We start from the raw sequence: 576,716 nt of genomic DNA on the forward strand, positions 1-576,716 counted from the left end.
ACGCACTAAAATATCTATAGGGGCCAGTTAACCTAACAACTCATACTTTTTTGGAACATGGAAGAAAACTAGAACATGTGGTCACAGGAGAAACATACAGACTGCACCACCAGAGATCATGATTGAACCTGGATCACTGGAGCTGTTAGTCAACCGTTCTATTAACTGTGCCAATGTCATCAATTTTGCTAACCAGCATTTTGTGTAAGATTTCATCTAGCATCCACTGAAGTACTACCTTCTGCATTCCATTTATTAATCTGCTTTGTTACTTCTTTGAAAAATCTATCTAATAAAAACAAAATTTACTTCTAACAAAAGAATTGTTGAAATAAGAATATGTGTCAGTCAGCCATATAGCCTCTTGAGACTGCACTGCAATTGATAAGATCACGACTGATTTCAAATTGCACAGATTCACTTTTATAAATACATACTTCTCCTGAATATCTTTTAATTGTTTTCTTAATTATTCTTTACAGAAAGGTCTGTAGTTGTTCTTAAACCGTGTTTTAAACAACTGTGTTATATTTGCCAATTTTTAGTTGTCTGGCACCTCCCCTATAATAGGATTGGATGATAATATGACAAGACTGCAGTAACATCTACACCATTGCCTTCAGCAACAGATGCATCCCATATGGTTCAGTTTTCTTGTTTGCTTTCTTGTACTGACTCCCTAATCAATTTTCACCTCATCCATTATCTATACAACTATTCCTTCCTACTAAAGTTTTGGCAGAATCTGTTTCTTTTGTACAGTATACTTAATTTGAAATCCTGCCTTGCCTTCTGCCTTTATCATAGATCATAATCAGAATTTAGAAAAAATATGCTGATTGGCAACAGTTGCCTACATATTAGAACTGAGGGCAGAGCAAAACAAAGCTATAAATCAACATGATGTGGCCAGTAAATATTGAGGTGATCAATACTTTTGGGTGGGGTGCAACATTGCATAGTCAAAATAATCTTAAAGTCCATTATATTTCTCTGATTTTAATTATTTTCATATAAAACTCAAAACATTGTTCATACAGGCCAACTATCTGACAGAGTTTTAAAGGTACCAAAGAAATATCAGAATCAGAATCCTTTATTATCGCCAAGTATGAGGACACATACAGGGAATTTGATGCCGGTTTCCCTGAGCTCTCTCTGTACAGAATTAAAAGCAAACAAAAACAATAGTGCAGATAATCATAAACTATATACATATATGGACTTGATTTATAATAGACTAAAATTCAAGTGTTCATAAGACTGATGGCATACGGAACGAAACTGTTCTTGTACCTACTTGTCCTGGCATACAGTGATCTAAAGCGCCTACCAGAAGGAAGGAGTTGGAACAGGTGATGTCCAGGGTGTGATGGGTCTACAATAATGCTGTTTGCTCGCTTCCTGACTCTAGATGCATATAAGTCCTGGATCGAGGGCAGCTTCACACCAATAATCCTTTCCGCAGCCCTGACGGTTCTTTGGAGTCTATTCTTGTCTTGTTTGGTAGCTGATCCAAACCAGACAGTGATGGATGAACAGAGAACAGACTGGATTATTCCTGAGTAGAATTAAATCAGCAGCTCCTGAGGCAGGTTGTACTTCCTGAGTTGACGTAGGAAATACAACCTGTGCTGAGCCTTTTTGATAAGAGTGTTCGCGTTGGGTGTCCACTTTAAATATCCACAGTGATCTTCCCTCCAGCTTCCTTTATCCTTCTTTCCTCAGTCATTCTTCTCAGAATAGAAGAGAGATTTTTTTCCTCTCTATCTCTATTATACTCAACTTGGTTTGAATGGTGAGATGGCTAGGATAAATATATCTTTAAGAAGGACTCTGATCATCTCGGACTATGGATATGTTTTTTGTTCGAAAAGCTAAAAGGTTCCATTTGCTACAAATGTTTACCCTTAAATGTGACTTCCCCCGACTATAACATTTTGAGTTTTATATTTGAGAATTCAGTCAGATTGTTTCTGACTGAATTCTCAAATATAAAATAACTTAGTTTTGGTATGGCAAAACAAAAGAAGCAAAATTAAATTGAGTTACAGTTTTGAGCAGGGTACATGAGAACTTGTCTGGAAAAAGTGAATCTCTAAATTATTCCAAATGTATTGATCTGTTTTGTTGTCACCTTGACAGATCCACCTTCCTGTGGAAAACGCAGAGTCTGGTATCCATCCTGTGTATTCCTGCACAACTTATTACATTGAGATGCTACTGAAGACGGAGCTACCACTTGTCTTCTCAGCATTCCGCATGTCAGGCTTCACTCCTTCTCAGGTGAAATGTTCATTTATAGAAAGTGCATCTGTAAGAAGAGTTCTATCATTACAACTATAAAGTTAATCAATGCAATGCTTTTATTTTACTATTTTTATTTGATCTGTAGGTTCTATTAACATTTTCAGAAATAGATTTTAATTTTGCATTATATTTTTAAAGACCTGTCTTTATTGAGGGTATTTTTGGTATAAAATTAGTATATGTATTATCATGAATTCTGGTGATTCATGATTAGTCACATAAGATATAATTTTTCTAAACTTGGAATAGTTTTCCCACAGTTGAGCGCACATTTTTAGATAAAGTTAAATAAAAGGTCGAAGGTGTTGGCAATATGAAACAAAACAGAAAACGCAGCAAATACTCAGCTAGTCCAATAGGATTTGTCAAGTAAGAAACATATAATATTTCAGTTTAATGTCTTGATTCTGATAAAATATCATCAGTCTGAAATACTATTTCTCTCAGCACAGAAGATGGTTGGCCTGTTAGGAACTGACAACATTGTCTGTTTCACTTTGAGATCTCTCTCTCTCTCTCTCTCTCTCTCTTTCTCACACATACACACACACACACACACACACACACACACTTATATGAAATGCAATTTTTTTTAAAGCGCTGACATGACCTTGCAAATGGAAAACTCCACAAGACGCTGGAAAGGTTTCCAGGTGATGTTCAGGTCTATGCGAACCACAGGCAGTCTGAGAAGTGACCTCACATATGTAATAAATAGAAATTAATGAAAATAGAAAAGCTGTGCATAAAGCAAAAAATGAAGATCTTGATTGTGTATTGTCAGGATTAGAGTGAACATATTCCACTTAACTGATCATTAAACAAGCAAAGATCCATCATAATGAACTGAAAATTGAATATAGTTGTGAATATTTAGCAGGCTGGTTGCAGAAATTTAAGAAAAGGCACAGCATTAAATTCTTAAAGTGTCGCTGATGAAAATCTAACACCAGAACAAGTCTTGAATGCTGATTGATTTTAAACCTTATATAAGACATAAAAGAAAGTTAAATACAAATACAGTGTACTGTAACCTTTTAATCAAAACACAGCATTACAGGTGAAAATTGAAAGCCAACTGTTTGTTGTTCAATGGCTAATTCAGGTATTCTCCCATTGCTGCCAAGCTGCTTTTGTACCTCCAGGTACCCTGAAACCACATCCTTAACATTCGATTCTAACATCTTCCCAGCCACTGAGGTCAGACTAACTGGCTTACGATCTCCTTTCTTCTGACTCTCTCCCTTCTTGAAAAGCAGACTGACATTTGCAATTTTGCTGCAGTCCAGAACCATGCTAGAATCTATTGATTCTTGAAAGATAATTGTTAATACTTATACAATCTCTTCTGCCACCTCTTTCAGAACTCTCTGGACTAGCTGATCCAGGTGATTTATCTACCATCAGACCTTTCAACTTCCCAAGCACCTTCTCTCTAGTAATGGCAACTTAACTCACGTATGCCCCCTTACACTCTCAAACTTCTGGCATACTGCTAGTGTCTTCCACAGTGAAGGTTGATGCAAAATACTTCTTCAGTTCATCCGCCATTTCCTTGTTCCCACATTACTACCTCTCTGGCATCATTTTTCAGTGGTCCGATATCTACTATCACCTCCCTTTTACTCTTTATATATCTGAAAAAAACTTTGATATCCTCATTAATATTATTGGCTACCTTACCTTCTTATTCCATCTTTTCCCTTGTTATGGCTTTTTTAGTTTCCTTCTGTCGGTTTTTAAAAGTTTCCCAATCTTCAAACTTCCCACTAATTTTTGCTCTATTATATCTCTTCTCTTTGGCTTTTATGTTGGCTTTGACTTCCTTTGTTAGCACAGTTGCAACAGTCTGCCTTTAGAATACTTCTTCGTCTTTGGAACGTATCTGTCCTGCACCTTCCAGATTGCTTCCAGAAACTCCTGCCATTGCTGGTCTGCCATCGTCCCTGCCAGTGTCTCCTTCCAATCAACGTTGGTCAGCTCCTCTCTCATGCCTCTGTAATTCCCTTTACTGCAATACTGATACAGTACACCATACTTTCGCTTCTCCCTCTCCAATTGCAGAATGAATACAATCATATTATGATCACTGGTCCCCTAAGGGTTCTTCTACCTTAAGCTCTCTAATCAATTCCGGGTCATTGCTGTCACAAATAACTGTGGGTCAGCTGTCGCTAAGAGGAATAACCAGATGGCTTGAGTCACAAAAATAGATTGAGGTGCTTTTATTTACAAAAATATGGAAAAAACAAAAACCTGGACATCCACATCAAAACAAGAAAAAGAATGAAAAAAAATACTATATATATATATACAGCTTGCAATTGTCACCTGTCTAGTTAACAGCCACCCTCAGACTAAACAGGGAAAAAAAAACCCAAAGCCTTGGTAACCCGAGGCTTATAACTGCTAAGCCCCTCCCCCTAGACCAACCAAAAGCTAATTAACTCAATTATCTTCCATTTCACACAATCTGAAACTCTACTGCCAGTTCTCACAATAAACACATATACCTCATTATAGGAGTCACCATTTCCTGGTAAATAACTTAAATAAACCCCAAAACTTTACCACAAGATGAGTAATAATAGGTAACATAACCCTTGACCCAGTTAAAGATGGTATCCTCCACTATCAGCACACCTGTGCAGGTTGCTGCTGCCTCTATGTTAGACAGCTCTATGCAACAGCTGTATTTCAGACCCAATGACTGTGGATTTATTGTGATGTGTGCACTCACCACAATGACAGAGGGGAATAATGTGTGTGGATGACCCTTTGAGTGTTTTACTGTATGTGCCATGTGCCGTCCGTAATCAGTGATGGGACTTCCCAATCCCAAATAGCTGATCCCCTAATGGGCACAACCATGAGCTGCTCTAAAAAAAAGTCATCATGAAGGTATTATACAAATTCCCCCTCTTGAGATTCAGCACCATTCTGATTTTGCCAGTCTACCTGTATATTGAAATCCCTTATGACTATTTGTAAATTCCCTTTTTGGCATGCATTTTCTATCTCCCATTGAGATTTATATTGCTACATTTGTAGCTACTGTTCGGAGGTGTGTATATAAATCCCATCAAGGCTTTTTCACCCTCGCACTTTCTCAGCTCTACCCACAACGATTCTACACCTTCCAATCCTATGTCACCTCTTTCTAAACATAACATAGAAACATAGAAACCTACAGCACATTACAGGCCCTTTGGCCCACAATATTGTGCCAACCTACATTTTTCTAACAATTTGATTTCTTTTTTTTTTACCAACAGAGCCACCCCACCCTCTCTGCTTACCTATCTGTCCTTTCGATACAATGTGTATCCTTAGATGTTAAGCTCCTAGCTATAATCTTCTCTCAGCCATGAATCTGCGATGCCCATAACATCATACCTGCCAATCTCGAACTGTGCTACAAGTTCACTATACTGTGTGCATTCAAATATTACACCTTCAGCACGCAGCACAAGAAACAATCCAGAGATTACTATACTTTAGGGCCTGTTTTCTAGTTTTCTACCTAGGTCTCTAAAATCTCTCTGTAGGACCTCCTCACCTTGTCTACCATGTCATTGGTACCAATATGTGTGAAGATTTCTGGCTGCTCATCCTCATCCTTGAGAATGCCATGGACCCAATCGATACATCCCTGATCCTGGCACCAGGGAGTCAACATACCATCTGGGTGTCTCTATCAGAATCTTGCCACTGTTCCTCTGACTAGAATCTCCTATCAACACTGCAATCTTCTTCACCTCTCTGCTCTTCTGAGCCACAGCACCAGGCTCAGTGCCAGAGACCCAATTGCTGTGACTGCCCCTGGTAGGTCATTACTCTCAATGGTATCTACAGTTGTATGCTTATTATTGAGGGGAAAGGCCACAAGTGTACTCTGTACTGGATGCCTTTTTCCCTTCCTTCTCCTGACAGTCACCCAGTTACCTGCTTCCTACAACCTAGGGTACTTCCCTGTAACTTCTATCTATCACTTCCTCAGTCTCCCATTTGAGCCAAAGGTTATTGAGCTACAGCTCCAGTTCCTTAACGTATTCTCTGAGGACCTGCACGTTGATGCATGTGGTACAGATGTGGTTATCTGGGAAGCTGGAGATCTCCCAGTGTTCCTACATTTCACATAAAGAACATACCACTACCTCCTGATCCATTCTCAGTGCACTGGCTATGTACTAACAGGAAAAAATGACCTTAATAGAAACCTAGAACCTCCACCTGTACTTGCCAAAGCCTGTTCTTGCCCAAGCATATTGAGCCAAAGCTGAATCACTCTTAACACTGCCCTCTCTAACAATGGTTGCTCCACTTACATCTCCTTTCTTTTTATTGTTTCCATGCTGATGGCAGCCTGCCGAAAAGAAGCTCTTTTCAAACCTTGTGCAGCCTCACCAACCAATGGCCTTTTATGCTAATTGCAGATATATATATATATATTTATGTACACACTGATATGTATTTATGCAAATGCACAATGGATTCCAATTAATTAGGACACATCAGGAACAATACATTTGGACCCAATTAAGTGGCTGCTTCACTTAGCCGATTTCATGGAAATAGTTAAAAAGTTATATAAAAAAAGATAAACTACCATTTAACTCAGCAACAAATTATAAATTTCAATGAAATACAGAACAAATTAGAATGCTACCAATGCTATTACAATACTATAAAACTGTATATTAATTCCAAATAGTTATCAATGGAGGAATTTATCCATTGTATGCTGCTATGTATGGGGTGTTCAGAGGTGGCAGCACCTTTAGTGAAGGGACTTGTTGTGTACATTCTGGGACAGCCGACTCATCCTTGATCCTCATCAGATACTCCTTCCTCACCTGTAGCTCTCAGTGAGTAGCTGTTTGCATGTGACAGCGTCCACACAGTAGCACTTTAACAGGTTGGCTAAACCAGTTGAGGAAAGCCGATAGGTCTCATACCCTGATGAGATCAGGACATGCGTGTCCTAGCATGTGAAGTCAGCTCCGGCAGACTAGGCGGACAAGATTACAGTTGGCCCTCCTTATCTGCAAGGGATCGGTTCCAGGACCCCTCATGGATACCAAAATTCAACCTGTCCCTTATTCAACCTGTCCAAATGCGGTGGACCTTAGGACACAGCAGAACCCCAGACCTTATTTAACCTGTCTCAGTGCAGTGGACATTAGGACCCAGCGGCAGAGCTCTGAATCCGCAGTGTTTCTGTTCACAAAAATAATCACGATCACGATTGAAAACAAAGTGGAAATAATAAAGCGATCGGAAAGAGGTGCAACGCCATCGGTCATTGGGAAAGCGTTAGGCTACGTCAGTCAACAATTGGAACAATTTTAAAGGATAAAGTGAGAAAGGCTCTGCCCTGATGAAAGCTACAATTATTACTAAGCAACGCAGTGGTTTAATTATTGGGTTTTGGGGATTAGGGTTTTTGATCCTCCACAGCAACCCGGCACGGTGGAGAGCACACTCGGGAGCTTGACTGTCAATGGATCGAACTCGGGAACTTCCGTTCCTGAGCCCAGGCACTGTAACATATGTTCTTAAGTGTTTTATATGCATAGAAAGGTAAAATACATACTATATACTTAAAACAGATCACTTGTTTAATAAGGTGTATGTTTGACCTCATAATATACCTTGCCGTGGCCTTGGATCTCGTCTGCCTGCACTGCACCTTCTCTGTAACTGTAAAATTATATTTTGCATTATTTTATTGCTTTTTCCTTTATGCTTCCTTGATGTATCGATGTGACGAATTGATTTGCATGGATTGTATGCTAAACAAAGCTTTTCACTGTACATGTGACAATAATAAATTACATACTGAAATAATGCTTTGCACAAATTTGAGACAATACATTTTTGATGAGAAGACTATGCAACATTTTTAGTCATGTGTAATTCAAGATCTGATCAGTCGAAGAGCTATGCATTGTGCCAGTCAATACACAGTAATCTGATTTTGAAAGAAAAATTACTCTATCATTAGCATGAGACAACAACTATCCCAAAGATTTTTTTAAATCTCTTTTGTAGCTCCCTAAAATCTACCCAAGTCATTGATACTGCTGTCCTGCTGAAGGGTCTCGGCCCAAAATGTTGACTGTACTCTTTTCCATGTTGTGCCTGACTTGCTGAGCTCCTCCAGCAGCTTGTGTGTACTGCTGACCTTGTGCATCCTTATATTCTATAGCTGTTCAGTGACATCCTTGACTTTGTCTTCAGGAAGGCAACATGCAATTCTGAACTCACATTACAGCTGCAGAAACTGGCTGTTCTCCTAATTTAAAATCTTCCGTAATTACTTACTTCCCTATCTTCCTCCATTCCTCATGTCGATGAGCGATTTGTAAAACTTGGCTCTGGCATTTTAGTCCTCCATACACGATACATCTTCTGTTAGAGATTAAGTGCATGTCGGAGAGTGAGGTAAACTGTGAGTTCCTGTGACTACCTGGCTGTTCTTTTTCTTCTGTCTGAAGATAGCACATTCCTTCGCTATCCATCACATTTAAACTAAGTGATAAAGACTTCCTGAAATGTGCTGTTGCAAATTGTTAAAGCTTACTTTTGTCTTATAGACAATAGACAGTAGGTGCAGGAGAAGGCCCTTCAGCCCTTCTAGCCAGCACCGCCATTCACTGTGATCATGGCTGATCATCCACAATCAGTACCCCATTCCTGCCCTCTCCCCATATCCCTTGGCCCTGCTATCTATAAGAGCTCTATCTAACTCTCTCTTGAATGCATCCAGAGACTTGGCCTCCACTGCCTTCTGGGGCAGAGCATTCCACATATCCACCACTCTCTGGGTGAAAAAGTTTTTTCACATCTCTGTTCTAAATGGCCTACCCCTTATTCTTAAACTGTGGCCTCTAGTTCTGGACTCACCCATCAGCGGGAACATGCTTGTCCAATCCCTTAATAATCTTATATGTTTCAATCAGATCCCCTCTCATCCTTCTAAATTCCAGTGTATACAAGCCCAGTCGCTCCAATCTTTCAACATATGACAGTCCTGCCATTCCGGGAATTAACCTTGTGAACCTACACTGCACTCCCTCAATAGCAAGAATGTCCTTCCTCAAATTTGGAGACCAAAACTGCACACAGTACTCCAGGTGTGGTCTCACCAGGGCCCTGTACAGCTGCAGAAGGACCTCTTTACTCCTATACTCAATTCCTCTTGTTATAAAAGCCAGCATGCCATTAGCTTTCTTCACTGCCTGCTGTACCTGCATGGTTGCTTTCATTGACTGATGTACAAGAACACCTAGATCTCGTTGTACTTCCCCTTTTCCTAACTTGACTCCATTTAGATAGTAATCTGCCTTCCTGTTCTTGCCACCAAAGTGGATAACCTCACATTTATCCACATTAAACTGCATCTGCCATACATTTGCCCACTCACCCAACCTGTCCAAGTCACCCTGCATTCTCATAACATCCTCCTGACATTTCACACTGCCACCCAGCTTTGTGTCATCAGCAAATTTGCTAATGTTGCTTTTAATCCCTTCTTCTAAATCATTAATGTATATTGTAAACCGCTGCGGTCCCAGCACTGAACCTTGCGGTACCCCACTGGTCACAGCCTGCCATTCCGAAAGGGACCCGTTAATCACAACTCTTTGTTTCCTGTCAGCCAGCCAATTTTCAATCCATGTCAGTACTCTGCCCCCAATACCATGTGCCCTAATTTTGCCCACTAATCTCCTATGTGGGACTTTATCAAAAGCTTTCTGGAAGTCCAGGTACACTACATCCACTGGCTCTCCCTTGTCCATTTTCATAGTTACATCCTCAAGAAACTCCAGAAGATTAGTCAAGCATGATTTTCCCTTCATAAATCCATGCTGACTCGGACTGATCCTTCTACTGCTATCCAAATGTGTCGTAATTTCCTCTTTTATAATTGACTCCAGCATCTTTCCCACCACTGACGTCAGGCTAACCGGTCTATAATTCCCTGTTTTCTCTCTCCCTCCTTTCTTGAAAAGTGGGACAACATTAGCCACCCTCCAATCAGCAGGAACTGTTCCTGAATCTATAGAACATTGGAAAATGATTACCAATGCGTCCACGATTTCTAGACCCACCTCTTTAAGTACCCTGGGATGCAGACCATCAGGTCCCGGGGACTTATCAGCCTTCAGACTCAACAGTCTATCCAAAACTGTTTCTTGCCTAATATAACTTTCCTTCAGTTCATCCTTTACTCTAGTTCCTTTGGCCACTATTACATCTGGGAGATTGTTTGTGTCTTCCCTAGTGAAGACAGATCCAAAGTACCTGTTCAACTCACCTGCCATTTCCTTGTCCTTCACTTCCTTAACTTCAAGATTTCCACATAAACCGGTAACTCTCTCAAATGTATGCATTAATAATTATTCCCCTTGGGACACAGAATAATTTTTTGAATGACCCGATGGCTCACAGTGTTCCACATTACTTGAATAGGATGAATGGAGAGAGGGGCTTTAAACCAAAGGTTTTACTTATGCAAGATGTTTAAAGAACTATCCTCCTGCTTAAATACATACTCAAACTACCTGCGTCTCAATATCACCAAGACCAAGGAGATGGTGGTGGACTTTAGGAGATCTAGGCCTCATATGGAGCCAGTGATCATTAATGGAGAATGTGTGGAGCAGATTAAGACCTACAAGTATCTGGGAGTAAAGTTAGACGAGAAGCTAGACTGGACTGCCAACACAGATGCCTTGTGCAGGAAGGCACAGAGTCGACTGTACTTCCTTAGAAGGTTGGCGTCATTCAATGTCAGTAGTGAGATGCTGAAGATGTTCTATAGGTCAGTTGTGGAGAGCGCCCTCTTCTTTGTAGTGTCGTGTTGGGGAGGAAGCATTAAGAAGAGGGACGCCTCACGTCTTAATAAGCTGGTAAGGAAGGCGGGCTCTGTCGTGGGCAAAGTACTGGAGAGTTTAACATCGGTAGCTGAGCGAAGGGCGCTGAGTAGGCTACGGTCAATTATGGAAAACTCTGAACATCCTCTACATAGCACCATCCAGAGACAGAGAAGCAGTTTCAGCGACAGGTTACTATCGATGCAATGCTCCTCAGACAGGATGAAGAGGTCAATACTCCCCAATGCCATTAGGCTTTACAATTCAACCGCCAGGACTTAAGAACTTTTTAAAAGCTATTATTAATGCTTTTTGAGATAGTGATTTAGATGCATATCATAGTTTTACTGAGTTAAGTATTGTATGTAATTACCGGTAGTTTTGCTACAACAAGTGTATGGGGCATTGGAAAAAAGGTTGAATTTCCCCATGGGGATGAATAAAGTATCTATCTATCTATCTATCTATCTACAGAAAAGTATCACACAAGTATTATCATGGAGTTGTCTAATCATTGCAAACACAATAAACCATCCTTTAAATAAAGTATGTTCGTCTCAGCACAGTTTTGGACTCCCTGCTGAGGCTTGCAGTGCAGTAAAATGCTGGCTGCAGAACAACTACATTACTTAGCAGCCTACTTGAAGTTGGTCTGCTGTCCACATTTGAAGCAGGTTAATCCTGCGTCAGAATGCCTGTGCTAATCAAATTTAATACCCCAAAGTTGAATATATTTATATCTTTTTTATTATAAAAACTGTCTCTGAATGCAATAAAATACTTGGAGGACTGTTTAATATATTTTAATGTAGTGTAACATTATGGTTGCATTCACTTGTAGAAATTACCAGCTTTGTTTCTGCCAACTCTTGGATAGATAATATTAAATTAAGCAGCAATGTTAAGAAGATTGTACAGTGCCTTGTCTGAAAGCTTGTAGTGTGAGCAGTAAGTGTCCTGAAAATTTAGCACATGGCAGGTTGTCTTCGGTTCAATCTGTTAATGTTTCTCCTAATACACTTTTAAATTCTATCTATAGAAGGAGAAATTAATAGCATGATGAAATTCTTCATTGGGGTGTTTTATGAGAGTACACTGTGCTATTTACTCGTACTTTTCTTTTGTTCAATTATTTTAAATCTCATTCTTCTTTCCTTTCTATGTAGAAATTGGGACAAGAGAGACGCTGATCGTCAAATTATGCTAAATATTTTGATTTCTCTGTTTTCAAATTGATTCATATTTTACTGTGGTTCTATACTATACTGAAAGCAGGAACTCCATTCAAAGGAAGGAATGTGAAATAATCAGTAAAATCTCTGGTTATAATTCACCACAATAAATAAAATCTGAATACATATTTTTAAGAAAATCAGTAGTTTAGATTGAGTTTTGTTGGTTCCACTGCCCCGTTTTACACTTTCTAACCTTGTACTGAAAAATTAGCAGAAAGTGAATATTTAGTGTGAGGAAAACCACATTTGAACAAATTATACATACAGGTCCTTTTGTCAGTTTTTCAGACACAGTTTATTGCTGCAGTTCAGAGCTGAATGATGAATGGAAATTTTCCATCAAATAATTTTGTAATTTTAGGAACCAGTAGATATTCAAAAGCTGACACTTCCGCAGGCTATTAAAATGAAATTATGCAAAGTTAAACATGGTAGCATTTGATTCCTTATCAACTCGTACTCAAAAATAGATTAAAATTGTGGTGCTTCTCTTCATTATCTGGGTTTGCTTAAGCTGCAATAAAGTATCACAGAAGCTATTATCACTGAGCCATGGAATTGCGCAACGCAGAAATGGGCCTTTTGGCCCACATACCTGTACCAACTCTTTACCCAGATGCAATTATCTCATTTTCTGACATTAGATACATTCTTTCTATCCATTTCTATTTACATTCTTTATATCCTTTATACCTAAATGCCCCTTAAACACAGTGATTGTATCTGACACCATGGCAGTAAACTCGTCAGCCACTGTCTGTGTGAAACAATCCCCTCAAGTCCCCTTTAAAGCCCATTCCTCTCCCCTTAAACCGATCTCTCCCCTTTTACTTTTAATAACCCATATAGTCAGTGTAACTATTTACACACAAAATAAGGATGTTTCTGTGATCAGTTCAAATTCTAATCTCACTTGTTTCTGTAAAGTGTGTCAGTCAAGAATTTACATTGCCAACTGAAGCCGCTTTGCTCATCTCTGAAAAGCAAGTTGTCACATTCCTTAATAGTTTACATCTGTGTGCCTCAAGGCCTCATGGACCTCATGAATTTAAATTTATGTTTTACTTCTAACTCATCAGTCTTACTCATTATGAGTACTGTAAGCAGACAACTCCATTCTAGGTACAAATATCTGATTTTAACCCTCTCAGTGCAAACGTGTAAACTCTTCATTTTTCTTCATTTTACACAGATTTGTCAGCACTGGCTGGCTCAGTGCTTTTGGAACTATTTGAACTGGACAGAAATTGGACATTATATTGCCATCTGTGTAATCTTGGGCCCTGACTATCAGGTTTACATGTGCATTGCTGTACTGAAACATTTGCAGCAGGACATTCTGCATCACATGCAAACTCAAGATCTTCAGATTTTTCTTAAGGTATGCGTGGCTATTAAAATATCTGAAAGATAAATGAACCTGGCCTGAAAGTAATTAGCAACACCAAATAAATGTTCCTTTGTGCACATCAAGCAAGCCTTGATTATGATTATTTATTTGTCTCTCTGGTTGATTGAACACAATTCCTATTATAAAAATATTAAAAATATAAATATTTGACTGCAGTCAATTTAGATTGATGGTGTCCTTTGTTAAAAATCATTGAGCCATTAGTATTATTGTCTGTCAGTGTAATTTGTTTGAGATCATGTCTTTCTATTGATATAAATATAATTGGTCTGCTGTTTGAAATCATTCTACAAGCCTGCTGAAATGTTACTCTTCAAAGAATGAATCAAAGTGAAGGTTGAGCCCTTTGGTAGAACTAATAGGGCAGATTGCTCGACCCTATTGTTGACAAATGAAATACAATGTTGATACTATGTTCCTTATCCTGCCTTTGTGTAAAATTTTCTACTTGACTGGTATTTGCAGTGGTCATTGGGGGAGTTAGAAATCTGAGCTAGTAAAATGATGTAAAGGCAGCAGAAGACTTACACAGAATATATTCTATTTCTGGAGGCAAAGATAAGAGATTTTCTTTTTGAATGTTCATTCCTGATTACGAAGCATCTAAGAAGTGGAATACAACGTGCTGCTCTCAATTGTCCACACAAAATTTCTGAAACTGATTTGTTTCCAATAAATGTGGTATGTTTTAAAGAACATTACAGCACAATACCATACACAGATGCCTTGTGCAGGAAGGCACAGAGTCGACTGTACTTCCTTAGAAGGTTGGCGTCATTCAATGTCTGTAGTGAGATGCTGAAGATGTTCTATAGGTCAGTTGTGGAGAGCGCCCTCTTCTTTGTAGTGTCGTGTTGGGGAGGAAGCATTAAGAAGAGGGACGCCTCACGTCTTAATAAGCTGGTAAGGAAGGCGGGCTCTGTCGTGGGCAAAGTACTGGAGAGTTTAACATCGGTAGCTGAGCGAAGGGCGCTGAGTAGGCTACGGTCAATTATGGAAAACTCTGAACATCCTCTACATAGCACCATCCAGAGACAGAGAAGCAGTTTCAGCGACAGGTTACTATCGATGCAATGCTCCTCAGACAGGATGAAGAGGTCAATACTCCCCAATGCCATTAGGCTTTACAATTCAACCGCCAGGACTTAAGAACTTTTTAAAAGCTATTATTAATGCTTTTTGAGATAGTGATTTAGATGCATATCATATTTTTTACTGAGTTAAGTATTGTATGTTATTAGTTTTGCTACAACAAGTGTATGGGACATTGGAAAAAAAAAAGTTGAATTTCCCCATGGGGATGAATAAAGTATCTATCTATCTATAAGACATAGGAGCAGAATTAGGCTATTTGGCCCATCGAATCTGCTCTACCATTCAATCATGGCTGATCCTTTTTTTCTCTCCTCAGCCTCAATCCTCACCTTCTCCCCATAACCTTTGATTCAGTGTCCAGTCAAGAATCTATCAAGCTCTTCCTTAAATACACCCAATGGCCTGGCCTCCACAGCTGCCTGTAGTAATAAATTCCACAAATTCACCACCTTCTGATTAAATAAATTTCTTTGCATCTGTTTTAAATGGATGCCCCTGTATCCTGATGCTGTGCCCTCTTGTCCTAGATTTTTCCACCATGGGAAACATCCTTTCCACATCCACACTGTCTAGGCCTTATAACATTCAAAAGGTTTCAGTGAGTACAGATGCAGAGCCATCAAACGCTCCTCATATGGTAACCCTTTCATTCCCGGAAACATCCTTGTGAACCTCCTCTGAACCCTCTCCAATGCCAGCACATCATTTCTCAGATGAGGAGCCCAAAGCTGTTAACAGTACACAAGGTGAATCCTCACATTGCCTTATAAAGCCTCAGCATCACATCCCTGCTCTTGTATTCTAGACCTCTTGAAATGAATGCTAACATTGCATTTGCCTTACTCACGACCAACTCAACCTGCAAGTTAACCTTCAGGGTGTCCTGCACAAGGATTCCCAAGTCCCTTTGCATCTCATATTATTGAATTTTCTCCCCATTTAGAAAATAATCTGCACATTTATTTCTACTACCAAAGTGCATGGCCATGAATTTTCCAACATTGTATTTCATTTATCACTCTCTTACCTATTCTCCTTTTCTGTCTAAGTCCACCTGGTGCCCACCTGTTTCCTCAACACTACCTGCCCCTCCACCAATCTTGGTATCATCTGCAAACTTGGCAACAGTTATCTAAATCATTGATACACAGTATAAAACGAAGCAGTCCCAATACAAACCCCAGTGGAACACCACTAATCACTGGCAGCCAACCAGAAAAGGATCCTTTTATTCCCAGTCAGTGCCTCCTACCAATCAGCCAATGCTGTAACCATGCCAGTAACTTTCCTGTAATGCCATGGGCTCTTAACTTGGTAAGCAGCATCATGAGTGGCACATTGTCAAAGGCCTTCTGAAAATCCAAATATACAACAACCACTACATCCCCTTTACCTATCTAATGTGTAATCTCCTCAAAGGATTCCAACAGGTTCGTCAGGCAAGATTTTCCCTGAAGTTAAACCATGCTGACTTTGTCCTATCTTGTCCTCTGTCAACATGTACTCCATAATCTCATCCTTAACAATTGACAACAACATCTTCCCAACCACTGAAGTCTATAATTTCCTTTCTGCTGCCTTCCTCCTTAGATGCGTATCATATTTTTTACTGAGTTAAGTATTGTATGTAATTAGTTTTGCTACAACAAGTGTATGGGACATTGGAAAAAAAGTTGAATTTCCCCATGGGGATGAATAAAGTATCTATCTATCTATCTATCTATCTATCTAAAGAGTGGAGTGACATTTGCAATTTTCCAGTCCTCTGGTCCTCTGGCAACTTTCCAGTACCAGAGTCCAATGATTCTTGAAGGATCATTACTAATGCCTCCACAATATCTACTGCTACCTCTTTGAAAACTCTAGGGTGCCATTCATCTGGACCGGGTGACTTATGTACCATTAGGTCTTTCAGCTTTTTGAACGTCTTCTCTCTTGTAATAGTAACCACACTCACTTCTCTTCCCTCACACCCTTCAACATCTGGCACACTGCTAGTGTCTTGCACAATGAAGACTGATGCAAAATATTCATTTAGTTCATCTGCCATCTCCTTCTCTCCTGTTGTTATTTCTCTGGTCTCATTTTCCAGCCGCCCTATTTCCACTCTCACCTCTCTTATTTTTTTACATACTTGAAAAAGCTTATACTATCCGCTTTGATATTATTTGCTAGCTTGCTTTCATATTTCATCTTTTCCTTCCTAATGATTCTTATAGTCGCTTTCTGTAGGCTTTTAAAATCTTCCCAATCATAGAAACATAGAAAACCCACAGCACAATACAAGCCCTTCGGCCCACATTGCTGTGCCCAAACATGTACTTACTTTAGAAATTACCTAGGGTTACCCATAGCCCTCTATTTTTCTAAGCTCCATGCACCTATCCAAGAGCCTCTTAAAAGATCCCATTGCATCCGCCTCCACCACCGTCGCCGGCAGCCCATTCCGCACACTCACCACTCTGCGTAAAAAAAAACTTACCCCTAACATCTCCTATCTTCCCATTAATTTTTGTTTGAGAGAGAAGGGCAGGAGTCAGAGGCTAGAGAGCACCCCTGTGGCTGTACCCCTTGACAATAAGTACTCACTGTAGGGAAAGGAAGAGGATGGCAGCAGTGTTACAGGACTCTAGGGGATTGGACAGGTGATTCTGTGGACATAGGAAAGAAGCACAGATGGTAGTTTGCCTCCCAGGTGCCAGGGTCTGGGATGTTTCTGATCATGTCCAAGATATCCTGCGGTGGGAAAGAGTACAGCCAGAGGTCGTGGTACATATTGTTACCAACAACATAGGCAAGAAAAGGGAGGAGGTCCTGAAAGCAGATTACAGGGAGTTAGGAAGGAAGCTGAGAAGCTGGACCACGAAGGTAGTCATCTCTGGATTACTGCCTGTGCCATGTGACACAGAGTATAGGAATAGAGTGAGGTGGAGGATAAATGCGAGGCTGAGGGATTGGAGCAAAGTGCAGGGATTCATATTTCTGGATCATTGGGACCTCTTTTAGGGCAGAAGTGACCTGTAAAAAAGGGCAGGTTGCACTTGAATCCCAGGGGGACCAATATCTTGCCGGGGAGGTTTGCTAAAGCTATTGGGGAGAGTTTTAACTAGGATTGCTGGGGGGGTGGGAACCAAAATGAAGAGACAGAGGAAGAGGTGGTTGGCTCACAAACAGAGAAAGCTTGGAGACAGTATGAAAAGGAGGATAGGCAGGTGATCGAGAAGGGACACGCTCAGACCGATGGTTTCAGATGTATCTATTTTAATGCAGGGAGTATTATGAACAAAGTGAATGAGCTTAGAGCGTGGATCAGTACTTGGAGCTATGATGTTGTGGCCATTAGAGACTTGGATGGCTCAGGGGCAGGAATGGTTACTTTGAGTGCAAGTATGTTAAAAGCAAGAGGATAAGACGTGAGAGAATAGTGTGAAAGTGGAAAAGTGTGTATGGAATCAGAGGGACTTAATGAGTACTTTGCTTCAGTATTCACTACAGAAAAGGATCTTGGTGATTATAGGGATGACTTACAGTGGATTGAAATGCTTGAGCATGGACATATCAAGAAAGAGGATGTGCAGGAGCTTTCGGAAAGCATCAAGTTGGATAAGTCTCCGAGACCGGACGAGATGTATCCCAGACTACTGTGGAAGGCGAGGGAGGAGCTTGCTGAATCTCTGGCGATGATCTTTGCATTATCAATGGGGACGTGAGAGGTTCCGGAGGATTAGAGGGTTGCTGATGTTGTTCCATTATTCAAGATAGTGAGTAGAGATAGCACAGGAAATTATAGATCAGTGAGTCTTAATTAAGTGGTTGGTAAGTTGATGGACAAGATCCTGAGAGGCAGCATTCATGAACATTTGGAGAGGCATAATATGATTAGGAATAGTCAGCATGGCTTTGTCAAAGGCAGGTCATGCCTTACGAGCCTGATTGAATTTTTTGAGGATATGAGTAAACACATTGATGATGGCAGAGCTGTAGATGTAGTCTACATGGATTTCAGCAAGGCATTTGACAAGGTACCCCGTGCACGGCTTATTGAGAAAGTAAGGAGGCATGGGATCCAAGGGGACATTGCTTTGTGGATCCAGAGCTGGCTTGCCCACAGAAGGCAAAGAGTGGTTGTAGATGGGTCATATTCTGCATGGAGGTCGGTGACCAGTGGTGTGCCTCAGGGATCTGTTCTGGGACCCCTATTCTTCATGCATTTTATAAATGACCCAGATGAAGAAATGGAGGGATGGGTTAGTAAATTTGCTGATGACACAAAGGTTGGAGGTGTTGTGGATAGTGTGCAGGCTGTCAGAGGTTACAGCAGGACATTGATAGGATGCAAAAATGGGCTAAGAAGTGGCAGATGGAGTTCAACCCAGATAAGTGTGAGGTGGTTCATTTTGGTAGGTCAAATATGATGACAGAATATAGTATTAATGGTAAGACTCTTGGCAGTGTGGAGGATCTTGGGGTCCGAGTCCATAGGACACTCAAGGCTGCTGTGCAGATTGAATCTATGGTTAAGAAAGCATATGGTGCATTGACCTTCATCAATCATGGGATTGAGTTTAGAAGCTGAGAGGTAATGTTGCAGCTATACAGGAGCCTGGTCAGACCCCACTTGGAGTACTGTGCTCAGTTCAGGACGCCTCACTACAGGAAGGATGTAGAAACCATTGAACCGGTGCAGAGAAGATTTACAAGGATGCTGCCTGGATTGGAGAGCATACCTTACGAGAATAGGTTGAGTGAACTCGGCCTTTTCTCCTTGGAGTGACAGAGGATGAGAGGTGAGCTGATAGAGGTGTATAAGATGATGAGAGACATTGATCATGTGGATATCACAAGAGGGCATAGTTTTAAGGTGCTTGGAAGTAAGTACAGAGGAGATATCAGGGGTACGTTTTTACGCAGAGAGTGGTGAGTGTGTGGAATGGGCTGCTGGCGACGGTGGTGGAGGCATACGATAGGGTCTTTTAGGAGACTCCCGGACAGGTATATAGAGCTCAGAACAATAGAGGGCTATGGGTAACCCTAGGTAATTTCTCAGGTAAGGACAAGTTCGGCATAACTTTGTAGGCTGAAGGGCCTGTGTTTGGCCTGTATTGCGCTGTAGGTTTTCTTTGTTTCTGTGTTTTGTTGTAAGCCCTCTCTTTTGCTTTTACATTAGCTTTGACTTCCCTCGTCAGCCACAGTTGTACTATTTTTGTATACTGTTTGATATTTCTTTGTTTTTGGAATACATCTGTCTTGCATCTTCCTCATTTTTTCTGAGAACCTCACACCATTGCTGCTCTGGTGTCATCCCTGCCAGCATCTCCTTCAAATTTACTTTGGCCAACTCCTTTCTCACACCATTGTAAGTTCCTTTACTCCACTGAAATACTGCTACATCAGACTCTACATTCTCCCTATCAAAATTCAAGTTAAACTCAATCATATTGTGTCAACAGGCTCCCAAGGGTTCTTTTACCTTAAGCTCTCTAATCACCTCCGGTTCATTACGTAACACTCATCCACTGTAGCTGATCATCCAATAGACTCGACATTAAACTTCTCTAAAAAGTCCTCTCATAGGCATTCATTCAACAAACTCACTGTCTTGAGATCCATTTCCAAACTGATTTTCCCAATCGACCTGCATGTTAAAATCTCCCATGACTATCATAACACATGCCTTTTTGACACGACTTTTCTATTTCCTGTTGCAATCTGTGGTACACATCCCCACTGCTGCTGGGAGGCCTGTAGATAACTGCCGTCAGGCTCCTTTATAACCATATAACAATTACAGCACGGAAACAGGCCATCTCGGCCCTTCTAGTCCGTGCCGAACACTTACTCTCACCTAGTCCCACCGACCTGCACTCAGCCCATAACCCTCCATTCCTTTCCTGTCCATATTCCTATCCAATTTTACTTTAAATTACAATACCGAACCTGCCTGTACCACTTCTACTGGAAGCTCGTTCCACACAGCTACCACTCTGAGTAAAGAAATTCCCCCTCGTGTTACCCATATAATTTTGCCCCCTAACTCTCAACTCATGTCCTCTTGTTTGAATCTCTCCTACTCTTAATGGAAAAAGCCTATCCACATCAACTCGATCTATCCCCCTTACAATTTTAAATCAAGTCCCCCTCAACCTTCTACACTCCAAAGAATAAAGACCTAACTTGTTCAACCTTTCTCTGTAACTTAGGTACTGAAACCCAGGTAACATTCTAGTAAATCTCCTTTGTACTCTCTCTATTTTGTTGACATCTTTCCTATAATTCGGTGACCAGAACTGTACACAATACTCCAAATTTGGCCTTATCCATGCCTTGTACAATTTTAACATTACATCCCAACTCCTATAATCAATGCTCTGATTTATAAAGGTCAGCATACCAAAAGCTTTCTTCACCACCCTATCTACATGAGATTCCATGTTCAGGGAACTGTGCACCATTATTCCTAGATCACTCTGTTCTACTGCATTCTTCAATGCCCAACCATTTTCCATGTATGTCCTATTTTGATAACTCTTACTAAAATATAGAACCTCACAGTTATCAGCATTAAACTCCGTCTGCCATCTTTCAGCCCACTCTTCTAACTGGCCTAAATCTCTCTGCAAGCTTTGAAAACCTACTTCACTATCCACAACGCCACCTATCTAAGTATCATCTGTATACTTACTAATCCAATTTACTACCCCATCATCCAGATCATTAACGTATATGACAAACAACATTGGACCCAGTACAGATCCCTGAGGCACACCACTAGTCACCGGCCTCCAACCTGACAAACAGTTATCCACCACTACTCTCTGGCATCTCCCATCCAGCCACTGTTGAATCCATTTCACTACTTCAATATTAATACCTAACAATTGAAACTTCCTAACTAACCTTCCATATGGAACCTTGTCAAAGGCCTTTATGAAGTCGACATAGACAACATCCACTGCCTTATCTTCGTCAACTTTACTAGTAACCTCTTCAAAAAATTAAATAATGCAGTTTCTTAACTCAACCCACAAGGATTCAATATCTTTCAATCCTATGTCACATCTTTCTACTGATTTGATGTGATTCATTACCAGCAGAGCCACACCATCCCCTCTGCCGACCTTCCTATTCTTCCGATACAAAAGGTAACTAATATCAAAGAAGTTACTAAAAGTCTTTTTAAGTATATAAAGAGTAATAGAGAGTTTGAGAGTAGATATAGGACCAATAGAAAGTGACGCTGGAGATATTGTAATGAGAGTCACCTAGATGGTAGAGGAACTGAATGCGTATTTTGCATCAGTCTTCACATTGGAAGACATCTGCAGTATACCGGACATTCAAGAGTGTCAGGGAAGTGATGTATGTGCAGTGAAAATTACAACTGAGAAGGTGCTCAGGAAGCTTAATGGTCTGAGGGTGGATAAATCTCCTGGACCTGATGGAGTACACCCTTGGGTTCTGAAGGAAGTAGCTGCAGAGATTGTGGAGGCATTAACAATGATCTTTCAAGAATCGATAGATTCTGACATTGTACCAGATGACTGGAAAATTGCAAATGTTACTCCACTGTTTAAGAAGGGTAGGAAGCAGCAGAAAGGAAACTATAGACCAGTTACCCTGACATCAGTGGTTGGGAAGTCATTGGAATCGATTGTTAGGAATGAGATTATGGAATACCTGGAGGCACGTATCAAGATTGGTCAAAGGCAGCATGGTAATCCTGCCTGACTAACCAACTGCAATTTTTTGAGGAAATTACAAGTAGCATAGACAAATGAGATGCAGTAGATGTGGTGTACTTAGATTTTCAGAAGGCCTTTGACAAGATGCCACACATGAGGCTGCTTAGCAAGATAAGAGCCCATGGAATTACAGGGAAGTTACTAGTGTGGGTGGAGCATTGACTGGTCGGCAGAAAACAGAGAGTGGGAATAAAGGGATCCTAATCTGGTTGGTTGCCGGTTACCAGTGGAGTTCCACAGGGGTCGGTGTTGGGACTGCTGCTTTTTATGATGTATGTCAATGATTTGGACTATGGGATTAATGGATTTGTGGCTAAATTTGCCAATGATACAAAGATCGGTGGAGGAGTGGGTAGTGTTGAGGAAACAGAGAGCCTGCCGAGAGACTTAGATAGTTTAGGGGAATGGGCAAGAAGTGTCAAATGAAATACAATGTTGGAAAGTGTATGGTCATGCACTTTGGTGGAAGAAATAAATGGGCAGACTATTATTTAGATGGGGTGAGAATCCAAAATGCAGAGATGCATAGGGACTTGGGAGTCCTTTTGCAGGATATCCTGAAGGTTAATCTCCAGGTTGAGTCGGTGGTGAAGAAGGCGAATGCAATGTTGGCATTCATTTCTAGAGGCATAGAATATAAGAGCAGGGACGTGATGATGAGGCTGTATAACCATATAACAATTACAGCATGGAAACAGACCATCTCGGCCCTTCTAGTCCATGTCGAACGCTTACTCTCACCTAGTCCCTCCTACCTGCACTCAGCCCATAACCCTCCATTCTTTTCCTGTCTATATACCTATACTTTTTTTTTTAATGACAAAATTGAACCTGCCTGTACCACTTCTACTGGAAGCTTGTTCCACACAGCTACCACTCTCTGAGTAAAGAAGTTCCCCCTTGTGTTACCCCTAAACTTTTGCCCCTTAACTCTCAACTCATGTCCTCTTGTTTGAATCTCCCCTACTCTCAATGGAAAAAGCCTATCCACGTCAACTGGATCTATCCCCCTCATAATTTTAAATACCTCTATCAGGTCCCCCCTCAACCTTCTACGCTCCAAAGAATAAAGACCTAACTTGTTCAACCTTTCTCTGTAACTTAAGTGCTGAAACCCAGGTAACATTCCAGTAAATCTCCTTTGTACTCTCTCTATTTTGTTGACATCTTTCCTATAATTCAGTGACCAGAACTGTACACAATACTCCAAATTTGGCCTCACCAATGCCTTGTACAATTTTAACATTACATCCCAACTCCTATACTCAATGCTCCGATTTATAAAGGCCAGCATACCAAAAGCTTTCTTCACCACCCTATCCACATGAGATTCCACCTTCAGGCAACTATGCACCTGTCATAATGGGGGCGTTGGGAATGGACCCAAATGCAGGACACAGACACTGAAGTACTAGGAACAGGACAGGACAAACTAAAGGACGGGACAGGTCACAGGCTAGGCTGGGGAAGCAGGACCAGGACAAGGGACTGGGAAGAAGGAGCCTGGGCATGGACTCCGAGCCTACACAAGGTCCCAGAACCTGGGTCGTGACTCAGGCTCGGACCCCAAACCAGGCAAAGACATGACGAGGCCTGGGTTCTTGAGGCTGGAATAACTCAGAGGCTGGAGCTTGGAGGCAGACTAGGAACTGTACATCAACATAGAGCCGGGACTTCTCCTTCAACAAGCCAGGACTCCTCTTTAACAAGACACTAACATGAGACTGGACAGTACATAGACATAGAGCCGGGACTTATCCTTCAACAAACCGGGACTCAACTTCCACACCACACCAAGGTGGGGCAGGTCCATCCATTTGGTAACAGCAGGACAGCCAGACTTATCCACGGGGCAAGGACAAGAAGAGACAAACACCAAAGAACAACAGACAGTTCCATCTCTGCATCGGGGTTGTTCCAAGTCACAGTTACAGCCAGCAAGCTTGGCTGGCTATGGAAATAACCAGATCCCTACCTAGCTCAGAGTGGCTGACGGCTACCCAGCTGGCCCGGGAAACAGCTGAATCCATACCACAATGACAGCTCCAACTACTGACAGGAAGGCTCCAAGAAGCAATGGTTCTCCAACACAGCCTAAAGATTGCAAGTGGCCATTCTAGCCTTCCACCAGCCATTTGCTCCCAGGGAATCTTGGCAAGACAAACCCCCCAACCACACTCAATCCCAGGGCCACTTATATTCCCAGCCCTAAGATGAGCATCAGGTGTTTATGATTAAGTTCAACTGAAACAAGGGACAGCCGGAGGACCTGGAGTCCGGAGTCCGCAGACCAGACCGTGAACCAAAATGCAGACTTCAGACCAGACCATGACAGCACCATTATTCCTAGATCACTCTGTTCTACTGCATTCCTCAATGCCCTACCATTTACCGTGTATGTCCTATTTTGATTATTCCTACCAAAATGTAGCAGCTCACACTTATCAGCATTAAACTCCATCTGCCATCTTTCAGCCCACTCTTCTAACTGGCCTAAATCTCTCTGCAAGCTTTGAAAACCTACTTCATTATCCACAACACCACCTATCTTAGTATCATCTGCATACTTACACCCCATCATCCAGATCATTAATGTATATGACAGACAAAATTGGACCTAGTACAGATTCCTAAGGCACATCACTAGTCACCGGCCTCCAACCTGACAAACAGTTATCCACCACTACTCTCTGGCATCTCCCATCCAGCCACTGTTGAATCCAGTTCACTACTTCGATATTAATACCTAACAATTGAACCTTCCTAACTAACCTTACGTGTGGAACCTTGTCAAAGGCCTTACTGAAGTTGATATAGACAACATCCACTGCTTTACGCTCGTCAACTTTCCTAGTAACCTCTTCAAAAAATTCAATAAGATTTGTCAAACATGACCTTCCACGCACAAGTCCATGTTGACTGCTCCTAATCAGACCCTGTCTATCCAGATAATTATATATGCCATCTCTAAGAATATTTTCCATTAATTTACCCACCACTGACGTCAAACTTACAGGCCGATAATTGCTAGGTTTACTCTTAGAACCCTTTTTAAACAATGGAACCACGTGAGCAATATGCTAATCCTCCAACACCATCCCCGTTTCTAATGACATTTGAAATATCTCTGTCAGAGCCCCTGCTATTTCTACACTAACTTCCCTCAAGGTCCTAGGGAATATCCTGTCAGGGTCTGGAGACTTATCCACTTTTATATTCTTTAAAAGCTCTAGTACTTTGTCTTCTTTAATCATCATAGTATCCATAACTACCCTACTTGTTTCCCTGACCTTACACAATTCAATATCTTTCTCCTTAGTGAATACCAATGAAAAGAAATTGTTCAAAATCTCCCTCATCTCTTCTGGCTCCACACATAGCTGTCCACTCTGATTCTCTAAGGGACCAATTTTATCCCTCACTATCCTTTTGCTATTAATATAACTGTAGAAACCCTTTGGATTTATTTTCACCTTACTTGCCAAAGCAACCTCATCTCTTCTTTTAGCTTTTCTAATTTCTTTCTTAAGATTCTTTTTACATTCTTTATATTCCTCAAGCACCTCATTTACTCCATGCTGCCTATATTTATTGTAGATCTCTCTCTTTTTCCGAACCAAGTTTCCAATATCCCTTGAAAACCATGGCTCTCTCAAATATCTGCTATCTCCTTACAAATTTGCTTCTCCAATTCTCGCTCCCCATTAGGTGGTCTATAATACATCCCTATAAGTGTTACTACACCTTGCCCATTCCTCAATTCCACCCAAATAGTCTCCTTAGATGAGCCCTCTAATCTATCCTGCCAAAGCACCGCTGTATTATTTTCTCGGACAAGCAACGCAACACTTCCCGCTCTTGCCCCTCCGATTCCATCACACCTGAAGCAACGAAATCCAGGAACATCCACTCCTGCAACCATGTTTCACTAATAGCTACAACATCATATTTCCAGGTATCAATCCATGCTCTAAGCTCATCCACCTTTCTTACAATGCTCCTAGCATTAAAATAGATGCATTTAAGAAACTCTCCACCTCTTCCTCTCTGTTTATCCCTAACGGTGCAAACAACTTTATTATCTTTTTCTTCCTTCTCCCCTACATCTTCGGTTTGAGTGCTCCCCTTCTCTATCACCTGCCTATCCTCCCTCACACACTGCCTATAAGCTTTCTCTATTTGTGAACTAACCTCCTCTCCCCTAGTCTCTTCAAATTGATTCCCACCCCCCAACCATTCTAGTTTAAAGTCTCCCCAGTAGAACTCATTTTCATCAACTTCAGTTTTGAATGATATTTCCACAATTTGTTAATGATGATGACGCTGAGTAGTTTAAAGAAATGCTTCTATCAAAGTAGGATAAAGAAAAGGCCCAGAGTGTTCTACGTGTAAGTGAAAAACAGAATAATTAGACTAAGAAAAGGACCGATCAGGAATAGAAGAGGAAACATGTGTCTGGAGTTGAAGGAGGTAGGGGAGGTCCTTAAAGGATACTTTGCTTCCGTATTCACTAGGACTTTGAGGTTTTTGAAGACTTTGTAAAACAGGCTGATATCCTGCAAAGCTCATCACAGCTGGTCCAGGAGTCCATTAGTTGCAAACTGCATCTAGATCAGAGCAGAGATGAGTAAAAAAATAGCGAGTAGCAAGCTAAAAACCAGTCCTTCCCTCTCCTCCAACACCCTGATCTTTTCAGTCTTCCAAACAGCTGATGTTTCCTCGTTCTCAGACCCTGACCCTGCCACTTCAATACTTTCTCAGGCCCAGGACCTATTGCTTCGATTTGGCCCATACCCAACCTTTCCAGCGCTTAAATCGATCAAACATCTGCTTAGTCCTCACTCTCAGGTCCGGTCCCCACCACCTCACCACAGATCTACTGCTTTGCAGGGCTCCAGTCCTGCTCCAGCAATGGCCAAACATAGCCTCGCTCTCCCTCTCTTAAGTCTGAGCCCTGCTGCCTTGATTCAGCCCATACAAGCCACGCCACAACTGTCCTGCACCTTTGAGACTTCAATTCACATCACAACAATGCCAGGTGGTACAGGCAGTTGAAAAGCTCAATTCTGTAAAGGAAATTACAGGCTATTGATTGCAGTGATTGTTTTCGAGAATGATTAATAAAGTAATTAGTTTTGTTTACTGCTAGCAAATTATCACTGTGCTTCACCAGCAACAATCTGAAATAAATAATATTTAATGTTGCCAATATTTTATTGACTAGTGTCTATGTCAAAATATTGTGGATTTGTTATATAACCTGTTATTTCAGTTAACTACTTTCTGAGTATTGCATTCTTCTGTTTGAAGATGATATGTTAAAGATAAAGACAAAGATTAGGTTCATTTGTGACATAAACATGAAAACATACAGTGTTGTCAATGACCAACACAGTCCAGGGATCCTGCTGGGGACAGCCCACAAATTTCACCATGCTTCTGGCACCAACATAGCATACCCACAACTTACTAACCCTAACCCTAACTTTTGGAATGTAGGAGGAAACAAGGGAAGTCAAAGCCAACATAAAAGCCAAAGACATATAATAGACCAAAAATTAGTCAGAAGGATTGGGAAGCTTTTAAAAACTAACAGAAAGCAACCAAAAAAGCCATTAAGAAGATAAAGCTGGTATACGAAAGGAAGCCAGCTAATAATATTAAAGAGGAGACAAAAAGTTTCTATAGATACATAAAGTGTATAAGATAAGCAAGAGTGGATATTGGACCACTGGAAAGCTATGCTAGAGAGATAGTAACAGGGGACAAGGAAATGGTGAATGAACTGAATAAGTATTTTGAATCAATCTTCAAGGTGGAAGATAGTAGAAGTATGATGGATGTTTCAGGTGTCAGGGGTCATGAAGTGTGTGAAGTGACCATTACTAGCGAGAACATTCTTGGGGAAACTGAAAGGTCTGAAGGTAGATACATCACCCAGTGGTGTACTTCATGTTTCAGGGTTCTTAAAAAGGTGTCTGAAGAGATTGTGGAGGAATTAGTAATGATCTTTCAAGAATCATGAGGTTCTGGAATGGTTCCAGAAGACTGAAAAATTGCAAATGTCACTCCACTCTTCAAGAAGGGAGAAAGTCAGAAGAAAGGAAATTATGGGCTAATTAGTCTAACCTCAGTAGTTGGGAAGATGTTGGAGTCGATTGTTCAGGATATGGTTTTGGGGTACTTGTGGGCACATGATAAAATAAGCTATTGTCAGCATGGTTTCAAGGGAAAATCTTGCCAAACAAATCTGTTAGAATTCTTTGAAGAAATAACAAGCAGGATAGACAAAGGAGAAACAGTTTATTTTGTGTACTTAGATTGTCAGAAGGCCTTTCACAAGATGCCACACATGAGGCTGCTTACCAGGCTAGGAGCCCATGGTATTACAGGAAAGATTCTAGCATGGATAAAGCAGTGACTGGAGGCAAAGAGTGGGAAGAAAAGGAGCATTTTCTGGTTTACTGCCAGTGTTCCACAGAGGTCTGTGTTGGGACTGATAATGTCAATGATTTGGATGATACTTACAAAAGGACTTGGACTGATTAGGAGAATGGGCAAAGATGTGAGAGAAAATTGCTCATAATACTACAAATGAGGTCTCATCCGTGCTTTATAAAGCCTCAATATAGCATCTTTGCTTTTATATTCTAGTCCTCTCAAAATGAATGTGAAGGCATTTGCCTTCCTCACCACCGACTCAACCTGAAAATTAATCTTTAGGGAATCCTGCACGAGGACTTCGAAGTCCCTTTGCACTTCAGATTATCTGCGTATGAAACAAAACTTGCACATCTTGGAGCACTGACCATTTCTTCTTCTGTGTCCAACTGCAACATCAAGTATTCTGTTGAAAATAAGAAATTTACTTTTGTTCTATTTTATTAGTTCCAAAAAGCAGAAGACACAGGTGAAAATAATTAGTAATATGTATAACATTTAAAAACATGTAATTTTTGTAGGGATGCTCCTGAATGGTTATCTATTATATCAGAAAAAATCAATACTAAATTTTCAAAAAAGAAGAACTGACTTTTCTTTGTTTATGCTCCAATGAAGACCACTTGGTAAAGGTCATACAGCTGTGGACAATTGTCCATCAACTCATTTTAGATAAATTATTTAAACCTTGATTGAAAAAGCTAGCTTAGCAAAGTTATCACAAAAAAATAGGTTAGTTATAAAATCTGTGTAAATGAAACACAATATTGAATAATTTCTTTAGAAATCCATTATTTATTTCCAAGGAAATGGCTAGGCTTTACAGGTTTGAAAATAAATGAAAAATGCAAAGGTATCCATTCATACACTGGGTGTAAGTATATTGTTATTCAGCAGAGCAATAGTCCTTTTTTAAATCAGTGACAAAACAATGAGAAATAGGTCTTCTGGTAGAGCTTTAATGTGGCACTAACAGTAATTGAACAGCTGCAAACCAAGCATGTGAATGGAAAAGTAAATATACATGTATATTTGCCTTAGATTCAGCAGACACTCTTTTGAGACAATTTGTTGTTTCTACATTCAATGGTGAAACAAACCACTAGTCGAGTAATTTACTCTTGAATGTTATTGATTATACCAAATGATAAACAGTGCATTAAGATCATAGTTGAATAGCTTTCGTATTTTAAAACTAGCTGACTATGCATCGGTATATATAACATTTATAAAAGAAATTGTAAGCACGTTCTTAAAGTGGAGATGTGTGAAGTTATATCAAGGTGCATTCCAATTTTGATTTAGTCTGACAACATAAGTTCTGTACTCTTTTACATAAAGATTGCTATGTAATATAATTCATAGATTATACTCGGTTGTCATTCTTTCTATAGTTAATTTAAATCTAGTTTTCCTTTCCAAAACTAAACCTAAAGGCAGCTGATGAAAAATGAATGTAACTTATTTGTAAACATCTTAGAAGTCTTCAAACTCTTACCAGTTCTAGTGAATGGTTTTGTGTAATTGCTTTATACGATTGGTTATATTTTAACTATGTGCAACTTGGAAACTATAGTGTTATCTCTCTAAAGTCTACATGTAATTATTCAGTGACATTGATTGTTTTCTTATTTGGCATCAGGTTGGGCAAGATACAGTAATCGTCCTTTCCCAGTCTCTTTGATTAATTATAATTTGATTCACACTGAGTTATGGAGATAGTACAAATAAGGTCAATTCTTTTCCTAATATTAGTGGAAATAAAATATGATCTGATCAAAGCTATCTAAACCAAAATGATACTGCACTTGCAGTCCCTTTTTATGGCATTAAAGGGTGGTTACTTCTACAGGGTGACAATTCTTTAATTAAAACAAATCAGCACAATTTTCACACTGTTTTAAAGGCAATGATGTTTAATAATTTGTCATGAGAGAATATGTAAAATGAATAAAGAGATGGAAAGGAGTCATTTGATATAGTGGTGAACCTTGAATCGGAAGTGAATGTTCAATACATTAAAAATCTGATTGTGACAAATTCATCTGTGATTGATTTGTATTGAATTGGTGCTATCATTGGGCTTTCTTAAATGGACTTTAGTGGAATTGATTCTCAGGAAGCAAGTACAGCAGGCAGCCAATACTATTATGAGTGGACTAGAACAAGGTTCCTGAATGGTCTATTGCCTCCCGCCTACCAGGGTTAGGGGCCTCTCAGTTTGATTCCACAGCAGGCTTGTGGGAGGGTGAACAGCCAGAGGTCATGGTTGACATGGATAGTCAGGGTGAAAAGGTCCTGCAACGTGAGTTCAGGTATTTAAGGGGAAAGTTAAAGGACAGGACCTTCAGAGTTGTGATCTCAGTATTGCTACCTGTGCACATGCTAGTGAGGCCAGAAGTAGGAAGATCGTACAGTTTTTACTTGTGACTGAGGAGATGATGTAGGAGGGACAGCTTCAGAATTTTGCATCATTGGGCTCTTTTCCAGGGAAGGTGGGACCTGGACTGAAGGAATGGTTTGCAACTGAAATGGAGAGGGACTGATATCCTAGTGGGAAGGTTTGCTTATGCTGCTTGGGAGCAGTGGGGTTTAAACTAAAGTTGCAGAGGGATACAAACCAGAGCACCAGAACAGAGTGTGGTGGGGTGGAGAAAGATGTTGTTCAGCCTACATATAAAGTCAGGAATCAAAAGGTTAAGCATGGTGGAACGAACGTTCTGAGCTGCATTTATTTTAATACAAGGAATTTTGTAGGAAAGAGTTTAGGGCATGGGTCAGAATGTGGAAGTATGATATTGTAGCCATTAGTGAGACTTGGTTGCAGGAGGGGCAGGACTTGCAGCTCAATGTTGTAGGGTTCTGCTGTTTAAATATGATAGACTGGAGACCTGCGACGAATGGTGTGCCACATGGATTGGTGCTGGGTTCGTTTTTGGTTGACATCTGTATCAATGATCAGATGTTAATGTGGTAAACTGGATTTATAGAAGACACCAAGATGGGTGGTGTAGTGGACAAGCAGGAAAGACTATCGATGCTTGCAGCGGGTTCTGGAGCAGCTGGTGAAATGGGTTGAAAATTGGCACTTGGAATTTAATATAGACAATGTGAGGCCTTGCACTTTGGGAAGTCCATCCAGGATACGTAGGTCTTACATGGTGATTGCTAGGGCACTGAGGAGGGCAGTAGAACAGAGGGATCTGGGAATATAGATCCATAATTCCTTGAAAATTGTGTCACAGGTAGAGAGGGTCATAAAGAAAGCTTTTGGACCACTGGGCTTCGTAAATCAATGTACTGAGTACAGGAGTTGAGATGTTATGTTGAGATTGTATAAGATGTTGGTGAGGCCTAATTTGGAGTACATATTGTTTACAGTTTGGTCACCTAGCTACAGGAAAGATGTAAATAAAATTATGAGAGGTATGAATAGGTTAAATGCAAACATGCTTTTTCCAGTGAGGTTTGGTGATTCTACAACTAGAGATCAGAGTCTAAGGGTGAAAGGTGAAATGTTTAAGTAGGACATGAGGGGAATTTCTTCAGTCACAGGGTGGTTAGAGTATGGAATCAGCTGTCAGTGCAACTGGTGGATACAGGGTTGATTTCAATATTTAAGGGAAATTTGGATAGGTACATGGATGAGAGAGGTATGGAGGAATCTGATCCGGGTGCAGATCAATGAGACTAGACAGATTAATGGACTAGATAGGCTGAAGGGCCTGTTTCTGTGCTGTAGTGTTTGATGATGCTATGACTCTGTAAGACCATAAAATACAAGCCATGATTCTAAATGGTTTAAGGATAAAGGCTGTGAAAAGTTAGACTGAGGAAAAATGATAAGATGTTCTCAAAGCCTCCTTCAAAAAACAATGCAGTTTCACAAGTGAAACTTGGGAAATCTAGTTCCTGATCACTCAAAGTAGAGAAAGAGTATTTGGGATGTTATTGGGATACATTGGAAGCAATCAGAAGCCCTACATCAATGTCAGAAGACATGAACTACCACACGAACTACTTACCAGAACTGAATGTCAGGCATCTATTGCCCCAGCTGTGGAAGAATCTGTGAATTCCACATTGGTCTTATGAGTTCCCCAGAACACCAAAAAAATAGTGGAACAACTGTTTCTTAATCCAGAAGGACTATCCAAGAGAAGAACAATAGTCATCTAATGCTCTGGTATTTTTTCAACACTAACAATCACAATTAAATTTCTGAGGGACAACTTGAAAAAAATTTTGGTCAGTGGTAAGATTTGACTGTGATTAACTACAAGGCCATAAGAGATAGGAACAGAATTACGCCATTTGGCATATTGAGTCCGCTCCACCATTTGATCATGGTTGATTTACTTTCCATCTCAATCTCATTCTCATGCCTTCTTCCCCAAGTTTTGATGTCCTTCCTAATAAAGAAGCTATCAACCTTTGCTTTAAGTCTACCCAATTACTTGGCCTCCACAGTACCTAAGGCAGTGAATTCTACAGATTCACTGTCCTCCGACTAACAAAATTCCTACTCATCTCTGTTCTAAAGTGACGTCCTTCTATTCTGATGCTGTTCCCTTTGGTCCTAGGCTCTCCTACTATTGGAAACATCCTCTCCACATCCACTCTGTCTAAGTGTTTTACTGTTTGATAGGTTTTACTGAGATCCCCTCTCATTCTTCTGAACTCCAGTAAATACAGGCCCAGAGTCATCAACTAAATGCTCCTCATAATAATAATAATAAGAAGAAGAAGAAGAAGACAATAAGACCATAAGATATAGGAGCAGATTTTGGTCATTTCACCCATCAAGTCTGCTCCACCAGTTCATCATGGCTGATCCAATTTTTCTCTTACCCCCAAACTCCTACCTTCTCCCCATATTCTGCTTTAAATATACATAAAGATTCAGTCTCCACGACTGCCTGTGGCAAAGTATACCATGGATCCACCACTCTCCGGCTAAACAAATTCCTCCTCATCTCCATTCTAAAAGGATGCTCCTTCTATTCTGTGTCCTCTGGTCTTAGACTCACCCACCATAGAAAACATCCTTTCCACATCCACTCTGTCTAAGCGTTTCACTGTTTGATAGGTTTTACTGAGATCCCCTCTCATTCTTCTGAACTCCAGTAAATACAGGCCCAGAGTCATCAACTAAATGCTCCTCATAATAATAATAATAATAATAATAAGAAGAAGAAGACAATAAGACCATAAGATATAGGAGCAGATTTTGGTCATTTCACCCATCAAGTCTGCTCCACCAGTTCATCATGGCTGATCCAATTTTTCTCTTACCCCCAAACTCCTACCTTCTCCCCATATTCTGCTTTAAATATACATAAAGATTCAGTCTCCACGACTGCCTGTGGCAAAGAATACCATGGATCCACCACTCTCCGGCTAAACAAATTCCTCCTCATCTCCATTCTAAAAGGATGCTCCTTCTATTCTGTGTCCTCTGGTCTTAGACTCACCCACCATAGAAAACATCCTTTCCACATCCATTCTATCAAGGCATTTCACTATTTGATAGGTTTCAATAAGGTCAGCCTGAATTCTAATGTATACAGGCTTAGAGCCATCAAAGGCTCTTAGTATGGCAAGCCTGGAATCATTTTTGAGAATCTCTGTTGAACCCTCCAGCACATCCTTAAGGGGACCAAACTTGCTCACAATACTCCAAGTGAAGCCTCTTTTATGTTTCATGTCTTCACTGTTTTATGAAGTTTAAACATTACATTCTTGTTTTTACATTCTAGTCATCCTGAAATGAATGCTAACATTGCATTTCCCTTCCTCACCACAGACTCAACCTGCAGATTTACCTTTAGGGAATCCAGCACAAGGACACCCAATTCTCTTTGCACCTCAGCTTTTTTGGTATTTTCTCTCCATTTAGAAAATAGTCAACACTTACATTTCTTCTTCCAAAGTGCATGACCATACACTTCCTAACACTGTATTCCATCTGCCATTTCTTTGCCTGTTCTCTTAATCTGTCTAGCTCCTTCTGTAACTTCTCTACTTCCTCAAAACTACCTGTCCCTCCACCTATCTACATATCATCTGCACACTTTGCAACAAAGCCATCAATTCCATCATCCAAATCATTGACATATAACGTATAAAGAATCGGTCCCAACATAGGCCCCTGTGGAATACCACAAATCACCAGCAGCCAGCAAGAGAAAGCTCCCTTTGTTCCCACTCTTTGCCTCCTGCCAATCAGCCACTGCTTTATCCATGCTGGAATCTTTCCTGTAATACCATGGGGTTGTAGCTTGTTTACCAGCCTCGTGTGGCACCTTGTCAAAGGCCTTCTAAAATCCAAGTACATAACATCAACTGATTTTCCTTTGCCGATCCTGCTTTCATTTCTTCAAAAAATTCCAACAGATTTGCCAGGCAAGATCTTTCCTTGAGGCAACCATGCTGATAACAGCCTATTTTATCATGTGCCTTCAAGTATCCTGAGATCTCATCTTTAATAGTTGACTACAACATCTTCCAACCACTGAGGTCAGATTAACTGGGCAATAGTTTCTTTTCTTCTGCCTCTCTCCCTCATGAAGAGTGGGTGGCACGGTAGTGCAATGGTTAGCACAGGTGACCTGTGTTCAATGCCTGACGTTGCCTGTAAGGAATATGTACATTCTCCCCGTGACTGCGTGAGTTTTCTCTGAGTTTTCTAGTTTCCTCACGCAGTCCAAAGATGTACAGGTTGGTACAGGTTATAATAGTCAGTTTCCCATGTAAATTGGTGGGTTGATGTGCAATGTGTCTTGAAGGGCCTACTCCATGCTGTATCTTAATAAATAAATAACAAGAATTTCAATGTCTTTAACTTTTTTTTATTTAGGAGGAAGCAATCCATGGATTTCATATTAGCAGATATTTGGAATATATGGAAAAGCTTGAAAAGTCATACAGATCTACTATACTAACAGATATGAAGAACATTAAAAAATGAGTGAAAATAGATTGAATATTAGATTAATTTACTTTCTTGTAACTCCAGTTTTAATTCCTATTTGTAGAATTTTATTGAAGACTATATTAAAAATTTTAAATATGTATATAAAAATGCAACTTCATGTTTAGATTGTATACTGTGACTGAAAAGAATTTTGGCAAATGGTTGAATAAAATTACGGTAATTTCATAAAATGTAGCTGCAGCAAACTAAATAAATGATATTTTTGGAGACTTTGTCATGTGTGTCAAATGTATCCTTTTAGCTTTCAGTGCAAACTTAGCCAACAGTAAGGGCATTTACGTTATTGTTTTACTCCATAGTTAGGTGGGAGGGTTATTTTCATTCCCACTTGACCTATTTAAAGAAATTCAAGTGGGGGAGAAGTATTTCATCTAATACACTTAGCAATTTTTTTTAACCGTAGCAGTGTTGAACATGAGGAAAACCTGTGATGTCTTTATATGTGATCAAAGCTTAATTGAAATTAAGGCAAAATAGTGAAGATGGTAAAAATCTAAAAAGGAATCAGAAAATGCTGACAATATATCACAAGTCAGGTAGAATGCCTGTAATGTAAAAGGAGAAAAAAAGTCAACGTTCTAGACTAAATGTTAGTTTATATGACTAATTAAGGCAAATTGTCAATTAATAATGGTCAATATTTATTGATAAAAAAATTATTATTTTATTTTACATTGCCATAGTTTTGTTTTAGTAAGAGAGTATATATGTGCATCTTGATATACTGGTACATGTAATCAGCTTGAACATTTTAATCCTGAACAAACATATCATGCTATTTTCACATTTCTAGATGTGTTGTTATACAAGAGTCTGATTCTTGTAACAGTCTAATTTTGTCAAAACACATTCCATATTGGACTTCACTGACAGAAGAGTGAAACCTTTGAAGGCAGATTTCCAAAAAAAAAATTCTTGCAGACCTCAAAGGATCATGGTGTCCTTCCAACTTGAAAAGCCTCCAAAGTAATTGAATTTAGATTGCTGAAGATTGTTTCACAGCAGTTACAATTCTATTTACATTAAAAGGAGTGAGTTCATACTGTAGTGTTATAGTATAGTATTTTGCTAATAGGTTTAATTATTTAAACAACTGAAGCTTGCATCATACACCTGATGAGATAACTGTGGCCTTTGGCTAGGAGCAAATGTCATTAGATGATGCCCAACCTTCACAGAGTGTTTTGACCCTTAACCACTACATTCTCCAGTTGGTGCATCAGCAGTGGTGGCCAAGTCACTGCCCATCTGCTCCTGACTTCCAGCTCAACTCTTGCCTGCTCTATATCCAGCAAGAGGCTCTTTCTGTTCCCTCCCCATCCTGTGAGCCACTTGGTTCTTGCTCTTTTCATCAAGGGCCAGCGCAGACAGCAACCTCCGTGCCTCCTTACCGATCTCCACAAGGAATAGCTATGTCTGCCATCCTTGGTCCTTGCACACCTGGACTAAGAAATTCAGGACCTTCATCGTGTGAGCCTCCCTGCATCCTTCCTCTCATGGTACTGTGAGTTCCACCAGGATGATTTTCTTGTCTTTGGTGGACCACAGTACAGTGTCTGGTCTAAAGTCTGGTTTGTACCACTGCCGGGAACTGCAACTTCCTCCCCACATTGACCCTCATCTCTCATGATATGGCATTTTTCAGCAGATTGGATTTAGGCCTCTTTGAAATATTAACACTTAAATACAATGTCAAAAGTACTTAGTGCATAAAGTGGAATTTTCAGAACATCCAGCTAATAACTCAATTGCTGCACCGTTAAGCAATCTCACTTAATGGCCCAACATATTTTGAAGAAGGATCAGCAAAATTCAAATCTAATTGTTCTTTCCGCATAAGCCGAACCACAATAAATATAAACAAAACAAAATATTTGGAACAATTTAGTTTCAAAGTTTTGAACCTTTTAAACATAGATTTTTAGTGATTAACAGAAGAGTGATGTAAAGAAAGTAAAATAACTGGATCTTTCTATAGGGGCACAACTGAGAGCATCCTGTCTGGCTGCATCACTGCCTGGTATGGGAATTGTACTTCCCTCAATTGCAGGACTCTGCAGAGTGTGGTGCGGACAGCCCAGCACATCTGTAGATGTGAACTTCCCACTGTTCAGGACATTTACAAAGACAGGTATGTAAAATGGGCCCAAAGGATCATTCGGGACCCAACCGCAACCTGTTCCAGCTGCTACCATCCGGGAAACAGTATTGCAGCATAAAAGCCAGTACACGTTGCATCCGCAAAGCAAACAGCATTATGAAGGACCCCACGCACCCCTCATACAAACTCTTTTCCCTCCTGCCATCTGGGAAAAGGCACCAAAGCATTCAGGCTCTCAAGACCAGACTATGTAACAGTTTCTTCCCCCAAACTATCAGATTCCTCAATACCCAGAGCCTGGACTGACACCAACTTACTGCCCTCTACCATGCCTATTGTCTTGTTTATTATTTACCGTAATGCCTGCACTGTTTTGTGCACTTTATGCAGTCCTGGGTAGGTCTATAGTCTAGTGTAGATTTTTTTTCTGTGTTGTTTTTATGTAGTTCAGTGTAGTTTTTGTACTGTTTCATGTATCACCATGGTCCTGAAAAACATTGTCTTATCTTTACTATGTACTGTACCAGCAGTTATGGTCGAAATGACAATAAAAAGTGACTTGACTTGAAAAGAAATGGCTTTTTTTTCCACCTTCTGACTTAACAAAGCAAGAGGGGAGTGTGATGACATAGTTTTGCTTGATAAGAGCAGTTCCAACAACATTCAATAAGCTTGCCATCACCTGAAATAAAACAACCTGATTTACAGCCTTCTTCATGCAATCCTCTATTTTTAGCGCACAATGGCTGATTTTATCTCACTTCTGTTATAAGAGGTGGCACAGTATCATAGTGGTTAGCGCAACACTTTACAGTACAGGCAACCCAAGTTTAATAACCACTGCTGCTTGTAAGGAGTTTCTTCCCATGACCACATGGATTTCCTCCCATAATCCAAAGACGTCCCGGTTTGTAGGCTGGTGTTAAATTAGTTGTTGCTGTGTGGTGTGGCTTGAAAGGTGGAAGGACCTACTCCACACTGCATCTCACTAAATAAATAAAGTAGCCAAGATTCTTTTTTCCTCATTTTGAGGATTTGTATGTTCAAGTGTTGCATTTCCTGCACCAATGTGGGCAGGGGCAATGAAAAAAAGTGAGTTTGGGAGTTTTGAAAATGAACCGAGATATCCTGGAAAAAAAATGGTTAATGGTTCATCCACAGCAACAACCTCTCACTCAATGTCAGCAAAACCAAAGAACTGATTATTGATTGTTGACTACAGGAGGAGGAAACTTGATATCCAAGAGCCTGTCCTTAATTGGGGATCAGAGTTGGAGAGGATCAGCAAATTTGAATTCCTTGTGTTATTGGTTCAGAGGATCTGTCCTGGGTCCAGCACATAAGTGATATTACAAAGAAGTCTGCAAAGGTTCATATTGTCATTTAAAACTTTGACAAACTTCCTTAGATGTGTGATGCAGATTATACTGACCGGTTGCATCACTACCTGGTATAGAAACACCAATGCCCTTGAACAGAAAAGCCTACAAAGAGTAGTGGATGCACCCCAGTCCATCACGGGTAAAGCCCTCACCAAACATAGAGCCCATCTACAGGAGCAAAGTTGCAGGAAAGCAGTATCCATCATCAAGGACCCCCACTATCCAGGCCACACTCTCCTCTCACTGCTGCTATCAATAAGGAGGTACAGAAGCCTCAGTTCCCACACCACTAGATTCACGAACAGTTATTTCCCCTCAACCATCAGGCTCTGAACCAAAGAGGATAACTTCACTCATCCACACCCTAGGTACTCACAGTCAAAGACTCTACAACTCAGGTTCTCAATATTTAATGCTTATTTATGGATTATTATTTTGTTTTTTCTCTCACTTTGTATTTGCACAGTCTGCTGTCTTTTGCAGATCGGTTGTTTGACTTTGTTGTGTGCATTTTTAATTGATTCTATTGTGTTTCTTTGTGTATACTGTGAATGCTCACAAGAAGATGAATCTCAAGAATATATTTATGTACTTAGATAATAATTTTACTTAGAACTTTGAACTTTGATCCAAAAAAGAGAAATGGGTAGTGGTTATGCTAAGACTAGAAGGAAGAAGAGGATGGATTAATGCTCTTTGGAAAATGTGATTGAATATATTTTTGGTGAAGCTGTCAAGTTCACAAAAATTATAGTTAAGGTATTCTGTACTTGTTTCACAAACCATATGGAGCCGTGGAAGAAGTGATGAATGAATAGCACACTGGCTTAAAAATAGAAAGCACAGAGCAGAAATAAAAGGTTCAACTATGAGTAAAGTAAGTTTTGTGCTTTCACCACAGTTACTTATGGTTTATTTAAAAGATTTGGACTTACGAATATTTAACACAGTATAAAACTTCACAGATATTGTAAAACTCTGGCAGTGAGGTGTGAATAGCACCAAAGAAAAGTGCACAAGAACTCAAGAAAACTGAAAGCCTGCTGACTGAATGATTACATATCAAATGAATTTTACTATTAATAATTGTTGAATGATATATTTTTAAAAAATGTACCATCTGGTTTTCAAAAGAAGAAACAATGAGGCAGAAGAGCAAAGAAATCTGGATTCTTTTCAACTAATAAAAGCCCGACTGGGGTCAAAGTAATCAACACGTTAACAAAGAAATATGATTAATTTCAATTGAGGCTGTATTAAAATAAGTAATGTTAATTCTGCATGAGTTCCCTAGGAAGGTCAGTCTTGTAGTTTTTAAGTTGCAAAGAGAAAAACACTGAAGAAAATTCAGATATAATTTGCAAGATCTGTGAGACTACAGCTGTCAAAAGAATTAGACATCAGAAAGAAAAGCTTTAAATAAGACATGATCGATGTCTTTATTTTTTAATTGATTGGACAAGTGCATGGTGCCACATGGTACAATCTAAAGCCACAGGGCATAAAACAAGATGGTGGCTAATTAATCATTATGGCAAATGATGCACAACTTCTTTACTCAATAGCAAAAGCACTGAATTTACTACTGCAGGAAGTAGTTGAGGAGAGCAGTTTAAATGTTTTCAAAAACACACGTGTGATTGTAAAGGGAATTAAACATAATTCTGAATGTCTGAGAGCAGATTAACTAGATTGCAGCAAGTTTTCTGGAGATCAAACACCAGCACTGTCTCAGCTGAATGGTTTGTTCTGTGCTGAATATACTAATAGCCGTAGGTATGTGTTGATGTCATAAATTGGCATCCTGGTGTGGAACAGGTAACACTTAAGAGATAATTTGAATGAGAGAGCAACTGTGGAATAAATGATTTTCTCATCCCAGTAATATCTCTAGAGGGATATATGCTTGCCCAATTAGCTGAAGGCTCTTGTATATTTGAAGAAAAAAAATGGAAAGAGAAAAAAAACTTACACTTATTAACATTCCTCCCTCTCATACCAAAGCACTCAACAGGCAATTAAGTGTCTTCTTTTGAAGAGTAGACGGTTATTGCAATGCAGAATTGCAGCAGCATGATTCAGCAAATGACAAAGTAATAACTAAATAATCTGTCAGGAAAATGTTAAATGAGGAATTTAATATGGAGACAACAACTCTGTTTTGGAGTCTGACCCTATCTGTGTGAATGATGTTCTACAATTCAAACAATGAAATTTTCCTGCGCTACATTTCTTCCAGCAGCCTCTTTACATTATTTTACTAGCATATCAGAAATATTGCAGATATTTCTGTTCTATGGAGGCAATATTTTATAATGTAATAATACTTTGTTTTACAGGAACAAATTTCTCTTATATTTGACTTGGAATCCCTGGAAGAGAACCAAATATCCTTTTACATTCTCTAAGCAGTAAGCTTCTGAGGATGGGCTGGTTGTGGCAGACTGGATGCTTGAAGCTTTAATAGGTCAGTTGCAACACTAGTAGGAGCAAACTTTATTACAGTTACTTGTTGTTCAACTTGCAAATGTAGAAATAAATGCTAAATCTACATAATTTACCATTTCTTTTGATAGTTACCATAAAACATACAGTAGACCATAAGACATAGGAGCAGAATTGGGCCATTCGGCTCATTGAGTCTGCTCCGTATTATGTCTGTGAGTCACATACTTTTATTTTATTTTATTTTCAAGATGCAGCACGGTAATTGGCCTTTCCTGCTCAATGTGTCCAATTAAACTACTAACCTATATATCTTTGGAATGTGGGAAGAGCACCCAGAGGAAACCCACGCAATCATGGAGAGAACATACAAGCTCCTTATAAGCAGCAGCGGGGATTGAACCTTGGTCGCTATTACTGTAAAGCGTTACCTAACCACTATGCTCCCATGCCACCCCTAATATAAAAAAGGTTTTATGTCTGTCTGCATTAATACTAATTGATTTGATTTTTATCCTGCTAATGCCATATTTGACAGTATCGGTATGCGATTAATCATGCTAATTGTATTCATTAGTCCTCTGTTCCAGTTTAAAATGAACAAGTTAGTATTATCCTTAATATTCCAAAGTAATGCTGTGAAAATGCACTAAATCCTTAGCCACCAGAATCAACATTAATTTCCAGAATAAAATTTTAATATGAATTTAAATATAATTTCACTGAAACAGCATGCAAATTACTTCCTGCGTTTGTACATGGGTTTATACTATACAATATCACAATATAAACTGTTATGTCCAAATTTTCTGTTTGCTGCAATACCACCGATCTATCCTCCATCTTCTAGTTATTTCTAATGCTGACTTTCTACATTTGCAGGCATCAAAGAAATTAATACGTATATCTCGAGTCAAAGAGATAGAGAGCGATTCACTGCAGCACCTAATATTGCTGCAGCAAGATGCAATGCTGCCGGAAAAGAATTAAGTAATGACAAAAGAATTCTCATTTTAAAAATTAAAAGCTTCCAATTAATTTCAGTAGAGGTGTAGCACTTTCAAATGTAATTGCATCTCCATTATATTTAATGACACTGTGGTTCAGGAGCATAGTGCATTCTTCCAAAACATAAAAGATTTGTTATAATTCACCTCGTTGTTGTTAGTGGGATGCTGCAGGCACAAATGTCCAATGTTAGGTAGTCAGAATTCCTTGATTGATTCCCTCATTCATATCATCACAATGTATCCTTCTATTTATGATTATGTATTATGTACCTATCCATAAATGCACTGCAATTCCTTAGATTAGAAAAAAAAACAACATATTATCTGCATGGGTTGCAATATTACTATCCCAATTGGCATTCAAAACTTTGGAGGTGTATTGTCCAAATATGTTCCTGCTGGTGTGCAAACCTGTCCATGTTATTTTACCACACCGAGTTTTCGAAGTAATAACTTTTCATAGAGGAGGCTTAGTGCTGATTACTTGAATTGTGCTCATTACAATTCAGTGAGTCTTTCTTTAACCTGGAAATAAAAGCACCGTGCTTCTTGCAGAGAGTACTTTTATTTTTGAGGGAAAGGAACCCTGACCTTTCTCCTAATATACTATTTACCCACCATGAAGTGCTCTCTAAGGTCATATCATGCCTTGTCATCCGGTTTAAAACTGTGGTTAACATCAAGAATTTTCTGGTCTCGGTGGTTCTTATTGTCATGCCTTACAATTTTCTGAGAAATGCTTTCTGTCTCCCTCACATAGGCAAATTATGCCGTGTTTCAAATATTTATCATTTTTGTATGTTTGTAAAAGAACAAATGTATTAATATTTCATATACAGTAAAACTGTCTGGCTTATGCTTAAATGTGAATGGGCAGGCTAGATGACCATCTGTGCCTACAAAATCCCACAAACAGCAATGAGCTGAATGATAACTGTATTGGCAGAATGTAGACAAGGACACAAGAGAATTTGCTGCTCTTTGAATAGCGATGCGAGATCTCTAACGGCTGCACTTGCATCTCTATGTCAGGAATGTTTCTTCCAAAAGATAGCTCCTTTGACAATGCAACAGCACGTACAAGTGCAATATTCCAGTAATATGTCATCCTATACTATGAACTGACTTATAATGGATAAGATTTAAAATGCATTTATGCTTTTATTTGCAAAATTTAGTACTGAGTTTATATGACTTTGCAAAATGCTGTGAAACAAGTGAATGTATTTTAACACTATTGTTTGCATTGCTGCATTTATAGAATGAGCCTATAACTCCTAGTATTATTTACAATTTTAAAGTCACAGAGTCATAGAAGACGACAGCACAGAAAGAGGACATTCGGCCCATCTAGTCCATGCTGATCCATTAATCTGCTTAGCCGCATTGCCTTACACTTGAACTATAGCCTTCCATACCCCTCCCATCAATATACCAAATTTCTCTTAAATGTTGAAAACGAACCCGCATCCACCACTTGCTCTGACAGCTCATGCCACACTTTCAACACCCCCTCAATTAAGAAGCTCCCCCTCATGGTCTCCTTAAACATTTCACCCTGAACCCATGACTTCTAATTGTAGTCTCACCCAACCACAGTGGAAACAGCCTGCTTGTATTTAACCTAACTATACCCCTCTTTCTTTTTCAATCTTTTTATTAAGTTTCAAATTAACAAACGTAATAATAATGATAATGATACAAAGAGATTGGGATTACATGAATAACGGTTCACATATACAAACACAGATTCCAAGTAACAAATGTAATTTAGCCTCCCAATCTCTTAGTAACCAACCATGAAAAAGATATTTTATAAAGAGAAAAAAAATCCTAAACTGAAAAAAACTAAACTAAAAAAAAACAAAGAAAGATTGGGCTTCCATATTTCATTGGCTAACATTATAATTTGTCATTAACTCTACTCCTCTATACCTGAGCAAAAAATTACTAAAAAAAAGGATTCAGAAAGGGTCAACTTATATCATATGAAAATATTGAATAAATGGCCTCCAAGTTTCTTCAAATTTAACCGAAGGGTCCATAGTACCACTCCTAATTTTTTCCAGGTTTAAGTATAGTATCGTTTGGGAAAACCATTGAAATATGGGAGGGGGATTGGAATCTTTCCATTTAAGTAAAATGGATCTTCTGGCCATTAATGTAACAAATGTAATTAAACGACAAACTATATCCCTCATCATTTTGTATAACTCTATTAAATGTCCCCTCAATCTTCTATGCTCTATGAAATAAAGTCCTAACCTGTTCAACATAAGAAATAGGAGCAGGAGAATGCCTTCTGGTCCATCGAGCCTGCTCCGCCATTGAATAAGATCATGGCTGATTTGGCCATGGACTCACCTCCACCTACCTGCCTTTTCCCCTTAACCCTTAATTCCCCTACTATGCAAAAATCTATCCAACCTTGTCTTAAATATATTTCATGAGGTAGCCTTCACTGCTTCATTGGGCAGAGATGACACAGATTCACCATTCTCTGTGAAAAGCAGTTCTTCTTCATCTCTGTCCTAAATCTACTCCTGGAATCTTGAGGTTATGTCCCCTAGTTCTAGTCTCACCTTTCAGTAGAAACAACTGTTCTGTCTCTATCTTACCTATCCCTTGCATAATTTTATATGTTTCTATAAGATATCCTTTCATTCTTCTGAATTCCAGCGAGTACAGTCCCAGGTGACTCAAGCTTTTTTCATAGTCTAACCCCCTCATCTCTGGAATCAACCTGATGAACTTCCTCTGCACCACCTCTAAAGCCTTCCTCAAGCGAGAAGACCAGAACTGCACACAGTACTCCAGGTGCGGCCTCACCAGTACCCTTGTCCATTCATTTAAGCTATCTATATCTCTCTGCAGACTCTCCGCATCTTTTGCACAATTTGCTTTTCCACTCAATTTAGTATCATCAGCAAACTTCAATACACTACATTCGGTGCCCTCTTCCAGATCATTAATGTATATCGTGAACAGTTGAGGGCCCAGCACCAACCCCTGTGGCACACCACTCACCACTGATTGCCAACCAAAATAAGACCCATTTATCCCAATTCTCTGCTTTCTATTAGTTAACCAATCCTCTATCCATGCTAATACATCACCCCAACTCTATGTATTCTCATCTTATGGATAAATGTTTTATGCAGTACCTTATTGAACGCCTTCTGGAAATCCAAGTAAATACCATCTCTACTGTCTTGCTCTCTACTGTCCATCTGTTTTTCCTCTACGCACTGTACTCATTATATCCTCAAAGAACTCCAGTAAACAGGGCGCGCCTGTCATGGTCCGGTCCGAAGTCCGCATTACGGTTCACGTTCCGGTCCGCGGACTCCGGACTCCGGGTCCTCCGACTGTCCTTTGTTTTTGGTTGAACTCAAGCATTTGCACCTGATGCTCATCTTGTTGGCTGGGAATATAAGTGGCTCTGGGGTTGAGTGTGTTTGGGGTGGGTGTTAGTCTTGTCAAAATTCTTGCCAGTCCCTGCTTGGAGTAACCAAACACGGTGGAAGGCTAGTTCATTCTGTGAGTTATGGATTTGGTGGTTCTGTAGCCTGCTGTGGTTACTGACTGCCTTGAGTCTTGGAGCCACGCCAGACTGAGCTCCCTTCCTGTCCCTTGCCTCTGTTGGGTAAGCCAGGCCGGATTGCCGTTACCCTGTGGTTGGTTCTGTCCCTTCCTGTCCCTTGCCTCCAATGGGTAAGCCAGGCTGGTTGCTGTTACCCTGTGGTTGATTCTGTCCCTTCCTGTTCCTTGCCTCCGTCGGGTTGTGTCCCATGTCCTGTCCAGCAGTCACGTGGCCCACCCAGGAGGCTGGCTCCCAAGGAATCCAAGCCTCCATGAACTCCAGGAACCCAAGTCTCCAACTCCTAAAACCCAGGCCTTGTCAAGTCTTCGCCTGGTTTGGGGATCCAAGCCCGAGTCACAGCCCAGGCTCTGGGTCCGTCTCCAGTCTCGAGCTCGGAGTCCACCCCAGGCTCCTTGTTCCCAGTCCCTCGTCCCGGTCCTGCTTCCCCAGCCCTGTCTGTGCCCTGTCCTGTCCTTTAGTTTTGTCCTGTCTGGTTACTAGTATTTCAGTGTCTGCGCTCTGCACTTGGGTCCAGTCTCAATGCTCCCCGTACGACAGTGCCTTTGCTTAATCCATACTGCATCTGCCTGATAGGTCTGTTTCCTTCCAGATGCCTTGCTATTTGTTTTTAATGATAGCTTCAAGCATTTTCCCAACTACAGATAACTGGCCTATAGTTACCTGCCTTTTACCTACATCCTTTTTTTTTAAACAGTGACGTGACATTTGCCGTCTTCCAATCCACCAGGACCTGCCCAGAGTCCAGGGAATTCTTGTAAATTATCACCAAAGCCTCTAATATAACTTGTGCCATTTATTTCTGTATCCTGGGATGCATTCCATCAGGATCAGTGGACTTTCCCCTATAACTCAGGTCCTCAAGTCCCACCAGCATTCTTGTAGATTTTCTCCATGCTCTTTCAATCTTATTTACATCTTTACTGTGGGTCAGTGACCAAAACTGACCACAATACTCAAGATTAAGCCTCACCAACATCTTATACAATTTCAACATAACATCCTAACTCCTGTACTAGATACATTGATTTATGAAGGCCAGTGTACCAAAAGCTTTCTTTACAGCCCTATCTACCTGTGACACCTCTTTCAAGGAATTATGGATCTGTGTTCCCAGATCCCTCTGCTCTATTGCATTCCTCAGTGCCCTATCACTCACCATGTAAGATCTACTCTGGTTGGTCCTCCCAAAGTGCAAAACCTCACACTTTTCTGCAAATACGCTGCCATTTTCAGCCTATTTTTCCAGCTGGTCCAGATCCCACTACAAGCTTTGATATTCTTCCTTGCTGTCCAGTACACCCCCAATTTTGGTGTCATCGACAAATTTGTTGATCCAGTTTATCACATTATCATCCATATTGTTGATATAGATGACAAGCTACAATGGACCCAGCACTGATCCCTGCAGCATACCACTAGTCATAGGCCTCCAATCAGAGAAGCAACCATCTACGATCACTCTCTGCGAAACCAGTTTCTAATCCAATTTACTGCCTCATCTTTAATGCCAAGTGACTGAACCTTCTTGACCAACAACCCATGGTGGACCTTGTCATCGACCTTAATAAAGTCCATGTAGACAACATCCATTGCCTTGCCTTCATCAATTTTCCTGGTACACTCCTTGAAAAACTCTATAAAATTGATTTGGTACAACTTTCCAAACACAAAGCCATGTTGACTTCCCTTAATCAGACCCTGTTTGTCCAAATACTTATATATCCTGTCCATTAGAATATCTTCCACTAATTTTTCCGCTACTGATGTCAGGCTCATCGGCCTGTAATTTCCTTGCTTATTCGTAGAGCATTTATCAAACAAAGAAACAACATTAGCTATCTTCCAATCTTCTGGCACCTCACACGTAGCTAAAGAGCTGGAAATATCACTGCTTGGGCCTCTGCAATTTCTGCAGTAGGATCCCACAGGGTCTGAGGGAATACATTGTCAGACTCTGCTCATTTATCTACCTTAATTCACCACAAGACAGCAAGCACCTCCTCCTCTGTAATCTGTATAGGGTCCATGGCCTCACCGCTGAATTGCTTCAATTTTATAGACTCAGAAATACAGATTGATATACAGCGTCAATTCCTCAAGTAAATACAGATGGGATGGCACAGTAATGTAGTGGTTAGCACAGTGCTTTATAGTGCCAGCAACTGGGTTCAATACCTGCCACTGTCTGTAAGGAGTTTGTACGTTCTCCCATTGACTGCATGGGTTTCCTCTGGGTGCTCCAGTTTTCTCCCACAGTCCAAAGATGTATCAGTTGGTAAGACCATAAGACATGGGAGTAGAATTAAGCCATTCAGCCCATTAAGTCTGCTCCACTATTTCATCGTGGCTGATCCTGGATCCCACTCAATTCCGTACACCTGCCTTCTTGCCATATTCCTTGATACCCTGACTGATCAGGAAACAATCAACTTCTGCCTTATATATATACCCATGGACTTGACCTTCACCGCAGTCTGTGTCAGAGCATTCCACAGACTCACTACTCGCTAGCTAAAAAAAATTTCCTCCTTACCTCTGTTCTAAATGGTCGGCCCTCAATTTTGAGTCTTTTCAACATTCAGTAGGTTTCAATGACATACTCCCACATTCTTCTAAATTCCAGTGAGTACAGACCCAAAGCTGCCAAATACTCCTCATACCTTAACCGCTTCATTCCTGGAATCATCCTCGTGTATCTCCTTTGGACTCTCTACAATGACAACACATCCTTTCTGAGATATGGGGCTCAAAACTGTTGACAGTACTCCAAGTGTGACCTGGTAGATTAATTGGTCATTGTAAATTGTCTCATGATTTGGCTAGGATTAAATCTGGGGATTGCTGGGCAGCGTGGTTCAAAGGGCTGGAAGGGCCTATTCCACGTTGTATGTCAATAAATAAATAAACAAACAAACAAATAATCCATTGAAGATTTCCCCCATCTCTTTTGGTATTGCTTTTCTCATATTTTTTTCTTAAAGTTTGATTCATCTATCATCATCATCTTTTGTATGAATAATCTTTCCAGATTAACATCCAGGTTAGATATCCAGCTCAATCTTATAAGAACAATCCATTTAAGATTTATTCTTGAGCATATATTATAAACGAATGTTCCATGATTGTTTTATTTTTCTGGAATCAAATTGTGAAGCAAAACAGTGATCCAATTTAATTTTACATACCTGAGGTAGCGAGGCATGAATTTTCAAAGACTGGCCTCAAGTTCCACCAACCCTCCCTCACTGTTTGCTGAGCTGTTGAGATGACAAAACATAACACTGGAAAACTAAACTCTTCAGCATCCACAAGGTGCAACACAGTGAGTTAAGTGTTGCAGTCTCCATGAATTTTAATTTGACCCTCTCTCAAAACATAAGGCTCAGAATCACTTGTGAGAAATGCAGTGGTTTTGTGCATTATGCAAAGAAGCTACATCAAGATCCCAGTCACTGCTGAGTGTAATGCTAATGTGCACAAAGGCTACTCAAACACATGCAGCAGCATAAAACAATGTGTAAATTATGTTTTGCCTTGACAAGATTATGTATCCATTGCAATTCCTTCATTCTTAAGCTAGATATTTGAAACCTGGAACTACACAAAAACGATGAGCTGTCTTTTCTAGTTGATTGCTATGGACTTCATACCTTCTATTAGGTGGGTCTCCTTTATAAATTCAACTCTTCTCATACCTACTATCCTCCACCCAACATCCCACCCATTTCCCTCTCCCCACTATTACCATGGGTCTCCCTTGAGTTTTCCATCAAAATTGTTTGATTACAGTTTAGCAGCAGTTCAAATTTATAAATAAGTAATCTTGTAAGATTCCTCTTCAACCAGTTATAGATGTGATGCACCATCAATAACTCTCTCTGAGACGTAAAGGCGAGATATCGGCTTTTATTAACTGGAAGAAGGAACAAGCAGTGGTTGACCACCATACTACATCCTGGAGACAGAGAGGCCGGGCTCAGACCTCAATCGCCTTTATACAGGGGTCTGTGGGAGGAGCAACAGGAGCAGTCAGCAGGGGGCGTGTCCAGACAGGTATATGTAGTTCACCACAAGATGTGTATCATTTTGTGATGGTGTTGTTGAAACCCAAGTGACAACTTATCAGTAGCAAACAAAACAAAGGAAACTACTAAATCCTTATTAATATCTCTTTATTAATAACAATTACCATTCACGATGGAGAGGCGAGCAGAGGCAAGTGGAGGTGAGGTACAGTTGGCAAGGAGTCAAGGCAAGTGGAGGCAGAGGCAGGGTCGAAGCAGAGTCAAAGTGTCCCCAAAAGCAAAGAAAGACCCAATGTTTGATTGCTCTAGGTAAGTGCCAGGCTAAATTGAAAAGGTTGGGGTATTGACCGAATCGTGGAGGTGGCATCTAGACCCCAGACCTGTTCAAGAGCAAGAAATGACCCAATGTTTTAACAGTTTAAGTGCTAGACCAGATTGAAAGGTCAGAGTGTTGAGACTGGAGGCAAGGGACATGCCATTTCTGCCTGGTTCTGCTTGCTATGATGTTTACTGAACTGACGCTGTGCCCTGCTCTGTTGCAGTGATGCCTGACTTCGTGTCTCATATAACTACTTTTTTTTCTCTATGCACATTGGATGTTTGACGGTCTTTTTTTTAATGGGTTCTTCTGGTGTTTCTTTGTTTTGTGGCAGCTTGTAAAGAGACGAATCTCGAGGTTGTATAATGGAGACATACTCTGATAATAAATGTACTTTGAACTTTGTACATGCAGCAATATTAAGCTGTTAGCTGTGGTTCAGTGGTTGCACTATTGTCTTTGTCAAAAAGTTGTGGAAATGAGTTTGATCAAATAATCAAGTCTGCTTACTATTGGAATAGTGAAGCAACACAGCACTATCAGGGTTATCCTCTTTGGGATGATGCTTTGAACTTAAATCTTCACTTGATCCCTTTGATGGATGTAAGGTACTCCTATGACTGTAAGCCCAGCTCCAATGCCATATTTAAGTTTGCTGACAGCACACACTGTCATAGGCTGAATCAAAGGTGGTGTTGAACCAGCGTGTAGGACAGAGATTGGAAATCTGGCTGAGTGATGCCAGAACAGTCTCTTACTCAGATTATTGACTTTAGGAGGAGGAAACCAGAGATCCATGAGCTAGGCCTCATTGGGGAATCAGAGATGGAGAGGGTCAGCAACTCGAAATTTCTCGGTGTTAATATTTCATAGAACCTGTCTTGGGGCCGCGCACATAAGCGTGATTGCAAAGAGAGCATGACAATCCCTCTGCTTACTTGGAAGCTTGCAAAGACTTGGCATGACATTTAAAACTTTCACAAGATTCTTTAGAAGTGTGGTAGAGTCACATTATTGACTGGCTGCATCACAGCCTGGAATGGAACTACCAATGCCATTAAATGGAAAATCCTTCAAAAGATAGTGGATACCAGCCAGTCCATCCTGGGAAAAACCCTCTCCACCACTGAGCACATCTACATGGAGCATTGTCACAGAAAAGCAGTATCCGTCATCAGGGAGCCTCACCACCGAGATCTTGCTCTCTTCTCACTACTGCCATCAGGAAGAAAGTACTGGATCCTCAGAATTCATACCACCAGGTTGAGGAATAGTTATTACCCCTCAACTATGAGGGTCTTGAATCTGAGAGGACAACCACTCAACTTCACTTGGCCTATCGCTGAATTGTTCTCACAACCTATGGACTCACTTTCAAGGACTTTTCATTTTCATGTTCTCAATATTTATTGTTTATTTATTTGTTCCTTTTTCCTGTTTATTTATTTATTTATTCTTTTTTTTCTTTTATATTTGTACAGTTTTTTTGCCTTTTGCACACTTGTTGTCCGCCCTGTTGGTGTGGTCTTTCATTGATTCTGTAATGATTTTTGAATTTATTCTGTATGCCCACATGAAAATTAATCTCAGGATTGTATTTGGTTACATATAAGTACTCGGATAATACATTTACTTTGAACTTTGAACTTTAAATATCACATAATACAATTTTGGAATAAAAGAATATCTTCCTTTCTGTGATAGACAATATTTATTCTTCATCCAACATCTTGACCCATAACTTTGTGTCCTCTCTAACCACAGGTGAGGACCCAGAGGATAATGTGTGTTGATAATGTTGTACCTCTATTTAAGAAGGGAACAAGTGAAAATCCTGGGAACTATAGACTGGTGAGTCTCATGTCAGCTGAAGAGAAATTGTTGGAGAAAATCCTTACACATAGGGTTTAACATTTAGAACATTAGAAAGTTCCTGACAAGAACAGGCCCAATAAAGTTTGCCAAATTCCTGTTCGCACAGTGTGTTGAAATAATTATCGAGTTCAGAATTGAAACTCTCCAAGGTACTACTCTCAACTACACAACTAAGTAATTTGTTCCATGTTTCCACAACTCGCTGTGTAAAGAAATACTTCTGATGTTAGACTGAAATCTCCCTTTAACCAGTCTCCACCGATGGCCCCATGTCCTCTTTGATGGATTAATTTTGAAGTAACAGCAGGCATCCACCTTACTTATACCCTAATGATCTTGAACACTTTTATCACATCTCCTCCCATTCTACATCTACTCAGGCCAAGAAGATATAATTCTTTCAATCTTTCTTCATAGCTCATACCTGCAGACCTGGGATGAGTCTCGTCACCCTTCCCTGAACTCTTTCCAATGTCTTCACATCCCTCACACAGTATGGAGAGCAAAATTATACATAATACTCAAGGTGTGGCCTCACAAACGCATTATACAGCTTCAGGAGAACATCCATTAACTGCATCCTATAGCCCAACATTCTCTTAGTCTTCCAAATCACACCTGTGCATTATCTAAATGTTGATAGTGATGAGTCTACCAGGACACCCAAATCCTTCTCATACAGTGCACTTTCTAACTCAAGACCCCCCATTTTATAATTATATCTAATATTTCTATTTCCTATATGTAATATCTTACATTGAATTTCATCTGCCATTTATCTGCCCACATCGGGATTTTGCTTAGATCTAACTACATCGATTCTGCAGACTAAATGTTATCAGCCCATCCCCCTAATTTTGTGTCATCTGCAGCCTTTACTAGTTTAGTTGTTACGTGCTTATCCAAATCATCAATGTAAATTAAAGACAGCAGCGGCCCCAAAACTGATCCTGGTGGAACCCCACTGTTAACATCTTCTTGGTGTAAAAATGATCCTCTCACCATAACTTGTTGTTGTCTGTTTTTGAGCCAATTCTGCACCCTTTTGCACACCTCAACCTGAATCACTGCCTCCTGTTGAATACCTCAAAAGGCTTTTGACAAGTTACCCTCTCGTGGGGTAACTTGTCAAAAGCCTTCTGAAAGTCCAAGTAAATGACTTCAGCCCACTCTATTGTTATCATAAATTTTAATTGTCTCTTCATAGAACTCCAGCATATTAGTAAAACATGGTTTCCCCTTTCTGAACCCATGCCTGCTCTCTGCTAACATGCCTGTTCTTATCATCTGCTTTTCCATTTAATTCTTTATTAATGTTTCCATTATTTTACCCACGATTCATGTCACGCATACTGGTCTATCTATAGGTACCAAGGTCACCCTTCTTTTATACCAGAACAATGTTAGCCCATTTCCAGTCCTTGGGGATTTCACCAGCATTTGGAAGCTCTTAGCCTAATTAGGGAGAGCCAGCACGGCTTTGTGCATGGTAAATTGTGCCTTACCAGCTTGATTGAGTTTTTGACAAGGTGCTGACAGAGTTGATGAGGGTAGGGCAGTGAAAGTTATCTACATAGATTTTAGTAAGGTATATGGAAAAGTTCCTCGTGGGAGCCTAATCCAGAAGGATAAGATGCATGGAGTCCACAGCAAATTGGCTGTTTAGGTTTAGAACTGTCTTGCGCATAGAAGACAGAGGGTGGTTGTTGAAGGGATCTTTTCAAGCTGGAGGACTATAATTAGCGGAGTTCCATAGGGATCTGGTTGCTGTTTGTGATGTATATAAATGACCTGGATGAAAATGTAGATGGGTGGGTAAATTTGTGGTTAACACCAAGATTGGTGTAGTTATGGATAGTGTAGAAGATTGGTGAAGAATAGGGCGTGATATAGATCAGTTGGAGATATGGGCTGAAAAATGGCAGATGGAGTTTAACCCAGATAAAAGTGAAGTGTTGCACCTCAGAAGGGTAAGTGCAAGGAGACAGTACACTGTTAAGGGCAAGACCGTTAACGGTGTTGTAGAACACAAAGAGCTTGGGATCCAAGTTCATAGCGCCTTGAAAGTGGCTGCACAGATCAATAAGCTGGTTAAGAAGGCTTATGGAATGCTTACTTGTATTAGTCAAGGCATTGAGTTCAAAAGTCAGGAGGTAAAATTGCAACTTTATAAAACTCTGGTTAGTCCGCATCTGGAGTATTATGTACAGATCTGGTCGCCCCACTATAGGAAGGATGTTGAACCTATGGAGAGGGTGCAGAAAATGTTCACCAGGATGCTGCCAGTTTTAGAGGGTGTGTGCTATCACTAGAGGCTGTATAAACTTGAGTTGTTTTTCCTGGAGCATCAGAGGCTGAGGGGAGATCTGCTAGAGGTTTACAAGACTATGAGAGGCATGGATAGAGTGGACAAAAGGTATCGGTTTCTCAGGGTTGAAATATCTAATATCAGAAGGCAAGCATTGAAGATGAGTGCGGGAAGGTTCAAAGAGGATGTGAGGGGTAAGTTTTTAACTCAGAGTCGTGGATGCCAGGAATGTACTGCTTGGTAAACTGGTAGAGACCTTTGGGTAGGCACGTGGATGTAAAGAAGATGGAAGGTTATGGACATGGTGCAGGTAGGAGGATTAGTGTTTGGGTGTACTTGATTTGCTTTTTAGCTGGTTCGACACAACTTCGTGGGCCGAATGGCCTGTTCCTATGCTGGTACTGTTCTATGTTTTATCACTGAAACTGAATATCTGAGCAGCAGCACAATATTATTTATGGAAACCACACTGAGAACAAGTTGGTTCTGTTAAAGTCCATTTTAACTATTTAATTGGCTGTGAAATCCTGTATAAGCTCCCCTTCTCCTTATCTCTGATGAATCCAAAAAAACTGCAGAAACCGATATAGATTGACACCAGTAGCGTCGCAGGAGTTGCCAGTCAATGTTGGGCTCAACATAGGACTGCCCTGGGGATTCCATTTCCACATTTTCCCTCGGGGTTTACTCCTCAAACCCTCCCCATAAGTGGTATAGCTACAAGGCAGCAGAGGTTTGAGATCAGAGTTTTCTTTCTCCTCGATAAGGTGCCAACCACAGCCGACAAGCTCAATCTGACCGAAGGTGTCAGTAGCCTGCCTTTTCCCCTTCTCCTGTCAGTAGAAATGGTTCCACCAGGCTTGGTAGCTAAGCCACATGTGAAGATCATGAGCTAGACTTGGTTGTCAGAGGCTATTTGAGGCACAAGCCATTGGGAGCATTTAATAGGTATAGGGAGTTTGTCCCCATTACCACCCCCAGCTTTAACAGCCTTAAAAAACCATTTTATTGAATATAGAAACATAGAAAACCTACAGCACAATACAGGCCCTTCGGCCCACGAAGTTGTGCCGAACATGTCCCTACCTTAGAAATTACTGGGCTTACCCATAGTCATCTACTTTTTCTAAGCTCCATGTACCTATCCAAAGTCTCTTAAAAGACCCTATCATATCTGCCTCCACCACTGTTGCCAGCAGCCCATTCCACGCACTCACCACTCTCTGAGTAAAAAAAACTTACCCCTGACATCTCCTCTGTACCTACTCCCCAGCCCTTAAACCTGTGTCCCTTTGTGGCAACCATTTCAGCCCTGGGCAAAAGCCTCTGACTATCCGCATGATCAATGCCTCTCATCATCTTATACACCTCTATCAGGTCACCCCTCATCCTCAGTCGCTCCAAGAGAAAAGACCGAGTTCACTCAACCTATTATCATAAGGCATGCTCCCCAATCCAGGCAATATCCTTGCAAAACTCCTCTGCACCCTTTCTATGGCTTCCACATCCTTCCTGTAGTGAGACGACCAGAACTGAGCACAGTACTCCAAGTGGGGTCTGACCAGGGTCCTATATAGCTGCAACATTACCTCTCGGCTCCTAAATTCAATTCCATGATTGTTAAAGGCCAATACACCATATGCCGTACAATATCAATTGTAAATCCAATGAATTGTTTAAGTTTGGACATTTCTCATTTTACCCGGCTACTTTTTAACAAACAGGAATTAAAATTACAGCATATCAGCATAAACAAAATAAAGCAAGAATCAGGATTCATTGTTGACAGATTAGCCTGACCTTTCCAGGGTTGCAAGACTGAGGATACTTGCATATTCTGGTCACCAGTTTGTAGCAAATGTATCCAGAGGGTTTGCTATCTGCAGAAAAAAAAAAGGAGAGAGAAAGAATATAGGGAGGATAGAGTTCAAAGACAGTGATCAGTGAAGAATATGCCACTGCATCACCAACTTTTCAAAAAACCATTACGTATAACAACAATTTCAAAACAATATTGAGAATTGACCCATTACAAGGAGGCTTTTACTGAGCTGAAACCCATTTTCTGAAATACATATCTGGACTCACGTCAACTACTAGATTAAATCTGCATTTAATACGTTTGGGAACAATAGAAATCAGCAGTTGACATGCTGCTAGAGACACCAGCATATCAGAAACATACGCTGCTTATATACCAGAATGCAAACAACTAAAAGGAGAACTACTTTTAACTGCAACCAGCTAAAACTACTAAATAAGACAACTACCAACTCCTGTCTCTGGGTACTATTCACTTTGCTCTCATTCCTTTCTGGATTTCTCACCGAAGTCGCATTGCTTGGTAATCTCAAATGGGAGGAAATTCAGAACCAGAAACTTAGGTTTCTTAGTGTCAATGTACTGTAATTATTGTTCATGCTAAAAGTTGTGTCACTGAGTTGAGTTACCAACTGGGGGCAGTAATACTGTAATTTTTTTAAAAGTAAGGACATGTTCAGCTCAGCTTTGTGGGCCGAAGGACCGGTATTGTGCAGTAGGCTTTCTATGTTCTATGCCGCGTAGAATAGGCCTCTTTGGTCCTTTGAGCCATGTCTCCAGAAACCCTCGATTTAACCCCAACAGAGCAATTTTACAATGACCAATTAACCTGCTAGTCGGTAGGTCTTTGGACTGTGGGAAGAAACCGGAGCACCTGGAGATAATCCTCATATTCCACGCGGTGTATGTACAAACTCCTTACAGAGGATGTTGGGATTGAACACCGAATTCCAATGCTCCTGGCTGTAATGGTGTTGTGTTAACTGCCACATAACTGACACCCATTTTCTATCCTAATTTTGCATCTGGAGCAGCTGGCATTTGAAATCCTGCTACTGAATTTTCCTTTATTTTGTAATATTTTTATCATATAAACAGAAAGGATGCGTGTGTGTATACCTCGCCAAATAGCAAATAAAGCGACCATAGTAGTCACAAAAGATTAATAGAAGAACTTATCAGTCAATAAGTCCTCCCCAAATGAAATAAAAAACCATGAAAACACTGAGAAAATTAATGTCATCAGCCTCTTGTGAAATTGCTTTATTTAATCCAACATTTAGAGTCTAAAGCCCTTTAATAATTATTCACATTCCATAGGCTGAAACAGTTTATTTTAAATTCACACCAGCATCAAAGAGGCTACAAAGCATGAAAGTGCAAATATAACTAGGACTGAGTGTCAACTGAGTGAAGTCGTGTTCACCCAAAGAATTGCCAGATTTTACAAGGTGGCTGATAAATTAGTTGAACAGAGCAGTACAAATAAAATTTTATTCGGCCAAGTCTTTACTCAAAAAAGCCTTCCTGTGACTGAGCTCCATGTAGATATGCTCAATAGGGGGGAGTGCTTTACCTGTGATGGACAGGACCACATCCACTACTTTTTGTAGGCTTTTCTGTTCGAGGACATTGATATTTCCATATAGGTTGTGATGCTACCAGTCAATATACTCTCCACTACACATCTTTGGAAGTTTGTGAAAGTTTTAGATGACATGCTGAATCTTTGCAAACTTCTATGAAAGCAGAGGCGCTGCTATGCCTTCTATGAAATAGCATTTACATGATGGACCAAAGACAGATCCTTTGAAATTATAACGCTGGGGAATTTAAAGCTGGTGACCCTCTCCACTTTTGATCTCCTGATGAGAACTGGCTCATAGACCTCCAGTTTCCTCTTCCTGAATCAGCTCTTTGGTATTGCTGACATTGAGTGAAAGGTTATTGTTACAGCAGCACTCAGCCAAATTTTCAATCTCCCTTCCATATGCTGATTTGTCACCACCATTGATTCAGCCAGCATTGGAGATTCTGGAGGAGATGTTGCTACCAATCCAAACTAACTGAGGTCTGCAAGTGAGGAAATAAAGTATCCATTTGCACAAGAAGGTGTTGAGGCCTAGCTCTTGAAACTTATGATTAGTTTTGAGGGGGTGTTAGTAATGAATGCTGAGCTGTAGTTAATGAAGAGCATCTTGATATATGCACCTTCACTGTCCAATTGTTCTAGGATTGAGTGAAGAGCCAATGAAATGGCATCTACTGTTGACCTGTTGTGACAGTAGGCACACTGGAACAGATCCAAGTTGCTTCTCAGGCAGGAGTTGGTATGTTTCATCACCAACCTCTTAAGGCAATTGATCACAGTGGATGGAAGTACTACTGAACAATTGTCAATAGCCATTACTACATTCTTCTTGGTCACTGGTGCAATTGAAGCCTGCTTAAAGCAGGTGGGTTCATCAGACAGCCGAAGCAAGATTACATTCCAGTTAGTTGATCTGCATAGGTCTTCATTACTTGGTCAGGTATCCTGTTTGGCCTGGCCATGTATTAACTTTGGAAGATACAGAGACTTTAGGAAATTTAACATTAAAGAAAGGAATGTCTCCACTGGTATGCTGAGGGGGTGGAGCTACAATAGTGTTTAACAGAGACTCCTTCAAGCTCATCTGCAGAAACAACTTAATTTCTACTGGTGTCTCTCTTTTTCCTTTCAGGGTGGACGGGGTGCTGTCAGAGACTCTGACCTGGAGTTATACTCAGACTTCGGTTCTTTACATTGGCCATTTTTTGAACATGGCCTAGAAGACGGGTGTGCTGTCAGGGTTCTGAGGCTTTGCAGCCCTGTTGACGAACCAGTTCAGTTCGTCTGTGCCACTGAACTGAAGCCTTGCAGGAGGAAACATAATATTGGAAACAGCAGATCGGCTGTCAGGGCTCTGTACTCAGCGAGCTGCACACTCTCTCTTTCTCTCTCATTGGTGGGGGAGAGTTTGTTTTTGTTTCTCAAGTCAGAGAATTTGGGAAAAAGCAATGCAGCAGACTTTATCAAAGCAAATCAACCCAGATAGGTGTGAAGTGGTTCATTTCAGTAGGTCAAATTTGAAAACAGAATATAATATAAATGGCAGTGTTCAGGATCAGTGAGATCTTGGGGTTTGTGTGCGTAGGACACTCAAAGCTGCTGCGCAGACTGACACTGTTTTTAAGAAGGCGTATGGTGTTTTGGCCTTCATCGACTGTGGGACTGAGTTCAAGAGCCATGAGGTAATGTTACAGCTACTGTATACAAGACCTTAGTTAGATCCCACTTGGAGTATTGTGTTCAGTTCTGGTCGCCTCACTACAGGAAGGATGTGAATACTATAGAGAGAGTGCAGAGGATATTTACAAGGATATTGCCTGGATTGGAGAGCATGTCTTGTGAGAATAGGTTGAGCGAACTTGGCCTTTTCTCCTTGGAGCGATGGAGGATGAGAGTTGACCTGATAGAGGTATATAAGATGATGAGAGGTGTTGATCATGTGGATAGCTAGAGGCTATGCCCCCTTGTGTTAGTCATTTCAACCCTGGGATAGCCAGAGGCTAGGTTTTTCACACAGAGAGTGGTGGGAGCATGGAATGCACTGCCAGCGAAAGTTGTAGATGCAATAGGGTCTTTAAAGAGACCCTTAGATAGGTTTTGTTGTACTGCAGATCTTGGTCCTGCTTTGGGGTTTTGCAATTGCTTCCTTAATGGGTGGAGGGTGCTGATGCTTTTTTGCTGAAATTGAAGGAGGGGAGGGTCATCGCTGCTGCTTGAGCATGGTGGGGGGAGGAGGGGGATCTTTGGGGTTCTAGTCTTTTTACTGTCACTCATTCTTTGGGATACTCTTCTGTTTTCATGGATGTCCATGAAGAACAAGAATTTCTGGATACAGTACATATTGTATACATTTCTCTGCTATTAAATGGAAGTATTGAAGTATTGAAACTATTGAAAGAACAGATTTTAGAACTTAAAACATCACAGCACAGTGCAAGCCCTTTGGCTCATGATGTTGTGTTGAATTTTTTAACCTACTAGAAGATCAATTCTTGCATCTTACGTAGACTTTCACTTTTCTATCATCCTTGTGTCTATCTAGAAGTATCATAAATGTCCCTAATGTATCCGTCTCTACAACCACTCTGGCAGGGTGTTCCACTTTCTGTGTAAAATAACTGTGACATCCCCTCTGTATTTCCTCCAAACACCTTGAAATTATGCCCGCTCATTTCCACCCTGAGAAATGGCCACTAGCTCATTCTATGTCTCTCATCATCTTGTACATCTCTCTCAAGTCATCTTCCATCCTCTTTCACTCCAAAGAGAAAAGCACATGCTTACTCAACCTATCCGCATATGTCACGCTCTGCCATCCAGGCAGCAATCCCAATAAATCTCCTTTGCACCCTCTCTATAGCACCCACATCCCTCCTACAATAAGGCAAACCAGAACTGAACACAATATTCTGATGCGATCTACTTAGAGTTTTATAAGACTGTAACATTACCTCGCAGCTCTTGAACTCTTACATGGTTCATTTTCTGTCTGTTCACTTCAACCATACGGCAATTGTATTTGTTGATTATGAACGCATAATCCAAACCTCCTGGCCAGGTGTATTAAAGATGGCTAGCTAAAAGTAGAAGTGCAATCATTTCAAAATGCTTCTGTGAACCGCATCCTGAATTCTATCTTTAGTTCATTCCAACATGGGATGGGGTGGGGATGAGGGGTTAATTACTTCGGAGAAACCCCACACTGATCCCAAGTGCTATTCATCATCATTATTTTGTGCCGTGCCGTATGATGTGGGTGATCATGGTCTCCATGAGCATGATAGTTCTGGGCAAATTTTTCTGCAGAAGTGGTTGGAGGTTACCTTCTTCTGTGCAGTGTCTTTACAAGACAGGTGACCCCAGCCATTATCAATACTCTTCAGAGATTGTCTGCCTGGCATCAGTGGTCACAGAGCCAGGACTTGTGATATGCTCCAGCTGCTCCCATGGCTTCACATGACTCGGACTGGTGTTGGGGGGGGGGGGGGCAAACAGGTGCTACACTTTGCCCAAGGGTGTCATGTAAGCTAGCAGAGGGAAGGAGAGCCATGCATCTCCTTTGGTAGAGCACGTATCTCTACCCCACCAGTGCCATTAGAGTGAAGTATAACAAATAAAATCGAAGGATTTAGCCGACTAAGTCTTAAAACAAATGATTGAGATGTGACCTTTCAAAAACAATAAATTGCAATATAAAGTCTTGGCTCAGGTGGAACTTATTTCTGCCTAATTACATGGTTCATTAAATCTTATCTATGACATCAAACAGTCTCTCAGGCATTTTAAACTGTTTAATGTATCACAGAGCCATTAATTCATGACAGGATAGGGCTAACGCAGAGAAAATTGTCAAACATATGAATCTTTTTTTTGTGCATTATGGCAGCTTCTGTCCAATTTATTCAATGCTTTTGTTTCAGATTTGATAACTTATTCTGCTACTAAAGGATCTGACCTGACTGACGTTAGTCGTCTACTCAACTACACAAAAGTTTAATCTAATCTGGAGAAAATGGTCCAGAGTTTGATATTAATGTCAGCAGTCCCATGCTGAACATGCAACCTGTGAATAAACAGTTTATTCCATTTCCGTTTTCTTCTTTAATCCAGTTCTTTAACTCTGGGAATGTAATAGCCATCCCCATGAACCCTCTCTTTTTCTGCTGTCCTATAAAAATGTCGCTTGCTCACATTTAGTTACAATGCTCACTGAGTTTTCCAAACTCACTGTCAAATTTGTCAAACACAGTTTCCCTCTCATAAAACTATGCTGATTCTGCCAAATTGTACAAGTGCAGTCTAGCATTTTCTGGATAGCTTATGTCATTAGTTAATATAGTCCCTGGTTCCTAATTTTCCTCCTTTCTTGGTTAGCGATGTTCCATGAGCGATCTTCCAGTATGATCATTCCAGAATCAGTGCATTTAGGAAGGTCACAGATGTTGTTCATTTCAGGAAAGCTCCCTTGCCAAAAATTACAAACTTCTCAGTTTTGCAGGTGCCATTGATGCACACATTTTGGATGTGAACTCCTGAAATATCATGCTCCTGGAAGGGCTTCCTCTCTGATTGTATAGCTCCATATCCACTGACTGGCATCGAGATTGATGACATGCCCAGAGTGGACAGTTGATTAGGTAACAGGAGGAACTAATAAAGTAGCCTCTGAGTGTATGTTTCTTGTCTTCTGCTGCTCCAGCCATTCTGCTTCAAAGTTTGAGGCATTCTGTTTTCAAAGATGCTCCTCTGCTGTTGTAATGCATGGTTATTTGTGCTACTGCCATTTTCCTGTCAGCTTGAACCAGGGCAGCCATTCTCTCTGACCCCTCTCAGAAACAAGGCATTTTCGTCCACAGAAATGGTGCTTACTGGATGTTTTTTTTTGTTTCTCTCACCATGCTCTGTAAACTCTAGAGAATGTTGCACATGAAAATCTCATAGCAGCAGTTTCTGAGTTCAGCAAACCACCCTGTCTGGCACTTTTTTCAAATTCATATAGTCTACTTCTTACTCTTCCTTTTCCAACATCTACTTATCTGTTTCCATTCCAGGGGACAGGATAATGTCAAATTGTATATTTTAGCTCATTAACACCCATTCATTCTTTCCTACTTCCCATGAGGATTTCATGCTTATTTTTTGCCAATTTCTTCATCTTCTATGGTAGTGTTTGTAATAGACCTTCCTTTGCTCTCAAGCAAAGATTCCTTATTTGTCACTTGAATATGTCCCATTTCTTGCATTTCTATTCTTTGCTCTTAGAATAGAAATATTAGAAATAGAAATATTCATTTTCCTTCAGAATCTTTTATCACTGTCATTAAGGATCCTAACTCCTTTTCTTGATAATTCACTGAAACTGCTGAACTTTATATAAATTATATAAATCAGATTAGCTTTATATGTTACCTGTGCTGGCAGCCCACATGCTTTGCTACACTTCTGGCACCAACATAGCATGCCCACCACTCCCTAACGTATGCTTTTGGATTGTAGGAGGAAACCAGAGCACCTGAAGGATTTGGGGCAGAATGTCGAAATTCCTCACAGCTGGCGCTGTAAAGCAATTGTACTAATGCTACACTGTTGTGTCCGCCCCATATATTTAATGTATTTTAAATGCTTCTCACTCTATGGTCTCCTCTGCTATGGAGAATCCAACTTAAAATCATAGAGTACAGAAACAGGCCTTTCAGCCCATCTAGTCTGTGAAAACCTTCCATTGACCTGCACCAAGTCCATAGCCCTACATACTCCTACCATCCACATACCTTCTCCATACTTCTCTTAAAATTTGAAATCGAGCTTACATGCACCATCTGCACTGGCAGCTCGTTTCATACCCTCGCACCCCTCTGAGTGAAGAGCTTTCCCCTCATATTCCCTGTAAACTTTTCACCTTTCACCTTTTACCTATGGACTCTAGTTGTAGTCCCACCCAAGTTCAGTGGGAAAAGCCTGCTTGAATTTACCCTATCTATACCCCTCATAATTTTGTATACCTCTATCAAATCTCAATTTGAGATTGATTGATGCTGTATGTGCTTCATTTCTCAAGGTTTGACCCCTGTTCATGCCCTCCCAGACTGTTAAAGTAAAATTTCAATCAATGAAAGTCAAGAAGCAGTTGATCCTCACTGCATCCAGTTTCAGCATTACATAATTATTTCTGATAATGAATATTTCTAGTGTTTTACATTCTATTTCACATTTTATGCCTCCTCCAGACTTACCTTTTGTTTCTTGTCCCTCTTCTATTTTCAGCTCTCATTTTGTTTTTAAATCAGTCTTGCCTGTTGTCCCACCTGGGCCTTCCCTTTATGTTCCCATCTCTCTGCCTTTCTCTGGATTTTTCACCTCTGTTTTCTCTAACCTTTTTAGGTGCTCATGAAAGATCATTGACCTAAAAAATTAACTTATTTAACTCTACAGATAAAGGTACAATTGTGTGATAGATGTATAATGGGAGAAGCAGAAGCATAATCTTAAGTTACAAAAGAGGGACACCTAAACTAAAAGCAGCAATTCCTGTGAATACTCATCATCTGACTTCAGTTTCTCCAGTTGTGGTCAGCTCCTTGAAGCATGCAGATTATACAGTGGAAGCTGCCCCACTGTTGCTATGTTCCCTTGTAAAAGAGAAGGGTCTCGGCCTGAAACAAAGCATTTTGAAATTGTTCCTATATATTTTTTAATGACACTGGTGGAGACTTTTCAGTCCATTAAGTTTCTGCTGGCTCACAGATTGAAACTTGCTGTTTATTCCTCTACCCTAGGCGTTTCCCACCTGAGGTCCATGGACTCCTCAGCTAATGGTGAGGCTCCATGGCATTAAAAAGGTTGGAAATCCCTGCTCTCCACCTTTCCCTCACATCCCCATCCCACCTACATCAGGAAAAAATTACAGTGGCCACTGACCTCCCAACACATGTGGAGGAGAAAAGCTGAGCACCCCAAGGAAATCTATGCAGTGATGTGCAGAATCCACACAGATAACATCCAGAGATCTGAGTCGAATCCAGTTAAATCTGCCAGTGAGGTAGCTGCTCTCCCAGCGTGCCACTGTGATGTCTACAGTGTTGTAAGTATAACACACATATATGCTGGAGAAAATCAGCAGGTCAGGTAGCATCTACAGAAATGAATAATGAGTCAACGTTTTGGGCCGAGACCTGATTTCCAGCATCCACAGAATCTCTTGTGTTATAAGTGTTACAATTAGTACACATCCATTTAACGCAATTCAGGCTTTGCATGAAATTGGTATTGCTTTCTTGTTATCATGCTCTTGGAGACCAGCCGGCACTGATTGTGATTTGTCTGTCTTGTCTAGAGGGTGTCTATTGACTATTCCATCTAGTACCCAAGACTTCTTCAAAGAGTGGTGCCTCAAAAAGGCAGTGTCCATCATTAAGGACATCCTTTTCTCATTGCTACCATCGAGAAGGAGATACAGAAGGCTGAAGGCACGCACTCAGTGATTCAGGAACAGTTCTTTCCCCTCTGCCATCCTGATTTCTAAATGGATGTTGAGCCAATGAGCACTACCTCACTACTTTTTTTTTAAATTTCTGTTTTTGCACTATTAACTTAATTTAACTATATACTTACTATATATACTTAATTTATATCTAGGCTTACTGCAATCCAGTTTTTATTCAATATTGTCATGTAATGCATTGTACTGCTGCTGCAAAGTTAACAAATTTCTCAAAATATGCTGGTGATATTAAATCTGATTCTGATTAATTTGTAGAATTTCTTGCGCAGACGGCTGTGGAGGCCAAGTTATTGGGTATATTTAAAATGAAGGTTGATAAGTTTTTGGTTAGTAAGTACCGGTATATCAAAGGTTATGGGGAGAAAGCAGGAGAAAGGGGTTAAGAAGGAAAATAAATTAGCCATGATCAAATGGAAGAGCAGACACGATGGACCTAATGGCCTAAATCTGCTCCGTTTTTCATGATCTTAGCATTAACACTGAACCAAGCTTTTTGAGTGCTGGCTGCAGTTCAAGCCAGCTAGAGCTCCAGCAAGGCAGTCTGCATTTCTTACAGCTGAGGTACATCGCGGCTGCAGCAATTAAGGAAGTTACTTTACAAGTCACTGCAAAGAAGACAGCATTTAAAGGACTTTGTTTGTTGAATTGCTGTTGGTTTATGCAGTCTCTAAAACTTAAGGGTTTATAGTAGGGAAGTTTTGAGTGGGCATTTCCCAGGCAGAGGTCACTGTTCAGCTAGCAATGGCAATATGGTGGCATTGAACTATGTGTGAGTCTACACGGCAAAATGGGTAAGAGGCTGGTGCTATACTATTCATTAAGTCTGACCATGTGTTAGGCCTTTGAAATTTAAGCCACGTGGTACTTGTGGTTTCATTCCTTTTACTTTCCCCATAGCTTCCCCTTTCCTCTTCTGTTTCAGCCTGTTGCTAAAATGTCCCCGATCTCTTGCAGAAAGACAAAGGAGATATCTCTTTGCACCTGGTTAATCCGAGCCCCCTCCCTCCATTACAAGTCAGAAAATCTGAGCACCATTTCCCAGGTTGTGAAATCTTTCTTGCAGTGGCATCAGAAACGACTTCCAATTATTGCTGCAGCCTCAGCGAACCTCTTCTGTAAGAGATGCAGGCTAACATTAAGCAGCCCAAGCCTGCTTACGCAGGGACCGGCACTCACAAGGATTGGTTATGTGTGATGCTAAGGCAGTCAATATCACAGTTCATGCTTGGCAGCTCTCAGAGATCGTGATAATGACCAAGCAGCAACGATTTCAGACAGAGCCCACACTGGGTTAATCATCCATTCCAGTCTCAGCCACAATTTCCAGTTCTGTCCAATATAGATCCCAATAACAGGATGTTAGGATGACTAATCAAATGTGCTCCCACTATTGGATAGGATCCCACTGACTTTATAAATTAATGCCTATTTTCACTTGGTACATTATTTCCAATTATGTGATTCCCAGTTTACTGCAATAACACTGGCACAAGTGAACAGTTTACAAGTTTTGGGTATAATCAACATTGAATGATTGAAATCTCATATATTTTTAAGTTATTGAATTCAGACTTATGATTTCCCTCAGGCTGGGCTATCATATCATACATTGCCAGCTCATCCTCAACCCCCAACACCCACCCCACTATAAAATGTCTAGAATGACTTGCAGTCTTAAGTTTCCCTCTAACCCGTCACTCTACTCAAAAAACTGCCTCCCCATCTCCTGCTTCTCCACCAGCACTACCACACCCCCCATATCCAATGATGTCTTCCAACCTTTTCCCTTATATAGCAATGAGGATATCTGGATTGACAGGACAAAAAATGGCATAGAAAAGTGTGAGAGCAGACATTGCTAAAAGAAATTAATAGGCAGACTATTATTCCAAAGGAAAAAGATTCCAAATAAATGGTGCACAGAGATAGCTAGGTGTACTCATGCATTAACAACATAGAGCCAGCAGAAAGCAGTTAGGAAGCGAATGGTACATTGGCCTTTATTGCAAGGGCCTTGGAGTTTAGAAAATTTATTTTTTGGAACAATTCTACATGATGACATTAAGCTACTCTTGAAGAACTGTGCAGAATTTGGTTTCCTTGCTTAAGGAAGGATACACTTAAATTGGAGGCTAATTCCTAGGATATGAGAATTGAGCTATCATGAGTGTTTAAGAATTGTTGGATCTGTATTCAATGGTAGTTTGGCGATTGAGAGATCATTTTATTGAATATACAGACATCACAAGCTAGAGGTTCAAATGCTGCCAATAGTCAGATAATCTTGAATAAGGGGACATGGTTACAAGATAAAATTTCAATCTCCTTTTTGCAGAGTTTGTGAATATCTCAATTTCTGCATCCTAGAGGGTTGTACTGGCCAAATCACTGGGAGTATTTAAAGAGCTGCATCACTGCCTAGTTCAGGAATTGCACCGTCTCGGATCGCAAGTCCCTGCATTGGATAGTGAGGTCAGCTGAGAGAATCATTGGGGTCTCTCTTCCCGCTGTTACAGACATTTACACCACACGCTGCATCCACAAAGCTAACAACATTGTGAAGGACCGCACGCACCCCACATACAAACTCTTCTCCCTCCTGCCATCTGGTAAAAGGTACTGAAGCATTCAGACTCTCACGACCAGACTGTGCAACAGTTTCTTCCCCCAAGCCATCAATACTCAGAGTCTAGACTGACATCTACGTTGTTTATTATTATATTGTAACTTGTCCTCTACTGTGCCTATTGTCTTGTTTATTAATTATTGTACTGCCCTGCACTGTTTTGTGCACTTTATGTAGTCCTGTGCAAGTCTGTAGTCTAGTGCAGTTTTATGTTGTTTTACATAGTCTAGTGTAGCCTTGTGCTGTCTCACATAGTCTAGTGTAGTTTTGTGTTGTTTCATGTAGCACCAGGGTCCTGGAGGAATGTTGTTTCGTTTTCACTGTGCACTGTACCAACAGTTTATGGTCGAAATGACAGTAAACTTGACTTGACTTGACTTGATTTGACTTGAAGAGGTGGTAGTTAAATTTTTGTAAGATTAGGGAACTGAGAGCTAAGTGAAACTGGCATAAAAATCTTGAGGGCAAAGCCAGATCAGGTATAATCAGGCTTATGAAAATATGAGAGCTATAGTCAAGAGGGAAATTCGGATTGATAATGTTAAGATTGACCTCAAGAGATTTTTGCAATACTTTAGTAATACAAGAAAGGTCAAGGAGGAAGTTAAGTGTATTAGGAATAATAGTGGGATGTTAATTATGCAGAGCAGGACATAGCAGATACTCTTAACTCATATTTTGTTAACGTATTCACCTGCAAGGATGTAAGCAATATGCCAGGAAGTGTAGAGAAAAATATGGTTGTTTTAAGTGACTTAGAGATATTGGAAAATGAGGTCCTGCTTCAGCTGAAGAGGCTGAAATCTAATAAATCTCCAGAACAAGACAACATATATCCAAGGGTGCTTAAAGAGGTTTGTGATTATGTATACAAACCACAACATGTATATTGCAAATGTCAGTGAAGACTGGTGAAATCCCTAAGGACTGGAAACGGTCTAACATTTTTCCAGTACATCAGAAGGGTGACCGCAATGACCCTGGTAACGATAGACCAGTAAGCTTAATGTGTATCGTAGGTAAGGTCATGGAAACATTAATAAAGAATGAGATGGAAAAGCAGCTGCTAAGAACAGGCATGTTAGCAGAGAACAGGTATGGGTTTTGATGCACCATCAATAACTCTGAGACGTGGGTTAAGGTAGGCTCTTATTGGCTGGAAGAAAGCACAAGCAGCAAGTGACCATCACACAACATCCTGGAGACTGAGGAAGGGTCTGTGGCTCCAATCGCCTTTATACCGGGGTCTGTGGGAGGAGCCACAGGAGCAGTCAGCGGGGGGGTGTCCAGACAGGTATATGTAGTTCACCACAGGTTTAGAAAGTGGAAACCATGTTTTACTAATACGCTGGAGTTCTATGAAGAGACAACTAAAATTTATAACAATAGAGCGGCTGATATCATTTACTTGGACTTTCAGAAGGATTTTGACAAGGTACTCCACAAGAGGTTAATAATCACATTATAGGAGGTAGGGATTCAGGGTAAGGTGTGTGAACAGGTGCAGAATTGGCTCAAAAACACAAAATGAGTTATGGTGAGAGGATAATTTTCACACCTAGAAGATGTTAAAAGTGAGGTTCTGCAGGGATCAGTTTTAGGGCCACTGCTGTTTTAAATTTACATTAATAATTTGGATAACAAACTAGTAAAGTAAATTAGGGGGAACGAGCTGATAACGTTCAGGCAACAGAATCAATACAGTTAGATCTAAAAAATCCAGATGTGGGCAGATAAATGCAGATGAAATTTAATGTAAGTAAATGTAAAATATTACATAGAGGAAGTAGAAATATTAGACATAAATATACAATGGGGGGGGGGGGTTCTTGAGTTAGAAAGTGCACTGTATGAGAAGGATTTGGGTGTCCTGGTAGACTCATCACTATCAACATCTAGACAATGCATAGATGCGATTAGGAAGGCTAATAGAATGTTAGGTTATATAATGCAGTCAGTGGAGTTCAAAGACATTCTCCCTAAGCTGTACAATGTGCTTGTGAGGCCAGACCTTGAGTACTGTGCATAATTTTGCTGTCCATATTTCATGAGGGTTGTGAAGGCACTGGGAGTTCAGGGAAGGGTGATGGGACTCATTCCGGGCCTGCAGAGTATGAGCTATGAAGAAAGATTGAATGAATTAAATCCTTTTAGCCTAAGTAGACGTAGAATAAGAGGAGACATGATAGAAGTGTTCAAAATCATTAAGCATATAAGTAAGGTGGATGCCACCTGTTACTTCAAAATTAATCCATCAGCGAGGACATGGGGCCATAGGTGGAAATTGGTTAAAGGGAGATTTCAGACTAACAAGGTGCATTTCTTTACACAGTAGGTTGTGGAAACATGGAACAAACTACCTAGTTGTGTAGAGACTTTCAAATCTAAACTCGATGTACTAACTGAATAGGAAATTCAACATACTTCAACATAATAAGTGAATAGGAAATTGGCAAGCTTTGTTGAACTGAATGGCCTGTTCTTGTCAAAAATGTTTTAATATTCTAATAATCATATTTAATGAGCTTGTTCTTGCTTCTATTTTTGTGTGTATTCTCTTGTTCCCCATCCTTTCTGTTAAGTTTCTAGCTTCACCCTTCCAGCTCAGACCTACTCACCCACCTAGCAGAGGCGCTTCCAAACTCACAGGCTGAGATTTGCAAGGAAATAAAAAGTATTTGAAGTTTTCTTTATAATCTCAACAAGATCTATGCATTAAGCATTTTTCTAGGCTTCCCAACCATGACAACTATTTCAGTCTGGCCTGTGGCCAAGAAGGATAATGATATGGTAATGAATGGTTAAAAAATCAAGTTCTGTCTTATTTCCACCACAACTCTGGGGTTTCCATGTTCATATTCCTGAATTAATCTCTTCCCTAAATACCACATACAACTCCCATATCTTTTCACCTGTCTGCTGATACTGAAAACCAGTTCTTATGGTTAGTGTCTGGTTGAGGGAAGTGCCTGATGTGAAAGGTGCTAGTCTTTGGCTCGAGAGTCTTCGGCGAGGAGACTACGCCAGGCACAATTGGAGAGGATGAAGACATGACCGCTAAGCTGATTCAGTGTGCTACGTGCATGATGTGGGAGGTCAGGGACACTGATGGTGCCCCCGGCTGCTACAGCTGTGGAAAGTGTGTCCAGATTCAGCTTCTGAAGGAGCATGTTGCAGCACTGAAGAAAGAACTGGATGACCTCAGGTTTATCCGCAAGAACGAGGGTTTTCTGGACAGGACCTACAGTGAGGTCGTTACACCGAGGATACCGGAAGAGAGAAAGGGGGCGACGATGAGGAAGGAAAGGATGCTTGAAGTACAGGAGACCCCAGGGGACATACCTCTCGTAAACAGGTTCACCCTCTTGGAAGCTGTCAGGACAGAAGATACTGCCAGTCTGAGAGGCGGACAGGTCTGCGAGCCGAAAATTGGTGCAGAAGCAGAGCTGAGGAGTCAGACATTAGGAAGAGCCGTGGTAGTAGGGGACTCCATAGTAAGAGGTACGGAAAGGGGTTTCTGCGGCAACAGGTGAGATTTAAGGATGGTGTGTTGCCTCCCTGGTGCTAGGATCCAGGACATCACGGACCGATTGCAGGGAATCCTCAAGGGTGAAGGTGAACAGCCGGAAGTGGTAGTGCAAGTCGGCACAAATGACATTGGGAAGAAGAGGAAGGACATTCTGCAATGGGACTTCAGAGAACTCGGAAGAAGGCTGAAAAGCAGGACTTCCAGGGTGGTTATCTCTGGTTTGCTTCCAGTTCCTTGTGCTGGAGAGGGCAGGAACAGGGAGATAATGGATCTGAATGTGTGGCTGAGGAACTGGTGCAGGAAGCAAGGAATTACATTCTTGGACCACTGGGATCTGTTTTGGGGTTGGGATGAATTGTACAAAAGGGACGGGTTGCACCTTAATAGGCGGGGGACCAGCATTCTGGCAGACAGGTTTGCCACTGCAACATGGATGTGTTTAAACTAAGTAGTGGGGGGGAGGGGATGAACTGGAAATATAAGGATGGAGTTAAAGGGAAAGTGAAAATAAGAAAAGTTAAAAAGGACAACAGAATCAATGGAGTAGAAAGCTCAAGAAGAGATCATACAGTATGGCCAAGTGAAATAGGAATTGATATGAAAGGAGAGGGAGTAACAAATTAAAAGTATTATATATGAATGCACGAAGTATAAGGAATAAAGTAGATGAGCTTGAGGCTCAGCTGGAAATTGGTAAGTACGATGTTGTGGGAATAGCAGAGACATGGCTTCAAGCGGACAGGGCCTGGGAAATGAATATTCAAGGATATACATCTTATCGAAAGGACAGACTGACTGGCAGAGGGGGTGGGGTGGCTCTGTTGGTGAGGAATGATATTCAGTCCCTTGCGAGGGGGGACATAGAATCAGGGGATGTAGAGTCAGTATGGATAGAACTGAGAAATTCTAAAGGTAGAAAGACCCTAATGGGAGTTATCTACAGGTCCCCAAACAGCAGTCTGGATGTAGGGTGTAAGTTGAATGAAGAGTTAAAATTGGCATGTCGCAAAGGTAATGATACAGTTGTCATGGGGGATTTCAACATGCAGGTAGACTGGGAGAATCAGAATGGTACTGGACCCCAAGAAAGGGAGTTTGTGGAGTGCCTCCAAGATGGATTCTTAGAACAGCTTGTACTGGAGCCTATCAGGGAGAAGGCAATTCTAGATTTAGTGTTGTGCAATTAACCAGATTTGATCAGGGACCTCAAGGTAAAGGAACCATTAGGAGATAGTGACCATAATATGATATTATTTAACCTACAATTTGAGATGGAGAAGGGAAAATCGGATGTGTCAGTATTACAGTTGAACAAAGGGAACTATGGAGCTATGAGGGAGGAGCTGGCCAAAGTTCAATGGAACAATACCCTAGCAGGGAAGACAGTGGAACAACAATGACAGGTATTTCTGGGAATAATGCAGAAGGTGCAGGATCAGTTCATTCCAAAGAGGAAGAAAGATCCTAAGGGGAGCAAGGGGCGGCCGTGGCTGACAAGGGAAGTAAAGGGCAGTATAAAAATAAAAGAGAAGAAATATAACACAGCAAAAATGAGCGGGAAACCGGAGGACTGGGAAGCTTTTAAAGAGCAACAGAAGTTAACAAAAAAGGCAATACGCCAAGAAAAAATGAGGTACGAAGGTAAACTAGCCAAGAATATAAAGGAGGATAGTAAAAACTTCTTTAGGTAAGTGAATAGCAAAAAAAAGTTAAGACCAAAATTGGGCTATTGAAGACAGAAACGGGTGAATTTATTATGGGGAATAAGGAAATGGCAGACGAGTTGAACAGGTACTTTGGATCTGTCTTCACTAGGGAAGACACAAACAATCTCCCAGATGTAATAGTGGCCAAAGGAACTAGAGTAAAGGATGAACTGAAGGAAATTTATATTAGGCAAGAAATGGTGTTGGATAGACTGTTGAGTCTGAAGGCTGATAAGTCCCCAGGACCTGATGGTCTGCATCCCAGGGTATTTAAAGAGGTGGTTCTAGAAATCGTGGACACATTGGTAATCATTTTCCAATGTTTAATAGATTAAGGAACAGTTCCTGCTGATTGGAGGGTGGCTAATGTTGTCCCACTTTTCAAGAAAGGAGGGAGAGAGAAAACAGGGAATTATAGACCGGTTAGCCAGACGTCAGTGGTGGGAAAGATGCTGGAGTCAATTATAAAAGAGGAAATTATGACACATTTGGATAGCAGTAGAAGGATCAGTCTGAGTCAGCATGGATTTATGAAAGGAAAATCATGCTTGACTAATCTTCTGGAGTTTTTTGAGGATGTAACTATGAAAATGGACAAGGGAGAGCCAATGGATGTAGTGTACCTGGACTTCCAGAAAGCTTTTGATAAAGTCCCACATAGGAGATTAGTGGGCAAAATTAGGGCACATGGTATTGGGGGCAGAGTACTGACATGGATTGAAAATTAGCTGGCTGAAAGGAAACAAAGAGTCGCGATTGATGGGTCCCTTTCGGAATGGCAGGCTGTGACCAGTGGGGTACCGCAAGGTTCGGTGCTGGGACCACAGCGGTTTACAATATACATTAATGATTTAGATGAAGGGATTAAAAGTAACATTAGCAAATTTGCTGATGACACAAAGCTGGGTGGCAGTGTGAAATGTCAGGAGGATGTTATGGGAATGCAGGGTGACTTGGACAGGTTGGGTGAGTGAGCAAATGTATGGCAGATGCAGTTTAATGTGGATAAATGTGAGGTTATCCACTTTGGTGGCAAGAACAGGAAGGTAGATTACTATCTAAATGGAGTCAAGTTAGGAAAAGGGGAAGTACATTGAGATCTAGGTGTTCTTGTACATCAGTCAATGAAAGCAAGCATGCAGGTACAGCAGGCAGTGAAGAAAGGTAATGGCATGCTGACCTTTATAACAAGAGGAATTGAGTATAGGAGTAAAGAGGTCCTTCTGCAGCTGTACAGGGCCCTGGTGAGACCCCACCTGGAGTATTGTGTGCAGTTTTGGTCTCCAAATTTGAGGAAGGACATTCTTGCTATTGAGGGAGTGCCGCGTAGGTTCACAAGGTTAATTCCCAGAATAGCAGGACTGTCATATGTTGAAAGATTGGAGCGACTGGGCTTGTATACACTGGAATTTAGAAGGATGAGAGGGGATCTGATTGAAACATATAAGATTATCAAGGGATTGGACATGCTGGAGGCAGGAAGCATGTGCCCGCTGATGGGTGCGTCCAGAACTAAAGGCCACAGTTTAAGAATAAGGGGTAGGCCATTTAGAACAGAGATGCGGAAAAACTTTTTCACCCAGAGAGTGGTGGATATGTGGAATGCTCTGCCCCAGAAGGCAGTGGAGGCCAAATCTCTGGATGCATTCAAGAGAGAGTTAGATAGAGCTCATAGATAGCGGGGTCAAGGGATATGGGGAGAGGGCAGGAATGGGGTACTGATTGTGTATGATCAGCCATGATCACAGTGAATGGCGGTGCTGGCTAGAAGGGCTGAATGGCCTACTCCTGCACCTACTGTCTATTGTCTATTGTGTGAAATGTGTATGGAGCCAGAAATAGATCTTGTGGATACTCTACGGATAATGAATCAGTGTGGAACCCTTTCTTAGAGTTGCTCGAATCATGATTAGAGAAGTAGGAAATTGAATTTTCTTGTGGTTTGAGGTAAGAGCTAATGGTAGTTTACCTATTATCCTGCACAGGATGTGCATGCACTGGCATCCATTGTTCAAACTCTTTGAGAAGGTTCAGTAAATTGAATGGCTGATTTTTGACAGACATTTGTCAATGTGGTCCAGGTTTTTTTTTACCTATTGATAACGAGCAGCACTATGTTCACACAATAAGATGTTGTGAGCTTAGAAGGGAGCTCAGAAGGTGATGTTCTCAGCTGGCTGAATTTAAAGTGGTGGACTGCTTTGTCAAACACCTCTGTTCCATCAGCCAAAAGCCATATTTCCTGGAAGCCAACCTCTTTCATCCCTATACCCATTCTTGTTCCAACATGTTGGTCCATAGTTTCCTCTTTTGCCACAATGATCTGTCTGGGTAGTTGCCAACCGGATGGCATCAACTTCAATTTCTCCTTCCATTTTTTCCTCCCTTCTTCCCTCTTCTTCTATTCCCTACTCTAGCCTCTTACCTTTCCTCCTCACCTATCACCACCCTATGCAGCCTTTCCTTCTTCCCTTTCTCCCATGGTCCACTCTCCCCTCAAATCTGATTCCTTATTCTTCAGTCCTCTACCTTTCCCATTCACCTAACTTCAAAGTTCAAAGTAAATTTACTATCAAAGTAGCTATATGTCACCATAGACAATCTGAGATTCATTGTCTTGCAGGCATGCTCAATAAATCCATAGAATATTAACCATAACAGATTCAATGATGGACGGTACTAACTTTAGCATTCAACCAGTGTGCAAAAGACAACAAACAGTACAAATACAAAAATAAAGAAATAATAATAATAAATAAATAAGCAATAAATATCAGGAACATGAGATGAAGAGTCCTTGAAAGTGAGCCCATAGGTTGTGGGAACATTTCATTGCTGGAGGCAAATGAGCTTGAGTGAAGTTGGTTCAATAGCCTGATGGCTGAGGTGTAGGGGAGTAACTGTTCATGAAACTGAAAGCTGAGCTGCATTCATCTATCATCTTCTGTCTAGTCCTCCTTCCCCTCCCTCCGCCATTTTGTTATGCCATCTTCCCCTTCCCTTCCAGCCCTGAAGAAGGGTCTCTGCCCAAATTGTCAACTATCTATTCATTTCTATAGATGCTGCCTAACCTGCTGGGTTCCTCCAGTATTTTGCATGTTTTGCTTCTCACTTCCTTCCAGTTGTGGGAGGTGTTGCTTAGAAGCCTTGTGAGTTTTTGCAGTGTTTCTTTTAGTTGTTGCACAATAATTGCGTCATGGTTCTAGAGAGCATCAACATTTTGTCTCTCTGTGGGGGGTTGGGGGGGGGGGGCTGCTAGCACTGTTCATTGTTCTTGCGTTAAAATGCTTTTGTCGGATTAGGATGAGAAGTTCCAGATCATTTATACAGTTATTTGCTTGTGTATTTCTGTGTGATGGTCATCTTTTCTGTCTGTATGAGATGGGTTGAGTTCACTTTCCGGGTCATGATGCCCGGTCTGTCTCGTGTTTATCACAGTAAAACAATTGTTGAGTAACAAACTTCCTCGTCTGTCATTATGGACCAAACTCACCACAATATTAAGGTGGTGGACTGAATCACCATCTCATACAGGCGATCCTTCATTAAGGACATTCAGGTGGCAAAAATTCACAGTTATGGAATTCACAAATCAATACCCAAAGATCTGAGATACAGGATAAGATTCACTTTCAAAAAGTTTATGTGTTTGGGGGGGGAGAGGTTGCATGTGGAAGCTAAATAAACAAACAAGGAGAGAATGAAACAACTTACTTTTTTTTCTTTTCAAAGTCACATTTCTTGACACAGGCACAGATAGTGTAGTGGTTATTTTAGTGCAGTAGTTTCATTTTGTTTTCCGGCAGGGACTTTTCCCCCCAAGTGTTTTCCACTTCCAAATATCTGAAACAGGGCCATCAAATGTAAATACAGGATGGAAGTCTAAATAGCAGCTGTTATACATCATAGAGCAATCTAACTCATATTTGATGTGTTTTTAAGGCTCTATGTCGACATTCAAATTAAAGGATGGAAGGCAATACTTATTATCTTAAGTTACTAATGTATCCAAAAGCAGTGCTAGCCACTTAAGAGCTTGCCTTCTCTCTTTACAAAACAAATCTCTAAAGTAGCTCCTCCGCTATGATCAGTAGCTGTGATACTCATCATTATTGTGCAGAGAAAAACATCCCACAGGATTTCCTCTCCACTTGTAACATGGGATTCAATAAGAAATCAGGCTTTGTGTTGCAGAAAATGACAATATAGACTTTTTATCTACAAATTCAAACCCTTCTCTAACATGGAGATCATCTGTGGACTGATTTGGTCTGAATAATGTTAAACTCTTTTGAACATTTTCACAGTGACTGAAGAACATTCCACTATACTTATAATTTACTGTATGTCTTGTAGCTGGTGGAAGGGATTTGGGAAATTGGAAAGTAAGGCACTTGTAACAAAATAGCCTGACTCTGGCCGGCTTCTGCAGCTATAATATTTATGTGGCTGAACTCAAGAACAAGTTTTATGTATGTATTTCACCCATGTCTCTCCAAACCTGTCCTATCCATGGAAACGTTCAAATGAATTCTAAATGTAACCCTCAGGTTCTGTCGGCTGCGCAAGTCTGGGGAAGACAGTCTCTGGCCCCACCAAACGTATAAGATGCAAAATCCCCTGTTTGTGTGGATGCTGCGTGATGTGTCACCCTGTTACAAATCAGTACCACAAAATAACAGACAGTACACCATATGCAATTCAACGATTTAGCTTTATAATTCTTAATTTGACCAAAGGGTTAGTAAAGTAAAACAAAAAGAAAAGGGCCCATCTTAATGAAACAGTCTAAATTGCACAAGTTGGAGCTCACGGCTTCCCTTCCATTGGTCCTCCATCAATTTCCCCCGGGCTTCGTCGACTCCCAGCCCCACTCCAAGTCCACTCCCTTCTGGTGTCTACAACCTCTCCGTTCAGGCATCTTTGCTCTCCATCTTCCGCTCAACAAAAGACCCAGATTGCCTCAGTCTCAGGCACACAACAAGAAAAAAACACTCACTTCATTGGACGGTGCACATTCCAAAGTCCCCGTTATCTCTAGCCACAACCCAAACACTGCCGCTACAGGAAAGCCATTACATTAGCAGTGAAACCTTTCCCAGGGTATTACGTAAATATAATCCTACCCAGTTCTTTCTCTTCCTCTAGGTGTAAAGCTTGCCATCCGGTTCTCTTTAAATCTTTCTCCCTTTCACTCGGATAGACTATCCAGTCTCTCCTTTTAACTCAAGCTGTCCAACTTTGACAACATGCTTAAGAATCATTTCTGCACCCTCCCTAAATTAAAAATTCTACCCTTTCCATAAGAAAGCAACAGTTATGGACACAATATTCCCCATGAAGTCTCATCAATGTCTTTTACAGCTGTACCATTGTATCTCATCTTATACTCAGTGACCCATCTGATGATGGCAAGCTTGCCGTTCACCTTCTTCACATCTTCTCCATCTGTGTCACCTTTCTCAGGGAACTTTGTACTTGTACCCGCAGATCTATCTGTTCTCTAATATTCCCCAGGGCCCAGTCATTCTCCTGTATATCCTTCCCTGGTTTTACTTTCCAAAAGTCATCACTTCATACTTCTCTGAATTGAATTGCATCTGTCGCACCTACGCCAACTTTTCCAGCTGATCTAAACTCTGTTGTATCTGAGACAACCTTCTTCACTAATCACCACACCACCAATTATGGTGTCATCAGCAAAGTTATCCAAATGAACTATTTATATGATAAACAACAGTGAACCCAGCACTGATCTGTGTGGCATGCTGCTGGTCACAGGCCTCCAATACATGAAATAACCCTCCACTACCATCTTCTGACTCCCTGAACCAAGTTAATTTTTTATTCAATTGGCTAGCTCATCCTTGATCCCTTGTAATTCCATCTTCTGGACCAGCCTACCATCTCAGATGCATCAGTGTTACAATGGAGTAAAGGGAATTAAAGAGGCACGAGAGAGGAGCTAGCCAGAATTGATTGGAGAAGAACACTGGCAGGGATGATGGCAGACACAAAGTACACTACAGATGCTGTGGTCAAATCAACACGTACAAACAAGCTGGATGAACTCAGCAGGTCGGGCAGCATCCGTTGAAATGAGCAGTCAACATTTCAGGCCGAGACCCTTCGGCAGGACTGCTCATTTCAACAGATGCTGCCTGACATGCTGAGTTCATCCAGCTTGTTTGTACGGGATGATGGCATAGCAGCAATGGTTGGAATTTCTGGAAGCAATTTGGAAGGCACAGGATATTTACATCACAAAGAGGAAGAGGTATTTTAAAGGAAAGACAACACAGCTGTGGCTTACAAGAGAAGTCAAAGCCAACATAAAAGCCAAAAAGAGTGAAAATAATAGAGTGAAAATTAATGGGAAGTTAGAGGATCGTGAAACTTTAAAAACCAATAGAAGTCAAGTAAAAAAGTAATTAAGTTACAGATGGAATATGAAAGTAAACTAGCCAAGAATATTAAAGAGGATGCCAAAAGTTTCTTCAGATATATAAAGTGTAATCAAAAGGTCTGAGTGGATATCGGAACACTGGAAAATGATACTGTAGAGGTAGTAATGGGGGATAAGGAAATGGCGGATGAACTGAATAAGTATCTTGCATCAGTCTTTACTGTGGAAGACAATAGCAGAATGGTGGAAGTTCCAGGTGTCAGAGGTCATGAAGTGTGTGAAGTTACCATTACTAGAGAGATGGGAAACTGAAAGATCAGAAGGTAGAGAAGTCACTTGGACCAGATGGTGTACACCCTAGGGTTCTGAAAGAGATGGCTTTAGGTGGATTGAGGAGGGATGAGTAATGATCTTTCAAGAATCACTAGATTCTGGAATAGTTCTGGAAGACTGGAAAATTGCAAATGTCACTCCACTCTTCAAGAAGGAAGAGAGGCAAACGAAAGGAAATTATAGGCCAGTTAGTCTGACCTCAGTAGTTGGGAAGATGTTGGAATCGATTATTAAGGATGAGGTCTCAGAGTACTTGGAGGCATATGATGAAGCAGGCTGTAGTCAGCATGGTTTCCTCAACCAGCATGGGTTGATTATTCTCTAAATAGAGAGATAATGCAAAAATCTAGCTGCAGAGGGACTTGGGAGTCCTTGTGCAGGATTCTCTAAAGGTTACTTTGCAGGCTGGTTCTGTGGTGAGGAAGGCAAATGTGATGTTAGCATTTATTTCAGAAGATGAGATTATAAAAGTGTTGATGTGATTTTGAGGCTTTAAGACTTTATAAAGTGCTAGTGTGGCCTCACAGAAAACTGTGCTGAAATTGGAGAAGGTTCAAAGGAGGCCAGAGAGAGGCTATGTTAATATTTATAGAGAGGTGGTCAGTGCTCTGTTGTTTTGATTATAATTGTGATTGCCACTTGTCAGGCCAAGCCTGAACGTTGTCATGGATATGGGAGCATGGGCATCTTTGGTATCATTTAGCGTATTGGCCATGTTTTTGTAATTAGAACACTTACCAAGGGGATTCCATGGAATTCCGTACTTGGTCCCCTATTTTAGCACTATATATTTATATATTAGATATAAATATAGTACGAATGAAAAAGAAGTTTCCAGAAGAAGCAAGGCTCGACCATGATATTAAGAGTAACGAAAAAAGCTTCCAACTGCATGAAGGTATAGGTAGTCAGTTGGGCAGAGAAGATAACCAATGGAATTTAATCCAGAGAGATCATTTTTGTGTAGATCCAATTAAGCATGCAATTACTCAATAAATGTAAGAATTTTAAGAGATGTGGAGAAAGACTTGAGTGTATGATCACGGATTCTTAGAAACAACACCAAGGTCAAAGGTCTTCAAGCCAATTAATAAGCTTCAAGAACTTGGATCCGTGATTTCCTCACTTGCAGATGTCAGTTAGTTTGGACTGGCAATGACAACTCCTCCACAATCTCCATCAGCACAGGTGTGTTTTTAGAAGCTACAAAGAGCATCAAGACTCACACTACCAGGTTCAGGAACAGTTATTAGACCTCAGCCATCAGGGTTATTGGATTTACTGAGTATGCCCACAAGAAAGTGAATCTTAGGAAGGTATATTGTGACATATATGTACTTTGATAATATATTTACTTTGACCTTTGATCTTTAAGAGTATATAGAATCCTCACCTTTATTGAGTGAAGCACAGGACATAAGAGCAGTGAGGTTATGCTGGAACTGTGCACAAAACTAGTTGGAACACAGCTTGAGTTTTGTGTTATCTCTGCTCTCTACTTGACTGAAAGATTTTCTTTTGCTCTTTTGTGTTCAGTGAAGCACAGAAGGGCAGAGGGAAAGAAAACCTTTCACAATGCCTAATTTTAAGAACTTTCAGTTTGGTGTCTTCTGCATCCTCATGCTGCTCATTTTCATAGCTTGAAAAATATTTTTATGAGAAAATCTCTGACTTTTTGATGGACCTTGGAGCAGTCTTGAGTAAAATTGGCAGCAAAATCAGTGATTGTGGAACATCATACACTGCACGCTGGAGGATCTGAACAGGTCAGGTAGCATTATTGGAGATGAATAAAGAGTCAAAGTTTCGGGTCAAAACCCTTCATCAGGACTGCTGGAGGGTCCAGACTTGAAGCGAATTAGGCCATTTTTTCCATCAAATCTGCTACACCATTTCATTATGGTTGATCCAATTTTCCTCTCAACCCCAATCTCCAGCCTTCTCCCCGTATGCCTTCATGCCCTGACCAATCTAGAATCTATCAGTCTCTGCCTTAAACATACTTAACTTCCACAGCTGCGTGTCGCAAAATTTATTAACTTGGCAGAAGCAGTACAATGCAATACATGGTAAATAGAAAAAAAGAATTACAATAAGTATATATATGTACTGTATATTAAATAATTAAAGTAGGTAGTACAAAAACAGAAATAATTAAAGTAGTGAAATAGCATTCATGGGTTCAATGTCCATTTAGAAATCAGATAGCAGAGGAGAAGAAGCTGTTCCTGAATCACTGAGTGTGTACCTTCAGGCTCCTGTGCCTCCTACCTGATGGTAGCAATGAGAAGAGGGCACGTCCTGAGAGGTGGGGGTCCTTAATAATGGATGCTGCCTTTCTGAGGCACTGCTCCTTGAAGATGTCTTGGATACTATGGAAGCTACTACCCAAGATGGAGCTGATTAATTTTACAACTCTCTGTAGCTTCTTTCGATCCTATGCATTAGCCCCTCCCCTCATACCAGACAGTGATGCAGCCAGTTAGAATGGTCTCTATGGCACATCTGTAGAAGTTTCAAGTGTTTTAGGTGACAAACCAAAGCTCCTCAAACTCCTTATGAATTATAGTCACTGTCTTGCCTTCTTTATAGCTGCATCGATATGCTGGGACCAGGTTAGATCCGCAGAGATATTGACACCCATAGACTTGAAATTGCTCACTCTCTCCACTTCTGATCCTTCTGTGAGGATTGGTTCATGTTCCCTGCTTTACCCTTTCTGAAATCCACAATCATCTCTTTGGTCTTACTGATGTTGAGTGCAAGATTGTTGCTGTGATACCAGTCAGCTAGCTGGTACATATATTTTACTCCTGTATGCCCTCTCATCTCCATCTGAGATTCTGCCATCGATGATTGTATCATCAGCAAATTTATAGATGGCATTTAAGTTATGCCTTACCACACAGTCATGGGTATAGACAGAGTAGAGGAGTAGGCTATGCACACATCACAGAGATGCACCAATTTTGATTGTCAGCAAGGAGGAGATGTTCTTACCATCTGCACAGATTGTAACTGACTCTTTACTCCCCTCTATAGATGCTGCCTGACCTGTTGAGTTCCTCCAGTATTTTGTGTGTGTTACTCTAGATTATGATTATAGAACAAGCTGAAATCCATTTTTTGAAAGTTATCATAAACACTTAGAAATGTGAAATATGATGCAATGAATTCAACATAGTTTCATGGAAGGGAAATTAAATTATTATAGTTCTTTTGAAGATATAGCTAGCAGAATTTGATATTTAAAAACTCAGTAGTATAATGTAATTTCACTGAAAAAGGCATTGGATTACATGCTACAAATATAGTTCAGGGCCCCACCATTCAGGGCCCCAAACAGTCCTTCCAGGTGAGGTAACACTTCACTTGTGAGTCTGTTGGGGTCATTTATTGCATCCGGTGCTCCCGGTACGGCCTCCTCTACATCGGCGAGACCCGATGCAGATTGGGGGACCGCTTCGTCGAGCACCTCCGCTTCGTCTGCCACAAGAGACAGGATCTCCCATTTGCCACTCACTTCAACTCTCCCTCTCATTCCCATTTGGATATGTCCATACATGGCCTCCTCTACTGCCGTGATGAGGCCAAACTTCGGTTGGAGGAACAACATCTCATATACCGTCTGGGTAGTCTCCAGCCCCTTGGTATGAACATCAAATTCTCCAACTTCCGGTAATTCCCTCCCTCTCCCTTCCCCCATCCCACCTTCACTCTCTCCTCTTCTAGCTGCCTATCACCTCTCATGACTCTGCCTTCTTCTACTACCCATAGTGCTTTCCCCTTAGATTCCTTCTTCACCTCTCCTGCCTATCCCCTCCCTGCTTCTCCTCCCCCACCCCTTGATCTTTCCTCTGATTGGTTTTCCACCCTCCCCCCACCTTCTTTATAGGGCCCCTGCCCCCTTCTTCTTTAGTCCTGACAAAGGGTCTCGACCCGAAATGTTGACTGCTTCTTTCAACAGATGCTGCCCGACCTGCTGAGTTCATCCAGCATTTTTGTACATCTTGATTTGACCACAACATCTGCAGTGTACTTTGTGTTTACATATACAGTTGCTATCCATTACTGGGACAAATAGTATTGACCAATATTATATTTACATGATAATTGATTGACTGATTCAAAGAACAAGTTATTCAAATTGTTTGAGATTTTGAGTATCAACAAGATCTGTGTGTCTTCACACCTGAAATATAGAAAGTTAGAAGGTAAATAGTTAAGAGGGTATATGGTTTTTTATTGCAATTGGAAGAGAAACAAAATTTTGCAACCATTTACAAGATTAAGGTGCAGAGGTACCTGGAGTATAGCTTATAGATTTGGTCTTATTTAAGCAGGAGATGCACATTGGAAATACTGTAGCAAACATAATTCCCTGTGATTAGGTGAAAAAAAGTAAAGTAAGATACCCCCCACACCTTCAGGCGCTTCAGGTGGCAACCTTGCCATTTCTTAGCATTTGTTTTACGAGGCTGAGTACCTAGCCTCAACCTAGCATGTAACTTGTACAAGGATTCAAGCCCTGAATCTCTCGCAATGAAGTCTGGGTGCAGATACCACTACACCACCACCACTGACCCCCGGGATTAAGGGTTCCCTTTAAGAGAAAATTAAACTGAACAGGCCCTTACCCTCGACAATTTACAGAAAGCAGCATTAATCTCAATGAAAAAAGCATAAGGTTTTCACTAGGATTGTTAGAGTAGCAACTCAAAGGATATTTCCCCTAATGCAAGAAGTCTGGATATAAGAGCATGACTGAGGAGTTGAGGCAGTTCCTGTGCGAGAAGGTTGTAAATCTTCAGAATTCACTACACCAGAGGGTCACATAATCATTTTGGTAGACAAAATGTCATCATTGCTGATCCATTTTCCCTCTCAGCCCCTATCTCCTGTCTTCTCCATTGGATCCCTTCATGCCCTGAGCAATCACTGCCTTAAATATACATAAAGACCCGGCCTCCACAGCAGTCTGTAGCAAGGAATTCCACAGATTCACCATTCTCTGGCTATTCTTCCTCAACTCTTTTCTAAAAGGACGCCCCTCTATTCTGAGGCTGTATCCTCTGGTCTTTGACTCTCCCACCACAGGAAATATCTTCTCCATATCCAGTCTCTCAAGGCTTATTGATTTCCACTTCTGGAGAAACTTTAGGTATCCCCTTTAATATTATCAGCTAGCCATATATTATGTATATTTCATATTCCATCTTTACCTTCTTAGTGACATTTTTTTAGTTGTCTTCTGTTGGTTTTTAAAAGCTTCCTAATCCTCTAACTTTGCACTAAGTTTTGCTCTATTTTATGTCTTTACTTAGGTTTTTATTTTGGCTTTGACTTCTCTTGTTAGCCATGGTTGTGCCATCTTTCCTTTAGAATACTAATTCTTCTTTGGGATGTACATATCCTGTGCATTCTGAATTGTTTCTAGAAATTCCAGCCATTGCTGCTCTGCCATCATCCTTGGCAGTGTTCTCTTCCAATCAATTCTTGCCAACTCCTCTCTTTTTCCTTTATAATTCTTTGTTCTCCATTGTAGTACTGATCCATTTGACTTCAGCTTCTCCTTCTCAAAATTCAGGGTGAATTTGATCATATTATGATCACACTCCCCTAAGGGTTCTTTGACCTTAAACTCTCCAATCAATTCTGGTTCTTTGTACAACACCAATTCAAAATAGCAGATCCCCTAGTGGGCTGAACCATGAGCTGCTCTTAAAAGCCATCTTGTAGGCGCTCTAGAATCTCCCTCTCCTGGAACCCAAAACCAACCTGATTTTTCCCAATCTACCTGCATATTAAAGTCCCCCATGACTATTGTAACATTGCCTTTTATGGCATGCATTTACTATCTTCCACTGTAATTTGTAGGCCATGTCCTTACTACTGTTTTGGAGTCTGTAAACAACTCCCATCAGGGTTTTTTTTATCCTTGCAGTTCCTTAGCTCTATTCACAATGATTCCACACCTTCCAACCCTATGTCACCTCGTTCTAATGATTTGATTTCATATTTTACCAACAAAACAACATTGACCCTTCTGCCTTCCTACCTGTCCTTTGATTCCTAGCAATAATTTTCTTTCAGCCATGATTCAGTAATGTCTACAACATTATACTTGCAAATTTGTAACTGTGCTGCAAACTCATCTACCTTAATCCATAAACTGTACGCATTCAAATTTTATACCGTCAGTCCTGTATTCACCCATTTTGATTTTGTCCATCTTTTACATTGCAACTCATCCCGTTGACTGCAATTTTGTTCTATCAGCATCCTCTCCTCTCTACACTTTGCCTCTGTTTGTAAACCAGCTACCTCATCTGCAGCACTAATATCTGCCTTTCCTACAATACTTCTTGCAGTGAAATATATGTAGCTCTGGACACTAGTCATACCATGCTCAACCTTTTGATTCCTAACTTTGTCAGGTCTTACCAACATCTGCCTCCACAACCTCTCCACAAACTGTTCTGGCACTGGCACCCCTACAACTCTAGTTTAACCCTTCCCTCTAAGATATTAGTTACCCCCCCCACCCCCAAATCCAGGTGCAAACCGTCCCTTCTGTCCCACAGTGGCTTGCAAAGCAGAAATCATTCTTCAATGTCAAATAAGAAATTTCAAGTTATTTGTATATTCAAGGTGATTTATATGTTTTTGCATTATGAGGGATGGAGAAATAATTGGAGATATGGTGAAGACCAGATCAGCCATGAACTTAGTGATTGACATGGTGATCACCAGGAACATTGAGACCCTCTCTAGTTGCTTATGTCCTTTGATCTTGAGCTCTTTTGAGAGTAGGTGGACTCTCAAATGAATGAGTTTGGTTTCCAGTTTTATGTAACATTTTTGTAGGAAAATTTCACAAATAGAATGAGTTTGAGTTAAAATCATGAATGGCAGGGGAAAGAAGACAAGCTTGGGAGTATTTTTAGGCCCCAAAAATATGTCCTCTCAATGGGGCAGTGCATCAATGGGGAAATATCTGGGGCATGTTGGAAGGGAACTGCAACTGTCATTGAGATTTTAATTGACCTATTGATTGGACAACTCAAGCTGGCCAGGGAATCATAGAGGAACATTCAGTGGGTTGCCTCAGGAATTGCTCCTTAGAACAATATGTTATAGAACCAACCCAGGAATAAGCTATTTTAAACTTGAACATGCATAATGAGGAAGAATTAATAAAAGATCTTGTAGTTATAGATCCCCTAGGAGCTACAAGCTGATAAAATTCCAGATGCCATTTGAAGAGAAACGCCACAAAACCTAAACCTCTGTTTTCTACTTTTAAAAAGTACCTAAATTGATACAAAGGTGGAGTTGTCCAACAAGGACTGGGGACTGGAAATATAAGCTATGGGACAGGTCAGTAGATGAACAGCAGCAGTTACTCTAAAAGCTGTTCCACTATGCTTAGCAGGAATTTATCCCAATTAGAAAGAGGGGTTCCATGAGAAAGAGGCCCAATCTGTGATTAACGTGGGAGGTTTGGGATAATGTTAAATTAACTGAAGGACACTCAAAGTGGCAAAGGCAGATGTGAGGCCAAATGACTAGGAAGATTTTATGCTCCAGCAGTATAATATTAAAAAGCTTGTAAGAAGGAGAAATTTTGATTTTGAGAGAATACTTGGGTGTAATATCAAAACAAAATGAAAGCATTTCTATGACTATATAAATAATAAGAAGGTATTTAAGGTGGACTGCTGGAAAACATACCTAGTAAATTAATAACAGGAAATAAAGAAATGACGAACAAGAGAACATCTGCAAATGCTGGAAATCTGAGCAACACACAAAATGCTGGAGTAACTCAGCAGGCCAGACAGCATCTATGGAAAAAAAGAACAATAGACGTTACTCTACTCCTCAGCACTTTTTCTCCGGTCCTGCCGAAGGGTTTTGGCCTGGAATGTTGACTGTACCTTTTTCCCATAAATGCTGCCTGGCTTGCTGAGTTCCTCCAGCATTTTGTGTGTGTTGATAAGGAAATGACAAATATGTTATATTAATATTTTCATCATTTTCATTATGCTAAATTAACAAGAGGACATAATTTCAAATAACAAGAAGGAGCTTGTAAGAATCCAAATCACAAGGGATTAAGTATTACAGAAACTCACAAGGCATATATGATGAACTAATATCCTGGACTCAAAGGCAGAGAAATGGACCCATTAGTTTTTTAAAATCTCACTAAATTCTAGAAAGGTATTATAAGATTTGAAAATAACCAATTGTTCAAGTTGAAGGGAGGGTAATATAAGCTGGTCAGTGTATTATCTATTGTTGACGAAACACTAGACCCAATAATCAAAGCAGCAGTAACTAACTATTTAGCAAAACTGAATCTATTCAAATGTAGTCATGTAGTTTTATCAAAGGTAAGTCATGTTTGATGATTTTTCCTGCAATGTTTGACACTGTAGCAGGGAGAACTGAGAGAGGAAACTGATTGATATAAATTATTTAGATTTCCCAAAAGGCATTTGACAAGGTGCCACATTAGAGGCTTTTGCATAAGTTAAGAGTCTAAAGGAATAGTGTATGTTAGCATGGATGGAAAACTGGCTGTTGCAGCGAAAACAAAGATTTGGAGCGATGTTTGTAGTGGAGTACCCCAGTGATTGGTTCTCAGATCCTTCATCAGTAGCCATTTTCATGAATGACCTGGAGGAGTGAACATATGTTAGGTTTCTAAGTATGCCAGTGATATGAAAATAGAAAGGCACATTCTGATACTGCGACAGGATAAAGGCGGATCCAGTGATTTGAGTGAAAATCTGGAGTTTAATATGTAAAAGTAGTCAGTGAAGAATCAGATAAATGTGTTGTAATACAATATTTTAATATATGAAAAGATATAAAACTGGTATGTATAAATTGTTTATTGATGTTCTTTCAGTGATAAGTCATATATGGTTATTCAACTTTTCCAATATTCTATTCCACAAGTTATTACAGACAGATTCAATTAATGAAGCACTTACTGTTTGAGTTAATTTTTATTTTTTCTTGGCAGCTAGTACACAACCGCAACACATCTGTCACCTTCCAAAATACTTTATTCTAATAGTGATACCTTTGTGCTTTAGAGTCTCCAAATTATTTCTAGAAGTTTAAAAAAATTGTCCCAAATACATATTTCATCTAATCACGGTGTTCATGTGGAAATATCAAAGACTAAATATATTCCGTTCTTTAAATGATCCTGTTGATTTAGTCACTTACTTCTTCAATTAAAATAAAGCCCTGACTTGACTCTAAAACCAATCACCCATCACCCCCTCCCCTCTCCCCTCAACAAAGAAATTAATTGATAAAAATCCAGAAAACCTAAATTTTCCAATTTTTGCCAAGTCATCATTTTGGCTATGCACCTAAAAGTGAAACAGTAGCTGAGGGTCTTCAATTTCTTTTAGTCATAGTTGTCCTGAGAGGAAGGACTGCTTCCACCCACTCACAGGGTCTGGATATCATGTCCTTCCAGAGAGCCGCCTCCTCTTCACTCGAGTCCATCCAATCCACATTTTGCCCATAGCTATTCCCTATGGGAAAAGAAACATGTATGTGTAATAGGCTTGAACCATTCAACAGTCTCATCTGTTCAATGAATTACTTCAGAGAGTAGTCAATCATCTGATTATTCAGGAATGGGACTTGCAACTTTCTATTTAAGAGGGAGCTGAGGGCTACAATCAAAAATTATTGAAGGAACCTTAATTCCATTTGCTAATCTTCATGTATTGAATTTTATTAACCTAAAATATGACAGAGTCGTAGAGAGATGCAACATGGAGAAACACGTCCTTTGACTCACCAAGTCTACACGGACCATTTACCTTCAAGCGCCCATGGGAGGTCCCGCATGGTCCCGCATGGGAGGTTAGTTAGGAAGATTCAGTCACTAGGTATACATGGTGAGGTAGTAAATTGGATTAGACATTGGCTCAATGGGAGAAGTCAGAGAGTGGTAGTGGAGGATTGCTTCTCTGAGTGGAGGCCTGTGACTAGTGGTGTGCCACAGGGATCAGTGCTGGGTCCATTGTAATTCATCATCTTTATCAATGAACTGGATGATAATGTGGTAAATTGGATCAGTAAATTTGCTAATGATACAAAGACTGGAGATGTAGTGGACAGTGAGGAAGGTTTTCAAAGCTTGCAGAGGGATCTGGACCAGCATGAAAAATGGGCTGAATAATGGCAGATGGAGTTTAATGCAGACAAATGTGAGGTATTGCACTTTGGAGGGAAAAATCAAGGTAGAACATACAAGGTAAATGGTAATGCACTGAGGAGTGCATTAGAACAGAGGGATCTAGGAATACAAATACAAACTTCCCTAAAAGTGGCATCACAGGTAGATAGGGTAGTAAAGAGTGCATTTGGTACATTGGCCTTTATTGTATTGAGTATAAGAGTTGGAATATTATGGTGAGGTTGTATAAGGCATTGGTGAGGCCAAATTTGGAGTATTGTGTGCAGTTTTGGTCACCGACTTACAGGAAGGATATTAATAAGGTTGAAAGAGTGCAGAGAAGGTTTACAAGGATGTTGCTGGGACTTGAGAAATGGAGTTACAGAGAAAAGTTGAATAGATTAGGACTTTATTTCCTGGAGCGTAGAAGAATGAGGGGAGACTTGATAGAGGTATATAAAATTATGATGGGTATAGATAGAGTGAATGCAAGTAGGCTTTTTCCACTGAGGCTAGTGGAGAAAAAAAACAGAGGACATGGGTTAAGGGTGAAGGGGGAAATGTTTAAAGAGAACATTAGACGGGGGGGGGTTCACACAGAGAGTGGTGGGAGTGTGGAATGAGCTGCCAGATGAAGTGGTAAATGCGGGCTCATTTTTAACATTTAAGAAAACCTTGGACAGGTACTTGGATGAGAGGGGTATGGAGGGATATGGTCGAGGTGCAGGTCAGTGGGACTAGGCAGAAAAATGGTTCAGCACAGCCAAGAAGGGCCAAAAGGCCTGTTTCTGTGCTGTAATGTTCTATGGTTCTATATTCACTATCCTACAATAATCCCATTTTTGTTCCAAAGTTGTCATTAATTTTTCAGATTCTACCACTTATCTGCACAACAGGAGAACTCACAGTGGCCAATCAGTCCACCAACCCAGTTTGTTAATGGTTCTTTTGTAATTCTTTGTTTCACTGTGCAGGCCTGCAAGAAAATTAATCTCAGTGTTGTACATGGTGGCAAATCTGTACTTTGATAATAAATTTACTTTGAACTTATTATTTTGAACTTTGAACCTGCGCGTTTTTGAGAAACAAGAACATCTGGAGGAAAGCTATGAAGTCACAGGAGGAATACGCTTACATCACATAAGCAGCACCCAAGCTCTGTACTGAAACTGCTTCCTTAGTGCTGTGAGGAAGTGGTTCGAGTAGAATGACCAATGTGCCACCATTATATTTATTCTTTGTCACATTATTTTAGAAAATGATTAGAATGCAAAACTGTAGCTTATGTTATAGAAAATGGCATTGATTTAAGGGGAAGCTTAATGGAAATAGGAGGAGGAATAACAAGAAATACAGGCAGGGAGAAGTTAGTGTGTAGGAGCTTATATGAACATCAACAAGAGCCTTTCTGCTTTAAATTACTTCTATGCAACATTACAATTATGAATTCATAGTTAGCTAATAATCTTACTTCCTGATTCAGCAACCATAGAATTGACATGGCAATCAACATCACTGTATCAGAGAAAACAGCTTTAGTTATTAAATTCACCTACTGTTGTTCATTTTCCAGGGATTGAATGACTCATTCTTATTTTCATTTGTTTCAAAGAAAATAATTGTGATTTTTTTTCCCCCCTCAACAGAGCCAATATAGAGTTATCAAACACCACTTCAGGTAAAATGAACCCTTAAATAACTAAGCTTTGCATTTTTTTAAAAATGAATTGAATGTTAAAAAAAATAGTTTGCTTAAACTTAAGTTATTCAGAAATGCTTTATAGATAATGAAATACCTCAGATACAGTCACAGCTGGAATATAGGAATTATGCAATTAACAACCTTCCACAGACAGCAAGATGAAAAGAACTAGGTTAGTTTTGGTGATAAATATTTGTCATTATTAGGAGGATAATTTCCTGGCTTCTTTTCAAGTTAGTTGTTTGGAATATTTATGCCAAGCCAACTGAAAAGATATGACATTTTGTTTCATGAAATTGTACTTGTTTTACAGATAATGATCAGGAGAATTGAGGACATTCTGCTGAAGCGCAATAGAACCAGCTTGGGATTTGATTGGTTTATTATTGTCACATTCTAGTGAAAAGTATGTCTTGCACGTCATTTGTACAGATCTATTCATTTGAGGTAGTACAAGGTAAAAAAAAATCCAGGATGCAGAATAATGTGTTACAGTTACAGAGAAAATCCAGTGCAGATAAACAATAAGGTGCAAGATCATAATGAGGTAGATTGTGAGGTCAAGTGTCCATCTTTTCATCCTATGGAATGATTAAATGGTCTTATACAGAGGTGTAGAAACTGCCCTTGGTACATACGGTCAGGATGTTGTATTTCCTGCCCAATAGAAGAGGGGAGAAGAGAGAATGTGCAGGGTGGGTGGTGCCCTTCCTTGTGCTGGCTGCTTTGTAGAGGCAGTGAGAAGTATAGACCGAGTCCCCAAAGGGGAAGCTGGTTTCTACGATGTGCTGAGCTGTGCCCACAACTCTCTGCAGTTTCTTGCAGTCACGGGCAGAGCTGTTGAGAGCAGTGCCATACCACAGTGGTCCCCAACCTCCGGGCTGCTGACCGATACCGGGCCGCGAAGCACGCAGGGGTGCAGCGGTAGCCGGAACGCACCCGGCACATCTTTAAGAAAAAAGCCAAAATAAGCAAGCTAATTAATTAGGCGCCGCCCGGCACGTAAATGTTGGCCCAGACCAGAGGTGATTGCCGATTATGTACAGCAAGTGAAATCGGCAATCGCCTCTGATCCGGGCCGACATTTACATGCCAGGCAGCACCTAATTAAATAGCTTGCTTATTTCGGCTTTTTTCTTAAAGATGTGCCGGGTGCGTTCCGGCTACCGCTGCACCCCTGCGTGCTTCGCGGTCCGGTATCAGTCCGCGACCGGGAGGTTGGGGACCACTGACCCAAGCTGTGAGGCATCCACACTGGATACTTTCTATGGCGCAGTGAAAAAAATTGGTAAGGACCGACAGGGAGACACCAAATTTCTTTAGCCTCCGGAGGAAGTAGAGGCATTGCTGAACTTCCTTGACGATCGTGTCTACGTGGTTGGACCAGGACAGGTCAATGTTTATTTTCAACCTTTTCAGCCTCTGCACTACTGATGGACATAGAGCATGTACACTGCCCAGTTCCCGAAGTAAGTGAAAAGCTCCTTTGTTTTGCTGATATTGAGAGGAAGGTTGTTTCTATGACATCCTGCTACTAAGCTCTCTATCTCCTTCCAGTACTCCGACTCATGTTTATTGAGATACGGCCCACTACAACGACATCATCTGCAAGCTTGTAGATGGAGTAGGAGCAGAATGTGACCACAGAGTCAGGAGTGTAGAGAGAGTAGAATAGGGGCTGAGGACACAGCCTTGTGGAGCAATTAGACTTAAAGACTGCTTAAAGCATTAAAGGCCATAGCACTCTTCACTGGAGTTACAAAAAGCATGTACGTACATTCAACAACTAAAGGCTGTGCCTCTGTAGTAGCAACTTGCGGGAAAACAAAGTCAGAAATTGTGTGCTTTACTGGTTTTAAACATTGTTTTTCCATCATACAGATCTAGGTCAATGAGATGAAAATCTTCATTGTTTGTTTCAAACATACCATTGAAATTATTTTGGTTCTTCATTGCTATTGCATTAATCACAGAACATTTATCATTACAATAAAGTGCAGTGGGAAAGGAAATGTCTCATTAATTTCGCAGAGCTGATCTGGATCTTTATGGCAGTAAGGAATGAGATTTACTTTACATCTAGGTTATATTACACCTGACCTGAGAGTGCATCCCTTCGATCCTACCTCAAAATTACTACAAAACATTTTAGTCAATTTAAATATTTTAAAAGCTAAAGGGCATACACAAAAGGAAAATATTGAAGTAGAATTTTATGAAGAGTTATTTGACGACTGTAACAGTTTCTTAAATTAATTGCAAGACTGGGAAATGGGGATTTGAAATAGCTTGCTGCATAGAGCCGTGTAACATACTGCAATATTATCATGAAATAGGTGAAGTTTCCCAGAGGAAAAATGTCTTACAAAAGCGCAAGACTCACTGATCAGAAGGATAGGTAGAGAGGTTTCCCAGATAATGCAATTAAGACTATTTTGGATAAAGTAAAAACTGTACAGTTAAAGTGACGCTTTTCAAGAAATATTTTTATCAGCTCTCTAATTCTATTCTTCACAGAATGTATTACAGAATGTAGCCAGAATATTGTAACTCAGATTATTATTACCTGTGCCCAGATTAAGCCGAATTCCTCCAAGAAACTGATTGGTAAATGTTTCATGGTCCCAAATGGATAATTCTGCAGAGGCTTCCATTATTTCATCCAGTTTGAATCCATCATATACCATGGTGTGATTGTAGATGGGGTTCAGGGATTTCTTCACCACTCGGGTCTTCTGCCTGCTCTTCTTCCTGGTGTCAGGTAAAATATAACTGGAAGAAAAGTAGCAATGAGAAACTAATACAAAACAGGTTTAGTTCTGTTATTAAATTCAATAACAATTCATTTATGTTGAGGCATCAAGTGGATGAAGTTGAAGTTCAAACTCTACTAAACATGTTGCATGTTACCTCACAGTAGCTCAGTTATTAGGTACACCTGCTCGTTAATGAAATATTTAATCAGCCAATCAGGTGGCAGGAAATCAATATGTAAAAGCATTTAGACAAGCTCGAGAGGTTCAGTTATTGTTCAGACCAGACATCAGAATAGAAAAGAACTGAGATCTAATTGACTGACTGCGGAATGGCTGTTGGTGCCAGGCAGGATTGTTTGACTATCTCAGAAACTGATGATCTCCTGGGATTTTCACACACAACATTCTCTAGAGTTTACAGAGTAAGGTGTAATGAAACAAGAGATACCCAGTGGATGGCAGTTCTGTTAAAGAGAGAGGTGAGAGGAGAATTGCCAGACTGGTTCAGGCTGGAAGGAAGGCAACACTAATACAAATAGCAATGCGTTACAACAGTGGTGTGCAGAAGAGCATCTCTGAGTGCACAGCAACCTTGAAGTGGATGGGCTACCACAGCAGAAAATCATGAACATACAACCATTGGCCACTTTATTAGGTACAGGAGGTACCTAATAATGTGGCCATTGAGTGTAGAAGCCAATGTAAAATAGATAAGGGTTGCATCACCTTATCTATTGTTTCTGCAATCTGCTTATATAATAGAGATATAAAATATTTTTATAGACAATAAAATCTAATGAAATTCAGTATTTTACAAATTACAGCCTTTACATAGCTTCACACATGCGAAACAAGCCACATTAATCTGTTCTAGAAAAGTCACTATATATTCTCCAATGTGCTTGGCCAGCAGAGTTCTTCCAACTTTTTCACCTTTTATCTCATATTTACAGCACCTGCAATTTTTGCTTTTCTTTTTTTCCCTAAAATTGGCCTTCTACCTCATTCTTTGGCATGTCCACTGAATTAACAATTCTGAAAGTCTGATTTAATTCCTCACACCTGTGCTCACTTATTTATTTGCAATACACAGAGAACAAGACAAGACATTACAATCTCATCAATCTAAAATATATTCACCCATTTCTTTTCTTTCCAGAATCAATTTATAATGCAGCTACATTTAGCTTAATACTGAAAGGCATACTTTGGTGTCTTTTCCACATAATTACACTCAATAATAACACAATGATGCTCAGAAACACACTGTTAGTTTTTCCCTATCTAGTTCATTGCTGGCTTTATAACAGACCTGGTTTCAAGGTGACATTGGCAGGACTTAAGAAATAAATTCAATTCAGTCACAAGTAACGTCAATATAATTTTGACCTGATCACCTGATTCATAACATTCCCTACTGGTGAAAGCAGAAACTGATATAAAACCTAAGGCAAGATTTCGAAGTTTATTTGAAGGAAACATAGAAAACCTACAGCACAATACAGGACCCTTCGGCCCACAAAACAGTGCCGAACATGTCCTTACCTTAAAAATTACCTAGGGTCACCTGTAGCCCTCTATTTTTCTGAGCTCCATGTACCTGTCCAGGAGCCCCTTAAAAGACCCTATCGTATCCACCTCCACTACAGTCGCCGGCAGCCCATTCCACACACTCACCACAATCTGCATAAATAACTTACCCTTGACATCTCCTCTGTACCTACTTCCAAGCACCTTAAAACTGTGCCCTCTCGTGCTAGCCATTTCGGCCCTGGGAAAAAGCCCCTTACTATCCACACAATCAATGCCTCTCATCATTGTATACACCTCAATGCCTCTCATCATCTTATACACCTTGAAAGCGATGGGTCACAGGTAGAACTTGCCAGTTGCACAAAGATGGCACCCGAGGTCAGAGTTGAACTTGTGTCCCTAATAACCATCATGCTATCCTTTCATCCTCAAAGGTAGAAACCATATTCAAAAATACTACTTAAAGGCGATACTACTTAAAGAAGATAGGTGGAGGGGCAGGTAGTTTTGAGGAAGTAGAGAGGCTACAGAAGGATTTAGACAGATGAGGAGAGTGGGCAAAGAAATGGGAGATGGAGTATGGTGTCGGGAAGTGTATGGTCATGCACTTTGATAGAAGAAATGAAAGGGTTGATTATTTTCTAAATAGAGAGAAAATACAAGAAAACTGAGGCACTGTAGTCCTTGTTCAGGATTCCCTAAAGGTTAATTTGCAAATTGAGCCTGTAGTGAGGAAGGCAAATACAAAGTTAACATTCATTTCAAGAGGACTAGAATAAAAAAGCAGGGATGTAATGTTAAGACTTCGTAAAGCACTGGTGAGGCCTCACTTGGAGAGTGAGCGGATTTAGGCTCCTTATCTTAGAAAGGATATGCTGAACCTGGAGAGGGTTCAAAGAAGGTTCACAAAGATGATTCCAGGATTGAATGGCTTGTCAACTGATGAGCATCTGATAACTGTGGGCCTGTATTCACTGGAATTCAGAAAAATGAGGGATGACTTCATAGAAACCTATCGAATGGTGAAATGCCTTGATAGAGTGGATGTGGAGAGGATGTTTCCTATGGCAGGACGGCCTAAGACCAGAGGACACAGCCTCAGAACAGAGTGGCATCCTTTTCGAATGGAGATGCAGAGGAACTTCTTTAGCCAGAAAATGGTGAATCTGTGGAATTGCTTGCCACAGGCTGCTGTGGAAGTAAAATCTTTATGTATATTTAATGTAGAAGTTGATAGATTCTTGATTGGTCAGGGCATGATGGGATACAGGGAGGAGGCAGGAGACTGGGGCTGAGAGGAAAATTGGATCAGCTATGATTAAATTGCAGACCAAACTTGAAGGGTCAAATGACCTAATTCTGCTCCTATATCTTATGGTCCTGTGGTCTTAAAGCTCCTGAACAGCTAAGTCTTTTTCACCATTTTAAAATACATCTGTCTAAAATTCCTAAAATATGAATGAGAAGTCAAAAGAGTTGCAACTGGAGTGAGAAAAAAAACTTGAAACTTAGTGAAGGAAATTCTTATGATCTTGTTGGAAATTATATGAATGTTTTCTCAGGAAATGTGGACGAGTGCTTGAAGAGATGCATCAGCAGATGGCAATACACTAAAGGATATACACTACATAGTGACAATTTCACAGCCAACTAGATGAGTTGGTAATTCCCCTGTCAGCCAAGCTTGGTAATCACTCTATGGGAAAGTGACTGAGTTTGAATGAATTTATGCACATAATCTATTTACAATTAACATCACTGATGACATTCTTCCTGCTCTTCTTGGGAGAAGTGACTGAAGTCTTGAGCTTTCTCTGCTTTCCAAACTTTGCTTGTGTGTAAATTAACTTTACTGTACAATACATTGCTAAGATCAGTTATCCTACAGCATCTCCAATTTATTAAGAACATACAAAGCTTTGGTGATCTCTTTGTTACCTCAGCTCCATTGTGTGATTTATCTAATGCCAATTTTTTACTCCCTTGCTTATCAAATATTTGTCTACCTCTGCCTCAACCATCCTTAAAGACCTTGTTATTTCTATCATAAATAGCCAACCTATTATTTTTGAACAATAACCCCTACAAAAGGATATATCACTATATCCAATGTGTCAGAACCTACTTGGATCCTCTCTATGTTTTAATAAAGTTACCTCTCATTCTTCTAACTGTACAAGACAAGACAACCTGCCCATTTCAGCGACTAGTCTAATAAACTAAACTGCTTCTGATGCATTAACATTCTTCCCGACTGCACTGTATAATCTAGTGCAGACTAGTTCTAGATCAGTACTAGTACTAGATCATCACCGTTATGTGCCGTGTCGTATGACATGGACAATCATGGTCCTTCTATGACCACGATTGTTCTTGGCAAATATTTCTACAGAAGTGGTTTGCCATTACCTTCTTCTAGGCAGTGTCTTTACAAGACAGGTATCTCCAGCCATAATCAATTTTCCTCACAGAGTGTCTGCCAGGCATCAGTGCTCACATAACCAGGACTTATCTCCTCCCTGCCACCCAGTTACCTTATATAACTGAAGCAAAACATCTTAGTTCGAGTTGTTAATTCCCTTGGCAATAAATGATAACATTCTGTAAGATTTTTTTTTCTCATTACGAGCTATGCCTGTTACCAGACTGTTGTAAACCATGTACCAGGTCACCCACATCTCTTGGCATCTCAGAGTTCTCGAATCTGTTGCCATTTAGAGAATATGCTTCATTTTTTTTTTGCCAAGCTGACAGTTTCACATTTTTCCACATTATACTTCATTTGTCAGATCTTTGTCCAAATATTTAGCCAATTTATATCCCTCTGTATCCTCCTCATGTTCTTTTCACAATTTATTTTTCTATCCATCTTAGGGCTATGATACACCATCAATAACTCTTGGAGACAGGAAGTGAACGATAGGCTTTTATTAGCAGCAAAAAGGGAGCACGACATCTCGGAGACTGAGGGAAGAGCAGTGCCCCAATCGCCTTTATTCAGGGGTCTGTGGGAGGAGCCACAGCAGCAGTCAGCAGAGGGGCGTGTCCAGACAGGTATACCTAGTTTACCACAGGCTATTAGCAAATTTTACAGTTATACAGTGTCGTCATAAGAGTCATTCATATAAATGAGAGAGAAAAAAAACAAGGTCCTAGCATCAACTCCTGTGGCACACCACTTATATGTTAAACCATCAGAACAAAAGATCATTTCTGTTTACTGCCAATCTTATATCCGTGTATTGTGTGGGGGTTTGGCTTATTTGCCAGTCGAAAGCCACATCCGCATGTTGGTCGATGATTGACCCTTTAAAAGTTACGGCCACCCTTTCCCATTGGTTGGCTTGATTTCTGGTTTTAAGCATCTCAGGGATTTAAGACTAGCACATGCGGGAGGCTCTCCTTCCTTTGTTCACAGAGCCATTGGGAAAGCATGCTCCAGACCTAGAAGGCCCACACACACTCTTAGCTAAATGTTTGTTTTTTGAATATTCAGTTATGTAGTTTGTGTAACTTGTTTGGTCAAGCCTTTTACTGTTTGTAAGAGAATGATTAAATCCACAAACCTGCTTTCACCATCCGAGTATAAATCTCCTCCTGCACCATTATCTTACACAATAACCTTTGATGCAACACCCTATTAAGTGCCTGGCAATTTTAGTACATGCACCCAACATGTTGAAAAAATTTCATTAATTTAGCCAAGCCTGGTTTCTTTCACAAAACACATTGTCCTTGCCATATTTTCCCAAATATCCTGCTATAACATTTTTATTAATAGCTTTTAACATTTTTCCACTGACAGATGTTAAGTTATTCTATTTTCGATTTTTTAACATTAAGAGATTCACACTATTTAACTGCCCCTGAACCCAGTGAATTGTGGGAAAATTAAACCCACCACATTAATTGTATAGAAACTCTGTATAGAAACATAGAAAACCTACAGCACAGTACAGGTCCTTCAGTCCACAAAGCTGTGCCAAACATGTCCTTACCTTAGAAATTACCTCAGGTTACCCATAGCCCTCTATTTTTCTGAGCTCCATGTACCTGTGGCTCCAAAGGTAGTCATAGCTGAAGGGTGATAGTGGGGACGAGCTCCCACTGCTAAACAAATGCTCTTCATGGCGTGCGTCTCAAACAGCCTCTGACAACTAAGTCAACTAACTGCTGGCCTTCACGTGTGGCATAGTTCTTATGCCCGGTGGAGCTGTTCTCACTGACAGGAGAAGGGGCAAAGGCGGGCCACTGGCACCTTAAAACCAGTTGCTTCGGGCAGATGGGGCTCGTTAACCACGGATGGCAGCTCATCTAGGAGAGGGAAAACTCCAATTTCAAACCTCCGCTGCCTTGCGGCTATACCTGCTCACAGGAAAAGCTTCGGGAGTAAACCCCGAGGGAAAATCCGGAGTTGGACTCCCGAAGGTGGCTGACTGCTGTACCCGGCACCGGCACGGCAACTCCTGCGATGCTGCTGGCACCAAACTTTCGTCGTTCCTTTGGACCTGTCATAAGCATGGAGAGGGGGGGTCCCACTGCATGGACAACGGATGGATCTCCATATCAACTCTGCCCTGGCTTGCGTCCTGGAGAGGCCACTCCCAGTGACTACCAGAGGCGCAGTACCCATGGTCGACCACGACTGACGGGAGGCCACACACACACATGTACCTGTCCAGGAATCTCTTAAAAGACCCTATCGTATCCACCTCCACCAGCATCGTGATGAAACAAAATTTGATGAATCCTTTGACTATCTCAAACAACTTCCTTTAAGAGCCGAGGATGAGATCCATCAGGATCCAGAGAGTTGTCAGGCCCCGGTTCCAACAGTTTGCTTAATATCATAGCTTTGATGATTGAACATTTCCGAAGCTCTTCCCTCCCTCCCTCCCAATTCCAGATTTACAAATATTTCTGTGGTGTCACTTATATCCTCTTTAATGAAGACTGATGGAAAAATACTCACTTAATTCATTTGTCATCCCTTGTTTTCTCTTATTAATTGACTAAATCAGCATCGTTAATAAATCTACTGAAACTATGAAATTGATTCTTTTAAACATTAGAATCTCAATAAATCCCAGGAATAAGGGATTTATGAATGAAGTACTGGAGGATTGGAAGATAGCTAACTTTGTTCTGCTGTTAAACAAAGGTTCTAAAAATAAACCTGGAAACTTGTCAAGGTACCGCAAGCAGGTTTTTTCCACTGAGGTTGGGTGGGACTACAACCAGAGATAATGGAATAAGGGTAAAAATTTTAAGGGGAACGTGAGGGAAATTTCTGCACTCAGAAGCTAGGGAAGCGAGTGGAACGAGCTGCCAGTGCAAGTGGTGCTTGCGAGCTCACTTTCAGTGTTTAAGTGAAGTTTGGATAGGTGCATGGATGGTCCTAGTGTAGGTCAATAGGAGTAGGCAGTTCAGGTGGTTTGGCATGGAGTAGATGGGCTGAAGGGCCTGTTTCTGCATTGCACTTTTCTATGACAGTAACACACGTCCTGCTGTAAACTATGCTTTCAAAGGCATGTAGCTTTTAATGTTCAATAATAATCATTACAGAAACCTCTGAAAATCACTGTTGGTATTAAATATAACTATATAACAATCACAGCATGGAAACAGGCCATCTCGGCCCTCCTAGTCCGTGCCGAACTCTTAATCTCACCTAGTCCCACCTACCCGCACTCAGCCCATAACCCTCCACTCCTTTCCTGTCCATATACCTATCCAATTTTACCTTAAATGACACAACTGAACTGGCCTCTACTACTTCTACAGGAAGCTCATTCCACACAGCTATCACTCTCTGAGTAAAGAAATACCCCCTCGTGTTTCCCTTAAACTTTTGCCCCCTAACTCTCAAATCATGTCCTCTCGTTTGAATCTCCCCTACTCTCAATGGAAACAGCCTATTCACGTCAGCTCTATCTATCCCTCTCAAAATTTTAAATACCTCGATCAAATCCCCCCTCAACCTTCTACGCTCCAATGAATAGAGACCTAACTTGTTCAACCTTTCTCTGTAACTTAAGTGCTGAAACCCAGGTAACATCCTAGTAAATCATCTCTGCACTCTCTCTAATTTATTGATATCTTTCCTATAATTCGGTGACCAGAACTGTAGACAATATTCCAAATTTGGTCTTACCAATGCCTTGTACAATTTTAACATTACATCCCAACTTCTGTACTCAATGCTCTGATTTATAATATGTTGGTTGTATTGTAAGTACTTTTAACAGGTAAAAGAAGTTCCAGTTCTAACACAACTTACCATCTCACAAATGAATCTACACCATCTGGCTTTAGTGGTTGTAATCCTGTTGCTCCTTTCAGCCATATGTGAATTTCACCAGTTTGTGACTGATCCACATCTAAAGGAATTTACAAATGACATATTATCAGTGAAATTTCAATTGCTTGGAAAAAAAACCCATTGCATCAACTTCATCAGTGAAACATCAATCATCAACTTCATCAGTGAAACGTCAATCATCAAGTTTATGTATCTTCTCATTGAGATCTGAACGGTTACCATCTGAACCCTCCCAGCTAAGTTGGTCCTGGAAATGCGTGAGTGCACTAACTCTGAAATATACTGGATGACATACAACCTCTTCCCTCTGTTAGGAGCTCCCTGTCACCACCCAGGTCTCATCATCATGAAGTGCCAGTAGCATTATATTGTCTACTATTTAACTTGTGCTGTAAATGCCCCTTATTATTTATAAAGTTACTAGTGGTAATATGTGTTGTGCATGTGAGTTATATGTACTGTGTTGTTCACCTTAGTCCAGAGAAACATTGTTTCATTTGGTGGTATACATGTGCATGGTTAAATGACAATAAACTAAACTTGAACTTGAAATCTGTCACTTAGCTCATTCACTGGACCCCACATGGAAAACAATGACTATTTCCAACTCCAAGTTTTATACTATATTTTATGTCTCCCTGTATCCACCCAACCAGTCTTGGTATAGTAATAGCAATCACAGCCTTGTGGATGAGATAGGAAAAGGAAAAACTTGGTTTAGAATGCACAGGGCATGATTAGTAAGTTTGCAGAGGACACTTTGATAGGTGATGTTGTGAAAAGTGAGGATGGTATCAGGATTTACAAAGGGCTCTTGATTAGGAGGGTCAAGGAATGGTGCAAGTTGTTGCATTTTGGGAAGAGAGATTAAGGTAGAACTTCCATAGTCAACAGTAAGGCCGTGGAGAGTGTTTTAGACCAGACAGAATTAAGAGTACAAGTACAAAGTTCCTTGAATGTGGCGTCACGGGTAGTCAGGGTGGGGAAGAATGTTTTTGGCATGCTGGTTTTATCCGGCACTGAGTATTGAAGTTGGAATGTTGAGTTGCGATTGACATTGATGAGGCCACATTTGGAATATTATATTTAGTTTAGGTCACCCTGCTATAGAGCAGATGTCATTAAGCTGAAAAGTTTATAGAATTTTATTGATGCGCTATAGAAAGCATCAATAGCTGGACAAGTCACGGCTTGAATGGCAACTGCTTTCCCGTGACCACAAGACGCTGTAGCGAGATGTGGACACAACTCAGCAGATCATGGGAATGAGCCTTCCCTCCGTTGACTCTGTCTACACTTCTTGCTTTTGGTAAAGCAGTCAACGTAATCAAAGATCCCACTCACCCAGATGCTCTCTCTTCTCCCCGTCACATCAGAAGATAGAAAAGCTTGAAAGAATGTGCCACTAGTCTCAAAGTCTGTTTCCACCCTACTGTTATTGAAGATATGAAAGGATCAACTCTTGATCTCACAATCTAACTTGTTATGAACTTGTACCTTAGTGCGCACCTGCACTGAACTTTTTCTGTAACTGACATTTAACTCTCCACTTTGTAGTGGTTTTATCTTGTGCTACAACTATGTACTGTTTTAATTTATTGATCTGTAGAAATAATAAATGATGTTTTTAATTGTAGTTCAGTACATATGCCAATAATAAAGCAATTTACCAATATTGCTGGGACTGGGGACTGAGTTGTAGCAAGAAGATGAGCAAATTGGGACATTGGATCGTATAGATGTGTGTAAAATTATGAGGGGCATAGATTGGGTCAATGTGCACAGTCTTTTTCCCAGGGTTGGGGAATCAGGAAATAGAGGGCATTGGTTAAGGTAAGAGGAGGGAGAAATGATAGGGAATTGAGTTGCAACTTTTTAACCCAGAGGGTGGTCAATATGGAATGAGCTGCTGGAACAAGCTGTTGAGGTACATGCATTAACAATATTTAAAAGGTACTTAGAGAGTACCTAAGGTTGTTATAGCTGTGAATAGTTCTGGGGATAAACTCCCACTACATATTAAATGCTCCCAATGCCGTGCACCTCAAATAGCCTCTGCCAACCAAGTCCAGTTCCTGGTTTTCACATATGACTTAGCGTATAAGCCTGGTACAATTGTTTCTACTGATAGGAGAAGGGAACAAAAGTGTGTTACAGTCACCTTAAAACCAGTCACTTTGGGCAGATGGGGCTCATCAGCCATGGTTGGCAGCTTATCTTGGAGAAGGAAAACTCTGATCCCAAACCTCCGCTGCCTTGTGGCTATACCCAGTCATAGGGAAAGCTTTAGAAGTAAGCCTCAAGGGAAAAATCTGGAATGGGAGCCCCGAAGCCAGTCCTACACTGAGTTCAACATTGACTCGCAACTCCTGTGACACTGCTGGTGCCAAACTGCATCGTTCTCTGCTGTTCATTTGGGTTTGTCAGATGCGTGGAGAGGGGGAGCTTGCTACATGGACAACAGCTTGCTTTCCATATCGTACTGCCCTGGCTTGCTTATCTAGACAGCTAGGACACATGATCAATGGCCGACCCTGTCTGATAGAGGCCTCAGATGTGGACAGGTATATGGATAAAAAAGGATTAGAGGGACATGTGTCGGGCATGGGCCAAGCACAGATGGGGTTAGTCTGGATGAGAATCTTACTCAGTGTGGTCCATTTGGACTGAATGACCTGTTTCTTTGCGCTAGGACTCTAAAGCTTGACAACACAATTCTGCCAAAGCCTCATCCATGTCTCCTGAGTCTGGATGCAACTCATTCAGTCCTCTGGACGCAGCCCAGGTAAATGGCGGTGGACTGAGATTGTGGGTGATCTGTCTGGGGACTGGGCTGAATGTTGCCTGCAGTTACGGTGCAACAAATAAACTGGTTATCTGAGTCTTGACCAAGAGGCACACCCTTGTAACATGCATGTCAGAAAGAGTGCCAGGTGTACACAAGGACTATGCCTAGGGTGTACAGACTGGTTACCTGGCACTTCACTGAGAGGCACACCCTTGTAAGTAAGAGTGCCAGGTGTACATCAGGGCTATACCTAGGCTGTAGCAATGACAGATAAGCAATTATCTGTTTATTGCTTAATAAAAAAAATCAATTCTATTACTAGAGGAATTTAGCAAGTCAGGCAGTGCTTATGGTGGGAAATAAACAATCGATGTTTTGGGAAGAATGTTGGCCTGAAATGTTGACAATTTACTCCCCTCCATACATGCTGCCTGGGCAGCTGAGTTCATCCAGCATTCTACATGTGTTGCAGAATCTATTGTGTTTCTAATTGGAACTTCAATGTGAGCTGCCGTTTATTCTTGTTGCACATCTGGTTAAACCGGAACACCTCATTAAATTTTGTTTGTCAAGTCCGCTACAAGCCGCAATAACACATCCATTACCAACCATACTTGCATTTCAAGTAACTACAGACATGAGGGAACAAGAAAATATTTTCCGATTCAAAACAAAATTTACTGCAGCGTCAGGAGAGAATTTGAAAGGTTTATCTTCAGTTATAACTTAGGCCAATTTCTCATGAGAATAAGCCTGTGTGTTCATTGACTTATTCAACTGCATCATCTTGAATCTTCAGTAAAATTTCCTTTTAACCTTGAATGCCATCATTATAATGGCAAAAGTGGTATTACAGCAAGGGTCACAATGAAGTTCCATCTTTAATCTGAAACAATTGTAATCTTGAAAAAGGCAATTAAAGTGCAAAACTAGATACTAGTGTTGTATTTTTGAGAGGTGACACAGGTTACAATGAAGCTTATTCTGATATAAAGTGTGCTACACATAAAATGATCATACTTATCATTCAAAATATTTGTTTCAGATGCTCTGAAAAAAGATATTTTGGACAATTGCAGTTCAATTTTTGAACAGACTGAAATTTATGGATGGATTTTTATGCATTGAATTCATTGATGAAAGACATTGAAAGTTGGCTAGAAATGAAAGCAAGAATACCCGTTGAATTTGCTGGAATATACTTGAGTGCCACGTGGAATTCTCCTCGGGTAGTGTTTTCTTCAGGTAAACTGGATGCCTGAAAACATACATAAGTTGCATCACTGACTATCAAAATGTAACATATAAATATAGATGGCAGTTCTCAGTAAAAATGCATTCTAAATTGTCATTTTTTTTCTCAGCAATAAGATGGAAATTTATACAATTCCAACCATTGGAACTGAAATTGCACTTCATTCTCAAATAGTGTAAATTCATCTGGTCGATACCAAGTATATTTTCCACTGAAGGCATGGATACTCAAGTGCATATATTTGCATATACTTCCTTGCCTTTGTGATTCATTATTATACTTGTGTGTTACAACCACTAACAAAAATGGAAACATGGCCTTAGACACATAGCACTTGCACTAGTGTTACATTCATATTTTCTTTCCAAAAACAGGATTTGAAAATCTTAAAGCTGCGTTTTTAATAAGCAAATTGTAAATTTGTCCAATTGTAACTACTATCCTCTGTGTTACTTTTTGGCAGATAACAAACATATTACAAAATTATTCAATGCTGTAAAGAATTAATTTCCATCTTTTCTGTCAGAGTTAGAGTATCTGAGAAATCAAGTAAACCTTCAGGTGATATAATGAACTATCTCTAATATGGAAATTAGAAGCAGCTCATGGATGCTTTTGGCAAAGAGCAAAGGGATTTTAAAATAGTTGGCTGGGCATCAAAAGGCCATGAAAATATATTACACTGAGAGTCAAATTGCTCCAGAAGAGATACCAGGAGTTTCAGTAAACTTATTCATTGCAAGGGGGATGTACAACAATAATCTCTCAAAATCTCCTCAACATGGTGATTCTTAAATAAGATTGAGAAAAGTATATTTGTCATTCCGGTCTTTGAGAAAAGAGAGATAGAAAGCGGAGAGCTGTAGATCCGTTAGCCTGACCTCAGTTATTAAAAAAATTCTTAACATTGCTGTTACTGAACACTTCAAAATTTTCATTTGATCAGGAGAGAGGCCCAGTACAGATTTATAAATATTCTAAATGTTTATATTTACAGTATAAAACTATTTTTAAATGATTATAGAGATTTATAAAGGCCTGCTTCCCTCATTTAGACAGGCTATGACGCAGCAGCATGACCTTTGTTGAAGTGAGGATTAGGTCTCAAGCCTTGGGCTAGCCTGCTGCTGCAGGGCAGGTGAGGAGACGCCGGAGGCTGTGTAGCATAGTGTCTGTGCTTGGTCAGGGGCTGGACTCTCCCATTGGTGCTGCCCTCCAGTGTCTGACCGGTGGAAAGACACACCGGTTTGTTGGTAGCTGTCCCGTCAATTTGCATGTCGCTCAGGGTCATAGACTATACGTGTTTTGTTGCATAATGATGTGTGCTTTTTTCTCACTCACTATTTTGAATATATGTTAAGCACTTGGGCCCCAGAGGAACACTGTCTCATTCAACTGTATCCAGGTATGGTTTGAATGATAGTTAAACAATTTGATCTAATTTGATTATGTCTGATGAACCTCATTAACCCAATTGATTATTCTGATGTGATTAAAGTAGTGGACAGGGAAATATCTATGGAGGTGATTTATATAGATTTCCAAAAAGATATTAATTAAGTCATCCAAAAGAGACTGTTAGCTAGTCACCGAATGGGAGAGAAGTTACTGAAGTAATTATACTGAGTAGCAGAAGTTAGGGTATAAAGGTACTGTGTGCAGGTATCCTAAGTGATGGGACATGTTGGGTTAGTGTTGCTCCGCAAGGATTTTTGCTGAGGCAGAAACGATTAGCCACATTAGACAGACGATGAAACAGAGAAGTCGTTATCTGTGTCAACCTCACTACCATGAATGGCTTCACTGGGTCACTACCTTAATAAATATTTCTGTAATTTATTTGGAGAGAACATTGGCAGATAAATTTGAATCTGGACATGAGAGGTTTACTGAATTACACCTAATAAGAAGAGCATAGACTTTCTAACCAGAGCTGCCTCAGCTCCAGTGCTACCATCCATGAAACAGTACCACAGCATTAAAGCCAGGATCAACAGGCCCCAGGACAGTCTCTTCCACCAGGCCATCAGACTGATTAATTCATGCTGACTCAATTATATTTCTAAGCTATATTGATTGTTCTGTTGTATATCTTCCTGTACATACTATTTATTACAAGTTACTATAATTTGCACATTGCACATTCAGGTGGAGACGTAACATAATGATTTGTACTCCTCATGTATCTGAAGGATGTAGGAAATAAAAGTCAATTCAATATCAATTCAATTCTAACTTCTGATGCTTCGTATGTGGTGTATGGATGTTCTTCATATAAGAATTATATATTATCCTGTGTAAATTCCCCAATAGCCAGATGGGCAGTAGGAGAACTGGAGTGGGAGATGATACTTATGAAATAGAAGAGAGAGAATGAGATTGCAGAGGTGAGGATGAGGTGGGGGTATTGATGGGTTACTCTGAGCCTGCATTGACTCAATTGGCCATATAGTCACTTCCTATATTATGGGAAATATATGAGATAATATATTACAACATGTGTCACAATGAAATATTATCTTTAATTTGAAACAATCGTGATCTTGGAAAACACAATTAAAGTGCAAAACTAGATACCAGTATTGTATTTTTGTGAGGATACGGGTTATAATGTTGCAGCTTTATAAAACTCTGGTTAGATCACATTTGGAATAGTATGCTAAGTTCTGGTTGCCACCTTATGTGAGAGCTTTAGAGAGGGTGCAGAGGAGATTCACCAGGCACTGCCTGGACTCGAGAGCATGTTTTATGAGGATAGGTTGAACAAGGTATGGCTTTTTCTTTGGAACAAAGGAGGATGAGAAGTATAAGATGATAAAAGACAGAGATTGAATGGATAGGCAGAGACTTTTTCCCTGTGTGGAAAATGGCTAATATCAGGGGGCATAATTTTAAGGTGATTGGAGGAAACTATGGGAAGGGATGTCAGAGGTAACCTTTTTATACAGAGAGTGGTGGATACATTGAATGCACTGCCAAGGATGGTGGCAGATGCAGATACATTAGGGACATTTAGACACAAAGATGATAGAAAAATGGAGGGTTATGTAGTATGGAAGGTCCAAAATAAAGGTCAAAGTAAGTTAATTATCGAAGTATATATATGTCATCATATACAATTCTGAGATTCATTTTCTTGCGGGCATAGACAATAAATCCAAAAAACACAGTAGAACCAATGAAAGACCACACCCAACATGTTGGCAAACAACCAATGTGCAAAGAACTACCGTACAAATATGAAAGGGAAATAATAATAATAAAGCAATATATACAGTATATATCGAGAACTTGAGATGAAGAGCCCTTGAAAGTGAATCCATTGGTTGTGGGTACAGTTCAGTGTTGTGGTAAGTGAAGAGAAATTATCATCTCTGGTTCAAGGGCCTGACTGTTGAGGGGTAATAACTCTTCCTGAACCTGGTTGTGTGGGTTCTGAGGCTCCTGCAGCTTCTTCCTGATGGCAGCAGTAAGAAGAGAGCATGTACTGGGTGGTCGGGGTTCCTGATGACTGGTGCAGTTTTCCTGCAACAGCTCTCCACGTAGATGTGATCAATGGTGGGGAGGAAAATACTCATGATGGAACGGGACTTATCTACTTTTTGTAGGATTTTCCATTCAAGGATATTGCTGTTTCCCTACCAGGCTGTGACGCAAACAGTCAAAATACTCTCCTCCACATATCGAGAAGTTATTCTTAGATTTTTCTTAGAGTAGGTTAAAAAGTTGGCACAACACTCTGGGCTGAATGTCCTGTACTGTGTGGTAATATTCTATGTTTTATGTTTTATGCTCTAAGAGTGGATACAGTGTAGAGTTAACAGACTAATATTTGGACTGTGAATGAAAGTACAAGAGGTTATACAAAACTAAGTTTGTAACATTTAGAAATTTTTAACAGGGAAATATGTAACTGGGATACCTTTTAATATTTTAAACTTGCAAGGACCTGAGATACCAGATAGAAACAAGTTCTGCTGGTTAAAGAACCTAGGAACATTGTCCTTGGAATCTAGGATCCAAGCTTTTAAGAGGTAAACTTATTAAATAATTCTATATAGCAATGTGTGCCGGAAACCTGAACCCTTGGGTCAAAAGCTAATTTAAAATCTGACATTGTTAGATTTTATGTTAATAAAAAGTATTCTTGAAGATAAGATATGGAGTTAGGATGGGATCTAAAGGAGGGCTGAAAGCACTCAGCTAAAAAGCATCCTTGTGTATTGATCTGTTCTGCCTTTTAACTTATGAACGTTGAAGACATTTTTACAGATTGAAGTAGATCTGATCCTTATTGTTTCTATTATTAACTTATTCCCCCAAAGGATTAATGAAGTGTGTGTAAAAGTTCTGGTGATCAGTTCAGATTATAACAATCCATTGTTAGATCAAATTATTAGGAGAGAATGATTGTCCCAAATTTTTGTTTTCCTAAACTGATAATATTCCAATGGCAGATTCCCATTTGTAAAAGCAGCAGTAAATTACAGTACTGTGCAATAGTCTTAGGCACATATATTATATAGCTAGGGTGCCTAAGATCTTTGCACAGTACTGTATTTGTCAACGAGATGTGCAGAGTAAGTTTGTAAATCTGGCAGGAGCAAAGGACGTTGGGAATGGCGAGGGTGGAGCACTGCAGGAGGAGTATGGGACAGGTGGCACAGAAGGAGTGCCAGGGTCAGTGGGTGGGTGGGGGTGCATGAATGCAGACTTACCCAGCCCAGAGACACCAAACAAGGTAATCTGATTCCAAACAATTGGCATACTGATCATTACAGACTGTCCTCTCTGGTGGTTCCTGCTCCCTCCCTACTCCCTTCTCCTTTTTGCAACCACGATTCTGACTTCCCCGGCCCCTTCCCACTGTCAGTCCACAATAGAGACCCAGATCAGGTTTATCATCACTCACACATGTCATGAAATTTGCTGGGACTTTTCTTTTTGCAGCAGTACAGTGCAATGCATAAAATTACTACAGTACTGTGCAAAAGTCTTAGGCTCCCTACCTGTATATATGTGCTTAAGACTTTTGCATCAGAAAATGCTGGATGTACTCAAAAGGTCAGGAGGCACTTTTGGAGAGAGAGAGAGATACAGCTGCCAGAGAAACAGTAGCTCCAAATTCATGTTTAAGAACCTAAGGAATAGGAGCAGGAGCAGGACATCTGGCCTCTTGAGTCTGTAAGATCATGAAGACTCAACTCTACCTACCTGTCTTTTCCCCATAACAATCAATTCCTCTAATATGCTAAAATCTATTTGACTGAGTTTTAAACATATTTAATGGGCTAGCCTCTACTGCTTCCCTAGACAGAGAACTCCACAGATTCGCTATCTGGAAAAATTTCTGTCTCATCTCTGTCCCAAATCTTCCCCAAAACTTGAGGGTACGTCTCCTAGTTGTAGTGGCAGTGGAAACAACTTGTCTCCCTCTATCTTATCTATCCTTTTCATACTTTTATGTTTTTATAAGATCCCCTCTTATTCTTCTGAATTCCAGCGACTATAGTCCCCAGCAACTCAATGTTTCCTCACAAGCTAACTACTCCCACCTCTGGAATCAACCTGGTGAACCATACAGACTCCAAAGCCAGTATATCTTTCCTCTCCTTTCTTGAGGAAAGATATTGAGTTTGGTTAAGGTTGGATATAAAATGTTAAATAACTGAAATGCATCCCCAACCTGCTCATTTCTGGTTTAATAAAATACCACCAGACACTGCTGGAAGCCCTCTCAACTCAGGCAGTAACTGTGGAAAAAGGAACAGCGATAACAAAATGGATGCTTGGTCTGAAACTTTCTATAGATCCTACCTAGCCTGCTGAGTGCTTCCAGCTAGTGCAGTACAGAGAAGGAAGATGCAGTGATCTCCACCTTGGATACTGAGGAGATCATCTAGCAGGAACGTCAGTATCCCGGCTGAAATCCTGGACTCCCTCTCAGTCTCTGAACCATCCCAAAACCTGCTGTTGTGTGGGAGCCAGTACACTTCACACCCTCACCTGAAGCAAGTGCACGGAGACGACATAAACCATGGCACAAAATACTATTTCTGACTGGTATTTGAGGCAAGTCTTGGCTTTCCTCTAGGTAGCTTTAAATCATAGCATTTAGCAATTATTCAGCAATTATAGAAAAAACTATGCTTTTAAAATAGTGTACCTTATTAGCAATCCACTTTTCCTCCACATCCATGAAACAAGCCCTATTATGCATACTATACTCCTAAAATGACTTTTGAGATCTTTGATTTACATCTAGTAATAACACAGTTCATACAGACACATCCATTCTTTTATCCGTATCGTAACTTGCATCTTATTATTTGGAAGTATTTGGATTATATATTTATTTAAAACTTGCATTCGGGCAATTCAATGATTCTTATTTGCAAGTGTGTGAGGGCACTAGATACAAATTCTGGACATGCCTTCGAACGTCCTGCACATTCCCTGCAGGTTTCAGCCTCCCTGCATTTTCCAACAGCTGAAAGTGGAATTCACTGGGAGTTGAGCAATCCTATTTTTATAAACACAAATCCTGACCTCACAAACGGCATTCCTCTGTTGTCTAATTCTACAATCTGTAAACACTCTTCCATATCTCTACCAATGGCATCCTGCTGCCTGATGGAAAAGCCTATAAAGCGTAATGGATACAGCCCAGTCTATCACATGAAAAACACTCCCCACGAAAGAATGTATTTACAAGGTGCAGTGCCACAGCAAGTAACATCCATCATCAAAGAATCTCACCATCCAGGTCATGCTCTCTTCTCTCTGCTGCCATTGAGAAGGAGGTATAGGAGCCTTGGGCCCCACACCACCAGGTTCAGGAACAGTTATTACATGTCAGTCATCTGACTTCTGAAACCGTGTAGACATCTTTACTCACCGAGACTCTGAACTGATTCCACAACCTAAGAAATAGAACTTATTTAAATCTTGCATCCATCCTACAACGTGAGGGTGTAAAATTCTTTGCATTATGTCTCCATTGCCATGTACAGACATGTGAATTTAAAAGTCTAATGGCTTGTAAAAAGAATCTGTGCCATAGCCTGTTGGTTCTGGCTTTACTGCTGCAGTAACGTTTCCTAGACGGAAGCAGCTGAAAGAGTTAATGTTTGGGGTGACTGGTAACCCCGATGAACTTCCAGGCCTTCTTTCTGCACCTGCTGCTATAAATGTCCCCAATGGAGGGAAGTTCACATCCTCAGATGCACTGGGCTGTCCGTACTACTCTGCAGTGCCCAGAGATCAAGATTGGTGCAGTTCCCATACCAGGTGGACTGACTTTCAAAGACTCTACAACTCGTATTCTCAACATTATTTACTTATTATTTGTTCTTTTTTGTATTTGTGTAGCTTTTGTCTATTGGCTGTCTGTCAGTCTTTGTTCAAAATTCAAACTACATTTATTATCGAAGTATGTATACATTATGCAGCCTTGAGGTTTGTCTTCTTACAGGCTGCCACAAAGCAAGAAACCCAATAAAATATTTGAAAAAAACCTGACAAACACCCAATGTGCAGAGAGAAAGAGATAAAATAAACAAATTTTCAAAAAAAAAGTAAGCAAATAGCATTTAGAATGTAAGTGTGTAGTCAGACACAAAGCCAGGATCAGTTGGAGCAGGCCCAAAGCCTCAGGCTCAGTTCAGCAGACAGCCGAGTAAACATTGTAGAGCAGTGAGCAGAACAAGCCCAATCCTTGCCTCTGGTCCTGACACCCATACTTTTCAATCCATCTTGCTTTGGGAACTGCCTTCAGCAGCACCATCTTAATCCAGTTTGCATGTAATTTTTCATTGACTCTATTGTATTTTTTTGTTCTACTGTGAATGCCCACAATAAAATGAACGTTGGGGTAGAATATAAAGCTATATATGTATGTTGATAACAAATTTGCTTTGAATTTTGATATTTCTTGGCACTTGCTAGTTGTGGGAGAACTTAACTATAGTGAGGTCAGATTATCATCACCATTATCTCACTCAAAGGAACTGCTTATTTGAAGAAATATTATTCAAATGGAAAACGTTACCTTGGGCTCCAAATTATACCACTTTAGTGTGTTGTCATACCAATCCCATTTGTTCATCTGCACGTCAATTTCTCCAAGGAAAATGTTGCGACCAAGAGTGTCATTGTGCCACACGGACACATTCAGAGTTCGATTCAGAAGGTCTTGTTTTCGTACCTTGTACTATAAAAAACAGTTCATTGATTAAACCAGTATAGAACATATTATGAGAGTTTCTTTGAAACTATATAAATGGACCAGCATTCTATAGTATTTTGTGACCAAGCAACATAATTAATTTTTGTATTGGTTATTTTGCCCATATTTGAGAGTACTTAACATAATTAACTATAATGCATCAATGAGGCATTGTAGATGGCTATCCAAAAGGAACCATGAAGTTTGAGTTTTCCTACATTAATCTCATCATCTTGGAATCTACTTGCCCCACAAATATCCCACTCAGAGAAATTATCAATATTAATATCAAATATTTCAGAAACTTATGCACATTTCCTTTTTTAATCTTTTTAAACTTTAACTATAGAAACAAGTCACAGTTTAAATGTACTATTTTTAACTAAATATCTGATTTTCCTTTTTGTCTTTTTTGTTTTTTTTTTAAATTTTCCTTACGATGTCAAAAAAGCATGCTTACTTATGTAGTTAATGGAATTGAACTTTTCCTGGAATTGATTATACCCTGACATTACTGTCACAAATATGAGGAGTTAGAGAACAATTACATAGAGCACGTAGTTGAATTTTATCATTTGAGCCATAGGCCAATGCTGTCAGAGTTCCTCAGGACAATGTCCTGGGCACAATCAGCTCAGCTGCTTCATCATTGATTTCTGTTCCATCATTACATTGGGAGTGGGGAAATTCACTGATAATTGAGTAATGTTCAATTCTACTCCCACCTTTCCAGTAGATGAGGCAGTCAGCAAGACCGAGACATCATTCTGGTAAGTGGCAAGTAACCTAAACGTGACAAGGCAATGATGTTTTCAAACAAGAGGAGGGTCTAACCAGCCGCAAGTGAGAGTCTTGATAAAACTGTACGAGAGAGAGTAGGTCGGGGGCTGGGATACCTACAATGAACAAGACCATAAGACATAGGGACAGAATTAGTCCATTTGGCCCATCAAGATTGTTCCACCATTTCATCATGACTGATTTATCATCCCTCTCAACCCTATTCTCTTGCTTCTCCCCATAATCTTTCACAGCCTGAATAATCAAAAAATATTAACCCCCACTTTAAGTATACCCAAGGACCTTGCCACCACTGTTTGTGGTCATGAATTCCACAGATGCACCTTTCTCTGGCTAAGGAAATTCCTGCTCATCTCTGTTCAAAAGGGACGTCCTTGTATCCTGAGGATGTGCCCTCTGGTGCTAGACTCTCCCACTACAGGAAACTTCCTGTCTTGCCTCCAGACACTCAAAGCCAAGAGTTTTGTTGTATAGTTTCCACTTGCCTGACCGACTATGTCTCCAGCAGCAGTCAAGAAGCTGGACAAAGTGAGTCCTTTGATTGATACCACATCCACTAGCTTAACTATATGTTCCCTCCAACAACAGCACATTTTAGCTGTAACATGTCATGTTACTTAATGCCTGTGATTATTTGCATGGGCTACATCATGTTGTAAACCAATGACTCCTACTGCCTAAAGAGGACATAGGCTAAAGGCAAATGGGAGCATGACTATATGCAGGTTCTAATCCAAGTCGCACACATTTTTGACAATGTTCCTTCATTGTTTCTGAATTTAATCTCAGAACTCCCTACCCAACAGCATTATGGGAATAGTTTCACCAGATGCAATGCACTGGCTTGCGAAGATCGCTTACTCATAGTAACCTTCAGGGCAATTTGAGTCAGATAATAAATTGACAGAGTAATCTGTCACGAGAGGGGCACAAGAACAATTGGGCTAGCGACTGGAATTAATAGATGGTTCAGTATTTCACTCCAGACTAAATAAACCTGCAGAGGGAATGTCATACAAAAGCGTGTTTCTCTCAATTTTTCAGGAGCACCTGTGCTTTTGGTGACGTGAAGGAATAGTGACTAGCACATAATCATAGAATAACTATGGCAAACCCACCTCAGGATGAATGAGCTGAATGTCAATAAACAACGCCACAGTGATGGACTAAAGTCAGCTGATCTACATTTCGAAAGAATCTGTACATCCAAGTGTGCATCAACTTACTTTCAGGGTTTCATTATACTGAGGATTCAGTGTTGCTTTCTTTACCGATGTCTTGCGTTTGCTTGTCCATGAGCGATCAGGAAGAAGGTAAGTTTTTACATAACTGTATGAAGGGGAAAAATAAATTATGTTTCTAGGTGTTATTATATCTATGTCATTTTAAAATCTATACTCCAATTTCTCATATCTCTTTTTAGTTGCAATTCAAGCTATCTAACTTCCCAAGCAAAAGATTTTTTGAGAGGATTGGAGAATGCAAGTTAGGAAAACTTGGAGAGTTTGGAGAGGGAGGGGGAGCAGCCAGACGTCTTGGTACATATCGGTACCAGTGACATAGGAAGGAAAAGCAAAGAGGTCCTGAAGAGAGAGTTTAGGGAGCTAGATAGAAAACTGAGAAGCTGGACCTCCAGGGTAGTAATTTCTGGATTGCTGCCTGTGCCACATGCCACTGAGGATAGAAACAGGATGATCTGGCAGATAAGTGCATGGCTGTGAAGCTGGAGCAGGGGGCAGGGCATCGATCACTGGGATCTCTTCTAGGACAGGTATGACCTGTTCAAAAGTGACGGGTTGCACCTGAACCCAAAGGGGAACCAATATTCTTGTGGGTAGGTTTGTTAGAGCTATTGGGGAGGGTTTAAACTAATTTGGCAGGGGGTAGGAACAGGAGTGAAGGGACTCAGTGAAGGACGGATGGTAAAAAAGTAAAGATAACGTGCTGTCAGACTGTCAGGAAGGGCAGGCAGGTGATGGGACTAAATTGCAGCCAACAGACTGAGTATCAAAACATTACAGATGCAAAATCAGAAAGGATAGCAAATACGGTACTCAAGGTGTTGTATCTAAATGCAATAGAAGGGAAAAGATGAAATATGAAAGCAAGCTAGCCAACAATATCAAAGTGGATAGTAAAAGTTTTTTCAAGTATGTTAAAAATAAAAGAGAAATGAGAGTGGATATAGGAGTGCTAGAAAATGAGACAGGAGAAATAATAACGGGGGACAAGGAAATGGCTGATAAACTAAATGAGTATTTTGCATCAGTCTTCTCTGTGGAAGACACTAGCAGTGTGCCTGATGTTGTAGTGTGTGAAGGAAGAGAAGTGAGTGCAGTTACTACTACAAGAGAGAAGGTACTTGATGCACCATCAATAACTCACGCTGAGACTTAGGAAGTGAGATATCGGCTTTTATTGACTGGAAGAATAAACAGCACTACATCCTGGGGAAAATGAGGGAGAGCAGCAGCCCACAGTCGCCTTTATACAGGGGTCTGTGGGAGGAGCCACAGGAGCAGTCAGCAGGGTCTGTGGGAGGAGCCACAGGAGCAGTCAGACAGGTATATCTAGTTCACCACAGTACTCAAAAAGCTGAAAGACCTAAAGGTACATAAGTCACCCAGACCAGAGGAACTGCACCCTGGGGTTCTGAAAGAGGTAGCGTTAAAAATTGTGGTGGCATTAGAAATAATCTTTCAAAAATCATTGGACTCTGGCATGGTGTTAGAGGACTGGAAAGTTGCAAATGGCACACCACTCTTTAAGAAAGAAGGAAGGCAGCAGAAAGGAAATTATAGACCAGTTAGTCTGATTAGAGAAATCATATCTATCTGCCTCCATTATTTGATATTGATTACATTCACAAAGCTTTACCGAAGTTAATTGCAGCAGTTTTAGTTTATTGATCTGAGTATTGTTCTGTAGATACTGTTGTATACAATTCCACGAAGATGCATAACTAAAGGCATTAATAATGAAACAATAAATTTAGTCTTTCAGCTGTGCAGCTGTGAAATTTCACTTCTATATTAAAAAAACCTTATTATATGTCTCTTGTAAAATATGTTTTAGACATCTTCTTTATTTCCAAAGTACTGCAAGTATCTGGATCTAGCCAGAGATATGCAAAGAAATAGTAGATGTTTTATTTTTCTGATGGGTTAGAGTAATGGTGTGATTTAAAGTTCAAAGCTTTATTTATTATCAAAGCATGTATCCAGAATACAACTCTGAAATTTGTCTTCTCCAGATAGACTATAAGACTACAAGGCCATGAGACATAAGAGAAGAATGAGGCCATTCAGCCCATCAAACTGTTCTGCCATTTCATCATGGCTGATCCCGGGTCCCATTCAGCCCCACATACCTGCCTCTCATCGTATCCTTTGATGCCCCGGCCAAACATGAATCTATCAACTTCTGTTTTGAATATACCCATGGACTTGGCCTCCACCACGGTCTGTGGCAGAGCATTTCACAGATTCACCACTCTCTGGCAAAAAAAATTCCTCCTTACTTCTGTTAGAAAAGTCTGCCCTCGAGTTCTGGGTACCCCCACCAGAGGAAATATCCTCTCCACATCCACCTTATCTAGTCCTTTTAACATTCAGTAGGTTTCAATGAGACCCCGCCCCACATTCTTCTAAATTCCAGTGAGTATAGTCCCAAAGCTGCCAAATGCTCCTGATATGTAACCCCTTCCTTCCTGGAATTATCCTTGTGAACCTTCAATGACTCTCTCCAATGACAATACATCCTTTTTCAGATAAGGGGCACAAAACTGTTGACAGTACTCCAAGAGTGGCCTGACTAGTGTTTTACAAAGCTTCAGCATTATCTCCTTGCTTTTATATTCTATTCCCCTTGAAATAAATGCCAACATTGCATTTGCCTCTTTTACCACAGACTCAACCTGTGAATTCACCTTCTGGGAGTCTTCCACGAGGACTCCTAAGTCCCTCTGCACCTCTGATGTTTGAACTTTCTCCCCATTTGATAATAGTCTGCACTATTGTTCCTTTTACCAAAATGCATCATACATTCCTCAACACTGTATTCCATCTGCCACTTTTTTGCTCATTCTTCCAATTTGTCTAAGTCCAGATGCCATTGCATTGCTTCCTCAGCACACCCTACCCCTCCACCTAGATAGCCACAAAACAAAGGAGGAAGATGAAAGTTGTTCAGAGAGAAACATCAAACCCACCTACCCCATGAAGAAAAATAACGGCATCCCGATTATCAACCCGCAAAACCCACCCCCACAGAAAATGGAAAAGGAACATTGAAGCTAAAAAAAACCCTAACTGAACATCAACCCTTAAACACACTCCCCACGCACAACAAAACAGAAAAGGAATGACGATAAAAACCACCGAATATAGGAGCCATTAGTCTGAAAAATTCTATCGTCCATAACCTAACAATCCAATCCATAAACGCAGAACCACTATAAGAAATTTCTAAGTAGATATTGATCAGCGCTGTTTGCTTCAAGAAATTGGATAAAACATCTATCCAGGGAATTGTTACAGATCGAACAATTATCAGCAAAATAACTTGTCATGCAATGTATCCAATCAACTCAAAGTTTTCAACTCAAAGTTCCAAAATAAATATCAAAGGAAAGATTCCCATTGCACACTTGAATATATCACATTCATAAATTTATAAATTCAAAAGAGCTCAATTCTTATTGAAATAACAGGAGAAGTGGAGACAGGCTAACCCCTATTGTCATCAATGGATGTGGTTGAGAGGGTGAACAGCTTTAAGTTCCTTGGCATAAACAACACCAAGGACCTCACGTGGTCTGTACATAAGGCACAACAGTGCCTCTTTCACCTCAGACAGTTCAAGAAGTTTGGTATGGGCCCCCAAATCCTAAGAACTTTCTACAGGGGCACAGTTGAGAGCATCCTGACTGGCTGCACACTGCCTGGTATGGGAACTGTACTTCCCTCAATCCCATGACTCTGTAGAGAGTGGTGCAAACAGCCCACTGCATCTGTAGATGTGAACTTCCCACTATTCAGAACTCTTACAAAGACAGGTGTGTAAAAAGGGCCCGAAGGATCATTGGGGACCCGAGTCACCCCAAACACAAACTGTTCCAGCTGCTACCATCCGGGAAACAGTACAGCAGCATAAACGCCAGGACCAACAAGCTCCAGGACAGCTTCTTTAACCAGGTCATCAGGCTGATTAATTCATGCTGACACAACTGTATTTCTATGTTATATTGTTGTACATACTATTTATTACAAATTGGTATAAATTGCACATTGCACATTTAGACGGAGACGTAATGTAAAGATTTTTACTCCTGATGTATATGGAGGATGTAAGTAATAAAGTCAATTCAATTCAATAATATCTGGCAGATGTACACCTGTTGACAAATTCAATATAATCCATTCAACATTCAACAATCAAGGTCAAGGTTAAATTTAATTGTCTATCAACCATACACATGTATACAGCTGAATGTAACAGTGTTCCTCTGAGGACAAGATAAGAAGCACAAGTTCACAGACAGCACAAAGGACATATATTCACAGTCACAATCTAATATCAGCTTGTCCCTGAGTGTCATGGCCTGTAGACTTATGATGCACAGGAGGTTATTCTGGAGCCACATTTCTGCAAGAACAGGCACGCAGCAGTTCCAGCAGATATTCAACATGGTCAAGGCCCAGCCAGTTAAGGTTTAGGCTGATGCCACATTTATATAAATATTGAAGGTTAATTTAATCTAATTTATCCTCCCCTTCCTCTTAATATCCACTCTCACACATGCAATAAATTAATAGCCAAATATTTTGAATCACATCATGAAAAGTATAATGGAGACATGAGTAAGATTGCAGATGCTGGAAATCTAAAACAACACACACAAAACGTGGAAGAACTTAGCAGATCAGACCTGATGAATGATGTTGACATCAGCTGCTCAGTCCCTTCTATAGATGCTGCTGACCTGATGAGATTCTCTAGCATTTTTTGTGTGTTGTTCCATAAAGAATATAATTTTGTTCGAAATAAAAGCAGCTTAATAGTTATGACGCCCAACAGTGACTCCTTTGCTTGCATCTTCAAAAACAGTTCTATTTCCATCTTTAATATCTCTATTTTTCCCTTTCAGTGTTCTTTTGAAGACCCTGACCTGGAGTTACACGCTGACTTTGGTTCTTTACAGGAATGGGACCTGCTCTCAGGGTTCCACAATCGGCCACTATTCGGCATGCCAAAGGCTTGGCCTAAGATTTCGGCACGAATTCAGAAGCCTGGGATCTCAAGGAACTGGAGGCGGGTGGATCAAGGGTCGGTGTCGCCACAGGACACCCGTGTGTTGTTGGGGGAGTCGGAACATCTGCTGTATGCCTGGGGATCCGGGATCTTTGCGATCTTCAGGCATAGAGCTCGAAAAAAGCGACGTAATGGACTTTTAACATCGTAAACCAGTGAGTTGTTTGTTATGTCTCCCTGCTCGTTGAAAATGGAGTCACCTCTTTCTCCCTTATTAGAAGAGAGAGAGCCTGCAGCATGTCGAATTATCAGGTGAACAATGTTGTCTTTGGGGTAACTGCAAATTTGTGTCTTTGCTATTGCTTTGCTCACGCTTGAGTGCTGGTAATGGGTTCACTATTTTTGTTTGTGGGGGGAGGGGGATTGCTTCTTGCTGCCGCTTATGCATGGGAGGGTGGGGAGCTGGGGGGGTACTTTGGGGTTCTAACATTTAACTGTCATTCATTGTTGGGACACTCTGCTGTTTTCGTGGATGGTTGTGAAGAAAAAACATTTCAGGATACATCTCTCTGACATTAAATTGTACCTTTGAACCTATGAAAAATTCACACCATGTAGCCTTGGTGAAGATAGAAAAACCAGAGTTAATCTTACAATTTTATGAATTTTCAGGAAATAATGAATGTACTGTGGAATACCGGAGAAATTAAAGATTATGTAAAGGTTATGAAAATGTTTTTAAAGTTTTTAACTTTTTTAAAGTTAAAAAAAAGCACGGAGGCTGGGAGATATTTGGAATTTGGCAAAGGATCTTTCAGAAAGAACTACAGAAAGGCAAAATAGAACATGAGATTTAAATGGTAAGAATCACAAAAACAGACTGTCGGAGCTACAAAGTACATAACGAGTAAAAGACAGCGAGTGCAAATGAAACAATTGAAAGGGTCCTTTATGGACAGAGATGGGAGATGTTGTCAGTTCTTCCCCTTTCCCTTTTTTAAAATTCAAGATTCAAGATTGTGAAGCCTTCCCCATCACTATGCACATCTACACAGACTACTGTCGCAGGAAAGCAGCATCCATCATCAGGGACCCCCACCACCCACGTTATGGTCTGTTCTCACTGCTGCCACCAGGTAAAAGATACGGGAGCTTCAGGACACACACCACCAGGTTCAGAAACACTTATTACTTTTGAACCTGAGGGAATAACTTCACTCAACTTCACTTGCCCCATCATTGAAATGTTCCCACAACCTATGGACTCACTTTCAAGGACTCTTCATCTTATGTTCTCAATATCTATTGGTTATTTATATATTATTATTTCTTTCTTTTTGTATTTGGAATGTTTGTTCTCTTTTGCACACTGGTTGAATGCCCACATTTGTGCAGTCTTTCATTGATTCTATTATTGTTATTATTCTATCATGGATTTAAAGAGTATGTCCACAAGACGATGAATTTTAGGGTTGTTTATGGTGACACATCTGTACTTTGAACTTTGAACGACTTTGTCATTCATCAGTACAGAAATGTAAAGGAGAACAAAATGATTGTTACTCCGGATCTGATACAGCACAAAGTAAACAAGCATAAAGAACACAATTAAAAACTCAATAAATATACACTAAATATGTAAGATTAACTTACATACATAGACTGATTGTATGTACATAAAGTGACACTAGGTACAGGAGTATTCTGACCATCATTCTGTATATGGCACTTCTAAACCCTGTCCGACAATATTCCAAGTCCCTGGTTCTCTTTACATTGAAATATAAAGAATATAAAAAATAGGAGCAGGAATTGGCCTTCTGGCCCATCGAGCCTGCTCCGCCATTCGATAAGATCATGGCTGATCTGGCCATGGACTCATCTCCACCTACCTGCCTTTTCCCTATAACCCTTAATACGCCTACTATGCAAAAATCCATCCAACCTTGTCTTAAATGTATTTACTGAGGTAGCCTCCACTGTTGCATTGGGCAGAGAATTCCACGGATTCACCACCCTCTGGGAAAAGCAGTTCCTCCTCAATTCTGTCCTAAATCTACTCCCAAATATGGAGGCTATGTCCCCTGGTTCTAGACTCACCTACCAGAGGAATCAACTTTCCTGCCTCTATCTTATCTAACCTTTGCATAATTTTATATGTTTCTATAGGATCTCCTCTCATTCTTCTGAATTCCAGCAAATACAGTCCCAGATTATTCAATCTCTCCTCATAGTCTAATGCTCTCATCTCTGGAATCAACCTCCTATGCATCACCTCCAAAGTCAGTATATCCTTCTTCAAGTAAGGAGACCAGAATTGCACGCAGTTTTCCAGATATGGCCTCAATAGCACCCTGTAAAGTTGCAACACAACCTCCCTGCTCTTAAATTCAATCCCTCTAGTAATGAAGGCCAACATTCCATTTGCCTTCTTGATAACCTGCTGCACCTGCAAATCAACCCTTTGTGATTCATGTGCAAACACTCCTAAGTTTCTATGCACAGCAGCATGCTGCAATTTTTACCATTAAAATAATAATCTGCTCTTCCATTTTTCCTTCCAAAGTGGATGACCTCGCATTTACCAGCATTGTACTCCATCTGCCAGACCCTTGCCCACTCACTTAACCTATCTATATCTCTCTGCAGACTCTCCATATCTTCTGCACAATTTGCTTTTCCACTCAATTTAGTATCATCAACAAACTTAAATACACTACACTCAGTACCCTCTTCCAGATCGTCTCCTCTTTGCTTCCCAGAATTGGAGGAAAATCCTTTCTTTGCAGAAAAAAAGGAGGAACTGATGTATTGCACAATTAAAATCTACTGACTTTTCAAAGGCCTTGTTTTTGCTTTTATTCTTTAGTGATACCAGTTTTAATTCATACATTAAAATACTTATTTCTGTTCAGTTTTGAAACAGGAGGTAATGAGTTTGCTTACGGGTCAGAGGTATATTTTCTCTTGCTCGCAGCAGCCAGTCCTCGGCACTGGTGTACATAGATTTGGAATTCTTTTTTTGCCTCTTCATACTGTAGTCTGAATTGTATAGCACCCTGAACTGCAACATTTCCAAAATCTCCAGGGTCGCTGTACAGACTCTGCAAACTGCCACTCAACTGCAATAACACAGGAGGGAGAAAGCAAGGTTATTCCATACATAAATCCCAGAAATGCAATCAACAAGATGCACAAAACAGAAAGTAATTCAGTAAATCTAAAATGTTTATAAAAAGAACCCAGTAAATCCAAATTTATAAAATAATCCAATTTCAACCTACTAAAATCAGAATGATCAACAGTTTGATCCATTTTTAAACGTTTACCACAGTTATGGTGAATAACTGTGGTATTCACGATGAATTTATGACAGAATGATGAAGTAGGAAGGGAACAGGGATCAGCAAGCCCAGAATGGACTCTACAGGCAGGCTTGTCACACAACCAAATCCTGCAAATGTAAGAAATCTAAAAATACATTGAGGTCACTAGAATTGCATAGTTAGCACTTATTCCCAAATAGTTTCAAATTTTGATCACAAAGCTTTGATTTATGGAGTAGGTTTTTAATAGCTTGAAGAGCCATGGTAATGTAGCAGTTAGCAAGGAGCAATTACAGCTCAAGCCATTCTGGTGTTTGGAGTTCAGTTCCAGGCCATTCTGTAAGAAGTCTCTTGTAAGTACTCTCTGTGGAATGCGTAGGTCTTCTCTGGGTGCTCTAGTTTCCCCTCACAGTTGAAAGACATTCCGGGTAAGTTAATTGGTCGTTGTAAGTTGTCCCATGATTAGGTTAGGGTTAATCGGGGTTGTGGAGTTGCTGGGGCAGTGGGCCCCAAGGGCTGGAAGGGACTATCCCATGCTCTATCACTAAAAAAATAAGAGAAGCTCGCTGGCGCTTTGTTGTAGAGCCACTCACTCCTTTCCCTCTAGTTGTGTGTTTCTCCAGGTAAAGTACATCTCATGACAGAATTTTCAATAGGTTAAATTTCCATTCCAATCTTCACCATCGGAGGCCAATTTGCATCACTGATCTGTCTGGATTAAATAGCCAGAAATGTACCTTGCGTGGAGAAGGGCGAGAAATGAAAAGATGAACACAAAACGCTGGAGGAACTCAGATCCTGATGATGTGTCTTGGCCCAAAAAGTTGATGTTTAACCTGCTCCGTAGGTGTTGTCTGACCTCCTGTGTTCCATCAACATTTAATGTGTGTTGCTTTGATCTCCTGCATCTGCAGACTTATGATATGCAGAATCTGTTGTGTTTTTGAAAAGGTGACTTTGCAGAAATATGTTAAAGGTGTGATTAGAGTGCCTAAGAATGGAATGTATATAACTCCATGAAGGTCAGAGCAGAGAGGAGATAAAATCAAAAATTTCATGAGGGATAGAGGTGTGTTTATTAAAATTCCGTTGCCAGTGAGACAGTGATACCAGGTGATGGCAGTGAGGCAGTGATGTGTAAGGGAAAATCCTTTAGCCATCGTTATCAGAATCCTAAATCATTGCAGGGAAAATATTTTGATTCATTGGTGTCTTTTTGCTTTGTTCCAAATGTTAAACTCAAACACTGCAAAAATGTCATTTCAGTGATTTTGTTTTCTCCTATAATCCAGCCAATGTATTACTGGGTACAATTGCTGTTCTGATCATGGAAAATGCATTTCTGACTGTAATCCTACAGTAACAATTTCTCCATGTCAAATACTGATTCTTAAATTCCAATAAGCTCCAAGCATTTTTAAGTTTTAGATTTCTTGCACTTGCAGGTTTTTTGGCTTATCTGATGTATTAAAAATTTTGAAATATCCAATTTCATTTACCCTACCACTGCGATAGCAATGCAAACCAATTTTCTTTTACATCAACCTTCAAAGGTTGCCATGTAATTTCAATGTTCGTCACCATCCTCATTGGCGCGAGTTAACTCCTTCTTTCATTGGGGCTTCTGTTAGTGTAACTTACTCCAAGAAGTCTTTACTATCCATGCAAACCAAAATTACTGTGTACTGTAAATGTGATAATATGGCAATATCATTGTGGTCAAATATCCAAACTTTTGGAAAATATGTCTAGTTGCCTTAACAACATTCACATTTATATAAATGTCCCTCCGACCCTTGAACAAAAGGGGATAACTTCACTCAAATTCAATACCTCACCATTGAAATGTTCCCACAATCATCAACTTTCTTTCAAGGAATCATGTTTTCAAAATTTGTTACTTATGCATTTATATCTTTGTTTCTTCATTTTGCACATGTACAGTTTGTTGTTTTCACAGAAACATAGAAAAACTACAGCACAATACAGACATTTTGGCCCACAATGCTGTGCTGAATATGTACTTACCTTAGAAATTACCTAGGTTTACACATAACCCTCTATTTTACTGAGCTCCATATACCTATCCAGGAGTCTCTTAAAAGACCCTATTGTATCTGCCTCCATCACCATCACTGGCAGCCCGTTCCACACACTCACCATTCTGTGGAAACTGGCATAGCGTATATGGAAGGAAGGGAAACAAGCAGTAGTGTCATGGAACATATAGAGATTAAAGTTGAGGAGGTGCTTGCTGCCTTACAGTGATTAAAGGTAGATAAATCCTCCTGGCCTGACATGGTATTTCCTTGGACCTTGAGAGAGACTAGTGTAGAAATTGCCGGGGCCCTGGCAGAAATATTTAAAATGCCCTTAGCCATAGGTGCAGTGCCAAAGGATTGGAGGGTAGCTCATGTTCCATTGTTTAAAAAAGGCTCCAAAAGTAAACCAGGTTAATACAGGCCGGTGAGCCTGACATCAGTAGTAGGTAAATTATTAGAAGGTGTTCTGAGAGATCAGATATACAAGAATCTGGACAGCCAAGGGCTGATTAAGTATAGTTGGCATGGCTTTGTGCGTGGTAGATCCTGTTTAATGAATCTTGTAGAGTTTTTCGAGGAGGTTACCAAGAAAGTAGATGAAGGAAAGGCTGTGGATGTTGTCTACATGGACTTTAGTAAGGCCTTTGACAAGGTCCCACATGGGAGGTTAGTTCAGAAGGTTCAGACACTAGATATCCATGGAGAGGTTGTAAACTGGATTCAAAATTGGATGTGTAGGAGAAGACAGAGAGTGGTAGTGGATGATTGCTTCTCAGACTGGAGGCCTGTGACTAGTGGTGTGCCTCAGGGATCTATGCTGGGACCATTGCTGTTTGTTGTCTATATCAATGATCTAGATGATACTGTGGTAAATTGGATCAGCAAGTTTGCTAATGACACTAAGATTGGAGGTGTTGTGAACAGCAAGGAAGGCTTTCAAAGCTTGCAGAGGGATCTGGACCAACTGGAAAAATGGGCCAGAAAATGGCAGATGGAATTTAATGCAGAAAAGTGTGAGGTGTTGCATTTTGGAAGGACCAATCAAGGTAGGACATGCACAGTAAATGGTAGGCACTGAGGAGTGCAGAGGAACAAAGGGATCTGGGAGTTAATTTACATAATTCCCTGAAAGTGGCATCACAGGTAGACAGGGTTGTAAAGAAGGCTTTTGGCATCCTGGCATTCATAAATCAAAGTATTGAGTATAGGAGTTGGAATGTTATAGTGAGGTTGTATAAGACATTAGTGAGGCCAAATTTGGAGGAATGTGTGCAGTTCTGGTCACCTAACTATAGGAAGGATATCAGTAAGATTGAAAGAGTGCAGAGAAGATTTACTAGGATGTTGCTGGGTCTTCAGGAGTTGAGTTACAGGGAAAGATTGAACAGATTAGGACTTTATTTCTTGGAATGTAGAAGAATCAGGGGGGATTTGATAGAGGTTTACAAAATTATGAGGGGTATAGACAGAGTAAATGTGAGTAGGCTCTTTCCACTTAGATTAGGAGAGATAAATACGAGAGGACATAGCTTTAGGGTGAAAGGGCAAAGGTTTAGGGGGAACTTCTTCACTCAGAGAGTAGTGGGAGTGTGGAACGAGCTGCCATCTAATGTGGTAAATGTGTGTTTTAAGGATAAATTGGATAGATACATGGATGGGAGAGGTCTGGAGAGTTATGGACTGGGTGCAAGTCAATGGGACTAACTGAATAAAGTTTTGGCACAGACTAGAAGGGCTGAATGGCCTGTTTTCTGTGCTGTAGTGTTCTATGGTGTTTTATGGTCCTATGTGACATTGTCTCTGTACCTACTTCCAAGCACCTAAAAACTGTGTCCTCTTGTAGCAACCATTTCAGCCTTGGGAAAAAGCCTCTGACTATCCACATGATCAATGCCTCTCATCATCTTCTACACCTCTATCAGGTCACCTCTCATCCTCCATCGCTCCAAGGAGAAAAGACCAAGTTCACTCAACCTATTCTTGTAAGGCATTCTCCCCAATCCAGGCAACATCTTTGTAAATCTTCTCTGCACCCTTTCTATGGTTTCTATGTCCTTCCTGCAGTGAAGTGACCAGAACTGAGCACAATACTCCAAGTGGGTCTGACCAGGGTCCTATATAGCTGCAACATTACCTCTTGGCTCTTGAACTCAATCCCACAGTTGATGAAGGCTAATGCACCGTATGCCTTCTTAACTACAGAGTCAACCTGTGCAGCAGCTTTGAGCATTCTATGGACTCAGACCCCAAGATCCCTCTGATCCTCCACACTGCCAAGAGTCTTATTATTAATACTATATTCTGCCATCATATTTGACCTAACAAAATGAACCACCTCACACTTAACTGGGTTGAGCTCCATCTGCCACTTCTCAGCCCAGTTTTACATCCCATCAATGTCCCACGTTAACCTCTGACAACCCTCCACACTATCCACAACACCTCCAAACTTTGTGTCATCAGCAAATTTACATACCCATCCATCCACTTCCTCATCCAGGTCATTTCTAAAAATTACAAAGAGAAGGGGTCCCAGAACAGATCCCTGAGACACACCACTGGTCACCGACCTCCATGCAGAATATGACCCATCTACAGCCACTCTTTGCCTTCTGTGGGAAAGCCAGGTCTGTATCCACAAAGCAAGGTCCCCTTGGATCCCATGCCTCCTTACTTTCTCAATAAGCCTTGTATGGGACACCTTATCAAATGCTTTGCTAAAATCCATATACTCTACATCTACGGCTCTATCCTCATCAATGTGTTTAGTCACATCCTCAAAAAATTCAATCGGGCTCGTAAGGCATGACCTGCCTTTGACAAAGCCATGCTGACTATCCCTAATCATATGATACCTCTCCAAATGTTCATGAATCCTGCCTCTCAGGATCTTTTCCTTCAACTTACCAACCACTGAATTAAGACTCACTGGTCTATAATTTCCTGGACTAACTCTGCTCCCTTTCTTGAATAAGGGAACAACATCCGCAACCCCCCAATCTTCCAGAACCTCTCCCATCCCCATTGATAATGCAAGGATCATCGCCAGAGGCTCAGCAATCTCCTTCCTCCCCTCCCACAGTAGCCTGGGGTACATCTCATCCGGTCCCAGAGACTTCTTCAATTTGAAGCTTTCCAAAAGCTCCAGCACATCCTCTTTCTTAATGTCTATATGCTCAAGCTTTTCAATCCGCTGTAAGTCATCCCTACAATCACCAAGATCATCTTCTGTAGTGAATACTGAAGCAAAGTATTCATTACGTACTTCAGCTATCTCTTCCGGTTCCATGCAACTTTTCCACTGTCACACTTGATTGGTCCTATTCTCTCACATCTTATCCTTTTGGTCTTCACATACTTGTAGAATATCTTAGGTTTTTCTTTAATACTGCTCGCCAATGTCTTCTCGTGGCCACTTCTGGCTCTCCTAATTTCATTCTTAAGCTCCTTCCTGCAAGCCTTATAATCTTTGAGATATCTGTCATTACCTAGTTTTTTGAAACTTTCATAAGCTTTTCTTTTCTTCTTGACTAGATTTTCAACAGCCTTTGTACACCATGGTTTCTGTACCCTACCATCCTTTCCCCGTCTCATTGGAACATACCTATGCAGAACTTCACGCAAATATCCCCTGAATATTTGCCACATTTCTGCCGTACATTTCCCTGAGAATATCTGTTCCCAATTTATGCTTCCTAGTTCCTGCTTGATAGCTTCATATCTCCCATTACTCCAATTAAATGTTTTCCTCACTTGTCTGTTCCTATCCCTCTCCAATGCTATGGTAAAGGAGATAGAATTGTGATCACTATCTCCAAAATGCTCTCCTACTGAGAGACCTGACACCTGACAAGATTAACTTGCCAATACTAGATCAAGTACAGCCTTTCCTCTAATAGGCTTATCTACATATTGTGTCAGGAAACCTTCCTGAACACACCTAACAAACTCCACTCCATCTAAATCCCTTGCTCTAGGGAGATGCCAATCAATATTGAGGAAATTAAAATTTCCCACCATGACAACCCTGTTATTATTACACCTTTCCAGAACCTGTCTCCCTATCTGCTCCTCAATGTCCCTGTTACTATTGGATGGTCTATAAGAAACACCCAGTAGAGTTATTGACCCCTTCCTATTCCACCCACAGAGACTCAGTAGACAATCCCTCCATGACTTCCTCCCTTTCTGCAGCCGTGACACTATCTCTGATCAACAGTGCCACACCCACCTCTTTTGCCTCCCTCCCTGTCCTTTCTGAAACACCTAAAGCCTGGCACTCAAAATAACCATTCCTGCCCCTGAGCCATCCAAGTCTCCGTAATGACCACAACATCGTATCTCCAAGTACTGAACCACACTCTGAGCTCATCTGCTTTGTTCATGATGCTTCTTGCATTAAATTAGACACATCTCAAACCATCAGTCTGAGCGTATCCCTTCTCTATCACCTGCCTATCCTCCCTCTCACATTGTCTCCAAGCTTTCTCTATATGTGAGCCAACCGCCCCTTCCTCCATCTCTTCAGTTCAGTTCCCACCCCTCAGCAATTCTAGTTTAAACTCTCCCCAATAGCCTTAGTAAATCTCCCTGTCAGAATATTGGTCCCCCTGGGATTCAGGTGCCATCTGTCCTTTTTGTACAGGCCACGCCTACCCCAAAAGAGGTCCAACAATCCAGAAATCTGAATCCCTGCCCCCTGCTCCAATCCCTCAGCCACACATTTATCCTCCACCTCATTCTATTCCTATACTCACTGTCACGTGGCACAGGCGGTAATCCCAAGATTGCTACCTTTGAGGTCCTGCTTCTCAACTTCTTTCCTAACTCCCTGTAGTCTGTTTACAGGACCTCCTCCTTTTTCCTACCCATGTTGTTGGTACCAATATGTACCACGACCTCTGGCTGTTCACCTTCCCACTTCAGGGTATCATGGACGTGATCAGAAACATCTTGGACCCTGGCACCTGGGAGGCAAACTACCATCCGTGTTTCTTTCCTTCATCCACAGAATCGTCTGTCTGACCCCCTAACTATAGAGTCCCCTATTACTGCTGCCTTCTTCCTTTCACTACCCTTCTGAGCCACAGGGCCAGACTCTGTACCAGAGGCACGGCCACTGTTGCTTCCCCCAAGTAGGCCATTCCCCCCACCAGTACTTAAACAGGAGTACTTATTGTCAAGGCATTCTGGTTGAATACCCTAGCTGGATGGTCTTTCACTGGTTCTGCTATAGTTACTATTCCATAGACTTGTTGAGTATGCCCACAAGAAAATAAATCTCAGGGTTGTATATGGTGACATATATACAGTTTGATAGTAAATTTACGTTTAACTTTGAACTTTAAGAAACGTCGACTGTTTATTAATTTCCAGAGAAGCTGCCTGACCTGCTGAGCTCCTTCAACAACTTGTGTGTGTTGCATCTGCAGAATTTCTTGTGTTTGTTTAAATTTATACTCACAATGCTGCATAATCACCCTGATGAACTGGGATCCAACTCACCTTGGAAGAATTCAGATTTGAGCCAATTTGCACATCTGTCTGCTTCAGGATGTCTGATCCAAAGCTGGACTCAGATGTTAAGTCCTCAAAGTAATCGTACTCTTCACTTTGTGGATCATTCTGGCAAGTACAAATGTGCAAGCTTAATGTATTTCCCGTAAACAAAGTGAGAGGATTTGTTCACACAATACTAACCTCTCCTCTTCCAGTGAAGGCAAGGGATATGAACAACACAGAGAATTTAAAAAAGAGAACAACCTTTTTTGAGAAAAATCTCTAGTTGATTCACATTAACTGAGCAATTTGATTGTTGAACTCAAATCTTTATTGAGCAGTTCTATATTCCCAGAGTTAATATGTATTTAGTATTTTATAATGCTATAATTGCTTTCTATTTTACAAGGCAATATAGAAGAACATAAGTCTATAAGATATAGGAAAATAATTAGGCCACTTCACCATGGCTGGTCCATTTTCCCTCTCAGCCCCAATTTCTTGCCTTCTCTCCATATCCCTTCATGCCCTGACTAATCAAGTATCTATCAACTTCTGCCTTAAATATACCCCATGATGTGGCCTCCACAGCCACCTGTGACAACAAATATGGTTCATAATCTTATAAATTGTCACCCCAAAAACTTACCGATGTCAAGATGGGAACTGTGGACCCAGTGGGATTTGGTAGTGGGGTGGGTTTGTTGATTTTGACACTCAAGTCTGATGGATCATCTTCAGGCACTGAAATTAAGAGCAGAATTTTCAATATTCAACCATATACTAACATTTCCTTTCATGAATATTAAAACAGAAAATGTTGATAATGGAAAGCTTCCATTGTATGTCCAATTCAGCCTCATATAATATTTCACACTAAGATCCCTCAGTTGTCTAATTATATCCAAGAACTTCTTATGAGGAGAGTTGGAGCACTCTAGGGCTTTTCTCTTTTGAGCAAAGGAGAATGAGAGGTGACTTCATTGAGGTGTATAAGATGCTAAGAGACATAGTGGATCCCAGGATGGAAATGGCTCATACCATGGAGCATAATTTTAACATGACTGGAGGAAAATATAGGGGTGATGTTAGAGAGAGAACAGTCTCAAACAGAGAGTGGTGAGTGCTTGGAACGCACAGCCTGGTTTGGTGGCAGAGGCATTAGAAGTTACATTAGGGGCATTTAAGATACTCTTAGATAGGCACATGGATCATAGAAAAATTGAGTGCTATGTAGGATGGAAGAGTGAGATTTATACCCTTGTTCCCTTGTTGTTCTGGTTTCTCATTCTTCACATAAGGCTGCATAGATAAACCACAATATATAAATTTTCAGTCTAAGCACACATTAAAGTAAGGGCAAGGATATTAACGTTCTTGATTAACAATCACCTTCCCCTCAACTGAAAGCATTAATGATCCATGTGTTCTGTCAAAGCCTGAGGATACGTAATCAGACAGATCAATCCTTGCCCTCGTGCAACTACAGTCGACACAAAATTTAACTTCATATAATATATGTGGTTCATCATAAATCTTAAAATATGTTTATTATTTAGTGTTGCGTTTGTTATGTTACGATTGCACTGCTCCTGGGAAATGCTGTCTCATTCTGCCCTGATGTACGGTTAGAATGACAATAAAATTTTTGAATCTTGAATATAAAAGGTGGCTCTGGAAGTTCTGTATCCCTGTGATAATAGTGGCTGTGTGGCATGGTAGCACTATTTTCTAAGTAGATATTAAGCCAAGAAAGGAAAGCTTGAGCTCATGTCCTGCCAATCAAACAGGAGCACCATTCTTTGCTATACAGCACTTGCATATGTAGCTATTGTTAACGGTGACAGGCAGGTTCTTCCATAGCTCCCCAGGACCATCCTGTACTTTTTAAAAATTGCATTAGTGATTTAACTCACTTGTAAAGACAAAACATGGAAAGGAATAAAGAAGTTCTACTTTATTAATGCGCAAAAAACTAATACTGTTTCTGAATGGTTTGCTATTTGCATATCCATTTCAGAAAAGTTTAACCTGATTGATGCCTTTCCCTTATTTTTATTAGATTCGAAATGAATACAACCAAGGCCGATGAGATTACCAAATAGAAGTATTTCACTGAAACTTGTTGGAAATTCTAAGAGCAAGTTCCTCTCCCAATTCCCAGTCAACCTTATTTGGAAATATATCAATCCACGGGGTTCTGGAAACATTTTCCCAACAATAATATGGGAGTGTCTTCATCAGTAGGACTGCGGTAGCTCACGAAAGTCGCTCATCATTATCAGCTGAAGGTCAGTAACTGATGGCCTTGCCAGTGATCACCCGATCCCAAAATAATTAATTTAAAAAATGCAAAGTCAATCATCCTGTCTAATTTATCACATTGTCCTGCAAAGGGAAGTATGAGAATCAGGTTTATTATCACTGACAAATGTTGGGAAAAATATTGTTTTGCAGCAGCAGTAAAGTGCAATATATTAAAAAATAATAAATTACAACAAATATATGAATATATATTTATATATATTTATACACACACACACATGACCATGATTATTCTTGGCAAATTTTTCTACTGAAGTGGTTTGCCATTGACAGAGTTTTTTGCGCCTAGCTCCTTTATTTTATCTGGCAGTCATTTTCAGTACAGTTTTTTGGAGTACTGTGGGGAAAATTAGACCAAGTTGACCTACTTGCAATGGTCGCTGGGCACCGTTGGGTTACTTATTATTTCCATGATATACTGTATTGTGCAAGTTGAGGCTCTAGAATGATCAACCCCATTGGGAGAAGATGTGCTGGCCCCGTGAGCCTTCTCTGTCTTTCATCAAAATTCTGGCTGATCTTCATCAACATATTCCTGCCTTCTCCCATATTCCTTGATCCCCTTCATATCCAGAAAACAACCAACCTGTTTGAAAGTACTTGATGACTAGGACTCTACAGCTCTCCAAGTTAGAAAATTCTAGAACTTCGCTATGATGAAAAGTACTCTTGATTTTTTACTCAATAGCTTACTCCTTATTCAGAGAAATTGACCACTAGTTGCAGACACCTCATCCAACTGAAAATATCCCTTGTGAGTCCACTCAATTGAGCGCTGTAAGTTTACTGTAAGTTTTAATGAATTCACCTTTCAAACTCTATCAACCACAAGCCAGATCTATTGGCATTGGTTGTATTATGGTCGCACATGAAAGAGTGATGCCATTTTTTTTTTGTTTCGTGCACCATCCAGACAGATAGTGCTATGCCTAATTACATGGAGAAGTCAAAGGAAACCAGGATCCAAGTCAAATGAGAGCAGACTGAAAAATAATCAAAATCAGAATGCAAAAATCTGTTCAATCTCTCCTCATATGACAATCCGAGGACAGAGCCTAGTAAAGTTAGTCAGCACTCCTTCTATGAGCAGGGATTTTTATGCCATGAACTCTTACCATTAACCAAGAGGTCTGTGGACCCCAGGCTGAGAACCCCTGCTCTATGAGATTTCATGGTATAGACTATGATTCCTAAAATATGTCATTTTAGGTAGAGACAGAAACTATATTCAACAACATCGACGATGTATCCCACCATTCTTATACAGTATAATTGCTGTGAGAGATCTTTATTCCGGTACTCAAGTTCTCCGGTAACACAAGCCAAATTATCTTTTTCCTTCTTAATTGCTTGCAACAGCTGCATGTTAACTTTCATTGGCATCTAAGTCCCTTTGAAAACAATTTTTGAAATACCCTGCTTCTCTGAGCAAAACACACAAAATGCTGGGGCAACTCAGCAAGCCAGGCAGCATCTATGGAGGGCAATAAACATGATGTTTTGGGCCGAGACCCTTCATCAGGACTGGAAAGGAAGCCAGAATATGAAGGCAGGGGAGTAGGAAGGAGTACAAGCTGACAGGTGATGGGTGAGATCAGCTGAGGGGTGAGGTGGGTGGGTAGGAGAAGAGATAAAAATCAGCTTTATTTGTCACATGTATGTCAAAACATGTAGCGAAGTGTGACATTTGTGCTGGATAGCCTACAAGCGTCCAAAGTTCAAAGCTCAAAGTAAATGTATTATCAAAGTACATATAGGTGGCATCCGTTAGTCTCGCGAGACCACGCCTGGAAAGTCTGCTGGAGTCTCCTCTCCAGGGCGTAGGCCTGGGCAAGGTTGTATGGAAGACCGGCAGTTGCCCATGCTGCCAGTCTCCCCTCTCCACGCCACTAATGTTGTCCAAGGGAAGGGCAAGGGCCGATACAGCTTGGCACCGGTGACGTCACAGGAGTTGCCAGAACGAGGTTGAAGACAACGTCAGACTGCCTTAGGGACTCCAGCTCCGGATTTGTCCTCAGGGTTTCACTCCTGAAGGCTTTCCCATGAGCGTCCCCACTACCACCCCTCGGCTTGACAACCTTGACAACCCAAGTACATATATGTCATCATAAACAACACTGAGATTTGTTTTCTTGCAGGCATACATAGCAAATCCAAGAAACTGTGCAAATATGAAAGAGAAAAAATAATAATAAATAAATAATCAATAAATGTTGAGAACATGAGATAATGAGTCCTTGAAAGTGAGTCCATAGGTTGCAGGAACAGTTCTGTGATGGGCTAAGATGTCCCCACTGGATCAAGATCCAGATGGTTGAGGGTAGTAACTGTTCCTGAACCTGGGGTTTTGGGTCCTGAGGCTCCTGGAACTTCTTCCTGATGGCAGCAGCAAGAAGAAAACCTGACCTGGGTGGTGGGGTCCCTGATGATGAATGATGCTGTCCTGCGATAATGCACCATATAGATGTGTTCATTGGTGGGGAGGGCTTTACCTGTGATGGACTGAGTTGAATCCACTCCTTTTTGTCCATTCAAGGACATTGGTGTTTCTATACCAGGCCATGTTGCAACCAGTCAGTATACTCTCCACCATACACCTATAGAAGTTTGTCAACGTTTTAGGTATTATGCCAAATCTTTGCCAACTTCTAATGAAGTAGAGGCACTGCCGTGCCCAGGACAGATCCTCTGAAATTGCAAGTGTCACCACATTTGCTATGCCAACATAGCATGCCCACAACTTACTAACCTTAACCCATACGTTTTTGGAATGTGGGAGGAAACCAGAGCACTTGGAGGAAACCCACGCAGTCTGAGGGAGTACAAACAAACTTGCTAGAGACGAACCCCAATCTTATAGCTGGTGTTCTAATAGCATTATGCTACCATCACGACCTATCACCTGCCAGCTTATTCTCGTCACATCCTTCATCTACTTATTCTGGATTCTACCTCCTTCCTTTCCAGTCGTGATGAAGTGTATCAACCCGAAACATCAACTATTTATTCCCTCCATAGTGCCCCCTGACCAGCATTTCCTCCAGCATTTTTTGCGTTGTCCTAGATTTCAAACATCTCTCATGTGTATGCCCTGCTTTTCTGTTTTGTTTGCCAAAGAGAGGACTTCACATTTTTGCACATTATTCTTCATTTGCCCTGTCTGGCCCACTCAGTTAGCCTGTCTGTATCTTTAAGGCCTCTTTACACCCTCCTTCTAACTGACAATCCCATTTGGTTTTGTACTTTTAACAAACTTCAAAATATAACATTCATTCTCAGGTGGAACATTGATATTGATTGTGAATAGCTGGACTGCAATCACTAATGTATGTGATACATCTCACGTCGCACAATGTTATCTCCATTGTTTGTTCTCTGTTTCTTATTCTGTCTGCTACTTTCAGTCCCATCATACCAACCTTGCTCTAAGTGGCTGAGCCCTGTATAAATTTAGGCACATGGATGAAGGAGAAATGTAGGACTATGTGGGGTGGAAAGATTACATTGATCTTGGAATACAGGTGTCCCCCACTTTACCAATATTCGCTTTACGCCACTTCGCTTTTACAAAAGACTTACATTAGTAACCTGTTTTAGCATTACAAAGAGGATTTTCGCTTTTACAAAAATTTGTCCCATATAAATTAATGGTTCTTCGCTTTATGCCATTTTGGCTTAAGAAAGGTTTCATAGGAACGCTCTACCTTTGTAAAGTGGGGGGGAACACCTGCATATTAAAATGTCAGCACAATATCTTTGGTCGAAGTGCCAGTACTGTTTTCTCTGTGTTCTATGTACTTAAAGGCTCTGATCCGGTTTAAGACCATAAGACATAGGAGCAGAATTAAGCCATTTGGCCCATCAAGTCTGCTGCTCCATTTTGTCATGGCTGATCCATTTTTCCTCTCAGCCCCAATCTCCTGACTTCTCCCCGTATCCCTTCTTGCCCTGACCAATCAAGAATCTATCAAGCTCTGCCCTAAATATACATAAATACTTGGCCTCCACAGCTGCCTGAGGCAATGAATTCCATAGATTCACCACTCTCTGGCTATAGAAATTCCTCCTTATCTCTGTTCTAAAAGGATGCCCTTCGATTCTGAGGATGTGTCCAAAACCGGTAGAGCACAAGGCATATTTTTAGCCCCAAGACAGCTGAATAGTCATTCATTTGGTATTGATGTTTGCAGTAGTGTGCTCAAAATGGTTGTTGTGACATGTCTAGTGTGGTAATGTAGTGGGTAGTGCTTGTCACTCTCACTTTCAGCTTCTACTATTGGCTATCAGTCTCACAAACAGGAGAGTTGAACGTGTAAGTCTCTCCCTGCCTCTCCAACAGCAAGCCTCATGTAACGCTTGCTTGCTGGCGAAACATGGAAACCGCACTCCTTTCGGACTCAGGCCGAACTACAGAGGACGGGGAGGAAATCTGGCCTCTGCACACGTAGCATGCATGTTCATGCACCAGTTGCTCATAAACCAGATTTCCAGCTATGGGCAAGTAGCCCCACTGCCTTGTGGGCAGCCTCAGGAGAGAAGAAGGCTGCGGGACTAAACCCAGACAGCAAATCCTGAGTGGAGCCTCTAAGGCAGCTGGACATCACTGAGCATCCTTCTGGCAGCTCCTGCAGCCAAGCTGGTACCAAACATATTGGTTCATAAGCTTTTATTTGGATTACACTGGTGAGGCTGGCAGGGGGATCTTAACCACTGGGCATCTTAGGATCTCTATATCTTCCACCCAGGCTTGTGATAATGATCATCATCACCCATTGTCCTTCAAGACAGATAGATGCCAACCACCACCACCAGTGTGCTCAAGATCAAAATGCTATCTAGGGCACTAGTTATAGATACAAGAAAATTCTTAGGCCAACAGCAGCCATGTTTACTATGTCGCCATCTTTGTTATGTATACTGCACATGTTTTAAATCAAACTCAACTCTGGTGGCGTACTGGCATCAGCGCTGGACTTTGGGGCAGAAGGTCCCAAGTTCAAATCCAGCCAGCTCCCGTGCACGCTTTCCATCTGTGCTTCATGTAGTGTTGAGCTAGCAAAAAAGAAATTGCCTGCTACAGAAACATCAACAGCAAAAAAGCTGATGGCCTATGCTCTCTCATGAGTTGAAAGGCAATTTCTTCTTCTTCAGCCCTAGGATTTATCCTTCAAAGCACCACTGATAACTTTCATCCAATATTGAAGAAACTTCAGAATCAGAATCAAGTTTATTATCACCGGCATGTGTCATGAAATTTGTTAACTTAGCAGCAGCAGTTCAATGCAATACATAATATAGAAGAAGCAAAAAAAGGTAAATCCATTACAGTATACGTATATTGAATAGATTAAGAAATCATACAGCATAATATATCTTCAAAAAGTGAAGTAGTGTTCATGGGTTCAATGTCCATTTAGGAATTGGATGGCAGACGGGAAGAAGCTGTTCCTGAATCGCTGAGTGCGTGCCTTCAGGCTTCTGTACCTCCTACCTGATGATAACAGTGAGAAAAGGGCATGTCCTGGGTGCTGGAGGTCCTTAATAATGGACGCTGCCTTTTTGAGACACCGCTCCTTGAAGATGCCTTGGGTACTTCATAGGCTAGTACCCAAGATGGAGCTGACTAAATTTACAACCCTCTGCAGCTTCTTTTGGTCCTGTTGTAGCGGTGTGCTACACGCAGCGCTGCAATAACGACACGGAGTCACTGAGCTGCAGTTACAAAAGAGGTTTATTCAAACTTCGCGGCCTCGCTTTAAAGCCTTCCTGATCCCGCCCTCCCCGGGCAGGAATGCTGTAGGGGGCGCGTATTCACAGTCCCGTCCCACGCGCGGGCTTTTCCCCTCGCTGGTGAAGCAGGATTGGCGCCCTCTTTGGGACCGGCCTCAATGCCGGCGCGCGCCTCTTTGTGAGCCGGTTCGAGTGCGCTGGGAAATGGGTCGCCACATAACCCCCCCCCCCAGAACCGGTGATACACCCCCCAATGTCCACAGTCTGGGTCGGACTCTGTTTGGGAGGTCTGCCTCTGCGCTGTGGTGCCTGAATCTTGACCGGCTGCGCCAAGTCCAAATGGGCCGGCTTGAGTCGGTCCACCGTGAAAACCTCCTCTCTCCCCCCAACGTCCAGCATGAATGTGGACCCGTTGTTTCTGATCACCGTAATCGGCCCCTCTTAGGGCCGCTGTAGCAGTGCCCGATGTCCGCCCCGTCGTACAAACACAAACTTACAGTTTTGCAGGTCTTTGGGTACGCAGGTTGGGTTCTGCCCATGCTGTGAAGTGGGTATGGGGGCCAGGTTACCGAGCCTCTCGCATAGTCTGCCCAGGACTGCTGCGGGTTCTTCCTCTTGCCCCCTTGGGGCTGGTATGAACACCCCGGGGACGACCAGGGGTGCGCCATACACCAACTCGGCCGACGAGGTGTGCAGATCGTCTTTGGGCGCCGTGTGGATTCCGAGCAGGACCCAAGGAAGCTCGTCCACCCAGTTAGGCCCTTTGAGGCGGGCCATGAGAGCCGACTTCAGGTGATGGTGGAAACGCTCCACCAATCCGTTCGACTGTGGGTGGTAGACAGTTGTGTGGTGCAGCTGTGTCCCCAAAAGGCTGGCCATAGCTGACCACAGGCTGGAGGTGAACTGGGTGCCTCTGTCGGAGGTAATGTGGGCTGGTACACCAAAGCGAGATACCCAGGTGGCAATCAGTGCTCGGGCGCAAGATTCGGAGGTGGTGTCGGTGAGCGGGATCGCCTCTGGCCATCTGGTGAACCGGTCCACAATAGTGAGGAGGTGCCGTGCTCCACGCGACACTGGCAGGGGGCCCACGATATCCACATTAATGTGGTCGAAATGCCGGAGGGTGGGGTGGAACTGCTGCGGCAGAGCTTTGGTGTGCTGCTGCACCTTGGCTGTTTGGCAGTGCATGCATGTTCTGGCCCATTCACTGACCTGCTTGCGGAGTCTGTGCTAAATGAACCTGTTGGCTACCTTCTGGACGGTTGTCCTGATGGAGGGGTGCGCCAAGTTGTGAATGGAGTTGAAAACGCGCCGCCACCAGGCTGCCGGAACGACGGGGCGGGGTTGGCCGGTGGTGACGTCACAGAGTAGGGTCCTCTCACCTGGGCCTACAGGGAGGTCCTGGAGCTGCAAACCGGAGACTGCGGTTCTGTAACTAGGGATCTCCTTGTCTGCCTGCTGCGCCTCCGCCAGTGCTTCATAATCTACCCCCTGGGACAGGGCTTGGATGTTAGGGCAGGAGAGGGCGTCTGCCATGACATTGTCCTTTCCCGAGACATGCCGGACATCCGTCATGTATTCGGAGATGTAGGACAGATGTCGCTGCTGGCAGGACGACCAGGGGTCGGATGCTTTCGTGAACACAAAGGTAAGCGGTTTGTGGTCCATGAACGCGGTGAAGGGCCTACCTTCTAAGAAGTTCCTGAAATGCCGGATTGCCAGGTATAGCGCCAACAGTTCCCGGTCGAAATGACTGTATTTGAGCTCGGGTGGTCGTAGGTGTTTGCTGAAAAACGCCAGGGGTTGCCAGCGACCCTCGATGAGTTGTTCCAGCACTCCACCGACTGCCGTGTTGGATGCGTCCACTGTGAGGGCGGTAGGGACGTCCGTTCTGGGGTGCACTAGCATCGTGGCATTTGCCAAGGCTTCTTTGGTTTTAATGAAAGCGGCAGCAGACTCCTCGTCCCAGGTAATGTCCTTCCCCTTACCCGACATCAGGGCGAACAGGTCGATTCAGGTAGCTGAAGGGAGGAAGCAGTGGTAGAAATTCACCATACCCACGAATTCCTGAAGGCCTTTGATTGTGTTGGGTTGGGGGAAATGGCGGACCGCGTCTACCTTGGCGGGCAGAGGGGTTGCCCCGTCTTTAGTAATCCTGTGGCCCAGGAAGTCGATGGTGTCGAGCCCAAACTGGCATTTGGCCGGGTTGTTTGTCAGGCCATATTCACTCAGTCGGGCGTAGAGTTGACGGAGGTGGGACAGATGCTCCTGACGACTGCTGCTGGCTATGAGGATGTTGTCCAAATAGATGAAAGCGAAGTCCAGGTCACGTCCCACCGCATCCATTAACTGCTGAAACATCTGTGCGGCATTCCTTAGGCCGAACGGCATGCGGAGGAACTCAAAAAGGCCGAAAGGGGTGATGAGTGCCGTTTTGGGGACGTCATCTGGATGCATCGGGATTTGATGGTATCCCTGGACGAGGTCTACCTTGGAGAAGATCCGTGCGCTGTGCAGGTTTGCTGCAAAGTCCTGAATGTGCGGCACAGGGTAGCGGTCCGGTGTTGTAGCCTCATTCAGCCTGCGGTAGTCGCCGCATGGTCTCCAGCCCCCTGTTGCTTTGGGCACCATGTGCAGGGGGGAGGCCCATGGGTTGTCGAACCGCTGTATGATCCCCAATTCCTCCATCCTCTTGAACTCCTCCTTCGCCAGTCAGAGCTTGTCCGGGGGAAGCCTTCGAGCACGGGCGTGGAGGGGTGGTCTATGTGTCGGGATGTGGTGCTGTACGCCGTGTCTGGGCATGGCTGCCGTGAACTGCGGTGCCAGAACCGATGGGAAATCTGCTAGGACTCTGGTGAAGTCGTTGTCGGACAGTGTGATGGAGTCTAGGTGTGGGGCCAGCAACTGGGCTTCACCCAGGGAGATCGTTTGAAAGGTCTCGGCGCGGACCAGTCTCTTCCTGGGCAGGTCGACCAGTAGGCTGTGAGCGCACAAAAAATCCACTCCCAGGAGCAGTTGGGCTACGGCGGCCAGTGTGAAGTCCCACGTGAACCGGCTGGAGCTGAACTGTAGCCGCACCATACTGGTGCCGTGGGTCCTTACTGTGCTGCCGTTCGCGGCCCTCAGGGTGGGACCTGGTGCCCCGTTGAGGGTGTCGTAACTCGTCGGAGGTAAGACTCTGATCTCGGCTCCGGTGTCAACCAAAAAGCGGCGTCCCGACTGCTTGTCCCACACATACAGGAGGCTATCCTGATGGCCAGCCGCCGTAGCCATCAGCGGCGGCTGGCCCTGGCGTTTCCTGGGAACTTGCAGGATGGGCTACAGTGGCGGGCTTCTGCGCTCCACCGCTGGTAGTAGAAGCACCATTGTTCGTTGGTCTCCTCACCCCTGCCTCTGGGGTTAGCGGGCTCTGTGGCCGGGCCTGGTCTGGTCTGCTGCTGGGAGCGTGGCCTGGTGATCTGGGTGACGGACGCCCCACTCTCCTTCTTGGCTTTCCACAGCACGTCCGCCCGGGCCGCCACCTTCCGGGGGTCGCTGAAATCCGTGTCGGACAGCAGCAGGCGTATGTCCCCGGGCAGCTGCTCCAGGAATGCCTGCTCAAACATGAGGCAGGGCTTGTGTCCTCCGGCCAGGGACAGCATCTCGTTCATCAAAGCCGACAGTGGCCTGTCCCCCAAACCATCCAGGTGCAGTAAACGGGCAACTCGCTCGCGCCGTGTGAGTCCGAAAATCCTTATGAGCAGGGCTTTGAATTCTGTGTATTCGCTGTCCTCCGGGGGCGACTGTATGAACTCCTCAACCTGGGCGGCTGTCTCCTGGTCGAGGGAGCTCACCACGTAGTAGTAACGTGTGGCATCCGAGGTTATCTGCCGAATATGGAATTGGGCTTCTGCTTGCTGGAACCATATGTGAGGTCGCAGCATCCAGAAGCCTGGCAGTTTCAACGAAACCGCATGAACAGATGCGGCGTCGTTCATCTCTGGTCCAAATATCGTTTGTGCCGTCGGGGTCACCAATTGTAGCGGTGTGCTACACTCAGCGCTGAAATAACGACACGCAGTCGGTGAGCTGCAGTTGCAAAGAGGTTTATTCAAACTTCGCGGCCTCGCTTTAAAGCCTTCCTGTTCCCGCCCTCCCTGGGCGGGAATGCTGTAGGGGGCGCATATTCACAGTCCCGTCCCACGCGCGGGCTTTTCCCCTTGCTGGTGAAGCAGTCTTGGCGCCCTCTTTGGGACCGGCCTCAATGCCGGCGCGCGCCTCTTTGTGAGCCGGTTCGAGTGCGCTGGGAAGTGGGTCGCCACACTGTATTGATTAGTTGTATAAATGCCAGGCGAAGAAAAAGTGGAGCTTGTGTTCAGAAAACAAAGAGTTAATTAATCTACATTCAGCATTTTATTAATTCTGTGTGTCTGAAGATATTTAAAATCATTTGGTCAGATACACTTAACCAATGCCTATATTTAAGGCTGTGGTTGTTAGATTCTTGATTAGCCAGGGCATGAAGGGAGACGGGTTAAGGCAGGAGATTGGGACTGAGAAGGAAATGGATCAGCCATGATGAAATGGTGGAGCAGACTCAAAGGGCCATATGGCCTAGTTCTGCTCTTATATCTTATGGGCTTATGGTCTAATACATAAATGAATTATCAAGATGACTCCCTTTATTTGTTGTATCAGTATAATATATTAAAATAACTCATCTAGTATCAATTAAATTTGGAAAAGCAATAATCCCCAACGCGTACCAAAAAAAAAGAACAGCTGTCAGTTAGAATTTTTCAATATTTCTATAAGATTTTAATGGACAAATACAATTATCTGGAAATACAGTTACATTGGAAAGGTTGTAACACTTCAAATTTTATTGTGGATGTCATTTAAAAAATCAGCAGAACTTCAGAATTAAATAAACTGCAAGGCTTGCAATGATAGTGCTAGCACTATTAAACTAATCCCAGTTGTAGTCATGGTTGGTGAAACATGGAAGTTAAGCATTTGTCAGCGGATGGGAGGCTTGTGAAGTAAGAATTTTAATATTTCAAGTATTTTAAAAAGAGAACGTTTCAAAAGCTGCACCTCATGATTAAGGTATAGACGAAAGGGTCTGACTTGGCAAACTAATTGAAATGCCTTACTGATGCTCTAACAGGCTCTCTGGGCTTCCTCATCCATATCTGTGTTATGGCCTTGTGATTAAGTAATTATCTTGGTGGAACTGCTGTGTACTTCCAGTATTTGCATCTTTCCATTTACTTCTTGGAAAGGTTTATATACTCCTCTGCAGCTTTAAGCTCCAGTTTATCGATACATATGGTTGATTCTCAAAAATCTTTGCTGTTCAGGAGTTTTTTGGAATAGACATTAAATGCTGGTATTCTTAGCAGAGCCTGTATCTTGAGATATGTAAATACAAAAATCAGACCTCTGAACTCCAACCTTTGACTTTTGTTATCACTGATGGTTCCATTAGACCATAAGATATGGGATCTGGAGTATGCCATTCAGCCCATCGAGTACGCTTCAACATTCAATCATAACTGACTTATTATCCCTCTTAACCCCATTCTCCTCGTAAACCTTGACCCCTATTACTAATCAGAAACCTATCAAACTCTGCTTTAAATTTACTCAACGACTCAGCTTTCGCAGGTGCCTGTGGGCTCTAGATACAGGAATTCCTGCTCGTCCTTCTATTCTGAGGTTGTGCCTCAGTTCCTGGACTCCGCCACTATTGAAAACATTCTATCCATGTCCGATCTATTTAGACCTTTCAATATTCAGTAGGTTTCAATGGAATTCTTCCCTTCCCCTTCACTTTTTCTTCTCAACTCCAGTGAGCACAGGCCTAGAGCCATCAAACACTCTGGGCTTCCCAATATCTTTCAATAACATGCCTAGTCTGCTTGACTTGACTTCAGTCTGTGCTTCTTTGTTCTGCCTTGCCTGTTTAACTTAAAGTCTAAATCATTGTTATTTACAAGACATTAATCAAATGTCCTCAGTCTATGTTTATTAATTAAAAAGACCTAGCACTCTTTTCTATTATTCATTTAGGCATGCTGTCATTAATTACCAATCCCCAGTCCCTCTGAGAAGTTAGTTGTGGGCCTTTTTGAACTGCAGTAGTGTTTGGTATAATTAAGTGGCTTGGTAGATCACGGCAGAAGGCATTTAAAAATCAACACAATTACAATGGGACTGTAAGACAGGCTCAGTAAGGACAATATGTTTTTTTATTCCTTAAGAAGCTTTCATGAATTAGATTAGATTTTTCAACAGCTTTAAACTTAAAGGTCACTATTAACAGATGACAGCTCTTCAGTTGAACAAAATTCAAATTCTGAAACAAGTTGACAGGATTGAGCTAATTTTCTCTCAATTAGCATAACAATTACAATGCCACAACTCCTCAATAATCCTCCTGTAACAAGTTTTCCTGGTGATATGAAACCATAAGGAATATGCAGGAGCAGAGTTATGCTATTTGGCCCTGTTTGTTCACTCTGCCGTTCCATCTTGGCTGATTCATTTTCCCTCTCAACCCCATGGCTATGTTATAATATCCATGGTTGTGAAAGGATAACAATGGGTAAAAATTAGATGGAAAATGAGTAAAAATGGTTGATGTATGATGGACTTCATTCAGCAATGTCTGGTCAGTGTGCTGGCTTATCTGCCTGAACTGAATAATAATTGACATACGAGAAATTCTCTTGAAAAGCTGTTGTTTTAGAGCACTATGAGATTGAATCACAAACAAGAGACAATCTGTAGACGCTGGAAATCCAAGCAACACACACAAAATACTGGAGGAACCCAGCAGGCCAGACAGTATCTATGGAAGAGAATAAACAGTTAACGTTTTGGGCCAAGATGTTAACTGGTCACTCTTTTCTATGGATTCTGCCTGGCCTGCTGAGTTCTTCCAGCATTTTGAGTGTGTTGATGTGATTGGATGTTATGTCAAATAAATGACCTTAAGACCATAAGATATAGGAGCAGAATTAGGCCTTTTTGTCAATGGCTGATCCATGTCAAAATGGCTGATCCATTTCCCTCTCACCCCAATTTCATGCCTTCTCCCTGTATCTCTCCATGCCCCGACTAATTAAGAATCTATCAACCTCTGCCTTAAATATACACAGTGACTTGGCCCACACAGCTACCCGTGACAATGAATTCCATACATTTACCTCTCTGTGACTAAAGAAATTCTTCCTCATCATTCTAAAAGGATGTCCCTCTATTTTGAGGCAGTGTTCTCTTGTCTTAGACACCCCACAACAGGAAACGTCAAAGGTCTGGTTTCTGTGCTCTGCAAATCTATGACTCACTGACATAAGAGCAAGATTTATCTGTGCATACAAAGCAGGCAAATGAGCTGGGTTTAAATCGGAAGCGACTCATTCGGAAGGATAATTTCTGCTGTATATCAAAGGGTTCAACCTTACCTGAGGTGTTGCTGGTGGGCTTAAGGCAAAAAAAAACTTCCTCAGTAGGTTTGTTGCCCACCATAAATTGCCCCTCCATCCTTTCACTGCAGCCCCATTTCCACCAGTTATCTAATACGAGGGGGTTTAACTTTAAGATGATTGGATGAAATTATTCGGGGTGTCAGAGATAGGTTTATTACCCACAGAGTGGTGGGTACGTGGAATGCGCTACCTGGGATCGTGGTAAAGGTGTTAGGGGCATTTAAGAGACCCTTGCATAAGCATGTGGATGATAGAAAATGGAGGCCTACATGGTAGAGAAGGGTTAGATGATCTTAAAACTAGGTTATAAGGTGTTCGCAGCATCATGGGATGAAGAGTCTGTACTGTGGTGTAGTTTTCCATGTTCTATATATCAAATTTTTTGTTGTCCTGGGATCTCTCTGACTCTTTACCAAGCTTCATCTTGGCTCTGCCCTTTCCCTCCACACCAAGTGTGAAGATTCAGAATGCCACCTGATAGATTTCCTTTGCTTCCCCTGTTCCCTGCCATTACATGTGAGAGGTGGTCTTCTGTGGATAGTGCACTGAGATTCACAAGTTGTACAATGCATAGTGGCGTGTCGTCATTCCGTGAACAACTTCAGACCCACGTGAAGTACTCATTATGTTACAGTGCAGTAAGATAAAGATGTGAGTTAGGGTTGTTTTCTTGAGTTGCATGATGACTTCAGATGGTAGTAACAGATTACACGTTGGTAATGAGCTACGCTCTTGATTTACGTGGGTAAAATTTCTTTAGTCCACTCAGTGCATGCCCTCTTACTCTATAAACGTAGCTCAGTTAGATGAAACTTAGTTTGAAACCCAAATATACCAATCCTGGCTTCATCCCAGAATTTCAAAGGTGGATAGAGCCCTTTCCAACTTGAAATGGGGCAAATGGCATGCATCAGGGTCCTCCAGTATTAACTCTGTAATGTGGACACAGGATGAAGAACATCCGGAGTCCGTATTTCCACTTGAGGCGTGAAGGACAGCGACTTAGACAGGTGACGAAGGACATCCACAGTTGCTGAATCCCGGGATTGGATGTCTGTGCAAGTAGGAGCCCAGTGTCTGAGGCTGAAGTTCGGGACCCCATCATCAGTTAGTCCAGGGGTTGATACTGCGGATTGGAGCCTGAAGATTGATCAGGTATCTGGAGGTCTGCAGGCCTGCTCTGGAGTTGGAAGTGTCCATGAGGTGGATGGAAAGGAGAAAGGGAAGGAGGAAACGTGTTTGTTTTGCTGTGCTCTGTATTGATAAGACAATAAGACACAGGAGCGGAATCAGTCTACTCAGGTCGCCGAGTCTGCTCCTCTGTTCCACCACGGCTGATTTTTTTTATCCCTCTCAACCCCATTCTCCTGCTTTCTCCCCATAGCCTTTGACGCCCCAATTAATCAGGAACCTATCAAACTCCTCCTTAAATATACCTAATGACTTGACTTGCACAGCTGTCTGTGGCAATGAATTCTCCAGATTTACCACTCTCTGGTTAAACAAATTTTTCCTCATCTTTGTACTAAATGGACATCATCTCCTGAGGCTGTGCCCTCTGGTCCTAAATTCCCCAGCTTAGGAAACATTCTCCCCACATCCACTCTATCTAGCTCTTTAAATATTCAAAAGGTTTTGATGACAGTCCCCATCATTCTTCTAAATTCCAGCAGGAAAAGACCTAGAGCCATCATACGAAAAGCCCTTCATTCCCAGAACCTTTCTCGTGAACCTCGTCTGAACCCTCCCCAACATCACCAGATCCTTTCTCAAATAAGGGGCCCAGATCTGCTCACAGTGCTTCATATGAGGCCTCACCAGGGCCTTGTAAAACCTCAGCATACCTCCGTGCTTTTATATTATTATTCTCGCAAAATGAATGCTAACATTGCATTTGCCTTCCTCACCACTGACTCAACCTGCAAATTAACCTTTAGGAATCCTGCACAAGGAAACCCAAGTCCTTTTGCATCTTGGATTTTTGAATTTTCTCCATTTTTAGAAACAAATCCATGCCTTCATTCCTGCAACCAAAGTGCATGACTATATACTTCCTGACATAGTATTCCATTTGACATTTCTTTGTCCATTTGCCTAATCTGTCCAAGTTTTTCTCCAGTTTCCCTGCTTCCTTAACAGTACCTGCCCCCTCCACCTATCCTCATATTGTCCACAGACCTGGCCACCAAGACACCAATTCCATCATCCAAATGATTGCCATACAACCTAAAAAGAATCAGTCCCAACACCAACCACTTCAAAACACCACTAGCCACTGGCAGCTAATCAGAAAAGTCTCTCTTTGTTCCCACTCTTTGTCTTCTGCCAATGAGCCAACGCTCTTTCAATGCTAGTATCTTTCCTATAACACCCAAAATTCTCACATCTCACACAAGGTACATTGCATTTACTCTGGACCCATTCTCAACACACTAGCATTGTACTAACAGAAAAACAAAATTACTAGAAGCTTACTTAGCTTCTGCCTGTCCTTGCCTAAGCCTGTTCTCACCTAAACCTGTTGAGCCAAAGCCTGACTACTCTAACACTGCTCACTCGCACAACGACTGCTCCAACAATGGCCGTTCCACTTACACCTCCCTTCTTTTTATTGGCCCCTTCTGAGTGCCTGGCAGGTTGTCATGATTGCACCCTACCGAGATTTTGCAAAAGCACCAAAACTCTTGTGCCACATCACAATGACTGACTACTTGCCTGCCAAAAAGTTCCCAAAGCAACTGAGCTCTTTTTAAACCTCACGCTGCGTCATCAACGTAAGACCCGTTGCTCTGATTGTAGCCTGCTGACCTAACAGGTATTGTGAGCACCATACGTTGGTGCCAGAATGTGTGGCAACACTTGCCGGCTGCCCCCAGCACATCTTTGGGTGTGCTAGTTGTTTCCATGTACAAGTGATAAATAAATCTGATTCTGCACCTGAACTGTCAGGGCTTGTTGCTTCTCTCAACCTTGAGTGGATCAGTGTAGCTGTGGTAATAGATAGGCTGAAAGGTAAAGTTAAATTGACCACACCTGGAGACTGTGGCCACAGTTCATCCTTCAAGGAACTGGCATGACTTTCCAAGTGTGAGATTCCTCTGTGGTGGTTGGGAATACCAGATATTTGGTTTGATGGATGAAGAAGATGTGGAGTGAAGGTCAGGACTATTTTGGTGTTTCTTGGTCATGTTCTCAAAATATTTTGAAGTGCAGATGCTGAGGTAAAGTTTTTTTATTATTATTGTATAGCAGCAATGACCATAACTTTTTTATTTCTGTGCGAACTAACTTCAGTCAGGTCTGACTTAAGTACCCACAATTGTTCAGGAATAGCAGCACTCTTTTAATCTGAAATGACATTTATATTTGGAAGTAATTATGGAATAAAATGTATTACAGCTAAATGAGATAGCGATCATTGTAGGATAATGAAACTCTATCTATTCTAAAGTTGTCTGACATTATCACAAAAGCATACTTAAAAGATGGACATTTTAATTTAAAAATCTCTGTTCTGTATACTGAATCTTGGCTGTTTTTTTCAAAGTACTGTATGTTTAACCTTACCTTAAAAAAACAAAAGATAATGATTTTCTGATTTTGATATTTTTAATCATAATGAGTCACTACTTGGCCCTTAGCGGTACTTTCAGATGAATAGTAATCTGCAATCACCAGCACTCTCTTCGTCCTTACTTTCTTTAGCTGTAAGAAAGCTACTAATGGGAAGTTAAAATAGACTGTATGTCAGATCAGGTAGCAAATTCATCATGTTCTTCGAATGATTGGAGAATTTGCACAGTTGTAATATTTGCAGTCTCTATTAACTAGGGCAATTTTAAATTGAGTATTTCAATACTTGTAATACAAGATTTCATTTTTGGAATTGTAACACTGCATCTATTATTTGGAGAAAAGTCAGATGATTTCAATGTTATAATGGATGTTATTTCCTGATTTCTAAGGCAATGGCAAGGGAGGTAATGGGGTTTTTCTATTTGCAGGTCAAAACTATTTGAACAGCATACCTGGTCTTCCAGTGACAAGCAATCGAAGAGCCTGGCAAGTAGCTTTAGGATTGGTATATCTTAACCTCGGAAATTTCCACTCAAACTATTAAAAAAACCTTTCACATGGGAGAGGCAGAACTGTGACTTAATACAAATTGTGTTTCTGACCAATATATTTACTGATCATTTTTTCATTGCATGGCAGTTAGCAAAATATTTTACAGTACAATCTGTAAGATCAGGGTTCAATTCCCACCGCCATTGTCTGGAGTGTATATGTTCTTCCTACAACCCCGTGGGTTTCCTCCAGGTCTTTGGTTCACTCCAGGGAAGCGTGAGTTACGGTTAGTAAATTGTGAACATGCTACACTGACACTGGAAGCATGGTGACACTTGTTGGCTGCCTTAGCACATTCCTGAGGCAAGCAAAGCATTTCGCTGAGGCTTCAAATTGCACTCAGTGACCACTTTATTAGGTAAGGTATCTCCTTACCTAATAAACTGGCCATTGAGTGTATGTTTATGGCCTTCTGCTGCTGAAGCCCATCCATCTCAAGTTAGAATGTGTTGTGCATTCAGAAATGTTTTTCTGCACACTAATATTGAAGCGCATAGTTATTTGTATTACTGCCGCTCTCCTGTCAACTTATACCAGTCTAGCCATTCTTTTCTGACTTTTCTCAGTTCCCCACTGAACTGCTGCTCACTGGATGTTCCTTTTTGTTTGTTACACCATTCTCTGTAAACACTGGAGACTATTGTGCATGAAAATCCCAGACGACCAGCAGATTCTGAAATACTCAACCCACCCGGTCTGGCACCAACAATCACTCCACAGTCAAAATCACTTAGATCGCATTTCCTCCCCATTCTGATGTTTGGTTTGAACAACTGAACCTCTTGACCATGTCTGCATGCTCTTATGTATTGAGTTGCTGCCTCATGATAGGCTGATCAGATTTTTGCACTGATGAGCAGGTGTACAGGTATTCCTAATAAAGTGGCCACTGACTGTAGCTGTGACAAAGAAAGCTAATCTCTCAGATCCCTTTCCAAGATGTTTTCCTTTGAATTAGGGTTGAGTCTGCTGGGGCTGATTATGGAATTTAAATCAGAATCTCTTAATGTAGACTAACTGTTCTACTTCTGGTCTCCGCAATCTCCACTCTCAGCTTCTCAGAGAGCAAACAACACCCCTTTTTTTTGGAGAGTTTTGTGTTGTCATGTAGAACTGGGCCAAATAGTCTAAATTCAATTTGCATAAAGCATGCAGAGGAAACTTTCATCTAATCATCCTCATCTGCGTTTGGATGTACTTGCCAGAGCTCAGTGTTCAAGACCAGTATGCTTCCCAAACAGAAAAAGCAATTTAAATGTTAATTAGCAACCTTTGTTGTTGAATCACATATTTATCCCTATGATGGAGTTGGAAGCTCCAGGAGTGCAAAGCATAAACTAGAGATTGTGTACTAAGTCTTCTCACCTCTAAGTTTTATGTCTTCTTAGATGGTATTGGCAGAGTTGGAGCTGAAGGAAACAGGGGGTGATTTTCAGCAGAACAGAGAAACCAGGTGGGAAGACCAGAGAAAAAATTGTGAAAATACATAGTCTTCTGAATCTGAGAGTCACAGCTGAGGATAATCCTGTCTCTTCCCAATAGCATTTTACACATGTAAAATGCTGGAGGAACTCAGTAAATCAGGCAGCATCTATGGAGAGGAATAAATAGTCTATATTTCAGCCCAAAACCCTGTAAAGGAAGGAGGAAGAAGCCAGAATAAGAGTGAGGAATAGGGAAGATCCTACCAATATTCCCATGCCAGTCTTTAATTCTGTTTCTCTATAAACCTATCTTACCCAATGTTCTGCCATCCAACAATCCACACTTGTCTATTGCACTTGATTTGTGCTGGCCTATATTGGTTCCCATTTTCACACTACCTCATGTTCAAATTTCTCAATTTCCTTGGCCTTATTTGTACAAGCTGCTCCATTCACACAGTTTTTCACTCTCTCCATTCCTGCTGCTTATGCCTCTGGCTACTTACAAAGACAGTATACACATCCTCTGTCTCACAACTGCAAACAGTGCCTTTGGCTACCCAAGCTTTAGAGACTGAAGATCCTTCAGTGTACAGCTCCATTTAACTAAATACTTGGGACATGGCCTCCCAAGTATCCTCCTTTGATTTCACTTATGTCTCTGCAAAATATTGCACAACTTTAAGCGCAAGTAAGAAATGGAAGACAGAAGAGAGATGCTGGAATCTGGAGCAACACACAAAATGCTGGAGAAGTCCATGTCCAAATGAAGGGTCTAGACCTGAAACATTGACTGTTCATTTCTCTTTTCAGATGCCAGCTGACCTATTTACTTCCTCCAGCATTTTGTGTGTGAATTGGAAATGTAAGTTATTTGTATATGTATACAGTTATTTATCGAGATATTTATCTAGTATTGTTTCAAGGTTTTTAAAACTAAAGATGGAAAGATCTTTTTTTTCCCTTTTAAATGCTCTGCCATCAATGCCAATGAATTAGGAGGACAGAAGATGCAAACTCATTCACTGCCTTTGTATAACCAAATGCATTTGCATCAAGTCACTGCACAGAAACTGCTTCCTCAGCCCACACTTATAATCAAACTTCCACTTACACTGCTCTTGACCATTAAATCCATTTGAACCTGCCACATTACATCAATCAACTCAGACCAGATTTTGCCACCCACTGACATATCTTTGGGTGTGGGAGGACACCAGGGCATCCAGAAGAAACCCACACAGTCACAGAGAATATGTGAGCCTCACACAGACAACCTGGACGTCAGGATTGAAGAAGGCTGTCGGAGCTGTGAGCCAGCAGCTCAATCAGCTGAACCACTGCTTAATTTGTTTTCTCCCAGCCCACTGCTTTCTTAATTTTTTATTTTTTTTACTTTCGAGACACAGTGGGAAACAAACCTTTCCACCCAAAGAGCCATGTTCCCAGCAACCCACCTATTTAACCCTTGCCTAATCACAGGACACTTTACAATGACCAATTAACTCACTAACCAGTGTGTCTTTGGAACGTGGGAGAGAACTGGAGCACCCGGAGAACATACAAACTCCATACAGATGCTGCCAGAGTTAAATTCTGTGCTCTGATGCTCTGAGCTGTAATATCAGCGCACTAACTGCTACTCTACCGTGGAGGCCTTGAGCTTACAGCGTTGGTAATGACTCAATACTTGCTTAACGTTATTATTTAACAGTCCTTATCCGAGTGCCCTCCAAGAGGAACACGACCTTGTCATGGTTTGGAGGCTTGTGTGCCTCAATGACCTGGAGAGCTATGTTGGCTGGAGTCAGGGCTTCATGCTTTGGCTCTTGGTAGGGTTCCAAGGTTGACATAGCCGGAGGTGGTAATGAGGATAAGCTCTCACTACCTATAAAGTGCTTCCACATGGCTTGCATCTCAAATAGCCTCTGCCAACCAAGTCCAGCTCCCGGCCTTCATGCGACGGAACTGTTTCTACCAACCGGAGAAGGGGCAAAGGCGGGTCTCTGGCGCCTCAAAGCCAGATGTTTCAGGCAGGTGAGGCTCACTAGTCCTGACCGACTGCCCACCTAGGAGAAGGAAAACTCTGATTTTAAAACCTCCACTGCCTTGCAGCCACACCCAATCACGGGAAAGGCTATGGGAGTAAACCCTGAGAAGAAATCCGGAGCCGGAGTCTCGTAGGCGGTCAATAGGGAGGACTTCATCAATCTATTGTCCAGCAACTCCTGCAGCCAAAGAGGTCACCATGTGTAACGATCTTCATGCCAGTGGGTCCTGACCTCCGAGGCCGAGAGACTGGGACTGTCTCCATGCTAAGGCTTTTTCACTATAATATCTTTCACGCACAGGTCCTTGTGTTGTGCATTTTCGTCTTCCTTCTCTCTTCAAAAGTCCTACGGCGATGGGAGAGCAGCGAACCAACAGGTGGAGGCGTGCCCACAGACGTTGACTGCACAACACATTCGTCTTCCTCGGACTTCGAGAGACTACTACTGCTACTCTTGGTAGGGACACTCATGCCAAACAGGTCAAAGGGTAACGGCCAGACTAAGAGCGGGCTGGGTTTGGGGGTTCAGCTCAGGGCTAGCAACCCTGACTGGGAAAACAAAATTATTACAGAAACGGCAATGAGGAGCCCTTCTACGTCTGAGTGCAACGATACTGCTGAGTCACCACCCGCAACTTACACGACTGACAGCAGTGAAAACCAAGAGGAAGCTGCTGACACAATGGAGGAAGCCCTGAACTCCACCCAGAGATGGAGAATCTTCGTTGCTGCCCTAAATGCCAGTGGCATCACAGCCAGTAAATTATCCGCACGGCAATTCGCATACTATAAGGACACAAAAGTGCTGGACACACCTGATAGGGCAAACAGCAGCTGTGTGGAAATGGAAACATCCCCAATTAAAAGCCATTAACATGAAAAGTTAACTGTTCTTTCTGAAGTCTGCCAAATGAGCTCTATTTTTTTTTTGGATTGCAACACCTGCGGTGTGATTTTAAATGATTGTACAACTTCAAAGAGGAAGCTACTTAGTTACCTGCATTTTTTAAAATAAAAGATGTGCAAGTGATGCACTTCCTTTCCATTGTGTTAGTCTGTGTAGGTGATGTAGAAGACATACGTTACAGTGCAGAACAGGGAGAATTGCAGAGAAGCAGTTCTAAGCACCAGTAACAGTTTACACTTCATAGATATGAAAACAAATCATAGGAAAGTGCAACACTTCTGCTCTTAAGTATGAAATCTTCATCAAAACTGTTTGCATACAGAGTGTTCTGATGAAGTATCCACAACAGAAACATCAATCTGTCGTGTCTCTTTACTGCCTGTGTTAGTGGATAAGTTGTAAGGCTTCCAGCAGTCTTTAGTTCAAATTCTGTCTTGTCTTTTTTAAATTGTCTCTACCATATGATAGCAATAAACTGTGTCTACTGTATATGACACCCATGACCGATTGCCCAAAAGCACTTCATGGGGGGGGAGAAGGATGACATAGAATCATATAGAAAGTCTTAGGGCAGATGACCATAAAATTGATCAAGATGACAAGATTTCAGAAAATGAAAGAGCAGAATTGGAGGAATCCCAGAGTTTACAGTACTGTGCACAAATCTTAGGTACATATATATATATATACACACACACATTCTTAGGTGTGTATATATATATACATACCTAAGACTTTATATGTATACCTAAGGCACATACATACACTGTGTATATCTAGGGTGTCAAGGACTTCTGCACAGCACTGTATTTGTCAACATGGAGCGGACAGCGAGTTTGCAAATCTGGTGGGAGCAACGGATGTTGGGAATGGCAAGAGTGTACAGGCACAGGAGGAGTGTGGTTCAGGTGGCAGAGAAGGAACACCTGGGGTATGGTAGGTGGTGCTGCTGCAGACACACCCAGCGCTGATACACCAGGCAAGGTCATTTAATTTCAACAATTGGTTTATTGATCATTACAGAATGTCTCCCCTGCTGTGTCCTGCTCCCTCCCCTCTTCTTTTCCCTGTTTCCAACAAAGATGGTGCTCCTCTCTCTGCCCCCTTCCCACTCCCAGTCCACAACAGAGACCCATATCAGAATCACATATGTCAAGAAATTAGTTTTTTTTGTGCGGCAGCAGTACAGTGCAATACATAACATTTTACATAAAAAGCAGTGAGGTAATGTTCATGGGTTCAATGTCCATTCAGAAATCGGATGGCAGAGGGGAAGAAGCTAATAATAATATTAATAATACCTCTTTGTTAATCTGGAAAAGTTACAAAGAGAAATAAGAACTGAAATGGCGAATTTCAGAAAACATTGTGTATACAGCACTCAAATGTGCTTAGATTATCACTACCAAGGACAGAAGGAGGAAGAGAAATAACAAACATTAAAATTCCACACAACAGTCAGACAAAACTTATGTGGATATACTTTCATCAACAAAAACAGAATTCAGCAGTCCACACAAGCATATACAATTCTGGTAAGAAGTACACACCACTAACCTTAAATGAGTGTACAACCTAGAAAAATGAAGAAATTATCACTATTGAAGAAAAAGTTAGCCAATGGAAGAACATGACCCTCCATAGAAGATTTCCCTATGATCTGACCAGATTAGATGTTGACGACAAAGCATCGAACTCCTGGCTCAGAATTGGGGACCTCTTCCCAGAAACAGAAGGGTTCCTTGTGGCAATACAAGACCAGTGATTAACACAAAAATTCATAATGAAAGACCTAAATATGCAAGATGATAATGTAGAAAATGCTAAGGAAAATCATATAACCATATAACAATTACAGCACGGAAACAGGCTATCTCGGCCCTTCTAGTCCGTGCCGAACAAGAAACAAGAAACAATCCAACAGGATCCTGTAGCAGTTTAACTTAATCCTATAACACAAAGTGCACTGCAGATGCTGTGGTCAGAGCAACACGTACAACAAACTGGAGGAACTCAACAGGTCGGACAGCATCCGTGGAAACGAGCAGTCAATGTTTCGGGCCGAGACCCTTTGTCTGTCCTAACTTAATCTGATTATTTCCACGGGCACAATCAAGTGACAAACAGCATTCACCAAAATCTTGCATTAAAATACAAACTGATAAAAGAAATCATACCTTACTATAATTATAAGTCTGATTCAACTTCAGAGACAGAATAGCACAAATTATATTACAACCGATCAATTATTATAGATAGGACAATCCGTAATAACCATCCAGATGTAAACAAGTAAGAACAACTTACTTAATAAATATAGATATTCTAACACACATAACGTACCAAAATCATTATGTAAAACTACCAGAAATATGCTGAATTAACAGAGGAAATTGAAAGGCTCTGGAACATGAGCAGAGTATACATTGTCCCAATAGTAATATCTACAACTGGTACCATCCCAAAGGCACTACACAGTAGCATTAAACAATTAGGGCTACAGTAATATCTAAGTAAATCTTCAGAAATCCACACTACTCAACACCACTCGATTAGCCTGAAAGTTCCTAGTAACTGAGAAATGACCATGCTTGGCTATACCCACACCTCAGGTTTTACCAGCTTGAACTGAGAAAAAAAATGTGTTTTTAAATATAACAAATAACAATACATAAACAATTACAAAAGCAATATGGAGAACATGAGTTGTAGATTCTATGAAAGTGAAAGAATGTGGTTGGAGACTGGAGCACCCGACGGAAAACCATGGGAGAACGTGCAAACTCCTTACAGACAGCAGTGGGAATTGAACTCCGATTGCTGGTGTTACACTAGTCACGGTGCTGCTGTGCTGCCCTTTGCTGATGCATGATTTCAAATGATATTTGTTCCATGTTTTTACATGTACAGACTCTCCCTTCCGTCTCCGTGACTGGAAGTCACACGCATACAAAGTTAATGTTCCTATTTTGGGGCAGATAATGGGGGCAGTCTTGTTAATCCTTTGTCAAAATCTATGTCATGGCCAGATGCTCCTATATCTGCTATATATAAATTTCACCTGCTTACAATTAACCTTCACCTAAATGAACAGAATTTTTTCTATGGGCAGTCAGCAATGAAGTGAAAGGGTTTGTTCTGAACTCACTGATCACACCATTCATACATCAATTGAAGAAAAAGAATACTTGGATGATTTCAAATAGATTAGCTTAACTCAAGGGGATGAGACAGTTTTAAAAGGAATCCAAACTAATTAAGTCGATGAACAGTGTGAGATCAGGATTTTAATATAGATAAAAGTTCAGGAGATAAAGAACATGAAATCTGAAAGTTTAATGCATAACTCCAGGGAACATGGAATTAGAAAATGCTTTGCAAGTGATTATTCACCCATCCCTGAAAGCGTTATGTGAATGTGAAATTATTATCATCAAGGCCAGGCAAGCAGCAGCTGAGACATTCATGTAATAAACTATCAGGTTATAGATTATTAGTACGGTCAGATTCAGAATGTTGTGTGCGCTTTTCACCTTCAAGGGCATGGTCACATTGGAGACGTTCTGGGAAGCTCAGGCTTGGATCTATAATTTCTGAGCAAAACAACGGAATGTTTCCACTGGAGGGAATAAACAATGAAGTGCATTACCCAGCTCGTTCGTGTAAATGAAAATGGCTGTGTAGATGGCTGTATATTACATCTCAAGAAGCATTTCAAGTTCAATGGTACTATTGTTGAATTGTGTGCGGTTAGCTTTTCCGTGTAAAACTATTACCATTCAGCCAATTAAACTTAAATGAGTTCTGAACTTAGTTGCATGTGCTGAGTCCAGAACTAATCGCCTTATTTTGTATACCGTGCACTGCTGGGCTTACCATGGGATCCAGTGGTGAGGTTCATCTTGCTGGGATATCCCAGCACAGTCCTGGAGAACTACCAGTTGGATCCTAAAACTGTTCAGAACAGGAATGGGATCCAGTGTCGCGGTAATTTCAATAGGAACTTTGTATTAGGAGTAGTAACTACATTTTTAAAAATTGTTTTGTTCATCAATTTCTGAAGCAACACCTGAGATACTGAAAAAACTCAGCAGGTCAAGCAGCATCTGCTGGAAGGGAGGAACTGCCGCCGTTTTAGGTCGAAAACTTGCATATGCTCCCCATGGACCCCGTGAATCAAAACTGACCTGGTCCAAGTATATAAAGGGTCAATCCACATCCTCTAATAAGCTACCATTGTGAAGATAACACCTAACCCTCCAGTTAACCATTTCTGAGTTTTATTTCTTTAAGTCTTTAGCAAATTTTATTTAACTTGCATTTGCAATTATTTTCTTTGTTAAAAGTTTATAGAACATTACCGCACAGCCCTCTGCTTTACATTCATCCACATGCTTATCTAAGAGTCTCTTAAATCTCCCTAAATTATCTGCCGCTATCAGCACCCATGGGTGCTCCATGCACTTACCATTCTCTGTGGAAAAAATCTGCTTCAGACATCCCACCCTATACTTTCAATCAATCACTTTAAAATTATGCCTTCTTGTATTACTTATATTTAACTTTGGGAGAAAAGCTCTGACTCCACCTTCTCTGTATCTCATATCATCTTATAAACCTCCATCAAGACAACTCTCATCCTCCCTTCTCTCCAAAGCGAAAAGCCCTAGATTGCTCAACCTTACCTTATAAAACATGCTCCCTAATCTCAGCTGCATCCTGGTAAATCTCTTCTGCACCCTCTCCAAAGCTTTCACATCCTCCCCATATTAAAGCTATTTGAAAATGAATTGAAATAGAAATATGTTTTTGTTAATTTGGATGAGTTAATCATAGTTTTTTATTATTTTACTTATTATTTAATTTCAATTCCTTTTCAAATTTCAAATACTAATATTAAAGTATAAACAGGAGAAGTTCTGCAGATATTGGATTTTTTTGCACGAAGGGTGAGAGGTGTTGATGTTTTTTTCTTTGAATGGATCACATTGTTCCTTGTTTCGTGGCTGTCTGTATGGAAGGCAAACCTCAGGGCTGTATGCTGCATACATTCTTTGATAAGAAATGTACTTTGAATTTTGAACTTTGAACAAAATGCTGGAGGAACTCAGCAGATCAGGCAGCACCCACGGAAATGAACCAACAGTTGACGTTTCGGGTCGAGACTCTTCTTCAGGACTTTACTAAAACTTTATTAAAGTATTTGTTTTTACCAATTGGATTCACCTTATTAGTAAACATCAATCAACAGGCTCATGCTAGCTGCAACAGTTAAAGGGACAGAGGTACAGACCAACCTAGTTTGATGTGTTACCGGACTTCCAATTCACCAGCGTCCACCCTCCAGCAGGTTCTGCACGTCCACTTTGCAATGCACTGGTGACTGTTGCAGAAGGCAAGAAAATGCCAACACACACACAGCAGCAGACGCTTCTCCACTGAACTGCTGGTTAGCAATCAGCACGTTTCATTTTCTCAGCCACCACTGTTTTCCTCACTATGGTAACTATTGGCCCTGATCCATTATAATTAGAAAGCAATAAAGCATAAAATCTTAGTTCTAATCTGTTCCTGAATCCTTCAGCATCTACAATGACTTCAAAGTGAGCTCTTGTTCAGTGAAGCAAAACAGAAACTTGAATTGTGCTTCACCCAGCATGAATACCATATCCCAGATTAAAATTTCAATGCTCGCTGTAAAAAAGGGAAAGATCTCGCTGTAAAAAAGGGAAAGATCTTCAGGTGCCAACATTCTTCCCACCAATTTTCTTTCACAGTACAACCCAGAATATTTAAGACACACTGAATGGAAGGGGTACACGAATGCACAACGTTAAGGGACTCAGAGAATGATGGAGAAGCTGATTCTAATTAATAGGCCTAAATATTGTCAAATTCGGGAAATTGAATACAAAGAACGCTTCTGCTCTAGTGAGAGGAACTTACTTCACCAGGGCTGGCAAAGGTTTGCTTTGAGTTAATAGGTTTTCCTATGGTGGGGAAGTCCAAGACCAGAAGACACAGCCTCAGAATAGAGGGGCGTTCTTTTAGAATGGAGATGAGGAGGTCTCTTTATAGGCAGAGAGTAGTGCCTGTCACGGGGCAATTTACAATGACCAATTAACCTACTAATTGGCACGTCTTTGGACTGTGGGAGCAAACTGGAGGATGCGGGGAAAACCCAAGCATTCCACAGGGAGGATGTACCAACTTCTTATGGATGACCACCGGAATTGAAATCTTAACTCTGACACCATGAGCATTAGCAGCATCATGATAACCACTACGCTAGCATGGAGCCCGTAATGTATGGATCTATTTCTTATAGAGCAAACACCTACCTTAGCGCTATGCGTGCACTGTTGCCTACACATGCTTAGTAATCTGTGTCTACACATGCTCATTGTTCTCTCTCTCTCACTCTCTCTCTCACTCTCACTCTCGCTGCAATGGGAATACACCATAGAAACATAGGAACATAGAAAACTTACAGCATAATACAGGCCCTTCGGCCCACAAATCTGTGCCGAACATGTCCCTACCTTAGAACTACCTAGACTTTACCCATAGCCCTCTATTTTTCTAAGCTCCATGTAGCCATCAAGGAGTCTCTTAAAAGACCCTATCGTTTCCGCCTCCACCACTGCCACTGACAGCCCATTCCACACACTCACCACTCTCTGCGTAAAAAACTTACCCCTGACATCTCCTCTGTACCAATTTCCAAGCACCTTAAAACTATGCCCTCTTGTGCTAGCCATTTTAGCCCTGGGAAAAAGCCTCTGACTATCCACACGATCAATGCCTCTCATCATCTTATACACCTCTATCAGGTCACCTCTCATCCTCCGTCGCTCCAAGGAGAAAAGGCCGAGTTCACTCAACCTAGGCATGCTCACCAATCCAGGCAACATCTTTGTAAATCTCCTCTGCATCCTTTCTATGGTTACCACGTCCTTCCTGTAATGAGGCGACCAGAACTGAGCACAGTACTCCAAGTGGGGTCTGACCAGGGTCCTATACAGCTGCAGCATTACCTCTCGGCTCTTAAACTCAATCCCAGTTAGTAGGTTATTGGTTATTTTATATTGTCCTGTGATTGGAACAATATAAAATGACCAATAACCAACAAATGACCAATAAAATCAGTGGGTCACTGGGTAGGTGGCTCAAAGGGCCAGAAGGGCTTGCTCTGCTCTATGTTTCCAAATAAAAAGTAAATCTATAAATATAAAACTGTGTATTAGTTCCTGATAGTTATTAGTGGAGGAATCCATCCAGTGTATGTTGCCGTGTTCCTTTGATTAACTATAAATGAACAAAATCAGTGCAGACACCTAAAGCAAATAATCAATATCGGCATACAATGCCTTTGATGACTCCATGCTCCAAATCTTCAAAGCTATCTCCCACATCCGGGTTTTATTTCATATATATGCCATTGTGCACAGACACAACAAACTGGTGATGAACACGGACCTGAATGTTAGATAATATCATGAACTGCATCGACAGTTACAGAATGATTATGGGACGAAACAGCGAGAGTTAAACAGTACAGAGAAGGCCGTTGCAGATGCTAACAAAGGCGTGAGTAACAGTGGGTGAAATTAAGGTTAAAATAACATGTCAATAGCTTCAGTTAGGAAAGTTGATGAATTTGACAGCACCAATGAAGGCTGGGAGTCATATATCGAGAGGGTTGAACTGTATTGTAACACGGACAACGTGGAGGAGCAAAAGACAGCCGCTACTCTTCTTAGCTTAACGGGTCCAAGAACATTGATGCACCATCAATAACTCACGCTGAGACTTAGGAAGTGAGATATCGGCTTTTATTGACTGAAGAACAACACTACATCCTGGGAAATTGAGGGAGAGCAGCAGACCACAGTCGCCTTTTTACAGGGGTCTGTGGGAGGAGCCACAGGAGCAGTCAGCAGGGTCTGTGGGAGGAGCCACAGGAGCAGTCAGACAGGTATATCTAGTTCACCACAAACATACAGTTTCTTACACAAACCCTGCGAAGCCAGCAAGCAAGACGTTTGATGAAATTAGCTGGTATTAGCTGAGAGATTTAGATTTTACAAAAAGAACCAGTCAAAAGATGAAAGTCTTTCTGAATTCACTGCAGAACTACGCAAACTCTCCCAGTACTGTGACTTTAGAGGTGGTGTATTAAAGGACAGGTTTGTATGTGGCATGCATAGCCAAATCATTCAAAAGAGGCTACTGTCTGAAAGAGACCTAACCTTAGATGGGCATTGCCCAGTGCAATATCGTTAGAGGCTGCAGCAGAACTACAGAAAAGGAGGTTAGAATGTGAAATACACAAATGTCCCTGAATGGTGTAAAAGTGGTTACAATGTTGGGTTCTATTCCTCGGAGTCCACTCTCGCACTATTGACGACTGAAGAAGGAAAGTCTTCATACTGTGACCCAGCAAAGGTGTTCCACACCACATTGGTGGACCAGTTGCCATAATAAATTATGAAATACGAAGGGAAACAAGGAATGACCCAACATTGTCAAAAGTCTGTGAAATCACCATGCTAGGATGGCCAGCTCATGATAACCCTACGTTTCCAGAATTCTCAGTGAGACGAGACAACTGTTGGTATGTCAAAGAATGCTGATGTGTGGATTTCATGTTGTGGTTCGCTCTAAATTGCACACCAGAATCTGCGTGAAGGATACCTGGGTATAGTCAAGATGAAGAGTCTCGCCTGGAGCTATGTGTGGTGGCTGGGAATAGATAAACTAATTGAAAACTTGACCAGAAGCTGTTTGTGGACACCAAAAAGTTCAAAGTGCATCCCTAAGGGGACTGTTACACTCATGGGAGTGGCTGTCTTCACCATTACAAGTAGTACATATTGACTTTGCTGGGCCATTCATGGACTCCATTTTTCTGATTGCTGTGGATGTTCATTTGAAGTGGCCGGAGGTTATACCAATGAAAACAACCACCTCAGCAAAGACGGTCTCTGCTCTGAGGACTATCTTCCCCAGAAGCAGCTTACCAGTGTTATGAATATACCACAGCTCTGAGGGGCTGAAGGGTGTGGGACCAGCCCCCTCCTTCCGGAGAATCGCAAGATCGCTATTAATTCGGGTCTTGGACCCAGGAAATGAGAGACAATGCAACGGATTTGACCATTGTTCTTAGAGGCACCTGTGTGAATTACAACTCTATAGTACGTGCCAGCTATCAGGGACATGGACCCCCTCGGGCAATGTGGGGGTGGGGATTGTATCACCCTACCTTGATTGACATTTACAAATCTGCCAGCCATGATAAAACGGAGACTGCAGGAGGCGGTACTCCAGAGGCACACCGGAAGACACGCTAGAAATCCTGTGACAACGTTTTATAGCGACAGCCGGTGGGGGGCTCGTGTGCGTCCTTTCCTTGCCTGGGATTGGCGACCTCACCACGGAAGAACGGCTTGAGCTACAGGAGAGGCCACAAGTGAACGGCCACCCCCCCCCCCCCCCCAACGAGACTCCAACGGATTGAACTCATAAAGGTTGGAAAACCCGCCGGGTAACTGTTCCATTCTATACCTATCTCTCTCTCTTTCCAACAAAGTGCACCACCGCGACACCCAAAAGACGGCAGCTGGTGGAACTGCAGTGACCTCGAGAGACTTTTATATTTACATCGGACAATATATTACCCCTAGACAACGATAGAGCTTATTTCTTATTGATTATTACTATACCTGCGCTTTAGATTGAGTATTGACGACGTATGTTATCTGAATGTTTGTATTAACCTTACTTTTGTGCCCCTTTATAAATAAAAACTTCTAAAAAATAGTGCCATCAGACTTCAACGGACCTCTCTATCTTTGCTGGTAAGTGATCCAGTTACGGGATACGTAACACCAGAACAAATTGTGAGTGACAATGGACCACAATACACATCTGAAGAATTCGGACTGTTCATGAAGTAAAATGGCATTAGACATTTCAAGTCAGCTCCTCACCACCCAGCAACAAAAGGGTTAGCTAAAAGGTTTATCCAAACCTTCAAGGTCCATTAAGGTGATGGACAAGGAGGACATTTCTCTACAGCACAAAGCGTTAGCTTCCTTTTTGTGTATCAGAGCTCTGTTCATGCAACAACAAATCAAACACCTGCAATGCTGTTCATGAGCAGGAATCGGAGATCTCACATAGACCTCCTGAAACCAGACATCCAGCGGGAAGTGCAGAATAAACATTTCAGCCAGTTGTCAAGTGAAGTAGCAAGGAGCTTTGAGATTGGACAGGAAGTCCCAGAGCGTAATTTCTAAGAAGACAAGAGGACACCCGGTAGGATAGCTACAAGAACTGGACCACTGATCTACACTGTGGTTGTTGGAGATCAGACATGGGGACATCATGTGGACCAGATACTGGATACTCCACTGAAGAACACACCTGAGTCGATTGCATTCAACAAGGTGGACACATTACAGTCACTAGACTTACCTCTCAGTGATGATCATGTCACTGACAGCAACGTGACACTGGAAACTGAGAACTTGGTCTCAGACAAGTCACCTACCAAACCCTGATGCCACTCCACAGGTCCAAAGGTGCTATACCGAAAGAAACAGAGCACCACCCAAAAAACTGAACCTTTAGAACTGTGAAGCTACTTGTGGACTGTTATTGTGAAAACATGTTTATTTGGAATATGGGTTTATGAAAGAGAAATTGAATGTTTTGTACATATACAGTTTTCTGTTGCAATTAATTGGGGAGCAGACTCGATGAGCCAAATGAACTAATTCCACTCCTATGTCTTATAATCCAAAGGGGGAGGAAGTCCAATGTATGGATCTATTTCTTTTAGAGCAATGACCCCCCCCCCTTAGCACTACATATAGATTGTTGTGTATGTATGCATATTAATCTGTGTCTGTGTACACCCTTGTTTTCCCTCTCTCTCACTGCAATGTGAATACACCAGTTAAAGCCATCTCCCATGTGCATGCTTTATTTTAATTGATATGTAGTTGTGTACTATTAGTATTATGTATTTATTACATGTACATCAAAACACCAGAACATACAGGGAAACGTGTAGTTTTGCATCAATGAAGTTTCACAATGCTTCCACAGGCACATAGCTTTGCCCAGAGCTCACTGTCTCCAAACTGCATATCTTTGGAATGTGGGAGGAAACCAGAACACCCAGAGGAAACCCACATGGTTATGGAGAGAATGTACATACTCCTTACAGACTGCGTTAGGAATTGAACTCTGATTATTGTCGCTGTAAAATATTATGCTAACCACAACTCAACTATGCTGCCCTATTTAATTTAGTAATTGAAATTCCACTAATCACACACATTACTGCCTTATACAATCTGTACGTTTTAAGTTAAGATTTAACAATCTCGTCACTCAAAAAGGGCAGCAGGTTTATTGTGCTAATCTGTTTTATAATCAAGATAAAAGGACCCAAGGTTTTAAAATCTTGAAAATATTCCGAACATGGCTATTTTGTAATGAATAAGTAACAAAGCTATTAACAAAATTATTTATTCATTCAAAAAGTGTGGTCTTCACAGGCTGAGCCAACATTTAATTGTCCATCCCTAGTTCCCTTGATAAATTTAAATTCAAGGTCAAGTTCGGGTTTATTATCATTCGACCAGAAACATGTATACAACTAGATGAAACACCCTTTCTCTGGGGCCAAGGAGCAAAACACATTACATATAGTCAGACACGGCACAACGCAACAAGTCTTAAGCACATAGACAACACCCCCAATTGCACACTGATGGTGGCTTCTGGATTGGAGCTGAGACATCTGCAAACATTTTGCCAAGCTTGGCAATCAACCGCATTTCCAAGATATGATACAGTTGATACACATCAACACTGAGAAATAACAGCAGGAGTTGGCCTCAAGCCTGAACCACCATTCAATATGATCGTGGCGGATCGAGATTAGCCTCGAGGATGAAGGATTAGGAATTTGTTGCGGTGTGTTGGTGTGGCATACAACAGAAAAACAACATTCAGCAATTGTAATGAATAAAGAATTATACAAAAATTATGTTTGATGTAACAACTCCCTTTCTTTGCTAGTTCCCTATTCTTCAATCTTTATAATAAATGTCTATCTCCATCTTAAATATAGTATATCCAATAATGATGCACTGGTTCATACTGGAACATGAAGGGAAACCTCTTCATCCAGGGGGTAGTGAGAGTGTGAAATGAGCTGCCAGCGTAAGTGGTGCATACAAGCTTGATTTCAATGTTGAAGAGAAGTTTGGATAGGTACATGGCTGGTAGAGGTATGGTCCACTGCAGCTCAATGGGACTAGGCAGTTTAACTGGTCTGCACAGACTAGATGGGCCGAAGAGCCTGTTTCTAAGCAGTACTTTTCTATGACTCTAAGTAACAACTCCCCTTCTTTGAAATAAATGTTTATCTCCATCTCAAGTACTGTGCATTCAATAATCTGACCCCCAACGCCCTTATTGCCAGAAAATTCACTGGTTTCACTATCTTTTTAGAGAAGGAATTTTTTTTCCATTTACTTTTAAATGATTAGCCCCAAGTTTTGCAAAGGAGAAACAAAGTTTTTGTGCAAAGAAATATGCTTCAAATATTAGAGAATAAGCCACAGGAATATTAAACAGTCAGAATCATATATGGGTGAGAAATAAAGGAAAATCTGAAAGAAAAGTTTCACTATGATGATAACCACCATAGTGGATAGAAATTGTAAGCATTTCTGGAAGAAATTCATAACAAATTGAGCAAATCAGGTGTCTTCCAGCCACATAATGTGCTGAAGTGGGGAAGTTTACATGCACAAACCTATTGGAAAATTTAATACAATTTGCACACCTGGTCTGCAAACGTAGTTACATGGCAATGACTTATTTGAGATTTTATTTAAGAGGTATATAGGTATAGTGATTAAATAACACCTTGTGCATTTATAAACATTTATATGCTATATTACTAGTGTTTTCACTATAATAATAACTAAAATCTCATTTTCCTTGTCCCCCAACCTCAAAAAATATCAGCCATTTTCCTAAACAAAAGCTTAGGAATCTCTGAAAATTAGCTTTCATTTGTCATCAAGTCATGGTACTATCTTTTTAGAAATGTGACCATGCCAAATGATTAGATTACAGCTTTAATTTGCTCCTAGAAATAAATCATCTTTTTCCGTAACTGGCAGATTACATTACGTCTGGTATGGGGGGTGGGGAGTGGTGGGGAAGGTGGCTACTGCACAGTGTTGAAGTAAGCTGTAGAGAGTTGTAAAATTTGATAGCTTCATCATGGGTACTAGCCTCCATAGAATCGAAGACATCCTCAAGGAGTGGTGCCTCAGAAAAGCGGCCTCCACCATAATGGACCCCCACTCCCCAGGACATATTCTGTTCTCATTGTTACCACTGGGAAGGAGGTACAGAGGTCTGAAGGCACACACTCAGCAATTCAGGAACAGCTTCTTCCCCTCTGCCATCCGATTCCTAAATGGACATTGAACCTGTGAACACTACCTCACGAATAAAACAAATAATGAAATGTGCTCACAATTTTTTAAGTTCTATACAAAATTTTAATTTATAAATCTATAACTGCAGTGGAAAATTTATTTTCCAGATGGGGACATTTTTTCTCCTACACAAAATCATTAAAATAAAAGCTTTTTAGGGCATTAATAACTAAGGTAAATTTATAGATATGTAATTTCATTTAAAAAAAGAACTAAAGGATAAATCATTTTGTAATACTCTTCTAAAATAAGAATTACCACAGTCCTTTAAAGATTAATGAAAATACAACAACTTTTATTAAGATGATGAATTATTTTGTTAAAGAAATGAAATCAGAAAAAAAACTGAGTAAGGTAGCGTTTCTGATCTGCAAAAGCAATAATTTTTTAAAATTACAAAATAGGACCAATTTAGATGTAGCACACATTCTCAATTAATACCATACCACCCCCCCCCCCCCCCCCCCAGGATACTTGCCTAGCTGCAGTCTGTCCACTAGCACATTTTAACTTCACTAGAGTGCCTTCATTACTTTGGTCTAATGTATCAAACTAAGTGGAGTTTGACTTCAATTCTTAAAAGTACAATTAGAACCTTGCAAAAGAAAATGCATTAAATATTTCATAGTATTTCAAAGAATAATACTTCACTAACATTAAAGATTTTTAAAGTCACTGGGCCATCAACCTAATTACATCTTCTGTTACCAAAATATATATCAGCAGTATATTGCATTCTTGGGAGGAGAAGGAGGTATAAGGCGATCCTTCCCTCCCCTAAATTACAGGTCACCCTTGGGCAAGGTGTAGCACCTGCTTAGCCCCCTGCCTTCCACCCCCCCTCCGATCAGAGTCACGTGAAACCATGGGAGCAGGTGGTAGATGGTTTTTATGAGTAGCTGGTGCGTATTGCAAATCCTGATTGTGCAACCGCTGTCGCCAGGCATACAATCTCTGAAGAGTGTTGATAAAGGCTGGGGTCACCCATCTTGTAAAGACACTGCCCAGAAGAAGGCAATGGCAAACCACTTTTGTGGAAAAATTTGCCAAAAATGATCATGGGCATGGAAAGACCACGATCGCCCACATCATGCAACACAGCACATAACGAACGATATCCCATCTTATGACAGATCGCTGAACGTGAGATCACTGACAGTGGCAGGTATGATATTGTGCTTAGATTTTATTCACTGCTGACCCAAAACCTCTCCTGTTCTCATAAAAGATTGTTAGCCTGAATTGTTAAGTGCTTGGTTTTCCACAGAGTACTTCAGAACCTGTTTTACTGAACACAGAGAATCCATTTTACATCTTCTGCAGCTTGTCAATCAGGATGAGAGGAAGTGGGACGTGAGGAGGAAGGGGAGGATTGGCTATGAAGAACCCATTCCTTCACCTCTGTAGCCCTGCAGATGCTACAAACTCGATAAAGGCCACTTCAAAAATAGGGAAACTGCATGTTCCTCTCCCAGTCAAGCACCATTCTGACTGGAAATATATACCTCCCTTCGTTGTCATGTTGTGTTAATCATGGAACTTCCTTCCCAAAAATGCCATGGGGGTACTTTTACTTGAGCACGTGCAGAGGTTCCTACCAAACTTCTCAGGGACAATCAGTGATGTGCACATAATCGCAAACTTCCCAGCAATGTCATACCATTAAAAATGAATAATTCATGAAAAGTCCAAGCTTGCTCTTTGAAAAGCATCGTTGGTCATATTTATCCTGCTCTTTTCCCATACCTTGCAGTATTTTATTCCTTTCAAATATGCACTCAATTTGATTTGGAAAGCCAAAATTATCATCCAGAATGTAGCAACTGTTTCTTAGATTTTTAAATTGCATAAAGCTAATGAGTTCACTTTGTGATTCTTTTTTTTTCTTGGCAAGTACAAGAAGCCAATTTGTGCACAGAAGCTGTGTTCAGAAATTCAGTCAGTCCCTGAATTTTGACCCTTTCTACCAATTTAGTGTTATAGTTAAAATTTACAGCGTGCTTCAAACCTGGAGGACACATCATCCTGAAGAGAGAATTGTAGAGATTTGCTTGTTGAGAGGATCTGCCTCAGAATTATTTAAGTTGGCAGTGTAAAATCCACCTTCTGGAAAAACTATTCCTGAAGTAGGAACAAGGGACATTGATAGGAAAATAATGGAAGGATATAGGCCCAGTGCAGGGAAAAGTCCTTTTCAGTCCTTTTCAATTGAACCCTCCTCTACAGCTTCCTGTGGCAGCACATTCTACCTACCCACTGCCCTCTATCATGGGAAATAAAACTGTAACCTTATCTCCTATGTTCCAGGAAAAAATCTATCCAGCATCTCTTTCTAACTCACATCCTCCAATCCCAGCAACACCAAAGTGAATTTCTTCTGCACCCTTACCAGCTTAATGCCATTAATAGACAATAGACAGTAGGTGCAGGAGTAGGCTATTCAGCCCTGCTAGCCAGCACCACCATTCACTGTGATCATGGCTGATCATACACAATCAGTACCCCGTTCCTGCCCTCTCCCCATATCCCTTGACCCCTCTATCTAACTCTCTCTTGAATGCATCCAGAGATTTGGCCTCCACTGCCTTCTGGGGCAGAGCATTCCACATATCCACCACTCTCTGGGTGAAAAAGTTTTTCCGCATCTCTGTTCTAAATGGCCTACCCCTTATTTTTAAACTGTGGCCTCTAGTTCTGGACTCACCCATCAGCGGGAACATGCTTCCTGCTTCCAGCGTGTCCAATCCCTTAATAATCTTATATGTCTCAATCAGATCCCCTCTCATCCTTCTAAATTCCAGTGTATACAAGCCCAGTCGCTCCAATCTTTCAACATATGACAGTCCCACCATTCTGGGAATTAACCTTGTGAACCTACGCTGCACTCCCTTAATAGCAAGAATGTCCCTCCTCAAAATTGGAGACCAAAACTGCACACAATACTCCAGGTGGGGTCTCACCAGGGCCCTGTACAGCTGCAGAAGGACCTCTTTACTCCTATACTTAATTCCTCTTGTTATAAAGGCCAGCATGCCATTAGCTTTCTTCACTGCCTGCTGTACCTGCATGCTTGCTTTCATTGACTGATGTACAAGAACACCTAGATCTCTTTGTACTTCCCCTTTTCCTAACTTGACTCCATTTAGATAGTAATCTGCCTTCCTGTTCTTGCCACCAAAGTGGATAACCTCACATTTATCCACATTAAACTGCATCTGCCATACATTTGTCCACTCACCCAACCTGTCCAAGTCACCCTGCATTCTCATAACATCCTCCTGATATTTCACACTGCCACCCAGCTTTGTGTCATCAGCAAATTTGCTAATGTTACTTTTAATCCCTTCATCTAAATCATTAATGTATATTGTAAACAGCTGCGGTCCCAGCACCGAACCTTGCGGTACCCCACTGGTCACAGCCTGCCATTCCAAAAGGGACGCGTCAATTGCTACTCTTTGTTTCCTGTCAGCCAGCCAATTTGCAATCCATGTCAGTACTCTGCCCCCAATACCATGTGCATTCAATATTCCAAGTCTGGCCGTAACAAAGGCCTGTAGAGATGTAACGTTACATCACGACTCCTGTACTCAGCGCCCCAACTAATGAAGACAAGTATGTCAAATACCATCTTCACCACCCAATCAACCAGTGTGCCTCTTTCAAGGAACACTTCGAGATCTTTCTGTTCCACAACACTTCCCAGGACCCTAACATTTAACGTGTTAGTCCTCGCCTAGTTTTACTTACCAAAGCGCAACACTTCGTTCTTGTTTAAGTTCATTCATAAGTTCACTCTCCCAGATGACCAACATTAATTGGTGTCAGAGGAGGTAAGAGATGGTTTTTGAGAAGAGAGGCATGATCATATCTTTGTAAAATAGCACTGATATATTGATTTTGTAGAAAATAGGTTGTTGTTAAACATTCTGTAATATGAGGAAGCGGAGGGATGGGTTAGTAAAGTTGCTGATGACACAAAAGTTAGGGGTTTTGTGGATAGCATGGAGGCTGTTAAAGGTTACAATGGGACATTGATAGGATGCAAAACTGGGCTGAGAAGTGGCAGATGGAGTTCAACACAGATAAGTGTGAGGTGGTTCATTTTGGTAGGTTAAATATGATGGCAGAATATAGTATTAATGGTAAAACTCTTGGCAGAGTGGAGGATCAGAGGGATCTTGGGGGTCCGAGTCCATAGGACACGCAAAGCTGCTACACAGGTTGAGTCTGTGGTTAAGAAGGTATATAGTGCATTGGCCTTCATCAACTGTGGGATTGAGTTTAAGAGCCGAGAGGTAATGTTGCAGCTCTATAGGACCCTGGTCAGACCCCACTTGGAGTACTGTGCTCAGTTTTGGTCGCCTCACTACAGGAAGGATGTGGAAACCATAGAAAGGGTGCAGAGGAGATTTACAAGGATGTTGCCTGGATTGGGGAGCATGCCTTTTGAGAATAGGTTGACTGAACTTGGCCTTTTCTCCTTGGAGTGACGGAGGATGAGAGGTGACCTGATGGAGGAGTACAAGATAATGAGAGACATTGATTGTGTGGATAGTCAGAAGCTTTTCCCCAGGGATGAAATGGCTAGCATGAGAGGGCATAGTTTTAAGGAGTTTGGAAGTAGGTACAGAGGAGATGTCAGGGGTAAGTTTTTTATGCAGAGAGTGGTGAGTGCGTGGAATGGGCTGCCGGCGGTGGTGGAGGCGGAAACAATAGGGTCTTTTAAGAGATTCCTGGATGGCTACATGGAGCTTAGAAAAACAGAGGGCTATGGGTAAAGCCTAGGTAATTCTAAGATAGGGACATGTTTGGCACAGCTTTGTGGGCCGAAGGGCCTGTGTGGTACTGTATGTTTTCTATGTTTCTATGTTTTGCAACATGAGAAAAGTTGCAATCAGATACTTTTAAATTGTATATTGTCATGCTCACCTCTTACAAAGATGGTGACCTGAGCAAAGACCCCTTTCAGTAATTATTCTATTCCTTCTGAAATCATCTAATTAAATTAACATTCACATAATGTTCTCCATCTGAACCCAACCTGTGATAAATTGGAACTGAACTCCAGTTCTTTTCAACTTTTTTCCAGGTCAAAGCTATTAACCGTGCCCCCACCCATGCTTTTTTCATTTTACTTACAGAGCAAGATCCAAAATTGAACAATATATAGCATTTTCATGCATTACACAGAGTACAACAGAAGCTGCAGCATTAGTTATTAAAATTGAAGAAAAATGTGCAGCCATCAGATTTAATTTACTTAAAATGAGTCAACTTTACCGTTTCACTGTTTTAATAGAGTCTATCTGGCAAGAGAATTATCCAGGTTCCCCACTAAAATGTACTTTAGAGATCATTATAATCAAACTATCACCAAATGCTTTATGAAGTGAAAAGGTAATGTTTGTGTCTCCATCGGGAAGTACTGGGAGAGTGGAATCTTTTCAAATAAAGCCTGAATACTGCTGTATGATAGGAATACTCTTCAATCTTTTACAATTCTACCTGCTTCTCCAGTAGTTTGCCATACAAGTGGGGGTGTGAAAAATGAAACATTTAATCATTTTAGCACTTCTGAAAATTAAATCCAAGGTTAGAGTATCCCTCGGACATTATTTAACGCTTAGCTTCTCTCCCTCCTTCTTTTTGAGCTTCGTACTTCACTTGCGTGTCTCAATTCCTTGCCGTCAGTAATAAAGGTTTGGAATACCTGGCCTTGTATCAAGTATTCCACTTTGGTATGGAAATCTTTTTGTCATCTTTTTATCAAGGTACATTCGGTCAAGATGGCACCAGTGAACAGCAATTCTTCAGGCAATATCTTCAAGATAGTCAATCACTTCAGTTTTTCTACATCCTCTACTTACTATTTTTACCTTAATTCTGTTTTTTGGTCCTGTTGGAACCTGGGACTTACAGTCTGTGTTTCAATCAGGTGAGCTAGTGCTCTGCTGTGACTGTGAAAACTCCAGAAGAGAGATGCGAGTGTGAGCTACCACAAAGAGAAGCTGGGAGACGAGATGAGGGGCCATGTCGCTGACTAAAACATTGAGGAAGATTGAAACGTTGAGGCAAATGCAGAAGAAGAGAGCGAGTGGTTCTCAAAGGTGCCACTGCTTCAAGTTGCTTCCCTTCGAGGGGCCACTTGTTCGAGTCACCTCCCTTGGAGGGGAGGCTGGATCCCGATGCTTTCGAAGATGTTATCTAAGTTCTGAGCTATATGGATTGGACTGCAGTTCATATTAGACTCAGTTCTATGCTTTTTACGTGTTCTCGCCCATTCTTTCTTGTTGCCAATTGGTGGGCTGGGCGTTTGGGTGACCTATTAGATTTTGTGCGAGGGAGGGGTTGGGGGGGGATTTGGGGTTTGCGAATTTTTGTTCCTTTTTATTTTTGTGAGGAGAGATTGATGTCTTTCTTTCCATTTCTTACATGGTTTTCTGTATTTTATGGCTACCTGGAGAAGACAAATCTCAGAACTGTATTCCGTAAACACACTTTAATAATAAAATGAACATTTGAACCTTGGAAACCATCGCAAGAGTAAAGCAATCAGAAAATAAGGGACAGTAAAGTCCTTACTCTTCATCTATCCTGAAGAAAGTAGAGGAGGTCTATTGAAATAGGAAGTTCCTCAAGTCCTATGATCGGTGAGTCCTGGTATCGATACCCAGTGTTCAGCGACACCAGAGGTCCCTGGGTTGACGCGTTCCAAGGTCAGAAGCCTGTGAGTCTTGGCCAGGGACTGGAAGTTGGAAGCCGAATGTCCGCGAGTTTGAGAGATGAGGGCCATGAACTGGGGGGAGATCAGAGATCCGGAGGTTGCCTGTCCTTCTGCCTGTCTCGCTGTGCCGATGTGTTGTTGCTGCGTGTTGTGTGCTGCTGAACCTCGTGGGCGTGCTATGTTGTCACAGGAATGTGTGGTGACACATTCGGGCTGCCCCCAGCACACCCTCAGGTTGTGCTGGTTGCAAACAATGCATTACATTGTACAATTTTGATGTACACATGATAAATAAATTAATCTAAATCTATATAAATAAGAACATAGTATTCAAAAGCCACTTCTAATTAGCACCTGTTTTTGTCTGTGGACATTGGAAATGTGAACAGCGGAACATCTGTAGTACAAACAGCACCCAGACATCACACTGTTAGAGTGCACACAGTGACACAGTGGATACATGCAGATTAGGACAATTATGATGCCAATCAACATTAAATACTATTTGAATGCCAGTGATGGAATCTTGGAGCTCACTGCTACATCCTTTCTCTCGAATACACACAGCTGAATACACAAGCAGCAGGAAGGGTGCACTCTTCCTCTGTTTTCCTTCTTCTTAAAGGGGCCATTACTTTGGGAATATGGAAGATAAGACACTTAACCACAAGGCCTGTGCACCATTCAAAATAATTTTTGCTAATGAGCGGCCAAACTCGTACCCGTCTTTGCCCTTTTTTGCATAATACCTTTATTTAATGGAAGTTAATTAATATTAACTTTAAAATTTAAATTAGCTTTAAAATTAATGGATACAGCATCTTGTAATTCATTAGCTTCTGTTGCAGAAGGGAGAGAGAGCGCTGGTGCTTTCTAAACAAAGAGAAAGCAGCAGATGGAGAGAGCATGTGGCAAGATGACAGCGGTTCCATGCACATAGCTTTCCATGACTGTAATGGAAAGGGATTCGAATTCTGCCATCCGATTCCTAAACAGACATTGAACCCGAGAACACCTGCTAGTACTTTCCTCTGGTGAATTCATTCATGCAACAGTGAGGATTCTTCACAAGCCGTAGAACTTTCCAGAAACAGATTTGCAGCTCAGAGCTTTTCCTTACGTCATAGCCCTTTCAAGGAATGACAGCCTTGGAGTTACAATTGCTAGGAATTGCTTACTAAATATACCACTTAAGACCATAAGACAGAGGAGCAGAATTAGGCCATTCAGCTGATGCTCCACCATTCCATCATGGCTAATCCCAGATCCCACTCAACTCCATACACCTGCCTTCTCGCCATATCCTTTGATGCCCTGACCGATCAGGAAACAGTCAACTTCCACCTTAAATATATGCATGGACTTGGTCTCCACGCAGTCTGTGGCAGAGCATTCCACAGATTTACTACTCTCTGGCTAAAAAAAAATTACTCCTTACCTCTGTTCTAAAGGGTTGCCCCTCAATTTTGAGGCTGTGCCCTCCAGTTCTGGATTCCTCCACCACAGGAAACATCCTCTCCACATCCACCCTACCTAGTCCTTTCAATATTCTGTAGGCTTCAATGAGATTCCCCCTGCATTCTTCTAAATCCCTGTGAGTACAGGCCCAAAGCTGGAATCAAAGATATCTTTCCTTTCAGTTAGTCCTGATGAAGGGTATCGGCCCGAAACGTCGACAGCACTTCTTCCTATAGATGCTGCCTGGCCTGTTGTGTTCCACCAGCATTTTGTGTGTGTTGCTTGAATTTCCAGCAACTGCAGATTTCCTTGTGTTTGCCTTGGTAATTACATTTATCATGCATTTGTATACTATGTGTTGGTGCGTGGCCTAGTGGATAAGGCATCGGTCTAGCGATCTGAAGGTCACTAGTTCGAGCCTCAGCTGAGGCAGCGTCTTTGTGTCCTTCAGCAAGGCACTTAACAACACATTGCTCTGCCGGTGCCAAGCTGCATGGGTCCTAGTGCCCATCCCTTGGACAACATCGGTGGCGTGGTGAGGGGAGACTTGCAGCTTGGGCAACTGCCGGTCTTCCAAACAACCCTGCCCAGGCCTGGAAACTTTCCAAGGCACAAATCCATGCTCTCATGAGACTAACAAATGCCTATTAAAAAAAAGTATATTATGTCATCGCTGACTATGTTTATAGATCTTTAAGATCTAGTTTCTTAATCTACTGCCTATATAATCTTGAATGAACAGTTTTTTTTTGGTGCTTTATGGCAGACTGAATAGACTTCTGCCAGCTGAACTTCACAAGTTCAGATATAGTACAACTCAATTTTTGAAGAAATATTTTCCTCCTCTGTCTATTTTTGTTAAACATTGTCATTTTGACATTTATGATTCTTATGTCCGGGGGAGAGTGAGAAAATTTCAGTCTAAAGAGAAAAGGAATGTTCAGATTGTACTGCATATCAATGTTAATGAATTCCCCAAACATTTTTTTCTTCGGTGTTCATACTTTTATTAAATAAAACTCAAACCCTTAGTGGCTTACTATAATGTCCTTTGTTCACATTTTGCGCAGATCAACCATCATCAGTGACATATGACAAACTGTCTTAATCTCCAATCTCAAAGTGCCATATTACTTCTTTCAGTTGCAGATTTTCCCCAAAAAGACAACCAACTTTGTGTCATATTTTTATCCCCATTTTAAAATGAAGTATACTCATTAGCCACTTTACTAGACTAGATACAGAAGTGGAGCCTGGTGCCATCTGCTGCTGCTGTAGCCAGTCGACTTCAAGGTTCAACACGTTGTGTGTTTAGGGATGCTCTTCTGCACACTACTGTTCTAATGTGTGGTTATTTGAGTTAACTTGTTCTTCTTAACTTGAACCAGACCGGCCATTTTCCTCTGACCTCTCTTATTTGCAATAGCTCATCTCTGGACGTTTCTTTCTTTATCGCACCATTCTCACTAAACTCTAGAGAATACTGTGAATGAAAATCTCAGGAGACCAGCAATTTCTGAGATACTCAAACCACCTCATCCGGCATGAACAGTTATTCAGCAGTCAAAGACACTTAGATCACATTTCTTTCCTATTTTGATGTTTAGTCTGAACAGCAACTAAAGCTCTTGACCATGCTTTTATGCTTTGAGTTACTGACCCATGATTGGCTGATTGGATGTTTATATTAACAAGCAGGAGTACAGGTGTACCTAATAAAGTGGCCACTGAGTGTCATGTCAGTAGCTGGGAGTAATATAGCATGCTGGCTTAGTTAATTAACCAATGATCTGGAGCCCTGGAAAGAGGATCTGGAAAAAGAAGTTCAAATCCTGCACTGCAGATTGGATTGTATCAAATTTGATATTGTTTGTTAACTATCTTTGCAATTTTAGGCCTCGACTGCTTAAGACTAACCAATGTGATGAGCTAGGCCTTACATCTTCCATAAAAATACCAAAAGCTCCCTCACAAAGAAGAGAAAATCTGCAGATGCTGGAAATCCAAGCAACACACACAAAATGCTGGAGAAACTCCGCAGGTCAGGTAGCATCTTTGAAAAGAGTACAGTCAGTGTTTCAGGCTGAGACCCTTTATTGGGACTGGAGAAAAAATGATGAGTTGTCAGAGTTAGAAGGTGAGGTGAGGTGAGAAAGAAACACAAGGTGTTTTGTAAATAAACCATAGTGAGTTAGTTTGAATGATTGAACATGTTTCCATCCCCTTAGAAAGTTTATTTGTCATAAATTGATTTTATGAAGTTGCCGTTAACTTCGCAGACATCAGGACTAGTCAGTAGTGTTGGCTTCCCTGGGTGTAGGCAGCCATTAACAGCACTCTGAGGACTTATGTTAGCAACTGAGATCTTCTTATTACCGAGGAAGGTTGGCAGTCCTTTAATGTAGCTTAACTTACCGGAATCAGAATCAGATTTGTTAACATCATCATCATCACCATTTCATATAACATGGACAATCATGATCTTGGCCACAGTTGTTCTTGGCAAAATTTTTTACAGAAGTCATTTCCCATTGCCTACTTCTGGGCAGGGTCTTTACAAGATGGATGACCTCAGTTTTTATTATCATTCTTCAGAAATTGCCTGCCTGCCATCAGTGGTCGCATAACCAGGACTTGTGATATGAACCAGTTGTTCATACAACCACCCACCACCTGATCCTATAGCTTTAGGCGACACAGGACAGGATCTAAGCAGGTGTTACACCTTGCCCAAAGGTGACCTGCAGGCTAGTAGAGTTAAGGAGGGTCTTACACCTCCCTTAGAACATAGAACATAAAAGTCAACAAGCCCTTCAGCCCACAATGTTGTGCCAACCATGTAACCTACTCCAGAAACTGTCTAGAATTTCCCTACCGCATAGCCCTCTATTTTTCTAAGCTCCCTGTGCCTATTTAAGAGTCTCTTAAAAGACCCTATCGTATCCACCTCTACACAGTGCATTTCATGCACCCACCACTCTCTGTGTGAAAAACTTACCTCTGACATCCCCCTTGTACTTACTTACAAGCACCTTAAAACTATGTCCCCCACATGTTAGCCATTGCATCCCTGGGAAAAAGCCTCTGACTATCCACACAATCAATGCCTCTCATTGTCTTATACACCTCTATCAGGTCACCTCTCATCTTCTGTCACTCCAAGGAGAAAAGGCCAAGTTCACTCGACCTATTCTCATAAGGCATGCTCCCCAATCCAGGGACATCCTTGTAAATCTCCTCTTGACAGAGACTTATCTCCACCCTACCATCCTTAATTATATATGATGTGAAATCTGATGTTTTGCAGGAGCAGTGCAGTGCAAAAACAAAAAAAATACACATTATAAGTTACAAAATAAGTATGTAGTTCACAAAGAAAGGAACATTGATATGGTGTTCATGGGTTCAGAAATCTGCTAGCAGAGGAGAAGAAAGTTCATAAGTCATTGAGTGTGGGTCTTCCTATCCAATATCAGCACTGGTATCAACATCCATTTTTAAAAGAAATTAATAATTGGTGCAATAATGCCCATTATGGGAGGTCACTTAACAAATGTTGAAGTGCATAGAGATCTGGGAAAGGCAAAAAATAAAGGGAAGCTCCTGGTGCTGTCAAACACATGGAATATAAAGAGAGCTGGGGTGAGATTATAAAGAATATTGGGAAGGAAGAAGATGCAAGGAAAAATATTCAGGCTGTGATATTTTAAATTGGGTGGCGGGGTAGAGATGCGTCTCTACCAAAAGAGATGTAATGCACTCCTTCCCTCTGATAGCCTGCGGATCACCCTTGAGCAAGGTGTAGCAGCTGCTTAGCACACCCCCTCCCCAATCAGGATCAAGTGAAGCCATCGGAGCAGGGGTGGACGGTCATATGAGCAGCTGGTGCATAGCACAAGTCCTGACTATGTGACTGCTAACACCGGGCAGACAACCTCTGAAGAGTACTGATAATGGCTGGGGTCACCCGGGTTGTAAAGACACAGACCAGAAGAAGGCAATGGCAAGCCAGATCTATAGAAAAAATTGCCAAGAATGGTCATAGTCATGGTCATTATACAACATGGCAAATGATGATAAATATTTTGAAATGGATAAATGACTCAGCCTGGATTAAATGTATTCTGGGTTCTTAAGGAAAAGGGGGGGTAACTGGAAAGGCTCTGACCATCATTTTCTAGATTCTGGCTCATTGCAGAAGATTACTCAATGAGTATGTAGACCACACCTGGAATAATGCGTTCATTTCTGTTCACCTCATTATAGGAAGAATGTGGAAGCTTTAGAGAGGGTGCAGAGGGGATTTGCTAGGATGCTGCCTGGATTAGAGAGCCTGAGGATAGATTGGGTGAGCTAGGGCTTTTCCCTTTGGAGCAAAGGAGGATGAGAAGCAAGTTGATAGAGGTGTCCAAAATAAGAAACATAGATCGTGGATAACCAGAGACTTTTTTCCCAAGGAGGCATAACTTTAAGGAGTAGGGAGCATGTCAGAGGTAAGTTTTTTATCTGCACAGAGTGGTGGGTGTATGGAACAGACTGCCAGGGGTGATGATAGAGGCAGAAACATTACAGACATTTAAGAAACTCTTACAGAGGTATGTGGATGATAGAAAAATTAAGATCTATGTAGAAGGGAAGGGTTAGATTGATCTTGGAACTGGTTGTAAAGTCGGCACAACATTGTGGGTCAAAAGCCTGTACAGTGCTATACTGTTCTATGTTCTATATTCTAAGCTATTCTAGTAGTGATTGGAAAAAATGTCACCTCAAAACAAAACAAATTTCATGTCACTGATGTCAGTGGTAATAATTCTAAAAAGAGATTAGACTGAATAAATACAGGACTGCAATTGGTGAGGGGGAAATTATTGCAAAATTTCTGATGGACTGTGTAAGTCAGTATCCACAAGTACATCAGGGAAGAGGAGGAAGAACGAATGTTGCCTACTAGCTGGACCAAGGGCTAAGAAGTGAGATTATCTCAACTGGATTCCTTCTTGAGCTGCTATAAATCCTAAACACAATTACGTTCTCTACCTTGAATATTTGGAATGCACAGTAATAGCGAAATATATCTTTTTTTTACTTTAATCAGTACAAGAATATCACAATGAACATATGAAGTATAGAACCATAGAACACTACAGCACAGTACAGGCCCTTCAGCCCTCCATGTTGTGCCGGCCCATATAATCCTTAAAAAAAGTACTAAACCCACACTACCCCATAACCTTCCATTTTTCTTTCATCCATGTGCCTGTCCAAGAGGCTCTTAAATACCCCTAATGTTTTAGCCTCAAACACGGTGACATGATAGCATAGCAGTTAGCACAGTGCTTTACAATGCCAGCTGTTAGACCAGAGTTCAGTTTCTCTGCTATTTATAAGGAGTTTGTAAATTCTCTGTGACTGCGTAGGTTTCCTCTGGGTGCCCCAATTTTCTCCAACATTCCAAGGACATAAGGGCTAGGGTTAGTTAGTTGCAAGCATGCAATGATGGTGCCAGAAGCATGGTAACACTTGTGGGCTGCTCAGGATAACCCTTGCTGAATTGATTTGACAGATTTCACTGTAAGTTTTGATGTACATGTGACAAGTAAAGCTAATCCTTTTCTCTACTTCTCTAAAATGTTCTGCTTCCTGTTCTGGGTCCTTCTCAATGAATATGTGCTGGTAAAATCATTTCAGCTGTAAACAGATCCTTGTTCTTCCAGCAGATGTTGAAAAAAGTCATTTTGATAAGGGAGAGGATGTTGGATTTACATTTCAGCTCAGAGCCGAACAGATGTCACATTTTAAACCATCTTGTTCAACCAGAAGGACTGAGCTGTGGATGAAATGAATCAATGGCATGACAAGCAAGGATTAGGGTTGACGCAAAAGGATGGTTTCAGTCTTCATAACATTAAATGAAGGTGTTATCAGTGTTATCAGGTGTTATCAGTCATCTGTCCGATGGACAGTCCAATAATTAAAAGTTGGTGGGTGATCTTGGCTTAATTTTCAAAATATTTCACTTGAAATAATGCTCAGTGCAAACTAAAAAAATGAAAAGACAGTGAAGAACTGTTGTAAGGTGAAGGTAGGAGAATTATATAACACTTGGGAGATGTACTCAGTGCAGAGTCTGTAATGTCTTAATATCAGTGTTTCAGGTCACAGTCCACCTCAGAAATAACGACATTGTTCAGAAACGGGATGAGATCTTGCAAGCAGATTTCAAAATTAGCAAAAAATTAAGAAGCAGAGTTGCATGGTAATGTTGAGATTTATGTCAGTGAGTTTTTGAGTGGACCAACAGATGAGTGTGTGAGTGAAGAGATGGAACAAGAGGAAGAGCTTTTGATTCTTGTGCATCGGGACCAGTTAGAATTACAGAACAATACAGGCCCAGCAAGTCCATGCTGACCACAGTGCCCACCCAGCTAATCAGAGTTCCCAGTGTTCAGACCATACCCCTCTCAGCTGCATCCCCTTTGTACCTATCCAAGTGCTTCTTGAATGCTACCATTGTGCCTGAGTGGCGGTTCTGTGGGGGAAAACACCTTTTAATGAGAGAGGTCAGAGGAGAATGGTCAGAGTGGTTCAAGCTGGCAACAGTAATTCAAAAACCAGGCATTTCGACATTGACGTGCAGAGAATATCTCTGAATGCACAACACTTCAGACTACTGCAGCAGACCACAAATATATGCTCAGTGGCCACTTTATTAGGTAGCTCCTGAGTTTATCTTATAATCTTAACTATTTCTATAATGTTGTCCTTCATTCTCCTACATTCCAAGGCACAAATACCAAGCCCTTTCAACCTCTCCCTATAATTCAGACCCTCTAGTCTTGGCAATATCCTCCTAAATCTGGGAAGTTTTGGGAAGGACAAGATAGACAGGTTGCTCTTTATGTATCTGGAGCAATACCCTGATGGTTGGGGTTCTGGTGCTGTTCAGAAGGATTCAGACTAGCTTGACCGGGGGGTAGTGAAATGTTTTAGAAAGGAGAAGAACAGCATCGGATATGAAATCCAGAAAATGGAGCAGCACTGTGGTGTAGCAGCTAATGTAATGCTGTTACATTGCCAATGACCCAAGTTGAATTCCCGCCACTCTCTGTAAGGAGTTTGTATGTTCTTCCTGTGACCGCCTAAGTTTCCTCTGGGTTCTCTGGTTTCTTCCCACACAACAAAGAGGTACTGCTTGGTAGGTTAACTAGTCCCGTGGGTGTAATTGGGCAGCATGGGTTCATTGGGCCAGAGGGCTTGAACAGAATTAGATTCAGGTTTAATAACACTGGCATTAGTTGTGAAATTTGTTGTCCTGCGGCAGCAGTACAGTGCAATACGTAAGATGTAGGAACAGAATTAGGCCATTCAGCCCATCGTGCCTGCTCTGAATCATAAAAAACTACATTATAATGAAAAACTATAACTTGCAATAATAAATATATATTTTTTATTAAATAAGTAGTACAAAAAGGCTCTACTTTCTGCTCTACTTATTAAAAGTGGTGTTACGGTATTGTATTTCTCAATAAGTGAAATAAAACAATTAATGAAAGCGTCTGAAGCGAGAGAAAAACAAGGTTAGAAAGTAAACAATAAAGGACTCTGGCTGTGCTAAATGATGCATATTTAAATGTTAGGAAGGCTGTGAATACAGCAGATGAGCACACGGCTTGGAAATTTGATATTATTATTAGATTAAAGAGCTGGATGGGAGGATTTTTAGGAGGCAGGAACTGGCACCTTATTGTTCCTGCTGCAAAGTTTTATTCAAAGGGGAGGGATGTGGCAATAGTGATTTTAAAAACAGCAATCACTGCCCTGAGAAAGGATGATCTGTAAGAAAGCTCATCAAAGGAAGCTATGTGAGTTAAATTGCAGCTTCTTTTGTTTCTTGTGCACATTGTTGGCAGTGTACTGTCGACATCAAACAGTCTGAGAGAGATACACAAGACAAACACAAAAGCATTAGGTCAGTAATAGTAAGGGACTTGATTCACTTTTACAATGACTGTATCTCAGTAAATGTTAATGGTTAAAAGTACAGAAATTCTGAGTTCTGTTCAGAAAAAATTAAACACAATGTAAAACGGAGAGTGGTATCACAATTCTGGATTTAGTAGTTCCATGGAATAAAATTGCAGAAGTGAAGGAAAAACCAACGGGACAACATTTTAGAGAAGCCATCATAATAAGTTCAGGTTTAGCCAAGTTATGGCAAGGAACAAAGATAAAATGGGTAAAAGGTGCTAACTGTTAGGATGTATTCTGGAGTTAGGGGGATATATAGCAAATATTAATGGCAGCCATTCTTCAGATATGAATGCAAATTGTAGATTAAATTTTAAATGAAGCCCTGAACAATAATTTTCCTAGACCTGTGAACACCAGTTAACTGAAAACAGACAATGCTGACAAACAGTCATTACAAGTGCCTGGAATGTGGGTGTGAAGAAAGAGGTGTGTGAACGCTATAAGTAATTCAAAGGAAGTATTGTAGATGCATTGGAACTATAGAATTGTCCTGCTGTTACCTTTGATATTTAGCATATAACGTGTAATGTAATATTGGGTCAAACAGACTTCTTTCTCCAAGAGTGTCACATTTTGCTGAATAAAGCACATCCAAAAGTATCCAATAGTTTCACTGTCTCTCTGGTGATTTTGTTCACATTATACTAACTAGATAAGGATAGGCCTCTTCTAGTCATGGAGAAGCATTCCATTTGGCCCAACTCATCAATGCTGACTATGTCTCCCTAAGTTAGTCCCATTTGACTGCATTTGGCCCATATTCCTCTAATTCTTTTCTATCCATGTACCTGTCTAAATGTCTTTTAAATATTGCAATTGTACCTACTTCTGCAGCTCTTTCCATAGATCCACCACCATCTATGGGAAAATGTTTCTCTTTAACTTTAGCTTCTTCTCACCTGTCTATCACTTCCCCCTGGGTTCTCTCCTTGTTTCCTCTCTCCTATGGTCCACTCTTCTCTCCTAAAAGATTCCTTCTTCTCCAGCCCTTGATCTTTCCCACCATCCTGGCCTCATGTATCACCTTCCAGCTAGTCTGCATCCTCTCCTTCCACTTTTTTATACTGACATCTTTCCCATTCCTTCTCAACCCTGAAGAAGGGTCTCGGCCCAAAATGTCAACTGCTTATTCTTTTCCATAGATGCTGCTTGGGTTCCTCCAGCATTTTGTGCGTGTTACTTCAGTTTTCCAGCATCTGGAGTCTTTCTTGGATATATGTTTCTCTTTACATCTCTTTTAAATCTTTACCCTCTCAGTTTAAATCTATGCCCTCTAGTTTTAGATTCCCTTAGTATTGGGAAAAGATTGTGACTATCTACGTTGTTTATATGCTGATATGTGTACCTTTATGAAGTCACTGGGCCAACTCCTGCATTCTAGATAAAAAATGTCCCAGCCTATCGAACATAGAGCATAGAACAATCTACAGCACATTACAGGCCCTTTGGCCCACAATGTTGTGCCGACCATGTATCCTACTCTAGAAACTGCCTGAATTTCCCTAGTGCATAGCCCTCAATTTTTCTAAGCTCCATGTACCTATCTTAAAAAATCCTATTGTAAATTTGTTGTTACGAGACAATAGTACATTGTAACATTTTGTATTTATTTATTTGGCAATACATTGCAGAGTTGGCCCTTCCGGCCCTTCACGCCTCGTCACCCCAGGAACCCCCGACAATCCCCAATTAACACTAACCTAATCGCAGGACAACTTGCAATGATTAATTAACCTATCCAGTAGGACTTTGAATGATGGCAGGGGACTGGAATACCTGTAGAAAACCTACGAATCCCCACAGAGACTCCCTACAGAATGACGCCAGAATTTAACTCCAGATTTCAGAACGCCCCGAGCTATAATAGCATTTGTGCTAACTGCGACGCTATCATGGCTCCATATACATAATAGTGATAAAAATGGGTTCAGTGTTCATTTAGAAATTGGATGGCAGAGGGATGTACGCATCTTCTCCTTATAAATTGAACTCTTACTCTTACAGTCCTGATAACATCGATCTTTTCTGTCGTTTTCCAGCTTAATGACATCTTTCATATTGCTGGGCAACCACAGGTGAGCACAATGCACAATTGTAGTGTCACCAGTGACTTGTGCAGGAACTAATGAAGTTGCCTTCTTTACCACCCATGTACTATGCCACAACTTTTAGGGAACAATGTACCTGTACCCCTGTTCTGAACTACTCTAGAAGGCTTTGCAAGTCCTGCTATGGCTCAATGGACCAAAATGCAACACCTTGCGCTTTTCAGAGTCAAATTTATCACCCATTTATGGTCCACTTCCTCAATTCATCTAGATCCTGTAGCAATCTTAGATAACCTCCTTCTCATGCTATTATGCCGCCAGCTTTGGTGTCATCCACAAATTTTCTAACCATGTTAATAATATTCTCATCCTTACTGTTAACATAGATGACGAACAGTGGAGCCAGTGTTGATGCCTCTGATCATAGGCTTCCAATTTGAATAACAAATCTCAGCTAGCACCCTGCTTCTCTCAGAGGACTGGACTTTGACTGGCCTCTCTCACTCATTGCTTCTGGAGGATGGTGCCGGAGTCTTGGGTCTTGGACAAGGTTTAATCGACATGGTTTGTGGATTTGCACTCTACATTTCATGTTATGATGTGTTTCTGGTTACTCTTTTGTTTATTGCTATTTCATGCAGTTTTGATCAGAGTGAACGGGCACTGCGCCCCGCAGTCAATGCAGCACTAAATTGAACAGATGTGATCTGAACATTCCTAAAGTGACTCTGTGTTTTTTACTCAATGATGAATCTTTGAGTCTTTGAATGTTTCCTTCCTCTAAGGCAATTTTATATCCATTTGATAAAACTGTCTAAAGTGGACTGAAAAACTGGAGTATGTCACTGGAATCAATGATAGAGAGCTGCAGAGGTTCAAGGAGTCCAGATTTTCCTACAAAGTAGAAGAACTGCCAAATGTTGTACCTTTTGGATAACCAGATGTATAGAGTGTAGGATGAAGGTGAAAAACCATATAGAGCAGGCACAAGTAAGACCAGAGGAGTATAGAAAGTGTACAAATGAAATTAAAAGGAAAATTAGGAAAGAAAAGACAAGACAAAAAAAATTGGCATGTGAAATTAAAGGAAAATTAAAGATGATTTAAATTGCTCAACACATACAGATGGGGAAATGACTTAAGAGGCTCTTGAACAAAGGGGGATAACTACACTCACTTTCCATCAATTAAGATGTTCCCAAAAACCACCATCTCACTTTAAGGACTCTTTATCTTGTTATCTCATGCTCTCGTTACTTATTGCTATTTATGTACAGTTATATTTGCACTGTTTGTTGTCTTCTGCACTCTGGTTGATCTTTCATTGATCCTGTTATAGTTACTATTCTATAAACCTGCTGAGTTTGCCCACAGGCAAATGAATCTCGGTGTTGTATATGGTGACATACGTATATGCACTTTGATAATAAAATTTACTTTGAACTTTAAAGCCAAAAGGATAACTCAGGAGATAAGAACTACTAGCGTCCAAGAAAATATAACCCATAAAGTGAGAAAAGAGTTAAGATTGTACATGAATATCTTGAAACTCTATTCATTATATATGGGTTGATTTTTTTTGTATTTAAGGCAAATCAGTGTGAATGTTGAACGAATAAACAAACAAAAAGAGGAAATAGTAAAGCTTCATCTTTTAAAAAAATGGACAAGTCACCAGGTTCAGTTGAAATATATGCCAGGCTGTTAGAAGAAACAAAGGAGTGAATTGTGGAGGCAATTTCTTTTTCAATCCTCTCAGTCTGCAAAAATTGTGCCAGAGAATTGGTGACCTGTTAATGTTGTGTATTTAGAAAAAGAAAGAAAAGAGTTAAATCAAGTAACTATAGGCTGGTTAATATAACTTCAGTGAAGGCAATATTACTGGAATCTATAACTAAGGGAAAGTGTGGATTTTCATTTAGAAAGGCACAAGTTTTAACAGAGACCATAAGATCTTAAGACATTAGAGAAGAATTAGGCCTTTCAGCCCATTGAATCTGCTCTGCCACTCAATCATGGCTGACTTATTATCCCTCTCATTCTCCTGCCTTCTTCCCATAACCTTCGACAACTCTTCCTAATCAAGAACCCATCAATCTCCACTTTAAATATACCCAATGACTTAGCCTCCACAGCTTGGATTTCTAAATGAATAGACTAGTCATTTGACTATTTGGCGAAATTCTTTGAGAAGGGTTGAAGGATGCAGTATATTTCACTTGCTCAAGACTCAAAGGTGGGGAAATGGTGAACAACAAAAGATCTGTAACTGAATTATAACCTTAGAAAACATGGCTGAATAAGATGTGGAAGTATTCAACTGCTCACAGCAAATAAGTGCCTTCTTTTAACTCTTGTGCCTCACGATATTTGCTTAGTAAAATCTTGTTTGAACGGGGCTATTAGCTGGACATGAACAATTGCTCTGGCATCAGTTTAATGTGCCTTGTTCCTTATGTTTATAAGGTTTGATACTGCATGTAATGACCTAAGGTTTAGCTAACCTCTGGGTAGCAGCAGCTGTTCAAATAACCGAGTAACTCAACTCATTGCCGTGAATTGCTGGATGAATACTGCACCTCTTTTGGCAGGATCCAGGAGTGCATGTTAATGTGCTGATAGCAATTCAGTGGACAATATGCCTTTACAAAAATAAAACTCGTCTACAAGGCAGCATTTCAGAAATTATCCAACTCTTGGAATAAAATGCAGCAGCAACTAATTGGAACAGAAAAACACTGAGATCTTCTGGTTTATTTTCTTGACACCAAAGATTTCCTGGCAATATCCAAAGTGAAGAGTCTCAAGTTATCCTATGAATCAGATCCGCTGGAGCTGAATTCCATACCACATTATAGTTCATTATAAAGTGAGCCATTTGGAAGAGCAAACAAAAATCATGCTGCTTGCAAAAGTTGCCCTAACAGGTTTTAGCAACTGGGCCAGTAAAAAATACTGCTAGTCTCCTAGTCATATCTAAGATCTTCTTCCGAAATCATTGTTAAGATTCAAAGATACACAGGGCAGAAATGAGACATCCAACTTGCTGAGTCTGTGTTGACCAACAAGTATCTACTTTTACACTAATCCTACACTAAGTGTAATCCTACACATAGTCAGAGAGACATGGTCATAGAGTGGTAGAACACTACCACACAGAGGCAGTGTTCATGTCAAACTATTATTCTGCCATGTCCCATTAACTTGCACCCAGACCAAAGCCCTCTATAACCCTCCCATCCATGCAGCTATCCAAGTTTCTCTTAAATGTTGAAATCGACCCCACATCCACCACTTGCACTGGTAGCTCATTCCACACTCTCACCACCCTCAGAATGAACAGGTTCCCCTCATGCTCTGCTTAAGCATTTCACCTTTCACCCTTGGCCCATGACCTCTCATTGTAGTTCCACCCAACCTCAGAGGAAAAAAACCTACTTGCATTTACCCCAACTATTCCCCACATAATTTTTATTCCTCTATAAAATCTCCTTTTATTCTCCTCTGCGCTAGAGAACAAAGTTCTAACCTATTCAACCTTTCTCTATAACTTCGGTCCCTACCAATTTATTCTCAAGAATCGAGTTTATTTTCTATATGCATTGACACATATTAGGGATTTGCTGTGGTGCGTTGGTGCTCAACAACAAACAATAACATTCATGAATCATAAGGAATAAAGAATTATATGAAAATGAAGTTACAAGTATGGTTATGGAACAAAATGTGCATAATACATAAACAACCAGTCTTCTTTTAAAATGTAAACTACATTATAAAAAGTGGCTTAAAGGGCAGTGACAGAAGTAATGGATAGAGGGGAGCAAGGAGGGCTAACCTGATTGGTTAATCAGATTAACTACCTGGGGGAAGAAACTTTTAAGATTGCATTAAGTTTTTCATTTAATAACCCTATAGTGCTTTCCAGAAGGGAGCTTTTGAAAAAGGTAGCTTGCTGTGTGAGCACTGTTTCCACACTTGCATAAACCATTCCCTGATTCTACTGCTGATCCTGAGCTATTTAATGTGGCCAGTTCACTCACCGACCTGCATATATATGGAATGCAGGAGGAAAGCAGGCATTCCAGATGAAACCTGGACATTTGCAGGGAGAACATGTAAACTTTATACAGACACCACTGGAAGTCAGGATTGAACCCAAATTCCTGGAGTAGTGAGGCAGCATCTCTGTGCCGTCTCAAAAGGAAAGAAACAAGCACCTGCACAAAATTTTATTCTCAACTTCATTTTAGAGATTTGAACAATTGCTGCAATACAAAAATATTCTAAGAGGAAGCAATTGATTATTTCTCCTTTTCGTCTTCATACTCCAAAATGAATTGGAAGCAGCTTAGATCAAGTAAATTGGATTGAACTCTATTAAAAAGAAGGAGAATATGACACCAGCTGCCCAATGGCAATGGAAATGGTAAGGTATAATGCCCTACCCCATCCCCATTGCCCTCATGACCGATAACTTTGGCTGGATCCTCAGAATACGTGGATGCACAATGTAGCATGCATTCAGTATAGGTATTCAGATCAACAGTGGCCTCCCATTACAACCTCAAGACACGTCTAGATGAAGTGTAGATGGTGCAGGCTTCACCCATTCTTCAGCTGGTAGTCTTGCCAAAGAACAGCACAAGGGCAAGTACATTGCAAGGTCAGGAGATGCAGGATCTCTCCTCCATGCTTCAACCAAATAAATTTGGTCCCTCATGCTTTCGCTCAAATGTGCTACCCCGACTAATAGGGCTTTCTGATCCTAAGTCTAGCTCAGTCCCTAGTGCTGGGTTGATGAGATCTCTAATATAATGCTTATTGCATTGCCTTGTAAAATATGATCCTCAGTTTCAATTTGTGGCTCTTAGTCACCTTTTATGTTCTGTTTCTCTATTCCTGGACTTCTCAACAGCTCACCCTGCCCAACAGTAGCTGTTGGACGCATGCAGGTATTTATCATGAACAGTTGCATCAGATGAGGCAGAATCAAAGGTGCTCCTCAGATAAGAAGCACAGATAGACTCCTGCACAGTACACGACTCTCTGCTCTGTTTTCATTTTGTTCCTTGGCTTGAGGGAAATGTAGTTCAGCACCAACTTGTAACTTAAATTAAATTACTTTTATTTGGAGATTTGAAGAAGAAGGTTAGCTTTATTTGTCACATGGGGATGGGGTGGGCCAAGTTACCTTACAGTGTCACGTGCATCAAATCAAATCAGCAGGGTTTGTGCTGGGCAGTCTACAAGTGTCGCCAGCATAGCGACACCCACGGCTGTCTAATCCTAACCGTACACCTTTGGAACGTAGGAGAAAACCAGAGCAACCAGACAAAACCCATACATTCATGGGGAGAATGTACAAACTCCTTTCAGATATCCTCACAAATTGAGCCCCAATTGGTGATCACTGTTGAGGAAAAAATGCTGTGCTAACCATTATGCTATCATGCTGGAAAAACAGAGCTTTCTGGATGTGGTTCAGCCATTCTTGGAATATGGGTTGTGGTCTATGAAAATGATAGCTCTACACATCAAAATCTGGAATGACTGACAGTGTATACGGACAATCCTAAGACATCATATGACATTGGAGTGTGGATTCAAATGATTTTCAATTTGTTTGACTAAATCTATACATAACTGAGCATTGCTCTATTGATTTTTAAAAGGCGGCTGAATTCTCAAATTAAGAAAGTAAATGTTGATCAAATTAAAATACAGTAGAAAGAGGCAATTCACCTAATTAAGGTTGATCTTTAAGATTATGGGTTAAATCCTGTTCTGAGTCAATTCATCGTGTTATTGTAATTTACGAAAGAGCTTGAAAGATTGGAGTAATGCAAAGTTAACATCTGCCTTCTTTCCAGCCTGTGACATGGTACTATCTTCATTCATTGCTTTTAAAGATATAGTTGTTTCATCTGTTTTCTATCCTTCAACAATATTTGACAGCGACTTCTTTTTCATTTTGGTTGAGAGTCTCCCTTGCTTGTTATCTGCCTCAATCCTCGTGTTGCCTCTGTAACTGCTTTGACATTTTGTAGTTTGATACAAGACCGTGGAACTCTGCCATGGATGATCCCAAGCCCAGCTGTGAAAAGAGGAGGGTTGGGCGGAGGGCGAGCAAACCCATCCCGTAACGCAAAATCCACGGCTACAGAAAAGTTAACAGAAACTCCAAAGACCTCATCCCTGGCAGTGGAAGGATATTTCACCTAAAAGACGTAGGAAGTCATCTGTTGAAAGTAGAAGCCACAGGTTTGATGAATTTTCAGCCCAGGACAGATGATTCAGGTGAACTGCTATTGGTTGTCAATACCCCAGTATTGGGTTGATGGGTGAAGAAGAAGAAGAAGATAAGACTGTGTGAAACCAGAGCACCCATATTGTCAAGGAAGGCAAGGTTGTGATCATCAGGTTTTTAGTTTTCTTTATAATTTATTTCTATTTATATAAAAGGACATAGGATCAACAGCACATGAAATAAATGGGTCCCCTTCTTAAATATAATGTTCTGAATACCAAAACATTCCTAGTTTGTAACTTTTGGATGATTTGACCTATTCCTACAAACAAACCCTGAGTATGCTCAGATGTGCAGAACTGCCAGCTAGTTATCATGAAGTATGCTAAAATTCTCAAAGTGAATGCAAAAAAGTATATCTAATTTTTCAGCAGTAATTACTGTTGCTAGACAGACAAATCATGAGCATACCTTGTTCACTCTTTGGCAGTGTCGCTGAAGTCTCTCTCCAGGATGGAGATAGGAAATGTTCGGTTGTTCCCTTGTTGCTCAAATACGGATTTTCGTGTGGTTTGGTTTCAAATCTTTCAGCTGGAGACAATGAGGAGAAGCCATTGTCATTTTTTTCTTCTTGCTGTGATGTGGCATCATCTTCATGCGTTGCTATTGAAGAGTTAGGAGCTCTGTCAGTTTTCCACTCTTCAACATCTAACAATGGCTTGTTTTTCATTTTGGTTGAAAACCTCACTTGCTTGTTACCTGCCTCTGTCTTTGTGTTGCCACTGTAATCAGCTGATTGTTGTAGCATGTCTCCTATGTCTTCAGTAGGTTGGACTGAACTCAATTTGGGGAAATTTTCTGACTCATTGGAGCTGGTGCTGGAACTACGCTTTAAAATCCCTTTCCTTTTTGAACTCTCAGACTCTCCTTTTCCTAAACTTGTATTTGATACATCATTGTAATGTTCTCCAGGTTTCTGAACTTGGCTTGATGTGTTGCTCATTGGACCTGTAGAGCTCTCTGGTTCATAATCTTGGTCCACATTATTGACTATGGATTGATCTTGCCATGTTGATGCATTGGACCTTGTACTGTCTTCAACTGATGAAGGTCTTGAAGAAAATAGACTACTTGTATCTGGAGACTTGCTCACAACACCTGTTTTCGATTTGATAGCATAGTCAATGTTTTCCTCCTGCGGCTTGCTCGCACCTTTCAGAATTTCTGACAGTAGTGTTGATGTATTTCTTGAAGTTGCATTCTTTTCCGTAAGGTTTTTCTTTGAATTGGACAATGCTTTATCTATCACTGAGAAATCTCTTGTTGGATCATGGGTCTCTTCTGGATCTTGTACAAATTCTGCCTCACTGTCAATTTTTCTACTCTCATCCATGTTTGCAGGACTGTGCTTAAAGTATTCCATTTGTTTAGGAAGTCCTAGACTTTTGGTTGCATCAAGGTCATCAGGGTAATATCCTGGTTGGGCACTTCTGGTCAAAGAGCTGTCTGCCTGTACATTCAGATCAACAGACCCTTTTTTAGGACTTTCTTGAGCTTCTTCAGAGGTCCAGAACTGTGGTTCTTTGGCTGAGTGCAATGGTCGATTGATTCTAAAGTCAGAATAGGGATTTTTTTCTGACATAGGTTCATCCTTTGCTGTAACAAATGAGTCATTGTTGGAAGGAAGTACCTCACTGCCTGGGGATGTAGACTTGTCTTCGAAATCTTGATTACTTCTTTTCCTCGCCGCTTCTCTGATGTCTCCTTTAAAAAAATTTAATTATGATTGTATGAGAAAAGATCTGGTTCATTGTATTCCATCAGTAATATACATTGGTTAGAAAATTAAAATATGACTTCTGAATACACTTCAAGTGACAAGTGAAAGAATCACTGATTCAAAATCTGAAACTACTTAAATAGGAATGTCAATCCAACCCATCATATTAATCCAACAAATCAGATGCGACAAAGTCAGCAATAAATTTGAATTTCAAGACACATGTTAGAAAATAGCTCAAGGACCACGTAATGAAGAGAGCTGCTTCCTGATGCAAGTCATTAGCTTTTTGTTTCCTTTTGATGTGAATTGAATTAGGTATATATGAGAGATTTTAAATAAACTGTCACACTTAACTCAGTGCTAATACTCCTGTCTCTGGATTCAAGCTCCCTCAGAAGAAGAGCTCAAGTGCTCTGGCTAAGACAACATAAGGCGACTTATTTCATTGCTGCTTGAGGTGGGTAATTGTGTCAAGATTAGTTAGCATTTTCTATATTAATAAAGTCTCTCTGGGGCACCACAGCAATATAGTGGTTCGTGTGACGCTATTACAGCTCAGGGCGTTCCAGAGTTTAGAGTTCAATTCAACATGGTCTGTAAGGAGTTTGTATGGTCCTCCGAGGTGCTCCGGTTTATTAAGACAACTGGTCATTGTAAATTGTCCTGTGGTTGAGTTAGTATTAACTAGGTGGGTTGCTGAGTGGTGCTTCTCATTAGGCTGGAAAGAACTGTTCCATGCTGTATCGCTAAATGAAAAGAATATACATTTTAAAGCTGTTCATTGATATTCCAGGATTGTGAAAAATACTATCTGCCCATAATCTTTCTTGTTTCTGTCAAATAGCTAAGATTCAAATTGTTCCTTGCTTTATTTTAAATCAACAGGAACAACTTCACAAAAAGTAATTTTAAGGGTCACTGCAAAGGCTTGCAAGTAGGAGTAATTAGCTGGTTCTCATCATGGTGATTGATTCAATCTGGGGCCGTGCCTGGATTTGTGGGTGGAAGCATCACGCAGCAAAATTATTTTTAGAAATTATCACTAAAGATCTTGGCCACCTAATTTGCTCTAGATGTAATTCACTTTTAAAGTTCCATTATTTTTTTTCACTTTCATAATGATGTGAAGTTGCCAGCACAGAAACAGACACACTTCAGCCCATCATTTTTCTTTACTCTTTTCATTTAGTCCATGACCATGTAGGCCCTGTAGTTCAAGTGCAGAACAAAATATTTCTAAAAGTTTGTGCTGTCCTACCACCACCACTCTCTGTCTCTTATTAGCCTTATTATCAATTTTGGATCAATTTTCGAGCTTTCCTTGGATCTCATGTGCCATTACTTTGCAGCTTACCATGTGGAACCTTCTCAAACGCCTTAGTAAAGGCAACATCTCCTAAACTCATCATTAATCTTGGTTAAAAAATCAGGTCAAACTAGCGAATGTCCATTAATTACTTATAAGAGATTCCCACTTGTTGGAAGTTATTCTGCTCAAAAGCAACTGCTCACAACCATAAGTCCTGATGAAGGGTCTCAGCCCAAAACATTGACTGTTTACTCTTTTCCATAGATGTCGCCTGACCTGCTGAGTTCCTCAGGCATTTTGCATGCGTTGCTTGGATTTCCAGCATCTGCAGACTTTCTCACAATCTATTTTCATCAAATCCAGTCCAATGTTATTGAAATCAGCCTTTCCCCAGTTTAGGACCTTAACTTCCAGACTGCTCTTTGCCCCTTCCAAAATAACCCTGAAACTCTCAGGAATTATGGACTACTAACACCAAAGTGCTCCCACACTAGCACTTCCAATATTTAACCAGCATCATTTCCCAAGATCCCACTGAGTACAGCCCCATTTCTAATGGTTTTCTCACCATTTCTCACTGGTTTGGACAATGTCAAGAAATCGTGCCCCAGCATCCTGATAATTTAAAGATACCTCTTATTGATGTTCTGTTTATGTATACATCCTACAACTACAAAATATCATTTACCCACATATGGCTCATGATATTTGGCATTCATGCCTGATAAGTCTTCAGATGTGATGTTCATTATTGTTCTGTTTCTTGACCGAGAGCTTGGTCTTTACTTTCAAGGGCAGTTAAACAATTATGGAGCAATGTACAGTTAAGACAGTAAGGTTTTTCTTCGTGTGTTTCCACAAGTCAATGTAGAAAATCAGGTTTATTCAAGAATAACTCTGGAGCATATGGAGGAGAGAGGCTATGTTGGGTCTAGGATTAGGTCAGATCATTGAGAAATTGAAGGAAGTGTGGCGACCCAATTACTAGCACACTCGAACCGGCTGACAATTAGCCAGAATGCAGGGACAAAGGAAGAAAGCCTGAGGGAATTTCAGTAGGGCCTCTCAAGGTATCTGGTGGGAGGAGACAGGCTTTAAAAGCAAGACTGTGGAGTTGAAATAAACTTATTCTTTGGCTGCAGTTTATCGACTCCGTGTCGTTATTTCAGCGCTGCGTGTAGCACACCACTACAATTGGTGACCCTGACGGTCCAAACGTTTTTGGACCGGAGATGACAGACGCTGCATTTGTTAATGCGGTTTCCTTGAAGCTGCCAAGCTTCTGGACGCTACAACCTCACCTATGGTTTCTGCAAGCAGAAGCCCAATTCCATGTTCGGCAAATAACCTCAGAGGACACCCGTTACTACTACGTGGTGAGCTCCCTCGACCAGGACACAGCGGCCCAGGTCGCGGAGTTCGTACAGTCTCCCCCGGCGGACGGCAAGTACACGGCATTCAAAGCCCTGCTCATAGGGACTTTCGGGCTCTCCCGCCGTGTGCGAGCTGCCCGTTTACTGCACCTGGATGGCTTGGGAGACAGGGCCCCATCAGCTTTAATGAATGAGATGTTGTCTCTGGCTGACGGACACACACCCTGCCTCATGTTTGAGCAGGCATTCCTGGAGCAGCTGTCCGAGGACATACGCCTGCTGCTGTCCAACGCGGATTTCAGCGACCCCCCGGAAGGTGGCAGCCCGGGCGGACGTGCTGTGGAACGCCAAGAAGGTGAGTGGGGCGTCCATCGCACAGATCACCCGGCCACGCTCCCAGCAGCAAACCAGTCCAGGCCCGGCCGCAGAGCCCGCTAAACCCAGAGGCCGGGGTGTGGAGCCCAATGAGCAATGGTGTTTCTACCACCAGCGATGGGGCGCAGAAGCCCGCCGTTGTCGCCCGCCCTGCCAGTTTCCGGGAAACGCCAGGGCCAGCCGTCGCTGATGGCTACGACGGCTGGCCATCGGGATAGCCTCCTGTATGTCTGGGACAAGCAGTCGGGACGCCGGTTTTTGGTCGACACCGGTGCTGAGATCAGCGTCTTACCTCCGACGAGTTACGACACCCACAGCAGGGCGCCGGGTCCCCCCCTACGGGCCGCGAACGGCAGCACAATAAGGACCTATGGCACCCGTCTGGTGCAGCTACGGTTCGACTCCAGCCAGTTTACATGGGACTTCACACTGGCCGACGTAGCCCAACCGCTTCTGGGTGCGGATTTCTTGCGGGCTCACAGCCTACTGGTCGACCTGCCCAGGAAGAGACTGGTTCACGCCGAGACCTTTCAGACGTTCTCCCTGGGTGCAGCCCATTTGCCAGCCCCTCACCTCGGCTCCATCACGCTGTCCGACAACGACTTCACCAGGGTCCTGGCGGATTTCCCATCGGTTCTGGCACCGCAGTTCGTGGCAGCCACGGCGTACAGCACCACATCCTGACACAGGGACCACCCCTCCATGCCCGCGCTCGGCGGCTTCCCCCGGACAAGCTCCGACTGGCGAAAGAGGAGTTCAAGATGATGGAGGAATTGGGGATCATTCGGCGGTCCGACAGCCCTTGGGCCTCCCCCCTGCACATGGTGCCCAAAGCGACAGGGGGCTGGAGACCGTGCAGCAACTACCGCAGGCTGAATGAGGCTACAACACCGGACCGCTACCCTGTGCCGCACATTCAGGACTTTGCAGCAAACCTGCACGGCGCGCGGATCTTCTCCAAGGTAGACCTCATCCGCAGATACCATCAAATCCCGATGCATCCGGACGACATCCCCAAAACGGCTCTCATCACCCCGTTCAGTCTTTTTGAGTTCCTCCACATGCCGTTCGGCCTGAAGAATGCTGCACAGACGTTCCAGCGGTTGATGGACGCGGTGGGACGCGACCTGGACTTCGCATTCATCTATTTGGACGACATCCTCATAGCCAGCAGCAGTCGTCCGGAGCATCTGTCCCACCTCCGACAACTCTATGCCCGGCTGAGTGACTACAGTTTAACGATCAACCTGGCCAAATGCCAGTTCGGGCTCGACACCATTGACTTCCTGGGCCACAGGATTACCACAGACGGGGCAACCCCCTCTGCCCACTAAGGTAGATGCGGTCCACCATTTCCCCCAACCCACCACGGTCAAAGGCCTCCAGGAATTCGTAGGTATGGTCAATTTCTACCACCGCTTCCTCCCTTCAGCTGCCCGGATCATGCGCCCTCTGTTCGCATTGCTGTCCGGTCTGGGCAAGGACATTACCTGGGACGAGGTGTCCGCCGCCGCTTTCATTCAAACGAAGGATGCCTTGGCGAACGCCACGATGCTAGTGCACCCCAGAATGGACGTCCCTACCGCCCTCACAGTGGACGCATCTAATATGGCAGTCGGTGGGGTACTGGAGCAGCTCATCGCGGGCCGCTGGCAACCCCTGGCGTTTTTTAGCAAACACCTGCGGCCACCCGAGCTCAAATACAGTGCTTTCGACCGGGAGCTATTGGCACTATACCTGGCAATCCGGCATTTCAGGTACTTCTTAGAAGGTAGGCCCTTCACCGCGTTCACGGACCACAAGCCGCTTACCTTTACTTTCACGAAGGTGTCCGATCCCTGGTCGTCCCGCCAGCAGCGCCATCTGTCCTACATCTCTGAATACACGACGGACGTCCGGCACGTCTCGGGTAAGGACAATGTCGTGGCGGATGCGCTCTCTCACCCTAACATTCACGCCCTTTCCCAAGGGGTAGACTTTGAGGCACTGGCTGAGGCACAGCTGGCAGATGAGGAGATCCCATGTTACAGGACCGCAGTGTCCGGTTTGCAGCTCCAGGACCTCCCCGTAGGCCCAGGTGAGAGGACCCTACTCTGTGACGTCGCCACCGGCCAGCCCCGTCCGACTCCGTGTCGTTATTTCAGCGCTGCGTGTAGCACACCGCTACAGAAGGGTGTATTCTTGGGATTGGTTTGAGATTGGTAAATGGCAATCAGTCTGCTTGAAGAGGTGGGGAGGATGTGATTGAATCCTGAGTACAGGCAGGGTTTTATTGGAAGTTCAGAGATTCAATGTGTAGATTCAACTACAACTCCCATATGTTCCAGAGTCTTCTTCACGATGGTGCCGGCAAACAATGCAACCAAGGATGACGTCCTGCAGGCAGTTCACGCATCTACTTCTTTCACTTCTTCTTCTTTTAAATATAATACTACCAACTGAGCTGTGTGCGATTAGAACCTATAATTTACATTTTGATAGTGTGGTTTTGGACCAATTGATCAATCTGGTGCTTTGCTGTTTCCTAAGGAGTTCAGTGAGGATTGGAGCAGAGTGCATGGCCTGCAGGCCTGGAAGCCTGGAGACAGGGCAAGAGCCTATGATTGACTCCATTGCTTTTCTCTGATTCAGGCCTCAGGTAAAGTTGAAGTTGACGAAGGTGAGAGCAGCGGACGGGCGTCTGCCTGCGTGTGACTGAGTTTCCTCTCCCTCCAGCTCGCTGCTGTTGGAGGAAAGTGTAGTAGTCTTGGGATCCATGTTGCAAGGATTGCTCAGAGAGCCCGTGGAATTGTTTTGGGGGATTTAGGGGGTTCATCATGCATGTTTTCCTGGATTCTGGGGTTACTCTTTTTTTATTGCTGTTTTTGAGCGGTTGGATTGAGGCGAACGATGTGATCTGAGGTGCTTCAGCAAAGGATGCTTTGCCCTGTGGCCCGTAGTGGGCTAGCTGCATGGCACTGAACTGAACTCAACTGAATACCACTGAAATCCCGGTTTAACACTTAATATTTTATATGTTGTTCAGTTGCTTTTAGCCATTTGTGCAATTTTTCACACATTGCACATTGGGTGTTAATATTTACTTGAATGGGTTCCATGGTGTTTCTTTATTTTGTGGCTGCCTGTGAGAGAACATCTCTCAGTTGTATACTCTATACATACTTCGATAATAAATATACTTTGACTTTGAACTAGTAAGCATTTGATGTATGCAATTAATTAGACAAACTCTGCTGCACAATGTAGAATAGTGGTTGCATGTTTTATTACCACATTCAAAATACTGGGTCTGCTCAGAACTATACACTCCAATAAAGGAAGTGCACATCTCTGCTACATTAACTTCTTCACATTCTCTCAGGAAAAGAAGGTTTCTGCTCATAATAGCTAGACAGTGGTGATACCCAGATGAGAAAAATTGTTTGTTGTATTGACTGAGATTGCTGAATTTCTGTGTCAGCCTTGAGATTCCCTGAAGGTTAATTTGCAGGTTGAGTCAGTGGTAAGGAAGGCAATTGTGATGTTGGCATTTATTTTGAGAGGACAAGAGTGTGAAAGCAAAGATGTAATGTTGAGGCTTTGTAAAGCACTGGTGAGGCCTCACTTGGAGAGCTGTGTTCAGTTTTCGGGCCCTTATCTAAGAACTTACGTGCTGACATTGGAGAGGGTTCAAAGGAGGTTGTGGTGAACTAGATATACCTGTCTGACTGCTCCTGTGGCTCCTCCCAAGACCCTGCTGACTACCCCTGTGGCTCCTCCCACAGACCCCTGTATAAAGGCGACTGTGGCCTGCTGCTCTCCCTCATTTTCCCCAGGATGTAGTGTTGTCCTTCAGTCAATAAAAGCCGATATCTCACTTCCTAAGTCTCGGCGTGAGTTATTGATGGTGCATCAATTTTATTGACTGAAAGTTACAACATGGAAACCGCTTTACGCCCAGAACGCCTAGACTTGGACCCCCGAGACCCTGGAGCAGCCCTTGCCTTTGAACACTGGCTGGTGTGCTTCCAATCGTACTTAGAGGAGGTTCGTGCCACCGACTCGGCTGCTCGGCACAAACTTCTCTTCTCGAGGGTCGACCCAAAAGTTTATTCGTTCATCAGGGACATATCCACCTACGAGGAGGCGCTTGCCGCCCTCCGAAGACAGTACCTGCGGCCAGTAAATCCAGTTTATGCACGGCACCGCTTGGCCACGCGAAAACAGCGGCCTACGGAGTCGACTGCTGAATTCCTCAGCGAGCTACAGATACTCGCGCGAGACTGTGGCTGCAAAGCGCTCACAGCGGAACAGCATAAGGAACTCTTGGTCCGAGACGCTTTTGTGACTGGGGTTCGGTCAGTGTGTATCCGCCAGCGGCTGCTGGAAAAAGCTGATCTTACCTTACGCTCTGCGATAGAGACGGCCAGTTCGATAGAGGCTGCGCAACTGTACGCCGAAGAAGTCCAACCGAGCCATTCCCCGGTTCCGAGCGAATTCGCCAACGCCGCAGCCAGTCGCGGTATCTCAAACCCCACGAATTCGCCAGGTATGAAACTCTGTTACTTTTGTGGGCTTCGGAAACATGCACGAGAACTCTGTCCGGCGCGCGAAGCGACTTGTTCCAGCTGTGGGAAGAAGGGCCATTTCGCCAAGGTCTGTAAATCTAAACCGCGCCCGGGGTCGAGCAGCGCCGCGTCTGAGACCTGGGGGCCGCCATTTTGCATGACCGGATGTGGACAACCATCTTTGCCGGCGTCACCTGGCCCCGCCCCTACCTACCCGTGTGCGAATTGGGAGCCGCCATCTTGCATGCCCGGATGTGAGCGGCCATCTTTGCCGGCGTCACCAGGCCCCGCCCCCGCCTCGCCATCTTGCATGCCCGGATGTGAGCGGCCATCTTTGCCGGCGTCACCTGGCCCCGCCCTCGACACGCCCCGTTCAACGCTGGCTTCCGTGACCCTCGATCAAAGCGCCCCGCACCAGCTCGCAAGGTCGATGATGGACATCCTGGTGGAGGGGCACAGGACTCGCTGCCTGTTTGACACGGGCAGCACTGAGAGTTTTATTGACCCGGCCACAGTGAAACGCTGCGGACTCGTGACACGGCCGGTCCGTCAGAAGATCACCTTGGCTTCAGGGTCGCATTCCACAGACATCCGGGTGGGTTGTGTAGCGACATTGGTGGTGCAGGGCACAGAATATCGGAACTTTGCGTTCCTGGTCATGCCTCGACTGTGCGCACCTGTGCTATTGGGGCTGGACTTCCAGAGCCATCTCGAAAGTGTGACTATGGCATATGAAGGCGACTGTGGCCTGCTGCTCTCCCTCATTTTCCCCAGGATGTAGTGTTGTCCTTCAGTCAATAAAAGCCGATATCTCACTTCCTAAGTCTCGGCGTGAGTTATTGATGGTGCATCAGAGGTTCATGAAAATGATTCCAGGATTGAAAGGTTTATTATACGAGGAGCATTTGATGGCTCTGGGCCTATACTCAGTGGAATTCAGAAGAGTGAGTGGGATCTTATTGATACCTGTTGAATGGTGAAAGGCCTTGATAGAATGGATGTAGAGAGGATGTTTCCTATGGTGGGAGAGTCTAAGACCAGTGGACAGAGTCTCAGAATAGACAGCCATTCACTTAGAATGGAGATGAAGAATAATTTCTTTAGCCAGAGTGTGGTGAATCTGGGGAATCCATTGTCACAGGCAGGTGTTGAAGACAAACCATTGGGGATACTTAAGACACAGATTGAAAGATTCTTGCATGAACGGATACAGGGAGAAGAAAGGAGATTGGGGCTGAGAGGGAAATGGATCAGCCATGATGAAATGGTGGGGCAGACTTAATGGGATAAATGGCCTAATTTTGCTCCTATATCTGATCGTCTTTTGATCTATTCAGTGACAATGGTTTGGGTCTTGAACACTCTTAGGAATAACACATTTCACAAGACTCTTATTACTAGTCTTAGGTGATAATTTCATGTGTTTCTTCATATTATACAATGTTATCTTTTATGATGATATTTTTAATGTTATACACACATGGATTTTGATCATGTCTCTCACAGAATACTTCTTGAAAAACAGAAACGGTAAGTTGTGCACAGATAAGTGCTTCTGCTGGTTAGTCTGCCCTGAATGTGGCATCGCACTGTAATTCTGAAAAACCTGTTTCCATCTCCACAAACACAGGAGATTCTGCAGATGCTGGAAATCCAGAGCAACACACACACACACAATTCAGCAAGTCAGGCAGCATCTTTAGAGATGAAAAAACAGTCAACATTTTGGGCTGAGACCCTTCAAGAGGACTGGAAAATCAGGGAGAAGAAGCCATAATAAGAATTAAAGGTTCAAAGTGCATTTATTATTAAAATGTTTATAAATTATATAACCTTGAGTGGAAAATCCTTCAAAAGGTGGTGGATTCAGCCCAATACATCATAGGTAAAACCTTCCTAACCATTGAGCACATCTACATGAATCACTGCCGTAGGAAAGCAGTATCCATTATCAAAGATCTTCACCACCAGGTCCATGCGCTTTTCTCATTACTGCCATCAGGTAGAAGGTACAAGTGCTTCAGGACTTGCACCACCAGCTTCAAGAACAGTTACTGCCCTTCAACCTTCAGGCTCTTGAACAAAAAGCGATAAGTGCACTCATTTAAGGACTTTTTTAAATCTTATTTCATGCTCGTTATTTATTGCTATTTATTTATGTCTCCATTGATCCTGTTTGCAGTTACTGTTCTATCAATTTACTAAGTATGCCCGCAGAGAAAAAAATCTCAGGGATGTAACTGGTGACATGTATGTACTCTGATAATAAATTTTACTTTGACTTTGTCTTGAGATTCAGCTGCTTACAGGCAGCCACAAAGCAAGTAGCCTGAAAAAACTGATTTTAAAAAAAGACCAACACCCAATGTGCAGAGAAAGAGAAAGAAAACACAAATCCTGCAAACAATAAAAGCAAGCAACAATACTCCAAACCAAACTGAGTGTTTAGACATGAATCTCAAGCATCCTCGGTCTCAGTTCATCATACAGCAGGACAAAGTGCCGTGGAGCTTGCAAACGTGAAGCACGTAGCAACAGAAGCAGTCTCATAGTCTCAGTGCCACGGAGAGAAGGGTGAACATCACGGAACAGTGAGAGGAATCGGCCAACCCTTGACTCCGGGCCTGACATCCAGCCTTTTCCATCGATCTGGGCCAGCTTTTAAGTTGTCCAAATACCGGGTTGTCCCCTGCACTGGGACCCAGGCCCTGTCACAGAAATGTACCTCGCCATCCGGCCCAAAGCTGTTCCTGACTTCTCCAAACTGGCTTGATGCTGATTCAAAATTCCTCCCAGTTTAGGTGAACGGGCACTAAAACTCCTCCACCTCGACACCTCTCTGAATCACTCGCTCCAGCTCCTTCTGCGACATCATCTCCAACACTGACATCACCTCTGGTGACATCAAAACTGTTTTGAACATGTTGCACTCTGACTTTATAATGCACCAGCACAGCTCATCCCTCAAGTTAACCTCCGCTCATTGTTTGAACTTTACCACAATGAACCTCAGAAGAAGTGTTATTAATAATGTTTTTAGTCAAATTTCTTGTCTTTTTAACCTTCTAGTAAGTTCTCACCCAACCAGTAGCATCATCTTAATCTGGAAAAAGAAGGTGGGGGAGGGAAAAACTACAAGCTAGCAGGAGATAGTTGAAACCAGATGAGTGGGGAGGGTGGATGAGGCAGAAGCCTTTAAAGTGATAGATGGAAAAAGTAAAGGACTGAAGAAAAAGGAATTTGATCAGAGAGGATAACAGACCTTTGAAGAAAGGGAAGGAGGAGGGGTACCAAAGGGAGGTGATGGACAAGTGAGGCAAAAAGAAGGGATAGGAGTGGAGCCAGAATGTGTTTCCATCTGTTTCCTATGGGTTGAACAGTACAGTTGACTTTCTTAGTATTCAGTAAATCTCTCAACATCATCATTGGCCCATGAAGGGTAAATTGCTCAGAAGCTTCCCAAAGTCCCCACTGTTTCGCTCACTGTTCCACAATATTTACTCAGCTCTGAGGCTGAGGCCGTGGGCCTGCTCCGGCTGATTCGGGCCTTTTGTCTGCGGGCTGCATGATCTTTACTCTGCCATGTGATGAATTGAGACTGGAGCTGAGGCCTGCTCCGGCTGATCCGGGCCTTTTGTCTGCGGGCTGCATGATCTTTACTCTGCCATGTGATGAATTGAGACTGGAGCTGAGGCCTGCTCCGGCTGATCCGGGCCTTTTGTCTGCGGGCTGCATGATCTTTACTCTGCCATGTGATGAATTCAGACTGGAGCTGAGGCCTGCTCCGGCTGATCTGGGCCTTTTGTCTGCGGGCTGCATGATCTTTACTCTGCCATGTGATGAATTGAGACTGGAGCTGAGGCCTGCTCTGGCTGATCTGGGCTTTTGTCTGAGGACTCACTTTTGTTCTAAATGCTATTTGCTTACTTTTATTGTTTCCACAAGTTATTTTTTCCCTCTATGTCTGCACAATGGGTGTTTGACAGTCTCCTTGTTTTCAATAGTTTGTTTTGTGTTTCTTCTTCTGTGGCCGCCTGTAAGGAGAGGAATCTGAAGGTTGCATGACATACACATACTTTGATAATAAATGTACTTTGAACTTTGAAATTTGTTGAATGGTGGTCCATTGTCTATACATCACAACGTGCAAGGACACCATCAAGCTTTAGATTGATCAGTTTCGTGGCTGCAGAACTGGCAATTTCTACGATGGGAATCTACTACAGGTATCAACGATCATAGGCTCTTAATCATTGAGGCAAATTTGCAAAGCAAACAAAATTAGTCCATGACCTTTGAGTAACTTAAAGATCTGTGTTGAATCTTCTCAATATCCAGTCAGTGTTGCTTGGGAACCATACCTATTCAATTCACAATACCTATGTGTTCATGAATCTCTGAAGGCCTTCATAAACCATGCCTACAATATGTTTCATTCAAAACTGCAGAAGACAATGTGCTTGTGAAGTAGGTGTAAACAAACTGAAAATTTACAGTGAACTTCCTGCTGTGTGTATGCTTCTTCTTAAATTGAGTTTCAATTTTTATGATTGAGTTGTTGTTTCAAATCAGGAGTGTTTGCTTTATGCAGCTTTGATTTTGATCAGTGTCATTTTGAGTACTGCATTCATGCTGACATAATAATGTGCAGTGCTGTGAAGATTTCTTCATGAAGAGTGGGGTCACTTGTAGGTGATGCATGTGTAATCCCTCCAATGTAAAGATCTGACACTGTGCCAGAACTCAAAATATCGCAGTCAAAATATCTCACAGAATGTTGCAGTATCATTCTTGCTGCTGAAAGTTATTACATAGAAACATAGAAAATAGGTGCAGGAGTAGGCCATTCGGCCCTTCGAGCTTGCACTGCCATTCAGTATGATCATGGCTGATCATCCAACTCAGAACCCTGTACCTGCTTTCTCTCCATACCCCTTCATCCCTTTAGCCACAAGGGCCATATCTAACTTCCTCTTAAATATAGCCAATGAACCGGCCTCAACTGTTTCCTGTGGCAGAGATTCACCACTCTCTGTGTGAAGAACTTTTTCCTCATCTCGGTCCTAAAAGGCTTCCCCTTTATCCTTAAACTGTGACCCCTTGTTCTGGACTTCCCCAACATCGGAAACAATCTTCCTGCATCTAGCCTGTCCAATCCCTTTAGAATTTTATACGTTTCAATAAGATCCCCCTCAATCTTCTAAATTCCAGTGAGTATAAGCCTAGTCAATCCAGTCTTTCTTCATATGAAAGTCCTGCCATCTCAGAAATCAATCTGGTGAACCTTCTCTGTACTCCTTCTATGGCAAGAATGTCTTTCCTCAGATTAGGGGACCAAAACTGCACACAATATTCTAGGTGCGGTCTCACCAAGGCCTTGTACAACTGCAGTAGAACCTCCCTGCTCCTGTACTCAAATCTTTTTGCTATGAATGCCAACATACCATTTGTCTTTTTCACCGCCTGCTGTATCTGCATGCCCACCTTTAATGACTGGTGTACAATGACACCCAGGTCTCGTTGCATCTCCCCTTTTCCTAATCGGCCACCGTTCAGATAATAATCTGTTTTCCTGTTCTTGCAACCAAAGTGGATAACCTCACATTTATCCACATTAAATTGGATCTGCCATGAATTTGCCTACTCACCTAACCTATCCAAGTCACCCTGCATCCTCTTAGCATCCTCCTCACAGCTAACACCGCCACCCAGCTTCGTGTCATCCGCAAACTTGGAGATGCTGCATTTAATTCCCTCGTCTAAATCATTAATATATATTGTAAACAATTGGGGTCCCAGCACTGAGCCTTGCGGTACCCCACTAGTCACTGCCTGCCATTCTGAAAAGGTCCCGTTTACTCCCACTCTTTGCTTCCTGTCTGCCAACCAATTCTCTATCCACATCAATACCATACCCCCAATACTGTGTGCTTTAAGTTTGCACACTAATCTCCTGTGTGGGACCTTGTCAAAAGCCTTTTGAAAATCTAAATATACCACATTCACTGGCTCTCCCCTATCCACTCTACTGATTACATCTTCAAAAAATTCTATAAGATTCGTCAGACATGATTTTCCTTTCACAAATCCATGCTGACTTTATCCGATGATTTCACATCTTTCCAAATGTGCTGTTATCACATCTTTGATAACCGACTCTAACATTTTCCTCACCACCGATGTCAGACTAACCGGTCTATAATTCCCTGGTTTCTCTCTCCCTCCAATCCTCAGGAACTAATCCAGAACCTAAGGAGTTTTGAAAAATTATCACTAATGCATCCACTATTTCTTGGGCTACTTCCTTAAGCACTCTGGGATGCAGACCATCTGTCCCTGGGGATTTATCTGCCTTTAATCCCTTCAATTTACCTAATACCACTTCCCTACTAACATGTATTTCCCTCAGTTCCTCCATCTCACTAGACCCTCGGTCCCTTACTATTTCCGGAAGATTATTTATGTCCTCCTTAGTGAAGGCAGAACCAAAGTAGTTATTCAATTGGTTTGCCATGTCTTTGTTCCCTATGATCAATTCACCTGTTTCTGACTGTAAAGGACCTACATTTGTCTTGACCAATCTTTTTCTTTTCACGTATCCATAAAAGCTTTTACAGTCAGTTTTTATGTTCCCTACCAGCTTTCTCTCATAATCTTTTCTCCCTTTCCTAATTAAGCCCTTTGTCCTCCTCTGCTGGTCTCTGAATTTCTCCCAGTCCTCAGGTGTACCGCTTTTTTTTGCTAATTTATATGTTTCTTCTTTGAACTTGATACTATCCCTAATTTCCCTTGTCAGCCACGGGTGCAGTACCTTCCCTGGTTTATTCTTTTGCCAAACTGGGATGAACAATTGTTGTAGTTCATCCATGCGATCTTTAAATGCTTGCCATTGCATATCCACCGTCAACCCTTTAAGTATTATTTGCCAGTCTATCTTAGCTAATTCACGTCTCATACCTTCAAAGTTACCCTTTTTTAAGTTCAGAACCTTTGTTTCTGAATTAACTATGTCACTCTCCATCTTAATGAAGAATTCCACCATATTATGGTCACTCTTACCCAAGGGGCCTCGCACGACAAGATTGCTAACTAACCCTTCCTCATTGCTCAATACCCAATCTAGAATGGCCTTATTTGCAAGTAAAACTTTCCAAGAATTAGACCATAAGACCATAAGATATAGGAGCAGAATTAGGCTATTCGGCCTGTCATGTCTGCTCCACCATTCAATCACAGGCTGATCCAATTACTCCAGTCATCCCTACTCCCCTGCCTTCTCCCCATACCCTTTGATGCCCTAGCTAACAAAGAACCTATATATCTCTGCCTTAAATGCACACAATGACTTGGCCTATACAGCCGCTCATGGCAACAAATTCCTCAGATTTACCACCTGCTGATGAAAGTAATTTCCCTACAACTCTGTTCTAAATGGACATCCTTCAATCCTGAAGTCGTGACCTCTTGTCCTAGACTCCCCTACCATGGGAAATAACTTTGCCATATCTAATCTGTTCAGGCCTTTTAATATTTGGAATGTTTCTATGAGATCCCCCCTCATTCTGCTGAGCTCCAGGGAATACAGCCCAAGAGCTGCCAGACATTCCTCACATGGTAACCCTTTCATTCCTGGAATCATTCTCGTAAATCTTCTCTGAACTCCCTCCAATGTCGGTATATCCTTTCTAAAATGAGTCCAAAACGGCACACAATACTCCAAGTGTGGTCTCATGAGTGCCTTATAGAGCCTCAACATCATATCCCTGCTCTTATATTCTATACTTCTAGAACTGTCAAATGAGTTGTGCTGTAAGGCGAACCATTGCAGCGATTTCTTCATGAGTCAGAGCAGGGCAACGAAGAGATTGTGAAAAGTTCCTACACATCTCACACTGATAGATGCACCTATACCAAGCAGTCCATGGGTCCAAGAGTTGCAAGTACTGACTCCTACTTCAGCCAGTGCTAAATATCAACTTTGTCCTCACGGTCATTAAAGTTGTTGCTGATCTTTGAATTGGCTTCAACACTTACAGCATGAATTCTGAAATACCGTTTCAAGGCTAGAACCAGAATCAGGTTAAATATCACTGGCGAATGTCGTGAAATTTGTTGGCTTTGAAGCAACGATACATTCCAAAATATAATAATAGAGAAAAAGCTGTGAATTACAGGAAGTGCATATATTAAGTATTGAAAAATGGAAATTGAAAAAGTAGTGCGGTCGTGTTCGTGGCTTCGATGTCTGTTTACAAATTGGCTGGCAAAGGGGAAGAAGCTGTTCGTGAATCATTGAGTGTGTGTCTTCCAGCTTCTGTATCTCCTTTCTGATGGAAGCACTGACAACAAGGTGTGACCTGGGTGATGGGGGTCTTTAATGATGGATGCCACGTTTTTGAGGCATCGCTCCTTGAAGATATCCTGGATACTATGGAGGCTAGTGCCCATGATGATGATGATGATGATGTCTAAGTTTACCATGCCCTGCAGCGTTTATCGATCCTGTGCAGTAGCTCAACCCCCACGCCCCCACCCCATACCAGACAGTGATGCAACCAATTTGAATGCTCTCCATGTACATCTAGAAATTGTCGAGTGTTTTAGGTGACATACCAAATTTTCTCAAACTCCTAATGAACAATGTACTCTTATAATGTAGGTAAAATTTCCAGGTGATTTAGAGAGTTGCTTTCATTGGCTTGAATATCCTGCTGTAACAATAGCAACGTTGTTTCAGTTCTGCCCTGCTAACAATTATTTTCTGTTAATGGTTTTGAATAAGAAGTTTCGTCCTGGTATTTATTTTCTTCTCTGAAGCTATTCAAACATCATCCATTTCTGCTTTATTTTCTCTGCTCACTGAAAGTGACAACAATCTTTCTAACTTAATGATGTTCTTTGTAAGGACTTTCCACAGAAGTTGTTTTGAGAAATGTCCTTAAAAAACAGCATTATCAGCTTTCGTTCTAGGTCAGAACATTCACAATTTTGCACCAGGTGTCTGCATTATTGTTCCGTTTGGAGTGTCAAATGGAGTGCAGTTGTCACATTTATCAAATGTCACCAACATAGCTTCAGTTTCTGTTTTATTAGCAACTACCTTTTAAGTCTTCACCACACTTTGTGCACGAACACGCCTTCTTGTGGCATCTGATCCTGGCACTGCCCCTCACACCTAGAAAGCCGTTTTTCCTGGTAGGATTGAACTGCAAATGCCTCTCAGTGTTGAGCCTGATGTCCCGTTGTGAGAGGCTGAAGCTGGTAAGGCCGGCCAACAGAGCTCTGGGGCATCTGTATAGGGCAATCCCCTGTACAGCGGATACAGAAACATTGATGAGCTCCAACAATACCATCAACTTCGGACGATGGAGATGGGAGATGGGAGGTCATCAATGGCTATGTTCCACTGGGAGCTAAGGGCCCAAGAAGAAGATGAAGAACTGCAAATTACCTGGAAGGTATGACTGTCGCTGCCTTAACACTGCTGATGTGCTGAGAATACTCAACGTTACCATTTGATCAGATACGTAGTTTTGATGATAGTTGAACAATTAAATTAGGTGATAGAATTTACTGCCTCCTAAAGGTTTAACAGACTGGATTACAGACACAGATCCAATGCAAGGATCCTATTAATGACCACAGCAAAAGTATATATGTGGGGTAGATGTAAAGTGCAATTGCCCTTTAAGAAAACAGTGAGGTACTATTGAACCAAAAGGCCTTAGACCCCCACTCCCTACTATCCTACTGTCTCTGGAAAACAAAACTGAAGACCTCAGTGCAAGATTGTTGTACCAGAGGGACGTCAGGGACAGCTGTGTACTTTGTTTCACTTAGTTTGGGAGACAGCGCTACAGACCAATGGCTTCACCATTCTCCAGAGAGACGGGACCACTCAGTCTATTAAAGGTAGAGGAGGTAGGGTACACTTTATGATTAACTCATCATGGTGCACAGACATGGTGGGTCTGTCTTGGTCCTGCTCACCTGATCTGGAACATCTAGTGGTCAAATGTCATCCATTTTACATGCCAAGGGAGTTTCCTGCCATCATCCTGGTAACAGTGTACATTCCACCTCAGGCCAACACCAGCCAGGCGCTGGAGGAGCTGAGCACCATAATCAGCAAGTACGAGTCAGTGTGCCCTGATACCTTCCCTGTCATTGTGGGGGATCTCAACCAGGCCAGCTTGAAGAAGCCTCTGAAAAATGACACCAACATATCATCTGTGGGACCAGAGGAGCCAACACACTTGACCACTGTTCTGCCACCATCAAGAACACTAACTGCGCTTTCTCACGTTCACACTGGAAAACCTATTCACCTGGCTGTACTTCTAAACTCAGCACAGAGGTGGAGACCAGAGACTGCAGCACCAGTAGTGAGGACCAAGAAGGTATGGTCCAGGGGGGTGGAGGTGGAGGAGTGCTTGATGCATGTTAGTGGACTGGATAATATTCAGCAATTAATTTTCAAATCTGAATGAATACAGTTCAAGAAAGCAAATAACATAAGGGGGAACTCTCCCAACTGAAGTCCTGCAGCTAGCTAGAACCCTCAGTGAGTTCTGGTTTAAACTACTGGCACTGGCCTATGGCAGTGCTCTGGGACCTGAAAGCTGGAGAACGTGCTGATGGATGTGCAGATGAATGTCAAAATCGTCGACTTTGGCCTCTCTAACATGATGTCCAACAAGAAGTTCCTGAGAACCAGCTGTGGCCTGTGTAACCACACTGCTCCTGAGATCAGTTCTGGAAGGTACGGCGTGTTGATGAGCAGGATGGTAGCATGGCACCTTACGGCACTCAAAGAGAGGAAGATCATAGTTCAATTCCTGCCGCTGTCTGTAAGGAGTTTGTACGATCACCCTGAGACCTCAAGGGTTTCCCCTGGCTTTTCCAGTTCCCTCCCACATACCAAAGATTTACAGGGTTGTGCAGATTAATAAATAATGGGTATGCTATGTTGGCATTGGAAGCATGATAACACTGGCAGACTGTCCCCCGTACATCCTTAGACTATGTTGGTCAATGACACTAATGACGCACTTCACTGAATGTTTCAATTTTTCAATGTACATGTGACCAATAAAGCCTATCGAATTTAATTTAAATTGCAGAGAAGCAGCCTGCATGTGTTCTATGTAAGTTACTTTCACTGGCCCCATTACTGCCACTGAGAAATACAGACACCTCACAGATCTCAGGATACCTCTTGCTTTAGGATGCACAGGATTCATGGGAAAGATACACAGACTTCCTGATCCATGCATTAAGTGCACAATGTTTAATAATGACGCATTTTCAGATGCAGGTTGTGCACAAAAATGTGATACTATGAAATTTCTAGGTGATATAATCACAGTGAAGCAATTAGGTCCAGACAATAAAAAAATTCTAGATAGAGTCCTGTACCCTAGAATTCAGAGAAAGAGTCCTTTATTGTTATTCAACCGTACACATGTATACCACCAAACGAAACAAAGAAAAATGAAACTGCATGCTACCACCCACACTGGACCCCTACAACTTGCCTACAGACACAACCAATCAACAGATAATGCAATAGCCACAGCTCTACACATTGTCCTTGCACTTCCGGAGAAGAAGAATGCTGTTCTTGGACTACAGTTCAGCTTTCAACTGCATAATTCCCGCTATGCTTAACAAGAAGCTCAGAGACCTTGGCCTTCACTCTGCCTTGTGAAGCTGGATCCTGGACCTCCTGGACCTCCTGTCAGATCACCGGCAGGTAAGAGTGGGCACCCTCACCTCTGCCCCCTGACCCTCAACACAGGTGCCCCTCAGGGCTCTGTCCTAAGTCCCCTCCTATTCTCCCTGCATACCCATGAATGTGTCGCCACCCACAGCTCCAATCTGCTAATTAAATTTGCTGACAATACTACACTGATCGGCCTAATCTCAAACAATAACGAGGCAGCCTACAGAGAGGAAGTCATCACCCTGACACAGTGATGTCAAGAAAACAACCGCTCGCTCAATGTTGCAAAAACCAACGAGCTGGTTGTGGACTACAGGAGGAATGGAGACAGGCTAACCCCTATTGACATCAATGGATCTGGGGTTGAGAGGGTGAGCAACTTTAAGTTCCTTAGCATACACATCACCGAGGATCTCACGTGGTCTGTACATACCTGCTATAGAGACATAGAAACATAGAAACCCCACAGCATGATATAGGCCCTTCTGCCCACAAAGCTGTATTAAACATGTCCTTACCTTAGAAATTACCTAGGGTTACCCATAGCCCTCTATTTTTCTGAGCTCCATGTACCTGTCCAGGAATGCCTTAAAAGGCCCTATTGTTTCCACCTCCACTACCACTGCCGGTAGCCCGTTCCATGCACTCACTACTCTCTGCGTAAAAAACTTAACCCTGACATCTCCTCTGTAGCACCTCTTTCACCTCAGACGATTGAAGAAGTTTGGTATGGGTCCCCCCAGATCCTAAGAACTTTGTACAGGGGCACAATTAAGAGCATCCTGACTGGCTGCATCACTGCCTGGTAAGGGAACTATACTTGCCTCAATCGCAGGATTCTGCAGAGAGTGGTGCAGACAGCCTAGTGCAACTGTAGATATGAACTTCCCACTATTCAGGACATTTACAAAGACAGATGTGTAAAAGGCACCTGAAGGATCACTGAGGACCCAAGTCACCCCAGCCACAGACTGTTCCAGCTGCTACCATCTGGGAAACGGTACCGCAGCATAAAATCCAGGACCGGGACAGCTTCTTCCACCAGGCCATCAGACTGATTAAGTCACGCTGATACAATTGTATTGCTATGCTATATTGACAGTCCTGTTTTACATACTATTTATTACAAGTTACTTTAAATTACATATTGCACATTTAGATGAAAATGTAGCATAGAGATTTTTACTCCTCATGAATGTGAAGGATATAAGTACCGTAGATTCCGGATTTTAAGCCGCTACTTTTTTCCCACATTTTGAACAGCTTTGAACTCTGTGGCCTTTAATACGGAGCGGCTAATGCATTATTTTTTTTCATGCCGCCAAAAACATTTTGCCTCGTAACAGTAGACCAATAAAATTGATGAGTAGTTCACAGAGGTCCAATGAAATTGTATGATAAATCAAGCGCACTTTCACAATTAAATTATCGTAAATCAGTCATTTGTACTCACCCTCATCAACATGGAAAACACTCGAAGAAAAGCATTGTGCTGCCTTTATAGCAGTTATTTAGTTTATAATATTTTCGCTTAGTAATTCATTTGTTAGTTAAAGTTAGAACTGTTTTAACTATATTTGTTTTCTGTACTACATCGCGGGATGCTATGACGTCACACCCCATCACACCCGGTTTCGCCGCGTCTTGTGGGATACCGGTTTGCGATAAACGAGAAGGCGGGGGGCGAGCGGCGGAGCGGTGGAGCCAAAACGCTGCTTTTAAGTTAAAGGCGATCAATAACTTTTCCTGGTAGGCTGCAGTATATATATTTTTTACCAGTCATTAGGAGATATTGGAATGTTGTTCAGTAAAGAAGTATACGCAACGTATATTTAAAAGTAGCCGCGTTATAGGCACGGTTCGAAAAAAAGCATTTGCAATATGTATTTGTTTATGTTACCATATGGATTTAATTAAAAGTTAAAAAATCCTCACGTGTAATATCTTTCTGTGTAAATATCTCATATTACAACGTGGGACACCTGTAGCCGAAAATCCGGTGCGGCCGAAAATCCGGTGCGGCCTAAAATCCGGTGCGGCCTGTACAAGTAAAAAATTGATTTTATTTCTAAAATTAGAGCCAGCGGCTTTTAATCAGGTGCGCTCTGTAGTCCGGAATCTACGGTAATAAAGTCCATTCAGTTCAATTCATTCCTCCAGACCAAGGTGCACAACACAGTACATATAACTCATGCACGAAACACAAAAAGTAATATTACCACAAACAAATTTAAAAATAATAATGCCAATATATGACACAAAGTGAAAAAGTAAACAGTAAAACACTACTTGTGCTTCATGAGTGATGAGACCTTAGCCGTGGCAGGGAATCTTACGGCCTGGGGGAAGAAGCTGTTTCCTATCATAGCAGACCTTATCCTAATGCTTTAGTACTGCATGCCAGATAGTAGGTGGTTAAAGAGATTGTTGGACAGATGGGAGAAATCATTGACAACGCTAAAGGCCCTGCAAACGCAGTGTTCCAGATAAATATCTCCGATGGCAGAAGAGAGATGCCGTTGATCCTCTCAGCAGTCCTTGCAAGATGCAAGATGTTAGATGCTTTGCAACTCCCATACAAAACAGCGATGCACCTGTTCAGGGCACACTTGATAGTGCTCCTGTAAAAACTGGTTAAAATGGGTGGGGGGGGGGGGGTGGTGGTAAGCCTCACTCACCTCCATCTCCACAGGATTTAGAGACACTGCTGTGCTTTCTTGACCAAAGAGGTGTGCTGAAGGGCCAGATGAGATCTGACCAGCAGAGTTCTGGGCAGAAAACTGAGCCAAAATAATGGAGTATAGTTATTAATGTTGAGCAGAAAGAGAACAAGTGGGTAAGTATATCCTAAAATCTCCATCTTCATTTTTCAGTGAAGTCCAGGAATCTAGAATTTAGGATATACTGGATTATTTAATAATTTGACTAATTATTATAATAAATGGGAGGACATATACTTTCAGTAAGATGGCAGTGCATATGCACACAAAGGCCTAATGGAGGCCAACCAAAGGTGCTTTTCTCTTTGTAAATGAGATTTTATATATAATAAGGCTATTCTTTACTCCAATAACTATGTATATGACAGGTCTTCTGCATCAGTGAGTTGTTTGTTGTACGGAGTAGCTGGCCAGAATGTTGTAAGAACTGGCCGGAGGTCCAGAGAAGGCAAGTCAGGCCAAGGAATTCAAGTCGGGCCATCGGGCTGCAGGAGGAGCCGGATTAGGTTCAGAAGAGCTGACCTGGGTGCAGACCATAAGACCACAAGATATAGGAGCAGAATTAGGCCATTTGACCCATTGAGTCTGCTCTGCAATTTAATCATGTCTGATCCAATTTTCCTCTCAGTCACAATCTTCTGCCCTCTTCTTGTATCTCTTCATGCTCTGACCAAACAAGAATCTATCAACCTCTCCCTTAAATATACATAAAGACTTGATCTCCACAGCTGCCTGTGGCAAAGAATTCCACAGACTCATCACTCGCTGGCTAAAGAAATTGCTCCTCATCTCTGTTCTAAAAGGACGCTCCTTTATTCAGAGGTTTTGTCCTCTGGTCTTTGACTCTTCCACCATAGGGAATATTCTCTCTATATCCACTCTACCAAGGCCTTTCACCATTCAATAGGTGTCAATGAGGTCTCCCCTCATTCTTCTGAATTCTAGTGGATACAGGCACAGAGCCATCAAATGCTCTTCATATGACAAGACATTCAATCCTGGAATCATTTTTGTGAACCTCCTTTGAATCTTCTCCAGTTTCAGCATATCCTGTCTAAGATAAGAGAACCAAACAGCGATGTTCACAACACTCCAAGTGGAGCCTCTCCAGAGCTTTATAAAGTTTCAACATTACATCCTTGCTTTCATGTTCCAGTCCTCTTGAAATGAATGCGGACATTGCATTTGCCTTCCTCACCACAGACACAACCTGCAAATTAACCTTTAGGGAATCCTGCACAAGGACTCCCAAGTCCCTTTGTGCCTCAGTTTTTTGTATTTTCTCTCCATTTAGAAAATAGTCAACCCTTTCATTTCTTCTACCAAAGTCAATGATCATATTCTTCCCAACACTGTATTCTATCTGCCACTTCTTTGCCCATTTCCCTAATTAGACTAAGTCCTTCTGTAGCCTCTCTACTTCCTCAAAACTACCTGAACCTCCACCTATCTTCATATCGTCTACAAACTTTGCAACAAAGCCATCGATTCCATTATTCAAATCCTTGACGCAAAAAGTAAAAAGAAGTGTTCCCAACACAGACTCCTGTGGAACACCTCATAGCACCGGCAGCCAACCAGAAAAGGCTCCCTTTATTCCCACTCTCTGCCTTCTACCAATCAACCACTGCTTTATCCATGCTGGAATCTTTCTTGTTATCTTGTTATACCATGGGCTCATAACTTGTTAAGCAGCCTCATGTGTGGCACCTTGTCAAAGGCCTTCTGAAAATCCAAGTACAAAACAACAAACAATTCTCCTTTGTCTTTCCTGCTTGTTACTTCTTTAGAGTATTCTATCAGATTTGTTGAGCAAGATTTTCCCTTGAGGAAACTATGCTGATTATGGCCTATTTTACCATGTGCCTCTAAGTACCCTGAGACCTCATCCTTAATAATGGACTCCAACATCTTCCCAACACTGAGGTCAGACTAACTGGTCTATTGTTTCCTTCCTTCTGTTTCTCTCCCTTCTTGAAGAGTGGAGTGACATTTCCAACTTTCCAGTCTTCTGGAACCATTCCAGAATCTAGCGATTCTTGAAAGATCATTACTAATGCACCCACAATCTCTTCAGCCACCTCTTTCAGAACCGTAGGGTGTTCCAGATGACTTATCTACCTTCAGACCTTTCTGTTTCCCAAGAACCTTTTCTCTTTGGTAGCATCTCACACACCATGCCCTCTGATACCTGGAATTTCCACCATACTGGTAGAGTCTTCCACAGTGAAGACCGATGCAAAATACTTATTCAGTTCATCTGTTCTTTTGTTGTCCCCATTACTACCTCTCCAGTGGTCCGATATCCACTCTCACCTCTCTTTTACACTTTATGTATCTGAAGAAACTTTTGGTATCCTCTTTAATATTATTGGCTAGCTTACTTTCGTATTCCATCTTTACCTTTTTATTGTTTTTTTTTAGTAACTTCTGTTGGTATTTAAAAGCTTCCCAATCCTCTAACTTCCCAGTAATTTTTGCTCTATTATATGCCCTTTCTCTGGCTTTGACTTCCCTTCCATGGTTGTGTCATCCTGCCTTTGGAATACTTCTCCCTTGTTGGGATGTATCTATCCTGCGCCTTCTTTAATGTTTCCAGAAATTCCGGCCATTGTTGCTCTGCCATCATCCCTGCCGGTGTTCTTTTCCAATTCCGGCCAACCGCTCTCCAATGCCTGAGTAATTCCCTTTAGTCCACTGATGCATTTGACTTCAGCTTTTCCTTCTCAAATTTCAGGGTGAATTTGATCACATTATTATTATTTTCCTCTAAGTGCTCTTTTTATCTTAAGCTCTCTAATCAATTCTGGTTCAGTGCACAACACCCAATCCAGAATAGCTGATCCTCTGGTGGGCTCAACCACAAGCTGCTCTAAAAAGCCATCTCGTAGGCATTCTAGAAATCGCTCCTCTTGGAACTTAGCACCAACCTGATATTCCCAATCTACTTGTATATTGATGTTCCCCATGTCTATTGTAACACTGTCCTTTTGGCATGCATTTTCTGTCTCCCATTGTAATTTGTAGACCACATCCTTACTGCTAGAACTGGACAATGGCTGTATTAAGATACGGCATGGAATAGGCCCTTCTGCCCCTTCATGCCACACTGTCCAGCAATCACTCAGTTTAATCCTAGCCTTATCATGGGACAATTTACCAACTGGTACGTTTTTGGATATTAGGGGGAAACCAGAGCACCCGGAGGAAACTTACTTGGTAACGCAGAGAATGTACAAACTCCTTTAGACAGCGGTGGGAATTGAACCCAGGTTGCCTGTACTGTAAGTATATGCTACTATGCTGCCTTGGCATGGGGAGTACAGTCTCATTGTTACCTCAATAAAACAAATGATAACAGACAGGGGGTGCAGTCTCATCTGTATAACAACTGCTGTTTAAAGGATATTAGTAGACAACAAAGTTAGGGTGTCACGGTAGCACGCCAGTTAGGATAGTGCGACTACTCTGCTTCAATTCAATTCTGTCTTGCAGGAGTTTACACGTTCTCCCTGTGACCGTGTGGGTTTCCTCCGGGTACTCCAGTTTCCTCCCACATTCCAAAGGCATACGGGTTAGTAGGTTAATTGGTCACATGGATGTAATTGAGCTGAGTGGACTCTTCAGACCAGAATGGCCTGTTATCATGCTCTATTTCAAAATAAATAAAATTTTAAACATTGAAAGAACCTCAAGATAACCCAGTCAAGTGTTTTTCTTAAGAGATTAAAAACTCTCCGTGATTAATGAGAATGATTTTTTAACGTTGAATCTACAAGTGAGCCAGGAAACCACATAAAGCAACGCTAGAATTTGTATACCTAACTAAAGCACGTGAATTATTCTTGATGATCTCAGACTTAATAAATGCATCTTTTAGAGAATTAATTTTATTCTCATGAGAAATCAATTAACACTGAGAAATTGATGTTGAAAATGGTCAAAGTCTTTCAAGTTGGACAGAATGTACTTTCCATCTTTTCAATCTCAAATTTAGAAAATAATATCCTGTTTTGTAGAGTCAGTTTACTAGTCCTACATCTCAGGTTATTGAGACAGCCTGAGTTTTGTTGTGGTACTGAAGAAAAAGACAGTCCAGAGTTAAATCCATTGCTGGTAAGTGTCAGCAACCGACAGCAATCATAATCAAAAGCCAAGTGGCAGAGAACACGAACAATATGAACAACATGCAAGTTAATGCTGAACAAATTGCAAGTCTTGAACCTTCATTTCCCAAATGTCCTTTTAAAAACTAGTACAAAAGAACTACTGTTAAAATTGAGATCTGGGAAAACCAGAGACCAGAGCTTCGCAGAATTCATCCTATAAATGGAAAGAATTCCGTTGGCTACTTATAGGTAATAGTGACTATTCAGATATCACCCTGCTGGGTCCTTATAGACAGTAAAAATATACTCAATGCAACACACACAAAATGCTGGAGAAACTCAGCAAGTCAGGTCACATCTATGGAAATGAATAAATCGTCACTGCTTCAGGCCGAGACCCCTCAACAGGACTGAGAATGAAGGTGACCCTGAGACCCCTTCCTTCTCAGTCCTGATAAGGGGTCTCTGCCTGAAATTACCCTAGCATTTTGTTTAGAGTATATTCTCAGTGGCCACTTTATTGGGTTCGCTTGCTGATTAATGCAAATATCTAATCAGCCAATCATGTGGCAGTACCTCAGTGTGTGAAATCTTGCAGACGTTGTCAAGAGGTTCAGCTGTTGTTCAGACCAAACACCAGAATGGGGGAAGAAATGTGATCTGGGTTACTTTGACCATGAAATGCTTGTTGGTGCCAGACAGGGTGGTTTGAGTATCTTAGAAACTGATGATTGGGATTTTCATGCACAACCAATCTCAAATTTACAGAGAATGGCGCAAAAACAAACAAAAAAAAATCCAGTGATCGGCTGTTTTGTGGGCAAAAATGTTTTGTTAATGAGAGAGGTCAATGGAGAATGATCAGTCTGGTTCAAACTGACAAGATTGCAACAGCAATGCATATAGCCATGTGTTACAACAGTGGTGTGCAAAAGAGTATCTCTGAACGCACAGAATATTGAACCTTAAATTGAATGGGCTGCAGCAGCAGAAGACCACAGTCAAAGTCAGTTCTTCCCCATTTTGCTGTTTGATCTGAACAAAAACTTAACCTTTTGACCATGTTTGCATGCTTTTATACCTTTATACATAGAGTTGCTCCCACATGATTGGCTGATTAGATATTTGCATTAGCGAGTAGGCGTACAGGTGTACTTAATAAAGTGGCCACTGAGTGTCTAGTTTCACATTTTCCAACAGAAATAAAAACACTTGTTTAAGATTCCTGGCAGCCCTGAACACATAGGCATTGCTTTGGAAAGCAATTCAGCTCCAGAAATTATCCAGAATTTAAAAACAAAATGAAAGTACTTACAAGAATGTCACAAATCTCTAAAACAGATTGAAAGCGGCACAAACTCAAAGGCTTCAAACGAGCTGTCACAAAATATTATTGACCAACTTCATCAGCAGTAACTGCGTGGCATTTATTCTCACCAATCTATCATTAGCAATCTCTGTCTCACACTTAGAGTATGACTTTGAATGAAAGATATCACTAATGAAGTAAGGAGACATCTTGCTCTTAAAGGCTAATTTTTTCATCTCGTTTTGCTGATCTACTTCTTGCAGCCACATATATCAAAATACCAGGACTATACTTCCTTTAGCACTCTGTCCATTAGAACTAATGAACAGAAGATTATGGTTAGCATTGTAATCATTTCCTGATGTGCTCATCCAATGGGTGAGATTCCTGGCAGAATGAATTCTTGAAGGTAAATAACGTTTAAATGTTCCTCTGAATGAAAGAAAAATGCATAAACTAATAACAATCTCGGAGGTGTCAAGAAAATCAAACCAACGGCGTGCAGCGAAATTGACTCTGAGTGTTTGGTGCACATCAAAGCATCTGGGGTAATGAAATGGCTTCTTGTTTGTTGGGTGCTGCATTTATTTATCTGAATCCATAACTCGTGCGAACCAGCTCCCAGTCACAGAGTGAGCTTAATGACATTGTGAATCTAAATACAAAACCAACTGTGTCTACAGTAAATAATCACCATAGCAGTTCCACATTATAACCTTTGAAAATAGAATTTGTCGTGCAACACGTCCATGAAAATAACCCAAAAGAAACACAGAGGCTTCTTTTTCCTGGACAACACTCTTTCTCTCCTCACTCATTGTGCTACAGCTAATAACGTCAATGTAGAACAGTTAGCGCAATTTGTGTTTTTTTTAATCTTCCTCTCCATCTCTCTTTCTCTCTCCCTCTCACTCACACATGCACACACACACTTCCTTCAATAACTTTATAAGCCAAATGTTTATCCGGTTCCTTCTTAAATTTTCAAGAACTTTTCCATTAACTTCTTGATGGCCTTACCATTGCCTATTCAATGACTACATAGTCCATTCACTTATTTTCTTCTCATTTTGAGTTTATTCATCATAGTTTCTATCAAAGTATGTATATATTTTTCATTAATGTATCAAAACAATTCACAAAGAAGGTTTCAATTAGCTTCAGCTTTCTTATATATTTGTCTAGATTCGGCATGTCTCTAAAAACTTTGCCAAACTTCTATACATGCAGCACGAGTGAATCTGCAGATGCTGGAAATAAATAAAAACACAAAATGCTGGCAGAACTCAGCAGGCCAGACAGCATCTATGGGAGGAGGTAGTGACGATGTTTTGGGCTGAAACCCTTCATCAGGAGTCAATCAGTTCTATACATGCAGAGTGTATCAAGTATTCTAATGGGTTGCACCAATGCCTCATTAGAGATGTGTGTAGATTTGGCAGGTCACAAAAAACTTTGACAAACTTCTATGGATACCCACTATTTTATTGACTGTGGCCTGGTATGGAACCACCAATGCCCAGGAATTGTAAAGGCTACAGAAAGTGATGGATACAGCCCGCTACTGAGTACACTTACATGGAGCCAGCCACAAGGAAGCAACATCCATCATTAAAGCCCCCACCATCCAGACCATGCTCTCTTTTTGCTATTACCATTTGAGAGGTTACAGTTCCTACACCATTAGGTTCAGGAATAGTTATTAACTGACAACAAATATGCTCCTGAACCAAATGGATATAACTTCAATCATCACTACTCTGAACTAATTCTATGATCTACAGACTCACTTTCAAGGACTCTTTACAACGCTTGTTCTTGTTATTATTTTATTCATACTATTTGTCTTTTATCATGTTGAATGTCTCTCGGTCTACGGCTGTTTATGCACAGCTTTTTGTTGTGAAATTCTATTGCATATGTCTTTTTCCTGAAAATGCTTGCAGGGAAATGAATGTCAAGGTAACAGGCACCTACTTTGATAAGAAATTAACTTTGAACATTAGATTACTTGATATAACAGGAACTGTCATGTGGTTCAAAATAATTATGAGTCAGTCAGCAGAATGTGATTATTCAATAATAAATGGACTTCAATGAGAATTGAAACAATGGACTCAGTAATTAGAAACTACAGATGATTAGAAACGCTTATATCCAATAACTATAGCAACCAATGTGCTCAGCACGGTTGTTCTAAATAGCCCAAAGCCTGGGAAGTGTATGAATAGCCAATGACTTTTCCTTTTATGCTTGATGACTGAAGTTGCAAACCCGACTAGAACCATGACGACTTGTTAAACTGACACCACTTAGTACCTCTGCATGTTAAATCAATACAGAGATAGCTTTTGGTCAAGTCTGTCGCAGCATTGATCTATACAAGATTTGTAACTCACACACCAATATTTAAAATGCCAGTTCAAATTATAGCCAATAAACTAGATAGCTATTCAACAAAATTCTTGCTAGAAGGAACAACATTTTTCATACTGATAATCATATTTTCCCAAAATACTACTGCAAAAGGAATGATTTTTTATTCCTATTTACTGTGGCGCTCTCTCTCCCTACTAAAAAATACTTAGGAAAATTAGATGATGTGGCTGTTGCCTCCTTTCCATTGATGCTGCCTGACCTGCTGAGTTCCTCCAGTATTTTGAATGTGTTGCTCTTGATTTCCAGCATCTGCAGCACCTCTCGCTTTTATGATGTTTAGCTTCATGTGTACTAGTGAGGCCTTGATTAGGTTAAGATTTAGAAGTTTAACTAGAGTTGCACAAGGGCTAACAAAGACAAAACTCAGCTATCAACACTGCATTGTGACATCTCTATACAAGTTAATAGCAAAATAATAAGATTATGAACTTGGAGATCTTATTTCTTCTTGTTTGGTGTTAATCCCTGCTTTTTTGTGAATACATTATTTAGAAGTGACAATGAATTTTTATTTCATTCAGTTACTCCCCTCATTTTGATTATCAATAAAGGTAATGTTTCTGCAAGCATGTGGAACAAATCTTTAAAAATGTTTACTTTAATGGATGGAAAAAATCATGGATCACCCAAGATTTAATCTCTTCAAGTGTTGATCCCATTTGGAAAAAGTGAATTGTTGGAAGACCCCTTTATTTATAATATAACAGTTAAACCATGGTATGGAACTGTGATCTGGAACATCCGATGCAATTAATACCAGATCAATTATGATGCAACATGCATTACATTACTAAGAATTCAAGTCCATTGTCATCTGACTGCACATTTGTACAACCAAATGAAACAACATTCCTCTGGATACAGTGCACCCAAAATACATATACTACACACAAGCATTGTGTAAATAGAGCATTGGCATCTGAACCAAACTGAAACCACTGCTAATCATCAGCCTGTGTCATCAAAGTAATTTACTCATGTATCTGAATTTTCCCACAATATATTTTCAGTAGATTTTGCACCATAATGAAAAATTATAACTGTTCTGTTTGGTAAACCCAGTAGAAATTTCCCTTTTATCTATTTTAAAGTTCAATGTCCATATATGCCACCATATACAACCCTGAGAGTCATTGCCTTGTGGGCATACTGAATAAATCCATAGAATAATAACCATAGCAGAATCAATGAAAGACCACATCAGCTTGGGTGTTCAACCAGTGTGCAAAAGACAACAAACTGTGCAAATGCAAAAAGAAAGAAATAACAAACAAACAAATAAATAAATAAATATTGAGAACATGAGATGAAGAGTCCTTGAAAGTGAGTTCATAGGTTGTGGGAACATTTCGAAGTTGGGGCAAGTGAAGATGAGTGAAGTTATCCCATTTCATTCAAGAGCCTGATGGTTGAGAGGTAGTAACTATCCCTGAACCTGGTGGCGTGTGTCCTGATGCTTCTTCCTGATGGCAGCAGTGAGAAGAAAGCACCTCCTGGGTAGTGGGGGTTCCTGATGATGGATGCTGCTTTCTCGCGACAGCACTTTGTGTAGATGTGCTCAATAAGGAAAGGGATCTAATTCTAAACAAAAAGCGCTGAACAGAAGAATTATTCCTTCAGCCTCTGAAGCCCAATATCTCCTTTGACAACATAGAATGAGCCTTCAGATTCAATCTATTTGATCTCCTCAAAACTTTTTGCATTAAAACAATGAATCACGAAAGACAATCAAGCTTAATTCTTGCTGTTTGATCCGGACACAATTTGCTTCTACAATTAACAGAGAACCATAAATCCAAAATTATTATGTGCCACAGAACGACACATAACTTTTAATAAACAGTAGAGAAAACACTTATGTTAGAAGCACACTGTGCCTTGACACAAAAATTAGATAATAAAAATGATTACTGAAATCTGTTCACATTCCCCCTGGAGAATTGAATTGTCTCTTTCAGCTATTTGAAAGGATAGGGAACTAATTCAATTGAACAACATTTAAGAAAAAGCAATTTCCTGTACCATTTTACACAGCTTTGAAACTCTTCTCTGACACTCACCACACAAAGAATTATTATAAGAAAATCCCAACTTTGTTGGCAATTTCTTTTTCAGTTTTCTACAGCTTGAATCACAATAGACGCTTTAATGAACAGCAGAAATGAGGTGCCAGATGTTAGGATTGCTACAATTGGAAATAAATTCTCAAGCATAATTCATCAACATCAGCCCAATACACCATCTATCATGTTTGTTATGAAACAGAATGTATTTTTAATGAGGTTCTCACATTAACCACATGCCTGCCATTTTAAGTCGAGAAGTAGAAGGAAAGTTACTCATATGACAATGCACTTGCCACACTGACACCATTCATGATTCATGAACAGGAACATATCATTCTGTTATAATTATCTGCTTGCCTTAAGGGTAATGTGCAAATTATTTCATTAAATTGACGCACTTCTCTGAGATTTCGTCAATTTCTTATGAATTTCAGTCCTGATCCATTCCAGCAAGTTGTTGAAAACTAACTTGTGTTCCTATGAGCCATAGAGTCCATTTAATGAACAACAGCATTTTCTTTATTAAACTGCTTACAACTTCTAAATAAGTCCCAAAAGTTCTGCTATGGAAAATAGCTAAAATATTTCAAGCCCCTGCCTGATAAGAGCACAAAAGATCTTCCTAGCTGATTCTGACCCATTACAATTGATTAATATTCAGACTTGAGTAGGGCAAATGGTGGCATTTCCCAATGTTCTGCTTATTTTAATTTATATACTAATGATCCAGATTTGGAGAAGCAAGTTATAATAATGTTGACACAAAACTTGGTTGCATTCTGAACTACTGCTCTTCTTAAAATGGTTATGGGATGTGTTAACTCTAGCCTCCCAGCCAGCATAGAACCACTGAAATTAGCCTTCTGCTAGAAAAGGTCTCCAGTGGATGTCATCTCCCTGACCCTGCATTCACTTCCAGAGAATCTGGATAGTAAAGACATCTATGTTAGACTTTTGTTTATTCATTATAGCTCCATCTTCAATTCTATCATTCCAAACTAACTCCAACCTGGGAGTCATCACCTTTCTTTCCCACTAGATAAACACAAGGGATTACACAGATGCTGGAAATCCAGAGCAACACATGCAAAATGCTGGAGGAACTCAGCAAGTCAAGCAGCATCTATGGAGAGGAAAAAAAAAACTGTTGACAGTTTGGGCTGTGACCCTTTATCCAGGATGAAGAGTCTTAACTTGAAAGTGACTTGACTTGACTCTTGGCTCAAAATGTTGACAGTTTATTCCTTTACATAGATTCTGTGGACCTGCTGAGTTCCTGCAGCAGTTTATGTGTCCCTTTGCAAATGGATCCTGACATCTTGACCAATAGGTATAGGCTGCATCTATGCAGTACCTCCTCCACAATTATTCCCAAAACTAACACCTCAGAAAACTGCACTTCAGCCCTCTATTCTACTCCCTGTACTCTCATGGCCAGATTCTGCTCTAAATCCATCTACAAGTTGGTAGGTAATACACCGTAGTGGGTTGTATCACAAATATTGACAAATTGGAGTGTGGGAAGGGGAGCCAAGTGTCAAGGTGGCAACAATCTTTCCGTCAACATCAGTGTTGTGAACTACATATACCTGTCTGGACTGCTCCTGTGGCTCCTCCCACAGACCCCTGTATAAAGGCGATTGAGGCCTGATGCCCGGCCTCATTCTCCAGGATGTAGTGTTGTTCATTCTTCCAGTCAATAAAAGCCGATACCTCGCTTCTTACGTCTCAGAGTGAGTTATTGATGGTGCATCAATCAGCAAAACAAATGAGATAGTAATTGACTTCAGGAACACAGCTCAGCACATCTGAATCAGAATTAGTTTAATATTATTGGCATATATTGTGAAATTTGTTAACTTACTTTGGGAATTTTGGGAAAATATGATTATCAGTATGAGAAATATTGTTTGGGGAGAATTTATTGGGGGAGAATTTTGTTAACTTATTGGTAGCAGTACAATGCAATACATGATAATATATAGAAAAAAATAAATGCGTAAATGCATTACAGTAAGTATATATGTATGTTAAATAGTTAAATTGAAAATAGTGCAAAATCAAAAATAATATTAAAAAAGAGAGGTAGCTTTCACAGGTTCAGTGTCCATTTGGAAATCAGATGGCAGAGGGGAAGAAGCTGTTCCTGAATCACTGAATATGCACCTTCAAGCTTCTGTACCTCCTTTCTGATGGTAATAATGAGAAAAAGGGCATACTCTGGGTGATGGGGGTCCTTGATCATGGACGTTGCCCTTCTGAGACACTGCTCCTTGAAGATGTCTTGGATACTATGGAGGCAAGTACCCAGGGTGGATCTGACTAATTTTACAACTTTCATGGGAACCAGATCCCCTCCATGACTCTGTCGACAGTTCTCAACTGCCTTTGTAAAGCAGCTAACATAATCCAATATCCCACTCACAAACACTCTCTTCTCCCCCCTCGCATCGGACAGAAAGGTTAAAAAAAAGTCTAAGAACATGTACCACCAAACTTAAGTACAGCTTCTATCCTGCTGCTATATGTTGGATGGTTCTATAGTATCATAAAATGGATTTTGGAACTCACAATCTACTTTGTACCTTACTGTCTACCTGGACTGCAATTTCTCTAAGCTGTTGCACTTTATCCTGCATTCTATTATTGTTCTATAGTCAACCACCCCAAGGCATTTTTGGATGTGTGGATAGCATGTAAGATATATTTTTCACTGTGCCTCAGCGGTAATAATCAACAAATCCAATCCAAAATGTGAAGAAGTCAATGATAGATTGCAGCAAATTGCAAACAGGCCAGTGGAATGAGCAGACTCATGGCAGATGCAGTTCAATGCTGGGAAATATGAGGTGGTGCATTTTGTTATAAAGAATATAAAGAAAAATCTGTAACAGAGGAAATAGTTCAAAAACTGGGGAAGCTTCAGTTGACATTGGGTGCAAGAGCGTATATATCATCAGAAGTGGCAAGTCAGGTTGAGAAAGTGGTTGGTTAAGCATAAATAATTTGTGACTTTATCAACAGAAACAGAACATAAAAGCTGAGAAATGATGCTGAACCTTTATAAAACACTCACCCAGCATCATTACATTATTGAAAGGATGTGAGGGCATTTGAGAGGGCCCAGATAAAAAAGATTTTGGGATGAGCAACTACCGTAAGAAGTAGAGATTAAACAGGCTGGAACACTTCGCTTTCAAAAGAAATTTGAGTTGATAGAAAGATGTAAAATTCTAAAGGGACTGGGTAGAGTGGATATTGGAAGACTGATCTCTTTGATGAAGGGGTCAAGGACTTTAGGACGTTGGCATAGAGGAGAAAATAATTTAAAGAATTAAAAATGACATCAGGGAATATTTTTGACCACACTCTGTGGTTGCAAGCTGGAAAACTCTGCCTTCAGGTGTTGTGAAGAAAGGTTCACCATGGCCTTGAAGGTGGAATCGTATAAGTGTCATAAATGCTGAAAGAAATCATAAGTTTTTGGAGAAGGGGCAGTGAACAAATTACTCTGGTGGATAGTTGATGCAGACATGACAAGCCAATGGCCTCCTTTCATGTTCAAATCATTCTTTGATTCTAAGATAATTCGAGAGACTTCTGGATAAATTCAACAGGTAGATTAAACTGTTGCATCAGGACAGAGTGTAGAAGGGAGAGAGACACTATAAAGGGGTGTACACAAGAAGTGAGGTAGATACACAAAGTACACTGCAGATGCTGTGGTCAAATCAACATGTACAAACCACTGGAGGAACTCAGCAGGTCAGGCAGCATCCGTGGAAACAAGCAGTCAAACGAGCTTGACTGCTCGTTTCCACAGATGCTGCCCGACCTGCTGAGTTCCTCCGGCGTGTTTGTAAGTGAGGTAGATGTTGGCAGGTGATAAGTGGAACCAGGTACATAAGGGGATGATGGGCAGATAGAGTCAGGTGGGAACAGGCAGAATGGAGACAAAGACAGAAGCTAGAGGCTGTAAGTTGAGAACAAGAGCTGCAGATTCTCGGATCTGGTAAGTAAAAAAGTTGTTAAATGGAACCAGATAAGAGAGGGATAATATTCAGGACCAGTTGAAGGATGGGGTGGAAGTCGGCTAAGTGTAGGGGTGATGGGCACGTGGAACAAGATGGGGGAGAGGAATTGGGTAAATTGGGTCAAAGGGAGCCTGTGGGAGGTGGAGGGGTTGAAAAGAAGGGTGTAGGGGTAAGAGAGCCTGGGTGAATCATAAAGAGCAAGAAATGAACACAGAACCAATGAGTTGCCTGTCATTGGAAGATTTAATTCATACCCCTGGGGCATTGGCTACCCAGAATGAATATGAGGGATTTCTGTTTTGGTTTACATCTGACTTCACCCTGACAGAGGAGGAGGCTGAGGACATGCATGTTGGTTTGGGAACAGGAAGGCGAATTAAAATGGCTAGAAACTGGGAGCCAAGGTGAGTGTTTCAGACAGACTGCAAGTGCTTGACAAAGCATTTACCTAGTCTAAAACTGGGCAGTTCAGTAGCACAACAGTTAGCACATAGTTTTACAGTGGGAGTGAACACTGACAGGCATTCAATTCCCGCTTCTGCCTGTAAGGAAATTTGTATCTTCTCCCCGTGACTACTTGGGTTTCTTCTGTGTGCTCTGTTGCCCCTCCCCCCAACTCCCCCACATTCCAAAAGCTGCTCACACTAGTCCAAGTGAGGCTTCACCAATGTAAAGCCTTAACATTACATCCTTGCTTCAATATTCTCGTCCCCTTGGAATTAAGTCTCTTTGTACCTCAGGTTTTTGAATCTCATGTTAGAGTTATTTGAGTATCCCAAAAATTGCAGCTCTCTGAATACTGACATAAGTATCATAAACGTATCTCCTTTGTGTTCCTGATAGAATATCTGAACACATTAAACTTGGACTAGAGCCAGAGTAGGTGGTATACAAAATAGAGACTGTGGTTAATGTGGCCCAGTATTATGGAAACAAAACTGAAAACAATTCCAGTGTAAAAATTGCTCATGGTTAAACATAGATCACATTCTTTTTTTTTATCTCAAAGATCTGGCACTTTGAAAATATTTGTTGCACTCAACCTGCAATGGAAAAATAGCACTAATTCCCAAAGTGATAGACACAAAAAATTGTAGTTGTTAAAAAAAGGTGTTAAAACACGGATAAGATGGCTTACACACAGGAAGTAAAATCTCACTGCCACTTTCCCTGATGGGACCAGGCTCAATTGTTTGAGAAAGACATCAGCTCTTAAAGAGCCAATCTCCAGGGTGGCCCAACAGCAGCGATGCACAATATAGTTGCTGGGTGGAGACGGAAGATGTAATGGAGACAGGAACAGCTCGGAGTTCACACAAGGAGATCTGGAGATCCTCATCGATGAGTTACATTGCAGGAGGTGGAATGGTGAAAGTGGTCCCGGCTGTTACCCTCTAGATGAGAAGATCCCCACATATTTTAACAGTGAAAATTAAGATTACTGTTTTGGAGATTCATCAGTGCAACCTCTCCCTCTGCTGTATTGAGCCATCTCTGTGATTGTTTACACAATGCTATGCACAAGTGTTCCTGTACAGAAGGATACACATGTTTGCTACGTTCACTGGAGAAGAATGTTGATCTGGAGCAGGCATCTGCTTAAGGATTATGTTACACCCCTTGAGAAGAGCATTTCTCTGCAAGGAAGTCCCTGGTGGCCCATGAAATCAATATCTCCCTGTTCCACTCTGCTGGGATATGAGACAGGTACCATTCTGCTGTAACTTTCCCTGGTGGTCTACCCCCACCCCCCACCTTTTTGCCCTTCTTGATCCGGCTGTTCTTTAGTCTGCACCTCGATCTGGGAGTTCATATGCTTTTCTTCCTTTTGCAAAAGAGCTGAGCGACACAGCTAGTAGAGCCACTGTCTCACTGGTCCAGCAACACAGTTTCAGTCCCCATTCTTGCTTTCGTGGGGTCTGCAATTTCGCATCTAGACCACATGGATTTCCTCTGGATGGTCCAATCTCCTCCCACAGCTGGTCAGTAGAGTAATTGGTCACTGTAAATGGAGCCTAACATGGAAGTGAATGTAGAATCAGGGTAGAGTTGTCAGGGATGTGGAGAGAGTAAAATGGGATTATTGTAGATCTAATGGAAGTGGATACTGAGGGTCAGCAATGGGCTGAAGGGTAAGTTGCCATGCTATGTTATTCCATGATCAGGTGCTATATTCAGTAGGCCAGCCATGCAAACTCAGCAAACCTATGTAAACCTCTGTGTATTGGAGCAAGGTCGCAGGGAAATAAATGGCTGCCTTCAATCCCAACTCTGCCTCCCAGATCACACCTCTCTGGGCAAAATGTGCCACAGAAAATGTCATACAGTGCAACCTCATGTCTTACTAATTATATTCTGTATTTACCTTTGTTTTACTATTTGCATGATTTGTCCTCTTTTGCACATTGGATGTTTGTCGGCCATTGTTGTGTGTGGTCTTTCATGGATTCTATTGTGTTTCTTTGCTTTGTGGGTGTCTGCAAGAAGATAAATCTCAGGGGTGCATATGATAAACATACTTGATAATAAAGTTGAACTTAGAACTTTGAATCTCCTTGGAATGAAGTCCTCTTGTGTGCTCTCTAAAAATATTCCTGACTTTTAGTTATCCACAACCTCAACACTGAGAGACAGAAACCTTTATTAAGGAAAAGGTCCAGGTTATTAATGGACGTCCTTGCTAGGCACTTGACTACATTCTCTGACACTAACCTTGCCAATGCCAGAATGTACATGAAATCGCAGCAGGTGAAATACATTTCAGCATGAATACAGTGCTTGGATCCCCTGAGTGCAGCAGGTTGAGAACTAACTAACTGCTCCAGATGCTTGGGAAGAACCTATATCTATTTATTTAGAGATAAATGTAGAGATTTTTTTATTGAGAGATACAGTGTGGAATCAGTGTGGATACCTTCTGGCCCAATGAGCCCTGCTGCCCAGCAACCTCACTGTTTAACATTAGCCTCATCATGGGAAAATTGCCAATGACCAATTAACCTACTAACCGGTACGTCTTCAGACTGTGGGAGCAGAACGGAGCAAACCCACGCAGTCACAGGAAGAACATACTAACTCCTTACAGACGGCGCCGGAATTGAACTCCAAACTCTAATGCCCCAACCTGCAATAGCGTTGTAACGCTGTGGAACCTCAGATCAATGTTGAGGTCATGGCAGCTGTGACTTCAAAGGAGAGAAACAACTCAGGCATGAGAGTATGGCATAAAGTCTTCCTGAATTATTTTACAGACCTCTGTCAAGACAGCATTGGGAAACCAAGAACCTGTGAATACAATGTCATTCAGAGATACCCAGGTAGGAAGCAATGTCTGTGACAACTCTAAAATGGACATGTCGTTACCTCTTCCCCTGAGGTTCCTAACCCGCCCTGAAGGGATTGTTATTGCCATACTGACAAGTCTAGTAATTGGTTGCTGCCAGTCGTGTCACCATTGACTGTGTACAGCAACAGTTAGATCACTTTAGTTAGTTCCCAAGAGATATTCACCCAGCACCTGATAATTTTAGGAGATTCAAATGGGCATTTTCGGTTCTGATCGTAAACACTGTCCAATTCCGATTCAGAGTTAGATTTAATTACCACATATACAGTGAATCATATAATGAAATGTTTTGTTTGTGTTAACAACCAACATACCCAAGGATGCGTTGCAGAGCAGAACTGATGGGCCAAATATACTAACTCTGCTCCTATGTCTTATGGGTATGCCGGAGACAGTCTGCGGAGTATCCACTGAATTAATGATAATATAACAAAATATGGAATGTATTCCCAGTTGTAAAGTGATTGTTTTGAATTATGACTGTTATTGCAGTGTATAGCTCCACTTCCATATTTGCAAAGGCAAAAATAGTCCTTGCACTTATTACAACATCAGTAGATAGCTGCCCGATGCTGAAGAAGTGTAAAAGGTGCTAGAGCAAATAATGCACAGAAATATTTCCCAAGAGATATTACTTCACCAAGAACCAGTCTCTCAGACAAAGTACCATAATTGCAGCAGTTAGAGAGAGATATCAGGTGTCCCTTTAGGCTCTGGGTGGGCATTGTGCTGGCTAGGAAGAGGAGCTAAGAACCAAGAATAAAGCTGCACAGCAAAGGAGGGTCACAAGTTTAATATTTGGTCAGCATTAACATAGAAACTTAGCTGAGATTGCTCCATATCCCATTATAAACCACTCAGAGAACAGAATAAGCCAATGGGGATGTTCTGGGGCTGACATCTTGTGAATGTAACAGTCTTATAACTCTGATCATTAAGGAACAGTTGGTTGAGACAGTTGTAGAATGGCACCAGGCAGAAATTTGAAAGGGTTAAAGAAACACATACTTATATGAATAAGGATTTCCTTATAGTTTAATTGTCAATAATAAACTAAGCAATGTCTCTAAGCTAATGGGAAGAAATGTATAAAAGGGTGTATTGCAAGATAACCAGCAGCACTGACATCAGAACTTAAATAGGAAGAAAAGATAGAGAAAGGACAATAAAATAAGATCTGATCTGGACACACCACAAAGAAGAAGATGCTGAGTTGGGGCCTTAGAGAAGAACTCGCCAATTCAGACCCAAGCCAGATTCAGCAAGAGTAAGCAGTATCTGAACATAAGTAATGGGTTTTGGAAGTTATTAAAGTAAACTAAGGAATGAAATAATTGTTTGAAATTATGTAGTGAAGTTTTGAGATGTTTGAACTAATCATGATTAATAAAGTTGATAGGCAGTCACAATCTGGTGTTTTTAATTATGTGCTGCATATAATTAACAAAATAACCAGTACTCATCACTGGTTTATAAACATGATTTGGCATTAATCAATCCAATTTTAGTTGTTGATGGCCATATTAAGTTACGAGAATTCAAGAAAGGAAAATTTAAGGAGCGTTTTTGCAAGTAAGGTGTTTAGTTGTGTGTAGAAACATCTGTATGTACTGTAAAATCCTAATCCGCCCTTCAAAGTAGCTTTGTAAATGTACTGTACCTCCCCTGGTCTCTGCTTCATCTTTTATTTCATGTTTGTCTGCAGGTGCCTATATAAAGGAAAAGATAGGAAAAGGATATTAAATTAAAATCTGATTTGGACAAAACAATTTTACTGTTTGCATCTGCAACAACCTTTCTAATATATTAAATTTTCTTCTGTTTTACTGATTTTGCACACCACTGTCAGTGCTAGTAAGCTGTATTTATGAATTGAAAATCACCTATGCAGTAACCTTCATAAGCTGAGCAAGGTACAGTCAATGAGGAAATATTTGGGCAAAGTGTTGGGCAAAATGAATGGATGAGAGCATCCATATTTGAACAAGATGCCTGTGTTAAAGTACTGCCAGAGAAAGCTTGCGCTCTTGAATTTGAGCCTTCAGAATTTAGCCCTGCACATACTGTTGCTGAGAACAGGTGAACCCAAACGCAGGACGCTGGCACGGAGACAGAGCTGGGATGCAGATGAGGACGTGAGCGTGGCTGGAGTTGAACGGCAAACCGGAGAATGAACGGACAGGCAGGCGGCCGGCAATCCTTTATCTTGACACGGAGTGTTGCTGGAGCTGAACGGCAAATGGAAAGGCAAACGGCAGGCAATACTTATCTTGACACGGAGAGACAGAGTTACACAGGCAAACCTCGGTACTGAAGTAAAACTTAGAATACGCAATCCTAAGCGGCCAGGAACGTGAATTACCACACTGGCTGAAACAACTATCTGGCAGTGAGTGGATGCAAAGCCCGGGTATTTATGCCGCAGGTTTAAGTGAGAATCAGGTGCTGCAATCAAGGAGCCCGGGAGAACACGGGGAAAAGGGAATTAGGAGAATATGAGGAATTAACTGTCGGGTCTGTGACACATACATTTTAATTATCCACAGAGGTTCAGACTTTACTGGAACTTGTTTCTGAATGAGATCATGGACTATCTTGCAGTTGTTAGGTGAAAGTACAATTTTGAACCTGGTTGTAAAAAAGAGCAATACAAGTACTGTTGTAGGGAAAATAATACTGAGGGCTAAAACTACTAAATAGAGATGAAGCTTGTGCTAATGTGTTAATAGGGAACCACAGACAAAAGCAGAGACAGGGAATGCAGTGGCAATGATGCCCAAGTTTCATGAATTCATTATGTTATAATGTGTACCCATTGTTGTAATAGATAATTGGATTTACTGTTAGATCTGTAGATAACCATTTTTATTCTGTAATCAGGACCTACTTAATTAAGTCTTTGTGTAGTCACCATTCTGTTATCAATATGTAGCTTTACTGGTTATCTCGTCAACTGTGAAGGTAAAAGCTGTACCAAACTCATGCTCAGGTAGATCAGCTTTGACTCATCTCCTGGTGTTCACTAGATTTTTAAAACATCACCTGCTATTTCAAACACCTACTCCATGTTATCTTTCAGTTTTCTCCTACTAACTACTAGCTTTCATATCTAATTTCTACTAGATTAATTGAGTCCAATGTTCAGAGGGAACAACTCTTAGAGAACAGAGCCATCCAGGATGCTAATATGACATTTCAGCCCTCCTTTTACACAAGTAGAAATATGGAGCTAAATAGAAACAGAAGTACTTCAAATGATTCAGGAAACTTTTATTTTTAACCTATGTCTCACAGATAAAGGCACTGATTCTGACCTGTGGATGGAACTTGGATGGCGTCATCTCTGTCTGTGGTAAGGATTCTGCATATTTTGATGAGCTGTTCAAACAAAAATGTCAAAATAATAGTTATGAAGAAAGAAATTCAGGTCTAAAAATGATGTAAAATGACAAAAAATACGTACTTCCCTGAAACAGTATGGTATCCATTTCTCTTTAGTAAATCAAATATAAAAGCAAAGATGCACTGCTAAGGCTTTGTAAGGCATTGGTCAGAATACATTTGGAATATTGTGAGCAATTTTGGGCTCTATATCTAAGGAAAGATGTGCTGGCCCTGGAAAAGACCCAGAGAAAGTTCCCAAGAATGATCCCAGGAGTGAAAGACTTAACATCTGAAGAGCATTTGATGGGTTTCAGAAGGATGAGGAGGATCTTCTAGGAGCCTCATGGATATTGGAAAGATTTGGATGGAGTGGACATGGAGAAGATACTTCGATTTGTTGGGGAGTTTATAATCCGGGGGCACAGCCTCAGAATAAGGGAACATCACTTTGAAGTAGAGATGAGGAGGAATTTCTTAAGCTAGAGGGCAGTGTATCTGTGAAGTTCTTATTATGGAGGACTGTGGAGGCCAATTTAAAGCAGAGATTGGTTGACAATGGAATTATGGGTTACAGGAGAAGGTGAAAGAATGGAGTTGAATGGAAAATTTGCTCATGATTGAATAGTAAAGCAAGCTCAATGGGCCAAGTGGCCTTTATCGGCTCCAATAGCTTATAGTCTTATAAGAACTAAGCAGCATTGGTACAGAGTAGGCTAAACAAAACATCTCTTCAGGACCTATCAAGTTGTATCCAAGTTTGCTGATGGTATCTTGTAGATCTGTTTAGATTATCGAGAGAGCCTCTCTTTTTAAAGGACATTAAACCAAAAACCAGAGTAAGAATGCAGGTAGAGTATAGGGCCTTGATACTGGGAATACTGAATGAAAGTACGGCTTTCCATGTTTGGGTAAACCAACTAGCCAAAGAAAAAAAACCATCAGATCTTCTCATTGACGTTGTTCCCTGGGAAGCCTGAAAGCTGTATCCTTCAAAATCGATATCTTCAGGTCTATCAGGAATAGCACTGAGGAGGGTAGACTGGGAATATCTATCACCACTTCCTTTCACAATCCGTCACAGACCTATTCATTTAGGTTACTGTCTAGAGGGAACTGAACAAGCCACAGAAGCCGCTCATTAACTTTGGCTCAGCATTTATATATGATGGAAGGAAAATTATTAACATTAGGTCCCAAATGAAACGAGCTTCCACTTCATTAAGAGCCCCATTTTAACACTGAATAGAATTGCAAGCATAGCAACAGCGCAAATATATTTCATTCAAATGTACAGCTTTTCTGTATGAACGATAAATTATTGAATACTATGTGGCTTGAAATTTAAGTATCTGTATATTAGCAAAGATTTTTAACGTGCTTTGGTAAAATTCCATTCTCTGTTTTAAAGATACTGGAGGTATTTAAATAAACAAGTTAAAATGAAACACAAAAATGCTGACAGTATTACTAAGTTGGTTTCTTAAAAAAACTTTGAAAATTCAATAAAAAGCAAGATAAAACAAAAAAAGTTCTAGAAGGGTAAAATTTCTGCCATCCATTTAATTCTTCAAATGAAGAGCTTCACTAGCTCCTGTGCCATGAAATGTGTATGCATTGTGCACATCTCCAAAGATTTCCTACCTCTTCTCTGGATCTGTGGTACTATCTGCACGTGGAGGACTTTGATTGAGAGGCAGGCTTGCATTCTGCGACACCTTCACAGCAACATCTGGAACAACTGCGCATGAAAAGTAAACAGCAACTCACAAAAAGCAATTTCCTTTCCCTGAGCATTAAAATCAACCTTCATGCATTCTCCATTAAGTGTAAATCAAGAGGTGGTACTCAGCATTTGTTAGAAGTTGTGTTGTACTGAAATAAGGCACAGAGTAGGCCCTTCTGGACCTTCGAGCTGTGCTGTCCAGCACCATCTGATTTAACTCTAGCCTAATTACAGGACAATTTACACTAACCAATTAATCCACCAACCAGTAGGTCTTTGGCCCGTGGGAGGAAACGGGAGCCCCCTAAGGAAACCCACACGGTCTTGGGGAGAATGTACAAACTCCTTATAGGCAGCAGTGGGATTTGAACCGGGGTCACCTGTACTGTAAAGTGTTGTGATAACCACTGTGCTACTGTGCCAGAATCAGTAAAAAGTGCAAAAAAAAAAGGATTAGTAAAAAGGTATGAGATCATCATCCAGGATTGCTACAGCAAAGAACACCCATGTACTTTTGGGTCTTGACCTCCTATGTCGAGTTATTTTGTTTGCCAATCTGAGATTTGTATGCACAGATGCATCTTAATAGGTGTTCAAAATGACAAACAGAATTTTCTTTGGTCTGAAAATCATTAACTCAAATGTCAAATAAGCTCTCAATAAACTGAATTCCTTGGGACTTTAGAATGAGATTAAAATTTTAAAGATGCAAGGTGAAAAGAGAAATTTGTCTGGTTCAATGTCAGAACAGATGCTTCACTGTTGCTAACTTTTAACTGATGAGAGTACTGATGTAGAGAGAGGAAGTTTAAAAATAATTGGTCAATGTTTAGGCAAAGCGCTACAATTGACTTCAGCATCCCTGAATAATGCAGAAAAAAGACTAGCTGGTTTGGTCTTCCTCCTCTTTATTCATTTCAGCTGCAAAACGTGAGTGTAAGGTTATCACAAAGTAAGATCCAAAAAAAAGTCTTGTCGCAGCAGAAACATCCCTTGCAGTAGATTCAGGTTGGATTTCTGTAAGTAAGCTTGTTTGGAACAATCATTAGAACATCAGAAAGTTTTTGACAAGAACAGGCCCAAGAAACCTTGCCAACTTCCTGTTCACATAGTCTGTTGAAATAACTACCAAGTTTAGATTTGAAAGTCTCTAAGGTACTACTCTCATCTACACACGATAGCATTCCGGCAGCAGAATCAATACAGTTAGATCTAAACAAAATTCAGAAGTTATCATTGGAAAAGTCCCACTGATTTTCCATTTATTATTTTTAATGCTCAGAGTATCAGAAGAAATAATTGGAAAATTAATTCTTTAGCTTTCCATAACTTAAAATTTATAGCCATCACAACAAATTTTATCCTTAAACATACTTCCATAGAGTGGCATGCGTGATGGACAAAATGGATATTGAGATACAGGTGCAGACATTAGGAGAATCAGAAGTCAGAATCAGGTTTAATATCACTGGCATTATGCAGTGAAATTTATTATCTTTACAGCAGCAGTGCAATGCAATACCTAATAACGTGTGAATTACAGTAAGTATATATATATATAATAAAATAGTTAAATAAAAAGTGCAAAAGTAAAAATAAAAAAGTAGTGTTCATGGGTACAATGGTCATTCAGAAATGACAGAGGGGAAGAAGCTGATCCTGAATCATTGAGTGTGTGCTTGTGGAAGTGATTATTCAAGAAAGACCCTAATGGAGTAAAGGTAAGTGCTGAGACTTCTAGATTGATGAAGATTTGGTACCAATGGTATCCTAGGGGTGGACTTACACGGGAAAAATAAGTCATTTTATCAAGATACATATCTCCATGGAGGAAACAAAATTGGAACTTGAAAGCTTTCCAAGGAAATGTTACCTGGCATCTTTTTCCTGTTAAATGATTTTTTTAGCATATCTATACCACTGGCAATTTCTCCATAGCGCTTGGATTTAATATCATTGAACCATTCGCCTGTCATCACCTTCAATTTCTTTGTATCAACGTTCGATTTCTTCAATTTGCTGTGGAAGAATTTGAATTCAAGGGATTTAGTTCTTCTGTTCATTGTTAACATCTTACATCAATGGTTAAGACTCCAAACTATATTTGCAGGTTTTGAGATGGTAGTAATTAAATCAGTTTGTTGAGTTGTTATTCCCAACGCAACACAGATACAAGTACAAATTTATATCAGATGGATTAGAGCCTAGTAGATAACACATCTTTAATATATTATTATCCCCATTCTTTTTAATTATTTTCCTCTCCTAGAAATTGAATCTCAAGGTCGTATTTAATGACAATGACATATTTGTACTTTCATAATAAATATACTTTGAACTTCTGCAAGCAAAAGCTTATCCCTGAAATATGGGAGCTTTCATATCATAATCTTACTTTTTCACATGGACATAGACTGTTGATAAAAATTGATATAAACAAACAGTATAAAACAGCCTCCTAACAAACCTGCAACCTGTATTAAATCCAAAAGTAGCTACTTTACTGGACTGTACAAAATGGACAATAAGCAAAGAGTCCTAGCTATTGTTTATAAAGATATAACCTTTTTATCAAATATAGAGTCAGGTCAAATCTGTATTCTGTTCATTGGAAGAGTAGAGTAGTGGTTAGCACAACGCTTTACAGTACGGTGTGTGTGTGTGTGTGTGTGTGTGTGTGTGTGTGTGTGTGTGTGTGTGTGTGTGTGTGTGTGTGTGTGTGTGTGTGTGTGTGTGTGTGTGTGTGTGTGTGTGTGTGTGTGATTGTGTGTGTGTGTGTGTGTGTGTGTGTGTGTGTGTGTGTGTGTGTGGAGTCGTTGGGGCGCCATCATGACAAGCTTTTTGCACCGATCTTTTTGGTGATTGCTCATCGTACAGCGTGTCTTGGGCATCTGAAACCTGGCGGAGCCCATCCCTCTCCAGGTTTTTTTTTACTGGGTCGAGTTGCTAGTTCGACACTCAACCCAGGCACAGATGGAGAGCGTGCAAGGGAGCCGGCCGGATCCGAGCTCGGGACCTCTCGCTCAGAAGTCCAGCGCTGATGCCACTACACCACCAGTACAGGTGACCCAGGTTCAATTCCCGCGATTGCCTGTTGGTACGTTCTCTTTCTTTCTTTTCTTTCTTTCTTTTCTTTCTTTCTTTTTACAATATTTTTATTCAGAAAAGATTTACAGAGTGCAACACATAGATACATCTCAACATAACGTGTACATTCATATATCGTAATAAAATTGATCAAAATGTTATAGCATAACACATAAAGGTATACCACTCTGTAATCAAAAATTTAAAGATAGGTCATACATCATAAAAAAAAAATTATATAAAAAAAGTCAACCCCCTACCAACTACCAAAGAAAAAAGCTGATGGATGACAATGGATAATTAGAAAAAAAAACATATTCACTTAAGAAGAGAAGATAAAAATATACATAAAAGTCTGTGCACTGTTAAACTTTATAAATTGGAAAAGTAATTTAGGAAAGGTCCCCAAATATCATAAAAAGATTGTTTCGAATTTAAGACTCGGCAGTGGATCTTTTCTAAATTTAAATACGACATATCATGTAGCCATTGAAGATGTGTAGGAGGGTAGACTTTTTCATTATCATCTCCCATTCTCCTTAATTATTTTTTTTATCCCTTCCATGACTGATAAAGTCTTTAAAGATTGGGATGAATTAGGTATTGTGTTTTTGGGACCTGTTTATCTCAGGATCTCTTGCTTCATTTGACCAATTGTCAAATAAATTTGCACTCCCAAAATCACATTTTTACAGATACCTTCAAATTAGAGATTTTCTACATTTCCAATTAGCTACTTTTCCTAAATAAATACTTTTCCTGATAAAAATTTACTGGACGATCTTTTAAATTTAAAACCTTTTGTTAATGGTTCTATTACCGGTATCTATAACTTGTTGATTGATTCTAGACAAGACTTTTTAGATAAAATAAGAAAAGCTTGGGAGGATGACCTAAATTGTCAGATTTCTGATGATAGATGGAATAAAATTCTTAAACAGGTTAATGAATCATCTTTCTGTGCTCGTCATTCTCTTCTACAATTTAAAGTGGTTCATAGAGCTTACATTTCTAAACAGAAGCTGTCCAGTTTTTACCCGAATGTTTCTCCACTTTGTAATAAATGCAACTCTGCTGATGCCTCTTTAATTCATATGTTTTGGTTTTGCCCTACAATTGAAAAGTTTTGGCGGGAAGTATTTCATACCTTCTCACAACTTTTTAGGGTCCAATTTGACCCAAATCCCCTTACTGCCTTTTTTGGTATTATTGCAAATGAAGATATAACTTTAAATATTCCTAACCTACAGGTTTTAGTTTTTACCTCTCTTTTAGCAAGAAGGGCAATCTTGCTTAAATGGTACGTTCTCTAAGTGACTGTTCAGGTTTCCTCCCACAGTCCAAAGGTAGGTTAATTGATCATTGTAGACTGTGCTGTGATTTGGCTAGGATGAAATTGGGGGATTACTGGGCTGTGTGACTCGTAGAGCTGAAAAGGCCAGTTCCACACTGTGTTTCAATGATAAATAAATAAATATATAAATACATGCATGCATTTTAAATGCTGGTACAATGTGTTAATGCCACATGATTCTTCCTTAAATAAGGTGCAGTGAAAATTATGATTGAAAAGATTCATGAGAATGATGGTCCTGAGGAAGGAGAAAACAGAAATAAATCAAAGATAGCATGCAACAGAGATGATAGAAAGGACAGGCAGGAGATGAGGCATTATCACAGCCAGTGGGATGAGTTAGAGGGCAATAGAGGCATGGTGCAATTAAAACAGAAATCAACAAATACTGGACTGAAAGTGTTGTATTTGAATGTACTCAGCATAAAGAATAAAATGGACAATCTTGAAATTCAGCTACAGAGTAGCAAGTATGATGTTGTGGCCATCTCTGAAACTTGGCTAATGGACGGCTGCCATTGGGAATTGAATGTCCAAGGATATACGGTGTATTGGAAAGATAGGTTAGTAGGCAGAGGAGTTGATGTGGCCTTGTGTATAAGAAATAATATTAAATCATTTGAAAGGGATGACATAGGATTGGAACGTGTAGAGTCTCCATGGGTTGAGTTAAGAAATGGCAAGGGTAAAAGGACCCTAATAGCCTCCAAACAGCAGCCAGGATGTGGATTAGAAATTACAGCAGGAGATAGAAAAAGTGTGTCCAAAGGGCAACTTCATGATAATCGTTGGGGATTTTAACATGGGAAAACTAGACCAGTACTAGAACTCAAGAGAGAGAATTTGTAGAATGTCTAATTTGTAGAATGGCTTTTAAGAACAGCATGTTATTGAGCCTACTAGGGGATCGGCTGTGCTGGATTGGGTGTAGTGCAAGAATCCAGAGGTGACAAGAGAGCTTAAGGTTAAGGAACCCTTAAGGAACAGTGATCACAATATGATCAAGTTCACTTTGAAATTTGAGAAGGAGAAACTAAATTCCAATGTGTCGGTATTTCAATGGAATAAAGGAAATTACATCAGCATGAGAGGAGAACTGGCCAAGGTTGACTGGAAAGGGACACTAGCAGGAAGGATGGCAGAGCAGCAATTGCTGGAGTTTCTGTGAAAAATGAGGGAAGAACAAGACAGATAAAAGAAAGAAGAAATAAGAAGAAATGTTCGAATGGAAGAAGGACACTACCTTCTTTCTTCAAGTGGAAGAAGGACAAGTGAAATCAGAGCCAAAGTAAAAGCAAAAGAGAAGGCATTCAAAGAAGCCAAAGTGAGTGGGAAGATAGAGGATTGGGAAGCTTTTAAATACTTGCAGAAGGAGTGGGTGGTGTTGAGGAAACAGAGAGTCTGCAGAGAGACTTAGATAGTTTAGGGGATTGGGCAAAGCAGTGGCAAATGAAATACAATGTTGGAAAGTGTATCATTCACTTTGGTGGACGAAATAAACAGGCAGACTATTATTAAGATGGAGAGAAAATTGAAAATGCAGAGATGCCGAGGGACTTGGGAGTCCTTGTGCAGGCTACCTTAAAGGTTAACCTCCAGGTTGAGTCAGTTGTGAAGAAGGTGAATGCAATGTTTGCATTCATTTCTAGAGGTATAAAATGTAAGAGCAGGGATGTGATGTTGAGGCTCTATAAGGTACTTGTGAGACCACACTTGGAGTATTTTGTGCAGTTTTGGGCTCCTTATTTTATAAAGGATATACTGATGTTGGAGAGGGTTCAGAGAAGATTCACAAGAATGATTCCAGGAATGAAAGGGTTACCATATGAGGAACATCTGGCAGCTCTTGGGCTATATTCCTTGGAGTTCAGGAGAATGAGGGGGGGATCTCATAGAAACATTCCAAATGTTAAAAGGCCTGAGCAGATTAGATACGGTAAAGTTATTTCCCATGGTAGGAGAGTCTAGGACAAGAGGGCACTACTTAAGGATTGAAGGACATCCATTTAGAACAGGGATGCAGAGAAATTACTTTAATCAGAGGGTGGTAAATCTGTGGAATTTGTTGCCACGAGCAGCTGTGGAGGCCAGGTTACTGGGTGTATTTAAGGCAGAGATAGATAGGTTCTTGATTAGCCAGGGCATGAAAGGGTATGGGGAGAAGGCAGGGGAGTGGGGATGATTGGAAGAATTGGATCAGCTCATGATTGAATGGCAGAGCAGACTTGATGGGCTGAAAGGCCTACTTCTGCTCCTATATCTTATGGTCTTATGTTCTTATAATGATCAGTAAAGCATTATAGAGTCTGTTACATAGGACCCAGCTTCTCATTGTCCAGCAGCAGAACACGACCCTAGATCACGGCCTTCCTCCACAAAGCCTCTGAGGCAACTGCACTGAACTTCAGTGGATCCCGCAGCACATATCGAAGAGAAGGCCGTCAAGTCTGTACCAGCCAAAAATAGCTATCACTTACACTAACATATTTACCCATTATCTGAAATCACTTAAATAAGCACGAGTCTCAGCAATTTTCTGAAAATGACCGCATTCCATGCAAGTCACTAATAACTGATAGGCATATTGAGGACGGAACAATGGGAGCATTGACATACACAAATACAGACTCTTGGGTTTTAACAAGATTGGCATACAACAAAAATATCATTCCATTATACTAGTAAATTTTAAGCCTTTACACGTCACACTTTGTATATACATAATTGTTAAAATAAAGTGTTCTCCACATTTAGGTAGTGAGAGTTTTTTATTGCATGTTAGAGCAGAAATTATCAGGATATTTATTAAGCTCCACCTTTTCTGAGAAGAGTAAAGGTTGGCTAAATCAGGGTTCATCTTGCAAGATTGCAAATTTCCATTTAGCCAACTGAGATTGGTGTACGTACAACAAAAAATATCAGTCCATTATACTAGTTAATTTTAAGCTTTTAAACTTTGCACTTTGCATGTATATGATTGTGAAAAAAAACTGTTCTCCATGTTTAGGTAATGAACGTTTTTTATTACACTTTCGAGAAGAAATGGTGCAGAATTCCACTAGGTCAGTAAAGGTATGGCAACTGTTTCAAGAGACAGTAAAAATTAAATATAAAATGGTAAGAAAGCATTTTACAAAGCATTGTTGAGTCAAAATTAAATCAACTGATTTTGGAAACAATGTTAGAAGTGATACCTGCATTTAGTTAAAATGTCTATATTTTTCTGTTTATATTGAACATTTTCAGGTTGAAAAATCCTATCTTTTTAATATAGCCAACCAAAAAAATAGAAAATAAGTATTGCTTTTCTTCTTGACAGTTGGGAACATCTCTGGAGAATAAAGTGAAGTGAACTGGTCTCATAGAACAGCCTTGCTGCTGTCCTACAATTTAACTTTTGCAATTTTGTTTTTGTGAATGTAGAAATAAGGCATGCAATCTAGATATCCCTGATATTAGATTGCCAGTTGTAGATTTGAGTGGGTGAAAAGCAGACACGGAGATGCAAAGGGATTACAAATCTGAAAAGAACAAGAGATCAAAACTGATTGAATAAGAACTATATTTACTTCAGTTTTTCTTAAGAACAGTCAATTCTTTTTGGTGAAATGAATGAACTACTCTTTAATGAACTACTCTTTGGAGCGTAAAAGGTTGAGGGGGGACTTGATAGAGGTATTTAAAATAATGAGGGGGATAGATCGAGTTGACGTGGATAGGCTTTTTCCATTGAGAGTAGGGGAGATTCAAACAAGAGGACATGATTTGAGAGTTACGGGGCAAAAGTTTAAGGGTAGCACGAGGGGGAATTTCCTTACTCAGAGAGTGGTAGCTGTGTAGAATGAGCTTCCAGTAGAAGTGGTAGAGGCAGGTTTGGTATTGTCATTTAAAGTAAAATTGGATAGGTATATGGACAGGAAAGGAATGGAGGGTTATGGGCTGAGTGCGGGCCACTGGGACTAGGTGAGTGTAAGTGTCGGCACGGACTAGAAGGGCCGAGATGGCCTGTTTCCGTGCGGTAATTGTTATATGGTTAATTTATAAGTCAGTGTCTTCGCAAACCAAGCCCATTGTTCACGCTTCTAAAGAGGAGAGCTAAGAAACACTGAGGCTAAAAATCCACATGACTTTAAGCTACAAACCCAGAAGGTACTGGAAATCCAAAGCAACACACACAAAAGGCCCTTCTTCAGACCTGAAGAAGGATCGCAGCCTAAAACGTCAACTATTTACTCTTTTCCACTGATGCTGCCTAGCCTGCTGAGTTCCTCCAGCATTTTGTATGTGTTGCTATATGATGTTAAGTGCCTTTAAATAAAAAGCTTGATTCAACATTTTCAAATAAGTTACGAGAAGTTGATAAGGACCCTGTATTTTAATAAGCATTAGCACGAACAATACAGTTTAGTGCAGATCTTCCCTTTATTTTAATAAGCCTGTGGAGAGACAGAATATTAATGGCTAACAATCAAAAAATTCTCATAAAGATCATTGTTAAATGTCTCCTAATACCATTTTGAAAACTCATCTTTCAAACTTAATTGGTATTTAATGAGCAGTCAATTTAATAACCATTCCTATACATATTACAGAACACTGCCCTAATACTTAAGATGGAATTCTTCAAAATTTCAGATCGGCATTGTTACAGTCTAATTGCATACATATTTGCATAGCACACTACAGATATCTTAAGAGGGCGAGAAAATTAACACAACCATAACGCCACAATAGTTGATAGATGTTCCAAAACATCTAGAAAAGAAATTGTACATTTTCAGTTCTCATTTTCCTATTGATTAGTAAAAGGTGAATATGAATTTGCCATCATCTTAATTCTGTGCAGTTTCTAACGTCCAGTCAAATTTGCAGAAATTAAATGCAAACTAAACTTACAAACCATAAGCTGAAACTTCAAATAATTGCAAGGATAACAAAATATTATATATTCAGGAAGGGACAGAAAGGCCATTCTCACATAATCTTTTGCTCAAAATATATTTGAGGAAACTAATCAGTAGCAACCTTGTTACATTTTGTTTGATATTTCTGTCACCAACCTGAACCTACCTGTCAGACACTTTACTAACCTCAGACGAAGCTCATGCCACAGCAAGAACACTGCAAACAAAAGTACGTTTTTACTCAGAGACTGGTTGATGCCTGGAATGCTCTGTCTGGTGGGTATGGGCGGCAGAGGCAAATAGATTAGAGCTTTTAAAAGACATTTACAAAGGCATGAGTATGTGAGATAGATGGTGGGATATGGGAAATGGGTAGGTAGGAGGGATTAGAGTTTGGGTGTGTTTGATTTACCTTTTAGCTGGTTCAGCACAACACTGTGGGCTGAAGGGCCTGTTCCTGTGCTGTTCTGTGTTCTATGTACGTCTGTGAATCTCTGGTTCTGTGCTGTTGATCAGCAGCTAGCTAGATGCTAAAGAGCTGAAAAGGGGATCTGAGGCTGAAGATGTCACTGCCCACATTGGTTGATACCAGTATTGAAAGCCAGGATTTCTGATGAAAAGCCCAGGTAAGTCCCAGTGTAAATAGAAGCATTAGGAGACAAGAGCTGCCCCTGTATATTAGATTTATTAGACCAATAAAAACACAAAATGTACTATAAGTTTCAGTTTACTATCCAGATCTATTTTAGTAGTAGAGGTTCTGATCCTGTTTATTTTTATCTATTTTATTTAGAGATGCTGTGTGGAGTGGGCCTTTCCAGCCCCTCAAGCCACATCAGCCCACAATCCCTGAAACATTCTATGTTCTACTTGATTTAAAAAGTTTTCAAGTAAGAAATACGTTGAGAACAATTTAGGGGGAAAGAATCCATCCAGGTACATTTTCAGACCTAATGCTGGCTTTACTCTCCGATGTTGGTCTCTGTCCATGACTGAAAAGTGAGCAGTAAACCAAAGAACTTGCATTTGTCGAGAAACTTTCACTGTCTCAAAGGATTGTGTTAATTAAATAATTTAAGCATCTTCGCTATGTTGCAATGTAGCAGTGCTCATTTGGATTAAATGTGCAGACTGCTGGTGTTATTGATTGGCAGCCTGCTAAGGGAAGCGTAGGAAAAGCTGGACAGTCTGAATGCCACTTAAGTGTACGCTGCAGCCCATCGAGAGAAGATATATTTAGAGATGTAGCTAAAAACGGGATCGCAATGCATCCCTGGAAACTAATTATTTCAGAAACCTCACAGGTGAGCACTTGAAAAAGAGCACAACTCGCTTTTCTCCAAAATTACTGGCATGATCAACTAGATTAATGTAGTTAATATTTTATACAGACAACCATTGTTTATGCACAAAGAGACATTGTTGTTAAGAAAACAGTACAGTTACATCATTAGGTACTTTCAAAACATACTAATACACTTCAGCCTAAAATAGATCAATAGTCACAGGTCGCATGTAAAGGAGAAAAGTACAGTCAATGTGGTGGAGTAAGTGAACAGGGAACTGAAGAAAAATTGTATTGAATTCATTTACATGAAGTTTTCAGCATTTGCAGCCATGCTCTCAGAAAGCCATGTTAATTAAACATTGCAAGCTGATGAGGTTTAAGAGTTAATGTATTGTGCAGAATTTGATTAAACTTTTCTTCGTAACAACTAACTACAATTGTAAATGTGCTACTAATTAGCTAGTAATGATCCCAGAAAATAATTAATTTGTCTTAACAGACAATAACAACATGCATTTATTGTATATCGCACATTATGATTGCCCAAAGGAATTTTATAGTAGCTCGTTTGCTATGAGCCATGTCGTATGACGTGGGTGATTATGGTCTTTCCATGACCATGATTGTTCTTGTCAAATTTTTCACAGAGAGGTTTGCCATTGCCTTCTTCTTGGCAGCGTCTTTATAAACCAGGTGATCCCAGCCATTATCAATACTCTTTAGCGATTCTGTGCCTGGAATCAGTGGTCACTTAACCAGGACTTGTGATGTGCACCAGCTGCTCATACAACCATCCACCACCTGCTCCCATGGCTTCACGTGACCCTGATCAGGGTGGGGGGGGGGGGACGCTAAGCAGGTGCTACACCTTGTCCAAGGGGGACAAGCGCCTTACGCTTACTGTCATCTACACTAGGACCTAGTGTGTGCCTTTGCTGCAGAAATATAATGTTCTTGAAGGATTATGGGGCTTGAAAATTTAAGACTAGAGCATACCTTAAGATATCTGAACAGGAGTGAGATATTTGATGATGGATTGGTGATTTAAGAGATAATTTCCTGCAAACTCCAGGGCTGATAAATGAACTGAATTCAGTATAGATTAGAAATTGAGTACATAAGGTTGTTAAATTATTAAGATCATGGCTGACAAAAGGAAATGTATCAAACTCGAGGGTCTGAAGATTGTGACCCCATAGTCAAAGGCATCATTTAAATTTAACCATTGATTTTAACTGGAAGAGATCACAACTCTTCTAAGCTTGGAAGCTGAAAAATCTAGTTGAAAACTTCTTTTGCCATTTTGTCCAATGATGAAAGATGATAGATGAAAGTGCCAAGAATAGACATTCGCAATTAGAAAATATTGGCCAGAGACCCTAACAGCTGGATATATTCCAGGTCTGGGGTATTGACCAGCAATCAAGAGGGATTGTTTAGGAGTGACTTGGGGACCATGGACCTAATGGGAAATATAGGGGTGCAGCAGTTAGTTCCCAACTAGTGTCCAGCAAGCCAGACTCGATCCTGACTGTGTGTGTAGCCTGTGTCAAGTTTGCACTTTGAGTCAATGATCATGTTGGCCTCCACCAGATGTTTCAGTTTCTTCCCACATCCCAAAATAAGATAATAGTTGCTTTAATTTACTCCTTACGGTAGATCAATAACTAATCAACTCAATGCAGAGTTAATGAATATGCGTGAGAGGAAATAAGCTTCAGGAGTAGAAGGAAAGTACAAGATATGTGTTAGTGACAAGGCAGGTGAAAAAAAGGTCTGTTGGGTATTAGATTATCAAAGGCAATATCAGAGAGAAACGACTGCAAAGGGAAGGGAAAGATTATATATTAACATTTTTCACACTGAAGAGGGTGATCAAGTTTATTATCACTGACATATGTTATGAAATTTGTTATTATGTGACAGCAGTACTGTGCAAGACATAAAAATTACTGTAAGCATCAATAAAAATAGTGCCAATGAGCAGTAATGAGGTAGTGTTAATAGAATATTCAGATATCTGAATGCAGAGGGGAAGAAGCTGTTCTTAAATGTGAAGTGTGTGTCTTTAGGCTCCCCTACCTGCTCTCGGATGGTAGCAGCGTGAAGGATCTTGCAGTCTTGAGTGACCATCATATTATCAGAACCTATCATGCAGGTATAACTAACATGGAAAGAATTCCTGAAGAAATGAAAAAAGTTGAGAAATATCCTTGTGAATGATCAGAAGAGATATGAACATCTCTCCAATAGTTCTCATGAAAATCTCTGTGAATACAGGAAATCATTTATTTTCTTAAACCAGGAATGACGCCTTGGCCAGTAGGTGGCAGATACAGTTCAATGTGGATGTGAAGGATTATATAGCAGCATTGAACTGATTGCAGCTGTTTGTGTTCAAGAGAACAGTTAAAATTGTTATTAGTTCAGATCTATGAGAATAGAAACATCATATTTCTTTACAAACTTTTATTGGATAATTATCGTGCTGTGATTAAATTTTACAAGCAACATTTGTAAGGGATTGAATTTAGTTTTGCAGGCATTTATTTTTACATCATTTACAACTAAAGATGGAAAGACTAGGGTTGTAGATCATTTCATACAACATAGCGTAGAACTGTTAATTATATTGAATCATCTTGGCAATTGATTATATCATAAATTACACCTATACTACCAAACTACAAATCCTACCACAAAATTACTGAACAAAACTGTAATGATATAATGTTAAGTTATTTATGATGTACATTGTAATCTATCATGGAGCAGGTGCAAAACAGGGAAGCATTTCAGTGGGCAGCCATATTACAGATAGCTGTTCAACAATCCTTCCTGACTAATAGTGGGAAATTATTTAGTGAGGTCAAAAAAAGCCATGTAATGGCTGGTGCTACTCTTTTCATTCACCTTGGAGATCCATTCTTCTGCCAGATAGTCAAACTCTACCTTATAATCTGGATTGCTGCTCTCCAGCAACTGGGAGAAGGGGATTGAGAAGGATCTTGCCAATGACTTCCAAATGCAAATGACACCTTTTTTCAAAATGGTTACCTCTTGGATCTCCTGAAATAAACTTCTCAGATACGGATGATGAGATTGTAGACTAGTGGCTGAGACATTTCAGTGTCAGGGTTTAGAATCTAAATGTAAATATCAACAGTTGCCTTGTTATTATTGAGATAGTGATGCACCATCAATAACTCACTCTGAGACGTAAGAAGCGAGACATCGGCTTTTATTGACTGGAAGAAGGAACAACACAACATCCTGGAGAATGAGGCCGGGCTCAGGCCTCAATCGCCTTTATACAGGGGTCTGTGGGAGGAGCCACAGGAGCAGTCAGCAGGGGTCTGTGGGAGGAGCCACAGGAGCAGTCCAGACAGGTATATGTAGTTCACCACAGATAGGATTACTACCTTTTTTGACTTCTTGTTGGGGGGCATGCTACTCGATGGACAGATGAACAGATTCAATCATGTACTTGGAACTTCCTTGAAGAATTACAAAATCCCCATTAATGACTGTCCTATAACCACTCAAAATAAACATGAACATTTAGGATGCTATTGAGGCAGTCCGTTCATTAAAAGTACACAGAAGCCATGAATAAACAGGCAAAAGAGTACACTACCGTACAAATTACCCAACCACCTGCCCATCGGCCACCTTCTGCCCCATTTGTGGGAAAGTTTACATCTACTGAATCAGTCACCTCAGAGTCGACAAAAGCCGAGTGAAAGCAAGTCATTTTTAATCCCGAAGGACAGCCTGAGAAGAATATTGTAATCCAGAAAGAAAGAAATAACAGTCTTTATTTGGCATTCCATAACTTTAATATTAAGTTTTAAAACGTCCATGTTGTATTTCATGGCTTGGTATCCTTCAAAGTTCCTCAAATTGAGATAGATAGATAGATAGATAGATAGATAGATAGATACTTTATTCATCCCCATGGGGAAATTCAACTTTTTTTCCAATGTCCCATACACTTGTTGTAGTAAAACTAATTACATACAATACTTAACTCAGTAAAAAATATGATATGCATCTAAATCACTATCTCAAAAAGCATTAATAATAGCTTTTAAAAAGTTCTTAAGTCCTGGCGGTAGAATTGTAAAGCCTAATGACATTGGGGAGTATTGACCTCTTCATCCTGTCTGAGGAGCATTGCATCGATAGTAACCTGTCGCTGAAACTGCTTCTCTGTCTCTGGATGGTGCTATGTAGAGGATGTTCAGAGTTATCCATAATTGACCGTAGCCTACTCAGCGCCCTTTGCTCAGCTACCGATGTTAAACTCTCCAGTACTTTGCCCACGACAGAGCCCGCCTTCCTTACCAGCTTATTAAGACGTGAGGCGTCCCTCTTCTTAATGCTTCCTCCCCAACACGCCACCACAAAGAAGAGGGCGCTCTCCACAACTGACCTATAGAACATCTTCAGCATCTCACTACAGACATTGAATGACGCCAACCTTCTTAGGAAGTACAGTCGACTCTGTGCCTTCCTGCACAAGGCATCTGTGTTGGCAGTCCAGTCTAGCTTCTCGTCTAACTGTACTCCCAGATACTTGTAGGTCTTAACCTGCTCCACACATTCTCCATTAATGATCACTGGCTCCATATGAGGCCTAGATCTCCTAAAGTCCACCACCATCTCCTTGGTCTTGGTGATATTGAGACGCAGGTAGTTTGAGTTGCACCATATCACAAAGTCCTGTATCAGTTTCCTATACTCCTCCTCCTGTCCATTCCTGACACACCCCACTATGGCCGTGTCATCAGCGAACTTCTGCACATGGCAGGACTCCGAGTTATATTGGAAGTCTGATGTGTACAGGGTGAACAGGACCGGAGAGAGTACGGTTCCCTGCGGCGCCCCTGTGCTGCTGACCACCGTGTCAGACCTACAGTCTCCCAACCGCACATACTGAGGTCTATCTGTCAAGTAGTCCACTATCCAATCCACCATGTGAGAGTCTACTCCCATCTCCGTTAGTTTGTGCCTTAAGATCTTGGGCTGGGTCCTTGGCCTGCTCGATGACTTCATTTTAGCCAGAGGCCACAAATACTCTCGATCTGATGCAAAATGAAAATCACTTTGGAAACCAGATAAATCCATGGCACATGGCATAATTGTTGTGGTCAGAGTCTTCGAGCCATGAGTAACACTGAGAAGAAAAGCCAGTCCACTTATACTTATGGAATGAACTCAAATATTCAGTGACAACCTCAGACCCATCCAGGATCTCTGAACTATGATAATATAACTTTCCCTATTACATTTGAGTTTAAGCTAATCTAGGTAAATTCAACTTTACTCATCCTGCAAGAGTAATATGATGCTGATGTTACTGCTTCAGGACTTGGAACATAATGACTTTTTTAAAATGTTAAGTAATGAACAATTTACAAGATGATAGTGCAAACAGCCATGAGCGGTCAACAACTAGTGCAACCATCAATAATCAAACTTAAATGAACAAAATAAATCATTATCAATGAACAAGGAGAGCAGGAAAGAACATTACAGTGGTTCCCAACCTGGAGTATACGGACCCCTTGGTTAATGGTAAGAGACCATGGCATAAAAAAGATCGGGAACCCCTGATTTAACAGAATTTGTGCAGGGACATTAGGATATTACACCTGAGTGAGTTTTGTCGAGCAGATGGATAGCTACAGGAAAGAAGCTTTGGAGAGGATGTTTAGTCCTGGTTATGATGGACTTGCGGTATCTCCCTGATGGCAACTTGGTGAATAGATGACTGCGAGGGTGTGGTGGAATCAGCAGTAATTTTGACCAATAAAGCTCATCTTTAGTCCTTGATCTTCATTAATGAATCAGAATTAAAGTTTTAGATCAATAATCTGCTGAGTTCCCCCTTATAATTTCTGCTTTTCTCACTGATGACAGTTTTGAAATGATCAGAACAGCTTGGCTCCAGACTTAATACAGTCTTGGTGCAAGGACTAAACAAGGAATTGAATTCCAAAGCTGTGATGTAAGCGCTGCATCAAGACACCCTTGAAGTTGCACAGCATGCTGAGGGAAGGAGAGTCTTTCCCTCCATGATTCCTTCATCCATTCATCTCTCCCCACTAAACACCCTCCCGGCATGTATCTCTGCAAGGGACAGAAAATCCTACATCTGTCCATTATCCTCCTCCACCACCTCCATTTGGAGCCCAGAACAACAATGCTTCCAGGTGGGGCTGCAAATCTGTTTGGGTTGTCTCTTGTGTCCTGTGTTTTTGATGTGGCCTTGTCTACATTGTTGACACCCAACGTAAATTAGGGGACTGCTTTGTCGAGCACCTCTGCTCCACACGCATAAAGAAGAATTTCCCGGCGGCCAGCTATTGTAATTCCCATTCCCATTCCAACATGTCGGCCCATGGCCTCCTCCCATGCCAGGATGACAGCACTCTCGGGTTGGAGGAGCAACACCTCGTGAGTAGCTGGAGTAGCCTCCAACCTCATGAACACATGAACACAGAACTCGCCAACCTCCGGTAATCTTCCCCTTCCCCTTCCTCTATTCCCCACTCTGTCCTCACCTACCTATCACTCCCCCCTGGTGCTTCTCTTCCTTCCCTTTCTTCCATGGTCCATTGTCCTCTCCTAGAAGATGCTTTGTTTTCCAGCCTTTTTCACCTATCACCTCTCAGCTTCCTACTTCATCCCCACTCCGACACCCACCTGATTTCACCTATCACCTTCCAGCTAGACCTCCTTCCCCTTCACTTACTGTCTTATTCTGGCATCTTCCTTCTTTTCCTGTCTTGATGAAGCGCCTTAATCCAAAACGTACACTGTGTATTCCTTTCCATAGATGCTGATTGTTGCGCTGACTTCCTCCAGAATTTAGTGTGTTTTGTCCTTTAGGCTATTACTATAAACATCCTCTCCACATCCACTCTATCTAGGCCTTTCAATATTCAATAAGCTCCCATGTCATTCTCTCCTAAAGTCCAGCAAGTCAGGCCTTGGTCCACCATAAGTTAACACTTTCATTCCTGGGATCATACTCGTAAACCTCCTCTGCACCCTCTCCAATGCCAGCACACATCCTTTCTTAGATTAGGAGCCCAAAACTGCTCATAGAACTCTAAGTGTGGTCTTACCAATGCCTTATAAAGCCTCAGCATTACATCCTTACTTTTATACGCTTGTCCTCTTGAATAAGAGGGTATTAAATGAGAGGGTTAGAATATTGTATCAAACTGTGTTGTAATATTTCTATGAACCAGTGATGGCCTGAAATATAATTTATCAAATCCTTCTTTGGAGTATTCTTGTTAAGCTTTAAAGTGAGAGAGATAGACTACCCACTATACAAGGAAATACTTTGTAATTTTATGCAATCCAATGTATCAGAGATTAATAGATAGACATAGCAGCTGCTTCATGATGTTTGTCACACTATATTAAATTTGCATTTCAAAACAATGTATATCCCACAGCCGATTTAAGCGATGCAGCTAGACATGGTACACTCTTAATCAGCTTTTCTTTCCTCTGCTGTCAACTGCTACTATTTTCTTCTTTCTTAGCTCTGTGGAAAATTCAATTTCTTTTTTTGTTAGCTACGTAATCGCCAGTAGTTAGGAAAACAGAATTCTAGTTCTGTTCTTAATTGGCCCAGTTAGGTCCCCATTGCTTGGGGTTGACCACAGATGTTGCGTCCTAGCTGTCTATGTGATTGTGGTGAACTAGATATACCTGTCTGACTGCTCCTGTGGCTCCTCCCAAGACCCTGCTGACTACCCCTGTGGCTCCTCCCACAGACCCCTGTATAAAGGCGACTGTGGCCTGCTGCTCTCCCTCATTTTCCCCAGGATGTAGTGTTGTTCTTCAGTCAATAAAAGCCGATATCTCACTTCCTAAGTCTCGGCGTGAGTTATTGATGGTGCATCAATTTTATTGACTGAAAGTTACAACATGGAAACCGCTTTACGCCCAGAACGCCTAGACTTGGACCCCCGAGACCCTGGAGCAGCTCTTGCCTTTGACCACTGGCTGGTGTGCTTCCAATCGTACTTAGAGGAGGTTCGTGCCACCGACTCGGCTGTTCGGCTCAAACTTCTCTTCTCGAGGGTCGCCCCAAAAGTTTATTCGTTCATCAGGGACATATCCACCTACGAGGAGGCGCTTGCCGCCCTCCGAAGACAGTACCTGCGGCCCGTAAATCCAGTTTATGCACGGCACCGCTTGGCCACGCGAAAACAGCGGCCTACGGAGTCGACTGCTGAATTTCTTCGCGAGTTACTGATACTCGCGCGGGACTGTGACTGCAAAGCGCTCACAGCGGAACAGCATAAGGAACTCTTGGTCCGAGACGCTTTTGTGACTGGGGTTCGGTCAGTGTGTATCCGCCAGCGGCTGCTGGAAAAAGCTGATCTTACCTTACGCTCCGCGATAGAGACGGCCGATTCGATAGAGGCTGCGCAACTGTACGCCGAAGAAGTCCAGCCGCGCGATTCCCCGGTTCCGAGCGAATTCGCCAACGCCGCAGCCAGTCGCGGTATCTCAAACCCCACAAATTCGCCAGGTATGAAACTCTGTTACTTTTGTGGGCTTCGGAAACATGCCCGGGAAAGCTGTCCAGCGCGCGAAGCGACTTGTTCCAGCTGTGGGAAGAAGGGCCATTTCGCCAAGGTCTGTAAATCTAAACCGCGCCCGGGGTCGAGCAGCGCCGCGTCTGAGACCTGGGGGCCGCCATTTTGCATGACCGGATGTGGACAACCATCTTTGCCGGCGTCACCTGGCCCCGCCCCTACCTACCCGTGTGCGACCTGGGAGCCGCCATCTTGCATGCCCGGATGTGAGCGGCCATCTTTGCCGGCGTCACCAGGCCCCGCCCCCGACACGCCCAGTTCAACGCTGGCTTCCGTGACCCTCGATCAAAGCGCCCCACACCAGCTCGCAAGGTCGATGATGGACATCCTGGTGGAGGGGCACAGGACTCGCTGCCTGTTTGACACGGGCAGCACTGAGAGTTTTATTGACCCGGCCACAGTGACACGCTGTGGACTCGTTACACGGCCGGTCCGTCAGAAGATCACCTTGGCTTCTGGGTTGCATTCCACAGACATCCGGGTGGGTTGTGTAGCGACATTGGTGGTGCAGGGCACAGAATATCGGAACTTTGCGTTCCTGGTCATGCCTCGACTGTGCGCACCTGTGCTATTGGGGCTGGACTTCCAGAGCCATCTCGAAAGTGTGACTATGGCATATGACGGGCCCCACCCACCACTCACTGTCAGGAATCCTCAGTTTGGTGGGACTTCGCCATATACTCCGTTACCACACGCACATACACCCCGAACCCCACATCCCACCCAGCACCATGCCGATAGCTGTGCTGCTGACACTATTTGCAACCTCTCCACCCTCAAGATCCCTCCCCCATCGCTGTTCACCAACCTGACCCCCGACTGTAAACCTGTGGCAACTAAAAGTAGGAGGTACAGTGCGGGGGACAGGGCCTTTATTCATTCAGAGGTGCAGCGGCTGCTCAGGGAGGGGATCATTGAGCCAAGCACAAGCCCATGGCGGTCCCAGGTGGTCGTTGTTCGGACTGGGCAGAAAAATAGGATGGTTGTGGACTACAGCCAGACCATCAATAGATTCACGCAGCTTGACGCGTACCCCCTACCCCGCATCGCGGATATGGTCAACCAGATAGCTCAGTACAAGGTGTACTCGACAATTGATCTGAAATCCGCTTATCACCAGCTCCCCATCCACCCAGAGGACCGCCCCTACACCGCCTTCGAGGCGGGTGGCAGGCTCTATCACTTTCTGTGCGTCCCATTTGGTGTCACAAATGGGGTCTCAGTCTTCCAGAGGGAGATGGACCGGATGGTGGACCAGTACAAACTGACGGCCACATTTCCCTATCTAGATAACATCACCATCTGTGGTCGCGACTGGTCGGACCATGACGCCAACCTCCAACGTTTTTTCCAGGTGGCCGATGCTTTGAACCTCACTTATAACAAGGACAAGTGTGTGTTCAGAACCACACGACTCGCTATCCTTGGGTATGTCGTGGAGAACGGGGTCATTGGCCCCGACCCCGACCGTATGCGCCCCCTGTTAGAACTCCCTCTTCCCACTACTCTCAAGGCCCTCCGGCGGTGCCTGGGTTTTTTTTCCTATTACGCCCAATGGGTTCCCCATTACGCAGACAAGGCCCGCCCCCTGGTCAAGTCTACCACCTTTCCCCTCTCTGCCGAGGCCCGCGCGGCCTTCAGCTGCATTAAAGGGGACATTGCCAAAGCAACGATGCATGCGGTAGACGAGACCATTCCCTTCCAAGTAGAGAGTGACGCCTCTGACGTCGCGCTGGCTGCTACCCTCAATCAAGAAGGCAGGCCAGTGGCGTTTTTTTCTCGTACCCTTCAAGGCTCTGAACTTCGGCACTCCACGGTGGAGAAAGAAGCCCAAGCCATAGTGGAAGCTATTCGGCACTGGAGGCACTATCTCGCCGGCAGAAGGTTCACCTTGCTGACCGACCAGCGCTCGGTTGCGTTCATGTTCAGCAGCCAACAGCGGGGCAAAATCAAAAATGATAAAATTTTGCGATGGAGACTAGAACTCTCCACCTATACTTACGATATCCTGTACCGGCCTGGCAGGCTCAATGAACCGTCTGATGCCCTATCCCGGGGACCGTGTGCTAGTGCCCAGCTCGACCAGCTGTATGCCCTTCATGCCCAACTTTGCCACCCGGGGGTCACCCGGTTTTATCACTTCATTAAAGCCCGGAACCTGCCGTACTCCCTGGAGGACATCAGGACGATGACCAGGGACTGCCAGATCTGCGCTGAGTGCAAACCGCACTTCTACCGTCCTGACACTGCGCAGCTTGTCAAGGCCACCCGCCCTTTTGAGCGACTGAGTATTGACTTTAAGGGCCCCCTTCCCTCCACCGACCGCAATGTCTACTTTCTCAGTATTATTGACGAGTACTCGCGATTCCCCTTTGCCGTTCCCTGCCCCGACACTACTACCACGTCGGTCATCAAAGTCCTGCGCCAGCTCTTCACACTGTTCGGATATCCCTGCTATGTCCACAGTGATAGAGGGTCCTCCTTTATGAGTGACGAGTTGCGCCGGTTCCTGCTTGCTAGGGGCATAGCTACTAGTCGCACCACGAGTTATAATCCCCGGGGGAATGGCCAGGTGGAGAGGGAGAATGCCACGGTGTGGAAGGCCATACTTTTAGCCCTTAAGTCACAAGGGTTGCCGGTCTCCCGATGGCAGGAGGTCCTCCCTGAGGCACTCCACTCTATCCGCTCCCTGTTGTGTACGTCCACTAATGCCACCCCTCACGAACGCTTATTCTCTTTTCCCAGGAAGTCTGTCACTGGGACCACCCTGCCAGTTTGGCTGACGTCCCCGGGGCCAGTGCTGCTGCGTAAACATGCGAGGAGTAATAAGTACTCACCACTGGTCGAGAAGGTTCACCTCCTGCATGCTAATCCCCAGTATGCCTACGTGGTCTTGCCTGATGGGCGGGAGGACACGGTCTCTGTCCGCGACCTGGCGCCCGCCGGGGCAGCAGACCACTACCCCGAGCAGTCCCCGGTAACTATGCACCCTGTACCCGAGGTGACTCCGCACGCACCGTGCCCCACACAGACTCCGTATGCGTCTGTTCCAGGGCCCTCGCTCACACGCGAGGGGTCCCTGACACCTCCTGTTGGGACAGAATTAACCCACTCTCCGCCTTCGGAGCACACACCACCTCCGGCACCTGTGCCGTCATCACCTCCGGCTCCTGTGCAATTGCAGCCGGAGCTACGTAGATCGCAGCGAACGATTCGACCACCTGATCGACTTAACCTGTAAATATGCTTGGGAATTTTTTTAAACAAAGGGGGGGTGAATGTGGTGAACTAGATATACCTGTCTGACTGCTCCTGTGGCTCCTCCCAAGACCCTGCTGACTACCCCTGTGGCTCCTCCCACAGACCCCTGTATAAAGGCGACTGTGGCCTGCTGCTCTCCCTCATTTTCCCCAGGATGTAGTGTTGTTCTTCAGTCAATAAAAGCCGATATCTCACTTCCTAAGTCTCGGCGTGAGTTATTGATGGTGCATCAGTGATACGCAGGGCAGGGCGGTACGATATGCAGATCAAGCTGTTGTCCATGCAGCAGGTGCCCCTCTCCATGCGTCTGATGAACCCCAAGGAACCAGAGACCGATACAGTTCAGCACCAGCGGTTTCTCAGAAGTTGCCAGCCACTGTTGAACTCAACACAGGACTATCTTAGGGGCTCCAGTTCTGGACTTTCCCTTGAGGCTTACATCCCAAAGCCTTCCCCATGAGTGGGTATAGCCGCAAGGCAGCAGAGGTTTGAGATTAGAGTTTTCCTTCTCTTAGATGACCTACCAATCAGGGCTGACGAGCCCCATTTGTACAAAGCGAATGGTTTTAAGGCACCAGTAACCCACCTTTGTCTATTCTCCTGTCAGAAATGGTCCTGCTGAGCTTAGTAGTTAAGCCATACGTGAAGGCCAGGAGCTGAATTTGGTTGTTAGGGGCTACTTGAGACGCAAGCCATTGGGAGCATTTAATAGGTAGTTGGAGCTTCCCACCCCTAACAGTTCCAGACAAATTGATATTTATGAGCTATTAATTTGTACAGATACATTGCACTTGAAGTTGAAGAACTGCTGCTCACATCCCTTATTTCCCTTTTGTTAAAGCAATTGTTTCCTTTAATATTCCTTCATAGCAAAACACATTTTGGTTTCCTCTTGTTTTTATCATTTGCAATATATTAGCAATGTATTTCCTTTGTATTTACCTGTGCATTCTTTAAAATAAAAATCTGTGCACCTAAAATCAAAAATATTTCAGAACCATAGAATAATAAGTAATTTTAATGAGGTTACCTAACTTGACATCAAGAACACACCATTTTCTTCATAATTAAAAAACATTGCTAAGATAGTTGAAATATATCTTATGTAAATCTTAGATACCTGCTGAATTTGTCCAACATTTTTTGTGTGATACTCTGGATTTTCAGTCTCTGCCCAATCCCTTGAGTTCAGGGATATTTTATAAAACAGTAAGATTTAGGAGCAGAATTAGCCATTTGGCCCATTGAGTCTGCTTCACCGTTTCATCATCACTGATCTATTTTTTCTTCTCAGCCTCAATCTCCTGATTTCTCCCCATATCCCTTCATTCCCTGACCAATCAAGAATCCATCAACCTTTGCCTTAAATACATATACAGACCTGGCATCCACTGCTGCCTACAACAAATTCCACAGATTCACCACTCTCTGGCCAAAGAAAGTCCTCCTCATCTCTATTCTAAAAGGACGCCCCTTTAATCTGAGGCTGTGTCCTCTGGTCTTAGACTCTCCCACCACAGGAAACATCCTCTCCACATCCACTCTTTTATGGCCTTTCACCATTTGATAGGAAATGCACATTCAATAGTGAGGTAAGAGTCATACATATTTGTTGTGTGGAAGATTTTGAAGTACGTTTTGGTTTTATGCAAGGGAACTGTGCGAATGGTTTACTTAAATAAATACAGTGCAAAATAAGGATCTTAGAGTGGTAGGGCTTTCAGTAATGGTTTTTTAAGCAATAAAGCAACTTAGCATCTATGCAAGTACACTGGAGAACTAGGGGTATTTTGAGTAAGAAGATGTAATATAGAATTACAATGTAATGCACATAGAGTGTGCTATAAGAGTTTGTCTCGGGAGAGGTAGATAATTTACATTTTCTGGGCCTACTTTTCGATCTTCCATTTACAACATAGAGCATTTTCAAAATGTGTTTAATGTATAAAACATTTTAAAGCACTTCATAAATTGTAAAAAAATGGAAATGGATAGAAAATAACATCCATTTACTTTTTGTAAATGAAGGAAACAAGAACATGATATTATATTTTGATCTGCTTTATTGTAATAAGCATGACTCACCAGTTTGGTCCAAGAAAGGGAACTGGTGAAAAGGGAAGGTTTGATGAGAGAAACTTAAAGCCATGCAGATACTCATCTGTTGCTGGGCATGATAAGAATCAACAGACAAGGAGGAGAAGACAGATGAATTGAAAATTTGGAAGGAAGTTGTAAAGGTGGGATGCAGCGGGATGAAGTCACAATTTAAAAATATTTATCTAGATTGCAGCTTCTCCCCACTCACTTCTTGTGAAAATGTCATTCCATTCTCCCACTTATTCTGCCGCTGTCACATTTGTTTTATCTACTATATGTCAGCTTCAATGGCACGTGTTCCACATGATCCACGCAACACTGGACAGTAGCAAATACCTCAATTCACTCTTCACATGTGACACTGGGCATCTAACTGTTCATTGTCTTCATTCTCTGCCTTCCTCCTCATCCGGCCTCCCAGTCCATGCTGCCCTTCACCTTGCAGTGATGGCACATGAGAAAGTTCCTCATTCACTATTAGACTTTGTACAATTTGCCACTGATTTCAACAATTTCATATTAAAATAACATAGCAGCAAAGCAGGTAGAGCTGCCAGCTAACAACACCAATAAAGAGGGCTCAGTCCCAATCACCTGTGCAGTCTGTATACAGATTACATGTTCTCACATTTACAGTACTGTGCAAAATGTGTTAGACTTATATATACACGCACACAGCTATACAGTGCCTAAGACTTTTGCACAGTACTGTATTGTCAACATAGAGTGGAGAGCAAATTTGTAAACCTGGCAGGAGCAAAGGATGTTGGGAATAGTGAGGGTGGAGGGGTGTGGGACGGGTGGCAGAGAAGGAGTGCCATTGGCGGAATGGGGGGGGGGGGTGGCGTGAGTGTAGGCACACCCAGCCCTGAGACACCAGGCAAGGTCATTTGATTCCAAACAATTGGATTATTGATCATTTTAGAATGTCTCTCTGGTGCTTCCCATTCCCTCCCCTCTCCCTTCCCCTTTTCCAAGCCATAAAATTCCTCTTTCCCTGACTCCTTTCCCCTCTCAGTCCACAACCGAGACCTATATCAGAATCAGTTTATCATCACTCACGTATGTCATGAAATGTGGGTTTTTCTGTGGCAGCAGTACAGTGCAATACATAAAATTACCACAGTACTGTGCAAAAGTCTTAGCCACCCTCGCTATCTATGTGTGCCTAAGACTTTTGCATAGTACTGTACCTTCAGCCGATGCTACATATTCCTCTCACAAACCAATTAGGATTAACTGGCCACTGTAATTTACCCCCAGTGAGGTGAACAGTGATATCAGACCGTTAATGATGGGAATGTGAGAGAGGATAGTTTATAGTGAAAAATGGGCTCCTTCTATATCATGACAAATCTGAGCAAATCAGTGAACTCATTCACACTTTCCTTCCCAGATCTAAGAGCCCCTTGAATGCCCCTATTGAATTTTCCTCTGCCACCACTGTAGGTAGCAGAGTTTCAAAGATTCAAAGTACATTTAATATCAGTGTTTATATACAGTTATAACCTGGTATTCATTTTCTTCACATACATCCATGAAACAGAGAAACCACATAGAATGATAGAAACATTAAAGGTCCAAAGACCCATTCCCTTTGCACAAGCAGAGCAAAACAAGAGTCAGGATTTGGAGTGAAAGTTGTGGGAGTTTCAAAAATAGAGATGCAAGTAATCCATAAAGACAAACAATAGGTGTAATTCTTTGCAGCAGGGTATTTCAGAATAAGGTCAATATTCAATCACAAAGGTGTCTACATATTATTCTGTGCTTAGCGAGTGTAATGAATCAATCTACCTTCAGTTAATCATAAACACAAGACCTGACAGTCTTAATCTGTGACTTGAACCATTAATGATATACACACGAGCAGCCAAACACCCAGACTGACATTGACTGCAAGTCTTTCAGCAGCAGTTTAGCAAAGCAACACATTTTTATTACAATTTATTTTGCAAGCTGAAATCCATATAGTCCAAAATCATGAATCCACAATGTGGAAAACAACTGGTTGTCCTTTGTGATGAGATGTATCATCCTTGAGTATTTTAAACCACTAGGAAAGGTGTGAACGAAAGTAAAAATGTCAGGTAAAAGTGAAGGAAAAGTAAACCATAAGATCATAAGATATACAAGCAAATTAGACCATTTGGCCCATCGAGTCTGCTCCACCATTTTATCATGGCTGATCGAATTTTCCTCTCAGCCTCAATCTCCTGCCTTCTCCCCATATCTCTTCATGCTCTGACCAATCAAGAATCTATCAACCTCTGTCTTAAATATAGATACAGACTTGGCCTCCTCCACTCTCTGGCTGAAGAAATTCTTCCTCATCTCCATACTAAGCCTCTAGTCTGAGGTTGTCTTTTGGTCTTGGGACTCTCCCATCATAGGAAACATCCTCTCCACATCCACTCTGTCAAGGCCTATCGCCTTTCAATAGGTTTCAATTAGGTCACCCCTCATTCTTCTGAAATCCAGTGAATACCTGCCCAGAGCCATCAAATGGCAAGCCACTCAATTCTGGAATCATTTTCATGAACCTCCTTTGAATCCTCTCCAGTTTCAGTACATCAGTTCTAAGATAAGGGACCCAAAACTGCACACAATACTCCAACTGAGACCTCACTGTTGCTTTTCAAAGTCTCAGCATTACATCTCTGTCACAATGTCACAAAACAAACTAACTCCAGCATGCTTTCTGGTTTCCAAATCATGCTGTCACATGTCAGGATTCATGAAGAGTCGAGTAGGATTAGGGACCTAGTTTGTGCATTCAGTAAGTCTAACAGCAATTTCTGACTGATATCCTGAGTCACCATGGTACCACCTTATCAAAGCCGAGTTTATGCACATACTCCTTATTTCATAGAGCTGTCTTCAGCATCCAATTTTTGCTTGATAAGCAAATGTTGCATGGTCCAATCCTAATGTTTCAGCTGATGCTTAAACTGCTAATCACTGCTAATCATATTAAAACCAAAGATAAAGTAGTACTTTCTCTACCATCAGTAGAGATGGTGATGGAGGAGGGATGCGCTCAGCCCGAAGTTGTAGGGGAGAAGAAAGAAAAGGATAATAAATTTGAATGCATTGCTAGGGATGAAAAGAGAGGAGGAGGTGGAGAGTATCTTAAATGTATCTATTTTAATGCTAGGAGCATTGTAAGAAAGGTGGATGAGCTTAAAGTGTGGATTGATACCTGGAATTATGATGTTGTAGCTATTAGTGAAACATGGTTGCAGGAAGGGTGTGATTGGCAACTAAATATTCCTGGATTTAGTTGCTTCAGGTGTGATAGAGTAGGAGGGGCCAGAGGAGGAGGTGTTGCATTGCTTGTCCGAGAAAATCTTATGGCGGTGCTTTGGAAGGATAGATTACAGAGCTCCTCTAGGGAGGCTATTTGGGTGGAATTGAGGAATGGGAAAGGTGTAGTAACACTGATAGGAGTGTATTATAGGCCACCTAATGGGGAGCGTGAGTTGGAAGAGCAAATGTGTAAGGAGATAGCAGATATTTGTAGTAAACACAAGGTGGTGATTGTGGGAGATTTTAATTTTCCACACATAGATTGGGAAGCTCATTCTGTAAAAGGGCTGGATGGTTTAGAGTTTGTGAAATGTGTGCAGGATAGCTTTTTGCAACAATACATAGAAGTACCGACTAGAGATGGGGCAGTGTTGGATCTCCTGTTAGGGAATGCGATAGGTCAGCTGACAGATGTATGTGTTGGGGAGCACTTCGGGTCCAGTGATCACAATAGCATTAGCTTCAATATAATTATGGAGAAGGACAGGACTGGACCTAGAGTTGAGATTTTTGATTGGAGAAAGGCTAACTTTGAGGAGATGCGCAGGGATTTAGAGAGAGTGGAATGGGTCAAGTTGTTTTATGGGAAGGATGTAATAGAGAAATGGAGGTCATTTAAGGGCGAAATTATGAGGGTACAGAATCTTTATGTTCCTGTTCGGTTGAAAGGAAAGGTTAAAGGTTTGAAAGCGCCATGGTTTTCAAGGGATATTAGAAACTTGGTTCGAAAAAAGAGGGATGTCTACAATAGATATAGGCAGCATGGAGTAAAGGAATTGCTCGAGGAATATAAAGAATGTAAAAGGAAACTTAAGAAAGAGATTAGAAAAGCTAAAAGAAGTTACGAGTTTGGTTTGGCAAATAAGGTGGAAGTAAATCCGAAAGGCTTCTACAGTTATATTAAAAGCAAGAGGATAGTGAGGGATAAAATTGGTCCCTTAGAGAATCAGGGTGGTCAGCTATGTGTGGAGCCGAGGGAGATGGGAGAGATTTTGAACGATTTCTTCTCTTCGGTATTCACTAAGGAGAAGGATATTGAATGGTGTAAGGTGTGGGAAACAAGTAAGGAAGTTATGGAACCTATGACAATTAAAGAGGTGGAAGTACTGGCGCTTTTAAGAAATTTAAAAGTGGATAAATCTCCGGGTCCTGACCGGATATTCCCCAGGACCTTGAGGGAAGTTTGTGTAGAGATAGCAGGAGCTCTGACGGAGATCTTTCAGATGTCATTAGAAACGGGGATTGTGCCGGAGGATTGGCGTATTGCTCATGTGGTTCCATTGTTTAAAAAGGGTTCTAGAAGTAAGCCTGGCAATTATAGACCTGTCAGTTTGACATCAGTGGTGGGTAAATTAATGGAAAGTATTCTTAGAGATAGTATTTATAATTATCTGGATAGACAGGATCTGATTAGGAGTAGCCAGCATGGATTTGTGCGTGGAAGGTCATGTTTGACAAACCTTATTGAATTTTTTGAAGTAGTTACGAGGAATGTTGACGAGGGTAAGGCAGTGGATGTAGTCTATATGGACTTCAGCAAGGCCTTCGACAAAGTTCCACATGGAAGGTTAGTTAAGAAGGTTCAGTCGTTAGGTATTAATGCTGGAGTAATAAAATGGATTCAACAGTGGCTAGATGGGAGATGCCAGAGAGTAGTGGTGGATAATTGTTTATCGGGATGGAGGCCGGTGACTAGCGGGGTGCCTCAGGGATCTGTTTTGGGCCCAATGTTGTTTGTAATATACATAAATGATCTGGATGATGGGGTGGTAAATTGGATTAGTAAGTATGCTGATGATACTAAGGTAGGAGGTGTTGTGGATAATGAGGTGGGTTTTCAAAGCTTGCAGGGAGATTTATGCCGGTTAGAAGAATGGGCTGAACGTTGGCAGATGGAGTTTAATGCTGAGAAGTGTGAGGTTCTACATTTTGGCAGGAATAATCCAAATAGAACATACAGGGTAAATGGTAGGGCATTGAGGAATGCAGTGGAACAGAGAGATCTAGGAATAACAGTGCATAGTTCCCTGAAGGTGGAGTCTCATGTAGATAGGGTGGTGAAGAAGGCTTTTGGAACGCTGGCCTTTATAAATCAGAGCATTGAGTACAGAAGTTGGGATGTAATGTTAAAATTGTACAAGGCATTGGTAAGGCCAAATTTGGAATATTGTGTACAGTTCTGGTCACCGAATTATAGGAAAGATATCAATAAATTAGAGAGAGTGCAGAGACGATTTACTAGGATGTTACCTGGGTTTCAGCACTTAAGTTACAGAGAAAGGTTGAACAAGTTAGGTCTCTATTCATTGGAGCGTAGAAGGTTGAGGGGGGATTTGATCGAGGTATTTAAAATGTTGAGAGGGATAGATAGAGTTGACGTGAATAGGCTGTTTCCATTGAGAGTAGGGGAGATTCAAACGAGAGGACATGATTTGAGAGTTAGGGGGCAAAAGTTTAAGGGAAACACGAGGGGGTATTTCTTTACTCAGAGAGTGATAGCTGTGTGGAATGAGCTTCCTGTAGAAGTAGTAGAGGCCAGTTCAGTTGTGTCATTTAAGGTAAAATTGGATAGGTATATGGATAGGAAAGGAGTGGAGGGTTATGGGCTGAGTGCGGGTAGGTGGGACTAGGTGAGATTAAGAGTTCGGCACGGACTAGGAGGGCCGGAATGGCCTGTTTCCGTGCTGTGATTGTTATATGGTTATATGGTTATATGGTTAAAATAGTATAATTACTAATAAAAAGGACTTAAGATAAAACCGGTGAAAATTTTTAAAGAACTATTCAAGGGTCTTTCAAAAACACAAGAAAGTCTGCAGAAGCTGGAAATCCAAAGCAATACACACAAAATGCCAGAGGAACTCAGCAGGTCAGGCAGCATCTAAGGAAATGAATAGATGGTCAATGGTTCGGGACTGAAAAGGAAGGGGGAAGATGCCAGAATAACAAGGTGGGGGGAGGGGAAGGATGCTAGCTGGAAGGTGAAAGGTGAAGCCAGATGGGTGGAATAGTTTAATGGTTGGAGAAGAAGGAATCTGATAGGAGAGGAGCGTGGACCGTAGGAGAAAAGGAAAGACGAGGAGACCCAGGGGAAAGAAAGTAATACTGATGATGAAGATTTTAAACAGAGTCAGGCAATTTGAAAGTACTCAGATGCTAGAAGATTATATAGATCCATTGTGTAGATGTCAACTTGATCAGAAATTCCATAAAATGTGTGCAAGTTTTGTGGTTCCAATGTATTTTTCCTTTATTATCTTTCATTTTGCCTCAATATTATTTTTTATTTCCTACTGCCCTTGTTATTTCCCATGGTAGGGGAGTCTAGAACAAGAAGCACAACTTCAGGATTGAAGGACGTCCATTTAAAACAGAGATGCGGAGAAATTACTTTAGTCAGAGAGTGGTAAATCTGTGGAATTTGTTGCCACAAGTGGCTGTGGAGGCCAAGTCATTGGGTGTATTTAAGGCAGAGATAGATAGGTTCTTGATTAGCTAGGGCATCAAAGGGTATGGGGAGAAGGCAAAGGAGTGAGGATGACTGGAAGAATTGAATTAGCCCATGATTGAATGGCGGAGCAGACTTGATGGGCTGAATGGCCTACTTCTACTCCTATAGCTTATGGTCTTATTTTGTTAATAAGCTGAAGAGTAGGTATTTATTTGCATGCATACAGTCGTACTTTCCTCAAGGACATGATGATATTCCTGCGGCCCTAATACTTACAATGATTATCCAAAGCATTATAAAAGCATTCAGCAACTCCTTTGCTTGCATCTTTGGAAACAGCTCTATTTCTATCTTGAATATCTCTATTTTTCCCTTTCAGGGTTCTTTTGAAGACCCTGACCTGGAGTTACACACTGACTACGGTTCTTTGCGGGAATGGGACCCGCTCTCGGGGTTCCATAACTGGCTGTAGTTTGACATGCCAAAGGCTCAGCCTAAGAGCCCAGCTCGAATTCGGAAGCCTAAGATCTCGGGGCACTGGAGATGGGCGGATCGAGGGTCGGTGTCATGACAGGTGTCATTGTGGGAGTCAGTATATCTGCTGTGTGCCTGGAGACCCGAGATCTTTGTCAGCTTCAGGCACAGAGCTCAAAAAAAAAGTGACATAATGGACTTTTAACATCGTAAACCAGCGAGTTGTTTGTTATGCCTCCCCACTCACTGAGAAAATGGAGACACCGCTTTCTCCCTTATTTAGGGAGAGAGAGAACCTGTGGTATGTCGAATACTGGGTGAAACGTGAAGTTTTTGGGGTAGCTGCAAGTCTGTGTCTTTGCTATTGCTTTTCCCACGCTTAAATGCTTGGTAGTGGTGCCAATGCTTGCTTTTTTTTTTGCCTGTGGGGGGGGATTGTTACTTGCTGCTGCATACATGCAGGAGGGGAGAGCTGGGGGGGAGCTTTGGGGTTCTAACATTTAACTGTCATTCATTCTTTGGGGCTCTCCTCAGTTTTTGTAGGTGTTTGTGAAGAAAAAAACATTTCAGGATGTATATTGTATACATTTCTCTGGCATTAAATTGTGCCTTTGAACTTTGAATCTTTGAAGCATTCTAATAAATGGTGCACAAAATATGCACAGATTAAAAATGCCTTCCAATAGACTATACAGTTTCTAATTAATACTACATTAAAAAATGAACATTGTCACTGATAAAAATCATAAATTCCATTAGTTTCAGGAATTAAGCTATGTGGAAGCACTGGCAGTTTTAAGTGCTGTTAGTTTACTTTTGGGAGCTCTAATCAGCTGTGCACTTGTAAACACATGGCCAGCTCCAGACCCAATTACAGAGACACAGTAAGCTGCCTTGCACAGCTTTGGTCTCACTGACTTGCACAAAAAGATGCTAATGCACATTTTGCTCATATACTTAAATGGAAAATGATTCTCATTTGCAATAAATCTTGGGACAAAAGTCTGGTGATTGTTAATTACAACGGGATAAAAATGACATCAGCAACTCTCTGAACTGAAGATGTTCCACAAGATTTCAGGGAAACATCATGTATTCAGAAGCTAGATTCCTGTTTTGCATATACATGCATGAAATTTTAATTCAGGCTAATCAAATTAACTTAATACTTCATTTTCCCCCTTTTTGAATGGTTGTATATTTCCCCCATTACTGGCGAGAAGTGATTCTGGAAACAAAAGGAAACTGAACTGAAGTTCAGTGAGTTAAATGATATTGTGATTTAAGGGTTTTGTTGAGGATTTATCAGCATGAAACAGTTGGAAGGAAGGATGAGGAATGTGCATTAGAATTGAAAAATGCTGTCCTGGTGAAAGTTTTGGAGGGAGCAGCAGGATTTATACTCGGAAACAAAGTAGAGACAGTGATAAGTTTCCAAATCAGGCAGATGTGCGACTTGGACGTGTATCTGCAGATGGTGGTCTTCCCTTCTTACTGCTGCACTTGTCCTTCTAGACTAGGGGTTTCCAACCGGGGGTCCATGGATCCTTTGCTTAATGGTATTGGTCTATGGCATAAAAAAGTTGGGAACCACTGTTCCAGATGGAAGAGTTTGAAGGTTTGGCAGGTGTTGTTAGAGTAGCTCAGGTGGGAAACTGCCATGGTCGTTGCAAGTGGTACATATTCTAGCCATTATACTGCAGTGCTGCATGGGATACCAATAATGCAAGTGCTTTGTTCTGGACAGTGTCAGGCTTCAGGAGAGGTTTCTAAGCTGATGTCATCCAAACAGGTGGAGAGTATTGGGCCTTGCAGGTGGTGGAAAAGCTTTAGATTGTCAAAGTCCAACCTCTTGCCTGCTGTCAAGGCAACAGTGTTGATGTAATTGCTCCAGATGAGTTTCTGGTAAACGGTGACCCCTTTGCAAATTGAAACTGAACGTAACAGAGAGCACTGGGTAAGCATACTCCCTAAGCATGTGTATTCATACACACACGGTCATTGCCTTGTCATTCTATTATCACTGCGCAGAGTGTATGCACTTCCTTCTTTTTCGCAGGATATTCTTACAATGGGTCCTAAACCAGCTGATGCACTCGGGTTGGCTTTATGGTGCCTTTCCCATCATACATTGCATCATCATACATTCTTCAGTAATGAGGATGTGTAAATGTGTTTAGGTTGTTTCTACACAGTACTTAAGGTAGATACTTCTCTTTATTTTGTAGTGTGTTTGTAATTTCACTATAGGTTGCATCAGATTTTAATTTGTGTGTTGTCTTAAGTTAACTTTGTTGGTAATTAAAGATGGTATGTGCTGTTGCCTAAAAAACAAAAGGAGCTCTTTGCCCTCAGTAAGAGAAAGATTAGCGGCAACCAGGAGCTCACAATGGACAAAAATAAGTATGAGGCTATTATTGTGTAGACAGATTTTTAAAATACTGTCAGTTTTCTTTCCACTGCTCATTTCTGTAAGTGGGATTTTTGACGAACCTGATGTACACTCTTGCACTGAAGTGCTAAGCGACTTTTGTCTATTTTCCCTTTGGTCATAATCCTCATTTCTAAGAATGGTGCTTAGTGATTGTACTGCCATTGAATGTCAAGGATAGTGGTTGGGCTATTTCTTGGCATTTTGACTGAGTGAATGACACTTTTCACCGAGTAACACATGCCTGAATGATGGAATATTGTCTCACATATGCTGCATCCTGGTACAGACTGGTTCATCAGTTGTGGGATATTATGGAATCAACAAATATCCAGACTTCACGCTTTATGATGGAAAGAAACTCATTGACGAAGCAATTGTTGATCTATCCTGAGGAACTTCTGCAATTGTGACCTTGGGTAAGGATGACTCACTTTTAAAGACCATTACCATTTACTCTTATGCAAGATACGATGGACTATTGGAATGATTTACTCTTGGTGTACATTAACTTCAGTTTTACCAGGGGTGATTGATAAGTTCATGGCCTACGGTAGAAGGAGTCAATTTTAGAAAACCTAGCACATTTATTTTTTAACATAATCCCCTCCTACATTTACACACTTAGTCCAGTGGTCGTGGAGCTTACAGATCTTGGACCTCCAGAAAGTGTTTACAGCAGGGGTGATTCATGGCCTAAGGTAGAAGGAGATGAATTATACAGCTCTCATTACATGCACATGCAGTTCAACTCTTTGAGTGATTATGCAGAAATGTTGAAGTTAATAACTCATCCGGGTGATTGATAAGTTCATGGCCTAAGATGAGTTATTAACTTCAAATAGAGTTCCACTGTTTGTCATCTAGCAAACAATTTTGAGGAACATAAGTGATTCTGGAAGCATAAAATTAATATTAATATTAATGTTAAACTCAGGTAACACGGAAACATTTACAACAGGAGTTCCCAAACTGGGGCCCCTGGTCCCCTTTTAATGGTATTGGATAATGGCATAAAACAGTTTGGGAACCCCTGCTTTAGTGAGTTTACTTCTTAGAACATCCCACTCCACATCATTATGGGAGTACAATCACCTAAAGGACTGCAATAATTCAGGAATGTAGTGTACCCGCACACGTAATAATTAGTGACGAGCAATATTACTGGGGTGCGAGAGTTATATCTCCAGAAAATAAATAAAGTACAATCAAACATAGTTTTCAAAAATTAGGTCAGTTGCTAAAAATTCTCTACAGTAGAGCCTTATTAAAACCATTAATTCTAACGCTATATGAACCTCACTGATGCTCCATGACTCCACTTCAAATTTCAAGCATTATCTCACATTTGGTACTGTTATCAGTTCCATTTTAACTTAAATGTTGTTCTATATATTTTGGTTGAACTGAGGAAAATTCTAGAATAGAAGTATTTTCTTCTCTTGCTTATCTTCCTTGAAAATAATAAATAAATTGTAAAATAATGATGCCATTTGTCTTTTTACTGTGGGTAAGACATATCCTGTGAACACAGCAGAACATACTTTCATGGTGACTATCATAGAGAACTAGTAAAGTGTTTGTTGTTCTAAAGGCCTCTTCCAAAACAAATGAGGTCCTAAAAATATTTCAAAATATCTTAAATCAATTTTCAAGAAGTTGGAGTATAGCCTAAGCCTTTTTTTTAAGCTTCTTGTTCCTCTCCCTCTCCCTTTTTCCAGCATAATATGAATTAATCTGCTCATACATCTAGTGTAGTTGAAGCAAAGTTCACAGAAGAATGAATTTAATTACTATTTTTATTAATTGCATTAATTACAGCATTAACTTGAACTAAAAAAAAACAACTAAAAACAAAACGAAAGATGATTAACTAAGAATTTCCTGGCAGTATTTATCTTGTCTTCCCTTTAAAATGATCAGGAGAGTCATCCAACTTTTCTTCCCTCTCCGCTCTTAGACAAACTGGAACCACAGAACACGAGAAAACTCTTTGCTGTATTACAGAAATAACTGTTCTCACTTTTTTCAGATTTTAATGGCAAGTACGAAACACCAGCTACTACTTGTGATTGCACCAATATGACCCTGTTTATATGGAGATGCATTTCCCATCAAAGATCATTGCACGTGAACAGTGGGAAGAATCAGGGATGGTTTAATTCACTGGTAACATACCATAGGTAACAAGTGATTTGGCTCAAGATTAGATAATTTATACAAGAGTGTGTACTACCTACAAGATGCACTGCAACAACACACCAACGTTCCTAAGGCAGCACCTTCCAGACCCACGACCATTACCACCTAGAAGGAAGAGAAGAGCAGATACCTGGGAACACCACCACTTGGAAATCCCCCTCCAAGTCACTTACCATCCTGACTTGGAAACATATCACCGTTCCTTCATTGTCACTGGGTTAAAATCACAGAATTCCTTCCCTAACAGCACTGTGGGTGTAGCTACACCTCAGAGACTGTAGCAATTCAAGAAGGCAGTTCATCACCATCTTCCCAAGGGCAACTAGGGATGGGCAATAAATGCTGGCTTAGCTGGTGACACACACATCCCGTAAGTAAATATATAAAAAAAACAAGAACTGGGACCTTTGTAGCTCAATGGAATACCAGCTGATGCCTTTATCTCAGAAGTCATTAAGAAGCAAAGACATACATATCAATTTATTCCTGCATCTTGTAGTCAATGCAAAGAAATATATACTTTGGGTGTTATCTTTTCCAACAGCACCTGCATCTCTGGAGAATGCAGTAAAGAGGTTATCAAACAAGCCGGGAACATACTAGCATTAATTAATTCATGTTGACAGGAAATTAGTGTAAAGAAAAATAATTTTAAACTTTTAAATATTTTGCAGAGCACAAAATTGTGGACCATAAAGGAATTTAAAGCAGAAGCTTTAAGAAAAAAAAATGAATATAAGTTGTTTCATTATTTTAACGAGTATGGATTTTCAAAATATTTGAGGGACTGACGACCCATAAATGTATACACATATACATAGTTAGTAAAGCATTAATACATAGTTAGATTGTTTGTTCTTTTTCTTTCCCCCAGGCCAGAGAGGTTATTATGCATTAATTATGCCGTCCTGCACAATTCAAATTCAGTTACTCTTACACAAGAAAGTGGAACATTTTCAGGTTTCTTTAGACAATAGGAATTGTTCAAACATGCCTGAAATTCTTAACAGTTCATCCATTTCTGGAAGAATTTATGGAAATGGATGCAAAATATGCCATGCATAATTTCTATCCAGTTATGATCAGCTTTCATCTATTATAATAATGAGAGTTTATAACATTACCATTATTTTTCTCCTCAAATTTTGAATTAATATATAACAAAACAATTTTCCAAATTAAAGATGTTATATGTAAGATGACTGTTATTGAATAGCATCCTTCGGCAGAGAAGAACATTAAAATTTTAGCTAATGATCGCTAGTTTCCAATATTTTATTGGATTTTTTTGCAGAAATTCATTAAGTCTAAATCTAGAATTTGATATTATCATTGTTCATCTGTGTCTGCTTTTGTGTATTATTAATATTCAGAGATTAGGATGTAGAAACAAAATGACACTGCTGTAAATCTCTAAAGTTCGGTTATTGTAAGATGATAAATGCCAGTTGTACATTCATTTTTATTTTCCAGAGCGGCTCCAACAGAAACATGATTCATAACTCTAGGATTTTTCAACCATTCTAATCAGTTCACTTTTACAGTAAATAGGTTTGATCGACAGCAGCTGGCACAGTTCATTGGACTAGTATTTGCTCCTCATTCCTCAGTAACCTGACAAGCCCAGTTAAGAAGCATTTTCAGACCAATAAAAAATGCCTCAAATCACTGCAAACCAGGCTCCCCCCTTGCACACCATTTTCAAATGTAGAATTTACTCAATTATCTTAATGTGCAATCAGTATACCTGGGCAGCTACTCCATCAAATGCTTATTGCCAACAATACTGGTTAATGACTATTCCCACCCCGCTGCTTGTTTCTTTCACAGAAATACTTCCTTTCCTTTTCATAATAATAAGGCATTATGGTCCATTTATTTCTTCCCTTGCTGTTTCCTTTCTTTCCTCCGCACTGCTGAACCCTTATTCCCAACATGCATCCCTGGATCTGTGTAAGACACTAGAGATTGCGATGATCACTAGAGATCAGGCTGATTAATGATGCCTTCCACTTTATAGATGGTGCAAGCTCTCTCTAAGCTCTCCTATTAAAAAGAATAGGAACAATTGACAATAACACACACAAAATGCTGGTGGAACACAGCAGGCCAGGCAGCATCTATAGGAGAAGTACTGTTGAAGTTTCGGGCTGAGACCCTTCGTCAGGACTAACCGAAAGCAAAAATATTAAGAGATTTGAAAGTAGTGGGGGGAGGAGGAAATGTGAAATGATAGGAGAAGACCGGAGGGGCTGGGATGAAGCTAAGAGCTGGAAAGGTGATTGGCGAAAGTGATACAGAGCTGGAGAAGGGAAAGGATCATGGGACGGGAGGCCTCTGGAGAAAGAAAGGAGTGGGGGGAAAGCACAAGAGGGAGATGGAGAACAGGCAAACAACTAAATATGTCAGGGATGGGGTAAGAAGGGGAGGAGGGGCATTAACAGAAGTTAGAGAAGTCAATGTTCATGCCATCAGGTTGGAGGCTACCCAGCCGGTATATAATGTGTTGTTCCTCCAACCTGAGTTTGGATTCATTTTGACAGTAGAGGAGGCCATGGATAGACATATCAGAATGGGAATGGGACGTGGAATTAAAACATGTGGCCACTGGGAGATCCTGCTTTTTCTGGCGGACCGAGCGTAGGTGTTCCGCGAAATGGTCTCCCAGTCTGCATCGGGTCTCACCAATATATAAAAGGCCACACCAGGAGCACCGGATGCAGTATACCACACCAGTCGACTCACAGGTGAAGTGTCGCCTCACCTGGAAGGACTGTTTGGGGCCCTGAATGGTGGTGAGGGAGGAAGTGTAAGGGCAGGTGTAGCACTTGTTCCGTTTACAAGGATAAGTGCCAGAAGGGAGATCGGTGGGAAGGGACGAGTGAACAAGGGAGTCGCGTAGGGAGCAATCCCTGCAAAAAGCAGAAAAAGGGGGGAGGGAAAGGTGTGCTTGGTAGCGGGATCCCGTTGGAGGTGGCGGAAGTTACAGAGAATTATACGCTGGACCTGGAGGCTGGTGGGGTAGTAGGTGAGGACAAGGGGAACCCTATCCCGAGTGGGGTGGCGGGTGGATGGGGTGAGGGCAGATGTGCAGGAAATGGGAGAGATGCGTTTGAGAGCAAAGTTGATGGTGGACGAAGGGAAGCCCCTTTTTTTAAAAAAGGAAGACATCTCCTTCGTCCTGGAATGAAAAGCCTCATCCTGAGAGCAGATGCGGCAGAGACAGAGGAATTGTGAGAAGGGGATAGCATTTTTGCAAGAGACAGGGTGGGAAGAGGAATAGTCCAGGTAGCTGTGAGAGTCTGTAGGCTTATAGTAGATATCAGTAGATAGGCCGTCTCCAGAGATGGAGACAGAAACTACCAAGCACATCTTTCCCTACCCCTCCCTCTGGTTTTCACAGGGATCGCTCCCTACATGACTCCCTTGTCCACTCGTCCCCCCCATCCTTTCCCACCGATCTCCCTCCTGGCACTTATCCTTGTAAACGGAACAAGTGCTACACCTGCCCTTACACTTCCTCCCTCACCACCATTCAGGGCCCCAGACAGTCCTTCCAGGTGAGGCGACACTTCACCTGTGAGTCGGCTGGTGTGGTATACTGCGTCTGGTGCTCCCGGTGTGGCCTTTTATATATTGGTGAGACCCGACGCAGACTGGGAGACCGTTTCGCTGAACACCTACGCTCGGTCCGCCAGAAAAAGCAGGATCTCCCAGTGGCCACACGTTTTAATTCCACGTCCCATTCCCATTCTGATATGTCTATCCATGGCCTCCTCTATTGTCAAAATGAATCCAAACTCACGTTGAAGGAATAACACATTATATACCGGCTGGGTAGCCTCCAACCTGATGGCATGAACATTGACTTCTCTAGCTTCCGTTAATGCCTCTCCTCCCCTTCTTACCCCATCCCTGACATATTTAGTTGTTTGCCTGTTTTCCATCTCCCTCTGGTGCTTTCCCCCCCTCCTTTCTTTCTCCCGAGGCCTCCCGTCCCATGATCCTTTCCCTTCTCCAGCTCTGTACCACTTTCGCCAATCACCTTTCCAGCTCTTAGCTTCATCCCACCCCCTCCGGTCTTCGCCTATCATTTCACAGTTCCCCCTCCCCCCACTACTTTCAAATCTCTTACTATCTTTGCTTTCGCTTAGTCCTGACGAAGGGTCTCAGCCCGAAACTTCAACAGTACTTCTCCTATAGATGCTGCCTGGCCTGCTGTGTTCCACCAGCATTTTGTGTGTGGTGTTGTTTGAATTTCCAGCATCTGCAGATTTCCTCGTGTTTGACAATTGACAATATATCTTTTCCAGCTAACAGCAATTGTTTTGCACACAGTAACATCCATTCCAATGGCTAATAACATTATTGTTAAGACTGGATTCAAATATTTTCCTGGCTAGCCTCTTGTTTTCAATTAACCTTATCCAAAACTCTTTTGCCAATACCCTAATGTAAAAGTACAATCATATTTCTTTAAAATATAGGAGGACCATCAAATACATAGTCATCGGACATAGAACATTACAGCACAATACAAGCTCCTTGGCCCACAATGTTGTGCCAACCTTTTAACCTACTCTCAGATCAATCTAATCCTTCTCTCCCCCAGAGCCCTCCATTTTACTATCATCCATGTGCCTATGTAAGGGTTTCTTAAAAACTCCTAATGTATCTTTCACTACCACCACTCTCTGGGTAAAGAACTTAACCCTTATATATCCTCTATACTTTCCTCCCTTCATCCTATAATCATCTCCCCTTGTATTAGCCATTTCCTTGCAGCAAAAAAAAAGTCAGAGAGCACTTCAACACATCTAGTCCATACCGAGCTGTTATTCTGCACCTGCAAGGCTGCATTTATGTGCTGTGCTGCTTCGCCAGCTAGTTTATCCTGGCCTCTGTTCCTCCCAGACAAACTGCTCAGGCCATCAGCTCAGATATTTTGCTGGAATACCAAGAACCAGTTTCCCGATAATAGTGGTGTGCCTCACAAAGTACAGTCACAGTCGCAGAACTGCACTTAGACAACAAATGTGAAAAATACCCGAAGAATGTCTTATTCACAAAGAACAAAACATTGCTCGTTGTTGCTTGCATGGGTGGGGGGGGGGGATGGGGAGGGGGCTACTGCACAGGATCAAAGTATGCTGCAGAGAGTTGTTCATTTAGTCAGCTCCATCAAGGGCGTTAGCCTCCATAGTATCCAGGACATCTTCAAGGAGCGATGCCTCAGAAAGGCAGTGTCTATCACTAAGGACCCCAGTCACCCAGGACATGCCTTGTTCTCATTGCTACCATCAGGTAGGAAATACAGAAACCTGAAGGCACACACTCAGTGATTCAGGAACAGCTTCTTTCCCTCTGAATGGACACTGAACTCATGAACACTACCTCACTACTTTTTTATTTCTGTTTTTTGCACTGTTTATTTGATTTATTTAATGTAATTTAACTGTAATGTAATTCATGTTTTTTTCTATTATTATGTATTGCATTGCAATGCTGCCACAAGGACAACACATTTCACAACGTGTGTTGTTGATCTGAAACCTGACTCTGATTCTGATCTGACACAGCAGCGTAGAAACACCTTCACCAGAAAGGGGGCTGTGGTTTAATGCGGTGGCTCACCACCATTTTCTCAGGGTAATCCGTGATGGGCCTGATCCTGAAAAGATACGAAACTCTGGATGAACTCAGCACGACAAGCAGCAGCTATGGAAAGGAATAAACAGTCCACATTTTGAACTGAGGTCCTTCTTCAGGACTGGAAAGAGTGGGGGAAGAAGCCAGAATAAAAAGGTGGGAGGGGAGGAGAAGGAGGATATGCTTGAAGTCCCATTCTGATATGTCTATCCATGGCCTCCTCGACTGTCAAGATGAAGCCACACTCAGGTTGGAGGAACAACACCTTATATACCGTCTGGGTAGCCTCCAACCTGATGGCATGAACATTGACTTCTCTAACTTCTGTTAATGTCCCTCCTCCCCTTCTTCTCTCTCTCTGCCCATCATTCTTTGCCTGTTCTCCATCTCCCTCTGGCGCTCCCCTCCCCTTTCTTTCTCCCTAGGCCTCCCATCCCATGATCCTTTCCCTTCTCCAGCTCTGTATCCCTTTTGCCAATCACCTTTCCAGCTCTTAGCTTCATCCCACCCCTTCGGTCCTATCATTTTGCATTTCCCCCTCCCCCTCCTACTTTCAAATCTCTGACTATCTTTTCTTTCAGTTAGTCCTGACGAAGGGTCTCAGCCCAAAAAATCAACAGTGCATTTCCTACAGATGTTGCCTGGCCTGCTGTGTTCCACCAGCATTTTGTGTGTGTTGCTTGCATTTCCAGCATCTGCAAATTTCCTTGTGTAAGTGGGAAGGTGATAGGTGGAATCAGTAAAGAGCTAAAGAAGAAGGAATCTGATAGGAGAGGAGAGTGGACCATGGGAGAAAGGGAGAGAGGAAGGGCACCAGGAAGAGATTATAGGCCAGTGAGGAGATGAGGAGAAGTAAAAGGGGAGCCAGAGAGGGAAATGGAAGAAGAATGAGGGGGAAAAATTACTGGAAGTTAGAGAAATCAAAGTTCAAGTCATCAGGTTGGCTAGCCAGATGGAATACAAGGTGTTGCTGCTCTAACCTGAGAGTGGTTTCATCATGGCCATAGAGGAGGCTATGGACCAACATGTCGGAATGGGAATGGGGGTAGGAATGAAAATGGTTGGCCACCCGGTAATCCTGGAGTGGAGGTGCTTGACAAAGTGGTCCCGCCAATCATTGTCGGGTCTCACTGATGTAGAGGAGGGCCGCTCTCAGTGCACTAGACACAGGGAGGAGGTGAATGGGCAGGAATAGCACTTCTTTCTGAATGAAAGTGAGGGAGGACACTGGATTTTAAAAATCAAAGCAAATCTCCAAGAATTACCCAGGTCAGGCATCATCAGTGGAAATGAATAGATAGTTGACGTTATAGGCAGAGGCCTTCTTTAGGACTGAGATGGATGGGGGAAGATACCAGACTAAAAAAGGTGGGGGGAGAGGAAGCAGGCTAGCTGGAAGGTGTTAGATGAAGCCAGCTGGGTGGGAAAATTAAAGGACTGGAGACGAAGAAATCTGAGGAGAAGACGGTGGACCATAGGAGAAAGGGAAGAAGGATGGGGACCCAGGGTGAAGTAATAGGCAGGTGAGAAGAGGAAAAAATTCAGAGTGAGGAATAGAGGAAGGGAGGAGGGGAGTTTATTTACCAGAAGGAAAAATAGATATTCATGCCATCAGGTTGGCAGCTACCCAGACGGAATATAAGGTGTTCCTCCCCCACCCTGAAGGTAGCCTCCTCTTGTGCATCATCTCCACAGATGCTGCCTGGCCTGCTGAGTTCCTCCAGCATTTTGTGTGTGTTGCTTGGGATTTTCAGCTTCTGCAGATTTTCTCGTATCTCCAAGAATGATGTTGAACTCCTGTTCTGAAACTTCTCCCATCACGTTCCGCCACCTCATCTTTAAACTTTAAACATTCAGTTCTAAATTCCATCTCCTTGTTTTCAAATGGTGCATAAAGTTGAGTCGAAGTCAGTGAGCTTTTCAGTGACTTAGTGTTTTTTATTGCCTGCAAACAGTCACTCCAAAGCTTTATTTACACTTTTAGATACCTTGAGAAAATGGGAAAATGTCAATGTTCACACTCATCATCTGAAAATGGATTGTCACAAAAGGGAGACAGAAAGAAATAATAAAAACAAATGTAAAAAATGAAAGAGAGTGAAGAGGCTGCATTGAAATAGTCTTTTTAAAAAAAGCAGATGAATGCTGGAGATCTGAAATTAACATACCAACATTTGGAAAGACAGCATCTGAAAATTAACATAGCATCATTGGAAGAGTGCAGTCAACAGTCCTCTCTCATTGGCTCTGTATTGCTTCTGCTGCAAACATTTATCTCAGAAGTACATGGTTCAGATTTTGTTTTGAACAATCAGTTCCCTAGCCAGATCCTAACATTAATCATTCAATGTTTCCAGCAAGTTATTTAAATGTAGTTTTATATACTGACGGATCGAAGCTGTATCTAGTTGTTATTGTGACCATTCAACTACATGAACAATGTAAGGAACAAATTTAAATTTAATTTTATAACAGCATTGTTTTCTGAAACAAATGCTGGGGACACTCAATATGCCAGGTAGCAGAGAGAAATACGTTTAAAATTGCAGGTTGATGTCCCTTCTTCACCGCCTGGTGAACTGGAGCACAGAGCTCTCCAATTCTTATCAACAATTGTTTTATTGCTGTTAGTCTTCTCAAGAACATTCTATAGTTAATCAGAATCAGAATCAGGTTTATTATCACCAGCATGTGATGTGAAATTTGTTAACTTAGCAGCATCAGTTCAATGCAATACATAATATATGAAAGAAAATAATTTAAAAAACAAATGAAATAAAAATAATAATAATAATAATAAATAAATGAATCAATTACAGTATACATATATTGAATAGATTAACAACATGCAAAAAACAGAAATACTGTATATTTAAAATAATGTGAGGTAGTGTCCAAGGGTTCAATGTCCATTTAGGAATTGGATGGCAGAAGTGAAGAAACTGTTCCTGAATCACTGAGTGTGTGCCTTCAGGCTTCTGTACCTTCTCCCTGATGATAACAGTGAGAAAAGGGCATGCCCTGGGGCTGGGGGTCCTTAATAATGGACACTGCCTTACTGAGACACCGCTCTCTGAAGATGTCCTGGGTACCTTGTAAGCTAGTACCCAAGAAGGAGCGGACTGAATTTACAACCCTTTGCAGCTTCTTACGGTCCTGTGCAGTAGCCCCTCCATACCAGACAGTGATGCAACCTGTCAGAATGCTCTCCACAGTACAATGATAAAAGTTTTTGAGTGTATTTGTTGACATGCCAAATCTCTTCAAACTCCAAATGAAGAATAGCTGCAGTCTTTATAACTACATCAATATGTTGGGACCAGACTAGATCCTCAGAGATCTTGACACCCAGGAACTTGAAACAGCTCACTCTCTCCACTTCCGATCCCTCTATGAGAATTGGTCATAGCAGCCTTACCCGAAGAAAGGTTATTGTTCTGAAGCTTTAAAACTGCTTCCTTTTCCACCGGTGCTCCCTGACCTGCTAAGTACTGTATCTCAAGCATTTTTAAGTGATATTTCTAATGCCCACGGCTTTTTTTCTTTGCTTCTCATTCTTCTGAATCAGCACGCATGACAAAAAATGAATTTTTTAAAAATTAATCAAATGGGTGCCCATTTTCAATGTTGACTTTTGACTGATTTGGAATTTACAGACAGAGTCCATTTTTTCTCCCACATTTATGTTCAAAATTTATCAAATACAATTTATAAAATGAGTTATAGAAACATAGAAAATAGGTGCAGGAGTAGGCCCTTCAGCCCTTCGAGCCTGCACCGCCATTCAGTATGATCATGGCTGATCATCCAACTCAGAACCCTGTACCTGCTTTCTCTCCATACCCCCAATCCCTTTAGCCACAAGGGCCATATCTAACTTCCTCTTAAATATAGCCAATGAACCGGCCTCAACTGTTTCCTGTGGCAGAGAATTCCACAGATTCACCACTCTCTGTGTGAAGAAGTTTTTCCTCATCTCTGTCCTAAAAGGCTTCCCCTTTAAACAAGCTGACAGCTTGTTTGGCAGATGGCCAGCTTCTATTACAACACTTAGACAGTGGGATAGAGGACCCACAGCCGCCACTTACTATTGCCCACACCACTCCAGAATATGTGGATCACAGACAGGCCTCTTCAGCCATGTGGCTCATTTTGATAGGTCAAATATGATGGCAGAATATAGTATTAATAGGAAAACTCTTGGCAGTGTGGAGGATCAGAGGGATCTTAGGGTCCGAGTCCATAAGATGCTCAAAGCAGTCTGTGGTTAAGAAGGCGTATGGCGTATTGGCCTTCATCAATCGTGGAATTGAATTTAGGAGCCGAGAGGTAATGTTGCAGCTATATAGGACCCTGGTCAGACCCCACTTGGAGTACTGTGTTCAGTTCTGGTCGCCTCACTACAGGAAGGATGTGGAAGCCATAGAAAGGGTGCAGAGGAGACTTACAAGGATGTTGCCTGGATTGGGGAACATGCCTTATGAGAAAAGGTAGAGTGAACTTGGCCTTTTCTCCTTGGAGCGACGGAGGACAAGAGGTGACCTGATAGTGGTGCACAAAATGATGAGAGGCATTGATTGTGTGGATAGACAGAGGCTTTTTCCCAGGGCTGAAATGGTTGCCGCAAGAGGACACAGGTTTAAGGTGCTGCGGAGTAGGTACAGAGAAGATGTCAGGGGTAAGTTTTTTACTCAGAGAGTGGTGAGTGCGTGGAATGGGCTGCCGGCAACGGTGGTGGAGGGGAATACGATAGGGTCTTTTAAGATGCTTTTAGATAGATACATGGAGCTTAGTAAAATAGAAGGCTATAGGTAAGCCTAGTAATTTCTAAGGTAGGGACGTGTTCAGCACAACTTTGTGAGCCGAAGGGCCTGTATTGTGCTGTAGGTTTTCTATGTTTTATTTTCTAAAACTTGTGTGATTGCACTGTTACTCCTATAGGGTCCATAGTGTCTGTGCTTGTGCTGGAATAGAAATTGAGACTTTGGCAGATAGAAGCCTCAACATATTTTGGATCCTGAAGAATCCTAATGCAGGTACTCAGCAGTTCTGTGCTGGAAAATGTGATCAGCATTAAGTTCCGTGGAAGTATGAGGGTGAATTGTCAGTGTCCCTTAACATTAAATGCAGGTTTTTATTTTATTTATCTTCTATTTATTTAGTGACACAGTATGGTAACAGGCCTTTCTGGTCCAAGGAGGCCTCGCCACCTATTTAAACTTTGTGACCAATTAACCTACTAACCCACACATCTTTTGGAACCCAGAGCACATGGAGGAAATTGATACTGTTGCAGGGGAAAAGTACAAACTCCTTACAGACAAGGAGTTTCTGATAGGCGTGCTAATGCACAGACCAGTTTATTCTGTTCACCAATCAGCCATTTCTCCTATCAAAATTATTATTGGAGATGCCTGCAACAAAAATGGGCCACTTCATGAAGCAGGCTCCTGTGGTTTGCTTTCCATACTTGATGTCTCACAGCAGGTAGATGTCACCTCGAGATTGCACCAAGACATTATCGAGGCTGGAGGCTGACACTGTAAAGCCATACGTTCATCTGTGCCTGGTTGCAGTGCTTGGCCTTCAGAAGGAGAGCTATAGTAAGGAGGGAGAGAAGGAAAGAGGTGCATGCCTACCGCACTTGCCACTTTAAATCTAAAGACAGTGATTAGGAGGGATACAGAATGCAAGGAGGGGGATTTGAGGATGCTATTGCATTACAAAATACACATTCTGCTAAAAATCAGAAATGGAAACAAAACATCTGAAATACTGAGCAAATGTCTCACATCATTGACCTTTAGTTTCATCAACATTGACATTTTTTCTCTCCCGCAGAGGCTGCTAGACCAGTTGAGCATTCCTCCCATTTTATTTTGATCTACTTCCTCTGCAGGGGAAAAAACTCATGCAGATCTGTCTTCTTCTGGCAGCTAGCTACAGTTTTCATGATTCGAAATCCACTTTGAGCCATAATAGATGGAAATAGAGAAGGGATTGTGTGTGTTGTCATCCATCTATCATTGTCACATGGACCAGGATACAGTGAAAAGCTTGCCTTGCATACTGCTTATGCATTAAGCATTAAATTAGTATCCAGTGCATTGAGCCAGAATAAGGGAAAACAATAACAATGCAGAATAAAGTGTAAAAGATACCTAAAACAGTTCAAGTACAGTGCAAGATCATAAAAGGTTCCCAACCTTTTTTATGCCATTGAACTGACCCCTGTCAGGATGGTCGCCCTGCAGAACCGAATGGTCCTGGTCTACCTACTCACTGCTGGTGGTGGAATGTGTGCAGTGGTTGGTAAGGAATGCTGTACCTTTATCCCTGATGAGTCTAGCAATGTCACCCACTTGGCTGCTCACATTCGGGACTCGGTGGCTAAAATTCAAAAATCGAGGGATCGGCTCCTCCAGCACAACACCACATGGGGCAACTGGTGGCCATTTGGGTCCCTGGGGGGGGTTGGTGGGCAACTGTCATCCACTGGTCCATCACACTCATTCTTGTTATTATCGCTATTTTTATACTACGTTGTGCATGCCAAATTATTAAGAGTGTGTCTGCCTTTGTTATATTGTTGATATTGTTTTCACTCTCCCTTATGTGTCCTGGCTGTGTGGTGCGTCTTCCGAGCCGTACCTGTCATGTGACAGCACCTCCCTCACCTGGTTGGAAGTCACACCACCTGCCAGTCAATATTTAGCCCCTCCCAGCTTAATTGGATTTACCTATCAAGCACCAAGCCTGGTGAATGACGTGGGCTGACCTACATAGAGGATGCTCTGCGTTTGGCTCGCCCTCTTTTTTCCATCCTCGTGGGACTGTAGTGCTTTACTCCAGCTGCAGAACAGCGCTGGAGACACGTGGTAAGGTGTGCATTGAATAGGGTTGTGGGAGCGTTTATTGTTATCCCTTTGCAGAGAGCCGTGCCTGCCCTTGTCAAGGGTTGTCAGATATTGTAGTTACTTTTCCCTTGCTTGTATGTGTACCTGTACTCTGTCCCCACACCGTTTTCCCGTGTATTGTACTGCCGACCCGACTTTTCCCACACTCGTCTATTCCAAGCGCGTTTGTGCAAATATTGTAGCCGCTTGTGTTCTTCCCAAGCTTTTCTCCCCTTGTAAGTAAACTCCTTATTATTACAACAGTGTGTCCAGAGCTCTTGCCTTTGAGACCCAAAGAATCTGTCTCATTTCCATCACAACATTTGACGTTGCGAGCAGGGTCTCATAGCTCTTGACTGGACATGGAGCACAGGGGAGAAGCCAGCAACTCCCTTGTCCACATATCCCCCCCATCCCTTCCCACCGATCTCCCTCCTGGCACTTATCCTTGTAAACGGAACAAGTGCTACACCTGCCCTTACACTTCCTCCCTCACCACCATTCAGGGCCCCAAACAGTCCTTCCAGGTGAGGCGACACTTCACCTGTGAGACGGCTAGTGTGGTATACTGCATCCGGTGCTCCTGGTGTGGCCTTTTATATATTGGTCAGACCCGACGCAGACTGGGAGACCGTTTCACGGAACACTTACGCTCGGTCCGCCAGAAAAAGCAGGATCTCCCAGTGGCCACACATTTTAATTCCATGTCCCATTCCCATTCTGATATGTCTATCCATGGCCTCCTCTACTGTCAAGATGAAGCCACACTCAGGTCGGAGGAACAAAGACTTATAGACCAGCTGGGTAGCCTCCAACCTGATGGCATGAACATTGACTCTAACTTCCGTTAATGTCCCTCCTCCCCTTCTTACCCCATCCCTGACAATATTTAGTTTTTTTTCCTCTCTCTGCCCATCACTCTGCCTGTTCTCCATCTCCCTCTGGTGCTCCCCTCCCCCTTTCTTTCTCCCTAGGCCTCCCGTCCCATGATTCTTTCCCTTCTCTAGCTCTGTATCCCTTTTGCCAATTACCTTTCCGGCTCTCAGCTTCACCCCACCCCCTCCGGTCTTCTCCTATCATTTTGCATTTTCCCCTCCCCTTCCTACTTTCAAATCTGACACACACAGATTTGTGGGGCTCCTGGGCTATTGGCGACAGCATATACCCCACTTGACCATGCTTCTTTGGCCACTCTATAGGATCTCCAGGAAAAAATCCACATTTCTGTGGGGACCAGAGCAACAAGCTGCTTTTGATACAGCTCAGCAAGCTGTGGAACAAGCAATGCCACTTTCTCCCTGCCAGGCAGGTCTGCCTTTTGAATTACAGGTTTCAGCCAGCGAGACGGTCGCCAAGTGCAGCCTCTGGCAGAAGACCCACGGGCGCAGAGTCCCCCTCGGCTTCTGGACTAAGTCCCTACCTGAAGTGGCAGAGCGCTACAGCCCCTTCGACAGCCAGCTACTAGCCTATTACCTGCCGCTCCTCGTCACAGAACACCGAACCGGCACCGACCCTGTCGTCCTTCACCCCCAGCTCCCCATAATGCGATGGGTCAAGTCCCCCGATTCTACCCACAAGGAGGGCTGTGCCCAGAGGTCCTCCATTGTCAAGTGGAAGTGGTACATTGCAAACCTGGCTGAACCCGTTCCTGAAGGGGTCAGCCACCTCCATGAACAGGTCATGGCTCTCCCCCAATCCCAGGACCCAGCCCCGGACATCCCCAAGGTATAACCCTCCCCAGCATGTTGGGATCAACCCTTCGATTCCCTCGATCCCGACAACAAACTGCATGCCTGGTTCATAGACGATTCCAGCTGCCGGAAAGGGAGAAAACCATTGTGGAAAGCGGCAGCACTTCATCCCACCACCGGCAAAATTTTGACCACAGAGCAGGAGAGTCGAGGCTGAGTTTGTCCGGCCCTACAGACACTCGTGCAGGCCTGCAACTGTAGGGGACTGACGGCGGAACAGCATGCGGAGCTCCTGGTACGAGACACCTTCCTTACAGAGATCAGGTCAGTGCACGTGCGCCAGCGGCTGCAGGAAAACGCCGATCTTATCTCACGCTCAGCCGACATGCCGGAGGCTGCTCTGCACAACGCTGATGCAGTCCAGCCGCGCGATCCCCCCGCCGGTTCCGCAGACGCCGCCACCCGCGAGCGAACCGACCACCGCTGCTGCCAGTCGCGAGCCCATGAACTCCCCAAAACCGACCACCGCTGCTGCCAGTCGCGAGCCCATGAACTCCCCAAAACCGACCACCGCTGCTGCCAGTCGCGAGCCCATGAACTCCCCAAAACCGACCACCGCTGCTGCCAGTCGCGAGCCCATGAACTCCCCGAAAGCGACACAAACTCCCCGAAACCGACCACCGCTGCTGCCAGTCGCGAGCCCATGAACTCCCCAAAAGCGACACAAACTCCCCGAAACCGACCACCGCTGCTGCCAGTCGCGAGCTCATGAACTCCCCAAAACCGACCACCGCTGCTGCCAGTCGCGAGCCCATGAACTCCCCAAAAGCGACACAAACTCCCCGAAACCGACCACCGCTGCTGCCAGTCGCGAGCCCATGAACTCCCCGAAAGCGACACAAACTCCCCGAAACCGACCACCGCTGCTGCCAGTCGCGAGCCCATGAACTCCCCGAAAGCGACACAAACTCCCCGAAACCGATCACCGCTGCTGCCAGTCGCGAGCCCATGAACTCCCCGAAAGCGACACAAACTCCCCAAAAGCGACCACCGCTGCTGCCAGTCGCGAGCCCATGAACTCCCCGAAAGCGACACAAACTCCCCGAAACCGACCACCGCTGCTGCCAGTCGCGAGCCCATGAACTCCCCAAAAGCGACACAAACTCCCCGAAACCGACCACCGCTGCTGCCAGTCGCGAGCCCATGAACTCCCCGAAAGCGACACAAACTCCCCGAAACCGACCACCGCTGCTGCCAGTCGCGAGCCCATGAACTCCCCAAAAGCGACACAAACTCCCCAAAACCGACCACCGCTGCTGCCAGTCGCGAGCTCATGAACTCCCCGAAACCGACCACCGCTGCTGCCAGTCGCGAGCCCATGAACTCCCCGAAAGCGACACAAACTCCCCGAAACCGACCACCGCTGCTGCCAGTCGCGAGCTCATGAACTCCCCGAAACCGACCACCGCTGCTGCCAGTCGCGAGCCCATGAACTCCCCGAAAGCGACACAAACTCCCCAAAAGCGACCACCGCTGCTGCCAGTCGCGAGCCCATGAACTCCCCAAAAGCGACCACCGCTGCTGCCAGTCGCGAGCTCATGAACTCCCCGAAACCGACCACCGCTGCTGCCAGTCGCGAGCTCATGAACTCCCCGAAACCGACCACCGCTGCTGCCAGTCGCGAGCTCATGAACTCCCCGAAACCGACCACCGCTGCTGCCAGTCGCGAGCTCATGAACTCCCCGAAACCGACCACCGCTGCTGCCAGTCGCGAGCTCATGAACTCCCCAAAACCGACCACGGCTCCTGCCAATCGCAAGTCCGCGCAGTGTTACTTCTGCGGACTCCAAAAGCACCCCCGAAATCTCTGACGGGCCCGAGAAACTATCTGCTCCAGCTGCGGAAAGAAGGGCCACTTCGCCAAGGCCTGTAAGTCTAAACCACCAGCGGGTCGAGCAGCGCCACGTGCAAGGCATGGAGGCGGCCATCTTGGTCGCCGCCATCTTGCCTGCCCGCCTCGTGCGAGGCATGGGGGCGGCCATCTTGGTCGCCGCCATCTTGCCTGCCCGCCTCGTGCGAGGCATGGGAGCGGCCATCTTGGCAGGCACCTCGCCCCGCCTCCGACCCACGGGTGCTTACTGGGCACCAAGATGGCAATTCAACTCTGGCCTCCATAACCCTCGACCAAAGCGCTCCACACCAGCGCGCAAGGTCAATCATGGACATCCTGGTGGAGGGGCACAGGACTAGATGCCTGTTTGACACAGGCAACACTGAGAGTTTTATTCACCAGGACACGGTGCAACGCTGCGGACTCGTGACACAGCCAGTAAGCCAGAGGGTCACCATGGCTTCTGGATCGCATTCCACAGACATCCGGGGGGGTTGTGTGGCAACATTGGTAGTGCTGGGCACAGAATATCGGAACTTTACGTTAGTGGTCATGCCTCAACTGTGAGCCCCTGTGCTATTGGGGCTCGACTTCCAGAGCCACCTGAAAAGTGTGACAATGGAGTATGACGGGCCCCTCCCACCAATCACTGTCAGAAATCCTCAGTTTTGTGGGACTTCATCATATACCCCGCTACTGACCACACACACCGACCCACACATCCCACCCAACACCATGCCAACAGCCACGCTACTGACACCACTTGCAGCCGCTCCACCCTGAAGATCCCTCCCCCACCACTGTTTGCCAACCTGACCCCCGACTGTAAACCTGTGGCAACCAAAAGCAGGAGGTACAGCACAGGGGACAGGGCCTTCATTCAGTCGGAGGTGCAGTGGCTGCTCAGGGAGGGGATCATTGAGCCAAGCACAAGTCCTTGGAGGGCCCAGGTGGTCATTGTTCAGACCGGGCAGAAAAATAGGATGGTCATGGACTATAGCCAGACCATCAATAGGTTCACGCAGCTTGACGCGTACCCCCTACCCCGCATCGCGGATATGGCCTTTCTTTTCTTTTTCAATCTTTTTATTAATATCAACATGATAAGATTAGTACATAGATAATGGGATTACAAACTTACAAAATTAAAATGAACATAAAAGGATACACAAGCAATAAGTACATTATAGTTAAGTCTTCCCAAATCATGAATGATACAAATGTCATATAAACGAAACAAAAAAAACTACCGTAGATTCCGGACTACAGAGCGCACCTGATTAAAAGCCGCTGGCTCTAATTTTAGAAAGAAAATCAATTTTTTACTTGTACAGGCCGCACCGGATTTTAGGCCGCACCGGATTTTCGGCCGCATCAGATTTTCGGCCGCAGGTGTCCCACGTTGTAATATGAGATATTTACACAGAAAGATATTACACGTGAGGATTTTTTAACTTTTAATTAAATCCATATGGTAACATAAACAAATACATATTGCAAATGCTTTTTTTCGAACCGTGCCTGTAACACGGCTACTCTTAAATATACGTTGCGTATACTTTTTTACTGAACAACATTCCAATATCTCCTAACGACTGGTAAAAAATATATATACTGCAGCCTACCAGGAAAAGTTATTGATCGCCTTTAACTTAAAAGCAGCGTTCGCTCAGATCTAATGCCGCTCCGCCGCTCGCCCCCCGCCGTCCCGTTTATCGCAAATGGCATTTTTCCCACAAGACGCGGCGAAACCGGGTGTGATGTCATAGCATCCCGCGATGTAGTACAGAAAACAAATATAGTTAAAACACTTCTAACTTTAACTAGAAAATGAATTACTAAGCGAAAATATTATAAACTAAATAACTGCCATAAAGGCAGCACAATGCTTTTCTTCGAGTGTTTTCCATGTTGATGAGGGTGAGTACAAATGACTGATTTACAATAATTTAATTGTGAAAGTGCGCTTGATTTATCGTACAATTTCATTGAACCTCTGTGAACTACTCATCAATTTTATTGGTCTACTGTTACGAGGCAAAATGTTTTTGGCGGCATGAAAAAAATCATGTATTAGCCGCTCCGTATTAAAGGCCGCAGTGTTCAAAGCTGTTCAAAATGTGGGAAAAAAGTAGCGGCTTATAATCCGACATCTACGGTAATTCATGTTGAAAAAAAACAGAAAAGAGAAAAAGAAAAAAAAAATTAATACCCTAAGAAAAACTAAACTAACAAACTAACCACTAACTATTAAGAAAAAAAAAGGAAAGAAGAAAAAAAATGGGCTGTTTATAGTATCTATAAAAAAAATTACAAAATCGTCAGTGTCCCCAACTCTGATCCTCTCAACATATATATATATATAATCAAAACCGTAAAAACAAATAGGATTGGAACAGGGTCAAATTACATCATGTGAAAATATTGAATAAATGGCCTACAAGTCTTTTCAAATTTAATAGAAGTGTCATATACGACACTTCTAATTTTCTCCAAATTTAGACATAACATAGTTTGAGAAAACCAATGAAATGCGGAAGGGGGATTAATTTCTTTCCAATTCAACAAAATAGATCTTCTAGCCATTAATGTAAGAAATGCAATCATCCGACAAGCAGAAGAAGATAAATGGATTGACCCCATCATTGGTAAACCAAAGATTGCAGTAATAAGATGAGGTTGTAAATCAATGTTCAATATCGTGGAAATAATATCGAAAATGTCTTTCCAGTATTTTTTCAAAAGTGGACATGACCAAAACATATGAGTTAAAGAAGCTATCTCAGAATGACATCTGTCACATATAGGATTTATATGGGAATAAAAACGAGCCAATTTATCCTTGGACATATGAGCCTTGTGCACAACTTTAAACTGTATCAATGAATATTTAGCACATATAGAGGATAAATTAACTAATTGAAGAATTTTATCCCAATTCTCAGTAGGGATAATAAAGTTAAGTTCTCTTTCCCAATCATTTTTAATCTTATAAAAGGCCTCTGAATGTATTTTCATAATTAAATTGTAAACATTTGATATTACACCTTTCTGAAAAGGATTTAGTTCTACAATTTCTCCAAAATACCCGAAGAATCAAGATTTGGAAAGGTAGGAAGTGCAGTGTTTAAAAAAATTCTAATCTGTAAATATCTAAAAAAATGAGATCTGGGCAAATTATATTTATTAGATAATTGTTTAAAAGACATAAAACAATTATCCAAAAATAGATCAGAAAATCATAGTATTCCTTTAGTCTTCCAAGCTGAATAAGCTTTGTCCATAATAGAAGGATGAAAAAAGAAATCGGATACAATAGGAATAGTTAAAACAAATTGATTCAACCCAAAAAATTTCCGAAATTGAAACCATATACGTAAAGTGTGTTTGACTATCGGATTGTCAATTCGTTTATGCAATTTAGAAAGAGCAAAGGGAAGAGAAGTCCCTAAAATAGAACCCAATGAAAATCCTTGTACAGATTTAGTTTCCAGATTTACCCAATGAGGGCTAGGAGATAAATCCCAATCCCTTAACCAACATTTCAAATATCGAATATTAATTGCCCAATAATAAAATCTAAAATTAGGCAATGCCAATCCACCTTCCTTCCTTGCCTTCTGTAAATATCTTTTACCTTATCTAGGATTTTTGTTCTGCCATATATATGAGGAAATTTTTGAATCAACATTGTCAAAAAAGGATTTCGGAATAAAAATTGGTACCGCTTGAAATATATATAAGAACTTGGGTAAAATAATCATCTTAATAGCATTAATCTGACCTATCAGAGATAAAGACAATGGTGATCATTTAGTGAACAAACATTTAATCTGATCAATTAAGGTAAAAAATTAACCTTGAATAACTCCTTATGATTTTTTGTAATTTTAATCCCTAAGTATATAAAAAAAGTCATTAACTAATTTAAAAGGTAAATTTCCATAAATTGGAACCTGTCTATTTAAGGGGAACAATTCACTCTTATTAAGATTCAATTTATACCCGGAAAAATTACTAAACTGAGCCAACAATGATATAACTGCAGGAATGGATTTCTCAGGATCAGAAATATATAATAACAAGTCATCTGCGTATAATGATAACTTATGTAGATCCATCCCGTGAGTAATGCCAAAAATGTTAGGTGATTCTCTAATAGCAATTGCCAAAGGTTCTATAGCAATATCAAATAATAATGGACTAAGAGGACATCCTTGCCTGGTACCCCGAAATAAATGAAAAAAGAGAGATCTTTGATTGTTAGTAAAAACTGAGGCTACTGGAGTATGATATATCAATTTAATCCAGGATATAAATGTCGGACTAAAATTAAACTTCTCAAGCACAGTAAATAAATATGGCCATTCAACTCTATCAAATGCTTTCTCCGCATCTAATGAAATGACACATTCTGAGGTGCTGTGTGAGGAGTATAAACAATATTCAATAATCTCCTAATATTGAAAAAAGAATAGCGATTTTTAATAAAACCAGTTTGATCCTCCGAGATAATTTGAGGTAATACCTTCTCCAGCCTGGTCGCCAGTAACTTGGAAAAGATCTTGGAATCTACATTCAATAAGGATATTGGTCTATAGGATGCACAATCAGTAGGGTCTTTATCTTTTTTCAATATTAAAGAAATGGAAGCTCTATAAAAAGATCGTGGCAATTTACCTAGTCTAATTGCTTCTTCAAAATCCTTGCATAACCAAGGAGAAAGAGTAGAGGAAAAACACTTTAAAAATTCCACTGTATACCCATCTGAACCTGGTGCTTTCCCAGAATCCATAGAGGAAATAACACCTTTAATTTCTGCATCCGTAATAGGAGTTTCTAATATTAAAAGCTCTTCTGATGATAATTTTGGAAAATTCAATTTCCCAAGAAAATCATGCATGGTATTATGATCATGAGGAAATTCAGAATGATACAGGGAGGTATAAAAATCTTGAAAAGATTTGTTTATCTCATCATGCTTAACTATCAGTTCACCATTCTGTTGACGAATCTTAATAATTTGACGTTTAACCGAAGCATTTTTCAATTGGTTAGCTAACAGTTTACCCGATTTATCACTATGTATATAAAAATCAGTTCTGGTTTTCATTAATTGATTTTCAATTGAAGATGTAAGTAATAAACTGTGTTCCATTTGAAGCTCAACCCTTTGTTTGTAAAGCTCCTTACTAGGAGCAATCGAATATTTCTTGTCAATTTCTTTAATCTTATCAACCAATAAATGAGTTTCCTTCTTAATACGTTTTCTAAAACCAACAGAGTAGGAGATAATCTGTCCACGTATATATGCTTTAAAAGTGTCCCAAAGTAGTCCACAGGAAATTTCATCCGTGGAATTAGTTGAAAAGAAGAAATCAATCTGTTCCTTCATAAATTTATTGAAATCCGGATCTTGCAGTAAGGTAAAATCAAATTGCCATTGCTTAGTACTAGAAGCTGTATCCATTAATTTAATAGAAAGTTTCATTGGAGCATGATCAGAGATGGCTATAATGTCATAATTACAACCAGTTACAGATGGAATAAAACGAGAGTCAATAAAAAAATAGTCAATTCTCAAGTAAGAATGATAAACATGTGAGAAAAATGAAAACTCTTTGTCCTTAGGATGCAGAAATCTCCAAATATCGAAAATTCCATTATCAGTCAAAAAAGAATTGATGTAAGTGGCCGACTTATTTGGTAAAGTCTGAATGGATATAGATCTATCCAGCAAAGGATTTAAACAACAGTTGAAGTCACCACCCATTATTAACATATGTTCATTTAGATTAGGTAGAGAAGTAAATAAAGACTTAAAGAAATCAGGATAATCCACATTTGGAGCATAAACATTAACCATAGCAACCTTCTTATTAAAAAGTAACCCAGTAATTAACAAAAATCTACCACTCGGATCTGAAATAATATTGTGTTGAACAAATGTAATAGAGGAGTCAATAAAAATTGAAACTCCTTTTACTTTAGCATTCGAATTCGAATGGTACTGTTGAACCCCTCCAAAACCTAAAAAAAACATTGATTGTCCTCTTTCCTCACATGAGTTTCTTGTACAAAAATAATATGCGCATTCAGTCTTTGGAATACTTTAAAAATCTTTTTCCATTTAATCGGATGGTTTAAGCCATTAGTATTCCAAGAGACAAAATTAATGGTCTGAGCCATATTTCTAAAATCAACCCTTTGGTATATAAAGAGTTAACCAAAGTATGAACTCATGTACCCGGAAGAGGAACAAAAATAAGTGGAGGACCCGGAAATGATGACACGGTGGACATTTTAGTAGTTTGAAATCAGCCCAAATGAAAAAACTAGAAAAACTAATAAAAAGAGCAATAGAATTAGAAAGTTCCAATCCTATTCGTTTTTTGGTTTTGATTATACATATGTTGAGAGGATTGGAGTTGGCGACACCGATGATTTTGTACTTTTTTAATAGATACTATAAACATCCCATTATTTAATTATTTTTTCCCCTTTTCTTTTTTTTTCTCCTTTTTTTCTCTTTATTAGTGTTAGATTGTTAGATTAGTTTTTCTTAGGGTTATTATTTTTCTTTTTCTCTTTTCTTTTTTTGCTATATGATATATCTAGTTTTGTTCTGTTTATATGATATTTGTATCATTCATGATTTGGGAAGACTTAACTATTCTGTAATTATCAAGTTATTGATGGTGCATCAGATGCCCATACCCGAAAAATTAACGAAGAGGCAATATTTAATGCCGCTGTGGACCTGGCTGCCCAAATATCATCTGCTACCACTTCCACCCCTGACACAGACCCCAGTGCACTCGGTGCTGGGCTGAACAATTCGGTGTCACCTTGATACTCAACCAATGCAAAACCTCTGTAGCTAACTGCCCGATCTGCCAGCAGGTCAAGCTACAGGGCTGGCCGACAGGGCCACCAGGACATATCCGTCGCGGCACGGGACCGGGTCGGGTATGGCAAATCGACTATAGTGGACCGCTCCCATGACAAAATAAGAAATGGTACGCCCTGACGATGGTGGACACCTAGTCGGGTGTCCTGGGGGCGGTGCCCTGTGAGGGGGCCAACCAGAATAGCACCATCGATGGATTGCAGTACCTCTCCTCTATCTATGGGGTCCCATGGGAGGTTCAATCCGATCAGGACTCACACTTGGCTGGGGCCAAAGCCCAGACCTGGGCAGCTGAGGCAGGGATCTCGTGGCTGTTCCATATACCCCACCACCCCCAGGCATCGGGCTTAATTGAAAGAATGAACGGCCTGCTCAAGGAAAAAATTCGCACTCTGACACCCTCTCGCACACTGCAGGGGTGGCTAAGTTTCCTACAGCAGGTCGTTGACCAATTAAACACATGGCCCACTGGCCAAGGGGGGTCCCCACTGTCCCACCATCTGGCACAGTCCCCATCTCCCGACTGGGAAACCACTGAACCCACCGAGACCGAGGACTCGGGTACAGTATGGATAACACAGCCACAGGGTCCCCCCAAAAAGGGAGAAATTATCGCGCGTGGACCAAGGGACACCCGCTGGGTTGTCATTCCGGATAAATCCGATTTGTCCTGTATACATACCTGGCAATTAACCAGACGGGAATTTGTTTCCTCCTACCCCCGAACCCCCCCCCCCCCCACAGGACGATGGTGCTACTCTAGTCATCCCTCCTGGTCGCTGCGACGATCGGCTCCATGACAGCTGCCAACACCTTTCTCAGGGTCGCTTACGAGTTTGCCAGCAACACCAACAGATCGGACTGCTGGATCTGCTTGCGGGCCCCAGCACACGCTGATGATGCGCTGCCACTCACGCCGATCCCGCTGGATGACATCGAGATGAACTGTTTACACAGACTGTTTGCTCCTGCTGGTTTTGGTATATCAGTTTGGGGGGGGGGGCCTGCAGGCAGTCCCCCACCACTCTCCTCCCCACTTCACAACGTCTCTTCCCTTGACCCCCGATGGGCTGGGTGCTTCAGGAACTGGTATTTCACTCCTTACAATTTGACCTCCACTCGAGTCCCCACCCTCAGAGTTATCCCACAGCCACTGAGTAGACCCAGGGAATGCTGGTGCAGGATCCACAGTGAGCACACTTCCAACCTTTCAGTCGGACACAGCGACTGCGAGCGAAACTGGTACCCGGGTGCCCCAGAGACCACTGCCGACAGTGTCGCTAAGCTGGGGGCTCCCTGGGCTCTGAACGGGACCCACTGGACCTGCAGCCACCGCGCCTACCTGTGGCTCCCCACCAGCTGGTACGGTTGCCACTTTCCAGCATATGTGGTGCCCTTCATCCACCCTCTGAACGACATTGGGGAGCACCCAGCATACAGCGGCCACCGGGACAAGAGGGCCATTACAGAGGCAGAGAGGTTCTGGATGATAGCCTTTCCCAGTTATGGTATGGCCCGGCTGTCCCGGGAGGTGATCCAGATGACCAGTGTGCTCGAGACTCTGGCCAACGAGACGGCAGTGGCACTGCAACACACGGAGGATGCCCTCACCCGAACGGCGGCAGAACTGACCCCTGTCAGGATGGTCGCCCTGCAGAACCGAATGGCACTGGACTGCCTACTCGCTGCTGATGGTGGAACGTGTGCAGTGGTTGGTAAGGAATGCTGTACCTTTATCCCTGATGAGTCTGGCAACATCACTCACTTGGCCGCTCACATTCGGGACTCGGTGGCTAAAATTCAAAAATCAAGGGACCAGCTCCTCCAGCACAACATCTCATGGGGCAATTGGTGGCCGTTTAGGTCCGGGGGGGTGGGGGGTGGTGGGCAACTGTCATCCACTGGTCCATCACACTCATTCTTGTTATTATCACTATTTTTATACTATGTTGTGCATGCCAAATTATTAAGAGTGTGTCTGCCCTTGTTATATTATTGATATTGTTTTTACTCTCCCTTATGTGTCCTGGCTGTGTGGTGCGTCTTCCGAGGGGTGGAGTGTTTCCAGAGAGCCGTACCTGTCACGTGACAACACCTCCCTCACCTGGTCGGAAGTCATACCACCTGCCAGTCACCATTTAGCCGCTCCCAACTTAACCATTGGCCACCTTAATTGGATTAACCCGTCTAGCACCAAGCCATTGCCCCTCCCCCCAGTGAATCACCTGGGCTGACCTATAAAGAGTGCTCTGAGTTTGGCTCGCTCTCTTTTTGCCCTCCTCGAGGGAACTCTCGCTTTACTCCAGCTGCAGAACAGCGCTGGAGACATGTGGTAAGGTGTACATTGAATAGGTTTGTGGGAGCGTTTATTGTTGTCCCTTTGCAGAGAGCCGTGCTTGCCCTTGTCAAGGGGTGCCAGATCTTGTAGTTACTTTTCCCTTGCTTGTATGTGTACCTGTACTCTGTCCCCACACCATTTTCCCGTGTATTGTACTGCCGACCCGACTTTTCCCACGCTCGTCTATTCCAAGCGCGTTTGTGCGAATATTGTAGCCGCTTGTGTTCTTCCCAAGCTTTTCTCCCCTTGTAAGTAAACTCCTTATTATTACAACAGTGTGTCCAGAGCTCTTGCCTTTGAGACCCAAAGAATCTGTGTCATTTCCCTCACCCCGACCATTAACCGAGCCGTCCATGGATCCCCAATGCAGATCATGAGGCCAAGAGTATATCTTATTGTACAAGAGGTCCATTCATGGGTCTAATAACAGTGATTTTGTAAATTTCCTATAATGATTGAAAAGCTGATATGTCATTGAATAGTAGTGAGATACAGGTACACTCCTTCTCAAAAGGTATCTGAAAGGATAAAGGTGCTGCAGATATCCTTTTTCTGCTCCCCCAAGGCCATCAGTGCAGCCGCTGAAAATCTCCGATTTATTAGCATCGGCTTCAGTTGCAGAAAGCCTACCAGCACTTGCCAGAAATATAGCATACTTCCTGTTTACAATCAGTGATGAATGAAGATGTCCCCTCATACGATTCCACATTATTCTGTGCAATGGTGTGTGTGTTGCACCAGGTTCATGTAAAAATCATGCAGACAAGAATGTTGCACAAAGTTTATGTGCTGCTTGCATTGCATGCAACAGTTGTAATATAATCAACCCTCACAAGCCGCAGGCTTGTTTTCGACTTCCAATCCATTCAGAAGCATGTGCATTTCTAAAGAAAAGGACTAAAAACAGAGGTGTACTTGCTCCAGTATTCTGCTACAAAAAATATTTTAAATGATTTCATTATTTTAGATGAGATGGTTTTATGCTATCACTTTTTTTGGAGCTTATGTCCAAAAAACCCCTTGCAAGGCAGAAAACAAGATTAAGCGCAATGTGGATTGGCCTTCATTAATCGGGCAATTGACTTCAAGAGCTGTGAGATAATATTGCTGCTCTATAACATCTTTGTTAGACCACAATTAGAATATTGTGTTCAGTTCTGGTTGCCTCATTATAGGAAGGATGGAGAAGATTTACCACAATGCTGCCTGGTTTAGAGAGCACGCCTTTTAAGGATAGGTTGAGTCGAGCTAGGGCTTTTCTCTTTGGATTGAAGGAGGATAAGAGCCAGGCATTAGTGATTATGGCCAGGTGAAATTATGGCCTTTGGAAAATTGGCCCAGGCTCTTGTGTGAATAATTCACCTTGAGGCAGATTACATTTTTTTCCCATTCTCAGTCACACACTTAAGAACATCACATGTTATGTAGGAATTGGCAACATGACATGGGTATCATAAAGCTAAAGATCTTTTAAAGATTAGCTTTATTTGTGACATACATCAAAACATTAAGTAAAATGCATCATTTGCATCAACAACCAACACAATCCAAATATATGTCAGAGACAGCCCACAATAGAACATACCCACAACTTACTAACTCTAACCCAAATATTTTTCTTGGAATGTGGCAAGAAGCTGGAGCACACAGAGGAAAATCACATTGTTAAGGGGAGAACGTACAAACTCCTTACTGACAGAGGTGGGATTTGAACCCCATTCTTAAAGTGTTATGCTAACAGTATCAGCTAGCCTCACCTTTTAAAGTGTCCCCGACAAAAGAAATTGCATCAGGGGTTGACTCTTCACTGGTTACAATCTCTTGAGCTGCAGGTCAAAATTTCACCCTCTGGATCATTGTAGACCTTGAAGTGCAGGAGCACCCATGACACAGGATTTAATCTGGGCATGCCAGGCACGTGGCAGATTGTGCGCTTTCCCTGAACTCTACTGAAACTACCCATACAACTCTTCTGGAGCCATCCATGGGGAAGTACCTTAGGATCTAATCACTTTCCATCAATCAGGATGGGAATAATATGGCCTTTTTTGAGATGACCATAAACTACCAAAGGAACAGCTCGGCTCCTGCTTTGGAGTGATTCTATGTGCACAATGACATTGTGTTTATTTAATAAATCATCAGGTTTCAGATATATTGGCAAGGAGATCAAATAGACAAAGACACCATGTACAGCGCATGAGTACAAAGCTGCATAAATCCAGATCTTAAACATCATTGAACCAGAGGGCACAGCCTCCAGAATACAGGGATAGTCCTTTAGAACAGAGAGGAGGATTTCTTTAGCCAGAGGGTGGTGAGTATGTGGAATTCATTGCCACTATGGCTGTAGAGCCAAGTTGTTGAATATATTTAAAGTGGAGGTTGATGGGGTCTTGATTAGTGAGACCGTCAAAGGTTGCGGGTAGAAGGCAGAAGGCCAGTTTCTCATTTTAACAAAGCTCGCTACTAATATCATTGAAGAATGGAGTTGTACCTCAATGCTTCACTCAGTCGATGATGGATTACTCAATTACACGTTAACTTACTTGTTATGGGAAAGTTCAACGGGAAGTAGAGGAACATTAACAAAATCACTACACGTCAGCTGGGAAATATGTATGACCAACGTTGTAAGTACAGTCGTCACCATCCAGTATTTTTGGCTGAACTACTGACCAGAAGCTTAATAGTACTGCTAATGCCAGCAAAATCTACCAGGCAGGGAGAGCTGATAGAGTTTGAAACAGATAGAACACCAAATGAAAAATATTAAGGAAATTATGTTTGTCTGGGCTCTGTTTTGGATAATCACTCAGTTTTCACAAATGTATTCACAAATTCGGGGGAATGCTTGTGGAGCAGGGAACCATAAACACAAGAGATTCTGGAAGTCCAGAGTAACACACACAAAATGCTAGAGGAACTCAGTGGGTCTGGCAACATCAATGGAATGGAATAAACTGCAGACATTCTGGGCTGAGACTGTTCATCAGGATGTCCTGAGGAAAGGCCTCAGCCCAGAACCTCGACTGATTATTCCTCTCCATAGATGCTGCCTGACCTGCTGAGCTCCCCCAGCATTTTGAGTGTGTTACTTGTGCAGCAAAGCTGGATGTAAAGAGATGATGGTGGGTAAACAATTGAAAACTTTTTCTCTATACAGTATAAAATAAATGGTGAACCATTTACTGCATGCATTTCAGTTCAGTTTCAGAGGAGATTTACAAGCAGTTTGCCTGGATTGGGGAGCATGCCTTATGAAAATAGGTTGAGTGAACTCGGCCCTTTTTGCTTGGAGGGACGGAGGATGAGAGGTGACCTGATAGAAGTGTATAAGATGATGAGAGGCATTGATCGTGTGGATAGTCAGAGGCTTTTTCCCAGGGCTGAAAAGGCTAGCACGAGAGGGCACAGATTTAAGGTACTTGGAAGCAGGTACAGAGGAGATGTCAGGGGTAAGTTTTTTATGCAGAGAGTGGTAAGTGCATGGAATGGGCTGCCGGCAAGGGTGGTGGAGGCAGATACGATAGGGTCTTTTAAGAGATTCCTGGACAGGTACATGGAGCTTAGAAAAATATAGGGCTATGGGTAACCCTAGGTAATTTATAAATTGAGTACATGTTAGGCACAGCATTGTGGGCCAAAGGGCCTGTATTGTGCTGTAGGTTTTTTATGCTTCTATGTTTCTAGAATTGGGAATCCTGGGTGGCACATGGCATTCATACAACACCTTTTGCCTTCGACCTCTGTGTCTGTGTCGATCTATCTAAAATCTCTAAATGAATTGAACAGCCTGAACCAATAAAATTGTCAATCTCACTCACTCAGCGTAAGTGTTCATCTTTACACTGCTGGTGGAAATCTGATCGAGGAGACCACTAGGGTGTCACACAGAAGGCTTGATTTTCATTCCATAGATTTTAATGAAATGTAAATTGGACAGGTTCTATTATGGCTGAGCAATCTTTTCCACCAGATTACTTTCCAAGCAGTGAAGACAAAAAAAATGTGCCCCAGCATGCTTATCAAGAAATTCACATTAGTGCGGTGCGAATGCTCAAGTGAAAATGGGGCTAAGAAACAGTGTAGGGCCAGAACTGAAAGGGCAGTACTCACTCTAATATGTGCACTCAATTTTTGACAGTGGCACTCATTAGATTAGATTAGATTCAACTTTATTGTCATTGTGCCGAGCACAGACACAAAGCCAGATGAAATGCAGTTAGCATCTAACCAGAAATGTAAAGAATAGTGTTATTTACATTCATGTAAATGTACCTCGCTCAAGTGATGATTGTCTCTCATGCATTAATCTAGGCTGGAAATGTTGGCTCTTTACTCGGCTTGAGAAGCAGCATTGCATAGGCTGTTCCCATTCATACATTCTCAAACAAATTTTCTTCCCAGCAGGGGTTAATTGTTCAGTTAACTTGCAGCTTTGCTTGGGTTGTCACATCCTGCTGATTTGAAACATGCGAAACAGTTCCACCCAGTGCCCAAATGTCCTCAGTGGGCAGTTTCCCTCATGACAGGTCTCTTAACCTGCAGGTGAATTGCCTCCCCCACCAGAACAAGGTGACATGAAAACAGAAACTGTTCTCAGCAAAACCTATAATATAGGGTTATTTTCTCAACGGTCTTGATGTTGTACTTAGAAAAGCAGATATCATGTGGATGGGAAGGAATGTAGGTAGGAATCATAGAAAATGCACAGATATGGAAAGTTGCTCAGCTTCAATTTCAAGTGTAACTCCATCATCAGGTCCTTCCCTGTATCTTTACAAACACATTATTTTGAAATCTCAAAGTTCAGAGTTCAAAGTAAATTTGTCATCAAATTATATATTTGTCAGTATATGAGATTTCTTTATTTGCAGGCATTCATATTAGAACAGAAAAATGCAGTAGAATCAATGAAAAGCTACACACAAAGACTTCCAAACAAGCAATGTGCAAAATAAGTCTAACTGGGCAAGTACGTCTATACAGAGAACATGAGTTGTAGAATCCTTGGAACTAAGTCCATAGGTTGTGGAATCATCTCAGAGTTGAGATGAATGAAGTCATCCACGCTGGTTCAGGAGCCTGATAGTTGAATGGTGATAACTGTTCCTGGACCTGGGGTGGACAACCTGGACTCCTGGACCTCCTTCCCGATAGCAACACCGCCTGGATGCTGGTAGGGGAATTGGTGAGGTGCTTGATGATAGATTCTGCCTCCTAGTGGCAGTGCTCCTTGCAGCTGGGCTCAATGGTCGGGAACATATCTACAAGGAGGACTGCTACAATTATTTCAATATTATTTCAGATAATGGTAGAGTTCATATGCATTAATGGAAATCGCTTACAGAGCAATTCCTTGGCATGTTACCTTTAACACCACACGTACTGAGGCACAGTGGAAAAAAATTACTTTGCAGGCTACCTGCACCAATCATTTTATCCCAACAGGGCATCAAAAAGTACAAAGAGAAAACAGTACACAATGCACAATATTGTAGAGTTACTGAGAAAACACAGTTCAGGAAGACAATAAGCTGCAAGCCCACGACAAGCTAGATGAATCAAGAGTCCACCTTATTGTATAAGAGATCAATTTAATAGTCTTATAATGCAGCATAGAAGCTGACTTTGAGCTTGGAGATACAGGCTTTCAAGCTTTTGTATTTTATTTATTTATTGACATACAATGTGTAATAGGCCCTTCTGGCCCTTAGAGCAGTGCTGCCCAGCAACCCCTGATTTAGTCCAGTCATAGGTCAATTTACAATGACCAATTAACCTACCAACTAGTATGTCTTTGGACTGTGGGAGGAAACCAGAGCATCTGGAGGAAACACAAACGGTGACAGGGAGAAAGTACAAACGCCTTGCAGGCACCAGCGGGAATTGAACCTGTGTTACTGGTACTGTAAACCGTTGTGCTAACCATTACGCTACCATGCTGCTCAATGGGGGGGAGAGGAGAAGAGAGACTTTCAGGGCAGGTAGGATCTTTGATTATGTTGGCTGCTTTATTGAGGCAACAAAAAAGTGTTGACAGAGTTCATAGTTGGAAGACTCATTTCCATGAGCTGTTTCCACAACTCTTTGTAGTTCCTTACAATCTTTGGCAGAGAGTTTGCCATACTAAACTGCAACATACACTGGTGCTGTCTCTGGAACATATATAAAAATTTGTCGGGGTCAACATACTGAATTACGTTAGCGTCCTGAGGAAGTAGAGGCACCGGTGAGCTTCCTAGGCTATGGTGCCAAGGTGGTTGGACCAAGACAGGTTATTTGTGATGTTCATTCCGAGGAACTTGAAGCTCTCAACCATTTGCACGTTAGAGACATTGATATAAGCAGGATCATATGTACTGCCCCCGTTCCTGAAGCCAATGGACAACTCTTTTGTTTCGCTGCATTGAGGGAAAACTTGTCATGACACCAGGCCACTGGCTTTCTATCTGCTTCCTGTACTCTGACTCAGCATTTTTGAGATTCAGCCCACAATGGAGAAGCCACCTGCAAATGTGTACATGGAGCTGGAGCAGAATCTGGCCACTCAGTAGCCAGTGTATGGGCAGTAAAACAGGGGGCAGAGGATGCACTCTTGAGCTGAGGATAATCCTGGCACAAGTGTTACTGCCTAACCTTAACGGATTGTGGTCTGTTGGTCAGGAAGTCAAGCATCCAGTTACAAAGGAAAGTGTTGATTCCCAAGACACAAGATAATCCATAGATTCAGGAAATCCAGAGTAACATGAACAAAATGCTGCAGAAAATCAGCAAGTCAGGCAGACTGCATGGAAAATAACATAGAGTCGACACTTTAGTTCTGATGAAGGGTTTCAGCCCAAAACATCAACTGATTATTCCTTTCATAAGAACATAAGAAATAGGAGCAGGAGTAGGTCATCTACCTATTGATCCTGCTCCACCATTCAATAAGATCATGGCTGATCTGGCCATGGACACATCTCCACCTACCTGCCTTTTCCCCTTAACCCTTAATTCCCCTACTATGCAAAAATCTATCCAACCTTTCTATGGATGCTGCCTGATCTGCTGAGTTCCTTCAGCATTTCGTATGTGTTGCAAGGATCTCGGAGCTGAGTTTACTTAGAATTATGGTATTGAAGACTGAGCCGTCGTCAATAAATAGTAGTCTGTCCCTTAATTCCCATATCATTTATCAGATGCCTTTTCAAACAGAACAAATTGGTAGACAGATAATATAATATCTTTGACATTTGGGCAAGTTTCCCTTATTCCCTGGTTTTAAATGAACATAATGAAAATCAACGAAGCATTGTATTTTACTAAAATGAGAAAAATGAAATAACACGTCGGAACATTTTGTTAATAAAACTGAAAATATTGTGGATAGCTCAGTCAATATACTAACTTCATAGAAATAGCCTGAGCAATAATTCATAATAAATTTATTGTTAAGAATCAGTGGTTTGATGATTGACTGTGTACATTTGCCTTTGGATTTGTTGAGCATACTTTGTTATGCAATTGGTGTAAAAATTATATTTTTAAGAATATTACCAGTAGCTTTATTTACCCCATGTATATTGAAATGCATTATTTGCATCAAATTAAATAAGCAAGGATTGTGTGGACAGCCCACAAGTGCACCATACTTCTGGCACCAACATAGCATACCCACAGCTCATTAACTTTAACTGTACATCTTTGGAATGTGAAGGAAACCGGAACGCCCAGAGGAAACCCTTACTGTCACAGGGAGAACATAAAATCTCATAGTGCACAGAAACAGACCATTCTGCCTATTTACTCTTGCTGACCTATTATTCTGCCTCGTCCCACCAAACTGCACCTGGCCCTCCATACCTCTCCTATTCACGTACCTGTTCAAATTTCTCTTAAACGTCGAAATTGAACCCGCAACCACCACTTCCACTAGCAGTTCGTTCCTTACTCTCACCATCCTCTGAGTGAAGAAGCTTCCCCTCATAGTCCCCTTAAACATCAAACCTTTGACCCTTAACCCATGACCTGTGGATTGAGCAATAGTCATAGATCATTACATATGACAGCAGGAATTGAACTCTGATTGCTGATCACTGGATCTGCAGTAGTGCTCTGCTAACAGCTACACTTGCCTGCCACACAAAAGCACCTAATTCAGAAGAAAAACCAATTTGATGCACACGGGCATGATGGGTAAGCAAACAAGCAAGCAAGTTTATTTGTATAGCACTTTTCAAACACAAGGCAATTCAAAGTGCTTTACACAGAACAAGATATAAAAATCAAACATCAAATTTCAGACAATATATGAGAGAATAAAATCACACAAAAATAGATCTGATAAATAGAAGCTACAGTGCAGGAGATTCTAATTAAAAGTAGAAAGAATGGCAGCAAACCTGCAGCTTCCTTGAGATTATTCCCTTAGGGAAGCACATGTTGGAAAAAGTTGGGCTCAAAAATCTTGTGATCAAGAAACCAGGTGCTATAGATATTAAAAATAGTGGCTGTTTCAGGAATTATATTGAAACCTAGAACAATGCAGTTCCATTCACAACACATGTAGTTTGGAAGTATTCGATCAAACCATAACTAATCCTTCTCACCAAAAGACAGCTTCAAGACATATTCTCTGTCACACCAATATTATACCATTTATAAATATGACATATTGTAGTTTATTGCTGCTACATTATAAACTGCAGTTTTCCATTTGTTATTGGTTCATATTAAATGTACCTTTACACAATGCCTCCTTAAATAGTAATATTTGAGTCCCATACCTTGACTACTATGATGGCCTTCTGATACTCATCTCTAAATACTCCGCTGACTATACATTATCAAAATGGTTGAAATAGATGTAAAATACAAAAAGTTATTTAAAAATAAAAATATATTGAACTACAGTAGATGTATAAAGATAAATAAATTATAAAAAGTGAAGAAAATCAAAAATTCTTGATTAGCCAGAGCATCAAAGGGTATGGGGAGAAGGCAGGGGAGTGGGGATGACTGGAAGAATTGGATCAGCCCATGATTGAATGGTGGAGCAGACTCGATGGGCTGAATGGCCTACTTCCGCTCCTATATTTTATGGTCTTATTAATGTTAGATCTGATACGGAATCTCAGATGCGACTACATCTTGACACTAAATCCTGAACTCCCTGCCCTACAGCACTGCGACTTCATCATGACAATCATAGAGGTTCAAAGGTTCACTTTCTCAAACGCTGTGAATGGGCTGGGTTTGCCAGCAATCCCAAAACCCCCGAAGCTTTTTGACAAAGGTGAGGAACTCCATTCAAATGAAAGGAACGGGCTAGGTGTGCCAGTCAAAGCTAATAGACCAAATAGCTCAGGACAATCCAGATCCGCTCTGTATCCTATACCAGCTTTTATGCAATTCCTGACCTGCAGTGCATTTTGTACTGTCTTATTGCAACATGTGGGAAGACTATGGATTGATGGACACATAAGGAGATAGCTTATGTTTCTGGTCCAAGCAACCACTCAGTGCAGCCTAACATGGAGTGTTTATTTTCGACATGTTTGCATTATTTTATTTTGATATGTAATCAGCAAGGATTACAAATAAATTGTTAACCTATTGTAAGATAAAACTCTGATGCAAAGGCTCTAACATTTAAACTTTATTTGCTAAATTTCTGAGTGATTTTTGCTTCATGTGACCTAATTATTTTGTATATCACAGGAAAAAGTCAATTACTTTAACAGTTATCGATTTCAAATGCTTTGACAGGGTATTGATTTAGAGAAAAGTGATTTTTACCAGAGCTATATTTTTTGACAACTGCTGCTGATTTAAACAAAATTATGTGTCAAAAAAACTTGTCATAAAGGATTGCATTTACATTTTAATGGTTCAAGGCATCAGAATTCTTCTTTGTCATCATTTCAAATTATTTCTGTAAACGTTTTGAGGAAAATCAATTACAGGAAGCTACTTTCCAGTGTAATGAAGGAAGTTTTGCTAATGATTTAATGCTCATAATCCAATTTCCAATAATTATTGCCAGGTAAAATTTCAAATAATTCACACAGGTATTGAATATGATCTTGAATAATAACTTTATCTCCTACAATTACAACATCACACAATTACAGATTGTTTTATTGTTTTTACTATCTTTTTTTGCATTGAAGATTAACATGTTGATACTGCATTCCCAAAATAAATGCACAGGAATAAATTTGGAAGATTGTTATGCTGTGTAAGAGAAGTTGGTTTGTGTGTGCTGGGTGTACAAAGTATTGCAATAATCTGAAGAAGAAAGCAGCTGCATGTCAGTATTTACAACATAACTCATTTATCTTCTCAATCTTTAGAACCACACACATAAATAGATAATCTAATGAGGGCACTGAACCAATACAGGGAACTGATGCAGTAAAGTACAATTTCATATCCTTCTTCTCTTAAAATATTATTTAAGAAATCTTCCCTATAGCATTCAGTGCATTTTCATTTTGTGTTCTGCTGACAAACATACATCCCATATTACTACGCAAAAGACCTCGAATAAAGCATCTTTGGTAAACAACACACACAAAATGCTGGTGGAACACAGTAGGCCAGGCAGCATCTATAGGGTCAGGAAGGGTCTCGGCCCGAAACGTTGACAGTGCTTCTCCCTATAGATGCTGCCTGGCCTGCTGTGTTCCACCAGCATTTTGTGTGTGTTGTTTGAATTTCCAGCATCTGCAGATTTCCTCGTGTTTCATCTTTGGTAAATATGTCTTTTGCACATTGGCTGCTTGTCTGTCTCTGATGTGTGTGGTTTTTCATTGGTTCTTTGCATTTATTGTGAATGCCCACAAGAAAATGAATTTATTTGTTCTTCAATTCACTTATTGAGATACAGCTCGGAATAGGCTCTTACGAACATTCGCGATGAGCTGCCCAGTAATCCCCGGATTTAATCCTAGCCTCATCACAGGACAATTTACAATGACCAATTAACCTAACAACTGGTAAGCCTTTGGACTGAATCTTAGGGTTGTATATGGTGACATATGTATACTTTAATAATAAATATGCTTTGAACTTTGATCTTAAGTGGATTTTAGCTCATAAATAAACACGTGGCTCTGTTTAGGATTGAATTGAATTGAATTGACTTTATTACTTACATCCTTCACACACATGAGGTTTAAAATTCTTTACATTACGTCTCTGTCTAAATGTGCAATGTGCAATTTATAGTAATTTGTATGTACAACAGGATAGTCAATATAACATAGAAATACAATTACATCAGCATGAATTAATCATCTGATAGCCTGGTGGAAGAAACCGTCCTGGAGTATGTTGGTCCTGGCTTTTATGTTGTGGTACCATTTCCCGGATGGTAGCAACTGAAACAGTTTGTAATTGGGGTGAATCAAGTCCCCAATGATCCTTCAGGTCCTTTTTACACACCTGTCTCTATAAATGTCCTGAATAGTGGGAAGTTCACATCTACGGATGTGCTGGGCTGTCCGCACCACTCTCTGAAGAGTCCTGCGATTAAGGCTGGTACAGTTTCCTTACCAGGCAGTGATGTAGTCAGTCAGGATGTTCTCAATTGTGCCCCTGTAGAAAGTCCTTAGGATTTGGGGGCCCATACCAAACTTCTTCAACCGTCTGAGGTGAAAGAGGTACTGTTGTGCTTTTTTCATCACACAGCTGGTATGTACAGACCATGTGATATCCTCAGTGTTGTGTATGCCAAGGAATTTAAAGCTGTTCACCCTCTCAGCTGCAGATCCATTGATGTCAATAGGGGTTAGACTGTCTCCAGATGGCACCAGAATTGTATTCCGAACTCTGGAACACTCTGAGCTGTAATAGATCACACTAACTGTCCTGGTGAGATGTGGAGAAGTTTCTTCACTGTGAGGACTAGAATTCTCGAGTCCAGGATGCAGTATTTATGTCATTCAACACACAAAACTTAAATATCAGTAATATTTTAGTCACAAAGGGTCTTGAGGAATATGGGGAATGAACAGGAATGATGATTTAAGGTAGACAATCACTGATGAGCTTATCCAATGGTATATCACTCTCAAGTGGCTATCTGTTCTAATTCTGCTCCCAATAACATTTGAGCAATAAATCACTTCTCTAATTGTTTGTCCCCAAAAGCATCATTTCTCCACAGACATTGCTGGCAATTCAGTCAGTGGGACATGTGTGGCAGACCCAGGACAGTGAGTTGGGTGATCAAATGCTCCATTTGTACAGAACTGATGAATGGTACCTAGTGACCAATGACACAACAGCTAGTCGGAAACCTCCCAGAAGCAAGGTAGCTAGCAGAAAGAGAGGAGAACCTAAGTCCAACAGATACGGTCATAGTTAAAGTCAATCCCGATTCTAGTCATCAATTCAAACACTTTGGGGGCTTTGCCGATACTGTCTGTTTTACAGAGTGAGAAAAAAAATTGACAATAAAACAATTCTGCAGAAGCAGTCTTCATAATGGGATGAATTGTCTTTCTCATCCACATGTGTGTAGGCCTCCGTTAGTCTCAATAGACCATGGATTTGCATCTTGGAAAGTTTCCAGGGCACAAGCCTGGGCAAGGATTTTTTTAAGTGGAAGACTGGCAGTTGCCCAAGCTGCAAGTCTCCCCTCTCCACGATACAGATGTTGTCCAAGGGAAGGGCATTAGTCATCCACATGTACTACATGATTGACAGGTATAAAACAATGGCAGGAAGACTAGAGACTAGAGTGAGAAACAAGCTGCCAATGGAAGTGGTGATACCAGCTCAATTTCGAAGTTTAAGCAAAGTTGGGATAGATATATGGATGGTAGGGGGATGGATAGATGGTATGGTATGGTACCATGTATGGTATGGATGGAGGGCTGTGGACCCAGGACAGGTCAATGGGAGTAGGCAATTTAAATGGTCTGGCACAGACTAGATGGGCCGAAGGGCTTGTAATATTCTATAACTCTATCTGCATTAACACTGGTATCAACTCTAGCCACAATGATAATTAGTTTAAACAGATGGCTTAATTATTTATTATTCTGTGCAGAAATCAATAATGTAAAATATAATGTCCAGAATAGTTGTTTTATAAAATAATAAAATGCACTGTTTAGGTATCTGTAGTAGCATTGTGAATCCTTGCTATACTATCTACAAATTGTTCACCCCATTTCAAAATTCTAGATGTTTTTCAGTAGGAATACAGTACTGTGCGTAAGTCTTGGGCAGATATACATAGCTAGAGTGCCTAAGACCTTTGCACAATACTGTAGCAATGCCGCAAAAAGAATCCATGACATACGTGAGTGGTGCTAAACTTGATTCTGGTATGAGTCTGTATTATCGACTGAGCATGTCAAGGGGGCAAGGAGAAGAGAATCACGGTTGGGAACAGGGGACAGGAGAGGGGAGGGAGCAGGAAGCACCTGAGAGGCATTCTGTAATGATCAGTAAACCATTTGCTTTGAATCAAATGACGCCTTCACCGGTGTCTCAGGGCTGAGTGTGTCTGCACCTGCCCCACCCCCTGCCCCTAGCATTCTTTCTCTGCTACCTGTCCCTCCACCCTCGCCATTCCCAGCATACTTTGCTTCCTGCCAGATTTACAAACCCCGCTCCATGCATAAGAGCCTACAGTTTTGCACAGTACAGTATTTAATCTCATGGACTTAGTAACATACAGTAAAGTAACACTAAAATGAGTACCTGACCTCCATCACAACAATAGCAACAAGAAATATAGTCCATTTTACCTCACTAAATCAGTGACAATAACTCCTGCCAAAAATGCTTCAGTGTCTAAAATGAGATCATCAAACTTGCTTGGTGCCGGACTGAATTTATACCTGCTGTTTATCTAGCTAATTAAAACCATTTGTCAGAACTGTACAGGTGACGTAAATTATTCATGTACTTAGCTCATTACATTACAAGGCCACTTTATCGAATGTTGAATCAATAACATGCCAATATGGTTTAATACAATATAATTTTTAAAAAGCTATTGTCATTCAAGCAGGTTGTACAGGTAACAGGGGTTCAATTCCACAATCAGGTGACAATTACACTTTGTTATCTCTTTGGAAAGAGTGGTAGGGAACCGGGGAATGTATTTCAGGGCACTATCATACAAGAAGTAAACATCCATACTCTGTAAATGCCACACTGCAACATGGACTTAGGCTGCAAATATCTCTCCGTGTAAAGTAGCTCCTGGAGGATCCAGCCATTTGACCTCTACAAAAAGGTTTTCACTGTGCAGCTTTTAAAGACAAAGATCACCTTTATCTGTTTATTTTTTTTAGAGATACAACCCAACATGCCCCTGCTGTCCAATTACACCCATGTGACCACATAACCGACTAACCCGTATGTCTTTGGGATGAGGGAGGAAACGCACATGATCACGGGGAGAATGTACAAACTCCTTACAGACAGTGACGGGAATTGAATCCGGGTTCAGGCGCTCTAAAGAGTTATGCAAATAAAACACACAATGAAATTTTGTCATTTTGCACCAACAACTGGCACTACTGAGCACGTGTTGGAGCCGCCTGCAACTGTCTCCATGCTTCTGGCACTGACTTTACTAGGCTCACAACCTACCAACCTTAGCCTGTACGTCTTTGAATGTGAGAGGAAAGCATTCAAACTCAATACCAACAGCAGTGAGAGTTGACCTGACATTGATTTTACAGCTGGCGCTCTGAAGTATTGCACTAACTGCTACTCAACCATGCCGCCCGGGGGTTATCCCCAAAACTTCCAGGTTGCTCCAGTGTAGATCTGGCTGGACGACGCCACAAACCCCAAACAAATCGCTTTTGCCTCACATACACCCAGGACTGCCCTATAGAGTCAGCACAGCACACCACTTGAACAACTCGCCAAGACTCACAGCACAGATCAGAGCAGATTACACACTCCCGGGAATATAATGCAAAAGCATTGCATAACCGGCTGGATGAATGACGTGCAACATCACCCCTCAGTGTCAGCACATCTTTGGAGGGGTGGGGGGGGAGGGTTGATGCCTTGCTGCTGCTTGTGTGTGGGAGGGGAGGGGGACTTTGGGGTTCTAATGTTTTACTGTCATTCACTCTTTGGGAGGGGATTTCGTGAATGTCTGCAGAGAGTAAGAATTTCAGGTTGTATATTGTATACATCCTCTGATATTAGATGGAACCATTAAACCCTTGAACCATTGAGGACTTGTAAATAGAGCTGAATTTTGTGTAATCATCAGTGAACATTCTCACTGATTTGGATGGGTGATGAAAGACATCTGGAGTCGAGGCCTTTGCTCCTCACTCAAAGGCCAGCAACGTGGAGACGGAAAGCAGGTGAACTTCTGTGCTGTATTTTTCTATGGCTCAGTAATGTTCAAGAAAAGTTTGGATGGGTACATGGATGGGAGGGGTATGGAGGGCTATGGTTCAGGTGCAGGTTGATGGGACTAGGCAGTTTAAATGGTTTGACATGGACTAGATGGGCCAAATGGCTTGTTTCTGTGCTGGACTTTTCTATGACTCTAAGGACACCGCTCCATGCTCAGACATAGAAACATCGAAAATAGGTGCAGGAGTAGGCCATTCGGCCCTTCGAGCCTGCACCGCCATTCAGTATGATCATGGCTGATCATCCAACTCAGAACCCTGTACCTGCTTTCTCTCCATAACCCCTGATCCCTTTAGCCACAAAGGCCATATCTAACCTACTCTTAAATATAGCCAATGAACCAGCCTCAACTGTTTCCTGTGGCAGAGAATTCCACAGATTCACCACTCTCTGTGTGAAGAAGTTTTTCCTCATCTCGGTCCTAAAAGGCTTCCCCTTTATCCTTAAACTGTGACCCCTCGTTCTGGACTTCCCCAACATCTGAAACAATCTTCCTGCATCTAGCCTGTCCAATCCCTTTAGAATTTTATATGTTTCAATAAGATCCCCCCTCAATCTTCTAAATTCTAGTGAGAATAAGCCTAGCCGATCCAGTCTTTCTTCATATGAAAGTCCTGGAATCAATCTGGTGAACCTTCTTTGTACTCCCTCTATGGCAAGAATGTCTTTCCTCAGATTAGGGGACCAAAACTGCACACAGTACTCTAGGTGCGGTCTCACCAAGGCCTTGTACAACTGCAGTAGAACCTCCCTGCTCCTGTACTCAAATACTTTTGCTATGATTGCCAACATACCATTTTCCTTCTTCACCACCTGTTGTACCTGCATGCCCACCTTCAATGACTGGTGTACAATGACACCCAGGTCTCGTTGCACCTCCCCTTTTCCTAATCGGCCACCATTCAGATAATAATCTGTTTTCCTGTTCTTGCAACCAAAGTGGATAACCTCATATTTATCCACATTAAATTGCATTTGCCATGAATTTGCCTACTCACCTAACCTATCCAAGTCACCCTGCATCCTCTTAGCATCCTCCTCACAGCTAACACCGCCACCCAGCTTCATGTCATCCGCAAACTTGGAGATGCTGCATTTAATTCCCTCGTCTAAATCATTAATATATGTTGTAAACAACTGGGGTCCCAGCACTGAGCCTTGCGGTACCCCACTAGTCACTGCCTGCCATTCTGAAAAGGTCCCGTTTACTCCCACTCTTTGCTTCCTGTCTGCCAACAAATTCTCTATCCACATCAATACCATACCCCCAATACCGTGTGCTTTAAGTTTGCACACTAATCTCCTGGGTGAGACCTTGTCAAAAGCCTTTTGAAAATCTAAATATACCACATTCGCTGGCTCTCCCCTATCCACTCTACTAGTTACATCTTCAAAAAATTCTATAAGATTCGTCAGACATGATTTTCCTTTCACAAATCCATGCTGACTTTGTCCGATGATTTCACCTCTTTCCAAAAGTGCTGTTATCACATCTTTGATAACCAACTCCAGCATTTTCCCCACCACCGATGTCAGACTAACCGGTCTATAATTCAAACAACAACACACACAAAATGCTGGTGGAACACAGCAGGCCAGGCAGCATCTATAGGGAGAAGCGCTGTCGATGTTTCGGGCTGAGTCCCTTCATCACGACTAACCGAAAGGAAAGATAGTAAGAGATTTGAAAGTAGTGGGGGGAGGGGGAAATGCAAAATGATAGGAGAAGACTGGAGGGGATGGGATGAAGCTAAGAGCTGGAAAGGTGATTGGCGAAAGTGATACAGAGCTGGAGAAGGGAAAGGATCATGGGACGGGAGGCCTCAGGAGAAAGAAGGGGGGGGAACACCAGGGGGAGATGGAGAACAGGCAAACAACTAAATATGTCAGGGATGGGGTAAGAAGGGAAGGAGGGGCATTAACAGAAGTTAGAGAAGTCAATGTTCATGCCATCAGGTTGGAGGCTACCCAGCCGGTATGTAAGGTGTTCCTCCAACCTGAGTTTGGATTCATTTTGACAATAGAGGAGGCCATGGATAGACATATCAGAATGGGAATGGGACGTGGAATTAAAATTTGTGGCCACTGGGAGATCCTGCTTTTTCTGGCGGACCGAGCGTAGGTGTACAGCGAAACGGTCTTGCGGTCTGCGTCGGGTCTCATCAATATATAAAAAGCCACACCGGGAGTACCGGACGCAGTATACCACACCAGCCGACTCACAGGTGAAGTGTCGCCTCACCTGGAAGGACTGTCTGGGGCCCTGAATGGTGGTGAGGGAGGAAGTGTAAGGGCAGGTGTAGCACTTGTTCTGCTTACAAGGATAAGTGCCAGGAGGGAGATCGGTGGGAAGGGATGGGGGGGGGGGGGGCGAGTGGACAAGGGAGTCGTGTAGGGAGCGATCCTTACTATCTTTCCTTTCGGTTAGTCCTGACGAAGAGTCTCGGCCTGAAACATCAACAGTGCTTCTCCCTATAGATGCTGCCTGGCCTGCTGTGTTCCACCAGCATTTTGTGTGTGTTGTTGTTTGAATTTCCAGCATCTGCAGATTTCCTCGTGTTTGGTCTATAATTCCCCGGTTTTTCTCTCCCTCCTTTTTTAAAAGGTGGGGTTACATTAGCCACCCTCCAATCCTCAGGAACTAATCCAGAATCTAAGGAATTTTGAAAAATTATCACTAATGCATCCACTATTTCTTGGGCCACTTCCTTAAGCACTCTGGGATGCAGACCATCTGGCCCTGGGGATTTATCTGCCTTTAATCCCTTCAATTTACCTAACACCACTTCCCTACTAACATGTATTTCCCTCAGTTTCTCCATCTCACTAGACCCTCGGTCCCCTACTATTTCCAGAAGATTACTTATGTCCTCCTTAGTGAAGGCAGAACCAAAGTAGTTATTCAATTGGTCTTCCATGTCCTTGTTCCCCATGATCAATTCACCTGTTTCTGACTGTTCGGGACCTACATTTGTCTTGACCAATATTTTTCTTTTCACATATCTATAAAAGCTTTTACAGTCAGTTTTTATGTTCCCTGCCAGCTTTCTCTCATAATCTTTTTTCCCTTTCCTAATTAAGCCCTTTGTCCTCCTCTGCTGGTCTCTGAATTTCTCCCAGTCCTCAGGTGCGCCGCTTTTTCTGGCTAATTTATATGTTTCTTCTTTGGACTTGATACGATCCCTAATTTCCCTTGTCAGCCACGGTGATGTATGCAGACGCCAATGACGTAGACGGGTCCTGGACATCTGGTGCCTAGGCCTCTGCTCAGTCCTCAAAGGCCAACAACGTGGACGGGTATCAGAGAACATTTATGGATGTCGGGCTGGTGGGACCCGAGATCAGATAACCACATGAGCAAGAGGCACGAGAGCTGGTGAGTTAACGAGCCCGGAGTTTGAGATCCCGTAAACGGCTACAAGTTACTTTGCTCCTCAGATTCAAAGGAGAGCAGCACAGAAAGGAGCTGATCAGCATGGACTGCACACACCCAGGACCCCATTACAAACCCAGCAACTAGCATCCTGAGTGATACATCCACAGAGCTGCCCTACACCCGCTGCATTTGCCAAATTAGTCCACTGCTCGACAGATGTCTTTGGACACCAGCTCAGAACAAACATACCATCAATCAATGCGGGTACAATAGGGTCCCTTAACAGCCTCTTAGACAGGTGCACGGAGCTTAGAAAAATAGAGGGCCAAGTGCTGGGGAAATTCTCGGCAGTTTCTGGAGTAGGTTACATGGTCGACACAACATTGTGGGCCGAAGGGCCTGTAATGTGCTGTAGATTTTCTATGTTTCGCTGTTTCTATGTTCTATCATATTGCAAACCTTACCCAGATCAGCATTGAGTACATACCGTCCACAATTGCTCAACAGACCCAGCAGATCAGACTGATTATACACACTAAAGCTACTCTACAACTGGGAACAAGCCAGGCTAATCTACACATGCTCAGGAATATACTATAAGCACTGTAGCAAAGAGACAGGACCACACACACCCAGCCTCCCTTACATATTGAGCAGGTAATATTCCATGCCACATTAACAGATGCAATACTATCAATGAGACCTAGTCACCCTGAATCACAAAACAGATGCATGCATACACACACACTCACACCAGCTTAGACTGAACAGGTATAATTTGCGGCCTCAGAAATTCACCACATACCAGTCTAGGCTCTCCACACCCAAGATTGTTCCATAAATTAAGTACATACCAACCTGGGTGATCCACACCCAGCACTGTGCTACGTGCATGCCCACACAACTTCATTGCAAACATAAAAGAAACCAGGCCACATTGTGTTTGGATGACACAAACCAGGACTGCTTTCAAATTCCTGGTTAGTTCTTCTTAGATTACATATGGCAGAACGTGCAAAGCACAGATGGACCACACACCGCCAGGCCTACAATACAAACACAGGACATTCAGCCTGCCAAATGTGAAGCAGGCCTGGGATCAGACTGTCTGCACAAGCTCTGGACTGTATTACCAATCCAGCACAGAGGAGCCTGACTGCACACTCCCAGTACTGTAATACTAACCTAGCAAGGTATACAATCTCAGAGCTGCCTTCCAAAACCAAAATAAATAGGACTAGATCATATTCCGACAGGACTGCATAGCAACCTCATCACAATCAGCCTAGATTACAAACACCCAGGAATTCATTAATAATTCAGCACAGATCAATCTGTCTGCAACCATTCAGACTTCATTGGAAACTTCTTTTTAAATTACCATTGACTTCCAACTTCTAGCATTGCACCACTTGCCAGACACTGATTAGACAGGAACCAGGACTGAATTTCAAATCTCTCTCAGATTAGCCTGATCAATATGCTCCCTGACTGTAATATAAACCCCTTCATAAATCAATCCATTCTAATGAAGGGGCTTCGACGTGAAATATTAATTCTGCTCCCTTTTCAACAGACGCTGCCTGACCTGCTTAGTCCTTACAGTAATTTTTACTCCGCGTTTTCAACTTTTATATAATCAGCTTGGAATGGCAACTCTCAAGACTGCAACGATCATTGTGGACAACACAGTCTGTGACTACGCTATTCAGATCAGGGTGGGCTATGTGTATCTAAGACATCATGACATACTGAGTCAGATGGAACAAAAACAAACACACCAAGGAACACCTTATAAAGTTGGCACCTACTAACCAGGCTACAACTGTTCCGTTGAAGTTGGTTAAGGCATTGGTGGGGCCTAATTTGGAGTTTTAGTCACCTACCTACAGGAAACATGCTAATCTATCAAGATGTTACCACAACCAATGATCTCACTGTAAGGACTCTTTATCATGTTATTTATTGCTTTTTATTTATAGTTGCATTTCAACAGGTTGTTGTCTTCTATGCTTTTGCTCTTTCATTTACAGTTACTATTCTGTAGATTTGTTGAGAATGCCCACAGGAGAAAGAAGTTGTATGTAGGATTCTGATAATAAATTTTATTTTGAACTTTGAACTTTGTTATAAGCAAAGATTCAATAGGTTACCTTGGAATGTAGATGATTGAGAGGAGTATTGAACATAGAAGATTTGACAGTTATCCAAAGTTAAGAGGGGTATAGATAGAGTAAATGCATGCAGGCTTTGTCAACTGAGGTTGGATGGGACTACAACTGGAGGTCATGGGTTAAGGGTGAAAGTTGAAAAGTTTCAGGGGAACGTGAAGAGGAACCTCTTCACATAGAGGATTATGAGAATGTAGAATGAGCTGCTAGCACATGTGGTGCATGCAAGCTCTACTTCAACATTTCACAGAAGATTGGATTGGTACATGGATGGTTGGGGTATGGAGGGCTATATTCAGAGTGCAGGAAATAGGCAGTTCAGTTTAAATGGTTCAGTACAGACTAAATGGGCCAAAGGGCCTGTTTCTGTGCTGTACTGTTCTGTGAGATACCACTAAAAACTCTCTACAGATCAGACTGGACCACAAACATTACAGCAACACACACAAAATGCTGGAGGAGCTATGCAGACCAAGGTAGCACCTATGGAAAAAAGTATAGTCGATGTTTTGGCCCATGGACTGTACTTTTTTTCCTGGCCTGCTGAGTTCCTTCAGCATTTTGTGTGTGTTGCTCAGATCTCCAGCATCTGCAGATCTTTCTTGCTTATCCACAAGCATACAGGACTGCTTCAGAAGCCCAGTATAAACTATTCTGAACTACACACATTTCATTTTCGTATAAATCAATTTCAGGTTTACAACCCTTAATCTAAAGTCTTGTTCTTTTCAGTTACTATAATCGAACATAATTAACTCCACCTTGTTCAATTCCCAGTCTGTGCAGAATAAAAGACTTTGACCTGGATGGCTAAGGATCTCAGCCGGATTTGACAACTTTAAAAACTTTCATTAAAAATAAAGTATCAATTAACTCCATATAGTTATTTGAAAAAATGATAACCCACGACTCTGGATTAGTTTGTAGATTTAAACAATAAATTACCTCTATATCTCAAGTAACAAAGCACATTTCAAGGTTATTTGCAGTGAGATTTTTTTATATAGCTTTTTTATATAGCTATATTTTTTATAGCTTAATAATTCATAAATTTACTAGATATTGAAATCACCTTTCTTTGGTGCCCCTCCTCCTCCCCCCCCCCCAAGGCCCACTGCCCCTCCCTATCAGATTCATGCTTTATTAGCATTTTAGCTTTTCCACCTATTACCTGCAAGCTTCTTACTTCATCCTCCCTCCCCACCCAATCACCCTCCCCCTCATGTGCTCTCACCTATCACCTGCCAACTTGTATTCCTTCCCTCCCCCCAACACCCCACCTTCTTATTCTAGCTTCCTCCTTCTTTTGCAGTCCTGATGAACAGCGTTGGCTCAAAACATCGACTGTTTATTCTCCTCCATAGATACTGCCCAACCTGTTGAGTTCCTCCGGCACTTTGTGCATGTACCTCAAGATTGCCAGCATCAGCAGAATCTTTTGATTTAATTTACACAGTGCCCCAGAGAATCATTGACAGAAACATTCACATTTTCACAATTACCTACACAGGCACATAATCCTGAAGTTTCTTTGTTTCAGTGTATTAGGTACTTCGAGGGTTAGAATTTCGCCTATCATTACTATCTGACCACTCTAACTCGGCAGAGTATTTCTATATAAAAGGTGGAACATAGTTTAGCATAGAGGTCTTGGTCCTCTTTATAGTGTGATCTTTACAAATATCAGATGTTGAACAGGTTGAAAAGCAGATGCACCCGCTCTGTTGGTAAAGGACTTTCTATGCATTGCCTCAAGCATTGAATATGATGTTTGTAGAGGGAACTCTCGCCAGATTTTCCACCACATAGAGGAGTCAACTAGAAAGCAAAATGTAGTATTGCTGACAGAGGACAAGAGGGCTGGGCAATTAAAATTAAAATAACCTAAACTGGCTTGAAGGGAAGGAGTGGTGAATGGAAATAGGTCCACTTCAGCCAAAAGTGGCAATATTATTAAGTCTTCTGCTATTAGTTCTGGGTACAACACCCATTGCCTGATGTTACCTGGCAACAGCAGAATTCACACACTAAAAGAAAGATACTGGAAGTACAGCTTTAACAGAAAAAAATGGGGGGTGTGGTAAAATCAGTTAAAAAAATATGTATTAGCCATGGAAAATTGATCATATTTAGAATTTGAGGCTCAAATCTGAAAACACCCTCTTTGTAAATGCTCAGACATTCTGTATGAGTAGAATGTGTATGAAATTCTACAAACTATTGTTAAATTATTAATATAATCACACATTTTACAGCTTCAGCCCAGACCAGAAAGCAGAGTGCACAATACTAAAAAGGCAAATCTATTAAATTTTAATTAGGTAAGGAAATATATCATTACACAGCTCAAAGGAAATTTTCAACCTCATTTGCAGATCAAATTAATGTTGCACATAAAATAAGAACCAATATGACGTGAGCTTATTCTTGACTACCTACCAGCATGGTGGTTATTTTTTTCTTTATTGATTGATTTACAGCTACAGTAGGCCCTTCTGCCATAGACTGCAGTGGAGGCCAAGTCCACATTTAAGGCGGAAGTTGATAGTTTCCCGATCGGTCAAGGTATCAAAGGATATGGTGATAAGGCAGGTGTATGGGGTTGGGAGGGATTCAGAATCAGCCATGATAGAATGGTGGAGCCCACTCGATGGGCTGAATGGCCTAGTTCTGCTCCTATATCGTATGATCTTCTGGTCCTCTGAGCCATGCCGCCCAGCAATCCCCCAATTCAATCCAATCCTAATCACGAGACGACTTACAACCTACCAGCAAGAATGTCTTCAGACTGTGGGAGGAAACTGGAGCACCTGGAGGAAACCCACATGGTCACGGGGAGAACGTACAAACTCCTTACAGGCAACAGTGGGAATTGAACCTGGCTGAAAAGCATTATGCTAACCACTACCCTACCGTGCTGCACCATTAAGACAGTGTTAACACCATTAACACATTAACATCGTCTTCTGCATTAGGACAGTACTGATCTAGCAGCATACATACACATCACAAACTTTCAAAACGATAGCACTGAGATTATGAACGGGTTTGTCGAGTTAGGGATACATGTTAGCCGAAGTACAGTTGCAGTGCCTGGCACACAATGTGTAATGGGACCTTAGCCACTCACCTGAAATGCCAGACAGATACTTGATTTGAAATCTCATCGAAGGTACAGAGGAATAAGGAGGAATGTGAAGTGAATGCCAATAAGAGACAGATACATCCATTATTCATTGTTTACCTGATGCGGCTTTCTTCAAGTTTTTTCAGATCTGCATCTCGTTTGAGGACTTTCTGTAGAGATTGTTGTTCTTCCTCTGACAAGAAGCTGAGGTCCATCATTTTGGCCAGATCCAACTCGGTCTTCATTTTCCAGCAACTCCAGTGCCTTTGGGGGAACTTGTGTGCGATGAATCAAACAAACTGGAATGAGATTATAACTCCTCAGTGTCGAAACCTCCAACTGGTGCCTTCCACCTTTTGGGATTGTTTTATTTTCTCAATACATTCAACTCTCTGCTTGCCAGCTAAAATTGTTCAGAGATAACAAATGGTTCAGCTGGTTACTTGTCTTCTTTCAGGCTCATCGAAGGCTGTCACATTCACGAACATTAGCTTTATGTCAGCTGTTTACGAGCTTTCAGGAGGATTTTAAAATTCCACACCTGCCTAAAACAGGAGCAGCCGACTCTGTGAAGGAATGCAGTGATGTAAACTATTAGAATCCTTCTATGCAAATTAATTTATTACAGGAATGTGAACCTGTGTGTGTTGTCTGAGTTGTTTTACAGGTTTAGACTTCACAGAATTTGTGATCAATTTCCTTTATCTGAACTGAATCATTGCACAAATCGAGGAACAAATTAAACACTAAATCTTAAATCTCATAAATAACAGGAAATTAACTGTGGAAGTAGGGTCAATTTTTAAAAGCCTTTGAAAGCACAAGTCAATGAAAAACTAAACATGAATAGCTTTATTTTTCATGTTGTTCAGCCACATACTTTCTCAATCAAAAAAACAAAAAAAACTTAGAACAGAAAGGGGTCCACAGCATCTGTGGAAGCAAGAAGTACAAGTTTAGATCAAACTCCTGCATCAGGACTGAGAAGGAAGTGGAAAGTTATCCAGCATATACCAGTTCATGGCAAGGTGCGACAGAACCAGATGGGAGGGGATGATGGGACGTGGAACGAGGAGGGGATGAGGGATGGGAGAGGTGAACGAAGGGAGAAGAGACCTTGGTGAACAGGTGAGGGTGTGGGATGCAAAACATGGGTAATATGGGTTATTTGAAATTGGAAAATTGAGCATTGGGTTATAAGTGATCTCAAGCAGAATGTGAAAACCTGTTCTTCCAGTTTGCCTTTGGCTTCTCAGTAACAACATAGAGGGCCAAGGACACACGGGTGGGAAGTAGAATTAAAGTGAGACACTTGCAAATTTCTATCGATGTACCATGGAGAACATTCTAACTGGCTGCAAAACCATCTGGTATGGGGTGGGCGAGATGGTCTGCAGCATAGGATCAAAAGAAGCTGCAGAGAGCTGTAAACTTATCATGCTCCATCATGGGCACAGGCCTTGGTAGTAACCAGGACATCTTCAAGGAGCGATGCCTCAAAACGGCAGCATTCATCATTAAAGACCCCCATCACCCAGGGCATACCCTCGTCTCATTGCTACCAACAGGAAGGAGGTACAGGAGCCTGAATTCCTGAAAAAAAAGATTCAAGAACAGCTTTTTCCTCTCCGCCATCTATTTTCCGAATGGACGTTGAACTCAATGAACATAGCCTCACTATTTTTATTGTATTATTTGTTTAATTTAATTATATATATATTTATACTGTATTTACTGTAATTTGCAGTTTTATTATTATGTATTGAATTTACTGCTGCTACAAAACCAACAATTTTTACAACATATCCTGATGATTTTACATCTGATTCTGATTCTGTACCAAAAGCTTTATACGGCCATTGGGGACAGAGAGTGAGTGCTCTGCATTGGTGAAATTAACGGCTCTGCTTGCTATCCCCAATTCAGAAAACACCACAATGCAAGCACCAAATGCAGCAGACCAGAGGAAGGGTGAATAAATCGGAGAATCAGGAAAAAAGGTAGTTCCTGTGGAAAGCTGAATGCTTTGGTTGGGATGGGGAGAACAGATGATATGACTTACAAGAGGAAGTCTGCAGATGCTGGAAGTCCAAGCACCACACACAAAATGTTGGAGGAACTCAGCAGGCCAGGCAGAATCTAAGGGAAAGAGTACAGTCAACGTTTCAGACCAAGACCCTTCATCAGGATTGAGATATGACTTGTTGTGGAATAATAGTTCAATAGTTACATAAGATATCAGAGAATATATACAATATACAACCTGAAATTCTTTTTCTTTGCAGACATCCACAACAACAGAAGAGTGCCCCAAAGAGTGAGTGACATAAAAATGTTAGAACCCTAAAGCACCCCCACTCCCCCTCCTCCCACACACAAGCAGCAGCAAAGCATCGACCCTCCCTCCCCCGCCACTTATTTCATCAAAAAGTATCAGCAAGCAAGCAATAGCAAAGTCCCCGAGAATGACCATGATCTGCAGTGCAACAGAAACTAATCCCAGACAGCTTTAATGTGTTGAAATCAAGACTCTGTGAGTAATGAAGCAGGCAGAGATGGCCGAAAACAGGTTGGATGTATAGGCTGATTGGGCAAGGTGTGTGCATGTGTGTGTGGATATGCAGGAAATGGAGGAAACACACATCTCCTGTGCCATTAACGATGGTAGAGGTGAAGCCCTAGAATAGAAGCTTTCGTCTTAAGGACACATGCAGAGGAAATGGAGATACAGAGAAAAATGGATAGCATCCTTTCAGGAGGCAGGTTGGAAGGAGGTCTGGTTGAGGTAGCTGCGGGGGTCTGTGGGTTTATGAGAAATGTCACTGGAAGAAGTTGGAGATGAGAAATTCAGAACAGGAAGAGAAGTCCCATAAATAGTCCTGGAGAATTTGGGCACATGGCTGTTGATGAGCTCAGAATGGGTGTAGAAAGCAGCACTAATGCATTAATCAATATAGTGAATGGAGTTTGGCGAGGAGGCCAAATTGTTTTGCAGCCAAAAAAGACAGGATATACAGTAGCTATGGCCCTTGCAAATGCCCATGGCTACTGCTTGAATATTCAAAGAGGGGGAGGCATTGAATGTTGTTGTGGGTTAGGCTAAGTTCTACAGGTGTTAGGGGACAGTCTGATGGAGCTCATATTCTGTCTCAGTTCCACTTTGACTTAGTCCCGTACACTATTCCAAAGGAACCCAATTCACTATTCACAAAGAAACAACTTCACCTGAGTAAACACATTACAGCCTTTCCTAATTCAATGAATTATGAGTTTAATGAACTCAAATTTCCAGCCATCATAATATTTCCCTTTGGCTTCTCCCAAATATACATTTTACAGACCCACCTTGTTGTCTACCCGCACTGCACTTTCTGTCTAGCGGTTGAACTTTATTCCGCATTCTGTTATTGTTTCACCTTGTTCCATCGCAACGCACTGTGTAACAACTTAATCTGTATGAACCGTATGCAAGATAAGCTTTTCATGATATTTTAGTACATGTGACAATAATCAACCGATTCAGTTCAGTTCCAATTCAGTTTTAGCTAATTCCAGTGTCCTAATACCACACTCATTCAAGGTGAAATCTCACCCACTTTTCTGACTTTCTGGCTTGACGGACCGTTCTGTCTATTCTCTTCTCCCTTTAGCCTACTTCGTTCTTAAAATCATTCAAAGATGATGGCAGAATATAGTATTAATGGTAAGACTCTTGGCAGAGTGGAGGATCAGAGGGATCTTGGGGTCTGAGTCCACAGGACACTCAAAGCAGCTGCGCAGGATGACCATGTGGTTAAGAAGGCGTATGGTGTATTGGCCTTCATCAATCATGGAATTGAATTTAGGAGCCGAGAGGTAATGTTGCAGCTATATAGGACCCTGTTCAGACCCCACTTGGAGTATTGTGCTCAGTTCTGGTCACCTCACTACAGAAAGGATATGGAAGCCATAGAAAGGGTGCAGAGGAGATTTACAATGATGTTGCCTGGATTGGAGAGCATGCCTTATGAAAACGGGTTGAGTGAACTTCGCCTTTTCTCCTTGGAGCGACGGAGGATGAGAGGTGACCTGATAGAGGTGTATAAGATGAGGAGAGGCATTGATCATGTAGATAGTCAGAGGCTTTTTCCCAGGGCTGAAGTGGTTGCCACAAGAGGACACAGGTTTAAGGTGCTGGGGAGTAGGTACAGAGGAGATATCAGGGGTAAGTTCTTTACACAGAGAGTGGTGAGTGCATGGAATGGGCTGCCGGCAACGGTGGTGGAGGCGGATAAGATAGGATCTTTTAAGAGACTTTTGGATAGGTACATGGATCTTTGAAAAATAGAGGCTTATGGGTAAGCCTAGTAATTTCTAAGGTAGGAACATGTTCCGCACAACTTTGTGGGCCGAAGGTCCTGTATTGTGCTGTAGGTTTTGTGCAAGGGGGATGGGACCCGGAGCAATAGAGCAGTGAAAGAAGTGCATGGAGTAAAGCTAGATCTAACATATAGAGAGGCTTTGAGGAAAGAGCAGCAGAATAAAGGGTGTAAAGGTAGTAAGGAAGAAGGGCTAAAGTGAGTGTACTTCAATGCAAGAAGCATCAGGAACAAAGGTGATGAACTGAGAGCTTGGATACATACATGGAATTATGATGTAGTGGCCATTACGGAGACTTGGCTGCACCAGGCCAGAAATGGATTCTCAATATTCCTGAATTTCAGTGCTTTAAAAGGGATGGAAAGGGGGAGAAAGGGGAGGAGGGGTGGCATTACTGGTCAGGGATACTATTACAGCTGCAGAAAGGGTGGGTAATATAGCAGGATCCTCTTTTGAGTCAGTTTGGGTGGAAGTCAGGAATAAGAAGGGAGCAGTCCTACTGGGGGTATTCTATAGGCCCCCTGTTAGCAGCAGAGATACCGAGGAGCAGATTGGGAGGCAGATTTTGGAAAGGTGCAAAAATAACAGGGTTGTTATCATGGGTGACTTTAACTTCCCGAATATTGATTGGCACTTGGTTAGTTCCAAGGGTTTAGATGGGGCAGAGTTTGTTCAGTGTGTCCAGGATGGATTCCTGTCACAGTATGTTGACAGGCCGACTAGGGGAAATGCCATACTAGATCTAGTATTAGGTAACGAACCAGGTCAGGTCACAGATCTGTCAGTGGGTGAGCATCTGGGGGACACTGATCACCGCTCCCTGACCTTTAGCATTATCATGGAAAAGGATAGAATCAGAGAGGACAGGAAAATTTTTTATTGGGGAAGGGCAAATTATGAGGCTATAAGGCTAGAACCTGCGGGTGTGAATTGGGATGATGTTTTTGCAGGGAAATGTACTATGGACATGTGGTCGATGTTTAGGGATATCTTGCAGGTTGTTAGGGATAAATTTGTCCTGGTGAGGAAGCTAAAGAATGGAAGGGTGAAGGAACCATGGGTGACAAGTGAAGTGGAAAATCTAGTCAGGTGGAAGAAGGCAGCATACATGAGGTTTAGGAAGCAAGGATCAGATGGGTCTATTGAGGAATATAGGGTAGCAAGAAAGGAGCTTAAGAAGGGGCTGAGACGAGCAAGAAGGGAGCATGAGAAGGCCTTGGCGAGTAGGGTAAAGGAAAACCCCAAGGCATTCTTCAATTATGTGAAGAAAAAAAGGATGACAGGAGTGAAGGTAGGACCGATTAGAGATAAAAGTGGGAAGATGTGCCTGGAGGCTGTGGAAGTGAGCGAGGTCCTCAATGAATACTTCTCTTCGGTATTCACCAATGAGAGGGAACTTCATGACGGTGAGGACAATATGAGTGAGGTTGATGTTCTGGAGCATGTTGATATTAAGGGAGAGGAGGTGTTGGAATTGTTAAAATACATTAGGACGGATAAATCCCTGGGGCCTGATGGAATATTCCCCAGGCTGCTCCACGAGGCAAGGGAAGAGATTGCTGAGCCTCTGGCTAGGATCTTTATGTCCTCGTTGTCCACAGGAATGGTACCGGAGGATTGGAGGGAGGCGAATATTGTCCCCTTGTTCAAAAAAGGTAGTAGGAATAGTCCGGGTAATTATAGACCAGTGAGCCTTACGTCTGTGGTGGGAAAGCTGTTAGAAAAGATTCTTAGAGATAGGATCTATGGGCATTTTGAGAATCATGGTCTGATCTGGGACAGTCAGCATGGCTTTGTGAAGGGCAGATCGTGCCTAACAAGCCTGATAGAGTTCTTTGAGGAGGTGACCAGGCACATAGATGAGCGTAGTGCAGTGGATGTGATCTACATGGATTTTAGTAAGGCATTTGCCAAGGTTCCACACAGTAGACTTATTCAGAAAGTCAGAAGACATGGGATCCAGGGAGGTTTGGCCAGGTGGATTCAGAATTGGCTTGCCTGCAGAAGGCAGAGGGTTGTGGTGGAGGGAGTACATTCAGATTGGAGGGTTGTGACTAGTGGTGTCCCTCAAGGATCTGTTCTAGGACCTCTACTTTTTGTGATTTTTATTAATGACCTGGATGTGGGGGTAGAAGGGTGGGTTGGCAAGTTTGCAGACGACACAAAGGTTGGTGGTGTTGTAGGTAGTGTAGAGGATTGTCGAAGATTGCAGAGAAACATTGATAGGTTGCAGAAGTGGGCTGAGCAGTGGCAGATGGAGTTCAACCCAGAGAAGTGTGAGGTGGTACACTTTGTAAGGACAAACTCCAAGGCAGAGTACAAAGTAAATGGCAGGATACTTGGTGGTGTGGAAGAACAGAGGGATCTAGGGGTACATGTCCACAGATCCCTGAAAGTTGCCTCACAGGTAGATAGGGTAGTTAAGAAGGCTTATGGGGTGATAGCATTCATAAGTCAAGGGATGGAGTTTAAGAAACGCGATGTAATGATGCAGCTCTATAAAACTCTAGTTAGGCCACACTTGGAGTACTGTGTCCAGTTCTGGTCGCCTCACTATAGGAAGGATGTGGAAGCATTGGAAAGGGTACAGAGGAGATTTACCAGGATGCTGCCTGGTTTAAAGAGTATGGATTATGATCAGAGATTAAGGGAGCTAGGGCTTTACTCTTTGGAGAGAAGGAGGATGAGAGGAGACATGATTGAGGTGTACAAGATATTAAGAGGAATAGACAGTGGACAGCCAGCGCCTCTTACCCAGGGCACCACTGCTCAGAACAAGAGGACATGGCTTTAAGTTAAGGGGAGGGAAGTTCAAGGGGGATATTAGAGGAAGGTTTTTCACTCCGAGAGTGGTTGGTGTGTGGAATGCACTGCCTGAGTCAGTGGTGGAGCAGACACACTAGTGAAGTTTAAGAGACTACTAGACAGGTATATGGAGGAATTTAAGGTGGGGGGTTATATGTGAGGCAGGGTTTGAGGGTCAGCACAACATTGTGAGCCGAAGGGCCTGTAATGTGCTGTAATATTCTATCTATGTATGTTCTATGTATGTTTTCTATGTTCCCATGACCCAGTTCTAACAAAAGGCCACTTACCCAAAACAATGGTCTGGATTGTGGGTAAGGGCAATTCCGCCATTAACTACATGTATCCAAGCTGGTTTCCCATGACGAGGATGTGTGTAGAAGATAATGGGCTGAATTTTACAAAATCCCCAGGTCAAGCTGGAAGCCTGATTATTTTGAGGTGGAGAGGGCCAGAAGCAGCAGCAGACAGTATGTCCCAAGGGCCCACCCTCTAAACGCAGTGGTGGACTTTTGGCAACTGGTTGCTGTCAGAGGTCCTTGAGCAGTTTTAAATGTGTGCTAAGCAACAAATATGTATACATCATTAAAACAAAACTTTAAAAAGTAAAAATCTAAATTTACTCAAAACTACCTTAAGTGGTCTGTTAATCAAAGACATAAAGACTAATGATAATTTTTGTTTCAAAAACCCTTCTGCACTTGGGTTTTAAGTCAAGGTCACTGGCCTCATTTAAACTCCAGCCAGTGTAAACCAGAGACCAAATGTAAAATTGAGCACAGGAAGTTTGTCCTCCTCTCCCAGGGTAAGAGGTCATGAGCACTGGGTGCAAAAAATAATAAAGATCCTGGAGCTCTAACACAAACGTAGAAAATGCTGGAAAAACAACAGGTCAGGTAGCATCGGTAGCACAGTGGTATGCACGTCGCTTTACAGTAGAGGCAACCTGTGTTCAAATCCTGCTGCTGGCTGTACTTTCTCCCCATGGGCGCGAAGATTTCCTCTGGCTGCTCTGGTCTCCTCCCACAGTCCAATGACATATGGGTTGGGAAGTTAATCGGTCTCATGGGTGTAACTGGGCAGTGTGGATTCGCTGGGCCAGAAGGTCTGTTACTGTACTTTATCTCTAAAATTAAACAACAAGAATTTAAAATCTGTGGAAAGGGAGCAGGCAATGTTTTCAGTCTGCAACTGTTCATAAAATCTGAATTGGGTATTGGAACATGGATGGTGATGTGCCAGGACAGGATTCAGGGATTGGTTAATTTGTCCATAAAAGTTAGGTGACAGTTCTCAATGAAGCTCCTGCTAGATGATCAGCAAGACCCAGCTCATCCATCCTCTTGTCCTCTCTCCGCACAATTTCTTTGACTTGTTGAGGACACTCAGCACGTCTATTTTATATTTTCTAGCCCCCACAGTACTTTTTAAAAAAAGAAACAAAACATCCTGGAAATGTAAGTTCTGACAATACTTTGTCTTTATCTGGTCGATGGAGAGTGAATCGTCGTTAATGTGTCAGATAGTGAAAAGTCATTAACCTAAAAGGTTAAATTGATTATTTTTATTTATTGAGATACAGCATGGAATAGGCCCTTCTGGCCCTTCGAGTTGCACCACCCAGCAACTCCTGATCTAATCCTAGCCTAATCACAGGACAATTTACAATGGCCAATTAACCTACTGACCTGTTTCCCTTTGGATTGTGGGAGGAAACCAGAGCACCCAGAGGAAACCCTCTTGGTCACGTGGATTGTTGATTGAATTGTTTAGAACTATCAATATTTTTGGCTTGGTAACTTAAAAATTGTTTAATTGTATACTTAATTTTTAAATTCAGAACATATGGACAAACCCAAATCAGGAATGGATTGTAACACTTAAATTTGTAAATATAAATCCTGCATGTTTGCAAACCTAAGCTGGAATTTCAACCTTGTGATTCATCATACTGATTCATCTAACCTGCAAGCAAGCTTTCAGGCGTCTTCCAAAATTACATACACCTCATTTGCAGACATTTTTGGGGCTTTTGAGTTGCATTGACTTTGTGGTTCTCCTTAAGCCACATAGGTTTCTGGTTTCTGTTTGAAACCAGAAACACCAGTCCAATGGAATCAGGAAGGAGGCAGGTGCTTTATTCCTACATTGAAATGAGATTGTGCTCATGTCTAGCAATGCACCAGGTGCCTGATGTAAAAACACAACTGAATTGACAGTGCACAAAGCATTCATGCAGATTGCCCATTTTAACCCATAAAATAGCAAAGTCAGCCCCTTTCAGCTTCAAACCCGATCCATTGAAAGAACTATATCAACAATTCATGTTACTTAAAAGTAGAGGTCACTTCTTACAGTTTGGCAAGTTGTAAAACAAGATCAGTTCCAGTTAAAATATCTGCTGCATTTTTTCATATCAGACTACCGCAAGAGACTATTCGAAGAATGTGCATCCCACCCATTTTCCTATCAGCTTAATACGGCATCGTTCACTATAAAAAAAGACGTTTAAATCTGTGGCAGATTTTCCAAGAAATTGTATACAAATGCCAGCCATTTCTTGCAGTTAGGAGCTGAAACAATGGTAATGATTGAATCATAAAACACTGCAGAATTGCTCTGCTCTGATTTAAACTGACCTTTCTGTGAAAAGAAAACACTTTTCAGTTGACAGTCAGCCATGTAGCAGAGCACAATGTTAATCAGAATGAAAGGCTCTCTCACTCTCTCTCTCTCCATGGGCAGGTGTTTTCTGGTAGTCTTGAGATGGCCAGATAGCCGAGTGTTAGTTTATGATGCACAGCTGAGACTTTAATTGTATTCAAGAAATCACTTCACATAAAACCTGTCACCTGCGGCTTCATGATAGTAATAACAAATATAAATTCACTCAGTGGCCACTTTATTAGGTACCTTCTGTACCTAATAAAGTGGCCACTGACCATATGTTCGTGATCTTCTGTTTCGGTAGCCCATCCACTTCAAGGTTCAATGTACTGCGCATTCAGAGATGCCCTTCTGCACATCACTGTTGTAATGAGTTACTGTCACCTTCCTGTCAGTTTGATCAGTTGTCCTCTGACCTCTGTCATTAACAAGGCATTTTTACCCACAGAAATACTGCTCTCAGGATGTTTTTTTGTGTTTTTCACACCATTCTCTGTAAACTCTAGAGACAGTTGTGCGTGAAAATCCCAGGCGATCAGCAGTTTTGGAGATACTCAAACCACCCCATCTGTCATTCCATGGTCAAAGTCACTTAGATCACATTCCTTCCCTGTTCTGATGTTTGGTCTGAACCAGCAACTGAACCCCTTGACCATGTCTATATGCTTTACGCATCCCCTTACTGCCACGTGATTGGCTGATTTGATACTTGCGTTAATAAGCAGGTGGACAGCTGTGCCTAATACAGTGGCCTCTGCAAAGCATAAACACGTTTGGGGAAGGCAGGAGGGAGATAACTAAAGTGTGTAGTTGCTTGTAGCCAATCTGTTTGCAGTGGCCAATTGTAAATGCCAAGTATTTTGAATTCATGACAGAATTCAGAGCTCCTGGTGTTGAAGCGTTAAAGCAGCACCTCACTAAACTTTGTGTTGATGCAGTTTTACCCCATTAAACAGCCAGTAAAAACAACTTTTTGTGATAAATTTCCCTTTGCGCAAGTCAGTCTTGTATACTGAATGCAGGCAGCTTGCAAATGCTTTAGTTGGCAGTCTGATTTATGAGTGTTTACAGATATTGATGCATGGTAATGACATTCTACATCTAGCCGAAGAAACTGGAGCCTAGAAACCCTAAACAATGCTGCTGAAACTTAATGATATTCTGTTTTCTGTGTGGTATGGAGAGCTTTGTCCAGGCAGAACAATAGGTTGGCATGGAATCAATGGGCTGAAGAGCCTGTTTTCTGTGCTGTAGTATTCAGTGCCGAGAAAGCAATGGAAATCAATTCTGGATCCCTCCAAGACACTCTGGAAATTTGACCAGGAACTTCAGTCAGTATTCACCTCTGCAAGGAAGTGAAACACAATCCTTTCTCAGTACCACAGTATTTTGTATGTTCATATGGTGAACTACATATACCTGTCTGGACTGCTCCTGTGGCTCCTCCCACAGACCCCTGTATAAAGGCGATTGAGGTCTGAGCCCAGCCTCATTCTCCAGGATGTAGTGTTGTTCATTCTTCCAGTCAATAAAAGCCGATATCTCGCTTCTTACGTCTCAGAGTGAGTTATTGATGGTGCATCAGTTCAATGCACTCAAACACAATACAGTACATCCATCATATCTCTCCCAACATCACCTGGAATAAAAAGCTCAGTAAACAGAGTAATTGGATCAGGAGATGATTGGAAGACTCGTGTTTCCAATAAAATTTAAAAATGGGAATTCTAAACCAGAAATTATTGTGGGCTCTTTTCTTAGGATGAGGCTTTCCCTTCCAGGATATTAGACATGTCCTCCTCCTTCAAAGAACAGGGTTTCCTTTCCTCCACCATTAACGTTGCCATCAAGTGCATCTCCTCTATTTTCCAGATATCCATCCTCACCACATCTTCCCACAACTTTAAAAAAGATAGAATTCCCTTTGTCTTCACCTACCACTGAATGAGCCTCCGTTTCCAACATATCACTCTCCACAACTTACACCATCTTCAGTGGGACCCTTTGTGATGCCCTTGTCCATTCATTGCTTCCCACTGATCTCCCACCGGGCACTTGTCCCTGCAATTGGCAGAAGTGCTACACCTGCCCATTCACCTCTTCTCTCACCTCCAGTCAGGGTCCCAAACAGCCTTTCCAGGTGATGAAACACTTCACCTGCTAACGTGTTGGGGTCATCTACTGCATCCGGTATTCTCGGTGTGACCTCCTCTCCATGAGCGAGACCTGATGTAGATTGGGGACCACTTCATCAGACAGCTTGGCTCCATCCACAAAAAGCGAGATTTCCCAGTGGCGAACTATTTCAGCTCCAGTCCCCATGCTCATGTCAGTCTATGGGCTCCTCTTCTGCCATAAAGAGGCCACTCTAGGTTGGAGGAGTAACACCTCATATTCCATCTAGGGAGCCTCCAACCTGATGGCATGAACATCAATTTCTCCAACTTCCAGTAATTATCCCCGTCCCCTTCCCTCTTCTTCATTTCTCACTCTGGCCCCCCCCCCTTACCTCTTTTCCTCACTGCCCTATCACCTCTCCCTAGTGTCCCTCCTCCCTTCCATTCACCCATGGGCCACTCTGCTCTCCTATCAGCTTCCTCTCCAGCCCTTTACCATTTCCACCTATGACCTATCAGTTTCTTACTTCATCCCACCTCCCCCACCACCTATCACCTATCACCTTCTAGCTTGTACTCCTTCCTTTCCCCCCACTTCCTTATCCTGGCTTCCTCCTCTTTCCCTTCCAGTCCTGAAGGAGGGTCTTGGCCCGAAACATCGGCTTGTTTATTCATTCCCATAGATGCTGCCTGGCCTTTTGAATTCTTCAGCTTTTTATGTATTGCTCTGGAGTTCCAGCATCTGTAGAATCTCTTGTGTTAATCGTTGTGGGCTTCTCTTGTATTCCTTCCAATGGCCAGCTACACAGCATGGATACGATTGACAGATTAAATAACGCTTGCAATCACAGTTGCAGAGAGGGCATTGCAGAAAAGAGCCTACTCAGAATGTGTCTGTGAGCAAATAGCAGCTTACAAATAGAGGATGCTACCTTTATTTATAAATCACAAAGTCCTCATATGACAGCAACTATAAAACAAAATGCCTTTGTTATATTCTGCTTTATATAAACTTTGTCTTCAAGACAGATTCAGTCTTAGTCACAAAATGCAAAATATTTTGTTTTGTGAAAGGATCAAACAACAGATCAGACATGAAAATGGAGTGAACATGACATTCTGGCATAATTTCCTATTTTGATTCCTGTTCTGCTTCAGTGTGTTTCTGTCAACTTGCTCCCTAATAAAATAAAAAGGAGTTCTGCTTTTTTAAATGACAAGCTCACTTTTAAGAAGTGACAAACTATTGTGTAGATGTTATGTGGGTTAAAGCTTTTCCTTTCAAAAGTTGAAAAAAAAACAGCAAATTTTGGTTCAATTGCATTTGATTTCCTGACAGAAATTAGGGAATATACAAAGATCTGTGGCAAAACATCAGTTAGACATAAAACTTAAGAGTTCAAACAAAATTCATTTGAACCATGCTTTCTCTTTATAAGTTCTTCAAAATTTTAACACAATGCCACGCTGCATTATTATTTTGGCAGTGCAATACCATGTTTACCTTTGATCTGAGAATATGTTCACAATTCCTTTCAAGCTGTAGAAAATTTCTCATTTGCATTTGTTCATATGAGACAGAATAAGTTCAATTCACATACTTTGAACAGCATTTAGCCACCAAGAAGCTTGCTCTCATCTCCAGGTTTTGGATCCGAATGGGAGAACTTTGCTTGCTGCATATTGGATAGTAAGGCAGATTCCTGAGGTGTGGTGAAAGTCGCTGTCCGTGACATGAAGACAGTACTTTGGGGTCTTTCGTTAAACTTGAAGAATTAATTTCGGTTTTGGGAGTGGACTGGAAAGCTCTCCACTAACCAGAATCACACATAAAACCAAGGAAGAAGTCTGTGGTTGCTGGAGATCAATTGTCTCAATCCAGGACTTTGAGGCAGGAGTCCTGAAGACACACACTCAATGTTTCAGGAACAGTGTCTTCCCGTCCACTATCAGATTTCTGAATGGACAATGAACCAACGAACACTGTCTCAGTATTTTCCCCTATCTTCGCACACTGCTTATTTAATTTACATTTTCATATATATTTCTTATTGCAATTTATAGTTTTTATTATTATGCACTGCAAAGTACCGCTGCTGCAGAACAATAAAATTCACGACGTACTGTGACATTAAACCTGATTCTGATTCTGAAATCGAGGTCCAGCTGTGTTCAGCTACTTCTTCATTGCTAAGGTCAGATCTTCAATCAGTAGAACCCTGTGACACTTGGGCACAAATGTCACTTGTGCCACACAGTTGTTAAGGGAGATATAAAAAGAATGCCCAAACAGCTCTAACGATACTCAAGAAATATAAAATAATCCTAGACACGTCTCCCCCAAGTCACCACCACTTTAACCTCTCACTTATCCATCAGTGATGCATTGAAGCTGTATGAACTTATGAATTGCTTTCCAATATCTCACCTCTTTGACAGAAACTACCAAATCCATGCTATCACACCGTAAGACACAGGAGCAGAATTAGGCCATGTGGCCCATTGGGTCTGCTCCGCCAACCTCTACTGGCTGGAAGAACCAAGGCAGTTGAAGCTTGGAAACTCTGAAAGTCTGACTCCGAAGTTCAAAGTAAAGGAGATGAAGAGTCCTTGAAAGTGAGTATATAGGTTGTGGGAACAGTTCAGTGATGGGGCAAGTGAAGTTGAGTGAAGTTATCTCCCTCTTCATCAAGAGCCCGATGATGGATCTTCAAGGGGTAATAACTGTTCCTGATGGTGGTAGTGTGAGTCCTATGGTTCCTGTACCTTCTTCCTGATGGCAGCAGCAAGAAGAGAGCGTGACCTGGGTGATGGGGGTCTCTGATGATGGATGCTGTTTTCCTGTGACAACACTCCGTGTAGATATGCTCCATGGTGAGGACAGTTTTTCCTGAGGTGGTCTGGGCCGTATCTACTACTTTCTGTAGGCTTTTCTGTACAAGGGTGTTTCCATACCAGGCTGTGATGCAACATCAATAGAAGCTTGTCAAAGTTCTAGAACACATGCTGAATCTCCACACACTTCTAAGAAGGTAGGGCACTGCAGTGCTCCCTTCATAATAGTATTTATGTGCTGGACCCAGAACAGATCCTCTGAAATGACAACACTTAAGAATTTAAAGTTATTGACCCTCTCCAACTCTGATTCCCCAACAAGGACTGGCTCAAGGACCTCTGGTTCCTCCTCCTGCAGTTAATAATCAACTCCTTGGTCTTGCGTGAGTGAAAGGTTGCCGTTGTGGAACCACTCAGCCAGATTTTCAGACTCCTTTCTACATGCTGGTTCATCACCACTTTTGATCCAATACACCCTCACTTAAAAATATCTACCAACTTTTCATCAATCCTAGGTCAAAGTCCTAGAGTTCCCGACTTAACGTCAGAATTTTCAATATGCAGATTGTAATTGTTCAAAAAGATGAGCCATCACACTTTCTCAAAGGAAATTAGGGAGGAACAGGGGATCAATGATACTGAGGAGAGATACCAAAGTACAGGCATGCTTCAGAGTCCAATACCTTAACACTGATTTATTCTCCCAAGGCCAAGCACCATGACAAAACATACGGTATTTAGCTTGAAGCAGTTAATGAAGTGCACTGTGCATTTTTCATGGTGTTTAGCTTTCAGAACAATACTATTTAAAGTAAATGTATCTAAACTTGTTGCAGGTAAAGACTCGGCATGTTGATTGTAGTGGTGCTGTCCATCTTAACTATTCAAGAATGAATATCTCTCTCTAATCAGGTTCCCAGCATAGAATCCAATTAATATTTAACATAATTAGATAAAGTAATCTGTCATTGTCAAGTGCATCCACACAAGTGTCAGATACGACAGACATCTTAATGACGAGTTTATTCTTGTGGAAATTGTATCCATTCATTTACAGCCCAAGTTCAGCCATTAGGGATTTGAAACCATCTGGATTAGATTCACCCCTGAGAGCAGTACTAAAGAAAAAAAATAGCAGAGCAAAAACAAAGAAACCTAAAATAGTCTGCAACACTGGTTTCATCAATAGTCTGAACATCTGTGCAATCTAAACTCAACTGGTTTTGTATTCTATACCCTTTTCAATAAAGGCAACCTTTCCAATTGCCATCCTAATTACTTGATCGAGCTGCATGCCAACTTTCCATGCATCCTCGGCGCAACCTAATTCTCAAGTCATTTAAACAATATTCTGCCTTTCTATTGTGTGCATTAAAATGAACACAGGTCCTCCCCAGTTTACGAGCTTATGTACAGCCCACATATAGAAATGAGCATTCACAAGAACGAAAGGATTGATTTGCGGGCTGCTGACTCCTTCCGCCTCACAGGAACTTAGCTTGCAGCTGCATTTCCAACTTACAGACTGTTCAGGTTATGGCAAGATGGTAAAACATAAAGAGGTTACCTTTCATTTTTGCACCTGTCAGGCTGTGGTGACCTGGATGTTCTACTAATCCCATTACAATTTGATGTGTAACCCTTACATAAAACCAATAGTCCATGGGTCATCATCTGGACATCTACAAATGTCAGATCCAAACTAAAGATTAATTAGAAAGATAGAAAGATTTGCAGATTTTCTCTTGTTTGAGATAGAAAGATTACCTGTATTTGTGACATGTGCTTTGAAACATACAGTGAAATACGCCAGCGTCAATTCAAATCAGTGAGGATTGTGCGGGGCAGCCCACAAGTATCATCGTGATGGCAGCGCCAACATAGCATGCCCACAACCCTTCTGAGGGTAATTTATGAATCCTTCATAAAGTTAACAACTGAGAAAGTTAAGGTCTGAAGGTTTTATCCTCAATATTAAACTCAAGTGCACTGTAAAGGGTTCCAGTAGACAGATGCAATTTTATTAGAGCAATGCAAAATCTGAAGGGGGAGGCCGCAGAATATCAGAGATGGAGAATTCAAGAGAGCAGAGTGAGCTGTTCTCCATATTCCTTCTTTTTTATGCCAATGATAGTGGATATAAGTAAAAGAAAGGTGGCAAATTCAGATTCTCCCTACTAGAACCATTTGCACCTAACCTGCAGGAGCATATCAACGTTTGTAAAAGTCACAAATCACCATGTGTTTGACCAGAAAATATAAAAATAGTGAACATATTGTGGAGAGCAAATGTTGGCAGAATGTTCAGTTTTCAACATCCTAGTTCACTTCAGAGTGGCAGATTTCAAATTGTCTGTCCAATGCAGTCCACACCATGCTCCCACTGCCTTTCAAAGACAACTTTAGTCTTGCACCAGCAGAGTCAGCCAATAATGCCTGGTATTTTGGCACCTGAGTAATTATCACTGTCATCGCCGTGTCAGACAACATAGATCTTTACCCAACAAGTGCTCACTAACCATCAGCCATCCTTTAACATCAATCCCAGGTTATTCTCTTCAGATTGCTCAACTACTTTACCCAAAACTAACATTCACAAATACCATTCGCCATCTCGCAAGTATTTTCAGTGACTACAAATAGGGCAAGATAACCACCAACAGATCTATTTGTATAAATGAAATAAAGATCCACAAAATGTCCTGCTTGAACCTATGTACACTACCTCTCTATTGTGCTTTTGTTTTATCACACACACACACACACACACACACACACACACACACACACACACACACACACACACACACACACACACACACACACACACACACACACACACACACACACACACACACACACACACACTCCAATCTCAACCTTGGTGTCCCTCACCGGAGAACCCTCCCCTTAATGCGATCATCCTAATTGGATGGCACACGTTTCTCCTCATCTCTTATCTTCGACAGTAACCCAAACAAGCATGAAAACAGAACAGACTGCTCTTACAGAGCTGCCAAATGAAACACACATAGCATAACAGTGAAAATATGAACCAGGGCATTACATAGCTTAGAACAACGAGTTCCTAAGCTTGTCATAGCTGGTGGAAGGTGGGGATCATTAGTAAGGATAAGCTTTCACTGCCTACTAAATGCTCCAAATGCCATGCATCTCAGGTAGACTCTGATAAGCAACTCAAGCTCTTATCCTTTCATATGGGTCTCAGCTACTCTCGATGGAACAGTTTCTACTGACAGGAGAAGCGTTAAGGCAGGGTTACTGGTGCCTTAAAACTAGTCGCATTGGGCAGATAGGTCTCATTAGCCGTGGTTGGCAGTTCGTCAAGGAGAAGGAAATTTCTGATCTCAAACCTATGCTGCCTGGTGACCACTCATGCAGAAATGCCTCAGCAGAAACTCCCTAGGAAACGTCCAGAGCTAAGGTCACTCAGTTCAACGTTCAAAGTAAATTTATTATCAAAGTACATATACAGTCTGTCACCACACACAATCCTGAGGTTAATTTTCTTATGGACATACTTAATCGGATCAACTTGGCTCTCTTCCTCCTACCTGCATTTTGGCAGAGCCTAAAAAGAAAGGCTCCAGTGATTAGGGCAACTAAAAGCTGGTCGCAGGAGGCAGAGGAATGATCATAGGATTGCTTTCAGTCAGTGGACTGGGCTGTGTTCAAGCACTCTTCTAGAGATCTGAATGAATACACCATTGTTGTAATGGACTTTATTGAAACACCTGTAAATGAGAATGTCACCACTAAATTATTCAGAGTCTTCCCCAGTCAGGAGCATTGGATGAACCATGAGATCCAAAACTTACTGAGGGTCAGGTCAGAGGTATTCAAGTCTGGAGACCAAGGAAGCTTACAAGACATGCAGGTATGATCTCCGGAAAGCCGTCTCACAGGTGAAAAGGAGATTCCGGACCAAACTTGAATCAGTGAGGAATGCTTGAATCAATGTGGCAGAGTTTGAATGCCATCAGCTCTCGCAAAGTTAAATCAAGCGACACGGGAGACAGCGGGGCTTCACTCCCAAATGAGCTCAATCCCGTTTTATGCTTGTTTTGACTGTAAGGACACGTACAGACCTCTGCAAACCCCAATATCTCCTGATGATCCTTTGATCTCAGTATCTGAAGCTGATGTGCAGGCTGCCTTTAGGAGGGTGAATATAAGGAAAGCATATGGATTGAACGGGGTATCTGGCCACATACTAAAGATATGTGCTGACCAACTGGCTGGTATGTTCACTGATTCTTTAAACTCTCACTTTGGCAGTGTATGGTACCCATCTGCTTCAAGCAGGCTTCAACTGTGCCCAAGAAGAGTGTTATGACCTGCCCTAATGACTATTGCCCAGTTGCGCTTACATTCACAGTGACAAAATATTTTGAGAGGTTGGTGATGAAACATATCAGCTCCTACCTGAGAGCTGACTTGGATTCATTCCAATTTGCCTACCGGAGCAGCAGATCCACAGCAGATGCCATCTCATTGGCTCTTCACTCAATCCTGGGATATGTGGACAGCAAAGGTGCATACATCAGCATGCTCTTTATCAACTATAGCTCAGCATTCAATACGATTGTCCCCTCCAAACAAATCAGTAAGATGCAAAGCCTTGGCGTCAATACCTCCTTGTGCTATTGGATCCAGGATTTTCTCACTTGTAGACCCCAGTCAGTTTGGATTGGCAACCACATCTCCTCCACGATCTTCACTAACACAGGTGCACCACAGGGAAGTGTGCTTAGTCCCCTGCTCTACTTGTTTTATACTTATGGCTGTGTGGCTAAGCACAGCTCCAATGCCATATTCAAGTTTGCGGATGACCCCATTGTTGTGGGCCGAATCAAAAGTGGTGATGAATCAACATATAGGAGGGAGACTGAAAATTTGGCTGAGTGGTGTCATAAAAACAACCTCTTATGTCAGCAAGACCAAGGAACTGATGGTAAACTTCAGGAGAGGGAAATCAGAGATCCATAAGCCAGTCCTCATTGGAGGATCAGAAGTAGAAAGGGTAAGCAACTTCAAATTCTTGGGCACTACTATTCCAGAGGATCTGTCCCAGACCATGCACATAAGTACAATTGTGAAGAAAGCACATCAGTGCATCTACTTCCTTAGGAGTCTGCGAAGATTTAGCATGACATATAAAACTTCGACAAACTTTAATTGATGTGTAGTAGGGAGTGTACTGACTGGCTGCATCACAGCCTGGTATGGAAACACCCAATACCTTTGAACAGAAAACCCTATGAAAGGTAGTGGATTTGGCCCAATTCATCATGGGTAGGGCCCTCCCAACCACTAAGCACATTTACATGAATGAATGAATGAATGAAATTTTATTTTGGTCAGTACAAACATAACAAAAAACAACATTCTCAACGATGACTTCATAAAACAACAAAAACAGATATTCTTTAAAACAGACCAAAAGGGTGTAGGCTGAAGCTACAGCTTATTATACCTACCCCTCTTACTTATACAAAAAGTAAACGGCATAGTAGGAAAGTGGCCTCCATCATCACAGATCCTCACCACCCAGGCCATGATCTTTCTTTGCTGCTGCCATCAGGCAGAAGGTACAAGAGCCTCAGGGCTCGCACCACCAGGTTCAAGAACAGTAACTACCCTACAATAATCAAGTTCTTGAACAAAAAGGGATAATTACACTTACTTGCCCATCCATTGATATGTTGCAACAAGCCAATGATATATATCACTTTAAGAACTCTTTATCTTATTATCTTATGTTCTTGTTATTTATTGCTATTTATTTATATTTGCATTTGCACAGTTTGTTGTCTTCTGCACCCTGGCTGATCTTTCATTGATCCTGTTGTAGTTACTATTCTATAGATTTGCTGAGTAGGGCCACAGGAAATGAATTTCAGGGCTGAATATGTACTTTGGTAATAAATTTACTTTGAATTTTAAATCCAATAACCAAAATAGAATCAATGAAAGACTACACTAACAGGGTAAAAAACTAATGTGCAAATACAATAGGAAAAAAAAAGATATAACAAATAAATAGATATCAAGAACTTGAGATGAAGAGACCTTGAAAGTGAGTCCATAGGTTGTGATTACAGTTCAGTGATGGGGTGAGTGAGGCTGAGTGAAGTTATCCCCTCTGGTTCAAGAACCTGATGATTGAGGATAATAACTGTTCCTGAACCAGGTAGTGTGAGTTCTGAGGCTCCTGTACCTCCTTCCTTATAGCAGCAGGGAGAGGAGAGCATGACCTGGGTAGCGGGGGCCCCGATGATGGATGCTGCTTTCCTGCAATAATGCTACGACAAGACAATCCTACATTGAGTTTAACGCTGACTGGCACCTCCTGCAATGCTGCTGGTGCCAAACCGTAGCAGTCTCGGCCATTTCTTTGGATTCATTAGACGCGTGGAGAGGGGGAGCCTAATGCATGGGTAACAGGTTGTTTTACATATTGTACAGCCCTGGCTTGCATTTCGACTTCCAACACGTACAGCTAGGACACAGCGATCATATTTGACCCCAACCAACGAAGGGCCTTATGAACTTAGAATATTTTTTAATGTACTTCATTGTGCTGCAGTCACAAAATAAATTTCATAACAGTGATAGTAAACCTGATTCTGAAGCTGCTTCTTATTTTGCCCAGTTGCATTCAGTTTGAACATGTGATAATGGAGCCCGAATGCGAATTACAGTGGGAGTCGCTAGCAAGGGGAACAGTGAAGTGGGCTGATCAAGCAAGCAGTAAGAGTGCCAACAGAATTATTGTAAGAACGGTGATAATTTTTTGGATCCCCATTTGGGAAGCAAAAATACTTCTGTGACTACTTGAGCATGACATTAATTCCAAAGCCCTTCATAGTGCTGGTTACACATGATTGCCTTGAATTTGAGAAGTTGCATTTCCCCAGCAACTGACTGAACTTGGGAAGTTGGTGACTTTATTATAGGATAAAAAGCAGAGGTGACACAACTGCCGATAAAATCAATAGGGATTTGATCCTTCTGCTTTTATTCTCTACAGACACAAGCAAATGTCGAGGACTAATTTTGTCTCAACCTGAAGCTGTCAGAGAACTAACTGCTGGATGGCCTTCAAGGCACGGAAGAATTAAGCAAATAAAATGCTCTTCAGCTCATCTTTTTTTCATAAGTGATTCCTACATTCAGATTTTCATTGCTCAACTTTGGCATTGCCCATGAGGTCTAGGATCTTGCTGGAGATAATCTTTAAATATTTAAACCCATTCAAAGCATAAACAATACTTGTTACATCAGCCATCGTTTGACTGCAACAGAAGAACACATTTGCATTTTCTGTGTTGTCTCTGTAGAATTACTAATATTACTGCTTAGCACATTTACATGAAAATACTGGCGAGAATCCAAAAAAATCTGCTTCATCCTGGCATTTCCTTCTTTTCTCCTCCATCAGATATTATCAGAGTTCTAACAAGATTTCTAAGGATGTGGCAATTGATTAAAGGGCTACTGAATTAAAACTGAGATTTGGTGGAGGAAATAGAACTTTGCTGAAGTACATAATAGAATTTTTAATATGCAAATGAGACATCTTACATGAGGAAAATGACAATGTGTGTTTCTGAAAAATAGCAATTGAAGTACTTAAAAATGGTCAAGCGGTAATGTCCAGTAATATTTTACATCATTTTACAAAACATTTCGGAGCGATAGTCAAAAGGATATGGGTATATGTGCAGCAATGCATTTCACAAAAGATGTACACATCATTTTCTAGGAACCACTTGGCAATTCAAAGTGGTACCAAGACCAAAGGCGATCTACTCTCTCAAGCCAGAGGTTCATCTTCTTATGTAGTTCCTCTGGTTTAAGGATGACTTGGGTCCCACACCATCAGGTTCAGGAGCAGTTATTACCTTCAACTATCAGGCTCCAAAACCGGCATGGATAACTTCACTCACCTCAACTCTGAACTATTGACTTACTTTCAAGGACCCAACAACTCTGCTCTTAGAATAATTGATTTATTTTGTATTTGCACAATTTATCTTCTTTTTTGCACATTGGTTGTCTGTCAGTCTCTCTATATGTGTATTTCTTTATTGTCACCGGGTTCGGATATGGCCCGAGTGCGGAGTGAGAGACACTGAAGTGGGTCGATAGTTCACAAAACTTTAATGCGGACAGTGTTAAAGGGAAAATAAAACAATAAACGCTAGGCCAAAACAGGGCTGTTACCTAAAACTCTCAAATGGGAAACAAAGGCTACACTGCGGCTAAAAAGAACATTTAATTATTAAACGAATACCGCTAGTCTTCAGAGTCAGTTGACTCGACAGTCCAATTTCTCAGGTAAGGCCGATGCAAACAGGCAGTGAAGCATTGCTGTGCTCTGTCCAAGTCTCAACAAGCACCACAACAAGAAGTATGGAGTTAAATACTATCACGATTAAATAATAATTAGCTGACACATGCAAATTCACAAGCACAATTGCCGTATCTACTGTGCTGCCGAATCCGTGGTTATGATATTTATTGATTCTATTGCATTTATTTGTTCTATTGTGAGTGCCTGCAAGAAAATGAATCCCTGGGTAGCCTATGGTAACATGCTTTACTGTTGTGATGAGGCCACACTCCGGTTGGAAGAGCATCACTTTATATTCTGTCTGGGAGCCCTCAACCTGATGGCATGAACACCGATTTCTCAGACTTCCGGTAATTGCCACATTCCCATTCCCACACCATTCCCCATTCCCATTTCCTGCTCTCAATTATCTGCCCATCACCTCTCTCTGGTTCTCCTCCCCCTTCCCTTTCTTCCATGGTCTTCTACCCTTTCCAATCAGATTCCCCTTCTTCAGCCTTTTATCTCTTTCTTAAATTAACTTGCCTACTCTTTACTTCACCCCACCTCCCGATTTCACCTATCACCTACCACCTTGCACTTTTTCCTCCCCTTCGCCCACCTTCTTATCTGAGCACATCTTTTTTCCAGTCCTGCTGAAGTGTCTCGGCCCAAACAAATGGAATATTTACTTTTTCCTAGAGATGCTGTCTGGCCTGCTGAGTTCCTCAGCATTTTGTTTGTGTTGCTTAGATTCACGAATACTAATCTGCTTGGCATTGCTAGAGTCAAGCATATATATAATAACTTGTGAACTGGCCTTTTGCTTTTATGCACCAGAAGTCTGGAATACTCTACCGACTGAAATATGCCACACCAGGCTAGTACTGTGGAATCTTTCAAAACACTTCTGTAATTTGACCTAGTTATAGGTTTACTTAATGGCTGTTGAAGTTGATTACACTTATATTATTTGGAATATTCGATTACATTTTATTCTCTACAATGTCTTTACTTGTGATTTTAATTGACTCGTATTTTATGACTGTATTGAATTATCTTTACAATCTATGTAAAGCTTCTTAATGTATGAAAAGTGCTATAAAATAAAGTTATTATTATTATTATTACCTAGCATTCTACAGTAGTCCACAATGCCCCAAAAGGCCACCAGCTTCCTCTGGGGTCTAGTGACTGGCCCCCAATTTCCTGATTTTAATTACTGATTGCTGGATATGAGCAGACAGAGAAGTAATGTTCCAAGACTCATCAGAAGATGTAGGTGCAGCTCTCGTTGGCCCCCACCACCATCACTGAGGCCATGTGTATTAGTTCCCAAACATGGTAAAGGCTCCATCTACCTCTGTGATACACCACTTTCTGGTTTGAAAGGTCTGAAGGTAGTTAAGTGACTTGGACCAGATGGTATGCTCCTCAGTGTTCTGAAATAGGTGGCTGAAGAGATTGTGGAGACATTACTAATGATCTTTAAAGAATCACTAGATTCTGGAATGTTTCTAAGCAATGGAAAATTGCAAATGTCACTCCACTCTTCAAGAAGGGAGACAGGCAGAAGAATGGAAATTATAGGCCAGTTAGTCTAACCTCAGCGATTGGGAAGATGTTGGTGTCGATTATTAAGGATGTGGTTTTGAGGTACTTGGAGGCACATGATAAAATAGGCCATAGTCAGCATAGCTTCATAGAACATAGAACATAGAATAGTACAGCACATTACAGGCCCTTTGGCCCACAATGTTGTGCCGACCCTCAAACCCTGCCTCCCATATAACCTTATAACCCCACCTTAAATTCCTCCATATACCTGTCTAGTAGTCTCTTAAACTTCACTAATGTATCTGTCTCCACTACCGACTCAGGCAGTGCATTCCACGCACCAACCACTCTCTGAGTGAAAAAACTTCCTCTAATATCCCCCTTGAACTTTCCTCCCCTTAACTTAAAGCCATGTCCTCTTGTACTGAGCAGTGGTGCCCTGGGGAAGAGGTGCTGCCTGTCCACTCTGTCTATTCCTCTTAATATCTTGTACACCTCTATCATGTCTCCTCTCATCCTTCTTCTCTCCAAAGAGTAAAGCCCTAGCTCCCTTAATCTCTGATCATAATCCATGATCCTTAGGGGAAATTCTTGCCTGACAAATCTGATGGAAATCTTTGAAGAAATAACAAGCAGGATAGACAAAGGGAATCAGTAGATGTTGTATACTTGGATTCTTGGAAGGCCTTTGACAAGGTGTCACAGATGAGGTCACTTAACCAGTTAAGAGCCTATGGTATTACAGGAAAGATACTAGCTTAGATAAAGCAGTGGCTGATTGGCAGGAGGCAAAGAGTGAGAATAAAGGGAGCTGCCAGTGACAAGTGGTGTACCACAGGGGTCTGTGTTAGGACTGTTTCTTTTTACGTTTTATGTCGATGACTTGGATGATGGAATTGATGGCCTTGTGGTCAAGTTTGCAGATGATACAAAGATAGGTGGAGGGGCAGGTAGTTTTGAGGAAGTAGAGAGGCTGCAGAACATCTGAGACAGATTAGGGAAATGGGCAAAGAAGTGGCAGATGAAATATAGTGTTGGGAAGTGTATGATCATGCACTTCAGTATTAAAAATAAAAGGATAGACTGTTTTCTAAATGGAGAGAAAATTCAAAAATCTGAAGTTCAAAAGGACTTGGGAGTCCTTGTGCAGGATTCCCTAAAGTTTAATTTGCAGGTTGAGTCAGTGGTGAGAAAGGCAAATGTGATGTTAGCATTTATTTCGAGAGGACTTGCATATAAAAGCAAGGATGTAATGTTTAGTCTTTATAAAGCACTGGTGAGGCCTCACTTGGAGTGTTGTGAGCAGTTTTAGGCTCCTTAGAAAGGATGCACTGAAACTAGAGAGGGCACAAAGGAGATTCACAAAAATCATTCCAGGATTGAAAGGCTTGTCATATGAGGAGCATTTATGGCTCTGGGCCCCTGTTCAGTGGAATTCAGAAAAATGAGGGGTGAAACCTTTCGAATGTTGAAAGGCCTCAGTAGAGTGGATGTGGAAAGGATATTTCCTATGATGGGAGAGTGTAAGATCAGAGGACACAGCTTCAGAATAGAGGGGTGTCCTTTTAGAATGGAGATGATGAGAGATTTCTTTAGCCAGAGGGTGGTGATCTATGGAATTCATTGCCACAGGTGGCTGTGGAGGCCAAGTCACTGGGTATACTTAAGGCAGAGGTTGATAGACTCATGATTAGTCAGGACATGAGAGACACAGGGAGAAGGCAGGAGATTTGGACTGAGCAAAAATGGGTCAGTCATGATGAAATGGTGGAGCAGACTCAATGGGCTAAATAGCCTAATTCTACTTCTACATTTTATTATCTTATGGTCTTGTGGGCAGGGTGCTTGTCTGGGATAATAAGGTAGCGAATGTATGGTATCACACATCTTGGATAGCAGAAACATAGAATCGTAGAAAACCTACAGCAGAATACAGGCTCTTCGGCCCACAATGTTGTGCTGAACCTGTACTTACTTGAGAAATTACCTCGGGTTACCCATAGTGCACTATTTTCCTAAGATCCATGTACCTATCCAGGAGACTCGTACAAAGACCCTATTGTACCATCCCGTGGGAAGCCACGGGTAGGCCTGGGAGCCACATATTCAGTATGTACCATTGAACATCCAGCGAGGGTCCATCTTCACAGCACCATTCAGTATCAACACGATCATCCCAGACTCCTAATCAAGATGCCGCCTGCATGCAATGCTCCCTCAGCTGACATCTTGTAGGTAGCTCACAAAACTGCTTACCTCACTTCGTTTGCATCTGCTTTTCATCTTAGATGTGTTTCTGGAACTGTTAGAGCCTGCTATTTACAGTTTGGAGACCGACTAAGTGATTGCGCACTTTGCTGTCTCTGAGAGGACTCCAGGAAGCGAGTGTGAGTTCTGAGGCCTAGAAATTAGAAATGAGGCGTGAGCAAATGTTCAACTCCATTTTGTATCCATTAATCGGCCCCCATCTAAGCATCTAGGAATATTGAAACATCAAAGCGAATGTGGAAATTCAGTGCTGACTGCCTGCCTTTTGGTCACTGATGGGATCCCTCTACTGCTGGAGAAGGAGTCTAGGTGGCCTATCATTTTGCGGTAGCTCGCTGTGGCCAGAGGGTAGTCCTTTGCATTCGAGTGGTTTCTCTCTCTTTTGATGATCTCAGAGGATGTACCGAGGTTCTGTGTTTACGGGTTGGTCAGTGGAATTTTTCAGTCTTAATGTTTTTATATTCTGTGTTTTTCTCACCGTAGTTTTGTGTGAAGAGAGGGGTTTTTGGGGGGTTGATGATTGTGTTGCCGTTCTTTTTTTGTGCAGGGGCTGGGTGTCACAACTACGGATTCGGCAGCACAGCAGATATGGCAATTGCACTCGTGAATGTACATGTATCAGCTAATTATTATTTTATTGTGATGGTATTTAACTTCATTCTTTTCATCTTAGCTCTTTCGAACTTGAACAAAGCACAGCAACGTTTCGCTGCCTGCTTGAATTCGGCCTTGACTAAGAAATTGGACTGTCGAGTCAACTGACTCTGAAGACTAGCGGTACTTATTTGATAATTAGTTATTCCTTTCAGCGGTAGTGTTGGCTTCGTTTACCATTTGAGAGCTTTAGTTACTTAACTACCCTGTTAGACCTAATGTTTATTGTTTTCTTTTCCCTCTAACACTGTTTACATTAAAGTCTGTGAACAATTGAGTTGCTTCAGTGTCTGTCGCTCTGCACTTGTGTCATATCCAAACATAGTGAACTGGGTTTACTGTTACTCTTTGAACAACTACCATGGTTTTCTTTGTTTAGTGGCTATCTGGAGAAGAAGAATTTCAGAGCTGTATACTGCATACATACTTTGTATGTACCTCTGAACTTTTGAATAATGCCCTTACTCAGACTGGCTGTGCCCCACTGTCTAATTGGGCCTCTGCTCATGATACCACCTGCACCAACACTCCACCCCTCCCCTGCTGACAGAGAGATTGCTCTCAGAGTCAGGACCTTGGGATTAGACAAACAAGGAAGTACCAGCCCTTGATACGCTTACTCCACCAGGGGTTGCTGACACTCAAGTTCCTTAAGGCCATTCCCATACAATGTGATGAGGTTGAGTGGAATTGACTACTCCCTTCCAGTTTCCCCCAAAACAGAGTGCCAAAGCTAGACAAGTTCCTCCAGCAGTCCTGTTCTTTGATGTTGAAGGGGGTCAGTATTAGCGCCATCCCTTCTGCAGCGTGGGCTGGCGTCCTCATGCAGAGGCAGAAGTGTTAGTATGCTTTGCATACTCATACGCCAGCCAGAGGAATGTGTTGTTGAACCTCACACCGACCACCATCATCGCTACTCTCGTCAGCATCCGTCGCTTTGCCACTTTGCAAATTAGCGAGGCACACTCACTCACTCTTGTTTAGTTGATGGGTATTTAGTCCATGGTCTGCAGGCCACAATCCTCACCGCACTCTGGTGGCCCCTGTGGGTGCAGCACTTAAACCTCCCCCGATTATTCCTCCAATTGCAACTCTTCCACCTTTGGAGGGTCCAACACCACAAAGTGCCAAGACACAGGGGATCCTCCCACACCTGCCATCTGGGAATTCAGGTTGTCCAACACCTGCTACTGCACACTCAGCCGCCCCTGAAGGTGCAGGTGGGGTCAATAGCTTAATCTGCTGTTTCCGCAGCCCTTTCAGCGATTCAAAGTACATTTATTATCAGAGTAACTTTGCAGTACACAACCCTGAGATTGATCCTCCAGCCAGGAAACAAAGAAATAACATGGAATCTATTCAAGCACCCAACATGGAAAAAGATGAACAAATTGTGGAAAAGGCAAAAAAAAGCAACAATTTTTGTCCACCTTTTATGTTGCAACTCATCCTGTTGACTGCAATTTAGCCCTATCATCAGCCTTTCCTTGTTATAGTCTTACAACACATTGCCTCTGTTTGTAACCCAACTACCTCATCCTCAATACTACCACTCCTGTTCCCATTCCCCTGCCAAATTAGAATAAACCCACCTGAACAACCCTAGACAACCTGCCCGCAGGGATAATGGACTCCCTCAAATTCAGCTCTAATCCATCCCTTTTGTAGAGGTCATACCTTCCCCAGAAGAGATCCCAATGATCCATAAATCTGAACTCCTGCCCTGTGCACCAGTTCCTCAGCCACACATTCAGCTGCCAAATCATCCTTTTCTTATCTTCACTGGCACATGGCACAGGCAGCAATCCAGAGATTACTACACTGGAAGTCCTGGTTCTCTGCTTTCTACCTAGTTCACTAAAATCTCTCTTCAGGACCTCCTCACCTTGTCTACCTATGTCTTTGTGCTAATATGCACCAAGACTTCTGACTGCTCGCCCTCGCCCTTGAGAATGCCATGGACCCAATCCTAAATAGCCTTGATCCTGGTATCAGGGAGTCAATATGCCATCCAGGTACCTGTATCATGCCCACAGAACCGCATCTCTGTTCCTTTGACTAAGGAATCTCCTATCAACTCTGCAGTCCTGAGCCACAGCACCAGACTCAGTGCCAGAGACCCAGTCATTGTGGCTCCACCTGGTAGGTCATTCCCCTCGGTAGTATCTGAAGTTGTATTCTTATTTTTGAGGGGAATGGCCACAGGTATACTCTACACAGGCTGTGCGTTTCCCCTCTCTCTTCCAACAGTCACGCAGTTACCTGTCTCTTGCATCCTAGGGGTGAATACCTCCCTGTAACTCCTGTCTTATCACCTCCTCATTCTCCCAAATGAGTTGAAGGTAATAGAGCTACAGCTCCAGTTCCTTAATACATTCTCCCAGGAGCAGCAACTCAGTGCACCTGGTGCAGTTGTGTTTATCTGGGAAACTGGAGGTCTCCCAGATTTCCCACATCCCATGCACAGAAAAAAACACTGCCCCTGGAGCTATTCTCACTAATCTACTATGCCCTAACAGATGATGTATGAATAAATAAGGACAGAGAGAGAAAATACCTTACAAGACAATCTAACCTGATCTCGCCTAAGCCTAATGAGCCAAAGCCACTCTAAACACTGGCACACTCCAAAATAATGGCCACTCCACTTGCACTTGAATTTTTCTTGGCCCTTTTCAATGAATTCCTCTTGCTAATTGGTCTCTCCTCAACTCAGAAAAACTGCCGCGAAACTCTGCCTTCAAAATCTCGATCGCCGCCCTAACCAAAAAATAACCCTTTTCACTCACCCCTAGTGTGGATTGTCACACTCAGAGAAAACTGGCTTGAAACTCTGCTTTTTAAATCTTGAACGCTGACTTCACTGAAAAGTAGCACTTTTTATGCGCTGCCTCTTGCTGATTGGTTGCTCTTCAAATCAGGAGGACAGCCTTGAAACTCTGCCTTCAAAATCTCAATCACAGTCCTGATTAGTAAGTAGCTCTTTTCATGTATCCCTGGTGTGGATTGTCCAACTACATCCAGGTCAGCTGCTGTGAAGGGTGGTGCATACTTCTTCAGTTATCTCTAGTCGACGATCATGCACCGTGTGTCATCTCCCACATACACCAGGCTATTGCTGTGGGACACTGCATGCAAGATGTCTCCCTCCCGCAGCAGGGCCTCCACAGTTTAGTCTTCCCGGGATCCTGTACTGCTTGGTGTTAAATATCTTGGTGCGCGATGGGAATCATCAAAAGCTCCCACTTGGCCAATCCCACCAGTACATATGCACGTGCCACCTAGAAGGTAAAACAACCCTTACCTGTGTGCAGAGATCTACCCCCTCAGCATATTCATACCCAGAATGCACTCAGGGGAGGCCAGCACCAAGACAGTCATGGGTCCATACTATCCTGGTCTAATGACTGCCAGTAAGGTAACCTCCCAGGCAGGGAGAAGTCTCTGTGGTAGCCTTGGGACCCCTCCAGATATCAGGGTTACCTGGAATGATGGTGTTTTCAGTACTGGTGTCTACCAGTGTCATCCATCACTTTCCTTTCCTCCAATGTACTGTAATGGGTATGTAAGACTCCCAGTTTCCCCGGCTGGGAAAGGACCACTGAGCTTATCTATCGGGGGCCCTGACCCCTTCCCTGAGTGAAGTGGGGCTGGGGCTCCTGGCACTGAAATCCACCAATGCCTTTTGCAGAGAACCCATTGAGGGATATAGGGAATCGGAATCTGAGTGAAATGCGAGGAACCTTGCGGAGGACAGAAGGAGCCTCAGGGGAGGATTTGGAGAATGACCCTTCTCTCTTAACTGCCTCCGTGCCTCTCTTCCCCTGGCCGTGTCCCCTCCACATTGCACAGAGGGTGGGAATGGGAACCCCATTTAAATGCTCCCTTGGGACCCCGGCTCTGAGCAACATCAAAAATGTTTTCTTATGGGGCACATGGACTCTCCACCCCTGGCCACTTATTGTGCACCTGACTACTGGGACCTTCCCCCATGTACAGTAATACGATGGTGTTACCCTCTATGTTACTCTCTACTGCTGGTCCAAATAAGGGCAGCACTACTCCCTTTATATGGGATGTTGCTGCTTTAGCTACGTACCCCACCATGGTCAAAGTTAACCTTATGACCCTCTGGTGGGTTGTTACTGTCGTGATAGATCCCTGTGATGAGAGCCCACTGGCGAAGGGCTCGGGTACCTTCCTCCACTATGCCTCACTCCCACGGCTGCAAATCCCACTCCTCTTGGGATATCTGACCTTAACCTCTGTTATCACTCTGCCCCATAGCCATTCATCACCCCCATGGGAAGCAGGTGGTACTCTCAGGGCATTGTTAATTGCCTGGTGGGATGACAGACCTCTCCCCGGACACGGATCGCCCTGTCGGATAAACTGACTCCAGTAACCCTGAGCCCCAAGTCCAAAGCAATCATGTGGGCAGAAGCTCCCCTTGTTACTGCCTATACCTGTCTCCCAGATGCACCATTTCCTTGATGAACAGGTAAGATAGATACCTGCTGCATCAGTGGGTAGATGGTGCAGACTGGTGGGCAGTTTGGCATCAGTTCTACATGTAGGTGCTTCCAACAAGTGGACTGAAGGTTCTCAAAACTATTCCAAATGCCTCTCCACCTTGAACCAGGGATACTAAGTCAATGCAGCAGTAAATCAGAGCTAAGTCAGCACAAGCTGCAAGTCCCCAGCACCGGAGAACAAAGAGAATCGTGATTCTTTACAGCATCATGAATATTAAGCACTTGCTGCAACAGTGTTGAAACTATCATATCCATTTAAAAATCTCTTGCAGGACATTTGAACAACTTGCCCAGCCCATCAGTGCTGACTACTATAACTGGAGTCTCAATGGCTGGAGGACGTTGACGTTGATTTATTCACTTCACCAGTGGATTGGGACCAGGGGTTCCCAATCTTTTATCATGCCATGGACCAACACCACTATGCAAGAGGTCCTTGGACCTCCACAGGTTGGGAACCCCCTGATTTGGAGGATTCTGTGGAAAATTGCTAGTGTTATCCATTAGTTCACGAGGTGGTTCAGTATCATAGCAGCTAGTGTAACACTATTACAGAGCCAGTGGCCCGGATTCAGCTCTGCCTCTGTCTGTAAAATGTTTCCTCCAGGCGATCCACTTTCCTCCTACATTCCACAGATGTACGGGGTTAGCAGGTTAACTGGCCGTGTGGGTGTAATTCACAGAGCAGGTTCATTGGGCTGATAGGGCCTGTTACCTTGGGCTGTATCTCCAAATAAGAAAAAAAAATGTCCTGGAAGTGAAAACTAGGACAGGGATCACTGTTGCCTGGTAAACCACAGGCTTTATTTCAGGTTAAAGGTTTAATCTTCAAACAGCCTCTTTCCTCGGATGGCCAATATGGTTGCAATGATGAATTCCATCGACTTTCACTGCTTTCGCTGAGACGAGGCACGCAGGACTTGGGAAGCGGTGCATATCTTTGCTGAACCTCGTTGTGGACCTTTATCATCGAGGTCTGGCTTTGCCAGGCTCTTCTCTCCAATGATTCAGTGAATGAGCTGATGATGACTTGTCTTGAGATCTGAACATGTTCTTACATGCACACTGCAACTCAGTGCCTCAGGTTGAGGCACAGCTGAGCAGTTCCGTGATTGTCCATTAGCCTCGCTCCATTCCAGCCTAAAGCTTGCAGGCGGTGAGGCACAACACTGCAGCAAGAGAGACTGATTTACGTTTTGAGATGCTGACGCTGTCTGTACTGAGCTTCAGTCCATTGTGGATCCTTTGGCTAAAGTCATAAGCTGCACATGCTATCATATAGCAGGATGCACAATGGAGGCAAATTTCTGCATAAAGTTAAATTAGAGACATGTGCTACAGTCCCTCTCGACTGATTTAGGCTACATTCACACTAGACTGGATAAATCCGTAACTGAGCTTTTTCTGTTCATTTTGACTCTTGGTTCACACTGAAACGGCGTTTTCCTCCCCTGAAAAAGGAGCTTTTCTAAAACGCCCTCAAGAGTGTGTAAATTCGAAAACGCCGCTTAGGTAAGAGTAGTGTGGACGGGGTAACCGGAGATTTCTAGAAACGCTGTCATGACGTGCTGGAACAGATGGCGGCATTCCATTGTTTTCCTGAACGCAACCCCCCACACCACCTAACAATTTCAGAACAAACGGCAACGAGACTGAAGCCAGAAGAGTAGGAAATGTACTCACCAAATACTTTGACCTGTAACTTACTGAATTAATAAGTATACTCACTTTGCCCTGTTTTCTGTCCATGCTTGTATGAAGGAGGTTCACCTATTTATGCAAGTACTTCTCTGACAATAGATGTGTAACAGCCTAATGTAACATTGTATGAAAAGACAACACTGATGCAGACATGTTTTATACATTTAACAAGGTGCGTTATTAATGCAACAGAGTTAGTCAGTTTTTCAATGTTCATCGTCAGCCGGGTCAATCTGTCTGCGAACTCCCTGTCGGTTGCCTCCATATGCTCCAGTATTTGGTTTTTTAGTTTTAAGTGCTCCTGCATGAGAGCCAACAGCTGTCCGCCGTTTGGCAATTTCCTTTAAAGTTTTTCTAGTCTGTAACTGCACAAACATGCACTTTCACTGTGTGATTCAACACCAAACATCTTGCCGGTTTTCTGTAGATGTGTCCTACGCATGCCTAGTAGGAGGGGATTCGCCCAAATACCCATTTTATTGTGGACTGAGGTATTTTCAAAAACGCTTGGTGTGGATGCCTATCGTTTTTACATGAAACCGGCGTTTTCAAAATTATCCGGTCTAGAGTGGACATAGCCTCAGTTAAAGGCTTTTGAAGTACGGAGAGTTGGGGGGGGGGGGGGGGATTATTGCTTCTTGCATTAGTGAATAGCTAGTCCCTTTGGTCCACAATACCAAACTAAATGACAACACATATTGAACAAAGCAAACTAAATTCATGAATCAAACTAACCCCTCCAGCATTACCCCTTAGGGCCGGCCTATGCATTAAACGAGCCACAGTTTATTGCTGCTGGCTGTGGGGGATAAACTGCTCCAGCGCTGGGCTGAGAGTTACCTGGGCTGCAGTGTAGTCTGGCTGTTTGACAGGAAACTGAAAAGGCCCTAGTGTAAACCTAGTGGCCATTATCCAGAGAGAGGAGAATAAATATATTCTCCACAGGGTGTCTGTCACTTCACAAGGGAAGAATTACAGCAATTCATGTTTGGTCAGAGGCCAAATTGCTGTGATATCGTACAAACCACTCTATAAACTGGTATCTATAGTCCTATTGATAAAAGCCTGACCTCCCCCTGCAACACTTAGGTGTGAAATGGCTGCTGCAATGGAAGTTGAGATGTTACCTGAAGGTTGGACTCCCAGATATTAAACGGAACTGGTCACCACTGCAATAAACATTACGCAGGACTACAGCCGGATCCTCCGACTAAACTTCTGGCAATGACCAGCGCAGCCATGTTCTTCCACTGCCTTCACAGTGGATGTCTGTGGATCTCCTGTGTCCCTGTGGATACGTTGCAAACTTTGCATCTCCACTGGCAAAGTGAGAAAGCAATTAGCACAATGCTTTACAGCATCAGCAGTCAGTAGCTCAAGGCTTAACTCCTTCAGCTGTCTGTATTGAATTTGTACATAATCTCCATGATTATATGGGTTTCCTCCAGCTGTTCTGTTTTCCTCCCACATTCCAAAAGATGTAGGGGTTAGGGTTAGTACATTGTGTGCATTCTATGTTGGCACTGGAAGTGTGGCCACATTTGCGTGTTGTCCCCCGTACATCTTAAGGCTGTGTTGGTCATTAACACAAATGATGCATATGAAAGTATGTTTTGATGTACCTGTGACAAATAAAGCTATTTTTTAAAATCCTCCACCAAGCCCTTAAGCGCAATGTTGGAGTACCATGGGATCTGCCATTTTGAACATTATTTTCTTTCCATTTCCTTGTCGAGCCATTTTCCACAGTAGCACAGTGACCTGTCATGAGACTCATCACAACACCTGTAACCTCTCTCCCCTTCAAGTCTTATTAGGCCCAACATATTGATGCAATCACAAAAAAGGAATGCCAATGACTAGACTTCATTAGGAGTTTGAGGAGATTTGGTATGTTACCAAAGAAAGTTCTACAGATGTGGAGAGCATTTTGACTGGTTGCCCAGTATTGATGCTCAAAAGATAGCAAGAGGTCACGGGGTCGTATACTCAGCAAGCTCCTTTATGGGCACAAGCTTCATCACTGTCAGGAATATCTTCAAAAGTCAGTGTCTCATGAAGGTGGATCCATCATTAAGGATGCTCACCATCAAGGACATGCCATCTTTTCATTACAACCCAAAGAGGAACAGAAGTCCAAAGGCATATACTCAACATTTTATAGAAACATGGAAAATCTACAGCACAATACAGGCCCTTTGGCCCACAAGGCTGTGCCAAACATGTCCCTACCTTAGAAAATACTAGGCTTACCCATAGCCCTCTATTTTTCTAAGCTCCATGCCCCTATCCAAAAGTCTCTTAAAAGACCCTATCGTATCCGCTTCCATTACCGTTGCTGGCAACCCATCCCACGCACTCACCACTCTCTGTGTAAAAAATCTTACCCCTCACATTTTCTCTGTACCTACTCCCCAGCATCTTAAACTTGTGGCATCCACCTCAGCCCTCGGAAAAAGCCTCTGACTATCCACACGATCAATGCCTCTCATCATCTTGTACACTTCTATCAGGTCACTTCTCATCCTCCGTCGCTCCAAGGAGAAAAACCCAAGTTTACTCAACTTATTCTCATAAGGCATTCTCCCCAATCCAGGCAACATCCTTGTAAATCTCCTTTGCGCCTTGCTGAAATCCATATACACTATATCTACTGCTCTTCCTTCATCAATGTATTTAGTCACATCCTCAAAATATTCAACCAGGCTCGTAAGGCACGACCTGCCCCTGACAAAGCCATGCTGACTATTCCTAATCATATTATACCTCTCCAAATGTTCATAAATCCTGCCCCTCAGGATCTTCTCCATCAACTTACCAACCACTGAGGTAAGACTCACTGGTCTATAATTTCCTGGGCTATGTCTACTCCCTTTCTTGAATAAAGGAACAACATCCACAACTGTCCAATCCTCCGGAACCTCTCCCGTCCCCATTGATTGTGCAAAGATCATCGTCAGAGGTTCAGTAATCTCCTCCCTCACCTCCCAAAGTAGCCTGGGGTACATCTCATCTGGTCCCGGGAACTTATCCAACTTGATGCTTTCCAAAAGTTCCAGCACATCCTCTTTCTTAATATCTACATGCTCAAGCTTTTCAGTCTGCTGCAAGTCATCAGTACAATAACCAAGATCCTTTCCCATAATGAATACTGAAGCAAAGTATTCATTAAGTACCTCTGCTATTTCCTCCGGTTCCATACACACTTTCCCACTGTCACACTTGATAGGTCCTATTCTTTCACGTCTTATCCTCTTGTTCCACATACTTGTAGAATCCCTTGGGGTTTTCCTTAATCCTGCCCACCAAGGCCTTCTCATGGCCCCTTCTGGCTCTCCTAATTTCCTTCTTAAGCTCCTTGCTGTTAGCCTTATAATCTTCTAGATCTCTAACATTACCTAGCTCTCTGAATCTTTTGTAAGCTTTTCTTTCCTTCTTGACTAGATTTATTACAGCTTTTGTACACCACAGTTCCTGTACTCTACCATAACTCCCTGTCTCATTGGAACATACCTATGCAGAACTCCACACAAATATCCCCTAAACATTTACCACGTTTCTTCCGTACTTTTCCTGAGAACATCTGTTTCCAATTTAAGCTTCCAATTTCCTGCCTGATAGCCTCATAATTCCCTTTACTCCAATTAACCGCTTTCCTAACTTGTCTGTTCCTATCTCCTTCCAATGCTATTGTAAAAGAGATAGAATTATGATCACCATCTCCAAAATGCTCTCCCACTGAGAGATCTGACACCTGACCAGATTCATTTCCCAGTACCAAATCAAGTACAGTCTCTCCTCTTGTAGGCTTATCTACATATTGTGTCAAGAAACATTCCTGAACACATCTAACTAACTCCACCCCATCTAAACCCCTTGCTCTAGGGAGATGCCAATCGATATTTGGGAAATTAAAATCTCCCATCATGACAACTCTGTTATTATTACACCTTCCCAGGATCTGTTTCCCTATCTGCTCCTCGATATCCCTGTTACTATTGGGCAGCCTATGAAGAACACCCAGTAAATTTATTGGCCCCTTCCTGTTTCTAACCTCCACCCACAAAGATTCCGTAGACAATCCCTCCATGGTGTTCACCTCAGCCATGCAGTTATCCTCCACTTCATTCTATTCCTATTCTCACTGTCTCGTGGCACAGGCAGTAATCCCAAGATTACTACCTTTGGGGTCCTGCTTCTCAACTTCCTTTTTAACTCCCTGTAGTCTTTATTCAGGACCTCTTCCCTTTTCCTACCTTTGTCATTGGTATCAATATGTACCACGACCTCTGGCTGTTCTCCCTCCCATTGCAGGATATCTTGGACGCGATAAGAAACATCCCAAACCCTGGCACCTGGGAGGCAAACTACCATCTGAGTTTCTTTCCTGCATCCACAGAATCACCTGTCTGACCCCCTAACTATAGAGTCCCCTATCACTACTGCCTTCCTCTTCCTTTCCCTACCCTTCTGAGCCACAGGGCCAGACTCTGTGCCAGAGGCACGGCCACTGTTGCTTCCCCCAGGTAGGCTGTCCCCTCCCAACAGTACTCAAACAGGAATACTTACTGTCAAGGGGTACAGCCACAGGGGTACTCACTAGTATCTGATCCTTCCCCTTCCCCTTCCTGACTGTGACCCACTTGTCTGTCTCCCATGGCCCCAGTGTGACCACCTGCCTATAACTCCATTCTATCCACCTCCTCACTCTCCCCGACCAGGCGAAGGTCATCGAGCTGCATCTCCAGTTCCCTCACTTGGTCCCTTAGGAGCTTCAGCTTGACGCACCTGGTGCAGATATGGCCGTTTGGAAGGCTGGGAGACTCCAGGACATCCCACATTTGATACCGAACACAAAAAACTGGCCTGACACACATACTTCCTCCTTTCCGCAAATAACACCGGTAAACCTACCTCGCCTCGTCCCGTTACTGCCTAAGCCCATTGAGCCAAAGCCTTATCTGTCTGCTACTTCTCACTCCGCTGCCCGCTGGATATGGCGGTCTTCTTTTTAAACCTTTTGTGCTCTACTGGCTGATGTCACGTGCCTGCGCAGTCTCACCTCTCTTCTACCCGAGTAGGAAAACTGCCTTTGCTCCAGAAATCAGCCGTTCACTCGCAGCCTTCTTGCTCCGAATCAAAAACCGTTGAAGATTCCTTGCCTTTTTAAACCGCTTAGGAAAACCTTCTTCCCCTCTGCCATCAGAGATCAGAGCTGGTAATCACATCACCTTCTGAGTCTGGGTGCAAAGGCTGCTCAGTTTGTTTGACGGTAAGTAAGGCAACAGCTGCTTTCCCTGCACCACTATATTTCCGAATAGTCCATGAACCCATGAACACTACCTCACATTCACCCTTTATCACAAGACATTTTATTTTGTTGTTGTAACTTATCATAATATTTTATGTCTTGCACTGTATTCTGCCACAAAAACAAGCGATTCCATGACGTATGTCAGGGATAATAAACCTGATTCTGGAGCAACGGACCTGGGCATCACAGAGAGGCGCTGCTGATCAGCTGCAGAGTCGGAGAACTCCTAAGCAGAATTGCTAATTACGCTTCCAACCAGGGATCACTAAAACAAGCAGAGAGCAAATATTCTATAGACTTCGGATATAATGCGTGTGGGTTGTAATTTCCATGCTCAGTTTAGAGGAAAGTCCAGTTTGGACCCTTTTGTTGTTGTTTTGATTTGGAAAGTAGATTTTACCATTGCTACAAGAACAAAACCCTTTTCAAATGCAAAAAGAAATCAATTATAATAAATAAATAGGAAATAAATATTGAGAACAAGAGATGAAGAGTCCTTGAGAGTGAGTCCATTGATTGTGGGAACATTTCAATGATGGGGCAAGTGAAGTTGAGTCAAACCTGAAACCTTGGAACATCTGGACAGCAAAGATGCATACATTGGGATGCTGTTTACTGACTGCACTTCAGCATTCAATACCATCATCCCCTCAAAACTAATCGACAAGCTCCAAAACCTTGGCCTCAATACCTCCTTGTGCAATTGGATCCTCGATTTCTCACTTGCAGATTTCAGTCAGTCTGGATTGACAACAACATCTCCTCCATGATCTCCATCAGCATAGATGCACCACAATGCTTAGTCCAATGCATGACTTGCTTTACACCTATGACTGCGTGGCTAAACACAGCTCCAATGCCATATTCAAGTTTGCTGATGACACCACTCTCATAGGCCAAATGAAATGTGTTGAGGAATCATACATGAGGGAGATTGAAAATCTGACTGTGTGCTGCCATAACAACAACCTCTTATTCAATGTCAGCAAGAACAAGGAGCTGATTATTTATTTCAGGAGAAGGAAACCAGAGGTCCATGAGAAAGTCTGCATTGTAGGATCAGAGGTGGGAGATGGTCGGCAACTTTAAATCTCTCCATGTTATTCTTTCGTGTCCTGGGTCCAGCAGGTAATTGCAATTACGAAGACAGCATGGCAGCACCTCTACTTCCTTAGGAGTTTGTGAAGATTCATCATGACATCAAAAACTTTGACAAAGTTCTATAGATGTATATGGAGAGCATCACACCCTGGTCTGGAAACAACATTCCCCATCAATGAGCATATCTACATTGAACACAGTCAGAGGGATGCAATATCCATCATCAAGGACCCTCACCACCCAGGACATGCTCTCTTCTCGCTGCTGCCATCAAGAAGAAGGTACAGGAGCATCAGGACTCACACCACCAGATTCATGGACAGGTATTACCCTTCAACCATCAATCTTGAACCAGAGGAGATAACTTCACTCACCACATCATTGAAATGTTCCCACAACCTATGGACTCACTTTCAAGGGCTCTTCATTTCATGTTCTCGATATTCATTGCTTGTTTATTTATTATAATTATTTCTTTCTTTTTGTATTTGCACAGTTTGTTGTCTTTTGTGCACTGGTTGAGATGGACTTTCAGCAATTCCGTTATGATTATTATTCTATTATGGATTTATGAAGCATACCTGAAGCAATCTCAGGGTTGTGTACAGTAACAATACGGTATATGTACTTAGATAATCAATTTACTTTGAACTTTGAAAACAGAAATTCCACAATATTGTTGTGAATGAACTCCCATGAGCAAAACTGAGAGGCACAGGTTCATGTTAGGCTTGATTGATTTAGTAAAATCAATATTCAACAAGGCAGTATTTTTGATTGGAGCCAGTGAACTGGGGGTTCATTTCACTTCTTTATTACTCACCACCTCGATGAATTGCTGAATACTAGGTGATGGGTAGAGCAGAGGTGCCAGTTTGCCAGGCAAGTAAAAAGAAGCCTACACCATAGAAGCGGCTTGAACCTCATGCAGAAAATATCTTACGTGTGACTCATTTTCTGAATCTTCCCTATGACATTCCTAAGGTTAGAATATAGAACATAGGTTAAAGGATTTTTTTGAATGGCCCATTGCAGCCGCGTACAAAAGCAGAGGCACCCACGTGTCTAGTATCAGAGGGCATGTATTGAAGGTGAGAGGAGGTAGGTTCAAGGTGGATGTGAGGGGTAAGTTTTTTACTCAGAATGGTGAATGCCTGGAATGTACTGCCTGGTATGGTAGTAGAGGCAAACATGTTAGAGGCTTTTAAGAGACGTTTAGATAGGGACATGAATATGAGGAAGATGGAGGGATATGGACATTGTGTAGGTAGGAGGGATTAGTGTTTGCATGTGTTTGATTTGCTTTCTAGCTGGTTCAGCACAATATTGAAGGCCAAAGAGCCTGTTCCTGTGCTGTACTCTTAAATGTTGTATGTTCTGTGTTCAACGCTCCATCCCAATCCCAAGGTGAACACTCTATATTTGACCACTTGCAACAGAATTTGAGGAGCAGCCATCTTCCAACATGGCACACTCAATTGAATTGATCACTTGCAAATAATCAGCTGCTCCAGTCGTGTATTCCAGTTTCATGCATTTACTTCCTTTCCCCAACTTTCGACTTCTTTAATTTCATATTTTATTCCTATTCTTTCTGTGCCTGACTTCCAGCATTTTCAGTTTTTGTTTCGGCTTTCTAGCATCTGCAGAATATTGCCTCTGGACTAAAACCTATGAAATGCTGAAAATCTAAGATCATTTAAGATCACCAAGAGCAACTTACATGGAACAAAGTTAAATAAACATTTTAACATGTTTTTTTAATGCAAGGAAAAAAATTAAAAGGGAATTCCTGACAGTAACATCCTTTTACTAACACAAGAGATTCTGCAGATGCTGGAAATCCAGAGCAACACACAGAGGTCAGGCAGCATCTGTGAATGAGAATAAACAGTAGACGTTTTGTACAGAGAAGGAAAAGGAAGGGGTAAGAAGCCAGAATAAGAAGGTAGGAGGGGAAAAAGTACTAGCTAGGAAATGATAGGTGAGACCAGTTAAGAGAAAAGTGGATGGGTGAGTGAGTGTTACAGGGAGGGTGAAATGAGAAGTTGGGAGGTGGTAGGTAGAAAAAGGGCTGAAGAATGAGAAAATTGTTTTGAATAAATTAACATGAGCAAAACTGGGAGACACATACCAGCCATTAGTTAAATTTTTGGATTGATTCAGTTAAAGAAATTTTCATCCAGGTAATAATTTTGATGTCATTATCTAAGCAGTGGACCACAGGAAAAAGGGAAGTAGGAGGGGCACCAGAGGGATGTGATGGGCAGGTGAGGAGAAGAGAATGAGTAAGAGTAGAACCAGAATGAGAAATGGAAAAAGTGAGAAGGGGGAAGCGGGGGAATTACCTGAAGTTAGAGAAACTGACGTACCATCGGTTTGGAGGCTATCCAGACCAAATATGAGATGATGCTCCGCCATCCCGAGAGTGGCCTCATCATGGTAGTAGAAGAGGAAGTGGAATGACATGTCGGAATGGGAATGAGAAATGAAATTGAAGTGGGTAGCCAATGAGAAATATGGCCTCTTATGAAGGATAGAGCGAAGGTGCATGAGGAACATCCTTCTCCTTTACACATGGCCTCTCTGTAATAGCCACCTCCATAAAATTATATCAGCTTTACATTCCTTAAAAAATCATTAATAGCCATAAAATAGAGAGAGCAAATTTTCCCCATATATGTTAACTGAGTTCCTGGAAATGTTCTTTTGTTTACCAATGTGAAAATATCACCAAATTTGAACAATCAACAGTTCTCAAGTATTGCCCAGACCTTACCTCCTAATACAGCTCTGATTGCTTTTGGCAGAGGTACATTGTACTTATTGTCAGAAAGCTGAATGGGCCAATATTTCACTGCCAACATCTTGTGCAGTTGTTACTGTGGGAACTGCACTGAATCCTTGAAAAGAGCGCAGGAACTGATTGCCCACAGATTTTGACCGTGTGCTCATTTTTTAAATATTTTATTTTATTTAGAGATGCAGCACAGTACCAGGCCCTGCTGCCCCTTTACATCCTCCCAAATTCCGAAGATGTATGGGTTAGTAGGTGAAACTACTAATCGATATGTTCTTGGGATGTGGGAGGAAAATGGAGCACCTGGAGGAAACCCATGAGGTCACTGGGAGAACGTGCAAATCCCTTACAGACACCAGCGGGATTTGCACCCGTGTCACTGGTACTGTAACAGCTTTACGCAAACTGCTATGCTACCACGACAGTCTCTCCTTTAATTATCACTGGAGTGAAGGGTAGATTTCTTATCAATGAAACTTAATTTATTTTGTATTTTAATTTTATTTATTTATTGAGCTACAGCATTAAATAGGTCCTACTGGCCCTTTGAGCCATGCTGCCCTGATTTAATCCTCTCCAAATCACAGGACAAGATACAATACATACTTAACCTACCAACCGGTTCGTCTTTGGACTGTGGATGAAAACCGGAGCACCTAGAGCAAATCCACATAGCCATAGGGAGAACGTGCAAACTGCTTACAGACAGTGGCGGGAATTGAACCCTTGTCGCTGGTACTGCAAAGCGTTGTACTAACCACTGCGCTACCATGCCGCCCCATAATATAGGCACTTCTGCCTATTCTTGTTTACACAGTCAGAGGAATACAGTATAGAAACAGGCCCTTCGGCCCATATCATCCATGCCAACCAATATGCCTAGCTACGCTGGTCCCATATGCTTGTATTTCATGCATATGCCTTCAAATAATTCCTATTCACATACCTATCGAAATGTCTAGTCCTAAATGCCTCTAATGTGTGAATTGTTCCAAAGCTGTTTCAGAGGATAGTTAGAATCAACAGTAGCATAGTGGTTAGCTTAACACTATTACAGCACCAGCGACCTGGGTTTAATTCTGCTGCTCTCTGTAAGGAATTTGTACATTCTCCCCATGTCTACATGGGATGTGATGTTGAGGGAGGTATAGAATATAAGAGCAGGGATGTGATGTTGAGGCTCTATAAGGCACTGGTGAGACCACACTTGGAGTATTGTGTGCAGTTTTGGGCTCCTTATTTTAGAAAGGATATACTGACATTGGAGAGAGTTCAGAGAACATTCATGAGAGTGATCCCAGGAATGAAAGGGTTACCATATGAGGAACGTCTGGCAGCTCTTGGGCAGGAGAATGAGGGGGGATCTCATAGAAACATTCCAAATGTTAAAAGGCCTGAACAGATTAGATATGGCAAAGTTACTTCCCATGGTAGGGTAGTCTAGGACAAGTGGACACGACTTCAGGATTGAAGGACGTCCATTTAGAACAGAGATGCAGAGAAATTACTTTAGTCAGAGGGTGATAAATCTGTGGAATTTGTTGCCACGAGCAGCTGTGGAGGCCAGGTCATTTGGTGTATTTAAGGCAGAGATAGGTAAGTTCTTGATTAGCCAGGGCATCAAAGGGTATGGGGTGAAAGCAGCAGAGTGGGGATGACTGGAAGAATTGGATCAGCCCATGATTGAATGGCAGAGCAGACTCGATGGACCAAATGGCCTACTTCTGCTCCTATATCTTATGGTCTTTTGGTTTTCTCCGGCTACATTAGTTTCCTCCCAAATTCCAGAGACTTATGAGTTAGCAGGTAATTGGTCACATTGACGTAACTGGACTTTGCAGGGTCGTTGGGCTGGAAGGTCCAGTTACCATGCTGCGTCTCTAAATAAAAATACAATGAAAAACCTGACGAAGGATCTCAGCCCAAAGCGTTGACTGTTTACGCTTTTCCATCGATGCTGCCTGGCCTGCTAAGTTCCTCCAGCAATTTCTGTGTGTTGCTTGGATTTCCAGCATCTGCAGATATTTTCATTTCAGCTTTTCAATGCCTACTTTCCTTTCTAAATTGCAACTGTGCTGCTTTTTGAAATCCTGTCTCCAGAGTAACTGCAAGACTCAGGTTCAAGTAAATGTAATTATTATGATAATGAGTCTCAGTAAACAGGCAATTGTTATGTTGTTCCTTAGTTGAGTGAAATTCAGTTTTGACATGGGTTTCATCCCTGTGAGAATGATTCAAGGGGAGTAGTCTTCAAAGGCAGAAATAGTTTCCAAGCACTTGGCCTGTTTCTACCGATCACCTCCCAGCTTTGTACATCATCCCCTCCTCCCCCACCCACCCACCTGGTTTCATTTATCACCCGCCAGCTTGAACCCCCCCACCCCAACTTCATATTCTGACTTTTCCCCCTTCCTTTCCAGTCCTGATGAAAGGTCTCAGCCTGAAACCTCGACAGTTTTTTCCCCTCCATGGATGCAGCCTGAGCTGCTGAGTTCCTCCAAGAGTTTTATGTGTGTTGCGCAGTTTCCAAGAGGCCTGTTCTTCGCTGATAATTCAACCCCACATACACATATTTTCACAATATGTTTAATTTTTCATTGCTGTTTCTCGACTCAGCGAGGCCATAGTTTACCAGAACTCTTGTTTTCCAGAACTTATTGGCCCAGTTTCAACCAATGGCTAATTGTCCGGTTGGTCCTGGCTTTGAAGTTGGCCAAGGAATAATCAATATAACAGAGCTCTGAGTGTCTAGAACTGTAGCCATCACAGAAATGACCATGGGCTGATTTAAAAATAAGGCAAAATAGAAGATAACAACACACACAAAATGCTGGTGGAACACAGCAGGCCAGACAGCATCTATAGGGAGAAGTGCTGTCGACGTTTCGGGCCGAGACCCTTCATCAAGACCCTTCTATTTCGTCAAAATAGAAGATGTTCTTTTATCTTCATTCGGCATGAATAAACATTCTTCACTGCAAATCTAAAATGCATCTTTAGAATTATTTTGCACATAATGTTCATAATATTTGTTAGAAGGAGTTGACATTTTACACTCATGCATTACTACCTTCCTAAACTCAGGTGGTACGGTAGCTTAATTGTTAGCATAACACTATGCAGTACCTGCCACCTGGGTTCAATTCTGCTGCTATCTATGAGGAGCTTATGTATACTCCCCGTGACAACATGGATTTCCTCCGGGCACTCCAGTTTCCTCCCACAACTCCAAAGACATATGGGTTAGTAGGTTAAATGGTCACATGGGGATAATAGGTGGCTCATTGGGCCAGAGGGACCCGTTACAATATCTCAAAAAAATCCTTAATAATATCTTTCTCAATCAATAAACTCAAAAAGCAGAAATGGGAATCAGAAATTTAAAAAAAACAGAAAAAGACTCAGCAAGTCAGGCACCATCTGCAGAGAGAAAAACAATTACCATTTCCAGTTGATGACCTGTCAATGATAGAGAAATATAAATTTTGTTTCTCACTCTACAGATGCCATCTGACCTTAGGACTTAATCTGTACAGTGTACAGGAAGCAATTCTTCAGAATGGCATAGACAATTGCCTTACATCAATCTTGGCTATTTCTGCATTGTTGGAATTAGAAATTGAATGTCCTTAATGAGACTGCACAACCATTCATTTTAACAGATGGGAAACAATGATTCATGTATCCAAAGTTTCTTGCTGTACTACCAGTGAGCATGGAATCCTGCCAGCAACATGGCTTGCCTAAAAGTAATCCTTTCATATTTCTTTCCTTTCGTCAAAATCTTTTGCCTAGTGGTACCTTTTAGCTTTTTTAAATGAGTTATTGATCTGTTGCTGGAATTTAAATCCAGATTCTGAATTAAGTTCAGTAAGATAAACACTTGGCAAATTCACCCAGCTCAGATTTCAAGGTGGTCAAAACATGTCTGCTTCTCGGTAATGGAGTGCTCTGTGTACTGCCACTTAATTATTGAGAAAATATTGATATCCAATCCAGGAGCCTGGGCTGCCATGGTATATTGTTGCTGGCTGCACCACGGTGAATAAATATTGTATTTTCTATGGAAGTGTAATCTAAGAAAAGCATCAAGCATAAATCCGATTCAGAGGAATACTCCCTGTATTCTGTCTGAAAATTGAACCTTTCCCAACTTTCCTCATTTCCTTGGATTCACACTTAGAGATGCATGATATAGCATTGTTCTTCAGGGAATAGATACCACCTGCTACCTTACCCAGTGGCTATAATTCATGTTGACTCCCGCCATATGCTTGAGGACAGTAACATTTGGAAGCAAAGTTTTTTTTTTCCACCTTTATTCACTTCTCAGGACGTGGACACTGGTGACAGTGCCAGCATTATTGTCCATTCCGAATTGCCCTTTGAAAAGGTGGCGATAGGTTGTTGATTCTCTCTGGTGTAAACGTTCCCACAGTGCTGCTGGGGAGGAGGCTTGAGGCTATAGATCGAGTCACAGTGAATGATTGCTGATAATGAGAAATCCTGCATCTTTTTAGAGAACCTAGTAGTTAGTAGTTGCATTCACCTGAAGGTTCAATGCTTCTTGCTAGTTGACGCCTTCGGTTTTGGGTGACCTGTAGGAGTGAGATGTTTCCAGAAGACTCCTCAGATTTCAGCCACCTACGCACTTTCATTTCCAACACACACATTGACTGATCATGTTTGAGAAACTGGGAGAATTGTGGATTAAGGTTACATCTAATCTAAACCCGATAAACTCATTTTATTTGGACTCTGCTTTTTATCAGAGTTTTCAATCAGAGGTTTCAAGCAGAGGTTTCAATCAGGGGTTTTTGAACTGCATTTTAACCTGGATTACAAAGATTGAACAACCGTGCGCTGAAGTATCGCTTTTGCTTCTAAATAACTTCGCAGTGTGTCACATTGAGCAGACAAATCAAAAAAGCAGGCTTTTGCAAAATGACACGTGACGGAGAACGTGGTTAAACCAATAAAAATGAATGCTGCTTTTCCCCGTCTAAAATGTGGATTATGTTTAATTTGTTCTCACTCGTTTCTTCTGATGCACTAATGGAAGATTGAAACATCTGATCACTGCCCTTGTCATGTACCCAAGAGTTAGTAGTCCAAGGTTCCTTTCCTGGCAGACCACCTATGTATAATTTTATATTCAAGTTTAAACTGAAAGCCTGAATTTTTGCAAATAACTATCCCACCACAGGCATTGAAAACATACACACTCAGTGGCCACTTTATTAGTTACACCTGTACACCTGCTCGTTAATGCTCAGACCAAACGTCAGTATGGGGAAGAAATGTGATCAAAGTGACTTTGACCGTGGAATGATAGTTGGCGCCAGATAGGGTGGCTTGAGTATCTCAGAAGCTCCAGGGATTTTCATGCACAACAGTCTCTAGGGTTCACAGAGAATCAGCTGTGAAATAAAAAACCTCCAGTAAGCAACAGTTCTGTGGGTGGAAACACCTTGTTAATCAAGTCAAGTCAAGTCACTTTTATTGTCATTTCACCCATAACTGCTTTGTACAGTACATAGTAAAAATGAGACAATGTTTTTCAGGACCGTGGTGTTACACGACACAGTACAAAAACTAAACTGAACTACGTAAAAAACAACACAGAGAAAAAAAACAACAACTACCCAGGTCTGCATAAAGTGCACAAAACAGTGCAGACATTACAATAAGTAATAAACAGGACAATAGGGCAAGGTGTCAGTCCAGGCTCTGGGTATTGAGGGGTCTGATAGCTTGGGGAAATAAACTGTTACATAATGAGAGAAGGTCAGAATGGTCAATCTGGTTTAAGCTGACAGGAAGGCGACAGTAAATCAAATCAGAATCAGAATCAGGAATCAGGTTTATTATTATTACTGGCATATGACGTGAATTTGTTAGCAGCAGCAGCAGTTCAATGCAATGCATAATCTAGCAGAGAGAGAGAAAAAATAATAAACACGTGTTACAATAGTATTGTGCGGAAGAGCATCTCTGAATGTACAAGACATTGAACCTTGAAGTGCATGGGTTATAGCAGCAGAAGACTCCTGTATCTAATAAAATGGCCGCTAAGTGTATACATTTCACATCTCTACTCACACATGAACATTGACCAATCACAGGTCATAAACATACAGCCCATATACCCTCTGATGAATAGAAGGGCCTAGGTGATTTGTAGTAAGAAACGTTTTCACGATTCAAGCTTCAACTTTGCTTATCATATGTACATCATACAGTGAAGTACATCGTTTGCATTAGCCCACAAGTGTCATCACACATCCCGCCGCCAACAAAACATGCCCACAATGTTTGGCAGAACAACACAGAACATAACAAGCAACAAACAAACAACAGCAAAACAAGACCCGTTCCTCCTTCCCACCCACACACGGACACTGTTCTCTCACCCTCAGAAAGGCTGTCTTCTTCGGCCTCCAGCAGTCTTAGATTCAGCCTCCCATTCAATTGGTATGCATTAATATCAAACATCCCCGTTTTCCTCACCTTCCTGTAACTTGCCTTTGACAGGACAATACTTCCAGTTTAAATGTATACCCTTAAATTGAGTTTATTATATGCTTTATATAACACTATTGGTTTCTGTAAATGTATCAGTACATATTGTATCCAGCATTTACAGCTCCAAGTCTCTTTCAACCAAAGGAGAGTCATAGAAGACCAGAGCACAGAAACAGCTCCTTCAACACATTTAGTACATGCCAAACTATATCTCCCTAGTCCCATCAGGCTGCACCCTGACCATAACCTTCATATCCCTCCCATCCATGGATCCATTTAAATTTCTCTTAAATATTGAAATGAAACCCACATTCACTACATGCACTGGCAGCTCAGTCCACACTCGCATCACCTTTAATGTTTCCCCTTAACATTTCACCTTTCACCCTTAACCCATGGCTTCTAGTTCTAGCCTCATCCAGTGGAAAAAGTCTGCTTATATTTACCCTATTTATACTCCTCATAATTTTATATAGCCTTATCAAATCTTCTGTAATTCTCCTATGTTCTAGGGAATAAAGTCTTAACCTATTCAACTTTCCCTAGAGCTCAGGTCTTCAAGTACCATTCTTATAAATTTTCTTTCCATTCAGTCAATCTTATTGATATCTTTCCTGTAGATAGATGGTCAGAATGTACACAATATTCCAGGTTAGATCTTGCCGAAATCTTATCCAACTTCAACATAACATCCCATCTCCTGCACTCAACACAATGGGTTCCAGTTAATCAGGACACACGGGGCCAATACTTTTCGGCCCAATTAAGCAGCTGCCCCAATTAGCTGAAATTTTATGGAAATAGTTTAAAAAGGTATAACAAAAGACAAACTGAGTAACAAATTATTTATTTAAATGAAATACAGAACAAATTGGAGCACTACCAAGAGTACTATAAAACTGTGTATTCATTCCTAATTGTCATTAACAGAATTCATCCAGTGTATGCAAAGAATAACATCAGCACAGACACCTAATATAGATGATGAACCCCCTTCATACAATGCTATTGACGATTGCATCCTCCAAATCTTCATTTTCATTGTAACGTTCAAGATGATTGTTGATACCTTCAAATTTTCCATAGTTCCTCTGGGCGCTGAAGTAGTGATATCATTTCATTTCCACTCACAGTCATTTCTAGCATCTCCAATCCTGAATGCATGAAACCACAGGCAACAAAACAATTCAGAATTGTCTTACATATTATTACCAATTATCAGTGACAAAAATCATTGCTTTTTGAACACAAACACACGTAACTGATACTATTTAGAGACAGTTTGCTCTAAGCACAGTGTAGCATCTAACAGCCACATTAATGCACGTGACTGATGCTAGTCAGTCTGCGTGCTCTTGCATGGTCATTAGATGATTCGGCAACGGTCTCCTGTCCCAATTAAATAGCACAGAGTCCCAAATAAACAAAGGAAATACCGGCAACTTTCTCAATTATATTTTGTTATTTAAGAGTTGTTCCAAATAAGCAGTTGTCTGATTAACTAACAGCCCTATTAGCCAGAATCCACTGTACTTCTTTTTAATGAAGGTCAATGTGCAAAAATCTCCATTTAGAACCCTATTTATCTGTGAAGCCTCTTTCAGGGAATTATGGATCTGTATTCCCTGATCCCTCTGTTCTACTGCACTCCTTAGTGCTCTATTGCTCACCGTGTAAGTCCATATAGATTTAACTGTGTTCATGATCTCTACAAGAAACCATAAACCAAGATCTCCATTAAGCCAGTCCCTTCTAAGTGTAATATTAATTCTCCCCAGATCTTTCAAGTTGGTTTTTGTGCTTACTTTGTTCAGCATCATATTAACTCTTGCCGATGTGGTAAAACAGATTTTCATCGAACCATCAATGAATGATTGCAATCATTCTTTTAGTCTAGATTGGTTTCCTTCTTGCCGATTCTCCCAGATACTTCAGTATGACTTGGCCCACCCCTCACTCCATATGCAGAAGCAGCAAGTGAAGAATGCACATTTCTAAGCAGGCTTAAAAATGTTAAACAATTTCAACTCGCAGCTAGCCTTAGGACATCTTGAAAGCACAGCACAGAGAGAAAAAAACACTTGCCTCCCCTCAGCTCTTCTAACAGAATGTCAATATTGCCATTTCCATCTGTTGTATCTGTATTTTGGTACCGTTAAACCTATTTGAATCTCATATCTGTATTAAAAGAAGATCCCTCCCAGCAATATTTCCATCTGTTACCTTTTGGGTTCAAATCAATATTCCACACCTACTGAAATCACATTAACAGTTCTAATTCCCTTTCTCCTACAGTACCAGTTCTTATGTTCCTTTCTGCCAGACTAAAGAATGTTGGCCCGACAACATGATCTTCCCCATCCACCCATTCCTGTACTTAAGAAAATCTGAAGATCGTGAATCACTCCAGGCGTATAAACCAATCTGTTCAGATGTTCCAAAACCATATTTATTTCATTCTGGCTACTGGGAAAACTAAACTATTGATTTCTACAAACTGGTTTTTTAAGGCTGCACAAGCCTGCAGAGCATTAACCTTTCAGAAGCACTTCTTATAAAATATTTTGTGGCAGGAAAATCATTAGCTTTATTTCAAACATTCCTTTTTTACACCAACTTCAAATATGTTATATATACTGTACATGGGCAAATAGTCTAAATTCTGACATTTTCCAAGCTTCAGTATATTACAAATTAAAACCATATTTAACTTTAAATCTCTTAACTTGAATTTATGTAATGCATTTCACAGAATGCTCCAATAATCTAGAGCATGCCCATTCTCTTCTAGTCCATAAAGGATAGGAGCAGATTCAGGCCATTCATCCCATCAAGTCTGCTCTGCTGTTCCATTAATGAGTTCCACAGATTCACCACCCCCTGGCTAAAGAAAATCCTGCTCATCTCTGTTGCAAAGTGATGCCCTTCAATTCTGATGCTGTACCCTTTGGTCCTAATAGTTGGAGAACCCTCTGAATGGGGAGTTCACAAAGCCAACACTTACTGACTTACTGGCTGTTATGCCATTGAAGTTTGGGCAGCAATGGAACTCCTCTATCTCTGGCAGTGTTCAGGGCTTCCTTCATTTTTTATAGCTTCCTCTCGGTTTTCACTACTGTCAGTCATACAAGTCCTGAGTGGAAACTCAGGAATACTGTCGCACTCAGATGTAGAAGAATTCTTCATTGTTGTTTCCGTAAAAAATTTATTTTACCAGTCAGGATTGTTAGCCCTGAGCTGAACTCCCAAACATGGAGTACCGGTAGCTCACAAAGCCAATGGTCAGACCAAATGATCACTGGAGTTCCAAGTGAAATAATTATTTATTCCACCATGGTCATTAAAGGCATAGAAGACCAAGAGGTGAGAAAAATTTTTCTAATGCTGTCCACTTAATGTGCGAAGAACATCATGGTATGACAGAATGCCCTTGAGGCTACAGCGGGAGAAGTTCAACCACTTTTCTACGGCTGTCCCTTTCCAGGATGAAAAATGCAGAGGGTACTATATTTGGATTAGTCTCAGGTCATCTCTATCAACTCAGTATCACTAGGTGATACAGCTCTCTGAGACCCAGGTTCAACCAGACATCCTCTGTGTGAAGTTTGCATCCTACCTGCGATCTGGTGCGATTCCGCAGGTGTGTTTATTTATTTGTTTGTTTGTTTGTTTGTTTAGAGATGCAGTGCGGAATGGGCCCTTTTGGTCTTTCGAGCCGCACCTCCCAGCAAACCCTTATTAACCCCAGCTTAATCACAAGACAATGACCAATTAACCTGCCAGCTGGGACTGTGGGAGGAAACCAGAGCACCCAGTGGAAAACCACATGGTTACTGGGTGAATGTACAAACTCCTTACAGACAGTGGCGGGAACTGACCCGGGTTGCTTGTACTGTAAAGTGTTGTGCTAACCACTACACTACCGTGCTGCCCAAGTGTGCTGGTAGGTTAACTAGACACTGTGAATTGCCTCTTTTCGGCAGGTGAGCGGTAGATTCTGAGGGGGCAACTGATGAGAATGTGATAGAATTAAAATTGGTTTAGAGTGAATCAATTTTTGGTAGTTTTGATCGAGTGATCGTCGATGTAATATCTCCACCAGAAGCAGTGACTGCCCATTTCCACCTATAGATGCTACCTTGACCACAGAACTCCTCCAATCGTTTCCTTTCTGCTTTATCTGCAACTGGATGATCATAAACTCAGTAGAGATATAAAAGTAGAAAATGTCCCTCCCAACTGATCTCCTTCCTGGCAATTACCCCTGCAAGCAGGACAAGTACTACACCTGCCCCTTTATCTCCACCCTCACCTATGGTGTTCTGGAAAGATACTGGCATAGATTGAGGAATGGCTGACAGGCAGGAAGCATTGAGTGGGATTAAAAGGGACCTTTTCTGGTTGGCTGCCGTGACCAGTGGTGTTCCTCGGGGGTCAGTATTAGGACCACTACTTTTCACATTGTTTGTCAGTGATTTAGATAATGGAATTGATGGCTTTGTGGCAAAGTTTGCAGATGATACGAAGATAGGTGGAGAGGTAAGTAGTGCCAAGGAAGCAATATGAGACAAATTGGAAGAATGGGCAAAAATGTGGCAGATGGAATACAATGTTGGAATGATTTTGGTAAAAGAAACAACAGTGCAGACTATTATCTAAATGGGGAGAAGGTTCAAACATCAGAGGTGCACAGGGACTTAGGAGTTCTCGTGCAAGAATCCCAGAAGGTTAATTTACAGGTTGAGTCTGTGGTAAGAAGGCAACTGTAATGTTGACATTTATTTCAAGGAGCAGATAAGCAGACAGATTTTAGAATGGTGCAGGAAATATGGGGTTGTAGTTATGCGCGATTTCAACTTCCTTCATATTGACTTGCAACTCCTGACAGCAACGGGGTTGGGGGTTGACTGCAAGATGGGGCTGAATTTGTCAGTGTGTTCAAGAAGGATTCCTGACACAGTATGTGGACCAGCTGACGAAAAGAGAGGCCATACTGGATCTAGTTCTGTGTAATGAACCTGGTCAGGTGGCAGACCTCTTGGTGGGGGAGCATTTTGATGAGAGTGACCACAACTCCCTTAGCTTCAGCATAGCTATGGAAAAGGATAAAAACAGACAAAATGGGAAAGTGCTTAACTGGGGAAGGGCTAACTACGAAGGGATGAGGCAAGAACTAGTGAGAGTAAATTGGAAACAGATGTTCAAGGGTGAAAGCACAGAAGTAATGTGGAAGAAGTTTAGGGACCATTGTGCTGGGTTCAGGATAGGTTTGTCCCACTGAGATAAGGAAAAAATGGTAGGAAAAGGGAGCCATGGCTGATGAAACACGTGGGGCAACTCATCAAGAGGAAGAAGGAAGCATATGTCAGATATAAGAAGCAGGAAGCAGGAGAAATATAGAGTAGCCAGGAAGGAGCTTAAGAAAGGACTTAGGAGAGCTCGAAGGGGGCATGAGAAGGCATTGGCATGTAGGATTAAGGAGAGCCCCAAGGTGTTCTATGCGTATGTGAAGAACAGAAGGATGACAAGAGTGAAGGTGGGGCCGCTAAAGAATAAAGAAGGCACCATGTGCCTGGAGGCGGAGGAAGTTGGGGAGGTCCTAAATGACTACTTTGCTTCAGTATTCACAAGTGAAGAGGACCTTGATCGGAATGAGGTTAAAATAGAACAGGCCTATGTGCTGGACAATGTGGAGATTAAGGAAGAAGTGTTGGATCTTCTTAAAAACATCAAGATTGATAAGTCCCCAGGGCCAGACATGATATACCCCAGGTTGCTATGGGAAGTGAGAGAAGAGATCGCTGGAGCAGTAGCTATGACCTTTGAATCCTCTTTGGCTGCAGGGGAGGTGTCATAGGATTGGAGAATGGCTAATGTAGTTCCTCTGTTTAAAAAAGTTAATAGGGAGAATCCAGGGAACTATAGACCGAAGAGTCGTACATTGGTGGTCTGCAAACTATTGGAAAGGATTCTTAAGAATAGGATCTACGAGCATTTGGAGAAGTACAGTCTACTTAAGGATAGTCAATATGGCTTTGTGAAGGGAAGGTCATTCCTCATGAGCCAAATTGAGTTTTTGAAGAGGTAACAAAAGAAAGGTTAAGGGTGAAAGTTGAAAATGTTAAGGGGAACCTGAGGGAAGCATCTTCACTCAGAACGCAAAAAGAGCAGCCAGCACAAGTGGTGCATGGGCGCTCGATTTCAATGTTTAAGAAATGTTTGGATCAGCACATGGACGGCAAGGGTATGGAGAGTTATGGTCTGGGTGCTTGTCGATAGGACTATGCAGTTTAAATGGTTTGGCACAGACTAAATGGACCAAAAAGCCTGTTTCTGTGCCATACTTTTCTATAACTCTATCAGAACTGGGAGAATCAAATGCAGATTTCCTCCTTCAACTTTTTCTAGTACATTGGTAACTGCATTCAACCTGCTCTTTGTGGTCAAACAGAACTAAGAAATGTAATTACTTTTGTGGCTAGTTTCCACCCACACCTCACCTTACAATAATTCATCTGACTCTTCCTATCGTTTTCTGAATGTTTGACTGCATCTCAGGGGAAACGTCCTAGTTACAAACATGGTCTACAAGCCTACAGACTGACAGCTCACTTGGCAATACTTCCGACATTCTATTACCCTAATTTCTCTGAACTGGAGACTCTCCATCGAGGGCAGCACAGTACCACAGCAGTTAGTGTAGTGCTTTGTAGCATCAGTGATTGCAAGATCGGCTTTCAGCTCCCGCCAATGTCTGTAAGGAGATGGTACATTCTCGCCGTGAATGCCTAGGTGTGGTCCAGGTGCTCGGATTTCTTCCCACATTCTAATGATGTACAGGATAGGGTTAATAAGTTGTGGGTGGAATGGTGGAACAGACTCGATGGGCTGAATGGCCAGTTCTGTTCTTATGGTCTTATGGGTGTGCTATGCTGCTGCTGGAAGCATGGAGACACTCGTGGGCTGCCCCAGCACATGCTTAGACTGTACTGGTTGTTGACACAAATGACAGATATGTTAGATAGTTAGATCAAAAGTTAGATATGGCCCTTGTGGCTAAAGGGATCAGGGGGTATGGAGAGAAAGCAGGTACAGGGTTCTGAGTTGGATGATCAGCCATGATCATACTGAATGGCGGTGCAGGCTCGAAGGGCTGAATGGCCTACTCCTGCAGCTATTTTCTAATTTTCTATGACACATTTCACTGTATGTTTTGATATACATTTGACCAATAAAGCTAATTTTGAATCTTTTCCTCTGAGATATCTTCCATCTTCCTTAAACATGACTTACCCTCTACTATAGTGATCGAGCCCTTGATTGTCTCACATCTACTTCCCATATTCGTGCTCTCGCCTACTCTCCCCTGGATAGAGCAGGAATTCAGGTTCCTTGTTCCTCACTGTCCACCTCAACAACCTCCAGGTTCAATGGATCATCCTTCACAGTTTCCTCAACCTTCAATGAGATTCACCAGCAAAAAAAATCTTAAGGAACTGCTCCTTTTGCAACATCTTGGCCCACACTTCTGTCTCACCCAAACACCTTCTTTCCTATGGCACCTTCTGAGGAAACCACAGGGGATGAAACACGGGGAACTCTCATTCTCCTTAATCCACAGAAACACCAACCTTATCCTATCAGAGATATTCCTTTTATACTGGTTAATTACCCAAACCCTCTGCAATTAATTTCAAAAGTGGTATCAATTGCTCAACAGAGCCACAAGAGATTGTGCAGATGTTGGAAATCTTGAGAAACACACTCAAAATGAGGTCATGCAGCAACTTTAGAAGGAAATAACAGTTGATGTTTGGGCCAAGAGCCTCCATCAGGGTCTAATGAATGGTCTCAGCTGAAACAGCAACTACCTGACCTGCTGAGATCCTCCAGAATTTTTTGTGCATCTGTTGCTTAAGATTTATTTACCCACAATCTTAGTTTGCCCAGGAATATCTCCGGTTAAAGCCATTGATTTAATTCAGGTTATCTTTGTTTGCAAAGAACTTGCATTAAAGTTGCTCACTTGAGTTCAAGGAAGAATTAAAACTTTGGATGGTGATTCCTGTCTAAACTAGGAAGGACACCTGTATTTGTCCATGGTTTCAAGCAAGTTACATTTGCACCTAATCTTAAACAGACAACTGAAACAAGAGCAGGTAACACACCACATTTTTGATGCCTCAATGCACCATAGAGTTTTGAATATTTTCTTCATGCAATATAAACGTTTAATATCTTGCCTTGATTTAGTAAACCTAATTTGGCAGTAGGACAAAGAGGATTCTATTTCTGTGACAATTTATCTTACATGGTAGGAGTGGTTGAAGCAATCATTGGTCCATGTGTAAGCTTTCACATTCCTAAGCTAGTTTTACAGGTTACACTGCTTATTACTCATTTTCCAACCCTACACTATGCAAATTCCAATTGGAGGTGTTTCTCAACTGCTAACTCAGACCAATTAGAGAGATGCACAATCTTGGCTTACTGTTCAACCATATCTCTTTTAATTACAAGGTGTGGTTACATTACTGCTGATTCTTCAGGACTGAGTAGTTTTAATTCCACAGACACATCAGAAAAGAATAAAATAATTTTTGTGGAATCAAATTCAGGTTTATTATAAGACCAAAGATCATAAGACATAGGAGCCATCTGGCCCATCGAGTCTGCTTCGCCATTCAATCATGGCTGATCATTTTTTTTTCCTATCTCCTCCTCAACCCCAGTTCCCGGCCTTCTCACCATAAGCTTTGATGCCATGTCCAATCAAGAACCTATCAATCTCTGCTTTAAATACACTCAACGACCTGGCCTCCACAGATGCATGTGGCAACAAATTCCACAAGTTCACCACCCTTTGGCTAAAGAAATTTCTCCGCATCTCTCTTTTGAAAGGGCGCCCCTTTATCCTGAGGCTCTCCCATCATGGGAAACATCCGTTCCATATCTACTCTATCTAGGCCTTTCAACATTTGAAAGATTTCAATGAGATCTCCCCCCTCATCTTTCTGAATTCCAGCAAGTACAGACACAGAGCCATCAAAAATTCCTTGTATGATAACCCTTTCATTCCTGGAATCATTCTTGTGAACCTCCTCTGGACCCTCTCCAATGCCAAAACATCTTTTCTAAGATGAGGAGCCCAAAACTGTTCACAATACTCAAGGTGAGGCTCCCCAGTGCCTTATAAAGCCTCAGCATCACATCATTGCTCTTGTATTCTAGACCTCTTGAAATGAATGCTAACATGGCATTTGCCTTTCTCACCACTGACTCAACCTGCAAGTTAACCTTCAGGGTGTACTGTACAAGGACTCCCAAGTCCCTCTGCATCTCAGATTCCTGTATTTTCTCCCCATTTAGAAAACAGGCCGCACATTTATTTCTACTACCAAAGTGCACGACCATGCATTTTTCAATGTTGTATTTCATTTCCCACTTTCTTGCCCATTCTCCTAATCTGTCTAAGTCCTTCTGCATCCTACCTGTTTCCTTAATACTACCTGCCCCTCCACCAATCTTTGTATCATCTGCAAACATGGCAACAAAGCCATCTATTTCTTCACCTAAATCATTTACATACAACATACAAAGAAGTGGTCCCAACACCGACCCCTACGGAACACCACTATTCACTGGCAGCCAACCGGAAAAGGATCCTTTTACTCCCACTCACTGTCTCCTACCAATCAGCCAATGCTTTAACCATGAAGGTAACTTTCCTGTAATACCATGGGCTCTTAACTCGGTAAGTAGCCTCATGTGTGGCACCTTGTCAAAGGCCTTCAGAAGGTCCAAATATACAACATCCAGTGCATCCCCTTTATCTATCCTACACGTAATCACTTCAAAGAACTTCAAAAAAACCATGTTGACTTTGTACTACCTTGTCCTGTGTCACCAAGTACTTCATTACCTTATCCTTAACAATTGACTCTAACATCTTCCCAACCACTGAGGTCAGGCCAACTGGTCTATAATTTCCTTTCTGCTGCCTTCCTCCTTTCTTAAAAAGTGGAGTGACATTTGCAATTTTCCAGTCCTTTGGCACCATGCCAGAGTCCAATGATTTCTGAAAGATAATTTCTAATGCCACTACAATCTCCAATGTAACCTCTTTCAGAACCCTAGGATGCAGTTCATCTGGTCCAGGTGACTTGTGTACCTGTAGGTCTTTCAACTTTTTGAGCATCTTCTCTCTTGTAACAGAGACTGCACCCACTCCTCTTCCTTCACACACTACAACATCAGTCACACTGCTAGTGTCTTCCACAGTGAAGACTGTCGCAAAATACTCATTTAATTCAACAGCCATCTCCTTGTCCCACACTATTATTTCTCCAGCCTCATTTTCTAGCGGTCCCACATCCACTCTCATTTCACTTTTATTTTTAACATACTTAAAAGAACTTTTACTATCCACTTTGATATTACTTGCTAGTTGCTTTCATTGTCATCTTCTCCCATCTGATGATTTTTTTACTTGCTCTCTGTAGGTTTTTAAAAATTTCCCAATCCTCTATCTTCCCACTAATTTTTGCTTTGTTGTATGCCCTTTCTTTTGCTTTTACAATAGCTTTGACTTCCCTTGCCAGCTGTGGTTGTACTATTTTACCATTTGAGTATTTCTTCAGTTTTGGAATACATATGTTCTGGAACTTACTCATTTTTCCCAGAAATGCACGTCATTGCTGCTCTGCTGACATCCCTACCTGCAGCTCCTTCCAATTTACTTTGGCCATCTCCTCTCTCATACCACAGTAATTTCTTTTACTCCACTGAAATATTGCTACATCAGACTTTACTTTCCCCCTATCAAATTTCAAGTTGAACTCAATCATATTGTGATCACAGGTTCCTAAGGGTTCTTTTATCTTAAGCTCCCTAATCGCCTAAGGTTAATTACATAACATCCAATCCAGTATAGTTGATCCCCTAGTAGGCTCAACGACAAACTGCTCTAAAAATCTATCTCTAAAGGCTGATTTATACTTCTGCATACGGGCTACACCGTAGGCCTGACTTATACTTCTGCATATGTTGGTGTGTCTGCATCGCTCTGCAATTCACCGCCAAAACGCTAGTTGGTGGTGGGGTTTCTATGCCACTGTGTTGAGTTTCTTCATGAGCGACATGAACGAGGAAATGCATTTCAAATATTTTCGGATGTCGGCAGTTAGATTTGGTTCATCGTCTCCAACCATTTATTTCGCATTGGTGTATGCACAACCTACAGACATGGCGGAGAAGAAGCTACCGGACATTGCATTGGAGGAAATGTGATGCTACCAAGCGGACCAATCATAGTTGTTGTGATCTGCGTCGCCGCGATGTGTGAGTTACTTTTTTGGGGAGGTGCACGTCACCCTGTAGTGTAGGCCTCCGATAGTCTCAATAGACCATGGATTTGCACTTTGCAAAATTTCCAGGGCACAAGCCTGGGCAAGGTTTTTTTTTGTGGAAGATCGGCAGTTGCCCAAGCTGCTAGTCTCCCCTCCCCACGCCACCAATGTTGTCTAAGGGAAGGGCATTAGGACATACAGCTTGGCACCGGGTTCGTCGCAGAGCGATGTGTGGTTAAGTGCCTTGCTCAAGGAGACACATGCAGCTTCAGCCAAGGCTCATACTAGTGACCTACAGATAACTAGACGAACGCCTTAACCACTTGGCCACACACCAACGCTCGTCACCCGTGTAGGGTATGCGGTACCTACAGAGTAGTTTCAACGCAGAAGTATAAATCATGCATTCAACAAACTCACTCTCTTGAGATCCATTACTAACCTGATTTTCCCAATCGATATGCATGTTAAAATCTCCCATGACTACCATAACATTGCACTTTTGACTCGTCTTTTCTACTTGCTGCTGTAACCTGTGGTCCACCTCCCAGCCACTGTTGGGAGGCCTGTATATAACTGCCATCAACGTCCTTTGACCCTTGCATTTGCTTAACTCAACCCACAAGGTTTCAACATCTTCTGATCCTATGTCACATCTTTCTACTGACTTATGCCATTCTTTACCAGTAGAGCCACATCACCCCTTCTGCCTACCTTCCTATCCCTCCGAGATACCTGTAACTTGTAACCTTGGACATTCAGCTCCCATTGACATATGTCGTGAAATTTGTTGTTTTGTGGCAGTGGTACAGTGCAATACATAAATTTACAACAAATGTAAATTTTACAGAAATTACTGTGTGTGTGTGTGTGTGTGTGTGTGTGTGTGTGTGTGTGTGTGTGTGTGTGTGTGTGTGTGTGTGTGTGTGTGTATGTATATATATATATATATATACACACACATAAATAGTCCAAAAAGAGAGCAAAGATCATGAGGTAATGTTCATGGACCATTCAGAAACATGGTGGTGAAGAGGATGAAGGACAAAATATTGAGTTTGTGTCTTTTGGCTCCTATTCCTCCTCCCTGATGGTAGTAATGAGAAGATGATAGTAAAGTGAGTAGAGCAGGGGGGTAAGCACACAGACTTGTTGTGCGTCAATGCTGATAGAGATCATGGAGGAGGTGTTGTTTCCAATCTGAACTCACTGGTGTCTGCAAGTGAAGAAATCAGAGAACCAATTACACTCAAAGGAATTGAGGCCAAGGCCTTGAAGCTGATTGATTAGTTTTGAGGGGGTAATGGTATTGAATGCTGAGTGGGTAAATGATAAAGAACATCCTCTTGTATGCACCATTGCTGTCCAGATGTTTCAGGGTTGAGTGAAGAACAAGTAAGGTGGCAACTGATGTGGACTTGTCGCTCCAGTAGACAAATTGGAGCAGATCCAAATCACTTCTCAGGCAAGAATTTTTATGTTTCATCACGAACCTCTCAAAATATTTCATCACTGTGGATGCAAGTGTGACTGGATGATAGTTATTGAGGCATGTTATCACGTTCTTCTTAGGCATTGGTATAATTGAAGCCTGGTTTAAACAGTTGGGTATCTTAGACTGCCAAAGTGAGAGGTTAAAGATCTCAGTTAACGCTCTAGCTGGGTGGGAGCTCATTGAAAATTATTGATTATTAATGAGCATAGATGGAGTGGATATGGAGAGCATAATTCCCATCGAAGGGAGTCTAGGACCAGAAAGCACAGCCTCAGAATACAAGGACGTCTCTTTAGACCAGAGATAAGGAGGAATTTCTTTCACCAGATTCACCACTCGGTGAATCTGTGGAATTCAGTTCCACGGACAGTTGTGGAGGCCAAGTCATTGGGTATATTTAAAGAGGAGGTTGATAGATTCTTGACTAGTCAGGGTATAAAATGCTATGGGGGGAAGCCAGGAGAATGGGGTTGAGGGGAGAATAAATCATCCATGATGGAATTGAGGAGAAGAATCAATGGAACCGAATGGCGTAATTCTGTTCCTGTATCTTATGGTCTTAAAGGGGAGTAAGAATTTGCAATGGAGTCACACACACTGGAGCGGGAAGGACTGGGAACTGGGATAAATGGTCAAGACAGAATAGACAGTGGAAGCAATGTTGCATTAACTTATTTGTACAGGTGCCCTAGATGGATCCAGTCCCTTCAACTGATGGGGATCCTATTGCTAGGAAAACCAGCCTACAGGCATTAGAACAAAGGCCAAAAAAGGTTATCAATTTGTTTAAGAATATCACATTTTAATGTTTAATAACCTGCCAAAGAAAGGTATGCTGCTTTCTTACAACACTGCCAGAAGAAAGCAGCATCCATCATCAAGGAACCACACTATCAAGGCCATGCTCTCTTCATGCTGCTGCATTCAGGCAGGTGGTACAGGAGCCTGTGATCTCACACCACCACATTCAGGATCAGCTATTACCCCTCAACTACCAGGTTTCTGAACCACTGCGGACAACTTCACTCACATCAACACTGAACTGCTCACCAAACATAATCTATGGACTCACTTTCAAGTACTGTACAACTCATGTTCTCAGTAATATTTATTTAGTTGTTTATTATTAGTAGTTTATTTTGCATTTGCACAGTTTGTCTTGGTTGCTTGTCAGTCTTTGTGTGTAGTTTTTCATTGATTCTGCTGCATTTCTTTGTTCTACTGCAAATGCCTGCAAGAAAATTAATCTTGGAGAAGTCTTCAGCAACATGTAAGTAATTTGATAATAAATATAATTTGAACTTTTACACTTTGAATCTACCCAAACCTGTCCATGTAATTTCTATATTAATAAAGGTGAAAATTCAAAACTTCTGTGATCTTAAAGCAGCCGCAATCTGAGCAAATTCTGTCATATGTACCTCCCAGCACCAGCACTTCGAAGAACATTAACATCCATACATGTTTTCTATTGGCTAGAAGGACAGGCATGAATGATTGGTATCTAGAGCCCAGAAACAAAATGTCACATAGTCACAAAGGGAGTTGCCCAGCAAATTCCTCAATTTAGCACGTTTTACAATTCATTCCTACAAACAAGTTCCAGTTTTGAAGCTCATCTTGATTGACAACCAGGCAACAGAAACAACTATTGTACTGTTTCACAAACTGATTGACAAATTAAGTAACTTGTAAAGCCCTGGTTTCACATGAAAGAACATGCTCATGATGTGGTGGTAATGACACCAGGAAAAACCTAACCTTAACCCAGATGCACAGAAACACCACCACAAAGTTGTCGTAGATACCAGTTTCCGTGCGGGGTTATGTTACTAAACTATGATGGAGGCCTCAATAAACACAAACATAATAGAAAAATACACATATTTGGTTACAGGTATCATGAACAACTACCTGGCTACATACCTGCTCAGTACAGACAGAAAAGGGTAAGGGATCAAAGTGTGTGCGGTTGTATTTACCAAAGACAATTAACAAATCTTGCCGGAATTCTACTAGACAGAATGCCATTTACTTTGGCCAGATGTGGATGATAACCTTCCAACCCCTCAAGTGAGATGGAGATGCCCGGAAGGTGAGTAGGCCTCAGGAAGCCTCCCAACATGGCTCACACCAACAACACCTGACAGAAAACAAGACAGAGGGTGGCAGTTTGACATTTGATAAAACCCCAAGTGCTCTAGCATTATGAACATACTTTAAACAATTATTAAAATATAGAAATATTATGCAATATTTACTCAACATGAAAACAGTTAAAATAATAGTAATAAGAAATAATAAGAAACATTAAACAAGTAAAATAAATTATTTGTAGGTCCAGGATCTCTATTGAAGTTATGAGGATCCCTGATCCTTTATCATGTCTGATCTGGATTATTAGCTTTTATATGCTAGGAGAGTGGGGTTTAGATTGCACAAAGGGTTAACTGGATTGTACTGGTACTGCATGTTTTTTTTTATTTCCCTATTTAATAAATGCCAGCATTGGAGACAGTCCAAAAGATATTCACCATGGTAATTTCCACTATGAGAGACTTGTCTTATCAGGCCCAGAATCTGTTTCAGAGAATGGGTAAAATAATTAGATCTATATTCATTAAAATTTACAAAAATGGATGTGGGTCATTTGTATTGAAACATGCTGTACATCTACATGACAAGGTAGGTGTTGTGTTGATTCTCATTAGTTGAAGAGTCAGGAAAGAGAGGACATTTCAAAGGAAAGTGAGTGATCATTTAAAACGGAGGTGCACTGGAATTTATTGCAGCAAATGGCAAATCTCTAGAAATACCTGCCCTGGAAAATTTGAAGGCTATGTAAATGTTGGCCGTGAAAAAGGTTGATACATCTTAGAAACATTGGGGAAATTGACGGCTGTGAAAAACTGACACAGATGAGGAGATGAGGCCTAGAGTAGGTCCACCATTCGAATGTTGAGTGCAGGGGCAGATTTGAGGTCCAGGGTGACCTACTCATGAACGTAGTGCAAGCAAGTTATTCAGGAATGTAACAAGGTACTTTCCTGGTTTTAAAATTTGACTAATTAGATGTGGTCTTTAAATCCATGGGCATAACATCCTTCTATTAGATTTTAACAGAAGAATTATGCATTTGTTGATATTGTTGCTTAACTTAATTGAGTTATTTGATGAAGTTACAGTTATGGATGAAGGAAGTTAGTGTAATAAATGTTGAGTTTTCAAGTGATATTTAATAAAGCACTGTAAAGGTCTATTTGTAAAATAAAAGCAGTGACATTAGAAAAAGGTGACACTTGGGATGTCATGGAATTGTGAATAAGAGATAATGTGGATACACATGAAGTGATGCACTTTACAAGAAGGTAAACATTTAAAAACTACAATTTTTTTTGGATAGCAAACACGTTAGGTCATCCTGTTCAGGAAAAAATGGGACAATGCCAGAGTCGGTGCTGAATCCAATGGCAGTGCAGGCTAGGTGAATTGGCGAGTGGCTTCAAACTCATTTGCTATCCCTACTGTGGAGCACAACATGGAAGGTGAAGACAGACTAAAAAGGGGAGAGGTCGATCCAGTCCATTATTTTTGACATTAATTGCTACAGAATTCTATCTACATATTCTATTACCCGACCAGGCTAATTTTCATTTTCAGAACCAATTCAGAATTTTGACTTCAAGTCTAATTATTTTGCATATCTCATATAACATCACTCAGCAACAGAATGGTTGATTTCTGATTCGACAAGGTTAATTATGTTTGAGATCCAGGGAGAGCTGGGCAGATAAGAATCCATAATTGTCTAGAGTTGACATGTGTCAAGTTTGTAACTAAGATGCAATCACAAAACTCCAATGACATACTAAAATTGGCAAAACTGTGTGCAATATACTATTTCAAAATAACCAAGAAACATTTCAAGTATTATCTCTGTGAAATGGATGTTAAGTGATGAAATCAATGATGATATACCAGGGAGAATAAAAGGTATATAATAAGCCATTAATCATTTAGCAATCCATTGTTTGCATGGTACAACCACACTAACTCCATCTATCCACACAAACACGCATTGCCTGGCCATAAGTATTTATATTATTACTAAATGCAATGTCTAATAATTCATGTAAGTGCATCCAATCACTTGGACACAGCAGACCGAATGCAAAATGTGAATGTTTCATTCATAATTAAGCATTTTCAGAGTTCATTTATTTCTTTATCAGGATACAGTACAGAATTGGCCCTTCCAGTCCCAATTTAATTGTAGCCTAATTGCAGGATAATTTACAATGGCCAATTAATCTACCAACTGGTACATCTTGGGACTGTGGGAGGAAACTGGAGCACCCAGAGGAAACCCACACAGTCACGGGGAGAACGTACAAACTCCTTACAGGCAGCGTCGAGAACTGAATCCCAGTTGCTGGTAATGTAAAGCATTGTGCTAACTACTGCGCTACTGTGCCAGCCCAAGTTAGAAAGTGTTAGAATTAAAATCAACATTATTATTTAGTGGTGCTTGATGTTGTACAAAACCTATACACTTCTTTCAAACTCTGGCACTTCTAAATCTTCCCAGTTTTTCTTAATTCTTCTGCTAACAGCAACTGGCAAAGTGAAAATGGAAGGATGAATCAGTGAGGGCTATATTACAGCTCACTGACGTATGGAGGTGCATTGAAGAACTATATAAGGTTCACTTGTGAAGCCTGAGTGAATTCCTGAAGACAATTCAGCCTGTAATTCCAGGTACATTGACACGAAGAAGGATATTATTAAAAAGTGGACTGCTCTGATAAGACATTGAAAGTAACAGATGATGTGATACAAGAGAGAAACATCAGACAGATAAAGGTGTTTGTAATTCCAGTTCAGCCCGATAGTGATATTAAATTCTATGTTCTAGTCGTTAGCATTACTGGCTATATCCAGCTTTTTACTTTTACTTTTTAGCTTTCTTGCAAAGACAGTATTGATTGTCCATTGCTAATTGTCGCTGAGGTGGTAATAGCAAGCTGCCTTCCTGAACAGCTGCAGGCCTTCGATGAAAAGACTCCCACAGCACTGCTGATCCAGAATCTAGACCTAAAGTTCAAAGTACAAAGCAAATTTATTATCAAGGTTTGAGATTCATTTTCATGCAGGCACTCACAGTAGAACAAAGAAATGCAACAGAAAAACGGCATCCGATGTGCAAAAGACAAACTGCAAATACAAAAAAAGCAAATAATTATATTGACTATCAAAAAGCATTTGATTCTGTCCTACACTCATGGTTAATAGAAGCACATAATATATAAAAGCTACATCCATTACTTTTGGAATTCCTGCAACAACTAAAGAAGCATTGGCGTACTATTAAGTACTAAGAATGAAACACTGGTATCAACATAAACCGAGGCATTTGCAGGGTGACTCTCTAGCTCCATGAGATAGATAGATAGATAGATACTTTATTCATCCCCATGGGGAAATTCAACATTGTTTTCCAATGTCCCATACACTTGTTTTAGCAAAACTAATTACATACAATACTTAACTCAGTAAAAATATGATATGCCTCTAAATCACTCTCTCAAAAAGCATTAATAATAGCTTTTAAAAAGTTCTTAAGTAGTTTACTTAAATACATTAAATACAATCAACCCCGGCACTTTAACATATCTTACTCCTGGCGGTTGAATTGTAAAGCCTAATGGCATTGGGGAGTATTGACCTCTTCATCCTGTCTGAGGAGCATTGCATCGATAGCAACCTGTCGCTGAAACTGCTTCTCTGTCTCTGGATGGTGCTATGTAGAGGATGTTCAGGGTTTTCCATAATTGACCGTAGCCTACTCAGCGCCCTTTGCTCAGCTACCGATGTTATACTCTCCAGTACTTTGCCCACGACAGAGCCCGCCTTCCTTACCAGCTTATTAAGACGTGAGGCGTCCCTCTTCTTAATGCTGCCTCCCCAACACGCCACCACAAAGAAGAGGGCGCTCTCCACAACTGACCTATAGAACATCTTCAGCATCTCACTACAGACATTGAATGACGCCAACCTTCTAAGGAAGTACAGTCAACTCTGTGCCTTCCTGCACAAGGCATCTGTGTTGGCAGTCCAGTCTAGCTTCTCGTCTAACTGTACTCCCAGATACTTGTAGGTCTTAACCTGCTCCACACATTCTCCATTAATGATCACTGGCTCCATATGAGGCCTAGATCTCCTAAAGTCCACCACCATCTCCTTGGTCTTGGTGATATTGAGACGCAGGTAGTTTGAGTTGCACCATATCACAAAGTCCTGTATCAGTTTCCTATACTCCTCCTCCTGTCCATTCCTGACACACCCCACTATGGCCGTGTCATCAGCGAACTTCTGCACATGGCAGGACTCCGAGTTATATTGGAAGTCTGATGTGTACAGGGTGAACAGGACCGGAGAGAGTACGGTTCCCTGCGGCGCTCCTGTGCTGCTGACCACCGTGTCTTATCTAGCTTTAAATTTACTCTCTAACTTACTGAATTAAATGAAAATAGGATATCAGTTCTGAGACAATCAATTGAATTATACCTTGACACACCTTCTATAAATGGACAATTCAAAATAATATGTTCCTTCATCAGTAAAGTTGAAACAATTAATTCAAATAGAACTATTTCTAAGGATAAAAACATGAACTTTGGACCAGATAAATTTAGAGCATTAAACATAAGTAAAGGTGTAATAGAGCTAGTAGAATATAAAACAGAACAGCAGAATACATCACAACTAATGGATGAACATGAAATGTAAGTATCTGGGATATCAATAAGCAAAGAAAATGATCATAGTGCAATAAAGTGAAAAATTTTGACAGAATTTAATTCAAAGCTTAAAATCTGCCAAACAGAGCTCAATTGTAAAAATATAACAAAGACAATAGACTCTTTTGCCATACCCATTGTATTGAATTCTCTTAACATTATAACCATATAGCCATATAACAATTACAGCACGGAAACAGGCCATCTCAGCCCTTCTAGTCCATGCCGAATGCTTACACTCACCTAGTCCCACTGGCCTGCACTCAGCCCATAACCCTCCATTCCTTTCCTGTCCATATAATTATCCAATTTTACTTTAAATGACAATACCGAACTTGCCTCTACCACTTCTACTGGAAGTTCATTCCACACAGCTACCACTCTCTGAGTAAAGAAATTCCCTTTCGTGTTACCCTTAAACTTTTGCCCCTAACTTTTAAATCATGTCCTCTTGTTTGAATCTCCCCTACTCTCAATGGAAAAAGGCTATCCACGTCAACTCAATCTATCCCCCTCATTATTTTAAATACCTCTATCAAGTACCCCCTCAACCTTCTACACTCCAAAGAATAAAGACCTAACTTGTTCAGCCTTTCACTGTAACTAGGTGCTGAAACCCAGGTAACATTCTAGTAAATCTTCTCTGTACTCTCTCTATTTTGTTGAAATCTTTCCTGTAATTCGGTGACCAGAACTGTACACAATACTCCAAATTCGGTCTTACCAATGCCTTGTACAATTTTAACATTACATCCCAACTCCTATAATCAATGCTCTGATTTATAAAGGACAGCATACCAAAAGCTTTCTTCACCACCCTATCCACATGAGATTCCACCTTCAGGGAACTATGCACCATTATTCCTAGATCACTCTGTTCTACAGCATTCTTCAATGCCCTACCATTTACCATGTATGTCATATTTGGATTATTCCTACCAAAATGTAGCACCTCACCCTTATCAGCATTAAACTCCATCTGCCATCGTTCAGCCCACTCTTCTAACTGGCCTAAATCTCTCTGCAAGCTTTGAAAACCTACTTCATTATCCACAACACCACCTACCTTAGTATCATCTGCATACTTACTAATCGAATTTACCAACCCATCATCCAGATCATTAATGCATATGACAAACAACATTGGACCCAATACAGATCCCTGAGGCACACCACTAGTCACTGGCCTCCAACCTGACAAACAGTTATCCAACACTACTCTCTGGCATCTCCCATCTAGCCACTGTTGAATCCATTTTACTACTTCAATGTTAATATCTAATGATTGAACCTTCCTAGCTAACCTTCCGTGCGAAACCTTGTCAAAGGCCTTACTGAAGTCCATATAGACAACATCCACTGCTTTACCCTCATCAACTTTCCTCGTAACCTCTTTTGTCAAACATGACCTTCCACACACAAATCCATGCTGACTATTCCTAATCAGACCCTGTCTATCCAGATAATTATATATACCATCTCTAAGAATACTTTCCATTAATTTACCCACCACTGACGTCAAACTGACAGGCCTATAATTGCTAGGTTTACTGTAGATCAGACCAAGGAAACTTAGTCTGATATCAATCTGGAACATTTACAAAGAAATACAAGAACTGAAATGACAATTTTCCAAAAACACTAAGTACACTATGAAAACAGACTGGTTCGAGCTGACGGGAAAGTGACACTAACTTAAATAACCATGCGTTATAACAGTGGCGTGTTATCTTCATGTCAGCTTGAACCAGTCTGGCCATTCTCCTCTGACCTCTCTCATTAACAAGATGTTTTCACCAACAGAACTGCCACTCACTGGATGTGTTTTTTTTCATTTTACTACACCATGCTCTGTAAACTTGAGAGATGTGTGAAAATCCCAGGAGATCAGCATTTTCCAAGATACCCAAACCATGCTGCCTGACACTAACAATCATTCAATGGTCCAAGTCACTTAGGTCACATTTCTTCCCCATTATGATGGTTGGTCTGAACAACAGCTGAACTCACTTGACTATGTCTGCATACGTTTATGGATTAAATTGCTGCCACATGATTGGCTGATTAGGTATTTGCATTAATGAGCAGGTGTACTTAATAAAGTGGCTACTGAGTGTGTTTATGCAGGGAATGTTATGCATACTCTGGCTATCAAACCAAATCTAGGACTGCCTTCCGACTGCAGTGAACACACTCACACAGGGAGACATTTGAACAATGAGTGCCATATTCCCTTCTCCCTACCCCCTTCCCATAGCCCAACAGAGACATTGCTCCCTTCATTATATTGGATAAGGCTTGTACTATTCAGCGAAGTGAGTCTAAAGATTTGCCATGTTCTGCTGCATTGTAAAATAAGTCAGCTCCATCATGGGTACCATCCTCCATAGTATCCAAGATATCTTCAAGGTGCAGTGCCTTAGGAAGGTGGCATCCATCATTAAGGATCCGCACCACCCAGGGCATGCCCTCTACTCATTGTTACCACTGGGAAGGAGGTACAGAAGCCTGAAGGCACACACTCAGCATTTCAGGAACAGCTTCTTCCCCTCTGCCATCCGATTTCTAAATATATTTCTTTACACCAGCAGTACAATGAAATACATGATAAATATGGAGGAAAAAACTTGAGTTACATTAATTATATATATACGTCTATTAAATAGTTAAGTTAAAACAAGTAGTGCAAAACAGAAATAAAAAGTAGTGAGGTAGTGTTCATGGGTTCAATGTCTACCATGTATTTCATTGTACTGCTGCCGTGAAGATAACAAATTTAACAACGGATGTCGGTGATATCAAACCTGATTCTGGTTCTTGCAGGACCTTGAAATCAGGTGAGTACTGCGTTATTGGTAGGTGCATAGCAAGAGGCTGCATATGATGGGAGGGAGGGGAAGGGAGGCAGCAACGTTGGCAACTGTGTGCTGCCTTGATATTCAGAGAAATGCTCATTGATGCTGCTATAAAAGATGGCAAGATGGCCCCTATGTCTTACAGTCTTTGGATGATTTTGCTATGCTAGAGATGATGTGTAAAGCCAAAATCACTGATTATGGTATAACCATACCTCTGGTGTATTGCAATGCATGCCATCAAAAGCACCTAATACAGATGTGAAAGAACAAATACAAAGAGCGGAGGAGTACACACTATTTTGTCATTTTCAGGAATTAACCTACATATATCAGACTTTTGAATTTGTACAGGTATGTGTTTGGATGTGGTTACAATGCAGCCAGGCAGGCCTTTACCAAATCCCTTTGAAAGGTTAGTGCAGCCCAGCAAAATCTGTTAGGGATGGCCTCTAGTGTTACTGTTGGCTTAGTACACTTAGAGACCACTTTATTAGGTACCTCCTGGACCTAGTAAAGTAGCCTCTGAGTGTATGTTTGTGATCTTCTGCTGCTGCAGCCCATCCACTTGAGGGTTTGATGTGTTCTTCATTCACAGATGCTCTTCTGCACACCGTTGTTGTAGCGTGTGGTTATTTGAGTTACTGTCGCCATCCTGTCAACCTGAACCAGTCTGCTCATTTTCCTCCGGCCTTTCTCACTAACGAGGCATTTTTGAACACAGAACCACCACTCACTGGATGTCTTTCGTGCCATTCTCAGTAAACCCTGGAGACGGTTGTGTGTAAAAATCCCAGGAGATCGGCAGATTCTGAGCTACTCAAACTACCCTTTCCGGCACCAACAAATATTCCACAGTCAGTCATTTAGATCACATATCTTCCGAATCCAGATGCTTGGTCTGAACAACAACTGAGCCTCTTGACCATGTTTGCATGCTTTTATGCATTGAGTTGCTGTCACATGATTGGGTGATATTTGTGTTAACGTACAGGTGTACCTAATTCAAGATTCAAGGTCAGAATTGGTTAATAGAACAGTACAGCACAGAAACAGGCCTTTTGGCCCTTCTTGGCTGTGCCGAACCATTTTTCTGCCTAGTCCCACTGACCTGCACCTGGGCCATATCCCTCCATACCCCTCTCATCCATATACCTGTCCAAGTTTTTCTTAAATGTCAAAAGTGAGCCTGCATTCACCACTTCATCTGGCAGCTCATTCCACACTCCCACCACTCTCTGTGTGAAGAAGCCCCCCCCCCCAATGTTCCCTTTAAACTTTCCCCCCTTCAACCTTAACCCATGACCTCTGGTTTTTTATCCCCTAGCCTCAGTGGAAAAAGCCTGCTTGCATTCACTCTATCTACACCCATCATAATTTTATACACATCTATCAAATCACCCCTCATTCTCCTACGCTCCAGGGAACAAAATCCTAATGTTAATGTCATTTCTAGTACACAAGGAGAATGAAATAATTGTTATTCCCGATCTGATGCAACATACAAAAAAAACACAAAAAGATAAAGAGCACCACACTCAGTCTAAAGAAATTCCTCCTCATTTATATTCTAAAATGATGCCCCTCTATTCTGAGGTTGTGTCCTCTCTCTTAGACACTCCCACCATCGGAAACATCCTCTCCACATCCACTGCATCAAGGTCCTCTATTCAATAGGTTTCAATAAGGTCACTTCTCATTCTTCTGAATTCCAGTGAATACAAGCCCAGAGCCATCAAATGCTCATTGTAAGGCAAGCCATTCAATCCTGGAATCATTTTCATGAACTTCCTTTGAAGCCTTTCCAGTTTCATCACATCTTTTCACATCTTAAAGGGGCCCAAAACTGCTCACAGTACTCCAGTAAGGCCTCTCCAGCGCTTTATAAAGGCTCAGCATTATATCCTTTCTTTTATATTCTAGTACTCTTGAAATAAACCCTAACATTGAATTGAACTTATTTTATTTCTTACATAATTCACATACACAAGGAATAAAAATCTTTACATTAAGTCCAAATGTGCAATGTGCAATCATAGTAATTTATAATAATTTACCATAAATAGAACAGTCAATGTAACATAAAAATACACTCAAATCAGCATGAGTTAATCAGTCTGATGGGCTGGTGGAAGAAGCTATCTCGGAGCCTGTTGGTCCTGGCTTTTATGCTGCAGTACCGTTCCCTGGATGGTAGCAGCTGGAATAGATTGTGGTTGGGGTGACTTGGGTCCCCAGTGATCCTTCGGGCCCGTTTTACACACCTGTCTTTTAAATGTCCTGAATCATGGGAAGTTCACAACTACAAGGTGCGCTGGGCTGTCCGCACCACTATCTACAGAATCCTGTGATTAAGGGAAGTACAGTTCCCATACCAGGCAGTGATGCAGCCATTCAGGATGCTCTCACTTGTGGCCCCGTAGAAAGTTCTTAGGATTTGGGGGCCTATACCAAACTTCAACAGTCTGAGGTGAAAGAGGCGCTGTTGTGCCTTTTTCACCACACAGTTGGTGTGTACAGACCACGTGAGGTCCTTGGTGATGTGGATGCTGAGGAACTTGAAGCTGTTTACCTTCTCAACCCCAGATCTATTGATGTCAATAGGGGTTAGCCTGTCTCCATTCCTCCTGTAGTCCACAATCAGCTCCTTTGTTTTTGCGACATTGAGGGAGAGGTTGTTTGCTTGACACCACTGCGTACGGACTTCTTCCCTGTAGGCCAGCTCATTATTGTTTGAGATTGATGCACCATCAATAACTCACTCTGAGACGTAAGAAGCGAGGTATCGGCTTTTATTGACTGGAAGAATGAACAACACTACATCCTGGAGAATGAGGCCGGGCTCAGGCCTCAATCGCCTTTATACAGGGGTCTGTGGGAGGAGCCACAGAAGCAGTCAGCAGGGGTCTGTGGGAGGAGCCACAGGAGCAGCCCAGACAGGTATATGTAGTTCACCACAGAGATTAGGCCAATCAATGTAGTGTCGTCAGTAATTTAATTAGCAGATTAAAGGTGTGGGTGACGACACAGTCATGAGTATATAGGGAGTAAAAGAGGGGACTTAGTACTCAGCCCAGAGGGGCTCCTGTATTACATTTGCATTCTTCACCACAGACTCAACTGCAAACTAACCTTTAGCGAATTCTACACGAAGACTCCGACGGCCCAATCAGCAGCAGGAGCAGGCCACAGCAATGAGGTTTCTTGCAGATCGGCAATGGTTGTTTATAAGCACAGAAGGGAGGAGCAGGGTGGCCATTGTTGGGAGTAGGCCAGTGCTGAGAGTCGGAATGTCAGGCTTTGGCTTCACGAGAGGTGTTGGCTCTGAGTAAGCTTCTGTGAAGATTCCCCTTTTTTCCCTCTCTTAACTGCACCTAGCACAATGAATGGCTGTTCTCCATGCCGGATGTTGGAGTAAAAAAATCTGTGTGAAGAGCATCTGGCTGCAGCTCCTTGAAGATCGTGTTAGGGAACTGGAGTAGCAACTAGATGACCTTTAGCTCATACAGGAGAGTGAGGAGATCACCGATCAGAATTACAGGGAAGCAGTCAAGCCGATGCTGCAGGAACCAAGTAGCTAGATGACTGTCAGGAAATGTGAATAGGCAGTTAGAACAGAGCAGCCCTGTGGCAATTCCTCTCAATAATAAGTATGCCATTTTGGATGCTGTTGTGGGGAATGACTTCCAGTGGATAGCCATTGAGAGCAGGTTACTGGCACAAGCATAGAACCATGGAGCAGAAGGGGAAGAGGAAGAAGTGAGGAGCACTGATTGACAGGCAGACAGACATACTTTATTGATCCCGAGGGAAATTGGGTTTCGTTACAGTTGCACCAATCAAGAATAGAGTAGAAATATAGCAAAATAAAACCAGAAATAATTGAATAATAATAAGTAAATTATGCCAAATGGAAATAAATCCAGGACCAGCCTATTGGCTCAGAGTGTCTGACACTCCGAGGGAGGAGTTGTAAAGTTTGATGGCCACAGGCAGGAATGGCTTCCTACGACGCTCAGTGTTGCATCTCGGTGGAATGAGTCTCTGGCTGAACGTACTCCTGTGCCTAACCAGTATATTATGGAGTGGATGGGAGACATTGTCCAAGATGGCATGCAACTTGGACAGCATCCTCTTTTTAGACACCACTGTCAGAGAGTCCAGTTCCACCCCCACAACATCACTGGCCTTGCGAATGAGTTTGTTAATTCTTTTGGTGTCTGCTACCCTCAGCCTGCTGCCCCAGCACACAACAGCAAGCATGATAGCACTGGCCACCACAGACTCGTAGAACATCCTCAGCATCGTCTGGCAGATGTTAAAGACCCTCAGTCTCCTCAGGAAATAGAGACGGCTCTGACCCTTCTTGTAGACAGCCTCAGTGTTCTTTGACCAGTCCAGTTTATTGTCAGTTCGTATCCCCAGATACTCTATGTAGAAACATAGAAAACATTCAGCACAATACAGGCCCTTTTGCCCACAATGTTGTGTCAAATATGTACTTACTATAGCATTTACCTAAGGTTATCCATACCCTCTATTTCTCTAAGCTCCATGTACCTATCCAGGAGTCTCTTAAAAGACCCTATTGTATCCATTGTGCTTTCTAAAATTACTTTTGGATCCTCTTTAACCATTTTTGGCCAACCTGACCCATCTCTCAGAAGGTAAAATTGGGCATCCTACTTCACTGCATAGTCAATGGATCTCTGGTTGATCATTAATGTTTCATAATCATTCGTTAGGACTCCAATCCAATTGTAAACACAGATGAAGGCGGCACATTTCGACCAGTTAATTGGCATTAAACTGGAAAATTGGCCAGAAACAGTGAGGCAGAGGAAGGAAATGGGGCAAAGCAACTCGCAGAATTATATTACTCCCTAACAGATAAAACAAAAGGCTTCTCAATTTGCCAGTTGGAAAGAAAATGAATTTTGACACTCACTTAATGAGGATTAAGTGGGTGTGAGTCTATTAAATAAATTGCATGTAATTCAGTGTTAATTGTCACTAGATTAATTAGCTTATTTAAATGTTCATTGTGGGAACAGAAATACCGCCCAGGTGCAGTGGGATAAATTCTTTTGAGGCTATCATTTGGAAATAACAGCAGCTTAGAAAACAGAGAGTTGAGGTACATGGGTGTTATTCTGGTTGGCAATCAGTGGTGAGCGGTGTGCTGCAGGGGCAGTGCTGGGCCCACAACTGTTCACGATATACATTCACGATCTGGAAGAGGAGACTGAGTGTAGTGTCCCTAAGTTTGCTGATGGCACTAAATGGAGTGGAAAAGCCGATTGTGCAGAAGATACGGAGAATCTGCAGAGAGATATTGGCAGGTTAAGTGAGTGGGCAAGTGTCTGGCAGATGGAGGACAATGTTGGCAAATGCAAGGTCGTCCACTTCAGAAGGGAAAACAAAAGAGCAGATTATTATTTAAACGGTAAAAAATTGCGACCTGCTGCTTGCTTGTGCATGAATCATAAAAGGTTGATTCGCAGGTGCAGCAGGCTATCAAGAAGGCAAATGGAATGTTGACCTTCATTGCTAGAGGGATTGAATTTAAGAGCAGGGAGGTTTTGCTGCAACTGTACAGGGTACTGGTGAGGCTGCACCGGGTGTACTGTATGCAGTTCTGGTCTCCTTACTTGAGGAAAGATATATTGGCTTTGGAGAGAAGGTTGGATAGGTTTGTGCATAGTAGGGGAATTAAGGACTATGGGTAAAAGGCAGGTTGGTGGAGATCCAGTCCATGGTCAGATCAGCCTTGACCTTATTGAATGGCGGAGCAGACTCAATGGGCCAGATGGCCTACTCCTGCTCCTAGTTCTTATTTAAGATTTTCTATTTTTTAGCAATATCACTGAATTCAAAAAGTTCAAAAAATCACTGAAATTTTAAGTATATATTGCCAGATTACCATGGAGAGCATTCAGACCAGCTGAATCCACTTGCTATGGAGCAGCAAATGTACAGGTCCGGAAAAAGCTGCAGAAATCTGTGAATTAGGCAGTTCCATCATGAGCACGAGCCTCCCAAACATTGAGGACATCTTTGAAAGATACCGCAAAAAGGCAGCATCCATCATGAAGGAATCCCACCACCCAGAGCATGTCCTCTGCATATTGATACCATCAAGGATGAAGTACAGGAGTCTGAAGACAGACACTCAATGATTTAAAAATAGTTTCTTCCTCACTGCTAGCATATTTCTGAATGGACAATGAACCCATGATCACAACTTCAATTTTTTGTTGCTCTCTTTTTACACTAATTATTTATTTTAATTTTGAATTTTTTTTATTGTAATTGATAGATTATCATGTATTGCACTGTATTGCTATCATAAACTATCATAACTCAGTGATATTAAACCTGATTCTGGTATTGCTCCACATACAGTGATTGAACAAGTTTCAAAATATGTAGCAGTGCTTTCTCAATATATTTTTTCTGTACAAAACTTATGGATATAAATTTCCTTTAGAATGCTTACAAAATCAAGTAATGGCAACAATAAGCAGTGCCTCATTGTGTGTAGCTCTGATGGGAATGATCAAATATCTTGTTTAGGACTACTACGGCTGAAATCCACAGTTACAGGCATGGGTACTTCAGTAAGCAACATTTTAAGATGTTTAAAAAAAGTCTATCAATCCTCAAAATCGACAGACCTCGGATGGCAGATTGAGTTCAAGAGTGCAGTTCCCCTTTAAGGAAACAGAGGCAAGGAGGGCACACTGTTCTGCAGGTATAATTAAAACGTAGAGGCCTTAGACCCCCCCTTCCCCCCCCCCCCCCCCGTTTCTGACTCCTATAGGTGAATGTACAATCTCTGGAAAATAAAGCTTGGAGAATTCAAAGCAAGATAGCTGTACCAGGAGAACATCACAGACTTTGCTTCACAGAATCGTGGCTCCCTCTTAACATTTCAGATAGAGTGCAGCAGCCCGAATACTTCACCATTCTCTGCGATGACAAGTCACTTGAGTCTTTTAAGGTAGAGGAGGGGAAGTGTACTTCATGATTTACTCACAGATGTGTCAGTTTTGCCCATCTGACCTGGAATGGTCAAGCATCATCCATTTTATCTACTAATGTATTTAATGATACATTAGTAGATTAATGATTGTATTTAATGTATCTAAGTAAACTACTTAAGAACTTTTTAAAAGCTATTATTAATGCTTTTTGAGAGAGTGATTTAGATGCATATCATATTTTTACTGAGTAATTTATGTAATTAGTTTTGCTAAAACAAGTGTATGGGACATTGGAAAAAATGTTGAATTTCCCCATGGGGATGAATAAAGTATCTATCTATCTATCTATCTATCTATCTATCTATCTATCTATCTATCTATCTATCTATCTATCTATCTATCTAAGGGAGTTTTCTGCCATCATCCTTGTAGCGGTGTACATTCCTTCATTGAGTTAGGCGCTGAAGGAGCTGAGCCCCTTGAATGGCAGTTATAAAACAGCACACCCTGATGTCTTCCCGATCATTGCAGGGGATCTCAACCAGGCCATCTTGAAGAAGTCTTGAACAGGTACCACCATCTTAACACCTGTGGAACCAGAGGAGCCAGCACACTTGTCCATTGTTATACCACCATCAAGGACACTTAGCGTGCCGTCCCATGCCAGCATTTTGATGTCCGATCACCTGGTTGTACTTCCTGGTGTATAGGTAGGGACTAAAGACTGCAGCACCAGTGGTGAGGACCAAGAATGTCTGGTCAAAGAACTCAGAGGAGAACTTACAGGACAGCTTTAAGTCGGTGGACTGGACAATATTCAGGGATTCATCTTTAAATCTGAATGAGTATGCCACAGTTGTCACCAACTTCACAAGATCTGTTTGGATGAGTGCGTGCCTTTCAGAACATACCGAGCATACCCAAATCGAAAGCCGAGAATTCACGATGGGATTCATGGTCTGCTGAGCGCTGGAACTGTGGCATTCAAGACCGGTGATACAGAATGATACAAAAGGTTCAGGTATTGACCTATGAAAGGCTATTTTAAGAGCTGAAAGGAAATCCTGATTGAAGTTAAAGCCAGAGTCAGATGCACGTCAGCTCTGGCACAGTTTGCGGGCATTTACTTCCTACAAGGTGAAACCTGACATCATGAATGGCTGTGACGTTTGACTCCCAGGTGAGCTCAATGCCTTTTATGCATGCTTTGAAATGAAGAATAAAAGTACACCTGTGGAATCCCTGTAGCATCTGGTGATCCTGTGATGTCTGTATCAGAGGCCGACGTCGGAACATCTTTCATGAGTGTGAATCCTTGCAAGGCGTCAGGCCCCGATAGTGTACCTGGTAGGGCACTGAAAACTTGTGCCAACCAACTGGCAAGAGTGTTAAAGGATGTCTTCAATCCCTCACTGAGACAGTTCCAGGTTTCCACCTGCTTTAAAAGGGGGTCAATCATACCGACAGCCAAGAAGAACCAGCGCACCAGCTATAGCTGGCGCACCAATCACAAGGTGGAAAGCCTTGAGAGAGGAAATGTCGCACAGGTCCGGGAGCGAAGTTTAAAAGGGGAAAGGTTCACAGGAACTCGACTATAACTGATGCTCCATTCATGAGTGGTCTGAGGCAGAGTGGTAGAACTTTGGCTCATTCGGGCTTCAGCGAGGTAAATGAACTTATGTTTTTTTTTCCCCCTTGCATTTTTTTTTTGGAGGAATAGAGAGCATGTCTTTGCCCTGGGTGACAGATGTGGGGATCCTGGGAATCTTCCCGACTCCCTGATGGCCACATCTGCGCCAGGTGCACCGAGAAGCATCTTCTGACGGACCATGTTAGGGATCTGGAGCTGTGGCTTGATAATCTACAGCTTATTAGGGAAAGTGAGCAGGAGATGGATAGGAACTACAAGACATTAGTCACCCCAAGGCTGCAGGAGTTAGATAAGAGGGTGACTATCAGGAAAGGGATGGGAAGAGCTCAGATTGTAGAGAACACCCCTGTGACCATCCCTTCCAGTAATCATGATCTCATTTTGGATGCTGTTGAGGGGGGGTGACCTGACAGAAGACGACCACGGCGATCGGGTCTCTGGCACTGAGCATGGTTCCGTAGTGCAAAAGGGAGAGAAGAAGATGAGGAATGTGGTAGTCATAGGGGATTCCATAGTAAGGGGAACAGACAGGAGGTTCTGTCAGCCTGATAGAGATACCCACATGGTGTGTTGCCTCCCAAGTGCCAGGGATATGAGATGTCGCAGATTGTGTGCAGAGTCTGCTGAAGGGAGAGGGTGAACAGCCAGAAGTTTTGGTACACATTGGTACCAGTGACATAGGTAGAAAAAGGGAGGAGGTCCTGAAGGGATAATTCAGGGAGTTGGGTAGGAAGCTGAAAAGCAGGACCTCCAGGGTAGTAATCTCAAGATTGCTGTCTGTGCCACGTGCTAATGAGTGCAAAAGTAGCATGATCAGGCATATTAATGCATGGGGGAGAGACTGGTGTAGGGGGCAGGGCTTCAGTTTCCTGAATCATTGGAGCCTCTTCTGGGGATGGTACAACCAGTACAGAAAGGATGGGTTAAAGGAGTCCAATATCCTAGCAGGCACGTTTAACAGAGCTGTTAGAGAGAGTTTAAACTAATTTGTCAGGGGGGTAGGAACTGGAGTGATAGGGCTGAGGAAGGGGAAAACAGAAATAAATCAAAGACTGTGCAACAGAGATGATAGAAAGGTCAGGCAGGAGATGAGTTACAGGGCAATAGAGGCGTGGTGCAGTTGAAACAGAAATCAACAAGTACTGGACTGACAGTGCTGCATTTGAATGCATGCAGCAAAAGAAATACAATGGACAATCTTGAAATTCAGCTACAGATTGGCAAGTATGATGCTGTGGCCATCTCTGAAACTTGACTAAAGAACAGCTGCCATCGGGAGCCGAACGTCCAAGGACATACGGTGTATCGGAAAGATAGGTTAGTTGGAAGAGGGGGGTGGTGTGACTAAAAGCAGATAGGCTTTAAGTTATGGGAGTTTATTTTGAATTTAAGACATCATCAAGCCTTGTTTCACACCTACCTTCTTTCTCAATCCGTCCTGCTAGATTGTCACAACCATAACTAAGCTCCACACTCCCGCTGTTACACCTGAGGATTCTGACTGGATGAGGGTCAGAGATGAGTCATTGTATGTTTTACAAATGATCTCAGAGTACTGCCCTTAAAAAAAGATCTACACACTAACAAAATAAAATTGAAGTAATGATACCTGTCAAGTAAAAAGTCTCTGAGTTATAAACAAGAGAGATATTGTAGATAATTATAAACTTTGTGTGGGCAGCAGTCTACTTGAACCTTAAAAGTTGAGAGATCAACAGTTTTTAGAAAAATCTAACTTTTTTCACTAAGTACTGTGTTCATACAGCAAATGTTAAGTGATTTATTTTTTATTCAAGTGCACACAATCCTTTAATATCACTGTTAGTTAAACCTGAAGGTTGCAGAGAGAAATTAAATAGGAGTTTTCTAGCATAATTCTGATTCATTAAAAATCTTAATTACCATTCACACCATTGATATTTTGGTTAACATAGTGGAAACCAGCAGCTGGTTGAATAGACATCCCACTCTGCAAAAACTCATTTCACCCCTGCCCCCCGCAACCCCATATTCTACCCCCCCCCCCGTCAACCTTCAAGGGTGTATGAATACAGGGTATTTGATTATGAAAGAACACAACAATTTATTTGTTCGTATATTGAAACTATTTACATATATATTCATTTTTTAGTATTTTGTTGGCAGTCTCAATGCTAATTGCTAAATGCTAATGCAAACAGTTTTTCTATTTCTTTTGTAAATTTTCCTTGTACTGTGATGTGGCTTGCTTGGCAGATTTGAGCAGTCTGAGCAGCTAGCCAACCAGTTTCAATCATCAGCTATGCTAATGAACGAATGACACCTGTTATACTCACCTCAACATGTCTTTTACAGTATTTAACGCCTCCATAGACAATAGAAAAGTCACTGTTGCAAACAGTGCAGCCAGCAACACTGTCAGTATTTTTGGGTGGGGTACATTTTAGTGTAGTCTGGGGTGAAGTATGTTTTATATTTTCTTTTTTTTTTGGAAAACTCTGCCATGGTGCTGCCGGACACTAAATTGAACTAATGGACAATGAAAGAGAGAGAGAGAGAGGTCGACTGTAAAGCCCACCCACAGAGAAAACTGATAGGTCTACTTAGCACAAAGACAGACCAATCAGGATGCTCTCTCTGTCATTCTCTCACTACGTCTGTCACTCGCTCTCTCCGTCTCTCTCTCTCTCTCCCTCTTGTTCGCTCACTATCAAAAAATTGATTTCCAGGATATTGTATATAATTTGTAGGCGTCAGGGAGCCGCTATCAATATGCGGAAGACTCCTGAAACTTCCGGGAGAGGTGGGATGTCTGTTGAATGTACAGAGTCAACTGTGAGCCATTTTAATCAATTGTTGGCAAAAGTGAAAAAGGTTAGGACCCTGTCATATCAACAATAAAGTGTTTAGAGTGCTTTTCAGATCACAGAGCAGACCTCATTTGAGAAACATCGCCAAGAAATATTAATTTGCAATCACACAATTTAGATGAATATATTAGAAGTTTAAAATTTAAAGATATGAAATAGAAAATGAAAAATCAAATTTGATTGTAGACTATGACAAGTTTCTCAAGGCAAATTCCATTGCAAGTACAGCCATACAGCTGCTGTTCAGTTATTCAAGGTCAGCGCTAATCCTTGACCTCAACTTCCTTTTACAAACTGATTATCATTCTTTAAGATTCCATTAAGAGAAAAAAAATAACAATCAATAATTGAGCATCCATATACAAAATCATCAAATTGGTTCCAATCCCCTAATGTCTGGGACTGCCTTTCAATAAGCTCACCTCACGGAGTCTACCATCCAGATATTATAAACCCAAGAAATTCTGCAGATGACGGAAATCAAATGTAATGCATTCAAAATGGTGGAGGAACTCAGCAGGGCGGGCAGTATCCATGGAAATGAACAAACATTCGATGTTTCGGGACTGGAAGGGAAGGGGACAGACGCCAGAATAAAAAAGGTGGGTGGGGGGGGGGGAGTGGCAGGAGGATGGTTAAAAGGTGGTTGTTGCAGCCAGGTGGGTGGGAAAGGTAAAGGGCTGGAGAGGAGGGAATCTGATAGGAGAGGAGAGTGGACCATGGGAAAAGGGGAAGGAGGAGGGGACCCAGGGGGATATGATAGGCAGGTGAAGAAAGCTAAGCGACCAAAGCGGGAAATAGAATCGGAGGGGAGAGGGAGAGATTTTATTTTACCAGAAGGAGAAATAGATGTTCATGCCATCAGGTTTGGTCTAGTCAGATGGAATATGAGGTGTTGCTCCTCTACCCCTGAGGGTGGATATTATATTTTTTTTCTGCCAAATAAGTTGCAAAACTGTGGGGTGGGATGGGGACTGATGTTTGCCACAAACAGCTGAAGAGTCTGGTTACTGTTGGGAAGTGAATAAGAATGTACTAATTGAAATAGATGTATGTCATGTGCATCTCATTATCCTCGGTCATGCTCAGTGAGACTAACAGTGCTTGTCTACCTCACCTCCACCCTTCAAGCTGATCCATAACCTTTTCACTCTCAGTCAATACCGTCATCTTCAACATCTGTGGAAAAGATTCACAAACGCAGTGAGAAAAGCATTTCTCATTTTTATCCATCACGAATCCATGCTAAATTCTCCAGTAATAATTCCAGAAGCTTATAGGATGCACACGGACAATCCCTCTTCAAATCCCGCACCTTTCAAAAAGATCCCTTCTCACTCTTCCAAATTTCAGTAAGTACGGTTGCTGTTCTTCAACCTCTTGTCCCAGAAGCTAATGGCATAAACATTGAATGTGATTCCTTTCAAACAACTAAGGCAAGTGTACTGCTTCCCATTCTGACATGTCATTCCATAGCTTCCTTGACCGTCACGATGAGGCCACTCTCAGGTTAGAGGAGAAATACTGCATATTCCGTCCGACTAGCCTCTGAACTGATGGCGTGAATACTAATTTCTCTAACTTCAGTAATTTATCCCCCTCCCCCTTCTCCCGTTCTCCATTCCCCATTCTGCCCCCCTTTTACCCCTTTCCCTCACCTGCCCATCACCTCCATCCCTTTCTCCTATGGTCTACTCTACTCTCCTATCAGTTTCTTTCTTTTCCAGCCCTTTTCCTTTTCCACCTATCACCTCCCAGCTTCTTACTTCACTCTCCTCCCCTTCCCACCTCTCTTCACCTATCACCTTTGTTGGATTCTAATGTTTTTAATCTCATATTCATTCAGAAGTCAAGAAGGAGGCAGAGCACGTGTTGCTTCAAAATCATTTTATTAAGTGTTAATAGAGGAAAGGAAGTTGAAAATGGGCAGTGGTAGAGACCTAGTATTTGAAGAGAGGGAAAGGCAAAAGGTAAAAGAAAAAAACTCAACAAAAGACAATTGATGGTGCTGCCTTGTGGTCAGCTCTTTTTATACAGATAGGCAAGAAACATTCCATTCTGCTTTGCAGATAAGAGTCAGCCAATCAGAAAACACTTATTCAAACAATGCAATAACAAGAGAAGCTTCCAGAGCATTTCAGAATCATAAAAATGTAACCACTCAGGAAAATCTAGATAGCTGCATATGCATACTGTGACCACTAGGAAGCATGCTAAACATTTTCACGTATGTAATTAACTATATAAAACACAAGCAGGAAGTAATTGTTGAGCTGCAAAAAATCCAATTAAATAGTCTAATCTAAGAATTAAACAGTCAGATCCAACACTTTCCAGTTCATACTCCTTACGTTCCCCTACTTTTTTATTTTGACTGATTCCCCTTTCCTTTCCAGTCCTGTTGACAGGTCTCGGCCTGTTCATTCCTCCCCATAGAGCTTGCCCGATCTGCTGAGTTCCTCCAGAGTATTGTGTGTGTTGTTCTTGATTTACAGCATCTGCAAAATGTCTTGTGTCTTAAATGTCCTTCTTCCATTTAAGCCCGATGTAAGCTTGAGGGACAGCAACTCATCTTCTATAAAGACAAGATGCAGAAAACTAATTTCAGTTACTAAAATATCAGACCACTACTTCTTCTCTATTTCTGATGCTTAATGCAAGTCTCCCAATATAAAGAAACAAAGTATTTTTTTAGCCTTTCAGCTATTTCCTTATTCTCTTTTATAATTTCTTACAAGGTAAAGCCCCCATATTTACTTCTTCTACTCTGTTCTTTATTATTTTTATTTGCAAAATCTTTTACAATTTTCTTTGTATTTAATTACGATGCCCTTTCATATTCTACTCTTTCCCATATTTATCATTTTTGGTCACTGTTCATTTAATTTATTGCCCTTCTTGAAAAGATTAATTAAAAGATACTCATTGTGTATCACGAAGTATACTTTATGTGTTTGCCAAAGTCTAGCTTCCCTCATACCATTTAAACGTCCTTAGTCAGCTCATATTTTTGAGTTTTTTTCAAACTCTAGTTTCATACATAATTACATGGTTCTCAAACTTAATGTTAATCCATTTCATTGCAATCATTTTTCCGCAAGAGGCCACTGACTATGAACCTACCAATTGCACTGTACTGAACAAGAGCTATGGAAACATTATAAATTACAGCAAAAAAACTTTGAGAATCATCATGGAAATGTTCCTACTCTTTTGTTCAATATACATTTACACTGCTCACCTTCATTTTTCTTAAAACTTTTTGTTTCAATTGTTCTGTCACACATACGTGAGGAAGCAAATCAACAAATATATTGAGGTTCTAGTACTTTTTTCAGCCACTTCCCACTGATAGTTCAAAATTGGCCACATGCTGTATCAAGCAAACATACACTCAGAAGTGTCCATACATGGTTCATTGGAATTTGAATTTCTTTGAATTTCTATTTATCTTCTTCCACCCAATTATCCATATGGCACAGACCACACCCCTGTATGTATAATATCCTTATTTGTCACAGCGTAGCTCAAAGTTGTCAGGTGGAAAATAAATAAGAAAGATAAGCGCTTTGTTTTGTTGCCAAGTTTGTACACACCCTACTGCAAGTACCAAAATATGTACTGGAACCCTGGCCAGAATGCATCAATACAATCACTCAATTTTTAAATTATTAATAGTTCTCCCTAGATATTTTTATTTCTGTATTAATTTTTAATTAAAAGTAAAGATTACGCAAAATAAAGAATAAACCATGCAATGCCTTTTCATTCGTTACAGTACATTCATTGTTAATGCTTTCATTACCAATCCCTTACTTCCTACACATCAATAGCACAGCTGCCAATCATGTAGAGCTCTACGGTACTTGTTCCTTTCAGCGCCTTGTGATGCATCGGGCGGCAACCTTACCATTTCTATAGCACTTCTGTCTGTTTTTTATGAGGCCAAGTTACCAGCTCGAACTCAGCCCTGCATGGATGAAAAGTATGCAAGGAGCTGGCCGGACTCAAACCCAGGACCACTCCACTCGAAGTCTGTTGCGGATGCCACTACACTGCCAGCCGGCTACTCCAGTCTGGTATACTACTATAATTGTGAGGCTTCCTCACCCAACCCTGCATTTGTTTCTTTTTCTAATTTGCCTTCTTTATATCAAAAAAAATCATCCACCACCCTTTTCGCTCTGTAGCTGCTGAGTTAAGTGAGCGTGATCGCTCTCAGTTTGCTGCCACTATGTCCAACACTGAACCACAAGAAGGTATGTGGGATTGGTTCAGTTGGATGAATATTTTGATTCTTCCCCTTTCGCCTGTAAAGCATGTATCTAAATCTGAATCAAAAGAAGTGCCAAATCTAAAATTGTAATCAAAGACTTTTCTTCTTCCACAGCAGTTCCTCGGGATCAAAGATGAATTGCTTCCACTTCCTTTTGCAGATTCTGAGATGACTGATGAGGAAGGTGGTGGATTAAGACCATAAGTCCAAAAACATTGGAGCAGATTTAGATCATTTGGCTCTGTCATTCCATCTTGGCTGATTTATTATCCCTCTCAACCCTTATTCTCCTGCCTTCTCCCCATAATCTTCGATGACCTGACTATTTCCGAAACTATCAAGCTCAGCTTTAAATATACCTAATGACCTGGCCTCCACACCATTTGTGGCAATGAATTCCACAGATTCACTTCCCACTGGATTAATAAATTCCTCCACATCTCTGTTCTAAGGCTGTGCCCGCTGGTCCCAGACTACCCCACTATAGGAAAGATTCTCTCCACATCCACTCTATCTAGGCCCTACAATATTGGATATGTTTCAATGAGATTCCCCTTCATTGTTCTAAACTCTCATGAGTACAGGGCCAGTGCCATCAAAGTGCTCCTCATAAGTCAACACTTCGATTCTTGGAATCATTCTCGTGAACCTCCCCTGGAGCTTCTCTAATGTCAGCACATCCAAATACTGCTCACAGTGTGGTCTGACCAATGCCTTATAAAGCCTCAGCATTACATCTTTCTCTTCTAATCTAATCCTCTCAGAATAAATGCCTTCATTAATTGTATTTGCCTTCTTTAACAGCGATTGAAATTACAGGTTAACCTTCAGGGCATCCTGCAAAGGACACCTGAGTTCCTTTGCACGTCTGATTTTTGAATTTTCTCCCTATTTAGAAAATCATCTACGTCTTTATTCCTTCTAACAAAGTGCATGACCATACACTTCCCAACTCTGTATTCCATCTGCAACTTTTTTGACCCTTCTCTAAATCTGTCTGAATCCTTCTGTAGACTCACTGTTTCATCAAAACAACCTGCCACTCTACCTACCTTTGTATCATCTACAAACCTAGTAATAAAGCCATCAATTCTGACATCAAAATCATTGACACCTATTGTGAAAAGCAGCAGTCACAACAAAACCCCCTGCAGAACACCTCTAGGAACTGGTGTCATGGTTACTTGAAATGACTTGGAGACACAGACAATTCTTCAAGAAAGTTAAACCTTTATTTGCAAACAAAGGCTGAGGCAATCAATGAACTTGTCACCGAAAGCCCACCGAGCTCCGGTGTACAACATTCTTTATAGTAATTTCTTATCTCAGTTACATAGATAGATAGATAGATAGATACTTTATTCATCCCCATGGGGAAATTCAACTTTTTTCCAATGTCCCATACACTTGTTGTAGCAAAACTAATTACATACAATACTTAACTCAGTAAAAAATATGATATGCATCTAAATCACTATCTCAAGTAAAGCCTAATGGCATTGGGGAGTATTGACCTCTTCATCCTGTCTGAGGAGCATTGCATCAATAGTAACCTGTCGCTGAAACTGCTTCTCTGTCTCTGGATGGTGCTTTTCAGTTTTATTAGCATACCCAATCAATTTTTAGTTGCATATCATCTATATATGAATTAATTAATCGCTCTTGCCTAGCCCGCGGTACGTCACCATTGTTTTTCACCCGTTCGCATTGGGGCCTTATTCGTGGCCAAGATTATGTTTTTCAGACAACCTCCCTCACAGTACATTCCTGCTCGCAGCATCCTGTCCGCCACCGTTATCTCGTACTAAACAAAGGCTGAGTGTAATACATGGGATACATCGCAGCTAATAGTGTTGCAAAACAAGCAGGTGTACTGTAAGCGCCATAATATGCAGCTAAGAGAGTACAAAGTATCTAGTGAAAACAACACATAACAAAATGTGCCCAGTAAAATAATACATATTAATATTTGGTACCTAGAAGTGATTACATAGTATAGTAAATAGCTAATACATAGTGATTATAGTTCAGGTATATATAATGATTATATCGGGTATATTTCTCAATACTGGCAGCCAACCAGAAAAGGCCCCCTTTATACACACACTTTCCCTCCTGCTAATCAGCCAAAATTATATCCATGCTAGTATCCGTCCTATGATACCATTTTGTTAAACAGCCTTGTGTGTGGCATTTTGTCAAAGGTCATCTGAAAATCCAAGAAAGCAGCATCCACTGACTCATCCTGTTGGTTATTTCCTCAAAGAATTCTAATAGATTTGTCAGGCAGGATTTCCCCTCAAGGAAACTATGCTAACTTTGGCCAATTTTATAACATGCCTCCATGTGGCACAAAACCACTTCTTTAAGAATTGACTCCAGCATCTTCCCAACCACTGAGGTCAGACTAACAAGCCTTTAATATTTTTTCTTCTGATCTCTCCCTTTTTGAAGAGTGGAGTGACTTTTGTAATTTTCCAGTCTTGCGGAACCATGCCAGAATCCATTGTTCTTGAAGGATCATTATTAATCCCTCTACAACCTCCAGCTACCTCTTTCAGAACCCTGGACCGTGGTCTGTCTAGTCCAGGTGATTTATTTACCATCAGACCTTTCAGCTTCTGAAGCACATTCTGGTTAGCAATGGTAGGTACTTTGACTTCTGCCCCACAACACTCTTGAACTTCTGACATACTGCTCATGACTTCCACAGTGAAGATTGGTGCAAGATACTTAGTAAGTTCACCTGTCATTTCTTTGTTTCCTATTACTATCTGTCATCTCAAGATTGCTACCCATGCCATGTGCTAGTGAGGCTAGAACTAGGAAGATTATATAGTATAATATCTGGCTAAGGAGTTGGTGTAGGTGGAAGGGCATAAGATTTTTGGATTATTGGGTTCTCTTCCAGGAAAGGTGGGACCCATACAGAGGGAATGGTTTGCACCTAAACTGGAGGGGGACTAATATCCCAGTGAGAAGGTTTGTTAATGCTGCACAGTAAGGTTTAAGCTAGGATTGCATGGGGATGGGAACTAGAGTGCCAGAACAGTTTGTGCAGAAGTTGTGAAGGCAGATGGTGATAAGCCATCTTGTATTCCTACGAGTCCTTGTGCAAGGCATGCAGAAATTTAATTTACAGGTTGAGTCTGTAGAAAATGCATTTATTTCAGGGGGAATGGAATATAAAGCAAGGAGATAATGTTGAGGCTTTATAAGACACTAGTCAGGTCGCACTAGTAACTCCAATCAATTTTGGCCAGTTCCTCTCTTATGCCTCTGTAATTACCTGTACTCCACTGTAATACTGATACATCTGACTTTATCTTCCTCCTCTGCATACTGCTATAGATGCTATTATATTATGATCACTGCCTCCTCAGGATTCCTTTACCATAAGCTCCCTAATCAAATCTGGATCATTACACAACAGTCAATGCAGAATTGTCTTTCCCTTAGTTGTCTCAACCACAAGCTGCTCTAAAAGGTAATCTCACAGGCATTCTACAAGTTCTCTATCTTGGGATTCAGCACCAACCTGACTTTCCCAGTCTAACTGTAAATTGAGATCTCCTATGACTATTGTACCATTGCCCTTTTTTACATACCTTTTCTATCTCCCATTGTAATCTGTATCCTACATCCTGGCTACTGTTCAGAGGCCTGTATATAACTCCCATCAGGATCTTTTTACCTTTGCATTTTCTTAACTCTACACACTAGTATTCTACATCTTCTGATCCTATGTCACCTCTTCTTAAGGATTTATTTGCATATTTTATCACCCCATCACCTCTGCCTACCTGGCTGTCCAGTCATTACAATGTGTATCCCTGGATGTTAAGCTCCCAACTTTGATCTTCTTTCAGCCATGACTCAGTGATGCCTACAACATCATACCTGTCAATCTCTAACTGTACCTCAAGATTGTCTGCCTTATTCTGTATACTGTGTACTTTCAAATATTACGCCGTCAGTTTTGTATTCATTACCCTTTTTTGATTTTCCCCCACGTTACACGTCAACTCATCCCATTGACTGCAATTTTGCCCTGTCATCTGCTTGTCCTTCTTCACAGTCTCGCTACACTCTGCATCTACTTCAATATCAACTGTCTCATCCTCCATCCTGTTGGATGTAGCATCCTTTCACCAGTTACACTGACCTTTTGTGTGTCCAATGAATAGATTTAAGGGTCTCAGTGCTATCCTGAATGTCAATTTTCCATTTTGTTGTGTCATGAGCCAGTGATTTCCCCATGCTGTGAAACTTCTGAACACTCTGCTACCAGCCAGTACACATTATTTATACAGCGCCAGTAGCATTATATGGTTGTATATTTAACTACATGTTAGATAATAACTTTATATCAACTTATACATCTAGAGAATACTTGTTTTAATTATCTGTTAATATTATTTTATGTGCTGTATGTGTTGTATGTACTGTATTTTGCTTCTTGATCCCAGAAGAATGTTGTTTTGTTTAGCTGTATACATGTGTACAGATGAATGACAATAAACTTGAAGTTGAATCAGTATGGATGGAACATCTCTGTATATAAAATATCCTTGAGAGCATTCTTAAATTATTCCATTTATTTCCTAGTAATCCCTTGGTGTGATGGAGCTCAGAGTAGAGTATCTGCTTCAGAAGTTTGCGGCTGGCTTTGTTAAAATCATGTAATTAAGGCATAAACTCTTGGGATGTTTGTGCTGGAGTAGATGCTGACATTGATTTACTTATCTTGCCAATGGGAGAGATAACTAATTTTGCAGAGACAGCATTGCTGGTACATTGTCTGCCACGATGTTTGCTGGCAATGTCAAAACCCAAGCGCAGACGGCCATGTAGATACAACAACCAGAGTTTATTCATAAGAATTCCAGCAGAACATCAGCGGGCTCGGCCGAGCAACACAGTGAGCCATAGTATTCTCAAAACTAGGACCCCGCCATTAGTGATAATCAAGCATCCACTTAAATAATACCAGCAACACACAATCTCCAAGCCCATGAAAATAAAGTTAATGAGTTTAAACGGAAAGCACCAGGAGTCCACATTACATAGAGCAAGTAGCTTGAGAAAAACACAAGGAAATCTAAACAATTAATGACTCTCACTCTCATTAAACTACAGTTAACCAATTCAGGTACTCTAAAATCTATGGAACCCAACACTCTCTGGCTCTCTGTACAGGCCCAAAGAGCTCATCACATCTTCTGTTCTACAGAAGATTAGCTCCAGGTCACTGCTAAAACATTTACTGAAGCTTACAGATGATTGGACCATACACTGAAGCAAAAGTTCTCTACCAGGCTTGCCTACCTTAAACATTGCTAACATCCCCAAATCCAATGAAAGCAAGAACCATTTTCCATATCCTGGCAGCCTTCTTTCTATAATTGGCTTCAGTGATGAAGTCCACAATCATCTGAAATTTATCAGCATAACCTTTAGGCATCTAAGGAAAAGAGTAACAAACACAAAGTCAGGCAGCACATATGGAATGGAATAAGCAGTCAACATTTTGGGCTAAGAGCCTTCAACAGGACTGGAAAGGAAGGGGGAAGAAGCCAAAATTAAAAAATAGGGGGAGCAGGAGGAGTACAAACTGGCAGGTGATAGGTGAAACCTGGTGAAGGGAGGGGTGATGAAGAGAAAATCTAAAAGGTGATTGGTGGAAGAGGTAAAGGATGAAGGAGAAGGAATCTGATAAGAACATTAGAACATAGGAAATAGGAGCAGGAGTCGGCCATCTGGCCCATAAAGACTGCTCTGCCATTCAATTAGATCATGGCTGATCTGGCCATGGACTCATCTCCACCTCCCTGACCTTTCCCCTTAATTCCCCTACCATGCAAAAATCAATCCACTGCTTCACTGGCCAATTAATTCCACAGATTTACCACTCTCATGAAAAGCAGTTGCTCCTCATCTCTGTCCTCAATCTGCTCCCCCTAATCTTGAGGCTATGTCCCCTCGTTCTAGTCACACCTACCAATGGAATCAACTTTCCTGCCTCTATATTATCTATTCCTTTCGCAATTTTATATGTTTCTATTAGATTTCCTCTCATTCTTCTGAATTCCAGTGAGCACAGTCCCAGGCGACTCAATCTCTCCTCACAGTCTAAACCCCTCATCTCTGGAATCAACCTGGTGAAGCTCCTATGTATTGCCTCCAAAGCCAGTACATCCTTCCTCAAGTAAGGAGACCAGAACTGCACACAGTACTCCAGGTGTGGCCTCACCAGTACCCTGTACAGTTGCAGCCTAACCTCCCTGCTCTTCAATTCAATCCCTCTAGCAATGAAGGCCAACATTCCGTTTGCCTTCTTGATAGCCTGCTCCACCTGTGAATCAACCTTTGTGATTCATGCACAAGCACTCCCAAGTCCCTCTGCACAGCAGCATGCTGCAGTTTTTTTACCATTTAAATAATAATCTGCTCTTCCATTTTTCCTTGCAAAGTGGATGACCTCGTGTTTACCAACACTGTATTCCATCTGCCAGACCCTTGCCCTCTCACTTAACTTATCTATATTTCTCTGAAAACTCTCTGTATCTTCTGCACAATTTGCTTTTCCACTCAATGTAGTATCACCAGCAAACTTAAATACACTACCTTCTTCTAGATCGTTAATGTATATCGTGAACAGTTGTGGGCACAGCACCGACCCCCTGTGGCACACCACTTACCACTGATTACCAACCAGAGTAACTCCCATGTGTCCCAACTCCCTGCCTTCTATTAGTTAACCATTCCTCTATACATCACACCCAACTCTATGCATCCTTATCTTATGGATAAGTCTTTTATGCCGTAAGTCTGATATTATTTGAGAGTGGACCATGGGAGAAAGTGAAGAAGCAGGGGGACCAGAAGGATGTGATGGGCAGTTGTGTTGAAAATCAGCCGAAAGATCATAAACTACAAAGCAGCAATAATTCCTGCCCTTCAATATACTTCTGAGATATGGATCAATCAAAGTGGAGGTTTTTGTGGAGTCTGTCTCCAATGTGGAATGCCAATCTAAATGCAGCTTTAGGGGAAAATTCAGCGATAAAGATATTGCATCTGTGATAAAGATATTGATCTAACAACCCACAGCTCTGTACTAATAATCCAAAAGCTATGATAAAATTAATGGGAAATAAATGAGGCCCTCCTCAAGAAATACTGCAGCCTTGGAGCAAATGAAGAAATTTCGGCCCTTCATAATGTGAAAAGTCTTGGTGTCAAGTCCAATTGACAGCTTGACAAAAATCATACTTGGTCTTTAGCAGACACTCAATTGGTAAATTTGATCACCTGCAGATAGTTGCTGATGTTGGACAGCACATCAAAGTAGAGGCCGTGGAACTGTCTTTACAGCATGATGCCATAACTTGGCATGTGCACATGACCCTATCATTGGGGACAGGAATTAAGATCTTATGCTTTCCACAGAATTAATGTACAATCTTCCTCATTTTCCTTGATCTACCAGTTCCACAGTAATTGCATGACATTTGGGTCAATATTCTTAGATCTAAACAGGAGATTTTGGATGAGAGCAAGGTGTTGCACTTTGGGAAGACAAATGAGGGTAGGACTTCCATTGAGAAAGTAGAGCTCTGGGTCAGGTAGGAGAACAGAGGGACCTAGTGGATCCAAGACAATAATCCCGCTAAATGTATCAAGGTACATATTTCCTTGAAAGTGGCATCACAGGTAGGTGATGGGTGGCGATCAAAGATTTTGTCACACAGGTCTTCATCAGTCAGGATATTAAATATAGCAGCTGATGTTTTATTTGCTGTTCTACAAGATGTCAATGAGGCCCTGCTGGGAACATTGCTATATCCTACAATAGGAAAGATGCCATTAAATTGTAAAGAATGCAAAGGAGATTTATGACGATGTTACCAGGACCAAAGGATCTTATATATAGAGCAAAGTAGAGTAGGTTGGGACTTTAATTATTGGAGTGCAGGAGAATATGGGATGGTGTATAAAATCATGAGGGGCATAGTATGAGGTGAATATGTACAGTCTTTTTCTTGGGGTCAGGATATCAAGTACAGGAAATCAAGGTTAAGACTGAGATTAGAGAGATTTAATACAAACCAGAGGAGCAACCTTTTCTCCTGGGGCCTGGTCAGTACATGGAATGAGCTGCCTGAGAAGAAGTTGAGGCAGGGACGTCAATCAGATCTAAAAGGAAGTTGGATACATACTGTATGCACATGGAAATGAAACATTTAGAGAGATATGGGTGAACAAGACTGGCTTGGATAGCAGTCTTGTTCAGCATGGGCCAGTTGGGCTGAAGAGCCTATATTGATGCTATGTGGCTCTATGACTCTGTAAGATGTTGATGTACAGAGAGGCCTAATATAGGTTTTAACATCAATAGAGTCTGAAACTGTAAATAAAAAGACCATTTTGGGAATTTGTAACAATGTTTCATGAATATAATATTATCACTGGGATCCTGTGGAGAGAGACTGAAATGAAATTACCTCATGCAGAATGTTTTCTGAGCATGGAAGACTATTGCACAGAGTCAAACACCACATCTTAAGCAAAATCTGGGCAATAGTTGAAAATGTTAAAAAAGGTTATAGGAGCTTAGGAGGTCGATGGCGCCTAACAGCAACTCCTTTGCTTGCATCTTCAGAAACAGCTCTATTTCTATCTTTAATATCTCTTTTATTCCCTTTTCAGGGTTCTTTTCAAGACCTTGACCTGGAGTTACATGCTGACTTCGGTCCTTTGCGGGAACAGGACCTGCTCTCGGGGTCTCACGACCGGTCGTTTATCGATTTGCGAAGGATGCGGTCTGGAAGACGAGTGCGCCTTCAGGGTGCCGGTTTCCCGTGGCTCTGGAGGCGGTCGGACTCGAGGTTGGTGCCGCCGCCTGGTGCATCATGGGAGATGGAAGACTGAAAGCAGTGAGCTGGCTGCCGGCTGTGTGCCCAGCGACCCAAGTGTTTTGGACACAGAGCTTGGAAAAAGCGGTGCAACAGACTTTTAACAGCATAAATCGGTGAGTTGCTTTGTTATGTCTCCCCTCTCCATGTGAGATGGGGACACCTCTTTTTCCCTTATTAGGGAGAGAGGGAGAACCTGTGGTGAACAAGTGGTGTTTGGAATACTGCAAGTCTGTGTCTTTATTGATGCTTTGCTGCACACTTAAGTGCTCGGTGGGGGGGGGGTGCTGATGCTTTTTTGCTGGTGGGGAGGGGGATTGTTGCTTTGCTGCCGCTTATATAAAGGGGAAGCTGGGGGGACCTTAGGGATTCTTACACTTAACTGTCATTCATTCTTTGGGGACATTCCTCTTTTTTCATGGATGGTTGTGAAGAAAAAAAACTTCAGGATGCATATTGTATAATTTTCTCTGACATTAAATGTACCTTTTGGAAGAGAGGGGCCAATCAGAACAGCTCAGGAATGCTTGAGTAAAATTCAGAAATGACGTGGCAAAGAGTCTCCCACTGTACCTCTAATTCCCTTATTCTAGTAGCTCCCTATGTCACATAAATAAAGAAAGCCTTGCATTTATATTTCAGGAACACAGGAGGTCCGAAGGATTTTACAATTAATTCAGTATTAATGAGGAGTAGTAATTGTTGTAAGGCAGGAACCACCGGAACCTATTTTCACACAAGAAGATCCTACAAACAGCAATACATTACAAGATCAAGTTCGCTGCTTGGGTGATAGCAGATGAGCAATAAATACCACTCAAGATGTCACATTTCAATAAAATATTGTATGGAATCTTTTATCCCTACCTGAATGTTATATTTTTTAAAATATTGCAGCCAATGGTATAGCTCCTCCAGAGGTACAGGACTCCCTCAGCTATGCAGTGAACTGTCGACCTAGATTATGTGCTCTGGTCTCTGGAGCGGCACAAACTCTTGACTCAGACGAAGGCATTCTATCGATTGAACAATAACTAGCTCCAATTTTCTTCACAGGTTGTAAACTCAACCAAAGAAATATAATATAAATTCCCAAATGAGGAACTGTAGTTGCATTTCTGAAAATCACGGTACAGCTTATGGCAGCAAAACAAATCAGCATCCAGTACTTTCACCCGAGAGAACTAAATGTCAGTGGCCATCATTGCTGGTATTATGTTAACTCAGCCACATCGAAAATAATATGCAACAGTCAGCTCAGACTGCAAAGCGCAAAGCGCAAAGATTCCACAGCAGAAGAACACCATTTCAACATGTCAGTCCATGGCCTCCTCTGCTAACACAGTGAGGCCACTTGCAGGTTGGAGGAGCAACAGCTCATATTCCATCTGGGCAGCCTCCAAAATGACAGCATAGACATCGATTTAAGACCATAAGACCTTAAGACCTAGGAGCAGAATTAGGTCATTTGACCTATGTCTGCTCTGCCATTCTATCATGGCTGATTTATTAACCCTCTCAAACCTATTCACCGGCCTTTTCCCCATAACCTTTAATGCCCAGACTAACTAAGAACCTATCAACCTTCGCCTTATATACTGTATTCCCAATTTCATGTCCTGCATAATCACCGGTAGCAAAGAATTTCCCCACCCTCCGGCTAAAGAAATGTTTCCTCATCTCTGTTCTAAATTGACATCCCACAGCTCTGAGGCAGTGCCCTCTGGTCCTAGACTACCCCAAGAAATTAAGCATCCTCATAAATCCACTCTATCCAGACATTTTGATATTCAATCAGTTTCAATGAGATCCCCCTTTGTTATAGATCGTAGAAGAAAAGAGTACAGGAATGGGCCATCTGGCCCACAATACTGTGCCTTCTAAGCTCCAGTGACTACAGGCCCAAAGCCATCAAATACTCCTCATACGATAACTTTTTCATTCCTGGGATCATTCTCGGTAACCTTCTTTGGACTCTCTCCAATGCCTGCACATCCGTTCTTTGATAAGGGGCCCATAACTGCTCACAACATACTAAGTGTGGTGTGACGCATGTCTCAGTAAAGCCTTAGCATTACAGCTTTGCTTTTGTATTCTGGTCCTTTCAAAATGAATGCCTTCCTTAGCACCAACTCAACCTGCCAGTGAACTTTTAGGGAATCTGATACAAGTTCTCCCAAGTCTCTTTGCACCTCTGATTTTTAAATTTTCTCTGGTCCATGCCTTTATTTATTTTGCCAAAGTATATGGCCATGCATTTTCCTACATTATATTCCATCTGTCACTTCTTTGCTCATTCCTCCAGTCTAAGTCCTTCTGCAAATACCCTCCTTCCTCAACACTACCTGCTCATCCACCTATCTTAGCCACAAAGCCACGATTTCCTTCATCCAAATTATTGACATACAATGTAAGAAGAAATGGTCTCAACACTGACCCCTGTGGAACACTACTAGTGACCAGCAACCAACCAGAAGGGCTCCCTTTACTTTCCTTCTTTGCGCCATGTGCAGCACCTTGTCAAAGGCCTTCTAAAAATCTAAATAAACACCCAATAGCTCCCCTTTATCTATTCTGCCTAGAATTTCTTCAAATAATTCCAACAGATTTGTTGGACAAGATTTCTCCTTTAGAAAACCATAATGGCTTTGGCCTATTTTATAATGTGATTTCCAGTACCCCAAAAACTCATCCTTAATAATCTTTCCAACCACTGAGGTCAGGCTCACTGGCTCATAGTTTCCTTTCTTCTGCCTCCCTCCCTTCTCAAAGAGTGGAATGACATTTGCAATGTTCTAGTCCTCAGGAATCATTCCAGAATTGAATGATTCCTGAAAGATCATTACTAATACCTCCACCAGCTACCTTTTTCAGAACCCTGGTGTATAGCCCATCTGGTCCAGGTGACTTACATTATCTACAGGTATTTTTTCTAATTTCTGGTAATTTCTCCCCTCCCCCTTCTCTGCTTTTCCATTCCCTATTCTGGTTTTCTTCTTAAAACTTACTTTCTCCTCCCCTGCCCATCACCTCTCCCTGGTGCCCCTCCTCTTTCCCTTTTTCCCATGGTCACTCTCCTCTCTTATCAGATTACTTCTTCTTCCACTTATCACCTCTTAGCTTCTCATTTCATCCCCTTCCACCATCCAACTAACTTTTCCCTCACCCAACTTCACCTATCACCTGCCACCTTGTGATCCTGCCCCTTCCCTCCCCCCCCCCCCCACCTTCTTATTCTGGCATCTTTCCCCTTCCTGTCCAGTCCTGATGAAGAGTCTTGATCCAAAATATTGGTTGTTTATTCTATTCCATAGATGTTACCTGACCTGCTGAGGTCCTCCAGCATCTTGTGTATTGTTATAAGAACACCAGAGAAGTCTTGAAATTACATGTGCTTAACATGACTACATGGCATATCTTCCCCATCAATTCAGTGCACATGCAGTGACAAGAACTTCTAATCCACCTCCGCCTCACTTTGTGTGTTTGAAACTTGGATTCTAGAGAAATAAACAAAGGAGACTGATTCCAACATTGAAAGAATGGGATGCTTCCGTTCTAGGAAACAATACCAAGTCTTTAGGCCAACTATTGAAACCAATGAATGCAGCTAAAATTCAGCGATAATTGTGTTTATATGCCTTGCTGGAGATAAAAGGAGCTCTTCCAATCTCCATCGAGTATTCAATTCATCAGTAAGTGTAAATGACACTGAGGTACCAAAGGCAATTTCTTAAAATTGGGGGAGAGCAACAGCCATCTTGAGTTTGGAGTGATAACATCCAAATCAGAATCAGGTTTATTATCATTGATTTATGTTGTGGAATACGTTCTTTTTGTGGCAGAAGTACAGGGCAAGACATAAAAATTACCGTTAGTTACAAAAAAAGTGCAAAAGTAGAACGGTGAGATGGTGTTCATGGGTTTATGGATTCTGCAGAAATCTGATGGCAGTGAGGAAGAAGCTGTTCCAAAAGCATTGAGTGTGTTTCTTCAGGCTGCTGCTCCTCCTCCCTGATGGTAGCGAAGAGAAGAGGGCATGTCCTAGATGGTGAGGATCCTTAATGATGGATACACCATCTTGAGGAACTGCCTTTGGAAGATGTCCTCAATGGTGGGGAGAACAAACTCTTCTCCCTCCCGCCATCTGGGAAAAGGCACCGAAGCATTCAGGCTCTCACGACCAGAATGTGTGACAGTTTCTTCCACCAAGCCATCAGACTCCACAATACCCAGAGTCTGGACTGACACCAACTTACTGCCCTCTACTGTGCCTATTGTCTTGTTTATTATTTATTGTAATGCTTGCACTGTTTTTGTGCACTTTATGCAGTACTGGGTAGGTCTGTAGTCTAGTGTAGTTTTTTTCTGTGTTGTTTTTATGTAGTTCAGTCTAGTTTTGCTACTGTTACATGTAGCACCATGGTCCTGAAAAAAGTTGTCTCACACCTGGAGTATTGTGTTCAGTTTTGGTCTCCAAATTTGAGGAAGGACATTCTTGTTATTGAGGGAGTGCAGCGTAGGTTCACGAGGTTGATTCCCAGGATGGCAGGACTGTCATATCTTGAAAGATTGGAGCGACTGGGCTTGTATACACTGGAATTTAGAAGGATGAGAGGGGATCTGATTGAAACATCTAAGATTATTAAGGGATTGGACATGCTAGAGGCAGGAAGCATGTTCCCGATGTTGGGGGAGTCCAGAACCAGAGGCCACAGTTTAAGAATAAGGGTTAGGCCATTTAGAACGGAGTTCAGGAAAAACTTTTTCACCCAGAGAGTTGTGGATCTATGGAATGCTCTACCTCAGAAGGCAGTGGAGGCCAATTCTCTGGATGCTTTCAAGAAAGAGTTAGATAGAGCTCTTAAAGATAGCGGAGTCAAGGGATATGGGGAGAAGGCAGGAACGGGGTACTGATTGTGGATGATCAGCCATGATCACATTGAATGGCAGTGCTGGCTCGAAGGGCCAAATGGCCTACTCCTGCACTTATTGTCTATTGTCTAAAAGGAAAAAAAGCTGTTATGTTTCATGCCTTATCTATATTGTGCACCTCCTTTTGGTGAGAAACAACAGTAGTTTTCAGTACAGTGGAGTCCAGTTAACTGGGACACATTGGGACTAGTACATTTTGGCCCAATTAAGTTGCTGCCCTAACTAGCTGATGTTCCATGGAAGTAATTAAAAAGGAGTAAAAATAAACTGCCATTTAACTGAGTAATACAGTATGTATTGAAATGAAATACAGAACAAATTGGAACATTACCAATCCTATCACAGTGCTATAAACTGTGTATTAGTTACTAATAATTATTAAAGGAGGAATTCATCCAGTGTCCACTGTCGTGTATTTTTCATTGTCTGTAAATGAACAAAATCAGTGCAGACACAGTGAAGATAATGGACTGCATTCATACATAGCTTTCAATGATTGCATCCTCCAAATCTTCATCTTCATTGTAACATTCAAGATGGTTGCCAACACCTTCAAAATCTTCATAGTTCATAACTTTCTGAAGTAGTGAAATCCTTTCATTTTCACTCTTGGCTTTTTCTGCCATCTCCCAGATTGAATGCTTGTAAACGCAGTGAGCAAAACTGTTCTGAATTGTCTTACTGTTTATTTCTTGCCAGCTATCAGTGACAAAAGTCACTGCTTTATGAACATAAGCACACACAATTAATACTATTTAAAAACTGTTCACTTGAAGCACAGTGCAGTGCCTAATGGCCACATAGGCCCACACGACTGATGCTAGTTAGAAACTGTTCCGCAGCAGTCACCTGTCCTAATTAAGTGCATAGTGTCCCAAATAAAGTAAATCCTATTTTCTTGATCAGATTTTGTTCTTTCAGAGCTGTAACAAATAAGTGCTACCCGATTAACCAATGGTTAATACACTGTGTTTTCAACTCCCATTTATAAAGTTAATAGTGGTTACACTTGTGGTCAGGGTGCTTAATAGAACATTACACTTTTGATCATTCAATGACTTCACTAAATCGGGAAGAGTAAGTTATCTCATATTCATTCAGAGCTCAGTTGCAAAAATGATAAAAATGCATTGTAATGAAGTGAGTTATTTGATCTATGCCAGTGACTACCCACTAAACAGTATCCCTTCCCACCTCTCTTCATCTAACCTTATCAGCATAACCTCATTTTCCCCCCTCATGTGCTTACCTAATTTCCATTTAAAGCTTCTGCGTTATTTATTTCAAGTACTCCTTGTGTCACAAGTTTCTCAATATTTCATGTTTTGGGTTATAAAGCTGCTCCTAAATGATAATAGTCATACGAGCTAAGTGTAAGCAGAATTCTCAGTTCTCAGATATGTGGCAAGCATTACATACTTGCGGCAAACTATATGCTATGGGATGCTAAAGTTCACAAAGTTTATTGCACATGGATGGTAGCATAATGGTTAACACAACACTTTACAGCACAGACAAATTGGGTTCAAGTCCTGCTGCTGCCTGTAAGGAGCTTGTATGTTCTTTCCATGACCATGTGGGTTTCCTTCAGGTACTCCAGTTTCCCCCAAAGATATACCGGTTGGTAGGTTAACTGGTCATTTAGGATTAAAGTCCTCAAAGGGCTGGAAAGTCATATTCCGTGTTGAATCTCAATAAATAAATAAACAGTACAGTTGAGAGATATATCGCAGACCAAGTTGGGGCAGCACAGTAATGTAACAGCTAGTGCGATCGCTTTACAACGCTAATCATCACCAGTCAGGGTTTGTTTCTCACTGCTGTCTGTAAGGAGTTTGTACATTCTCCCTGGGACTGTGTGGGTTTTCTTCCACATTCCAGGGAAATAAGGGTTAAGGTTAGTAAGTTACGGGCAAGCTATGTTGTCACCAAAAGCATGGCGACACATGCGGATTGTCCCTAGTGTAATCTTCGCAGGTCTGACTTAAGAAAAAGGCTCATTTCACTATGACAATGTTTTGATGTACATGTGATAAACAAAGCTAATCTTTTTATTTTTATTAAAACATGCAAATAAGATACCCTGTATTATAAGTGTCACAAATGGGCACTGCATTATCTGAATTCCCCTGAAAATATTAATGCCAATACTGTATTTTCTTTAACTAGACTTATGCCTTTAAGTGGGTTTGCTTTTAGGTAAAATGCCTTGCAAGTCACTGGCTTTAAAATCCATTTATGCTGCAGCACTTTATCAGATAAAAAGCATACAGCAAGCATTTTCAAATAGCGGACAGCTTCTGTTCTGTGCAGGCTCTTCAGCTTTCAGGAGCTAGCACAGTTCCATCACAGGCTGCTCTACAAACAAAAAACTGCAAAGGGCAGTTAGTTGACATTTCTAGATATCATTATGGATAGGTCATCTGATGCACAAACAAGCCTCCTCTTTCTCTTTAGCCTCAACTTCAGCTACCAGACATCCAGGAAACAAGGAACAAAATGCTGCCTTCCATTTTGATCATTTTATTTATTTATTTTCACTTATTTAGAGATTCCCTCTGGCCCAGTGAAACCAGCAACCCACCTACCTAATCCTAGCCCAATCACAGGACAATATACAATGCCCAATTAATAACAACCCATTCTAACTAATTTTTACAGGAGCACTGTCAAGAGTGTTCTGACCAGGTATGGAAATTATAAGGCATCTGACTACAGGTCCCTACAAAGGATTGTGAGGACTGCTGAGAGGATCATTGGGGTCTCTCTTCCATCCATTAGAGATATTTATCATGAGCGCTGTAAACGCAGGACCCTTAGCATTATCACTAATCTCTACCATCCCTCCAGCAATCTCTTTGAGCCCCTACCATCAGGCAGGAGGTAGGGTAGCATCAGGACAAGAACTGGTAGGATGGGAAAGAGCTTCCCAGGCCATAAGAATACAGAACTCCCTTCCAGTACCCAGGTCTCATCATGCACGAAGCATCAGTAGCATTATAAGACCATAAGACATAGGAGCAGAATTACGCCATTTGGCCCATCGAGTCTGCTCCGGCATTCAATCATGGCTGATCCTTTTTTTTTAAAATGTCCTCCTCAACCCCAGTTGCCGGCCTTCTCCCCCCCATAACCTTTGATGCCATGTCCAGTCAAGAACCTATCAATCTCTGCATTAAATATACACAACGACCTGGTCTCCACAGCTGCATGTGGCAACAAATTCCAAGAATTCACCACCCTCTGGCTAAAGAAATTTCTCCGCATCTCCATTTTGAATGGATACTCCTCTATTCTGAGGCTGTGCCCTCTTGACCGAGACTCTCCCTCCATGGGAATCATCTTTACCACATCTACTGTGTCTAGGCCTTTCAACATTCGAAAGGTTTCAATAAGATCCCCTCCTTCATCCTTCTGAATTCCAGTGAGTACAGACCCAGAGCCTTCAAATGTTCCTCGTATGATAACCCTTTCATTCCTGGAATCATCCTTGTGAACTTCCTCTGGACCCTCGCCAATGCCAGCACATCTCTTCTAAGGTGAGGAGCCCAAAACTGTACACAATAGTCGAAGAGAGGCCTCACCAGTGCCTTATGAAGCCTCAGCATCACATCCCTGCTCTTGTATTCAAGATCTCATGAAATGAATGCTAACATTGCATTTGCCTTCCTCAACCACCGACTCATCCTACAAGTTCACTTTTAGCTATTATACTGTTTTCTTTTTGTCTTCTGTTGCAAATGCACCTTTTTTTTCATTTTACAAGTGGTAATGTTACCTTAGGTGTTATGCGTGTGAGTTATATGTAATGTGTTGCGCACACTGATCAAGAGGAGCTTGTGTGGTGTACATGTGTACAGTTGAATGACAATAAACTGAACTTGAACTTACTAACTGGTACATCTTTGGATTGTGGGAGGGAACCAAAGCAGAACCTATCTGTGTCAAGGCACATTAGTGCAGGATTCTTTTTAAGTGGATTTGTTTTCTCTTCTGTTTCAGATTCTGCTCCAGCAACTAACAAGAATGCTAATAGTTGTAGAATACCGAACTCACACACGAGGAAATCTGCAGATGCTGGAAATTCAAACAACACACACAAAATGCTGGTGGAACGCAGCAGGCCAGGCAGCATCTATAGGGAGAAGCACTGTCAATGTTTCGGGCCAAGACCCTTCGTCAGGACTAACTGAAAGGAAAGATAGTAAGAGATTTGAAAGTGGTGGGGGGGAGGGGGAAATGCGAAATGATAGGAGAAGACCGGAGGGGGTGGGATGAAGCTAAGAGCTGGAAAGGTGATTGGCGAAAGTGATACAGAGCTGGAGAAGGGAAAGGATCATGGGACGGGAGGCCTCGGGAGAAAGAAAGGTGGGGGGGGGGGGGGGGGGGGGAAGCACCAGAGGGAGATAGAGAACAGGCAAACAACTAACTAACATTACTGTTTCATACTCCCACCAGCTCCACCTATTTTACAAGAGATAAGTGTTTATTTATATATTTCTGAAACTGTTGCATCGAAAATAGATTGGTAAAAATTAGCTGGCACATTCAATAAAATGGTTTCTGATTTTTCTCCCCTTGGTCATGCATGATTTTAGTGTTCAGCCTGGAGGCTAAACTCTACGAGCTTTGAAGTGATGGCAATATTGCTATATTTTAACTATTTCTTCTCTAGTTATGAATTGTAAGATCCATAGGGCACCAGGGTTCAATTCTGCTGCTGTCTGTAAGGAGTTTGTATAATCTCCCCAGGAACAAATTTATTTCCTCTAGATGCTTCAGTTCCCTCCCACATTCCAAAGGAGTATAGGTTGCTGGGATAATTGGCCACATGGGTACAATTGGGTAGTGTGAGCTCCTTGTGCCGCAGGGGCCCGTATTTCTAAATAAAATAAATACTTTATTACAAACCTTGAAAACATCCTGCTTTACCCATGTAAACCTTTTTTATGAAAGGAGGCTGCCTTGACAAACTTTGTGTTATGATATGAGTACAAATGCAAATAAAATGTTAAAATGTATATTAATAATGGTGCACAGGATTAAAGTAAACTATTTTTCAACTTCATTTGCATTAGGAGAAAACATAATAACATTAAGAAGTAAAATAACACAGTTAAAGCTGGAGCAATTAAATTAAGCAGTATCTGACGATGGAGAGCTGATGCTTATTTATTTATGTCTTTATTGAAATACAGCACAGATTAGGCCCTTCGAGCCACACCGCCCACCAATTTAATCTGAGCCTAAACATAGAACAATTCACCATAACCAACTAACCTTCCAACCAGTACGTCTTTGGAATGTGGGAGGAAACCAGAGCACCCAGAGGAAACCCACGCGGTCATGGGGAGAACGTACATACTCCTTACAGGCAACGGTGGGAATTGAACCTGGCTTGCCTGTACTGTAAAGTGTTGTGCTATCTACTACACTATCATGCTGCCCCAAAAGTTCCTTAAACATTGCTGGGGGTTGACCTCTCATTAGATGCTGTCTAACCTTTGAGAATTTGAAGCATTCTTGTTTTCAAGCATCTGCAATATTTTGTATTTAAGTTGGTTGTACAATTCAAGAGTCTAGATTCACATCTATTTCCACTGACATTGCACTATAAACAGATAATTTTACTTCGTCATGGTGAGCTACAAAATTAAATGTACAAGTAGTGTAAGATTCTGATAGGTAAAGCACCTGGAAGAAAGCCTTAGATAATTGCTTTGCCTGGAAAGAATAATTAATTTTGAATCCAGAACATACTTCCCTTGCCTCAAGATATTAATTAGTGCATTTCCCTGTGGATGGAGTCAAATATCACACATCTCCCTGTGGTAATGACACCCACAATGATATTCAATGGTTCACTACACCATATATATAGCAATAATTTGATAACAGAATCAAAGGTTAGCTGATAACACAAATCTGAATGAGACTGTGAGTTATGGAAAGGGTGCAAGTAGTCTTCAAAGTGATTTCAACATGTTAAGTGTGCAGGAAAAAAATATGGCAACATAAATGTGAAGTTATCCATCTTTGGAAAGGAAAGCAGAAATTTAGAGTGTTGAGAGACATACTATTTAAAGGGGTTCTATGAACCCTTGCCTGCCTGTTACTGCAAGTAAACATGTGGCTGAAGCAAGGGTTCATTGTGAGTGGTTTTGAGTGCAGGAGAAAGGATAACTGACAACACTTATTCAAATTTTTGGTGACACCACTCCTGGAGTGTCCACTTTTGGTTTGTCTTGACCATGAGAAGGATCTACTCAACACACATATCAGGAACAAAGGTTCCCCAGGCTAACTTCTGGGATCCCAGGATTTTTGCTTGAGGAGAGCTGTGTGGACCAGGACACAATTAATTAAGGTTTAAAGGACTGAGATGAGTTCTCAATAAAACAGCCAAAGTTCTGACAGGGCAGGATAGGCAGGAGACAGTGTAGAAGTTTGCCTGGCTGGGGTTGGGGGAGGAGGGGGAAGAGGATTTTAATCAGGGAACCAAAGGTCACAGTCCCAGAAAAGGAAGTTAGACACTTAGACTATGCCGAGAAAAAATATCTTTACTCAGAAGGTACAAAAGTTTGAGTAGGCCATTTCTCTGACTGTACTTGAGAAGGAGGATGAGCAATGATTTGATAGAGGTGTGTAAGATGATATAAGGCATTGATAGAATGGACATCCTTTCTCAGAAGGTGATTGGAGAAATTTTGGTGGATGTCAGAGGTGGGTTTTTTACACAGAGAGTGGAAAGTGAGAGTAGGAGTGCACTACCAGGAGTGGTGGTAGAGATAGATACATTAGGGGCAATTAAGAGACTCTAAGATGAAAGAAAATTGCAGGGCTATGTGAGAAGGAAGGGTCAGATTAGAATGGGGTAAAAGGTCGACCAGTATCATCAACAAAGGGCTTGTAAGGTGCTATGCTGTTCTATGTATTAGTAACATACATCTCTAGGAGTTCTGAATTCTGTCATAAATTTTGAAATATGATTTCTCCTGATTTCCAGACCCAGAAGTTGTCAAGTCTATGATCAGGAGAATTTTATTGAAATACATGATTGTATTGAATGGCAGAGCATGTACAAGGGCTACACAGCCTACTGTTGTACTGTTTACTACGTTTCCGTGTTGCAAATCAGCTTCCTTAAAATTTAAACAATTAGGTGAAATTATCAGCTGTGGATATTTTAATGGTGATTGCAATTTCATGACAAAATGCACTAAGTACTTGAGGAGTTGTTTAATCTGTCAGTGCAAAGAAGCTGAATCAACACCAATGATGAAACACTGGAAATATTGCCCCCTGTTATTAAGTTGTACAAATCCGAATGAATATATCAAGCTGGTTGCTCTGATTGCATAACTGAACTTTACAAGTTTCACCATTGATGAAACCCTCACTCATGATAGAAATGTATCTCGTCTAGCCAATCGGTTCCTGGAGCAACTATGCTAACTCTGCTGATTCCATGGGTTCTTGAGTTATAGAATCATAGAAAAGTACAGTACAGAAGCAGGCCTTCCAGCCCACCTAGTCCATACCGAGTCATTTAACATGCATTGGAACCATATCCATCTATACCCCTACCGTCCATGTACCTATCCAAACTTTGCATAAATATTGAAATTAAACTCACATGCATCACTTGCGTTGGAAACTCATTCTGCACTCTCATGACCCTCTGAATAAAGAAGTTCCTCTCATGTAAACTTTTTACCTTTCACCCTTAACACATGACCTCAGTGGAAAAAGCCTGCTTGCATTTACCCTACCTCTACCCCACATAATTTTGTGTATCTATCAAATCGCCTCTCAAACTTCTGCATTCCAGGGTAGAACACTGACAAGCTTGGCAGCCTTGTATAATTTTGTACCTTTGCAGCCCCACTGGCTGAAAATGGAGTTGGTTTCAAATCAGTCAAAAAATTCATCTGTTGTATGTCCCCTTCAATATGAATAATGGGTCTTCAGGGCCGGTTGGGAAATAAATAAATTGTTACAAAGATGTGATTATCTTCACACCCTTCGAATCATCAAAACTGTTTACAACCAATAAAATGATTTTTTCTGAAGCATTGTCCTCATTAATTTGCATAAGTAATATCCAGTTTACTTGCAGAAAAGTTACACAACCAACATTAAAATACATCTATATAATCTTGAATGCCGGTTGAGGGGTGAAGATGTTCAAAGTAAATTTATGATTGAAGTACATAAATGTCACCACATGCAACCCTGTGATTCATTATCTTGTGAGCATATTCAATAAACCCACAGAAAAATTATCACAAGAGAATCATAGAAAGACTGCACCAACCTGGGCATTCAAACAGTTTACAAGACAACAAATTGCGCAAATACAAAAAGAAAGAAATAATAATAATAATAACAATAATAATAAATAGAAGCAATAAATGTCAAGAACATGAGATGAAGAGTTCTTGAAAGAGAGCCAAGGTATCAAAAAAACTGTGGATCTCTTGTACAAAATAACTGCTTGGGATCTTCTGAGTCCCTATACGGAGATGGATGGGGCTTTCATTTAATGTCTCTTCCAAAAGACAGCTCTTCAACCAATGCAGCAGAGCAGACCTCTAAATTTTCACAGAAGTATCAATCGACTTGAGTTCTCCCACATCTAAAGTGGGATTGAAATACAGAGCCTATGACTCTGGTGCAAGAGTTCCCCCACTGACCTCCAACAGACACCTTCAATGTACATGCAAATTATTTTAAAAGCAAGTTTTAAATTTTTATTAAAAAACTTCCTCCTATTGGTAAGGTACATGCCTTAATGGAACTCAAAGAAAGGTCAAACACAGTCCTGTTGTCAATATTGAGACATCGACGAAGAATGGAGGACAAAGCCAAAGGTCGAAGACCAGAGCACAGCGAGTCTGGAGGAGGAAGCTTGAAGGTCAAGGACTGAAGGTAGAGGCCCAACGGAGTCATGAGGGCAAGGGTCATCAGGGTTGAAAGTCCATCAAGTCTGGAAGTTGAGGTCTGAATAGACAAAGAAGAACCCTGTTCTTATCTGGTAAAAGATGCCCATGACCCCATGACACCAGGAAATATATCCCATTTGTTCCTCAAATGCTTGTCCATATGTCTGGACTGTCCAACAGTTTAGAACCCGGGAGGACCTGCAGAGGAAAAATGAGCCTGTGATCTGGTGTTCATGGTAACCATGGTAATCTGGTTCTGGATATCTCTGCCACCAATGAAATCACCCCCTACACAATGGCTGAAAACTTGGGAACATTTGATGCTAGAGGAATTTAGTTTGTATAGTAATTTAGTGACATAATGTGGACTCATTTAAATAATGTTGGGTTTACACTGCTGAAATCATATAGTAACAGAACATTTAGAAAGAATGAAGCCATTGATCTGCAGTGAATCTGCAGTGATTACTTTACAGATAAGAACAATTTATTCCACTCCTTTGTTCTTTCTCCTCATCTCTGCAATAATACAAATTCTTATTGAAGGCTATTATTGTATTTATATACACCAACATCAATAACTTCAATCACCACTACTCTGAACTGATTCTACAACCTACGGATTCACTTTCAGGGACTCTTTACAATTCATGTTCTTAGCATTACTTTTTATTTTAATGGCTTATCTTCTTTTGCACAATGGATATTTATCAGTCTCTGTTCCCACTCATTGTATTAAATTCTTTCTTGATTTTCTTCTGGCCCTCTCCTTAGATCTGTGTTCTTCAGCTCTTGGAAACACTTCCTCCTTATTTAGACATGGGTTAAGGATGAAAGGTGAAAAGTTTAAGGAGAACAAGAGGGGAAACTTCTTCACTCAGAGGGTCATGGGAGTGTGGAACGAGCTGCCAGTGTAAGTGGTGCATGTGTTCAATTTCATGTTTAAGAGGAGTTTGGATAGGTATGTGGATGACAAAAGTAAGGAGGGCTATGGTTCCAGTGCAGTCCAATGGAACTAGGCAGTTTAAGTGATTTAGCATGGATTAGATGGGCCAAAGGGCGTGTTTTTGTGCCGTACTTTTCTATAGCTCTATAAAACAGTTCACAACATTAGCAAATTTCCCCCTGCCCTTTTCTAATTGGCCTGCCCCATTTTTGCTGCACTGTATATGCAAGGTTATGTTAAATCAAAGGTCACCAAGTATTATGAAAAAGGGGCACTACTTTAAGAAATCTTTATTTGGTTCACCTCCTTTAAAAAACATGAAAAACCAGAATAAAAAACAGAAAATACTGGAAATTTTCATCAAGCCATGCCACATAAGTTTGAAGAAGAACAGAGTTAATGTTTAAGGTCAAGGACACCCGGTCAGAATTGGAAGGGAGGCAAAAGGAACTTGTGAAGCTGCAGAGAGGATAGTGGTGTTCCTGATACAAAATTCAAGGTGCCACCATAAACAAGGTTATCAGTAAATGGGAGCAGTTAGACTGTGAGCACACAGAATATAGGATTTGTGATGAAACGTAGAACAGGAGGTCAGGCCTGGCAAATAGGGCTGGTACGTTCTCCACTCACAGGGAGGGGAAAAAAATGAACAAGGGAGGCTAAAAAACAAGCTACGCAACATCACAGATAGGCGACTGATAAGAGCAAGAAGTCAAGCTAACTGAAGTTGCAGAATTCAGTATTGAATCTGGAAGGCTACAATGCGCTGGATGAAAGATGAGCTGCTGTCCCTTGCTTTCAGCCTCTTTGTGACAGCATAGGAGGACACAGCCAAATATGCCAGAGTGGGATTGGGATGGAGAATTAAAGCTGTGGGAAGTTCAGGGGTGCCCCTGCAGAATGGACACTGGAGCTTTGCAAAAGGTTGCCCGATCCACTCGAACACTGCGATTCACATGCAAACTTCTTATTGCTTGCTATACCAGGCAGCCACATTATCAGCTTGTTGACCTGTGGGAAATGGTATGAACATGACCTCTTACTGGTGGTATCATATTGGGAGTAGCATGGTCTGGTGGTGGGCGTGAGGTACTATTGTCTGAATCTCCCAAGTTAGTTTCCATAATCTTGAAGCAGGCACTTTGTAGAAAATGGTCCTGAATCCTTACACTCAGCACCATTCATTCAATAAAGTATACTGGGGGCTACAGGTATTCATCCACATCACACTCAGTTATGCATATTTTAGTATCTTAACCTTTGAGACCACACATTTTCTGGTAAGATGGCGGCCTGCTTGGGTACTGCAGCTTCTCAGGGACCAGCCAAAGGTGTTACTGTTTTTTTTGAAATGTCCTTTTTACAACCGCAAGGCAACGCTGGGCATTACAAACTTCAAGTACAGCAGGTCTACACCATCAGCAAGCCGCTCGCTGGTGGAGGAGTTGGAGGAATTGGACTTGATGCAAACTGGGTCACTGCCTGCTATAGGAAGGCATCGAAGGCACCTGAGTTGGTGTGCGAAGGCAGAGTGCTGGGTAAAGGCGCGTAATTTTCTTGCAAGATACCACTGGCACACTTCCCTTGTTTGTTCCTGCAAAAGGCGGCCGGGGGGGCCGTGTGGCCTCAAGCCAAGGGGTTGCCTATTCCTGCAATCCAAGAGAGGAAGCGCTGGAGGCGGTGTAGCGTGACGTCCACGCTTGGTTGGGGAATGGCCCCTGCTGTTGGTGCTGCCATTCAGTGTTCGGTCAGTGGAATGACACCCTGGTTTGTGTGCATGCCTTCACTGGTGGACCCATCAATTTACGGGAAAGTCACAGAGGAACTTGGTCAATGTAAGTATTTTTTGCATGAATGTATGTTTGCTGTTTTGTATCTTCTGTGTGTGACTTGTGCTGTGTATGTTTTGCACCTTGGCCCCAGAGAAATGCTGTTTCTTTCAGCTGTAATCATGTACGGTTAAATGGTAATTAAACTTAACTTGAACTTGAACTTAAGATATTAAAAAGACCTGGTTTCTAAAAGTGCAACTAATGTCTACTGTTTCAGGGAAATGTATAATTGTGGAGCGTGGGTTGATAGGAGCCATTTAGACAGCTTTTTAACTATCATAATAAAAATTGCAAGAGATGATTCTCAACATTCAGCCATCCAAACCATGCTCTCTTCTCAGTGCTGCCATCAGGAGGGAGGTACAGGAGCTTTAGATCCCACACCATTAGGTTCAGGAACAGTTATTACTCCTCCACCATCAGGCTCCTGAACCAGTGCAGATAACTTAATTCATCACAACACTGAAACAATTCAACAATCTATTGGCTCTGTTTCAAGGACTTTACAACTCATGTTCTCAGTACGCATTAATAATTTATTTATTATTTTAATTTTGATATTTCTTTTTTCTCTGTTTGCACAATTTGTTGTCTTTTGCATATTGGTTGTTTTTCTGTGTTTGCATGCAATTTTTCTTTGACTCTTTCGTGTTTCTTAGTATTTACTCTGAATGCCCAAAAGAAAATGAATCTCAGGGTGATATATATGTACTTTGATAATAAATTTAGTTTGAACTTTGATTATTCCAAGACACTTTATCAAAGCTCATTCTCAACTTTGTTCATAATGTTCTCCTTATTCAACTGTAAATTTAAAACATAGGTTGTAAATCACAACCTTTTGATTCAGTTTCTGCTGTTCAGTATATGACAGGTCGCAGACACTAATGGTAGCATTGTGGACCCATGATACCACAGGAAATGACATCAACATTAAGATGAATTGTGGCAGGATGCACCACATACAGTTTGCTGGACTTCAGGAAATGTGTGTCAATGCTGCCAAGTGTGCAAAATCACATATTTTGTGCTTTTTGCAACTAAATAAAGCAAGCACAAATGAATTCTCCCTCGTGCAATATTTTGGCTTTGGCCTCATAAATTTGGCTTTAGTTCCACATCCCTGGGAGCATTCCTGTGACCTGTTTCTGCAGTCACTTCATTTCCTTCATATTCTAGAAACATAGAAAACCTACAGCATAATACAGGCCCTTCAGCCCACAAAGCTGTGCCGAACATGTCCCTACCTTAGAAATTACTAGGCTTACCTATAGCACTTTATTTTACTAAGCTCCATGTAGCCATCCAGGAGTCTCTTAAAAGACCGTATCATTTCTGCCTCCACCGCCGCCGCTGGCAGCCCATTCCACACACTCACCACTCTCTGCGTAAAAAACTTACCCCTGACATCTCCTCTGTACCTACTTCCAAGCACCTTAAAACTATGCCGATAGACAATAGACAATAGACAGTAGGTGCAGGAGTAGGCCATTCAGCCCTTCTAGCCAGCACCGCCATTCGCTGAGATCATGGCTGATCATACACAATCAGTACCCCATTCCTGCCCTCTCCCCATATCCCTTGACCCCGCTATCTATGAGCTCTATCTAACTCTCTCTTGAATGCATCCAGAGACTTGGCCTCCACTGCCTTCTGGGGCAGAGCATTCCACATATCCACCACTCTCTGGGTGCCATCGCGTGCTAGCCATTTCACCCCTGAGAAAAGCCTCTGACTATCCACATGATCAATGCCTCTCATTATCTTGTACACCTCTATCAGGTCACTTCTCATCCTCCGTCGCTCCAAGGAGAAAAGGCCGAGTTCACTCAACCTATTCTCATAAGGCATGCTCCCCAATCCAGGCAACGTCCTTGTAAATCTCCTCTGCACCCTTTCTATGGTTTCCATGTCCTTCCTGTAGTGAGGCGACCAGAATTGAACACAGTACTCCAAATGGGGTCTGATCAGGGTCCTATATAGCTGCAACATTACCTCTCGGCTCTTAAACTCATCCCACGATTGATGAAGGCCAATGCACCGTATCCCTTCTTAACCACGGAGTCAACCTGCGTAGCATAATTCTTCCTAAATTATGGTGCCAAGAATCACACCAATACACCAGTTGGGAGGTTTTTGGCCTTATTTCCTAGAAGTTATGCTCAAGGCCCCTTGGTAAAATGCAGACTCCCATGTGTTATAATGGCTTGGTTAATCTATAATGGCTTTGCTGTCATCTGAGAAGATTCCAGGAGCCAAGCAGCCTCAAGGCATTGTCTCATTCACTGCTCCTGAGGGAAAGTCCCTGTGTTCGAATGGTCTCTGTCTCTCTCTCTCCCTCAGTGCTGTTGGAGGATGACACCGAAGTTCTGGGCTTGCGATTTATGGATGGGACTGTAGTTCACTTGGACTCTTTCAGTTTTATGCATTTATATTCGGTGGTTTTGCCCTTTCTTTCTTGTTGCCGTTTGCACAATTTATTTTTTTTGTGCATGGGGGGGAGTTAATGTTCTTCTTGCCGTTTGCATGATTTGTTTTCTTGTACGTGGGGGCCTTGATGGTCTTATTGCCATTTGCACAATTTGGTTTTTTTTTTGCATGTAGGAGGGTTGATGTTTTTCTTTAAATGACTTCCGTGGTTTTCTTTGTTCCGTGGCTGTCTGGAGAAGACAAATCTCAGTGTTGTATGCTGCCTGCGTACTTTAATAATAAATGTACCTTGAACCTTGAACCATGAACCAGCTCTTTCAAAGATTTGACAATTTAACGTAGTTTTATATTATCCTTATTAGGATTTGCAGATATTAGTACAAACTACATTAAAAGTGGCTGCATTAGAGGTACACATATTGGTAGCTTCAGGGTGACAGTTTAGTGTTAATGGATTAAATTATTAACTAAATAAAATTCACAAAAAAATCCAGTTGTGTTTGATCATGCTACAAATTCATTAATTGGCATGCAGTTGCACAGGGCTAGCATTAAGTAGACCCCACTTATAACAAGACAAATTAAAATAGTACCAAGTACTTTTTTTTAAAATAAAGGAATATAACTAACCTATACATTTCATTCATAGATAACTCATATCGCTATACAGGCTGCTGTCCTGATCGAGTTTTGCAAATGCATTCAGGTTATACATGTGGATTAGAATTTATCACCAACTCAATAGATGCATAAACACTTTTTGGAAAAAAAACATGAAGATATGGACATTATATAATATCATATTCTGTATCAAATGGAAATCAATAATGGAAGACAATGGGGAACTATCAATGAACAAACAACAGCCAGGGCAATATTTGACCAAAGATGGATCGATTGGGAATGAAGATTAAAAATTATATTTTTTTCCAATACCGAATGCATGTAGCAATTGTGGAGAGAAGATGCTGCATTTCACTCCCTCAACATCACATTCAGGTATGTATATTTTGCGATTTATCTTTTCAGTTAAAGTATTAAAAAAAGACCTGGTTTCCATAAATGTTACCAATGTCTGCTACCATAGGGCAGTGCATAATTGTGGAGTGGGGACAATAGGAGGACTTCAAACAGCTTTTTAAACTATCTATTCACAGGCCCTAACACTGTTACATGCTTACTTCCAGTTTGTATAAAGCGTACATCACAAAAGAACTGAAATGTTCCAAAGAGTCAAAGGATTGGCATGGCATAATCAGTTTTCAGTACTAATGTCTGTGCTGTGGTCCTTATTGTGTAATAGTGATCATTAAAAAGGCCATAAGACGTAGGAGCAGAATTAGGCCATTCAGCCCATCATCTGCTCCACAATTCCATCATGGCTGATACCAGATCCTACTCAACCCCATACACCTGCTTTCTCGCCATATCATTTGATGCCATTACCGATCAGGAAACGATCAACTTCGGCCTTAAATACACACATGGATTGGATTTGACCTCCACCGCAGTCTGTGGCAGAACATTCCACAGATTTTCTACTCAAAGGCTAAAAAAAACCTTCTTACCTCTGTTCTAAAAGGTCACCCATTAAATTTGAGGCTGTGCCCCTACCATGGAAAACATCCTCTCCACATCCACATCCACCTTATCTAGACCTTCCAGCATTCGGTAGGTTTCTGTGATAGGTTCCCACACTCTTCTAAATTTCAGTGAGTACAGACCCAAAGCTCCAAACACTCCTCATATGTTAACCCATTCGTTCCCAGAATCATCCTCGTGAGCCTCCTCTGGACTCACTCCAATGACAAGACATTCTTTCTGAGCTATGGGGCCCAAAACTGTTGACTTAATATTAGTATGATACAATTTTAAATGAAGCAAACTAGATAATATGTTTTCCCATGTGATCATTTTATAATATTTTGCTATTTCTTAAATTGGAACTTGGTTATGGTAGATTTCCATTGAGTTCCATTCATGACGACAATTTCTACTTGTACAAAATTTACAATCAATGACAGCTTATTTCCACTTTCCAGTGGGTTCTGAGGTTCTTACAGAGAGACCTGGAAATACAGATCCATAGTTCCTTGAAAGTGGCATCACAGGTAGACAGACCTTGATAAATTAAAGTGCTGAGCAGATTAGTTGTGATGCAACATTCCAGACATATAAGGCATTGATAGGGCTTCATTTGGAATATATTTGTGCAGTTCTGGTCACCAACCAACAGGAAAGATGTCAATAAGATTGAAAAAAAATGCAGAGAAAATTTATAACGATGTTGAAGACTTGCATTATAGGGAAAGGTTAAATAGGTAGGACTTAATTCCCAAGAGCATAGGAGACTGAAAAGAGATTTGATAGAGGTATACAAATTTATGAGTGACCCTTGAACTGAGCTTGAGTGAGACTAGAACTCAAGGTTCATGGGTTAAGGGTAAAAGGTGAAATGTTTAATACTGAAGATAAAGGAACTTTTTCACTCAGCGCATAGAAACATAGAAACATAGAAAACCTACATCACAATACAGGACCTTCTGCCCACAAAGTTGTGCCGAACACGTCCCTACCTTAGAAATTGCTAGGTTTACCGATAGCCCTCTATTTTTCTAAGCTCCATGTACCTATTTAAAATCCTCTTAAAAGACCCTATCATGTCTGCCTTCACCACCGTTGCCGGCAGCCCATTCCACGCACTCACCACTCTTTGAGTAAAAAACATACCCCTGACATCTCCTCTGTACCTACTCCCCAGCACCTTAAACCTGTGTCCTCTTGTGGCAACCATTTCAGCCCTGGGTAAAAGCCTCTGACTATCCACACAATAAATGCCTCTCACCACCTTGTACACCTCTGTCAGGTCACCTCTCATCCTCCTTCACTCCAAGGAGAAAAGGCCAAGTGCACTCAACCTATTCTCATAAGGCATGCTCCCCAATCCAGGCAACGTCCTTGTAAATCTCCTCTGCACCCTTTCTATGGCTTCCACATCCTTCCTGTAGTGAGGCAACCAGAACTGAGCACAGTATTCCAAATAGGGTCTGACCAGGGTCCTATATAGCTGCAACTTACATCTCGGCTCCTAAATTCAATTCCACGATTGATGAAGGCCAATACACCATACGCCTTCTTAACCATAGAGTCAAGCTGTGCAGCTGCTTTGAGTGTCCTATGGACATGGACCCCAAGATCCCTCTGATCCTCCACACTGCCAAGAGTCTTACCATTAATACTACATTCTGCCATCATATTTGACCTACCGAAATGAACCGCTTCACCCTTATCTGGGTTGAATTCCATCTGCCACTTCTCAGCCCAGTTTTACATCCTATCGATGCCCCGCTGTAATCTCCGACAGCCCTCCACACTATCCACAACACCTCCAAACTTTGTGTTATCAACAAACTTACTAACCCACCCCTCCACTTCCTCATCCAGATCATTCATAAAAATCACAAAGAGAAGGGGTCCCAGAACAGATCCCTGAGGCACACCACTGGTCACCGACCTCCATGCAGAATATGACCCGTCTACAACCACTCTTTGCCTTCTATGGGCAAGGTAGTTCTCGATCCACAAAGCAATGTACCCTTGGATCCCACGCCTCCTTACTTTCTCAATAAGCCCTGCATGGGGTACCTTATCAAATGCCATGCTGAAATCCATATACACTACATCTACTGCTCTTCCTTCATCAATGTGTTTAGTCACATCCTCAAAAAATTCTATCAGGCTCATAAGGCACGACCTGCCCTTGACAAAGCCATGCTGACTATTCCTAATCATATTATACCTCTCCATATGTTCATAAATCCTGCCTCTCAGAATCTTTTCCATCAACTTACCAACCACTGAGTTCAGACTCACTGGTCTATAATTTCCTGGGCTGTCTCTACTCCCTTTCTTGAATAAAGGAACAGCAGCCACAACCCTCCAATCCTCTGGAGTCTCTCCCGCCCCCACTGATGATGCAAAGATCATCACCAGAGGCTCAGCAATCTCCTCCCTCGCCTCCCTCTGGTGAGAGTGTGGAATGAGCTGCCTACAGAAGTGATGGATGTGATCTCAATTTCAATATTTAAGGGAAATTTGGATAGGTACTCGGGTGGTAGGGATATGGGGGGGGGGCCTATGATTCAAGTGCAGGTCGATGGTAGTAAGCAGCTTAATAGCTCGGCATGGACTAAATGGGCTGATGGTCCTGTTACTGTGCTGTGGTGCTCTATTACACCATGAGGTACCCACAACCCTTCTATAGATATGAAGAATATAGTTAATGAGTTCAGGGAGTGGGCTGTTCGAGATATGCCCCGCACCTTCTGCCACTTACATGGGACTTATGTGTACTCCTGACATACTTGAGGTTCTCAGTAGCTTTTTCCACACTGAGACATCACCAAGATTCAGTGGCACTGTTATATTTCTCAATGTTTGATCAACTCTTGAACCTTCTCCTCTGTATTCCTGCCAATCTCTCAGCTGGAATATTGTAGCCATCAGGTATATAGTAGTGATCAAATGTGCCACAATTTTAAACAAACAAACTTTACTTTTGAACAACTACATGAATACCAAGGAAGGCAAATCGCAGTTTCCCACTAACTGTCTACTATTTCATTGGGAGAAAATATGGATTAAACAAACATAACCGTAATGTTCAGAGAATGGAGTAGTGGTTAACGTGATTGGGGTTAGATTCCCATCAATGTCTGTAAGGAGTTTGTTCATTCTCTCGCTGAACACATGGGTTACCTCCAGGTGTTCTGATTTCCTCCCACATTCCTTCGAAATATGGTTTGGGTTAGTAAGCTGTGGCTATGCTATGCTGGTACTAGAATATTGACAACAATTGCAGGGTGCCCCCAGCACCGTCCTTGACAATTTGATTTGATGCAAATGACACATGTCTCTGTGAATTTCGATATGTCGTGCACATGTGACAACTAAAGCCATTCTTTTTCTTTCATCTTTTACATATTTCCTCTAGCTAGCCAAGTCTATCAAAATGAACAGCATTTTTCCTTAACTTGACAAGTAGAGACAACGCATTAAGAAATGCCAGAGATTTTATGTTCCTATTTAATATTATTTCTATTTACGTTGTTTTATTTAGTCAAATTATAGGTAAAATATGCCATAAAACTATCAGTAGAAATAATCACTCGGACACCAGATAGTCACCTTTGATCCACGGCAAAGCTATGCAATTAAATGGAACTGTCGAAGTAGAAGCTCTTGCTGCAATTATTTCTCTCATTGTTCAGGGACAGAACAGCTTTGAAGGTGAACGGCTTCCACAATATATGTGACTGATGAAAGGTGCCCAGCCTGGCTTATTCTGGGCACATCTTGACTTGTCCCCGGGAACACCAAACCTCCACGCAAATCAGCTCGAATCACATTCCAGCACAAGGTCAACTTTCTGCGCTCCAGGGATAGTCAATGTCCGCAGTGCAGAAGTTCAAGATTGCTTCATTCATCAGCCCCTGTGTTTTTAGATCTGTATCAGTCTTTCATGTTTGAGGAAATAATATTGGAAAGCTTTTCCTGACGGAATGTTTAACCTACAAAGACATTCTATTTAAAGTGATATTTCTGTATCTCTATGTACATTTCTTTTCATTTTATTTGAAATAGTTCATTAATGATTTTCCATAGAATTCCTTGAAGATTTTGGTTCACAGGGAAAAATTACTCACTCTGCGTGATTTTACAAAGGACTAAATACATTAATTTTTAAATATATCAAAGAAATAAGGATACTTTTTTAACCTTCTCAATATTATCTTAAATGAATTAATGATCGAATCCCAAAGGCCCAATTCTCATTCAAGGTTGGCTGGCTTGATGGATTGAAGGTATCTCTGCTTCAGAAAACTTGACATTTGGAAGTAGTGGACAACGGTAGTTTATTCAGCTTCACTGAGTCCATTTATAATTATTATAGATTTTATGTGTTTTCATAGAGCTGTGATATTAATACTTCCATCTCCAACAATGACAGTGTTATTTACTTGCTTCCTGTTATGCCACTGGCATTCAGGGCAGCAATGAATGTCCTTCATCTCTGGCGATGTTCAGGGCTTCCTTCGTCATGTTAGTAGCTTCCTCTCGGTTTTCACTGCTGTTAGTCATGCAAGTCATGAGTGAAGACTCAAGAATATCGTTGCGCTCAGAGGAACAAGAATTTTTCATTGCTGTTTCCGGAATGATTGTCTTTTAATAGTCAGGGTTGTTAGTTCTGAGCTGAAACCCCAAACCTAGAGGACTGGTGGACCACTTTTAGTGTGTCCTCTATCCTTTGACCTATTTGGCATGGGTGACCCTACCAAAACCCAAAGTATAAAGCCATGACTCCAGCTGATATAGCTCTCTGGGTCACTGAGGCATGTAAGTCTCCAAACCATTACAAGGTTGTGGTCCTCTTGGAGGAACAATGATAAAAGGTTCCGAAAAATGTGAGAATTTTTTTGGACATAACCTTCTGTACCTGCTAACTTGACTGTGAAGAGATATTTCAATGTTGCTCGCACTTGCACGGGATTTGATTGAATTATTGAGAGTTCTCCAGTCCAATTGAGATGAACCATTTTCATTCCTCTACTTGCCAATGTTGCCATTTTATTGATTTTTGTTCTTTGGCTCAACTCATGTATGCCAATCATGATGTCTAATTGAGCTAATAGAATTTGTCCCATGTAAGTTATATGAGATATTGGTGAGGCCTAGTTTGAGGTATTGAGTGCATTTCTGGTCACTTACCTACGGGAAAGATGTAACATGGTTGAAGAGCACAGAGAAAATTTACAAGGTTGTTGCTGGTTTGGATACCTGAGTTATAAGGAAAAATTAAATAGGTTAGAACTTTATTCCTTGGAATATAGAAGATTGAGAAGAGATTTGATAGAAGTACACAAATTTATGAGGGGTTTAGACAGGGTAAATGCAAGCAGGCTTATTTCCACTGAGGTTAGGAAGGACTACAACCAGAGGTCATGGACTAAGGGTGAAAAGTGAGATGTTTAAGGGAAATATGAGGGAAACTTACCAGTACAAGTGGTGCATGCAAGCTCGATTTCAATGTTTAAATGAAGTTTGGATAGATACATGGACAGTAGGAGTATGGAGGGTTATGGTCCCGATGTAGGTCACTGAGAGTAGGCAGGTTAAATAGCCTTGGCATGTACTAGATGGGCCAAAGGGCCTAGTTATGTGCTATACTATTCTATGAGTCTATGAGTCTATGGACAACATCACTTTTCTTCAGTGTCCACTATGCTACCAATTTGGAGTTATCCGCAGACTTATTAACCAGGGTTAACATATCATCCAAATTGTTAATGTAGATGCAACAGTGGATGCAACATGGATTCTTGTTGCACCACTAGTCACAGACATCTAATCTGAATAGCAGTTCTCCACTATTATACTCATTCTCCTTCCACCAAGTCAAATTTTTTATCCACTTTGCTACTGCATTCATGATCCCACATGATCTACCTTCCAGACTAGCCTACCATGCTAATCCTTGTCAAAGGCCTCTGAATGTCCATGTAATCAATGCCTACTGCCCTTTCCTCATTCATCTTCCTTGTTACCTCCTCAAGAAATCAGTCAAAATATGTGAGGCACATTTTCCCACAGACAAAGCCATGCTGACACTCTCATTATCAGCTCCTGCCTTTCCAAATGCTGATTGATCTTTTCCCTCTAAATCCCCTTCAGTAACTTCCCCACCACTGGCATTAGGTTCAACAGCCAATAGTTCACTGGTTTGTCCTTACACGGTAAACTTATCTTTTTTTTGCACTAAAGATGTTGTTGAACCTGCTGTATATTTAGCTTTTATTTATTTTCTCTTTGCATCTAGCCAAAGTGGACTCCAGAATAGAACAGTTGCATCATCCTGAGGGGAGGTAGTAGGGTCTTGCCATTTTCCATGTGAAGGAGAGACCACTCCCATCCATCCTCTGTTGAATGTGGTTGACGAGGAGGATTTGGATAATATTGTTATTGTAATGATTTTTACCTTGGTTTCTGGGGCTTCTATAACTGATCTGCAAAGTTAATGTTGCCTGGTGAGAGAAAACCTGCCAAAATGCACTTCTACAATTGATAATGTTGTCAGAAGAGAGGACTGAGCATTGACCTATGTTGCCAAGCAACAGGGAGTAGTGTGATCCAGTGCATTAACAGCAAGTTGCATGCTGCCACGAAACCCATGGCTATGAGGTGTGAACTTGAGCGCTCTAGGTCCTCTGAGACTAAAGCCTGTCTTTAGTCAGTTTCCTTCCTTAGCTGGCCTTAAACCAGGTTTCAGATACGGATTTTGAAGAGTGTTTCATTTAGAGCTGAAAATATGATCACACAAAAATGGCTCACAAATTCAAGGTCAGTCTGCCAGGAATCACATCTGTGACATCTGTGAACAGCTACATGACTGGCTAACATCATCTTTGCTGAATTCAGTGAAGTTCAATATAGCACATTGTTGGCTGTACATAACACTAATTTATTTCTTTGCTTCTCGCCTTCGAAAATTTATACTGAATTCAATTCTCCTATATTACATTTTTTATCTCGACCCCAAGCATGCAATCGTTCCAATGCTGAACTAATTCTCCAGTAAAGAGGTCGCAAGAAGATAAACTCTTACACTCGGCTAACACATCCTCTAACACTTATATTTATGTAACAACTCTCATATCCTTCTAGAATCTCCCAAAGCAGCTTACAGCCTGTGAAATTTATTTTCAGATGCCCTAACAAACTATTTCAGCTTAATGAATACAAAGTTACCACGATAAATATCCCCTCGATACAGCTAAGTACAACGATATGCTCAGTGTCTACTTTATTGGGAACCTTCTGCAGCTAATAAAGTGGCCACTGAGTGTATATTCGTGGTCTTCTGCTTCGAGGTTCGACATGTTGTGCATTCAGAGATGAGTTACTGTTGTCTTCCTGTCAGTTTGAACTAGTGTGACCTCTCTTATTAATAAGGTGTTTTCTAGGTGTGTTTGTTTTTGCTTTGTTTTTCACACCATTCTCTCTAAACTCTAAAGACTGTTTTTATGTGAAAATTACAGGAAATCAGCCATTTCTATACTCAAACCACCCTGATTGACATCAACAATCGCTCCACCGTCAAAGTAACTTAGATCACATTTCTTCCCCATGCTGTGGCGAGGTCTGAACCTCTTGACCACGTCTGCATGCTTTAATGGACTGAGTTGCTGCCACATGGGTGATTAGATATTTGCAGTAACGTGCAGAGGTACAGGTGTACCTAATAAAGTGGCTACTGAATGTATATAACAGCTTTCACATTCTTTTAGAACATTCTATGGCAGATTAGAGCCAGTGAAATTTATTTTCAGGTGCTGTAACAGACCATTTCAGCTTAATAATACAAGGGTAAGACAGTAAAAAGCCCCTCAATACATCTGAGTACAACAACAGTACATGTGGCTGGTGTCCATTGTTCATTCTTTAATATTTACTGGAGGGGAAGGGCAAGAATAGTGAGGGCTAATGACTAGTAAACAGAGATGTGGATTATGATAATGTGGTAACAAGGAACCACAGACAAAAGTAGAGACTTATCACATGAGGAGCATTTGATAGCTGTGGGCCTGTCCCCACTGGAATCCAGACGAATTAGAGGGGATCTCTTCGAAACCTATTGAATGCTGAAAGGACTCAGTAGAGTGGATGCAGAGAGGATGTTTCCCATGGTGGGGGAGTCTAAGACCAGAGGATAAAGCCTCAGAATAGAGGGACCTGCATTTAGAGCGGAGATGAGGAGGGAGTTCTTTTCGCAGAGAAGTGGTAAAGCTGTGAAATTTAATGCCACTGTGGCTATGGAGGCCAAGTCATTGGATATATTTGAGGCAAAGGTTAACAAGTTCTTGATTGTCAAGAGATATGCGGAGTAGGCAGGAAATTGTGGCTGAGAGGAAAGTGGATCAGCCATGATGAAATAGTGGAGCAGACTTGATGGGCCAAATGGCCTAGTTCGGCTCCTATATCTTATGGTTTATGGGATGCAGCAGTGATGACACCCAAGTTTTAGGAACTCTACTAATTGTGTTGTAGTATGCACCCATTGTTAGAAATTGGATTTGCTGTTAGGCCTGTGGGTAATCATTTTATTCTGTAATCTGGATATAGTCTTCCTGTAGCCATCATTCTGTTATCAAAATGTAGTTTTACTGGTCATCAACATCTCATCAACTGGGAATATAAAAGCTGTATCAAACTGATGCTCAGGTAGATCAGCTTTGGCCGGTCTCCTGGTGCGCATCAGTTTTTAATAAATCACCTGCTATTTCAAACACCAATTCCATGTGATCTTTCCATTTGCTCCGACAAAATTCATAATCATTTTTGAAAAGATACCTGAATAGTTGTAATGAGCTCTCTGAAGGAATCATTAAAACACCTATTTGTTCTCAGAGTAATGAAAGCAATTATGATACAATGTCTCAAATGTCTCAATAATCATGAATTATTGGACAAAAGGAGATTCCCCCAAAATGGGAGGAAAGCATTGCACAAAACGGAAAAGGGAACTCTGAACTATTGGTCTACCATTTTCACCACTAGAGGTCAAATTTTATTTTTGTGAGGTACAATACCTGGCAGGGTTCTTTCTGCTTCAACTTGCTATTTTCCATGCATTTATAAATATATGAACATCCCTTAGAGATGGTGAACTTGAGTTAAAGTAGAAAGAGTATCACATTTCAAGCACAATGAAGAAATGATTGTATAAAATTGTGCTGTCTGATATATTCTTTTCATGGCAATCATTGATATTTTGTTTCTCAGCGGTGATATCTTAAAGAGACAAGGTTCGTCCTGAACAGAATATATTAGTTGCTGCTGGTGTCAGGAATATTAACAGCTAAGAGGCTTGAAACAGCAAGGGACTTCAATCTCATAACCTCTTAACATCTTCTGAGAAAGACTATGCCATTAATCCTCCACAAATAATGACTGGAACAGTTTATAACGATGGCTGGTGCTTGCGATAGGCTCCATACTTGTGCTAGGAGCACAAGATTGAAGCAGTTGTTGAATATCAATGTTTAATCCAAGAAGTCTTCAAAGAAAAATGTGGCTAATTCTGGCATGTTGCTTCTAAAAGATAATGCCCCAAGATCTGGACCTGTCCTGAGACCTGTGCACTGTTGACCTGCAGCCAACTATTTTCATTCATCACACACTGATTTTATGAGAGCAGTGATTTGACTTTCCTCTGAGCCTTTTTTAACAGTGTGGTTGAGAGTGGGGTGTTGCATTTGAGTATTCAAGCCTAAATCTCGGACATTTCACTGTCCAATCTGAAGCTTGTGCATTGTTAACAGGTGTAACACACTGTAAGGTTTCATTGGTAATGTAATGGCCTCTCTGTGATGTTTCACTGCTAATGTAATGATTTTTCTGTAGCAGCAATGTTTGAGTTATGACTAGAGATAATGGGAGCTTTGGAATGTGTGCTATCAAATGAAAGGTAGTTGTTCTTTCTTGTGGATCCGAGAGAAGGGATTTTGCTGTCTTTTGTTCGGTGGAAGATGGAGAGCGAAGATGTCAGAATGGAGAAATCGTAAACTGTAGGACGGAGTGGATTTGGAATGGGGTTGGGAGTCGAAGCCTGGGGAGAAAATCGATGGAGAACGGCAGAAAACAGTGAGCTCCAATGTTGCAAAATAGACTGTTTCATGAGAATGGGCTCTTTTTTTTGTTTTATGAACCCTATAGTCAAATAAAGAATTATAAAGCTCAATCGTTTAATTGCATATGGTGTACTTTTCTTTATTTCATGGTACTGATTTGTAATAGGGGAACACATCACGCAGCATCCACACAGACAAGATTTCTCAAATTTGGCCGGGCCGGAGACTGTCTTTCCCTAGAGTAAGCCATTGGCCAAACCTGAGGGTTACAATTGTGCGAGCTCGTCCAGGGTTGATTTCGTTAGATACTGTATGATTACCCTGAGCATTGAACCAGTGGGGAAGATATTCATACTCCAGATGAATTGTTAATTTGCCTGTTAAGTACTGTTAAAGTTGCAATTGTGGGTGGAGGTTTGATAAAATGGCAGGTGCAGCTCTCGTTCTAATGCAGACCAATGCTGACATAGCGGTGGCAGAGCTGGCTGAATCACAAGTCAAATTTCCCATAGCTGGGGACAGAGAATTCAAAGACAGGGTTCTATCATTTCTGAGGAGTGAGGGGAAGGAGTGGTCGGATTTGGAATGTCTAATTAGTCCCCATCCCCCAGGGGAGAATGAGAATTCTGAGTTAGTATCACTCATACCTCTCTGGCGAATAAATGGAAAAATGCGGAAGTTCAGAGTCCCAGTTATGGTAGGAATAACGCCCACCCCTAAAGGGGAAGAGGAGTATGAGACTTGGATGGAGCAGACCTCTCAGTTGTTAGATGAGTGGTGGTGCTCTGATAACATAAAGCGACAGAGATTGGTGGAGAGTTTGAGTGGCTGACGTTGTGATAGCCATCAGGTTGCCATGTCCCTTAATGACAGCTGTCAATTACATGCAAGCACTGGACAATGCGTTTGGCCCAACAGGAAACCCAATGGAGTTCACGGGGTTTCAGAACATACGACAGGAGAAGGGGGAGAAGTTTTCTGATTATATTTTTCGACTAGAGAGGCATCTAAATTGTTTGCAGCGCAGAGGGGTCATTCATTCGGTTGAGGTGGATCAGTTAAGAATGGACCAGATAGCCAAAGGCACCCAGTCCCAGGACCTGATCGCTTAGAGTCTCCGACTGTCTCGTAAGACGCGCCCCCCTCCCTTGTTTGTTGAGCTGATCAGAGAAGTACGAGAGGAGGAGAATGCGTTGAAGGCATGGGAGGACTCTGTCAGCAGGGTACAGTCCTCGGTAGTGGTCCCCTGTGGTGATGTGACCATGGAGAGCCTACCCCAGGGGAGCAGTAGAGCAAATGGTGGCAGAGTTGAGAGTTGAGATGTCTCGGCTGTTATCAGCCGGTGTGACCACCCCTCCCCCCATATGATAGAGCTGATGGGGGGGTGGGGAGTGGATTCCCCAAGGGGACGAACAATGCAAAGGGTTGCTGGCAGCAGGTGTCACGTGAGGAGGAGAGGGAGCCCCTGCGTATCTAAGCAGAGAGAGGAATTGGGAAAATTTAGAGGAGACCCAGTGAGGGAATAGCCTGCTGTCTCTGGGGGAACACGTTCCCAGCAATATACCAATGAACCCTTGAAAGAGAAAGGCTCTATTCTTGAGTGTTTCGTGGGACCCTGATCCAATGTGTCACTATGGATAGAGGATATTTATGCTAAAACCCTACTCGACACCGGGTCACAGGTCACGTTGTTGTACTGTTCATTTTTTAACCGGCATCTGAAGCATTTACCATTGACCTCATTCAGGGCACTGGAGATCTGGGGTCTCAGTGCTGGTGATTATCCATACCACGGTTATTTGTCAGTGAAGCTGGAGTTCTCAGAGGCTGATGTGGGATTATCCGAGGTCCTTGATATATTAGTGCTGGTTTATCTGGATCCCGTTCAGAATGGTAGCATCTCAATTCTGGTGGGGACCAACACCCAGCTCTTGTGAGGAGGCTCATGGGGGCTTGCAAGGAGAAGGCTGGTGAGAGCTTTCTGGGAACATTGTCTGTGCACCCGGTGTTTTGAGCTGCTTTTGAGGAAGTGCATGGCTGCATTGAGCCAGATACAGAACTTAGACGAAGGATTGTGTGGTTCACCCAGCCGAAGGCAATGGTGGTACGGCCCGGAGAAGTAGCAAGAGTGATGGGGACCCCCAAATTTCCCAGAGTGCCTGAGGGTGAGGCCCTCTTAATGGACGCTCTGGAAGATCCCGAGCGGGAGTTGGGATTTCCTGCTGGGGTACTGGTGAGGCCTGAATTGCAGAAACCCTCGGTTGTACAGGCGAGCAGGATGGCAGTGATTGTCAGGAACACTACGAAGAGGGAGGTTACTTTCAAGCGGGGTATGCCCCTGGTGCCTCTGTTCCCGGTGGCTGCAATGTCAAGTGTCCCTGTGAGACAAGCCAGAGAGAAACCATTGGAAAAAGGAGGAAAGCTGACTGCTGAGTCGTAAGAGGTGGTTGATAAAGAGGATGTTGAAGCTGGAAGGTGTCTTTTCCACTGACGAGTTTGATGCGGGTTGTTCCAAGAGCACTCATCACACTATCCAGGTGACTGAGGACACCCTGTTCAGAGAGAGGTCACGAGACTGGCCCCTGCAGAGGTAGAAGATGTTCGGCAGCATCTGTGTAAGTTGAAGGAAGCTGGGAACATCACCGAGTCCCAAAGTCCCTATGTGTCCCCAATAGTAGTGGCCCGAAAGAAGAATGGGAAGGTATGCATGTACGTAGACTATAGGACTCTGAACAGGCACACCGTCCCTGACCCATATACGGTCCCGAGGGTCGAAGGTGCTGTGGCCTGTCTGAGTGGTGCAAAGTGGTTCAGTGTGCTGGACTTGAGGAGTGGGTATTACCGGATCCCCATGAGTGAGGCTCACAAAGAGAAGACGGCATTTGTATGTCCACTGGGATGCTTCCAATTCGAAAGGATGCCCTAGGGCATCTCAGGACCCCCTGCAACCTTTCAGCAGGTCAATGAGAAAATGATGGGGAAGTGAACTTGCTGGAGGTATTGGTGTATCTGAGTGACCTCATAGTATTTGGATCCACGTTAGAAGAACATGAAGTGAGGCTACTGAAGGTACCGGGCCGCCTGAAAGCTGAAGGGTTGAACCTTTCCCTGGACAAGTGTCAGTTGTACCAAACGTCTGTTAGCTATGTTGGGCACATAGTCTCACGGGATGGAGTAGCTATAATCCAGCTAAGACAGAGGCAGTGGTCACTTGGCCAAGACCCCAGACTATGAGCGCTCTGCGCTCGACCCTTGTGTTCTGTGGTTACAATCAAAGGTTCATGAAGGGCTACGTGAAAGTGAGTCGCCTGTTAAATCAGCTTCTGTGCGGTTACCCTCCCTTGTAAAGAAAGTGAGGGGGAGAAAGGACAGGAGGGTGGAGAGTATCTTAGCCCATCAGAGCCATTTGGACCGACGTGGGATGCAAAATGTGAAGAGGCCTTTCAGTTGTTGAAGGAGCTGTTGACCCAGGCGCCGGTGCTGGATTTTGTGGACCCCCGATTACCATATGTACTGCACATGGATGCCAGCCGAGAGGGCTTAAGGGGCACCCTGTATCAGGATTCGAGCACGAGGTTGAGACCTGTTGTGTTTGTCAAACAGAGCCTGTTGCACTCCGAGAAAAACTATCCCATGCACAAGCTGGAATTTCTGGCATTGAAATGGTCGGTGGTGGATAAGCTGAGTGACTACCTCTACCGGGCCAAGTTTGAGGTGAGATTGGACAACAACCCCCTAACTTATATCCTGACCTTGGCAAAACTGAATGCCACAGGCCACAAATGGTTGGTGGCGTTGTCTGTCTATTATTTCAGCCTGAAGTACCGGCTGGGAAGCAGGAACGTTGATGCTGATACTTTGTCCCGATGGGTGCATGAGGGACTGGACAGGGACGAGGAGTGGGAGAGTGTTCCTGCCCCGGGGGTGAAGGCCACGTGTCAGTTTGCCATCACTGTGAAGGCAGAGGGAAAGCGGGGGCAGGATTGAGTGGTGGATCAATTGGGAGTTTCTGATGATGCCGTTCCCCATGTTTACTGTAACCTGACTGCTCTGAAGATCAATCACTGCCAGAATTGAGTTCTGGAGAAGTGGCAGCTGCTCAGCGAGACAACCCAGGCAACGGTATCATTTGGTCAGTGGTCGAAAAGGGAGACATGGCTCAGGCAGAGAAGATGAAACACACAGCAGTGCCTCCATTACTGAGAGAATGGCCATGGCTGGAGTTGTGGAACCAGATCCCATACCGGATCACGTCACCCCCGGACCAACCTCGACGTTCCCAGCTGGTTCTGCCCGAGAAGTATCGGAGGATTGTGTTGAAGTCACTTCATGATGATTCTGGACATTTGGGGTTGAAAAGACCTATGGATTGCTCAGAAACCGGTTTTACTGGCCCCGGATAAGTCAGAGGTTGAAGAATACTGCAAGTTATGCATTCGATGCGTCAGCAGAAGACACTGCCTACGCAGGTATCTCCTTTGTCCCACCTGCAGAGTGTGGGGCCTCTGGACCTGGTGTGCATGGATTTCCTGTCAATAGAGCCCGATGCCAGCAACACAGCAAATGTCCAACCCGATGCCACCATCACAGACCACTACACCAGATATGCCCAGGCTTTTCCTACCAAGGACCAGAGGGCGTTTACAGTGGCCAAAGTGTTATGGAAGAAGTATTTAATTTATTATGACCATCCCAGGAGGATACATAGTGATCAGGGATGGGGTTTCAAGAGCAGACTCATCCATGAGTTACTGGGCATGCTTGGAGTCGAGAAGTTGAGGACCATGCCCTATCATCCGTAGGGTGATTCCCCAGCCCAAGAAATTTAATCAGACCTTGCTAAACATGCTTAGGACCTTGGAGATCAGCAAGAAGAGCAGGTGGAGTCAATATATTGGACATCTGGTCTACAGTTACAACTGTACCCAATATGAAGCTACCAAGTACTCGCCACACTATCTGATGTTTGGGCATGAGGCGAGGTTGCCCTTTGACCTTTGCTTTGAGACTGACGAGGGTGACTTACCACTGAAGATTTATCTGAACTATGTGTCTGGTATGAAGGAGAGAGCTGAAAAGGGCTTATGAATTAGCTGGGATCACGGTTGCCAAGCAGAATCAAGAAAATAAGAGGAGGTAAGGCAAATGAAAAGGCATGGTTGTCCCAACTCATACCTGGAGAAGGAGTCTTCATAAGAAATATGGGGTTACCTGGAAAGCATAAGTTGGCTGACCGCTGGGCGGCTACGCCCTATGTGGTGAAGAGTCAGATGCCAAACCTACCAGTTTTCTGGATGAAACCAAAGGATGGGTATGGGCCTGTCAAGATTCTCCATCGGAACCACCTACTGCCCCTGGGACAAGACCCAGAGCCCTACCAGGAGCCTACACCTGGTAAGAGGACTCTGCGGAAATGCAGGGCGACTGCAAGGACAGCTGCAGGAGAGGTTAAACCAGCCCCCACCCCTGAGAGGGATACTGATTTGGAGGATGAGGACCTGGATGTGTGGTATATGCTGCCTTTTGCTAACTCCCCAGTGATTGAGGAAGAGTCTTCCAGCCCTTCTCCCATTGAGTCTGGTGAAATTGGGGGGGGGGGGGTGCTATCTGTGGGCAGCCTGGGTTGCAGCGGGGTTTGGCCATGGGACAGAGGGGTCCGAGTTGCTGGTGGGCACGAGCAAGAGACCGGGGAAGGCCTCACCAGATAGACCAGAGTATTCCCAGTAGTGTCAGAACCTGAAAAGTTAGGTGAGGGGGAACGGAGGTCTCAAAAAATTAGGAGACCACCAGATAGGCTGGCCTATGTAGTACCGGGGGAACAGAGTGTGACCTCTACCGTCTTGGGGAACTATGTCACTGCCTTTTACAGCTGGGTTGGACTTTGTGTTTTGCAGGAAGGGTTGGCAAATTATCCCAATGTGGGATATAATACAAGTATTATATTCATTGAATTTAAGAGACTTAATTGTTCTGTATAATGCAAATCTTTTAGCTTCTTGCAGGCAATTGAGATCTGATGGTGGGACTTGAAATTGAACCTCACACTTCAACCAGGACTGGTAATAGTGCAAATCTAGTAGGGAGAGTTACACAAAGGCCTCAGGTGACAGGAAACTGAAGCTAGTCCCACACTAAGACCCAAACTATTATCAGAATGAGGAAGAACAGAAGGGAGAGATTCAGTGGACCACACCTCCCCATCAATTTCAGGTAGCATAAATCTTTCATTAGCATCACACGAAACGCTGAAGGAACTCAGCAGGTCAGGTCGTATCTTTGGAAATAAATAAACAAACTTCTTCAGGACTGGAAAGGAAGGGGAAAGACTCCAGCAATTAAAGGTGGGGGAGGGGAAGGAGGATAGCCAGAAGGTGATAGGTGAAGCCAGATGGGTGGGAAAGGTAAAGTGCTGGAAATTACCTTAACTTGAGCAAGGACCATTAGATATGATATTTTTACTTCACTCGGTCTATACATATCACTGCCTCTGTAAAGCCAAATAATCAATGACCCCCACCCACCCCAGACTTTCTCCCTTCTCCCAACAGGCAGAAAGTACATATTTCATGTATATTTCATGACATATGCCAGTGATATTAAACCTCATTCTGATTCTGACAAAAGCCTGAAAGTATGTACCACCAGGCTCAAGAACAGCTTCTAACCCACTGTTATCAGTCTCTTGAATGGATTTACTGAATGATAATATGGGCCTTTGCCCTACAATATATGTCATCATGATCTTGCACCTCATTGTTTACTTGTGCTGCACTTTCTTGTTAACTTTCACACTTTGTTCTGTGTTGATATTTTATTTGTTTTATGCATTTAGTGATACATGCCGTCCTTTGAGCCATGCCATCCCAGCTACCCCACAATCTCGATTGACCTACCCGGTACGTCGTTGGGCTGTGGGATGAAACCGGAGCATCCGGGGAAAACGCACACGTTCCACATGGAGGACGTACAGAGACTCCTTACAGAACAGGGTCAGAATCGAACTCCAAACTCTGGAGTATCCCAAGCTGTAATCGCGTCATGCTACCATGGTGCCCTTGATCTATTGCTAATGTGGCTCTATTGTTTTACCTTACTCCAGCTCAATGCACTGAGTAATGATTTGATCCGTATAATCAGTATTCAAGACAAGCTTTTCACTGTATCTTGGTACATGTGACAATGCCAATACCAACACCAAAAGTCATGAGTGGAATGTGGAACCATGAATTTGCCTTGACTACAACCACACGGCAGCAAGGACAGCACTTTGAGTAAGTGTAGAAATGAAATGCTGTGGTCTGTGATCCCTCAGGTCTGCAGAAGACAAGGGAAACATCTTGCATTGCAACAAGTATGAACCCGTGTGTCCATCTTCACAAAAACAAATATCGATTATCTGCCGAGTCCATGCTATCACAGTCTGGACTCGCATACCTGAGCACTGAATTCTGAAGTATAAAATGTGCTGCTAGTTAGATGACAATAATAACAATCATCTGCCCTGTGGAGGTAGGATGCCAGGGCTTTGTCAGGGCACTGATGACAAGGTTACTCTGTGACATGGCAGAGACTGGACCAGGGCACAGGAGGGTCACCAGGGAGTTGGCTGAAGAGGCAGAAGAGGATGTCGCTGAGGATGGTGAATCTATCCAACCTTGTCTTAAATATATTTATTGAGGTCGCCTCCACTGCTTCATTGGTAATGAACCTGTGGAATTCTCTGCCCAATGAAGCAGCAGAGGTACCTCAGTAAATACACTTAAGGCAAGGTTGGATAGATTTTTGCATAGTAGGGGAATTAAGGATTATGGAGTAAAGGCGGGTAGGTGGAGATGAGTCCATGGCCAGATCAGCCATTATCTTATTGAATGGCGGACCAGGCTTGACGGCCTAGGTGGCCTACTCTTGCTCCTATTTCTTATGTTTTTATGTTCTTAGGAGGAAGGACAGAAACTGGGGGACCGACTAACCCCATTGAAAGCTGCCAGGGGTGGCAGGGAGACATCACTGCCGCTGCTCTGCCACCACGAGATATGCCAAGGCTAAGGGAGCGAAACATCGATGAGTGGTGGTCCCTGGCTGATAACCCTGCAGTTGACCTAAGGGCAATACTGAAGGTGCGGCAGGCAGTAATGCCAAGCAGGAAACATCTTCCTGTAAATCTCATTGAACAAATATGGCTGGAATAATGTAGCTAATTATCAGTGAAGAAGACTGTGATTCTTGAGCTAGAAAGCATTGTCAAGTGCAGTGTGGAGAACATCCACTTCATGGCCCGTAAAGTGTATACTTCCACTGTATAGCATTGCAATAGCACTACCGAACTGATCTGACACCATGTGTCTGCGCCTCGACACGATGTCATTGAAATTGTGACAACAACAGATAGCGAGCTGGCCTTCCTGATTGTGCCCATGCAATGATGGACAGCTACTGTCAGAGCAACAACAGAAGCTGAGCCATTGCTTATCAGATGCTGCATATGACTGGATTCACAGGCGTGTAAACACAATTGGACTCCAGTTTCACACCACTTTCCAAGCATTGGATGGCTGCTGGATCCCAGGCATTGAACACAAGGCTTCTGGCAGATTTCCCTATGCAGCAAGCATCTAACTGTGCACAAATATCTACTTTCAATCATAATCAGCCTCATTAAAGAACTCATCTGATCCTGTCATATTATCGAGGCACTTATCCTATGAAAAACGTCCCATGCTCTCCTTCTCCTCCTCTGACCTGGCTGCAAGCTACATGTGTCAAAACACAAACATACGAACTCTGCCGTGCCTGCTCAATTATATGTATCGTCAGTTTCTAGCTGGCCACTGTGTGTACGAGAACAAGTAATGGATTTCATCGTTCCTGTCTCTTGATCTTGCACTCTGCCTGACCATGTTGCAGTTCTTGAGCTATTTCAAAAAAAAAGAGAAGACAGAATAACATTATGAGAGGGAAGTGTTGAGCATTTGCTATGCCAGGTAAAAATAATCAGCAACAGTTGCTCACAAATGGGAAAGCACAATGTGCAAAGCTGGATTAGTTGTGAAGGTACCATCAATTTACATTCATCAGCCCAGTGTTTCAACAAGAGCCAACTTTCTTGCCTCTGTGTGCACTGGAAATTACAGGCTTGACTACCATCTGATCCTTGCACAATGTTTGGACTACTTTATTATGCAAGAATAGAGGGAAAATATCAGAATCAGGTTTAAGGTCACCAGCATAAGTCGTGAATTTTGTTACTTTGTGGCTGCGGTACAATGCAATACATGATAAATATAAGAAAAAAAGAATTACAGTGAATATATATAATAATTAACTTAAAATAAGTAGTACAAAAACAGAAATAAATAACAAAAAGTAATGAGGCAGTGTTCATGGGTTCAATGTACATTTAGAACTTGGATGGCAGAGGGGAAGAAGCTGTTCCTGAATCGCTGAGTGTATATCATAAAGCATTGTGCAATTTGCATGTGGAATACCACAGCTGTATCGCTGGAGTGTATGGGGTGTCCATGGAAGGGTAGCACCTCTGATGAGTGGGGCTTGTTGTGCCCACTTCAGGGCAGATCACTCACCTTCAGTCCCCACCGGACACTCAGCTCTCACCTGTGGCTCCAAGTAGCTGTTTGCATGTGATAGCGGCCACACCCCGTACACTGCTTTGACAGGCGGGTTAGGCCAGGTGAGGGTAGCCAGCGGCCTCGTACCTCGTGGTGATACTTGCCAGCAGCCTCCGGCACATCCTCAGGTTGTGTTGGTTGTTAACGCAAACGACAAATGACTTTAGAATTCATCGGTTGGGCATTTAGGACAGGGATATTTTTGAAGCCTCGGGCTGTTTAATTATCTGCCACCATTCACAGCTGAATGCTACGAGGCTGATGCTGGATTATTGGCAGCATTGTTATCAATGGGAGAATAATAATCGAACATCTTAAGCCACACATTTATTTTTGATGATTATAATATTTTGTCCAAACACATGAGGCATATTTTACCCCAAATTTCATAAATAATGTATACTGACGATTAGAGAAAGATCAGAAAATTTAGTGCAACACATGGGAAAATGCAAGGCACCCAGAGGCATAAACAATTCTCGTTTTGGGCTGAGGGCTTTCATCAGGACTGGAAAGGCCATAAGGTGGGGGGAGGGAAGGAGTACAAACTGGTGGATGATAAGAGAAACCAGGTGAGAGCATTTCCAATATCTGCAAAATATTCCACATTTTGAAAATTAAGCACTTCAGCTTACAATTTCTTTGTGCTAAATTACTGTAAGCTACCGTAAACTCACATCAACAGCGCCCGATGTATTTGTAATATTTTGCACCAAAGCCAGGCAGTAAACTTCCTCAATGCAAACTGGTTGTTGATGGACTGAATGGAAACATATTAATATTCAGCAATATGTATACCGAGAAGCTAGTTGACAGTGATATTGAGGTGGAAAGCAGAAAGCCCAATGTTCACATTGTTCCAGATACCAAGAAATAAAGGTAAGTTTTATTTTCACTCCACCTTTCTTTGCACCAGTGTTCAAAGTTTGACCATGACAGAGGCAGTGCTTTCATTTTTCAGATTCTGCAGTGCAGTATGTTAAAAGCATCAGGCTCTGAATTATTTTATTTTCGGTTATAATGATTTAGGAAAATAAGAGGACAGATGGGCAATTCTGATGACCTGTTCTCTAAAGACCTAATCTATCTTTTCATCACTTTCTAACTAACATAACACGATTGGTTGACATCGGCATTCAGTGTGCCAAAAACAATCATAAATGAAGTGGCTGTTAACGAGAACATCAGCACAGATCAGTGCAGTGGAAGTCCACAAATCTGTTTTCAGCCTAAAGCTGCCTCCTCTTCTCATGTCGGAGAGAAAAACTGAAAGGAAGCATTTTCACTAAAGTCTCTATTATAGGGTTCCTGGCCACAGCAACAATTTGCATTAATATTACGTATTTAACAGACGGAATCTGCAAGAAGGTACAGGAATTTAAGGAGGGAATGTCAATGTTAAAAACAAAGCTGTCAAGGATATAATGATTAAAAAGTGGTACACTCAAGAAGACAGAATTGAAGGAAAAGTATAAATACAAGAGATTCTGCAGATGCTGGAAATCCAGAGATGCACACGAGACCCTTGAGGAACACAGCAGGTCAGACGGCATCTACGGAGAGAAGTGAAAAGTCAGCGTCTCAGGCCAGGACCCTGTTGATGAATCCTGTTGCAGGGTCTCAGCCTGAAATGTTGACTCCATATTCCCTTCCATAGATGCTGCCTGCTGGCCAATGGTGTAACAACATCAGCACCAGATCGAGGCCAACGGTCCTGACTTCAAATCTGGCCGGCTGCTTGCACGCTTTACATCTGTGCTGGGTTCAGCATTGAGCTGGCAACTCGGCCTCGTAAAATGCTAGAGAAATGGCAAAAATGCCAACCAATGAACAATGAAACAATAGATGCTGCATGACCTGCTGAGTTCCTCCAGCATTTTGTGCATGTTGCTTTGAAGGAAAAGTGATGTAAGTGCAGGAGATCACAGAGACAGAAACCCAGTTTGGAAGATTTGAATACATAGGTCCTCAAGACAGGTCACGAAGCAATTCCTTTCACTTGTATATCTTCTTTTTATTTCAGCTTTGGTTCTACTACTATTAGAGCCTGTAATTTACATTAGAGCCTGTAATTTTGGGCCAATCGGCCATAAGAACATAAGAAATATGAGCAGGGGTCAGCCATCTGGCCCTTCGAACCTGCTTCCCCATTCAATAAGATCATGGCTGGTCTGGCCATGGACTCATCTCTACCGACCTGCCTTTTTCCCATAACCCTTAATTCCCCTACTATGCAAAAAGTGGGCAATCCGGCATTTACCTGTCTTCAGGGGTATTCCATGAGGTTACAACCAAAGCATGAGGCATGGAGGCCAGGAAGCCTGGAGGTGGGGCACGAGCCCAGGATCGACTTCATCTCTTGCCAATCTTGCCAATCTAAACACCAAGGAAGATTGAGGTAATTGAAGCGGGTGAGGAAAGCGAGCGAGAGTTCAGCATTGTCTACCAGCTCACTGCTGCCGGAAATGGTGTGTGGCAGCCTTTCGCTCTCGTTCACTTGCTACTCCTGAGGGAAGGTCCTTGTGTTCGAGTGATATCTCCCTATCTCTATCTCTGTCTCTCCTTCGATGCTGTCAGTGCATGGGGCCAGGGCAAGGTTTAGTCAATGTAGACTGTAGATATGGACTCTCAGGTTTATAATGTACTCTAGTTGCAGTTGCTCTTTTTTTTACTACTTTTGGGCGATTTGTGAATCAGGTGGCCTGCAGATAATGAACACTAAACTGAACTGAACTGCACTGAAATACGCCTTTTTATTTTGGGTTTTATATTCTTTGTTTTCACTCTTTTTTTGTTTACCGTTCGTGCAATGTTTTGCGTGTGGGGGGAGGGGATTTGTTGTTTGAAGGGGTTGGCTCCATGGTTCCTCTTTGTTTTGTGATTGTCCGTGGGAAGATGAATCTTAGAGCTAGATACTGCGTACAAACCTTGATCATGAATGTATTTTGAACTTGAATGTAAATAATTGTTTGAACAGGAATCAATAGAATTCAGTAATGAAGGATGAGCAGTGATTGTTACAAGCAGTAGAGATTTGGAGAAAATTATGGTGAGAGGGGAGCCAAGATAACTTTGGAGCAGTTGATTCTAGAAGGCGTGGATCAGGGCTTCAGAAGCATCTGAGCTGTGACAGGGTTGGAAACAATGTAAGGAAGGGAAAAGCAGGCAGTGCTGCTGATGAAGAGAGTATGTGTTTAGAAACTCAAACAGGACAACAGGGCTGCAAAGCGTCTTGTTTGGTTTAGCAGAGGGTTGGATTTGGTGACTGCATAATGGAGTTTATGGCAGGTATTCAAGAAGCGGCTTCAATTAGGATATGAATATTAAAAGCACAAGCAAAACTAGAGATGGAGCTTGTGCCAGTTTGTCATCAGCTGCACCTATGGAAGGCAAAGGACAGAATTTACAATGGGAATCAAAGGCAGTGCTTTCAATCCTTAAAAAAATGAAGTTCTGCTCACCCAGCTCTGGATATCAGCACGACAAAACTTAGGCACTGAAGCGAGCAAAGGAGATGATATTATGGTAGTGCTGATTACAATTAACAGACGCTCAACCTCTTGTTGTATTTAGGGATGAAGAAATTCAATGGCTGCAGAGAGGTAAAGACATGACGAAGACCAGGAAGCAATCGTACAAAAGCAGGAAGAAAATACATTTCAGGCAGTTATAGAGTTATAGAATCATAGAATTAAACAGCTTAGAAACAGGCCCTTCGGCCCAACTTGTTCATCCAGAGGGATTAAATGGCATTTCTTGAGGAAGAGATGCCGAGGGCTGCTTTGAAGGGAAGTGTGCTCAAGGAGAGGGAATTATACCAATGACAGCTACAAAAGGCTTCAGGAACTGAGGCGACCAACAATTTGGTGTGAATGAAGTCAAAGGGGTGGGGGGGGGGGGAGAGTCCATGAGCAAGGTGATCTTGAAGAATTTGACATGCAGAAAATGTGTTAGCAAAGACTCCTGAAAATCTTTGTGGGAACTGTATAATTCAATAAAATGAGAGGAGATCATTTAGTGTAAAAAATGACTGGTAGCCATTTTTAATACACTGAATGTAAAATGAATGAGGTAATTATTTTCTTTGAATACATTTGTGGGAAAATATGATAAATTGACCTTCATTCAGTATCCCATCTTCACACAGAAATGAATAGCGCTCTTTAAGTTCACAAGGTTATTGACATCCTCCAGACAAGGATCATTTTTAACAGTTTGGGCAGAAACACAATATGGTGGCGAATGTAATACAAGTAATAATCCACTTAACTCTAAATTTTGGACTTAAAATCTAATGCCTCATCCTTCCATGTTTCAATTAGGTCTCACAATTTAAAAAAAAATAGCTCCTAGCTCTGCAACCATGAGATTCTCATCATAGAAATAATTTTTAATTAAGTTCCTTAATGCAAGCTAATTTGTATAAATACTGCTTAGTAGGATTTTTAAAACATTTTTGAATCACTTAAGCAATACTTTAAGATAATTAAAATAGCCATCAATTAATGGACTTCATTTTTTAAATTCAACAATAATTAACATTTGAGCTCAAACTTCCTGTATTTCATGGGCAATAGAAGAGATGACAGATGTTATTTTTTTTCCTATCATCTCTCGGGAAAACCCACTCTGCCATTTGTGTTTTCCAAACAAATAATTGCAGTTTATAAGGCATATTTGTCACATCTGTGTTTGTTCTAACGAGTTTGAGTCCTAAATTTTGATTGCCCCTGAAAGTGGATACAGGGAATCATGATGAGTAATTAACTTGTGGCTGTTAATTTCAATTCAGGCAGCAAGCCAAGTCTTCGCTGCTTCCTTTATTGTTTAATCTTTATATCCATCCAGCGCCTACCAGATTTGGACCTGTGGGATAATGGTGGCACCCAAGAAACAGACACTAATGATCCCTATTTCTTGCCATATTGACATGTAAGTACTTCTGTCAATAACTCGGCACAGTGACTTAAGGCTGGAGGCCATAAGTAATGACTTGGCATGCTTTACAAGTCTGTATCAATTACTGAGAAACAGGACAAAAACACATATTTCCATGAATGAAACTTTTATTACAACCCCTCAGCAAATTTCTCGACCGGTCCTTCATCAAATACCTAATATACGTATGTCAAAGGAAAACATGCCCAATAGCAAATGGGCACTCAGACAATGTCTAAAATCCTGTAATTTAGTTTTGCGCAGTGCATGTTAGCATGTCAATATTGAATCACGTGATGGAATTTGGCAGAACAGTCGACACAGTAGCTTGGCTCCCTATTTAATCTGTACTGCACACTCATCAGAAAGCAGATTCACTTCAGAGCATAGCCAAATTAGAACTCCATCAAGTCGTCTGAAACAATTGCTGATGCAGCACAAAGTTCCACTTTGTCACTGGAGTGTGAGCCTTGGAAAAATATTCAACTGATTGATTCTCTCCCAGGTCAGCAGATGTCTGTTGAACGTTAGATATAGACAACTTCATAAAAATATTACTTCTAAATTTCAAAATATTCTTTCATTTTCCTCCATTTCATTTCAATTTGTATTATATCTATTTCCATATATCTATACCTGTACATCTGCTCATTAATGTAAATATCTACTCAGCCAATCATGTGGCAGCAACTCAGTGCATTAAAAACAAGTGGACACGGTCAAGAGGTTGAGTTGTTGTCCAGGCCAAACATCAGAATGAGGAAGAAATGTGATAAAATTGACTTTGACCGTAGAATGATTGCTGATGCCAGATGGGGTGGTTTGCGTATCCTAAAAACTACTAATTCCCGGGATTTTCATGCACAGCAGTCTCTAGTGTTCACAGAGAATGGTGCCGAAAACCGAAACACCCGGTGAGTGGCAGTTGTGCGGGCAAAAGCTCCTTGTTAATGAGAGAGGTCAGAGGAGAATGACCAGAGTTGCTCAAGCTGACAGGATCTCAAATACTCCTCTGAATGCACAAAATGTCAAACGTTGAAGTGGATGGGCTACGGAAGCAGAAGACCACAGCCATATACTCAGCGGCCACTTTATTAGGTACAGGAGCTACCTAACAAAGTGGCCATTGAGTGTATTCTATGATACTATAATATAGCAATGTCTAATGCTCATTACACCACCATTGAGGGCAGCAATGAAGGTCCTCCATCTGACAATATTCAGGGCTTCCTTCATAGTGTTAGTAGCTTCCTCTCAGTTTTTACTACTGACAGTCATGCAAGTTGAATTGAATTGAATTGACTTTATTACTTACATCCTTCATATACACGAGGAGTAAAAATCTTTATATTGTGTCTCCATCTAAATGTACAATGTGCATTTTATTGTAATTTATAATAAATAGTATGTACAACAATATAACATAGAAACACAGTTGCATCAGCATGAATTAATCAGTCTGATGGCCTGGTGGAAGAAGCTGTCCCAAAGCCTGTTGGTCCTGGCGTTTATGCTGCGGTACCATTTCCTGGATGGTAGCAGCTGGAACAGTTTATGGTTGGGGTGACTCAGGTCCCCAAGGATCCTTCAGGCCCTTTTTATACACTTGCCTTTGTAAATGTCCTGATTAGTGGGCAGTTCACATCTACAGATGTACTGGGCTGTCTGCACCACTCTCTGCAGGGTCCTGCGATTGAGGGAAGTACAGCTCCCATACCAGGCAGTGATGCAGCCAGTCAGGATGCTCTCATTTGTGCCTCTGTAGAAAGTTCTTCGTATTTGGGGGCCCATACCAAACTTCTTCACCAGCTGAAGTGGAAGAGGTGCTATTGTGCCTTTTTCACCACTCAGCGGGTATGTGCAGACCACGTGAGATCCTCGGTGATGTTTATACTGAGGAACTTAAAGCTGTTCAGCCTCTCAACCCCAGATCCATTGATGTCAATAGGGGTTAGCCTGTCTCCATTCCTCCTGTAGTCCAGCTCTTTTCTGTTTTCTTGTTTTCTTGATACCATTGTGTCAGGGTGATGACTTCTTTTCTGTAGGCTGCCTCATTATATTTGAGTTTCAGCCAATCAGTGTAGTATCATCAGCAAATTTAATTAGCAGATTGGAGCTTTGGATGGTGACGCATTCATGGGTATACAGAGAGTAAAGGAGGGGTCTTTGGAAACAGCCCTGAGGAACACCTGTGTTGAGGATCAGAGGGGCAGAGGTGAGGGAGCCCACTCTTACCACCAGCTGGTGATCTGACAGGAAGTTCAGGATCCAGCTGCACAAGGCAGGGTGAAGACCGAGGTCTCTGAACTTCTTGTCAAGCCTGGAGGGAATTTTGGTGTTGAATGTTGAACTGTAGTCCAGGAATAGCATTGTCACATAAATATCCTTCTTCTCCAGGTGTGTAGTGTTCCAGCTGGAGAGTCAGGAATACCACCACACTCAGATGTAAAAGGAATTTTCATTACTGTTTTCATAACAATTTTGTTTTACCGGTCAGGATTGTTAGGCCTGTGCTGAACCTCAACCCTGGAAGTCTGGTGAACCACCTTCAGTCTGGCCTCTAACCTGTTCGGCATGGGTGACCCTACCTAGAGCCAAAGCATAAAGCCTTGACTTCAGCCAACATAGCTCTCTGGGTCACTGAGGCACACAACAAGGTTGTGCTCCTCTTAGAGGAATATAGCAATGTACTTAATATGAATTATAATAATGAGCACATTCATTAACTTATTTCACAGAACTGATGTTGTTTCTGGTTCTGAACAATTCAAAAGCTCAAAACATTTATTTAGTAAATGCCTGAAACATACAAAGCTCCAAGCTCAATCCTCCATCGGAGTGCCCAAAAGGGCTATTAAAATCTACAGAGGATCCCCGAATTAGGAACGAGAAGGCCAATTAACTTCCCACTCATGAATCCTACTCAGAGACAAATGCTGCTCGTGTGCTTATGTGCACATAATGTTAATGACAGCTCGTGATGTGCCCTTTGAACAAGCAGTCAGCTGGCATTTCCAGTCAAGACTAATATATCGACAACGGCTACCTACGTGATGTGTCAGAGACGCATCGACACTATTTGAAATTTAAACCAATCCTTTACCTACTTTGATGCATAAAAACATAAAGTAGAATAAGTAAAATTAATTATTAAATCATTTAGAATGCTAACAATGAAATGACAGATTTTCCTAGGTCTGCCCTCTGAATCACTTCTGTGCAGTAAATAGCAGATGGGTCCTTTCATAGGCACCTTCGGAACTGCCTGATTTTATGTTATTTACTGTGGGTGATTCCAATGTGCACTGGCATAGAGCCAGAAAAGTCTCCCTAGAATGTTTACCTGCGAAGTTCTTTACTCTGGTTTGACTCAAAGGTTTTCTTGTTATCACATCTGTGTTAAACGATGGAATATATGTTGACAGATGGATACCAGTTCTGTTCAATACATAAGAAAAATCTTCTTGTGCAGTGCCAGTTACCTTTCCCTGGGATAGTATACTCAGAACATCTCCTTCTGAACACTACTTCTGTTAAATGAAATGTAGATATATAAGACACTATGGATTTTACCATTTAGATGTAGCTAATAAGGTAGCCACTGAGTGTATGTTCATGGCCTTCTGCTACTGCAGCCCATCCATTTCAAGGTTCAACGTGTTGTGTGTTCAGAGATGGACTTCCGCACACCAGTGTTTAATGCGTGATTACTTGAGTTACTGTCACCTTCCTGTCTGCTTCAAGCAGTCTGACCATTCTCCTCTAACCTCTCTCATTTACAAGGCATTTTATTTTTCCCACAATTCTCTGTAAACTCTAGAAACTGTTGTGCATGAAAATCCCAGGAGATCAGCATTTTCTGAGATACTCAAACCACCCTGTCTGGTACCAACAATGCTGAAAGTCACTTTGATAACATTTCTTCCCCATTCTGACGTTTGGTGTGAAGAACAAATAAACCTCTTGACCATGTCTGCAAGCTTTTATGGATTCAGTTGCTGTCAAGTGATTGGCTATGTAGACCTTTCAATTAATGAGCAGGTGCACCTATTAAAATGGCCACTGAGTGTATAATCATGTTTGCTTCAGATGATTATCTCGTTCAAATGGTATCTAGAACAATTTAATACACTGGTAAATGCAAGTTGAATTATGCATTAACCTTGAATTTGTTGTATTATTGTGTCAAGATTAATCATAACATTTCAGTAAATGTGTATTTTCATCAGACCTTTGCCGCATTTTTATTTACCAAAACATTTCAATCATTATAATAGTTAGGAAATGCAATAGCCCTTACATAATTGACCACATGAAATGTGAACATTGAAAAATTGTTTAAGATAGTCATTCACAAATCATTATCATCCAATGTACTATTCTCTCATGCTGTTAGATAACTGGTGTATTAAAGACTGTGCTCAGAACCTTAAAATAGGACTCATAATTTTAGAGCGAAGAAATGGAAAGTATTAAAACGACAACTATAGAGATGAACATTGAAGAAAGTAAAAGAGGGGAAATGGAGACCCCTGGAAGCTGAGAGAAAAGGGGTTTAAGAACTTGGGAATAGAGACGGATGGGTTTTCTAATAAGAGATGCAGTAGGTCAAAAAAAGGAGCAGCACACCTACGATGGTGCATGAAAGTTGAAAGTAAATTTATTATCGTTAGGGCACATTCTGGACTGAAATCAAAATATCAGCAAGTAACTTCTGCAAATAATCTTTAGACCTGAACGTGTTCTGTAGATTAAATTTAAAATGCAGGTTCCTAGAGCTGTGAACAGCATTTAATTGAAAACACACTGAATGCTGATTAACATTCATTTTTGATATCTGGAGCATGGGTGCGAAGAAGGAGGTGTGAAATTATATGTAATTCAAAGGAAGCTTTGTAGATACATTGTAAATATAGAATTGTCCTTTGATCTTTGGCATATCGAATGACACGTAATATTAGGTCCAACAGTCCTCGTCCTCCCAAAGGGTCTCAATATGATGCTTGCTGCTCGTTCTTGTTGAATAAAAGACTACTTTATTTTTACCATTTGCATCTCTCTGGTGACTTTTAAACAATCAAAGTACGTATATGGCTCCATCTACTACCCTGCGTTTCATTTTCTTGCAGGCATTCACAGTAGATACAACGAAACACAATAGAATCAATGAAAAGCTATACACAGAGACAGGAAAACAACCAAGATAGCAAATTTTGTGAATGCAAATTTAAATAAATAAATAATATTGAGAACATGAGTTGTAAAGTCCTTGAAAGTGAGTCCATAGGTTGTGAAATCAGTTCAGTGATGGGGTGAGTGAAGTGAATGATGATGGCACAATATTACACAAAGCCACCCAGTGCCAAAACAAAATTGATGAATGGATCTAATAGCAAGATATGGGGAAGGAAATACATCTTTAAAGCACAGTGGTTACTTGAACTTATGTTCATCTCAGCATCAGCTTTACCCCCAATGATTTGAACAATCCCCAGTCTAGAGATAGAAAGAAAAGGATGCATTCAATGCAATGTTTCCATTAGTTATTAGTATGTCAACACAGTTTATGGATATGGGAACTCTGGGAGAACTCCATTCTACCTGTTAACTACATCTGCACAATGTGGATTGAGCAGTAGCTCCTTAGAGACTGTGTTAAGAAAATAGACCTGGAGCTCGATGATCTTCGGCCTATACAGGAGAATGAGGAGGTGATAGATATGAGCTACAGCAAGGTAATCACCCCCAACAGTTAAAGCCCTCCCCACCATTGAGCATATCTAGATGGAGTATTGTCACAGGAACCCAGCATCCAGGCCATGCTCTCTTCTCACTGTTGTCCTCAGGAAGGAGGTATGGGAATCTCAGGACCCATGCCACTAAGTTCATGGACTGTTATTACCCCTCATCCATCAGGCTCTTGAACCAGTGAAGATAACTTCATTAAACTTCATTCACCCCACAGTGAAATGCTCCCACAATCTATGGGCTCAATGTCAAGGATTCTTCAGCTCATATTCTCAATATTTGTTGCTTATTTATTATTATTTAGTTTTCTTTCTTTTTATATATACACAGTGTGTTGTCTCTTGCACATTGGTTGTCTGTCCATCCTGTTGTATGTTGGCAACAAAATCAACCATGAATCTCATGTGTATGTGGTGATATCAATGTATATTGATAATAATGTTACTTTGTACTTTTCGAACTTAATAAGTACTTGTGTGAGTTTTCACTGTGGAAGACACAAGCAGTATGCCAGAATTTCAAAAATGTCAGAGGGCAGAAGGGAATATAGTTGATATTACTACGGAGAAGTTTGCTGAAAGGTCTGAAGGTAGATAAGAACCACCTGGACTAGATGGACTACACCCGTGGTTCTGAAAGAGGTAGCTGAAGAGATTGTGGAGGCATTAGTAATAATCTTTCAAGAATCACTAAATTCTGGAATAGTTCCAGAGGACAGAAAATTGCAAATGTCACTACACTCTTTAAGAAGGGAGGGAGGCAGAAGAAAGGAAATTATAGGCCAATTAGTCTGACTTCATGGTTGGGAAGATGTTGGAGTCCATTATTAAGAATGAGGTTTTAGGGAACTTGGAAGCACGTGATAAAATAGACCAAACTCAGCATGGTTTTCTTAAGGGGAAGTCTTGCCTGACAAATCTGTTGGAATTCTTCAAGGAAATAATCAGGATGGACAAAGGGAAGTCAGTGAATGGTGCTTACTCAGATTTTCAGAAGGCCTTGGACAAGGTGTAGTACATGAGGCTGCATGTTACAAGAAAGATACTACCATGGCTCGAAGATGGCCACTGCAGACTAGTGGTGTTCCCCAGTTGTTAGTGTTGAAATATTTTTTTCATGTTATATGTCAGTGATTTGGATGATGAAATTGATGGCTTTGTGGGCAAGTTAGTGGACAATATGAGGATAGTTGAGGGACAGGTAGTGTTAAGGAACCAAGGATTCTGCAGAGGAGTTATACAGATTGGGAGAATGGGCAATGAAGTGGAAGATTGAATATAGTGTAGGGAAGAGAATGATCATGCACTTTGGTAGAAGGAATAAAGGCATAGACTATTTTCTAAATGGGGATAAATTTCAAAAATCAGGGGTGCAAATGGACTTGGGAGGTATCAGGCAGGATACCCTGAAGGTTAGCTTGCAAGTTGAGTTGGTGGTAAGGAAGCTAAATCAAGTATTAGCATTCATTTTGAGAGGACTAGAATATAAGAACAAGGACATTTTATTGAAGCTTTATAAGGCATTGGCCAGATCAAAATTAAAGTATAATGACCACTTTTGAGCCCCTTATCTAAGAAAATATGTGCTGGCATTGGAGAGAGTCCAGAGGAGTTTCACAAAAATGATTCCGGAAACGAAGGGGTTAATGAGTATTGTTTGATGGCTCTGGGTCTGTACTCACTGGCGTTTAGAAGAAAGGGGGGGATATCTCAGTCCATTACTTCCTGCAAAGTAAAACCTAACATCATGAATAGCAGCTATGATTCACTCCCAGATGAGCTCAACACTTTTTATGCATGCTTTGAAAGACAGAATAAAACTTCATCTTTGTGAATCCCTGCAGCATCCAGTGACCCTGTGATCTCTGTTTTGGAAGCCAATATCGGAATATCTTTCAAAAAGGTAACTCCTGGGAAGGCGTCAGGCCCTGGTGGTGTACCTGGTAGGGCTATGAATAGTTGTGCCAATCAACTGGTAGGAGTGTTCAAGGACATCTTCGTTCTCTCACTGCTGCAGTCACCTGCCTCAAAAGGAGTGCCGAAGAAGACCAAGGTGGGCTGCTTCAATGACTATCAGCCAGTGGCATTCACTACTGTGATGAAGTGCTTTGAGAGGTTGGTCATGGCTAGAATCAACTCCTGCCTAAGCAAGGACCTGGACCCATGGCGATTTTTCTATCACCATGATAGGTTTCCAGCAGATGAAATCTCATAGGTTCTCCACTTGCCCTTGGATCACCTGGACGATAGGGCTGTTTATTGACTACAGCTCAGCATTCAATACAAATTTACATTCAGTTCTAATCAGCAAGCTCCAAAGCCTGGGCCATTGTACCTCCCACTGCAAATGGATCCTTGACTTCCTTACCAGGACACCACAGTCAGTGTGGATTGGAAATAACATGTCCCCCTCACTGACAATCAACACTGGCGACTTGATGGGCTGAATGGCCTATTTCTGTTCCTATATCTTCTGGACTTATTTGTACTAATTTTGTTATTTGACCATTTTTAATTATCAAAAGCAATGTAATTAATTTTTCACATGTCTTTGTGTCTCATAGGGATTAAAAATCTTACATAGTCTCAAAGACTTTGACTGGAGAGATGATACTCCATCCCATCCCCAACCTTGGCTTCTGTCAAAGGTTGATACAGTTTTCCAGATAGAGACCTTTATCTGTAGGCCAGCTGCACCTTACTCAGTACTGAAAAAGAACTTTAAGTTAGTATATTATGACATACTGTATACATACTTCATTAATAAATTTACTTTGTGTTGTATATTTAATATTTCAGTAAGGTTTGAGTAATATTGTTAATATATTGTTTGATTAAGCATTCCTTATTGTTTACATAATGCATTGTGTGTTAAATGTAGAAGTATGTGAACGGCATACAGTATTCCATCATGTCACCAGATCCTATGTGCGCGTCTCGCTAAAAGTAATCATACATCTCTCGGGCTCCCTTGTTTTTTTCTCGATTAATTTTATGTTTTGGAGTTACTTAACTTTGAGATCTCTATACCCTTTTATTGCTCAGCTCTTTCATACACAAAGCAATTAAAAATATAGAAAGTATTGTCAATATCTATTTGCAGATTTTTTCTGTTCATCCAATACCCTGACAGAACAGCATGACAATATTGGTCAGTGGCTGTTGTGAGATGCTGGACACCATCAGCAGACATGACAGAACTATATGGGACAGCTGTTTCTCCCTAAGAAAGTTTGTATCTCTGTGGAAAAAGACTGGTTTAACCCTGTGGTGTGGAAATCATACATTTACACCAGTTTATTGTACTTCCAGGCTCTGCTTCCAGATAGACCACTCTTTTGGACATTGTATTCTAAGACAAACAAAAGAAAATCCAGAGATGCTGGAAATCCTAGGTGCTGCCTGGCCTGCTGAGTATTGTATGTTTTGCTTTGTATTCCTAGCCTAGTTTACTGCAAAGCTGAACAACCTTTGGCACTTGTGTTTTTTCCGTGCTCTTCTTCTGTTCTACCATGACAGAGCATCACAAAAATACTAAGATATCATAATGAGAGGGCTAATCAAGAGATTCCCTCTGTTAGTTGATGTAGACTCTACTAGCTAAAATTATTACAAAATCCAGTTGTCTTTTGGAACGGATTTTGCCGGTGTGCAGACATGATTTTTTTACCATACGAAAAATGTCCCACTGATTCCACTCTTTTTCAATACTTGTTACAGCAAGCCAAGAAAAAATCAGCACCTAGTGGTCAGCTGAAACCAATCCCGGCTGACATTCACTGATGGGGTCGTATTCCCAATTAAGGACCCATTATTTTTGAGTGTGTGAGTCAGAGCTGAGTTTTGACACTGGTGTAGTTTTACTGGATAAAGGATAACTTTGGATTCCAGCTTGTTCTGTTGTCTGTCTTCGTGTCTCATCAATAGTTATAGGTGAGTGAACACAATATAATGGTGAACTGTTTTGGATTCTAACCTACCTAAAATGCTGAGAGAAAAGAAAATAAAACACTGGTAAATTTCCAAGAAGATCTAACTCAGCGTAGAGTCACAGCATTGAAACAGGCCTTTTGGTCATCTAGACCATGTCAAACAAAATTAGGATTAGAATTGGAAATGAGGACTAGAATATAGAAGTAAAGATGTAATGCTAAGACTTTGCAAGGCATTGATCAAACCAGACATCGAACGTTATGAGCAGTTTTTGTCCCTCATCTAAGAAAGACTGTGCTGGATTTGGAGTGGGTCCAGAGGAGGGAGTAGCATTTGATGCCTCTGGGCCTGTACTTGCTGGAATTTAGAATCGGGTATGGGTGAGTGAAATCTCAATGAAGCCTAATATTGAAACACCTAGATAGAATGGACATGGACAGTATGTTTACCACAGTTAGGGAGTTTAGGACCAGAGAGTACAACCTCAGAGTAGAAGGACATCCTTTTAGAACAGAGATGAGGAGAAATTTATTTAGCCAGAGGGTGGTGAATCTATGGAATTCATTGATCTGGAGGCCAAGTCATTGGACATATTTAAAGCAGAGGTTAATAGGTTCTTGATTAGTAAGGGAGTCAAAATTTACAGAAAGAAGACAGGAGAATGGGGTTGAGAGGGTTAATAAATCAGCAATGATTGAACGGTGGAGCAGACGCGATGAGCTGAATGGCCTATTTCTGCTCACAGGTCTTGTGGCCTTATGTTCTAAAATTATTTTACAGTCTCATGAAAAGGTAATTCAGCCAAAGCTATCAACTACTTCATGAGAGTACTGTTCCACTCCAACTGAATCATCCCCACTTCAGCGCCCTGGTAAATCTCAGTGTAAGAATGTACTGATCATGGACTGGAAAAGTATCTGCAGGATCATTTCAGCATTGATTTTTGTGGACCAAAGTGAGAGTTAGATGAAGATAAGAATGACAGAATGGGATTAAAGGCTAGAAGTTAAAAAAAATCAAAGGATCAACCAAAAGGCTACAGATCAGCAGGAAGCTGGTTGGTGAGTTGTGCCATCTACTGGAAGCAAGTCTTGCCAATCTTATATTAAAGACAGCTGCAGGCAAGGTTAACTCGAGACTTAATTCTGTCTCCTTTTATTCTGGGATCAATATTCTCTGCATTAACAGCCAACATGTTGGTGACAGATGAATGAAATAATTGTCTGATGCATTTCTAAAGCATAGCGCACCATCTCCTACCTTTTTTTTAGTGGACCTGCTCAATGTCACTGTACTATTGCAGTTCCCAAAGTACAGGGGTTCAACAGCCTATCCAATCTGCTTTTTCATCACCACTTGCTATTGCTAAAGGTTATGGTTGTCATGTCATGGTTAAATTACTGAACCATGGATCCAGAGGCCTGGACTAAGCTGCAGGAGACAAGAGTTCAACCCAACCATTTTTGGACCACCCAGCATTCACCTAAGCACAAAATGTAGAGTCAGGAAATGCACTCGCACATCTTCCAAACATCTGGGGACTTGGGTCTAAATTGGGAGAGCCATACTTGATACTGGCAATAACATTTTCCAAACCTGTGACCTCTACTATAAAAAAAAGGACAAATGCTCCTAGCCCATATATCACTGCTCCTTCCATGTTAATAGGTGTACAACCTCGATCTCCTGCTCCTACAGTGCCCAACACATGCGAAGAAATAAGTGCTCACCATCACCTTCTCATGGTTTTCATGCTAGTTTTGCCAGTTATGCCTGGGGTGGCACAATAACATGGTGGTTAGGGTAATTGCTTTTCAGTGCCAGCCAGCAATCAATGATCAGGATTCAATTCTTGCTGCTGTCTTTGAGGAGATTGGACCTTCTCCCTGTGGTCATGTTGGTCTTCTCAGGGTGCTCTATTTTTCTCCCACATTCCAAAGTTGGTGTTGTGGGCATCTATGTTGGCACTGGAAGCATGGCGACATTTGTGGGTTGCGCCCCCCTGCCCAGTACAATTCCCAGATTTAATCTGATGCAAACAATGCATTTGTCTGTGTGTTTTGATGTACATGTGACACATGACAAATAAAGCTAATCGTATCTTATCTCAGATTCTGAACAATTAATAAATTATATATAACAGACTCAGTAGATGTCAGAACAACAACGTCTCCCTCCCATAATTTCTTTCCTCTCCTTCTATTCCCCACTCCAGCCGCTTACCACTTCTCCTCACCTGCCTGTCACCTCTCCCTGATGCCCTTCCTTCTTCCCTTTCACCCATGGTCCACTCTGCTAGCAGATTCTTTCTTCTCCAGCCACTTACCATTGCCCCGCACTTGGATTCACCTTGCTAGTCCTCCTTCCCCTTCCCTCACATTTTTATTCTGGTGTTTTCCCCCTTCCTTTCCAGTCCTGAAGCATTTTATGTGTGTTGGTCTGGCTTTTCTCCAGCATTTTATGTATGTTGGCTTGGGATAAGATTAATTCGTTCCCAACCTACAAACATGGCTTAGGGCAGGGCTTCTCAAGCTGAGGTCCATGGCCCCCTTGCTTAAAGATACTGGTCCATTGCAAAAAAAAAGGTTGGGAACCTTTGGCTTTGGATGTGCTTTGTCGGGGACATATAATAGCAGGAAAGGAACTTTACAAGTGATCATTTCCAAGAGAACTCATATTGCTCATGCTATTGTGTACAGTTCTGGTTGTCACAGTACTGGAAGGATGCAGAGACACTAGAGAGTGTGCAGAGGATGCTGACTAGATTGGACAGTGTCAGCAATAAAGAGACTTTGGGCAAACTTGGATTGTTTTCTCTGGAGCATCGGAGGCTGACGAGAGACCTGATAGAGGTTTATAAAATTATGAGTGGCGTAGATCGTGTAAGTAGACAGAATCCTTCTCCCAGAGTAGAAATGTCAAATAATAGTGGACTTAGTTTTAAAGTGAGAGGAGGAATGCTTCAATGGGATGTGTGTTTTTTACCCACCATGAATGGTAAATACCTGGAACATGCTTCCATGAACGATATTGGAAGCAGACACAATATTAGCATTTAGGAAGCATTTAGACTGGTACATGGGCATGCAGGGAATGTAGAGACATAGATCATGTCCAAGTAGGTAAGTTGAGGTTTCTTTGGCATCATGGTCAATACATGGACTGAGGGACTTGTTCTTGTGCTCACTGTTCCAAGCTATTATAAGTATCTGAGAAAGTGAGTGAAATGAGGGCCAATAAAAAGAGTTTTTCTAAATATCCTGGAGATAAACATTGTTCCGCCTTTTCACTTTTCTTCAATGCCTCATGTTTTTGTAAGCCCTTCATGATCTTATTTTGGGTTAAATTAAGTAAGCAGCAGTTATGTTACATTCCTTCATTATTACCTGTGCTTTTTTTTTACTCCACAGCTTTTAACTGTAATGTATATCTGTGTTTTATACTCTTAGTGACGTATTTCAGACAAAAAAGAGATGTGTGAGGGCCTAGGTATCAGCAGTAAATATGCATTAGCTCACTCACCAGTACCACAAGAAGTGAAAAACTAGATTGTGAGCCTGCTTTGGAGAATTATTAAGCATTCTTACTTTGACAGTTTTTGCAGATGGTGTTCAGTTCTGTCTCTTCACAGAATTTAACTAAATCTTAAATCTTAGTGATTCCACTTACTTTCCTGTAAATAGGTAATTGAACTTAGTCGTATTATGATGGCCATTGGTGCCATTAGGCTAATAACTTAATCTGACACCTTGCTAACTCTGTTATGTTCTGTCCTTGGTTCATTTTAGGAGAACTCAAGATATTCACTTTGTCTGAAGCAAGATAATCTGCTTATTTCCACATTAAAGGCACTCTGCCTTTACTTCACAGTTGCCTGATCTCTGTATATACATATCCTTCAGATACATGAATGGTATATGTGAAACCTTTATGTGATTTTTATCATTCTTAAAGAAAAAGCCTACACTCTCAAGCACATTTTCTCATCTTCAGGACATCGATCATACAATACTAAAACAAAGTACAGCCCTTTCTGCCCATGATGTTCCGTCAAACTTATAACTTGTTCTAAGATCAATCTAACCTTTCCCTCCTACCTATCCTTCGAAGCTTCTATCATCCGTGTGCCCATCTAAGAGTTTCCTAAATGTCCCTAATGTATCTGCCTGCACCAGCATAATTAGAAGAGACTTCCACACACCCACTATTCTTTGTGTAAAAGAACTTATCTCTGACATCATCGCTATACTTCCGTTTCTTCTTAATCAAAAACACTGTCTGTCCATAATTTTTATTTTCATTTGTTTTTACAACTATTATTTTTACTGTATTACACCATGATCCTTTGATCTTTCACTGTTCCACTTTCTAATTTAAATTCTTTGTGACTACCTTCTTTCCTGTCAGTGCAGGTAGACCCTCCACCAACACAACTGCTTCTTTTTCTAGTACAAGGTCAAGTACATGACATGGAACTCCCATGGTCTACAACTCTGTACTCTATCTTACACAGTTCTATTATATTTTTAGAGAACATACTGTATATCTTTTGTTCCCTTACTTTAAAGTGGTGCCTATCTCCAAAAGGAATTTCGAGGTTAGTCACTGCCAATGTAGACCACAATAAGGAGATCATCTCCTCCAGCTGACACAAGCTTGTGGTTATAGATCAAGTGCAGAGGGAGAGACATTGACTTTCAATAAGAACTGTGCAGAATTAAAGGAAAAACAATAAACCCGCAAGACCAACAGGGCCATTAAATAAAATTCTCAAAAGTTCAAAGTAAATTTATTATGAAAGTACATATACATCACCATATACAACCTGAGGTTCATTTTGTGTGGCAATCCTCAATCTATCTATACAATAATAACTAGAGCAGAATCAATGAAAGACCACACCAAATTGGACATTCAATCAAACTGCAGAAGACAACAAACTGTGCAAGTACAAAAATAAATAAGAAATAATAAATAAGCAATAAACACCAAGAACATAGATGAAGCATCTTTGTAAGTTAACCCATTGCTTCTGGGAATATTTCAATAATGGGGCAACTGAAGTTGAGTGAAGATATCCTCTTTAGTTCAAGAGCCTGATGTTTGAGGGTTAGTAACTGTTTCTGAACCTGGTGGTGTGTGTCCTGAGGCTCTTGTACCTTCTTCCTCATTGCAACAGCAGGAAGAGAGCAAGACCTCGGTGGTGGGGGTCCCTGATGATAGATGCTGCTTTCCTGTGACAACACTCCATGTAGATATGTTCAATGGTTGGGAGGGCTTTATTTGTGATGGACTGAGCTGTATCTATGACTTTTTGTTGGATTTTTCATTCATGAGCATTGGTGTTTCCATACCAGGCCATGATGCAGCCAGCCAATATACTCTCCACCAGACATCCATTGAAGTTTGTCAAAGTTTTAAATGTCATGACATGAGAGGTGATAACTCATTATTCAAGCAATATCTTTCAGTTGGTTGTTAATCAGCACATGGTGATTCCAGTAGAGATTTGCAATGACTAATGTTCAGGTACTGTTCTGTTCACCAGAGAATACAACATTCCACAGTTCCCCAAAGCCTATTCAAAGCCACACTGTCATGGCTACAGGATCAAGAAAAAAAATCAACTTGGGAAATAACTGGTGTCCGTTCTCCAGGTGCCACCCGGTATAGTGAACATTGACTCTGATGATGCATGAAAAAAGAATTTTCATCAATTCATGGCTAATACAAGGGAGTATAATTTTAAGGAGATTGGAGAAATGTATGAGGGGATACCAGAGGTGGAGAATGGAGAGTGTATGGTATGCCCTGGTAGAGGCAGATGTCATGAAATTTGAAATTTCAGAAGGAAAAACTAAATTCCAATGTGTCGATCTTACAGAGGAATAAAGGAAATTACAATGGCATGAGAGGTGAACTGGCCAAGGTTGACTGGAAAGGGACACTAGCAGGAAGGATGGCAGAGCAGCAATGACTGGAGTTTCTGCAAAAAAATGATGGAAGGGCAAGACAGATATATTCCAAATAAGAAGAAATTTTCGAATGGAAGAAGGACACTATCGGGGCTGACAACTGAAGTCAGAGCCAAAGTAAAAGCAAAAGAGAGGGCATACAGGGAAAACAAAGTTAGTGAGAAGATAGAGGATTGGGAAGTTTTTAAAAATTAGCAGAAAGAATCTAAGAAGGAAAAGAATTATGAAAGGAAGCCGGCGCCTAATATCAAAGAAGATACTAAAAGTTTTTTTAAGTATATAAAGGGTAAAAGAGAGTTGAAGGTAGATACAGGACCAATAGAAAATGACATTATGAGAGACACAGAGATGGCAGAAGAACTGAATACGTATTTTACATCACAGTGGAAAACATCTGCAGAATACTGGACATTTAAGAGTACCAGGGAAGTGAAGTAAGTGCAGTGAAAATTACGACTGAGAAGGTGCTTAGGAAGCTTAATGGTCTGAGGGTGGATAAATCTCCTGGACCTGATGGAATGCACCCTCGAGTTCTGAAGGAAGTAGCTGGAGAGATTGCAGAGGCATTTACAATGATCTTTCAAGAATCGATAGATTCTGGCATTGTACCGGATGACTGGAAAATTGCAAATGTTACTCTGCTATTTAGGAAGGGTGGGAGGCAGCAGAAAGGAAACTATAGACATGTTAGCCTGACATCAATGATTGGGAAGTTGTTGGAATCGATTTTTAGGAATGAGCTTACGGAGTACCTGAAGGCAAATGACAAGATAGGCCAAAGCCAGCATGGTTTCCTGAAAGGAAAATCCTGCCTGACTAACTTACTGTAATTTTTGAGGAAATTCCAAGCAGGTAGACAAAGGAGATGCAGTAGATGTGGTGTACTTGGATTTTCAGAAGGCCTTTGACAAGGTGCCACACATGAAGCTGCTTAGCAAGATAAGAGCCCTTGAAGTTATAGGGAAGTTACTAGCATGGGTGGAGCATTGGTTGATCGGCAGAAAACAGAGAGTAGGAATAAAGGGATCCTATTCTGGCTGGCTGTCAGTTACCAGTGGAGTTCCACAGGGGTCAGTGTCAGGACGCTGCTTTTTACGATATATGTCAATGATTTGGACAATGGGATTAATGGATTTGTGACTAAATTTGCTGATGATACAATGATAGGTGGAGGAGCAGATAGTGTTGATGAAACAGAGAGCCTGCAGAGGGACTTAGATAGTTTAGGGGAATGGACAATGAAGTGGCAAATGAAATACAATGTTGGAAAGTGTATGGTCATGTGCTTTGGTGGAAGAAATAAACGGGCAGATTATTATTTAGATTGGGAGAGAATTCAAAATGCAGAATTGCAAAGAGACCTGGGAGTCCTTGTGCAGGATACCATAAATGTTAAGCTCCAGGTTGAGTCGGTTGTGAAGAAGGTGAATGCAATGTTGGCATTCATTTCTAGAAGTATAGAATATAAGAACAGGGATGTGATGTTGAGGCTCTATAAGACACTCGTGAGACCACACTTGGAGAATTGTGTGCAGTTTTGGGCTCCATACTTTAAAAAGGGTATACTGACATTGCAGAGAGTTCAGAGAAGATTCACAAGAATGTTTCCAGGAATGAAAAGGTTACCATATGAGAAATGTCTGGCAGCTCTTGGGCTGTATTCCCTGGAGTTCAGGAGAATGAGGGGGATCTCAGAGAAACATTCCAAATGGTAAAAGACCTGAACAGATTAGATATGACAAAGTTATTTCCCATAGTAGGGGATTCTAGGACAAGAGGGCACCACTTCAGGATTGAAAGACGTCCATTTAGAACAGAGATGAGAAGCTGCTAAATCTATGGAATTTGTTGCCAAGAGCGGCTGTGGAGGCCAAGTCCTTTGATGTATTTAAGGCAGAGATAGATAGGTTCTTCATTAGCCAGGGCATCACAAAGGGTATGGGGTGAAAGCAGGGGTGTGGGGATGACTGGAAGAATTGGTTCAGCCCATGACTGAATGGTGGAGCAGTCTTGATGGGCCAAATGGCCTATTTCTGATCCTATATGTTATTGTCTTACAAATACATAAGGGGCATTTATCGGTCTTTGGGATGGGCACATGGATGATGGAGAAGTGGAGGGTTATGTGGGAGGGAAAGTTTGGATTGATCTTCGAGCAGATTAAAAGGTCGACACACCATCATGGACCAAAGGGCGTGTACTATGACATAATGTTATATAGTATGTTCTAATTTTTAGCGAGGCATATAGGAAGTCAAATTTGAATTAGGGGTGCACTTGAGAAGAAATACTTGGATTACACTGTAACTACATGTCCTGGATGATGTATGGAGCGAGATAGGCTGGATGGATTCACAATTCCAACATAGTTCTCAGAAGATTATTTATCATCTGATCATTTGACATCTGATATGTCTGTGGTGATGTGCCTCAGACATCGGAAGCCATCTCTTAGCCATTGCTTAGGCAACTCTTAAAACAGTAATAGTTGATGTCAATTAGGAAGTACAATTACTCCTCTTCCTGATGGCTACCGCCACCTTTCCTGTTAACACCCAGAAGTGGAAGTAATGCTGGCAGCAGAAGTAATCCTGGTGAGATCCATCTTCTTCATCCCCTGCAAGGAGGTGGAGGTGCTAACAGTTATCTCTATAGATCAAGCAGAGTGAAAACTGATTTTTCCTCCATTTCTGCATTGACTGCATTGAAGCAGGATTACAGAGAAATATCCTCTAGGAAAAAGACAAGAAAATTGAAGGAAATGCCATTCAAGCTTTTTCTTACACCTCATATGTTTAAGGCTGCAACTAAAATATTGCTAACTATTGAGTTTGACAGTATGGTCGTGGGCCACTCAGTTCACTGAGTCCATGCATTCTCTCGGGCACCCAGTTATATCACCACACTGCACAAAATGCTGGAGGAACTCAGCAAGTTACGCCTCATCTATGGAAAGGAATAAACTGGTGATGTTATGTATATTCAGCCAACAAACCCCTTCATCAGCTGATGATGGGTCCTGGCCGAAAAGTTACTGTTTATTCCTCTCCATAGATGCTGCCTGATCTGCTGAGTTCCTCCAGCATTTTGTGTGTGTTGCTCAAGATTTCCAGAATCAGCAGAATCTCTTGGGTTTATGATACTACCATGCTGATCACATTATATTCCCCCATATCCCCGTCAACTTCCCCCAGATTTTATCAATCACCAATACGTCAGGAGCAATTTACAGAGGCTAATAACCTGTTAATTTCATTAAATTACTTATTAATGTGCATAGTTCAAGAGAAAGGCAAAGAAAAAGAAGACAAAAATACAGTAAAGCTAATTCATTGTAATGAAATTACTATTCAATGTACTATTCTAAAGAAAAGTTTAAATCAGAATTCTTCCCACAGACTATTGCCTAATTAAAACACCAAGGTGATGTGTAGACTGCTGAACTAGAAAGTGAAGTTGTAAAGTAATGGTATCAGTACCATAATTAGGGGCACGGTATGGGAGGCTCAGTTATAAATTGTTCATCAGATCTGACTACTGCTGATTACTGTGATGCAAGCTGCTTTATTGCACCTCATGGTCAGGTAATCCTGACGATGGGCCAACAGCAAAAACTGCAAATGCTGTAAAACTGTAAAGCAGAATTATCTGGAAATACATAAAAAATTGAAGTTGGCCGGTGGTGCAGTGCACTGGTGAGTGGTCCCGGGTTCGAATCCAGCCGGCTCCTTGCACGCTTTCCATCCGTGCTGGGTTGAGCGTCGAGCTAGCAACTCGGCCTCGTAAACAAAATGACGAAATGCTAAAGAAATGGCATGGTTGCTGCCCGATGCACCACAAGAATCAGAAAGGAACCCCAACATAAAAGTTCAGCCGGTATCTGTGAAGAGAGAGAAGCAGAGATAATGACCTGAAGAATCAACCACATAATTTTTGCGCTGTAGAACCATGCTTGGAATCTCCCTTTTAAAAAAGATAAGCAAAATACATTAACACCAGTCCTAAAACAGTGCTTGCATGTGCTTTCGTGTATTAGCACTCTGGTTCAGGGACTTCAGGCAATTGTGGTCAGTGGTTCAGAACTGGTGGTAACATCCAATATAGAATGTAGAACATAGAACATTACACCATTGCACAGGCCCTTCAAACCAAAATATTGTGCCGACCATTTAATCTGCTCAAAGATTGCTCTAACTTTTCCACACACGTAGTTTTATTATCCATGTGCCTGTCTAAGGGTCTCATAAATGTCCCTAATGTATCTGCCTCTACCACCTCGGGCAGTGCATTCCATGCACCCACCACTCTTTGTGTAAAAAACTTATATCTGTCATCCCCTCTATCCTTTTCTCCAATTAACTTAAAATTATGTCCCCTCCTATTAGCCAGTTCTGTCCTGGGAAAAAGTTGCTGGATGTCCTCAGTCACCTAACAGCTTTCAGCTCTGAATTTAGCTCTGAGAGTGAAGGATCACTCTGCACTCTTACAACCACTGGAATAAGTTGGCAAGGGAAACCACAATAAGAGGATGGGCAGGGAAACCTGCACAGGATTCTCACAAGCAATGTGTGAAGTCGGCAAGATTCTTGTCCAGACGATATTCATGGAAGGTGGTTGCTTAGAAAGGTTCAAGTTCCCTGTATAGGTGCTGGGTTTAAGGATATATTACACAAGGATCAATGCAGTTCTGAATGAAAATCTTACATGTATCATAAATTGAGAAGTAACCATTTTATTAGTGGAGCTTTCCTTGACTTCTGATATGCAGCAGTGAGCAAAGGTGAGCCATTTGTAGCCTACTTCAGCAGAGACAGCCTATAAGGATCCTGAAGCAATGTTCTTGAGAATGAGGGTGAAGCTAAATTCTACCATGAGAGCAGAGCTAGCCCATATGTTTGTTGACAGTGGAAATTAAACTATAAAACTAGATATTCGGAGTGTGAGATACAAGACTAAATTGGCCAATGAAGTGGAATTGTTGAATTCAAAGTTGAATCCAAAAAAGCTGTAATGTGCCAATTCACAAGGTAGGTTACTATTTTGAGGTCAGATTGAACTTCTTTAGAAAAAAGTCAGATGCTGAAATGAGAGTGGCAGGATATTGGTAATTAAAATAACTATGGGAATGAGACTGTGATTGCAGTTTAAAGTATAATCAGTGACAGTCATAACCAAAGTCTGGATGTCTTGCTCTGCTACACTTCCAGCAATGGAGTTGGAACTACTTGAGAAGAGAATAATTTGGCTTCTTTGTTTGTAAGTACTAAATCAAAAGTTCAATTTGCCTTTTATATGACTTGTCTTTTTTTTCACTTGAATAACCTATGAATCATCCTTCCAAATTTTCCTACTCGTTCACTTCATTCAGAATCTCACCTTCAGAGCATTTTTCTTCACTTAATTAACCCAAACCCTATCCATATCCAGCAGTCTTGATTAAGAAATCGCCAGATCATCACGTATCCTACTGTCATCAGCAGATTTAAATTTGGTTCATCTAATTTAAATAATACTGTGGGATACTGAAGAATCATGCAAGCAGGCAATCAGTTTTCTCAGGATTGGCAGAAAGGTGGAGCAAATATTTATAGAACTGTAAAAATGTCCAGAGCAAAGCAGACTCTTGGGACCAGAATGAAAATGGGCAGAAGAAGAGAAAAGATACATTTTATCTTGGATGATTTGAAAGGGATGTTGGCACAAGTAAGGGAAAAGAGGAATGCACACAATTTATATACTGAAGAAAGTGCTGTTAGCACATGGAATTGCCAGTGCTGGCAATGTGTGATGAAATGGCAGGGACATTGGCTGTGAGCCAATTCCATGGTTCTAAGTAACTCCTTGAAGTGTCACAACAGGTTTACCTGCCTCACAAGATCAACCAAGACTGGATTAGTTGTCAAATAAATAATGTTGTATATAATTGAATCAGGCAATAGGTATTTAACACGGAATCACTGACAAACAGAAACAAAGAGAAACAGATGAAAGATAAACTGCAAGGAGAGCCAACAAATTTGATACACATTTGGTTTGATGATAGAAATGTTGGCCTGTAACTAAGCCGGTGCCTCAGGAAATGGTGTTGGGCCCATTGTTGTTTGTCATCTACATCTTTGATTTGGATAAGACTGTACAAGGCATGGTTTGTAAGGTTGCAGATGATACTAAAATAGGTGGCATAGTGGATAATGAAGAAAACTACTAAAGATTACATTATAGATGAATCTTGATCAGTGGATTAGTGAGCTGAGGAATGGCAATTGGAGTTTAGTTTGGATAAGTGAATGGTGTTGAATTTTGGAAAGTCAAATCCAGGGAGACATTCACAGTGAATAGCCGGGCCCTGCCAAGTGTTCGAGAACTGAGGGATGTTGGAAAAAGGAGTCACTGGTAGACGGGGTGGTGAAGATGCCTTTTGGCATGCTAGCCTTTTTTAAAGTCAGGACACTAAATGTAGAAGTTGTGAGGTCATGATGCAGTTGTACAGGACATTGGAAAGTCTGCACTTCGAGTGTTTGTGTTCAGTTTTGGCTTCTCTGCTAGAGGAAAGATGTTACTAAACTGGAAAGAATGCATAGAAGATTTACAAGGATGCCGCCAGGCCCTGAAGGACTGAGATATAGGGAGAGGTTAGGACTTTATTCCTTAGAGTTTAGGAAATGGAGTGTTGATCTTAGATAAGGTATTGGCATAGACAGAGTGAATGCACTCAGTGTTTTTCCTAGAGTTGGAGCATCAAGAAATAAAGGGCATCCATTTAAGGTGAGAGGGAAAAGATTTAGTGCTGTACCATTTATACTGTCGAGTCCCATCAACCTGTACCTGAACCAGAGCCCCTCATACCCCTCCCAGCTATGTTCCTATCCAAACTTTGCTTAAGCGTTGAAATTCTCGCATGCACCACTTGCAATGGCATCTCGTTCCACATTCTCTCAACCCTCTGAGAAAAGGAGCTTCCCCTCATGTTCCCCTTAAACATTTCACCTTTCACCCTTAAACCTCCAGTCTTAGTCCCACCTGACTTCAGTGGAAAAAAGCCTGCTTGTATTTACCCTATCTACACTCCTCATAAAGTAGGAAGTGAGGAAGATGACTGCAAGAATTGGATCAGCCCATGATTGAATGGGGTAGCAGATTCAATGGGCTGAATGGCCTACTTCTGCTCCTATATCTTATGGTCTTATCTTATTTTTACATAATGAGTGGTATTTATATGGAATCAGCTGCCGAAGAAGCTGAGCTAATTACAATAACAACTTTTAAAAGACTGTCAGACACCTACCTGGATTGGAAAGGTTTATAAGGTTACAGACCAAACACTGGCAAATGGGACTAGCTTGGATGGACTATCTTGGTCAACATATTTATGGTAATATTTTGTTTTATGTGCTGTGTTTGATAAATGTTTTGTGGATGCACTGTTGTCTGGAGGAATGTTGTTACATTTGATTGAATATATGTATCGTCAGATGACAATAAACTTGAACTTCAACTTGAACCAGTTGAGCTAAAAGGCTAATTTCAATGCTGTTTGACTCTGACTGTATGCAGCCAATTTGTTGTTACTATCTTGGCAACGCTGCTGAATACCAACTTCACCTGGTTCATCTTTGACCCCACAGATACTTAACATGCAGGAATACAGAAGCCCAGCCTGGACTAACAGATACTCTATCTCTCAGTTTTGCAATAATACATAGTTATTTATTGCTGGTAAGACCAGCATTTATTGCCCACCTCCAGCTGTCTTTTGAGAAGGCGGACTCTTTATGGTGTGCTTTGGTGAAGTATTCTAGCCTTGCAATAATGCCGTAGTAATAATAAATTTTTAAGCCAGGACAGAGTGGAACGTGGATATGGAGATGACAATATTAACCTGCTACCCTTATTCTTTTAGTTATTAGTGTCTGTAGATTTTGGAAATGGTGATAAAATTGCATCGTTGATTTGATATTGTACGCCTGACAATTCAACCAACATATGCCAATGGAAATAGTGAATATTTATGGATTTGGTATATCAAACAACTGAACTTCGTCCTGGATAGTATCATGGGCTTCACAGGTGTTGTTGCTTCTCCAGCAGGTACATCTTGTAGCTGGTGGAAGTCTCAATATGGAAGGCATTCCACCACAGGGTGCTAAGTCTCTTACTTGCTATTGCTGTCATGGTGTTTACACAGCTGGTCCAGTTAAATTTCCTGTCAATGACAATCCCAGGGTGTTCAATGGTAGGGGGTTTAATGAATTCATGGGGACATGCTTAAACTCTCTTCTTGAAATGGTCATTTCCGGGCATGTGTGTGGTACAAGTCACGTGGACTGCTTCATTCCCTGAGGAATTCCAAATGGAAATGAACTTTGTGCTAGCAAACTTCTACCAACTTCTGACCTCACGAAGAAGAAAAGTCATTGGTGAAGCAGGCCGTGATGCCGGGGCCTAGGACAGTATTCTGAGGCACACAAAGAAACGAAGCCTGGAAATAGACCATCTGATCCACACTAACCATTCACACTAATCCTACATCACATCACCTTCCAGCTAGCCTTCTTCCCCACACACCCCCCTTTTTTATTCTGACATCTTCCCCCTTCCTTCTCAGTCCTGATGAAGGGTCTCAGCCCAAAACATCAACTGTACTCTTTTCCAGAGATGCAGCCTGGCCTGCTGAGTTTCTCCAGCATTTTGTGTGTGTTGCCTGAACTATCCCAGATTCTATCAACTCCCCAGATATACACTACAGGCAAGTACCATTGCCAAACAGCCTACTAACCCACATGTTTTTTTTAAATATGGGAGGAAGCCAGAAAAAAAATACAGAGGAAAGCAACCAGGGGGAACATGCAAACTCCACACAGACAGCATCTGAAGTCAGCATTGAAGCAGGATCTGTGAGACAATTACTCTGCTAGATACGTAACGGTGAGACCCTGCTGAAATGTTCCCGCGCCAAAGTGATTGACCTCCAACAAAGGGTCCAGCTTCCTTTGTGCTAGTGGAGAGCTAGAATCCTTCATGTGGAAAATTATGTGAAGGATAAGTTTGCCCATATTGGAAGCCAAGGCTTCTTCACGTGACTGCTTCCCACTGCCTTTCAAATTTGGCCTGCATTAGTTGTCAGTGTTTTAACAGTAAACCCATTCCAATTGCTATGTTCAGAAAAGCTTCCTCATTTGCATCTTCAACCAAGGGAGTTCATTTGAATGGGTTTACAAATGCTCAGAGACCCTGGATCAATAGTTCCATGCAAGCGGTACTTACCACGCAACACAAAGCTTACGCTGCCGGCAGTCAGCAGGAGCTCAAGAAAACCGGCTGCGATCTGCGCAAAGCTATCACGGCTGCAAAACAACAATACAGGGACAAGATTGAGTCAAGATTCACAACAAATAGCACACGTGACTTATGGCGAGGGCTGCGTACCATCGTAGACTTCAAAGCCAAACGTAGTGGTGCCGCCAACATCGCGGCCTCTCTCCGAGATGAGCCCAATTGCTTTTATGCTCAGTTCGATGTCGCTAACTCTGAGCCTGGGAGGAAAGCCACCACTACAACCTGCAGCCTGGTCATCTCTGAGGCAGATGTTTCCAACAAGTGGATAGTCGCAAGGCTGCAGGACCGGATGACATCCCAGGGAGAGTACTCAGAATGTGTGCAGCACAACTGGCAGGTGTGTTTACTGATATTTTTAATCTCTCCCTCTCCCAGCGTAGAGTGCTCTCCTGCTTCAAATTATCCACCATTGTCCCTGCACCAGAAAAGACCAGATAACATGCCTGAACGACTGGTGTCCTGTCGCACTCACCTCAAAAATAAGCAAATGCTTTGAGAGGCTGGACAAGGCCTACATCTGCAGCTTGCTACCACCCACACTGGACCCCCTACAATTCGCCTACCGACACTACCGATCGACAGACGATGCAATAGCCACAGCTCTACATACCGTCCTTACATATCTGGAGAAACATAGAAACATAGAAAACCTACAGCACAATACAGGTCCTTTGGCCCACAATGTTGTGGCGAACATGTCCCTACCTTAGAAATTCCCCATAGCCCTCTATTTCACTAAGTTCCATGTACCTATCCAAAAGTCTCTTAAAAGACCCTATCGTATCCGCCTCCACCCCTGTTGCCGGCAGCCCATTCCACGCACTCACCACTCTGAGTAAAAAACTTACCCCTGACTGCTCCTCTGTACTTACTCCCCAGAACCTTAAACCTGTGTCCTCTTGTGGCAACCATTTCAGCCCTTGGAAAAAGCATCTGACTCATAAGAAGGAAGCTGTTCTTGGACTACAGTTCAGCATTCAACACCAGAATTCCATTCAGGCTGGACAGGAAGCTCAGAGACCTCGGCCTTCACCCTGCTTTGTGCAGCTAGATCCTAGACTTCCTGTCAGATCATTGGCATGTGGTAAGAGTGGGCTCCCTCACCTCTGCCCCTCTGACTCTCAATGCAGGAGCCCCTCAGGGCTGCGTACTGAGTCCCCTCCTTTACTCCCTGTATACTCATGACTGTGTTGCCACGCACAGCTCTAATCTGCTAATTAAATTTGCTGAAGACACTACATTGATTGGCCTTATCTCAAACAATAACGAGGTGGCCAACAGGGAAGAAATCAACTCTCTGACACAGTGGTGTCAAGAAAACAACCTCTCCCTCAATGTCGCAAAAACAAAGGAGCTGGTTGTGGATTAGAGGAGGAATGGGGATGAGTAACCCCTATTGACATCAATAGATCTGGGGTTGAGAGGGTAAACAGCTTTAAATTCCTCAGCATAAACATCACCGAGGACCTCACATGGTCTGTACACACCAGCTGTGTGGTGAAAAAGGCACAACAGTGTCTTTTTCACCTCAGACAGTTGAGGAAGCTTGCTATGGGCCCCCAAGTCCTAAGAACTTTCTACAGGGGCACAATTGAGAGGATCCTGATTAGCTGCATTACTGCCTGGTGAGGGAACTGTACTTCTCTTAATCTCAGGATTCTGCAGAGAGTGGCACAGACAGCCCAGCGCATCTGTAATTGTGAACTTCCCACTATTCAGGACATTTACAAAGACAGGTGTGAGAAAAGGGCCCGAAGGATCACTGGGGACCTGAGTCACCCCAACCACAATCTATTCCAGCTGATAACATCCAGGAAGTGGTACCGCAGCATAAAAGCCAGGACCAACAGGCTCCAGGACAGCTTCTCCCACCAGGCCATCAGACTGATTAACTCACGCTGATCTGAGTGTATTTCTATGTTACATTGACTGTTCTATTTATTATAAATTACTATGATTGCACATTGCACATTTAGACAAAGACGTAACGTAAAGATTTTTACTCCTCATATATGTGAAGGATATAAGAAATAGTCAATTCAATCCAATTCAATTCAATATTCTATCCCTAAGAATTTTCTCCAGCAGTTTCCTTGTAACTGATGTGAGACTCACTGATCTATAGCTGCTACAATTTTCCCTTATTCCCTTCTTAAGTTGAGGTACAGCATTAGCCATTCGCCAGTTCTCCGGGATCTTGCCTGTAGGCTAGGGAGGACACAAAGATACTGATCGAGGGCTCAGCAGTCTCTTGCATCTTCAGGTCCATGAGGTCCACAGGAAAATGACGCTAGAGAGGTAGTAATGGGGGACAAGGAAATTGAGAATAAACTGAATAAGCATTTTGCGTTAGTCTTCACTGTGGAAGGCACTAGCATAGTGGTCACCAACCTTTTTAAGCCCAAGATCCCCTACCACGGCCTCAGTGAAAGGCAAGATTGACCACAGATCAATTAGTTACACGCATGCGCACTGGGGCAGAAAAACCAGAAATAAAACCCCGCAACCCGGAAGTAGAAATAATGCATGAACACCAGGGGGTCACCACCCTTTTTTGCATAGCGGACCAGTTTAATATTGGCAATATTCTTGCGGACCGGCCAATGGGGGGGGGGGGGGGGTCATGTTGTTAAACATGACCGGAATACAGCGATACTCGAAGCAGGTTCCTTATGTCCAGTCTGTTCCACAAATTAGTTTTCGTGGCTCTCAGCACATAGCTGCTGTCCTGCTTGCTCACGTTTTTTCCGCCGGAAAAAAACTCAGCGGGTTTGTCTTTAAGTGCAGGGTGCTTGGACTCAAGGTACCGAAGCAGTTTTGAGTGCTTCATTGCTTTATTAGACAGCCTCCCGCCCGCCGCCAGACGCCTTGGCCAGGTGCGGCTGTTCCTGTACTGGGGCCGGGGTGGTCGCAGTCCAGAGGGACCGACCGACCGAGTGAGGAGTGTGACAGGGCACATGTCCGCCCCCCCCCCCCCCCGTAAGATCTATCGGCCAACAAAGGTATGGGATGACTTTCAGTAGATCGCAGCGAGGTGGCTGCTCTGATACTTACAGAACCCTGAACCCGAAATAGGTCGTCTGCGAATATTTTAGCACCAGGTTCCCCATGAACATTCGGTGTGCTAAACAGGTTTAGAGGCGGTGCCCATCTGTCCGTGCTCCAGGCCAGTAGCAACGGCATTATCCGCTGGCCGTGCAAGGCCGCAGGTTACCCGAGGCTAACTAGTGATCCCTGACATGAGGGTATCACCACGTTTAGGCGACTGATGACCTCGCATGCGTTCAAGTTCAACAGTGGGCGTGACAGGGAATGAGGAGAGGTGCAGCTGACTCATATCGTTTCCTCGTGGCCTGGTGGTTGGGGACCACTGAAGTACACTGTGTAGTGCGGGGGAGCTACACGCATGCACACTGGGCAGAAAGAATGGAACTAAAACCCCACAACCTGGAAACAATATCTCAACGGTGTTTGTATATTTATTTCTCATTTTTTTTGGGATCTACTGGGTAAGTCTCAAACATCGACCAGTCAATCACGATCGACGGGTTGGCGACCGCTACACTAACAGTATGGTGGAAGTTCCAGGTGGCATGAAGTGTATGAAGTTATCATTTCTAGAGAGAAGATTCCCAGGAAACTGAAAGGTCTTAAAGGTAGATAAGTCACCTGGACAAGATGGCGTAGACTCCAGGGTTCTGTAAAAGGTGTCTGAAGAGATTGTGGAAGCATTGAAAATGTTACTCCACCCTTCAAGAAGGGAGAGAGGAAGAAGAAAGAAAACTATAAGCCAATTAGTTTGACCTCAGTGGATGGGAGGATGTTGGAGTCAGTTATTAAGAATGAGGTCTCAGAGTTCTTGAAGGCACATGATAAATTAGGCCATAGTCAGCATGGTTTCCTCAAGGAAATACCTTACCTGACAAATTAGTTGAAATAGTCAGCATGGTTTCCTCAAGGAAATACCTTACCTGACAAATTAGTTGGAATAGTCAGCACGGTTTCCTCAAGGAAATACCTTACCTGACAAATTAGTTGGAATTCTTTGAAAAAATAACAAGCAAGATAGACAAAGGAGAATCAGCTGATGTTGGGTACTTGGATTTTTAGAAGACCTTTGACAAAGTGCCACACATGAAGCTGCTTAACAAGCTACAAGCCGATGGTAATAAAGGAAAGATTCTAGCATGGATAAAGCAGTGTCTGATTGGCAGGAGGCAAAGAGTGGGAATAAAGGGTGTCTTTTCTAGTTGGCTATCAGTGACTAGTGGTTTCCACAGAGGTCTGTGTTGGGACCAATTCTTTTTATATTTTATGCCAATGATTTAGATGATGGAATTGATGTCTATGTTGCAGATTTTAGAGATTGTATGAGTATTCGTGGAGGCTGGTTGTTTTGAGGAGGTAGAGAGGGTCCAGAAAGACTTAGAAGTGGCAGATAGAATATAGTGTCGGGAAGTGTTTGGACATGCACTTCAGCAGAAAAAATGAAAGGGTTGACTTTTTTCTAAATGGAGAGAAAATAGAAAAAAATTGAGGTTCAAAGGGACTTGAGAGTCCTTGTACAGGATTCCCTAAAGGATAGCTTACAGGTTGAGTCTGTGGTGAGGAAGGCAAATACAATACATTTTAATTCATTTCAAGAGGACTAGAATACAAAATAATATATAGAATATAATATAGAATATAAAAGCAAGGATGGAAGGTCGAGAATTTATAAAGCATTGGTGAGACCTCACTTGGAGTATTGTGAGCAGTTTGGGCCCCTTATCTCAGAAAGGACATGCTAAAACTGGAGAGGATTCAAAAGAAATTCACAAAAATGATTCCAGGACAGAATAGCTTGTCGTATGAAGAGTGGTTGATGGCTCTGGGATGTTATTCACTAGAATTCAGTAGAATGAAGAGTGACCTAATTGAAACCTTTCAAATGGTGAAGGGCCTTGATAGAGTGGACGTGGTGAGGATGGTTCTTGTGCCTTTCCTTAACACCCGTGTGGATGAGTGTGTGCCTACAAAGACTTGCTGTACCTTCCCAAACAAAAAGCCATGGATGAACCAGGAGGTACGTCGTCTGCTGAAGGCTGGATCTGTGGCATTCAAGTCTGGTGACCCAGGCCTGTACCAAAATACTAGGTATGATTTGCAAAGGGCTATTTCAAGGGTGAAGAGGCAATATCGAACGAGGTTGGAGGTGACATCGGACAGGGTTTGCAAGACATTACTTCCTACAGAGCAAAACCCAATATCATGAATGGCAGTAATGCTTCACTACCAGATGAACTTAATGCCTTCTGTGCCCGCTTTGAAAGGGAGAACACAACCACAGCTGTGAAGATCCCTGTGGCACCAGATGACCCTGTCACCTCTGTCTCAGAGGCTGACGTTAGGCTGTCTTTAAAGAGAGTGAAGAAGGTGGAAAGTATCGATGGAGTACCTGGTAAGGCTCTGAAAACCTGTGCCAACCAAATGGCGGGAGTATTCAAGGACATTTTCAACCTCTCACTGCTACAGGTGGAAGTTCCCACTTGCTTCAAAAAGGCAACAATTAGACCAGTGCCTAGGAAGAATAATGTGAGCTGTCTTAATGACTATCACCCGGTAGCAATCACAGCTACAGTGATGAAATGCTTTGAGAGATTGGTCATGACTAGAATGAACTCCTGTCTCAGCAAGGACCTGGACCCATTGCAATTTGCCTTTCGCCACAATAAGTAATCAGTAGATGCGATCTCAATGGCTCTTCACATGGCTTTAGACCACCTGGACAACACAAACACCTATGTCAGGATGCTGTTCATCAATTGCAGCTCAGCATTTAATACCATCATTCCCACAATTCTGATTGAGAAGTTGCAGAACCTGGGCCTCTGTAACTCCCTCTGCAATTGGATCCTTGACTTCCTAACTGGAAGACCACAATCTGTGTGGATTGGTGATAACATCTCTTCCTCACTGACGATCCTGGTGCACCTCAGGGGTGTGTGCTTAGCCCACTGCTCTACTCTCTATATACCCATGACTGTGCCGCTAGACATAGCTCAAGTACCATCTACAAATTTGATGACTATACAACCATTGTTGGTAGGATCTCAGGTGGTGATGAGAGGGCATACCAGGAGTGGATATGCCAACCTGGCACTCAATGTCAGTAAGACAAAAGAGTTGATTGTGGACTTCTGGAAGGGTAATATGAAGGGACACATACCAATCCTCATAGAGGGATCAGAAGTGGAGAGAGTGAGCAGTTTCAAGTTCCAGGGTGTCAAGATCTCTGAGGATCTAACCTGGTCCCAACATATCGAGGCAGTTATAAAGAAAGCAAGACAGCGACTATATTAGGAGGTTGAAGAGATTTGGTATGTCAACAAATGCACTCAAAAATTTCTATAGATGTATTGTGGAGAGCATTCTGACAGGCTGCATCACTGTCTGGTATGGGGGAGGTGGGGTCTACTGCACAGGGCCGTAAGAAGATGCAGAGAGTTATAAATTTAGTCGGCTCCATCTTGGGTTCTAGCCTACGAAGTACCCAGGACATCTTCAAGGAGTGGTGTCTCAGAAAGGCAGTGTCCATTATTAAGGACCTCCAGAACCCAGGGCATGCCCTTTTCTCACTGTTACCATCAGGAGGGAGGTACAGAAGCCTAAAGACACACACTCATCAACTCAGGAACAGCTTCTTCCCCTCTGCCATCTGTTTTCTGATTGGACATTGAACCCTTGGACACTACCTCACTTTTTTAATATACTCTATGGTATTTCTGTTTTTTGCACTATTTTTAATCTATTCAGTATATGTATACTCTTATTTATTTATTATTGTTTTATTTTGGTTTTTTTCTTCTATGTTAAGTTGCATTGAACTGCTGCTGCTAAGTTAACAAATGTCACGTCACATGCCAGTGATAATAAACCTGATTCTGATTCTTATGCTGGGAGAGTCTAAGACCAGAGGACACAGCCTCAGAATAGATAGGTGTCCTTTTAGAATGGAGATGAGGAGAAATTTCTTTAGCCTAAGAGTGGTGAATCTGTGGAATTCATTGCCACAGGCAGCCATAGAGGACAAGTCTTTATGTATATTTAAGGTAGAGATTGATAGATCCTTGATTGGTCAGGACAAGAAAGGATATGGGGAGAAGACAAGGAAAATTAGATTGCTCACGGTGAAATGGCAGAGCAGAGCAAATGGGCCAAATGGCCTCATTCTGCTTCTCTATCTTATGGTCTTGTAGTTTTATTGACTTATCTACCTTAATACTCATTAGGAGGCCCAACATTTCCTCCTCCATGACCACTAAACTCCCTATTACATTTATACACTCAGCACTAATCTCCAGGTCCTCCATAAGCTTTTCCTTGGTAAATACTGAAGCAATGTACCCATTAAGTACCCTACTCATATTTTCTGTATCCAAGCAGATTTTCCTCCCTTAATGCTTGGGTGGTGCCACCCTCTCCATAGTTTTTCTCTTACTCTTGATGTATGTACAGAATGCCTTGGGAGTCACCTTAATCCTACTTGCCAAAGACTTCTCATGGGCCTTCCAGGCTTTCCAAATCCATTCTTTAGTTCTTTTCTGGCTTCTTTATGCTCTTATATGTTTTGTTTGATCCTATCTTCTGAAGCTTTACATATTTCTCTTTCCTCTTGACTAAATTCATTGTCTCTCTGGACATCCAAGGTTCTCTTGTCTTTCCATCCCTGTCCTTCCTTCTAACAGGAACATACCTTTCCTGTACTCTGCGCAATTGATCTTTAAACACCCAATTAACACTTCTTAGTTCCTACCTCATGCCCTTATAATTTGTCCTACTCCAATTTAAAACTCTCCCATAAGGACCATACCTATCGTTATCTATAGCTATCCTGGAAGTTAAGGAGTTGTGGTTACTGTTCCTTTACTGTCACCCACTGAAACGTCAGTCATCTGGCCAGGCTCATTACCCAACACCAAGCCCAGTACGGCCTGTCTCCTCGTTGGACTGGCCATATATTGATTTAAGAAACCTTCCTGAATACACTTAACAAATTCAGCCCCAACTAACCTTTTACACTAAGAAGGGCCCACTTTATATTAGGGAAGTTGAAATCTCCCATGGCGACAGTGCCATTCTTTGTTCACATTCCCTTAATTTGATTACATATCTGTTCCTCAATGTCCCAATGGTTATTAGGGGGTCTGTAGTCTGTAGTGTGATTGCACCCCTCCTATTCTTCAGTTCCACCTAAATGGATTCAATGTCTGACCCTTCCAATCTGTCTCCTCTGAGTGCAGCTGCATTATTGTCCCTGACCAGTAGTGCCAGTCCACCCCCTCTTTCACCCCCTCCTCTATCTTTTCTAAAAGTTCAAAAACCTGGTACACTAATAACTCATTCCTGCCCCTCTCTCAACCAAGTTTCAATAATGGCTACACCATCATAGTTCCGTGTACTGATCCCAGCATTAAAATATACTCACTTCAAACTATCCGACACATCATACTTGTTGTTTTGATTTTGTGTGTAAATGTAATAAAGCTGTAGTCATCTTAGATCAATGGTAAAATTCAGGTAGTCCAGTGTTGAAGGTAAATACCTAAGAACTTGGTATATAGTTGGTGAAGCTAGATTTGATTTTCCCATGTTTAGCCACCAAGAAATTTGTGCTGTGCATATGAATTGCAAGCATTTACTCTTTGTTTCTATTCTGCAAACAATTTGTATTGCTCTGAAATATGTACGGATGTAGCCATTTGTGGGATTTCCTTTGACAACTTCAAGAGTGTACAATAATGCAAAGGTCATACCATTTCAACTACAAGTTTAACTGTCATTCTACCATAGATGAATATCCATAAATACTGTCAAACAAAACAGTGTTACTCCGGGGACAAGGTGTAAGACATGATACCAAAAGTCACACACAGCACAGAGCACATGTGGCATGGACGTAACAGCAGTAAAATAAATTCACATCAAAATATAGTCCAAGTCCGAGTCCATGAATGTTACAGAAATCTGGAGCCGAACACTGGCGGACTACACCAACTGCAGCATGGAGGCCTTGCCTCACTGCCTCCAGCAGTCTAGTGGGGCACCCAACTCCGAAGCCTCCCTCCCGGGTGGCTGCAAACGGGTGACACCACAGCTTGAGGCCTAGTCCTTGCTATGAATGAGGCCTCACCACTCACCAGCCTCTCACCAATAAACCTATGAATTGGACTTACACCATTCCAACCCACCAATGTCCAGCAGGGTCTTGCAATCACAAGAAAAGTGACTAAGACTATCACTCACTGTAATACTACGCACTTCCTTCATGCACCGACACCCTTTGTCACAGGCAGCAGCACGGTTGATACCAAGCCCAGACCCTTCAGTTCCTCCACCAATGAGCAACTTGCTGATGGGGTAGACTTTCAGTACTTCAAGTTCTTAATGTCCAGCAGGGACTGAAACCGTTAAAAAAAAATACATTTAAAAAAGACATTCACACCTTTCGTTGTACCGTGGAGAGTATTCTGCATCGTTGTCTGGTATGAGGAGGCTACTTTCTATAGACCAAAAGAAGCTACAGAATGTCATAAAATTAGCCAACTCCATCTTGGGTCCTAACCTCCAAGACATCTTCAAGGAGCGGTGCCTCAGGAAGGTGATGACCATGATTAAAGTCCCCCATCACCCAGGACAAGTCCTCATCTCATTGTTACTGTCAGGGAGGAGGTACAGTAACCTGAAGGCACACACTCAAATGATTCAGGAACTGCTTCTACCCCTCTGTCGTACAATTTCTAAATGGATATTGAACACTACCTCACTTTTTTAACTATATTTCATTTCTATTTTTGCATTATTTTTATTCCATTTGATATAAACACACACACACACACATAGACACTGTATATACTTACAGTGAATTATTTATTTATTTATTCTTTATGTATTATCACGTATTGCACTGAACTGCTGCTGCTAGGTTAACAAATTTCACGACACATGCCGGTGATAATATACCTGATTCCGATTCTGGTTGACTCCACAGAAGACGCTGCATCAGGGCACACTGACATCTTATCGGAAGCACCACTGTACTTCGAGATGAATTTTGGCACAGTTGAACATTCAGTTTAAGATGGTATCTGTCTGAAGATGTTGGCTGGTATTTCCAAGAATCTTTAGTTTTATATACTTTTGCAGGAAAGCATAACTTTTTCACATACATTCTTTTTTAAATAACTTTTAACAAGTTGTCACAACTGAAGTTGAGTCTTCTATGATTAACAGGCAAATTTCAGGTTGGATAAAGGATCAAGTACATTGTTAGAGACAAAAATAATTATTATTAATTGTAGTTTTATATGGCTTCCTGCAGAGGAAGATGTTGAAGATTTACTATCATTTGCACTGATCTATGATACGGATGAAGATGTCAGTGAACTGTCTACAAAGCCCTGCTTCACGCATGGATATGAAAAATTTATATTAAAAAGTTAGATCTAAATGTGATAGTGAGTTACAAGGAGAGAATGGATAGGCTGGCACTGCTTTCCCCGGAGACTGAGAGGTGACCTTAAAGAGATTTATAAAATCATGAAGAGGATAGATAAGGTGGAAAGTCTTTCTACCAGGGTTCAGGAGTCTAAAATTGGAGGACGTATGCTGAAGGCGAGAGAGGAAAGATTTACATGTCAAGTTATTCACTGTCTAGTGAGCATCAAAGTTCAAGAAGTTCAAAAAAATTATAGTAGGTATATGTCACCTTGAGATTCGTTTTCTTGCAGGCCTTCACAGGAGAGCAAAGAAATACAATGGAATCAATGAAAAACTACAAAGATTGACAACCAACCAATATGCAAAAGACAAACTGCAAACAGAATACATATAAATAGACTGATGAATAAGTAATTAAGTATTACTGAGAACACAAGTTGTAAAGTCCTTGGAAGTGAGTCCATAGGTTGTAAAAACAGTTCAGAATTGAGGCGAGTGATGTTGGCCATGCTGGTTCAGGAGCCTGATATTTGAAGGGTTATAACTGTTCCTGTACCTCCTACATGTTGGCAGCAGTGAGAAGTGAGTTTGGCCCGGCTGGTGGCTCTCGATGATGAATGCTGCTTTCTTCTGACAGCCCACCTTGTAGACATGCTCAGTGGTGGGTAGGGCTTTGGAATGAGATCATAGATGAAATGGTAGTTAAGGAGGATGGTCTTTCGAACAAGGTTGGCAATCAAAAACTAGAAGACATATTTTGAAAGTGAGGGAGGAAACATTTAATTACCAAGATTTTCACATTTGGCTCATGGGTATCAAAGTTTAAAGTAAATTTATTATCAAAGTACGTATATGTCCCAGATACTACCTTGAGAATCATTTTCTTGCAGGCATTCACAGTAGAAGGTAGAAATGCTATGGAATCACCTCCTTTCTGATGGCATCAGTGAGCAGAGAGAAGAGAGTATGACCTGGATGGTAGGGGTCCTTGATGATGAATGCTGCTTTCTTCAGACAGTCCCCCTTGTGGGTGTGCTCAGTGGTGGGAAGGGCTTCTGAAAGAGATCCAAGGTGAAGCAGTAGAGGTGGGTAGAATCGCAATGTTTAAAAGTTATTTGAATGGGTTTTGGGCTGGAATGGTTCAGAGGGATTTTTCCCTTTAGTGGTGGAGGCTAGGACTAGAGGGTAGAGCCTCAGAATAGAAGGAGGTCCATTTAGAACAAAAATGGTAGTGAATATGTAGACTTCATTCCCTCATCCAGCTATAGAGGTCAAGACACTGGGCATATTTAAAGAGGAGTTTGATAGGTTCTTGATTAGTCAGCCTGTTGGAGATTGGGGTTCAGAGGAATAATTAATCAGCTATAATGGAATGGTGAGCAGACTCAATGGACTGAATGGCCTAATTCTGCTCCTAAGTCTAATGGTCTTGATTGGACTTCTTTCAGTTCTCTGATGATCTCTGATCAGATCAATCCTTTCACCGTTCCATTTGCTGAGAGAATCTTTTGGATTCCCTTTTATGTTCGCTGCCCACCTTTTTTTCATGATCTCCCCTTGCCTTTCTCACTTCCTTTATTATTTGCTCTCTGAACTTTCTGTAATAAGTGTTTTGCACAGAGCAGAAATAAACCAGTTGGCCATCAGGTCTGCTCTACCATTCCATCATTATCCTTCTCAACTCCATTCAGCCTGTTTCTCCCTTAAAAAGGAAAAAAAAACGGAGCGTACTGCTCTTGTGTATAATAGCATGAACCAGTCATAATGTGAGAAATGCAGGTGTAATTCAGTTTTACATCATTGTTATAATATTACTGTGAATAGGAGAAGCAATGTATATTTAAAGTTCAAACCTCATTATTATTATCAAAGTACATATATGTCGCCATATTCAACCCAGGGATTTATAGAATAATAACCATAATGGTATCAATGAAACACCCAACTAGGGTGTTCAACCAGACTGCAGAAGACACCAAACTGTGCAGATATAAAAAGGAGAAATAATAATAATAAATAAATAAACAATAAATACTGAGAATACAGTATAGAAGTCCTTGTTTGTGGAAACATTTCAGCGATGGGGCAAATAAAGTTGAGTGAAGTTATCACCTTTGGTTCAGGAGCCTGACGGTTGAGCGGTAGTAACTGTTCCAGAACCTGGTAGTGTATGTATCTTCTTCCGGAATGGCAGCAGTGAGAAGAGAGCATGTCCTGCGTAATTGCAGTCCCTGATGGATGCTACTTCCCTGTGACAGACTTGCATGTAGATGTGCTCAGTGGTTGGGAGGGGTTTATCCATGATGGACGGGGCCGTATCCACTACTTTTTGTAGGGTTTTCCATACCAGGCTGTGATACAGCCAGTCAAAATACTCTCTACCACACATCTATAGAAGTTTGTCAAAGTTTTAGATGTCATGCCGAATCTCCACAAACTCCTAATGAAGTAGACGCACTGCTATGCTTTCTTCATAATTGCACTTGTACACTGTGCCCAGTATAATAAGTCCTCCAAAAGAATAACACCTAGAAATAGAAAATTGCTAACCCTCTCCATCTCTGATCCTCCGATGAGGACTGGCTCACGGACCTCTGCTTTCCTTTTCCTAAAGTCTATAATCAGCTCCTTGGTCTTGCCAACACTGAGTGAGAGGTTGCTGTTGTGGCACCACTCAGCCAGAGTTTCAATCTCCCTCCTATATGTTGATTCATCACCACGTTTGATTTGACCAACAACCAGCGGTGTAATCAGCAAACTTGAATATGGTGTTGGAGCAGTGCTTAGACACACAATCATAAGCAGAAAACAAGAAGAACAGGGGACTAAGCACACAGAATAATGAATATTATTATTGTTTCATTAGGATTTCATTACTTGTCACCCGCAAACAAGTTTGCAAATTTATGATTGTTATTTACTTTAAACCATGAATAGAAAAATCAATGAAAGATTTAAAGTTCAGTACTAAATAGAACACATGCATGTAGACAGTCTGAAAAATTAGAGTTTTCATTTATCCTTGCATATGGTTTAAAGCCATGGTAACAGGGGAGTGCTTTTGATTCCCCTCAAGCAGTAAAGTATATTCTTATGCATTAACTAAATTAAGTTTTCAAGAGTCAAGTAGTTAGTATAAATCATCCAACAGCAGGACAATAGCCTACTCCTATTAGTTTGCTAGCATGGCCTCCATGATAGGTATGCTTGTATTGAGAAACAAAGAATTACCATCTTCTGCTTCTCAGCATGGTACAAATATCACCCTGAGAAGCAGAAGATAGTGATTCTTTGGATAACTTTCAAATGATTTATCGAATTTTCCTTGAAGGGCAACATTACAAACTTCAGTTGTTGAAATTTATTCATTTATCTGGAACAGTTTCTGCTTAATTGGGACAGGAGACTGCTGCCGAACAATTTCTCACAAGTGGCAGTCGCGTGCACTTGCCTGGCCATTATATAACCATATAACAATTACAGCACAGAAACAGGCCATCTCGGCCCTTCTCGTCGGTGCCGAATGCTTCTCTCACCTAGTCCCACTGACCCGCACTCAGCCCATAACTACACTACACTAGTGTACACTACACTTAGACACTACACCACACTTAGAGCAAATAGCTTTTTCGTGGCATCGGTTGAGTGTATTTGTGTTCAAAAGGCAGTGATTTTTGTCACTGATAGTTGATGAGAAATAAGCAGTAAGACAATTCAGAACTGGTTTGCTCACTATGGTTCCAAGCATTCAGTCTGGGAGATGTCAGAACTGGCCCTAAGTGAAAATGAAACAATTTCACTACTTCGAGTTAGGAACTATGAAGAATTTGAAGATATCAACAATCATCCTGAATGTTACAATGAAAATGAAGATCTGGAAGATGTAATTGTCGAAAGCATTGTGTGAAGGAAATCCATTATCTGCACCAGGAGTCTATACTGATTTTGTTCATTTATCTTTTGTTTGTCATATCCAACAACAGGAGAACTGCCTGGGAGTAGTAGGGCAGTTCCACTTTCTCAGCCTCAGAAGTCTGGGTCCAGTAGTACAAGTAGTCGTCACAAACAGGGGTTTCCTTAATTGGAGTAAATAACCACGACAACTTCAGTGCCTTGTCGTGCCCTTCATTCTCCATGGAGAACTGCAGAATCTTCCCCCTGGCTGTTGGAGCTCACCGTCGATCTCATCCGCCCAGTCCGCCAGAGCTGACTTCACATTCTAGGACAGGCACATCCCTATCTCACTGGGGTATGAGGCCCTCCAGCTGCTCTCAACTGGTTTAACCTGCCTGTTGAAGTGGTGTACCGGGGCACGGCCACTGCCGTATGCAGACTGCTGCTTGGAGCCGCAGGTGAGAGCTGAGTGTCTGGTGGGGACCACAGGTCAGTGAGCCACTCCAGAATGGACACAAGAAGTCCCTTCACTAGAGATGCTACCCCTCCCTGAACAGCCCATATCCCCCAAGCTATTCATTTACAGTTAAAATGAATTGGAGCATATTCCTCCATTGATAACTCTCAGAAACCAATACACAGATTTACAGTACTGTGGTAGTATTGGCAATGTCGTAATTGGTTCTGCGTTTCATTTAAATACGTTATTTCTAACTCGGTTAAACAGTAGTTCATCTTTTATATACCTTTTTAATCACTTCTATGAAACTTCAGCTAACTCGGGCAGCCACTTAGATGGGCCAAAATGTACTGGTCCCATGTGTCTCAATTAATCAGAATTCACTGCATACATAAAAACTTACAAATTTCTCTGTCAAATTCAGTAAATCTTTCTATTGCTTTCTGAATGAATAATAAGAAAAATATGAAAGTTTTTTTTCTATTTAAATTTCATTTCCTGGAGTAATGTACTGGCAATGTATGCTCTCACTACATTTCTGATATAATACTTGTTCTTGAAACTCTCTTTATGCAATATGCCAGAATAAACCTATAACATAGTACTAAGAAATGAAGAAGGTATGTGTTCTGAAAGCATTTGCATAAATGAGTGAACAGAAAGTAGTAGCATTGTGCAACTTGTCACTAGCCCTGTGGGCAGTGCTTTGCCAACAACAGGAAAGCAGCAATTTTCACCAATTCTGGTTTTGCATACTTTCCATATGTATGAAACATAGGAACATTTTGTACCTTACCTCGCAGAATGCCTCTCCTAAAGTGCTTGTGTGGAATTCAGTTTGGATTTCAGACTCTTGGTTGAGAAACCATCCTGTGCCCTGTAAGGATTCCATTCCGTTTTCCAGTTTTCTTCATCTCCGTCATTTCTGTTCTGAATGCTACAACTTTGCATAATTGTACTTCAGATTTATCATCTGTTTGTATAAATTATGGCCTACATCCCACCGCCACCACGGTCCCTTTTCTTGCATTTCTGCTCTCCACCCACCCCACACAGCAAGGGAGGGGGTTCCCCTTGCCTTCACCTTCCACTTCACCAGCCTCCATGTTAAATCAAATATTATTTTCTCCTCCTTTTACTTTTTAGCATTCCAGAGTGAACATTTCCAGCATGGCTGCTCAGCTCATCTCCATTAAACTCCTCTTCTCTCAGCAGCTTCCCTTGCAACCACAGAAGATGCTGCTAAGCTTGTCCTTCATCACTCCCAAAATCCAGCTGAAGCAGTGTTTCACTTCCAAATCTTCCCAACAGGGTTAATGACAGGATTATTAGCAGCATGGAGGAACAGAAGAATCTTGGACTCCACCTCCATCAATCCCCTAAAGTTGGAACGCAAGTTGATAGGGTTGTTAAAATGTGCCTGGAGTGGTGTCCTTCTTCAGTCAGGGGATTGAGTTCAAGAGCCGGAAGGAAATGTTGGCAGATCTATAAAATTCTGGTTCGACCACACTTGGAGTATCCACACAAAGGATAATACATTGGCAGGAGATGCGCAGGGCAAGCTTTTATGGAAAGAGTGGTGGGTATGTACAATGGGCTGCCAGGGATGGTGGTGGAGTCAGATCTCAGGAGTTACATAACGACTTAGTCATATATACAATACTCCTTCTTTGGAAACTTCTATTCCATTGAACTAAAGAAGCTTAGAAAAATCAATAGACTCAGCACCTGCATCCACATTACGGGGATCGAGCTTCAAATTCACACTGAGCATTGGATGTCAACTTACTTCCTGATTTTGCTCGTAGCTGGCAGAGATCTATTATTCTGGATTTTTCCAACAGACTAATACAACTCTTTTGCATAGAATATAGAAACATAGAAAGCCTACAACACAATACAGGCCCTTCGGCCCACAAAGCTGTGCTGAATATGTCTTTACCTTAGAAATTACTAGGGTTACCCATAGCCCTCTATTTTTCTGAGCTCCATATACCTGTCCAGGATTCTCTTAAAAGACCCTATCATTTCGGCCTTCACCACCATTGCCGGCAGCCCATTCCACACACTCACCACTCTCTGCGTAATAAAACTTACCCCTGACATCTCCTCTGTACCTACTTCTAAGCACCTTAAAACTGTGCCCTCTCATGCTAGCCATTTCAGCCCTGGGAAAAAGCTTCTGACTATCCACACGATCAATGCCTCTCATCATCTTAAACACTTCTATCAGGTCACCCCTCATCCTCCGTCACTCCAAGGAGAAAAGGCCGAGTTCATTCAACCTATTCTCATAAGGCATGCTCCCCAATCCAGGCAACAACCTTGTAAATCTGCTTTTTCTATTCTCTTTATCGTTTTAACCACTACTTAACCTTCCATGCTCAAGGGAATACAAACCAAGATAATGCAATATTTTATAATAATTTACGCCTTTATACTTTTGTTAAATCTGAATACCTTCTCCAAGGTCAACATAGAGGTTCAATGCCCAGACCTAACCCCAGTATTCTGTACAGAATCTAATCAGGACTCTGTCCTAGTTTGTATTCCAGACCTATGCAGATAAAGCCTAGCATTCCATTAGCATTTTATTATTATTGTTATTGTAGATTCTGTCCAGTCTTTTAGATTTTTATCACATTCAGTTTAACTAACTTGGAATGACATTGCTGTAAAATATGCATTGTATCACTTCGTTTTCAAGGTTACTTACTGGTCTAAATATGCAAAAAGCAGGCTACAAGCACTGGAGTGAGAAAATATTTTACTTGCAGGGAATTATTATTCATGGAAGTTTCTGTGCAGATAAAGCAGACACAAAAATAAAATTAACCACCGCACTGATCCGCTAATAGAATTAATCTTGTCCCACAATTCTCATCAGTTTCAGACATGTTTTCGGGAGAATTAAGTCTTATTGGGGGATTTTGATAATTTTTTTAGGTTTTGTATTGGCATTGAAAATCTCCCGATGTGTATTGTGCTGTATGTTGCTGAAAAAGAGGGCATGGGAAGATTCAGGACCGGCACAGAACCCCAGAAAGAGGCACAGTCAATTGTAATTCAGCATAGCAGAGTAAAAGGATACCAGCATTTGTCAGAAAAATAAAGAAAAAGACACCAGAGAGAAAAATATAACAGGAACAGGACCAAGAGAGATGTGCAGAAAACATTTAAAAAAAAAGGTGGATCACTCAGGTGAAAAGAATTCCAACAGAATTCTGGTACGGAAAAGAAAAATTAATGGGAGGAAAGTGAAAAACAGCACAAAATGAAAACTGGATTTGCTGAACTTCCATATCAAATCAAGTCTTTTGCAGCAATCTTTGAAATCTCTATGACTTTATGCTATTTTTAAAAACAGGAAGTAGCTAAGAAACCATATTTTTTTAAAAAACAAAACACATTTGTGGTTTTTGTATTGAAATTTAAGAAAAGCAGATGCATTTCTTTGCCTGCGTAAAATTAAGTAGGGAAACACAAGAGATTCTGCAGATGCTGAAAATCTGGAGCAATACACACAGATTGTTGGAGGAACTCAGCAGGTCAGGCAGCTTCTATGGAAGGAAATGAACAGTGACATTTCGAGCCAAGACTCTTCATCAGGACTGGAAAGAAGGAGGGCAGAAGCCAAAATAAAAGAGGGGGGGGGAGCAGGAGTTGGCATCTGGTAGATGAATCCAGTAAGAGCAGGAAGAGGGGTGGGGAGTGGTGGACATGATCAGTGGTAGTGTAAGGGCTGAAGAAAATAGAATCTGATAGATGAGGACAGTCGTGGAATAGAGAGAAGGAGGTGGGGAACTAGAGGGAGGAAATTATTGGTTATGGACAGGGGAAAAAGAAGGAGTGGGGGGGCAAAGGATTAAGGAAAATTGAAGGTAGGGAAGTGGAGACAGTGGTTACTGGAAGTTGATGCATCAAGTTGATTATTCCCTCTCCCACTAACCTACCTTCCTCTCTCTCCTGGATCTACTATCACCCTCCCCTCCCCTGTTCACTTTATTCTGATTTCTGATCTCTTTCTCTCCTGTCTTAATGAAGATTTCAGCCCAAAATGATGACTGTTCGTTTCCCTGCCTGATGCTGCCTGACCTGCTGAGCTCTTCCAGCATTTTGTGTGAATTAGAAATGAATCTAAATGCATCTAAATCTATGATCTCCCTTCCCTAAAGCGTGAAGTCAGCTCCTTCACTGATAAAATCAGAATCAGGGTTAATAACACTGGCATATGTTGTTAAATTTGTCAACTTTGCGGCAGCAGTACAATGTAATACATGATAATATAGGAAAAAATCTATGAATTATAGTAAGTAAATATATATATATAAATATACATATATAAATGTGTAATTTTGCTAATATTTCAAATAATTAAATAAGTATTGCAAAAACAAAACAGGAATTAAAAAGTAATGAGGTAGTATTCATGAGTTCAATGTCCATTCAGAAATCTGATGGCAGAGGGAAAGAAGCTCTTCCTGAATTATTGAGTGTGTGCCTTCAGGCTGCTGTACTTTCTTTCTGATGTTAGCAGTGAAAAGAGGGCATGTCCTGGGTGATGGGGCTCCTTGACCACCTTTTTGAGGCACCACTCCTTAAAGATGTCTTGGATACTATGGAGTCTGATGCCCATGATGGAGCTGACTAATCTTACAACTCTCTGCAGCTTACTTCGATCCTGTACTGTTGCACCTTATGCCCCATACCAGACGATGATGCAGCCCATTACAATGCTCTCCACGGTACATCCGTAGAAATTTGTGACTATGTTTTAGGTGACATACCAAGCCTCCTCAAACTCCTAATGAAATATAGCCTCTGTCTTGCCTTCTTTATAGCTACAATGATTTGTTGAGTCCAGGTTAGGGTCCTCAGAAATATTGAAATTGCTCACTCTCCCTACTTCTCATCCCTCTGTGAAGACTGGTGGGTGTTCCCTCATCTTACTCTTCCTGACATCCACAATCAGCTCTTTGGTCTTACTGGTGTTGAGTTAAAGGTTACTGCCGTGACACTACTCAACTAGCTGTTATACCTTGCTCCTGTATGCCCTTCCTTCACTATCTGAGATTGTGCTAACAACGGTTGTATCATCAGCAAACTTACCTATAGCATTTGAGCTATGCCTAACTACGCAGTCATAGGGGCAGAGAGAGTAGAGCAGTAGGCAGCGGACTGAGGTGCACTAGTGTTGATTGTCAACATGGTCACCAATCCACAGAGAATATGGTCTTCATGTTAGGAAGTTGTGGATCCAGTTGCAGAGGGAGGTACAGAAGCCCAGGTTCTGTAGCTTTTTGATCAGGACTGTAGGAATGATGGGGTTAACTGCTGAGCTGTAGTCAATGAACAGCTTACTGACATAGGTATTGTCCAGGTGAGCCAAGGCCACAAGGAGAGCCAATGAGATCACTTCCATTACAGACTTATTGTGGCAGTAGGCAAATTGCAGTGGGTCCAGGTCCTTGCTGAGACAGGAGCTGATTCTAACCAGGACCAACCTCTCAAAGCACTTCATCACCATAGATGTGAGTGCTCCCAGATGATAGTCATTAAGGCAGCTCACCCTGCTCTTCCTGGGCACTGGTATAATTGTTGTCCTTTTGAAGCAGGTAGCAATGAGTGATTGAAAATGTCTTTGAACACCCCCACCAGTTGGTTGGCACAGGTTTTCACAGTCTTAACCAGATACTCCATTGAGGCCTTCCGCCCTGCAAGGGTTCACCCTCTGAAAAACAGCCTGAAGTTAGCCTCCTAGACAGAGATCACAGGGTTACCGCATGCACCAGGGTTTTGCATAGCTACATTCTCCATTTAAAAGCAAGCATTGGCGTCTTTCGGCTCACCGGGTATAATGCATCACTGCCCTTCATGACTTTTGTTTTGTGGCTTGGGTTTTGTTTTGTAGCAAGTAATGGCCTGCAAACCCTGCCAGAGTTGATGTACAACCGATGTCGCCTCCAGCCTCACCGGGAATTGTTCCTTAGTTGTTGAAATAGCCCTCCCCATGTCATACCTGGTTTTCTTTTACAGAGCTGGGTTGTCAATCTTGAATGCCATAGAGCTAGCATTCAGCAGACGATGAAACTCCTGGTTCAGCCATGGCTTTTGATTTGGCTATGTGCACTAAGTTCTCGTGGGCATACACTCATCTACAGAGGTTTTAATAAAGTCGGTGACAGCTGTGGCCTGCTCATTCAGACTTGAAGATGAATCCTGAATACAGTCCAGTCCACCAATTCAAAGCATTCCTGTAAGTACTTCTGTGCCATGCCACCCTTGTCCGTACCTTCTTGGTCCTCACTATTGGTGCATCAGTGTTCACTCTCTGCCTATACTCAGGGAGTAGGAGCACAGCCAGGTGATCAGACTTTCCAAAGTGTAGATGTGGAATAGCACCTTAAGCACTCTTGATGGTGGTGTAACAGTGGTCTAGTGTGTTGATTCCTCTGGTACAACTAGTGATTTGCTGGTAATAATTATTGAGAGACTTTTTCAAACTGGCCTGGTTAATGTCTATTTCATGTCTGTTGATCACATCACATGGCTCCTCTAGAGCCTGCTTGACACTGGTCTGAGCGGTAGTGTACGGTGCTAACAAAATGATCTCTGAAATCTCCCGCGGCAGGTAAAATGGATGGCACCTGATCGCATGGTGTTCCAGGTCTGGTGAATCGGACTTGGACAGAACCCCCACGTTTATACACCACAGGGAGTTGATAATACATCATACTCCATCACCCTTGCCTTTGAAAGACTGATCAGTCCTATCTTGATGCTGTATTGTGAACCTGTCAATCTGAACGGACGAGGTTAACCAAGATTCCGTGAAACGAAAAACGCAAGTGGTCATATGTCTCTCTAATGCAGGGCGCTAGCTCTGAGAGCTTCCCTTTTGTTCACCAGAGACCATACATTTGCCAGCAAGATGGCTGATATTCATAGTTGAAGGCCTCATTTTCTGAAATGAACTTTTAGTCCAACTCTGCATCCCCTCTTATGCCACCTTAAAGGTAAAGCGTGCCAACGACCAAATCGATCAGTTCAATCACTTTTAAGTGGCAATAGATTTTTTTTAGTCACATTAAGACATCATTACAGACTGTACTGACCTTAGAAGCGGTTGTGGTGCTCCGCTGTAGCAGGCTGGAACAGCTGTGTTTGATGATCTCGATCACAGCTGCTCGAAAGAGTCACCTATTTTAATTGCACTCTGGAAGTCGCTGGTGAAGCACAATGACAACTTGTTGGCAGCAGACAAAACCATTAACTACTCTATTCTGGTCTGCTCTTTTCTCTTATGTAACTTAAGTGTTTTTTTCTATCTATTGTTACAGTAGAAATAGATGCCGCTGGCAATATTTACTACCTCCTCCTAACTCCCCCTTGGCAATAATTGGTGGGACTGCAGTCAGATATAGGCTAAACTAGGTAGCAAATTCTCTTCTTGAAAGATATTAGCAGACCAGAAGAGGTTTTACTCCAGTTTGTTCATTATGAGTCGTGTTGTATGACATGGGCGATCATGGTCTTTCCATGACCATGGTGGCTCTTGGCAAATTTTTCTACAGCAGTGGTTTGCCATTGCCTTCTTCTGGGCAGTGTCTTTACAAGATAGGTGACCCCAGCCATTATCAAGAGATTATCTGCCTGGCATCAGTGGTCGATTAACCACTTATGATATGCACCGGCTGCTCATACGACCATCCACCACCTGCTCCCACGGCTTCATGTGACCCTGATCAGTGGGCTAAGCAGGAGCCTCACCTTGCCTAAGAGAGGCCTGCAGGCTAGCAGAAGGAAAGAGTTGCCTTACACCTCCTTTCTTAGAGATTTATCTCCACCCAAATTACATTCCAGTAATTTCATCATTACCAGTTCTGAGATAAGCTTTATTTAATTTCTGAATTTAAATCCTGTTCCATTCCTGATGCATTGTCCCAACCCAAAATGCCTCCACGGGTGCTGCTCAACCCGTTGCCCCCCTATAGTTTGATTTTTGCTTCAGATTCCAGCATCGACAGTCTCTTGTGTTTCCACTTGATTTAAATTCACAATTTGCCACGTTGAATGGTGCCTGGCTGCTAGTATCTTAATCACTGCACTAGCAGGTCCTAAAATAGGTTTAATTTGCATTGTATATTAAAATAGGGTTATGGAGCAATAACAGTATAGTTATTAATACACTTCAGGCAGTGTTGTACAATTTGCTTCTTGTAGGAAGTATTTTTAATCTACATTGACACAAAAACCTGATGTCAATGCATTTCTTTCACTTCTTAACTGCTTGTTTAGCAGTTGTTAATGTCAACTGTACCAGCTTATTGAGGATTTATTTTATTGTTACATCATGATTATAGCCCCAATTAAAACTGCTGTTAACGCAGCAGAGGGACACAGTAGATATGTAAGCGATACAACACTTGCATTAGCCTGTGAAATATAGATGTTTACATTGCAGAGGATGAGCAAACTTATATTCTGACTATCTGTGGATTAGCTGTAGAACTTTGCCGGACAGGACTGCGGCAAAAAATCCAGCTGGTTTACTTAAATTCTGTCTGTATTTCTAGACAGTTATTTATCATCATACTCTCTCCAAACACACTGAACAATACAAGCCATCTTGATAATACAAATGGGTCTTTTTTAACTGGCAAGCAGTGGTGAGTGGGGCATCGCAGGACAGGTGCTTGAACCTCAGCTATTCATTTATATATTAATGATCTAGATGAAGGAATTAAAAGTAATATCTTCAATCTTCAGGTAATATGGAGGGGCATTTGGCATGAGCTGTGGTGAGGACGCAGTGAGGATTTAATGTGGTTTGAGCAGACTAAATGAATGGGCTGATGTCATGATGATGTGGATAGATGCAAAGTTAGCCACCTTGATGGTAAAAACAGGAAGGTAGATAATAATCTCAACAGTGACAGATAAGGAAAGGCAGAGGTGCAACGAGACCCAGGTTCCTTTGTGTTCCAGTCAGCGAGTCCATGCAGGTGCAATAGGAAGCTAAGAAAGCAAATGATCTATTGGGCTTTGCCGTGGGAGGATTTCAGTGTAAGAGTCTGTTAAAAGCGTTCGCAGCATTGGTGAGGCTACGCCTTGAATACTGACTGCTGTTTTCATCTCTGTATCTGAGGAAGAATCTTTTTTTACAGAAGAGGTGCAGGAAATGTTCACTAGAACGATGTCTGGGATGGAAGGGCTGACTGATTGTTAGAGAATGGGATGATGAGCTTATATGAGATAGAATTTGGAAGAATAAGAGACATTTTTTGAAATTTATAAAATTCTGGCAATGCAGTTTAGACTAGATTCAGGAAAGTAATTTCAGACAGTTGAGAAGTCCAGAACTAGGGATCAAAGCCTAAATCTATAGAGTAAGCCTTTTATGATTGAAATCAGGAGAATTTCATCACATAAATACTGGTGTGCCCATGCAATTCTCGATCACAGAAGGAAACTGAGGCTGAACCAATTGTCCTTCACAGGACAGTGCACGGTCTTCCACTAGATGTTTCTAATAATAAACAAAGCATTCAAAAATTAAAACCTTTGAAAGATTGATGAAAACTTCAGAAAATTAAAAAAGCAGGAAACACTGGAATTGAATCGAATTTGGTTTATTATTGTCATATGTACCAAGATAGAGTGAAAAGTTTGTGTAGCTTTCTGTTCATGCAGATCAGATCATTACACAGTGCATTGAAGCAGAACAAGGCAAAACGATGATAATGCAGAATAACATAAAAACATCTCTCAGCTCTTTAAAACACTTAGATATATATAGTTTGCAACACAAAAAACTTTAATAAATCCTGTGTCTGAGTCCTGAAGAAGGGTCTCAGCCAGAAATGTCAACTGTTTATTCATTTCCCTAGATGCTGCCTGATCTGCTGAGATCCTCCAGCATTTTATGTGTTGCTTTAGATTTTCAGCATCTGCAGCCTTTCTTCTGTTTATATTCTGTATCTTTCAGTTTTGATCCTTAGTTGTAGACTTCTCCACCATCAGAAACATTCCCCTCTTCTCTTTCTCCCCTCTCCACTCAGTCCTGAAACATCAGCAATCTCTTGTCTCTCAAAGATGCTACTTGACCCATTGAGTTCCTGCAGCAGAGTGACTAGTGATGAAGATATTAGTTCAGTGGAGCAAGTGCTGTGGGCCGTATCAGAGATGGTGATGAATCAACATACAGGAGGGATTTGAAAATTCAGCTGAGTAGTGTAATAACAACCTCTCACCTAATGGCAATAAGGCCAAGGAACTGATTGTTACTGTAGGAGAGGGAAACCAGAGGTCCATGACCCAGTAATCATCAGAGGTTCAGAGGTGGACAGGGTCAGTAACTTTAAATTCCTGGGCATCGCTATCTCAGTGGATCCATTCTGGACCCATCATATGAATATAATTGTGAAAAAAGCACAACAGCACTTCTACCTCCTCAGGAGTCTGCTGAGATTCGGCATGTCATCAAAAACCTTGGCAAACTTCTATAGACGTGTGGTAAAAAGTGTACCGATTGGCTGCATTATGGCTTGGTATAGCAGCACCAAAGCCTTTGAGTGCAAAATCCTACAAAAGATCGTGGATTAGGCCCAGTACATCACGGGTAAAGACTTCTCTTTTCACGGTCCGGTCCGTGGACTCTGCATTCCAGAAGAGAATTCCCCGTGTTCCGTTGGGCACCTTGATTGAGGCACCTGATCCTCATTTTGAGCCTGCAACATCAACAGCTCCAGTGTTCAGCTATCCCTTTACTGGACCATCATCAGAAACTCACACCAAGAAGCTCGACACCAGAAACCAGTCACCAGAAGCCAATTACCGGAAGCTAGGCCGGCAGATTCAGGCTCCAGGCTGCCGAGAAGTCTGGACCATCATCAGAGCCGCTGAGAATCGTGGACTCTAAGTTGCTTCGGTGCCTGTGGCTGCTTAGCGAATTTAGTCATTTTCGCGTGCAGCTGAGCTGCCAGCTGTTTGCCGATGCTCTGAGTAAGGTCGTTTTCATGGTCGGCTGAGACTTGCTGGTCACCCCAAGCAAAGATACGAATGGACTGTCGTTGTGTGGTTTTGGCTCCTCATTGTCCAAGCCCCTCCAGCTGAGTGGGTCTGGCCATTTGCCGCTGCTCTGAGTTGGTTGTTCTGTCTCTTCATTGTCCAAGTCTGTGTTCCAGTCCAGTCAAGTCTGAGTCCAGGCTCTGTGTTCCAGTCCAGTGAAATCCGAGTTCCAAGTCAAGTCAAGTCCAACTTCCAAGTCAAGTCTAAGTCCAAGTCAAGTCCAAGTTTTACCGGTTTGTTAACCAGTGTTTACATCCACGTTGACATTTTGTCCTCATTTCTGGCCTTCCTAGTAATTCTCAATAAATGCAGTTCAGTTTATACTATCTCAGTGTTTATTCTTGCATTTGGGTCCGCTCCCCAACGCCAATGTAACATCGCTACATTAAACGTTGCCATAGGAAAGCAGCATCTATCATCAAAGATCCTCACCACTCAGGTCATGCTCTTTGCTCACTTCTGTCATCAGGTAGAGGGTACAGGTGCCTCAGGACTCACACCACCGGGTTCAAGAACAGTTACTACCCCTCAACCATCAGGCTCTTGGACAAAAGGGGATAGCTACACTTATTTAAGGATACTTTTAGCTTGCAATTTCATGCTTGTTAGTTATTACTGTTTATTTATATTGCTATTCATTTGCACAATTTGTTGTTCATTGATCCTATTTACAGTTACTCTTCTATAGATTTTCCAAGTATGCCCGCAGAAAAAGAATCTCAGGGTTGTATGTGGTGACATGTATGTACTCTGATACTAAATTTTACTTCAGACTTTTTTGAACTTTGAAGAGCAGGCATAATGAATGATCAACCAGGGGAAAATTATTTGTCGAATTTTCATGTGATAGAGGTGGGCAGTGCATATTTTGTGTACTATGAGGCTCCAGGTTGTGGATCTCCTGATGCGATGAGGTCTGTAAAAGACTAGGAGATGATATGGAATGGTTCATTCTGGTGGGTAATCTCTACTTCACAAATCAAGAAGCAGAAATCTTTTCCCAGTTATAACAAAACACCATAAATCTCTTCCCCCTTCCATCCTTGCTATTATCAGTGTTTTCAGAATAAAATGAATATGTTGCCACCTCCTTCAAAAAAGCTATGAGGCAACTTGTTCTAAATAACTTTATTTTATGCATCTCACAGCACTGCTTGGTTTGGAATCATTTATTTGATTGCATAACTTAAGACTGAGAAGTTAGATCCACATGTATAACAAAATGATTATTCAGTCCAAATGAATGTTTGCAGAGCCAGATGCATTCATTCCCACTTCCTACAAAAACACTCTGTGGTAACTTGTTCTAAACAACTGTATGTTATGGAGCTGAGTGATTTGGAATCATTATTTGATTGTGTAAGACTGAGAAGTTAGATTCACAATGTATAACAAAATGACCACACAGTCAAAAATCAATGTTTCCAGAGCAAAGTGTGTGCGTTGCCTGTTTCTTCAAAAAGAGCACTATGTGGTGACTTGTTTAAAATGCTTACCTGCTGAGCAGTTCCATCATTTGCTGTCTTCATTTCAGTTTCCCAGCACTGCAGTTCCTTTGATTTTCACAGGTTGTGAATTGACTGTTTAAATTCACTTGTACCTTTTGCATGTGAATGGTTAACAAGGTTAATTCCCGGAATGGCGGGACTGTCATATGTTGAAAGATTGGAGCGACTGGGCTTGTATACACTGGAATTTAGAAGAATGAGAGGGGATCTGATTGAAACCTATAAGATTATTAAGGGATTGGACACACTGGAGGTAGGAAGCATGTTCCCGCTGATGGGTGAGTCCAGAACTAGAGGCCACAGTTTAAGAATAAGGGGTAGGCCATTTAGAACAGAGATGCGGAAAAACTTTTTCACCCAGAGAGTGGAGGATATGTGGAATGCTCTGCCCCTGGAGGCCAAGTCTCTGGATGCATTCAAGAGAGAGTTAGATAGAGCTCTTATAGATAGCGGGGTCAAGGGATATTGGGAGAGGGCAGGAACGGGGTACTGATTGTGTATGATCAGCCATAATCACAGTGAATGGCGGTTCTGGCTAGAAGGGCCAAATGGCCTACTCCTGCACCTACTGTCTATTGTCTATTGTCTATTGAGTGGATTAAAGGTAACATGGACTGCAGAGCTGAGAGCAATGGTCCCTACAGTACACCAACTGGCCAATCAAAAACCATGAGATTGCAAGAAATGGGAGCAGTGGCAATCCACAGAGCCCTCTGAGTTTTCTCCACAATTTATCATCTTCATGGTTGGTCTGCTACTCTGTATATTTCCCAGGACCACCCCATCCCCCTTTCCTTGATTAGCAACGACCCCACCATGCAGGCTATGCTCTCTTCTTGCTGCTGCCATTGGGAAGAGGGTACATGAGCCCGCTGTCCCACACCTCCAGGTTCAGAAACAGTTTACACCCTTCAACCTTCAGGCACCTGCACCCACGTTACTCAACAATGAACAGGTTCCACAACCTTTACACTTTGGTTGTTTATCAGTCTTATTTTGTGTGTAGTTTTTCATTGATTCTATTGTATTTCTTTGTTCTACTGTAAATGTCTGCAGGAAATGAATCTCGGTATAGTATATTGTGACATAGTTCCTGAGCCCTGCAGGTTCCTGCCACATGCCATAAAGCATTAGGCTTCTGGGTTTCTGGAGTACCTGTATTTATAATTACTCCAGCCGTAAGCCCTGGTGCTTTCTGTTTACTCTTGTCCAGTTAATTGTTACTGACATGGATTTCCTGATTCTATGGTTATTAAAGGGGACTCTCGATTAGCTCTGGGTCAGAGTCCTTGTGTGGTTGTGGAGAATAACTTGTCTCATGGTATTGGCTGGTCTTGCCTCCGATGCCCTGCTGGTATTACTATATTTAACCTCTTGTTTCCATCTCGTCGTGAGGAGTCTGCCGTTCTCCGCACCTGGGATGAACCGTTACCAGCGCCCACAGTGAAAGAGTTTGCCATTCCTCCGCACTTGGGTCCAGACCCGCGAACGCACACTGTGACACATATGCATTCTTTGATAATAAATTTATTTTGAATTTTGGCTCCATATATCTCTGGGGCTTGGAGTTTTGTTTCAATAAAGGAAATTCTTTCACAGGGAAGTCAACTACGTAAATGATCGTGCTACTTTGGCCTCTCAGCATGCATAAAATTGATTGCCCAAACTACTGCATCATAAAAGTAAAAAGTGCCCAAATCCTCTGAATGATAAGACATTTTGAACTAATTATTTTGGCATTATGCCTGCTAGATCTTAAGATATTGATAACATGAAGATTTCTGTCCAGAGATGCTATATTGTTAATGTCTTGGTAGAGAATTGGATGGAAGATAATTGGTATACTTTGGAGGTATACAATTTAAGTGTAGTTGTGTAGCAACAGAGAGCAATTAGAAAGGTAAATGAGATGATGGTCTTTCTTAGGAGAGGAATTTAGTACAGACAAAGATGACTTACAACATTAGTTGACACCTAAATTATTGTGCACAGTTTTGGTCTCCTTATTTAAAATGGTAGCACTTACAATGGAGAAGCTTAACAAAGAATCAGAGGTCTACTTCTTAGATTGGCACATGTGGCCCTTTATATAAAATAAATTATCTTTTCGCACTATTCAAATAGTACTTTCCCAAATCCTGGTCAATAAGTATCCATCATCCAATGTTCCATTGATATTCCATTTTCCGTTTGAAAACTGGCTGCTGCATTTCTGACATTACAATCCTGACAGCAATTCTAAATTATTTTGATGCCTTAAAAGTACTCTGTGCTATTCTGGGGTTCTGAAAGTCTTTGCTAAGTTCAAGTCTTTATTATATTTTTGTTGGTTTCCTTACACATCTCCGATATTGTATTTTCCTCTTTCAATGCAATTTCATGGTTTTTTTTAGTTTACCTTCTAAGGTATGGTTGTTCAGCATCCGTAGTTTTAATGGTTTTTTGAGTGCTCAGTCACGTGACTCCCCCTTGCATCCAGTTGTTCGGTTTGTGTGGAAAATTGCATCAAATCCCAAGGAAAATCTTTATGAAAATATTGCAAAATATGTACTGTATGAAAACTTACAATGCAAAGCAAAAAAAAAGGTTTGTTATGTGTATTTCAATGCACAAAATATTAAACCCAAATTTTAATTGGAATTAAAGTTCTGATTAGTATGAGCACCCAAGGTTACGAGAAGAAGATATGAGAGTGGGGTTGAGAGGGATGATAAATCAGTCATGATGGAGTGCCGAAGCAGACTTGATGGGCTGAATAGTCTAATTCTGCTCCTATGTCTTCTCAAGTTCAATTTTATTATCATCTGACAGTACAACCATAGAACACTACAGCACAGTACTTCAGCCCTCCATGTTGTGCTGACCCATATAATCCTTAAAAAAAAGTACTAAACCCACACTACCCCATAACTCTCCATTTTTCTTTCATCTATGTGCCTGTCCAAGAGGCTCTTAAATACCCCTAATGTTTTAGCCTCCAGCACCATCCCTGGCAAGTCATTCCAGACACTCACAACCCTCTGTGTAAAAAACTTACCCCTGATGTCTCCCCTAAACTTCCCTCCCTTAATTTTGTACATATGCCCTCTAGTGTTTGGTATTGGTGCCCTGGGAAACAGGTACTGACTATCCACCCTATCTATACCTCTCATAATCTTGTAGACCTCTATCAAGTCCCCTCTCATTCTTCTACGCTCCAAAGAGAAAAGTCCCAGCTCTGCTAACCTTGCTTCATATGACTTGTTCTCCAAACCAGGCAACATCCTGGTAAATCTCCTCTGCACCCTCTCCATAGCTTCCACATCCTTCCTATAATGAGGTGACCAGAATTGAACACAATACTCTAAGTGCGGTCTCACCAGAGATTTGTAGAGTTGCAACATGACCTGTCTACTCTTGAACTCAGTCCCCCTGTTAATGAAGCCTAGCATCCCATAGGCCTTCTTAACTACCCTATCAACCTGTCCAGCGACCTTGAGGGATGTATTGATTTGAACCCCAAGGTCCCTTTGTTCATCCACACTATTAAGTAACTGACCATTAATCCTGTACTCAGTCTTCTGGTTTGTCCTTCCAAAATGCATCATCTCACACTTGTTCGGATTGAACTTCATCTGCCATTTTTCTGCCCAACTCTGCAGCCTGTCTATATCCTCTTGTAACCTTCAACAACCTACAGCTCCATCCACAACTCCTCCAATCTTCGTGTCATCCGCAAACTTACTCACCCATCCTCCCGCCTCTACATCCAGGTCATTTATAAAAATCACAAATAGCAGGGGTCCCAGGACAGATCCCTGCAGCACTCCACTAGTCACCGACCTCCAGGCAGAACACTTTCCTTCCACAACTACCCTCTGCTTTCTTCCTTCAAGCCAATTTTTTTATCCAAACAGCCAAGGTTCCACTTATCCCATGCCTCATGACTTTCTGGATGAGTCTCTCATGAGGAACCTTGTCAAATGCTTTGCTAAAGTCCATGTAGACCACATCCACTGCCCTACCCTCATCAATTTCTTTTGTTACCTCTTCAAAAAACTCAATCAGGCTCGTGAGGCATGATTTTCCCTTCACAAAGTCATGTTGACTGTCCATGAGTAGACTGTACTTCTCCAAATGTTCGTTGATCCTATCCTTAAGAATCCTTTCCAGTAGTTTGCTTACCACCGACGTAAGACTCACCAGTCTATAGTTCCCAGGTTTCTCCTTATTACCTTTTTTAAACAAAGGAACTACATTTACCATTCTCCAGTCCTCCGGCACTTCCCCTGCAGCCAAAAAGGATTCAAAGATCATAGCTAAGATCATAGATATACTGTACAACCAAATGAAAAGATGTTCCTCCAGACCACGGTGCATTCACACAACATATATCACACACAGCACATAAACCAAAATATTATACTATAAATAAGTTCATAAACTATAATTCGAAATGCATGTCATAAGGTGCAGCACAGGTAAAAGTAAATAGCTCGGTGTCCTAGTGATAAGACTTTGCTGGTGGTAGAGTATTCATCAGTGTCCAGCCTGAGGGAAGAAGCGATTACCCAGTCTGGCAGTCCTAGTCCTGATACTTCTGTACCTCCTCCCTGATGGTAGTGGGTCAAAGAGATTGTGGAATGGGTGGTAAAGCTCCTCAACAATGCTTTGGGCCTTTCGTCACAGCACTCCCGGTAAATGTCATAAACTGGGGGAGGGAGATCCCAGTGATGCTCTTATCAGTTTTTACTGTCCTCTCACGGTCTCACAATCTGAGGCCTTGCCGCTTCCATTCTGGTCTTGTGAAATGGTTTAACAAGGTTCGGAGGATGAGAAAAAAAATTACAGATCTCCAGGGAGATCTATCGCCACTTCAATTGGGGTCAGCTACAATAAGGCAGACGTGGTATCTATTTTGGCTAGACAGTTATTTAGCTCTGTTGCAGCATGAGATTCTCAGTGAAGGGCTGATTCTAATCCCCATAATTCTACTGGTTCTGTGAGGTAGATAGGCAGAACTCCTCCTGCTGTGATTTTCCGGAATGGCGATATATATTTTCTGGACTCATTTCAGTATGTGACCAGATCCACTTTACTCCATGAAGACATTTAAAACCTGCCACTTCAGGAATGTGGAATTGAGTTGCAATTAAGTGTGTCAGTTTTCATTACAGTGCAGGACCCGTGATATTTTACTCTATAATATTTAAAGAGTATCAGTGTTGTCGATCAGTTGACGATGATTATACTGATGTTTGTTAGTTAACAAGGACTCGTGCTGAACCAGGCCTAATGACAATACAGTACAATCCAAAGTCAAAGGCCACGGGAGGTTAAATATGGCCTAAACTTACACCATGGCCTTAAAGAAGCATGAGATCAGAAACCTGCACAGCAAACACGGAGAGCATTGCAATTCAGCCCAGCCAGGGCACACAATATTCCAGCAGCAATCTCTGTATGGTTTAAATTTGTCTGAGGACAAGAATGGAGGGAGAAATGACACTGACCTTAACATGGAAATTACTGAGAGCTCAGAATGTAATTGTCATCAGACGGGGCCATCAGATCACTAAACCTATAAACATAAGAAATCAGACCAGGAAATGGCCATTTGGCCCTTCAAACCTGTTCCACCGTTCAACAAGATCATTGTTGATCTTCTACTTAAACACTACTTTTCTGTGCTCTTTCCATACCTCTTGATCTCCTTAATATCCAGAAATCCAGTCATCTCTGTTTTGAATGAACTCAGTGAAAGAGCCTCTACAGCCTTCCGGGTGAAATAATTCAAATGATCACGATTTTCTGTGGGAAAATATGTTCCTCTCCATTTGAGTCAGGTCCTAGACTCATCAGAGGAAATGTCTTTCCTGCCTTTCATTCGCTAGAAGTTTTGTAAGAGATCTCTTATTTTACTAACTCTAGAGAATACAGACTATCTACTGAATCTCTTTTCCTGGAGCAAATCCTTTGAACCAGACTAGTGGACCGTTGCTGAATTCCCAACATGGTAAAACAATCGTAAACACAAAGTACACTACAGATGCTGTGGTCAAATCAACACGTAAAAAAGCTGGATGAACTCAGCAGGTCGGGCAGCGTCCGTCGAAATGAGCAGTCAACGTTTTGGGCCAAGACCTGACGTTTCGCTGCTCCACAACGTCTACTCTGCTCTTAGTGATTCTGTGGCCTGCTCTGGCTGCTCCAGGCTACGAGCTCCATAATGATTTGTTCCGCTGTGTGATGAATTGAGGCTGAGGCTATGGGCCTCCTCCGGCTGCTCCGGGCTTCGTGTCTATGGACTCACTTTCATTCTGAATGCTGTTTGCTTGCATTATTGTTTACACAATTTGTGTTCTTTTCCGCACTCTGCGCACTGGGTGTTCTTGGTTTTCTTTGAGCGGGTTTCTTTGGGTCTCTTGCTTTCTGGCTGCGTGTAAGGAGGCGAATCTCAACATTGTATAATTTATACTTCGATGATAAATGTACTTTGAACTTTGGGTTGAGCAGCATCAAGCCGTCCTCACCTGGATCCATCTATCATTTGCAAGTTCTTGCATCACTTCTCTTCTTTACCTCTATACCTGTCATGCCACTTTTACACTATCAGTCCTTACATCAGATCTTAATCAGAAACTTCTGAAAGCCCTTTCCTCCCACAGATGCTACTCAGCCTGTTGAGTTCCTCCATGAGGTTGTTTGTTGCTCCAGGTTCCAGCTTCTGCAGTTTCCTGTATCGCCTACCATGCTAAGCACTACACTTAAGGTCACATATCCAACAGTACCACACTTCCACAGTAATGAACCAGATTATCAGCCAAGATACCCCCTCACCACCCCAACAAGTATGAGGAACGGATCTGGAATCCACAAATTCTGACTCAGAAATGAAAGGGCATCCAGAAGTCACAGGAAATACTTCAGGGATATAATCAACAGTAGGAACTTCCAATTATATTGCAATTCCACCTTATGTATGGAACCCATTTTTACTTGGCATCTCTGGAAATGTAGCTCATTAGTCCCTCACTAACAGCCCTAGACTCCGTGGTGAGAAACCAACCTTTCTCCGGCTTTGTACATCTAGGGCGTATATGATTTAGGTCCCATCAAATCCCTCTTGCCCATCCAAATCCTGGTTTGTGTGACTGCCATGTGATTTACTGTTGGCAAGAAATTACAGATCATACACTGCATACAATTATAAGGCAGTATATTTAAGAATGTTAACTTATTAAAGGAAAGAAAGAAAAGAAACTAAAGGCAACACGAGTGAATCTGCAGATGCTGGAAATAAATAAAAAGACAAAATGCTGGCAGAACTCAGCAGGCCAGACAGCATCTATGGGAGGAGGTAGTGACGACGTTTCGGGCCAAAATGTCGTCACTACCTCCTCCCATAGATGCTGTCTGGCCTGCTGAGTTCTGCCAGCATTTTGTGTTTTTAAAGAAACTAAAGGACCCATTTTATACTTAAACAGTCACGTGTGCACAGTGGAGCTGAAATCTTCCAGAAGCCGTTGTTTTTGATGTACACACTGCACCTTCTGAATGTCACTCGGAAACCATCTCGAGCAAACGAACTCTCCCCATGAGAGTATGGTTCTTTCTCCTTGAAGCCATTCATCTTCACAAAGCACCTTGTGCAACAGGGATGGCATCCTCAGCCTCCTTCCCTCCTGACCTCTCCCAGCTCCCACCAACAAAGACTTCAAATCACACCAGTGTCCCCCACAGAAAAAAAACTCGCCACCCAGTATTCTCTAGAACCTTCTCCCATTTCCACCATCCTGACTGGCTGACAACACATTCCGAAGTTGAACAACAAGGCCTCTTATCTCAGCTCGAATCCAAACAGGCTGAAAGCAGAACAGAGTGTTCTTACAGAGCTGCTAAAATGAAATACCTAGAGCAGAGCGGTAAAAAGCTTAACAAGGGCATTACATGTAAATATAACACGGCATTCCCAGGAGTGTTATCAAATGACTGACCATAAGGAAGTTTTATTCACATGACCAAAAGAATGGGCATGTACTTTAATGAGTGCTAGCAGAAGGAAATATAAAGGGGTAGAATGAATTACAGAAAGTGGAAGCTGCAAATGCCAAAGGTAAAATGACTGAACTCAACGTGATCAAAATCCATCAACAGAGAAGCAGATGTACCTCTGAGGCATAAAGGAAAAGAAATGATGCAGGGATAGAGAGACTGCAGATAGATTTCAAAATGAAGGAGAGTATTTTAAACTGATGCAGAGAGGAATTGAAGTCAGCTGGCCCAAGGGGGAGGGGCAAACAGGACTTGACGCAAGTTAGCTTAACAGCAGCAGAATTCTGGATGGTGTCCAGTTCAGAGAAAGTGGAAAATAGCCACGATCGCAATAGTCAGATTTCATGGTCATGAAGAAAGTTGTGAGCGAGCTTCAGCTATTGAAGCAGTTTGTAGAGTCAGACAATGAAGTAGAAAATACAAGTATCTGGAAAATCAGCAACATTAAGAAGGAAATATATCATTAAGTATTATCGCTGCTACCAGAAACAGTAATTTTAAATGATTAGATAGCAGATAAAAGTAATTTATTGTTGCATTTAAATATGTACTTAAAATATTAACTCTGAAGATAAATAGTGTCACACTGACTGAGAAGAGTATGTGTAATTAGAGAATAAAAAATTAGATACACATTTCTATTTATAGAATTAAGAAATTAATTTTGTTCTTTTCATTCTATCAGTCAAGGTGCTATATTTATTAGTATTCTTGAAAAATTTATTATTACACACATTGTCTCAATGGAAGTGTGATTGCATAACTAATTCACTGGAAATTAGCTCTCCTGTCACAAAATCACCTCTTAATTAAGAGGGTTCCTCTCCTTCCTTAATACCAGCTTACTATTAAAACCAAATGATCTTCCATGTGAAGACAGAGTTACCTATAAAATGCCTTGAAGTAATACATACAAGGTCATCATATGCAAATTGTTGGTGGATTTCCTGTGATATTTTGGAAGTATTATCTTTAAAGACTTATCTTCAATTCAACAGCTAAAAATGTATCAAGATTACTGAACAGCCCAAAGGCCTAATTCAATAAAAATTAAATGTCATAAATACTCCTGCAAAATTATTGATGTAAAAATATCTAATCAATTATTGATATTGAAATATTCTAATTCACAAAATTCTTAATCTATATATGATGGTACTGAGCATATAAAGTTCCTGTTATTCTTTGGTGCTTCATTTTTACAGCCAAATCTAAGTGAAGTGTAAATTGTGTCAAAGAGCACTAATAAATGCAATACTCAAGTAACATCCAATCATCATTATTATCATTATGTGCCGTGTTGTATGACGTAGATGTTCATGGTCTCATGACTATGATTGCACTTGGCAAATTTTTCAACAGAAGTGTTTTGCCATTGCATTCTTCTGGGCAGACAATCTTTGAAGAGGCTTGATAATGGTGACCCCAACCATTATCAATTCGCTTCAGGCATTGTCTTCCTGGTGTCAGTGGTTGCGTAACCAGGACTGGTGATGTGCACCAGCTACTCATACGACCATCCGCTACCTGCTCCGATTGGCCTCACGTGACCCTGATTGGGGGCTGGGGGGAGCTAACCAGGTGCTACACCTTGCCCAGAGGTGTCCTGCAGGCTAGTGGAGGGGAGGATCACATTATACTTCCTTTGCTAAAGATGTATCTCCACCCTACCACCATAACATGAAATAACTTAATTAAATTATGCCATTGAAAGCAGGTATCTATGTTTCTAGTACAGGTATAGCATAGACATTTCATATTCTCATGTGCCAGTCTGAAAAAATTGCAGGATTTCAAATTATTATTTTTCCAAGTGTTCCTCTTGGAAACAATAGACATGAAATTATAAAAAGCTGTTTTAATGCGTACAGCAAGGTGTTGGCTAAGCTACTGGGCTAGCAGCCAGACTTCTAGAACCTTCATCCAGAGATAGGAGTTTGACTACCATGATAGCCACTGGGGAGATTTATATCCAAGCAACTAAGCAAAATCTGAATTTTTTTAAAAAAGCTTGTTTCAGTGCATGGTTGTTATAAAAGTGATCTGATTTATTGATGTCCTTCAGTGAAGAAATCTGCTACCTTTAATCAATCTGGCTGCTTTGTGACTCTTGACCCATCAACCTAATTGACACACTGCTGGCTCCCTAGTTCAGAACCAATTAGGGATGGATGAGAATTGGCAGCCTTGTCAGTGAAGTCCACGTCCCATAAAGAAATGAGAAGAGAACGTCATTAGATAATTACAGTAGAAGTATAATTAAGTTGCTTCAGTGCAGCCCATTACAGACACACAATCTGTTAAATATATTTTGATGGCATCCGCTGACCATGTCAAGTGTCTTTCATTCACTGCACCTAGTTTTCTAACCTACTGTACGTAGCTTCCGTGCCCAGAATGATTTTTAAATTCTCTTTTTTGTTTTCAAATAGTTTGCATGCACAAGATGCTGGAGGAACTCAGCAGGTCAGGCAGCACCTATGGAAGAGAGCAAACAGTTAACGGTTCGGGCTGAGAATCTTCTTCAGGATTGTTGCTTCATACTCCCTTTCCCTATACGAGGGGTGAATGATAAGTTTGTGGCCTAAGGTAGAAGGAATCAATTTTAGAAAACCTAGCACATTTATTTTTCAACATAGTCCCAACATTTACATACTTAGTCCAGCGGTCATGGAGCATACGGATCATGGACCTTCAGAAAGTGTCCACAGCAGGGGTGATGATATGGTCGTGCCCTGAGGTAGAAGGAGATGAGTTATACAGCTCTCGTTACATGCACATGCAGTTCAACTCTGAGTGATTATGCAGAAAGTTTGAAGTTAATAACTCATCAGTTAATTCATTAGGGGTGATTGATAAGTTTGTGGTCTAAGGTAGAAGGAGATGAATTATTAAATTCAAACTTTCTGCATAATCACTGAAAGAGTTGAACTGCATGTGCATGTAACGAGAGCTGTATAACTCATCTCCATCTACCTTAGGCCACAAACTTATCAATCACCCATGATGTGGACACTTTCTGGAGGTCCAAGATCCGTATGCTCCACAACCGCTGGACTAAGTGTGTAAACGTAGGAGGGGACTATGTTGAAAAATAAATGTGCTAGGTTTTCTAAAATTGAGTCTTCTACCTTAGGCCACAAACTTATCAATCACCCCTCGTTCTTGGCTTCAACCATCCCTGAATTTCATTGCCCTAGTGCCTGCAGTTGATTATACAAATCTTTGTCTTTTAATAAATTCATTTATTCCTGCTTCTCTAATCATTTTTAGGACATTCACACAATAGTTCTTTGTTAGGTGCACCTGTATGTGCAAATATCTAATCAGCCAATCATGTGGCAGCATCTCAATGCATAAAAACATGCTGACGTGGTCAAGACATTCAGATATTCTTCAGGCCAGATATCAGAATGGGGAAGAAATGTGACCTAAGTGACTTCGTCCATGGAATGATTGATTATTGGTGCCAGCTGATTATTGGTTTGTGTATCTCAGAAACTACTGATCTCCTGGGATTTTCACGCACAACAGTCTAGAGATTGCAGAGAATGGTGCAAAAGACCAAAAAAAACAGTGAGCCACAGTTCTGTAAGCAAAAATGCCTTGTTAATGAGAGAGGTCAGAAAAAAATGGCCAGACTAGTTCAGGCTTAACAAGAAGATGACAGTAACTCAAGTAATAATGTGTTTTAATAGAGTTGTGCAAAGGAGCATCACTGAATGCACAATATGTCGAACCTTGAAGTGGATGGGCTACAGCAACAAAAGACCATGAACATACCCTTAGTGGCCACTTTATTAGGTACAGGAGGTACCTAATAAAGTGACCACAGAGTATATGTCCTTGTATCTTGCCACATAACGTGGTGACCACATTTTCCTTCATAATTACTCCCTTGAAGCACATTGTGACATTTTTCTAAGCAAAACAATCGCAAATTATTGTATCACTCCTCTGGTGCAGTATTAATTTTGTAAAACTACTTTAATTGCCCGTGTTGCTATATCATTGGCAGGGTATTGGCATAAAATATTGAATTTTTTGGCAGGCAAAACTACTGAATGTAAGAAGAGCCTCTCAGTCTATTCAGTCTTTGCTCTCCACTGGAGATGTCAGAGAATGAGGTTTAATCAGGTCACTGTTTTCTGCCTTATCTGAAAAACAGCACTGCGGTGATCAGGAAAGACGGTGTCTCCTGCTCTCTCAGCTAAAGCAAAGCATTTAACCTAGCCTCACATCATTGCATAAGCAATCCGCAATTCACTAAAAACAGAACTTATTATGTTAGTGCATAGTATTAACCGCAGAGAACTTCAAAGCATTATCTTTGCTGAATCTAGATCCATCAATACAGGGGTCACCATTGACCAGACACTCAAATGGAGCAGACACATCAATATGGTAATTATAATAGCAGATCAGGCTGGGGATCCTGTTACTTCTGACATCCTGAAGATTCTTCACCATCTACAAGGCGCAAGTTAAGAAAGGAAAAGGAAACTTTCCTCTTGGCAGGATGAGTTCATGTCAACAACACCAAGGACAGATGTTCTGCTTAATTGGCACCTGCACAACACGAATGATTCCCTCAGGAAGGCAGCATCCATCATTAAGGACCCTCACCATCCGGGACAATGCCCTCTTCTCATTATTGCCATCAGGGAACAGGTACAGGAGCCTAAAGACACGCACTATGTTTTAAGAACAGCATTTTCCCCTAGCCTTCAGATTTCTAAACATTCCGTGAACCCACAAACACCACCTCACTGCTCATCTTTTACACTGTTTATTAATTTCCTATTGTAACGTAATAGTGATTTTTATATCTTGCACCATGCTGCTGCCACAAAACAATGAATTTCATGACATATGCCCGAGCGAATAACCCTGATTCTGATTTTGAAGCATTTATTCCTGCCACCTCTGGCACAGTGTGCACCAGCTACAAAATGGATTGCAGTTATTCACACGGCTAATCTGATGGTATCTCAGACCTATGAATTCCGTGATGACAAAGGACTCAGTCAGCGGGCGTACGGCCTTGTAAGTCCCTGCCAGTTCATACATCATCCTGATTTGGGATTATATCGCTGGTCTTTCATGATGAATCCTGCAATTCCCAATGCAAAAGCACTGGGAGAGAAAGAAGGATTGTAGCAGTTGTGGAAGATGGCTCACAACCACACTCTAAAGGCAACTTGGCCTGAGCAATAAACACAGAGCACATCCCAATAAAAGTATGAAGAGAAAAATACACTCAACTAGTGGTGGCATCCGTCGGTCTCGAGAGACCATGGATCTGTGCCTGGAGTTTCCAGGGCGCGGGCCTGGGCAGGGTTGTATGGGAGACCGGCAGTTGCCCAAGCTGCAGGCCTTCCCCTCTCCACGCCACCGATGTTGTCCAAGGGAAGGGCACTAGGACCCATGCAGCTTGGCACCGGTGACGTCGCAGAGCAATGTGTTGTTAAGTGCCTTGCTCAAGGACACAAACACGCTGCCTCAGCTGAGGCTCGAACCAGTGACCTTCAGGTTACTAGTCTGATGTCTTGCCCACTCAACTACACTCTTATAAAAAACTCTAATAGATTTGCTAAACATGATTTGAGTGTAGAGTGGACAGTGAGGAGGTTTTTCAAAGCTTGCAGAGGGATTTGGACCAGCTGGAAAAATGGGCTGAAAAGTGGCAGATGGAGTTTAATACAGATAAGTGTGAGGTATTGCACTTTGGAAGGAAAAACCAAGGTAGAACATACAAGGTAAATGGTAGGGCCCTGAGGATTGCAGTAGAATGGAGGGATCTGGGAATACAGACACAAAATTCCCTAAATGTGGCGTCACAGGTAGATAGGGTAGTAAAGAGAGCTTTTGGTATATTGGCCTTTATAAATCAAAGTATTGAGTATAAGAGTTGGAATGTTATGGTGAGGTTGTATAAGGCATTGGTGAGGTCGAATTTGGAGTATTGTGTGCAGTTTTGGTCACCGAATTACAGGAAGGATATTAATAAGATTGAAAGAGTGCAGAGAAGGTTTACAAGGATGTTGCCGGGACTTGAGAAACTGAGTTACAGAGAAAGGTTGAATAGGTTAGGACTTTATACCTTGGAGCATAGAAGAATGAGGGGTGATTTGATAGAGGCATATAAAATTATGATGGGTATAGATAATGGGATTAGCGGAACCCAACACAATAAAGTACTGATCTTAGAATTGGAATTGGTTTATTATTGTAACATATACAAGGAAAAGCTTGTCTTGCATACCATTCATACAGATCAAATCATTACACAACTTATTGAGGTGGTACAAGATGAAATAATAACAGGAGCAGAATAAAGTGAAACTTTAATCTTGCTTTTAACTAATATCTTTTTGTCTTTGGAGTAAGGGGAATTATGACGCTATCAGGCAAGAACTTGGAAGTTTAAATTGGGAACAGATGTTCTCAGGGAAAAGTACAGAAGAAATGTGGCAAATGTTCAGGAGATATTTGTGTGGAGTTCTGCATAGGTACGTTCCAATGAAACAGGGAAGTTATGGTAGGGTACAGGAACCAAGGTGTACAAAGGTTATAGTAAATCTAGTCAAGAAGAAAAGAAAAGCTTACTAAAGGTTCAGAGAGCTAGGTAACGTTAGAGATCTAGAAGAGTATAAGGCTAACAGGAAGGAGCTTAAGAAAGGTATTAGGAGTGCCAGAAGGGGCCATGACAAGGCCTTGGCAGGCAGGATTAAGGAAAACCCCAAGACATTCTACCAGTATGTGAAGAACAAGAGGATAAGATGTGAAAGAATAGGACCTATCAAGTGTGATAGTGGGAAAGTGTGTATGGAACCGGAGGAAATAGCAGAGGTAATTAATGAATACTTTACTTCAGTATTCACTGTGGAACAGGATTTTGGTGATTGTAGTGATGACTTGCAGCGGACTGAAAAGCTTGAGCATGTAGATATTAAAAAAGAGGATGTGTTGGAGCTTTTGGAAAGCATCAAGTTGGATAAGTCACTGGGACCGGATGAGATGTACCCCAGGCTACTGTGGGAGGCGAGGGATGACATTGCTGAGCCTCTGGCGATGATCTTTGCATCATCAATGGGGATGGGAGAGGTTCCGGAGGATTGGAGGGTTGCAGATGTTGTTCCCTTATTCAAAAAAGGGTGTAGAGATAGCCCAGGAAACTATAGACCAATGAGTCTTGTGGTTGGTAAGTTGATGGAGAAGATCCTGAGAGGCAGGATTTATGAACATTTGGAGAGGTATAACATTATTAGGAATAGCCAGCATGGCTTTGTCAAGGGAAAGTCATGCTTTATGAGCCTGATTGAATTTTTTGAGGATGTGACTAAACATATTGATGAAGGAAGAGCAGTAGATGTAGCGTATATGGATTTCAGCATGGCATTTGATAAGGTACTCTATGCAAGGCTTATTGAGAAAGTAAGGAGGCATGGGATCCAAGGGCACATTGCTTTGTGGATCCAGAATTAGTTTGCCCACAGGAGGCAAAGAGTGGTTGTAGACAAGTCATATTCTGCATGGAGGTCGGTCACCAGTGGAGTGCCTCAGGGATCTATTCTGGGACCCTTACTCTTCATGATTTTTATAAATGACCTGGATGAGGAAGTGGAGGAATAGGTTAGTAAGTTTGCTGATGACATAAAGGTTGGGGGTGTTGTGGATAGTATGGAGGGCTGTCAGAGGTTATAGCGGGAGATTGATAGGATGCAAAGCTGGGCAGAGAGGTAGAAGATGGAGTTCAACCCAGATAAGTGTGAAGTGGTTCATTTTGTTAGGTCAAATATGATGGCAGAATATAGCATTAGTGGTAAGACTCTTGGTAGTGTGGAGGATCAGAGGGTTCTTGGGGTCCAAGTCCATAGGACACTCAAAGCAGCTGTGCAGGTTGACTCTGTGGTTAAGAAGGTATACGGTATACTGGCTTTCATCAATCGTGGAATTTAATTTAGGAGCCGAGAGCTAATGTTGAAGCTATATAGGACCCTGGTCAGACCCCACTTGGAAGGATGTGGAAATCATAGAAAGGGTGCAGAGGAGATTTACAAGGATGTTTACTGGATTGGGGAGCATGTCTTATGAGGATAGGTTGAGTGAACTCAACCTTTTCCCCTTGGCGTGACAGAGGATGAGAAGTGACCTGACAGAGGTGTACAAAATAATGAGAAACATTGATCGTGTGGATAGTCAGAGTCTTTTCCCCAGGGCTGAAATGGCTAGCATGAGAGGGCATAGTTTTAAGGTGCTTGGAAGTATGTACAGAGGAGATGTCAGGGGTAAGTTTTTTACGCAGAGAACGGTGAGTGCGTGGAATGGGCTGCCAGCAACGGTGGTGGAGGCGGACACGATAGGGTCTTTTAAGACACTCCTGGTTAGATACATGAAACTTTGAAAAATAGTGGGCTATGGGTAACCCAGGGAAATTTCTAAGGTAGGGAATTGTTCGGCACATCTTTGTGGGCCGAAGGACCTGTATTGTGCTGGAGGTTTTCTATGTTTCTAAACAAGGAGCATGAAATAACAAAATAAAAGAGTTCTCAGATAAGTGTAGCTATCCCTTTTGTTCAAGAGCCCAATGGTTGAGGGATATTGAATCCGGTGGTGTGATTCCAGAGGCACTTGTACCTTTTACCTGATGGCAGCATTGAGAAAGGAACATGGCCTGGGTGGTGAGGAGCATTGATGATGGATGCTGCTTTTCTACGGCAATGTTTCATGTAGATGTGCTCAATGGTTTGGAGGGATTTACCCGTGATGTACTGGGCTGAATCCACCACCCTTTGTAGGATTTTCTGTTCAAAGGCAATAAGAATAACTTTGTTCTTTATCTCATAGTAAATATTCCCTTTGTATGAGTTGTTACAGCATGGCAGAATTTCAACCTGTTTCAAGATGAGAAACACACAACTGAAATTAGGTTGCTAAGCTTTAAAAGAGGCAATTCCAATGTCATGAGGACAGAGATGGCTAAAGTGAACTAAGAAAGTACATTAAGGGTACTGTGCTCAATTCTGGTCGCCTCACTACAGGAAGGATGTGGAGACTATAGAAAGGGTGCAGCGGAGATTTATGAGGATGTTGCCTGGATTGGGGAGCATGCCTTGGAGTGATGGAGGCTGAGAGGTGACCTGATAGAGGTGTACAAAATAATGAGAGGCATTGATTGTGTGGATAGTCAGAGGTTTTTTCCCAGGGCTAACACAAGATGGCAAAGTTTTAAGGTGCTTGGAAGTAGGTACAGAGGAGATGTCGGGTAATTTTTTTACTCAGAGAGTGGTGAGTGCGTAGAATGGGCTGCCAGCAGTGGTGGTGGAGATGGAAACGATAGGGTCTTTTAAGAGACTCCTGGATGAATACATGGTGCTTAGAAAAATAGAGGGGTATGGGTAAGCCTAGGTAGTTCTAAGGTAAGAACATGTTCGGCACAGCTTTGTGGGCTGAAGCGCCTGTATTGCGCTGTAGTTTTTCTATATTTCTATGTTTTCATTTACATATTTTTTGATATTCTTATTTTTTTATTGTTCACATTTGTACTTTTCTCCCATTGTAAGTGGGAAAAGCGCAGGGCAGGTTCAAGATCAAAATGAGGTAAATTGTGAAGTAGATTGTGTGTGTGTGTGTGTGTGTGTGTGTGTGTGTGTGTGTGTGTGTGTGTGTGTGTGTGTGTGTGTGTGTGTGTGTGTGTGTGTGTGTGTGTGTGTGTGTGTGTGTGTGTGTGTGTGTGTGTGTGTGTGTGTGTGTGTGTGTGTACACATACTTATATGTGGAGGATGCGTAACTGGAGCAGCAGCACTGATAGGGACAGCATTTGTTTGAAGTACTAAGTGAAATGTGTGTGACAACTTGGAATCAAATGTGACTGTACTAGGCAACCGTGCTGCTTTATAAATGGAGCTCAAATAATAAACCATGTAGTTGCTGGCTAATTTGTCATGGGTGAGGATTAGAGAATAATCCACTTTCATTGTTGTAATTTCTTTTTGATCCACTTTCAGGAAGAAATCTCCAATGAAGCTCATTTAATTCACCAGCATGCACATACATACATCCAGATACAGTACATCATAATAACTTCATTTATAAAGCACTTTACATGCAGATGGTGTAGTTCAAACTGCTTTATAATGAGATAAAACAATATGAAAAATAAAAAAGTAAGTATGTAAATAAAAGACAGTAAGAGTGTTAGTTAAATGCAAAGTTAAACAAATAGGTTTTGAGCAGGCGTTTGAAAGTGTCATCTAAGTCGCTGTCCCTTAGAGCTTGGCGTATTTAATTTCACAGTTTAGGAGCATAGTTCACCAGTTACCTTTTGTGGGAAGTTTTTATTCATTTAAGGGACCGGTGGAAGAAGACCTGAGAGCTCGATGTACTAAACACACAACTCTGTGTACGACAACTTTGGCAAAATTTGCAGGACATTACTTCCTGCAAAGCAAAACCCAATAGCATGAATTGCAGCAATGCTTCACTGCCAGACGAACTCAACACCACCTATGCCTGCATTAAAAAGGAGAGTGTAACTGCAGCTGTGAAGATCTCTGCTGCACATGGTGACCCTGCAATCTCTGTCTCGGAGGCTGACGTTAGGCTTAAAGAGGGTGAACCCTCGCAAAACGGCAGGCCCTGACAGAGTAGCTGGATAGGCTCTGAAAACTTGTGCCAACCAACTGGCAGGAGTATTCAAGGACATTTTCAACCTCTTACTGCTACAGGCAGAAGTTCCCACTTGCTTCAAAAAGGCAACGATTATACAAGTGCATAAAAAGAATAATGTGAGCTGTCTTAATGACTATCGCCCAGTAGCACTCACATCTACAGTGATGAAATGCTTTGAGAGGTTGGTCATGACTAGACTGAACTCCTGCCTCAGCAAGGACCTGGACCCACTGAAATTTGCCTATCACCACAATAGGTCAATTGCAGACACAGTCTCTATGGCTCTTCACTCAGCCTTAGCCCGCCTGGACAATACAAACACCTATGTCGGGATGCTGTTCATCGATTATAGCTCAGCATTTAACACCATCATTCCCACAATTTTGACTGATAAGTTACAGAACCTGGTCCTCTGTACCTTCCTCTGCAATTAGATCCCCAACTTCCTAACTGGATGACGACAACCTGTGTGGATTGGTGATAACATCTCCTCCTTGCTGGCAATCAACACTAGCGTAGCTCAGGGGTATGTGCTTAGGCCACTGTTCTAATCTCTCTATGCCCATGACTGTGTGGCTAGGCATAGCTCAAATACCATCTATAAATTTCCTGACAATACAACCATTGTTGGTAGAATCTCAGATGGAGACAAGAGGGCGTACAGGAGTGAGACATGCCAACTAGTGGAGTGGTGTCTCAGCAACAACCTTGCATTCAATATCAGTAAGACAAAAGAGCTGATTGTGGACTTCAGGAAGTGTAAGATGAAGGAACACGTACGAATCTTCATAGAGGGATCAGAAGTGGAGTGCGTGAGCAGTTTCCAGTTCCTGGGTGTCAAGATTTCTGAGGATCTAACCTGGTCCCAACATATCGATGCAGCTATAAAGAAGGCAAGACAGCTGGTATAATTCATTAGGAGTTTGAAGAGGTTTGGTGTGTCAACAAAACACTCAAAAACTTTTATAGTTGTACCATGGAGAGCATTCTGACAGGCTGCATCACTGTCTGGTATGGGGGGGCTACTGCACAGGACCAAAAGAAGCTGCAGAGGCATAAATTTAGTCAGCTCCATCTTTGCTACTAGCCTGCAAAGTACCCAGGACATCTTCAAGGAGCGGTGTCTCAGAAAGGCAGCGTCCATTATTAAGGAGCCCCAGCACACAGGGCAGGCCCTTTTCTCACTGTTACCATCAGGTAGGAGATACAAAATCCTGAAGGCACACACTCAGCAATTCAGGAACAGCTTCTTGCCCTCTATCATCTGATTCTGAAATGGACATTGAACCCATGAACACTACCTCATTTTTTAAATCTATATTATTGCTGGTTTTGCACAGTTTTTAATCTATTCAATATGCATATTCTGTAATTAATTTACTTATTTATTTTTCTTCTGTATTATGTATTGCATCGAGCTGATGCTGCTAGGTTAACAAATTTCACGACACATGTCAATGACAATAAACCTAATTCTGATTCTGATATTCCAGTCCCAAACATTTCAGACCTTTAAGAAGAAGCAAGAGAACTTTAAAATGAATTCTAAAAGATACAGGAACTCAATACAGAATAGCTAGTACAGGGGTGATGTTTTCTCATCCTGGTTTCAGTTAAAAGTCTAGCAGTAGAATGCTAAATGATTGAAGTTAGTCAACAGATTGCTTTGGAAGGCCAGTGCGCTGTACTATCCTTCTATATTCAATGCAAAGGCATGAATTAGTTTCTTGAATCAGAAAATTCTCCTCAGGTTACCTAGGCAACACAAAGTTTTATCACATGAATAATGTGTGGCTTAAGCACCAGGCTGGAACTGGAAGCTAACCATAAGAAGAAATTCTTCCAAGCTTTTCATTATTTTGTCATATTTTACTGCTGTGCCAATTCAGTGATTCCACATTCAAACACCTTCAGGCTGTTCTCCTGTATAATAAGAATACCGGATCTGATGGCCAGATCATTGGGTCCAATCTTATCAGAAAATGAGAAAATTGGAGAATAGGAAATATATCCCAGGTATATACCAGAGGTTCATTCACCGTTGGGAGCAGAGCACTTCGAAAAGTTTCCTCACATGTCAGGAAGCTGGTACAAAGGAGAGCTTTGTGGCCATTCAGACATTCTAGAGGTCCAATCTGTACTGGAAACAGAGCACTTTAAATTAAATAAAAGTACAGAAGGGGCATGCGGGATGGCCACTGTTAGGGTGGCCATTGTTGGGAGTAGACCAGCCGTGAGAGTAGGAGCGTTGGGCTTTGACACAAGGGGCTTCGATGAGAAGAAGATGAGGCCAAAGAAACAGGTTAGAGGAATTGGTCTTGGTTTCCTATAGTACAGTGCAGGCAGGATGGCAAATTTGACAGTGGAATGCTCCTCCTGTAGGATGTGGGAATTCATAGAAACTGATGGTCTCCCTGATGACTACACCTGTGGGAAGTGCAGCCAACTCCAGATCATGAAAGACCACATTAAGGAGCTGGAGCTGGAGCTGGATGAACTTAGGATCATCCGGGAGGCAGAGCATTTGATAGATATGACTTCTAAGCAGGTGGCTACACCCAGAGGGCAGAATTTGGGGAGTAGATGGGAGAACACCAAGAGAGGTAAACAGAGAAGTAAGTCAATGCAGGATCCCACTGTGGCCAATCCCTCACCAACAGGTATGCCCCTTTGGATTCTGCTGAGGGGGATGACCTATCTGGGCAAGGCAACAGCAGCAGCAGCCAGACCAATAGCACCTTGGTCAGCTCTGAGCCTCAGAGGGGAAGGGTGAAGTCAGGTGGAGCAACAGTCACTGGGGACTTGATAGTTAGGGGGACAGATAGAAGATTCCGCAGCAGTAAAAGAGACACCAGGGTAGTGCATTGCCTCCAGGGTGCAAGGGTCCAGGATGTCTCTGAGCAGTTGCAGAATATTCTTGAAAGGGAGGGTGAGCAGCCGGGAGTCATGATACATGTTGGTACCAGTGACATAGGCAGGAGAGGAGTAGAGGTCCTGCGCAGTAAGTTTATGGAGTTAGGAAGGAGGCTGAAGAGCAGGACCTCCAAGGTGATAATCTCCAGATTTCTCCCAGAGCCACGAGCTAGTGAAGGTCAGAACAGGAAGACAGCGTAGATGCATGAGTGGCTGAGGAGATGGTGCAGGGGGCAGGGTTTCAAGTTCTTGGATCATTGCAACTTTTCTGGGGAAGGGGTGACCTGTACAAGTGAGAGGGGTTGCACCTGAACTGGACAGGAACCAGTATCCTGGGAGGGAGGTTTGATAATTCTATTGGGAAGGGTTTAAACGAGATTTGTAAGGGGATGGGAATCGAAGTGAAGAGGCAGAGGGTGGGATGGTTGGTGCACAAGTAGTGACAGCTTGTATGGAGTTTATGAGGAAGGATAGGCAGATGATAGAGCAAAGAAGCCCTCAGCCAAATTGTATGAGACGTGTCTATTTTAATGCAAGGAGTATCACGAGCAAAGTGGATGAACTTAGAGCATGGATCAATATGTGGAACTATGATGTTGTGCCAATTACAGAGACTTGGATGACTCAGGGCAGGAATGACTGCTGAGTGTGCCAGGCTTTAAATGTTTCAAAAAGGATAGAGAGGGAGACAGACAGTTTAGGGGGATGGGCAATGAAGTGGCAAATGAAATACAATGTCGGAAAGTGTGTGGCCATGCACTTTGCTGGAAGAAATAAACAGGCAGATTATTATTTAGATGGGGAGAGAATTCAAAATGCAGAGATGCAAAGTATCTTGGGATTCCTTGTGCAGGATACCCAAAAGGTTAACCTCCAGGTTGAGTTGGTGGTGAAGAAAGTGAATGCAATGTGGGCAATCATGTCTAGGGGTATGGAATATAGGAGCAGGGATGTGATATTGAGGCTCTATAATGCACTCGTGAGACCACACTTGGAGTCTTGTGTACAGTTTTGGGGTCCTTATTTTAGAAAGGATATGCTGATATTGGAGAGGGTACAGAGAAGATTCACAAGAATGATTCCAGGAATGTAAGGGTTACCGTATGAGGAACATCTGGCAGCTTTTGGGCTGTGTTCCCTGGAGTTCAGGAGAATGAAGAGGGATTGCATAGAAACATTCTGAATGTTAAAAGGACTGAACAGATTAGATATGGCAAAGTTATTTCCTATATTAAGGGAGTCTAGAATAAGAGGGCACAACTTCAAGATTGAAGAACATCCATTTAGAACAGAGATGCAGAGAAATTACTTTAGTCACAGGATGGTAAATCTGTGGAGTTTGTTGCCACGAGCAGCTGTGGAGGCCAAGTCATTGGGTGTATTTAAGGCAGAGATAGATAGGTTCTTGATTAGCCAGGGCATCAAAGGGTATGGGGAGAAGGCAGGGGAGTGGGGATGACTGGAAGAAATGGGTCAGCGCATGATTGAATGGTGGAGTAGACTCGATTGGCCAAATGGCCTACTTCTGTTTATATACTTTATGGTCTTCTGGAGGCAAAAGAGGTGGCACTGTATCATGGCTGCAGAAAAGGAGGAAATCATGGAGGGATTGTCTACTGAGTTATTGTGGGTAGAAGTCAGCAACAGGAAGGGGACAACAACTCAACTGAGTGTTCTTATAGACCACCCCCCCCCCCCCCAGCAGTGACAGAGACATCAAGGAGCAGATAGGGAAACAAATTCTGGAACTGTGCAATAAAAAAATGGTTATTGTGAAAGGTGATTTTGACTGGCAACTCCTTAGAGTAAGGGGTTTAGATGGGGATGGAGTTTGTTAGGTCTGTTCAGGAAGGTTTCCTAATACAGTATGTAGATAAGCCAACTAAAGGGGAGGCTGCTCTTGATCTAGTATTGAATCAGAATTAGAATTATGTTTATTATCACCAGCATGTGATGTGAAATTTGTTAATTTAGCAGAAACAGTTCAATGCAATACATAATCTAGCAGAGAGAAAAAAAAAATAAAAATAATAAATAAACAGGTAAATTACATATATTGAATAGATATTTAAAAAACAGAAATACTGTATATTTTTAAAAAGTGAGGTAGGGTCCAAAGATTCAATGTCCATTGGGAATTATTGGATGGCAGAGGGGAAGAAGCTGTTCCTGAATCACTGAGTGTGTGCTTTCAGGCTTCTGTACCTCCTACCTGATGGTAACAGTGAGGAAAGGGCATGCCCTGGGTGCTGGGGGTCCTTAATAATGGATGCTGCCTTTCTGAGACACCGCTCCTTGAAGGTGTCCCGGATACTTGGTAGGCTAGTACCCAAGATGGAACTGATTAGATTTACAACCTTCTGCTTCTTTCGGTGGTCCTGTGCATTAGCCCCTCCATACCAGACAGTGATGCATCCTGTCAGAATGCTCTCCATGGTACAACTATAGAAGTTTTGAATGTATTTGTTGACATGCCAAATCTCTTCAAACTCCTAATAAAGTATAGCTGCTGTCTTGCCTTCTTTATGACTGCATCATTATGTTGGGACCAAGTTAGATTGAGAAATGAACCTGGTTAGGTGTCAGATCTCTCAGTGGGAGAGCATTTTGGAGGTAGTGACCACAACTCTATCTCCTTTACCATAGTGCTGGAGAGGGATAGGAGCAGAAAATTTGGGAGAACATGTAATTGGATAGGGGTAAATATGATGCTATCAGGCAGGAACTTGGGAACATAAATTGGGAGCAAATGTTCTCAGGGAAAGGCCTGGAGGAATGTGGCAAATGTTCAGGGAACATTTGTATGGCATTCTGCATAGGTTTGTTTCATTGAGGCTGGGAAAGGACGGTAGGGTAAAAGAACCATGGTGTATAAAGGATGTAGAAAATCTAGTTAAGAAATAAAGAAAACTTTACAAAACACAAGAAACTAGGTACTGTTAGAGCTTTAGAAAATTACAATGGTTCAAGGAAAGAGCTCAATAGTGAAATTAGGAGAGCCAGAAGGGGCCATGAAAAGGCCTTGTTGAGCAGGATTAAGGAAAACCCTATGGCATTCTACAAGTATGTGAAAAGCAGGAGGATGAGCAGTGTGAGAATAGGACCAATCAGGTACAATAGTGGAAACGTGCGCATGGAGTCGGAGGAGGTAGTGGAGGTACTTGAAGAATACTTTGCTTCAGTATTCACCAGTTAACAGGACCTTGGTGATTGCGGGAATGACTTAAAGCAGACTGAAACACTTGAGTGTATAGACATTAAGAAAGAGGATTTGCTGAAGCCTTTGAAAGGTCTCAAGTTAGGTGAGTCACCAGGACCAGTTGAGATATGCCCCAGGTTACTGTGCAAAGCGAGGGAGGAGATTGCTGTGCCTCAGGCGATGATCTTTGCATCATCAATAGGGTCGGGGGAAGTACCAGAGGACTGAAAGTTTGCAAACATTGTTCCCGTGTTCAAGAAATGGTATAGAGATAACACAGGAAATTATAGACTAGTTAGTCTGACTTCCGTGGTGGGCAAGTTGTTGGAGAAGATCCTGAGAGGCAGAATTTATGAGCATTTGGAGAGACATAATCTGATTAAGGATAGTCAGCATAGCTTTGTCAAGTGCAGGTCATGCCTTATTACATCCTTTATTACATGCCTTTGTTACATCCTCTTTGAGGATGTAACAAAACACATTGATGAAGGTAGAGCTGTGGAAGTAGCGTATATGGATTTCAGTAAGGCATTTGATAAGGTTCCAGTTGGAGGCTCATTCAGAAAATAATGAGGCATGGGATCCAAGGAGACATTGCTTCGTGGATCCAGAATTGGCTTTCCCACAGAAGGCAAAGGGTAGTTGGAGATGATCGGTATACTGCATGGAGGTTGGTGACCAGTAGTGTGCCTCAGGGAACTGTTCTGGGACCCCTCCTCTTTGTGATTTTTATAAATGACCTGCATGAGAAAGTAAAATGGTGGGTTAGTAAGTTTGCTGATGGTACTAAATTTGGGGGTGTTGTGGATAGTCTGGAGGGTTATCAGAGGTTACAGCAGGACATTGATAGGATGCAGAACTGGGCTGAGAAGTGGCAGATGGAGTTCAACCCAGATAAGTGTGAAGTGATTCAATTTGAAGACAGAATATAAAATGAATGGTAAGACTCTTGGTAGTGTGGAGGATCAGCGAGATCTTGGGCTCCATGTCCAATGGATACTCAAAGCTGCTGCAAAGGTTGACAGTGTTGTTAAGAAGACATATGGTGTGTTGGCCTTCATCAACTGTGGGCTGGATTTCAGGAGCCATGAGGTAAAGTTACAGCTATATAAGACATTACTCGGAGTACTGTGTTTAGTTCTGGTCACCTCATTACAGGAAGGATGTAGATGCTATAGAGAGGGTGCAGATGAGATTTAAAAGGATGTTGCCCAGATGCTGCCAAGTTTGCAGATGACACGAAGACTGATGGAGGGGCAGGTAATGTTGAGGAAATGGGTAGGATGCAGAAGGACTCAGACAGATTAGAAGAATGGGCAAGAAAGTGGGAAATGAAATATAATGTTGGAAAATGCATTCATGCACTTTGATAGTTGAAATAAAACATAGATGCAGAGAAATTTCCAATTAGCCAGAGGGTGGTGAATTTGTGGAATTGGTTACCCACAGGTAGCTGTGGGGGTCAGGTCATTTCATGTATTTAAGGCAGAGATTTGTAGGTCCTTGATTGGACAGATTATCAAAGGTTACGGAGAGAAGGCTGGGGAGTGGGGCTGAGGAGGGGGAAAAAAGGATCTGCCGTGATTGAATGGTGGAGCAGACTCGATGGACCAACTGGTCTAATTCTGCTCCTACGTCTTATGGTCTTATGGTCTATGATCTTGTATCATGCAACTCTCAGTGTAAACCCATTTTTCGTCTCCATCAGATAAACAGAGCAATCAAAGTCAGAACTTCAAACATAGAGTTCTCAACCCAGTATTCCATCTGGCAGGTGGGAGTCTGCTTAGAACATTCCTTCCCAAGCCATCCCAGAATTTCCAAATTCAAATTATACTTAATATCTAAGTACATATACACTCAGTGGCAACTTAATTAGTTACCACCTGTATCTGACAAAGTGACTATTTAGTGTATGTCTTTGCTCTTCTGCTACTCTAGCCCATCATTTTCAGGTTCAGTGTGTTCAGAGATGCTCTTCTGCACACCACTGTTGTAATATGTGTTCATACAAATTACTGTCACCTTCCTGTCAGCTTGAATCACTCGGGTCATTCTCCTCTGACCTCTCTCAGTAAAACTGAATGTTTTTTTTATTTATTTTGTTTTTTGCACTGCTCTTTGTAAACTCTAGTGGGTGAAAATCCCAAGAGGTTAGCAGTATCTGAGATATTCAAGCCACACTGTCTGGCACCAACAATCAAAGTCACTTAGATCACATTTCATCCCCATTTGATGTTTGGTCTAAACAACAACTGAATCCCTTGACCATGCCTGCATGCTCTTATGCACTGAGTTGCTGCCTTGTGATTATCTGATTAGATTTTAAAGCCAAGGATGGTGGATAATGCTTTATGATCAATTCATCATGATGTTTCAATATGGTGGTGCTGTCCCAGTGCTGTTCAGAAGACCTGGAAAACCTCACGATCAACTGCCATCTATTTTACCTGCCGCAGGAGATTTCAACGGTCATTTTGTAAGCACTGTGCATCACACTTCAGGCCAATGTCGAACAGGCTCCAGACGAACTGTCCGATGTGATCGACAGGCTCGAATCAGCACATCCCGATGCTTTCGCCATCATTCTGGTCAGGTCAGCTTGACAAACAAATCATTTGTAGTACCAGAGGAAACAACTCATTGGACCACTGTTACACCACCATCAAGAGTACTTATCGTGCTACCCCATGCCCACACTTTGGAAAATGTGATCACCTGACTTCTACACCCTGCATTTAGCCAGCGACTGATGACTGCAGTACCAGTAGTGAGGACCAGGAAGATATGGAGAAGGGAGGTGCAGGAGTGCTCACAAGACTGCTTTGAATAGGTGGACCAGACTGTCTTCAGGGATTCATCTTCGATTCTGAATGAGTACATCACAGCTGTCACCTACTTCATTAAAACCTGTCTGGATGAGTGTGTGCCTACAAACACATATCACACATACCCAAACAAAAAGCCATGGATGAACCAGGAGGTTCATAGTCTGCTGAGGGCTAGATCTGCGGCATTTAAGTTTGGCAGCCGAGGTCTGTACAAGAAAACTACCAGGTATGACTTGAGAAAGAGCTAAGAAACAGCTCCAAGAGAGGTTGGAGGTGACTTTGGATGTACACCAACTCTGGCAGTTTTTGCAGGTCAATACTTCCAACAGAGTAAAACCCTACATCATGAATGACTGTGGTGATTCACTCCCAGATCATCTCAATGCCTTTTATGCTCGCTTTGAAAGGGAGAATAAAACTAACGCTTTGAGGATCTCTGCAGCACCCGGTGACCCTGTGATCTCTGTTTTAGAGGCTGAGGTCAGGCTGTCTTTCAGGACGGTGGACTATTGCAGAGCGGCAGTCCCGATGGAGTACCTGGTAAGGCTCTGAAAACATGTACTAAACAACTGGTGAGTGATGTTGAAAGACATTTTCAATCTCTCTCTGCTACAGTTGGAAGTCCCCACCTACATCAAAAGGGCAACAATTAAACCAGTGCCCAAGAAGAGCAGTGTGAGCTGCCTTAACGACTATCATCCAGTAGCACTCACATCAATGGTGATGGAAGTGCTTTGGCAGGCTGGTCATGACTGGAACCAACTCTTGCCTCAGCAAGGACCTGGACCCACTGCAATTTACCTATTGCCACAATAGTCTACGCCAGATGCAATCACATTGGTTTTCTACATGGCCTTGGATCACCTGGACAACACCAATACCTATGTTAAGATGCTTTTTGTTGACTATAGCTCAGTGTTTATCAACATCACTCCTACGATCCTGATTGAAAAGCTGCAGAACCTGGGCCTCTGAAGCTCCCTCCACAACTGGATCCTCAGCTTCCTGACCGGAAGACCACAATCTGTGCAGACTGATCATAACATCATCTCGCTGACGATCAACACTGGGGCACCACAGGGATATGTGCACAGCCCACTGTTCTACTCTCTTTATACCATGTCCGTGTGGCTAGGCACTGCCCGAATGCCATCAATGAATTTGCTGATGATACAACCATTGTTGGCAAAATTTCAGATAGTGACAAGAAGGCATACAGGAGCGAGTTATACCAGTAAGTTATACATGGCAACAACCTCGAAGTCAGCATCAGTAAGATCAACCAGCTGATTGTGGACTTCAGGAAGGGTAAGGTGAGGGAACAGGAAACAATCCTCATAGAGGGATCAGAAGTGGAGAGAGTGAACGATTTCAAATTCCTGGGTGTCAAGATCCCTGAAGATTTAACCTGGTCCCAACATAATGATGCAGTTGTAAAGAAGGCAATATTTCATCAGGAGTTTGAAGAGATTTGGTATGTCACCTAAAACTTTCTACAGATGTTTTGTGGAGAGCATTCTAACCGGCTGCATCGAATTGGCATGGGGTGGCAGGCAACTGCACATGATCAAAATAAGCTGCAGAGAGTTGTAAAATTAGTCAGCTCCATCATGGACACTAGCCTCTGTAGTATCCAAGATATCTTCAAGGAGCGGTGCCTCAAAAAGGCAGCGTCAATCATTAAGGAAACTCCCCCCTCCACCACTCAGGACATAGCCTCTTCTCGTTGTTAGCATTGGGAAAGAGATACAGAAGCCTCATTCAGTGATTTAGGTATAGCTCTACCATTCAATTCCTGAATGGACATTGAACTCTCTATTTTATTTCTGGTTTTGCACTACTTACTTAATTTAACTAATATATGTACACACATACTTACTGTAATTCAGTTTTTTTCTCTATTATCATGTATTGCATCGTAATGCTGCGACAAAGTTAACAAACTTCACCACATACGCTGGTGATATTAAACCTGATTCTGATTCTTATTTGCATTAACAAGCAGGTGTACCTAATAAAGTGGCCATTAAATGTATGTCGTCACTCTACCTTGAGATTCATTTTCTTGCAGGCATTCACAGGAGAACAAAGAATGCAATGGAATGAATGAAAAACATCATAAATATATCTATTTCAGTGTACAGTTTGTAGCATCACCGATTTGTGCAAACGTAAGACCACAAGTTCATTGCTAACCACATTCTACCAACTTAAAATTTGGAATTGCTATAGCAGAAGGAGGTAAATGGTTAAGATTATTAACTAACAGGTCAAAGATAATATATTCACTCATGGATAATAACACTGCTGACCTTTTTCCCAAGGTTAATTAGTGTATTATGAGAAGGCTATTCAGTGTTTGCATTCAGATGATAATGTAATCAGAGCCCAATTCACTCTATTGTTATATCCACAGCAATTCTGATATTTACACCAGCTGTAAAAACAGCATGCCCAAAGCATGAATTACAAAAAAAAGTGGCTCGTGAAAAATCAACTAAAGATCTCCAATAAGAAGTACAAAGTAGGGTGAAATAAAGAACTAATTCATGAATGAATGGTAATTACATTTAATTAAAATTTAATTATTTCAGTATGGGCTTTCAGGAAGTGACATCAATAAGTACAATAACAATAAATAATGCTGCTGCACAATCTTTAATTGATGCATCAGATTTCTCTATCCACGACATTTAACAAATTAAACCAATTTGGTTTACAATATTAATCTTTAACTAAGTCTGGCCCAGATTAAGGAGGCTTAATTTCAGTGCAGGCTTCTTTGTCTTATAAACCAAATTTAACGTTCCAAGTGGACCACAACCTTGTCGTAGGGTTTAGAGGCTTGCATGCCACAATGACCCGGAGAGCTATGTTGGCTAAAGTCAGGGCCTTGTGCTTTGACTCTTTGTATGCCAAACAGGTCAAAGGGTAGGTCCCGGTGGTGCACCTGTTCTCCATGTTCGGGGTTTCAGCTCAGGGCTAACAACCCCAACTGGTCAAAAAAATCATTATGGAAACATCAATGAAGAATCCTTCTATATCTGTGTGCAACCAAGGAGAGGCAGAGATGAAGGACCTTCATTGCTGCCAGCAGTGTAACGGGCCATACATAAATTCAACTCCCTTAGGTTTTAGCCACTCTTTCTCCATTGCATTTCTGGAAGTAATTTTACAGTGTCCTGATTCAGTAACTGTAGCATTAGAATGAAAAATTCCACATGCCCATCACTAAAGAAAGTGAAAGCAATGAAATAACATCAGTTTGTCCACAGCCTATTATTGGGAAATTTTTATCAATATAAACTACACTACAGGATAAATGAAGGCATGAAAGTCTTGAAAGGTTTCTACTCAGCAGTAAGACAACACACTTTACTAAAGGGGAGGATATGACTGACAAACCCAACAGAATACTGTAACTTGAAGAGGTGTATGGCCATTGATTTTCCACGCACGTTAACTTCATGAACATTCAGAAGAAATTTGATAATGTTCTCCTAAGAGACTATGAGGCAAACCTCAGACTCTTGGAACAGGAGCAAATGATTGACCTGTCTAAGAAACTCGTAGGAGACAGAAAGTAGGAATAATGGGAAATCTTGTATTGAGCTTAAGGCTTTGAAGGCTTTAAGGGGAACTGACTTTGAAGAGAGACAAACTGTTCCCCAACCCTACCGTCTGATGGGTGAATTGTAGACCTATAGCTCCATAATCTAAAAGCCAGAATTCACAAGTAAAGGTGGGAAATACCACTACAGTAATAGCTTTGAACACTTTATTGTAAGATATATTTCTGTACTCTTCATTGGGGTGGCACGGTGGAGTAGTGGTTAGCACAACACTTTGCAGAACAGGCAACCCAGATTCAATTCCTGCTGCTGTAGGGAGTTTGTACCATCTCCACGTGACCGCGTGGGTTTCCTACAGGTGCACCGGGTTCCTCCCACAGTCCAAAGACACACTGGTTGGTAGGTTAATTAGTCATTGTAAATTGTCCTGTGATTAGACTCAGATTAAATTGGGAAATTGCTGGGCAGCGTGGCTCAAGGGGCCTACTCAGTGCTGTATCTCAATAAATAAATAAATACGGTTGATGCTAGAACATTTGTTAACTTGCTCATTTTAAGATGATGATTGTTTGCTAACCATCTCCCCCTCTTCTTTCTACTACCATTGGGTGGGAGGTGCAGGAGTTTTGGGTCCCACACTGCTAGGTTTGGGCTTCTCCGTGGATTGTCACGTTGTCATGGTGGAGAAGCTTGTGCGGTCCTGAGATCCCGAGAACGATGCCGTCTGGAGCTATGCTCCTGGTAGGGTCACCCATGGCGGTAAGGTCGAGGGTGAGGTCCCTGACAAAGAACAATCCAACCAAGACCTCAACGGTGGAACAGGCGGACCAAGTTACTTTGAACTCAACGGCTGTGAAGGCGGATGAAGGCTGCAACAAATCCATCAGCTCCAATCGTCGTGGTTTCCACGTCATTGAAGTCAGTCGGTTGATTTTTGAAGTATCGTGTGCTTCTTGGACTGCAACATCAAGTACACATTAAATACACGCACAGGCATCTTCGCTCTGTGATAGATCAATGGAACTAAAGACCATCACCCTCGACCTCGAGGGATAGCCACGACGACGACGGCTAGGTTTGGGAGCAGTTGTTGCCCTGCAACCATCGTTTCCTGGGCTGGCTTCACCCACCTCAGCGCTGAACTGACACCTCAGCATGTAGACTCACTATTAGGGGGACTTTGCAGCTCATGGTCTATGTATTATTTGTTAACTTTTTATTAACTTTTTACACAATGTGTCCTCTTTTGTACCTTCGCGTTGTGTGTAGCTTTTTGTGGATTCTATTGTGCTTATTTGTTTTGTGGATGCTACAAGAAAATAAATCTTAAGATTGCACATGGTACATTCACTTTGATAATAAATGTACTTTGAACTTCGAGGAATGTGAGCAAAAGGCACATGCGTGAATTCGGCCACTCACGATCCCATTGATTGGCTGAATATGTAAAAGGCAAAACAGCTTCCTCCTGTTTCCATAAACTTGAATTCCTTTGTATCTTTACTTCTGCTCATCAAAGCCAGTTATTTCCTCATGCTCTGAGCTACATTCTTCTCTCAGCTCCACAACCGCCGAAATGGTGTAACGAGAGCTTCAGTTTAGTGTCAGCCAGGTGTATCTGGTCCAGAGCTCTGTGATCTTAAAACACCTGTTCCCCTTCTTGGGATCCACACTCCAAGTTTTCCTTCACGCCTCTCCACCTCGCCCAGCCCTGAGCCACCACAAAGCTACTTTCCATGAGGTGTCCTGAGTAATGAAGAACATCAAATGCCTGTTCCCCTTTCCAGGTACAGAATCAATTGGTGTTTAATAAGCACCATTGCAGGTGAGGTCAGACTGCAGACAACCTATTTCAATTTTCTTCAGTACTTCAGCTACTCATTATATCAATTCAAAGCCATCAAGAACCTTCTCATCATTTATAATGTTGTGCTTGCCCTAAAGTTAAGTAACGTCTCCGCCACCCACTTAATTTCAATAGCCTTTCACATTTTAATGTAGGTGACTATAAATGCTCTGCCCGCGTTCAGTCCCAGAGCTTCCTCAGGTCATCTCGCACTTAAAACCAATCAATCTATTGTCACAGTGGTTAATAATGAAGGCAAGAAAATAGGCTTTGTCTAGACATTATCATGTATCACATCAAAGACAGACTCTACAATAAGAAGCAGGCACAATCATCTCATTGACATCATTTGTAAGGAAATACCTGCTTGTTTAAAAATATAATTAAAACTATCTTTTAACACAGGACTTTAATAGTGTGTTATACTGTTTCATATGGGGAGTCTGTGATTAATAATCTGTTAGCAAAAGAGGCAAGGTGATTAAAAGGTCAGTACAATATCAAATAAATCAGAGTTAATATCACTGGCGTATGTCATGAATTTTGTTGCTTTGTGGCAGAAGTACAGTGTCATAATAAAATTATAAATTGCAATAAGCAATATGTATAAAATTAAATAAGTAGTGGAAAAAGAGAGGGGGATAGATAGGGAGATAGTATACATGGGTTCATTGTCCATTCAGAAATCTGACAGCAGAGGGGAAGAAGCTGCTCCTAAAATGGTGAGTGAGCCTTCGGCTCCTGTACTCTTAGATGGTAGCAATGAGAAGAGGGTATGTCCTGGTGATAGGATGGATTAATGATGGATTGTTGAAGCATCAGCTTTTGAAGATCTTGATGCAGGGAATGCGTGAGCCAAACAACGGTACTATGCTGTGATGTTTTGTGTTCTACACTCATCAGCAAAAGACATTTACAAACCACGGGTCGATATTACCACAAATATCAGTGAAATGGCACTGACAATGAAAGCTGCTCTATATTCAAGGAAAATATGAAAATGTGGAAATTAGAAGTACAGATGGAAATTCCTCAGTGGTTACAGAGAGACGATGCCAGAGCAATGTTGAATATTAATGTAAGACCCTGAGCACTGGTGTGCAAAATTCTTGGAACCCCTGTTTGTGTTCAAAATTCAAAGTAAAATTTAATATCAGGGTACATACAGTACGTTGGCACATGGCCTAGTGGATGAGGCACAGGTCTAGTGATCCAAAGGTCACTGGTTCGAGCCTCAGCTGAGGCAGCACGTTGTGTCTTTGAGCAAAGCACTTAACAACACATTGCTCTGCGACGACACCGGTGCCAAGCTTCTTGGGTCCTAGTGCCCTTCCTTTGGACAACATCAGTGGCGTGGAGAGGGGAAGGCTTGCAGCTTGGGCAACTGCCAGTCTCCCGTATAACCGTGCCCAGACCTGCGCCCTGGAAACCTTCCCAGGCGCAGATCCATGGTCTCACAAGACTAACGGATGCCTATTAAACATACAGTACATGTCACCACATACAACCCTGAGATTCCTTTTCTGGCCGGCATACTTGATAATTTGATAGAATAGTAACTATAAACAGGATCAACGAAAGAGCAAGAGCATAGAAGACATCAGCCTGTTGAAATGCAACTATAAATAATTAGCAGTAAATAACAAGATAAAGAGCCTGATGATTGAGAAGCAGTAACTGTTCTTGAACCTGGTGGTGCGACTTCTGAGGCTCTTTCTACCTTCTACCTGGTGGCAGCAGCTAGAAAAGAGAATGATCTGCATGCTGAGGATCTTTGATGATAGACGCTGCTTTTCTACAACAACGTTCATTTAGATGTGCTCAATGGTTGAGAGGGTTTTACCTGTGTTGTACTGGGCCAAATTCACTACCTTTTACAGGTGTACAATGTCCTGTGTATGTTACTAAAAAGGGCTTCTGTGGTTTGTTACGAGTAGGAATGTTTCTTTGTCTGTTAAATGTTTTTCTCGCCGTTGTTTCGCATTAGAATGGCTGATATGGTAATTGTATTCATTTGTTAATCAATGGGGAATGTTAGATAGATAGATAGATAGATAGATAGATACTTTATTCATCCCCATGGGGAAATTCAACATTTTTTCCAATGTCCCATTATTGTGTTTTGTGAGGCTGGGAACTTGGGGGAGGGGTTGCGCGGGCTTGGGGGTGAAGGGAGTCCAGAGGGAGACGCCGAGGAAGGAGGACGGGCACTCGGATGACCACCGGGGAGTCCGAGGTGGAAGACGTGGAAGTCGGGAGGGCAAGCGACGAGGAGTCGAAGGGTTCGCTGGATGAGCTCCACCGAGTGCACTAAACTGACTGAACTTTGATAAGTTGGCGCCTTTTGTTTTTTTCTTGTATATATATATTGTATTGCCTAATACTCTTTTAATCTTAGTAAACTCTTTAAAGTGTATTTCATACCGGTATTTGTTGTGGGTTTGATACTGTTGGCGGGCGCGAAGCATAAACGCGATTCTCACAGCACCTGCGTGTACGGGAGGTGGGTTGGTGTGTGGCTGGATCTCCTTTTCCCCTAGACATATACCAGCCTGTTGGGTAAGTGTTACATTTGTAGGGTGCTCGCCGGGATTGGATTGTCAGGGGGCAGTGGAATCGCGCAGGTAGTGAGCGGAGATGGACAGAGATAAAATTGTTCGCTGGTGCGGATTTGAAGGTGTACCGGTACAGTATGCATGCATAGTGAGCAGAGTGGATTTTCGAGTTTCGGGAGACGCGGTAGTGCGGGGGTTAAGTTTGGTGAAGGGTTTGGGGCAGGTAGAATTGGTAGCTAGACGGTGTGGTAAAGAGATGGAGTCTAGCTGGGTGTTGGTTAGTACGAGTGCTGACGTCAGGACGTTGGAACTGCCGGCGACGGTCAGTGTACTGGGGGAGGAGGGGCTGTGGGGGCTCCACACTCTCTCCGAGGATGAGGCTGAGGAGACATCGGAGGAGGAGCTAGAGCTAGAGGAAAACCCCGGAGAGGTGGTAGGCATTAGCAAAGGGAGGAGGGAGGAGGGAGTCGTGACTAGGCCCCGCCCCCCCAGGTAGTGGGGACGCCTCGGAGCTGGCAGCCGCACTTAACTCCCTGGTGGGAGTGGCCGAGAGGCCACAGCTGAAGCTGGGGGTGTTCTCCGGAGCCAAGCCTACTCCGGACGGGGAGGTGGACTATGAGACCTGGATCAAGCATACGTCCTTGATGTTAGAGGAGTGGCCAGGCTCGGAGGAGGAGAAGCGGCAGCGATTGGTGGGAAGTTTGAGGGGTTTAGCAGCCAAAACAGTTCGGGAGTTGAAAGCGGAGAAGCCTGGGGCCTCAGTGGAGGAATGTATAGAAGTTTTGGAGGGAGCGTTTGGGTTGTCAGGGGAACCCTGGCTGCTTTTAGCAGAGTTCCAACGCCTGAAACAATGGAGAGGGGAAAAGCTCTCCGAGTACATATTTAGGATGGAGGGGATGCTCTCGGGGCTGCGGCGCCAGGGGGTAGTGAAGGCGCCTGACATGGCTAGCGTGAGGATGAGTCAGTTATTCAGTGGCTCTCTGGAGGAGGACAAGGTGGCGTGGACTATTCGGCAGGCTTATAGGAAAGGCCCCCCTCCATCATTCGGGCAACTGATTAGAGAGGTGCGGGAGGAAGAGAGAGTGTTGGGGCGGAAAAGGGGCGCGGGCCAACGGGAGCGATCATCAGCGATACAGGAAGTGGTGGCTGGGTGGGGGAATGACAACCCACCGAGGGGTAGAGAACCCCCTCTGGAGGGGAGGGACAGGGGAGATACCCACTCTCAGGGGCGACCAGTGCCGTGGGTTGGGAGTGGGAGTCGTCCTGGGAGAGGAGGGGCGGCAGGCAGCGTGTGCTTTAACTGTGGGAAAGAGGGGCATTTCAGGCGGGACTGTGGGTGGCCGAGGGTGTGCTATAGCTGTGGAGAGGAGGGACACTTTAGGTGGGATTGTGAGAGACCAGGAGTTCCGCGGAGGACAAGCCCCCCTGCGACTAAGAAGGGGGAGGTGTCGGGAAACTTAGGAGAGGCTCAGTGAGGGAACGGACTGGAGCCTCTGGAGGAACACGTTCCCAGAGATCAGCCAGGGGACCACCGGGTGCCCACGCCTCTATTCCAGATGGGCTGGTAGGACCCCGTGCCAGTGTGGGTCAACGGATAGAGGGAGTTTACGCAAAAGCCATTCTGGATACGGGATCGCAGGTGACCTTATTGTACCGGTCTTTCTACAACCAATATCTAAAGTATTTGCCCGTAACCCCATTTGACGCCCTGCAGATTTGGGGTGTGAGCAAGGGTGACTACTCGTACGATGGGTACCTATCGGTGAGATTGGAGTTCTCGGAGGGCGATGTGGGAGTGTCTGAAGCTATTGAGACGTTGGTGTTGGTGTGTCCTGACCCGGTGGAAACCGGTGGTGCTGCCCTCCTGGTGGGGACTAATTCCCCCGTTGTGCGACGGCTCCTGGGAGCTTGTAAGGAGAAAGCGGGGGAAGACTTTCTGGAGACCCTCTCGGTGCATCCAGTGTTTCGAGCAGTGTTCGAAGAAGGGGTTGCCTCCCTAGGACTGGACCCGGAGTGTAAACGAGGGACGGTGTGGTGTACGCAGGCAAGGCCCAAGGTGATCCGACCCGGGGAGGTAGCACTAGTGATGGGGACCCCCAGATTCCCAGGAGTGCCGACGGCGAAGCCCTGTTAGTAGACGCCCCAGACGATCTTGAAGGGGAGACACGATTTCTGGCGGGGGCGCTGGTGAGGCCCGAAGTGCAGAGACCAGGGGTGGTACATGCGAGGCGGATAGCTATAAGTGTCAGGAACACCACGGCAAGAGAAATCACCTTTAAGAGGGGAATGTCGCTGACACATCTGTTCCCGGTGACGGTAATGTCTAGCGCACCAGTGAGGACCCCTAACGGGGAGGGATCGGAGCATCGAAGGGAGCTGACCGCTGAAGTCTTTAACTTCGGGGATTCCCCTGTGTCGCTGGAGTGGAAACACAGGCTAGTGGAGAAGATGCTAAAGATGGAAGCTGTTTTTTCTCGGGGCGAGTTTGATGTTGGCTGCTCTAAAAGCACTCGCCACACCATCCGGGTGACGGAGGACACCCCGTTCCGAGAGAGAACCCGGCGGCTGGCTCCGGCAGATGTTGAGGACGTGCGGCAGCACTTGTGCAAGTTGAAGGAGGCCGGAATCATAGCTGAGTCCCGAAGTCCTTATGCGTCCCCAATAGTGGTGGCACGGAAGAAGAATGGGAGAGTGCGCATGTGTGTTGACTACAGGACGTTGAATCGGCGAACTGTCCCTGATCAATATACTGTCCCAAGAGTCGAGGATGCGCTGGCCTGCCTGAGTGGTGCGAAGTGGTTCAGTGTGCTGGATTTAAGAAGTGGGTATTACCAGATCCCGATGAGTGCGGGCGATAAAGAGAAGACCGCTTTTATCTGCCCGCTGGGGTTCTTTCAGTTCGAATGAATGCCCCAAGGCATATCGGGAGCCCCAGCCACCTTCCAGAGGCTCATGGAGAGAACTGTGGGGGATATGAATCTGTTAGAGGTGCTGGTGTACCTGGACGATTTGATAGTGTTTGGATCGACTTTGGAGGAACATGAGGAGAGGCTGTTGAAGGTGTTGGGCCGGCTTAATGAAGAAAGGTTGAAGCTTTCCCTGGACAAATGCCAGTTCTGCAAGTCATCAGTTAGCTACGTTGGCCATATCATTTCGCGAGAGGGAGTGGCTACTGATCCAACCAAGATAGAGGCCGTGACCACCTGGCCGAGACCCCAAAAAGTGGGTGCTTTGCGCTCGTTTTTGGGGTTCTGTGGGTATTACCGGCGATTTGTGAAAGGATACGCCAAAGTGTGTCACCCGTTGACTCAGCTGTTGTGTGGCTATCCCCCGGTGGGGAAGAAAAGGACGGGGGACCAGAGGCAGGACTCTGGAGGATACTGGAACCCGACGGAACCTTTTGGCTCGAGATGGGATGATCAATGTGAAGAGGCGTTCCAGTCTTTGAAAAGGGCACTGACCCAGGCCCCGGTGTTGGCTTTTGCCGATCCCCAGAAGCCATATGTGCTGCACACGGATGCCAGTCGAGAGGGTCTCGGGGCTGTTCTGTACCAGGAGCATGGCAAAGCATTGAGGCCGGTAGCCTTTGTCAGCCGAAGCTTGTCGCCATCGGAGAGAAACTATCCCACTCACAAGTTGGAGTTCCTGGTGCTAAAGTGGGCGGTGGTGGACAAGTTGGGCGATTACCTGTATGGAGCCAAGTTTGAGGTGCGAACGGATAACAATCCGCTCACTTATATTTTGACTTCGGCAAATCTGGATGCCACAGGACATCGGTGGCTGGCGGCCTTGTCGGTATATGATTTCAGCCTGAGGTACCGGCCCGGAAGCAAGACTGTCGATGCGGATGCTTTGTCTCGTCGGGAGCCGGGGGAACAGGAGAGGGACGAGGAGTGGGAGAATGTCCCTGCCCCTGGAGTGAAGGCGATGTGTCAGTTTGCTATCACTGTGAAGGCCGAGGGAAGAGGGAGGCCGGAACGAGCCGTGGACAATTTGGGGGGTTTTGACGATGCCATACCCCTAGCTTACTGTGACCTGACCGCACTACGGACTAAACAGTTGCCGGAACTGAGTCCGGGGGAAGTAGCAGCTGCTCAGCAAAATGACCCGGGCATTGGCACAGTGTGGAGAGCGGTCGAGAGGGGCGATGGGGCATTGGCTGAGAAGGCGAAACACCCATTCGTGCCCCTGTTGTTGAAGGAGTGGTCTCGGTTGAAGTTAAAGAACCAAATCTTGTACCGGGTAACGGCGCCTCCGGACCAACCCCACTGTTGGCAACTGGTCCTGCCGGAGGAGTATCGGCAGGCTGTACTCCAGGCCCTACATGATGATTCTGGACACTTGGGGGTGGAAAAGACCTATGGATTACTCAAAGACCGGTTCTACTGGCCCCGGATGAGGGGGGAAGTCGAAGAATACTGTAGGGGCTGCAGTCGTTGCATCCGGAGGAAGACCCTGCCCCCGTTGGCGGCTCCACTGTCGCACTTGCAGAGTGCGGGACCTCTGGACCTGGTACGTATGGATTTTCTGTCGATTGAGCCTGACACCAGCAACACCGCGAATGTCTTAGTCATCACCGATCATTACACTCGCTATGCTCAGGCATTTCCCACTAAGGATCAGAAGGCGACGACAGTGGCGAAGGTGTTATGGGAGAAGTATTTTGTTCATTACGGCCTTCCCAGGCGAATCCATAGCGATCAGGGGCGGGACTTTGAGAGCCGCCTTATCCATGAATTACTGACTATGCTTGGGGTTGAGAAATCCAGGACTACCCCTTATCACCCACAGGGAGATCCGCAGCCAGAGAGGTTCAACAGGACCCTGTTGGATATGCTCGGGACGCTGGAGATTGGGCAGAAAAGCAGGTGGAGTCGTCATATTGGACAATTGGTTCACTGTTACAATTGTACTCGCAATGATGCTACAGAATATTCGCCCTATTATCTGATGTTCGGGCGGGAAGCGAGGTTGCCCATTGACTTGTGTTTTTGGGGTGAAGTGGGTGAATTACCTGGGAAGTCCCATCTAAAGTATGTGTCCAACATGAAGAGGGAGTTACAGCGGGCGTACGAGTTGGCCGAGGCGGCGGCTACCAAACAAAATCAGAGGAATAAGATGTGGTATGATCGAAAGGTGAAGTTTGTTCAATTATTGCCGGGCAACCGGGTCCTTTTACAGAATTTGGGACTCTCTAGTAAGCACAAGTTGGCAGATCAATGGGCGGCCAGCCCCTATGTAATAGAGAGCCAGATGCCGAACCTGCCAGTTTACCGGGTGAAACCTGAGGATGGGAAAGGGCCTATCAAGGTACTCCATCGGAATCACCTGCTGCCGCTGGGTCAAGCAGTGCAGGTGGATACGGAGCCAGAGTGGGAGGTTACGCCTAGTACAAGGACTCTGCGAGGGCGCAGAGAAAGGGAAGAGCCCGCTGCTGAAGAGCGGGGACGGGTCCCTCACCCGGAAGTGGCTACCAATTCGGAAGAGGACGACTCAGATGAGTGGCCCCTGTTCCCATTCGCTGGTGCTCCAGTACCAGGAGAGGAGGCTCCTGGCCCTTCCCATACTGAATTGGGAGAGAGGGGGGAAGGTCTTGAGGGTCAGATGGAGAGGCAGCCAACATTGGTGGGAGAGAGGGTGGAGCCCGAGCGTGAGCCGGAGAGATCTCAGGTGAGGGAGGACCCCCGTGAGGAAGGGGGTGAGGGTCTGTCAGGAAGACCTGGGGTGTCCGAGACAGTGGGTTCGCAGGTGAAGAGGGAGCCCAGTGGGGCAGAAGGGGTATGGAGATCTCAGAGGATTAGGCGCCCCCCAGAGCGGTTGACATATGTGGTACCAGGAGAACCGAGTGTGATTTCTACTGCTCTGGGTAGTTATGTCACCGCTTTCTGCACCTGGGTTGGGTTTTGTGTGTTGCAAGAAGCTTTGGGGAACTCTAGTAATGCCATGAGGGCATGACATTTGCTGGTGGGGAGAGAATGTACAATGTCCTGTGTATGTTACTAAAAAGGGCTTCTTTGGTTTGTTACGAGTAGGAATGTTTCTTTGTCTGTTAAATGTTTTTCTCGCCGTTGTTTCGCTTTAGAATGGCTGATATGGTAATTGTATTCATTTGTTAATCAATGGGGAATGTTATTGTGTTTTGTGAGGCTGGGAACTTGGGGGAGGGGTTGCGCGGGCTTGGGGGTGAAGGGAGTCCAGAGGGAGACGCCGAGGAAAGAGGACGTGCGCTCAGAAGACCACCGGGGAGTCCAAGGTGGAAGACGTGGAAGTCGGGAGGGCAAGCGAAGAGGAGTCGAAGGGTTTGCTGGATGAGCTCCACCGAGTGCACTAAACTGACTGAACTTTGATAAGTTGGCGCCTTTTGTTTTTTTCTTGTATATATATATTGTATTGCCTAATACTCTTTTAATCTTAGTAAACTCTTTAAAGTGTATTTCATACCGGTATTTGTTGTGGGTTTGATACTGTTGGCGGGCGCGAGGCATAAACGCGATTCTCACAGCACCTGCGTGTACGGGAGGTGGGTTGGTGTGTGGCTGGATCTCCTTTTCCCCTAGACATATACCAGCCTGTTGGGTAAGTGTTACACAGGATTTTCCATTCAAAAGTTTTGGTGTACCCATGGCAGGCCATAATGCAACTAGGCAATACACTTCCCACTACACATCTACCGTAGATTCCGGACTACAGAGCGCACCTGATTAAAAGCCGCTGGCTCTAATTTTAGAAATAAAATCAATTTTTTACTTGTACAGGCCGCACCGGATTTTCGGCCGCAGGTGTCCCACGTTGTAATATGAGATATTTACACAGAAAGATATTACACGTGAGGATTTTTTAACTTTTAATTAAATCCATATGGTAACATAAACAAATACATATTGCAAATGCTTTTTTTCGAACCGTCCCTGTAACGCGGCTACTTTTAAATATATGTTGCGTATACTTCTTTACTGAACAACATTCCAATATCTCCTAACGACTGGTAAAAAATATATATACTGCAGCCTACCAGGAAAAGTTATTGATCGCCTTTAACTTAAAAGCAGCATTTTCGCTCCGCCGCTCGCCCCCCTCCTTCCCGTTTATCGCAAACCGGTATCCCACAAGACGCGGCGAAACCGGGTGTGACGTCATAGCATCCCGCGATGTAGTACAGAAAACAAATATAGTTAAAACAGTTCTAACTTTAACTAACAAATGAATTACTAAGCGAAAATATTATAAACTAAATAACTGCCATAAAGGCAGCACAATGCTTTTCTTCGAGTGTTTTCCATGTTGATGAGGGTGAGTACAAATGACTGATTTACAATAATTTAATTGTGAAAGTGCGCTTGATTTATCGTACAATTTCATTGGACCTCTGTGAACTACTCATCAATTTTATTGGTCTACTGTTACGAGGCAAAATGTTTTTGGCGGCATGAAAAAAAAATGCATTAGCCGCTCCGTATTAAAGGCCACAGAGTTCAAAGCTGTTCAAAATGTGGGAAAAAAGTAGCGGCTTAAAATCCGGAATCTACGGTATATAGGTTTGTCAAGGTTTATGATGTCATGCTGAATGTGTGTTTTACACAGTGTTTTCAAAGAGCAGGGATTATTGAACAAACTACAGTCAATTCTGGTTAAATAGAACATTTTGGGACAGTACATTCTGGCCCAATTAAGCAGCTGCCCCAGTTAGCCAAAGTTTTATGGAAACAGCTTAAAAAGTATTAAAAAGACAAACTAACACTTAACTGAGTAAAACACACAAAATACTGGAGGAACTCAGCAGGTAGGCAGCATCTATGGAATGAATAAACAGTCAACGTTTCAGGCCGAGACTCTTCTTCAAGGTTGCTTCGGATATTCAGCATCTGCTGACTTTCTCGTGTTTGACTTAACTGAATAACAATTTCTGGATTTAAATGAAAATACAGGACAAATTAGAACACTACCAATAACAAACAAGAGGAAATCTGCAGATGTTGGAAGTCAAAGTAACACACACAAAATGCTGGAGGAACTCAGCAGGCCAGGCAGCAGCTATGGAAAAAGAGCACAGTCGACGTTTCGGGCCGAGAATCTTCAGAAGGTCCTGCCAAAGGGTCTCGGCCCGAAACTTCAAGTGTACTCTTTACTATAGCTGCTACCTGGCCTGCTGAGTTCCTCCAGCATGTTGTGTGTGTTAGAACACTACCAATACTGTTTCATTATGATAAACTGCATTAGTTTCTAATTGTCATCAACGGAGGAGTACATCTGCTGTGTTCAGGTGATTGACGGTAAATGAACAAAACCGGCACAGACACCAAGTGCAGATAATGGACTGCCTTCGTACAATACCTTAGACAATTTCATCCTTCAAATTCCTCAATTTCATTGCAACATTCAAGATACCTTCAAAATCTTTGTAATTCCCAACTTGACGAAGTAGCAAAATCATGTAGTTTTCACTTCAGCCATTCGTGGCATCTCCAAGCCTGAATGTTTGAAACTGTGGTGGGAAAAACTGTTCTGAATTGTCCTATTGCTTATTTTTCACAAACAACCAGTGACAAAATTACTACTTTTTGAACACAAACACATGCAACCGATGCTATTTAAAAATGAGTCGCTCTAAGCACGGTGAAATGAAAAATAGCTGCACAAGTGCAAGTGACTAACGCTAATTAGTAACTATTTGGTAACAGTCTCCTGCCCCAAATTAAGCAGCAGGGTGTCCCAAATAAACAAAGGGAATCCCGGCTCTTTTCTCAATTTAGTAATTGTTCTTTAAGAGTTGTCCTCAAATAAACGGCTGCCTGATTAATCAGAGTCCACTGTACAGTAAATGACCCACTGTCATATTACAATGTTGCAAAGGGCATATGTGACAAGGTTGAAATCTGTTTAATTTAGGTATAAATAGTTGTTCAAATCATTTTTAAATGAGTTAAAATAATTTATTTAATGTGAATATCATTTCATGTTAAGAAAAAAGGGATATTGCTTCAAAAACATGCAAATGTGTTTAATTGAAAACTCTGAGAATCTGTGCAAGGTATTCTTTTGTAGTTTTGAGCTCTGAATCTGCCATTGGCTTGTTGGGGTTTGCATTCGATCTTCAGCACACGATGGATTGCTCATGCCTGCCAGAATGCATGGTGGGGTGAGTACATGCTGTACTTATTTACCGTACAGTTACCGATGCATGAACAGTACAGCATTTATATGTTTTGTTCGCCATATCCCTTTTTCAGGGGTACTACACATCTAGGTCTGGACACGCATGTTTACGCAGTTCCATGTCGGTGTTTGAAAAGGTGCTGGATGAGGGTTGTCGTTAATGTCTATATAACCATGGCGGTCAGGGCAAAACTGTCCCAGCCTCATGGACATACTGATACTTACTGTCATAGGTCACAACGCGTTCAGAAAGGGATTGCACCTAACAGGCAGTGTTTTTCTTCTGACATCTAGTGAATGGATGAATACATCAATAAGACCATAAGATACAGGAGCATAATTAGGCCATTTGGCCCATTGAATCTGCTCCACCATTTCATCATGGCTGATCCAATTTTCCTCTTAGCCCTAATATCCTGCCTTCTCCCCCACCCCCCGTATCCCTTCATGCCCTGACAATCAAGAATCTATCAACGTCTGCCTTATATATACACATAAAGTCTTGGCCTCCACAGCTGGCTGTGGCAAAGAATTCCACAGATTCACCACCCACTGGCTAAAGAAATTCCTCCTCATCTCCGCTCTAAAAGGACGTCCCTCTATACTGAGGCTGCGTCTTCTGGTCTTGGGCTCTCCCACCATAGGAAACATCCTCTCCACATCCACTCTATCAAGGCCTTTCACCATTCGATAGGTGTAAACAGCCATGTACGTACCTCTGTAAGTACCCTTGTAAGTTGCTCTGTTGAAAACGAACCTGTGCACAGCTACAGATTATTCAGTCAACAGGAGGGGCATAAACAGCCAAATCTCACTGAATAATAGCACCGCAATTTCCACACCATTTCAATCAAAGGTAACAAGACAGTGACACAGATCACTCCCTTGTCATGATCCCAAATTTTAATCTCTGTCTTTGTGCTGGAGTACAGCCACTAGCTGTAAATTAGGTAAGCCACTAGGTATTTAAAGTCTGAGTGATAGGTTGTTCTTAATGCACTGCAACTATCACAAACACTGATATTCTCAGGTGATACATTCAGTAACAGTATTGCAGCAATGGTCACCCACCACATGGACACTGTGAGTCAACTGGGTACAATTTTAGCCATGGAAATGACCAGTGAGCAGCTGTTCCAGTGAAACACACACACAAAGTTCTGGAGGAACTCAGCAGGCCAGGCAGCGTCTATGGAAAAGAGTAAACAGTCGACGTTTCAGGCCAGAACTCTTCACCAGGACTAGTTCCAGTGAATTCACAATGACCCTTACCATGTCAGAACATTGGATCTGCTGATTGCTCAACTGTAACCATCTTTGTCACACAAGTTTGTCTTTGACACTGGCCTGCAATTCAGTTCCAAAACTTCACAAAGCACAAAAGACACAAAGTATAGCTTTATCTCACCTTGTCACCCGATATCAAATGGTAGTGTATTGAGGTCAAGGGCCCCAAAAAAAGGAACTCTGTGTGGATTACAGAAACAAATGTGGTGCAGTGATTAACTCAACAAGCTAGAAATCCGAAGGCAAATCTGGGAATTAACTTGGGATGTAAAAGTAACCAGTCATTACAGCTGACGAACACAAAACTGTGTCCTGCTTAGAACAGCTACATGTTCAGTTATATTTTTTGGGAAAAGGAAATCTGCCATCCTTACCTGGTCAGGCCTGCCAAGTCTGTCACTTTTAAAAACCTATAAAGCTGAATCTCAAATTAGCCCAGTGTACCACTCAGTTCAGGGGCAATTAAGAATGGGAAATTGATGCCTGAAAAAAAAAAGAATGTTAAAAAATGACCAGATCTACCCTTCCAATGTGTTAATGACACTCATGTTCATAGCAGGCAGTGGTTATGGTAACCGGTACCTGAGATACTATTATCAATAGAGGCAAAAGGGAGTGGTAAGAGAAACCTTCTACTGAACGTAAGATCCAAAGGGCCTTGTGTAGGATTCCCTAAAGGTTAATTTGCAGGTCAAGTCTGTGTTGAGGAAGCCAAATGCAATATTAGAGGACTAGAATATAAAAGCGAAGATGTAATGTTGAGACTTTATAAAACATTGGTGAGGCCTCATTTAGAGCACTGTGAGCAGTTTTGGGCCCTTAGCTTAGAAGGGATGTGCTGAAACTGGAGAGAGTTCAAAGGAGGTTCATGAAAATGATTCCAGGATTGAATGGCTTGTTATATGAAGAGCGTTTGATGGCTCTGGGCCTGTATTCACTGGAATTCAGAAGAATGAGGCTATCGAATGGTGAAAGGCCTTGGTAGAGTGGATATGGAGAGGATGTTTACTATGATAGAAGATTCGAAGACCAGAGGACACAGTCTCAGGATAGAACAGAGTCTTTTTAGAATGGAGACGAGGAGGAATTTCTTTATCCAGCGAGTGTTGAATCTGTGGAATTCTTTGCCACAGGCAGCTGTGGAGGCCAAGTCCATGTGTATTTAAGCAGAAGTTGATAGACTTTTGATTGGTCAAGGCATGAATGGATACGAGGAGAAGGCAGGAGATTGAGCCTGAGAGGAAATTGGATCAGCCATGATGAAATAGTGGAGCAGATTTGTTGGGCCAAATGGCCTAATTCTGCTCCTTTATCTTATGGTCTTATGGTCTTAAAATATGTTTGTACATCAGATAGCCCCAGGTGAGGTCATTACAGAAAATGGAATTAGGGGATTAACTGGTAAAAATGGATGTCAAACTTAGGAAGTAGGTCACTTGCTACTTGAACCAGACATTAAATACCCTCAGTTTAGAGATGTAATCAGCCAAGAACCACCAGACATCATCAAGAATTTATAATTCTGGCCTGCTGCCTAGATTCTTACCCTGCAATATGCTTTGCACAACATCAGCATGAGGAAATTCCTCTCTGCCAATATTGCAACAATTATGCAGCGCAAAGCAGTTTTACACTATGATATCACTGCTAAGATGAGAGATGAAAATTGTAAATCTGATTCCAGGTGAGTTTTTATCAGATCCTTGTACAACTCTACTACTTTCGTGCCTCTGAAGTAGCAAAATTCATCTAGGTGCTGCACAGGATTTTTATTGATGTGATCATTATTTGCCAAACCAAATAATACTCATCAGGGACTTGCTCAGATAATCAGGCTTTAAGGTACACCTTAAAGGAGGGAGGTGGTGGGGAAGTAGAGAGGTTTGGGAAGGAAACTCTTAAAGGCATCAGCAGCTGCTACCAAGGTTGAGGTGATTGTGTTTGTGCATGACTGAGATGCTTGCTGATATCAGGGAGACTGTCAAGGCAGTCACGGAAGCCCATGTCACGGAAGGATTTGTTGACAAGGGTAAGGATGTTAACATCTAGTCAAAGCTTGTTGCTCATTGCAATGAAAGTCACGAAACACCAAGGGTGCAAGTTAAAATATAGTCAGAGTGTTTGAGATAACCTCATTTATCTGATCCATTCAGAAGGGAAAAACCAGCCAGATATGTTTTGATAGATTTTATAAAACCAAAATATGGTTAATGATTTACCAGATTGGTTGATGCATGTTCAATCTCTAGTATTGACATGGGGACAAAAATAGGTTTCTTTAATGGCACAGATATGTGTTAAGAAACTTAACTTAGAGTCAAATTTAAGTTGCAAGAGTCTGATTGGTTGTCAATGAACTGGATTAAATCAGTCATTAAGGAATGACATTCCTTGCACAGATGCCTTGTGCAGGAAGGCACAGAGTCGACTGTACTTCCTTAGAAGGTTGGCGTCATTCAATGTCTGTAGTGAGATGCTGAAGATGTTCTATAGGTCAGTTGTGGAGAGTGCCCTCTTCTTTGTGGTGGCGTGTTGGGGAGGAAGCATTAAGAAGAGGGACGCCTCACGTCTTAATAAGCTGGTAAGGAAGGCGGGCTCTGTCGTGGGCAAAGTACTGGAGAGTTTAACATCGGTAGCTGAGCGAAGGGCGCTGAGTAGGCTACGGTCAATTATGGAAAACTCTGAACATCCTCTACATAGCACCATCCAGAGACAGAGAAGCAGTTTCAGCGGCAGGTTACTATCGATGCAATGCTCCTCAGACAGGATGAAGAGGTCAATACTCCCCAATGCCATTAGGCTTTACAATTCAACCGCCAGGACTTAAGAACTTTTTAAAATGCTATTATTAATGCTTTTTGAGATAGTGATTTAGATGCATATCATATTTTTTACTGAGTTAAGTATTGTATGTAATTAGTTTTGCTACAACAAGTGTATGGGACATTGGAAAAAAAAGTTGAATTTCCCCATGGGGATGAATAAAGTATCTATCTATCTATCTATCTATCTATCTATCTATCTATCTATCTATTTATCCGTGTTGTTAGTAATGAAGTATTTCAAAACATCCCAATAATATGATCAGCATCCACCTACATCTGTGCAGCCAACAATTTCAACTAAACAGTCATGATTTAGGACCCTGCTAAGCAAATGCTGGCAACAGTTGAAATGTGCTCTGTAAAACCAGTTTGAGTATGTGTTTCACAAAGCATTCTAGGATGACTTGCTTATGGATACATTCATGATTTGTTAGCTGATCATCCTTTCTGATATGAGTTCTGAATTGATGACTGAACTCTCTTATAGCCTATGTTAAATGACTTGGCAAACCTTTGTCACTGCTATAGCAGATTTAGTCTTCCATTCCTTACAATCTTAATCCAGTCATGCATTAAATCAAATATCACACAGCCCTTTACATGTATGTATATACCTCATAGATAGAGTTTCACTCCAGGGCAATATTGTACAGTTCATTTAATGTATGATTGCATTTTCCTGCTATCCACCATAGCTGCAAACATGAAGGAAAAATCTTTGCAATAAGATATTTTGGAAGTTCTTATTCCATACACAATGTTAGGAATATCATATTGGAGATTACTTTGCTGTTCTTGCTTGGCCAAAGGCATAATTACACTGTTTTGAAGCAATATACTGAATCACGCATAATAGTTTTGTTCCCTAGTCATCCTGCAAATGACTATAATGTAGTAAAGCCAGTGAACCTCATAGAACCACCAGTCAAAGTCAGCTCACGTTGAACTCAGTTCACAATGAATCCAAGAGACAAATTTCACATTTCTGCAACTTGCTGCCCTTTGCCTCCATATCTGTAGTGTAACCGCAGGATCTCCCGTTTTTGTGCACGCACTGTCTAATATGGAGCCCGGTATCGATGTATGTATGTGTATTTATTTATTGTTTGTTTGATTGGGATACAACGCTGTAACAGGCCTTTTCAGCCCTCAAGCCGTGCCATCCAGCAACTCCCTGACTTAACCCTGGCCTAATCACGGGAAAATTTATAATGACAAATTAACCTACCAACCAGTACATCTTCTGAATTACCCCCAGAAACTCCAGCCAAGGAGGGAATCAACTGCTCGGAAATGTATATACATGTTAAATGGGAAAATTGGAGGAATATCTGCAAAAAAAAACCAATTGTAGCAAAGTTTCAATAACCCAGCACGCTCGATTTTCTGGAAAATTAAATATTACTTCAATTCCTACCCCAAAATATTATTAATTCACAGAAAATGCCGGGGAACTCAACAGGTGATGCAGCAACTATGGAAGGGAATAAAGAGCTGACCACTTTGGGTCAGGACACTTCATCAGCACTGGTTTTGCTGTGGATTTCCAGCATATGCTGAATCTCTTGTGTTTATTATTAATTCACAATTTCTTATATCTTTCAGAATATTACATTAAATTTCCCAGTAAAGTCATTGCACTTAAATGCAGCCAACAGAATGAGACCTGGGGCCCTGCTAAGTTAAAGGGAGTAGAGGAACCAGGGCTCCAGAGCTGGAAAGGAGCACGTGAAACAGGAATTTGATGTATCAGAAGGGAGGGTTGTCAGTTGGAAAGGAGCGAGGGAACTGAGGCCTTGGTAAGGCAGAGGGGAGTGTGAGAATCTGGGCTCCAGTGAATTGGGATTCAGTGAGGAAACAGGGCAGGGAGTTGTAAGATAGCATGGGTCTTAGGTTCCAGTGAGTTGGGATGGAGCAATGAGAACCAAGCCCTGGTGAGTAGAAGGAGAGTGTGGGATATGTCACACAGTGGATCAGATGCCAGATCATCAGGATTTCCATAAAGCTGGAGAGAGAATTATCAAAGGTTTACTGTAACGTGTATAAGACACAAGACATAAAACTATTATTAGGCCATTTGGCCCATCGAGTCTGCTCCACCATTCCATCATGGCTGATTTAATATTCCTCTCAAACCTATTCTGCTTTTTCCCCTAACCTTTGACATCCTTACTAATCAGGAACCTGTCAACCTCTGCTTTAAGTATGCCCAATAACTTGGCCTCCACAGGCATCTGTAGCATTGAACTCTACAGATTTAGGTTCTAGGCCTTTCAATATATAACAGCCAAAAACAAAGAAATATTATTTTTCCTTTAAGGACCCTATTTCAGAAAGCTTATATCCAAGGCAATTTTCACCCATTTCACCCATTCCCATTTTTCCCAGAAGATGGTTATACTTGGGAATAGTGTAGGTTGAGGGGCATAGAAACAGCTCCCAGGCAACACAAGGAAGTCAGACACAGTGAGTAAGTAAATTATAAATCCATTGTCTGAAAGAGGAACACATTGGCTCAAATCCAGCCACAAGAGTCTAGAAATGCTAGAATCTGAAGCAAAGCCTGGGCTGCTGGCGGAATTCAGACAGAATCTGTACGTGAAAATGGGTTGTCAACATTGCAGCTTCATACCCTTCATCTGGATTCCATTGGTGAAAATGTTCAATCACATAATGCTGTTCTGTTCAGCATTATGTGGTTGAAAATAATTATTTTCTCCTAGTGATGGTGACCAATATTTTGTCGTTGGAATGGCGGTTAGCGCAACACTTTACAGAGCACCAGTTGTAAGATTGGGGTTCAATACCCACCGCACTCTGTAAGGAGTTTGTACGTTCCCCCCCCTTGAGTGCATGGATTTCCTCCAGGTGCTCCAGGTTTCTCCCACATTCCAAAGATGAATGGGTCAGTAAGTTATGGGCATGCTATGTGGTGACGCATGTGGGCTGCCCCCAACACATCCCTAACGCATGCGATTCATTTCACTGTATGATTTGATGTTATGATGGACATGTGACAAAGAAAGATAATCTTTATAATTCCAATAAATCAACTGTTCACCCAACGTTCAACATTCAACCTCTGACACCACTTTCATGTTGAGGTACACAGGATGGTGTTGTTCTTCATGCAGGTCTCCATTTGGAACGTCATGACACAACTTGGAGCACACTGCCCAGGAGCAATCATCACTGAGGGCTTCCAGGACAATCTGAATTTTCTCCATAAAGACCTGGTCTGGGACAACATATTTAGTTTGCACCTTTCATCCTGCCTTGGTTACCATCATTGATAGCCTTCCTACCCCCACCCTCATCCCAGATTCCACAAATCCCTGTACCATTAATTTCCGACAAACTGGCTCCATTAAGCCGTGAGATGCAGTGATCTGACCTTCCTCGAAGTTTAAAGTTAATTTATTATCAAAGTACATATATGTCACCATATACAAGCTTTTCATATCCACCAAGAAATGAAGGTTCATTTTCTTCACTTGTGAGCATACTTAGTAATTTCATAATAGAATAATAACCATAAAAGAATCAATAAAACCACACCAGCTTGGGCATTCAGCCCATGTGCACAAGACAACAATCTGTGCAAATACAAAATGAAAGAATGAATAGAAAAATAAATAAATGAATAAATAAGCAATAAATATTGAGAACCTGACATGAAGAGTCCTTGAAAGTGAATCTATAAATTGAAGGTAATAACTGTTCTTGAACCTAGTGAGGTGAACCCCGAGTCTCCTGTACCTTCTCTCTGATGGCAGCAGTGAGAAGAGAGCATGACTTGGTGGCAGAACCCCCTGATGATGGATGTTGCTTTCCTGTGACAATGCTTCATGTTGATGTGCTCAATGGATGGGAGGGTTTTACCCATGATGGACTGGCTTGTGTTCACTACTTTTTGTAGGATTTTCCCCAGAATATCCATTACTGGGTTCTGAAATCTGTCCTACAACCTGACCTTCTTTCATTGGGCTCCATTACTTCTTCTCCAAAGCCATTTATCTATAATTGGGCTTTAATGCCTTGCTCCCACTCTGGCCATCTATCGCTAATGTCTTGGCCCATTACAGTTCATTCTAATATTTTCCAATTTATCAAGAAATTTGAATGATTGTCCATGTGTGTTAGAATTGCCTATTTACTGATTATCCTAAGATAAGCTTTATTTGTCAAGTGTACTTTGAAACCTACAGTGAAATGTATTATTTGATTCTAAGCAAATCAATAAGGACTGTGCTGGCAGTCTGCAAGGGTTGCATGCTTCCAGCTCCCATAAAGCATGTCCAGAACTTACTGATCACAACTCATACACCTTTGGAAGGTGAGAAGAAGCCAAAGAAGCCAGAGGAAACCTGTGCACTCATAAAGGCAATGGTGGGTATTTATCCTGAATCTTACAGCTGGCGCTCTAGAGCATTGCGCTAGCCACTACACTACTGTGCTGCCTCTTCTGATTTCAACAATTCACATAAACACGAGTAATAACAGTTTAGCTATTGCCAGGAGTATGATTCCAGTACAATGACAAATTGTGTTCACTTAGCAATTCTTTCAAAACAAAATCAATGCAGTTCTGAATCTCCCACACTGCTTGACCATTGTACTAAACGAGGCTCAACTTGTGAAAACCTAGAGCAAAATCTAAGAAAGGATGTACTGGCATTGGAGACGATCCAGAGGAGGTTCCCAAGAATCATCTCACAAATGAAAGATTTAATGTATGAGGAGCATTTGATGGCTCCCAGCTTGTACTTGCTGGAGTTTAGAAGAACGAGGGGGAGTCTCATTGCACCCTATCAAATACTGAAAGGCCTCGATGGAGAGGCTGTTTCCCTTTAGCGGGAGAGTCTAGGACCTGAGAGCACAGCCTCAGAATAGAACATGGAACATAGAACATAGAATAGTACAGCACATTACAGGCCCTTCAGCCCACAATGTTGTGCAGACCCTCAAACCCTGCCTCCCATATAACCCCCCACCTTAAATTCCTCCATATACCTGTCTAGTAGTCTCTTAAGTTTCACTAGTGTATCTGCCTCCACCACTGACTCAGGCAGTGCATTCCACGCACCAACCACTCTCTGAGTGAAAAACCTTCCTCTAATATCCCCCTTGAACTTCCCTCCCCTTACCTTAAAGCCATGTCGTCTTGTACTGAGCAGTGGTGCCCTGGGGAAGAGGCACTGGCTGTCCACTCGATCGATTCCTCTTAATATCTTGTACACCTCTATCATGTCTCCTCTCATCCTCCTTCTCTCCAAAGAGTAAAGCCCTAGCTCCCTTAATCACTGATCATAATCCATACTCTCTAAACCAGGCAGCATCCTGGTAAATCTCCTCTGTACCCTTTCCAATGCTTCCACATCCTTCCTATAGTGAGGCAACCAGAACTGGACACAGTACTCCAAGTGTGGCCTAACTAGAGTTTTATAGAGCTGCATCATTACATCGCGTCTCTTAAACTCTATCCCTCGACTTATGAAAGCTAACACCCTATAAGCTTTCTTAACTACCCTATCTACCTGTGAGGCAACTTTCAGGGATCCGTGGACATGTACCCCCAGATCTCTCTGCTCCTCCACACTACCAAGTATCCTGCCATTTACTTTGTAC

The 576,716-nt window shown here is 42.0% G+C and overlaps 2 protein-coding genes across 4 annotated transcripts in view; one reads left to right on the forward strand and one right to left on the reverse strand.

Annotated features, from left to right (window-relative positions):
• tbc1d32 (TBC1 domain family, member 32) overlaps positions 1-36,325 on the forward strand; it is a 220,380-nt gene extending 184,055 nt beyond the window's left edge. For all 3 annotated transcript variants that reach the window (XM_073057379.1, XM_073057381.1, XM_073057380.1), the window contains 3 exons: positions 2,146-2,286; positions 13,620-13,808; positions 35,976-36,325. In XM_073057379.1, the coding sequence (XP_072913480.1) occupies positions 2,146-2,286; positions 13,620-13,808; positions 35,976-36,086 (441 nt within the window). In that variant the 3' untranslated portion in view covers positions 36,087-36,325. The remainder of the gene's footprint in view (positions 1-2,145; positions 2,287-13,619; positions 13,809-35,975) is intronic.
• Positions 36,326-89,583: 53,258 nt separating this feature from the next.
• LOC140733696 (synaptotagmin-like protein 2) lies at positions 89,584-328,252 on the reverse strand. Its single transcript, XM_073057383.1, has 15 exons — positions 327,801-328,252; positions 243,618-243,763; positions 241,663-241,759; positions 239,952-240,015; positions 238,298-238,346; positions 195,974-197,266; positions 134,064-134,158; positions 133,421-133,540; positions 125,494-125,669; positions 117,522-117,624; positions 115,318-115,479; positions 107,192-107,270; positions 103,183-103,282; positions 95,180-95,385; positions 89,584-90,258 (listed from the first exon to the last, which is right to left on the reverse strand). Exons 1-15 carry the CDS (start codon positions 327,926-327,928, stop codon positions 90,119-90,121), a joined length of 2,958 nt encoding a protein of 985 aa, XP_072913484.1. The 5' UTR covers positions 327,929-328,252; the 3' UTR covers positions 89,584-90,118.
• Positions 328,253-576,716: the final 248,464 nt, after the last annotated feature.

Source organism: Hemitrygon akajei, chromosome 9, assembly GCF_048418815.1.
Source record: "Hemitrygon akajei chromosome 9, sHemAka1.3, whole genome shotgun sequence".
Lineage (NCBI taxonomy): Eukaryota > Metazoa > Chordata > Chondrichthyes > Myliobatiformes > Dasyatidae > Hemitrygon > Hemitrygon akajei.

Bases quoted from the DNA above. Each gene is read 5' to 3' on its own strand.
- LOC140733696 (XM_073057383.1), bottom strand. From the start codon at position 327,928: ATGAAGACCGAGTTGGATCTGGCCAAAATGATGGACCTCAGCTTCTTG. The intron at 243,764-327,800 runs GTAAACAATGAA...ATTCTTCCACAG, and splicing joins CTTGAAGAAAGCCGCATCAG to CAAATTGAAGAAATCGAACG. The intron at 103,283-107,191 runs GTATTCTTGCTT...AAATTCCTTTAG, and splicing joins TATTCCAGCAAATTCAACGG to ATGTGGATCAGTCACAAACT.